The following is a 576,716-nucleotide window of genomic DNA, read 5'->3' as shown; positions in this document are numbered from 1 at the left end:
GAATTGTTAAACCATCAATGCCCTGTGTGAACCATAAAGGGTTTGACAGAGTTCAGCAGAGCAGCAGCAGGAAAAAGAATAAAATTTCCAATGTAGATTCTTTACCAAGCTTCAAAATAAAAGCATGTTACGTTTGAAAACTACCCCCAGGTTGAGACTTCAGAGTTCCTTTAACCAGAAGAATTGTGCCCCTAATGGCTATACCCAGTATGATTTCTAAAGATTTCCCCCTTTGGAATGTCATACACAACCTAAAATTAGTATCTTCTTAGGATATTGACATTGCTAAGAATAAAAACATTATTTAAGTCATATCTAAACCTCTCTCTACTGATCAAACATAATTCAAAGCATTCCCCAGACATGGAGCTGTGGACTTCAATGTACAAGAAAGTTTGAGTGTCTGAAGTACAGTAGTTATGATTAACAAAATGGCTGTACCAAGAAATTTCAAACAAAGCTACAGCTTTGATGGAGAGCTTTGACTAATATTTTGATTGGTATTTTGATACACATGATTTATATGCCTACCAACAATGTCAGAGAAACTTAAACAATTAATATGTTATGCCGATGCTGTTTTTGATGATGACGCTGATGACAATGATTATGATGAAGGATATGATGACAATTACCAATGAATGTTTAATAACGTTCTTTTAAATTTTAATAACGATAGGCAAATAATGTTTGAACTACTGCAGCTGGTGGGTGTAGGCGTGAGGAATTGCGTGTTATGCATTCAAATGACGAAGTGCTTCTTGTCACATTAATACCGATAACTACATTAACCGCCAGTACACTGCACCAGAGAAACTAGCTCTTTCAACCCGTCACTGCACAATACACGGCACAAAAATTTTATAGACTGTCATTTTGGTGTCACCCCCGCTGATGCTGTCAGCTTTCCATTGGCTGAACAAAAAAAAAAATTTCTTTCTTTTTTTCCTACCTTTTGATTGGGTGGGCATGACGCACGTCTGGGTGGGTCTGAGCCCACCGCTGCCCATAGCCACCGCCGGCTGTGGGTGAAATGCGTCCTTCAGAGTGTGTAGCAGGCGACAGGCAACACGGTGCAGCGATGACTACGACTCACAGCAAGAAGGCAGTGAGTTCGAATCCCAACTGAGGGCCTTTCTGTGTGGGGCTCCCTGTGTTTGCTGGGTTTAAATGAGTCAAATTTATTTCTTGCAAAATTATTGTTATGACTTATGTGCAACAGGGATAAAACTGCATTTATATACAGGGATAGTAAATGAGAAAGCAATCACACAGTGAAATTTTTACAGAAATTTACGTGGCATAGAGGCCTTGTTATGCAGACATTCACAGTGTAAAACTATTCATATACAACACTGAAAAATAAAGGCTGAACAAAGATCAACTGATGAATCTTATAAAAACATACCATCTGATGTCTAATGATCAGCTTCAGCTGACATACCCATTACAGCCTCTACATTGGCAGTAATGAAAAGGACAGTCATTTCAAGTTAATTCACAGAATACAAGTTTACAATAAACATTACAATGTTTCATTCTACATTACATCCAAACAGTTCTCACATTGTTTCTTTCAAACAAATTACACAGGTGTCAATTTCACCACTAAAAATATCACCCTGCAATTGACAAGGAAATATATTGTACATTAACAAGGAATTCAAATGAGCGTAGATGTCCAGCTAACTCCATAATCCCGCTTCATGAAATACCCCCAGGACTGTTTGCATTAAAAAATATGAAGGGATTTGATTTTTTTTACGATTAATTATCAGGTTGTTCTTTAAATTTCTGCTTCTCATCCCCTTGTTACGGGAGTGCCACAGGGATCTGTACTGGGTCCTCTGCTGTTCTCCTTATACACCAGATCTCTTGGTTCAGTTATTAATTCACATGGCTTCTCCTACCATTGTTATGCAGATGACACACAACTCTTCTTCTCTTTCTTCCCCTCAGCCACACAGGTCAATGATAAGATATCTTCCTGCCTGGCTGACATCTCCACCTGGATGGCCAGCCACCATCTGAAGCTCAACCTCAACAAAACTGAGCTGCTCTTCTTCCCGTGCAAGACCTCCTTACTTCGTGAGCTCTCAATCACGGTTGATGGCACCACAGTGACTGCCTCTCACTCTGCCAAGAGCTTGGGGGTGGTCCTGGATGACCAACTGGACCTCAAGGAGCACATCAAGGCAACATCACGGTTCTGCAGATTCCTTCTGTACAACATCAGAAGGATTCAACCATACCTGACGACGCACTCTACCCAGCTGCTCGTCCAGGCTACGGTGACCTCTCGCCTTGATTACTGCAACTCTCTCTTTGCAAGCCTGCCAGCTTGTGCCATAAAGCCACTACAGATGATTCAGAATGCCGCTGCCCGACTCATCTACAACCATCCCAAATTCTCCCACGTCACTCCTCTGCTGCAATCTCTCCACTGGCTACCGGTCGCTGCCAGGATCCGGTTTAAAGCACTGACCCTTACCTACACTGCTGCCAACAGGACAGCCCCCATCTACTTGCAGGACATGACTCGATTCTATGTCACTCTATCACTCCGCTCTGCGGCAGCAGGGCGCCTTGTAACCCCTCCCACCCGCCCAAAGGGATCACAGAGCTTCTCCACCCTAGCTCCCCAGTGGTGGAACGAACTCCCCGTCCCTCTCCAAACCTCCCCCTCACTACGCATCTTCCGCCGTGGCTTGAAGACTCATCTCTTCAGACTATACCTAGACTAACCACCACCACGCTGTATATTTCACTCTAAATCTCCCCCCCCCCCCCCCCCGCCCCTTTTTCATGACACTTGTTATATGTTGCCCCATCCCAGCACTTTTTGTTAATTTGTATTTGTCCTAATACTGTAGCTTATTCTTCTGCCTAGTTGGCTTTGCAGAGGTTAGGTCTGAATAGTGTTCACTGTGTGAACTAAACTGTGTTCTTGGCTAGAAATAGCTGTACAAAATAAGTATTGTACCTTACTGAACCTGTGTTTAGCAGTTGTCTATGACCATGAAATGCACTTTTTGTACGTCGCTTTGGATAAAAGCGTCTGCCAAATAAATGTAATGTAAAATGTAATGTAATGTCATAGACATCTGAAACACATCCCACACACAGTGCATCATGTAAAGGAGGCTGTCCTGTCTACAGGAGTACATTTGTCAGGTTATACACATGAAGGAATTGTTTTTTTGGTCATGGAGTTTTAGTTTAAACATGAAGAACACCTAATGATTGTATGATTTCTCAGGTGTACAGTTAAAAGTAGATCCGACACTGGGTGCACTTCTCGTATTTTTCACCGGAATGAATTCTCTGGTGGTGATTTAAATGACTTATGCAAGGGTGTAATTTACGGGAGGGATATTACACAATATTACAAAACAGGCTAAATACCCCCACCACTGCATTAATATAGCATGATAATGAAAAATATTATTTCATACAATAAAGATGGGGATCGCTACTGGGATATACTGATCAGTAAGGTTGGGTGCTTGTTACAGAAGTTGCAGGTCTCACAGATTCCACGACATTATCAATCTTTTGCCTTTTCTGCGATTTCCTCTGTTTATAGTGCTTTCCATGATGTTTTGCCAGTTTTTGGATATTAACTGTCAACCTTACCGTAGCCTCCACCAACGTTGAAAGGCTGCCATGCAAGGTACCAATCAGCTCGTTGGGAGAAATTAGGGGTTAGGTGTCTTGCTGAGGGACACTTCCACATTTAAAGCACAATTTGAATGAAGACACTTCTCACACTGAACACTTGTATGTCTGCTCATCTATATGAATTTTCAGGTGAGAATGGAAATAATATTTTGAATTAAAACACTTGTCACATTGTGTACACTTGTACGGCATTTCATCAGTATGAACTTTCAGGTGTTTATTTAAAGCAGAATTTGTACTAAAACACTTACCACAATGAATACATTTGTAGGGCTTTTCACCTGTATGAATCTTCAGGTGTGAATTTAAATTAGATTTTGTGGAAAAACACTTCCCACACTGGGTGCACTTATATGGCAGTTCACCTGTATGAATTCTTAAATGTTCATTTAAAGCAGAATTTGTATGAAAACACTTTGCACACTGAATGCACTTGTAGGGTTTTTCACCCGAATGAATTCTCTGGTGAACATTCAAATGAGATATTCTGGAAAAGCACTTTCCACACTGAGTACACTTGTAGGGCTTTTCTCCTGTGTGAATTCTCTTGTGGATATTTAAATTAGATTTTGTGGTAAAGCACTTCCCACACTGAGGACATTTGTTGGGATTTTCATCTGCATGAATCATCTTGTGGCAACTTAAAGCACTTGATTGGGAAAAACACTTCCCACACTGACTACATTTGTAAGGCTTTTCACCTGTATGAATTCTCTGGTGGCTATTTAAATGACACATTTGGGAAAAGCACTTCCCACACTGAGTACACCTGTAGGGCTTTTCACCTGTATGTATTCTCAGATGGCTGCTTAAATTAGATAATGTGGAAAAGCACTTCCCACACTGTGTACACTTGTAGGGATTTTCACCTGTATGAATTCTCAGGTGCCTATTTAAATTAGACATTCTGGAAAAGCTCTTCCCACAATGAGGACATTTGTTAAGACTGTCGCCTTTATGAATCATCTTGTGGCAATTTAAAGCACTTTCCTGGGAAAAACACTTCCGGCACCAAGTACATTTGTAGGGCTTTTCACCTGTATGAATTCTCTGGTGGCAAGTTAAAGCACTTGCTTGGGAAAAACACTTCCCACATTGAGTACATTTGTAGGGCTTTTCACCTGTATGAATTCTCAGGTGTTTATTTAAATCAGAACTTGTAGTAAAACACTTACCGCATTGAGTACATCTGTAGGGCTTTTCACCTGTATGAATTCTAAGGTGTTTCTTTAAAGCAGAATTTGTGCCAAAACATTTGTCACACTGTGTACACTTGTACGCCAGTTCACCGGAATGAATTTTCAGATGTTCATTTAGAGCAGAATTTCTATGAAAACATTTCCTACAATTAATACATTTGTAGGGCTTTTCACCTGTATGAATTCTGAGGTGGCTACTTTTATAGTTTTGATTTGGCTGAAATGGTTCAGTCTGGTCTTTGTGATCAACACCAGCTCCAGGGATCACAGTGTTCATGACATCCCTCACTATATATTCACTGGATTCACACTTAATTTGATCAGATTCAATAAGAACACATTTAATATCCTCCAAGTCACTGATTTGTTCTGGCTTCAAGTATCCTCCATTATTAGCCTCTGTTTTGATTTGGTCAAGGTGCAGATTGGTTATATACCCCAGATCTGTACTGTCTAGGTTCTCGGTCTTAGAAAGATCCCCAATTTGAGTCAAACCCAAATCAGTTTCTGTTTTAATCAGTGATGTGTGTGTGTGATGTACATCACTGACCCCGCTGTGTGCTGTAACACACTCTGGCTCCAGTGTGTTGAGTCCTGGTGCAGCACAATCTGTCTCTGACTCTGCCATGTGGGCAGACTCCAGTCCACTGAGTTCCTCTTCTTTCTGTATGATCCTGTGCTGCTCAGTGAGCTCTGGTAGTGCGGTCTCAGTATCCTGTCTCAGACAGACTCCTGCCTGCATCATACTGCTGCTCAAAGGTGTGCAAAAGTGCAGCTCCTGGAGGAAAACAGGGGAAGAGATTTAGCCGTAATCAAATGGGTCCTACTGCAGCAGTTGTATGGAGTGAAATTATTGCCAAAAATATGTACATACATAAGAAAGATTCATAAATGTAAATGGAATATTCGTACATGTAACATTAATAGGAAAATTGTAAATTAAAAAGAAAAATCAGCAAATTAAAAGTTTCAAGAATTAAGAAGATAAGTTGTATTCAGAACAATTATATTTTTGACATCGAGACTCCGTACACACATACAACTTGTTTTACGAGTTCCTGCAAGGAGGTTTTACATACAGAATTTTGGCTTTTCACACGGACAGCAATCATATTTTTTGAAATCGTATGTTTGGGATCTGTGCGTAGAATCATGCTCATCCAAGCAAGACCTTCACCATACTGGCTGATGGAGCTCCCAAAAGCAGGATATTGAGAAAACATTTCTGTCAAAGTGCATGTACAGACTGCTCTACAACATCGTGCTGAAATAGACCACTTATTGAACATGCTCAGCCAATCAGCATTAGTTGACCACAGTCTTTAGACTGTTTGAACTCAAAAATTATGTTGTATGAACATCTGCTGCCCTCTAATGACAATTATAATGTGTAGCAAGTAGAATGAAGTTGCAAGGGATGAGCTTTACCCATAGAACGTACACAGGAACCGGAGAGGGTAGGAGGTGTTAATGAGGAAATGAAAACACCACAAAGACTAAAAAAAGAAGAAATAAAAAGAGAAATAGGCTATTATTAAAGCCAAAAAATTAAAATATAAGTAAAGCTGCAGTATAGCTTGAAATCAGGAAAGTGAACATTACATTCAAGATGCACATCAGTGTGTTCATCAGATTTCCTGGGCACGCAAGGGAGGACACTATTAAGGAAGGCTTCTATGCAAATAAAGATATCATTTGCAAGAGGGTTACACAATGGTAATATTTATATAATCACTAATAAATAAATATTTTCATTGCATTTCCAAATGTCCTGTGAGGTTAACCAACTTGTGCATTACCTAGTTGAAAATGTAGAATTTAAGACTATGAACAGACTACGTTTAAAATGTATTTTTACATTTAACTTTGACCTGCTGCCAGCTTTTTTGTTGTTGTTGTTTTGTAGCTGCTGCACCATGCGCTGAAAATTGCAGTGCGTATTTAAAGTAAGGTGACATTATCAGAAAGCAAGTGACTGAAAGCCTTCTTACGTATGCATACGACTAAATTTATCTGCAATTATTAGCCAGGCTTTCTCGCTCATTTTGGATTTTTGGCCGCTCTGGTTACGTTTGATTTGTGAGTTAGTATTGCTTACTCTTGGTGAGTTCTTGGTCTTTAGAGGTTAACAATGTAAAAACAATATAGGCTGCATTTTGAGAATAAAAATATTGCTTTCTTTAATTTGTGGCGTTACGTGATCCCGAAAAGGGCAGCGCCACATCCCTTTATGTCAATATAAGGATCCCTTTCTTTGGCAAGCGAATCACCTCTAAAATTAATTTAACAGTAGCACGTACTTTTAGCAGCTACTATGAAATTAGCAAACAGATATCTAGTGTAAGCATTAGTGAATGGGAACTAACTCGATTCGGTGAGTGCTGATTTAAAAAAATAAAAAATAAAAAAACTGAATTGTTAAAGCATTAAGCTTACGAAACGAAACTGACCTTATTCTCTGTTGACTCGATTGCTTCAACACGCTTTTTAATTTGATGTTTGGTTATTTTCTATAACGAATGATCGCACGCGCGTGTTAAAACTGCGTTAACCATAAGGTTTCATAGCGTTCAACAGAGCAGTGGTAGGAAAAAGAACTTCCGATGCAGTTTCCCGACTGAGCTTCAAAATAAAAGCGCATTTTATGTTCGAAAACTACCCCCAGGTTGAGACTGCAAAGTTGCTATAACCAGAATAACTCTGCCCCTAATGGCTCTGCCCAGTATGATTTCCAAAGATTTCCCTCTTTGAAATGCCATCATAGTGTGGTTGTGTTTTGTGTGGCAAGAACATAAATATTCCTGCTGATATACTGATATGCAACCTGAAATCATTATGTTTTTTTACATTACATTACATTACAGGCATTTGGCAGACGCTCTTATCCAGAGCGACGTACAACAAAGTGTATAACCATAACCAGGAACAAGTATGACGAAACCCCTAGAGAGAAGTACCGGTTCAAGTACAGGGAAACCGCATAGTTCAACTTGGACCCTGATGGTTAACTGATTAACACTAACAACGAGAACGGCAACAACGCAATCTATGGAAAAATAAAAATAAATAAAAATACAAGTAGTCGTTAAGACTGGCGCATCAACTAAGTCACCTATTAAACAGCTGCCTAGTTACACCCCTAAGTTTAGTCATTTACAGGGGGGGGAAGGGAGGGATGGGGAGAGGTGCAGCCTGAAGAGGTGGGTCTTCAGTCGTCGTTTGAAATTGTTCACAGTCTCAGCTGTTCTGACCTCCACAGGGAGGTCATTCCACCATCGTGGGGCCAGAACAGACAGGAGACGTGTTCTGGAAGTGCAGGTGCGAAGAGGGGGAGGTGCTAGGCGTCCTGAGGTAGCAGAACGGAGGGATCTGGCTGGCATGTAGGGTTTGAAAATCTTGTGAAGGTATGCTGGGGCTGATCCCTTGACTGCCTGGTATGCTAGAACCAATGTTTTGAATTTGATGCGAGAATTTTTTGTGTTCTCATTGAATTTTCCATTTTTGTCATTTGTTTCATTGCCAAGAGTAAAACATTAATTATGTCATATCTAAATCTCTTTCTCTACTGATCAAACTTCATTCAAAGCACCCCCACAGATCTGAATAGAAATTATGATAAACAAAATGGCTGAATCAGGAAATTTCAAGCAATGCTACAGGGAGTGACATAGCTCAGGAGGTAAGAGTGGTTGCCTGGCAGTCAGAGGGTTATTGGTTCGATCCCTGCCCTGGGCGTGTTGAAGTGTCCCTGAGCAAGATACCTAACCCCCTAACTGCTCTGGTGAATGAGAGGCATCAATTGTAAAGTGCCTTGGGTAAAAGTGCTATATAAATGCAGTTCATTTACCATTTTACAGCTTTGATGGACAGCCTTGGCTAACATTTTGATATACAGGTTTTATATGCCTACCAACAGTCAGAGAAACATAAAACAATTTATATATTATGCTGATGCTGTTTATGATGAGAATGATTATGATGGTGAATATGGTGACATGTACCAATAAATGTTACTGTTCATGTAAATGTTAATAAAATGGCAAATAATGTTTGAAGTATTCCACCCTATAGCATTTTATGGTGTGCGTCTGTTGTAACATAAGCACACTGGTGGGAATGGCAGGAGCTTAATATAAATCTTTTTGTAAAGCTTACTGATGTCCATTTTTCTCAAAGATGACGACTGATTAAAAACATATTCATGTGATTTAATATAATATATCCCAAACACAAAAAAATCATTGCTGAAACATAATTTAGATATTAAATCAATGGGTGGAAAAAATTTGCCAACAAAGGTTCCCGAGAGTCTACAAAGTAAAATGAACTAATTTCAAGGAAAATGAAGAGATTCAGATTAGTTTTAGGCAATATATTTGCCCAGAGAACTTTTGCTAGGATTTAACAATCACACACGCACCTACAATTGCACTCACAGCAGGAAGGCAGTGAGTTTGAATCCCAACCAAGGGCCATTTTGTGTGGAGTTTCCTCATTTTTCAATGCGTTTGCATGGGTTTCCACTGGGTGCTCCAGATTCCTCCCACAATACAAAGACATGCAGTAGGCTAACTGGGGACTCTTAATTGCCCGTAGTTATGAATGTGTGGGGAGCCTTCAACAGATTGAGAAAATGGATGTGTGGATCATTAGTTTTAAACTAAATAGAGTAAATATGTTTTCTATCAAAGCACAATTTATTTTACATATGTATTATTTATTTTGAGACATTACTTTTTTTTAAAAGCTTTTTGTGCTGACAAATTAAACGTTTCGAAGCATTAAAAGATTTCACACCCAATGCAAGTGAAATTTATTTTTTGCTCAATTACAGTCTCTACATTGGCAGTACTGAGGAGGTCATTTTTGTCAAGTACACTTTTTTAAAGTTTGCAACAGACATTACAATGTTTCTTTCAACATTAAGAATGTGTAGTTCACTTTGCAAATTTAAAAAAATGTTTAAAAATAATGTGGTAAACAAATATAAAACGGAGTTATGATCATTGTGTATGAAACGTTTGGAACTTTTGTTTTTGTTTCTGTTCTGTTTTGTTTTTGTATAGCCTAAACCTAGTAGTGAAAGGGTTGCCTATTAGAATATGTTATGTAAAAAGGGTAGGTATAATAAGCTAAAGCTTCAGCCTACACCTTTTCGGTCAATATTCTTTGTTTTCTTTTTAATTTAATTTAATGCCTTATTGTTATTTATTTATTTATTTCTATGTGCATTCTTTTTGGAAAATTGTTAACAAGGACCAAAATAAATTACTACTACTACATTACAGCCAAACGGTTTTCACATTGTTTCTTTCAAACAAATTACATAGGTTTCAGTTTCATCACCAAAAATATCACCTGCCAATTGGCAATTATAGTGTATTTTAACAACTCACCTGTTAGAACAAAAGCAGCCCTGTTAGCCCCAATTATTGTGCTGTATTTTCAGATGTCTGATCAAAATACAATCAGCAAGGAACTATGAACACGCTATAACAAACACTGCAGATGGCCTCCTACCACCTTTCATTAATTTTTAAACTCAAAATAAACACCCACCAAATAAGAATTTGGAAACAGAAACAAGTGGCTTGTCTTTAAAAATATGAATGATATTCATGATTAATTCTCAGGTTGTTCTTTAAATTTAATGGACATTTCAAACACTTTCCAAACACAGCGTAGCATGTAAAGGACGGTTTCATGAAACACTACATTACACAAGTGCATTTTTCAGGTTATACACCTTTAGGAATTCTTTTTGGTCATTAAAATGATATATCTTTGTTTAAACATTTAAGTATATCTGAAAGACATTTCATTTTTCATTTTCACTTTTTCACTATTATTTCTCAGGTGAACATTTAAAGTAGATTTTGCTGCAAAACACATCCCACACTGGGTGCACTTCCAGGACTGCACCTGAATTAATTCTCTGGTGGTGATTTAAGTGATCTGCGGTCAAAAACCACTTCCCCACACTGAGAACTAGGGCTTTTCACCTGTAAGACTCATCAAATATTTCCAAGAACAAAAAAATCCTACAAAAGAATATGGTAAGTTTCCTCTGAAGGTCTAGGCAAGGAATAAGGAGAGTTATACAACAAGTGTTTTCCCTACTTAGTTTAAGGACCACATGTCCATTTGAATATTACTGTTGTTAATTTTGAGATACAGTATGTGAAAAACATTTACATATTCATACAAAAAGAAAAGTATCAGATGGTTTAACTAATTCACCCTCCATGAAAATCAAATTATTTGTGACATACCTAATGTTACGAGTTAGCTGAACATGCAGCAGGAATTAAATTAAATTTATAAACAGGAGCAGCAGAAGAGAGAAAAATGAAACCGTGAAAGACATGAGTTTATACAGCAACTTACATGGCATAAAGGTCTTGGAATGTGCACATTCACAATTTATTTCATACGCAATCCCTATACAGAATTGAGAAATTGAAAGTGAAATCTCAGATATAATCTAGTGATCATATTTAGCCGACATGCACACTACAGTCTCTATACAGGCAACAGCACAACTGAAAAGGTCAGTACTGTCAAGTGCATTATCAAAATACAAAATTGCATTATGCTTTACCATGTTTCTTTACATACAGTTTTCACTTTCTTTCATATAAATTGCACTGGTGTCAATTTCATCACCACAAAATATCACCCTTTAATCAAAAGGAATTACATTTTACATTAACAAGGAAGTTAAATTACATTTTAAAACGAAAAACAGTGACACATTATAAAATGGAAAAGGCCTGTTTGCCCAGCTTGTCCCAGTCATTTTGTAAGATGTCTGTTGAAAATAGGATCAGAAAGAAATATCAAAGAGAGAACATCGGTCATATTATAAAAATTATTTTTGTTCATTAAAAGATTTTATTGAAAAAAATGAATATCTTCATTTTTGAATGTCAAAAGCTTCACATCTTTATGAATTCTCATACGTGAATTTAAATTACATTCTGCAGAAAAAAGCTTTTCTATGACGAGTACATTTCTATGACTTTTCACCTACATGAATTCTCTTATGGCGATTTAAATGACTTGTGCACAAAAAGCACTTCCCACAATGAGAGCATATGTAGGGCTTTTCACCTGAATGAATTCTTTGGTGGCGTTTCAAATGACTTGTGGTCACATAGCACTTCCCACACTGAGAACATACATAGGGCTTCTCGCCTGTATGAATCATCTTGTGTACATTAAATGCACTGGATCGGGCAAAGCATTTTCCACACTGAATACATTTGTATGGCTTTTCACCTGTATGAACTCGCATGTGTACACTTAAAGCAAAGTTTGTACGAAAACACTTTTCACAATGTGTACACTTGTGAGGCTTTTCACCAGTATGAATTTTCAGGTGTCCATATAAATAAGATTTTAGATTAAAACGCTTGTCACACTGTGTACACTTGTACAACATTTTACCTGTATGAATTCTCAGATGTTGGTTTAAAGTAGAATTTGTACTAAAGCACTTCCCACACTGAACACATTTGTAGGGCTTTTCACCTGTATGAACTCTCTGGTGGATAGTTAATTGAGATACTGCGGAAAAGCACTTCCCACACTGAGGACACTTGAAGGGCTTTTCACCGGTATGAATCATCTTGTGGAGATTGAAAGCACTAAATGAGGAAAAACACTTCCCACACTGAGTACATTTGTAGGGCTTTTCACCTGTATGAATTCTCTGGTGAATATTTAAACAAGATATTGTAGAAAAGCTTTTCCCACAATCAGAACATGTGTAGGGCTTTTCACCAGTATGAATTCTCAGATGTGCATTGAAATGAGATATTTTGGAAAAGCACTTCTCACATTGACTACATTTGTGGAGCTTTCTATGAATTCTCACATGTGAATTTAAATCAGACTTTCTACTAAAACACTTCTCACACTGCGTACACTCATACGGTCTTTCACCTGTATCCATCTGCCCTTTACTTCTATTAAATGTCTTGTTTTGCAATAAATTCAAATGGCTTGGGTTTTTACTTGAGGTAATTATCATGGGTTCATTAGTTCCCTGACAATGTATACGTTTGTTGCTACTGTTTGTACCTTTCTGGAAAATCTTATTTTCACTCTTTAAGTCCCCACATTGGGTCAGCAGATCATGAGTTTCTTCTTTTATACAGTTTGGGTTTGGCTCTCCTGCACACTGCCACGGTTCAGTCTTGTCACTGAGATTAACAGCAGCTCCATTCATCACAGTATTTATGAGATCAGTCACTAAACTTTCACTGGATTCACACTTCATTTCATCAGATTTAATAAGAACACAATTCATATTGTGCACGTCACTGATGTGTTCGGCCTTAAGGTATTCTCCATCATCAGTCTCCTTTTTGATTTGGTCAGGATGCAGATGGGTTAAATATCCCAGCTCTGTACTGTCTAGGGTCTCTGTCTTAAGATCCCTAGTGTGTGTGCAGCCCAGATCAGTTTCTATTTTAATCAGTGATGTGTGTGTGTGGTGTACATCACTGACCCTGCTGTGTGCTGTAACACACTCTGACTCCAGTGTGTCGAGTCCTGGTGCAGCACACTCTGTTTCTAACTCTGCCATGTGGACAGACTCCAGTCCACTAAGTTCCTCTTCTTCCTGTCTGATCCTGTGCTGCTCAGTGAGCTCTGGTAGTATTGTCTCAGTATCCTGTCTCAGACAGACTCCTGCCTGCATCATACTGCTGCTCAAAGGTGAGCAGAAGTACAGCTCCTGGAGGGAAACAGGGGAAGGGATTTAGCCTTAATCAAACAGGTCCTACTGCAGCAGCTACAGCTATAAACATCATACTTTTTACACTGATTTGCATAAAATTATAATTCAAAGTTCTCAAGTAAATAATTTCTGATTGAGAGCAAAGAAATAAATATTGCAAAAAATATTTACTGATTTCAAGAGTAAAGCTTAAGACCTTTCAGTTTGGAGTAAACAGAAAAATATTGCGACTACTTTTTTTCCCCCAACAAATGTTATATCATAGCAGTGCAGTGGTAAACAACGCAGCTGCGAGATCTTACCAATTAGCAAACTACCACCATGCCACGCCACGCCACAACTACCTCCCACAGGCTATAAGCAATGGAGAGTCAATCAGCCCTTTGTCTCTTTTCTCAGTGTGCTGTCTGGGAAAACATACCAAGGGCCTGACTAGAAGACCATCATTCAAAGATGACAGCACGATAGCATAGGCTGAATGCTCAGAATATACAGGAGAATGTTATAAGGTTTATGTAGGCTAATACAAACCTCAGCAAAACAGCTATCGCTTAGGTTGATCACAAAATTCATATTTCATTGAAATTGTTTGATTTGGTAAATTTAAACTTGCCAGGTACACAAGAAGTGTATTTCACAGACAAATGATGACCAGGGCCTAAAAATAACGCAATTCCAGACGGTTTCCTGCACCAGAATATAATACATCTCCCCCCATACAGCAGACCAAAATCCAGAACAAACACAGAAAAACCAAATGAGTGGTAATCCTTTTGGTGTATAGGACTGCAATAATTTATGCAATGCAATGCCTAAACCATATAAATATACTGCAAGTTATACAATGTTGGAAGGGATGGGCTTTACTCTGATTTCCAGGGAAATATTTCTCGTTTATGACTGCGATGTGTATTTCCACTCCCACTATTCGCGACAGGTCAAAGCAAAAGTTAGAGGTGGTGTTGTGTATCTACCGTATCAAATAAAACATGCTATCAGGAATTTGACAACGTAGATAGGCAAGTTAAAATTGGCTAAACAGTGTGAGGGATACTATAGTTATCTTACCCATTGTAGGACACTTTCCCGAACACGGACACGCTCCCTTGTGGCTCATGTCCCGTCATTTTCTTTGAAAATTTCGAAAGGACTTGAATAAAAAAAATATATTGTCCGGTATTTAGGGTAATTACACTACCTTTATGTTAAATTTAATATCCATCCGAACATATTTGGGCATATAAGGACGAGTTTGATAAACACTACACTGTCCGAGTGTATAAAATGGGCCAATTTGGCACTGGGCGAAGATATATCTCTACAGTTTACTCTCTACTCTCTAGTATGCTTTGAATGGGGGTGTCCGTCTTTGGATAGACTAGCCGTGCGGCTAGCCTAATCGGCGAAGGTCCTCTAGTTTTCCCGCTTGGAATAAAATAAGGTTAGCTGACCTTACAATTCATATATGTATGCGTTTGTGACAAGTTGTGCTCTGTCTCAAGCGGTTTATTTATCGGGTAAACAGACATGGGACAACGCAGGCACATATTATTATACAAATACTATGCCTAGTGTAAGATAAAGGATGAGAATAACCGTTGAACTAACATTACTTAGCGACATCTTTTTACTCATAATGCTATTGATCACCTCATAGAGAAACGCTGGACCAGGTTTTCAAAATCTACAATGAATCATACAATCACGCGTGTTTTAGCAGTTACAGCAAAATTAGCAAGGATACCCTTGTGCAAATTTTAGTGAATGGACGGAAAAAAGGTTTGAAGCTTGCTGATAAACAAAACGAACAGAAACGCTAAAGGATCACGATTATGGAAGAATAATTACCCCATATCTGCTTATGACTCAGTTCAATCGTGTATTCAACCTGCTGGAGTGTAGTTCTTGGCAGTGAATGATCTCGTGCGCAATAAAGCAGCGTGAACAATAATGCTCTTGACTGAATTCAGCTGAGAACTGTGACTCCACGGAATCTCACCCCGAAAAGGACCCAACTTCCGATGCAGTTTCTACACCGGGCTTCAAGATAAAAGCGTTTTTGTTTCAAAACTACGACCGGGTTGCAACGGGACGTCAGTAACTGGAACAATACTGCCCATAATAGTTGGACCCAGTGTGATTTGTAAAAATGTTCACCTTTGGGATACCATTACACATGTAGCCAATGTTGTTGATGAACATGATGACAATAATTGTAATGCTGAATACACTTGTACTCATGAATGGTAATAACATTGTTGTAAATATCATAATAATAATAATAATAATAATAATACCTAGCATTTATATTGTGTTTTTCTCACACTCAAAGCCCTTCACCAGGTTGAGGGGGAAGCTTTTTGTAGCACCCACCTGGGTGATGCATGGCAGCCAATTTGTGCCAGAACACTCATAACATCAGCTGAGGTGAAGTGAAAAAATCAATTTTTGGCCAGTTGAAGGATGATTAGGTGGCAGGTTGAAAATTGCCAGGACACAGGGGGAACCCTCGACTCTTTCCAATAAGTATCGGGATCTTTAATGACCACAGTGAGCCGGGACCTCCATTTGACATATCAACAGAAAGACAGCACCTCCAACAGTAGTGTCCCCATTGGGGATAATTTGACCAGAGGGACAATCACTCCCAATAGGCCCACCAACACAACTTCCAGCAGGAAATCAGGTCTCCTAGGAGCTCTCCTATCAAAGTACTAACCAAGCCCACACCTGCTTAGCTTCAGCCATTCAGCAGGAGCAGGGCACATGGTGGTATGGCTGCTGAAAAGTTCATGAACATAGGCTAATAAGGTATGAAGTAATGTCGCAAACAACCTTTTATGGTATGCTTGTTTTTTCTTTTTACTATAGCCAGTATACGCACACTGGTTGCACTGGCAGTAGCCTAATATTGTCATAGTTTACCAATGTCCATTTTGCTAAAAGATGACAACTGCTTAAAAACAGAGTTGTGTGGTTCAGTACAATATAAATCCAAAATATAGATTCAATGCTGAAATAATTTGACATTAAATCGATGCATGTTAACATTCGGCAACAATGGCAAATTGCTGCGTCTGAAAACATTTCAAACTGGGTAGAAAAGGAGAGAGCAATGACGGTGAAAGATAATAGTTTATACAGAAAATTATATGGCATAGAGACCTAGGTATGTGCACACTCACAATGTAGAATTGTTTGAAACACAATTCATATACAACATTGAAAAATAAAGAGTGAAACAAAGATACTCAACTGACATCAAATAAAACATACTGTCTGAAGTCTAGTAATCATGATTTGCTGACTTACATTAAAGCCTCAACATTGGTAGCAAAAGAACTGAAAAGGCTAGTACTGTCAAGTTCATTTTCAGAAAACTATTTTGCTTTTGTTTCTTTCTACCTCACACCCAACAGCTTTCATATGCTTTCTTTCAAAGAAATTACACTGTTATCAATTTGATCACCACAAGATATCACACATCAATCTACAAGAAATTACATTTTTCATTTACAAGGAATTAAAATGACATTTCTAAACCTTTAAATAATCGAAATTTACTACAAAAGTAAACTGGCAGTGTATTTTGGTGCCGTTTTTTGGACATTGGTCCAAAATATGATAATCAAAGAATAGCTAAAAGGATTTGAATGGATTTGAAACACTTCCCACACAAATTATATAATGTAAAGGATGCTTTCATTAAACTTCCCAAAGTGTGTACATTTGGAAGGTTATTTTGTTGTCATTAAAAGGAGATTATTTGTTTCACGATTAAGTGCATCTGAAAGACATTTCACCTGTATGAATTCTCAAATGTTAATTTAAAGTAGATTTTGTGAAAAAACACTTCCCACACCAGATGCACAGAGTACAATTCGCCTGAATGAGTTCACTGGTGGTGATATAAATGACTTATAGTCAAAAAGCACTTACAACACCGAGAACATGTATTTTTCACCTGTATATTTAATGTCCTTGTATGGGGAAAGCACTTCCCACAGTGAGGACATTTGTAGAGCTTTTCACCTGTACAATTTCTTAAATTATATTTAGACAAGATTCTGTACAAATTTTGTAAGATCTAGATGTTATTTAGATGAGATTTTGTGTGACCAAATAAGATGCATTAAAACACTTGTCACACTGAGCACATTTATGGTACTTCGCCTGTATGAATTCTCAAGTGTATTTTTAAAGCAGAATTTGTACCAAAACACTTCTTACACTCAATACATTTGTAGGGCTTTTCACCTGTATGAATTCTCTGATGGGAATTTAAATGAGATGTTTTGGAAAAGCACTTCCCACACTGAGGACATTTATGGGGCTTTTCACCTGTATGAATCATCTTGTGGCAATTTAAAGCACCTGTATGGGAAAAACACTTCCCACACTGTGTACAATTGTAAGGCTTTTCACCTGTATGAATTCTAAGGTGAACATTTAAAGCAGAATTTGTACTGAAACATTTCCCACACTCAGTGCATTTGTAGGGCTTTTCTCCAGTATGCATCCTCTGGTGGCTATTTAAATGCGATATAGTGGAAAAACACTTCCCACATTGTGTACAACTGTACGGTTTTTCTCCTGTATGAATTCTCTGGTGTATATTTAAAGTAGAATTTGTACTAAAACACTTCTCACATTGTGTACACTTGTATGGCTTTTCACCTGTATGAATTCTCATGTGTATATTTAAAGCAGTGTTTGTACTAAAACACTTCTCACACTCTGTACACTTGTATGGCTTTTCACCAGTATGAATCATCTTATGGCAATTTAAAGCACTGGTCTGGGAAAAACACTTCCCACAATCAGTACATTTGTAGGGCTTTTCACCCGTGTGAATTCTCCGATGCCTATTCAAATGGCACATTTGGGAAAAGCATCGCCCACACTGTGTACACTGGTACGACTTTTCACCGGTTTGAATTTCACCTTTATTTCTGTGAATTGACTTGTTTTGAATGAAAATCAAAAGGCTTCGGTTTGTACTTGGATCAACTATCTTGGGGGCAATTCTTACATTCCTTCTCTGGCGATCAATATGTTTGTTGCCACAGTTAGTATTTTTCTGGACAATTCTGGTCAGATTATTTTCATTGTTTTTGTCACAGTGATGAGTTAAGTCCGCACAATGGATTGGAAAATCATGCATTTCTTCTTTTTTACAGTTTGTGCTCGGCTCTCCTGCACATTGCCAGGGTTCAGTCTTGTCTTCATGATCAACACCAGCTCCATTCATCACAGTATTCATGAGATCATTCACTGAGCATTCACTGGATTCACACTTCATTGGATCAGATTTAATATCAACACATTCAATAACCTGCAAGTCACTGATGTGTTCTGCCTGACGGTATCCTCCATCATCAGCCTCTGTTTTGATTTGGTCAGGATGCAGATGGGTTACATATCCCAGCTCTGTACTGTCAAGGCTCTCTGTCTTAATAAGATCCCCAATGTGGGTGGAGCCCAGATCAGTTTCTGTTTTAATCAGGGATGCATGTGTGTGGTGTACATCACTGACCCCACTGTGTGGTGTAACACACACTGGCTCCAATGTATTGAGTCCTGGTCCAGCACACTCTGTCTCTGACTCTGCCATGTGGACAGACTCCAGTCCACTGAGTTCCTCTTCTTTCTGTCTGGTCCTGTGCTGCTCAGTGAGCTCTGGTAGTGTTGTCTCAGTGTCCCGTCTCAGACAGAGTTCTGCCTGCATCATACTGCTGCTCAAAGGTGTGCAGAAGTGCAGCTCCTGGACGGAAACAGGGGGAAGGGATTCAGTCAAGACCAAACAGGTCCTACTGCAGCAGCTGACCACTATTCTTTACACTCCGCAGTACAGTAGATGCCTAACTGGCCACAGGGGGGCATACTTGCATTATTAGGTAGGGGAGAGGTAAGCTTTACTTGTTTGCAAGAAAATAAATTCCTGCTACATGAAATTGAGGAAACCAACAAAACAAGACCTTGTATAGCCTGAAGATTCGGTGGCTATGCCATGGGCAGGTTCCCTTAGTCGATTCGCATCCCTGTCTTGGATTGTGGAGGTTCCGTGAATTCAATTTTATTTAGGTGACTTCAATAGTGTCAATTTAACAAAGAATCAATTTACAGGAGAATTATTAAATGTTTATGTGCCACAAACCTCTGCAGAACAGCTGTTGCTAAGATAAAGGACAAAATTCATATTTAGCATCGTTTTGCTAGAAATTATTTAATTTGGCAAATTTAAACTTGCCATTTACACAAATGCACAGATTCACAGATAAATAATGATCAGCACCTAAAATAACATAATCCCTGAAGGTTTCCTGTTCCAGAATGGAATTTTTTTCCAAGACCTTTTTGGTGTACTGGACTGCAATAGGGTAGTCCTGTAACTACTAAACAAAAATTTAAAAAGCGTCCCCTAAAAGCTGTATCCTAAAAACATACATCAAAATTGAAAACAAGGAGTGAAATAAATAACTTATTACCAATAATTCTCACATATTTCAGAAAAATAACACGGACTTTGTTCAGAAAAGTAAAGTTTGCATTTTATGCAAATAATATCTGATTAAGAGTAATTTTAGCTGGAGTTAGCAGATTGGACATTTCTGTCCAGGGCATGTCCAGATTTCTGTACTTGTGTTGAAATTTAAGCATTATTGATCACAGTCAGTCAATCGGCATTAAGCTAGAAGTATACTTGCTGTGGAAACTAACTTTTTGCACAAACTAAATTACTCAAAATGACACGTTTTTGGAGAAAAGTTTTGACTTTGACTTTAAACAGTACAGTGTGTGCATCCCTGCTGGCCAAACTAGCCAAGATCTTCGCACATATTTTCACCTCGTTTTTGTTCTTAGCGAGATGTTATTAACATTCATTGGTGAAAGCTCAAACTTAGCTGTGAGCTTGGCCCGTGTTTACCATCTCACAATGACTGGTTCTCATTGTGCAAGGGTTCGTCGAATGCGTCCTTGATATTTGAGGGGAATCACTAGCAGTACCTTTAACCATTGTTGCTTCTTTGCATTCTTGCTTTTGGAACTGGACTTGGGCCATTAAATATGATATCACGTGAGTTCACAACATGGTGAGTTCACTTTTGCAGTTTCAAAATGCTTTTCACTAAGCCCATTGGAACTCAATGGGTGACGTCACAGTGATCTGATTCATATTTCTTACAGTCCATGCTATACATGTTTATATGTGGTCGATGTATGGCATGGTTCGATTTCAGCCAAGTTCCCTTTCTTATCAAGTATACTCCCAGCTTTCGTGTGCCACAGTGTTAGAATATTTGTTCTCAAAAATCCTGCAGTATGAAGAAACTAAAACCAGTATTGCATTATCCCTTAGTCTTACAATACATTATCCTTTATTCCTCTTCATTCAATTTCACAGATTGGCTTGGGATCAGTCTAAAATGAGACATTAGATGTTGCTTATTTCTTATTTATTTTTATTTAACATGTATTTTAGGTTAGAAATGATACAAGTCTACAACTATCCTAGTGGAGACATGCAAAAAGCTTGTTGGCAATTATAAGAAATGTTTGACTGCTGTGATGGCAAATAAAGGCTTTGCCATTGATTAATGACAGCTCAGGAGGTAAGACCGATTGTCTGGCAGTCGGAGGGTTGCCGGTTCAAACCCCGCCCTGGGCATGTCGAAGTGTCCTTGAGCAAGACACCTAACCCCTAACTGCTCTGGCGAATGAGAGGCATCAATTGTAAAGCGCTTTGGATAAAAGCGCTATATAAATGCAGTCCATTAATGAGAGAGGGTATTAATAATTTTGGACATTTGTAAAAAATGTAAACAAATATAACGAAAATTTGGCATGGGTATGAACAATTTTGGGCTTAGCTGTATATTGGTAACCGTTCCGCCGACGAAATAGTAGTATTGTATGCTTCAGTATGCTACGATACGCCTTCAGTGCTTCCGTTGTGTTAACAAGTTAGCGGTAGACATCGGGAAAAGGTTTGACGTCGTTCCTATAAAAAAAATTAAAATAAAAAGTATTTTTAAAGTGTCAAACTAATTTATTAAGTGAATCTGGTAAAGAAATGTCGTGTTTACTGTAAGCTTCTTGATGCACCTGGACTGTTCGGAATTTTAGGAGGCTCGAGAAATTGCTGATTGTCATTTTAACGTTGGCTAGAAAGCTATAGCTACTGTTAGCAATCTTGACCGGATGTTGACATTGACCAAAACAAGTCGCGCATGTGCAATTGCAGTGTTATGGTTTTGATTATAAAAATTCCAAGAAGCGGCCGATTGTTTTTACCAAATCACATTATTCCTTGGCACCGTTTAGTTAACAAGCATTGGCCATGGCATGAATTATGTGGCCACTACGATGAAAATGAATGAATTCACTCAACTGTGTAAAGAAGAAAAAGGCGTTCTGCATATTTCCAGGACTTCAACATGTAGTAAACAGCCGCAAGAGTCCCACTTATGGTAACGCCACTGCAACTATGCTTAGCGACATCTTAACTCATTGTAATTTTATTGACCATATCACAGAAAAGTAATGAGACCACAACGAAGTTTTCAAACAGTAAAATGAAATGTAGAAGCACTAGTCGTAGGCTACTGCCATATTAGCAAGCAGTGTAAACATTAGCTGCTTGGGGGGGGGGGGGGACTCACCCCTGTTCGTTGATTACCCAGTTATTTCAACTGAATAGTTTTACTTGATGTAGGCAGAGACTGTAAAAAAAAAATAGGCCTACCTCTCTGCGATGAGTGATTGCACTCTTCTTCTCCTTCTCGTCGTCCTTCTTCTTCAGCTCAATCAGCTGGTGGTTGACAAACATCAAAGGGTGCATTACCGCCACCCACTGATCTGGAGAGTGAACTGAGGAGGCTATGAAATTTCATGTGTCCCCATATATTTTTTCCATTTCATTAACATTTTTCCTCCCCTATCTCTTGCAAACTCAGTGTTCTCAATATTCTTTCTCTACTATATTTACAACACCCATCAATGACATGGAAAACAAAAAACACACCTACCTGATTCATGCTTCTTTAAAATAGAGTGTACTATTTAATCCTGTGTGACCAAGTCTTAATTTAGATATAACATTCTCATCTTTACTGGTTTCCCCCTACAGCCCTTGTCACAAGCATTGTTGAAACTACCGTGAACCATAAGGCTGTGATAAAGTTCAGCAGAGTTGCAGCAGTCGTACATTTGAAAACAACCCCCAGCCTGATACTTCACATTTCCTCACTGGAAAAATTCTTAACACAGTATGATTCCGAAAGATTTTCTCTTTTGGAATGCCAGTTTTTCATGACAAAAGCACATACATGGTAAATGGACTGCATTTATATAGCGCTTGTCTCGCTCAGGGACACTTCGTGATCAGGGCGGGGGATTGAACCGACAACCCTCAGACTGCCAGACAACCGCTCTTACCTCCTGAGCTATGTCGCCCCTGATCATATAGACGCTTTCAACGGTAACAACATAAACAAACTGCTTACTGCGCATGTGCGTTGAAAACATTTGAAAACAACCCCCAGCCTGATACTTCACATTTCCTCACTGGAAAAATTCTTAACACAGTATGATTCCGAAAGATTTTCTCTTTTGGAATGCCAGTTTTTCATGACAAAAGCACATACATGGTAAATGGACTGCATTTATATAGCGGTGTCTCGCTCAGGGACACTTCGTGATCAGGGCGGGGGATTGAACCGACAACCCTCAGACTGCCAGACAACCGCTCTTACCTCCTGAGCTATGTCGCCCCTGATCATATAGACGCTTTCAACGGTAACAACATAAACAAACTGCTTACTGCGCATGTGCGTTGTTCTGGCCCTAACTTAACTTCCGGCAGACTTCCACAAACAATCAATAACAACAGAATCCCTTTAGACTATTTCTGATAACAAGCAAAATAAATAACAAGTAAATTATGTTAGCTAGCTAGTTAAAACTATGTCAAACCAGTATTATTTGGGGTTACCAGTCGAAGAAAAGAACTGTTACTTGGCCAAACTCAAATGCAATAACGTTACACTACCAGAAAAACAAGCGACAGAAACAGATAACTGTTGACAGTATTGCACCTTGCGGAGCATCATACATTCCTTGCATAATCCATAACTCTCCTGGTTACATGCACATTCTTGTGTAAAAAGTGCACTCTTTCTATTACATTGCTTAAAAACGATGATTACATGAGACACAAAATGGGGCTAGTGCTGGGCAGCATGCGTAGCCAATGCAATTACTATAGGTATTTATTTGTATAGCATGCATTGATGGGAAAACATCGTGGCTCTAATAGTTTGGGTCACCTTGCTAGGTTACCACAACAAAAAATAATCAGGCAATGCAACATTGCCAAGTCATTAGAAACGGGTATCATAACGTTCGTTCAAAACGTAGCTATAGCGTATCAACTACTAGCATTGATCTAACGTTTCTGTGTATAATTTATACAATGTTAGCTACGTTTGCTCAATTATCTAGCTAGCCTCAATCAATTTAGTTAGCTAATTGTTTATAACTATTGAAGGCCTGTTACTGGTCAGCTAGCTAGCTATCGCTTATCATGAGTTTATTACCTGAAACAAAGTCAGTGCTACAGTGAGAGCAGCTATTCGACCACCTTCGTTCGACAGACAGGAAAACGGAAACTGATTTGCAACTATATATGAAATAGGTGGAATATCGGTAACAACCTGTACCTAGTTAAGTAGGAAAAAATGTCCTTGTTATCCTCCCGTGGTTATTTTTTCAACACTTTCACGGTTTTTTTCTGTGCTGGCAAATAAGTCAGAGGTGGTCCAGCGCTAGCTTTTGGTTGCTAAGGGGACGTGTATCCACGGCCCTATATAAATGAATGGAACTTAACATAAATTTGCTAGCATACTGCATACTAGCTAGTGTCCTGTCTTGTGTATTTGAGGTTAATATGAGAACGGGTGGTCCCTATCAGCACGTCTAGGAATCCGTACATATTCACTGTTGTAACTCAAGTTGCAGGACGCAAAATAGCCGTTTGGAAAGCAGTTTGAAAGTATGAAGCAGCGCCTGCGCCATTGGCTTTAATGGGTCATAATGAGATAATTACGAGCATGTTGTTGTCTTAAAGTTGATATAGTAAATAAGCCTGTATTAGTATTACTAAATGTGTATGTATGATGTTAGTTTATTTATTTGTACAGCTTATTATGTGTATTTTTACAGGACTTACATTTTAATAGGTAACGATGTGCAGTTATTTCTCAAAAATACGAAGTAACAATGGGCAAGCACCAGCTATAATAATGGCAGGGATTAAAGCAATTCGTTTCACAATTCCCTAGTGGGGTTACAAAGTTAAATTATGTATTTTTACAAATTTTCGAAATGGAATTTGTTCCAAGTTGCACCCCACAGCACAACAACCTGAGCCAAACGTCAGTCTGCTCATCAGTTTAACTTTCACTCCGTTTGTAATCGGTGCCATATCAGCCAGTAAACACAAACCCAATAATAAACAAACACAGACCAGAAGTTAACTTAGGGCCAAGTGCATACCCTTGGCAACGCGCGTGCGTCCGATGAAAGAGTCTATACAGATATGCAAAATGCAATCATTACCTTATTTGGGTATTGGCTGGATTCTACATTTTTGGTACTTTTTTAATTGACAAGAATTTAAAAAAAAACTGGCCTAACATTGTTTTAACTGCTGTCATGAGGCTATAGGTATGAATAAACATGAAAGTCTGAGTGTGTGCAAGGCAGATATGATCAACAAAATGGCTGAATCAAGAAATTTCAAACGATGCTAAAGCTTTGATGAAGAGTCTTGACTGATGATTTTATCAAATGCCTGTCAGAAATATAATCAGCAAGGAATACCACAGGAAAGCGCTATACTGCACTACCATGCAATAGGAATGGAATGCTACAAAACTACAGATCACAAAAAAATTCACTACAGTGCACATTTTCACCGAAAAGGTATTGGAAAAGGGCCAATATCAAAATGTATATTTGAGGAGTCAGTACCCTATAGTGGCGCTCTGAGAAGAAGGTCCTGTGGAAACATCCATTTACCCAAAAAAAAAAACTGTTTTTCCACCAGAATAATTTTACTACTGGTGATTTTAGCATGTTAGATCTAAATAAAAAATGTTCAATTGTATTGCTTAAAATTATGTTTTATGTAAATAAGTTCAAACACATGTCATTAATACTTTGATCAAAAACATGTCATATTTTTTACAATTTAGTAATTTTGGTGGAGGACCTGAGTCCAGGCGAATGCATTTCACATTGTAAGCAAACTTCCTACATGGGTTACACTGATTGAGTTTCTGATGTAATGTTCTGATTCTGAAATGAACATAATGAACCATTATGCTTATGATTTTTCACATTTATGATTTTTCTGTTGTTACTTCAAACAATACTGGGACATTTTAAGCCTTTTTACATGATATGTGTAACAAACATACATATATCCTTCCATCTGAAAGTATTTTTGGTCAATATTTACATTACATTACAGGCATTTAGCAGACGCTCTTATCCAGAGCGACTTACACAACATAGCATTTTACATTGTATCCATTTATACAGCTGGATATATACTGAAGCAATTACAGTTAAGTACCTTGCTCAAGGGTACAACGGCAGTGTCCTTACCCGGGAATCAAACCTGCAACCTTTCGGTTACAAGCCCAGTTCCTTACCCACTGTGCTACACTCCGTCCATTATTTAAAAAATGAAATGATGCAAGACAGACAAAGCTTCCACAGAGTGATATAAAGGCTTTACATTTTTAAGAATTTTCAGGCATTCTTCAGAAACAACACAAAGGGAATTTACTTTAAATCACCAGGGTTTTTAAATAAATCACCAGGGGTATTTAATTAGCGAAGTTCTACAACTTAATCTTTTTACATGCTTTCATAAAATACATCCCAAAATGAGAATGTCAGGCTTTTCACCTTTTTCAACTTTCTGACAGTTATTTAAAATAGATTATTTATTTAAAAATTAAGTACATACGAAAGGCTTTTCAACTTTGTGAACTGTCAGGTGCCTACTTAAATGGGGAGACTGGGAAAAACACTTCCCACATTGAATACATTTGTAGGGCTTTTCACCTGTATGAATTCTCAGGTGGTTATTTAATATTGATAGAGTGGAAAAACTCCTCCCACATTGTATACACTTGTAGGGCTTTTCACCTGTATGAAGTCGAAGGTGTGTATTTAAAGCACATTTTGTACGAAAATACTTCCCACACTCAGAACATTTGTAGGGCTTTTCGCCTGTGTGAATCCTGAGGTGTATGTTAAAATCAGAATTTGTACTAAAACACTTTCCACACTGAGGACATTTGTAAGGCTTTTGAGCTGTGTGAATCATGTTGTGGGAATTGAAATCATTTTGTCGGGAGAAACACTTCCCACACTGTTTACACTTGTAGAGGTGTTCATTTGCATGACTTCTCAGATGGCAATTTAAATGACATTGTTGGGAAAAACACTTTTCACACTGAGTACACATGAAGGGCTTTTCACCTGTATGCATAATTTTGTGGCAATTTAAATCATATTCTCGGGAGAAACACTTCCCACACTGTTTGCATTTGTAGGGGTTGTCAGCTGCATGAATTCTCAAATGGCCATTTAAATCACATTGTCGGGCGAAACCCTTCCCACACTGAGCACATTTGTAGGGTTTTTCATCCAGATGAATCACCTTGTGGCTATTCAGCACAGTTTTTTTGGAAAAACACTTGCCACACTGAGCACATTTGTAGGGCCTGTCCCTTGAATGAATCATCTTGTGGCTCTTCAACACAGATTTCTGGGTGAAACACTTGCCACACTGTGTACACCTGTATGGCTTTTCACCTGTATGAATTCTTAGGTGTTTATTTAAATCAGACTTGGTTGTAAAACCCTTATCACACTGTGTACACTTGTATGGCCTTTCACCTGTATGAATTCTGAGGTGTATATTCAAATCAAATTTTGAACGAAAACATTTCTCACACTGTGTACACTTGTACGGCTTTTCACCAGTATGAATTCTTAGGTGTCTATTTAACTCAGATTTGGTTTTAAAACACTTATCACACTGGGAACACTTGCAAGGCTTTCCTACAGTATGAATTTCACCTTTGTTTCCATGAATTGTGTTGTTTTTAAATAAATTCAAAAGGCTTGGGTTTTTACTTGAAATAATTATCATGGTTTCATTTACCACATTCATCATCAGACAATTTTTGTTGCTATCATTTGTACTTTTCTGGACAATTTCAGTCTGAGTATTTTCATTGTTTAAGTCACAGTGACGATTTAAGCCCCCACATTGGGTAGGATGCTCATGAATTTCTTCATTTTTACAGTTTGGATTTGGCTCTCCTGCATATTGCATTGGTTGAGTCTGGTCTTTGTGATCAACACCAGATCCATTCATCACAGTATTCATGAGATCACTTACTAAACTTTCACTGGATTCACACTTCATTTGATCAGATTTAATATCAACACATTTAATATCCTGCAAGTCACTGATGTGTTCAGCCTGAAGGTATCCTCCATCATCAGTCTCCTTCTTGATTTGGTCAGGATGCAGATGGGTTACATATCCCAGCTCTGTATTGTCAAGGCTCACTGTCTTAAGATCCCCAGTTCGGGTGGAGCCCAGATCAGTTTCTGTTTTAATCAGTGCTGTGTGTGTGTGATGTACATCACTGACCCCGCTGTGTGCTGTAACACACTCTGGCTCCAGTGTGTTGAGTCCCGGTGCAGCACACTCTGTCTCTGACTCTGCCATGTGGACAGACTCCAGTCCACTGAGTTCCTCTTCTTTCGGTCTGATCCTGTGCTGCTCAGTGAGCTCTGGTAGTGTTGTCTCAGTGTCCTGTCTCAGACAGACTCCTGCCTGCATCATACTGCTGCTCAAAGGTGTGCAGAAGTGCAGCTCCTGCAGGGAAACAGGGGAAGGAATTTAGACCTAATCAAACAGCAGCTGACACATTCTTTACACTCTGTAGTCATGCTAAATTCCAATGCCCATTTGTGGGTTCTTTTTAGCAATTCATGAAGTGCTTTAGTGCATGTGCAGTGTTGCAGCTGTGATTGGTTCAGCTTCAGTTGACTGTGAGAATATAAACTTGTGCCCCATAAAACAGAAAACCAGTAATTTACAAGATCTTGCACAGCTGAAGACGAGGCTGACTATGGTATGATGACAATTTCCATCAGTCCATCTATTTCCCTGTCTTGGGTTGTAGTGTTGCCTTCAGTTTAATTATATTCAATTGACATCATTTGTATCAATGCAATTCACAAAATAAGTTGTCAGCTAACAAAACCCAAGGGTCTGACTTGGAAAACATGATTCAAGAATATGACAGTAATACTACGAATAACAAGGCTGGATTGCCATAATGCACAGGAGATTTGCAGATTTGCTTTGCAGATGTTAGACCAGGATAGTGTTCATTGTTCTCGGCTAGAAATAGCTGTACAAAATAAGTAATTGTACCTTACTGAACCCGTGTTCAGCAGTTGTCTACGATCATGAAAATGCACTTTTGTACGTCGCTTTGGATAAAAGCGTCTGCCAAATGAATGTAATGTAATGTAATGTAATGAGAACTATTAAAGGCTTATATGCAATAAACTTCAGAAAAGCAGTTGTTGCTAGGAAAGGTACATCATGTATATTAGTGGGGTTTATTTTGGTTGAAATTATTTGATTTGGCAAATTTAAAGTTTTGTACACAAGAAGGGCACATAACAGATAAGTGCTGACCAGCTATATATAACAATGACAACTAAATAGGGTTTTCTGCACCAGAATGGAAGATAACAGACTAAAATCCAGAACCATCCCAGAAATTCCAAAATGAGTGACAAGCCTTTTTGCATATAGGAATGCAATAAGATACTACAGCAACTACTAAACCACAATAACTTCTTGGCACAAGATGGTGGCGTCCTGAGATTGCTCAGCTCTGGCAATCATTGCTCCTTCTACCAAACTGTAAGCGAAAAAAACAAACTCTGCGTTCCAGCTTTATTATTGCATGATACTATGACAACTATGCTAAATACACAGTTTCTAAGGACCACCATTGTCGTGTAAGTCATCCATTTAGCAGACAATCAGCATGCAGTTTCATCTGAAATTACATCCTAACTAAGTGTGATACATGAAACAATAGCATCTATCTAGGAGTTCATAAAAATATTCTTTCTACACCAACAATTAGTATTCCGTCAAAGCAACAAGATAAACAAAGACAACAATAGCCCGATACCATGTGAAAAACAATGCCCACCCAATAGCAAATTAAATGAGTGAAACTCTTCTGGAATTATACCATGTCATTCTACTATCTATATATGTTATTAAATATACAAGATGCAGTGGTCATTTATTATTCAGAGCTACTGCACATTCCATCAGAACAGCTGCACTGACAACACTCACCAACACTCCTTTCAGACTCCACTTTACAAGCCCATCCCACCCTGCTGCTAACAAAGACATACCAATACACCAATAGCATCATACATGGTAGGCGGTACCTTATAAAATGCAATAAAGGACTGGACACAGGTTTACTTGTTTCACATTCTTTTCTCATTTTAAAACATACAGTGATATGAGTCAGGGCATTCCTGGAAAAATTCACCACTGTTCCAAGGGTTCTCCAGTTGGAGATTATGCCTCTCGTTGTAGTTTCGTGAAGTCCCAGAGCCCTAAAAGTGGCTTTCTAACCCTTTCCAGACTAATCTATTTCAATCACTTTTGTTTCTCGTCTCATCTGGAATTTCCTTTGATCATGGCATAGTGTGATTGTAGAAACTTTATAGTGAGTACTTCACTTCTATATGAGTCAGGTTTAGATTCAACATGACTGGCTGCAATCAAGCCTGGCTGTGTTCAATCAGCAGAATCTAATTATCAATGAAATATGGTTAACTGAGTAACAAAGGGGGCAATTACTTTTTCACATGGGTAATATGGGTGTTTGACCACTTTTTTAATTAAATAAATGAAATATTGTATTACAATATCGGGCATTTACTCTCACATATATCTGAATCCCGATCTTAACAAACATCAGTTAATATAAGTAAATGGACAATGTTTGGTATAAAGCAATTTCTAGATTTGTTTCATAAAAACTCATAGTAAAAATAATTCATTGATCTAAGAACAGAGTGCAACATTCTTAATACAGATTTTTTTTTCAAGTATCTACAGATTCAGAATGTGAGCGTCAAACTATCTGAAATAGAAGAGAGAATAATCTCTTGAACTACAATATAAAATAAAATTTGTGAATTCAATGAGATCTTATCTAAAGGAGATTATTCCTCTTTTCCATCCTTATTAAAGGTTTGGGAAGATCATCTAGGCAAGACTAGATAAAGATACATAGCAAATCATCTGCCTTTTTATGTAATGGGTTTTATTTTTCAATACAGAATTGAAATTTAAATCATTACTCTGGTTGATAAGCTGGGGGAAGATAACAAATCCGTACTGCTAAATATACATACCTGCTACTTCAGTGACAATAGCTCCTAAAGGTGCTATATTTAACTTTTTAACAAAGTCAAATATTTTTTAAAAAGCTAACCCACCCACAGCTCAATGTGCATATTAGCTATAGGCTACACGTTACCTTAAAGGAATACTATGCATCGTATGCTAAGGCATATTTATGATGCACTGCAAATTCAGTCTATGCACTTTTACCTCTATTTGTTAACTTGGCAACCACTTGCGGTGCAACTCGTGAGCCGGTGTCATGCTTTGGGTTGGGATTTGAGTTCTTCCTACTGGACACCAGATGGGGTTTCAAGTTGCTCCTTTACATGGCAATGTTGTGCTTAAAAATGATGCGAGTAAATGCAAAGAACGTGCAACGCAAATGCGGCTAACCCACAGCAGGTCGTTTAAATTAGCCAAATATTTTTTAAGCGAGATTTCTAAATTCTAAAAAGTGTAAGGTTAGGTGTTGTCGTTCCATAGACTGTAAATAAATAAAGTAGAAGCTAGTATTATGCTCATAACACCCGCCCGTCCTTTTTGTGGAAATCCATTATATGGTCACCCTAGGTAAACAAAACTAACTGGACGGTCAAAGCACCGAGATTATATGGGGAAAAATTTACCCCGATAACTCCGTTTAAGCACAATCGTTTATTTAGCGTGATGTAATGCAATTCTCGTGAGGGAAATGATCAAATGTACCTGTCAAAGCTGTGACCTCAGGACATAAAGCGAAGAATGAAGAGTTCAGCAAGAACAGCAGGAGAATCTAACTTCCGGTGTAGTTTCTCGACTGAGCTTCAAAATAAAAGCGCATTTTATGTTTGAAAACTATCCCTCATTTCTGCTCACCGTAATCTTGACGGACAGCGGTTGAATTTTCCTTTTTTTTCATTTTTTCATTGGCAAGAATAAAAATGTTCATTGTTTATTTCATATCTAAACCTCTCTCAACTGACCAAACATCATTTGATGTGCACCCTTGCCTTGGCCCTGTTTGCCTGACAAATATTTAGACATTTCAAACACACAATTTATATTCTTATTAATACTGTCAGAGAAACATTTAAAAATGTCTAAACTGTGCCAGTATTGTTGATAATGATGCAGATGATGATGATTATAAGACTGAATACAGTCACAAGTGACAATAAATGTTAATAATGTCCTTGCAGTTGTAAAAAAAAAAAAAAAAAAAAGATAGGTGAATACTGTATGAAGCATTGCATAATGGCCATATTGCTCAAAGATAACAAAGAATTAAAAACACAATCTTGTAATTCGTATTTAAAAAAACAACTCAAACACATATCATTGCTGATATTTAATTTCCATAATTTAAGAAATCAATCGTATAAACATTTTCCAATGATGGTAAATTACTCCTGAGAGTGCAAAAGTGAAATTAACTCATCTGAAGGTAAACAGAATCAGACGAGTTTAAGTCAATGCATTTTAAAATAAAATTCCTTAATAAAAGGAGCTGTAAGTACCATGGACTACAAAAGACCAACAAATTACAAAAACAATACGTCCACCTCACAGGGACTCATTTAACCATGCTTACTTCCACAGCTTTCCTGTTACAGTATTAGCTTTACTGTAAAACATGAAACGCGCAAACTTCAATAAAAGGGAGTTTGGAGTTGTTTCACGCTCTTTGTTCCATTTTCCTCTCCCTGGGCTCTCGCACAGGCTAGGAAGAGTTCGCTAAGACTGCAACGGAGCAAGGCGCGTATATCCTCGGCTACTGGCCACGGGAGGAACGAGGCGCTCCGAAGCGCTCTTAACATGGTTAGCGGTGATCGCAGAACCAGGAGAGCCACGCACGACCGACGCATCGCGCCCTTTTTACAGTCTCTGATCCTGCCTAGCAAGTCCCACGAGGCAAGCGACCTGCGACAATGATCAGCTGCGTGTTTTAGAACAAGAAAAGAGCAAACGGCTTGCTTAGCATGTGAAATGCACAAAATCTCTATGGTTAAGAGCCTCTGCCAAATGCCAAAATTATTTTTGAGGAAAGTGTTCATTATATTTGAATAAACGTATTGACAAATATTTTAAATAATATTTCTCTTAATATTATTCACCGTTATAATTTTACAAATGCAATTAAACTGTTTAAATCTAACATTCTAAAATCACCTTTATTGTGGCCGTGTTCTTTCTCATCCTACTCCCGTGATTAAGTTCAACTGCCTTCATTTAAACTTAATGATATATATAGTCTGTCCCATTTTAGAGTTTTACATATTCTGATGAAGACCTGACACTATGGTCAGTGGTTTTACAGAGATGGATTAAATAAAATCTAACTATTTTTACTGGGTCCAAGAGTTGTGACTGTTTATTGATCTTATCAAAGAAGGCTCTATTTTTTGCCATTTTTCTAATAAGTTTTCATGTCAAAATAGTAGTGAATTCTTTTGTGACATGCAGTTTTGTTGCAAACCTTTCCTGTTGCCTTGAAGTGCATTATATTGTTCTCCTGTGGTATTCCTTGCTGACTGTATTTTGGACAGACAGACATGACATGACACAAAGGTACCCAACAAGACTTACACCTAAGAAAATGTACAAACATCAAATGGGGAATGAGATAGAGGTGTAACAGTAATTAAAAGTAGAGAAGAGGTTAAAAGCAGGAGCATACTTCAGTCACATGTCATGAATTGCATGTTTAAAGTCCACAATTGAAATTAAGTTTAAAAGTCTTTTGCAGATTGTTCCAAATATAAGGTGCAAAATATCTGAAACCCATTTTAACAAATTTAGTATTGGGACGAGGGACTTTAAAGAGTATCACGTCCCTAGAGCGGACGTGATAACTGTGAATTTCTAATTAGCAGACAGCTGAGGTAGGAAGGGAGTAAACCGATTATTGCTTTGAAGATGAATATGTACCAGTGGATCAATCTGTGCAGATGTAAAGAAGTTAACCCAGACCATTCATATAGGAGACAATGATGGGTTAAGAATTTTGCACCTGTAATAAAGCGTAAAGCGTTATGGTAAACCACATCCAAGGCATGTAAAGCAGAAGAGGAAGCATGCATATAAAGTATGTCTCCATAATCTAAAACAGGTTTAAAAAAGTAGCTGTGATGAGTCTCCTCTTGATTTTGTAACTAAAACAAAATTTATTGCTAAAATAGAACCCCAACTTTGATCTCAGTTCCTTAATTAATTTATCGATATGCAATTTAAAACTAAGCTTATCATCAAGCCAGATTCCAAGGTAATAACAGTAACTAATATGCCAATCATGGTGGACATGTGGCTGTTAAACCAAATTGTTTAAATGTTTTCTAAAAACTCATCTCATGCGATTACTAGAGATTCTTAAGAATTTATCTTCAGAATGTGCCAGTGTCCTGGCTAAATTCCCAAACTGGCTCTCTCAACCTGCCGCCTAATCATCCCCTGCCATACTTCACATTGGTGGGTCAGGTTCCCCCTCATCTCTGTAAAACACATCTGATGAAAAAGACATTTCCAACATACAAAAATGCCAAGTTACTCACACATACAAAGCACTGTCTATAAGTCATTGCTTCAAATCTAGGCCTGACATTAAAAGCATTGAGAAATAATTGGGCAACGATACATGGAACAATATTGACTATCTTAGCTCACACAAATGAAACAAGCTGTATTCCAAAGCAATGCTACCAAATGCCTAAATTATTTCAACTACCTTGGCCGTTTTGTTTTTTTTTTTTTTTTTTTTTTACTTTATGGTTTTGTTTAATCAACCAGCAGAGGGAAGTAATACGCCTCGAAGCATAGACATATATCTTCTTCTTCTGGTTTTACGGCGGTTGTCGTATGAAAGCCGGAAATCGCCGTATGAATGCCGGAAATCGCCCAAGAAATCGCAATCTGAGGGGTACTTTAGAAACTTAAAATGTGCTTTGTTTTAAATCTCGTTCGAGAAACTGCAGGGGAAGTTGAATTCTGGCGAACTTCTATTGATGCACAGCGCTCAATCTGTACTACGATTTTTGATTCCCACAAATTTAACACAAACGCTGTCGAGAATTATATTTTATTAAGTGAAACAAACGATAGAATTTAAGTAATCTGAGTCATCAACGAATATGGTAAGTTTTCCCTATAATCTTGATGATTTTACAGTTCTGTTAGGTTTGGTTACTAGCAGGCGTCCAATCGGGTGCACTTTTCATTCATTAATGTTTCCACAAGATATGTTTGTTAATTTGGCAGTAGCTGCTAAAAAGTACGTGATTGTTCTTCTCTTCGTGAGATGGTCAGTAAGATTACAATGAATTTAAGATATCGCTGAACAACGACTGCACTGGCGTCACCCTGTATGACCCAACTGTTAACTAAATGGGAACGTGAAAATCGTGGAAATGTGCCGAACCGGGTTGTATCACCTGTATTGTCGTTTTTATGTATATACAGGATATAGGTTTTACCTCCAGTTACTTAGAATCTCGATAGTTAGGCTATACTCGCTGGTAGACGCTCAAGGAACGTTAGGTTTACATGAACTGAATTATTTGCGTGGTGGAAAATAATTAATTGTCATAAGGAATTGCCACAGTTAATTTTAACCTGGTAAGCTGGCTAGAAAGTAATAAATGCATTGTTAGCTAACTTGAGTAGGATTGTAAGCATCAAATAACCTTGATTGTAAGGCTAGCTTTGCTTGTTAGCTACCTACCGATGTTTTCTTGCAAGTCGTGTTTTGATTTTGAACGAATTCAACTGAACAAAACCACAATAATTTTAACCTGAAAAGCTGGCTAGAAAGAAATTAATTTATTATTAATTTTAGCTGGAACGTTTGTCATTAGAACAAGTTTGATTTCTTGCTAGTTGCTTGCTAGCTAACATGAGTAGGATTGCAAGCATCATTTATCGTTTATGATGGCTACCTTTGCTTGTTAACTAGCTACCAATGCGTTCTTGCAACATTAAATTTGTGTTTTGATTTATTATTTTAATACATAACATTAAATGTCCAAATTGCCCCAAATCGTTTCAGGCTAACTATTTGCTTTCTAGCTATGGTAAATTGTAAAATTATTGTAGTTATGTTCAGTTTAATTCCTTTAAAATCAAAATTCGTTCAAAAGCTCCCCCGTTTACTTCTATTTGTTGTCAGGCCAGTCTTGCCTGGACTAATATGGCAGCCACGTTGACGTATCGCAGCAAAGGGCCGAAGCGGCCAATGCGGCGTCTGTATATGTCTACGTGATAAGAGCTATTCGAATTCTTTAAAAGACTAAGGAAGCACTGAAACAACTTTCCTATCTTATCTACTTTAGCATAGGGTACACTGGACCGTCTTTTACGAAAGGAAAGGAGATAATGCTATCCCACAATTCCTTACGGCAGCAACATTTAAAGCGAAGCACCATTCGGCCGTTCACGAAAACAAACGATCAATATGACTGAGTTGTGTGGTGGTTCTTAAGCTATTGTATGCATAGGCTTATAATCAAATCATAATCAGCATATTAACCATAACACAATAATCTGTCTTAAGAAAAAGGGATATGAGACGTTTTTAGCCAGATTATGTTTTTAATTCAACATGTTTGAAACTTATGAATGATGATATGTACAGTAAATTTGTAGGCCTGTTATGCCTATCTTGCATTAAATTAATTATTTTCATACAATCATACTAATTGGGATTCATGTCGATAAATAATAGTGGACAGGAGGGTGAGCGTGAGCAACCATTCTCAATGTGACAACCATTTCGTTTCAGTTTTGTGACTGGTAGCCTATATTCCTTTTTTATTTCAATTCCGACCTTGGTAATGAAGTAACATTTTTACCCGGGTTGTCCACGTTTATATAGCCTACGTGAAACAACACGGTAAGAACGCATGGGGCGAAGTATCTAAGATGCGCTTTTAGTAGTCCATCTTAGGAACATTGTAGTTTTACCAAGGCAGACCCACGTCAATAACATCCGCCGTTGCATAATCACATAGCCTACTGTAAGTGCAGTCGGATTCTCTTGACACCGCGGTTGTCTTTTCCTAAGTCCTTTTGAATTCTCCTTAACATCTTTCCTTAACCTCATGACGTTTTCCATCGAGATCAAGGAAATGTGATTAGGAAAAGACAGGACATAATTTTTTTTTGACTATTCGGACGCAGCCCTGGTTCCCCCCACCTCATAATTCAAGAGTGGCCCCTGTGGTCAGTAAGGCATCTGCAGGACTGTAAAGAATGTAAGGAATGTGTCGGCTGCTGCAGTAAGGCCTGTTTGATTAGGACTAAATCCCTTCCCCCGTTTCCCTCCAGGAGCTGCATGTCTGCACACCTCTGATTATGATACAGGCAGGAGTCTGAGACAGGACACTGAGACAACACTACCAGAGCTCACTGAGCAGCACAGGATCAGACAGAAAGAAGAGGAACTCAGTGGACTGGAGTCTGTACACATGGCAGAGTCAGAGACAGAGTGTGCTGCACCAGGACTCAACACACTGGAGCCAGAGTGTGTTACAGCACACAGTGGGGTCAGTGATGTACACCACACACACACTTTACTGATAAAAACAGAAACTGATCTGGGCTCCACCCACACTGGAGAGCTTAAGACAGAGAGCCTCGACTATACAGAGCTGGGATATCTAGCCCATCTGCATTATGACCAAATCAAAGCAGAGGCTGAAGACGGAGGATACCTTAAACCTAACAATTTCAGTGACTTGCAGGATATTAAATGTGTTCTTATTAAATCTAATCAAGTGAAGTGTGAATCCAGTGAACGTTCAGTGAGTGATCTCATGAACACTGTGATGAGTGGAGTTGGTGTTGATCATAAAGACATGACTGAATCATGGCAATGTGCTTGGGAACCAAGCCCAAAGTGTAAAAAAGAAGAGATTCATGATCTGTTGACCCAATGTGAAGACTTAAATCATCACTTTGACAGAAATAATGACAATGCTGAACCGAAAATTGTCAGGAAAAGTAGAAAGGGTAATTTGAATTTCTTTCAAAACGAGACAATTCCCAGAAATAGAGGTAAAATTAAAACTGGTGAAAAGCCGTACAAGTGTACACATTGTGGGAAGTGCTTTCACCAAATGTGTTTTTTAATTAGGCATCAGAGAATTCATACGGGTGAAAAGCCTTTCAAATGTACTCAGTGTGGAAAGTGCTTTTCCCAGAAAAGTACTTTAAATTGCCACAATAAGATTCATACAGGAGACAAGCCTCACAAGTGTGCACATTGTAATAAGTGTTATAGATCCAAGTCTTGTTTAAAGAAACACCTAAGAATTCATACAGATAAAAAGCCATACAGGTGTGCACAGTGTGGTAAGTGTTTTCCTACAAAAACTCAATTGAAAATACACCATAGAAATCATACAGGTGAAAAGCTCTACAAGTGTACTCATTGTGAGAAGAGTTTCACCCGAAGATATGATTTAAATCGTCATCTGAGAATTCATACAGCTGAATATCCCTACAACTGTGGACTGTGTGGGAAGTATTTTTCCCAACTAAATGATTTAAGTATCCATTGCAAAATCCATGCAAGTGAAAAGCCTTACAAATGTATTCAGTGTGAGAAAAGTTTTTCCCAATCATCTCATTTACGTAGCCACCAGAGGATTCATTCAGGTGAAAAGCCCTACATATGTACACAGTGTGGGAGGTGTTTTTCTCAATCATCTCATTTAAATAGGCACAATAAAATTCACACAGGTGAAAAGTCCTATAAATGTACTCATTGTGAGAAGAGTTTCTCCCGAAAATATGATTTAAATCGTCATCTGAGAATTCATACAGTTGAATACCCCTACAACTGTGAACTGTGTGGGAAGTATTTTGATACAATGTCTTATTTAGATATACACCTGAGAATGCATACAGGTGAAAAGCCCTACAAATGTATTCAGTGTGGAAAGTGTTTTGCCCAATCATCTAATTTACGTAGCCACCAGAGGATTCATTCAAGTGAAAAGCCCTACATATGTGCACAGTGTGGGAAGGGTTTTCATGCAAAGTCTTATTTAGATATACACCTGAGAATTCATACAGGTGAAAAACCCCACAAATGTACTCAGTGTGGGAAGTGTTTTTCCCAGTCATGTCATTTACGTAGCCACCAGAGGATTCATTCAGGTCAAAAGCCCTACATGTGTACACAGTGTGGGAAGCATTTTGATACAAAGTCTTATTTAGATATACACCTGAGAATTCATACAGGTGAAAAGCCCCACAAATGTATTCAGTGTGGAAAGTGTTTTTCCCAATCATCTCATTTATATAGCCACCAGAGGATTCATACAGGTGAAAAGCCCTACAATTGTACACAGTGTGGGAAGTGTTTTTCCCAATCATCTCATTTAAGTAGGCACCTGAGAATTCATAAAGTTGAATAGTCTTTTGCGTATACCTAGTTGACCCCCAGAAAGTTGAAAAGTAAAACTCCTTTCTTAATGTGGGAAGTATTTTATGAAAGCATACTTTGCAAAAGATTTTGTGTAATAAGTGTTTCCAATGTGTTTTTTTTTTTTTTTTTTTTTTGCTTTTTTTTTTTTTAAAGCTGGTATTTCTACCAAAATCTCTTCATGTTGTTTTAGAAAGGAATTATTTGAAATGATAAGCATTATATGTACTCTGTGGAAGGTTTGTCACTCTTGCATCATTTAAATCTTGACCAAAAACACTTTCAGATATTTTCAGGAAGGATGTGCAAGTTTTTTAATTGTAGAAATGTGAGAAATAGTGAGCACAGTGGTTTGATAAGTTCATTTCATTTCATATGTTCATTTCATAAAATTTAGAGACCGACATTTGAAAACAATGTATGGGGCAAACTGGGGTCCGATTGTCCTTCAGTTCCAAGTGCTTGTGACCATTTTATTCTTTAGAAATTATTTTGTTTGTAGTCCAACAGGTGATGCATTCTGATGATGAAACTGACACTAGTGTAATTTGTTTGAAAGAAGCTATTTGAAAACTTGTTGGATGTAATGAAGAAACGGGGTAATGCATAGCTCAGGGCGACATAGTTCAGGAGGTAAGACTGATTGTTTGGCAGTCGGAGGGTTGCCGGTTCAAACCCCGCCCTGGGTGTGTCGAAGTGTCCTTGAGCAAGACACCTAACCCCTAACTGCTCTGGTGAATGAGAGGCATCAATTGTAAAGCGCTATATAAATGCAGTCCATTTACCATATTGGATACTTGTATTCTGAAAATGATCTTGACTGTACTGGCCTTTCAGTTCTGTTTCTGTTGATGTAGAACCTGCTTGTTGCATATGAATTGTTTACAAAATAATTTTACATTGTGAATATGCACATATGCCTGTATGCTTTATAAATGTCTGGATGAACTCTTTCACTGTTCAATGTCCTTCAGTGTGTCATTGTTTTCCCCTTTACTACCCAGTTTGTAAATGTAGTTACCTGTTGCACATTAACACTAATTGTGCAAGAAATAAATTTTACTCATGGGGTGTGGATTGCCCTAATCATTTGAAATAATTTCAGTTTGTCTGAACATGTGAACTTAGGGGAAAAAAAGTTCACTTATCCAAAAATAAATAACTAACTAATGTGAAAAGCATGGTGCAACCTGTGGTTTTTAAACTGAATCAGATAACCGTTTTGTAAAACTCATCTCATTCAATTACAAGACATTCTGAATAATCCATTTTATGATTCTGTTATTAAATTAGAATTTCATCTTGGAATATTTTTCAAGAGCGGATTTTTAGTCCCTGATAGGCAAATCTGGGCAGATGCTGGGCTAGTATTTCAAGCAAATGTAAAGGCAAAAGGTGATCTGAAGTGATACAATCCAAATTACCGTATTCCTAGGGGATATGTTCTACGGATGTAACATTGTAATGTAATGTACTAAATGTTCTAAATATTGAGGGGGAGCTAACGTTAAAATAGATATCGATAGCTAAAACAAACTTGTGTTTTTACAAGACGTGTCCATAACGCTACACAAAACATTGGCTAAAATACTAACACTGCAACATGGGGAGTCACGTTAATTCCCTGCTTAGCAACCGAGTGCAGCTCTCGCCAGGTAGTTTTCTAGGTTCTGTGAACATCACATTCATCCAGTGTACCGACAGCTATTAACTAGCTAGCTACGTATCATACTATCAGATATCACAGTTCATTCGTTGACAACTAGCTAGCTAACATTGACGTTAGCTGGCATATTGATAGGTAACGTTACAAATATAAGATTACCGTTCTTTCCAACCGCTGTGAGTAGGATAACTGACTTTAACTGACGTTGTCATAAAGGTTTTCCCGACCGTGAAAACCATAGACATGTAGCCTATATTTGGTTATGCTGAAAACTGCCTGGCTTGTTCACATTTTAGACACATGCGAGTGGGTAAATCTATCGCTGTTTCGGTCACAGAACTTTCGACACAAGCAAAATCGGAAGCGTTATCCTAAAATTTCTTCTTACCATTCTTATTTCTATAAGGATTATGGGAAGTGAAGTCCACAATGTAATCGGCTTGAGCAACCACCTCCAGCTGTTTACTACATATCCCATTTGTGCTTTCGCAAGCTCAAACTTCTCGCGGCCAAGGGCGTAAACCATTGCTACTGCGTGTTACACGGGAGAGGGATCAGTCATGGTTGGGGGGGACAATTCGAATCGAATTCGAATATATATATGTATATATTAATGTGTGTGTGTGTCTCTATGAGTGTTACCGTTTTCAAAGTCCCCGTCGCTACGTGAAACAAAAACAACCTCCTATCTAGCAACCTAGACGCTACAAATGGCTAGTTTTGACGAAGATTTGGATCGTGCAATACGGCAGGCCTGCTTGGTTCTTTCGGTCAATGATTGTAAAGATATACAAAGAATATGTTTACAACATTTGCTGTCTAACAGGGACGTTCTTGCATGTTTGCCCACCGGTCATGGAAAAAGTTTCATACACCAAGCTTGTCCTATCGTCTGCAGTGAGCTAGCGAGGTTAAACAGAGACCTAGCGTGAAAATGCCATGGTTTTGGTAGTGTCACCCTTGGTCGCGATAACAGAGGACCAGGTGAAAACCCTGCAGTCAAGGGGTAGCAGTAGCGTACGCCTGGCAAGATCCAACCCACAGACGAGAAAATAGCTGCTGGCTAGTACTCCATTACAACACTTTTGCAAGGGCACCGTCGCTGCATCCTGGGCTTAGCGCCGCCCAAGTTTGTTTTAAAGAAATACAAACAAGCAGGAGCGTTTTTCTCCTATACCAGAATGATAATGGATATGTCCACACTTCGTTTCAGCGCTGTTCCTCTTCAGCACATCTTCCCTGAAGGATTTCCACAACATGACTGTGGCGTCATTATCCCAACCTGCAGGGGTGATGCAGCAGCACCCAAAGCAAAACGAAACAAAAAACAGGGGAGACATAAAAACTACACATTGCTGTGCTTCTTTCTACATTATATCCAAACAGTCTTCACAAATGACACTTGTGTCAAGTCAAGTTTATCATCACAAAATATCAACTATTGGACAACAAGGGAAATTACTTATGAAGAACAAATTGGTCAAACACTTTTTATAAAATAAAATAAAAATCATACCTGTCTGTCCCAGTTATAGTGCTTTTTTCAGATGTCCAAAATCTGAATTACCAGAAGCAGAACTATAAACCACGCTATTAAAGACACTTTAAAATCGTTGGCTTACCAGCATTTATTCAATCCTTGAACACAAAATAAGCACCCACCAAATAACAATCCCCCAAAATCAGGAGTGGGGTTCCCGCAAGCACAAGGCTGCAGTTACAGACAATGGGGTTGGGAATTGAATATGCCCAGTTCCACACTGGGGAAATCTTCTAAATTTGATGGCAAATAAATGTGAACTTTTGGGTCATTGAAATGAAATTTTTATTTAAACATTTTCTTAAATGTTATCTCTACAAATGTATTCAGGTGTACTGAATAGATGTGTAGGGCTTTGCGCCTGAATTTTCTGGTGGCAAGCTTGTGGATTCTTAAAACAGATTTTGTTTTAAAACAAGCCCTACTCACAATGTGCACACTTCTATGGCTTTTCACCTATATGAATTCTCAGGTGTACATTTAAATCATTTAGACTAGAGAAACACTTATCGCACTGAGAACAGTAGGGTTTTTCACCTGTAAGAATTGTCTGGTGACAAATGACATTCTGGAATAGCACCTCCCACTTTGAGGACATTTGTAGGGCTTTTCAGGAGTGTGAATCTTCACGTTTATTTAAAGTAGATTTAGTATTAAAACACATAGCACAATATGTACACTTGTATGGCTTATCACCTGTATGAATTCTAAAGTGTGTATTTAAAGCACATTTTGTACGAAAACATTTGCCACATTGAAAACATTCACTGGGCTCAGGGGTGGCCAGTGGCATAGGCGGGCCGCCCCTGCCGCAAAATGGCAGAGGGGCGCCGCAAGAGAATGTTTTTTTCCCTCTAGTGGCGTCAACAGAGTACTGTCGCTAATAACCCAACCATTGCATCTTGCCACACTGTCAGCCATTATGTGGTTCCGACACTGACAAACCGGCCCTTCAGGAGCAGTCGGTGTGGCTCGACAAGAGAGCACTCAGGGTGCCACTGACACCACCGGAGTGAATTTACGAACGCACCCCGTCTGACACCGTGCGTTGCACAATTCCAACCGGTCAGTGCGTTAGTTGCGCATGTAAATAGTATGTCAAATAGTTTTTTTTTTTTTTTTTTTTTTAAAGACTGTTATGGCCACATCGGTGCTTAAGTGATAAGCTTATGTTAAATATTTTTTATTTTTTTTTAAATTTAAAAACTGTTACAGCCAAATTTTAGGCTAAGTGACGCTTATGTTCAATGATAAAAAGACATGTATTAGGAAAAATGATTGGAAATAAAACAATTTATTGATTTCTAATGCCCCCTTTTGATATTTCCATTCAATGTTTTACTCATGCCACAATAATGTAATATTTTTGAGTTGAAATATCTTCATTTGGGGGCTTTTCCAAGCAAATATTGATATGCGATTAATTGTGATTAATTTTATTAATCAGCATATCATGTAATTTAATCGATTGACAGCCCTATAATTATTATGTTATTTATTGTATATTGTACTTTACTTATTGATATTGTTTTACAATGTTTAATTTCTTGCATTAAAGTATAAAAAAATTAAGTGGTGTTTAGTGTTCAGAGTTGGGCACAGATTGGGGGGGGGGGGGGGGGGCGCCAATCTAAAATCTCACCTAGGGCTCCAACATTGTCAGGGCCCTGATTGGGCTTTACACCTGAATGAATAGTCAGATGTCTATTTAAAGCATACCTTCTTGAAACACATTTCTGTACATTTGTATCAGATTTGGCACAAAAGCACTTCCCACACTGTGTATATTTGTATGGCTTTTCACCTGCATGAATTCTCAGGTGAATTTTTAAATGACTTTTCTGCTGAAAATGCTTGCCACAATGAATACATTGGTTGGGCTTTGCACCTGTATGACTTCTCAGGTGTGCATATGAAGCTGATTTTATAGGAAACCACTTCTCACACTGTGCACACTTGTAGAGTTTTTCAACTGCACAAATGTTACCAGTGGCGGCTGGTGAAAAATATTCTGGGTGGGGCTCTGCCATATTCAGTCAGTTTCAGTAGCTATATACAAAGGAAAATGGGGTCAGGGGAACTTCTGTGTGTGTGTGTTTGCGTGTCTGACATCTTATTTGTACAGGAATTTTGCCCTTCTGTCCTTCTGAGTGGCAAACCTCTCAATGACCCTATTATTGAAGTCAGGAATGTTTCTGATAAGTTTTTTCTCCATGGAGAGCATAGCCAGAGCATTCAGGCGATCCTGTGTCATGGTGTTCCTCAGGAAGGTCTTGATCCTCTTTAAGGTAGAGAAGCACCTCTCTGATTCTGCTGTTGTCATGGGTGTGGTGATGAGAATCTTGAGAAGACTGACAGTCTCAGTGAACGAGCCCTGAAGGTTGTTCTCCATAAAAAACTGGAACAGAGTCAGTGCACCACTGCAAGCCTTGAACTCATCGTTCTCATAGATCAGGGATAGTTCTGTTTTGAGCTTGGCCTTGTTCAACATGGGGTAGGCCTCCACTGCGGTTTCCAGTGCTGAATCTGGGAACTTTACGGTGTGTGCTGGGAACAAGTCTCCTTGCAACAGAGTGGCACTGATGAGGTGCTTGGTGAAAGAGAACCGCTCCTTGGCATGACTCAAAATGGTATCACATACCTACAAAATGGTACATAATTTTTAAAAGAAACAGGGCAGTACACATAGTAAACGGCAGAATTAAATTTTCACACCTCTCAGTCTAAATAATGTCATCAGTATCCTCTTACGAGATGAGCATGTTATTTTGTGACAAGCGAGGACAGCTCACTGCTTAATATTAGGAATGTGAAATAGCCACATCTGAACACTTCCTCAGTAGCTGTGTGGTGAATGGAACCTATCACATGGCAGTATTAAAAAAAAATGTATAACTCTTTTATTATTACACAGGAATTTAAGGTGGCAGACAGTGATACATAGCAGAGGGTAATTTTACATATCTTCACACATTAATAAATAATAAAATAAGTAAAAACACCTAATTGAGTGTCAGAACTATGTTACAGTTTACCTCTGTAGCCAAACGCTGTTGTTCTTCTTGTCCTAGTGTCCTCCGTTTCTTTGTTGGCTGCTGCTTCACAGATCCACTGTATTCCCCATGCAGAGAAGGAATGGAGTCCCTGATCCAAAACACAAGTTACCATCCACAATTACAGTCTCAGAAACTAACCTACTGGAGACATAAATTTAGTCTGTCATTGTGTACTGTGTTTAATAAACTATCTACCTTATCATCCTAACTGGATTTCCTATTCACTGTCTTTAAAATGTTGAAACAAGTATTTATGAGTTGCTCTAGTGTGTTCAGCCATGCAGATTTATGTTTTTACAGACTGTTTAAGATTGAAACAATTTTCTCATAATAAGCATTTTCTCAGCCAATGATAAATAATTATTTACCTGATCGTTTGCATGCTGTCGGTGAACCTCTGGATGATTCCTGTGATGTAGACAGAGTTGATGTCCCTCTTCTGCAGCTGGTTAAACAGCAGGTCCACGTGTGGCATGATCTTGTGAAACAATGCCAGGAAAAAGCAGAAATCCTCATCTTCCAGCATTCTCACAAAGCCCCCCGCCTCTCTGACAGTTGGAGGATCAAAGTTACCAGAGTCTCTGATGGTCTGGAAACACCGTAGGAGGTCGTCCTTGTGCTCGTACACAGTGTTAACAGCACGAGTGTTGAAGTTCCACCTTGTTGTTGAAGTTCCGGGAAGTCTGCGTGCCACCACTTGATCAAGCACGGTGGTTCGCTTCAATGACCAGGAGAAGAATGCAGCAAATCCACCGAGGTCTGAAAAAAAAGTGCTGATCCTGGGGATGTGTGAAGTTGCCTGCTGCATGATGAGGTTCAGCTGATGCGCATAGCAGTGGACGTAGTGTGCACTTCCATAGACATCCTTTACCTTACGCTGCACTCCACCTGTGGCTCCCCTCATCACGGCAGCCCCGTCATAGGCCTGGGCGATTAGTCTGCTCTCTTGTCCCTCGGGGAGGACAGTGCTAAGACTCTCCAACAGCGCTGTGGCGATTGTGTCAGCGGTCGCATTCTGAAGAGGGATGAACTCAAAAAAACGCTCTTGGACGTTGTTATGGATGTCGATGTACCGCAGCACAAGCACCAACTGGCAGTGGGTGGAAATGTCAGTTGTCTCATCTACCCTAATAGCAAGATAATCGGCATTTTTTACTTCCTCCAGAATGTAATCTTTAGAAACTGACAGCATGCAGTCCAAAAGTTCATTTTGCACAGTCATTGAGGTGCCTTTGAAAACGGTAGCTGTCTTAAGGTGCTCCTCCAACACACTGTCTAGTGAGGCGACAAGATCTACTAAACCCCTGAAAACACCCGGGTTGTCTGAGGATTCGGTCTCATTGTGGCCGCGCAAGGCCAGCTCAAAGGCTCCGCAGAATTTAACACAGTCAATTATCTTTGATAAAATGTGCCTGTTCTTATCCACCTCTTCGTTGTGTTTCCTCACCGCAATCCTGTGGCGTTCGTCCAGTTGCGTAGCTATGTCAACTCTGCCTAGCATGGCTAGCTTGACCGTATTCTCCATGTGTGCCCTGGTACACTCATGTTTCTTAATCTTCTCAGATAAATGTTTCATGTCCCTTACTCCTGTAACAGTCCATGTTGTATCTGTCCCCTTCGTTTTAAAAAGTAAGCATGGGAAGCAAAATACGGCATTTACATGACTGCATCCAGCTAGCCAAGCCTTTCTGTTGTACCAATTACGGGAGAAACCTCGCGTGTACGTTCTACCTTTTTCGCTAGCCTGTTGTCTGATTTTGATGTCAGGTTGATCTGGGCCAAGCTCTTTGACTTGTAGTTTCTCCACCAAAGTTCTCCTCTCAAATGGATTTTGGAGAAGAGATCTTATTGAATTGATCATTATGTCACCTTTATTTATACTTGAATTAATTATCATGGGTTCAATTATTACATTAATTCTACAATGTTTATGTTTGTTGCCACTGTTTGTACTTTTCTGAACAACACTGGTCTGATTATTCCCATTCTGTATGTCACACTGATTATTTAAATCCTCACATCGGGTTGGCAGATTAATTTCATTTTTACAGTTTGGGTTTGGCTCTCCTGCACATTGCCATGGTTCCGTCATCACAGTATTCATGAGATCACTCATTAACCTTTCACTGGATTTACACTTAATTTGATCAGATTTAATATCAATACATTTAATATCCTGCAAGTCACTGATGTGTTCTGGTTTAAGATATCCTCCATCATCAGCCTCTGTTTTGATTTGGTCAGGATGAAGATGTAATACATATCCCAGCTCTGTACTGTTGAGGCTCTCGCTCTTAAAATCCCCAGCGTGGGTGGAGCCCAGATCAGTTTCTGTTTTAATCAGTGATGTGTGTGTATGGTGTACATCACGGACCCCACTTTGTTCTGTAACACACTCTGGCTCCAGTGTGTTGAGTCCTGGTGCAGCACACTCTGTCTCTGACTCTGCCATGCGGACAGACTCCAGTCCACTGAGTTCCTCTTCTTTCTGTCTGATCCTGTGCTGCTCAGTAAGCTCTGGTAGTGTTGTCTCAGTGTCCTGCCTCAGACAGATTCCTGCCTGCATCATACTGCTGCTCAAAGGTGTTCAGAACTGCAGCTCCTGGAGGGAAACAGAGGAAAGGATTTAGTTACGCAGTGCAGCTAAATACAGATGTCACTCCTCACTGGGGTGCTTAATCCTCTTAAGCTCAGACAGTTTGGTTATAGAGGAGTGTGACAACGGCAATCGTGATCTAAAATTTTAAGGTATGGACTATAAAATTTCACTGTGATTGTGCATGGTCTGTGCAGTGTGTACAAGAACCGTAAGGGGTGACATAAGGTGCCACACACAACTCCTCTTTGTTCAAAAGAAATGGCGCAAGGTAGAGGGTTGCTTTGGATAGAACAGGAAACCATTTACTTAAGTATCTGGGTAGAGGAGGGAATTTTAAAAAAACTGAGAAAATGAGACACAACAAACCAAACCAAAGGGCCTATAAAATTATTTCAAAATGCTACGATCTACAGAAAAAGCCATACTCATGAGTGCTAAATTGATGAGGAGAAAAAGCATACCGTGCCTCTATTCATTATAGTTTGTCATAAAAACTCACGCCTCTGGTTACTAGAGCTGTCAAAAGAACTTAAAATTGCTTGCGAACTAGCCACCATATTTGTCCAAAGTAAACGTTGCTATGGTTACATGTCACTCTCCTGTCCTGCTCTCAAGAACACGTCTGTTACTTGTACCTACATAAATAATGAATTTACTTTCTGTTGTTAAATGTGTATAGTTTATAGGGAGTGTATTCAGTGTATACAACTGTATTCACTCTCATCAGTTCATACGGTCGTCACTCCCGAAAACTGCCAGTGTGTAAGTGGCCAGTCTTAATCAAACAGGCCCAACTGCAGCAGCTGACATTTTTTTACACTCGGCAGTCCCACAGATGCCTGATTGACCATTGGGGGCACTCTTCCATTACTAGGTGGGGGAAACCCTTCCTCCCTCGCTGGGTGACACCAAGCCTCAGGTGAAATTTAAAAACAAGACTTTAATAGCCACTTCTAACTTCAACAGCGTATTCTTTTGAGTGTTTACACTCATCACCACAAAGCCATCACAGAAATTCAAAGAAATTATTTGAACTTTAAGCCCATATGAGGAGATTAAAAAGACATTTAATGACGGTTAATGAATTTGTCCCAGAACGGGTGGGGAAAACCTCACCCATTTAGGGGGTGTTCTATTTAAGGCTTTATCACTCCAGATGCTTGGAAAATGGCTTAAATGAAGCAAGACACATGTAGCAAGCCACTTATTTACAATACTATCTTACATTCACAATTTAGATAGGAATAATGTGACAAAAATGCAATTATCCTGGCAAAAATTAAGTGATCTCCTTCAGTTTGAAATTAAATCTTAGATCATAGAGAGAGAGTCTCCAAATCTATCCAAAATATCTAAACTGTACATTCTGTAAATCATAACAATCATATATTTAACTACATATCAACTGTTTTGACACATGAAACTCACGTTACCATAATTTTTCTTTCCATCAATTTCTAGTCATTGCATAATAATAGTAAAAGTACCAATTAATCAGGTATATATCTTGCAAACCAAGTCAAACAGAAAAAAGAACCCTAATACAGGTTATATAACAGTTTTGCATATTTCTAGGACTTCCACATGTTCCACGGTTAAAGAGAACATTGAGGTCGATCCAACGAGGTAACGCCATACTAGCTGTATTATTTAGCGACACGTTTAATGCTTTGCATTTGCAACCTAACCGATTTGGACCAGAACGCTGTGAAAATTTCAAAATGAACTCCACCATCACGTGCATTTAGCAGGTCATATTAGCAAACATATATCTTAAGCAAACATTAGTAAATGAAAAGTTGCTTTAAGCGATTGAAGCTTGCTGGTAAACAAAACGCAACTCAAATAATCAAGATTATGGGAGTGAAAGCTTACCTTATTAGCTGATGATTCAAAATCAATCGTTTGTTTAACGTAATATAATAATCAGTGGCGAATGATTGTGCGAACCAAAAAGCGTGTAAACTTTCGAAGAGGTTTGTGAATGAACGGAAACTCGCCGCAAAACGAATCGATAGATGGAGTTTCAAAATAAAAGTCAATTTTAAATGCAAAATAAAAGTACACTTTAACGCCCCCCCCCCCCCCCCCCCCCCCCCCCCCAGGGAGGTAATTAGTCAAATATTGCCTCGCAGACTGATGCTTTTCAGATTTTATTACCTATCTCCTACTACCTGGTAGGAGGTTAGAAAAGTAGCTGATGCCTATAAACTGCCAATCAGCATGTAAGGAGGTTGTAGGAGGTTGTAGTTAAAGGTGCAGTGTGTAGGATTTAGTAGCATCTAGCGGTGAGGTTGCAGATTGCAACCAACTGAATACCCCCCTCACCCCTCCCTTTCCAATGACATAGGATAAGCTACAGTCGCCTGTAAGTTCCAAAAATTATGTCATCATCTACGACAGCATCGAGTACCCAAGTGTCAAGTGATGAGGTTCCTTGATAGATTTATAAATTGTATTTAGTTACAAACTATAGGTCATAGCTTACAAATATGATAGCGATTATGATTGTTAATTGTTCCGCACTGTGGTAGCGTTTTATTGCTAACGTTACCTGCTTTGCATGGTAAATCATAGAAAGACATGATGCGTCACAAAAACTATTACACTACTAATAACTAACGCTTACATTACAATGCGAAATATTCTCATTATAAAATACCACTAACCTATTTAAAGACACTCAATTTCAAAAATAACATAAATATTTTGAGCAGTAATACCTACATAGCAATGATGAAATCTTACCCGTTTTCAATAAGATAGAGACAGTCCGTCTATCAGGAAACATATGGCTTAGCTATGCCCAGAAGTCCTCAATAATAATAGTATTTTCCAAGAAATTACGAAAAATCGTTGATGTTTCGTCAGGTGCAGCGTCTTTTCTGCTAGCAGAGTGAATGCATAAATGAATACGGTGATAACAAAACTTTCGATTATACTGACCAATAAAACGCTATTCCAAAAGCAAACATAGACATACATCATTAGACAGTTTATACTCTCATCTATTGAATAAGTGGGTTGTCAATCAAACCAGACTGTACTAAAAAGTGCGACAACGCCGTAAACAACGTGTGGTATTATGCACAGCTGTTTTGGAATTTAAGGCTACCCAGGCATCACAAATGCGCATATTTCACAAACGGATTGCCCAAGACAATACCACTCAGTCTCTTCTTTGTTCTTCTTCTTCGTCTTCCAACCGGTGCATTTGCGCCACCCACCAAAATTTAAAACGCGAAAAAAAAGTTGAAGGGCCCTCTCCAGAGACTGTAAAAGGCCCCCTCTAGAGCCGTTTGTCCGTTCTGGGCTTACTGTAGAAACATGGCGGTGCAATATGGCACCCTCCGTGGAAGAGGACCCACTCCCTATGTAGATACATAAGGGCTCATTCTAAGGTAACGAAAACACAACAATTCTTATTTTCATGGGATTATACACTATTTGAAACACACTTATGAATATTATATTCCATTTCTGCCACGTCTGTTCTGCTAGATGCCACTAAATTCTACACACTGCACCTTTAAAAGCATTAAAGACTTAACCTTATTAGTTAGGCTCTAAGGCCAAAATTCAATCAATAAAACAAGCCAGACCAAATTTGAACACCTTCTATATCCCTGTACCCTCTTTTTATAGTCTATGTGCATTATCTGGTGCTACTGAATTAAAATTTCCTGGAAAAATGGGGGATAGCAGAAAGAACAAATTTCACTATACTAGTTCCAATACTTTTGGAAGACACCGTGTTGCACAATTCATGCTCTGATTTATGTATCAGGAATTAAACTAGGCTACATTTACAATACTGCATCACCAATCAGCCACCCTAGCTACTACAAGCTTCACCCTTAGAAAAGTAGCTACAAAAAACGAATCGCCTACAGAAAATATATAAATACAGAACAGAAAAAACACGCAAATAAATGCATAAAGAACCATTAAATGATACTGGGTCAATTTAATTATTTTATTTATTCATTTTCTCATACTTCTATCCATTCTTTAAATTTTGTAATTTCTCCATACTCGACCTCGGTGCTTCCTTAGGGGCGGCTGCCGCCTAAGCACCCACAGCAAACAGAAATAACCAGCCAGCTACAAACGCCGATCCTAGAAGTTTTCTTGTCACTCACACTCACTCGTCAATCAGTTAAGTCCCCAGATGACGACATTCTAAACATTTATGAGCCGTTTATGAGCTGAGCTAGCTGACCAAGACGAGTAAGAGGAAGACACAGACAGCAAATTGACTGCTTGATTAAAGGATTGGGGCCTTCTTACTGTGAATAATTAACTGAAAATAAATTATTTACTCAGCAGTAGGCTATACCTAAGAACAGGCGATAGGATGCAACACAATTCAGCATATATTTCTAGAATTTAAAGATGTTCACGGAATAATTTCAAGAACAACGTACCGTCGCACATACAAGGTAATGACATCGTAGCTATATTATTTAGCGACATCGTTAACTCTGTAATTGACCAATTCACGGAGAAATTGCTAACGTTAATGTTGGACCAGTAGGCTATGAAATTTTAGAAATGAAATGTACACTCACGTGTGTTTAGCAGCTAGCCTACTGCAATACGAGAAAACGGATAGTCAATATTGTGCAAACATTAATGAATGAAAACTAATCCGATTTTAAGGTTGCCGAAAATTAACAGCATTCTCAAAGCATCAAGATTATGGAAAAATAACTTTCCCTTAGGCCTATTCGTTGATGATTTAATGACATCAACTCTATCGTTTATTTAATGCACCGTAGTAGCATCGAGTCTGCAGTTGGCTTGCTTGACATAGGCGGAAATGACAAAAACTTGGGAATATAGAACTGGGACCATAGAGACAGACAGACTCAAACAGAGACTGTAAAAAAATGGACAAAGCTACTGTGACGTCACCCATTGACTCTCCGTGAGTCTCTAAAACACGTTTTGAAGCGGGCGCGGCCATGTTCTCGATTTGGAGCCAAAACCATAGAGTTCAGTTGTTCTGTGATGTTTACAGTGTGATTGACAGTCCGGTGCTCAAAAGCCCATCAACCCGAACGAACGATTGCAGAACGAACTTGAGGTAAGCTGACTGTCTGCCGTTATGTTTTAAAATATATTACCAAATGTTTACGAAGTTTAATTTCCATCAGTGACTGTACTGTGTCATGTAATCACGTTATATGTATGCCATTAATAATAAAATTATATTCAGTTATTAGGGATCCAAGCAGCTAAGTTAGTGGAACCCTATTGTATCTGTTAGGATTATTATTATTATTTATTATTTTGTCTCTCCGCTAATAGTGTCTGAGGCTCAGCAACCATGAGTCTTAGAGCAACCAAATTTGGTAGACGTTCCTATGGCCAACCCATTACTCAGGCACTACAAGTCATCTAGGTAATTCAGCTCATGGTACACACTCCTCTCTTGAGCGTCTAGTAGCGATTATAGCCTAACTATCGAAATTCTAAATAACTGGAGATAAAACTTTTTTTTGTACTCCACGTAGATCATAAACCCTTGAATATAAAAACGAATCCTTGAAATCGGTTGAGAAATGTAAACGTTATAGTGCTTTTAATCCAGAAAAGCCGCAGCTCCCCCGTTTACTTCTATTTGTTTTCAGGCCAGTCTTGCCTAGTCCAATATGGCGGCGACGTTCACGTATGATCCAAATTCCGCGTCTATGTAGGCTATATATGTCTATGGTAATGTAGACAACAACAAAAAGTATAAAAGGAGAGTTTGCAAGGTCGGCGAGGTTACATCAGAGAGAGTGGATATTTTGTTTTCCTAACTATTTAAATAAGTTTTTTTTTTAAAGTGTTCTACTTTTCAGTAACGTATATGGGTGTTTAACTATGTGTTCTGCTCTCCTTTTCACCTCTCTCCACCTTCCTCTTATGCAATGTCCCCTCGCTGATCAATTAAGTATCCTATCATATGTGGAGACGATGTAGAGGAGCGAAAACTAAATGCAATCACTCGGGTCTCCCGGAAAGTAGTTAGCTACCACTACGGATAACGTTAGCTAGAGTTAAATGCAAGATCTGGCACACAATGTTGTTGCTAGCAAGCTCTTGTGGAAGTCAAAGTCTCAAGCACGCCAACGCTAGCTACGTAAATCTGTTGCTCTTTTATAATATTGTAAAAGACCTAAGGCCTATGTAGCCTCTTTAATTTTTTAAAATCTTTTTTTATTTTCTGGAGAACTTCCATTGTGTTGACTGGATATGCAGCGTTTTTCTGTTGCATTTGTTCTTGGGAGTGTGTTGTTGGATCTCACTGCCCAAAGATTCTAATTCAAATAAGCTTTATTGGCATGACGTACATATTGCAAAAACATGAGTACAACAAACAATAAAAATATGAACAAAACACAAATTTGTGTATGTGTGGCATTTGTGTATCTTAGCTTGTATAATGGCGTATGTAAATTAGGTTAAACAGTGAGTACAATAATTAATATTTTAAAAAATCTCTCTAGCAAGTTTCATAGATCGCTAGCTAGCAAGAGAAATAAATAGATAGCCAGCGAGACAGATCACTAGCTAGCTAGCTGGAAGAGCTTCTCTTAGACTTTTATGAAAGCTTCTCTTCCTAGCTAGCCAGCTAACTAGCGATCGCTCACTGTCGTTAGCAACCAGTAGAGAACGCTTGGAAACCACGCATGCAAGGCAGTCAAGTTGACGCTAACTTACGCATTAAGGGAACATAACCGGAAACCTAACCCCGGAAGTGAATAGGGGGATGGAATTTGTTGTGATTTTTTACAGTCTCTGGTTGTGACACAACCTTCGCGTACCGGTTCCATGGATTCCTATGGGAGCTGCCCAATGGCGCATGTCGCAAATTCATGGAGGCTGCCATGTTTGACAGTGGGCTTTCTGCACTAGAGCATGCACACTGGTTACCTAAACGTAAAAGATCACATTAAACGCAAGCAATGACGTTAACCGGCCAGAAAGCTTCTGATAAACTGTGACTTTGCTGGCTAGAACTACAGGAGTTTGTGTAAGAAAACAAGTGACTTATTGTAACAAGGCCATTTCTAACATGGTTTATAACATTTAAAGGTGTAAATAAGGCAGTTGATATTTTTATAGAAGCGTTCAGCAAGACTGTACATTAGCTTATGAAAAAGCTACGCAAGCTAGCAAGACTGAAGTGCAGTGAGAAGTTTAGCTGGCTAACTAAATAACTATTTCACGAGCTAGGTGTCGAACTTTCTTACTGACTATCCCCAGCCAGCTTGCTAGACAATAGAACAGTTATAACTGGATAACTTTTCTGAACGATACAAACAATCGGTTGCACTCGACTGTGACATAAGTAATTACATGTAGCTAGCAGGCTAGCCACCACTTCTGACTGGTTTAAATCCTCCAATCAAGAAATGTGCACTCTCAGCCATTCTGTGTTATGGGATATATCATATATTCAGTTTCCCATCAGGTGCACCCTTTTTCTGAAATAAAATTATTGTAGAAATACAAAATGATAGGTCTTTATGTGAGCATTCGTAGTGTAAAATTATTTAATACACAACAATTGTGAAGTGAATTTTCAAAATACAAGCTTGTAATATACATTGCCACGTGTCTGTCTACAGTACTTCCAAACAGCTTTCACATTGTTTCTTTCAAGATAATTACATTGGTTTCAGTTTCATCACAAAATATCACCATTCAATTCCCAATTAATTACCTTTTACATTTACAAGGAACAAAACAATCACAAACACTTGTTATAAATGGAAAATGGCATCCCAGAGTATCCCAATCCATGTGCAGTTTTTTTTTTTTTCATATGTCTATCTAAAATATGATTATCAAAAAAATTCATCTTTTATTCACTCCATTAGTTGTGTTGTTCTGTCTAAAACATCTAAAACACTTCCCTCAAAATACATCACATGAAGGATTCTTTCATGCTTCCCACAATGAGTATATCTGTCAAGTTATCCATATGTAGAAATTTTCTGGTGCCTACCCAAATGAGATATTTTGGAAAAACACCTCCCACAAAAAAAGACATTTGTTGGGGTTTTCACCTGTATGAATTATATTTTGGCAATTGAACTCATTTTTATGGGGAAAACACTGCACCCAGTGAATACATTTGTAGGGTTTTTTTCCTTTTAGTCTGTAGAAACATAATTCACAGTTTAGTCATTTGGCAGAGGCTTTTAGCCAAAATGACTTTGCAAGCTTATTTTAAATGGTAAGCAAATTTCCCACGTGGGATACACATTTAGTTTCAGGTGGAATTTTCTGATGTTGAAATGCACATAATGATCCATTATACTTACGAGTTCTCAAATTTCTAATTTTTTTGTGTTCATTTTTAACCTGATGTAGGATTTGAAACTTTTTCTACAATTAATATACAGACATTCATATGAAGGTAGTTTAAAGATTTACATTAAGCAGGATGACAAGCCTTCCACAGAATACATGTACAAAGGCTTTTCATTGCAAGAATTTTCTGATGTTTTCTGAAACTAAATGAGGCGATACTTCTAAATTCTCAGGTGTTCTAGTTTGGATGAATACGAGAAACTTTCTGTACAAAGTACACAATGAGAATTTGCGAGGCTTTTGACCAGTATGAACTTTCTGTTTGTCATTTAAAAGAGATTTTTTTCAATTCAAACACAAAGTATATATGAAAAGCCGTTCAACTGCATGAATTCTCTGTTGGCTGCATACATTACATTTCTGGGAAAAACACTTCCCACACTAAGGACATTGAAAGGGTTTTGTTTACCTGAATTAATTTTGTAATACTAATCCTTCCACAGTATGTTACACATGCTGACATTGGAAATTTAGGTTAGATTTGTTCACATAATACATCACATGCTGTAGACACTTTTAGGGCTTTTCACCTGTGTGACTCTTCTTGTGGTTATTTAAACCATTTGTTCGGGAAAAACATTTCCCACACTGAGAACATTTGTAGGGCTTTTCACCTGTATGAATCTTCTTGTGGGCATTTAAGCCACTTGTTCTGGAAAAACACTTCCCACACTGAAAACATTTGTAGGGCTTTTCTCCTGTATGAATTCTCTGGTGGACAATTAAATAAGAGGTTTTAGAAAAGCACTTTTCACACTGAGAACATTTGTAGGGCTTTTCACCTGTATGAACCTTCTTGTGGGCATTTAAGCCACTTGTTCGGGAAAAACACTTCCCACACTGAAAACATTTGTATGGATTTTCTCCTGTATGAATTCTCTGGTGGACTTTTAATTTAGATGTTGTAGAAAAACACTTCCCACAATGAGAACATTTGTAGGGTTTCTCACCTGTATGAATTCTCTGGTGGACAATTAAATAAGAGGTTTTAGAAAAGCACTTTCCACACTGAGAACATTTGTAGGGCTTTTCACCTGTATGAATTCTCTGGTGGACATTTAAATAAGACATTTTAGAAAAGCACTTTCCACAGTAAGAACATTTGTAGGGCTTTTCGCCTGTATGATTCCTCATGTGCACAGTTAAAGAATTATTTTCACGATAACACTTGTCACAGTGCAAACACTTGTATGGCTTTGCACCTGAATGAATCCTCAGGTGTCTATTTAAAATGTCATTTGTACGAAAACACTTCTCACACTGTGTACACTTGTATGGCTTTTCACCTGTATGAGTACCTAGGTGGTTATTTAACTGAGACATTTGTGAAAAAGAGTTCCCACAATGAGAACATATATAGGGCTTTTCACCTGTATGAATTCTCTTATGGACATTTAAATAACATATTGTGGAAAATGACTTCCCACATTGGGAACATTTGTATGGCTTATCACCTGTATGAATTCTCTGGTGGACATTTAATTTGTATGCTGTGGAAAAACACTTTCCACAAAAAGAACATTTGTGCGACTTTTCACCTGTATGAATTATCAGATGTCTATTTAAAATGTCATTTGTACGAAAAGACTTCTCACACTGTGTACACTTGTATGGCTTTTCACCTGTATGAATTCTGAGGTGGATGTTTAAATGAGACCTTTGGCGAAAATGCTTCCCACACTGCATGCACTTATAGGGCTTTTCACCTGTATGAATTTTCTGGTGCATATTCAATTCAGATTTTGTATTAAAACACTTCTTGCATTGTGTACACTTGTGCATCTTTTCACCCGTTTCAATTTCACTGTTATTTCTAGGAATTGTCTTGTTTTGAATTATATTCAAAAGGCTTGGGTGTATACTTGAATTAAGTATCATTGGTATATGTTTTATGCTATGGCTTGTACTTTTCTGGACAATCCTGGTCAAAGTATCGTCATTGTTTTTGTCACAGTCACGATTTAAGTCCCCACATTGGGTAGACAAATCATTAATTTCTTCATTTTTACAGTTTGGGTTTAGATCTCCTGTACATTGCCATGGTTCAGTCTGGTCTTTGTGTGCAGCACCAGATTCAATCATCACAGTATTCATGAGATTACTTACTAAACTTTCACTGGATTCACACTTCAATGGATCAGATTTAATATCCTGCAGGTCATTGATGTGTTCTGGTTTAAGGTGTCCTCCATCATCAGTCCCTGTTTTCATTTGGTCAGGACATAGATGAGTTACATACCCCAGCTCTGTTATGTCTAGGCTCTCTGTCTTAACATTCCCAGTGTGGGAGGAGCCCAGATCAGTTTCTATTTTAATCAGTGATGTGTGTGTGTGGTGTACATCACTGACCCCGCTGTGCCCTGTAACACACACTGGCTGAAGTGTGTTGAGTCCTGGTGCAGCACACTCTGTCTCTGCCATGTGGACAGACTCCAGTTCCTCTTCTTTCTGTCTGATCCTGTGCTGCTCAGTCAGATTCCTGCCTGCATCATGCTGCTGGTCAAAGGTGTGCAGAAGTGCAGCTCCTGGAGGGAAACAGGGGAAGGAATTTGGTTTTAATCAAACAGGTCCCACTGCAGCAGCTGACAAATTCTTTTAGCCATCTTCACACTGAATCCCACCTTGCAATATTCCCTCGAACAGCTGTCGTAGTGTATGCATTTACAGACTTGTAGACAGTGCTGTATCGAGTCCTACTCTAATTTTGTGTTTTCTTGAAAAACAATGCATTAACTTGTTTTCAATATGAAATGTGTGCGCTAGCTAGGTAGCTTACCTCTTCTTCAGTGCTGTACTAAGTACAAATAATTTTACTCTAAAATAAGACAACAGAAAAAAAGCTAATTTTTCCTGGAATAGACCTACATTAGCTGATTATGAACAACAACCTTTCAACAAAACCATCTTTTGCTGGAGATGACCAGTAACATTTTGGAGGGAAAGTAAAATAATAGTTTATATAATAGCTTTTGCTTCCAACAGTATAATGTGCATTACTTAATAATTTGGTTGAAAATGATAGAAGAGTAACCTATGCATGCTATTTAGTTAACAAAGACATTCTATTCAGCTATATCGCTGCATCAACTAGCTAGCTAGCTTCCTGAATTAGCTAGCTAGCTAATTAGCTAGTCACCATTAGCTAGCTAGCTAATTGATCTCAGCTGAATTACCAATTTAATAACTATGGATTGCTAGCTAGCTAATGGTGACAATCATGATCATGCTGAATATCAACTGGATTAACCCTTTTACATTCTGACTCAGTCAGGAGCGACAATAAACAGTTTCAACACTATTCTGTAAACAGAGAGGTCAGTTTTAACAATGTGCGGTGTACCATAAAAAGTAAACAAGCCACATGTAAGGTTAAATTTTGACTGTTGTAACCAAATTCCATTGCTGTGCATGATTGGGGCCGCAAATTTCCACAGGTTGTGAACAGTGGCTGGGAAGGAGAATTCCACAAGACAAGGAAGGTCATAAAAGGAAGCTGGAAAGACAGTAAGACAACATAACCCGAGGGACAGTCTTGCAACCTTTCTTACCCCAACACTCCTGGCCAGGAGGAACAGATGGGCAAGACATGGTCTGTTTTCGTGTTGTGAAAAGCTCCGACAGGCATCAACGGCTCAAACGACGGAAACCTGGTTGACCATTAGCCACATTATGGACTCAAAGGATTATATGCATGTGCATGTAAATAATGATGGACGATATGGTAAACGTGGTGGAATGTAAATATCAAATAAAATGCAGGAGATACGTGTTATATAGACAGGCACACTAAGCTTTACCATCCCGAGTATGTATGGAGGACGAAGTAAAATATTTTTATATATAGATGTGTGCACACATAAATGCATGGATCATAGAAGGACCACGACCACACACTAGATTCAGGCACCAGACACTAGACTAACACTAGATTCAGATACCAGACACTAAACTAACACTAGATTCCAAGTTAGGAGGGACCTTTGGGTATTGTGTAACAAGTCTCAGACTTCAGAGTTTCTAGTAGTAGAATGAAAGTCATTCATAAGAGACCTCAGAATACTGAATAACAATTTTCAGACCTCTTGAGTTTCTAGCAAAAGAGTTCACGATATTTAATCTCCGAGTCATCCTGAAGCCAATGCCATCAGTACCTGTAACAGGTTTTAAGAGCTCTGGGTGTCTCACAACTTAAAAACAAGCCCCCCCCAACCTCTGGGACTAATCCAGAGGGGTGGCTGGTGCCAGTCATGGACACAGAGATCCAGGTATGGATAGCACCAAAGCATACGCATCTGGTTATCTCTGGGCATATCATGTTTTCTATAGAACCCTTCCCCACTCTTTCTAACAAAATTTCCTAAACATATTTTGAACAGATTTTGAAATTAAATGGAGTCAGATAAATGTGTGTTTTCCTACCTGCCACAAAATCTTAATCCTTAAAAATATACATTTAAATTCAGTCGCAACATCACTGGTATTTTAATTCCCTGCAGCTACCTGTGTTTGTTTGTTAATGAAATACGATGTCAAGCTGCATTGTTTAAGTCTTAATTTTGGCTACTTCATGAGTATGCTCCTGAACATACTTACAGAAAGCATTAGTTTTTCATACAGATATTTTAAGTACACTTACATTTTAAGTACAATTTTCTAAAATGTTGTACTTATTTTAAAGTATACTCAACTTGCACACTCAGGAGTAGGCAGGTGTGCTGATTTGCACACCGTCATAGAATTTCGAACTCCACACTACCCGCATTATGTCACTTTTTGACTCATCAACCAGTTGGGATTAGGCCAGCAAAATGTTAGCTTTGGCTGTGTCCAAAACAGCCTAACTACTGTGTCCTCAAAATATGTACTGTTTAATAACGTGCTGCCTACGGTTTAGTGCAGATTTTTTAGTATGTGATGAGCAGTATATGAAAAATATCCTCCATACTATATTCCAATGGTACTGCGAAAGTGTTGCAGGAGAAAATAAATAAATAAACTCTGTAAAAATGAAAGCTAACCAGAAACATTTTTTTATATGGCATCATACAGTATTATTTTGGCACCAGTGGACTCAACATTCAGGCAAGCACCATACCTGCTCTACTTGCTCAAGGGGCAAGTACCTTTGAACTCTTAGCATCAACCCCCTGATATTAGAACCATACCATCGACAAAGTACTCCCATTAATAATTGATCTTATAATTACATTTAAACCTATGACGGTAACGTAGTTGACTTGCGAAGACAGCTACATATAAAGCTAAACTGAAATTGTGTATGATAGTTATGTTTTGGTACTGTTACTGTGGCACTATGCCAGGACCTAGGCTTAATAGGCTACCATAAACATATAGGTTGTGTATGAAACCACATGCTTCTATGCGCCCGAGTCTGCACGCCAGTCAATGCTTGGGAGTACACCCTCTCGAGTATGGAAGTACGGTAGCACAGGGACTATGCAGTGTCATGAAAAAGTATTTGACCTGTTCCTGATTTCCTCTAATATTGCACATTTGGCACACTGAATATTTTCAGACCTTTAGACAAAATGTTATGTTGGAAAAAGGGAAACTGAGTAAACATAAAATACAATTTTTAAAAACATTTCATTTATTTTATGAAAGAAGTCATCAAGCACCCATATCACCATGTGAAAAAGACCCCTTAGTCACTCGATCAACCAATTAATCAAATTTAATTAATAATTCGATTCCGCTGATTGAATACAACCAGGCTTGATGAATCTAATTCAGGAAATTCCAGAAGAGATGAGGAAAAAAAGTTGCTGAAATATATCAGTCTGGAAAGGGCTATTAAGCCATTTCTGATGCTATGAGACTCCACCACACCACAATAATCTCCAAATGGAACAGTGGTGAATCTTCTCGGGTGTGGCCAGCTAGCCGAAATTTCTCCAAGGATCGAACAAGTCATCCAAGAAGTCACAAAAGAAAGGCACAAGCTGGGATTCAAACCAAGTATCTTCTTGCAGTGAGGCAACAGCGCTACCAATTGCACTGCCGTGCCACCCACAAACCTACCATTCTGTATGAAATAAGAGGTTCTGCAAAGAAGAGTGGGCTAAAACTCCTCCACAGTAATGTGAGACTGATATCAAATTATAGGCAGCATTTGGTTGCAGTTACTGCTGCGACTAGAGGTGCAACCAGTTAAGTTTAAGGGATCAATGACATCTTCACATGGGTTACACGGTTGTACAGTAAATAAAACCATTTAAAAAACATACTTTGTTGTTTGGTTCCCTTTGTCTAATATTACATTTTGTCTAAAGATCTGACACCATTCAGTGTGACAAATATGCAATAATAGAAGAAATCAGGAAGGGAGCAAATATTTTTTCACAACACAGTATACAGAGCCTCGGATGTGGATCTGAAATACTGCTAACTGTGCTGGCTCACTGTGCTTCCTCCTTACAAGCGGATCTGTCCCATTCTGATAAGTACTGGAAGGTTAGGTCCAGTTCCAGCCTTTGAGGCTGCTTGAATGACATACTCCTTAAATGCCATTTTAAAATTTAGTGACTAATTACCTCGCAGGCTAATGCTTTTCAGATTTTACGATGTTTACACTGCTATAACCAGCCCAGTAGATTAGAAAACTCAAACCCAGATACCCAACATATATTACAAAAATAACAAATTTCACTACACTGTTCAAATACTTTTGGAGGGCACAGCATATTTAATGATTTGAGTTACATACATCAGGATTTAACCTACATTTACAAACAGGTGAAGTAAATGAGAAAACAGTGGCACAGTAAATGACATAAGAGTTTATACAGAAGTTTCCATGGCATGAAGACCTTTATATGTGTACATTCACAATGTAAAATTATTTTACACACGACAATAATAAAGAAAAAGAATAAAGAATAAAACAAAGATGCTCAACTCATCTGAGATAATACAGTCTGAAGCATCAGCTTTAGCTGGTACATATTACAGCCTCCACATTTGCAGTAAAATAACTGAAGAGGCCAATGCTATCAAGAATACAAGTTGGCAACACACATTACCATACTTCTTTCTACAGTATATCTAGTTTTATTGTTTTCACATTGTTTCTTTCATACAAATTACACTGGTGTAAAATTCATCATCAGAAAACATCAGCCGTAAGAATACAAGGGAAATTGTTTTAAGAATAAAATGTTCATAAGTCCTTGATATAAAAGGGAAGTGGGATCCCAGTTAGCCCCAGTCATTGTGCCGTTTTTCAGGTGCTTGTCCAAAATATGATCCACAAGAAATACCACAGTAAGAACTATACACTGTGCTATTCTGAACTAGGCTGACAGGTTGACTACAGAACTGCAGATCAGAAAATTAATTCACTACAACTGTTAAACTGTTAAGCAAACGTCCCACGTGAATTATACTAATTTAGTTTGTGACGGGATTTTCTGGTGTTACTACTAACCAGATTTGGGATTTTTAATTTTTCTATGATGAAAACATATACAGACTTTCACATGAAAACACTATAGTGAAAATGTAAGGATTTACATCAACCAGAATGCCAAACCGTCCAATGAGAACACGTAAAGGGCTTTGAATGTCAAGGACTTTCAAGTGTTCAAAAACATGAAGAGATTTTTGTATAAATTATCAGTGTTCTTTTCATTCTTCTCAATGAACATTAATTTAAATTAGATTTTGTTAAATAACAAAACTATATTCCCGCATTGTGTGCACTTGTGGCTGAATGAATCTGCATGAATCATTTTGTGGAGATTTCAAGTACTTTTCCAAGAAAAATACTTCTCACACTGAGAACATTTCTATGGCTTTTCACCCATATGAATTCTCAGGTGTTTATTTAAATAAGGTTTAATAGCAAAACACTTCCCACACTGTGTACACTTATAAGGCTTTTCAGCTGTATGAATAGTCTGGTGCTTATTTAACAGAGATTTTGTATTAAAACCTTTCCCACACTGTGGACATTTGTTGGGCTTTTCACCTGTATGAATCATCTTGTGGCAATTTAAACTACTTATTTGGGAAAAACACTTCCCACAGTGAGTACATTTGTAGGGTTTTTCACCTGTATGAACCCTCTGATGGACATTTAAATGAGATACTCTGGAAAAGCACTTCCCACAATGAGAACATTTGCAGGGATTCTCACCTGAATGAATTTTCTGGTGGACATTTAAATTAAATTTTGTACAATAACACTTCCCACACTGTGTGCATTTGTATGGCTTTTCTCCTGTATGAATTCTCAGGTGTTTTTTTAAATTAGATTTTGAAAGAAAACATTTCCCACATTGAGGACACTGGTTGGGCTTTTCACCTGTATGAATCATCTTATGGGTATTTAAACCACTTATTTGGGAAAAACACTTCCCACAGTGAGTACATTTGTGGGGCTTTTCACCTAAATGAATTTTCTGGTGGAAATTTAAATTTGATTTTGTAAAATAATGCTTCCCACACTGTGTGCATTTGTATGGCTTTTCACCTGTATGAATTATCTGATGCTTTTTTAAGTAAATTTTTGAAAGAAAACACTTCCCACATTGAGGACACTGGTTGGGCTTTTCACCTGTATGAATCATTTTGTGGAGATTTAAGGCACTTCTTCGAGAAAAGCACTTCCCACACTGAGCACATTTGTAAGGCCTTTCACCTGTGTGAATTATCTGGTGGACATTTAATTCATATGTTGTGGAAAAACACTTTCCACAATGAGAACATTTGTAGGGCTTTTCACCTGTATGAACTCTCTGATGGGTATTTAAATGAGATGATTTAGAAAAGCATTTTCCACACTGAAAACACTGGTAGTGCTTTTCACCTGCATGACTTCTCAGGTGTGCCGCTAAACAAGATATTGTTTTAAAATACTTCTCACAGAGTGTACACTTGTATGGCTTTTCATCTGTATGAATTCTCATGTGTACAGTTAAAGCAGAATTCACATGAAAACACTTGTCACACTGTGTACACTTGTATGGCTTTTCACCTTTATGAATCCTAAGATGTCTATTTAAAATGTATTTTGTGCGAAAACATGCTTCACACTGAGTACACTTGTACAGCTTCTCACCTGTATGAGCACTCAGGTGGTTATTTAACTGAGACCTTTGAGAAAAAGACTTCCCACATTTAATACATTTGTAGGGCTTTTCACCTGTGTGAATTCTCTTGTGGACATTTAAATTAAATACCATGTTAAAGGACTTCCCACACTGAATACATTTGTAGGGCTTTTCACCTGTATGAATTCTCAGGTGTCTAATTAAAGCAGATTTCCAATTAAAACACTTCTCACACTGCGGGCACTTGTAGGGTTTTTCACCTGTATAAATTTCACCTTTGTTGCTATAAATAGTCTTATTTTGAAAGAAATTCAAAAGGTTTGGGTGGTGAATTTCTTCATTTTTAGGGTTTGCATTTTGCTCTCTCGAACATTGCCATGGTTCAGTTTGGACTGTGTGATCAACACAATTCATGAGATCACTCACTAAACTTTCACTGGAATCACACTTCATTTGATCAAATTGAACATCAACACATTCAATATTGAGCAAGTCACTGATGTGTTCTGCCTTTAGGCATCCTCCATCATCAGTCTCCGTTTTGATTTGGTCAGGATGCAGATGGGTTACAGATCCCAGCTCTGTACTGTCGAGGGTCTCTGTCTTAAGATCTCCCATGTGGGTGGAGCCCAGATCAGTTTCTGTTTTAATCAGTGATGAGTGTGTGTGATGTACATCACTGACCCCACTGTGTGCTGTAACACACTCTGGCTCCAGTGTGTTGAGTCCTGCTGCAGCACATTCTGTCTCTGACTCTGCCATGTGGACAAACTGTAGTCCACTGAGTTCCTCTTCTTTCTGTCTGATCCTGTGCTGCTCAGTGAGCTCTGGTAGTGTTGTCTCAGTGTCCTGTCTCAGACAGACTCCTGCCATGCAGAAGTTCAGCTCCTGGAGGGAAACGGGGGAAGGGATTTAGCCTTAAAGCTTTAATCCTTAATTTCTTAATTATTAAGAAATGTCATATTTGATACCTTTTCGCGCTGACGTGTTTGTTGCAATGTCCATTCAATGCATTTACTTCCTCTCTTACGGCTTTTCCACTGACACTGACACAGCATCGGCGCTGAGTCATGGAACCAGTAAACCTTTTCTGAACTGGCCCGCATTTCCACTGGCTGAGATGAACGAGGACGGTAACGCAAGCGAATGCGGGAGTTCCCATGCGACAACCAGTGTAACTGCATAGGCTGCTGCCAGTGCTCTGGTCAGGCACAAAACCATGTTTCAAAATGGACAAGTAAGTCATAGCCTTGTATCCAATAAGTGGTTGATACACCACAAAAGTGATGAAACTGAATACTGGCCAGAGAAGCCTGTGCAGGGGCAGTAGTCCAGCATAACAACATCGGCATAATCATGGCGAAGCACATTCTTTGTCTGCAGGTTTTAACGGGCTATTGCAAACATATTTACCATCCAAATACAACTCATTCAGTGTCGGACTCTTGATGTTGATGGCATAAAGCTAGCTGGAACAGCCGTACACAGAACCACTGTATGGACAGCCGAAAGACAACTTTTTTGTTTAATTATAGAGACACACTCATGATTCAGCCAGCTTATTCAGAATACCGGTGCTCTCAGTAGTAGACAAACAGATCAGCAAAGACACTCTGGGTCACTTCCCTTAGAAGGACTAACCCAGAGGAAGGCACTGGAGCACACAAATCTTCTTTTTAAATATCTATTATACAAATAAGACCAACGTTTCAACGCTACTGCGTCTTCAGGAGAGTCAAAACAGCAGTGACTTGGATAGAGACCGGGTAAATAGCCTCACCTAGACTTCACCTGTGTTCCTATAGGTGGAGAGGTCGCGCATTTTCCCCAAAGGTTGGCCCAAGTGTCCCCAAAACCTCTCCAAATGGCATCAAACCTCTCCAAATTGGAATATTTTGAATATCTTTTTTTGCAGCCATATTCCACTTCCAGAAGCTAATTCCATTGTGAATGGTACCTTCCGAAACCCCACAAAACAAATATTCTTTATTTACCCATTCTCTCTTTTGAATAAGCCCTGCATTTCAGTGAATAGATGTCCTTTCAGAGAGCTTCAGAATGTGTTCGTAATGGTTCTCATCTGTGCACTCTGACCTGTGCTCAGCTGTCAGGCTGCTGTAAATCAGGGTTGTAAGTAGGAAGCCGGCTGCTGTAATTTGCATATGCAAACTGAGGCTATATCAAATGAGGCATGGCCTCCCTGAACCCCTTATATTAGTCATCAAAGCTTACAAGGAATTGCACAGATGAAGTGTGAAGTGAGGAAACTCATGCCTTTCACCAACAGCCTCACATGCAGACACACACATACACACACGTCCGTATGCGAGCAGGCATTGCTCTTTACAATAACAGCAAATTTGGCTGTGCAGACCTCTCACCTTAGACGTGTCCAGTGCGGTAAAAAAAAACTGCCAGGAGTTTCCTCTAACTGGCGAAGCATCAAAGAGGTACAGAAGCCTCCTGAACACATCAGGGTGAAAGACCACAAGGAGGAAAATAATAAAAATATGAAATCATAAACGATTTATAAAAATATAGTGCCCTTTATCACTTCTGCAGTGTCTTTCATACAAGCATTTACCAATAAACGAAGCTCTAATAAACAAGTGATAAAGTGTGTTAAGCTTCCAGTCCTACACTACGCAAAAACACAAAGTGAAAGAAACTGGGTAGACAGCAGAATAGCCAAAACATAATTTCAGTTAGAAGAAAGCAGTAAACTATGTTCAAAAGCTATGTAAATTAGCTTGAAGCACACAAGACTGTAAGGTTACTGTAAAGTATACGGGGTGTCCAAACAGAAGCAAAAGTCATGATGAGTAGATTCATAGAGAGGATTGATTTTTTCAGGTAGTAGCTTTAGATAATTTATTCTGTGTTGGAATATCTAATTGTGATCATTTATTCACTGTTTGTAAGGAAAGAAGTTGCATTTTTTTAAAATAAAAATGGCACTTTTTGCATTGAAATTCTATTTACGTACAAAGAAGTGCTTGTTTTCAAATGTTCCTGAAAACGCTTTCAGCTCAATGGAAATAACACATAATGAATAATGACATTTGCTAGCTTGTGTAAAAAGAACAGATTGATTGCTTAGAGCGCCCAGAGGGGGATTTTAACAATATCAATACTGTAGTATTAGCAGTTGTTTGACTTGTTGCAGACAGTTATTGGACAATAAAATACCATAATCATCAACCTGGGGTGTCAATTTCAGCCCTCTTTGGGTTAGGGGACTGCCTTGCTATTTATTTTGCTGTCCCTAGTGATTTTCCCGATCGAGACAGGGTTTTTTAAAAACATTTTTTACACAACGTGTTGCAGGTGTTACAGCAGTGCACCCTGAATCAGTGAACGATAAAAGCAATAATTTAAGAGAATGCTATTTCCAGATGCCGGAGTCTGATTTCATGGCCATGGACTTCAAGGGATTACCTTTGAATCAAAATTAATAATCCAATTATCAAAACCACCTATTAAAATTCTGCTCAATTTTTTATATGTTGTTCTATGTAGTCTTATGTATGCACATGCCAATTCACAGAGTGGGATTTCTCATACTTTTTGTTTTGCTGTACTATTAAAAGGGGAGCACAACTCTGGTCCTGGTTTCTTGTTTTTCCCCCAACCAGTTATCTTTGTTCTGACAGCTCTATAAACTACACTGGTTCACTTCTGTATTTGAGCACAGTAAAATCTTCAGAATGTCCTTCCAGCCTGCAGCTGTAGCTGGTACTTAAGCAAATGTCAGATCAAGATATGCTTGAGCTAATAAAATAATTAAGAAGTTAACACAAAATCCTGAAACAAATGGGTCAGTGTTGCTGCTGTTTACTGTTCACTGTCGAATATTTGAAGGCAACATGCCAGTGTTCCAGTTTTTTGTTATGATTCGTTAAAAACATCACTTCCAATGAAGGCTGTTGACTTGCGAGAGACGACTTACCTCTCAGGGGTATCAGGGAGCTGATGCCAAAACCTAGTTACACTCCCAGTGCTACCAGTAGAGGTGGGATGTCTGAATCAATGCTTATCCACCAATTTCTCCATTCACATTATTCAACGATTTATGTCTTAGCTTTTCAAGTTTGCTAGAAGTGCAGTATAGCTAGCTAGAGAGAGAGACTTCATAACGAAGTGAGGTAGAAGGATATAATTACTAACTAGCTAATGAGAGAGATAGATCAGCTGTGATCTAGTGAGGTGGATAGAGAAAAACAGATTGCTAGCTAGCTACAGAGGGAAGCAGACAGTGATCGGAGAGAAAAATACTTAGTATAACACTTAGTACATTTGAATGCAGCAGACGACTTGCCTGGACTTTACAATATAATCAAACCACACAACATTACACCACCCCCAAAGCAGAAGCATTTAGCTTTATGATCCAGCCAGGATGGAGAGTTTCCTTATGGTCATATTGTAATTTATGGCAATACGAGGAGGCACATTGCATCCACTGAAATTCAAATTTAGGAATATTTTATTTTTAATCAGACCCAGCGGAGACAATAGAATGGATGGGATTAATGTTCAATTTTTTGTGTTAAAATAATGTATTGACTTTATATTTCCAGAGAACAAGGGCCTCCTTTTGGGCTTTCACTACTGACTGACAATTGGTTGGACGAGATTTCAGGTTCTTTTTGCAATTAGGCGTTGCAGTTCACTCTTTAGCCACTGGGCTGGGTTACATATGAAACCCATATAGGCGTGAAAGTGGACAACAATAAGATCACACATCACGGCTCTTCGTAAAAAAAATTGCACATAAGATACGTTTCAAATTAACGAGCTAGTTTATCGTTAGCTCTAACAGAAACTGTTAAAACTTTTTTTAAATATATATATATATTTGTAAGTCCCTGTGGATAAGAGCGTTTGCTAAATCGTAATACAGCGGCGATGGTTGGAGGTATTACAGTGCTGTTGTTATGATATATAGCTGGCTAAGTAATGTAGCCCACTCTTATTCGTACGCCGTTTAATATTGCCAAATTATTTTCTTTCTTGTTATTGGTTTTAGTTATCTACCCGGAAGTATCGATAAATCATTTATTTACCATCATTATTGATTTCTTCGACACTAGCAAACACATATGCTGTGAATTGAGTGAAATGTTATCCATTGCTGGGTAACAAAACTTACAGAATTCTTAAATCATCAAAATTTCAGAAAAAACTTACCGTATTCGTTGATGACTCAACGACGTAAACTCAATCGTTTGTTTTTCTTAAAGCAACTACCTGGCGAATGATCCGTATGTTTAGATCGTGTGAACCAGCCTACGGTGTGTGGAAAAATGTACGGAAGGTTGTCTCCCCAAAAATATTTACTTCTGGTGCAGTTCTGCATAGAATTTCAAAATAAAAGCACATTTTACTTTAAAACCTCCCCCGAAGAAAATAAAAAATGGCAGTAACTGGAATAATTCTGCCCCTGACGGCTGTATCCAGAATGATTTTTAAAGATTTTCTCATTTGGAATATCATTATAGCTTGGAAGTTTTTGTAGGCAAATTCTTACTCACACTGATACACAATCTGCAATTATAATGTTTTTAGAAAGTGGTTTAATGATCCGTTCAAGATATTTTTTCATTGCCAAAAAAAATTCATGGTTTATGTTATCTAAACTACTCTCAGCTGACTTGACCTCATTTTTAACATCACTCAAGATGCTTCCCTGATAAAAAGGCTTGACAAATTTTACCTCATCAATTGCATCTTGCCTTTTCTGTATCCCCATTCATTTTCCCATTGAAAATTTTGCGGGAAAACGAGGGGAAAAAACATTGGAGAGAGCATACATTTATCTTTTAACTGCCTTTTATTTGTCGTTCAATAAGAAAAAAAATCAATGGTTATTACAGTTTCTTTGTACAATAGTCTATGATCATGTCAAACTTAGCCTATATGCCCATTCTAAGAAAACGTATTGTTTACCCATTCATTAAGTAATTTGTGGTCATTTCTTTTATTAGCCGGTAGGTGAACTCAAAGTTCAGTGGTGAGTTGCGCAGCCTCTAAATAAATAGCATAGGTCTTCAAAAGAATGCACAAAGTGACAGTTTAATTTAAAACTGCATTTTGAAATCTGACATGAGAGAAGGCAGGTTCTCCCGACCTCATAATGCAAGAGTGCCTACAGTGGTCAGTCAGACATCTGCAGGACTGCAGAGTGTAAAGCATGTCAGCTGCTGCAGTAGAACCTGTTTGATTAAGGCTAAATCCCTTTCCCTGTTTCCCTCCAGGAGCTGCAGTTCTGCACACCTTTGAGCAGCAGGATGATGCAGGCAGGAGTCTGTCTGAGACAGGACACTGAGACAACACTACCAGAGTTCACTGCGCAGCACAGGATCAGAAAGAAAGACGAGGAACTCAGTGGACTGGAGTCTGTCCACATATCAGAGACAGAGATAAGAGTGTGCTGCACCAGGACTGAACACACTGGAGCCAGAGTGTGTTACAGCACACTGTGGGGTCAGTGATGTACACCACACACACACACATCACTGATAATAACAGAAACTCATCTGGGTTCCACCCACACTGGAGATCTTATTAAGACAGAGTGCCTAGACAGTGCAGAGCTGGGATATGTAGCCCATCTGCATCCTGACCAAATCAAAACAAGAGACTGATGATGGAGAATACCTTAAGGCAGAACATATCAGTGACTCGCAGGATATCAAATGTTAAATCTGATAAAATCAAGTGTGAATCCAGTGAAAGTTTAGTGAGTGATTTCATGAATCCTGTGATGCATAGAGCAGATGTTGATCACACAGCCCAGACTGAACCATGGCAAAGTGCGGGAAAGCAGAATCCAAACTGTAAAATAGAGGAAATTCATGATCTGCAAACCCAGTGTGGAAACTTAAAATCATTACTGTGACAAAAACAATGAAAATACAAATGGAAACAAAAAACACATAGATTTTCAGAGTATGTATGTGATAATTGAATCAAAGATAGTTAATTCAAGTAAAAACCCAAGCCTTTTCAATTTAATTCAGAACAAGGCAATTTATCAAAATGAGGGTGACATGCCTACAGATGAAGCACCATACAAGTGTGAACAGTGTGGGAAGTGTTTTCAAAGAAAATATGCCTTAAATAGACACCATAGAATGCATACGGGTGAAAAGCTGTACAAATGTACACAGTGTGAAAAGTGTTTTAATACAGAATCTGATTTGGATAAACACCTGAGAATTCATACAGGTGAAAAGCCATACAAGTGTACACATTGTGGGAAGTGTTATAGTAGAAAATTTCAGTTAGGTGTACACATGAGAATTCACACAGGTGACAAACTCAACAAGTGTACTCAGTGTGGAAAAAGTTACAAAATAATTTAAATGTGCACCTGAGAATTCAGGTGAATACAGGTGAAGAGCCATACAGATGTCTTCAGTGTGGGAAATGTTTTTCCAAGGGAAGTCAGTTATATCAGCACACGATGATTCATACTGGTGAAAACCCCTACAGATGTCCTCAGTGTGGGAAGGGTTTTTAAAAAAAAAAACATATTTTAAATTCCCACCTGAGAATGAAAACTCATGAAATTGAAAAGCTCTACAAATGTATTCAGTTGGGGAACTGCATTTCCAAAATATCTAACTTAAATTGCCACAAGATCATTCCTAAAAATGAAAAGCCCTACAAGTGTACGCAGTGTAAGAAGTGTTTTAAAACACCATCTATATTAAACACACACCAGATAATTCATACAGGTGAAAAGCCATACAAGTGTGGAGAATGTGAGAAGTGTTTTAATACAACATCTGATTTAAATAAACACCTGAGAATTCATACAGATGAAAAGCCATACAAGTGTACCCTGTGTGGGAAATGTTTTAAAACAAAATCTGATTTAAATAAACACCTGAGAGTTCATACAGGTGAAAAGCCATACAAGTGTGCACAATGTGGGAAATGTTTTAAAACAAAATCTGATTTAAATAAACACCTGAGAATCCATGCAGATGAAAAGCCCCAGAAGTCTGCATAGTGTGAGAAGTGTTTTAATAAAAAATGGGTTTAAATGAACTCCTGACAATTCACAGAGTTGAAAAGTCCTATAAATGTATTCAGTATGGAAAGTGTTTTTCCCATGGAAGTTAGTTAAATTACCACAAGATGATTTATACAGGTGACAAACCCTAGAAATGTACTCTGTACTCATACATAAATTCGTACAAGTGAATGAAATTAAATGTGTGGAAAATACATTTGAAGAAAAGCACAATAACTGGGACGAACTGGGATCCAGTTTTCCTTTACAGTTGTTTATGATATTATTTGTAAAAATGTGTTTCCCTTGAGGTCCAAAGGCTGATATTTTTTTGATGATGAAACTGACATCTGAATGTGAAAACATGGCTGTGTGTCTTGCCAACATGTGTTCTGAAAATGGACTTGACAGTACTGCCATTTCCAGTTCTTTTATTGACAGTGTAGAATCTGTAATGTACATGACAGCTAAAGCTGATGATTATACGTTCTATGGTTTTTATGTGAGGTATCTGTTGAGGATATTTATTTTCAAAGTTGTACATGAATTGTGTTAAAAATAACATTGTAAAAATTAACATTGTGAATGCATGTACCAAGGCCTTTATGTCATGTACATTTTTGTATAAACCTTTAATGCCCTTCACTGTGTCATTGTTTTTTACTTTACTACCTGTTTGTAAAGCTGCAGTGGTATGCAAAGGTTTGGGCCTGGTAAATGTACACATTTGTTTCATTCTCAAAGTGAAAAGTTAAAACAACCTCTACTGGGTACAACATGACCTGAAAATTTCAATCCACAATATGTTTGCTGAATTTGATGGTTTAAAAAAAAAAAAAAAAGCCCTTTTGTGGACTAGAAGATCCCTGCAGTCACCACATGACACTGAATGTAGTTTTAGCAAGCCATACACGCAGATTTAACAAGACCAGAAAGCATGCCGTCAGCTAACATGAGCATGTGAAGCCCTGGAAGTAAGCCTGTACTGCACATGTTGAATATCTGATTTTTGAAGGCAAAATAAAATGTCCCTTATGGCATTTTGAAACTTGATTAATGACTGCTACACTTTATATGAAAGGCAGATCATAAAAATATGATGAGTGATGTGTAATAAAATAACTAATTTCCCAGAATTTCTAGACCCAAGCAATCATTGTTTCACAAACTGCTACACATAATGAAATTTATGATCACCATAAATTAATGGATGCAGGTTTTTTTTTTTTTTGGTTGTGAAATTGCCAAAGAAATTTGCTTTCTACTCGGAATTCAAGGGGCAGCAAGCGCTTTTGGACTCAATGTACTGTTGAGCATGTTTCCTGTTACTTCTTAGGCTTCACCCCCTGGCCCCTCCTACGCTCTCCAGTTCCTATGTATGCTCTCTTGGTGCATTCGACCAGCCCTTGTCGACTTTTACAGTTGGAAAATTCTGAGTTAACCACCAAGAAGTTACATTCAAATGGCCGACAAAGTCGTAAATACCAGTGGTAAACTCGGGCAAGTTCCTTTATACCTGAGTTAACCAGTTGTGATGTACCACTGACCTCACCTTGCTCTTAACAGTTGCTGGACGATAACAACAATGTACCAGGTTAATAGTAAATGTATCCATATAACTTTAATTTATTTATCTATCGTAATGTGTTTAAGCAGAGTTGCCAAGTTTAATGAGGGCATGAGATTTATTCTGTTTTTGGACGGTTTATGTACTTTTTGTATGCTACCAATGTCAAAACATGGCAGAGTTTATGCCTGGTTTCCATTATTTCCATGTTGCAGTGGTCAATCACACTGGACCAAGCTTCTTGACATCTCAGCAGATATACAGATTGTTCGCGTGATAAACTAACAACTTGCCAATGACCACCTGAATGAAAATACCTAGTATATTACAGCTGGTCATGTGATATTTTTTCCAACTTTACAAGTTGACAAGACCAACCGAATGCAGCATATGTAGCAATGTTGAGAGACGTTGTTCACTAGGGCCATTGTGGTTGCCCTCAGTATAGGTCTTTCAGCTATCATTTTCATCCATCCATCCATTATCTAGGCCTATACCTGCTTATCCAGGGCAGGGTCACGGGGGGTGCAAGAGTCTATCCCAGCATGCATTGGACGAGAGGCAGGATATGTGTCACTGGCTTATTTTGCCTGTATTGTGCAAATTGTGAAAAAAATGATCTCAATTAGACATTCCAATGCCAAGTGAACTGCGTGAAAGCAAGCTCCTGCCCGAAAAAATTGGCTCTCTCAATGATCTATCCATTATGCCTCTGCTTTGAAACCCTGTATATGCTACAATAAACTTACAGTCTCGTATTCCTCAAACTCATTTACATAGCTTTCGGAAGTCTTTTACAGCCTCGGTCTTGCTGAAATTGTGGCTTCGTTATTTTGCTGTGTACCAAGTTACTTTGACTTTTCATTTTCACATAGCACATTAGTGGAAGCTTAGTGCAGGCATTTTTGATTGATTATTGGAGCTTTTATATCAAAGAATGCTTGCATAAAGGACACTGCAATAGTGATAAAGGGCACTATATTATTGTGAATATTTGCGATTCATTTTTATGTTCTTGTAAATAGTTCAAAATATCTCACACTGGACAGGTCTAATGTGAGACGTCAACACAGTCAAAGCAAATGTTGTAGAGAGCACAGTCTGCTCACGTGTGTATGCGTGTGACACCGCTGGTGAAAAATCTTACCCTTATTCATTGGTGACTCAATTGCTTCAGCTCAATGTAATGTAATACTTGGCAGTGAATGATTATATGTTTGTGTTAAAATTGTATGAACCAGAAAGCATGTGATAAAAGAGTAGTGTAAATGTATGGAAGCTCGCTAAGTCATCCTTAGAAAAAATAAAAATTAAGCAGAAATGTTACCACCCACTTTTTTAGTGGCCCTGGTTCCGGAAGTATATTTCCCAATCATTTTCTCCAGAGACATTTCAGAAACACGCTAGATGATATAGTTTTCAGTCTTGAACCATCCAGCTACGAGATGAATCGTGACATTATAAAAATGATTCAGAGCCAAAACATTTGTAAAGAGGCAAAGGTACAAGACTGTGTACTTAAAGTTTTTTAAGAGGGAATGAACTACAAATCCCATAACACATTGCGAGCAATGTAATCGCGTCTCTTTTCCCTCACTTTCAATCGGTTTCAACCATAGAGTGTACATAGGAACTGGAGAGGGTAGGAGTGGTCAGTCGGTGAAGCCTAGGAAGTATTGGGAAACAGCCTCTACTGCGCATGTTCAGAACTCTTGAGGGCAAAATAGCTTGCTCCCCATTGATTTTAATGTAGAAATCCAAGGTGATGTAACAATAAAACAAAACCTAATTGGCCAATTTTTTGTGATCATAAATTACATTATGTACATATTCTACTACATAATACATATATTTCAATCTGCTGTTCATATGAAACCTCAATCGACATTAATCGAGTTTCAAAACACCATTGGGGAAGTTTTATTTTGACTTCAAATGTCTGATATTCCCCACTCACTTTAATGGGGAGCTCAATATTTTGCCCTCAAACAACGAAGACATGTGCGGTACAAGCTTACTTCCTGGGCTTCACCACTTAGGTTGGCTGAGGATGTGCTTTCCCATTAAGTACTATATGTCCACCATAGATTGCATATTTGTTGCTGTTTTATTTGATAAAGACCATTTTATTTACTTACATATCTGAGATATACATTAAATCTTTTTTTTTTTACTTTCAGCAAATTGAAAATTGTTGCACAATTGGTGTTATGATTTGTATGCAACAGGAATCAAACCATATTTACAAACTGAATGAATGAAACATTGCATTTAAATAGCACTTTTCTGAATGCTCAAAGTGCTTTACAGTGATGAGTGGGTACTCATCTGACCCACCACAAATGTGTAGCACCCACCTGAGTGATGCACGGCAGCCAATTTGCTCCCGAACGCTGACCACACGTTAGCTAAGGTGGAGAGGGAGAGAACATTTTTTTAGCCAATTAAATCAGGGGTTGATTAGGTGGCAAGTTTGAGAGAGCCAGGTTGGGAATTTAGCCAGGACACCGGCGAACCCCCTAGTCTTAGCGACAAGTGTCATGGGGTCTTTAATGACCACAGGAGTCAGGACCTTGGACCAAGACAGCATCTCCTACAGCACAGTGTCCCTGTCACTGCACTGGGGCATTGGGGTTTATTCAACCAGAGGGAAGATTGCCCCCTACTGGCCCACCAACACCACTTCCAGCAGCAACTTACTTTTTCCCAGGTGGCCTCCCATCCAAGTACTAACCAAGCCCACCCTCGCTTAGCTTTAGCCATTCGGCAGAAGCCGGGTGCATGGTGGTATAACTGCTGGCATTAAAGGAGGCAGTAAAGGAGAGAACAATGACACAGTGAAGCACAAATACAGAAATGTACATGGCATAAAGGCCTTGGTATATGCACATTCACAATATAAAATCATTTCATATACAATTCATATTTAAAATGGAAAAATAAAAAGCGAAACAAAGATCCTCAACTGATATCTGAGATAAAACACACTGTCTAAAGTCTAATGATCAGCTTTAGCTGACATGCATATTATTGCCTCTGAATAACTGAAATATAAAATAACTGAAAGGGCAAGTAGTGTCAAGTTCAGAATACATGTTGGCAATACATATTAACAAGTCTCTTTGTACAGAATATCCAAATAGTTTTCACATCGTTCAAATTACATTGGTGTCAATGTCATCATCACAAAATATCATCCTTTACTTTTGACAGAATAAAATGGTCAGAAACACTGGTTATGACAGGAAAATGAGGCCCATTTGTCCCAGTGATCGTTCTGTTTTTCACAGGCCTGTCCAAAATAAGATCAACTGGCAATACCACAGGGAGAACTATACACTGTAATACTAGGAAACCTTTGCTACACAACAGCAGATCACAAAAATAATTCAGTACAAGTGAAATTTGAACCTTATAGCATATTTTTTTAAAAAGGCCAAAATCCAAAATTTTATTTGAGAAGTTAGTACCTTATAATGTTGCTTTGAAAAGTCCCATTAGCTTGTAAAAAAGCTGTATGATTTTCCACCAGAGTAATTTTACGACTGGTGATTGTAATATATATTCCAGTTTTAAACAGTTCAATTGTATGACTTAAAATTATGTAAGTTTATAATATCAACACAAAGTTTTTAAAAAACCCATGTGACCAAGTGTGAAAAATGAAAATTTAGCCATTGGGCAGAGGCTTTTAGCCAAAGCGACTTCATTTGCATTTCACATGGTAAGAAAACTTTCCACATGACTTACATTGATATTGAAATGAACATAATGAACCATTTTGCTTATGACTTTTCACATGAATGATTTTTCTGTCACTTCACACCATATGGAGTATTTTAATACTTTATAAAACGAACAAACCTTTATAGCCTTTCACGTGAAATATTTTGGTGATGATTTAAAGATTTAAATAATAAATCTTTATTATCATAAAAATAAATTAAATTCATTTTAATCTAAATAATAATAAAATTCAAGTGCTATTCATTTATAAGAATTTTCAGGTTTGTGTGTTTGTTTGTTTATTTAGATCCCCATTAGCTACTGTATTGTAACAGTAGCTACTCTTCCTGGGGTCCCTATAAATCTTTTAACAATACTTCAATACGGAAAAATACATCGATACACATCTGTAACATTCATACTCACAATAAGACTCACAATACATAACAATACACAATGCATAACAACACACAATACATAACACAACCACTAAGACACACAACAACCGACAGCAACTCAAGGCCTGTCAATACATGATAGCTCTATATAATAATTTCATCTTTTAAATAATTGAGAAAAGAAATCATTTAGCAACTCATCCATTAAATCACAAATAAAAGTGTGATGGATAGCTCTCTACAACCAATTACATCTTCAAGAACAGAAAAAACAAAAAATCATATAGTGTTCTACACTATTCCCTGTGTGAACAAATACAATCTTAACTTTTTGTTAAAACTTGTTGTATTACTTTCTGAATCAAAAAACTTGGTAATGAATTCCATGCCACTATTGCTCGATAATTAACTGTTCTCTGTAGTTCTACACTGAGGCAACAGAATACGATTCTCAGATGACTGCTGAGTAGAATAATGTCTGTCTGAAAAATTATAGGTTACTATAAAGTATTTCTGGGATTTTAGTTAGGATGATATTTTTAATAAAGCACACTAGAGAATAATGCAACCTGCATTTTACACTTAATCAAGCCAAATGATTACTCATTGTATTTACTCTTGTTCGATATGGGCAGTGAAGAGCAATGCGAGCTGCTTTGTTCTGAGCTACCTGTAACCTGTTCAGATTACTTTCTGTTGTGTTGGACCAAATCGCTGAACAATAATCTAACTGTGATAACACTAATGCTTGCACTAATCATTTGGTTAAACAAATAGGCATGAATTTTCTACAGTGTTTTATAGCAGCCATGCCTCTGCCCATTTTTACCACCATTTGATCAATTTGGCTGTTCCAAGACATTTTACTATCAACAGTAATCCCTAATAACTTTACATCTGTTACTTGTTCAATATCTATATCTCCTATAGTTAGGTGTAAAATTGGTGCGACTTTTAATTAATATTTTGAAACAAATACCATACATTTTGTCTTTTCTATATTAAGAACCAATTTATTTTCCGTTACCCATTCTTCTATTAACTTTAATTCTTCATTCAAAACCCTACCAAGTTCTCCAGGTGTGTGTGCTGATTTATATATTGTGGAATCATCTGCATACATCGCAATGGTGGTATAATTCAAAATTAGGTAATGAGGTAAATCATTTGTAAAAATGGAGAACAAAAGTGGCCCTAAACAACTTCCTTGAGGCACTCCACAACTCACTGCTCTTACCTCAGAATTACTACCATTAAAATGCACAGTACATTTCCTGTTGGTGAGATAACTTGTGAGGTGTCTGTCTGAAACCTTAGGAACACTTCCTACACAAGGTACACCACAACATTTACTTTCTTAAACTACTACCAAAACCATGGTGTTTTTCTGAAACAATAAAAAGGGAATTTTGTACAATAGGATGAACAATAGAAACTCTTCCAACAAAAAGGACATTGCATAAAGCATGCCGTCATGAAATATTTGCCACAATGAAAAGTTGTCACGACTCTTCACCTGTATGAATTTTTTGATGACTACTTAAATTACATACTTGGGAAAAACACCTTCCACAGTGAGGACACTGGTAGGGCTTTTCATCTGAATGAATTTTTTGGTGTCTATTCAAATTAGATTTAGTTAAAAAGTTCTTTCCACACTGGGGACACTTGTAGGGCTTTTCACCTGTATGAATTCTCTGGTGGCGGTTTAAATGACTTACTTTGAAAAAGCACTTCCCACAGTGCGTACACCTGTAGGGCTTCTCACCTGAATGAATTTTTTCATGGCTATTTAAATTAGAACGTGTGTTAAAGCACTTCCCACACTGAGAGCATTTGAAAGGCTTTTCTCCTGTATGAATTCTCCAGTGGCGATTTAAATGACAAACTTGTGAAAAACACTTACCGCACTGTGTACACATGTATGGCTTTCCACCTGTATGAATTTGTTGGTGGACATTTAAATTTGATTTGGTTAAAAAAGACTTGCCACAATGTGTACACGTGTAGGGCTTTTTATTTGTATGAATTATCTTGTGGCTGTTTAAATCACATACTTTTGAAAAGCACTTTGCACACTGAGAACATTTATAAGGCTTATCCCGCTTATGAATTCTGCAGTGGCGATTCAAATCACTTACTTGGGAAAAGCATTTCCCACACTGAGTACATTTGTAGGGCTTTTCACCAGTATGAAATCTCTGATGGCAATTTAAATTAGATTTTGTGTAAAAGCACTTCCCACACTGAGGACATTTGAATGGCTTTTCACCAGTATGAAATCTCTGATGGCAATTTAAATTAGATTTTGTGTAAAAGCACTTCCCACACTGAGGACATTTATATGGCTTTTCACCAGTATGAAATCTTTGGTGGGTATGTAAATTAAATTTTGTTAAAAAGCATTTGCCACACTGTGTACACTTGTATGGCTTCTCCCCTGTGTGAATTGTCTGGTGGCGATTTAAAACACATACTTGGGAAAAGGACTTTCCACACTGTGTACATTTATATGGCTTTTCACCTGTATGAATTCTCTGATGGCTATTTAATATACATACTCGTGAAAAACTCTTCCCACACTGTGTACATTTATAGGGCTTTTCACCTGTATGAATTCTCTGGTGGCGATTTAAATGACATACTTGTGAAAATTGTTTCCCACACTGAGTACATTTGTAGGGCTTTTCACCTGTGTGAATTTTGTGGTGGTTATTTAAATGAGATTTAGTTAAAAAACACTTCCCACACCTTGTACATTTATAGGGCTTTTCACCTGTATGAATTCTCTGGTGGCGATTTAAATGACATGCTTGCAAAAATTGCTTTCCACACTGAATACAACTGTAGAGCTTTTCATCTGCATGAATTTTCTGGTGGCTATTTAAATGAGATTGTCTTAAACAACTTTTCCCACATTCTGTACACTTGTAGTTCTTCTCGTGTACTCTTAAGTGGTTACTGAAAGCAGATTCTTTGACAAAACACTTCCCACACTGCATACACTGGTAGGGCTTTTCAGCTGTATGAACTATATAGTGGCTATTTAAATGACATTGCTTATTGCAGCACTTTCCCAGCTTCAAAGAATTTGACTCTCCCACATATTGCCAGGGTTCAGTCTGATCTCTGTGATAAACACCAGCTCCATTCATCATAGTGCTCATGAGATCACTCTCAAAACGTTCATTGAATTCACACTTTACTTGATCAGATTTTATATGAACACATATAATATCCTGCAAATCACTGATGTGTTCTGCCTTAAGGTATTCTCCATCATCAGCTTCTGTTTTGATTTGTTCAGGATGTAGATGGGTTATATATCCCAGCTCTGTACTGTCTAGGGTCTCTGTCTTAACATCCCCAGTGTGGGTGGAGCATGGATCAGTTTCTGTTTTAATCAGTGATGTGCGTGTGTGGTGTACACCACTGACCCCACTGTGTGCTGTAACACACTCTGGCTCCAGTGTGATGAGTCCTGGTGCAGCGCACTCTGTCTCTGACTCTGCCATGTGGACAGGCTCCAGTCCACTGAGTTCCTCTTCTTTCTGTCTGATCCTGTGCTGCTCAGTGAGCTCTGGTAGTGTTGCCTCGGTGTCCTGTCTCAGACAGACTCCTGCCTGCATCATACTGCGGCTCAAAGGTGTGCAGAACTGCAGCCCCTGGAGGAAAACAGGGAAAGGGATTTAGCCTTAATCAAACAGGCGAGCTGCATAGCTGTTCCAGTTGTAAAGCAGTTCTTCACAGGTTTAACTTGAGCTAAGCATGCTGCGATTTACCCAGCAGGTTTAAGGGGGAAAAAATGAATGAACTGAAACAAAAGTCAATCTTAACTGAGCCACAGATTTACGAAAACCAGTACACATATGTGTCCCCATTTCCAATTTTAATAACCGCAGGACTACCTACTTGAAAATGAATATGACTTAATTGTGTAATAAAACAGCAAAATAAGAAACACAATTCCAATACACTTCTAAGATTTCCTTGAAATAGTCAGCGAACTACCGGAAAAGTACCTTCAAGTGCAGGCCATCGTATCTCACGTTATTTAGCGACATCTTTTAACTCAATACAATCTAATTGACCACCTTGTAGAGAAGTAGCGATGGAAGTTTTCAAAATCTAAAATGAATTATCCAATCTCAACATGAGCAAACACATAGCCTATTTTGGGAAAACAACGAAAGGATTGTAAATTAGCCGACCCGTTAGGAAGTGTGCTGGTAGGCTACAAAGCATACATGTTACTGTATTGTTAAAAAAAAAAAAAAATCCCGTTTTTTTTTAAGATAGCCTACCTTAACTTAATTTATTCGTTTATTTAACTTGATGTAATTCTAAACGAATGATCTGATGTACATATTAAAGTCGTGTGAAATGATAAACATCACGAATGCACTGCGAAGACAGACCCAGCAAGATTATGACGTCAAATAACCGCGAGTGAGGTGTTTCAAAATAAAAGAATTTAATTGTAACATTATTTCGTAGTACTGAATCATATATTATCACGGAATTATAAGATTACACGACTATTTCTTTTTAAAGACATCTGGAACACATTTTACTTTCATGAGTTAATTTTCTTTTGTTAACTCATATTAAGGTAAATAAAAACAATCAGATTATGTTTAGAATAAATATTAGCCCTAGTAACTATTGATGGGGTTTAAAATACCCTCGCCTACCCAAATTTGCCACACAGAAAATTCAGTAAAGAAAGGTGAAATGGGTGCGTGAAAATCTTTCGCAGCTGAATCAGATGAGTTTTAATCTAACTCAAGCAGAATTGATGCTGGTGTTTAACTATTTTGCACCCACATTTTTCTACATATTTACAAGAACAAAAATATAATTTAAAAGAATAAGATTCGAAATCAATAAAAGTGTGGTAAAAAGGATTCCACTTAGTGTCTAGGAATGGAATCAGGCAAGTTGGAGAAGATGCGATTTTCCTCTTAGGTTTAAGGTCTAAATGTCCACAATTATTTGCAAATATTACTGAAATTAATGTCAATAAAAGATATGTCAATGAAAATATTTACATGTACAGACAAAAACAAAAGTATGAAATGGTTGAGCTGATTCACACCCCATAGGAGTCAAAATTATTTGTTGCACAATTTTTGTTATATGCTACAGGAATTGCACAACATTTACAAACAGGAGTAGTAAATCAGAGAACAATGAACAATGAAAGACATTCGTATGTGCTCACATTCACAATGTAAAATAATTTCCTACATAATTCAAAAACAATACTGAAAAAAAGAGTGAAACAAGATCCTTAAATTATATCTCAGGTACAGTTGAGGCCAAAAGTTTACATACATCTAGGCTAAAGATATTCAAACTCATTTTTTCATAACTCCGCACATTTCATGTTACCGTAATTTCTTTTGGCAAGTCAATTAGGGCATTTACTTTGTTCACATCAGAAATCATTTTAAAATGATCGATCAGAGACAGATTTATTTCAGCTTTAATTCACTATATCAAAATTACAGTGGGTCAAAAGTTTACATACACCAAGTTGACTGCCTCTTTAAACAGACAGGAATATTCCAGAAATTGATGTAATGACTTTTTAGCAGCTTCTGATTGGCAATTGTCATAATTAGGAGTTAATTGGGAGTTAATTGGCACCTGTGGCTGTATTAAAGGGCCTAACTTTAGAGCCACTGATTTTTAGTCCTTAATATTGTGGGAAAATCCAAGCAACTCAGCCAAGACCTCAGAAAAAAAAAATGTGGACCTCCACAAGTCTGGCTCCTCCTTAGGAGCAATTCCCAAACAACTGAAGGTATCACAAGCATCTGTACAAACAATTGTATGCAAATATAAAAATCTTGTGACCACACAGACACTGCATCGTCCAGGAAGGAGGCACAAATTAACTTCCAGGGCTGAACGAAGTTTGATCCAAAAGGTTTAACTGAACCCCAAGACAATAACAAAGGAACTGGTAAAAGCTGGTAAAAGGTAAAAGTAAAAGCTGAAATAAATCTGCCTCTTAGCTATTATTTTGAAATAAGCTCTTATGTAAAAAAAATAAAATAAAGTAGATACCCTAATTGATTTAACACAGGAAATGTATGGTAACATGAAATGTGTGGCAATGTGGAAAAATTAAGTTGATGATATATGCCTAGGTGTATGTTTTGGCCTCAACTGTAAACCATACTGTCAGGTAAACCAAAAAGCTATCGATCAGCTGGAACAGACATGCATATTACAGCCTCTACAATTGCAATAAAACAACTGAAAAGATCAGTATAGCCAAATTATATTTTCAAAATACAAATTTCCAATACACATTATCATGTATCTTCCTACAGTACAGTTTTCACAATGTTTCTTTAATTTTTAAAAATTACACTTGTGTCAATTTCTTCATCGCAAAATACATGACCCTTAAATCTACAAGGAATTAAAATTTTTACTGCATGATTAGAAACATTGCAAAATGTTGGAAATTATTTATTAACACAATGAAATCATTGAAAAGCTCTTCTCACACTGAGGACATTTGTACAGCAGTTCATCTGGATTAATTCTCAGGTGCATCTAAAGTGTATTTTGTATTAAAACACTTCCCACCGGAATACAAAGGTAGGGCTATTCATTTGTTTGAACATGTTGCTGGATATTTAAATTAGATTTTACTACAAACCACCTTTCCTGAACTGACTATACTTCTAGGGTTCTTCACCTGTGTGAATCATTTTGTGGCATTTTACAGCATGTTTGGGAAAAAACAATTTCCACACTAAATACATTTGTAGGGCTTTTCACCTGTAAGAATTCTCTAGTGATTACTTAAATATTTTTTGGAAGAGCACTACTCTCACTGAGAACATTTGCTGAACTTATCATTTGTATGACTTTTCTGGTGAAGATTTACCTACTCACTTCACTGGGAAAAACACTTTCCACATTGATAAGTTGTGACAGCCAGTCCTAAATGACAGTCCTAAATGACAATGAAAAAATAAAATAAAATGGGCAGGTAACTCAAGTCATTAGGCTTAAAATGCAGGAAGAGGTTTACGTCGCTCTCATAGCAATGACAGGAAATATTACTGAAACTGCAATGTCAAAGAGAAATATATGTAAGATGTAAGAGAACAAAATGGGACCAAGAATTGATCCCTGGGGCACACAGCATGTCAACAGAACTCATGATGAAACAAACTCACCGACAGCGAACCTGACTTTTCTGTTAGAAACCAGTCACAGGCAGTTCAAGTTTACCCACCCTCTGCCTGAGCCAATCTAGAAGGATACCATGATCCTATTACTGGACCTTAGCTGTGCTAAGGAAATCTAAACCCTGAGAGACATAAAAGTTACTCAAAATGAAAGTGTTGTTAGACAAAGAACATATGTTGATTAGAGCCATCTTAATTAGGGAATGTACATGGATATTTGTTACGGTAAAATACACAGCGCAATTATTTATTTTCTTAATTCAGTTTATCAGAGGCAGTGTACAATTACTAACAAAGTTCAACGATAGAAATTTGATGTGTTGTACAAGATACAGTGAAAAGCTTATTCATATACAACAATAAAAAAATGAAGAGTGAAACAAAGATTATCTACTGATACCTCAGATACAACACACTGTTGGAAGTCTAATGATCACATACACATTGTAGCCATTGCACAGGTAGTAAAACAAATGAAAAGGCCAGTATTGTCTAGTTCATTTTCAGAATCTTGGTTTGACAATATACATTACAATGTTTCTTTCTACAAAACCTCCAAACTGTTTATATATTTTTTCTTTCAAAATACATTGTGTCAATGACATCAATAATACAAAACATCACCCTTCAATCTACAAGGAATTACATCTTCCAGCTGATGGACCTCTGCAACACCTGCCACTCAAAACACATCATGTAAAGCAGAGTGGAGAACCCTGTTCCTGGAGATGTACAGTCTTATAGGTTTTCACTCCAACATTAATAAAGCACACCTCATTCAACAGCTAGAGACCTCATTGAGCTGCTAATCAAGAAAATAAGGTGTGCCAAATTAGGGTTGAAATGAAAATGTACAGGATGGTAGATCGCCAAGAACAGGGTTTGGAAGCCCGAGTGTATGAATCATCTTGTGCCGATTTAAAGCACTTGTTTGGGAAAAACACTTTCCACACTGACTGCATTCATAGGGCTTTTCACCTGTATGAATTCTATGATGGATATTTAAATGAGATATTGTGGAAAAGCACTTCCCACACTGAGGACATTTGTAGGGCTTATCTCCTGTATGTATCATCTTGTGGCAATTGAAACCACTTTTATGAGAAAAACACTTTCCACATTGAGTACATCTGTAAGGCTTTTCACCAGTATGAATTCTCTGGTGGATATTTAAATGAGATATTTTTGAAAAGCACTTCCCACACTGAGGACATTTGTAGGGCTTTTCCCCTGTATGAACCATTTTGTGGCATTTTAAACCACTTCCATGCGAAAAATGCTTCCCACACTGAGTACATTTGTAGGGCTTTTCACCTGTATGAATTCTCTGATGCGTATTTAAATCAGATTTTCTACAAAAACACTTTTCACACTGCATACACTTGTATGGCTTTTCACCCGTATGAATTCTCAGATGTGTATTTAAATCAGTTTTTTTACGAAAACACTTTTCACACTGTATACATTTGTGTGGCTTTTCACCTAGATTAATTTCACCTTTATTTTCACAAATTGTCTTGTTTTGACTGAAATTCAAAAAGCTTGGGTTTTTACTTGAATTAACTATCTTGGGTTCAATCATCACATTCATTGTCTCACAATGAAAATGTTTTTTTTGACTGTTTGTACTTTTCTGAACAATTCCGGTCTGATTACTTTCATTGGTTCTGTCACAGTGGTGATTTAATTCCACCCACTGGGTTGGCACATCATCAGCTTCTTCTGTTTTACAGTTTGGGTTTGTCTCTCCTGCACACTGCCACGGTTCACTCTGGTCTTTGTGATCAACACAAAGGCCATTCATCACAGTGTTCATTGGATCGCCGACTAAACTTTCACTGGATTCACACTTCATTTCATCAGATTCAATATGAACACATTTAATATCCTGCAAGTCACTGATGTGTTCGGCCGTAAGGTATCCTCCATCATCAGTCTCGGTTTTGATTTGGTCAGGATGCAGATGGGTTACATATCCCAGCTCTGTACTGTCAAGGCTCTCTGTCTTAATAAGATCCCCAGTGTGGTGGGAGTGCAGATCAGTTTCTGTTTTAATCATTGATGTGTGTGAGTAGTTTATATCACTGACCGCACAGTGTGGTGTAACACACACTGGCTCCAGTGTGTTGAGTCCTGGTGCAGCACACTCTGTCTCTGACTCTGCCATGTGGACAGACTCCAGTCCACTGAGTTCCTCTTCTTTCGGTCTGACCCTGTGCTCCTCAGTGAGCTCTGGTAGTGTTGTCTCAGTGTCCTGTCTCAGACAGACTCCTGCCTGCATCATACTGCTGCTCAAAGGTGCGCAGAAGTGTAGCTCCTGAAGAGAAACAGGGGAAGGGATTTATCCTAAATCAAACAGGCCCTACTGCAGCTCTTAATTTGGTACACAAGGGCAGGAGTTACTTCCAAAGGCACAAAGGAAGACCCACTTTGATGGGATGGCTGACATGTGGAAACCTGTGAAAATGTTCCTGCAATCACCTGGGAATGCAATGCCATTTTACCACCTTTTTTAACACAGTAGTGAATATATTTCATGGCAAAGATGGAGGTGCTGTTTCCCTTTTTATATTTTGATAACCATTTGAATTCTGCCACTTCTACAGCGTAGTACTGTCTTTTATAATTACATTTCAAATGCTTTGTTTGGGAGTGCAAATTTGTATCAAGTAAATGGCATGTAACCCCTTAAGTTGGATGGAGTGGGCTTTTTTGCATTCATTCTGGTTTTCTATTTTTTTTATTTGTTTGTTTTTTTACAGTGCAATTTTCATCTGGTCACACAAAATATCAATCGGGTCACACAATACACCGTTTGAAAGTGTTAAAGCTCATGGTTCTATAGCTATAATCTATTTTACGATGCCTCTGTTTTAGCGACAAAACAAGCTGGGGGGGGGGGGGTCCTCACGCTCACATGATGTGTATCGCTGAAGATACACATCACGATAAAGTCAGTATGCTCGTCAACGGCAAGAATCCAGCTAACAAAATTAATAGTCATTTTTTGTCCCAAAAACAATTATCGTTGTTGTCTCTTTAGCCGTTTGCATACACGTCAAAAATATTGTGTACAAAACAATATATATCCTTCTCTGACCCGTAGGCTACTGCTTAAGTAGTCCTTCACTATTACAAATGGGTCCCGTCGCTTCAACATGGACAGTACACAATTTCAGCCAGTGGCAAGCTGTTATAGTGACTAGAGAGAAGCATTTCAGATAATGAACATACCTTTCTAACGGCGTGCCGGTTGTTTGGCTTGCATAAAATGCTTTACACTTTTAGATATCTACAAATGCATATCTGCAGTTATAATCTGACTAGTAAGAATGATAATTCAAGATAACCGCAAATATATTTTTACTAGTCAAAATAGCCTACCTTTTAAGAGACCTACTGATGTCACAGATATAATCATTTCACTTGTCACACAAACCTGGAGATAACTGTAGCCTAGTTCTGTTTGGTGTGATATGGAAAGCCGTTTTAACATTTAATTGAACCACACTCCTATCTGTAATTACATTTTAGATATCCATAATAGCATTTCTCCTAGTTAAAATTGTATTCTCACTAGTCATGAATGGTAATTAGAGATGTCTGCAATGACATTCTTACTAGTAGAAATTGCATTTCACGATATCTAAAACTGTATTTCTCCTAGTCAAAATTCAATTTAAGATATCTTTAAATCCTTAAAAAGTGCAAGTGGCCGTTTTAACATAATAACTAGACTGGATATGTATTGCAGATATCCGTAATTCAATTCTTCCTAGTCAAAATGAGCATTTCAGATATCCACAATGGTATTCTTCCTATCCACAATTGTCGTTTCAGATATCCACAACGTCATTCTTCCAAGGACAAATTACGTCACTTTTGCCATTCATGTGTATTTGGTTTTCAATTTCAGATATCCACAACGTCATTTTTGATATCCATAGAATTCTTAACAGGAACAACTCCCATTTCAGATATCTACAATCCAAGTCTTACTAGTCATAACTGAAGTGAGCCATTTTGGCATTTATTATTATCTTTTTGGATATTCAGAATTACAATTTCAGATGTCTAAAACTGCATTCTGGATAGGAAGAATTACAATTATGGATATCCACAATATTTATACTATACAGAAGTCCACAGTATCCAGTCTAGCTATTAAATGTTTAAACGGCTTGCTATAGGTGTGATCACTTTTAGTTTGAAACAACGGAGGTGGTTGTTCTCAAAAAAACCGTAAAATGCCACGAAGCGAAGAGACAAAACAAGTTGCCTTACTGGAGACAGTAAATCGTCTGTATTTCCAGTTGACTCCTTCCAAAAGATCTTGCCACAGAATAACTTATTGGCGACGTATCACACCCGTTCCTGACATAAAGCGACGCGATCGAGCGAGCGAGAAAAAGTGATTAAAAGGCATTCATGATAGGCGACGTACTTAGCAAACGGACCTCCTTCTCACATGTAAAAGTGACAGGACAGTAGGCCTACGCTTCAGAAGGGAATACCTGGAACTTTTCAGTTTTCACCCGCCATATAAATAATTCATTTTACCGATGAATTAGATTTAATCATTCAGACGTGGCGGCGACGAACGTGTGCTAACTGTAGTTAAAACATCAGCGACACCTTTAACTCACACGTAAGCCTAATTTTATTTATCTCACACAGAAGCAACGTGGGACCAGTCCAGCGTTTTCAAATTCTAAAATTAATTAAACGATGCGGTTTTGCAGCTACTGCCACATAAACATATTTCTTGTGTTAATAATATTGGTGAAAGGAAACCCAATTTTAACCTTACTTCAAAACACAACTAACAGAACTGTCAAAGCGTCAAGATTATTTTGTAAAACTTACCCCTATTCGTTGATAACTCAGTTTTTTCAAGACAGTCAATTATTTGCTTAACTTGATATGCAATTCTGTGTTAAAGCTGTATGAACCACAAGGTGGACGATAGTTCAGTTGAGCAGTGTGAATCCATGGAGGACTATCAGTCAAAATGGCCAGAATAAGCTACAAAAATAAATCGACTTCCTGTGAGCACGAGAGTGGGAAATTTCACAATAGAAGTTTGAATTGACATTATCTCATAATTGGTTGCAGTAGCTACTGAAAGTAAATAATGCCATCAGCACACATAATATTGCACATATAAAAACATAATAATCTTTGTTCCAATGACAACAATATGCACTTTTGTACGTTGCTTTGGATAAGAGTTTCTGCTAAATAAATGTAATGTAATGTACTGTATTGCATGATTATACCATGATTTGGTTATTTAAGATATTTGCAAGTCTTAATGAATAAATTTAATGACTTGGCCAAGCAAATTTATAACTGCCATATTTTACTAAAGTGTGTGAGTCTGAAAAAATATCTTGCTGTCCTACAAAACGAAGGATTATAACTTGTTAAAATAGGATGAATTTGCTTCTCCAGAACGTCTACTATAAGAATCAGATGAGTTTCAGGCAACTCCCTGATGCCATAAATTGTGGCTGGGATTAAATCCCTGCATGTCCATCCTAAATTGCATATTAGAGATCAGAAATCTTGCTCTAATGGTGGAACCCATACTGAGGAACCCATTTACTTTTATGCTGACTTTGCCCTTTGCAACTGAAAAGCAAAGAATGCTAATTTGGCAAACATGGTGTGGAATTGATTCCCCAGAATGTCGACAGTATAAAGAAGGCAAGTTTCAGATCATGCATTCAACCTTGGAACTGTGACCAGGGTTTAGCCCCCTACTAACAGTTCCAAGGTTGAATGCATGATCTGAAACTTGTCTTCTTTATACTGTCAACATTCTGGGGAATCAATTCCACCCCATGTTTGCCAAATTAGCATTCTTTGCTTTCGTAGGAGAAAAAGGTATGCCTCTGTTTTCTCTGTAGTTGCTCAGTGCTGGAGTCTCTTGCTTAGTGTTTGAGTGCCATGGTCTCCAGTTTTATTTTGGCGTATATTACATTACATTACATTTATTTGGCAGATGTTTTTATCCAAAGCGACGTACAAAAAGTGAATTTCATGGTCATGGACAACTACAAAACACAGGTTCAATAAGATACAATACTTATTTTGTACAGCTATTTCTAGCCAAGAACACAGTTTAGTTATTGTGACCTAACCTCTGCAAAGCCAACTAGGCAGAAGAACAAGCTTCAGTATTAGGACAAATACAAATTACAAAAAGGGCTGTGATGGGGGAACATGTAACAAGTGTCATGAGGGGGGGGTGTGGATTTAGAATGAAATATACAGAATGGTGGTAGTTAGCCCAGGTGTAGTCTGAAGAGATGAGTCTTCAGTCCACGGCAGAAAATGGGTAGTGAGGGAGAGGTTTGAAGAGGGACAGGGAGTTTGTTCCACCACTGGGGAGCTAGGGTGGAGAAGCTCTGTGATTCCTTTACTCGGGTGGGAGGGGGTACAAGGCGCCCTGCTGCTGCAGAGCGGAATGGTCGAGCAGGCAGATAGGATCGAATCATGTCCTGCAAGTAGATAGGGGCTGCCCTGTTGACTGCAGTGTAGGCGAGGATCAGGGCTTTGAACCGGATCCTGGCAGTGACTGGTAGCCAATGCAGTGATCGCAGCAGAGGAGTGACATGGGAGTATATGTTCTCAGAGTTCCATTCCTTTTGTAATTTAGATTGTACCTATGCAAATTTTTGCCCCTGTGTTTTAGTATCCATGCTTGTTTTTGTTTATTACAATTATAAATCACTGCTTCTCAATTTATTCTGGTCCCTGTGTTTTTGTCTCTGTACTTTGTGTCCACACCTCAATTTCCACACAACATTGATTTTGAATGCTTCGCAGTCCATAAGCTCCTATGGGAATTTTGTTTCTTTACTTCGTCTAGCAATGTATGTTCAAAGTACATCACTTAATAATTTACTGATCCTGCTTTATTCTAATGGTAGCTCCTGAAAACATTTGCATATTTGTAGTAAGAATGACCACCATGGCATCTGTGTATTTGCTCCTGCACTTGAAAGAATTTGTAAAGAATTTAGAAGAATTATTTGCAAATGGCTAATTATAAAATATAATTAAACCTGAATACTATGTACAAACTGTGTTTGTAAAGCTATAGAGTATTGCTTCTTAAAAATATTAACACTGCTAACTGCTAAAAGGGTATTAAAACTACTTTTTGAAGAAAGACCATTTTTAAATCTTCATAAATACAGTCGTAGAGGCCAAATCTACAGTGCAATTCATGTACAATGTATAAAAAAGTGTGAAACAATGATCCTCCAGTGATGTTTCAGATGAAACATACTGTCTGAAGTTTAATGATCAGCTTTAGTTGACATAAACATTACAGCCTCTACACCAGCAATACATATTATGTTTCTTTCTACAGTAAAACAGTTTTAACTTAGATTCTTTCAAAGAAATTACTCTTGTGTCAATGGCATGAATATCACAAATTATCACCCTGAAATGCAAAAGAAATGAGGCTACATCTGACATTTAATGGACCTCTGGAACACCTGCCATACAAAGCACATCATGTAAAAGATGCTCTCATTCTAACCCTTCACACAATGAGGCTCTTCACCTGAATTAAAAAAATTTTTTTTTTAATGAAACACTTTAGAAAGACCCATATGAAGTCTGCGGTGGTGATTTAAATGACTTGTGCTCAAAAAGAACTTCCCGCAATGAATACGCTTCTAGAGTTTTTCACATGTATGAATCCTCTTGTGGGGATTTAAAGCACTTGTTTGAGGAAAAAACACTTGCCACACTGAATGCATTTATAGGGCTTTTCGCCTGTATGGATTCTGTGATGGATATTGAAATGAGAGACTGTGGAAAAGCACTTCACACACTGACAACATTCGTAGGGCTTTTCATCTGTATGAATTCTCAGGTGTCTATTTAGATGAGATTTTGTATAAAAACTCTTACCATACTGTGTACATTTGGATGGCTTTTCACCTGTATAAATCATCTTGTGGAAATTTAATGCTTTTCTTTGGGAAAAACATTTTTCACACTGAGTACATTTGCAGGGCTTTTCATCTGAATGAATTCTCTGGTGGCTATTTAAATAAGACTTTGTGGAAAAGCACTTCCCACACTGACAACATTTGTAGGGCTTTTCACCTGTATGAATTTTCAGGTGTCTATTTAGATGAGATTTTGTAAAAAAAATTCTTACCACACTGTACACTTGTATGGCTTCTCAACTGCATGAATTCTTACGTGTCTATTCAACTGAGATGTTGAATAAAAATATTTTTCGCAGTGTGTACACTTGAATGGCTTTTCACCAGTATGAATGATAAGGTGTGTATTTAACTCATATTTTGTACAAAAAGCTTTCCACTCTGTACACGTGTATGGCTTTTCACCTGTACGAAATCCCAGGTGTCTATTCAACTGGGATTTTGTATAAAAATCTTTCTTGGAGTGTGTACACTTGTATGGCTTTTCACCTGCATGAATTCCAAGGTATGTATTTAAATCAGTATGAAAATGCTTACCACAGTGTATACACCTGTATGGTTTTTCACCTGTATGAATTATGAGGTGTCTATTTAAGTCAAATTTTGCATGAAAACACTTACTACACTGTGTCACTTGTATGGCTTTTCACCAGTATTAGTTCCCCCTTTGTTTCTACAAACAGTCTGGTTTGGAAAGAAATTCATTAGGTTTGGTCCTTTACTGGAATTAATAATCAGGGGTTCAATAATCACATTCATTCTATGACAATTAGTATGTGTGTTGCTACCGTTTGTACTCTTCTGGACAATTCTGATCTGATTATTCTCAATGTTGATATTAGAAGGATGATTTAAGTCCCTGCATTGGGTTGGAAAATCACACATTTCCTCTTTTTTAAAGATTGGATTTTGCTCTCCACCACATTGCCAAGTTTCAGTCTGGTCTTTTTGATCATCACCAGCTCCATTCATCATAGTATTCATGAGATCACTCACTAAACCTTCACTGGATTCATACTTAATATCCTGCAAGTCACTGTTGTGTTCAACCTTAACGTATCCTCCATCATCAATAGTCATTTTGATTTGGTAAGGAGGCAGATGGGTTATATATCCAAGCTCTGTACTGTTGAGGTTCTCTGTCTTAATAAGATCCCCAGTATGGGTGGATCCCAGATCAGTTTCTGTTTTAATTAGTGATGTGTGTGTGTGGATCCCAGATCAGAAACTGATCTGGGATCCACCCATACTGTTGCTGTAACACACTCTAGCTCCAGTGTGTATGAATTCTCAGGTGTCTATTTAAACCAGATGTGTAATTAAAGCACTTCCCACACTGAGAACATTTGTAGGGCTTTTCTAAAAGGAGGAGCCGCAATGTCAAGGCCAAGAGACGCCACCTCCCACCCTAGTGACCACAGATTGTAACCCATAGTGTAGCTCAGTCCACCGCAGTAATCCGGAAGCGACGCAAGCTGTACCTCATTGGTCCAGAACAAATATTGGCACTGTGCCCAAATGACGCAATAAATCATGAGATCGACCCATGGACAGTCATAAGACGAATAAAATACACCTAATATGACTATTTGTTCTTGTGAGAAAAATCTTTTGACTTTGTATTTTGATCGCATTTGTACCGTAGACGTGCATGGAAACCGAATATGAAAACACCTATACTGGAGCCATCCGTAGTGGCGCTAGTGAGCAACTAGGAACTACAACACCAGGAAATGAGCTTCAAAAACGAAGTCTGGTTTTGGCCGCTTGGACCTAACCTGACCCGAAGAGCTGCCAAAGTGAAACATTTAACTGTGTCACCGAGGAGCTTGCAGAGGGACTTCAACCCCCTCCAGTATCGCAGAGTATACGAACGTAAACACAGCTGCCGGAAGTTGTACTGGTTATCGTGTACGTCTCATTCATCTGCATTTGAGTGACAAGCTTCTCTCTCTCCTCTGCACAGGAGCTGCGGGTAAGAGACGCTCGCGTGGTTTCTGTGCTTTCATCACGCGGTCGCGTGGGAAGCAAAGCTAGCCTTCATAAATGATAAATGATGCTTGTAATCCTACTCATGTTAGCTAGCAAGCATATAGCAAGAAATCAAGCTTGTTCTAATGAAAAACGTTTCAGCTAAAATTAATATATGAATTACCTTCTAGCCAGTTTTTTCAGGTTAAAATTATTGTGGTTATGTTCAGTTTAATTCGTTCAAAATCAAAATACGACTTGCAAGAAAACATTGTTAGGTAGCTGACAAGCAAAGCTAGCCTTACAATCAAGGTTATTTGATGCTTACAATCCTACTCAAGTTAACTAGCAATGCCTTTATTACTTTCTAGCAAGCTTGCCAGGTTAAATGAACTGTGGCAATTCCTCATGATAATTAATTATTTTCCACCACGTAAGTAATTCAGTTCATGTAAACCTAACGTTGATACACACTCCTCTCTTGAGCGTCTAGCAGCTATTATAGCTTAACTATCGCGATTCTAAGTAACTGGAGATAAAACTTTTTTTGTACTCCACATAGATCATAAACCCTTGAATATAAAACGACCCATTGAAATCGTTTGAGAAATGCAAACGTTATAGTGCACAAAAACAGCAGCTCCCCGTTTACTTGTGTTTTAGAGGCTATCTTGCCTGGATCAATATGGCGGCGACGTTGACGTACGATCCAAACGCCAAGGCCGAAAACCTTGGACATATTCTTTGACAGACTTGTGGACCTCTCAGCACGAGCTCAACAGATCCTCACCGTAGTTTTAAACTATATCGTCAATATTTGCGTAGAGCCTATTTTCTTAAAAGCACTATCGTTTTAGAAAGGAATGTATGTTTATTTTGTTTTTACATTTTTAAAACATATTTCCTTTAAAAAGGTCAAAAGGAACAGAAAATACATTAGATATTTACTAGATTTCAAAAAAATAAGAAACATTCAGAAAAGAGAACCCTAATACAAACAACCATACATATGTTCAACTAATAATCACAGGACAATAATTATTTTAAGACATAACTTACATAAAATATATATTTGAAGAATAATAAAACAACAATACGTCTGCTCGGGAATGGGGTGAAGAGCGGGTGGCCCTCCTAGGGGGGTGGACTATAATGATGAGTTCTTTCCAGTGGTCCACCCCCATTTCTCTCTCGCCAGGTCTTTGTTCTTTCGAAAATCCACCAGAACGCCGTCCTGGAGGAGGTTTTGTGTCCTCCTCCGGAGAGTGACCAGGTCCACAGTAGAATGTAGGTGTGATGAAGTATTAAACAGTTAGTGCTTCATGTCAAATAACTGCGCTGAACTTCTGCGGAAACGTCTAGTCAGCAGCCTTTTCTTCATTTTCCTTTCACTGGCCTGGCCAATCGGTGCTCAGCTTTTCTTTACCCAATGACGTCATTACTGTCATTACCGGCGGTAAAGTTGAACGAGACTTGGCTGAAGCCACACTATACGAGGCCCCGCCGCGCGGCGGAGCCGCCTCCATTCATTTTGAATGAGGGGTGGCTGCCAGCCCCCGCAAGGCATTTTGGGATTGCCGGCGGCGCGGCGGGAGCGGCGGGAGCGGCGAGGCCGCGTATAGTGTGGCTTCAGCCTCTTTTTACAGTCTCTGAGTGGAGATGGCAAAAATTCAACTTTGACCCCCTCGCCGCGTCGCGGTAACCAATCTGATTTGATATAATGATCCGTCAAGTAAATTGTCCCTATTTTTTTCTAATTTTAGTTCCACATTCTATCGTTCCACAATGGAGGACCTAACTCGTAATTTCCGCATCGGGTTTCCCGACTTAATAAAATCTCCTACAGAGACACTGATAAGAGGAAATAGCGTGGAGAAACGTCTCTGAAATTGTCGGTGGCTCTGCAATATAGTTATTGCCGTTAGCTACTATCACTGTCCAGTCTGAATAAAAATCATTTTTGCAGTAATCTAGCTCTGAAAATGTTAATAAGCTGCCTAGCTAGGCTAACTAATGTGTAGCTATAGTGAGGAACAACAAACAATAACAAACAAAAATAATCTTCCTAATGTATTAGTTGCTAGTTGTTCGTTTCTACCAGCCACCTAGCTAGCTAATCAGATACAACTTTGAATGAATTATCTGGCTAATTCGTCAGACAATGTTTTTGTTGTTGGTTGTAGACATTAAACAGCCTAGCTAAGCAGCCGACTAACATCTTTCAGATCTAGGTTACTGCAAAAATGATTTTTATTCAGACATGACAATGAATATGAAACACGATATTAAACCCGGTCAACATTTAACGAACACAACTGTCTGTCAAATATAGGTGACACGCCCACAAACAGCCGATTTTGGGGACGCGGCGCGGCGACAGGCGGCAGTCGCCGCGTATAGTGTGGCTTCAGCATCATTATGGGAATGCTGTTAGTTACAGCTCCCTGAAGCTAGTGTCAAAATTTTTTTATTTTTTTCATTATGTGTTTTGCGACGATACAGGTAATCGATGTCCACTGATCCGTAAGTATTTCAGCAAATATTTCTTTGTGGTGAAAGTTCACGTTTGCCGTCGTGGCGAAGAAGGATAATGAGGATAAAATGCCCACTGCTTAAGTTAGCTTGTTGAAGTTAAGTTGTCATTGACAATAACTCAGCTGGAACGGTTATTAGTTGAAATGTTAGCCACCTTTATTTTATTTTAAAGCAAAATGATGTGAAGAAATGTTATGTATTTAGAATGTCTGCTAAGTGGCTATAAATATTTACTTTTCCATACGTTGGATTTTTGGATGTAAATACAAAAGCTATTGTAGCTCATTCATTAAGCATTGTGACGAAGCATACAGATTGTTATCTGCCAAGTATCTGAGACCTCCTCTGAGTGAGTAATAGAGAATAGCGTACATTAAAAGCTGATTAATTGATTAAATCAGCTGAATTGGTAAGGTCCATCGGTACGATGCTTATGTTACTCATTGCAAAGATGCAGCGGTATGATGAACAGTGCGGCGAGCGGAATAATGCGCGTGCTGTGCATCACTGCGCTGCAGGAGAGCTGAACGGGGGTAGTGGCCGCGTTCTCAGTCTGAGTGCTGCCGGACAAGATTGGACTCATCAGGAGGAAGAGCTGCACGTGGAGGATGAAGGATTTGAAGATGTGGAGGACCAGAAGGACCCAACGGCCCATCATCCTGCAGCACCATCGGGTAAATTACCCACCCACCCTGCAGCCCTGAGGCCTGTCCCCAGTACCCCCACCAAACAGAGCACTCCTTCCCAGTCTGCCACTGCTGCTCCACCTGGGACAGACCCTCTGGTAAGATTTCACTGTTAACACACAGCACTGGCTTTTATGTTTCACTATGAATCCATAGAAGTCTTATGTTTTGTTAAATATTGCACTATTAACAAATGTCTTGTTGTTGAACCTACATTTCTCCATGGAAAGAAAAACTAAAATCCTAATTTTTCCTGTTAAAAATGCCTGGCTCAAAGTCATAACAAGTCCAGTTACCCAAAAACACAATCAAAAAACTGATTTAAAAACACAAACCCAGACATTTATTAGAATAAATAACAAACTAATCACAAACTAAACAAAGGAAAACCCACAAAGTTGAAACAAAACAATCTTCACAAAAACTACAAACCCAAAACCACAAAACAAACCACACACAAAAGAAACACAAAAGAAGATCTCAAAGAAAGACTCTCTACCCAAACCAAAAAGCCCCAAAAGAAAATGTCCCCTGCCTCGTACTACTGGGCTTATATTGGGCCACAGGCAGGTGGAGGCAATTAAGCAGTTAGGTAATTACCTCCACCTGCACTACCCAGACCAGCAGAGGCAGGGGACGTAACAAGAGGTTGATCAGTCTGCTGGGTTGCCCACCTTGTTACTTTTTCGTTTGACCATTGTCATAATTATTATTTTTAAACCTTTAATATAAATGCATATTTTCACTACAATTCAATCTTTCACTGTGTTATTGCATTCTATTTTCATGTCTTTTATTTGCTTTATGCATTTGCATTTACACTGAAAATGTATCAGGAATATTATCATTTTTAAACTAAATGCATCAGGGCTTTGCTGCATAGGGTTTCAGACTGCACTTTGTCTTTTTCTTTTTTTAAAGATATTCTTACACATTAAAAGATCATCACCTGAACAGGCCTCATACAAAAACATTAAAATCTGAAAATAAGCCAACAGTTATGATCAATTTACAAAAGTCCAAATGAAAATCTAAATCTTTGCGGTTTCAACTGTACATGGTGGATGTGTGACGGATGGGTGTCTCTCTGGGGGGTGGACTAAATGATCAGTTCTTTCCAATGGTCCACACCCCATTTCTCTCTCGCCAGGTTTTTGTTTTTCCTAAAGGCCCAAGACTGCACTGGGTTTCAGACTGCACAGCCAAACACTGCACTGAAAACTCCATCCTTTTTAGAAACAAGCTTCTTTCTTCTGTGTCTGTCAGCACAGTGTGTCACAGGGGCGGGGTCTTCTGGTGGGAGGAGTCCTGACAGCCTGCAGTGATGCAGAGTTGAAATATATGGAGAAAATGTAAATGGCGTGCGCCTATTTGTCATTGTGGCTGTTTGAAGTGTTCCTGCAGTGCTCTTATAAGGCAGCAGTGATTGTGATTGGTGGGGGGGAAAGAGTGTGCTCTCTCAGAGGGGGGCCGTGTGTGTGCACAGGGCTCAGTCTCTCTGAGAGCTCAGAGGTGAAGGTGTGAGCATCCACTCTGCTCTGAGGAAGGTTTGGTTCGTTTGCGCTGAAGATGGAGAGATGTCTGTTCTTTCTCTCTCTCTCCTCCCTGCTCCTGCTCTCCACAGTCAGTGAGTACCAGCTTTATCCTCCTCTCCAGCTTCTCCACACCCAGTCAGGGCTCAGAGACTGGGGGTCAGGGCCAAGGGGTCAGAGGGGCAGCTCTGCAGGCAGGGCAGGGCTCCAGGCCATCTCTAAACACCAGAGTTTACTGTAGTAATATTTCTCTGCATCATTCATGAAGCTTTCATGAAACTAATTTTATTATGAATTATTTAGGAAATGTTTCTTTCTTTGATTCAATGGTATATGAAACATGATATTTGAATAATCCAACCAAGAAAAAGTTTTTTGTTTGATCATGTTTGTGTTTTAGTAAATATAAATATATGTGAATATAAAGATCTTTTTCAATTATTGTTTTTATCGTTTCCGTGTCTGTAATTTGGCACCTGATAGTCATGAAACAGTACAGGTATTAGTTGGCGTTCCCAGAAATACCTGATGTTTGAGTGAAATTTATATCATAAGTTTGCCTAATTAATATTTTCACTTGTTGTAGTTGCAAGTTGCTTTTTATTAGTGTATATTTATAAGAACTCTTCCGTCTTTAGTGCGTTTTAATGGAAGGCAGAACGGAAATGTGATGTACTCAGTGATACATTTGATGCCTTTATGGCAGCACATTAATAGTATATTGCACTTATTACAAGGCTCTCATCTCATGAAACCTATCACAGAAACTTAAAAAAACAAAGAAAAAAAAAAACTTAACACCTACTGACCTCAACTTCAAAAGCAGGACTGAAGCAGCGTTGATCCAGAGTCTGACTTCCTGTGTAATTCTTTTAAAATAACACACTCTGAACAGATAATATTCTCCACCACTGCTTACGGCTGCAAATGGAAAATATTATTTTATTTGAAACTCACATAAGTTTGAATATGTTGCATTTTTCATGCAATATTTTACTATCCATTTAAAAACATGCATATTTTTACATTTTTACATACATACTCCATTGGATGAATGCAAAAAGTATAAAAGTGATTGTTAAATCGGGATTTTGTAGAGCTGAACTACTAACGTCAAATAAAAAATATATATATAAGCTAACAATTCAAATTCATGTTTAATCCTCATTGTGGAAACATACCATTTCACTGAAAACATTACATTATATGACATTTAATTGGAAGACACTTTTATTCAAAGTAATGTACAATAAGTGCAATAAATGTAAACACGTTCTTATACCAACACAGGACTTTGGATTTAAATGAGGATATATTAGTTTCATAAATGCATATATTATTACATAACTAAAACATAGGATTACATTTTAAAATGTGGTGTTATGAAGTAAATTACTGTATTGCTCCTTTCACTGAACTAATTCAGCACTTACGCAGTCACAGCAGAATCTTTGTGTTTCTGATGTATTTCTCTTTCTGACGCTATCAGAATTTTTATTCTTTTAAAGTTTCACTCTGTAGCAGAAGTTTACATGTGATTGGCTCATCACACGATTGGTCTGACTGAATGTAATCCTATAGGTTTCTATCTAACATTAAACATGGTGTGGCTCTCTAAGCTTGCTGAATGCTGGTACCAAGCTAGCAGTTTGCTAAATTTAAATAGCCAATGTTCTTGAATAGAGCAGAGAGAACATCCACGTTATAGTACAGATAGCACAGGCTTAGCTGAAGTTTCCTCGCTGGAAAGTTCTCTGCTGATGCCCAACCCCTTGCCTTCCCCTTTTAGCAGTTCCGTCCAGTCAGTCAGTGCCCCGATTACAGAAGGCTCCGCCCAGCCCGTCTATCCTAACAGTGGCCTTCCTGGTGATGGGGGTGCTGTTGTTCCTGCTGCTGGCAGTGCTGGGTGTTCTGCTGTGCTGGAGCAGAACACTGAGGAGAGGTAGGGGGCGGACGGGCGCTGGGTGAACCGCCATCACACGCCGAGTGTGACTGAAGAAGCCTCTCCAGTGATCAGCTCAGTGGGTTAACCACGCAGCTCTGAATGGGGGCTGATGGGAGGCTCGCCCAGTTAAGACCCTGCGCCAGTGCGTGTGGGTGGGCCCCGCAGTGTGGGGCCGAGTCCTCCATCACCAGCTCCCCTGAAAGCAAGGAGACTGCCGGGTGACGCGTGATTGGCTGCAGTGTTCCCGAGGGAGGGATTTGGTTGGCATGCTGATCGTGTCTTTTTGTGCACCAGTGCCCCCCTGTGGTCGATCATATTCCTGCAGTCTGCCCGGATCAGTTATTTGTTATGTGATAAAAGGTTAGACTGATCTCAGATCAGCAGTCGTACAGGGCCCTGGTCTCTGACAGGTGGCTGGTGTATGACAGTGGCTGTGTGCTGTACCTCTGCTGCTCATGCTGAGAGAGATGTGCTCTCTGAGAGGAGACTCTGACTCTGTGATTCTCTGTCTCTGCTCACGCAGCCCCTCTGCACGGAGCCGTCTACGCCGACGAGGAGATGTACTACGAACTGGCTAGAGGGGGAACCTACAGGCCCCCCCGGTGGGGTGAGTGAATCAGATTTGTACTCCTCGTGCTGCCCAGCAAAGTCTTAAACACACTGTGGAAAACTGGTAAATGGACTGCATGTATATAGCGCTTTTATCCAAAGCACTTTACAGTTGATGCCTCTCATTCACCAGAGGAGCCTCTGACTCTGTGATTCTCTGTCTCTGCTCACACAGCCCTGTCTGAGTGGGACCACGTCCCTCTGCACGAAGCCGTCTATGAGGAGATCGAGTACAAACTGGCTAGAAGGGGAACCTACAGTGCCCCCCGGTGGGGTGAGTGAATCGGATCTGTCCTCCTCGTGCTGCACAGTAAAGTCTTAAACACAGTCATCATGTGATTTATTAATTATTAATGTAATATTTATATTTTAGATTATGATGTTTATTAGTCTATTTATTGAATTTTACAAATTAAGACACTATCCTGTGTTGAAAATCCTGTCTGTGTAATTTGTGAAAATCATTGCCATGGGCTACTTTCTGTCTGTGTGATTTGTTACTGTGTATCGTGTGACAGACCCAGAGGAGATTTATGATGATGTTGTGACTCTGGACTGCATTCAAGTGGGTGAGTCTGTACAAAGTGAATCACTCTGTATAACCTGAATAACTACAAGCTTTTATGGTTTAATAAAAATTAATCAATCCATCCCATTATATTTAACATACCGGTTCTTGGAAGACATTTTCCCAGATTGCTTCATGGGCAATTATGAGAATATGCACATTCCATTCCACCTGCAAACTTTTCTGAGAGTGGATATTTTAGTGTAGACATGACCCTATGAAAATATTTTGAATGAGACTTTTTCTTTCAATATAGAATTACAAGATCACAGCAGGTATTTGCTGAAAAATGAGCCTTTCCCTGACTGTGTCTGTCTCCTGATCCATCCCTGTAGGGGAGAGTGTTCTGGCTGAAAGCCCTCCAGCTCCCAGGGGGATGGACTATGATGATGTGTGGGAGTAGCCTCCTGAAAGAGGAGGAACACTGTGAGATTGACAGTTTTAACTTCGGAAGTGTCCACATGTTTGGATAGAAGAACTTACATGGACTCCTTTATCCTACACATCTCAAGCAAAATGTTTTATTGTCATAAAACCATATCCCACTAGATCAGTTATTCATTAATTAATAATTCACCTGAAATTATTTACTGTGGACTCCTTAGCTCATTCATAAATTAGCTCATTGGAAATGCTGGTGCATGTATACATTGAGAACAATAGCTTGCATTCACTGACACAATGAGACAGTTACTTTTTCTGACCAAGATGATGATGTACAGCTCAAACTACATGGAGTCACTACTGGCCACTTCAATATGAAATGAATGCATCAACATTTTTGGAATGTAAAAATGAAAACTGTGCTTTAGCCTGTGTAAGCTTTTGCTTTAGATTTGTTTGTATTTACATCAAACCCTTTAAGTTTTGGCTGCTGTGTTCATCATGTGCAGGTCAGAGCTGTCCATTTTGGCTCCCTGATTGACACATGGAAGGGTAGCCAGACAGCACTTATCCAGCATCATGCTCATTTGCAAGATCACATTTTTAAATATGCTTTTATTGCACATAGCTGATGAGTTTGTTCATCTTTCCATCTGAGCAGAAGATGAACAGGGCAGTAAGTCTCCACTGGCTGCTTTGTTACTATTCAAAACTATTTCAGTACTACTTATTTCATACTGCTTTCACTACTTCTCAAATTAGTTTAATTTTTTTTAACAAAAAATATTTTTAAACCATTTTATTTATATATATATATATATATATATATATATATACACATATATTTTTTTTTTGATGCTAGATCTTGGAGAATTATACTGCTTTTCATAGACATGATTTTATAAAAATGAAATATATTTTGCTAAAATACTCAACATGTATTTCTTAGCCTTATCCAGCTGTAGTAATGGATACTATGTAATGAAAAAGCTGTTTAAGTTACTCGGATCTGCTAAATGTCTTATGGGGTCAGTTAGACTGTCCCCACACCGTCAGGCAGCCGTGACTGCAGTGTGCAAACACAGCTAGCTGAAGTGTTATTCAGTGCTGCTCTGAAGGGTTCCACTGTCCTGCTGTGTGACAGTCCTGAGATTCAGCCACAAGTCCCCAGAAGTCTCCTTGCTTTCAGGGAACCAGGTGATGGAGGACACACCGGAAGACTATGATTATGTCATCACAGCGGATAAGCATCCAGACAGTGTGGCCGGTGAGTGTTTTGATAGGTTGGTGGGTTGACTCAATATTTTCTCCTCATGAATACATTTACTTGCAGTCATTATTATATGCTGCACTTAGTTGTTTGTGTTAAAGAGCTTGTAGAGATTTGGAGTAGAAATCTCCCTTGCCCTTTTTCTAAGAATAAAACTTGAGCGTTCCTGAAATTATTTCATTACATAGAACATTTCTTGCAGTTGACTTGTTTGGTTGTCCAGTCTTAGACATGGAAATGAATTTTAAAGTTGTTGCCCCAATAATTAGTGTAACCAGTATAACCACCGAAACCAATATAGCCATTATGAGCACTATAACCAGTGTGCCCAGTTTAACCAGCACTGCTGCTGCTTCTCTCTGTCTGTTTAAGGGGAGCTGGTGGAGGGAGATGCAACAGAGGACTATGATGATGTCATCACCATGCAGCCGGGCACAGACGCTTTTCCAGGTTGAGTTTCTCTTTACAGACAGAATGTTGGAGTGAAACACAATGTCTGTCACTGAATTCACTGTTCTCCTCAGGAGCTTTTCTGTGTCTCTGGCTGCAATCGTGATTTATTCATTATTAATGTAATATTTATATTTTAGATTATGATGTTTATTAGTCTATTTATTGAATTTTATAAATTAAGACACTATCCTGTGTTGAAAATCGTTACTTCCTGTCTATGTCATTTGTACTTCCTGTCTGTGTAATTTGTGAAAATCATTGCCATGGGCTACTTTCTGTCTGTGATTTGTTACAGTGTATTGTGTGACAGACCCAGAGGAGATTTATGATGATGTCGTGACTGGACTGCATTCAAGTGGGTGAGTCTGTACAAAGTGAATCACTCTGTATAACATGAATAACTACAAGCTTTTATTGTTTAATAAAAATTCATCAATCCATCCCATTATATTTAACATACCGGTTCTTGGAAGACATTTTCCCAGATTGCTTCATGGGCAATTATGAGAATATGCACATTCCATTCCACCTGCAAACATTTCTGAGAGTGGATATTTTAGTGTAGACATGACCCTATGAAAATATTTTGAATGAGACTTTTTCTTTCAGTATAGAATTACAAGATCACAGCAGGTATTTGGTGAAAATGAGCCTTTCCCTGACTGTGTCTGTCTGTCTCCTGATCCATCCCTGTAGGGGAGAGTGTTCTGGCTGAAAGCCCTCCAGCTCCCAGGGGGATGGACTATGATGATGTGTGGGAGTAGCCTCCTGAAAGAGGAGGAACACTGTGAGATTGACAGTTTTAACTTCGGAAGTGTCCACCCACAAGTTTGGATAGAAGAACTTACATGGACTCCTTTATCCTACACATCTCAAGCAAAATGTTTTATTGTCATAAAACCATATCCCACTAGATCAATTATTCATGAAGTAATAATTCACCTGAAATTATTTGCTGTGGACTCCTTAGCTCATTCATAAATTAGCTCATTGGAAATGCTGGTACTTGTATACATTGTGAACAATAACTTGCATTCACTGACACAATGAGACAGTTACTTTTTCTGACCAAGATGATGATGTACAACAACTACATGGAGTAAGTACTGGCCACTTCAATATGAAATTAATGAATCAACATTTTTGGAATGTAAAAATGAAAACTGTGTTTTAGCCTGTGTAAGCTTTTGCTATAGATTTGTTTGTATTTATATCAAACCCTTTCAGTTTTGGCTGCTGTGTTCATGTGCAGGTCAGAGCTGTACATGTTGGCTCTCTCTGATTGACACATGGAACGGTAGCCAGACAGCACTTATCCAGCATCATACTTATTTGCAAGATCACATTTTTAAATATGCTTTCATTGCACATAGCGGATGAGTTTGTTCATCTTTCCATCTGAGCAGAAGAACAAGACAGTAAGTCTCCACTGGCTGCTTTGTTACTATTCAAAACTATTTCAGTACTACTTATTTCATACTGCTTTCATTACTTCTCAAATTAGTTTAATTTTTTTTAACAAAAAATATTTTTTAAATACTTTATATATATTTTTTATTTTTTTATTTTGATGCTAGATCTTGGAGAATTATACTGCTTTTCATAGACAAGATTTTATAAAAATTAAATATTATATTTTGCTAAAATACTCAACATGTATTTCTTAGCCTTATGAAGCAATACCAGTATTTTTAACAGCTGTGTGTCAATAAGATATTTTTAAATAAAGCTGAAAGACTGATTGAACTTTGCTCTCATTTCCTTTTACTTTTCTTGTACATTAATGTATACACTGTATATTAACAGATGACACAGAGTTGCATTTATGGCTGCTAGCATGGATGGTGGCCACTCCACATCCATGGCACATAAGTCAGGGCATATGCAAGCAAGAGAAATTAAGAGGGGCGGCTTCATTTAGTGAAATAACATCATTTTTGCAGAGCCAGTTCTCTGTCAGCATAACAAAATTAAGTTCAGCTGAAACAACCACCTGTTAGATTTTGGTGTGTTTTAGTAACGTGTCTTATTTAACGTTTCAGAGTTATAATCTGTTTAAGTCCCCACACCCATCCTGTTTCCGTCTGGGTGTTGAGTACCCTTTTTCAAATGCAAGCCAAATTTAAGCCCTGTGTTGCGGAGAGCCATTGGAAAGCAACCCTGGGTGAATAGAAATTATAATATGTGAAGAGTCATTGATCTAGCCAGGAAAAAGAGCCAGGGAAGGAGTGAATTATCACATGCATGAAACCTTCCCTCCTGGCCAGACCCCATTGTTTAGAGATTGTACTTAAGCTGTGCCATTTTTCAATGATAGGGTGTGTTAGACTGGAGAAGCTCATAAGACCACACAGATCTGTAACCAAGAATTAAAAAGCTAAACTGTCTCTCACCATCAAATTTGATTAAGACTTTCTTTCCTGAACGTAATTGGGAGCAACAGCAGCTATCAGAAGTTTAATCAAGAAGAAAAACAGAATCATCAATTTGGAGGTCTCACCGATATCACAAGATAACCAAGGCCCAGGAATTTTACCAGTGACCAGAGAAGATTGGACTGCGCACAACGATTTACATCTGAGTCGGAATGAGATGCCAAGGCTGAAACAGCCCGCCTCCTTGACATTGAGAGAGAGAAAGTTAGAAATCTAGCCGAAGAACTGAAAAGCGTTAAAGCAAACAGGGCTAAGATGCAGAAATAATTACATTAAAAGAACAGATTAAACATTTGCAGAATGTACAGTTAGGCTATTGGCTCCAGAGAGTGGGGTGTTCGTAAGGCCAGTTCAGCCTTCTGCCCCATCTCGTTATGAGGAAAGGAAGCCTGTTATCTTTGCTCGTAATGATGAATGGACAAACAGTGCCAGCCAGTGATAGTGAACCATCAGATAATGACATGGCAACAGTAGCGCCACAGTTAAGAGTGTTAACACAAAGACGGGTAGAAGGTAAAATTCAGTTCAGTCACAAACCAACCAAGCCCCAAAATCTTGACAAGTGGTCGCAGGATTTAAAACATCCGCGTGTTGCCGGCATGGACACATGGAGTGAAATCAGAAGTGTTTTAGTACAAATTCTGCTTTAAAACTACACCTGAGAATTCATACAGGTGAAAAGCCTTATAAGTGTACACAATGTGGGAAGTGCTTTTCCGAAATATCTAATTTAAACAGCCACCAGATAATTCATACAGGTGAAAAGCCATACCAGTGTAGGCTACACAATGTGTCTCAATGAACCAGTGGTTTGTTCTAAGCAAGTGTGATCATTGACTCACATAATATCGAGCCAATTTCTACATGGTGTCAGAAGACAGTACGAACTTCTCGCCTGTGAGTATTTTTTTTTTTCGTCGGACAACCTGTTGCTCTTTTCCGAACTGTGCTAGCTAGCTGGGAACACGCTGGTCGGATATAATGGCGGATGGATTTTGCAGACCCAACCCTGTTATTTTTGATGGGAATGTTGCCGAGAATTGGCGATTTTCTGAGCGGGAGTACGATATTTTTGTCGCTGCAGCACACTTCGACAAGCCTGCGAAGTCAAGGGCTTATATTCTCCTCAACATCGCTGGACCAGAAGCCATTGAACGGGAGCGTTCGTTTGTCTATGCAGCTGAAGTGCGCGAGCCCGGAGCAGACAGAGCGATAATTACCCCAGCAGAGTCCAGAGAGGATCCGGACTGCCTGAAGAGGAAGTTTAGAGAAATCTGCAATCCCCAAAGCAACAGAACGATGGAAAGACACACGTTTCAATCGAGAAATCAGAAACAAGGTGAGAATATCGAGTCATTCATCAGTGATTTGAGAATCAAAGCTAGAAGTTGCCATTCTGGAGATTTGACTGACAAGCTTGATCTCCAAATTGAAGAGACACTTCTCATTCCACCGTACACCACACACCCTTTTCTCTGACAATGCTAGGCAATACACCAGTCAGAATTTCAAAGATGTTGCCAAACAATGGGATTTCATGCATGCCACCAGCAGCCCAGAGTTTCCCCAGTCAAACGGGCTTGCGGAGAGAGCGGCATGCAGTGCCAAGCAGCTGATGGAGAAATCTCACAGAGGCAGAACTGACGTCTCCCTCAGGCTCCCTGAACCTCATTGAAACATTCTCCGTGACCCAACATTAGGCTCCCCTTCTGAACGTCTGATGTCACGACAGACACGCACAGCCTTTCGGGTGAGTACCAAACTACTGGAACCAGCCTCGAAGAACGCCCAGCAAGTCGACGCCCAACTCCTCAACAAAAGGCTCACTCTAAAGCACCACTATGACAAGTCAAGTCACCCACTACAGCCTTTAGCAGAGGGACAAGTGGTCCGAATGCAGACCCCAAGGGATATGACCAACTTGGGACTGTGAAGGAGATGAGCAAGGAGCCACGCTCCTATGTCATCCAGTCCAACGGGAAGACATACAGGAGGAACCGCCGCCACATCCTTCCTGTTGCAGAGCTGCTGCCACCACAGCACCACGCAGAGGACCCAGACTCCCAGAACACCAGCCCCTCCACAATGGACAGTGTTCCCCCCACATCGCAAACACCAGAGCCAAACGCCATGCAATCACAACACGCGTCCCCTCTCCAGCCAACGCCCACAGCACACTTCCCCACTGAGAACAGCAATGCACCATACACAGCAGGCCACACCTGCAGTCCAAACCCAAAATATATGCAGTAAAAAAAAAAAAATCTATGGGCTGCCATATACTTTCCTGCGTATAATGTGGTTCAAGTAAATCATTTGTTTCATGTATAAGGTGTGAGCTAAAGAAAAGGGATGTAAATCATTTGGCTGAATGATTGTCCTCTTTGTTCGCTATGAGCCACCGTATCTGTACGTGCATTTATGGCTAGGCCAATCAACGTTCTCGGTCCCGTCTAGTTCAAGTCATGCATGCAGCCTCACTGAATGTCAGCTTGGCTCACATGCGGTTTTTGTGTTCTCAATAAATCAGCGGTTTGTTCTAAGTAAGTGTGATCATTGACTCTCATAATATCGAGCCAATTTCTATAATGTGGAAAGCATTTTAGTGAAAATTTGTTTTTATATCTACACCTGAGAATTCATACAAGTGAAAAGCCCAACAAATGTCCTCCGTGTGGGAAGTACTTTTCCACAATATCTCATTTAAATGTCCACCAGAGCATTCATAGGTGAAAAGTCTCATTAGTTTACACAGTATGGGACATGCTTTTCCAAAAGGTTTTACTAATATGGCTACCAGAGAATTAATACAGGTGAAAAGCGATGCAAGTATACAGAGTGTTGGGAAGTGCTTTAGTACAAATACTTCAAATGCTTTTGGTCTGCTTTAAATGAACACCTGAGGTTTCATACACATGACGTGCCATACAAATGCACTCAATGAGGCAAGTGTTTTCCAAATCAAGTACATTGAACTTGGACAAGAAGAGGCAAGTGACAAGTGTTTTAGATCTAAATACCCAAGAAATAATGAAGGTGAAAACCTTTGGGTACACTCTGTGAGGGGTTTTTTTTTTTTGCTTTCTATACTCTTGAGAATTCATACAGCTGAGAAGCCATAGAAATTAATTAATTGTGAGAAGTGTTTTTTGACCACAAGTGATTTAAATCGTCACCAGAGAATTCAGATTAAAAGTCCTAGAAGTGCAGTGAATTGTTTTCCTAAAAAAATTCCAACTTAAATTTACACATATACTTCATATATGTGAAAAGTCTTTTGGATGTACTTAATGTTTAAACAAGGAATTTCCCTGTAATGACCAAAAGGAATTCGTACAGGTGTGTAACCTTACACATGTACTCGTAGAGTGTTTCAGGAAAGCTTCCATTATATGATGCACTGTGTGTGGGATCCAACCCATTTTCAAAAACAACCTGATAATTTGTCTTATAAGATACCTTCATATCTTTTTTTAAAGACGAGCCACCCAAATTCTTATTTTGTGGGTGATTAGTTTGAGCTGAAGAAGTGAATGAAAGGTGGTAAGCTGATGGCATACTGGGATGCCATTTTCCTTTTATAATGAGTGTTTATGATGGTTTTGTTCTTTAGAAAATGTAACTAATTCATTGAAAAATGGTGTAATTCCTTGCAGATAGAAGAATAATATGTTGTGGGTATGAAAATCAAGGGCATCATAATTTGTTTGAAAGAAACAATGTGAAAACAGTTTGGATATATTACAGGATGGCACATATAATGTCTATAGCAAACTCGTATTCTGAAAATGTACTTGGGAGTACTGGTCTTTCCAGTTCTGCTACTGTCAATGTACCAGCTTTAATGTGTATGTCAGCTAAAACTGATCATCAGACTTCAGAGATTATTCTCAGATATCAGTTGAGGAGCTTTGTTTCACTGTTTAATTTTACATGTTGTATATGAATTGAATGTGAAATAAATTTTACACTGTGAATGTCCATCTAGCAAGGCCTCTGCTATATAAATTTCTGTATAAACACGTATGTCCTTCCCAGTGTCATTGCTTCCTACTTAACTACCTCTCTTTTTAAATGTAGTTTAATTCCTTGTCTGATTAGAGGAATAGGCTTTCTAAAATATCTGTTCGTAGTCCCAAATTTGCAAATGTGGGTGGATGTGTTGTACTTAAACCCTGGCAAAGTTCCTGGGGCAAATAATTCTCTTGGTTTACCTACAGATGCGTCCATTTTATTTTTGCGCTCTCAGGAGCAACTTGCTGTTGTTGGACAGTGTTTTACATACATTGATTTTTGAACAATTATACATTAATCTCTTAAGTTTTATTTCAGCAATGAATCTGTGTTTGAGTTATGTCACTGTATCAAATCACATGACAGTTTTTAATCATTTTTTTCAACTTTGAGCAAAATGGCAACTTTACCACAAAATTAATTAGCAACTACTGATACAACCAGCACATTTATATAGGCTATAATACAAACAAGCAAGTACACCATAAAATGGCATTTGCTGCAATACTTCATTATTATTACAAGAACATTATTGTCACCATATTCAGCATTGTAATCATCAAAAATCAGTAAAAATAACACTGACAACCTTTTATTTTTTACATTTCTATGCCATTGCTGGTAGCCCTATGAATTTTGTGCATCAAAATACCAATCAACATATTGTGACTCTCCATCAAAGCTGTAACATCTTTTAAATTTCCTGATACAGCCATTTTGCTTATGATAAGGAAGCAAAAGGAAGGAAGCACTTGAAATAATTTTGAGAGATGATGTCAAATCAGTAGGGAGTGTATTTGATGACCAAGGATTTATTTTATTTTTGGAGATGACAAAATATAAAAAAATCAAAGATACAACCAGTATTCAGTGATTACTTGAGTTGTAGTAAGCTTTACTTGCTGTTTACTGTGGCTCTTTACACCATCTTACACAGACAGAGTGAAAACTATAACAAAGACAGAATACAAACAATCACCATTTTGTTGGCAACGTGTTTTCCCCAATGTAAATACATGTAAATAAAACGTTTTTAATTACAAACAAATCAAATGCTTTTCATTTAAATAACATTCTTAACATTAACTTATAAGTGCGAACCATGAAATTATTTACTTACGGCATTGCCTCAGCCGCATTTACAGTGTGGATCAGAGTGGATCTAGAAAGGCATGTTGACAGATTCAGCCAGCTTTCTCAAATGACTAACAGAAAGTGATCTTTGTGAACTCCTTAAGCATGACAAAACACTTATCAAAATAAAAGTCCATCCAACATTACACCTTAAAGGCAACACAAGGCCATCTCACGGTATACTTTTTACTACAGCCTACAGTATATAAGCATGCTGGTTAGATCAGCAGTAACCTAATATCAATTTTGTTTGCCCTAAAGCCTACTAATGTCCATTTTACTCAAAGATGACAAGTGAGCAAAATGGACATTTGTATACTGTGTTACAATTTAAAACATAATCATGTAATTTAATATAACAAAAAAAAACATTTTTTTTCAACAATGGCAAATTGCTCTTGAAGACAAAAAAGTTCAATACTGATCTGATGATAATCTAAGAGAATCAGATGAGTTTAGACATTTTAGTTTATCATTTTGCCAAGGAAATGTTGCTAGTTTAACAAATACATGTCTACTCAAAATTGTACATTTCGGACTGGAAATCCTACTCTCCTGTAGAACAAAGATCCTAATAAAAGAAGCATGAAATGGACTCAACAGAATGTCTAGTAACTAAATCAGATGGGTATTAGAAAACATGCCTAAAATATCCCATTTCTACAATAATCTAGATATTTTTGTTACTGTCACTTAATTTAACATAGGTGCAATTATTATTATTTTTAAACTTCACATGTTCAGGCAAACTGAAAATAATGAAAACAATTCAAGCTCCAAGAGTCATTTTATTTGTTGCACAATTATTGAGTTATGTGCAACAGGAATTTAAAAAAAAACATTACAGAGGTAGTAAATGTGAATACAATGACACAATGAAGGACATTGTATGAACTCTAAACTTTTCATGGCACAAAGGCTTTGACATGCACACATTTTTACTGAAGCATTCTTTCATGCACAATTCATATACAACATTGAACAATAAAGAGTAAAACGATGATCCTTAAATAATATCTCAGATAAACCATACTATCATCAGTGTTAGGTGACATGCATATTACAGCTTCTACACTGAAACGACCAGTATAGTCAAATGCGTTTTCAAAATACAAATTTGCAAAACACATTACGATGTTTGTTCATACAGTGCAGACAGTTTTCACGTCTCTTTCATGAAATTACTTGGGTGCGAATTTCATCGTTACAAAATATCACCCTTCAATCAGCAAGAAATGACATTCAACCATTGTTACGGCCAGCCCAAACGCCGTAACAAACAGGTCCTATATACCAAAAAAACAAGACAAACTGATCTAAACAAAACAAAAATCCCAGACATTTATTAGTTTAAGTCAAACTAAAACGCAAACTACAAACAAAAACCCACAAAGTTCACCAAACAAAACGACCTTCACAAACTCCAAAAACACAAAACCACAAAGCAAATGACAAGCCACACACAAAAAAAAAACACTAAAGAAGATCTCCCCTGCCTCATACTGCAGGGCTTATGTTGGCCACAGGCAGGTGGAGGCAATCAAGCGATTCGGTAATTAGCCTACCTCCACCTGCACTACCCAGATCAGCAGAGGCAGGGGACGTAACACCATTAAAAGTAATTCAAATATTTTTTTTTTAAAACAAAATAGTGAAAAACACTTGTTACAGAAGAAAATGGCAGTGCATATTGTCCCAGACATTGTACTTTTTTTCAAACTGTCCAAAATACAAACATTGAACAAATATCAGAAGCAAAACTATAAACTGGACAACTACAAACAGTGACAAATAGTTTTACCACCTTTAGTAGTATTACCACCTTTTACTCACTCCTTCAATTCAAACTAAAACACCCACCAGACAAGACTTTCGAAAGCACAAAAGGCTGATTTGTACAAATAGATTCAAAGGATTCTCAAATTAATTAAGTGGTTCTATTAAAACTGAAGCAAAACATTTTCCATTATACGCAGCACGAAAGGGATGAAACTTTCCATAATGGGTACATTTGTCAGCCTATTCACCAGTAGGAATTTTCTGGTGCCTAACCAAATAACATAATTTGGAAAAGCACTTTCCACACTGAAGACATTTGTATGGCTTTTCACCTGTATGAATCCTCAGGTGGAGAATTAAAAAACTTGCACCCAAAAAGCACATCCCACACTGAGTACACTTGTAGGGTTTTTCACCTGAATGAATTATACTGTGACAACTGAACTCATTTTTTTTGGAAAAACACTGCTCACACTGAGTACACTTGTATGGCTTTTCACCTGTATGAATTCTGTGATGCATATTGAAATGAGATATTGTGGAAAAGCACTTCCCACACTGAGGACATGTGTATGGCTTTTCACCTGTATGAACGGTCTTATGGGTATTTAATGCATTTGTTTGGGAAAAACATTTTCCACACTGAGTACATTTATAGGGCTTTTCACCTGAATGAATTCTCTGATGTGTATTAGACTGAGATATTGTGGAAAAGCACTTCCCACACTGAGTACATTTGTAGGGCTTTTCACCTGAATGAATTCTCTGGTGGCTATTTAAATGAGACTTTGTGGAAAAGCACTTCCCACACTGACAACATCTGTAGGGCTTTTCACCTGTATGAATTCTCAGGTGTATATCAAAATAAGATTTTTTATGAAAACACTTTTCACACTGTGTACACTTGTATGGCTTTTCACCAGCATGAATTCTCAGATGGCTACGTAAATTAGAAATTTTGGAAAAGCACTTCTCACAGTGAGAACATTTGAAGGGCTTTTCATCTGTATGAACTGCCTGGTGGCGATTTAAATGAGAAACTTTGGAAAAGCACTCCTCACACTGAGGGCATTTGTATGGCTTTTTACCTGTATGAATTCTCAGGTGTCTATTTAGATGAGTTTTTGTACGAAAACTCTTACCACACTGTGTACACTTGTATGGCTTCTCAACTGCATGAATTCTCAGGTGTGAAGTTAAGTCAGATTTTGTACGAAAACACTTCTCACACTGTGTACACATGTATGGCTTCTCATTTGTATGAATTCCTAAATGTCTATTCAACTGAGATTTTGAATAAAAATCTTTCTCACAGTGTGTACACTTGTATGGCTTTTCACCAGTATGAATGATAAGGTGTGTATTTAAATCGGATTTTGTACAAAAACACTTTCCACACTGTGTACACTTGTATGGCTTTTCACCTGTATGAATTCCCAGGTGTCTATTCAACTGAGATTTTGTATAAAAATCTTTCTCGCAGTGTGTACACTTGTATGGCTTTTCACCTGCATGAATTCTAAGGTGTGTATTTAAATCAGACTTGGTACGAAAATGCTTACCACAGTGTGTACACTTGTATGGTTTTTCACCTGTATGAATTCTAAGGTGTGTATTTAAATCAGATTTGGTACGAAAATGCTTACCACAGTGTGTACATTTGTATGGTTTTTCACCTGTATGAATTCTGAGGTGTCTATTTAAATCAAATTTTGCACGAAAACACTTACTACACTGTGGACACTTGTATGGCTTTTCACCAGTATTAGTTTCCCCTTTGTTTCTACAAACGAGCTGGTTTGGAAAGAAGTTCAAAAGGTTTGGTCCTTTACTGGAATTAATAATCAGGGGTTCAATAATCACATTCATTCTATGACAATTAGTATGTGTGTTGCTACCATTTGTACTCTTCTGGACAATTCTGATCTCATTATTCTCAATGTTGATATTGGAAGGATGATTTAAGTCCCTGCATTGGGTTGGAAAATCACACATTTCCTCTTTTTCAGAGATTGGATTTTGCTCTCCACCACATTGCCAAGTTTCAGTCTGGTCTTTTTGATCATCACCAGTTCCACGCATCATAGTATTCATGAGATCACTCACTACACCTTCACTGGATTCACACTTAATATCCTGCAAGTCACTGTTGTGTTCGACCTTAACGTATCCTCCATCATCAGTAGCCATTTTGATTTGACAAGGAGGCAGATGGGTTACATATCCAAGCTCTGTACTGTCGAGGCTCTCTGTCTTAATAAGATCTCCAGTATGGGTGGATCCCAGATCAGTTTCTGTTTTAATTAGTGATGCGTGTGTGTGGACTACATCACTGACCCTGCTGTGTGCTGTAACACACTCTAGCTCCAGTGTGTTGAGTCCTGGTGCAGCACACTCTGTCTTAGAATCTGCCAGTCCACTGAGTTCCTCTTCTTTCTGTCTGATCCAGGGCTGCTCAGTGAGCTCTGGTAGTGTTGTCTCAGTGTCCTGTCTCAGACAGACTCCTGCCTGCATCATCCTGCTGCTCAAGGTGTGCATACGTGCAGCTCCTGGAGGGAAACCGAGATAGAGAGAGAGGGATTTATCCTTATCCTTTAGGCCCTACTGCAGCAGCTGGCACATTCTTCACACTCTGCAGTCCAGTAGATGCCTGCAGTTTCGTATTATGAGATGGGGAAAATGCTTCTCTTCCTCTCTAGGTGATACCTCAGATCAATTTTCAAGACACGGTTTTCACTGTAACTGTCACTTTTAGTGTTTTTTGTAGAACAGTGGCAGAAAGCCATTCCTGAAGTGCCTCAGACTGGGCTTGCCATGGCATATAAGGTGGCCAAAACAGGTCTGCATGAGGTTTATAGTGGAATCGGCATCACTGAAACTCCATGGACATTCGATGTGGATTTTGAGGCCACTGCTAGGCCACCCTGGTCCCGCTTTACACACCAGAAACAGATCACCTCTGCACACCACCCCCGAATACTGCACACACACCACCGCCTCACAAGGGACACACAGAGACTGTGTACTATTCCTCATTATTACCAGTATGCCATATTTATGTATGGGGGCAAATAGGGAGGGTTTTAAATCAAAGACAAAAGCATATAAGAGCTTCTAAATTCACGGTTGAGATATCGGGTGTAATTTAGACCGTAGAGCACTCTCTTAATCTTATGTTAACCCCAGATCTTATTTTCTGTAAGAATCGAAATCCCTTTGCGGAAAAAAGCAATGGAAATCTGCCGAGGGACCCATGCTAAAAATTCACACGTTAACTCACTTCCAGTTTTTAGGACTAACTACAAAAGGTAACACTTTTTTGTTAACGTTATTTTGCGACATCTTTAACTCACTGCAACTATTCCGATCATCTTATTGAGAAGTAGCGATGTACCAGTGCTAAAATGAATTCTCCAATCTCCACATTAGCAAATACCTAGCATATTTTCTGAAAACAGCGACAGAATTGCTTGTAAACGAAGCGGAACTGTTAGGTATCGATATCATGAAAAAAACTTACCTTCATTCGTTGATGATACATTCACTTTAAATCAATGGTTTGTTTAACCATATAGCCTAATTCTGAACGAATGATCCCGTGTGCATGTTAAGGGTGTATAAAATGCACATCTTCACAAACGCAATGCGGAGCATAATCGATGCAGAGCAAAATATTTATGAATTCCCGGATCCAAGGAGAATTTCATTATGGGGAACAGGAGTTTCACTCATGGAGATATACAACAACTGGAGACAGCTTCCGCTCACCCGTTCCATTGATTCCCACGGGAGCTGCTCATTGCTTAGAGTACACAATATGTAGAGACAGCGCCAATAGATGAGGAGCGCACGCCAGCTCACTGATCTTGTGAAGTCCCGGAAGTCCCTGAACTGCGCGTGCTGAGGGCAAAACACTGGAACACAAATTACCATGCAAGGTAACATAATTTAATTATAAGCATATTTGCAATTATTTTTAAGTATACCTCATCCCTTTAATGTATATAAGTATAATGTATAAGTATATCTAATCACTTTGTATTTGAATGATAAAAGCCCACTGGCATAAACCATAGTTGACCGGGACAGTTTTTTGCTGATGGGGTACATTTATCAGCACTATGCAATGACAGGTTCTTCAGCTATATAAATGCAGTCCATTTACCATTTACCATGCTTAGATTCATGTTCGTTCCAGAGTGCACGACAGTAACATTACAGCCTCCATTAATTGGCTTCAAACGTCTATGAGTAGCTCCATGGTAGGCGGAAGATGTCTCCGGTCCATCTTGGTGGGACAAGCTTCTTCTGTAGATTCGACCTGCTCTGCTGAACTCACAGAAGTGGCTGAACTTACAAGAAATAGGGGAAGAACTTAATATTAACAAAATTCTGAAAACATTTACGGTGAAAAAAGGCTGACATTTCGCATACAGTACTTACTTAAAAGCAGTTGGGTTGATCCATAGAATTTTAGTTTTTTTTTTTTTTTTTTTGTTTGTTTTTTAATCAGTCTCCTTAGTTCGTACTCCACACCCGTGGGTGGCGGTAATACACCCTCTGTCGTTTTCAGACAGTGTTAAACGAAACGGATGAGGAAAAAGAAGAAGACGAAGAAGTCTTGATGGTGGTTGTACTCCGTTTTGCCCTTTATGGCGAACACAGATTAAACACCCACTTTACGTTACATCCAACTCAACAAACAATTGAGTTGAAAAAATTCAACGAATCGGAGTAAGTCTTTTCTTCCCCATAATATGATTCTTTAACTGTTCTGTTCATTTTGTTCACAAGCTTCAGTTTGGTTGCTTTTCATTAACTAGATGTTTGTGCAAGTTATGTATTTACTAATTTGTCAGTATGGCAGACGTTCTTGTACAATTCATTTTAGAGTTAGAAAACTTGGTACTAGTCAAACATTTACTTCTCTATAAGATAGTAATTAAAATTTATACGAGTTAAAGATCTTGCCCAGTAAAGTTAGCATGGCGTTAACAGTGGCGTCACTTCGTAGAACCCTTAGGGGTTGTTCACGAAACTAATTGTTCATTACTCTGCCGCATTATGCGCATCCGCGCGAATGCTTGTGATCTACACAGTACAGGGTTGCTGCACACTTTTTGAAATCAAATTTAATGCTTTTTAAGACTTTTTGTAAGACCTCGACAGAGAAACTTTAATACCCTTTCCACAGCAAAACAAATGAACATTAGGGCTGGGCTTCATGTTTGAAATCAATTTGACAATTAGTAGGGATATTTTTCTGGATAAATATGTAAAATGACAAAGTAATCAAATTAATGGCAAATGCAATGAACTATGTCCCACTGTTACGCTTTAGATTAGATAAAACTCTTTGTGTTTACATTTCAAATGCCTATAATTTCTTTGTTTTTTGAGACATCTGCAACTGTGCTGACATGGTACTTCATAATGCGAGAGTGCCTTCCTGAGTCAGGCATCTGCAGGACTGCAGAGTGTAAAGAATGTGTCAGCTGCTGCAGTAGGACCTGTTTGATTCAGACTTATTCCCTTCCCCTGTTTCCCTCCAGGAGCTGCACTTCTGCACACCTTTGAGCAGCGGTATGATGCAGGCAGGAGTCTGTCTGAGACAGGACACTGAGACAACACTACCAGAGCTCACTGAGCAGCACAGGATCAGACAGAAAGAAGAGGAACTCAGTGGACTGGAGCCTGTCCACATGGCAGAGTCAGAGACAGAGTGCGCTGCACCAGGACTCAACACACTGGAGCCAGAGTGTGTTACAGCACACAGTGGGGTCAGTGATGTACACCACACACACACTTCACTGATTAAAACAGAAACTGATCTGGGCTCCACCCACACTGGGAATCTTATTAAATCAGAGAGCCTCGACAGTACACAGCGGAGAAATGTAACCCATCTGCATCCTGACCAAATCAAAACAGAAACTGATGATGGAGGATACCTGAAGGCGGAAGACATCAGGCACTTAGAGAATATTAAATGTGTTGATATGAAATCTGATCAAATCAAGTGTGAATCCAGTGAATGTTTAGTGAGTGATCTCGTGAATACTGTGATGAATGGAGTTGATGTTGCTTACAAAGTCAAGACTAGCACATTGCCATGGGTCAGAGTGACAAACCCAAACTGTAAAAACGAAGAAATTCATGATCCGCTGACTCAATCTAGGGACTTAAAACATTACTGTGACATAAACAACGCAAATAATCAGACCAGAAATTTCCAGTTAAGTGCAAACAATAGCAGCAAACATATTCATTGCCAAAGAACGGATGTGATTGAACCCATGATATTTAATTCAAGTAAAAAATCAAGCCTTTTGAATTTTTCTCAAAAGAAGACAATTCATCGAAATAAAGAAGTAGTTAACAATGGTGAAAAGCTATACAGATGTTCTCAGTGTGAGAAATACTTTAATTCCAAATCTGGTTTAAATAGACACCTGAAAGCTCATGCTGGTGAAAAGCTGTACAAATGTTCTCTGTGTGGCAAGTGCTTTGTTACAATATCTTATTTAAATGCTCACCACAAAATTCATACAGGTGAAAAGCCCCACAAATGTACTCAGTGTAAGAAGTGCTTTTCCACAATATCTAATTTAAATGTTCACCTGAGAATTCATACTGGTGAAAAGCCATACAGATGTTCTTATTGTGAGAAGTGCTTTTCCAAAATATCTGATTTAAATATCCACCGGAGAATTCATACAGGTGAAAAGCCCTACATGTGTACTGTGTGTGGGAAGTGTTTTTCCCAAATAAGTGGTTTAAATTGCCACAAGACAATTCATACAGGTGAAAAGCCCTACAAATGTACTCTGTGTGGGAAATGCTTTTCCACACCATATAATTTAAAGCACCATCAGAAAATTCATACAGGTGAAAAGCCCTACAAATGTACTCTGTGTGGGAAATGCTTTTCCACATCATTTAATTTAAACGACCATCAGAAAATTCATACAGGTGAAAAACCCTACAAATGTACTGAGTGTGACAAGTGCTTTAATACAAAATCAGCTTTGAGTGTACATCTGAGAGTACATACAGGTGAAAAACCCTACAAATGTTCTCAGTGTGGGAAGTGTTTTTCGATTAGATGCAATTTAAATATCCATCAGAGAATTCATACAGGTGAAAAGCCCTGCAAATGTTCTCATTGTGGGAAGCACTTTGCTACATTACATAATTTAAATAGCCACTTGAGAGTTCATACTGGGGAAAAGCCCTACAAATGTACTGAGTGTGGGAAATGTTTTTCCACAATATTTAGTTTAAATATACACCACCAAGTTCACACAGGTGAAAAACCCTACAAATGTACAGAGTGCGGGAAGTGTTTTTCCCAAACAAGTGATTTAAATCGCCATAAGAGGATTCATACAGGTGAGAAACCCTACAACTGTACTCAGTGTAGAAAGTGTTTTTCCCAAAAAAGTGCTTTAAATAAGCACCAGAGAATTCATACAGGTGTAAAACCCTATAAATGTACTGAGTGTGGGAAGTTTTTTTCCCAAAAAAGTGCTTTAAATACCCACCAGAGAGTTCATACAGGTGAAAAGCCCTACAAACATGCTTAATGTGGGAAGTGTTTCTCTGAACCATGTACTCTATCTTGCAACAAGATTATTCAAGAAGGTGAAAAGCCATATAGTTGGTGTAAAGGGGTTAATAAATAATCAAATTAAAATATCTGTCAGCATGTTCATAAGGATGAAAATCCCTACCTTTGTATTCAGTGTGGGAAGTGTCTTAATGGAAAGGGATTCTTTATGTACACACTTGAGAATTCATCCACATAAAAAAAAATTTTAAACAAAAAAATTGCTTTAAATTGCCATCATATGATTCAATCAGATATAAAGCAGATGTCCTCAATGTGGGAATTTTTTTTTAAGCTGCATGAAACTCCATCCAGAGAATTCATTTGGGTGAATAGTCTTACACGTGTACACGGTGTGGGATGCGCTATTTAATGAAATCCCATTTAAATTTGTGCCGGAAAAATCTTTGGGGAGAATCCCTCCTTGTCTACCCATTGTGGGAAGTATTTTTTGAAAGCAAGTCATTTTAATGACCAGCACAGAATCAAACCGGTTGAAAACCCCCATAAATTGTTGTCACCAAAAAATACCCTTCAGGTAAAAAACTTGCCTCAGTGTGGAAAATGTTTCCCAGGTGTATAATTTATGCAGCCACCACAGAATTCATGCTGGTGAAATGTTTTATGGTTATTTAAAGCCAGATAATTCCACCAGAAACTGAAGAAGTGTAACCTGTTTAGCTTTTTGTAGGCTAAAGGGACTTTTCCACAGGGCTCTCTTATCAATGCCCTGCTATAGGGAACTGATGCTAAAATAAAATTTCAATTTTGTTTTTCTATTTTCCAAAAAATTGTCAGGAGTGCACTTCTAGTACATTTTTTTTTGATTGCATTTTTGTTGGAAACTTTTCCTGCTGTATCGTAGGGCCGTGTATAATTCCCCTGTGGTTTTACTTGCTGGCTCGCTGTTTGGACAGGTGTTTGAGAAACGACACACTAAGTGGGGCAAACTTGGATGCCATTTTGTCCATAATAAGCGTGTCACCACTTTGTTCTTTGGAAAAGAATTTCCCTTGAAGTCCGAAGGATATATATTTTTGAAATTTTGAAATGATGATGAAATTGACACCAGAGTAAATTGTTTGAAAGAAACAATGTGAACACTTTGTATATACTGTAGAAAGAAACATGGTAGTGCATATTGCCAACTTGAAGTTTGAAAATGAACTTGACAGTATTGGCCTTTTCAGTAATTTTCTGCCAATGTAGAGGATGTAATGCATATGTCTGAAAGCTGATTATTAGACTTGAGATAGTATGTTTTCAAAGGTGTATATAAGTTGCATAAACTCTGTCTGTATGTGCCATTGCTTCTTGCTTTGCTACCCCTGTTTATAAATCTAATTTCATTTCTGCTGCTAATTCCTCATAATAGAAATTGTGTAAGAAATAAATTTGACTCATGTTGTGTGAATTGTATTACATATGTTGAATGTTGTTGGCCGAACATGTAATTGCTTTTGAAGGTAAGTATGTTGTTTAAAACTCATTTGATTCTGTTACTGTACATTTTGAACAATCCATTTCAGAAAAACTGCAACAGTAGAACTCTAGAAATCTCAAGTGAGAAAGTAAAAAAAGAAAGGCAGAATGTGTCATTTGGCTTGAGAACAATTTTTTAATAAAGGGAGCTTGAAAATTGACAGACTTCTTGTTTGGCAGTTTAAAAAAACAGGAGGCTTCCAGCATTGTTCTTGCAATAAAGATAGATAATGAACTGGTTTATTCATCAAAAGGAATAAATAAGGTCTTACAGCATTTTGTCTGTAGTTTAAGTAAAATAGGCATGAAAGTTGGAAGAAACATGGCAAAGAACAGTTAGGCTTAGATGTGTGGAGCCAAGTAAGCATATTGTGGTAAGGTTATTCCCAGCAAGAGATTGCAAAAAAGCTTAAGGTTCAGTACATACTCAGAAGAGTCCAGTTGATGTGTACTAATTAGTTAAAGGTGCAGTGTGTAGGATTTAGTGGCATCTAGCTGTGAGGTTGCCGACTGCAACCACCCCCCCCCCCCCCCAACCTCTCCCTTTCCAACGACGTAAGCTATGGTGGCCTGTAAGTTCCAAAAATGATGTCATCGTCTACGACAGCATCGAGTAGCCAAGTGTCAAGTGATTGTTCCTTGATAGATTTATAAATTGTATTTAGTTATTTAGTCTGTAAAACTATAGGTCATAGCTTACAAGTAAGAAAGCGATTATGATTGTTAATTATTCTGCATTGTGGTAGCGTTTTATTGCTAACATTAGCTGCTTTGCATGGTAAATCATAAAAAGACATGATGCGTCACAAAAACGATTACACTACTAACCCTTACATTACAGTGTGAAATATCATTATAAAATACCACTAACCTATTTTAAGACACTTAATTTAAAAAATAACGTATATGACCAAAATATTTTGAGCAGTAATACTTAGCACTGATGAAATTTGTTTTCAACAGATAGAGACAGTAAATCAATTATATATTCCCATCCGCTTCTGTCTTACACCAAAAAATGCTTCCAGTCTATCTATCTGACTAGCAATCCCCAACAGCTGTGGCGTAGAGTCCGACAGCCGCCCCGCCCACTCTCTCTCTGCAGCCAACGCAAGAGACTATGCTGTCTGCCCCCCTAATAAATTAATTCCCCACTATCAATAACTCCCTTTTCTGGGAGGATGTGGCCACCTGGGTGCCCAGTGGCTCCTCAGTCCTCCCACTCTCAGGGTCGAGATCCAATTCCTGCAAGGGCTGGAATTGGTTGGACACCACAACCTCTGGAAATGTCACCCGTGTGGTGAGCACACCCTTTTCTGTGGCTGCGCCCCACTGTCACCCATCTATCTCTCCCTGCCTGCTCTGGCTTCTCCCCTTTTCCCAGTTGTGACGTGCACACCAAATCCTTATAGGACACACTACTCAGTTCCTGGAACTCTGATAATTGCGATAACTGTGGAGTCAAGCAAGCTGGCCCTCAAGATCAAGAATCTTCCTCTCAAGGTGCTCAACCAGTTGGCAATGGTCGCTTTCCAGAAGCGCGATCATCCTGCAACTGTCACACAGCTTTGGCCACATGTTTAGCCACTAACTATCTCTCCCTATGTCTAGACCAAGTTACTGCCGAAACGGAAGCACCAAGACCGCACTTTCAAAAACCTGGACATGGCTTTGGACAACTAGCAGCAGAAACTGGAGAGGAAAAATAAATAAGGCACTTTCATCTAACGTTAACTGCTGAATAAGTAACAAAAAACGAACTACCAGGAGTGGAATCATTCAAGTAATATTAAACTTAACTAGCTTTATTCTAAGTAGAAATGACTGAAGGAACGCCTGTATTAGGCAATATTCAATTCAATTCAAATAAATTGAATTGAATTGAATATTTTAATTATATCTCAGAACAAAATACACAATTTTTTAAAAAGTTTTTTTAGCTAGAATAAATTTCTAATAAACTACAGCTAATGTTAGTACGTAAAATGCCGAGACGGAGACACCAAGCCTTCAACTTAAAAGTGCGCAGGTAGCTCCAGACAACTATAGCAGCAGAAACTGGAGCATAAATAAATAAATAAAAATAACGCACTTAACTATAAGCGTTAGCTTTGCGTTAACGTTAAGCGTTGAATTAATAACACTGAAAAGAACTACCAGGAGTGGAATCTCCCTGGTTATAATCACCTAACTTAGCTAGCTTTTTACTAGCTTATTACAAATGACTGGAATCCCTGTACTAGGAAATATTTTCAGAATCTCAGAACAGACTACAACCAAAATCTTCCTGGAATCAAATTATTATAATAAACAACAGCTAATGTCAGCATATAACAATAAGGGCAAACTATCTAGCTACAATAATACTTTGATCCTGGGGGGTAGGGTAACCACAGAAAAAACCTGCGTTCAAGGAGACCGAATAACCGGTTTGCTAGCCGAGTGCTTAACGGAGAAAAAACTGGAAAGGCCCATCTCCCACCCTCACCCCCGTCCCCTAACGGCAACAAAAGACTTTCACCTTAGGAGCAAAACGGTCTTACCTTACTTGTAATGTAGGGGGGGAGTATGTCTCCTCAGTTCATACTCCACACCCATGGGTGGCGGTAATACACCCTCTGTCGTTGTTAGACAGTGTTAAACGAAACGGGTGAGGAAGAAGACAAATAAGTCTCGGTGACGGTTGTACTCCGTCTTGCCCTTTGTGGTGAACACAGATTTAACACCCACTTTACATTACATCCAACTGAACAAACGATTGCGTTTTAAAATATTCAACGAATCGGTGTAAGTCTTTTCCTACCCATAATGTGATTCTTTAACTGTTCTGTTCATTTTGTTCACAAGCTTCTCGTTTGGTTGCTTTCCATTAACTAGGTGTTTGCGTATATGATCTGTTTACTAATTTGTCAGTATGGCAGACGTTATTGTGCAATTTATTTGAGAGTTAGAAAACGTGGTACTGGTCAAACATTTACTTCTCTACAAGATGGCAATTAAAATTTATAAGAGTTAAAGATCTCGCCCAGTAGAATGGCGTTAACAATGGCGTCACTTCGTAGAAGTTGTTCACGAAATTAATCCGTGGAATTGTTCATTACTCAGCTGCATTATGCGCATCCCCGCTAATGCTTGTGAACTAAACAGTATACCACGGAACTGTGATGTGATTTGGTGAAAACTGGACAACCAGTATGTGCAGTAGTATAGAGTCATAAGTTGGAGGCACTCTACTAAAAAAATACTTTTATTTTCTTTTATTATAAATGTTCTTTTTGTGCTTCATTCCGTGGTTCATTTTATTGTCCGAACAGTACAGTAAAACACCCGACGTTTAAAGCCAAAGCTTTTTTTAGGGGTGCTCTATTCAACATGACATGCCTGTAGTTTGTACAGCACTGATTGGTCAATGGCGATGACACATCATGTCCAACAATGATGGCCAACAGACAATATACATGGTTTCCACCAGTATGCATACACTAAATGCAGAGGATTTTGTGAACTAAGGCAATCCATCAATTATCTATACCTGCTTATCCTGGGCTGGTGCACCCGGCTTTTGTTTGGTAGATTATTCTTTAAAGCTGTTTTACAGAGGGCCACCTCCCCTTTTTTGTGCAGTAGTGTAAAATAAGCAGAGATTAGGGGCTGATTGGTCCCAGTTTAGCATGTTGGCAACAACAGGACATGTCCTGTATCAAGACAAGATGGGTCAGTTGCAGTATGGTTAGCTAGAGTTCTAACCTTCGTGCCACAGAGGTATATAAATGGTAAATGGACTGCATTTATATAGCGCTTTTATCCCAAGCGCTTTACAATTGATGCCTCTCATTTGCCAGAGCAGTTAGGGGTTAGGTGTCTTGCTCAAGGACACTTCGACATGCCCAGGGCGGGGTTTGAACCAGCAACCCTCTGACTGCCAGACAATCGGTCTTACCTCCTGAGCTATGTCACCCCTACATATATAAGGAATGAGGAAGCAGTTAAAATGAAAAGTGTTTGGGTTGGATACATTTTCATAAATTGGTTAATCAACTATAATGGTTTAATGATTCTGATTCATATGTAGTTGATTTGTATAATGCTCAATGGATTTAAAGATGATGTAGGCAGAACTGCATCTAGGCTCTAATTGGTATTGTTCAGACCCAGGTCAAATACGTATTTGTTTTGGATTCAAATACTTTTTTTCATATTTTTTAATGAATACAGTGACAGCAGATAAATTAGCAACAGCATGGGAAGCATGAAAGCATACATGAGATGAAAAATCATTGCATAAATGTCTACAAAAAAGGAAAGCAATGACATGACTATAAAATTAGACACCAAATCTGTACACTGGAAAATAATGGGCAAGAAACTTTCCAGATTGTTTGCTCCAAAACATTTGGAAACTTAAAAATAAGTTGCTTGAAACCTATAGCAGTAAAACAGAATATGCAATATTTTGGTTGAGAACAAATTTTTATGAAAAAGGTGAGAACTGGAAGCCTTGTAAGCTGGATTTTTGCCTATGTTGTTCCTGTAATAAACCAAGATAATGAACTGGGTTATTCATCAAAGGGAATTAATTGGGTCTTCTGACATGTGTATGAGGAGTTACATAGGCTATATTATTTAAGCATGAGGAAATTTCTCTCCAATGTAGATGTACCTGAAATGTCGCCAGAACAAGCAGAATTTTTGCACGCTTCAAATGCTCATGGAAAAAGTCAGGGCCTACTATATTTTATTATGTATGAAGGATGACCAGCTGGGGTAGATGGATTTCCGGCTAGATACCTGAACTCTTGGGTTCTGGTTGGGTTTTATTGTGTTTGGGTGACAATTACAAGCTGTAAACCAGGTTGGCCTGAAGAGGACCTGCTGACCCGGCCAACGAGAGCACCTCACAGCCTTCAGGATGAACCCCTCAGCAGTGGCCTCAAAATCCCTATGGAGTGTCCAGGGGTTTCCAGCGATGCTGCTGGTGCACACTGATTCCACCATACATCATTCCACCCTTCAGAAACTGTTGTATTCTGCTGTTCCACAACAAAATGCAATAAATAAATAAATAAATCACAGAAAGTGGCAGTTACAGTGAAAACTGTGTTTTTAAAATTGGTCTGAGATAGCGACCAGGGAGGGAGAGAAGCATTATAATACTTCATAATGCAAGAGTGCCTCCCTGTGCTGAGTCAGGCATCTGCAGGACTGCAGAGTGTAAAGAATGTGGCAGCTGCTGCAGTAGGACCTGTTTGATTTAGGCTAAATCCCTTCCCCTGTTTCCCTCCAGGAGCTGTATTTCTGAGCAGCAGTATGATGCAGACAGGAGTCTGAGACAGGATACTGAGACAACACTACCAGAGCTCACTGAGCAGCACAGGAACAGACAGAAAGAAGAGGAACTCAGTGGACTGGAGTCTGTCCACATGGCAGAGACAGAGTGTGCTGCACCAGGACTCAACACACTGGAGCCAGTGTGTGTTACAGCACACAGTGGGGTCAGTGATGTACACCACACACACACATCACTGATTAAAACAGAAACTGATCTGGGCTCCACATACACTGGGAATCTTATTAAATCAGAGTGCCCTGACAGTACAGAGCGGAGAAATATAACCCATCTGCATCCTCACCAAATCAAAACAGAGACTGATGATGGAGGATACCTGGAGGCGGAAGACATCAGGGACTTACAAAATATTAAATGTGTTGATAAAAAATCTGATCAAATGAAGTATGAATCCAGTGAATGTTTAGTGAGTGATCTCATGAATACTGGGATGGATGGAGTTGATGTTGAGGTTAATGGTGAAAAGCCGTACAGGTGTTCTCAGTGCGAGAAGTACTTTAATTCCAAATCTGGTTTAAATGCTCACCACAAAATTCATACAGGTGAAAAGCCCTACAAATGTACTTGGTGTAAGAAGTGCTTTTCCTCAACATCTAATTTAAATGTTCACCTGAGAATTCATACCGGTGATAAGCCATACAGATGTTCTCATTGTGAGAAGTGCTTTTCCAGAATATCTAATTTAAATATCCACCGGAGAATTCATACAGGTGAAAAGCCTTACAGGTGTACTCTGTGTGGGAAGTGTTTTTCCCAAGCAAATGGTTTAAATCGCCACAAGACGATTCATACAGGTGAAAAGCCCTACAAATGTACTCTGTGTGGGAAATGCTTTTCCACACCATATAATTTAAAGCACCATCAGAAAATCCATACAGGCGAAAAGCCCTACAAATGTACTCTTTGTGGGAAATGCTTTTCAGCACCATTTAATTTAAACGAGCATCAGAAAATTCATACGAGTGAAAAACCCTACAAATGTACAGAGTGTGACAAGTGCTTTATTACAAAATCAACTTTGAGTGTACATCTGAGAGTACATACAGGTGAAAAACCCTACGTATGTTCTCAGTGTGGGAAGTGTTTTTCAATTAGATGCAATTTAAATATCCATCAGAGAATTCATACAGGTGAAAAGCCCTGCAAATGTTCTCATTGTGGGAAGCACTTTGCCACATCACGTAATTTAAGTAGCCACTTGAGAGTTCATACTGGGGAAAAGCCCTACAAATGTACTGAGTGTGGGAAGTGTTTTTCCACAATTTTTAGTTTAAATACACACCACCGAATTCACACAGGGGAAAAACCCTACAAATGTACAGAGTGTGGGAATTGTTTTTCCCAATCAGTTGATTTAAATCGCCATAAAAGGATTCATACAGGTGAGAAACCCTACAACTGTCCTCAGTGTAGAAAGTGTTTTTCCCAAAAAAGTGCTTTAAATATCCACCAGAGAATTCATACAGGTGTAAAGCCCTATAAATGTACTGAGTGTGGGAAGTGTTTTTCCCAAAAAAGTGCTTTAAATACCCACCAGAGAGTTCATACAGGTGAAAAGCCCTACAAACATGCTTAATGTGGGAAGTGTTTTTCCCAACTATGTGCTCCATCTTTCCACAAGATTATTCAAGAAGGTGAAAAGCCATATAGTTGGTGTAAAGGGGTTAATAAAAAATCAAATTTAAATATCTGTCAGCATGTTCATAAGGATGAAAATCCCTACCTTTGTATTCAGTGTGGGAAGTGTCTTAATGGAATGGCATCCTTTATGTACACACTTGAGAATTCATCCACATATTTTTTTTAAAAATTGCTTTAGATTGCCACCATATGATTCAGACCGATAAAAAGCAGATGTCCTCAATGTGGGAATTTTTTTTTAAGCTGCATGAAACTCCATCCATAGAATTCGTTTGGGTGAATAGTCTTACACGTGTACACGGTGTGGGATGCGCTATTTAATGAAATCCCATTTAAATTTGTGCCCGAAAAATCTTTGGGGAGAATCCCTCCTTGTCTACCCATTGTGGGAAGTATTTTTTGAAAGCAAGTCATTTTAATGACCAGCACAGAATCAAACCGGTTGAAAACCCCCATAAATATCTCCACTGTGGAGAGGGGTTTTTTGTTGTCACCAAAAAATACCCTTCAGGTAAAAAAAAATGTTTCCCAGGTGTATAATTTATGCAGCCACCACAGAATTCATGCTGGTGAAATGTTTTATGGTTATTTAAAGCCAGATAATTCCACCAGAAACTGAAGAAGTGTAACCTCTTTAGCTTTTTGTAGGCTGTGTGACTTTTCCACAGGGCCCTCTTATCAATGCCCTGCTATAGGGAACTGATGCTCAAATAAAATTTCAAATTTGTTTTTCTATTTTCCAAAAAATTGTCAGGAGTACACTTCTAGTGTATTCTTTTTTGATCTGCATTTTTGTTGGAAACTTTTCCTGCTGTATCGTAGGGCCGTGTATAATTCTCCTGTGGTTTTACTTGCTGGCTCGCTGTTTGGACAGGTGTTTGAGAAACGACACACTAAGTGGGGCAAACTTGGATGCCATTTTGTCCATAATAAGCGTGTCACCACTTTGTTCTTTGGAAAAGAATTTCCCTTGAAGTCCGAAGGATATATATTTTTGAAAATTTTAAATGATGATGAAATTGACACCAGAGTAAATTGTTTGAAAGAAACAATGTGAACACTTTGTATATACTGTAGAAAGAAACATGGTAGTGCATATTGCCAACTTGAAGTTTGAAAATGAACTTGACAGTATTGGCCTTTTCAGTAATTGTCTGCCAATGTAGAGGTTGTAATGTGTATGTCAGATAAAGCTGATTATTAGACTTGAGATAAATAAAACAAAAATATACTTCTTTATTCCCTGTCTGTATTATTTTATTGCTATTTTATTATTTTATCGCTTTTCATTATTTTACTGTTTTTATTGTTTTATTGTATTGTTGTATTGTATTCCTGTGATGGAAGGGAGTGGGGAGGAGTTTTTATAAGAATCTATGTATGGTGTATCCTTGTTTTACCTTGTCTTATTCTTTTATTTTGTCTTCTCTTTCTGTAAAGCACTTTGTGTTACAGACATTTATGAAAAGTGCTATATAAATAAATAAATAGTATGTCTTATCTCTGTTGAGTATCTTTGCTTCACTCTTTATTTTTCAAATGTGTATATAAGTTGCATATGAAATTATTTTACATTGTGAATGTGCACATACCAATGCCTTTAGGACGTGCTTATATATAAATTATCTGTATAAATTATCTGTATGTGTCATTGCTTTTTGCTTTGCTACCCCTGTTTATAAATCTAATTTCATTTCTGCTGCTAATTCCTCATAATAGAAATGGTGTAAGAAATAAATTTGACTCATGGTGTGAATTGTATTAAATATGTTGAATGTGGCTGAACATGTAATTGTTTTTGAAGGTATGTAGTCTAAAACTCATTACTGTACATTTTGAACAATCCATTTCAGAAAAATTGCAACAGTAGAACTCTAGAAATCTCAGGTGAGAAAGTATTCAGATGGCTTGCTCCAAATAATTAATAAACTTAAGTTACATGAAATCTGCAACAAAAAAAAAAGAAAGGCAGAATGTGTCATTTGGCCCGAACAATTTTTTTATAAAGGGAGCTTGAAAATTGACAGACTTCTTGTTTGGCAGTTTAAAAAAACAGGAGGCTTCCAGCATTGTTCTTGCAAGAAAGATAGATAATGGACTGGTTTATTCATCAAAAGGAATAAATGAGGTCTTACAGCATTTCTATGAGTCTGTAGTGTAAGTAAAATAGGCATGAAAATTGCAAGAAACATGGCAAAGAACAGTTTGGCTTAGATGTGTGGAGCCAAGTAAGCATATTGTGGTAGTTATTCCCAGCAAGAGATTGCAAAAAAGCTTACGGTTCAGTACATAGAAGTGTCCAGTTGATGTGTACTAATTTGTTAAATTAGGATAGGATTTAGTGGCATCTAGCGGTGAGGTTGCAGATTGCAACCAACTGAATACCCCCCCCCCCACCTCTCCTTTTCCAAGAAGGTAGGATAAGCTACGGAGGCCTGTAAGTTCTAAAAATGATGTCATCGTCTATGGCAGCATTGAGTAGCCAAGTGTCAAGTGATGAGGTTCCTTGATAGATTTATAAATTGTATTTAGTTATTTGGTCTGTAAAACTATAGGTCATAGCTTACATGCAAGATAGTGATTATGATTTTTAATTGTTCCGCATTGTGGTAGCGTTTTATTGCTAATGTTAGCTGCTTTGTATGGTAAATCATAGAAAGACATGATGCGTCACAAAAACTATTACACTACTAACGCTTACATTACAGTGTGAAATATCCTCATTATAAAATGCCACTAAACTATTTTAAGACACTCAATTTTAAAAATAATGTATATAACCGAAATATTTTGAGCAGTAATACTTACATAGCACTGATGAAATCTTATTTGTTGTCAACAGATAGAGACAGAGACAGTAAATCAATGATATATTCCTATCCACTTCAGTCTTACACCAGAAAATGATTCCAGTCTATCAGCAAACATGTGGCTTAGCTATGCCCAGAAGTCCTCAATAATAATAGTTTTCCAAGAAATTACGAAAAATCGTTGACGTTTTGTTAGGCGCAGCGTCTTTTACTGCTACCTCAGAGTGAATACGTAAGTGAATGCGATTGTGGGAGACGACATCCCTTGAGTTCCAGGTTCTTTCTGGGGAGTCGTGAATTCCAACTTTGTGAAACACAGAGGAAGCCGTTCCAAAATTCAACAGCATTTATTATAGATCCACAATAAACAATGAGTGGAATCCTAGACATGCGCAGATGGCTAGTTACCTTTGACGTAGTTTAAGAGTCAGCTATAGTGGCCATTGTTTTAGGGACAGCAACTGATAATCGTGTCGTGTTTACATAACAATCTGTCATATGCACAACAATCTTGGGGTGCGCTGACACTCTACATTCCACAATGCTTGCTTTGCATAACAAAGAATCTCTTATTAAAACATATATTACTATACTATATACTATACTAAACATATACTAAATATATTTAAATGGAATCAGGTGTTTAAATCAATACACATTCCTTGGCACATACTACGTTTGGATTTTCGATACCCGCAAGAGGTGATGTGATGGGTCTTCAGGTGTCAGTAAGTTAGCACACAATTTGTATTTTATTTTGCCTCTTGACTGGCTGTCAGGTCTTATCTAACTGGCAAAAGAACATTACCCACGAGTGACGTATGCCCTTGAGTGAGGAGAGATTCTCAGGTCAGGCCTGACACTTGATCAGAATAAAATGCCTGGCCTAAGAAATGCTATATAAAAGAATATATTAGATCAATATATTCCATCAACACGATAACAAAACTTTCAATTACGCTGACCAATAAAATGCTATTCCTGAAGCAAAATTAGACATTAGACATGTTATACATCGTTAGAAAGCTTATACTCTCACCCACTGAATAAATAGATTGTCAATCAAGGCAGACTGTAATAAAAAGGGCAACAATGCCGTAAACAACACGTGTGGTATTACGCACAGCTATTATGGAAGGTAACCAGGCATCACAAATGCGCGTATATTTCACAAATGGATTGTTCAAGGCAATATATGACCACTCAGTCTCTTGTTTCTTTTTCTTCGTCTTCCAACTGGTTCATTCGTGCCACCCACCAAAGTTAAAAAACACAAAAAAAAAAAAAACACGAAAGGCCCTCTCTAGAGCCGTTAGAATTATCTAACATGACTCATTCTCAGATGTAACCTTATTAGACAAGTACACAGGCAGGAGTAGTGGAGGCAAGTGGAGCAGGAGAGCAGAGTGAAGCAGGAGAGAGGGCATAAAGAGATGAGTTGAGAGGAGAGTGGAGGAGGACAGGAGAGAGGAGAGAAAACGAAGACAGCACAGGCTATCAGGCTGTGCGTCGAATTCTCATATTTTCAAAGGCGGTGCAAGAGGGTAAGCTAATCAAGTGACACTTTTCTCTGACCAATCAGTGGCCGGCAGTGTTTTCACGTCACCTTCTGGTATCGCCTCAGCTCGCTTGGAACCTCAACGGAGGTGATACTAAAAAAAGTACCAGGTACAGGTACTATCCACAACTTTTGCCCGATGGAAAACAAAAAAAGCGTGCAGAGTCGAGTCGATTCGAAGTGTGCCATAACACACTCCTACCGTAAGGCCCTTTTCATGTTCCATTATGAGTTTTATCCAAATATCCTCACTAGGCACAAGCTGGTCAATTTCTGGAATTTGCTCATTAAAATTTTCTTTTACATGGAGAGCTACACCCCCACCTCTCTTATTGGATCTATCTTTCCTAATGAGTTTGTACCCTTCTATATTACTGTGGCGAGTTTGACAAAATGGAGACAGGCGTTGAAGTTTTACAAATCACATACTCAGAGCTTTGGTTTATTTTACCAGTCCTAACAAGGACTATTGATTTGCTTCTCAGACGGTTACAGCACTTAGGCACAACACACACTGACTCACCCTGCTCGGAGTCTCCCCTTATATCGCCTGGGCTATGCAAATAAGTTTACTTGCTGGAGCGGCCGCTGATTGGCTGCCTAGCTCTAACTTTTTAGCCAATCGCAGCTGCTCCTGCCTCTACCCTGCTCCAAACTGACACATACACAAGACAACGGGCAGGGAACACGGGGGAAACTCAAAAACAACTACATACACAACAAAACTGTACAAGCACACATAACACGGATATCTACACTTTTAACACACAAAAGCACGCTAACTACACCTAGCTACACACAGCTATACACAAGCAAGTATTTACATGGCACCAGCGACTGCAAACGTAGCTAACTGCCTAGCTGGCTACTCATTGTAGCTAGCTGCCTAGCTAGCTACCCCAGGGTCATCACATAGCCCCTATCCAAGGGGTCAACAGTCTCCGATGACCCCGCAGTCCACCCATGATTGACCTCGTAGTCCCGCAGGTGGCCTGGGGGCCGTCGCTGTTGAGTCGGTCGGCTCCCTGGTTACGGCGTCGCCGCCTCGGCCTCTGGTTGGTCTGAGGGGACAGAGCCGCTAGCATTTCTCCCGCCAGCTGCAGCGCAGGGGGCAGCGCAGTCCAGGGCAGCGCAGGGGCGCCAGGAGAGGGCGTCCGCGTTCCCGTGGTGTCGCCCCGCCCTATGCTGGTCTAGGAGGTCGTATTCCTGCAGAGCCTCCAGGCAACGTGTCACCTGGCCCTCCGGGTTCTTGAAATTCAGGAGCCAGGCGAGCGAAGCATGGTTGGTGCGCAGGAGGAAGTGACTGCCTTGCAGTTAGGGTCAGAAGTGCCGCAGGGTCTTGACCACCGCCAGCAGCTCACGTCAGGTGACGCAGTAATTGCGCTCCGCTCGATACAGGGCACAGCTGTAGTACGCGACGACACGCTCCCCTGTCGCCACCCTGGGAGAGGACTGCCCCGACCCCCACGTTGCTGGCGTCGGTGTCCATGATGAAGGGGCAATGGACGTCGGGATACGCCAGCATGGGGCCTTCCGTGAGGGCCTCCCTGAGCCGAGTAAAGGCTTCTGCGCACTCCTTGGTCCAGTCCTTGGACTGCCCCTTGCATGTCAGGCGGTGGAGGGGGCTGGCTATGGAGGTGAAACCTCGGACGAACCAGCGGTAGTAGCTGGCCTACCCCAGGAAGCTACGCAACTCGCCCACGTTTGCTGGCGTCAGCCAATCCCGCACAGCAGCCACCTTAGCTGGGTCAGTGGCTACCCCCGCTCGCTCACGATGTGCTCGAGGAAAGCTGTCTCCCTCCAGAGCAGCTGACACTTCCGCGAATTCAACCGTAGCCCAGCCCGGCAAATCGCAGTGAGCACGTCGTGGAGGTTAGCGAGAGCATGCTCGAAGCTGCTGGCGTGTACCAGGAGGTCGTTTGAACGGCTTTGTGGGACGTCCAACAACACTCACTCCATCAGCCGCTCGAACGTTGCAGGTGCATTGCACAGTCCGGCATGATGCAGACTGCCACAGCCACAACCTCTGGAAATGTCACCCGTGTGGTGAGCACACCCTTTTCTGTGGCTGCGCCCCACTGTCACCCATTTATCTCTCCCTGCCTGCTCTGACTTCTCCTCTTTTCCCAGTTGTGACGTGCACACCAAATCCTTATAGGACACACTACTCAGTTCCTGGAACTCTGATAATTGCGATAACTGTGGAGTCAAGCAAGCTGGCCCTCAGGATCAAGAATCTTGCTCTCAAGGTGCTCAACCAGTTGGCAATGGTAGCAGACAAACTTGCCCTGAAAATCGCTTTCCTGAAGTGCGATCATCCTGCAACTGTCACACAGCTTTGGCCACACGTTTAGCCACTAACTATCACCCTATCTCTCCCTATGTCTAGAGCAAGTTACTGCATGTGGCTTTGGACAACTAGCAGCAGAAACCGGAGAGGAAAAATAAATAAATAAATAAATAAATAAATAAATAAATAAGGCACTTTTATCTAACGTTAGCTGCTGAATAAATTATTTAAAAAAATAAAAAAAAATGTAAAAAACGAACTACCAGGAGAGGAATCATCATAAACTAATTTTGCTAACTTTATACTAAGTAGCAACGACTGACAACACTTGTATTAGGCAGTTTTTTTAATTATATCTCAGAACAAAATACACCAAACAATTTAGCTAAAATAAATGTAGGCTATAATAAACTATAGCTAATGTTAGTAGGCCTACGTAAAAATGTCGGGAGGAGACACCAAGCCCTCAACTTAAAAGTACGCAGGTGGCTCCGGACAACTAGCTGCAGAAACCGATGAATGAATGAATGAATGAATGAATGAATGAATGAATGAATAAATAAATAAATAAATAAATAATTACCCGGAGTGGAATCACCCTGGTTATAATCAACTAACTTGGCTAGCTTCAATGACTGGAAACCCTGTACTAGTCTATTTCCAAAATCTAAGAACAGACTACAACCAAAATCTTACCGGAATCAGGTCATAATATTATAATGCTAATGTTAGCATGTAACAATAGGGGCAAACTATACTACAATAATATTTTGATAGTGGGGGGTAAAATAACCGAAAAAACCTGCATTCAGCAACAAGGAGGCCGAATTATCTAACCGGTTTGCTAGCTGAGTGCTTAACGTGGAAAAAACATAAAAGCCCATGTCCCACCCATACCCCCACGCCCAAATCCCCAACGTTTTCTGGAATCAGAAGTAGGCTAGTCCGTAAGTCTCCTCAGTTCATACTCCACATCCGTGGGTGGCGGTAATACACATACGTATGTCTATGGTAATACACCCTGTAATACACCCTCTGTCGTTTTCAGACCGTGTTAAACGAAACGGAGGAGGAAGAATAAGACGAAGAAGTCTTGGTTGTGGTTGTACTCCGTCTTGCAACACCCACTTTACATTACGTCCAGTTCAACAAACGATTGAGTTTAAGAAATTCAACGAATCGGGGTGAGTCTTTTCCTCCCCATAATGATGCTTTAACTATTTTGTCCCTTTTGTTAACAGGCTTCAGTTTGGTTGCTTTCCATTAACTTGATGTTTGTGCATGTTATGTGTTTACTAATTTGTCAGTATGGCAGACGTTCTTGTGCAATTCATTTTAGAGTTAGAAAACTTGGTACTGGTCAAACATTTACTTCTTTATAAGATGGTAATTAAATTTTATACGAGTTAAAGATCTCACCCAGTAAAGTTAGAATGGCGTTAACAATGGCGTCGTAGAACCCTTAGGAGTTGTTCACGAAATTAATTCGTGGAATTGTTCATTACTCTGCTGCATTATGCGCATCCGCGCGAATGCTTGTGATCTACACAGTACAGGGTTGCTGCACACTTTTTGAAATCAAATTTAATGCTTTTAAAGACTTTTTGTAAGACCTCGACAGAGAAACTTTAATACCCTTTCCACAGACAAACAAATGAACATTAGGGCTGGGCTTCATGTTTGAAATCAATTTGACCATTAGTAGGGATATTTTTCTGGATAATTTTGTATCTCCGTATAACAATCATATGTAAAATGACATAAAGTAATCAAATTAATGGCAAATGCAATGAACTCTATGTCCCACTGTTACGCTTTAGATTAGATAAAACTATTTGTGTTTACATTTCAAATGCCTATAATTTCTTTGTTTTTTGAGATATCTGCAACTGTGCTGACATGGTACTTCATAATGCGAGAGTGCCTTCCTGTGCTGAGTCAGGCGAGTGTAAAGAATGTGTCAGCTGCTGCAGTAGGACCTGTTTGATTCAGGCTTATTCCCTTCCCCTGTTTCCATCCAGGAGCTGCACTTCTGCATTTCTGCAGTATGATGCAGGCAGGAGTCTGTCTGAGACAGAACACTGAGACAACACTACCAGAGCTCACTGAGCAGCACAGGATCAGACAGAAAGAAGAGGAACTCAGTGGGCTGGAGTCTGTCCACATGGCAGAGTCAGAGACAGAGTGTGCTGCACCAGGACTCAACACACTGGAGCCAGAGTGTGTTACAGCACACAGCAGGGTCAGTGATGTATACCACACACACACATCACTGATTAAAACAGAAACTGATCTTGGCTCCACCCACACTGGGGATCTTAAGACGGAGACCCTCGACAGTACAGAGCTGGGATATGTAACCCATCTGCATCCTGACCAAATCAAAACAGAGGCTGATGATGGAGGATATCTTAAGGCAGAATACATCAGGGACCTTCAGAATATTAAATGTGTTGATATAAAATCTGATCAAATGAAGTTTGAATCCAGTGAATGTTTAGTGAGTGATCTCATGAATACTGGGGTGAATGGAGTTGATGTTGCTAACAAAGTCAAGACAGAACCATGGCAATGTGCCAGAGTGACAAAACCAAATTGTAAAAACGAAGAAATTTATGATCCGCTGACTCAATTTGGGGACTTAAATCATTACTCTGACATAAGCAATGCAAGTAATCAGACCAAAAATATCCAGTTAAGTGCAAACAATTGCAGAAAACATGTTAATTGCCAGAGAACAGATGTGATTGAACCCATGATATTTAATTCAAGTAAAAAATTTAGCCTTTTGGATTTTTCTCACAAGAAGGCAATTCATCGAAATAAAAAAGTAGTTAAAGGTGAAAAGCTGCACAAATGTTTTCAGTGTGAGAAGTACTTTAATACCAAATATGGTTTAAAAACTCACCTGACAATTCATACAGGTGAAAAGCCCTACAAATGTTCTCAGTGTGGGAAGTGCTTTAATACCAAATCTGGTTTAAAAACTCACCTAAGAATTCATACAGGTGAAAAGCCATACAGATGTTCTCTGTGTGGGAAGTGCTTTGTTACAGTATCTCGTTTAAATGGCCACCACAAAATTCATACTGGTGAAAAGCCCTACAAATGTACTGTGTGTGTGAAGTGCTTTGCCACAGTACCTCATCTAAATCGCCACTTGAGAACTCATACAGGTGAAAAGCCGTACACATGTTCTCAGTGTGGGAAGTGTTTTGCCAATACATCTAATTTAAATATTCACCAGAGAATTCATACAGGTGAAAAGCCCTATAAATGCACTTTGTGTGGGAAGTGCTTTTCCAGAATATATCATTTAAATGGCCATCAGAGAATTCATACAGGTGAAAAGGCCAAGAAATGTTCTCAGTGTGGGAAGTGCTTTTCCACTGTTTCACGATTACATGTCCACGAGAGAGTTCATACAGGTGAAAAGCCCTACGAATGTTCTCAATGTGGGAAGTGTTTTCCCAATACATCTAATTTAAATGTTCACCTGAGAATTCATACAGGTGAAAAGCCGCACAAATGTTCTCAGTGTGGGAAGTGTTTTTCCATTAAATCTAATTTAAATGTCCACCAGAGAATTCATACAGGTGAAAAGCCCTATAAATGTTCTCATTGTGAGAAGTCATTTTCCAAAATATCTAATTTAAATATCCACTGGAGAATTCATACAGGTGAAAAGCCCTACAGATGTACTGTGTGTGGGAAGTGTTTTTCCCAAAAAAGTGGTTTAAATTGCCATAAGATGATGCATACAGGTGAAAAGCCCTACAAATGTACTCTGTGCGGGAAATGCTTTTCCACACCAACTAAGTTAAAGCACCATCAGAAAATTCATACAGGTGAAAAGCCCTACAAATGTACTCTGTGTGGGAAATGCTTTTCCACATCAACTAAGTTAAAGGACCATCAGAAAATTCATACAGGTGAAAAGCCCTACAAATGTTTTCAGTGTGGGAAGTGTTTTTCGATTAGATGCAATTTGAATATCCATCAAAGAATTCATACAGGTGAAAAGCCCTGCAAATGTTCTCATTGTGGGAAGTGCTTTTACACAGTATCCAAGTTAAATAGCCATCAGAGAATTCATATTGGTTAAAAGCCCTTCAAATGTACTGAGTATGCAAAGTGCTTTCCCAGAACAAATGTTTTGTAACACCACTAGATCATTCATACAGGTGAAAAGACCTGCAATTTGTGTACCCGGTGTGGGAAATGACATTAATATAAATATTTATCATTAGGTTCTTCTGGACAAAAAGCACTACATTTTGAATTTAGTGTGCATTTTGCATTTAAAAGATAATTTTAAAAAATATCTTTTGTCATACACCTGAGAAATTGCATGAATGTACAGCCCTTTGTGTGTATACAGTTCAGGAAACGTAACTGAACTTACTGCCAGAGGATTTATGCATGCCTTCTCAAACCATGTCATGTAAATCACCTGCACAGAATTCATACTGGTGAAAATCTCCAGCCTGGAATGGTCCCCCCCCCCCCCCCATGTCCTCAGCGTCAGAATTACTTTTACATCACCACCAAAGAATTCATGCAGGTGTAAATCTTTTCATCGTTACTTAATTTTAAAATAAACAATCAATTTTAAATGACCCCTAGAAAGTTCATACTGATGTGACAAATCCTCATTGTGGGATTTATATTATGAAAGCATACTCTATGATGTCATTTTTGTAGAATTTGTTTCCAATGGTCATGCAATTTGAAAGAAACACCTGCTAATGTCTATCGAAATTAATTAATATCATTTCAGCAAAACAGCTGAAATATTTTACAAATGAAAGGCCCTTTATGTGCTCAGTGGCACGTTTGCCATTTGTGCATCATTTAAATATTTAAATCTTTGCCAAAACTACATTCAATTGGAAGGCTGTGGAAGTTTGTTCATTGTAGAAAGGAAATAGCCCATCTGGTTTGAAGTCATAAGCACAGTGGTTCATTATGTTCATTTCAACACCAGAAAATTCATAAAATAATTCAATGTAATTATTGTGGGAAGTTTCCTTACCAAGTTTGCTTACCATTTACTTTTGTAAGTCACTCTGACTAAAGTCCTTGAGCTAATTGACTCAGTTGTAACATAAACTATATTTACTGTATGTACACATTCACATGGATTTTTCACAAGGTTTTCTTGGTATTATGAACCATTATAATTTCAAGCCACATAATTTAACTGTTTAAACTGTGCCTATGTATTTAAATTACCAGCGGTAAAATTATTCTGATAAAAAAATCATACAGCTTTTCTACAGCGCCTTCTTATTAAATCACCACTCTTGGGTGGGTACTGACTCCTCAAATAAAAATTTGAATTTTGAAGTTTTCCGGTGGAAATTTGTGCTTGCATTTTTGTCATTTATAGTTTTGTACCAAACCTGTCCTGCTGTATAGTAGTGCTGTGTATTTTCCATGTGGTTTTTCTTCCTGGTAGTATTTTGGACAGGCATTTGAAAAAACAGCACATGGTTGGGAAAACTGAGATAGAATTTTTCTTTTATTACAAAGGTGTGACCATACTTTCTTTAGAAAAAGCGATTGCCCTTGATGTCCAAAGGCTGACATTTCTGATGAAATTGACACCAGTATAGCTTGTCTAAAAGAAACAATGTGAAACCTGTTTGCATATACTGGAGAAAGGAACATGGCAGTGTGTCTTATGTCAGATAAAGCTGATTGTTATTATTCAGACAGTATGTTTTATCTGAGATATCAGTTTTTTCACTCTTTACTTTTCAATGATATGTATGAATTGTGTCTGAAATAATTCTATATTGTGAATATGCATATAACCAAGGTGATTATGCCAAATAAATTTATGTATAAATGTGTCCTTCAATGGGAGGAGTAAAGTCGAGTAAAGCGTCCTAAATGTGTAATAATTAACTCTTGTATGTATTTCTATACTCTGTACTCTCGTATGTTTTCTTGTATGGGGATGGGATGATATGAAAACAATTTTCATCATCCACCACATTTTTGCAATGTTCCAACACTCATCATCAGTGTTGCATGCATTTAGCAGACGCTCTTATCCAGAGCAACGTACAACAAGTGCATTAGTTAAAGGTGCAGAGCTGCAAAAGAAACACACTAGAGTGAAGTAAAGATCGTAGTGCCAGAAGTGACCACATAGATCAGGACTCCAACCCTGTGGAGTAACCTGTTCAGCAAACTACAATCCTGCCAAGTATAAACTAGCACTGAGATCACATTTGCCTAATCAGAATCAGACAAAAACAAAAACAATCCTGCCAAATAAAAACTTAACCGTAGTAGCCTAACTAGGTAGCTACATTGAGCTAAACTATAGGCTAGGGAGAGGTGGGGAGAGGTGCAGCCTGAAGAGATGAGTCTTTATTCTGCGTTTGAAGGTAGTCAGATTCTCACTACTAACACTACACTACTACATAGTAGTAGTAGTAGTAGTATTTTTTATTCAGTCATCACACACAATACAATAAATATAAACAGTCTAGATAGTATAAACAATTCAACAATCTATGTATTAGGCAGTGACTGAAAAGGCACAGGCAGAAGCATAATGTTTATATATGCCTATCCTACATTCTTTTCAATTTAAGCTATCCTCCAAAAATAAACATAATAACAAAATAAAAATCATTCACAATTGTAACCCTCAAAAATAACTTTATAAACCATTCTTTTGAAAACCAAAAGCGAATTACACATTCTTACATTTATATTAGCATTATTCCATAATTTAACCCCAACAATAGAAATACATCTTCATTTAATCCCTTTTTTAGCTTTTTGTACAGTAAACTTACAAACATCTCTCAAATCATATTTGCACTCCTGTATTGAAAAAAACCTTTGTACACAGTCTGGGAGTGACTTTGTTTTAGCTCTAAACATGATTTGCATTATTTTATAATATACCAAATCATTAAATTTCATAACATGGGATTTTATAAACATTGGATTAGTGTGATCATAGTAACCAGCCTTATTAATAATATGTATGGCTCGTTTTTGTAGTATGACTACTGAATTTATAGTCGTTTTAAAGGTCGACACCCCACAATTCCACACAGTAAGATATATAAGGAAGTATAAGTGAGCAATAAATTATATACAAGGCCTTATAATTTAATATATCCCTAGATTTATATAGGATTGCTATTGACTTTGAAATCTTTCCTTTAATATAGTCAATATGTTGTTTCCATGTTAATTTATGATCAATCACAACCCCTAAGAATTTTGTCTCAAAAACTCTTTCAATTTCAACATCACAGATTTTTTTATTCAATTATTGAGAGACAATTTATTAACATCAAACCAATTTTGAGAATTTCCAGCTCCCTTTCAAGGAACAAAAGTTCCTTTAAATTTTTCCCAGAGCAAAATAGATTTGTATCATCTGCAAAAATTACAAATTTTAACCTTTCAGTAACATTGCAAACATCATTAATATAAAGTAAGAAAAGTTTTGGACCAATCACCGACCCCTGGGGTACCCCACAGGTGACCTTCCTAAATCCTGACACAGTCTCATTGATTTGCACACATTGCTCTCTATTTTCCAAGTAGCTTTCCAGCCAAGAGTAAGCTATACCTCTTATTCCATACTTCTCTAATTTTCTCAATAATTGGCTGTGATCTATAGTATCAAAAGCCTTCTGTAGGTCAATATAAATACCAATAGAACACTCATAATTTTCAACTGCCTTTCTTATTTCTTCTACCATCTCCATTACTGCATATGTAGTAGTTCTATTTTCCCTAAATCCATACTGGTGCTCACTCAATAATTCATATTTACCAATGAAGAGATCCAATTGTTTCACAAATAATTTCTCTAATATTTTTGAAAATTGAGGAAGAAGGGACACTGGTCTATAATTATCCATGTAGTGCTTATCTCCATTTTTAAATATTGGTATTACCTTTGCTGATTTCATATTATTAGGAAAAACACCTCTTTGAAAAGACAGATTACATATATAGGTCAGAGGTCTTACAATAAAATCAATTACTTCTTTAATAATTACCATGTCAATGGAATTTATATCAGTTGCTGTTTTGTTTTTGAATTTTCTTACAATTTCAGTTTACATACACTACTAACTAACACAAACATTAAAGCGAAATATCCACATTATATAATATCACTAACCTATTTAAAGACACTCAACTTAAAAAATAACGTATAACTGAAATATTTGAGCAGTAATACTTACATTACGTCTTACGTCTTTTACTGCTATCACAGGGAGAATGCGTAAGTGAATGCGATATATATTTTTATATTAATATTTTTGGTTACACTGAAACGCAAAGCTATTTTTCTGTACTGTAAACGGTTCAATGCATATTTTTATTTTTTACAAGAAACACGTGCATGTTTATCCGATTTGAGTTTATGGAAGAATCAATGGGGCAATGATATCTGGCTATCTTATGGTAGCAACCATTCTGCAGGGGTTGCAATATTGAAAGGTTAATTCAAAGGGAAAGTTATCAACAGTAAGACCCATCACTCTGGAAGATGTACTCTTTTAACAGTAACCATCAACAGTGAGAGATATTTGTTGGGAAATATATATGCTTTTAACTATAAACAGAATAACATATCTTTATTTCAGGAGTTGGAGGAAGAGGTACATAGAATTAAGGATGTCTTTCAAGATATCAAAATTATCCTGGGAGGGGATTTCAACTCAGTGTCTGATGCAATGTTAGATGTTAGAGGTTTCCCCCTCCTACTAGACCTAACATCACAACCCCAGAGATTAGTAACATATGTTCTGGTCTTGGTGTTATAGTTATATGGAGATCTAGGTACCCAAACAAAAAGGAATACACTTGGTGTAATAAGGATAGATCCAAGCAATCAAGGATTGATTTATGGTTGATTTGAGACATTCTTGAGAAACAAGTGGACAAGGTCTCTATTGAACCATCGGTTCTTACTGATCATAAAGCCATTCTTTTATCTGTTAACTTGAGCTGTCCTGGTTCTAATAGAATAAATAAAGGATATTGGAAATTCAATTGCAACTTACTAAATGATGATATATTTAAAAGAGAAGCCAAGGACATCATTATTAGTCACTGGAGTAAAGCACAACTAGAAGAATCTTATGGAAAATATTGGGAGCTAATGAAATATAATATGCGACAGTTTGCCATTAAAAGGAGTAAGGACATTGCTAAGAACAAAAGATTAAAGGAAGAGGAAATTATCATAGAAATAATTACTATTTTAGGTTGTGAAGATATTGATGGAAAACATAAAAAAAGATTACTTGATCTACAATTGAAATTGGATGAAGTATACAAAGAAAAGGCCAGATGGGCTTGTATGGTCAAGAAGGAGATGGAGAGGGTGAAAAGAATACAAAATATTTTTACAACCTTGAGAAAAGAAACGGTGATTCACTTCTGTTCACAAACGTATTATAGATGGCCATGAATATCAAAATTATAAGGATATTTCAAAATGTTTCTGAGTTTTATGATAATTTATATACAAGTAATGCCTGCCCTACCACTGATATGTCTGCCTTTCTAGAGTCAGTTAGAGAACATGCCACTCTCATTGATGAAGAAATAACCATGGATGAAATAAAGGATGACCTCACAGAATATCTTCATTTTGTTTTTAGGGAAGCAATTGACTTAGGATCTTGTTAGGAGCCGGGCTCGGACTGGACCCAAATGCAGGACTCAGAGACAGCAGTAGATGGAATTCAAAAAGGGGTTTATTTGAGTACAGACAGAGGGCGGTAGGGACCAGGGCAGACTTGGGACAGGGACCGTGAGGGTAGGTGAGGAGGTCGGCGTGGCGCTGAACAGGCTGTTGTAGAAAACCAGGCAGGCTTGGAGCAGGGGCCGTGAGGGTTTGTGAGGAGATCCGGGATACGGCTTGGTGTGGCGCTGAACGAAATACCTCCGGTGTCGGTGGCGGAGCTGGGCTGGAGACTGGGAGGCCGGCGAAGGACTGGCTGGATCGGGAAGTTGGAGCTGGGGAGGTAACTGGGGAGAACAGGGGAACACGGAACAAGACGCAACGAAGACAACGCGTAGGTGCGACAGACAAGGGAACACTGAACAAGGTGCATGAACAAACAATCAGTGGCCAAGAGAACAGTGCAAGGTGAGGAAACCGAAGAAGGTGCAGAGAAACAGGGTACAGAAAATAGTGCTAGGCTAGGTTTTTAAGGCGATTGCAAGGTGTGACGCTGGGCAACAAATCAACGATCTGGCAAAGGCAGAAACAAAAAGTGTGGCTTTATAGTCTGGTGCTAATTGGAATTAATCAGGGAGGGTGTGAGGAATGCGACCTGAACGGGTGAGAAAATGGCTGAGGGCTGGAAGTCATTAGGGAGTGCATGGGGAAAGATCACGCCCACCCTGTGGGGAAAAGCAAAGACATGGTGAGGAACAAAGCACAAGGAACAGAAATAACCGGAACACAAGGAAAACCATATGACAACCGAAACACGGGGGCGTGACAGATCTCTTCCAGCCTCAATGACACAAGGTTTGATCACCGTAATACCGAAACCAGACAAGGATCCCTTGTTTTTACATAACTGGAGGCCTATCACTTTGATTAACAATGATGGAAAATTACTAGCATCAGTATTTGCTGAGAGATTAAAAAACAAACTGGATCCTATTATAGACAAATCTCAGTCTGGCTTTATGAAGGGCAGACATATATGTAATAATATTCGCCTGGTATTAGATTTAGTTGACTACAGTGACTTCATAAAAGATGACAGCTTTATTTTATTTGTATTTTATTTGAGTAATTAATACCCTTTACAATAAAGGTAATAGTTATGTGAAATTATCTTATGGGACATCACAACAGTTTGATATTGGTAGGGGAATTTGACATGGTTGCCCAATTTTACCCTTTTTGTTCCTTTTAGTTACTCAAGTCATGGCATTACATATAAAGCACTATATGTGGAATTCCTGTTAAGAATATGGTTACCTATTTGGGTATTAAGATCTGCAAGGACCAGAAAGAAAGATCAAGATTAAACTTCTCTCCCATTCTCAAAAAAGTAGAAAATAGATTTAATTCTTGGTTATTGAGAGATCTTTCTCTGAATGGACATGTTCTTCTTTCTAAATCTGAGGGCTTATCTAGATTGGTCTATACCTCCCTTGTCCTGGATGTTCCCCCATCGTTCATAAAAAAAGTAGATTCAAAGCTGTTTAACTTCATATGGAGGAATAAACCTCACTACATAAAAAGAGATATAATTTGTAATGACCAGGACAAGGGCGGTCTAAACGCATTGGATTACCAAACCTCCAATATTATTTTTAAAATTAAATGGTTACACAACCATCTAAAAAACAGAGACACAATTTGGAACATATTCCCAAACCTAATTTTTCAACAGGTTGGTGGCATTGAGTTTTTACTGAAATGCAATTTTGATGTTGGGAAACTCCCAGTTAGGCTTGCAAATTTTCATAAACAAGTACCGCTTATTTGGACTCTCTCTTACAAACACAACTTCTCTCCTCATAGATACACACTTTGGAACAACAAGGATATAAGATATAGTAATAAAACTTTATTTTATAGAAATTGTACTAACTGTAATATCATATGGGTTAAACAATTATTCAACAAGGATGGTCAACTTTATAGTCATACAGAATTTATGAGCCATTTCGATGTTCCTATCGCTTGTACAGAATTTCAAACAGTAATTAACTCCATTCCTGAAGGAGTGATATCTCTCATAAGAGAATACAACTTCAATACTTCATGTGAATCTATGGAAGATTTCTTATCGTCAATTTTATTAGAAGGTGTTGATATCCAAAGCAAAAAAGTGCAATAACAACTATATTAGATCGATCTGTAGGAATGTTATTACACCTCCTGCTGTAATGTTTTGGAATTCCACTGTGGAATATATCAATTGGAGAAATGTCTGGAGCCAATGTCATAAATACTGTATAACTAATAAGGTCAAAGAAGTTACATTCAAGACTATCTATAGAGTTTACCCAGTGAAAAGTTTTATTACAAATAGATTTAAAATATATATTTATGAGAAATGTGTATTCTGTGAAAATGATTCTGAATCTTTAACCCACCTTTTCTGGAACTGCCCACATGTTAGTAAATTCTGGATGGATTTATCAAAATGTATTCTTAGGAAAAGCTCTTTCAATTTTACCTTTCAATTGCAAGATATCCTGCTTCTATTTATCCCCATAGATAAAGACCCCAACATGATGTTTCTTATAAATTTAATAATAATTCTTGGCAGATTATTTGTGCATAGGATGAAATGGAGTGGAAAAAACCCAAACTAAATGTATTCTTGATAGACATGCAAAACTACTTCAAGACAATTAATTTATGTAAAAACAAAAAAGCAATACTAACTGTTAACATTTTTGAGAAGTGTAATTTAACATTTGTATAACTGATTGTACCCCTGTGTTCAATGTTAAGTTTGTGTACGTTTACTGTATTTGTATAGTAATATATTGTATGTTTGTACTCTATCGTTTAAAAAACAATAAATATATATATATTTTTAAAAACAATTAGACTTCCTGTGTATAACTTCCGATCTAAACTTCAGGTATGTTTCTATCAAAATCTAAGCACAATCTTTCCCCAGTCTGCTCCAGCCATTTATTACAGTCTCTGGCTCTGTCACGACAAATTGCATCCCCTCTACAAATTTCATCCCCCTACTGATGCTAAAGTTGAATAAAAATTTTTTTAAAAGTTCATCCCCCTATTCACTTCGGCGTTACGTTTCCGGTTACGTACCCTCAATGCATACGTTAGCGTCAACTTTACCTTGCATGCGTGGTTTCCAATCGTTCTCTGCTGGTTGCTAAAGACAGTGAGCGATCGCTAGCTAACTAACTGGCTATCTAGGAAGAGAAACTTTTATAAAAGTCTAAGAGTAGCTCTTCCAGCTAGCTAGCTAGTGATCTGTCTCACTGACTATATTTATTTCGCTTGCTAGCTAGCTAGCGATCTATGAATCTTGCTTGAGAGAGATTTTTTATATTAATTACTGTACTCACTCTTTCACCTAATTTACACACGCCATTACACAAGCTAAGATATAGAAATACCACACACATACACACACAAATTTGTATTCTGTTCATATGTTTATTGTACTCAAGCTTATTTGAATTTGAATCTTCGGGCAGTGAGATCTGACCAATCGGCGCAATGTAACGCACAACGCAACCCCGGAAGTGAGTAGGGGGATGAAATTTTATTTTATTTATTTATTTATTTTTCATTGACAAAAAGTTCACAGATATGACAGACCAACATGCAATTCGACACAGCCAGGGGGTGTAGAAAAATAAAGTACAAGTATTTATACAGAAATATTGTTCTGTTCACATAATTTATATGTCTTAGCAGCTTTTGTGTTATATTATGCAGAGATAGTTTTAACATAACAGTTCATGTATTTAAGGAAAAACACAAGGCATGGTTTTTGACTTGCAAACTTACATTTGTGCAAAAATAATTTACCCTGTAGGATAAGATTAATTATAAAATACCATTCTGCACTATCTTTATAGTAACTGTGAATTCCAAAAATCAAGTATTTGCCTATTTCATATTTTAGTAATTCCCAATTTCTAGAGCAATCATTATCTAGCTGGGCTTTATTCCAAAATGTTAAAATAATTTTTCTACATTACATTTAACTATTTTGTGTCTTAACATAAAATAATTCAGTTTTCAGAAGCAGGCTTTTTGTAGAGGGATAGAAGAAAAATTTATTTTAATTAAAACTGCTTTATAAAGTGGAATGTCAACAGAGCTATTGTCTTTGAGTGTTGTTGAGACCAGCCAGTAGTCGATACGAGACTGGCAAGAACCAGTGCTGTTGCACCATGTGTATAATTTTGCGGTAGGATGTTTATCTCTCCATAAGTCAACAAGATCAAATCTCAGCATAAAAAATGTAAAGGAGACACTTGAGGAGGATGAGCATGGAGGCCATCTGTCTAGGTTATTATCAATAGTAATATTAAAGTCCCCTCCAATAGCAATAAATTAATTTGGATGTTTACTCAATAGGCACAAGATTCGATCCTCCACCATCTCAATCAAATTATCATTATAAATCTTTGTGTTATAACTATAAAAATTAACAATAATCAGAGTGTTCTGGTTGTTATTAATTACAAGACATAGGCTAAATAATGACCATGAGGGTCACCTTCAGAGTGTAGAACTTCACCATTAAAGTTATTTTTAAGAGTACAGACACCTGCTGTCTGTTCTCTGCCATGCAAAGACCATAAAGTGTTACCCAATTGAGATTTCCAAAAATTTAAGTCATTAGAAGTAGAATGTGCTTCTTGAAAAAAATAAAATCAGTTTTAAACTGCTTGGTATATAGAAATAAAGCTTTTCTTTTTAAATTGTTCCTCAACCCCCTGGCATTAAGAGTAACTATAGACAGAGTCATATAGAACAACAAAATTAAATTAAATAAAAATTATAAAATGTTGCTGACAGAGAAGTAAAGACTTTCAGTAAGAAAAATTTGTGACAAACAAGGTCGATCAGAGGCATTATCTATAATAAAGAAAGTCCTAGAAGAGATTAAAGTTAGCAATTGGTCATTCAAAAGCTTAAAAGTATTTTAAAAATAAGTTCTAGAACTGGAAAATACTTACAGTACAAACAAAATGATTAAGTTTTAATTAGAAGCATATTGTGAGATAAGCAATGTAGTCCATTGGACAAGGTCCATGTGAATACGGATCACAACAAACATTACATTACATTACATTTATTTGGCAGACGCTTTTAACCAAAGCGATGTACAAAAAGTGCATTTCATGGTCATAGCCAACTGCTAAACACAGGTTCAGGTAAGGTACAATACTTATTTTGTACAGCTATTTCTAGCCAAGGACACAGTTTAGTTTACACAGTGAACACTATTCAGACCTAACCTCTGCAAAGCCAACTAGGCAGAAGAATAAGCTACAGTATTTGGACAAATACAAATTACCAAAAATGCTGGGATGGGGCAACATGTAACAAGTGTCATGAAAAGGGGGGGGGGGTTTAGAGTGAAATATACCGCGTGGTGGTGGTTAGTCTAGGTATAGTCTGAAGAGATGAGTCTTCAGGCCACGGCAGAAGATGGGTAGTGAGGGGGAGGTTCGGAGAGGGGTGGGGGGGGGGGGGGGCGTTCGTTCCACCACTGGGGAGCTAGGGTGGAGAAGCTCTGTGATCCCTTTGGGCGAGTGGGAGGGGTTACAAGGCGGTTACAAACCTTTCGCCAGAACAATGTCGCCCTCTTGTGGAAACATAATGTAATTATCGGTAACGTCATTTTGGAGGAAAAATCTCTACTCCGTTAAGGAACGCTCGACCGCCAACAAAAAAAAAGCAATTTTGTTGTCCTTACGAGCACGATCAACGAAGGGTCATAATTTAATTCGGTTTTCTCGGTCAATCTTGGAGAGATCCTCAGCAAACCTAAGGTTTTGTTGGACAAGATGATGTTGAGTTTTTTTGCAGCTTTCCTGATATTGTCTCTAAAAACACGTTAAGTAAACTTTATAATAATGTTCCTAGGTTTGCTCTTTTTCCGAACGCCTGACACCCAGGCGATGTAGTGTCCACCACATCAGGGATTCCCTGCTTGTCCTCGGGAATCACCGCTTGACAGATGCGAACGGCCTCTTGCCGGACATCTTGCGTTTCTTCTGGAACTCCAACGAGCCGTAAGTTCCACCGTCTGGAGTATTTTTTGCAGTCTCTGGGAGTATCTCTCCAAGTCAGAGATTCTTTTCTCACATGAGCTGCTTCTTTCTTCCACTCGATAGCATTGTTGTTCAGTCAGTACAACTTTACCATTAACTGTTTCTAACTCATCTTTTATAGCCCCTACCTCCTGCTTCAGATCTGCAATTCCACTAGCATTGCGGCTGATCATTTTTTCAATCGCATCAGCTCTGCTGTTGATCAATTGTGATCGCGTGGGTATGACGGTGGAACTGTCATCGTGGTCGCTACTTGACCTGCCTTTTTTGCTAGCAGGTGGTTTTGAAGGGGTCATTGGTAGCGATGGAAATTCGTTTTCGTTCGCAATGCGGAGCTCAACAGTCTCCGTACCGACCACGTAATCGTGCCTGCAGCACTGGTGTTTTTTTCTAGCTCCGCAGCTAGCTCGCCACCAAGTGGTTTCTTTTCTTTTCGTCGCCATTTAACGTAAATATGAACTCCAAATAGCTCAAAAGTGTAAAATTCCTTATGAAAATTAAGAAAACTAAAAGAAAGACTGACTGGCCAGTTCAATTTAAGGGACTTTCTTGAATTGCTTATTTTGGTCGACAGACCTCGTCACTTTAACTACTGTTAAACCGCCATCTTGCGCCGCAAGGGGGGATGAAATTTGTAAGGGGGATAAAATTTGTGACAGCTCCAGCCAGACCCTTCTCGATATGTTGCTTCCAGAGACTGTAATCGGAGCTTTCATTTCGAAGCTCCGGGGGAATCTGCCCCGGAAGTTCTTCATTAATTAGCGCGAGTTTCCGTAGATTCAAACTTCCCAGCTGAATAACCAGAAGAGCCTGGCAAGGCAAGTCAAGTCTGAACTTTGTAGCGAAAATACATTACATTTATTTGGAATACGCTTTTATCCAAAGCGACGTGCAATAAGTGCATACAGAAGGCCATTACAGCTACTACAAAACACAGGTCCACAGATTTATCACGCACGTGGGATCCTTCTCCTCCGAGCGTTACATTACATCCAGATCTACAAACGATTGAGTTTTTGATTGAGTAATTGATTTACCAACAAATCAGGGTGAGTCACCGGCCCTCATAATCTTAATGCATTAACTGTTCTGCTTTGTTTACAAGCAAGCTTCAGATCGGGTTGCTTTTTGTGCCCTGCTGTTTGCACAATATTTCTGTTTTCTAATTTGTCAGTAGATTTTTGATTAGAATTGTAGCTCGTTATTGTACAGCCTAATTCATTTTAGAGAAAACGTCGAGTTAAAGATCAGGCATAATGAAGTTAGCTAAAGAACTTTTTTTCCCTAAATTAATCCGTGGAACATGTGGAAATCCTAAATATAGCCTATGCCGAATTTGTTTGCATGACCTGTAATAGCCTACACGACATTTGAATTGGTTTCCAAAATTTTCAATGAAGTAGACTGTCATAAAAGTGTCTGCTATATAAGTGTCTACCTGTTTCTCCATTGTCCTAGTGTTACTGCCAGATTTTGCATATGTAATTTGATATAAACCGTGACCTCGGTAAGTAAAACTCCTAAGACTATCGTTTTGGAGTGTTACAGAGTTTGTTTGGTCAGAATGTCTACTTCTTCATTTCCCTCTATAATAACATGGGCAGGTACCCAGAGAAAATGAACACATGTGGCATTTATTTTTAGCCTATATAGAATCTGGAAGATGCCATGGAATTCTGATGTGACCTGGTGAAAGCAGTATCAGACACTGTGTAAGTGCAGGAGTCGGCCGTAATAAACCAAGCTGAGATTATGGAGTAATTGATCCCAATTTGACATGTTGTTGAATAACGGGACATATTCAGGATTAAGAGTTTTAGCTTTCTGATTCATAAGACGTAAAGTTTTATAATGCTGAAGGAATTAAAAAATTAGGTCCTGAAATGTGAGTCCTCATTGTTGGAAGGGTAGTCTTTCAGGCAGGCTTCAGCTAAGGAATCGGTGGATGAACCAAAAGAGGGTTTTCCATCGATGGTTAGTACTGCTCTGACGCTAGCTGCCCTAATGCTAGCCAGCAGCCCGGCACAGTTTGGGGCTGTCCAGCGGTTAGTGTGTAGTGACTGCAGGAGGATTGCAGGCGCTTGGGGGAGCCTGTGGACATAGCTAGCCAGAGGGTGCAAACCTTCCCCCAGTACAGATAGGCTGCTGTTAGCCGCAGACGTACAGTACCTCACCCCACATGCCTATCCCCAGGACTTCGCTCTCGATGCCCTCCGGCATGGGTCTCAGCCGACCCTTCTATGGCAGTCCGTCCTCATGGCACGCCCAGCTGGTCTGATTGGGGGGCTGCAATGGGCCGCAATGACGACGCCATGTCGAAAGGAGGCGATGTGTGCCTGGTGTGCAGAGGTGGTGTGTGTCCACTGTGAAACGGGATCAGGGTAGAGCTTGACCTAAGCCTGTATCTTTCCCGTCCAAGCTTGTGTGTTGCAGCATTTTGAAAGCCAAAACCAATTTGAACCCGAGTCAGTCAGTACTGTAGATGCACCCAGGTTTGACGTATCATTAATATTCTGTTTGCGGGAAAAATAGAACTGAGACTGGGGTCAGATCAGTGAATGGTTCTTGTTTTCCATCTAGCTACCATGGCCTACTTAAGCAGAGTTTCACCAGAAATGCCAAATCCACTTATGTGACTTTGGGCTTGAAAAAGTTGTATTTTTTTAAGCATATTTAAAAAAAAACAGATAATTTGTGTGGAAATGTAACAAGCAACCTCTAATTTCACATTCATGCTTATTATTGTTCAGGGACACTCAAGGATTAAATCATTAATCAAACTCTTAATTTAGTCGGCAACACTGGGTATTGCAGTGTTTGCATTTTTACCAACCCCCCACTTTAATTTACATCTTGATTAAAAACCATGTAAAAGTGTGTCCAGACCCTTGTATTTTCCTTTTCGTGGTTCTTACCTCACTTTATTCTCCCCTGTGTTAGATGTTGGTGTTTCTTAGTAATGTGTCTTATTTAAAGTTTCAGAGTTATAATCTGTTTAAATCTCTACACCCATCCTGTTTCCGTCTGGGTGTTGAGTACCCTTTTTCAAATGCAAACTGTCCCCCGAGACTTGGGTGCGGAGAGCCATTGGAAGGCAACCCTGGGTGAATAGAAATTATAATATGTGAAGAGCCATTGATCTAGCCAGGAAGAGGAACAAGGGAAAGAGTGAAACTAAACCTTCCCTCCTGGCTAGACCCCATTGTTTGGAGATTGTACTTAAGCTGTGCCATTTTTCAATGATGTGTTGTGTTTGACTGGAGAAGCTCGTAAGACCACACAGGTCTGTAACCAAGAATTTGAGCTAAACTGTCTTTCACCATCAAAATTTGATTAAGACTCTTTCTTTCCTGAACACAGTTGGAAGCAACAGCAGCTAACAGAATTTTAATTAAGAAGGAAAACCGAAGCATTCTTCACCTGACTAGAAGTTACATATTCTACGCAAGGTACACACACAGTCACGCAACAAGGAACTCAAAGGGTGTTTCTTGCATTCTTGCATGGCTAAATGTATAGTTCAAGTTATGGAACACTATACGAATGTCTGGTGCAATTCCATGCGTGTCCATGAGAGGTTCTAAATGCAAATACTGTTTAGTGAACAACTACAAACAAAGAGGCAATCATTTTCAATGTAGACCGCTTTGACAAATGGCTATCACCTTGTGGATCGACATTATATAATCTCAGATTGGACTAAAAGAAGATGGTAGATGGACATATAGTATGTGAGTGAAGACCTTGAATATGTCCTGAATCTTCTGCCCACTGCTCACAAGAAAACACAAAAAAATCACAATGTGGCAGTTGCAGCGCAAACAGTTCTTTTAAAGTTGATCGGAGGTATCGACCACAGAGGGAGAAAGCGTTTCCCCAGCCTCATAATGCCAGAGCCCTCCCCTGTGGTCAGTCAGGCATCTTCAGGAGTGTAAATAATGTCAGCTGCTGCAGTCAGACCTGTATGATTAAGACTAAATCCCTTCCCTTGTTTCCCTGCAGGAGCTGCACTTCTGCACACCTTTGAGCAGCAGTATGATGCAGGCAGGAGTCTGTCTGAGACAGGACACTGAGACAACACTACCAGAGCTCACTGAGCAGCACAGGATCAGACAGAAAGAAGAGGAACTCAGTGGACTGGAGTTAAAGACGGAGTGTGCTGCACCAGGACTCAACACACTGGAGCCAGAGTGTGTTACAGCACACAGTAGGGTCAGTGATGTATGTGCCACACATGTATCATTGATTAGAATGGAAACTGACCTGGGCTCCACCCATATTGTGAATCTTAAGACAGAGAGGGTAGATGGTTCAGAGTTACGGTATGTGAGCCATCTGTGTCCTGACCAAATCAAAACAGAAGCTGATGATGGTGGATACCTGAAAGTAGAACACATTGGGGACTTACGGTATATTAAATGTGTAGATATGAAATCTGATCAGATGAAGTATGAATCCAGTGAATGTTTAGTGAGTGATGTCATGAATGCTGGGATGAATGGAGTTGATGTTGATCACAAAGTCCAGGCTGAACCATGGCAATGTGCTGCAGAGACAAACACAGAATGTAAAAAAGAATTTTATGACCTGTTGACCGAATCTGGGGATTTAAATCATCACTGTGACATAAATAATGTGAATAATCAGTCTAGGAATGTCAATTTAAGAGCAATGATAATTGAACCCATGATAATTAATTCAAGTAAAAAACCAAACCTTTTGAATTTCTTTCAAAAGGAGACAATTCATAGAAATACACACTTGAAGGTTCATACAGATGAAAAGCTGTACCAATGTTCTTTGTGTGGCCAGTGTTTTTCCCAAACATCTACTTTAAATCTCCACCAGAAAATTCATACCAGTGAAAAGCCCAACAAATGTCCTCTTTGTGGGAAGTGCTTTTCCAGAATATCTGAATTAAATCGCCATCAGAGAATTCATACAGGTGAAAAGCCCTACAAATGTCCTCTGTGTGGGAAGTCCTTTTCTAGAAGATGTGATTTAAATAGCCACCAGAGAATTCATACAGGTGAAAAGCCATACAAATGTAGTGAGTGTGGGAAGAATTTTAATACAAAATATTATTTAAAGACACACCAGATAATTCATTCAGGTGAAAAGCCCTACAAATGTAGTGAGTGTGAAAAGTGTTTTAATACCAAACATGGTTTTAATAAACACAAGACAATTCATACAGGTAAAAAGCCCTACAAATGTACAGAGTGTGGGAAGTGTTTTTCCCAAATAAGTTATTTAAATTGCCACAAGGTGATTCATACAGGTGAAAAGCCCTACAAATGTTCTCAGTGTGGGAAGTGTTTTTACAATAAGTCTAATTTGAATGCCCACCAGAGAATTCATACAGGCAAAAAGCCCTACAAATGTTCTCAGTGTGGGAAGTGTTTTTACAGTAAGTCTAATTTAAATACCCACCAGAGAATTCATACAGGTGAAAAGCCCTACGTATGTTCTTTGTGTGGGAAGCGTTTTTCCCAAACATGTAATTTACATATCCACCAGAAAATGCATGCTAGGATAGGCTCCAGCACCTCCTGCGACCCTGCTCAGGATAAGTGGGTATAGATGATGGATGGATGGATTAAAAGCCTTACAAATGTACAGAGTGTGGGAAGTGTTTTTCCCAAAGAAATTCTTTAAATTTCCACAAGATGATTTATACAGGTGAAAAGCCCTAGAAATGTGCTTTGTGTGGGAAATGCTTTTCCGTACATATGTATTTACTGTGAGAAACACTTTTCCACACTATCTCAGTTAACTCGGCGTAAGAAATTTCATACAGGTGAAAATACCTACAAATATAATGTGACAAGTGTTTTAATGCTAATCTGATTTAAATACACATCTGAGAATTCATACAGTTGAAATGCGGTGCAAATGTACTCAGTGTGGAATTTGCTTTTTTTGCTGCGAAATATCCATCAGAAAATGCATACAGGTGAAAAACCCTTCAAATGAATTCAGTGTGATAGGTGTTTTTAATTACCTTAACTGGATTCATTCAGATGAAAAGCCTTATAGTGGTATTTTGTGTGAGAAGTGCTTTTCCAGAACAAGCTTTTTAAAATGCATGAAGTTAATTCAAGTGAAAAGCCATGAACATGTATTCAGTGAGGGAACTGATTTTTCTTTAACATGTGCTTTGCATTGCTAAAACACGATGTTACGGGTGAACAGGCCCGCAATTAGTGCAGTCAGTGAGGGAAATGTTTTAATGCAAAATATAATTCAGAGACTTCACACAGATGAACAGCCCTGTAAGTGTACACATAGCAGAAAACATAACTTTCTGCCGGAGAATTCGTACAGGTGAAATTCCCTACAAACATTTTTTAATGTGGGAAGTGTTTTTGACAACACAAGCTTTAACTTGCCACAAGGTCTATATACAGGTAAAATGCCCAATGTAAAAAAAAAAAAAAAAATGAATTTATTTCAATATCTATAGGGCCACTATAGGGTACCGACTCCTCAAATAAACTTTCAAATTTAGGATTTTTACCAGTAAAAAATTTTCAGGTGGAAATTTGCACTTGTAATGAATTATTTTTGTGACCTGCCTTCTATAACAATCCTTTCCTGCTGTATAGTAGCACAGTCTATCATTGCCCTGTGGTTTTCCTTGGTGATTGTATTCTTGAGAGGCATTTGAAATACAGCACAATAGCTTGGGCAAACTGGAATCCCATTTTCTTTAATAACATGTGTTTGACCATTTTATTTTTTAGAAAAAGTAATTTCCCTTGGAGTCCACTTGGTGATATATTGTGATGATGAAACTGACACCAGCGTACCTTGTTTGAAAGACACAATGTGAAAACTCTTTGCATATACTGCTGTAAGAAACATGGCTGTGTGTCTTGCCAACATGTATCATAAAACATACTTAACGGTATTGGCTTTTTCAATTGTTTTACTGCCAATGTAGAGGCGGTAATGTGTTAATGAATTTAGTTTTAGTTCTTGCTGTACATTCCTGAACACTTTCTGTATATGAATTGTGTATGAAATAAATTTACATTGTGAATGTAAACATACCATGTTATGTAAATTTCTGTATGAATTGTATCTTTATCTAGCATATATGGGTCATTGCTTTCTGCTTTACCACCCCTGTTTGTAAATGTAGTTTAGTTCCTACTTTACATTCCTCCTGTCAGCAAGGTGAGGATTAATTGAAATATGTTTAATTTTCTGACCCCAGCATTTTTAACTGTTTAAACCTTGTTTGACGTGTGGCACTCTGAATACCAAACACAAGTGCATCAACCGTTAAAACACCTCACTTACCCAACATGTAAAATATATTTATTTGATTTAATTTGGTAATTATTTTCAAAGATAATTATCAATTAAATCGTCCAATTATTTGATAGGCAGAGCAAACTGTTTGGATCAACCTTTTTCGAATAGTACAACTCTCAACTAGGTGAAAATTAAGAAGTTTAAGTGACAACAAATACTCACGTCTAATCTAAAGATGAGGTTCAACTACTTTAAAACAATTAACAAAGGTTACAGACATGGACAGTCACAATTTAATGAGAGAAGATACCAAACCACAGCTTTTTTCCCAAAGTGGGGTGACATAGCTCAGGTGGTAAAAGTGGTTGTCTGGCAGTCGGAGGGTTGCCGGTTTGATCCCCCACCTGGGCGTGTCGAAGTGTCCCTGAGCCAGATACCTAACCCCTAACTGCTCCCAATGAGCTGATTGGTGCCTTGCAGCCTTGCAGCCTTTCACCGTTGGTCTGAGTGTGTGTGTGAATGGGTGAATGAGAGACATAAATTGTAAAGCGCTTTGGATAAAAGCGCTATATAAATGCAGTCCATGAAGTAATCCAAAATGCAGAAATCAAAAGACAGCAGAATAGTCCAAAAGAATCAGAGATGAAATATAGAATGGCAGACCTAGATACAGAACTTGGATGCCCACTTCCAGCTGTTACAAAACTACCTCCTTCCAAGTTGCCCAAAACGAACACTAAAACTAAAACAAAGCTGCATATTTTAACTGGCGAAAAAGAGGAGGGTGCAGAGGCATGGACACCCCCTCTGACACACACACACACACACACACACAAATTCACCCTCGGGTAGTATCCCCCAAGTTCCTGCTCTGTCTTTTCTTCAGGCTTTGCTGGCTGAGCACTTCCAAGCTTCCTATGGCTGAGAACGGCCAAATGGTGAATTACATGTCTGACACTCCTAACACTAATTGTGCAAGAAATAAATTTGACTCATATGGGGTGTGAATAGTATTAATTATTTAAGACATTTGGAATGTGTCAGGACATGTAAAAAATTTTTATGGTGAATATGTTTTCTATATTCTATATTATCTCCTTTTCCCCCTGCCTGTCACCCTCCCCTTCCTTCTCTGCCTCCCTCTCCACCTTCATCTTGTCCCCCTGCCGCCTGTGGCAGCAATTGGTCTGTAAGCTTGTAGAACAGCTGTTAGCTGTCTTGTTTACTAATCCATTGATTGAGATCCTTTGATTACAATTGGAATTGGAATGTAATGCATTTGCAGGGACGGTTAAAACTTGATGAAGCATTCAGCCTTAGAATGGAGCATGAGTCTAAAAAAAAGATATGCTGGGAGCTTGGAAGTGAGTAGTTCTCCTATCCTGATTAATTTATTTATACGTACAGTTAGCTTGTCAATTTGGTTTTTATTTTCAGTAACAGGGTTTACAATGTTAAATAGTCAAACAAGGTAACTGAGATTCAAAATGGCCATGCTTTCTTGATAAGTGTTTCTAGATTATGGAAATAGAATTTGACGATGTCTTTGCCCACAACCAGGCCTCCAAAAAGTGGGATAACCTCAAAAAGAAATACGAGTTGAAGGACACGTATCATTTCCGCACTGGGAATTGAGACATCCTCCAACAGATTCTGGAACAGACCAGGGAGAAGAGACCCAAGCCACCTGGTCCAACTTTGTTGCATGAAGAGTCAAAGCCGGCAATGTGCCTCCTGTTCTCATTACCTCGTAAATGTCAAACATGACAATTCTCCCTCCCTCATCCCCAGATTGCACAGCCCTTGCATTATCATGCTCTGCAAACCCTGCACCCTCATATCCCGCTACCCCTGCACCTTCATGTTCCGCTACCCCTACACCCTCATGTTCCGCTACCCCTGCATCCTCATGTTACTCAGCCCTTGCACCATCATATTCCACTAGCTCCCCAGTCCTTTAATTGCTATTCCCTCACCAGCCCCTCCAGCCCGAAGCACGTCCTTCACCTGAACCTTCCAGCCAACACCAGTCAATAGGAGATTTGCAACTGAGGGGGTACTGGAATTCATAGAGAAGGAGGCAGACAAAGACAAGAAACACCACTAAAAGAAGATGCAACCAATAGACTAATATTTTTAATTGTTTCAGAAAATGGTGGTGAAAATGTCATTTGGTTCTGGTGTCATGTATTTTAGTTATGATTTCCAGGAGTTTCCCATCAGCCTGGGGCATCTTGGTGAGGAACCTGGAGATCTTCATCAGGGTTGATGTTAGGTTGATCAGGTTCAATGACATCACTGGTCTTGAGGCACAGCTTGTCATAAATCTTCGAAACATCATTTTCCAATTTCAACTTTAATATACCCCAGAGTGGCTATTTGAACACCCTTTAAACTATTTCTGCATCTACTTTTATGAGTATGTAATGTTGTGCTTGATATCTTGATGTGTATTAGGAAAAGAAATACAGGAAATGACTGGCATATTACTGGCTTATGGGAAACAATGGCCATGTACTTAGTACTGTTCTACCATCAAAAGCTTTGGCCGATACTAGAACTGTATAAATTCCTGAGTGATGCAGAATAGCCTATACCTGGTCAACAGCAATATATCAAATGGTAAATGTGTGTGGTTGTTATGATATGTGTATGACTGACAGCGCAAAGCTGCCCTGAGCACAATAACCTTCCCAGGTAGCCAGTGACTCCAGACTGGATCTGTGCCAGTTCTGACCATAGCATTGCTGGGCTGGACTTGGCACAGATCCATTCTGGAGTCACTGGTTATCTGGGTTATTTCTTGTTAGCTCCAATGCTAACATTGATGACTTGTCACAAATATCACAGTTAACCTCATAAAATATACAAAGGTGATTGCAATAAAGTGTATTGCTCTAAAGGTCTGTGGTAAATGCTGAAACACCAGATGAGCACATGACATAAATGGGTAAGCAGGTGACTTAGGCGCATCAACTGTCTTAACGACTACTTGTATTTTTATTTTTATTTTTCCATAGATTGCGTTGTTGCCGTTCTCGTTGTTAGTGTTAATCAGTTTAACCATCAGGGTCCAAGTTGAACTATGCGGTTGTTCCCTGTACTTGGACCGGTACTTCTCTCTAGGGGTTTCGTCATACTTGTTCCTGGTTATGGTTATACACTTTGTTGTACATCGCTCTGGATAAGAGCGTCTGCCAAATGCCTGTAATGTAATGTAATGTAATGTAAGCAAGGGGGTCTGGCAGTAGCCACAGTGACGGCTGCATCCTAATTCTGCTGAAGACTGGAAAGGGCATCCCACAGTTTAGCTCTGTCTTTACTGTATACCCTCCCACTTGATTAGGACTTCATGTAGCGTGACACTCGTTTTGGGATTAAGCCTGAGACTCTGTTGTACGTTTACACCCACAGCCTCATGTGAGCACTCAACAAATGACGTTGAGAGATTATATTAGGTCATTAGAGGTTGGTTTTGATATTACATAAATAATGGATTTGTCATTTATGGCAAAGAAAAAATGTAGAAAAATGGAACATTCAACCAATATCCAATATCCTTGGCATAAGTTAGGTCAGAATAGTGTTCACTGTGTGAACTGGACTGTTTTCTTGGCTAGAAATAGTACGAAATGAGTATTGTGTCTTATTGAACCTGTGTTTTGTAGTTGTCCATGTCCATACGTGGTTCTGGATAAAAGCGTCTGCTAAATAAATGTAATGTAATGTAATATAACGACAATGTTTTCCGATTCCATAGTAGCAAATGAGCAGATATATTTATATTTTTGCCATCAAAATCTGCCATGCTATCATGGCAGTCAAAGAGGGCCATCCTTTGAATTGTACAAGGTCTGACCAGGTGGAGAATTTTTCCACTAGGGGGTTTGTTTGAAAATATAATTAGTTATTTTATTTTGAAATTTCATCTTGATCATTTCGCTTTATACCAACAGTGGCCAATGTTGGTATAGAGGGAAATTAAGAAGTAGATATACTGACCAAACAGACTCTAAGACTTCAAAACATTTACCTACGAGACTTACATAGTAAAGCTTAAGTCAAGGTTTGTATTAAATTTCACATGGTGAAAATCTGGGAAGAACACTGGGACAACAGGGAAACAGGTAGACACTTGTATAGAATATAAAAACACGTTGGTGCTGGGAGAATGGGGGGCTGGAATCGGAAATAAGAAACCATTATAACCCGCTGGTCATACAGGACTCAATGATACACTGTATAAAAAAGGTAAGCATCCAACAGAAAAATTCTTACACTGTAATGAACCAGAACTGGTAGAATGCATATTATTTCAATGTAAAGCATACAGTAAAAAAAAAAACAGTTTATTTGTATCAATGAGGAATGTAAAGCACAGTATATCAAAATATATTTCAAACAAAATATTTGGTTTCATAATCAGCTTTTTGAAGGAAACTAATTAGTTAAAAGAATGTGGTTCGTCTGCCAGATCTACTGCTCCACACTCCAGTCCAGTTGGTGGCAGTAATGCAACAAAAGCTGGATTGTATGGCAACAAAAGATGGATTGTAAACTGATTGTAAACCATCATTCCTCCACAGAACTAGACGAAGAAGAAATAGGAGGGAAAAGAAGAAAAGCAGGAGACCTGGTGTATTGCCGTAGATTAAGCCTGCTCTTCTGAACAGAATGCTGTTCGTTTTACATTTTATGGCTAACACAGATTTTGCGAGCATGTGGGATCCTTCGCTTCCAATAATTTAAATTCGTCCAGTTCAACAAACGAGCGACTGAATCTGGGTAAGTCCCCAACATTCTGATGTTTTGACTGTTCAGTCAGTTTTGTTTACATTACATTACATTACAGGCATTACGTTTACAAGCAACAAGCTTCAAATCGGTTTGGTTTCCGTTCGCTATAATGTTTGCATGAGATATGTGTTTGCGAATTTGTTCGTTGATTTTATCCTAGAATTGTGCACGTTATTATTGGGATGGCAGGTATGCCGTCCCGCCAAGTTACGCCTTGGCGGGGGTATGGCCCATACCGATACAGCACCGAGAGTTTGGCAATTTTAAGGGTTCCCCACAGAAATAACCAAAACAGCCACAGACACTCAGCCCTTAAAAACATTAAATTCTGTACATTCTGACCCCATTTCAACAGACAGAATTCATAAACAACTTAACATGTCCACACAATAAAGCCCCAAACTAAAGGGATTTTGCGTTTTCTCCTTCTGCTTCTTCTCATTCTTATTTTTCCTGCCGCCTATCCCACTAACAACATGACTTCCCATTAGACATTTCACTGACACCAGCCAAATCTTCACCTACACGACCCAGTCAAAAACGCGCATACACACGCAAAATACCCATACATTTTTACTCTGAAACATTTCCATTTTAAATAGCTCGTCCACCTGTGGCCTAGTGGCCAAGGTTACAGTCCTGGGAACACGGGGTCGTAGGTTCAAGCCCAGCCAGGAACACGTTTCTTTAACCTGCTTCGACCCTCACTAACAATTGTCTACTACTTATCAATTATTGCTTTTGCACCATATCTACCCGCCGTTCACCGTTTAGTTATTAACCGGCTACAATATTGCTAAGCCATATGGATTCAACGCGAGCTCTTCTGTGCTTACTGGCCTGTGTTCTTCTTTAAAACCACCGGCAGGTTTGCTAATGATATTTCACGCACTGCATAGCTATGGCATGGTGCTGCACTAACGAAGTCACAGACTAGTAAACCTCCGGTTTAAGGCTTGAATCCCACCTCACCCTCAGGCAGATAATTTCCTCTTTTACACTAACGTTTTCTTACGCTTATATTTGCTTTACCAAAACTCACTCACGGCCACCCATATGCATTTCATGGCGGCAAATGTATTCCTTTTATTAAAAAGTTACACCAGTTCACCACCGTGCCATTTCTACTAGCTATATTTCTTCACTTGGTTACCGTACAAAACCTTCTTATCAGCAAACGCCACATTTCTACATTCATGTTACCTCGCCCTGTTCTTTATCTAGCCACATACAAACAATTACTACGTATGTACGTTCTGCAACTCCGCATTAAAACATTACATTTAAAATCATGATTCACTCATAAATATAACTACTAGCACTGAACACGAGAAACACATCAGTGCAATAGATTTCACACGTTATTTAATCCTCCACTTCAAAAACTGACGTTTAATACAGACTGTTAGAAATACCGTTTGATAAGGAAACTAAGCTCGCTCATGGTCACTTCATTTACTTCGCACTATAGTCTGTGATCATGTCCACCTTCACCTACATGCCCACTCTGCTAAAAACATAGTTTCAACTACGCAATTTCATCATTTCGCCTAATTTATCTCACACTGTTGTTATTTTCTCATATGCAAAGCCTGCTGGGACATATGCGTTTGCTCCTATTCTCCACTATCAACTTTTCGGTTCTAGCTTAACAAAACGGCAAAGAGGATTCCTACCTGCAGATAAGCCTATCAAAATGCCCTATAAACGTTACAAACACTAAAAGTGCATCTTCACGAAATAACAGACAACGGAGCAGGACAGAAGGGTATGCCAGTTGCGACCTAGGCAGCTGTAATTCTACGGGCTTGCTGATTCTTTTGTCAATCAATGCAATGGAATTCTGATGTGATCTGGCAAAAAAGTAAATACTTGACATCCTATAACTACAGGAGAATAATACAGCATGGTGAGATTAGGAGTTGATTAGCCTCGCGAGCCAGTCTCTTTTTTCACTTGGTTAAACAGCCTGGCCGATGTCTTGTGCTCTAGGCATGAATGAAGGAGGCAGCCTTCCCGGGATGGTTGTATTTTACATACCAATCGGAGTGTTTTGGCCAGGCGTGATCTGAAACATGCACCGGAAACATTACCGGAGCCAAACTTTTTCCACAGACCCGCATCAGTTCGCCACTATTTGGGGAAAATGATTGTATTGATTGTAACAGGCAAACAATCAAAACCAGTGCTTCTTCTGGCCATTAGGAGATAATTTGGGTTAGCTCGATAGCTTTGTCCGTTTCGGTGCGTTTCAGTCGGCACTTAGATTGCAGCACACACTGAACAGAGGGAGTGTCGGGGGGCGGGGGGGGATGAGGATGAAGGAGAACCGGCACACTGAGACGGACAGTTCGGTTAAACCATAGGGAGCTGCTGCTGGCTCCCAGCGACAGCCTCCCTTTTTCCCCAGAAAGCACATGCGTTCGTCCAGACTAGGAGTTGATTGATACCGATGTAGCATTTTGTCAGCAATGGGACAAGTACAGCATCAAGACAGGACACATTCACACGTAATGGTAGATCCTTGTAAAAGGGAATGCACTTTTCTCAGCGCTATAAATCTTACTGAAGAATGGATTTCTTCTTGATCTCGAAGTCCTCGATTGAATGTTTAATTGAAAGAGCTTTTTCCATGAGTGGGTAATGCTGAGGCATGCTGCCCTAATGCTGGCTAGTAGCCCAGCAGAGTTAGAGGCTACCCAGTCGTTAGCTGCTTGGTGACTGTGGGCTGATTGGAGCCACTTAGGCAAGCTTGTGGCCACAAGAAGGGCCGCTGTTAGCCACAGATGTACAATACCTCCCCCCGCGCACCTACCCTAGGACATGGCTCTCAATGGCTGCAGCTGATCCTGCTATGGCAGCCGGTGCTCATGGTATGTCCAGATGGTCTAACTGGGGCACTGCACTGGACAGTGATGGTGACTCTTTGCCAGTCCAGGCAGTAACATCTCAAAAAGAAGGTGGTGAGATGGGAGCAGGGTGACCTGAGCGGGACCCGGTCAGCCAGCAAACCACAGCACCCCAAAATCTTTAGGATGAACCCCTAGAGCAGCGGCCTCAAAATCCACATCAAGTGTCCAGGGGCATCCAGTGATGGTGCTGGTGTGCACCACTTCCACCATACATCTGATGCAGACCAGTGTTCTGACCACCTTGTGCTATGGCCAGCCTTCACATTCTGAGTCACTTCAGAAGGTTTTCTGCCGCTATTCCATAAGATAACAAGAAAAAAGGCAAACATAGAGGCTGTCTGTTAAAATTGTTCTTATGAAATTGACATAAGGTATCAATCAGGGACGATCGAATGGTTTCTCCCAGCTTATAATGCAAGAGTGACCACTGTAGTCAGTCAGGCAGAGTTTAAAGAATGTGTGAGCTGCTTCAGTAGGACCTGTTGTATTAAGGCTACATACCTTCCCTTGTTTCCTTCCAGGAGCTGCACTACTGCACACCTTTGAGTAGCAGTATGATGCAGGCAGGAATCTCTCTGAGACAGGACACTGAGCCAACACTACCAGAGTTCACTGAGGAGCACAGGATGAGACAGAAAGAAGAGGAACTCAGTGGACTGGAGTCTGTCCACATGGCAGAGTCAGAGACAGTGTGTGCTGCACCAGGACTCGACACACTGGAGCCAGAGTGTGTTACAGCACACAGTGGGGTCAGTGATGTACACCACACACACACACCACTGATTAAAACAGAAACTGATCTGGGCTCCACCCACACTGGAGATCTTTTTGAGACTGTGAACATAGACAATAAAGAGCTGGGATATGTAACCCGTCAACAGCCTGACCAAATCAAAACCGAGACTGATGATGGAGGATATCTTAAGACAGAACACAGTGGTGGCTTGCTGGATATTAAATGTGTTAATATTAAAACGTGTGAAATGAAGTGTGAATCCAGTGAAAGTATAGTGAGTGATCTGATGAATACTGTGGTAAGTGAAGCTGCAGTTGATCACAAAGACCAGATTGAACCATGGCAATGTGCCGGAGAGTCAGAACCCAACTGTAAAAAAGAAATTAATGATGTGCCTACCAAATATGTGGATGTAAATCATCACTGTGAAATGATCACTGAAAGTAGTCAAACCAGAATAGTCCAGAAGATTACAAACAATACCAACAAACATAATTTCCAGGGAATGGATGTGATAAATGAACACACAAATAATTCAAGTAAAAACCAAATCCTATCGAATTTCCGTCAAAAAAATATCATTTGTAGAAATAATGGTGCAACTAATACTGGTGAAAAGCATTTCAAATGTTCTCAGTGTGAGAAGTGCTTTAATTCCAAATCTGGTTTAAAAACACACCTGACAGTTCATACAGGTGTTAAGCCCAACAAATGTTCTCAGTGTGGGAAGTGCTTTGCCACTATATCTAATTTAAATAGACACCTGAGAATTCATACAAGGGAAAAGCCCTACACATGTTCTCAGTGTGGGAAGTGCTTTGCCACAATATCTAATTTAAGTGCCCACCAGAGAATTCATACAGGTGATGAGCCCTACAAATGCACTCAGTGTGAGAAGTGTTTTAATTCCAAGTCTGGTTTAAAAATACACCTGACAATTCATACAGGGGTAAAGCCTTACAAATGTTCTCAGTGTGAGAAGTGTTTTTTCTCAACATCTAATTTAAAGGTCCACCAGAGAATTCATACAAGTGATGAGCCCTACAAATGTTCTAATTGTGGGAAGTGTCTTTCCTCCATATATTCTTTAAATAACCACCTGAAAATTCATACAGGTGAAAAGCCCTACAAATGTTCTCAGTGTGTGAAGTGCTTTTCCACAATATCTCATTTCAATTCCCACCAGCGAATTCATACAGGTGAAAAGCCCTACAAATGTTCTCAGTGTGTGAAGTGCTTTTCCTCAATATCGCAGTTCAATTCCCACCAGCAAATTCATACAGGTGAAAAGCTTTTCAAATGTTCTCAGTGTGAGAAGTCTTATATTACCAAATCTGGTTTAAAAACACACCTGTCAGTTCATACAGGTGTTAAGCCCAACAAATGTTCTCAGTGTGGGAAGTGCTTTAATTACAAATCTGGTTTAAATAAACACCTGAGAGTTCATACTAGTGAAAAGCCCTACAAATGTTCTCAGTGTGGAAAGTGCTTTGCCACTATATCTAATTTAAATGCCCACCAGAGAATTCATACAGGTGATGAGCCCTACAAATGTTCTCAGTGTGAGAAGTGTTTTAATTCCATGTCTGGTTTAAAAACACACCTGACAATTCATACAGGTGAAAAGCCCTACAAATGTTCTCAATGTGAGAAGGGTTTTTCCTCAACATCTAATTTAAAGGTCCACCAGAGAATTCATACAAGTGACGAGCCCTACAAATGTTCTCATTGTGGGAAGTGTCTTTCCTCCATATATACTTTAAATAGCCACCTGAAAATTCATACAGGTGAAAAGCCCTACAAATGTTCTCAGTGTGTGAAGTGCTTTTCCTCAATCTCTCATTTAAATTCCCACAAGCGAATTCATACAGGTGAAAAGCCCTACAAATGTTCTCAGTGTGGGAAGTGCTTTAATTACACATCTGGTTTAAATAGACACCTGAGAATTCATACAGGTGTAAAGCCCTACAAATGTTCTCAGTGTGGGAAGTGCTTTGGCTCAATATCAAATTTAAATGCCCACCTGATAATTCATACAGGTGATGAGCCTTACAAATGTACTCAGTGTGAGAAGTGTTTTTATACCAAATCTGGTTTAAAAACACACCTGACAGTTCATGCAGGTGACAAGCCCCACAAGTGTTCTCAGTGTGAGAAGTGCTTTAATTCCAAATCTAGTTTCAATAGACACCTGAGAATTCATACAGGTGAAAAGCCCTACCAATGTTCTCAGTGTGGGAAGTGCTTTTCCACAATATCTCATTTCTATTGCCACAAGCGAATTCATACAGGTGAAAAGCCCTACCAATGTTCTCAGTGTGGGAAGTGCTTTCATTCCAAATCTACTTTCAATAGACACCTGAGAATTCATACAGGTGAAAAGCCCTACCAATGTTCTCAGTGTGGGAAGTGCTTTAATTCCAAATCTAGTTTCAATAGACACCTGATAATTCATACAGGTGATGAGCCCTACAAATGTAGTGAGTGTGGGAAGGGTTTTAGTACAAAATATCATTTAAAGACCCACCAGATAATTCATACAGGTGAAAAACCCTACAAATGTTCTCAGTGCAGGAAGTGCTTTAATTCCAAATCTAGTTTCAATAGACACCTGAGAATTCATACAGGAGACAAGCCATACAAATGTAGTGAGTGTGGGAAGGGTTTTAGTACAAAATATCATTTAAAGACCCACCAGATAATTCATACAGGTGAAAAGCCATACAAATGTTCTCAGTGTGGGAAGTGTTTTTCCCAAATATGTAATTTACATATCCACCAGAAAATACATGCTAGGATAGGCTCCAGCACCCCCTGCGGCCCTCCTCAGGATAAGCGGGTATAGATAATGGATGGATGGATGGATTAAAAGCCCTACAAATGTACAGAGTGTGGGAAGTGTTTTTTCCCCAAAGACATTCTTTAAATTTCCACAAGATGATTTATACAGGTGAAAAACCCTTCAAATGAATTCAGTGTGGCAGGTGTTTTAAATTACCTTAACCGGATTCATTCAGATGAAAAGCCTTATAGTGGTATTTTGTGTGTGAAGTGCTTTTCCAGAACAAGCTTTTTAAAATGCATGAAGTTAATTCATACAAGTGAAAAGCCATGAACATGTATTCAGTGAGGGAACTGATTTTTCTTTAACATGTGCTTTGCATCGCTACAACATGATGTTGCATGTGAATAGGCCCGCAATTAGTGCGGTCAGTGTGGGAAATGTTTTAATGCAAAATATAATTCAGAGACTTCACACAGATGAACAGCCCTGTACGTGTACATAGAGCAGAAAACATAACTGAACTTTCTGCCAGAGAATTCATACAGGTGTAATTCCCTACAAACATTTTTTAGTGTGGGAAGTGTTTTTGACAACACAAGCTTTAACATGCCACAAGGTCTATATACAGGTAAAATGCCCAATGTAAAAAAAAAAAAAATTAAAAAAAATAATAATGATTTTTTTTATGTATTTTTTTTTTTTATATCAACATTGGCTGCTAATTTTTTATTTTTATTTTTTTTTAACAAATTTCTTTACAAATTTGTAAAATAATATTTGTTTACACATGCATATGGGTTTTTCCACTAATGTTTTCTCTTATTATTATGAACCTTTATAATTTCAGGCCACATTATTTAATTGAATCTAGCCTGTATATAAAAATTTCCGGAAGTTAAATTATTCTGGTGAGAAACCACACAGCTTTTATACAAGCTGGTGGGACTTTTCCACAGAGCCTTGTTCTCAACGCGCCACAATAGGGTACTGACTCCTCAAATAAACTTTCAAATTTAGGATTTTTACCAGTAAGTTTTCAAGTGGAACTTTGCACTTGTAATTAATTCTTTTTGTGACCTGCCTTCTGTAACAAACCTTTCCTGCTGTATAGTCGCACAGTATATCATTGCCCTGTGATTTTCCTTGGTGATTGTATTTTTGAGAGGCATTTGAAACCACAATAGCTGAGGCAAACTGGAATCCCATTTTCTTTAATAACAAGTGTTTCACCTTTTTATTTTTTAGAAAAAGTAATTTCCCTTGGAGTCCAATTGTTGATATATTGTGATGATGAAACTGACACCAGTGTACCTTGTTTGAACGACACAATGTGAAAACTCTTTGCATATACTGCTGTAAGAAACATGGTTGTGTGTCTTGCCAACATATATCATAAAACATACTTAACGGTTTTGGCTTTTTTTTTTTTTTTTTTTTTTTTTTTTTTTTTTTTTTTTACTGCCAATGTAGAGGCTGTAATGTGTTAATGAATTTAGTTTTAGTTCCTGCTGTGCATTCCTGAACACTTACTGTATATGAATTGTGTATGAAATAAATTTACATTGTGAATGTAAGCATACCATGTTATGTAAATTTCTGTATGAATTGTCTCTTTATCTAGCCTGTACGGGTCATTGCTTTCTGCTTTACCACCCCTGTTTGTAAATGTAGTTTAATTCCTGCTTTACATTCCTCCTGTCAGCTAGGTGAGGATTAATTGAAATATGTTTAATTTTCTGACCCCAGCATTTTTAACTGTTAAAACCTTGTTTGACGTGTGGCACTCTGAATACCAAACACAAGTGCATCAATCGTTAAAACACCTTACTTACCCAACATGTAAAATATATTTATTTGATTTAATTTGGTAATTATTTTCAAAGATAATTATCAATTAAATCGTCAAATTATTTGATAGGCAGAGCAAACTGTTTGGATCAACCTTTATCTAATTGTACAACTCACAACCAGGTGAAAATTAAGAACAAATACTCACATCTAATCTAAAGGTGAGGTTCAACTACTTTAAAACAATTAATGAAGGTTACAGACATGGACAGTCACATAATTTAATGTGAGAAAATACTAAACCAAAGCTTTTGTCACAAAGTGGGGTGACATAGCTCAGGTGGTAAAAGTGGTTGTCTGGCAGTCGGAGGGTTGCCGGTTTGATCCCCCGCCTGGGCGTGTTGAAGTGTCCCTGAGCCAGATACCTAACCGCTAACTGCTCCCAATGAGCTGATTGGTACCTTGCATGCCTTGCAGCCTTTCACCGTTGGTCTGTGAGTGTGAGTGTGTGTGTGAATTGGTGAATGAGAGACATAAATTGTAAAGCGCTTTGGATAAAAGCGCTATATAAATGCAGTCCATGTAGTAATCCAAAATGCAGAAATCAAAAGACAGCAAAATAGTCCAAAAGAATCAGAGATGAAATATAGAATGGCAGACCTAGATACAGGACTCAGATGCCCACTTCCAACTGTTACAAAACTGCCTCCTTCCAAGTTGTCCAAAACTAACACTAAAACTAAAACAATGCTGCATATTTTAACTGGTTAAAAAAAGGAGGGTGCAGGGGCATGGACATCCTCTCTGACACACACACACACACACACAAATTCACCCTCAGATAGTAAGCCCCCAATCCTTGCTCTGTCTTTTTTCCAGGCTTTGATGGCTGAGCACTCATACCTTGCACCATCATATTCCACTAGCTCCCCAACCCTTTAATTGCTAATCCCTCACCATCCCCTCCAGCCCAAAGCACGTCCTTCACCTGAATCCTCCGGCCAACACCAGTCAATAGGAGATTTGCAACTGAGGGGGTACTGGATTTTATAGAGGAGGAGGCAGAAAAAGACAAGAAACACCACTAAAAGAAGATGCAACCAATAGACTAATATTTTTAATTGTTTGAGAAAATGGTGGTGAAACTGTCATTTTGGTTTGGTTTCATGTATTTCAGTTATGATTTCCAGGAGTCTCCCATCAGCCTGGGGCATTATGGTGAGGAACCTGGAGATCTTCATCAGGGTTGATGTTAGGGTTGATCAGGTTCAATGACATCACTGGTCTTGAGGCACAGCTTGTCATAAATCTTCGAAACATCATTTTCCAATTTCAACTTTAATATACCCCAGAGTGGTTATTTGAACACTCTTTTAAACTATTTCTGCTTCTAGTTTTATGAGTATGTAATATTGTGCTTGATATCTTGATGTGTATTTTGGGAAAGGAATACAAATTACTGGCTTATGGGAAACAATGGCCATGTAATTAATACTGTTCTACCATCAAAAACTTTGGCCGATACTAGAACTGTATAAATTCCGATTGATGCAGAATAGCCTAAACCTGGTTGAGAGCAATATATCAAATGGTAACTTTGTGTGGTTGTTATGGTTTGTGTATGACTGACAGGGCAAAGCTGCCCTGAGCACAATAACCTTCCCAGATAGCCAGTGACTCCAGACTGGATCTGTGCCAATTCTGGCCATAGCATTGCTAGGCTGGACTTGGCACAGATCCATTCAGCACCAGATGAGCACATGACATAAATGGGTAAGCAAGGGGGGTCTGGCGGTAGCCACAGCGACGGCTGCATCCTAAGTCTGCTGAAGACTGGAAAGGGCATCCCACAGTTTAGCTCTGTCTTTACTGTATACCCTCCCACTTGATTAGGACTTCATGTAGAGTGACACTCGTTTTGGGATTAAGCCTGAGACTTTGTTGTACGTTTACACCCACAGCCTCATGTGTGGGTGGTTTTGATATTACATAAATAATGGATTTGTCATTTATGGAAAAGATAAAATGTATAAAAATGGAACATTCAACCAATATCCAATATCTTTAGTATAAGTTAGGTAGGAATAGTGTTCACTGTGTGAACTGAACTGTGTTCTTGGCTAGAAATAGCTGTACGAAATGAGTATTGTGCCTTATTGAACCTGTGTTTCGTAGTTGTCCGTGTCCATACGTGGCTTTGGATAAAAGTGTCTGCTAAATAAATGTAATGTAATGTAATGTAATATAATGACAATGTTTTCCGATTCCGTAGTAGCAAATGAGCAGATATATTTATATTTTTGCCATCAAAATCTGCCATGCTATCATGGCAGTCAAAGAGGGCCATCCTTTGAATTGTACAAGGTCCGACCATTAGGTGGAGAATTTTTCCACCAGGGGGAATGTTTGAAAATATAATTTATTTTATTTAGAAATTTGATCTAGATCATTTCCCTCTATACCAACAGTGGCCCATGTTGGTATAGAGGGAAATTAAGAAGTATATATACTGACCAAACAGACTCTAAGACTTCAAAACATTTACCTACAAGACTTACATAGTAAAGCTTAGGTCAAGGTTTATATTAAATTTCACATGGTGAAAATCTGGAAAGAACACTGGGACAACAGGGAAACAGGTAGACATGTGTATAGAATAGAAAAACACGTTGGTGCTGGGAGAATGGGGAGCTGGAATCGGAAATAAGAAACCATTATAACCTGCTGGTCATACAGGACTCAATAATACACTGTATAAAAAAGGTAAGCATCCAACAGAAAAATTCTTACACTGTAATAAACCAGAACTGGTAGAATACATATTATTTCAATGAAAAGCATACAGTAAAAAAACAAAAGTTTATTTGTATCATTGAGGAATGTAAAGCACAGTATATCATTATATTTCAAACAAAATATTTGCTTACATAATCAGCTTTCTGAAGGAAACTAATTAGTTAAAAGAATGTAGTTTGTCTGCCAAATCTACTGCTCCACACTCCAATCCAGTTGGTGGCGGTAATGCAACAAAAGCTGGTTTGTAAACCATCATTCCTCCACAGAAGTAGACGAAGAAGAAGTAGGAGGGGAAAGAAGAAAAGCAGGAGACCTGGCGTATTTCCGTAGATTAAGCCTGCTCTTCTGAACAGAATGCTGTTCGTTTTACATTTTATGGCTAACACAGATTTTGCGAGCACGTTCGATCCTTCGCTTCCCAGAATTTAATTTCGTCCAGTTTAACAAACGAGCGAGTGAATCTGGGTAAGTCCCCAACATTCTGATGCTTTCACTGTTCAGTTAGTTTTGTTTACAAGCAACAAGCTTCAAATCGGGTTGGTTTTCATTCGCTAATGTTTGCATGAGATATGTGTTTGCGAGTTTGTTCGTTGATTTTATGCTAGAATTGTGCACGTTATTTTATTATTTATTTTCCAATTAGAAAGCTTCGTACTGGTACAGCGTTACTTCTTTATGAGATTGCCAGTACCATTACAAAGAGTTAAAAATCTCGCCCAATGGTGTGCACGACAATGTCGTAACCTTGTATGACGCTGCCGGAAATTTATCCGTGGGGAACGTGGAAATCCCAGAAATAAGCCTATTGGGTGGCATTGCCTGTTACAGTCTTCACTACAAAATTGAGGTGGTTAGGCTCTAATTACTGTTCAGTTAAGTAGCCAGCCGCATTATGTGCGTCCCCACCTATGCTTGTAAACTAAATGGTGCAATGGAATTCTGATGTGATCTGGCAAAAAAGTAAATACTTGACATCCTATAACTACAGGAGAATAATACAGCATGGCGAGATTAGATGTTGATTAGCCTCGCGAGCCAGTCTCTTTTTCACTTGGTTAAACATCCTGGCCGATGTCTTGACGTTCTAGGCATGAACGAAGGAGGCAGCCTTCCTAGGATAGTTGTATTTTACATACCAATCGGAGTGTTTTGACCAGGCGTGGTCTGAAACATGCACCGGAAAACATTACCGGAGCCAAACCTTTTCCATAGACCCGCGTCAGTTCGCCACTATTTGTGGTAAACGATTGTTTGCCTGTTATAATCAATACAATCAAAACCAGTGCTTCTTCTGGCCATTTTTCTGGGTATTTATTTGATAGCTGACTGCATACCGTAGGCCACCCTTGAAAAATTAAACTTTTGCCAAATCCTGTAGGCAAGCAAGCGAGTACATCTCTGTTCGATAACAGCGAATCCAAACATACGCACTGAAGGTCCTTCAACGAAGTCACGCCATGTATTTGGCAAGTCTTTGATATAACAGAATTAAAATCTTTTTCGAATTTGTCCATTATTCTGTTTTTAGGAGATAATTTGGGTTAGGTCGATAGCTTTGTCCGTTTCTCTGGAGTCTTTCAGTCGGGACTTAAGCCGCGTTTCCACCGCAGGAACTATACCCCGGAACTAGGAACATTTTGAGGAACTTTAGATTGCAGCACACACGGAACAGAGGGAGTGGGGGTGGGGGGAGGGGTGAGGCTCCCAGCGACAGAGACTCCTCTCTTTTGCCCCAGAAAGTACATGCGTTCGTCCAGACTAGGAGTTGATTGATACCGATTTAGCATTTTGTCAGCAATTACATTACAGGCATTTGGCAGATGCTCTTATCCAGAGCGACGTACAACAAAGTGTATAAACATAACCAGGAACAAGTATGACGAAACCCCTAGAGAGAAGTACCGGTCCAAGTGCAGGGAACAACCGCATAGTTCAACTTTGACCCTGAAGGTTAAACTGATTAACACTAACAACGAGAACGGCAACAACGCAGTCTATGGAAAAAATACAAGTAGTAGTTAAGACAGTTAATGCACCTAAGTCACCTACGAAACAGCAGCCTAGTTACAACCCTAAGCTTACAGTCATTGGGACAAGGGGACAAGTACAGCATCAAGACAGGACACATTCACACATAGTGGTAGATCCTTGTAAAAGGGCACTTTCTCAATGCTGTAAATCATACTGAAGAATGGATTTCTTCTTGATCTCTAAGTCCTTGATTGAATGTTTAATTGAAAGAGCTTTTTCCATGAGTGGGTAATGCTGCATGAACCAGCAGCTGCTCTGAGGCTCGCTGCCCTAATGCTGGCTAGCAGCCCAGCAGAGTTAGAGGCTGCCCAGCCATTAGCTGCTTGGTGACTGTGGGCTGACTGGAGCCACTTAGGCGAGCCTGTGGCCACAGGTAGCCAGGGTGTGCGAACCCTCCCCCTGTACAGAAGGGCCGCTGTTAGCCACAGACGTACAGTAACTCACCCCGCGCACCTACCCTAGGACATGGCTCTCGATGGCCGCAACTGATTTTGTTATGGCAGCCAGTGCTCATGGTATGTCCAGATGGTCTAACTGGGGCACTGCACTGGACAGCGATGGTGACTCTGTGCCAGTCCAGGCAGCAACATCTCAAAAAGAAATGGGGGTGGTGAGATGGGAGCAAGGTGACCTGAGCGGGACCCGGTCAGCCAGCAAACCACAGCACCCCAAAATCTTTAGGATGAACCCCTAGAGCAGCGGCCTCAAAATCCACATCACAAGTGTCCAGGGGCATCCAGTGATGCTGCTGGTGTACACCACTTCCACCATACATCTGATGCAGACCAGTGTTCTGACCACCTTGTGCTATGGCCAGCCCAGCCTTCACATTCTGAGTCACTTCAGAAGGTTTTCTGCCGCTATTCCATAAGATAACAAGAAAAAAGGCAAACATAGAGGCTGTTTGTTTAAATTGTTCTTATGAAATTGACATAAGGTATCAATCAGGGATGATCGAATGGTTTCTCCCAGCTTGTAATGCAAGAGTGTCCACTGTAGTCAGTCAGGCAGAATTTAAAGAATGTGTGAGCTGCTTCAGTAGGACCTGTTTTATTAAGGCTACATACCTTCCCTTGTTTCCTTCCAGGAGCTGCACTTCTGCACACCTTTGAGTAGCAGTATGATGCAGGCAGAAATCTGTCTGAGACAGGACACTGTGACAACACTACCAGAGTTCACTGAGGAGCACAGGATCAGACAGAAAGAAGAGGAACTCAGTGGACTGGAGTCTGTCCACATGGCAGAGTCAGAGACAGTGTGTGCTGCACCAGGACTCGATACACTGGAGCCAGAGTGTGTTACAGCACACTGTGGGGTCAGTGATGTACACCACACACACACACCACTGATTAAAACAGAAACTGATCTGGGCTCCACCCACACTGGAGATCTTTTTGAGACTGTGAACATAGACAATAAAGAGCTGCGATATGTAACCCGTCTGCAGCCTAACCAAATCAAAACCGAGACTGATGATGTAGGATACCTTAAAGCAGAACACATTGGTGGCTTGCTGGATATTAAATGTGTTAATATTAAAACGTGTGAAATGAAGTGTGAATCCAGTGAAAGTATAGTGAGTGATCTCATGAATACTGTGGTAAGTGAAGCTGCAGTTGATCACAAAGACCAGATTGAACCATGGCAATGTGCCGGAGAGTCAGAACCCAACTGTAAAAAAGAAATTAATGATGTGCCTACCAAATATGTGGATGTAAATCATCACTGTGAAATGATCACTGAAAGTGGTCACACCAGAATTGTCCAGAAGATTACAAACAATACCAACAAACATAATAATTTCCAGGGAATGGATGTGATAAATCAACACATGATAAATAATTCAAGTAAAAACCAAAGCCTTTTGAATTTCCGTCAAAAAAATATCATTTGTAGAAATAATGGTGCAACTAATACAGGTCAAAAGCGTTACAAATGTTCTCTGTGTGAGAAGTGCTTTAATTCCAAATCTGGTTTAAAAAAACACCTGACAATTCATACAGGTGAAAAGCCCTACAAATGTTCTCAGTGTGGGAAGTGCTTTAATTCCAAATCTAGTTTAAATAGACACCTGAGAGTTCATACAAGTGAAAAGCCCCACAAATGTTCTCATTGTGGGAAGTGCTTTGCCACTATATCTAATTTAAATGCCCACCAGAGAATTCATACAGATAAGCCCTACAGATGTTCTCAGTGTGGGAAGTGCTTTTCCACAATATCTCATTTCACTTCCCACCAGCGAATTCATACAGGTGAAAAGCGTTACAAATGTTCTCAGTGTGAGAAGTGCTTTAATTACAAATCTGGTTTAAAAACACACCTGACAATTCATACAGGTGAAAAGCCCTACAAATGTTCTCAGTGTGGGAAGTGCTTTAATTCCAAATCTGGTTTAAATAGTCACCTGATAATTCATACAGGTGAAAAGCCCTACAAATGTGCTCAGTGTGGGAAGTGTTTTTCCTCAACATCTAATTTAAATTCCCACCAGCGAATTCATACAGATGAAAAGCATTACAAATGTTCTCAGTGTGGGAAGTGCTTTAATTATAAATCTGGTTTAAAAATACACCTGACAAGTCATACAGGTGAAAAGCCCTACAAGTGTTCTCAGTGTGGGAAGTGCTTTACTTCCAAATCTAGTTTCAATAGACACCTAAGAATTCATACAGGTGAAAAACCCTACAAATGTTCTCAGTGTGGGATGTGTTTTTCCTCAACATTTAATTTAAATATCCATGAGAGAATTCATACAAGTGATGAGCCCTACAAATGTTCTCAGTGTGGGAGGTGCTTTTCCACAATATCTCAATTCACTTCCCACCAGCGAATTCATACAGGTGAAAAGCCCTACAAATGTTCTCAGTGTGAGAAGTGCTTTAATTCCAAATCTGGTTTAAAAGCACACCTGACAATTCATACAGGTGAAAAGCCCTACAAATGTTCTCAGTGTGGGAAGTGTTTTTCCTCAAAATCTAATTTAAATTCCCACCAGCAAATTCATACAGATGAAAAGCGTTACAAATGTTCTCAGTGTGGGAAGTGCTTTAATTATAAATCTAGTTTCAATAGACACCTGAGAATTCATACAGGTGAAAAACCCTACAAATGTTTTCAGTGTGGGAAGTGCTTTGCCTTTATATCTTCTTTAAATATCCACCAGAGGATTCACACAGGGAGAAAGCCATACAAATGTAGTGAGTGTGGGAAGACTTTTAAATGGAAATATTATTATAAGGCACACAAGATAATTCATTCAGGTGAAAGGCCCTTCAAATGTAGTGAGTGCGAACAGTGTTTTAATACCAAATATCGTTTCAATCAACACAAGACATTTCATATAGGTAAAAAGTCCTACGGAGTGTAGGAAGTGTTTTTCCCAAATAAATTATTGAAATTGCCACAAGGTGATTCATACAGGTGAAAAGCCCTACAAATGTTCTGTGTGGGAAGTGTTTTTCCCAAATATGTAATTTACATACCCACCAGAAAAGAATGAACCTTTATAATTTCAGGCCACATTATTTAATTGAATTTACCCTACATATAAAATGTCCAGTATTTAAATTGTTCTGGTGAAAAACCACAGTTTTTATACAAGCTGAAGGGACTTTTCCACAGAGCCTTCTTCTCAAAGTGCCACTATAGGGTACCGACTCCTCAAATGAACTTTAAAATTTAGGATTTTTACCAGCAAGTTTTCAGGTGGAAATTTGCAATTGTAATTAATACTTTTTGTGACCTGCCTTCTGTACCAAACCTTTCCTTCTGTATAGTAGCACAGTATATCATTGCCCTGTGGTTTTCCTTGGTGATTGTATTTTTGAGAAGCATTTGAAATACAGCACAATAGCTGGGGCAAACTGGAATCCCATTTTCTTTAATAAGGAGTGTTTCACCATTTCTTTTTTTAGAAAAAGTAATTTCCCTTGGAGTCCAATTGCTGATATATTGTGATGATGAAACTGACACTAGCGTACCTTGTTTGAAAGACACAATGTGAAAACTCTTTGTATATACTGCTGTAAGAAACATGGATGTATGTCTTGCCAACATGTATCATGAAATGAACTTAACGGTATTGGCTTTCTCAGTTGTTTTACTGCCAATGTAGTGGCTGTGATGTGTTAATGAATTTAGTTTTAATTCCTGCTGTGCATTCCTGAACACTTACTGTGTATGAATTGTGTATGAAATAAATTTACATTGTGAATGTAAACATACCATGTTATGTAAATTTCTGTATGAATTGTATCTTTATCTAGCCTATATGGGTCATTGCTTTCTGCTTTACCACCCCTGTTTGTAAATGTAGTTTAATTCCTGCTTTACATTCCTCCTGTCAGCAAGGTGAGGATTAACTGAAATATGTTTAATTTTCTGACCCCAGCATTTTTAACTGTTAAAAAATATATTTTTATATATATATAAAAATATATATACTGGTAAATTTATTTATTTGATTTAATTTGGTAATTATTTTCAAAGATAATTATCAATTAAATCGTCAAATTATTTGATAGGCAGAGCAAACTGTTTGGATCAACCTTTATCGAATAGTACAACTCACAACCAGGTGAAAATTAAGAAGTTTAAGTGACAACAAATACATCTAATTTAAAGATGAGGTTCAACTACTTCAAAACAATTAACAAAGGTTACAGACATGGACAGTCACACAATAATTTACTGAGATAAGATGCCAAACCACAGCTTTTTTCCCAAAGTGGGGCGACATAGCTCAGGTGGTAAAAGCGGTTGTCTGGCAGTCGGAGGGTTGCTGGTTTGATCCCCCGCCCTGGGTGTGTCGAAGTGTCCCTGAGCCAGATACCTAACCCCTAACTGCTCCCAATGAGCTGATTGGTACCTTGCATGCCTTGCAGCCTTTCACCGTTGGTCTGTGAGTGTGAGTGTGTGTGTGAATGGGTGAATGAGAGACATAAATTGTAATGCGCTTTGGATCAAAGCGCTATATTAATGCAGTCCATGAAGTAATCCAAAATGCAGAAATCAAAAGACAGCAGAATAGTCCAAAAGAATCAGAGATGAAATGTAGAATGGCAGACCTAGATACAGGACTCAAATGCCCACTTCCAACTGTTACAAAACTACCTCCTTCCAAGTTGTCCAAAACTAACACTAAAACTAAAACAAAGCTGCATATTTTAACTGGTGAAAAAGAGGAGGGTACAGGGGCATGGACATCCTCTTTGACACACACACAAATAAATTCACCTTCAATAGTAAGCCCCCAGTTCCTGCTCTGTCTTTTATCCAGGCTTTGCTGGCTGAGAATTTCCAAGCTTCCTATGGCTGAGAACCCCTGCACCCTCATGTTACTCAGCCCTTGCACCATCATATTCCACTAGCTCCCCAGCCCGTTAATTGCTAATCCCTCACCAGCCCCTCCAGCCCAAAACACGTCCTTCACCTGAACTCTCCAGCCAACACCAGTCAATAGGAGATTTGTAACTGAGGGGGTACTGGATTTTATAGAGGAGGAGGCAGACAAAGACTAGAAACACCACTAAAAGAAGATGCAACCAATAGACTAATATTTTTAATTGTTTGGGAAAATGGTGGTGAAACTGTCATTTTGGTTTGGTTTCATGTATTTCAGTTATGATTTCCAGGAGTTTCCCATCAGCCTGGGGCATCATGCTGAGGAACCTGGAGATCTTCAGGGTTGATGTTAGGTTGATCTGGTTCAATGACATCACTGGTCTTGAGGTACAGCTTGTCATCAATCATCGAAACATCATTTTCCAATTTCAACTTTAATATACCCTAAAGTGGTTATTTGAATACCCTTTTAAACTATTTCTGCATCTAGTTTTATGAGTATGTAATATTGTGCTTGATATCTTGATGTGTATTTTGGGAAAGGAATACAAATTACTGCCTTATGGGAAACAATGGCCATGTAATTAATACTGTTCTACCATCAAAAGCTTTGGCCGATACTAGAACTGTATAAATTCCGATTGATGCAGAATAGCCTAAACCTGGTTGAGAACAATATATCAAATGGTAACTTTGTGTGGTTGCTATGGTTTGTGTATGACTGACGGGGCAAAGCTGCCCTGAGCACAATAACCTTCCCAGATAGCCAGTGACTCCAGACTGGATCTGTGCCAATTCTGGCCATAGCATTGCTGGGCTGGACTTGGCACAGATCCATTCTGGAGTCACTGGCTATCTGGGTTATTTCCTGCTAGCTCCAATGCTAACATTATTGACTTGTCACAATTAACCTCATAAAATATACAAAGGTGATTGCAATAAAGTGTATTGCTCTAAAGGTCTGTGGTAAATGCTGAAACACCAGATGATCACATGACATGAATGGGTAAGCAAGGGGGGTCTGGCAGTAGCCACATGAAGGCTGCATCCTAAGTCTGCTGAAGACTGGAAAGGGAATCCCACAGTTTAGCTCTGTCTTTACTGTATACCCTCCCACTTGATTAGGACTTCATGTAGAGTGACACTCGTTTTGGGATTAAGCCTCAGACTTGTACGTTTACACCCACAGCCTCGTGTGAGGGTGGTTTTTATATTACATAAATAATGGATTTGTCATTTATGGAAAAGATAAAATGTAGAAAAATGGAACATTCAACCAATATCCAATATCTTTGGCATAAGTTAGGTAAGAATACTTTTCACTGTGTGAACTGAACTGTGTTGCTAGAAATAGCTGTACAAAATGAGTATTGTCCCTTATTGAACCTGTGTTTCGTAGTTGTCCATGTCCATACGTGGCTTTGGATAAAAGTGTCTGCTAAATAAATGTAATGTAATGTAATATAACGACAATGTTTTCCGATTCCATAGTAGCAAATGAGCAGATATATTTTAATTTTTGCCATCAGAATTTGCCATGCTATCATGGCAGTCAAAGATGGCCATCCTTTGAATTGTACAAGGTCTGATCATTAGGTGGAAAATTTTTCCACTAGGGGGTTTGTTTGAAAATATAATTTGTTATTTTAATTTGAAATTTGATCTAGATCATTTCACTCTATACCAACAGTGGCCCATGTTGGTATAGAGGCAAATTAAGAAATAGACATACTGACCAAACAGACTCTAAGACTCCAAAACATTTACCTACGAGACTTACATAGTAAAGCTTAGGTCAAGGTTTGTATTAAATTTCACATGGTGAAAATCTGGGAAGAACACTGGGACAACAGGGAAACAGGTAGACACTTGCATAGAATATAAAAACACGTTGGTGCTGGGAGAATGGGGGGCTGGAAACGGAAATAAGAAACCATTATAACCCGCTGGTCATACAGGACTCAATGATACACTGTATAAAAAAGGTAAGCATCCAACAGAAAAATTCTTACACTGTAATAAACCAGAACTGGTAGAATACATATTATTTCAATGTAAAGCATACTGTAAAAAAAACAAAAGTTTATTTGTATCAATGAGGAATGTAAAGCACAGTATATCATTATATTTCAAACAAAATATTTGCTTACATAATCAGCTTTCTGAAGGAAACTAATTAGTTAAAAGAATGTAGTTTGTCTGCCAAATCTACTGCTCCATACTCCAGTCCAGTTGGTGGCGGTAATGCAACAAAAGCTGGTTTGTAAACCATCATTCCTCTACTGAAGTAGACGAAGAAGAAGTAGGAGGGAAAAGAAGAAAAGCAGGAGATCTGGCGTATTTCCGTAGATTAAGCCTGCTCTTCTGAACAGAATGCTGTTCGTTTTACATTTTATGGCTAACACAGATTTTGCGAGCACGTTCGATCCTTCGCTTCCAAGAATTTACTTTCGTCCAGTTTAACAAACGAGCGAGTGAATCTGGGTAAGTCCCCAACATTCTGATGCTTTCACTGTTCACTTAGTTTTGTTTACAAGCAACAAGCTTCAAATCGGGTTGGTTTTCATTCGCTAATGTTTGCATGAGATATGTGTTTGCGAGTTTGTTCGTTGATTTTATGCTAGAATTGTGCACGTTATTTTATTATTTATTTTCCAATTGGAAAGCTTCGTACTGGTACAGCGTTACTTCTTTATGAGATTGCCAGTACCATTACAAAGAGTTAAAAATCTCGCCCAATGATGTGCACGACAATGGCTTAACCTTGTATGACGCTGCCGGAAATTAATCCATGGGACATGTGGAAATCCCAGAAATGTGCATTTCAGGGTATTTAAGGCGGATGTGTAGGTCTCTCTTTTCCGGTTATCTTAGCCACCAAAACAATGGCAGCGACGAAGAGCTTTTTTGTTTTGTAGCGTTCCCCTGTGTACCAATTCGAAAAACAATTTATTTGCCCTTTCACAGCTTTCTCACATATGTACTCCAAAATAAGAAAAAAAAACTTGCTAGGTAGCATGACTGTCATGATGTTCCAAACTAACATAAACCAACCCATTACGATAGCTAGCTAGTTAGCTACTGCTTTGTGAATAAGATTACACTATTTTTGTAAACTTTTCTCCTCACATACATTTGGGTCTAAATCAAATGTCTGAGTCCCCTACCAACTCCTTTGTTTAAAAAAAAAAAAAAAATCTTTATTGTATTTTTTTTCATTCATTGAGAACTAACGCAGTTTAAGTCATGTGGTACTTGTTACTCAAGAATGTCATAAAATCAGTTAGCTAGCTATATTTTATGTTATGATTAGCAAATTACGTTTTAGCCAGCTAGTTTGTTAGCAAGCACATATTTGGATATTCAACGTTGAAACTGCAGATGCACGTTTATTTTAGTTGTTGATTGTAATTACAAAATATACTGACGGACATCGCCACAAGCCTACTTAAGATATATCAGCTGATTTAAAAATGTGTGGGTAGTTTTTTTTTATCAGCGATGAAAACAAACAATGAACTGTTTGTGAACTCAACACCGGCATTACACAGGCGATTTAACAAGCAATATAAATATTTATTAGGACAAGTACAGCACAAACATGTCACAAAATCGTAACGGTAGTACAAAACTTAGTTCAGAGATATTTCACTTCGGTATAACACAAGTAATTTTGTGGAGCCTAACACATTGTACTTACATAGCTTTGCCTCCCCTGCTGACCGTCAACGTTAACATAATCGCTTTTCCTCACAGCTATCCGGCTCCCTATTCGTTCATTTTCTGGACAACCGAGAGAAACACAGACGCTGTTAACGGACAGCAGATGTTGCTTCACGCTACGAAAACACAATGGAGTCACAAAATAATTTGAAATATCTCTTTAATCGGCTAACTTGCTGTGGTTAGCAAGCTAGCTATTTAGCTTCCTGACGAACCAGAGATAACGTTATACTTACCTTCGTAACCGAATATAAACTTCTCAAAAAAGAATTTATAGCCCTTGTCTAGTTCAGACCGCTTAACGTTCACTGGCAATTCTTCGACAATGCGGATAACATCGGACATAGTGAACTTTGGCAGAGCTATTAGGGACTGTGAACAAGTCGCTGTTTAGGCTCAGTTTTTCGGTAACCGGAAACAAAGTATCCCTACATCCGGTTTTGGTCGCCATCTTGTGAAATAAGCCTATTGGGTGGCATTGTCTGTTACAGTCTTCACTACAAAATTGAGGTGGTTAGGCTCTAATTACTTTTCAATTAAGTAGCCAGCTGCATTATGCGCGTCCCCACCTATGCTTGTAAACTAAATGGTGCAATGGAATTCTGATGTGATCTGGCAAAAAAGTAAATACTTGACATCCTATAACTACAGGAGAATAATACAGCATGGCGAGATTGGGAGTTGATTAGCCTCGCGAGCCAGTCTCTTTTTTCACTTGGTTCAACAGAGCCTGGCCGATGTCTTGAAGCTCTAGGCATGAATGAAGGAGGCAGCCTTCCCGGGATAGTTGTATTTTCCATACCAATCGGAGTGTTTTGGCCAGGCGTGGTCTGAAACATGCACCGGAAAACATTACCGGAGCCAAACCTTTTCCACAGACCCGCGTCAGTTCGCCACTATTTGTGGTAAATGATTGTTTGCCTGTTATAATCAATACAATCAAAACCAGTGCTTTTTCTGGCCATTTTTCTGGGTATTTATTTGATAGCTGACTGCATACCGTAGGCCACGCTTCAAAAAGTAAACTTTTGCCAAATCCTGTAAGCAAGCAAGCGAGTACATCTCTGTTCGATAACAGCGAATCCAAACATACGCACTGAAGGTCCTTCAACGAAGTCACGCCATGTATTTGGCAAGTCTTGATATAACAGAATTAAAATCTTTTTCAAATTTGTCCATTATTCTGTTTTTAGGAGATAATTTGGGTTTACTCGATAGCTTTGTCCGTTTCTCTGGTGTGTTTCAGTCGGGACTTAGATTGCAGCACAGACGGAACAGAGGGAGTGTCGGGAGGGGGAGGGGTGAGGCTCCCAGCGGCAGAGGCTCCTCCCTTTTGCCCCAGAAAGCACATGCGTTCGTCCAGACTAGGAGTTGATCGATACCGATTTAGCATTTTGTCAGCAATGGGACAAGTACAGCATCAAGACCCGACATTCACACGTGATGGTAGATCCTTGTAAAAGGGAATGCACTTTTCTCAGTGCTATAAATCTTACTGAAGAATGTATTTCTTCTTGATCTCGAAGTCCTTGATTGAATGTTTCATTGAAAGAGCTTTTTCCATGAGTGGGTAATGCTGAGGTTTGCTGCCCTAATGCTGGGTAGTAGCCCAGCAGAGTTAGAGGCTACCAAGCCGTTAGCTGCTTGGTGACTGTGGGCTGACTGGAGCCACTTAGGCGAGCCTGTGGCCACAGGTAGCCAGGGTGTGCGAACCCTCCCCCAGTAAAGAAGGGCCGCTGTTAGCCACAGACGTACAGGACCTCACCCCACACACCTACCCTAGGACATGGCTCTCGATGGCTGCAGCTGATCCTGCTATGGCAGCCGGTGCTCATGGTATGTCCAGATGGTCTAACTGGGGCACTGCACTGGACAGTGATGGTGACTCTGTGCAAGTCCAGGCAGCAACATCTCAAAAAGAAATGGGGGTGGTGAGATGGGAGCAAGGTGACCTGAGCGGGACCCGGTCAGCCAGCAAACCACAGCACCCCAAAATCTTTAGGATGAACCCCTAGAGCAGCGGCCTCAAAATCCACATCAAGTGTCCAGGGGCATCCAGTGATGCTGCTGGTGTACACCACTTCCACCATACATCTGATGCAGACCAGTGTTCTGACCACCTTGTGCTATGGCCAGCCCAGTCTTCACATTCTGAGTCACTTCAGAAGGTTTTCTGCCACTATTCCATAAGATAACAAGAAAAAAGGCAAACATAGAGGCTGTTTGTTAAAATTGTTCTTATGAAATTGACATAAGTTATCAATCAGGGACGATCGAATGGTTTCTCCCAGCTTATAATGCAAGAGTGACCACTGTAGTCAGTCAGGCAGAGTTTAAAGAATGTGTGAGCTGCTTCAGTAGGACCTGTTTTATTAAGGCTACATACCTTCCCTTGTTTCCTTCCAGGAGCTGCACTACTGCACACCTTTGAGTAGCAGTATGATGCAGGCAGGAGTCTGTCTGAGACAGGACACTGTGACAACACTACCAGAGTTCACTGATGAGCACAGGATCAGACAGAAAGAAGAGGAACTCAGTGGTCTGGAGTCTGTCCACATGGCAGAGTCAGAGACAGAGTGTGCTGCACCAGGACTCGACACACTGGAGCCAGAGTGTGTTACAGCACACTGTGGGGTCAGTGATGTACACCACACACACACACCACTGAGTAAAACAGAAACTGATCTGGGCTCCACCCACACTGGAGATCTTTTTGAGACTGTGAACATAGACAATAAAGAGCTGCGATATGTAACCCGTCTGCAGCCTGACCAAATCAAAACCGAGACTGATGATGGAGGATATCTTAAGACAGAACACATTGGTGGCTTGCTGGATATTAAATGTGTTAATATTAAAACGTGTGAAATGAAGTGTGAATCCAGTGAAAGTATAGTGAGTGATCTGATGAATACTGTGGTAAGTGAAGCTGCAGTTGATCACAAAGACCAGATTGAACCATGGCAATGTGCCGGAGAGTCAGAACCCAACTGTAAAAAAGAAATTAATGATGTGCCTACCAAATATGTGGATGTAAATCATCACTGTGAAATGATCACTGAAAGTGGTCACACCAGAATTGTCCAGAAGATTACAAACAATACCAACAAACATAATAATTTCCAGGGAATGGATGTGATAAATCAACACATGATAAATAATTCAAGTAAAAACCAAAGCCTTTTGAATTTCCATCAAAAAAATATAATTTGTAGAAATAATGGTGCAACTAATACAGGTCAAAAGCGTTACAAATGTTCTCAGTGTGAGAAGTGCTTTAATTCCAAATCTGTTTTAAAAAGACACCTGACAATTCATACAGGTGAAAAGCCCTACAAATGTTCTCAGTGTGGGAAGTGCTTTAATTCCAAATCTGGTTTAAAAACACACCTGGCAATTCATACAGGTGAAAAGCCCTACAAATGTTCTCAGTGTGGGAAGTGTTTTTCCTCAACATCTAATTTAAATAACCACCAGCGAATTCATACAGATGAAAAGCGTTACAAATGTTCTCAGTGTGAGAAGTGCTTTAATTCCAGATCCGGTTTCAAAACACACCTGACAGTTCATACAGGTGAAAAGCCCTACAAATGTTCTCAGTGTGGGAAGTGTCTTTCCTCACCATCTAATTTACATACCCACCAGCGAATTCATACAGATGAAAAGCGTTACAAGTGTTCTCACTGTGAGAAGTGCTTTACTTCCACATCTAGTTTCAATAGACACCTAAGAAATCATACAAGTGAAAAACCCTACAAATGTTCTCAGTGTGGGAAGTGTTTTTCCTCAACATCTAATTTAAATGTCCATGAGAGAATTCATACAAGTGACAAGCCCTACAAATGTTCTCAGTGTGGGAAGTGCTTTTCCACAATATCTCGTTTCACTTCCCACCAGCGAATTCATACAGATGAAAAGCGTTACAAATGTTCTCAGTGTGAGAAGTGCTATAATTCCGAATCTGGTTTAAAAAAACACCTGACAATTCATACAGGTGAAAAGCCCTACAAATGTTCTCAGTGTGGGAAGTGCTTTAATTCCAAATCTGGTTTAAATAGTCACCTGAGAGTTCATACAAGTGAAAAGCCCTACAAATGTTCTCAGTGTGGGAAGTGCTTTGCCTATATTTGTAATTTAAATGCCCACCTGAGACTTCATACAGGTGATAAGCCCTACAAATGTTCTCAGTGTGAGAAGCATTTTAATTCCAAATCTGGTTTAAAAATACACCTGACAATTCATACAGGTGAAAAGCCCTACAAATGTTCTCAGTGTGGGAAGTGTTTTTCCTCAACATCTATTTTAAAAACCCACCAGCAAATTCATACAGATGAAAAGCGTTACAAATGTTCTCAGTGTGGGAAGTGCTTTAATTATAAATCTGGTTTAAATACACACCTGACAAGTCATACAGGTGAAAAGCCGTACAAGTGTTCTCAGTGCGGGAAGTGCTTTAATTCCACTTCTAGTTTCAATAGACACCTAAGCATTCATACAGGTGAAAAGCCCTACAAATGTTCTCAGTGTGGGAAGTGCTTTAATTCCAAATCTAGTTTCAATAGACACCTGAAAATTCATACAGGTGAAAAACCCTACAAATGTTCTCAGTGTGGGAAGTGCTTTGCCTTTATAGCTTCTTTAAATGTCCACCAGAGGATTCATACAGTGGGAAAGCCATACAAATGTAGTGAGTGTGGGAAGACTTTTAAAACGAAATATTATTATAAGGCACACAAGATAATTCATTCAGGTGAAATGCCCTTCAAATGTAGTGAGTGCGAACTGCGTTTTAATTCCAAATATCGTTTCAATCGACACAAGACATTTCATATAGGTAAAAAGTCCTACGGAGTGTAGGATGTGTTTTTCCCAAATATGCAATTTACATACCCACCAGAAAAGAATGAACCTTTGTAATTTCAGGCCACATTATTTAATTGAATCTAGCCTATATATAAAAATTTCCAGAAGTTAAATTATTCTGGTGAGAAACCACACAGCTTTTATACAAGCTGGTGGGACTTTTCCACAGAGCCTTGTTCTCAACGCGCCACAATAGGGTACTGACTCCTCAAATAAACTTTCAAATTTAGGATTTTCACCAGTAAGTTTTCCAGTGGAACTTTGCACTTGTAATTCATTCTTTTTGTGACCTGCCTTCTGTAACAAAACTTTCCTGCTGTATAGTCGCACAGTATATCATTGCCCTGTGATTTTCCTTGGTGATTGTATTTTTGAGAGGCATTTGAAATACAGCACAATAGCTGGGGCAAACTGGAATCCCATTTTCTTTAATAACGAGTGTTTCACCATTTCTTTTTTTAGAAAAAGTAATTTCCCTTGGAGTCCAATTGCTGATATATTGTGACGATGAAACTGACACCAGTGTACCTTGTTTGAACAACTCAATGCGAAAACTCTTTGCATATACTGCTGTAAGAAACATGGTTGTGTGTCTTGCCAACATGTATCATGAAATGAACTTAATGGTATTGGCTTTTTAAATTGTTTTACTGCCAATGTAGAGGCTGTAATGTGTTAATGAATTTAGTTTTAGTTCCTGCTGTGCATTCCTGAACACTTACTGTATATGAGTTGTGTATGAAATAAATTTACATGGTGAATGTAAACATACCATGTTATGTAAATTTATGTATCAATTGTATCTTTATCTAGCCTGTACGGGTCATTGCTTTCTGCTTTACCACCCCTGTTTGTAAATGTAGTTTAATTCCTGCTTTACATTCCTCCTGTCAGCTAGGTGAGGATTAATTGAAATATGTTTAATTTTCTGACCCCAGCATTTTTAACTGTTTAAACCCTTGTTTGACGTGTGGCACTCTGAATACCAAACACAAGTGCATCAACCGTTAAAACACCTCACTTACCCAACATGTAAAAAATATTTGTTTGACTTAATTTGGTAATTATTTTAAAAGATAATTATCAATTAAATCGTCAAATTATTTGATAGGCAGAGCAAACTGTTTGGATCAACCTTTATCGAATTGTACAACTCACAACCAGGTGAAAATTAAGAACAAATACTCACATCTAATCTAAAGATGAGGTACAACAACTTTAAAACAATTAACAAAGGTTACAGACATGGACAGTCACATAATTTAATGAGAAAAGATACCAAACCACAGCTTTTGTCCCAAAGTGGAGTGACATAGCTCAGGTGGTAAAAGTGGTTGTCTGGCAGTCGAAGGGTTGCCGGTTTGATCCCCCGCCTGGGCGTGTCGAAGTGTCCCTGAGCCAGATACCTAACCCCTAACTGCTCCCAATGAGCTGACTGGTACCTTGCATGCCTTGCAGCCTTTCACCGTTGGTCTGTGAGTGTGAGTGCGTGTGTGACTGGGTGAATGAGAGACATAAATTGTAAAGCGCTTTGGACGAAAGCGCTATATAAATGCAGTCCATGAAGTAATCCAAAATGCAGAAATCAAAAGACAGCAGAATAGTCCAAAAGAATCAGAGATGAAATGTAGAATGGCAGACCTAGATACAGGACTCAGATGCCCACTTCCAGCTGTTACAAAACTGCTTCCTTCCAAGTTATCCAAAACTAATACTAAAACTAAAACAAAGCTGCATATTTTAACTGGCGAAAAAGAGGAGGGTGCAGAGGCATGGACACCCCCTCTGACACACACACACACACACACAAATTCACCCTCAGGTAGTATCCCCCAAGTTCCTGCTCTGTCTTTTTTCCAGGCTTTGCTGGCTGAGCACTTCCAAGCTTTCTATGGCTGAGAACCCCTGCACCCTCATGTTCCGCAACCCCTGCACCCTCATGTTCCGCAACCCCTGCACCCTCATATTCCACAACCCCTCCACCCTCATGTTCCACAACCCCTACACCCTCATGTTACTCAGCCCTTGCACTATCATATTCCACTAGCTCCCCAGCCCTTTAATTGCTAATCCCTCACCAGCCCCTCCAGCCCAAAACACGTCCTTCACCTGAACTCTCCAGCCAACACCAGTCAATAGGAGATTTGCAACTGAGGGGGTACTGGATTTTATAGAGGAGGCAGAAAAAGACAAGAAACACCACTAAAAGAAGATGCAACCAATAGATTGTTAATTGTTTGAGAAAAATGTGGTGAAACTGTCATTTTGGTTTGGTTTCATGTATTTCAGTTATGATTTCCAGGAGTCTCCCATCAGCCTGGGGCATTATGGTGAGGAACCTGGAGATCTTCATCAGGGTTGATGTTAGGTTGATCTGGTTCAATGACATCACTGGTCTTGAGACGCAGCTTGTCATAAATCTTCGAAACATCATTTTCCAATTTCAACTTTAATATACCCCAGAGTGGTCATTTGAACACCCTTTTAAACTATTTCTGCATCTAGTTTTATGAGTATGTAATATTGTGCTTGATATCTTGATGTGTATTTTGGGAAAGGAATACAAATTACTGCCTTATGGGAAACAATGGCCATGTAATTAATACTGTTCTACCATCAAAAGCTTTGGCCGATACTAGAACTGTATAAATTCCGATTGATGCAGAATAGCCTAAACCTGGTTGAGAACAATATATCAAATGGTAACTTTGTGTGGTTGCTATGGTTTGTGTATGACTGACGGGGCAAAGCTGCCCTGAGCACAATAACCTTCCCAGATAGCCAGTGACTCCAGACTGGATCTGTGCCAATTCTGGCCATAGCATTGCTGGGCTGGACTTGGCACAGATCCATTCTGGAGTCACTGGCTATCTGGGTTATTTCCTGCTAGCTCCAATGCTAACATTATTGACTTGTCACAAATATCACAATTAACCTCATAAAATATACAAAGGTGATTGCAATAAAGTGTATTGCTCTAAAGGTCTGTGGTAAATGCTGAAACACCAGATGATCACATGACATGAATGGGTAAGCAAGGGGGGTCTGGCAGTAGCCACATGAAGGCTGCATCCTAAGTCTGCTGAAGACTGGAAAGGGAATCCCACAGTTTAGCTCTGTCTTTACTGTATACCCTCCCACTTGATTAGGACTTCATGTAGAGTGACACTCGTTTTGGGATTAAGCCTCAGACTTGTACGTTTACACCCACAGCCTCGTGTGAGGGTGGTTTTTATATTACATAAATAATGGATTTGTCATTTATGGAAAAGATAAAATGTAGAAAAATGGAACATTCAACCAATATCCAATATCTTTGGCATAAGTTAGGTAAGAATACTTTTCACTGTGTGAACTGAACTGTGTTGCTAGAAATAGCTGTACAAAATGAGTATTGTCCCTTATTGAACCTGTGTTTCGTAGTTGTCCATGTCCATACGTGGCTTTGGATAAAAGTGTCTGCTAAATAAATGTAATGTAATGTAATATAACGACAATGTTTTCCGATTCCATAGTAGCAAATGAGCAGATATATTTTAATTTTTGCCATCAGAATTTGCCATGCTATCATGGCAGTCAAAGATGGCCATCCTTTGAATTGTACAAGGTCTGATCATTAGGTGGAAAATTTTTCCACTAGGGGGTTTGTTTGAAAATATAATTTGTTATTTTAATTTGATCTAGATCATTTCACTCTATACCAACAGTGGCCCATGTTGGTATAGAGGCAAATTAAGAAATAGACATACTGACCAAACAGACTCTAAGACTCCAAAACATTTACCTACGAGACTTACATAGTAAAGCTTAGGTCAAGGTTTGTATTAAATTTCACATGGTGAAAATCTGGGAAGAACACTGGGACAACAGGGAAACAGGTAGACACTTGCATAGAATATAAAAACACGTTGGTGCTGGGAGAATGGGGGGCTGGAAACGGAAATAAGAAACCATTATAACCCGCTGGTCATACAGGACTCAATGATACACTGTATAAAAAAGGTAAGCATCCAACAGAAAAATTCTTACACTGTAATAAACCAGAACTGGTAGAATACATATTATTTCAATGTAAAGCATACTGTAAAAAAAAACAAAAGTTTATTTGTATCAATGAGGAATGTAAAGCACAGTATATCATTATATTTCAAACAAAATATTTGCTTACATAATCAGCTTTCTGAAGGAAACTAATTAGTTAAAAGAATGTAGTTTGTCTGCCAAATCTACTGCTCCATACTCCAGTCCAGTTGGTGGCGGTAATGCAACAAAAGCTGGTTTGTAAACCATCATTCCTCTACTGAAGTAGACGAAGAAGAAGTAGGAGGGAAAAGAAGAAAAGCAGGAGATCTGGCGTATTTCCGTAGATTAAGCCTGCTCTTCTGAACAGAATGCTGTTCGTTTTACATTTTATGGCTAACACAGATTTTGCGAGCACGTTCGATCCTTCGCTTCCAAGAATTTACTTTCGTCCAGTTTAACAAACGAGCGAGTGAATCTGGGTAAGTCCCCAACATTCTGATGCTTTCACTGTTCACTTAGTTTTGTTTACAAGCAACAAGCTTCAAATCGGGTTGGTTTTCATTCGCTAATGTTTGCATGAGATATGTGTTTGCGAGTTTGTTCGTTGATTTTATGCTAGAATTGTGCACGTTATTTTATTATTTATTTTCCAATTGGAAAGCTTCGTACTGGTACAGCGTTACTTCTTTATGAGATTGCCAGTACCATTACAAAGAGTTAAAAATCTCGCCCAATGATGTGCACGACAATGGCTTAACCTTGTATGACGCTGCCGGAAATTAATCCATGGGACATGTGGAAATCCCAGAAATGTGCATTTCAGGGTATTTAAGGCGGATGTGTAGGTCTCTCTTTTCCGGTTATCTTAGCCACCAAAACAATGGCAGCGACGAAGAGCTTTTTTGTTTTGTAGCGTTCCCCTGTGTACCAATTCGAAAAACAATTTATTTGCCCTTTCACAGCTTTCTCACATATGTACTCCAAAATAAGAAAAAAAAACTTGCTAGGTAGCATGACTGTCATGATGTTCCAAACTAACATAAACCAACCCATTACGATAGCTAGCTAGTTAGCTACTGCTTTGTGAATAAGATTACACTATTTTTGTAAACTTTTCTCCTCACATACATTTGGGTCTAAATCAAATGTCTGAGTCCCCTACCAACTCCTTTGTTTAAAAAAAAAAAAAAAATCTTTATTGTATTTTTTTTCATTCATTGAGAACTAACGCAGTTTAAGTCATGTGGTACTTGTTACTCAAGAATGTCATAAAATCAGTTAGCTAGCTATATTTTATGTTATGATTAGCAAATTACGTTTTAGCCAGCTAGTTTGTTAGCAAGCACATATTTGGATATTCAACGTTGAAACTGCAGATGCACGTTTATTTTAGTTGTTGATTGTAATTACAAAATATACTGACGGACATCGCCACAAGCCTACTTAAGATATATCAGCTGATTTAAAAATGTGTGGGTAGTTTTTTTTTATCAGCGATGAAAACAAACAATGAACTGTTTGTGAACTCAACACCGGCATTACACAGGCGATTTAACAAGCAATATAAATATTTATTAGGACAAGTACAGCACAAACATGTCACAAAATCGTAACGGTAGTACAAAACTTAGTTCAGAGATATTTCACTTCGGTATAACACAAGTAATTTTGTGGAGCCTAACACATTGTACTTACATAGCTTTGCCTCCCCTGCTGACCGTCAACGTTAACATAATCGCTTTTCCTCACAGCTATCCGGCTCCCTATTCGTTCATTTTCTGGACAACCGAGAGAAACACAGACGCTGTTAACGGACAGCAGATGTTGCTTCACGCTACGAAAACACAATGGAGTCACAAAATAATTTGAAATATCTCTTTAATCGGCTAACTTGCTGTGGTTAGCAAGCTAGCTATTTAGCTTCCTGACGAACCAGAGATAACGTTATACTTACCTTCGTAACCGAATATAAACTTCTCAAAAAAGAATTTATAGCCCTTGTCTAGTTCAGACCGCTTAACGTTCACTGGCAATTCTTCGACAATGCGGATAACATCGGACATAGTGAACTTTGGCAGAGCTATTAGGGACTGTGAACAAGTCGCTGTTTAGGCTCAGTTTTTCGCTGTCAGAAATGGACTTGATAGTTGTATTTTCCATACCAATCGGAGTGTTTTGGCCAGGCGTGGTCTGAAACATACACCGGAAAACTTTACCGGAGCCAAACCTTTTCCACAGACCCACGTCAGTTCGCCACTATTTTGGGTAAATGATTGTATTGATTATAACAGGCAAACAATCAAAACCAGTGCTCCTTCTGTCCCATTTTTCTGGGTGTTTATTTGATAGCAGACTGCATACCGTAGGCCACGCTTGAAAAATTAAACTTTTGCCAAATCCTGTAGGCAAGCAAGCGAGTACATCTCTGTTCGATTACAGGGAATCCAAACATACGCACTGAAGGTCCTTCAACGAAGTCACGCCATGTATTTGGCAATTCTTGATATAACAGAATTAAAATCTTTTTCAAATTTGTCCATTATTCTGTTTTTAGCAGATAATTTGGGTTTACTCGATTGCTTTGTCCGTTTCTCTGGTGTGTTTCAGTCGGGACTTAGATTGCAGCACACACGGAACAGAGGGAGTGTCGGGAGGGGGGAGGGGTGAGGCTCCCAGCGGCAGAGGCTCCTCCCTTTTTCCCCAGAAAGCACTTGCGTTCGTCCAGACTAGGAGTTGATCGATACCGATTTAGCATTTTGTCCGCAATGGGACAAGTACAGCATCAAGACAGGACACATTCACACATAATGGTAGATCCTTGTAAAAGGGAATGCACTTTTCTCAGTGCTATAAGTCTTACTGAAGAATGTATATCTTCTTGATCTCGAAGTCCTTGATTGAATGTTTAATTGAAAGAGCTTTTTCCATGAGTGGGTAATGCTGAGACTTGCTGCCCTAATGCTGGGTAGTAGCCCAGCAGAGTTAGAGGCTACCCAGCCGTTAGCTGCTTGGTGACTGTGGGCTGACTGGAGCCACTTAGGCGAGCCTGTGGCCACAGGTGGCCAGGGTGTGCGAACCCTCCCCCAGTACAGAAGGGCCGCTGTTAGCCACAGACGTAGAGTACCTCACCCCGCGCACCTACCCTAGGACATGGCTCTCGATGACTGCAGCTGATCCTGCTATGGCAGCCGGTGCTCGTGGTATGTCCAGATGGTCTATCTGGGGCACTGCACTGGACAGTTATGGTGACTCTTTGCCAGTCCAGGCAGTAACATCTCAAAAAGAAATGGGGGTGGTGAGATGGGAGCAGGGTGACCTGAGCGGGACCCGGTCAGCCAGCAAACCACAGCACCCCAAAATCTTTAGGATGAACCCCTAGAGCAGCGGCCTCAAAATCCACATCAAGTGTCCAGGGGCATCCAGTGATGCTGCTGGTGTGCACCACTTCCACCATACATCTAATGCAGACCAGTGTTCTGACCACCTTGTGCTATGGCCAGCCCAGCCTTCACATTCTGAGTCACTTCAGAAGGTTTTCTGCCACTATTCCGTAAGATAACAAGAAAAAAGGCAAACATAGAGGCTGTTTGTTAAAATTGTTCTTATGAAATTGACGTAAGGTATCAATCAGGGACGATCGAATGGTTTCTCCCAGCTTATAATGCAAGAGTGACCACTAGTCAGTCAGGCAGAGTTTAAAGAATGTGTGAGCTGCTTCAGTAGGACCTGTTTTATTAAGGCTACATACCTTCCCTTGTTTCCTTCCAGGAGCTGCACTACTGCACACCTTTGAGTAGCAGTATGATGCAGGCAGGAGTCTGTCTGAGACAGGACACTGTGACAACACTACCAGAGTTCACTGAGGAGCACAGGATCAGACAGAAAGAAGAGGAACTCCATGGTCTGGAGTCTGTCCACATGGCAGAGTCAGAGACAGAGTGTGCTGCACCAGGACTCGACAAACTGGAGCCAGAGTGTGTTACAGCACACTGTGGGGTCAGTGATGTACACCACACACACACACCACTGATTAAAACAGAAACTGATCTGGGCTCCACCCACACTGGAGATCTTTTTGAGACTGTGAACATAGACAATAAAGAGCTGCGATATGTAACCCGTCTGCAGCCTGACCAAATCAAAACCGAGACTGATGATGGAGGATACCTTAAGACAGAACACATTGGTGGCTTGCTGGATATTAAATGTGTTAATATTAAAACGTGTGAAATGAAGTGTTAATCCAGTGAAAGTATAGTGAGTGATCTGATGAATACTGTGGTAAGTGAAGCTGCAGTTGATCACAAAGACCAGATTGAACCATGGCAATGTGCCGGAGAGTCAGAACCCAACTGTAAAAAAGAAATTAATGATGTGCCTACCAAATATGTGTATGTAAATTATCACTGTGAAATGATCACTGAAAGTGGTCACACCAGAATTGTCCAGAAGATTACAAACAATACCAACAAATATAATAATTTCCAGGGAATGGATGTGATGAATCAACACATGATAAATAATTCGAGTAAAAATCAAAGCGTTTTGAATTTCCATCAAAAAAATATAATTTGTAGAAATAATGGTGCAACTAATACAGGTCAAAAGCGTTACAAATGTTCTCAGTGTGAGAAGTGCTTTAATTCCAAATCTGGTTTAAAAAAACACCTGACAATTCATACAGGTGAAAAGCCCTGCAAATGTTCTCAGTGTGGGAAGTGCTTTAATTACGAATCTGGTTTAAAAAAACATCTGACAATTCATACAGGTGAAAAGCCCTACAAATGTTCTCAGTGTGAGAAGTGCTTTAATTCCAAATCTGGTTTAAAAAAACACCTGACAATTCATACAGGTGAAAAGCCCTACAAATGTTCTCAGTGTGGGAAGTGCTTTAATTCCAAATCTAGTTTAAATAGACACCAGAGAGTTCATCCAATTGAAAAGCCCTACAAATGTTCTCATTGTGGGAAGTGCTTTGCCACTATATCTAATTTAAATGCCCACCAGAGAATTCATACAGATGATAAGCCCTACAGATGTTCTCAGTGTGGGAAGTGCTTTAATTCCAAATTTGGTTTAAATGGACACCTGAGAGTTCATCCAAGTGAAAAGCCCCACAAATGTTCTCATTGTGGGAAGTGCTTTGCCACTATATCTAATTTAAATGCCCACCAGAGAATTCATACAGATGATAAGCCCTACAGATGTTCTCAGTGTGGGAAGTGCTTTTCCACAATATCTCATTTCACTTCCCACCAGCGAATTCATACAGGTGAAAAGCGTTACAAATGTTCTCAGTGTGGGAAGTGCTTTAATTCCAAATCTGGTTTAAATAGTCACCTGACAATTCATACAGGTGAAAAGCCCTACAAATGTTCTCAGTGTGGGAAGTGTTTTTCCTCAAAATCTAATTTAAATTCCCACCAGCGAATTCATACAGATGAAAAGCGTTACAAATGTTCTCAGTGTGGGAAGTGCTTTAATTATAAATCTGGTTTAAAAATACACCTGACAAGTCATACAGGTGAAAAGCCCTACAAGTGTTCTCAGTGCGGGAAGTGCTTTACTTCCACATCTAGTTTCAGTAGACACCTAAGAATTCATACAGGTGAAAAACCCTACAAATGTTCTCAGTGTGGGATGTGTTTTTCCTCAACATTTAATTTAAATGTCCACGAGAGTATTCATACAAGTGACGAGCCCTACAAATGTTCTCAGTGTGGGAGGTGCTTTTCCACAATATCTCAATTCGCTTCCCACCTGCAAATTCATACAGGTGATAAGCCCTACAAATGTTCTCAGTGTGAGAAGTGCTTTAATTCCAAATCTGGTTTAAAAGCACACCTGACAATTCATACAGGTGAAAAGCCCTACAAATGTTCTCAGTGTGGGAAGTGTTTTTCCTCAAAATCTAATTTAAATTCCCACCAGCGAATTCATACAGATGAAAAGCGTTACAAATGTTCTCAATGTGGGAAGTGCTTTAATTATAAATCTAGTTTCAATAGCCACCTGAGAATTCATACAGGTGAAAAACCCTACAAATGTTTTCAGTGTGGGAAGTGCTTTGCCTTTATATCTTCTTTAAATATCCACCAGAGGATTCACACAAGGAGAAAGCCATACAAATGTAGTGAGTGTGGGAAGACTTTTAAATGGAAATATTATTATAAGGCACACAAGATAATTCATTCAGGTGAAATGCCCTTCAAATGTAGTGAGTGCGAACAGTGTTTTAATACCAAATATCGTTTCAATCGACACAAGACATTTCATATAGGTAAAAAGTCGAGTGTAGGAAGTGTTTTTCCCAAATAAATTATTGAAATTGCCACAAGGTGATTCATACAGGTGAAAAGCCCTACAAATGTTCTGTGTGGGAAGTGTTTTTCCCAAATATGTAATTTACATACCCACCAGAAAAGAATGAACCTTTATAATTTCAGGCCACATTATTTAATTGAATTTAGCCTACATATAAAATGTCCAGTATTTAAATTGTTCTGAACCATTGTATAAAAAAATTGTATAAGAACCACAGTTTTTCAATCACATTTTCTTTAATAACGAGTGTTTCACCATTTCTTTTTTTAGAAAAAGTAATTTCCCTTGGAGTCCAATTGCTGATATATTGTGATGATGAAACTGACACTAGCGTACCTTGTTTGAACGACACAATGTGAAAACTCTTTGCATATACTGCTGTAAGAAACATGGATGTATGTCTTGCCAACATGTATCATAAAACGAACTTAACGGTATTGGCTTTCTCAGTTGTTTTACTGCCAATGTAGTGGCTGTGATGTGTTAATGAATTTAGTTTTAATTCCTGCTGTGCATTCCTGAACGCTTACTATGTATGAATTGTGTATGAAATAAATTTACATTGTGAATGTAAACATACCATGTTATGTAAATTTCTGTATGAATTGTATCTTTATCTAGCCTATATGGGTCATTGCTTTCTGCTTTACCACCCCTGTTTGTAAATGTATTTTAATTCCTGCTTTACATTCCTCCTGTCAGCAAGGTGAGGATTAACTGAAATATGTTTAATTTTCTGACCCCAGCATTTTTAACTGTTAAAACCTTGTTTGACCTGTGGCACTCTGAATACCAAACACAAGTGCATCAACCGTTAAAACACCTCACTTACCCAACATGTAAAATATATTTATTTGATTTAGTTTGGTAATTATTTTCAAAGATAATTATCAGTTAAATCGTCCAATTATTTTATAGGCAGAGCAAACTGTTTGGATCAACCTTTATCGAATAGTACAACTCACAACCAGGTGAAAATTAAGAACAAATACTCACATCTAATCTAAAGGTGAGGTTCAACTACTTTAAAACAATTAGCAAAGGTTACAGACTCGGACAGTCACATAATTTACTGAGAGAAGATGCCAAACCACAGCTTTTTTCCCAAAGTGGGGCGACATAGCTCAGGTGGTAAAAGCGGTTGTCTGGCAGTCGGAGGGTTGCTGGTTTGATCCCCCGCCCTGGGTGTGTCGAAGTGTCGCTGAGCCAGATACCTGAAGCCTAACTGCACCCAACGAGCTGATTGGTACCTTGCATGCCTTGCAGCCTTGCAGCCTTTCACCGTTGGTCTGTGAGTGTGTGTGTGAATGGGTAAATGAGAGACATAATTTGTAAAGCACTTTGTATAAAAGCGCTATATAAATGCAGTCTATAAAGTAATCCAAAATGCAGAAATCTAGTCCAAAAGAATCAGAGATGAAATGTAGAATGGCAGACCTAGATACAGGACTCAGATGCTCACTTCCAACTGTTACAAAACTGCCTCCTTCCAAGTTATCCAAAACTAATACTAAAACTAAAACAAAGCTGCATTTTTTAACTCGTGAAAAAGAGGAGGGTGCAGGGGCATGGACATCCTCTATGACACACACACACACACACACACAAATTCACCCTCAGATAGTAAGCCCCCAATTCCTGCTCTGTCTGAGCACTCATACCTCGCACCATCACATTCCACTAGCTCCCCAACCCTTTAATTACTAATCCCTCACCAGCCCCTCCAGCCCAAAGCACGTCCTTCACCTGAATCCTCCGGCCAACACCAGTCAATAGGAGATTTGCAACTGAGGGGGTACTGGATTTTATAGAGGAGTAGGCAGAAAAAGACAAGAAACACCACTAAAAGAAGATGCAACCAATAGACTAATATTTTAAATTGTTTGAGAAAATGGTGGTGAAACTGTCATTTGGTTTTGGTTTCATGTATTTCAGTTATGATTTCCAGGAGTCTCCCATCAGCCTGGGGCATCATGGTGAGGAACCTGGAGATCTTCATCAGGGTTGTTGATCAGGTTCAATGACATCACTGGTCTTGAGACGCAGCTTGTCATAAATCTTCGAAACATCATTTTCCAATTTCAACTTTAATATACCCCAGAGTGGTTATTTGAACACCCTTTTAAACTATTTCTGCATCTAGTTTTATGAGTATGTAATATTGTGCTTGATATCTTGATGTGTATTTTGGGAAAGGAATACAAATTACTGCCTTATGGGAAACAATGGCCATGTAATTAATACTGTTCTACCATCAAAAGCTTTGGCCGATACTAGAACTGTATAAATTCCGATTGATGCAGAATAGCCTAAACCTGGTTGAGAGCAATATATCAAATGGTAACTTTGTGTGGTTGCTATGGTTTGTGTATGACTGACGGGGCAAAGCTGCCCTGAGCACAATAACCTTCCCAGATAGCCAGTGACTCCAGACTGGATCTGTGCCAATTCTGGCCATAGCATTGCTGGGCTGGACTTGGCACAGATCCATTCTGGAGTCACTGGCTATCTGGGTTATTTCCTGCTAGCTCCAATGCTAACATTATTGACTTGTCACAAATATCACAATTAACCTCATAAAATATACAAAGGTGATTGCAATAAAGTGTATTGCTCTAAAGGTCTGTGGTAAATGCTGAAACACCAGATGATCACATGACATGAATGGGTAAGCAAGGGGGGTCTGGCAGTAGCCACATGAAGGCTGCATCCTAAGTCTGCTGAAGACTGGAAAGGGCATCCCACAGTTTAGCTCTGTCTTTACTGTATACCCTCCCACTTGATTAGGACTTCATGTAGAGTGACACTCGTTTTGGGATTAAGCCTCAGACTTGTACGTTTACAGCCACAGCCTCGTGTGAGGGTGGTTTTGATATTACATAAATAATGGATTTGTCATTTATGGAAAAGATAAAATGTAGAAAAATGGAACATTCAACCAATATCCAATATCTTTGGCAGAAGTTAGGTAAGAATAGTTTTCACTGTGTGAACTGAACTGTGTTGCTAGAAATAGCTGTACGAAATGAGTATTGTTCCTTATTGAACCTGTGTTTCGTAGTTGTCCATGTCCATACGTGGCTTTGGATAAAAGCATCTGCTAAATAAATGTAATGTAATATAATGACAATGTTTTCCGATTCCATAGTAGCAAATGAGCAGATATATTTTAATTTTTGCCATCAGAATTTGCCATGCTATCATGGCAGTCAAAGATGGCCATCCTTTGAATTGTACAAGGTCTGATCATTAGGTGGAAAATTTTTCCACTAGGGGGTTTGTTTGAAAATATAATTTATTTTATTTTGAAATTTGATCTAGATCATTTCGCTCAATACCAACAGTGGCCCATGTTGGTATAGAGGCAAATTAAGAAATAGACATACTGGCCAAACATACTCTAAGACTCCAAAACATTTACCTACGAGACTTACATAGTAAAGCTTAGGTCAAGGTTTATATTAAATTTCACATGGTGAAAATCTGGGAAGAACACTGGGACAACAGGGAAACAGGTAGACACTTGCATAGAATATAAAAACACGTTGGTGCTGGGAGAATGGGGGGCTGGAATCGGAAATAAGAAACCATTATAACCCGCTGGTCATACAGGACTCAATGATACACTGTATAAAAAAGGTAAGCATCCAACAGAAAAATTCTTACACTGTAATAAACCAGAACTGGTAGAATACATATTATTTCAATGAAAAGCATACAGTAAAAAAACAAAAGTTTATTTGTATCAATGAGGAATGTAAAGCACAGTATATCATTATATTTCAAACAAAATATTTGCTTACATAATCAGCTTTCTGAAGGAAACTAATTAGTTAAAAGAATGTAGTTTGTCTGCCAAATCTACTGCTCCACACTCCAGTCCAGTTGGTGGCGGTAATGCAATAAAAGCTGGTTTGTAAACCATCATTCCTCCACAGAAGTAGACGAAGAAGTAGTAGGAGGGGAAAAGAAGAAAAGCAGGAGACCTGGCGTATTTCCGTAGATTAAGACTGCTCTTCTGAACAGAATGCTGTTCGTTTTGCATTTTATGGCTAACACAGATTTTGCGAGCACGTACGATCCTTCGCTTCCAAGAATTTAATTTTGTCCAGTGTAACAAACGAGCGAGTGAATCTGGGTAAGTCCCCAGCATTCTGATGCTTTCACTGTTCACTTAGTTTTGTTTACAAGCAACAAGCTTCAAATCGGGTTGGTTTCCATTCGCTAATGTTTGCATGAGGTATGTGTTATTTGTTCGTTGATTTTATCCTAGAATTGTGCACGTTATTTTATAATTTATTTTCCAATTATGCTTGTAAACTAAATGGTGCAATGGAATTCTGATGTGATCTGGCAAAAAAGTAAATACTTGACATCCTATAACTACAGGAGAATAATACAGCATGGCGAGATTAGGAGTTGATTAGCCTCGCGAGCCAGTCTCTTTTTTCACTTGAGAGCCTGGCCGATGTCTTGACGCTTTAGGCATGAACGAAGGAGGCAGCCTTCACGGGATAATTGTATTTTCCATACCAATCGGAGTGTTTTGGCCAGGCGTGGTCTGAAACATGCACCGGAAAACATTACCAGAGCCAAACCTTTTCCGCAGACGCACGTCCGTTCGCCACTATTTGGGGTAAATTATTGTATTGATTATAACAGGCAAACAATCAAAACCAGTGCTCATTCTGGCCATTTTTTGGGTATTTATTTGATAGCAGACTGCATACCGTAGGCCACGCTTGAAAAAGTAAACTTTTGCCAAATCCTATAAGCAAGCAAGCGAGTACATCTCTGTTCGATAACTGCAAATCCAAACATACGCACTGAAGGTCCTTCAACGAAGTCACGCCATGTATTTGGCAAGTCTTGATATAACAGAATTAAAATCTTTTTCAAATTTGTCCATTATTCTGTTTTTAGGAGATAATTTGGGTTTACTCGATAGCTTTGTCCGTTTCTCTGGTGTGTTTCAGTCGGGACTTAGATTGCAGCACACACGGAACAGAGGGAGTGTCGGGAGGGGGGAGGGGGGAGGCTCCCAGCGACAGAGACTCCTCCCTTTTTCCCCAGAAAGCACATGCGTTCGTCCAGACTAGGAGTTGATCGATACCGATTTAGCATTTCGTCAGTAATGGGACAAGTACAGCATCAAGACCCGACACATTCACACGTAATGGTAGATTCTTGTAAAAGGGAATGCACTTTTCTCAATGCTAGAAATCTTACTGAAGAATGGATTTCTTCTTGATCTCGAAGTCCTCGATTGAATGTTTAATTGAAAGAGCTTTTTCCATGAGTGGGTAATGCTGAGGCTTGCTGCCCTAATGCTGGCTAGTAGCCCAGCAGAGTTAGAGGCTACCCAGCCGTTAGCTGCTTGGTGACTGTGGGCTGACTGGAGCCACTCAGGCGAGCCTGTGGCCACAGGTAGCCAGGGTGTGCGAACCCTCCCCCAGTACAGAAGGGCCGCTGTTAGCCACAGACGTACAGTACCTCACCCCGCGCACCTACCCTAGGACATGGCTCTCGATGGCTGCAACTGATTTTGTTATGGCAGCTAGTGCTCATGGTATGTCCAGATGGTCTAACTGGGGCACTGCACTGGACAGTGATGGTGACTCTGTGCAAGTCCAGGCAGCAACATCTCAAAAAGAAATGGGGGTGGTGAGATGGGAGCAGGGTGACCTGAGCGGGACCCGGTCAGCCAGCAAACCACAGCACCCCAAAATCTTTAGGATGAACCCCTAGAGCAGCGGCCTCAAAATCCACATCAAGTGTCCAGGGGCATCCAGTGATGCTGCTGGTGTACACCACTTCCACCATAAATCTGATGCAGACCAGTGTTCTGACCACCTTGTGCTATGGCCAGCCCAGCCTTCACATTCTGAGTCACTTCAGAAGGTTTTCTGCCACTATTCCATAAGATAACAAGAAAAAAGGCAAACATAGAGGCTGTTTGTTAAAATTGATACCTTATGTCAATTTCATAAGAACAATCAGGGACGATCAAATGGTTTCTCCCAGCTTATAATGCAAGAGTGACCACTGTAGTCAGTGAGGCAGAGTTTAAAGAATGTGTGAGCTGCTTCAGTGGGACCTGTTTTATTAAGGCTACATACCTTCCCCTGTTTCCTTCCAGGAGCTGCACTTCTGCACACCTTTGAGTAGCAGTATGATGCAGGCAGGAATCTGTCTGAGACAGGACACTGAGACAACACTACCAGAGTTCACTGAGGAGCACAGGATCAGACAGAAAGAAGAGGAACTCAGTGGACTGGAGTCTGTCCACATGGTAGAGTCAGAGACAATGTGTGCTGCACCAGGACTCGACACACTGGAGCCAGAGTGTGTTACAGCACACAGTGGGGTCAGTGATGTACACCACACACACACATCACTGATTAAAACAGAAACTGATCTGTGCTCCACCCACACTGGGGACTTTATTCCAACTGAGAGCCTAGATGGTACAGAGCTGCGATATGTAACCCATCTGCAGCCTGACCAAATCAAAACCGAGACTGATGATGGAGGATATCTTAAGACAGAACACATTGGTGGCTTGCTGGATATTAAATGTGTTAATATTAGAACGTGTGAAATGAAGTGTGAATCCAGTGAAAGTATAGTGAGTGATCTGATGAATACTGTGGTAAGTGAAGCTGCAGTTGATCACAAAGACCAGATTGAACCATGGCAATGTGCCGCAGAGTCAGAACCCAACTGTAAAAAAGAAATTAATGATGTGCCTACCAAATATGTGGATGTAAATCATCACTGTGAAATGATCACTGAAAGTGGTCACACCAGAATTGTCCAGAAGATTACAAACAATACCAACGAACATAATGATTTCCAGGGAATGGATGTGATAGCTGAACACATGATAAATAATTCAAATAAAAACCAAAGCTTTTTGAATTTCCGTCAAAAAAATATAATTTGTAGAAATAATGGTGCAACTAATACTGGTGAAAAGCGTTACAAATGTTCTCAGTGTGAGAAGTGTTTTTCCTCAACATCTAATTTAAATGTCCATAAGAGAATTCATACAAGTGATGAGCCCTACAAATGTTCTCAGTGTGGGAAGTACTTTTCCACAATATCTCATTTCAATTCCCACCAGCGAATTCATACAGGTGAAAAGCGTTACAAATGTTCTCAGTGTGAGAAGTGTTTTAATTCCAAATCTGGTTTTAAAACACACCTGACAATTCATACAGGTGAAAAGCCATACAAATGTTCTCAGTGTGGGAAGTGTTTTTCCTCAACATCTAATTTAAATGTCCATAAGAGAATTCATACAAGTGACGAGCCCTACAAATGTTCTCATTGTGGGAAGTGTCTTTCCTCCATATATACTTTAAATAGCCACCTGAAAATTCATACAGGTGAAAAGCCCTACAGATGTTCTCAGTGTGGGAAGTGCTTTTCCACAATATCTCATTTCAATTCCCACCAGCGAATTCATACTGGTGAAAAGCGTTACAAATGTTCTCAGTGTGAGAAGTGTTTTAATACCAAATCTGGTTTAAAAACACACCTGAGAGTTCATACAGGTGAAAAGCCCTACAAATGTTCTCAGTGTGGGAAGTGCTTTAGTTCCAAATCTGGTTTAAATAGACACCTGAGAATTCATACAAGTGAAAAGCCCTACAAATGTTCTCAGTGTGGGAAGTGCTTTGCCACTATATCTAATGTAAATGCCCACCAGAGAATTCATACAGGTGATGAGCCCTACAAATGTTCTCAGTGTGGGAAGTGTTTTAATACCAAGTCTGGTTTAAAAACACACCTGACAATTCATACTGGTGAAAAGCCCTACAAATGTTCTCAGTGTGGGAAGTGTTTTTCCTCAACGTCTAATTTAAATGTCCACCAGAGATATCATACAAGTGATGAGCCCTACAAATGTTCTCATTGTGGGAAGTGTCTTTCCTCCATATATACTTTAAATAGCCACCTGAAAATTCATACAGGTGAAAAGCCCTACAAATGTTCTCAGTGTAGGAAGTGCTTTTCCACAATATCTCATTTCAATTCCCACCAGCGAATTCATACAGGTGAAAAGTGTTACAAATGTTCTCAGTGTGCGAAGTGCTTTAATTATAAATCTGGTTTAAATAGACACCTGAGAATTCATACAGGTGAAAAGCCCTACAAATGTTCTCAGTGTGGAAAGTGCTTTGGCAGAATATCTAATTTAAATGCCCACCTGATAATTCATACAGGTAATGAGCCCTTCAAATGTTCTCAGTGTGGGAAGTGTTTTAATACCAAATCTGGTTTAAAAACACACCTGAGAATTCATACAGGTGAAAAGCCCTACAAGTGTTCTCAGTGCGGGAAGTGCTTTACATCCAAATCTAGTTTCAATAGACACCTGAGAATTCATACAGGAGAAAAACCCTACAAATGTTCTCAGTGTGGGAAGTGCTTTAATTCCAAATCTAATTTAAATATCCACAAGAGGATTCATACAGGGGAAAAGCCATACAGGTGTAGTGAGTGTGGGAAGTCTTTTAATACAAAATATCATTTAAAGACACACGAGATAATTCATTCAGGTGAAAGGCCCTTCAAATGTAGTGAGTGCGAACAGTGTTTTAATACCAAATATCGTTTCAATCAACACAAGACATTTCATACAGGTAAAAAGTCCTACGGAGTGTAGGAAGTGTTTTTTCCAAATAAATTATTGAAATTGCCACAAGGTGATTCATACAAGTGACAATCCCTTCAAATGAATTCAGTATGGCAGGTGTTTTAAATTACCTTAACTGGATTCATTCAGGGGAAAAGCCTTATAGTGGTATTTTGTGTGGGAAGTGCTTTTCCAGAACAAGCTTTTTAAAATGCATGAAGTTAATTCATACAAGTGAAAAGCCACGAACATGTATTCAGTGAGGGAACTGATTTTTCTTTAACATGTGCTTTGCATCGCTACAACATGATGTTGCATGTGAATAGGCCCGCAATTAGTGCGGTCAGTGTGGGAAATGTTTTAATGCAAAATATAATTCAGAGACTTCACACAGATGAACAGCCCTGTACGTGTACATAGAGCAGAAAACATAACTGAACTTTCTGCTGGAGAATTCATACAGGTGAAATTCCCTACAAACATTTTTTAGTGTGGGAAGTGTTTTTGACAACACATGCTTTAACTTGCCAAGGTCTATATACAGGTAAAATGCCCAATGTTAAAAAAAAAAAAAAAAAAGGCATTTTTTTCAGTATCAACAATAAATGCTACTTTTTTTATTTATTTTTTATTTTTTACAAATTTTTATTTCTTCACACATGCAAATGTTTTCTTTTCGTATTATGAACCTTTATAATTTCAGGCCACATTATTTAATTGAATCTAGCCTATATATAAAAATTTCCAGAAGTTAAATTGTTCTGGTGAAAAACCACAGTTTTTATACAAGCTGAAGGGACTTTTCCACAGAGCCTTCTTCTCAAAGTGCCACTATAGGGTATTGACTCCTCAAATAAACTTTCAAATTTAGGATTTTTACCAGTAAGTTTTCAGGTGGAAATTTGCACTTGTAATTAATTATTTTTGTGACCTGCCTTCTGTACCAAACCTTTCCTTCTGTATAGTAGCACAGTATATCATTGCCCTGTGGTTTTCCTTGGTGATTGTATTTTTGAGAGGCATTTGAAATACAGCACAATAGCTGGGGCAAACTGGAATCCCATTTTCTTTAATAACGAGTGTTTCACCATTTCTTTTTTTAGAAAAAGTAATTTCCCTTGGAGTCCAATTGCTGATATATTGTGATGATGAGACTGACTCCAGTGTACCTTTTTTGAAAGACACAATGCGAAAACTCTTTGCATATACTGCTGTAAGAAACATGGTTGTGTGTCTTGCCAACATGTATCATAAAACGAACTTAACGGTATTGGCTTTTTCAATTGTTTTACTGCCAATGTAGAGGCTGTAATGTGTTAATGAATTTAGTTTCAATTCCTGCTGTGCATTCCTGAACACTTCACCCTATATGAATTGTGTATGAAATAAATTTACTTTGCTTCCTGCTTTACCACCCCTGTTTGTAAATGTAGTTTAATTCCTGCTTTACATTCCTCCTGTCAGCAAGGTGAGGATTAATTGAAATATGTTTAATTTTCTGAACCCAGCATTTTTAACTGTTAAAACCTTGTTTGATGTGTGGCACTCTGAATACCAAACACAAGTGCATCAACCGTTAAAACACCTCACTTACCCAACATGTAAAAAATATTTATTTTATTTAATTTATTAGGTAATTATTTTCAAAGATAATTATCAGTTAAATCGTCCAATTATTTTATAGGCAGAGCAAACTGTTTGGATCAACCTTTATCGAATAGTACAACTCACAACCAGATAAAAATTAAGAAGTTTAAGTGACAAAAAATACTCACGTCTAATCTAAAGATGAGGTTCAACTACTTTAAAACAATTAGCAAAGGTTACAGACATGGACAGTCACATAATTTAATGAGAGAAAATACCAAACCACAGCTTTTTTCCCAAAGTGGGGCGACATAGCTCAGGTGGTAAAAGCGGTTGTCTGGCAGTCGGAGGGTTGCTGGTTTGATCCCCCGCCCTGGGTGTGTCGAAGTGTCCCTGAGCCAGATACCTAACCCCTAACTGCTCCCAACGAGCTGATTGGTACCTTGCATGCCTTGCAGCCTTTCATCGTTGGTCTGTGAGTGTGAGTGTTTGTGTGAATGGGTGAATGAGAGACATAAATTGTAAAGCGCTTTGGATAAAAGCGCTATATTAATGCAGTCCATAAAGTAATCCAAAATGCAGAAATCAAAAGACAGCAGAATAGTCCAAAAGAATCAGAGATGAAATGTAGAATTTCAACCCCTGCACCCTCATGTTCCGGAACTCCTACACCCTCATGTTCCGCTACCCCTACACCCTCATGTTACTCAGCCCTTGCACCATCATATTCCACTAGCTCCCCAGCCCGTTAATTGCTATTCCCTCACCAGCCCCTCCCGCCCAAAGCACGTCCTTCACCTGAACCCTCCAGCCAACACCAGTCAATAGGAGATTTGCAACTGAGGGGGTACTGGATTTCATACAGAAGGAGGCAGAAAAAGACAAGAAACACCACTAAAAGAAGATGCAACCAATAGACTAATATTTTTAATTATTTGAGAAAATGGTGGTGAAAATGTCATTTGGTTTTGTTTTCATGTATTTCAGTTATGATTTCCAGGAGTTCCCATCAGCCTGGGGCATCATGGTGAGGAACCTGTAGATCTTCATCAGGGTTAATGTTAGGTTGATCAGGTTCAATGACATCACTGGTCTTGAGGCACAGCTTCTCATGAATCTTCAAAACATAATTTTCCAATTTCAACTTTAATATACCCCAGAGTGGTTATTTGAACACCCTTTTAAACCATTTCTGCATCTAGTTTTATGAGTATGTAATATTGTGCTTGATATATTGATGTGTATTAGGGAAAGGAATACAAATGACTGGCTTATGGGAAACAATGGCCATGTAATTTCTACTGTTCTACCATCAAAAGCTTTGGCCGATACTAGAACTGTATGAATTCCCGAGTGATGCAGAATAGCCTAAACCTGGTTGAGAGCAATATATCAAATGGTAACTTTGTGTGGTTGCTATGGTTTGTATATGACTGACGGGGCAAAGCTGCCCTGAGCACAATAACCTTCCCAGATAGCCAGTGACTCCAGACTGGATCTGTGCCAGTTCTGGCCATAGCATTGCTGGGCTGGACTTGGCACAGATCCATTCTGGAGTCACTGGCTATCTGGGTTATTTCTTGTTAGCTCCAATGCTAACATTATTGACTTGACACAAATATCACAATTAACCTCATAAAATATACAAAGGTGATTGCAATAAAGTGTATTGCTCTAATTGCTTGCGGTAAATGTTTAAAAACACACCTGACAATAATACAGGTGAAAAGCCCTACCAATGTTCTCAGTGTGGGAAGTGTTTTTCCAAAACATGTAATTTAAATGCCCACCAGAGAATTCATACAGCTGATGAGTCCTCCAAATGTTCTCATTGTGGGAAGTCCATTTCCTCCATTTATACTTTAAATAAGCACCAGAAAATTCATACAGGTGAAAAGCCCTATACATGTTCTCAGTGTGGGAAGTGCCTTTCTTCCATTTATACTTTAAATAGCCACCAGAATATTCATACAGGTGAAAAGCCCTTCAAATGTTCTTAGTGTGGGGAATGTTTTTCCCAGCGAGGCACTCTGTATCACCACAAGATGATTCATGAAGGCGAAAAATCCTCCAATTAGTGTGGGAAAGGGTTTGATACATAATCTCATTAATTTCCATCAGCATGTTCATGTGCATGGAAAGCTCTACATATGTATTCAGTGTGAGGTTTTACTGAGAAATATTTTACTGCAAAATACCCTACTTCATCCAGATGAATGTCCCTGAGTGTACAGAGAGTGGGATGTGTTTTTATAGAAAAAAAAAAAAAAATTCCACCAGACAATTCCTGCAGGTGAATAGGCCTGTATTCAATGTGTGAAGAGGTTTTCACAAATACATGCTTTAAATTGCCACAAGATTCATACAGACTAAGCCCAACAAATATCAACTGTTTTTTTTTTAAATTAAACACCAGAAAATTCATAAAGGTGAAATGTCTTAGATATGTACACAGTGAGGGATGTGTTATTAATGAAATTTTATTCAAGGGAGAATCCCTCCATGTGTATATACTGTGGAAAGTGCTTTTCAAAGCCAGTCATTAAAATCACCAGCACATACAGACGAAAAGCCCCAGTGTCCCCAGAGTAGGAAGAAATTTATTCCAGAAAATCTAATTTAATTTCATTTATTTGGGTGAAAAACCCTACCTACCTCAGTGTGGGAAGTGTGTTTTCCAGGAATATAATTTGTGCTGCCACCAAAGAATCACTGCAGGTGTAAAGCTTTTCATATGGCCTTAGTTTTTCAATAAATAATTTATTTTTAATGATGACAATAAAGCTCATGCGGGTGAAAAGCTTGAGAAATTCTAATTGTGGGAAGTATTTTATGAATGCAAACTTTGTGATGTACTTTGTGTAGGGAGTGCTTCCAACACCTGATAAATTGTGCCGAAATGCTTTTTATTTTTAATAAATCATCTGAAAAAATGGCCTTTTATATGTACTTAGTGGAAGGTTTGTTAATTTTCATAATTTAAATTTATATTAAATCTTCACCAAACATCCTTTATGATGGCAGGCTGTATGAGTCTGTTCATTGTAGAAAGGTTTAAAGTGACACAAGGGAAAGTAATAAATGTGAGAAGTTGTAGGCACAATGGTTCATTATGTTCACTCAGGTCACCCTGCTCCCATCTCACCACCCATTTTCGAGATCCTGCTGCTTGGACTGGCAAGGAGTCACCGTCACTGTCCAGTGCACTGCCCCAGTTAGACCATCTGGACATACCGTGAGCACCGGCTGCCACAGCAGGATCAGCTGCAGCCATCGAGAGCCATGTCCTAGGGTAGGTGCGCGGGGTGAGCTCAGAGCCGAATCACGTTAAAAATGTCTCTTGTCGTGAACATTATTGAGCTCACTGTACGTTAAAGTTTCAAGCAGAAAAATCATTCTGGTGAAAAACCATACAGCCTTTCTACAGGCTATAGGGGCTTTTCCACACAACCTTTTCAAAGCACCACTACAGGGTACTGACTCCTGACTCCTCAAGTAAAATTTAGAATTTTTCCAGTGGAAATCTCCGCTTGCAATGAATTCTTCTTGTTACCTATGGAACATCAAGGACCACGATGGAAATAAGTCCAGGACCTTTTCATGTTTTCCTTGACAATGTCTTCACATGCAAGTCTTTTGATACATGTTTTTTTAATTTTGTCAAATAAACTTAACTAAACATGTTGTCTTGTAGCACACCTCTCCTTTAGCATAGTAGTGCAGTGTATAGTTTGTCTGTGGTATTCCTTGCTGAGCATATTTTGGACGGGCATTTGAAAAGCAGTGCAATGTCTGGGGCAAACTGGCATCACATTTTCTTTAATGACTAATCTGACCATTTAACCATTTACATTTCCTTGTAGTCTGACAGCTATTATTATTTTTTTTGATGATGAAATTGACACCTGTCTGAGTTGTTTGAAAGAAACAATGTGGAAACTGTTTGCATATACTGTAGAAAGATACATGGTTGTGCCTTGCCAACATGTATTGTGAAAACTTTGCAGTACTGTCCTTTTCAGTTCTTTTACTGCTAGCTTAGTGGCTGTTATGTGTATGTCAGCTGCAGATGATTATTAGACTTCAGACAATATGGTTTATCTCAGTTGAGGATCTTTGTTTCACTCTTTATTTTTCACAGTTGTATATGAGTTGCATATGAAATAATTGTACATTTTGTACAGTATATGCACATGCCAGGCCTTTATGCCTTGTACATTTCCATATAAATTCTTATGTCCTACAATGTGTCATTGCTTTCTGCTTTACTACCCCTGCTTATCAATGTGGTTTCAATAGCAACAATGTAGCAGGTTAATCGTAACTATAGCCTTACATTAAAAACACAAATATAACTTATTTATCTATCATAATGTGCTTAAGCAGAGTTGCCCAGTCTGGTGAGGGCATGAGCGTGATTCCATTTCTGGGTGGTTAATGTACTTTTTTAAGCTAATGTCAAGACACTGCAGAGTTCATGCCTGGCTTTCATTATTTACTGTATGTCTTGCAGTGGGCAATCTCATTGGTCCAGCTTTATGACATCTTGGCATACATGTGTATTGTTCACATGATAAACTTACCAGTTGCTGATGACCATCCCAAAGGCAAACATGATGGGTGCGTCCAATTCGGCCAGAAGAATACCGTAGGTATGCATGCGACCGCGGGATGCTTTGAGTTATGCAAAATCGATTTCAGGCGTGCGTTGTGGCCCAGGGACCAGGGATTGCCATTCCCAGCGAAGCCCGCAGACTCCAGTGGTTACTCGAGGTATTGCAGTTTAGTAAGCCCCTGGTGTCAAAAATCTAATTTCCCCATTGAACTCCATTCAAAGCTATGAGTGTACTCTGGCCAAATTAAATTATTTTGGGCAAGACTTTTAAACTTTTCAAATTTCTTCACACCGAAAAAGTGTGACAGCGTAAAAGCGAGTCCCACAGATGAAGATAAAGATTTTTTAAATTCCAGTTTGGTCCACATTGTTTTGTATCACAGTGCAAGCACCTGCATACATGGGCACACCTGTGCTTGAACAAGTATGAGGCTGTGCTTGACTCATCAATGCAGAAAAGGGTTGAACTGAGAAATCTGCCTGCACAAAACTGCTGTGTCAGAATACATATTAAACCTTTTTTTTTTTTTTTTTACAAGCAAATTATTTTTTTATTTTATTGTACAATAAACTGGTAAGCAAACAAGTGGAGACAAGTACAGGGACACCTAAACAAATGAAAGGGATTGTACAAAGTAAGACAAAGACAAACAACAAAGACAAAAGGGGCAAAAGCAAACTGAGGAATACAACATCGGTTCAAACTGGGGAGTATATAACAATATATTAACAAATAAACTGGGGGTATATAATAAACAAAACCATTTTAAGCAGTTTGCTATGAATGTGGTTAGTATCAGTGTTGTCAAGGATGACTGTGTCTGTGTGTGTGGGTGTGTGTGTGTGTGCGAGTGTGTGTATGGTCTGAGTGTGGGGGAAATAAATGACAGATATATAATACTAAAAATGATAATTACAATAATATCAAATAGTTAAATTAATTGTCCTAGAAATATTTTAATCGACAAAAGAATGGTTGTTAAATATTACGAATATTATGAATATTGGGGGAAGCTTGGTGAGTTTAGGACCCTTCTAAATTGTCGGTTGGCATTTTTGGTCATGAAGCAGATGTTTTTGCAAATTTGGTTCCAGAAGCCGGGATCAGAGGTAAAAGAAAGGTCTATTTCCCATTTCCTTGATGGTATGGCTAGTGTTTTATCAGACTGTGATATTATTTTATATATTTTGGAAAGGAGTTTCTTCGGGGAAGGGATGTTAATTAAATCTGAAGCTGAGGGAGGAAGATCTAGATTGGTGGCCATAATGTTAAAGTTGGATTGAATGGATGATTTTATTTGCAAATATTCCAAAAATTGTTTGTTTCCGATGCCGTAACTTTGGACCAAGTGGGAGAATGAAGCCAAGGAATTATTATAGAAGATATGTTTAAGATGTGTGATGCCTTTTTCAGTCCATGTGCATAAATTGAGTGGTTTCTTGTTACTTAGAAAGTCAGGATTGTTCCATATGGGAGTAAAATTAGTTGGTGCAAAGGTGATGTTTGTGGAAATTCCACCAGGCTGTCAGAGTTGCAGCTATTGTTACCATTTTGAAACAAGAATGGTGTTTGATAGTTTGACTAAAAAATTGTATATCTGAGATCTGGATGTCTCTACATACTGTTTGTTCTATATCTAACCATGTGTTATCAGATTGATTGGGGTGAATCCATTTGTATATATACTGAAGCTGATTTGCCAGAGAATAATGGTAAAAATGTGGAGCTTCCAGTACTCCTTGTGTTTTGGGGTTTTGCAGAGTGGCCAGTTTAATGCTTGGTGTCTTGTTTTTCCAGTAGAGTTTGGAGATGATTGAATCTAGAGATTTGAACCAGGTGAGGGTGGGTGGGGTTGGAATCGTTGAAAGTAGGTAATTTATTTTAGGAAGTATTGTCATTTTAACAGTAGCTGTACTGCCCAAAATAGATAGCGGTAGGTTCATCCAACGGTGGAGGTCATCATTTATTGTTTTGAGTAGTGGGGTGAAATTGAGTCCAAACAACTCTGACAGCCTGGGGGAAACATTAATACCTAGATCTGTGATGTAATCTGTGCAAAATGGCATAGGTGGCGTATGGGTTGCCACATCCCAGCTGTTACTATGTAATGAAAGGATGCCAGATTACATTACATTACATTACAGGCATTTGGCAGATGCTCTTATCCAGAGCGACGTACAACAAAGTGTATAACCATAACCAGGAACAAGTGTGTCGAAAACCCTAGAGAGATAGATATGCAGTAGATACTACAAGCATTGTTTCTCCTCCTTTTTTCTATTGAGTTCAACAGGAAAATTCCAGAACACGTCTCCTGTCTGTTCTGGCCCCACGATGGTGAAATGACCTCCCTGTGGAGGTCAGAACAGCTGAGACACTGACCCATTTCAAACGACGACTGAAGACTCACCTCTTCAGGCTGCACCTCTCCCCATCCCTCCCTTCCCCCCGTAAATGACTAAACTTAGGGTTGTAACTAGGCAGCTGTTTCGTAGGTGACTTAGGTGCATTAACTGTCTTAACGACTACTTGTATTTTTTCCATAGATTGCGTTGTTGCCGTTCTCATTGTTAGTGTTAATCAGTTTAACCATCAGGGTCCAAGTTGAACTATGCGGTTGTTCCCTGCACTTGGACCGGTACTTCTCTCTAGGGGTTTCGTCATACTTGTTCCTGGTTATGGTTATACACTGTTGTACGTCGCTCTGGATAAGAGCATCTGCCAAATGCCTGTAATGTAATGTAATGTAAATTAATCAGGAGAAACAATGCTTGTAGTATCTACTGCATATCTGGCAGCAGCACGGTGGTTTGAGGCTCATTTGATACCTTGGACCCTTGATGACTTAAAGCCATTCGGCCAACAAATGTGTTCGATACTGTATCAGCATAAATTACAGCTGAATCTAGTCCCACCCCCAATTCCCATAGAGATCCATTCAAATGCAGAGTTTTTGTATCGCTTGTAGGACAACCTGACAATAAGATATCCAGACTCTGATGATGTTGATAGGTCACAGACATCAGGAAGTCATGGCATGCAAAGGATATGCAACCAAATACAAAACATGACTCTTTTATTTGACATTATGTTAATTTGTCTAAAACACTGAAATGTGGGACTACATATAAACATTACTAGTAATTAGTCATTTTTATACGTAGTGTAAAAATTTGTATTTTTTTTTTTAGTAATTACTACATGGTGAATCCAAAATTTATAAGAATACTTTAATAAAATCTCTGAGTCTGCACTTTGACCACGTGAGATAAATACTGGACGGAGTGTAGCACAGTGGGTAAGGAACTGGGCTTGTAACCGAAAGGTCCCAGGTTCGATTCCCAGGTAAGGACACTGCCGTTGTACCCTTGAGCAAGGTACTTAACTGGAATTTCTTCAGTATATATCCAGCTGTATAAATGGATGCTATGTAAGTCGCTCTGGATAAGAGCGTCTGCTAAATGCCTGTAATGTAATGTAAATAATCTGCAGGTACAGTAACTGTAATGAACTTCTAGTTGTCTCAATACCATTGGTAGACACATATTAGTCTAGAGTGATGCAAATTTACCAAAGACACAGGGGAGGAGACATAGCTCAGGAGGTAAGACCGACTGCTCTGGCGATTGAGAGGCATCAATTGTAAAGCGCTTTGGATAAAAGCGCTATATAAATGCAGTCAATTTACCATTTACCAAAGTCACCATCCCTCTCTCGCAACCACCACTCACTTAGGCTGCAACCGATGACAATGAATGTTAATGTTCTTGTAAATGTGAGTTACCATTGGTTAAAATGTGTCAACTATTATTATAAATCAGTGTTGACATTTGCCACCAATGGAAAATTGCTCCTGAGCAAATGTCAAATGAACTAATCTGAAGGTAGGGAGAATCTGATGAGTCTCAATCCGTTTACTGTAGGAACATTTGATTGTGTGTAACTACCACATGTCCACCCACATTTGAATACTGGGGACTACAAACCTTACTCTAAGTAAATAAAAAAATTCAACTAAAAGAAGCCCAAAATGGATTCCACAGAAAATCTAGTAACTGAATCAGATGATGAGTTTTAGAAAACATTTATCATATTAAAAAAAATATGTTCAGACATATTGAACAAGTTAAACAGTATTAATACTATTTACTCTAAATACGAGTCATATTTATTTCTTGCACAAATATTGTTATGAGTTCTGTGTGGCAGGAAATAAACAACATTTCCAAACAAACAAGGACTAAAGCAGAAATCAATGAAAAATACATATACAGGCACAGACAAAGTTTCTACAGAAATTGCCACGGCATAAAGGCCTTGGTATGTGTACATTCACAATGCAAAATTATTCTACACACAATTCATATATAACATTGAAAAATAGTGAAACGAAGATCCTAAACTGACCTGAGATAAAAACATACTGGCTGAAGTCTAATGATCAGCTTTAGCTGGCATACACATTACAGCCTCTAGCATAGTCAATTAATAACAGAAAAGGCTAGTAGTGTCACGTTCCTTCTCAGAATACAAGTTGGCAATACATGTTTACCATGTTTTTCTACAGTGTATACAAACAGTTTACCCATTGGTTCTTTCAAACAAATTACACTGGTGTCAATTTCATCATACACAAATATCAACTTTCGGACTTCGGAAATTACTTTTTCAAAAGAATAAATGTTTACACAGTTGCTACTGAAGAAAAATTGGATCTCTGTTTGCCCCAATCATTGTGCTGTTTTTCAAATGCCTTTCCAAAATATAACTGCCAAGGAAAACCAGAGCGGAAATATATACTGCGCTACTACAAAGCAAGGAAATGTTTGCTGCAAAACCGCAGGTCACAAAAATAATTCCTTACAAGTACAAATTTTCACTTGACAATGTATTGGGAAAAGGGCAGAATTCACTATCGTATCATGGTGCTTTGATAATAAGGCCTATAGAAAAGATGCATGGGATATTCTCATTTAGCTTCTGAAATAGTGGTTTTGAAATGTGCTTATAACCTCTCACATTTATGATTTTCCAAGGTGTCACTTGAAACCAGATGTGAATTTTAAACTTTTCTACAACAAACAGACTTATACAGCCTTCAAAACAGTTGATTTGTAGTAAATATGATTATGTTATGATTTACTGCAATGTACAATTTAAATATTTTGGAGAGATTTGGAAACACTAAGGGACACCAGGGTATGTTGCTTAAAAGTGCATCATAGATCTTTAGTAATTCTGCATATCACCCACAGATTTTGCATACATATGATCTAGTAGTTTATGATCCAGGACATGTATAGGTTTACTCACTATATACGTAATCTCACAGTGCAGTCTTTCATTTCGCACTGAAGAACACATTTTTCACCAAGATAATAGCATTTGTGGCAACTTATTTCTGCCTAAATTATGAATATCATCTAATCTAATCTGATGGCTAATTGACTCACATTTTGCATTAAAGCACTACTTAAACTGAGTATTTTTGAAGGGCTTTTCTACTGTATGGATCATCTTGTGGCTATTTAATGCACTTGTTTGGAAAAAAACACCAAGTACATTCATAGGGTTTTTCACCTGTATGAATCCTTGTGTGATTATTTAATAAACACTTCCATGAAAAACACTTCACACACTGTGTACACCTGTGTGGCTTTTCACTTGTATTAATTTCACTTTTACTTCTGCGAATTGTCTTCATTTGAAAGAAATTAGGTTTAGGTTTTTGCTTGAATTAATTATCATGGATGCTGTATGAATACTCTGGTGGCGATTTAAATTAAATATTCTGGAAAAACTCATGCCACACTCAGTACATATGTAGGGTTTTTCACCTGTATGAATCCTCATGTGGATATTTAAGTTACTTCTCTGTGAAAAACACTTCTCACACTGTGTACACCTGTATGGCTTTTCACCTGTATGAATAATCTTGTGCCGATTTAAAGCTTTTTTCTGTGTAAAACACTTCCCACAATGAGTACATTTGTATGGTTTTTGACCTGAATGAATCATCTTGTGGTCATTTAGAACAGTAATTTGGAAAAAACACATCCCACACTCAGAACATGTGTAGGGTTTTTCACCTGAATGAATCCTCTTGTGGGAATTTAAAGAACTTTTCTGTGAAAAACACTTTTCACACTCGGTACATTTGTAGGGTTTTTCACCTGTATGAATCCTCATGTGGTTATTCAATAAACATTTCCATGAAAAACTCTTCACACACTGTGTACACCTGTGTGGCTTTTCACCTGTATTAATTTTACTTTTACTTCTGCCAATTGTCTTCTTTTGAAATAAATTTAATAGGTTTGGGTTTTTGCTTGATTTAATTATCATGGGTGCTGTATGAATACTCTGGTGGCGATTTAAATTAAATATTCTGGGAAAACTCTTCCCACACTCAGTACATTTGTAGGGTTTTTCACCTGTATGAATCCTCTTATGGGAATATAAAATACTTTTTTGTGAAAAACACTTTTCACACTCAGTACATTTGAAGGGTTTTTCACCTGAATGAATCCTCTTGTGGGAATTTAAAGAACTTTTTTGCGAAAAACACTTTTCACACTCAGTACATTTGTAGGGCTTTTCACCTGTATGAATCCTCATGTGCGAATTTAAAGTACTTTTCTGTGAAAAATACTTCTCACACCGTGTACACCTGTAACGCTTTTCACCAATATTAATTTTTCTTTGATTTCTGTGGCTTGTCTTCTTACGATCAATACGTTTTTTCCTACTGTTTATACTGTTCTGCAGGACAAATCTGTGCTGAGTATTCTCATTGGTTATGTCACAGTTACATTCATTTCTACAGTTTCGGTTTGGCTCTCCTGCACATTGCCCTGATTCAGTCTGGTCTTTGTGACCAACAGCAGCTCCATTCATCACAGTATTCATGACATCACTCACCAAACATTCACTGGATTCATACTTGATTGGATCTGATTTAATATTAACATATTTAATATCCTGTAATTCACTGATGTGTTCTACCTTAACATATCCACCATCAACAGACTCTGTTTTGGTTTGGTCAGAATGCATATGGCTTATACATCGCAGCTCTGCACTGTCTAGGCTCTCAGTCTTAATAAGATCCCCAGTTTGGGGAGAGTCCAGATGAGTTTCTGTTTTAATAAGTGATGAGTGTGTGTGACGTACATCACTGACCCCACTGTGCGCTGTAACACACTCTGGCTCCAGTGTGTTGAGTCCTGGTGCAGCACACTCTGTCTCTGACTCTGCCATGTGGACACACTCCAGTCCACTGAGTTCCTCTTCTTTCTGTCTGATCCTGTGCTGCTCTGTGAGCTCTGGTAGTGTTGTCTCAGTGTCCTGTCTCAGACAGACTCCTGCCTGCATCATACTGCTGCTCAAAAGTGTGCAGAAGTGCAGCTCCTGGAGGGAAAAGGGGGGAAGGATTTAGCCTTAAACAAACAGGACCATTTGCAACAGCTGGAACATTCTTGACACTCTGCAGTCCTCTAGATGCCCGATTGACCAAAGGGGTTCTCTTGCATTGTGAGGGGGAAACCCTTCCTTTCCATGGGTGATGCCTCAGATCAATATTAAAAACACAGTTTGTTTTTTACTTTAACCGTCACTTCCTGTAATTTTTTAATGTTTCTTGTGGAACAGTGGAACAAACCAGTTTCTCAAAAGCCTCAGAATGAGAAGACGTCTGGCAGTAGCATAAGGGGGCCAGAACTCTACATCAGATTTAAACTGGAAACAGAAAGCACCAGCAGCATCACTGGAAAGCCCCGGACACTCTATGGCGATTTTGCGGCTGCTGTTGAGGGGGCTCGTCCTGAAGGCGGATTACCGTAAAGAGTAATGTACAGCGCGCACCAAATATTAAGTGGCCATAGCTTGACTGAGCTTTTTCAACATGCTAGACACGGTTTAGTTTAAAAGCAATGGTGCGATTAATGTCGCTGGGTACTTACGCTGAAAAGTTTGAAAACCTAATTCAGTTGTAGTGTAGGCTATAACACACCTAAGCCAAACAGGTGATACAAACCAATTCGGCATGGTTTCTATGATTTCCAAGGACTCAAGTTTCATTTATTAAAGTTTAACAAGGCAGGGTAGGGCAGCATAGAAACAGTTTTTAAACAGTGAATCCTGAAATGCGTCAAACATAACAGAGCTCAACATCGTAAGCAAAAAGCAGAAAATTAAGAGCATAATCTCTAGAATAAATTAGTCATTTATAAAAAAATTTAAGGGCACGAAGAATAAAGGAAAGTTCATGTCTTTTGGTTCTACTCGTGGGCACTGCGAATTCCGAGTGCAGGGGGGATGACTGTCCTTGAGTATGTTGGTGAGGGTGCGCAGGGTGGCCTCATCACGCCTTTCACTCAGCGACGGAAGAAAAGACTACGGAATGCCGATGATTCTGCAGCATAGTTTTGTGCCCTTTCCAGCTCCATTTCATGAAAAAACGTAAGGGCCTTTACAAAGTGACGCCATTGTAGCCAGTTTCATTGGGCGAGAGATCTTTAAATGGATTGTTATCTTATGAACCATTTCACAGAGAAGTAACATTGGACGTTTTATAACTCCGAAATGAATTATATAATAACGTGCTAAAAAATGTAAGCAACACTCGACAAACTAGTAAACACATGCCTTACGCAAACATTAGTGAAAAGAATGCAACCTGATTTGAAGCTTTCTTGTAACCAAAACAGAACAGTTAAATCACCAAGATTGTGGGAGTGGGGTGGTGGAACTTACCCCGATTCGTTGGGGAATCAGTTACTTATTTATTACTCGTTTGTTGAACTGGATATAATGTCATTCTCGGAGGCGAAGAATCCCAGATGGGTGTACAATCCGTGTAAGCCCACAGACTGTAAAAAAATAATGTAAGCCATGAAATGCATGGCGGAATTCAGCCTGTTCGTCTTCTTCTTCGTTGACAGTGTGGTGGATCGTTAACCAGCGATGAAGGTACATTCCGCCACCTACTGTACCGGAGTGTACTTAATGTCATTTAATCCTGACTTTTAAAACCACTCTTCCTAACCGTTTGTTATTAAGAAAACATAAAAGTGCCCTATTTACCCCCCCCCCCCCCCCCCCCCCCCACCCCATGTCCAATATTCCTCCCACAATCCACCTACATTCAGCCTCTCTCACCGGATCAGAAAATCTCTTTTTCTTCAAATTTGTGCGATGCAGTATTGTGCGTTTTCTTTTAAATGACAGTTCCTGCATAACTCCTAGCTCTTTTCCCCCTAATAAATGTTGCATTTGAACAGATATAGTAGAATCTCAGTCTTGACATTGTAGCTTCCTCCCTTAAAATTTTTTTTACATTTGCAGATATTTGAACATGATAGTGTCTCCTGACTTTATCATCCATCCATTATCTACATTCGCTTATTCCTAGTCAGGGTCAAAGGTGGTGCAGGAGCCTATTCCAGCACACATTGGGCAAGAAGGCAGGAATACACCCTCGACAGGTCAGCAATCTATAGCAGCGCACGCACACCATTCACTCACACTGTCATACATATGGGCAATGCAGAGTCTCCAGTTAGCCTACCTTTGGACTGTGGGAGGAAACCCACGTGGACACGTTTTGCAGGTTAAACTGTATGAATAATCATGTGGCTATTTAATGCACTTGCTTGGGGAAAAAGACTTCCCACAGTGTGTACATTTGTAGAGCTTTTCATCAGTATGAATCCTCATGTGGCTATCTGACTCTGCCATGTGGACAGACTCCACTCCACTGAGTGACTGAGTAACCGGAATGTCACAGGTGTGATTCCCAGGTAGGACACTGCCGTTGTACCCTTGAGCAAGGTGCTTAAGTATATAGCTGTATAAATGAATGCAATGTATATGCAAAAAAAAAAAGTTGTGCAAGTCGCTCTGGATAAGAGTCTGCTAAATGCCTGTAATGTAATGTAACCAGATATGTATTTGCCATACAAACTTTTGCAAGGGTGTAACTATAACACATCCACCCACATTTGAATATTGCAGATGACAAATCTTGTTCTCGTGCAAAATAAAGATTCACTTCGATAAAAGAAGCTTGAAGTTCATTCATGTTAATATCCAGTAATTGATTCAGATGATGATTTTCAGAAAACATTTTTACTGTAAAAAAAAAAAGTTTACGTGCTCAAACACATTGAAACAGTTTAAAATGAGGAACACAATTCACATTTTATGATTCCAATTTATTTATTGCGCAATTAGTGTTATGAGTGACGCGCAACAGGAATAAAAGTATACACAGATATAAACTGAGATAGAAAATCAGGAAACAAAAGACACATTGCTTTAAAAATGATAAATGCATTTATACAGAAATTTACATAACATAAAGGCCTTCTATGTGCACATTCACAATGCAAAATTATTTAATATACAATTAAAATACTAAATTCAAAGAAAAAGAAAAAAAAAAAACGAGTGAAACAAAGACCCAGCCTCACATAAAACGTACTGAAGTATAATAATCAGACACAGTGCAGCCTCCACATTGGCAGAAAAATACTGAAAAGGCCAGTACTTTCAAGTTCATTTCTAGAGTACATGTTGGCAATACATACTACCTTGTTTCTTACTACTGTATATGCAAACAGTTTTCACATTGTTTCTTTCAAACAATTTACATTGGTGTCAATTTAATCATCAAGAATATCAGAGCTTGACTACATGGGAAATTATTTATTCTAAAGAATAAACTAAGAAACACACTTATTATTGAAGAAAAACTGGATTGCAGTTTTACCCAGTTATTGTGCTGTTTTTCAAATGCAAAATATGATATCCAAGACATGATAAACAAGGAACACCATAGGGGGGACAATACACTGAACAACAAGAAAAGTTTACGACAAAAAAGCAGGTGACAAAAAGAATCAATTACAAGTGCAAATTTCCCCCATAACACTTGGAAAATGTTTCAAAATGTTTATTTGAGGACTCAGTACCGTACAGTGGTGCTTTGATAAGAAGGCTCTGTGGCAAAGTCCCTTTAGCCTGTAGAAAAGCTTTGTTTATTTATTTTTAACGCAAATATATAATCTGCCAATCACATGGCAGCAACTCAATGCATTTAGGCATGTAGACACGGTCAAGACAATCTGCTGAAATTCAAAGCAAGCATCAGAATGGGGAAGAAAGCTGATTTAAGTGACTTTGAACATGGCATGGTTGTTGGTGCTAGACGGGCTGATTTGAGTATTTCAGCAACTGCTGATCTACTGGGATTTTCACGCACAACCATCTCTAGGGTTTACAGAAAACGGTCAGAAAAAAGAGAAACTATCCAGTGAGCAGCAGTTCTCTGGGAGAAAATTCCATGTTAATGGCAGAGGTCAGAGGAGAATGGCCAGACTGGTTCGAGCTGATAGAAAGGCAACAGTAACTCAAATAACCACTCGTTACAACTGAGGTATGCAGAAGAACATCTCTGAATGCACAACATGTCGAACCTTGAAGCAGATCTACAGCAGCAGAAGACAACCCGGTACTAGCAAGGTGTACCCAATAAAGTGGCCGGTGATTGTATTTGACGTTGCTTAAAAATATTAATTCATAATATCATCATTTAGCAAATGATTTCTACCAAAGCGACTTACAAAAGTACATTTTGCATGCTAAGCAAACTTCTCACGCTGACTGGTTACATTAATTCAGTTTCTGAATTTAATCTGTTGTTGAAAGGAACATGATGAACCACTGTGGTAATGACTTTTCACAATTATGATTTTTTTCTGGTATCACTTAAAACCATATGGGATATTTTTGGACCATTCCACAATAAACAAACTCACACAAAATTCCATTTTACAGTATTTTTGGCCAAGATTATAAACCAAATATTAAATATCTCAGTCATAAATATTGAGGGCAGCTGAAAGTATTGATATTTTTCAACAAAAACTTTACTTTTTAGTTGGGCTTCAATCTGATTTTCTTTGTTTTCTGGAATGCAATTTCTTTAATTTAGCCATTTATTTTAGTATTTTTAATCTTAAATTTTCATGCGCACAACTGAATCTTTGCTGGCTATTGAAATTTGATTTTTTAAAAATATAATAATTTTTTTTTTTTTTTAAAGCAATTCCCATAGTGTGTGAATGAATATATACAACCCTGAATTGATATTCCGGTGGAAATTTAAATGAGATTTTTTTAAATAACAAATCCCAAGCTCAAGACATGTGTAGGGTTTTTAATGGTTATAAATTCTCTGGTGTTTAATGTAGATTTTGGAAAAAAAAGACACACTGAGGACCTTCGCTGGGAATTTTACCTCGTGGCAATTACAATGCAACAATGACAAACCTACCCACTGGCCCACATCAATGGTCTGTCATTTGTTTATCAGAAAGCATTGTTTCTGAAAAACACATCCCAAAATAAATACATTTCTTTTGGGCTTTTCACCTGTATGAATTATCTGGCACAATGTTCCGTTTCCTGCACTGTATACACTCATCGGCAAACTTTATATTAAGACACTTACAACACTAAATACAAAAGTAGTGCTCTTCATCCATGAGAACATGCTGACAAATATTTAAATTAGTTTATGTATTCAAACATTTCCCTCACCGAGTACACTAACAGTAGGCCTTTTTACCTATATGAATCCTCTTGTGACAATTTAAATCAATTTTCCGGGAAAAACAATTCCCACACTCAGTACATTTGTATGGCTTTTTACCTGAATGAATTTTCTTGTGGCGATTTAAAATAGATGTTGTAGAAAAGCACTTCCCACACAGAGGACATTTGTAGGGCTTTTTACCTGAATGAATTTTCTTGTGGCGATTTAATGCACCCATTTGGTAAAAACACTTCCCACACTCAGTACATCTGTACGGATTTTCACCTGTATGAATCATCTTGTGGCGATTTAAAGCACTTTTCTGTGAAAAACACTTTCCACACGGAGTACATGTGTATGGCTTTTCACCTGTATGAATCATCTTGTGGCGATTTAAAGCACTTTTCTGTGAAAAACGCTTTCCACACACAGTACATGTGTATGGCTTTTCACCTGTATGAACAATCTTGTGGTCATTTAAAATACTGACTCGGGAAAAACACTTCCCACACTCAGTACATTTGTACGGTTTTTCACCTGAATGAATTTTCTGGTGGCTATTTAAAATAGATGATGTAGAAAAGCACTTCCCACAAAGATGACATTTGTAAGGCTTTTTACCTGCATGAATCATCTTGTGGCGATTTAATGCACCTATGTGGGAAAAACACTTCCCACACTCAGTACATTTGTAGGGCTTTTCACCTGTATGAATCATCTCGTGGCGATTTAAAGCACTTTTCTGTGAAAAACACTTCCCACAGAGAGTACATGTGTATGGCTTTTCACCTGTATGAATCATCTTGTGGCGATTTAAAGCACTTTCCTGTGAAAAACAATTTCCACACTGAGTACATATGTATGGCTTTTCACCTGTATGAACAATCTTGTGGTCATTTAAAATACTCACTCGGGAAAAACACTTCCCACACTCAGTACATTTGTACGGCTTTTCACCCGAATGAATTTTATGATGGCTATTTAACATAGATTTAGTAGAAAAACACTTCCCACACAGAGTACATTTGTAGGGCCTTTCACCTGTATGGATTTTATGATGCCTATTTAACACAGATGTTGTAGAAAAGCACTTTCCACACACACTACATTTGTAGGGCTTTTCACGAGTATGAAAATGATGGTGGGTATTTAATTGAGATGATGTGGAAAAGCAATTTCCACACTGAGAACATTTGTAGGGCTTTTCACGAGTATGAAAACGATGGTGACTATTTAATTGAGATGATGTGGAAAAGCAATTTCCACACTGAGAACATTTGTAGGGCTTTTCCCCAGTATGAATTCTCTGGTGGGTATTTAAATTAAATTTTCTGGAAAAGCACTTCCCACACTGAGAACATTTGTAGGGCTTTTTACCTGTATGGACTTGGTGATGGCTATTTAAACCAGATTTGGTGTTAAAACACTTCTCACACTGTGTGCATTTGTATGGCTTTTCACTGGTATTAATTTCACTATTGTTACTATGAAATGTTTCATTTTGAAAGAAATTCAAAAGGCTTGGGTTTTTACTTGAATTAATGATCATGGGCTCAGTTTTCACATTCGTTCTGTGGCAAATATGGTTTTTGCTACTGCCAACACTTTTCTGGACAATTCTGGTCTGACTACTCTCATTGTTTATATGACAGTGATGATTTAAGTCCCCACATTGGGTTGAGTGATCATGAATTTCTTCTTTTTTACAGTCTGTGTTTGGCTGTCTTGCATACTGCCATGGTTCAGTCTGGTCGCTATGATCAACACCAGCTCCAGTCATCACAGCATTCATGAGACCACTCACTAAACTTTCAGCAGACTCACACTTGATTTGATCCGATTCAATATTAATATAATTAACATCCAGCAAGCCACTAATGTGTTCTGCATTATGGTATCCTTCATCATCAGTCTCTGTTTTTATTTGGTCAGCATGCAAATTGATTACATATCCCAGCTCTGTACTGTCGAGCCTTTCTGTCTTAAGATCTCCAGTGTGGGTGGAGCCCAGATCAGTTTCTATTTTAATCAGTGATGCGTCTGTGTGGTGTACATCACTGACCCCACAGTGCGCTGTAATACAATCTGGCTCCAGTGTGTTGAGTCCTGGTCCAGCACACTCTGTCTCCGTCTCCACCATGTGGACAGACTCCAGTCCACTGAGTTCCTCTTCTTTCTGTCTGATCCTGTGCTGCTCTGTGAGCTCTGGTAGTGTAGTCTCAGTGTCCTGTCTCAGACAGACTCCTGCCTGCATCATACTGCTGCTCAAAGGTCTGCAGAACTGCAGCTCCTGGATGGAAATAAGGGACGAGATTTAGCTTTAATCAAACAGGTCCTACTGCAGCAGCTGCCACATTCTTTACAATCTGCAGTCCTGCAGATACCTGACAGACCACAGGGATGTGTGCTTGCATTATGAGGTGGGAAACCCCACTTCCTCATTACCCATCTTCCACCATGGTCTTAAGACGCATCTATTCAGACTATACCTGGACTAACTGCCACCACTCTTCAGATCATTTCACTTGAATTCCCCTCTTTCATACCACTCATGTTACATGTTCCTCCATTCCAGCACTTATAGTTTGTATTATGGTCCTAATGTAGCTTGTACGGTCCCCAAGTTTTACTTAGCATAGGTTAGATAAAAACAGTGGTGTAGGTTTCATTTGAACATGGGGGGGGGGGGGGGGGGGGGGACATTAAGGGGGGTCTGGGGGTCCTCCCTTATGACATTTTGAGCGTCAAACACTTCATTTCCTGCATTCTGGTGAATTTTTATGCACCAATCTGTGCCTTTTCTGCATCAATTTATGGGGGAAATGTAAAGGAAAACACAAAATCCAGGGGGACAAATGCACATGTTCTAAATATTGAGGGGGAGCTAACGTTTAAAAGAAATATCGATAGCTAAAACAAACTTGTTATTTTACAAGACGTGTCCATAACGTAACACAAAACACTGGCTAAAACACTAACACTGCAACATGGGGAGTCACGTGAACTCCCTGCTTAGCAACCGAGTATCGCCAGGTAGTTTTTTAAGTTAAGTGAACATCACATTCAGACAGTGTACCTACAGCTATTAACTAGCTAGCTAATTATCATACTATCAGATATCATAGTTAATTCACTGACAACTAGCTAGTTAACAATGACGATAGCTGGCTTATTGATAGGTAACGTCACAAATATAAGACTACCGTTACCGTTCTTTCCAACCGCTGTGAGTCACTGACCTTAGCTGACGTTGTCATAAATGTCTTCCCAACCGTGAAAACTTCCTGGCTTGTTTACATTTTGAATAGATGATAGTGGGTAAATCTATCGCTGTTTCCGTCGCAGAACTTTCGACACAAGCAAATTCAGAAGCGCTATCCTGAAATTTCTTCTTACCATTTTTATTTCTATAAGGGTTATGGGAAGTGACGTCCATAGTATGATCGGCTTGAGCATTCACCTCTAACTGTTGACTACATATCCCATGTGTGCTTTCCTAAGCTCCAACTTCTCGTAGCCATGGGGGTAAACCACTGCTACTGTGTGAAGAGGGGAGTCAATAATTCACGTTTGTTTACAGGCGTTACAGTCCTTTCTGCATAATTTTGAAGTCATCTTTTATTGCTGTTGCAGCATTTACTGAAAGCTTTACATGGGAGATGGATCATCTATGATTGTGGGGGACAATTAGATTCTTTACAAACATTGGGGGGACACGTCCCACCCGCCCCCGGTTCCTACGCCAACGGATAAGAATAATGTTCACTGTGTTAACTGGACAGTGTTCTTAGCTATGGATAACTGTACAAAATTAATTTTAGCAATCTAGCCTAATATCTGACCTCAGATACCCAGCAAAACCCTTCACAACCCTGTACGCCCTGTCTGTCATACTGGGACTAACAGATCTGACAAGCTGGACCTCAGACAAATTACGCTCTAAAATGTACTGGTTTTCACTAGAGATTGGTACGAGTAATGGATTGATCGATTAGTCGTCGAATACGTGCCTGCTCGATCTTCTATATTCTCTCATCAAGGCTATTTACATACACTGTGTTGAAACTTGGTTCCATTTATTAATTTATCATATAGTAGCCTATGTAAAAAATATGAACAGAATAAAGTCAAGTCTTTCTGGAAACGTACGTTTTGATTACAGTTATGCTTTTTTGGTGAGTCGTTGTATAAGCCGGATAATGTCCGAGTGGTTGAACATTATGCAATTTGAATGCCCTACGCTGAAGGAAATCGTCCGACGCGAATTTACCACCTCCGTGTAATGAAAACATGAGTTTCAAAATATACGCTTCCACGGCAAAGGAAATGTCAGCCTGCCTAAGTATTCTAGCAAACATCTCATACAGACTACCGCTAAGCAACGAACGCCAGTTTCTAGTACTCTAGCCACTCTCAACCGGTTTTTTAAGTCAAAATGGTGTTACAAAATGTTTGATATCGCATACAACGGTGATTGAACTTCTACAGGCACAATTCCATGGTCACCGTACATGGAGAAATAATATACATGTATCAGCCTATCAGAATTGAGTATTCAGCCAAGCCGCTGAGTATTTTGGTTTTGTGTGCGTGCAACAATTCAGTTGAAAATAAAATTAATTTGTGTCTTATCGGACCATGACTGTATTTGTTGACACAAAGTAAGCACTAAGACTTTATGCTGATGAACAAACGTGGGTACTAGTGTTTGATAATACATTTTCTACACAACCAGGCAGTGGCGCAGCCCGCCCAAGATACGTTCTAAAAAACAGATTCCTCTCCATGCTATGCTAATCGATTTTGGAATCGAGCACATTGAACATTATTTGATCCGTCGATCTGTGAAATAATTGAAAATCACCATCCCTCGTGTACACCCCTACACACAATCTTATCCTCATCCCTAAAAAATGCATCATATTTGCAAGACAAATTATGGTGCAGTTTGTTGTTGACAGACGGAGACTACTTCACGCATTTCTATAAGTGAACCCAATTCTAGCCACAAAACTACACTAGTTCTTATCATAGTGCATACATGGGAACTCGAGAGGGTAGATGAGGCCAGGCAATGAAGCCTAGGAAGTACCGGGATATCGTAAGTAAACATTGCAGAATGGAACGCAGGCCGATTTGAAACTTACTGGTGAACAAAATTAACAGAACCGTTAAAGCATCATGGGTATCATAGGCAAAACAAACTTACCGGTTTGGTCATTAATAAATTACCTAAATTCATTAATTTAACTGGATATAACTTGATACAATTCTCGGAGGCGAGTAATCCACTTGTTCGCCAGATCGGTTTGTTTGTTTGTTTTTTTTAAACAAAGTCGGAATTCTGTACAGCAACCTGCATCTTCCAGAGAAGTTGCCGGAATGAGCTTCTTCGATGGTGTTCATTAGCAGCCAACGCCATGAATGAAAGGTACATTACCGCCACCTACTGTGCTGGAGTGTGGAGCAGATTAGGCGTGGTCAGTTCAGGTGGTCAGGCAAGAGAGAGCAAAATGAGCAAACAGAGATACCACCAGGCCTGAACCCCCAAATAGCAAGTACATAAGGTTAAAAAAACTCACAGTGGGGAGGAAACCCTCAAACAGCGGCAAGAAAAAACTCCCCAAATGGGAAGAAATTTTGACAAAGCGGGAGCCCATCCTCCACTGGCCACCCTGGTGTAAAGTACCAGACAGCAAATAAAATGGGTTAAGCTGGTTATCTGAGGTGAAAGCTAACAGGAATAGACCAAATGGTATAGTTCAGAGTAGTGCAGTTTAGAGGAGCCGGATGATGGATCTGGAGCTGCAGACAGTGTCATGAAGTAGAGGACTGGAGCGATCTTAAAATAGTCTATGACAGCGAAGTGGGGCACTAGCATCCACACTACATATGAAAGTGAGTTATTTTGAGAATATGAGGAATAATTTCATACATCAAAGGTCTAGCATGATTTGTGAATCGTGATTTCACATTCTAACCTCAATGTTGTAATCCAGTTAATTTTGTGGTGCAACTACGAGGAGTAGGCCTACATCTTTTGCATGACAAACCGGACACTCGGCACATGCGCCATGTAGTGTGTTCCCACAATCCACTGCATGGAAGGCCGATCGGGAAGTGATAAGATCAATAAAAAATATTTATTATTTAATAATAATTATTATTGCCATGCCTAATGATCTGCGACCTAACATCATCTCTCATCATTCAAAGCGCTCACTTCCCATCAGGCTGTGGGTGTGAATGTACAAGAAAATCAAATGGAGTAAGAAACTATTATGATCAACAAAATGGCTGTATGAGGAAATTTCAGTCTGCATGTTGGTTATAGAATCTAAACTATACTTGAGTTGTGGTGTACTCAAGTTGTGGTGCACCGGGGTCGGTAACTCTAGGGTCCTATTGGAGGGAGGGTGTTTAGTGTTGTGTTTAGTCTTTTTCTTTTTTTTTGTTGTTGTTGTTGTTTATATGTCTAACTAGACCAGCTTACTTTAATTTACTCAAAAAGCAGATTTCAGTTGTTGTTTTGTGGTCTTTTGTAAGCGTTTATTTAAATTGTAAATAAATTCTCTATTTGTTCATACACCTCCGTTTTCCTTGATTATTTTTCCCTGGTTTAATTTTTGTTGTTACTCCCCTCATCCCCTGGATTTTCTCGGGGACGTAACAAACATAATCGCTACTTGCTGATCCTCAGCTGTATATGCGACGCTACAGTGCACCGTGGATCTGGACAGTTCTGTGCTTCTTCTGAGCTATGCGCCCTCATTGAAATGCATTGAGGCTTGAGGGCAGTGCCAGTTGGAATTTGAAGCAAGCCCACACAATTCCTTCAGGAATTGTAACATTTATAGTTAATCTTACAAACCTATCCAGACATATGTTTGCCCCAATCATGTACTATAGGCTTGATATTCCGATGAAGTGTTGCCAACTAAGTACAATAGTGCAATTTCCTTTGCAATGTTAAACATTTACATATCTTCTGTCTGAACAGAATTTTCAAAACAAAACAATTTCTTTCATGCGTTTCATTCAATATGTGCTTCCCATACACTCAAAGCACTGCATGCATGCAGTTCATTAAACATATTGAGCAGTAATTCATAAAAACATGCATTGCTGTAAAACAGCTCAAATTATTCAGTAAAATTATTCCCACTATAAATGATTGACATTGCACACTTCGATATAATACATGCTTTGAATGACCACATTCAAAGATTAAAAAACACAGGGCCAAGAAGAAAAAATTGAAAGAATTTAGGAAGCATTGGGTAGCAGCATTGCATTTCATTTGTGTTAGCTAAGGCAGCCAATATTGTTTATTGTAACTTGGCGTAATTTTAATATCAGCATGTCTAATGGCAGGCCTAGATTTTGCGAGTGTTAATGACTTATACCGCTTTGTGTGTGTGAGTCACTTGGCATTTTCTACGTTGAAAACGTGTTTTTCTTCAGATTCAAATGACTGCGCAGGTTGACACTTCAGGGCTGCACAACCTGGAAGAGTTTTTCCCCAATAGCGAGCCCCAAGGCATCTCCGAATCAGTGCACTTGTCAACTACCCAGTATACAACTTGCACACTCAATAGTAGGAAAGTGTGCCAATTTGGACACGTCCCCGGTATGATTTCTTAAGACATCCCATTTGCCATTGTAGCTTGCCAGTTTTTGATGCAAAAATTTTTTTTTCTGCATTAATGACCTTCTTTGGATACTGGTTGTATTATGTATTTTAGCTATTTTTTCATTGTCAGATAGAGTAAGAGACTATCATGATCAATAAAATGGCTAATGCTACAACCTTTAAGAGACTTGACTAGTATTTTGATTGGTATATTGACACAAAAGATTTATACTGTATACTGACCAGAAGTTAGAAAATTGAAAATAATTGATATATTATGCCAATATTTGATGATTATGAATATGGCGATGAGTACCAATGCATGTTCCTAATGTTCTTCTAAATATTAATAAATATGCCTGAACTAAATTCCTCAATGTCCAATAATTGAATCAGATGAGTTTCAGAAAACATTCATTGTTAAAAAAAAGTTTGCATGTTATGACACACAAACATTCTTAAAATGATTAATACAATTCGCACCCCATACGAGTCAAACATACAGTGGGCTCCAGAATTATTGGCACCCTTGATAAATATGCACAAAAAAATTTGCTAAACTAAAAAATAATAGTTATTGACATAAGCTTTATTTTCCAACATGTGTAAACTAGTGTGCTTGATTAATGATTCATTGGAATCAACCAAAGTCTTACATTCAATTAAAAAAAATATTTCCCCCAAAAAAACAGGTTCCAATTATTAGTAGCCCTAGTTTAATACTTTGTGAAAACACCCCTGGCAAAGATGACAGCCATGAGTCTTTTCCTATAATTTGTGATAAGTTTAGAGAACACACATTTGGAGGGATTTCAGAATCATTGAAATCTTTGGGATTGCACTTATGGACCCCTCCTCTTCAGTTCAGACCACAGGTTTTTGATGGAATCGAAGTCTGGAGACTGAGATGGCCATCGGAAAACATGGATGTTGATTTCACTTAAGCATTTCTATTTAGATTTTGATGTATGCTTGGAGTCATTGTCCGGCTGGACAATCTACCTATGACCAAGTCCTAGCTTCTTAGCAGAGACAACCACATTTTCTGCCAGAATTTCATGGTACTTTGTTGAATTCATTGTTCCATTGCTCTAAAATAGTTCCCCGGGACCACTGCCAGCAAAACATCTCCAAAATATCAATGACCCACCTCCATATTTGACCGTAGGTATGAGGTGCTTCTCCTGTATGCGTTCCTCTTTTGCCACCAAACAAGTCAATGGTGTGTATGGCCAAAACATTCAATTTTGGTCTCATCTGACAATAGCACTCCAGTCATAATTCCAATGAGGTTTGGCAAGCTCCAGATTCTTGGTTTTATTTATTGTGCCCAGTAAGGGCTGTCTTTGTGCCACCCTTCCAAAGAGTTAGTTGGTACAGAGGGGCTATTTTATGTTTCTTTTATACTTGTAGACCGCAAGAAACAAACCAATCTATGCAATTCTTAAACAGTGATTGGGTTATTAATGGCCTCCCTCACCATCTTCCTCACTGTCCGTGGGGACACCATGCACTTGCTTCCTCTTCCTGGCATATTTGCAACCATTCCATATGTTTTACACCTTTTAATTATTGCCCTCACAGTACTAAGTGGTATGTTTAACCATGTATGTCTTTTTTTTTTACACCCATTACCAGACTTGTGATGGTAAATTACCATCGGTCCTTTCTGAATTGACAGTTATTTGGCTTTTCCCATGCTGATGGATGACAAAGGGATTTTGTATGCTTGTTACCTAATTTTTATTCTTTACTGAAACTGGAAGTGATGGAATGACACAATTTAGTTCCTTTAGACTGAGATGAACTAAATTAAATTGGCAATACAATTTTACTTAACTTTGTTTGATTTTACTTACAATAATTGTTAGGGATGCCAATAATTATGGCACCTATGGTTTTCAGAAAAAATAGATTACTTAATGAAAAAACATTGAAGCATAAGAGTAAATGTATTGAAATAAAAGTATATAGTTTTCCCATATGTTTGAACATAACATAGATTATTATCTGTGTCATTTATTACATGCAGCCTTTGGTCTTCATTTTTATTAAGGGTGCCAATAATTCTGGAGCCCACTGTATTTGCACAATTGTACAAAGTGTTATGAGTTGTGGACAACAGAAATTCATCTACATTTATACACAGGGGAAGCAAAGGAGAAAGCAATGACACATTGAAGATTGAGAGTTTAATGCAAATATGTATATGGCAGAGGCCTTGGAATGTGCACATTCACAGATATTTCATGCAGAATTGATAAACAACAAAAAAAAGAGTAAAACAAAGATCCTCAACTAATGAATAATAAAACTTACTGTCAGAAGTTGAAAAATTACACAGTGGCTTCAGCACACATACACATTACAACCTCTACATTGGTAGTAGCAGAACCGAAAAGGCCAGTACTGTAAGTTCATTTTCAGAATAAAAGTTTGCAATAGACAAAAAAATTTCTTACAACAGTGCATCCAAACAGTTTTCAAATTGTATTTTTCAAAAAACTAACCCTAGAGTCAATTTTAACATCGAAAAATATCAGCCTTCCAACTACAAGGGAATTACTTTTTCTAAAGAACAGAAGTGTAGAACAAAAATTGTAGAACATGTGTAATTAAAGAAAAATGGGATACACAGCTTGCCCCAGTTTTCAACTGCCTATCTAGAATATGATCAACAAGGAAAAGTATACACTGCGCTACTATATAACAGGAAAGGTACTCAAAAATTGCAGTTGTAAGATTAAAAAATGAATTAATTACAAGTGCAAATTTCCACAACCTCATATTGGAAAATGCTGGCAATTTTATCATATGCTAGATTTAAACTGCATGATATCAAATTATAATGGTTCATAATATTAACAGAAATAAAACCCAAGTGAATGTGTGTGTGTGCGTTTATATATATATATAAAGTGATGCCAAAAAATCGTATATGTGAGCCCAAATAGTTAATTTCATTATGTTTAGTTCAACATTGGAAAATTCCACTAGTCTAAACACAGGTTCTCACACTGAACAGCATACAAATTAGGGCTTTTAATCTGTACGGTCATTAATATTAAACTTGAATTTTGTATTAAAACATCTCCAATACAGAGTACACTAATTACAGGTTCTCACGTGAATGAATAATCTTGTGGCTATTTAAAGAAGTTCTGTGCGAAAAACACTTCCCACACTGAGGACAATTGTATGGCTTTTCACCTGAATGAAACATCATGTGGTCATTTAAAGCAGCAATTCGGGAAAAACACCTCCCACACTGAGCACATTTGTATGGCTTTTCACCTGAATGAATCATCATGTGGTTATTCAAACCAGAAATTTGGGAAAAACACCTCCCACACTGAGGACAATTGTAGGGTTTTACATCTGTATGAATCCTTAAGTGGTAACTTAAAGCACTTCTCTTTGAAAAACACTTCCCACACTGAGTACATGTGTAGGGCTTTTCACCTATATGAATTTTCATGTGTATATTTAAAGCACGTCTGGAATGAAAACACTCATCACACTGCGTACATCTGTAGGGCTTTTCACCTGTATGAATATTCTTGTGGTCATTAAAAAGACTTACTCTGCAAAAATACATGCCACACTGAGTACATTTGTATGGCTTGTCACTTGAATGAATCATCATGTGGTTATTTAAAACAGAAATTTTGGAAAAACACATCCCACACTGGGTACATTTGTATGGCTTTTCGCCTGAATGAATCATCATGTGGTTATTTAAAACAGGAATTTTGGAAAAACACTTCCCACATTCAGTACATTTGTAAGGTTTTTCACCGGAATGAATCCTCGTGTGGAAATTTAGAGCACCCTTCTGTGAAAAACACTTCCCACACTCGGTACATTTGTAGGGTTTTTCACCTGTATGAACCCTCATGTGCTTAGCTAATGAACTTTTCCATGAAAAACACTTCTCACACTGTGTACACCTGTGTGGCCTTTCACCTGAATGAATCATCTTGTGGTCATTCAAAACAGAAATTTGGGAAAAACACTTCCCACACTCAGTACATTTGTAGGGTTTTTCACCTGGATGAATCCTCATGTGCTTAGTTAATAAACCTTTCCATGAAAAACACATCTCACACTGTGTACACCTATGTGGCTTTTCATCTGTATTAATTTCACTTTTACTTCTGCAAATTGTCTTTTTTCTAAATATATTGAATAGGTTTGGGTTATTGCTTGAGTTAATTATCATGGGTGCTGTATGAATACTCTGGTGGCAATTTAAATTAAATATTCTGGAAAAACTCTTCCCACACTCAGTACATTTGTAGGGTTTTTCACCTGTATGAGTCCTCTTGTGGGTATTTAAAGTACTTGTTCGTGAAAAACACTTTTCACACTCGGTACATTTGTAAGGCTTTTCACCTGTATGAATCCTCTTGTGGGAATTTAAAGTACTTTTCAGTGAAAAACACTTCTCACATTGTGTACACCTGTATGGCTTTTCACCTGAATGAACCCCCTTGTGGCGACTTAAACCACTTTTCTGTGAAAAACACTTCTCACATTGTGTACACCTGTATGGCTTTTCACCTGAATGAACCCCCTTGTGGCGACTTAAAGCACTTTTCTGTGAAAAACACTTCTCACATTGTGTACACATGTACCGCTTTTCAATTATATTAATTTTTCTTTGATTTCTGTGGCTTGTCTTCTTACGATCAATACGTTTTTTCCTACTGTTTATACTGTTCTGCAGGACAATTCTGTGCTGAGTATTCTCATTGGTTATGTCACAGTTATATTCATTTCTACAGTTTTGGTTTGGCTCTCCTGCACATTGCCCTGATTCAGTCTGGTCTTTGTGACCAACAGCAGCTCCATTCATCACAGTATTCATGGCATCACTCACCAAACATTCACTGGATTCATACTTGATTGGATCTGATTTAATATTAACATATTTAATATCCTGTAATTCACTAATGTGTTCTACCTTAACATATCCACCATCAACAGACTCTGTTTTAATCTGGTCAGAAAGCAGATGGCTTATACATCGCAGCTCTGCACTGTCTAGGCTCTCTGTCTTAATAAAATCCCCAGTTTGGGATGAGCCCAAATGAGTTTGTGTTTTAATAAGTGATGAGTGTGTGTGATGTACATCACTGACCCCACTGTGTGCTGTAACACACTCTGGCTCCAGTGTGTTGAGTCCTGGTGCAGCACACTCCATCTCTGACTCTGCCATGTAAACAGACTCCAGTCCACTGAGTTCCTCTTCTTTCTGTCTGATCCTGTGCTGCTCAGTGAGCTCTGGTAGTGTTGTCTCAGTGTCCTGTCTCAGACAGACTCCTGCCTGCATCATACTGCTGCTCAAAAGTGTGCAGAAGTGCAGCTCCTGGAGGGAAAAGGGGGAAGGGATTTAGCCTTAAACAAACAGGACCATTTGCAACTGCTGGAACATTCTTGACACTCTGGAGTCCTCCAGATGCCCGATTGACCACAGGGGGTACTCTTGCATTGTGAGGGGGAAATCCTTCCTTTCCCTGGGTGATGCCTCAGATCAATATTAAAAACATAGTTTGTTTTTTACTTTAACCGCCACTTTCTGTAATTTTTTAATGTTTCTTGTGGAACAAACCAGTTTCTCCATAGCGGTATGCTTCTACGATTTCCACGGATTAATTTAACGGAAAAACGTAAAGGGGCTTCACAAAGCGACGCCATTGTAGCCAGTTTCATTGGGCGAGAGATCTTTTAATTGATCGATATCTGATGAACCATTTCACTGAGAAATAACATTGGACGTGTTATAACTCTGAAATGAATTATATAATAACGTGCTTAAAAAATGTAAGTAGCAATCGACAAACTAGCAAACACGTGCCTTTAATTAGTGAAAAGAATGCAACTCGATTTGAAGCTTTCTTGTAACCAAAACAGAACAGTTAAATCATTAAGATTATGAAAGTGGAGGGAACTTACCCAATTCGTTGAGGAATCAGTTACTATTACTCGTTTGTTGAACTGGATGTAATGTCATTCTCGGATGCGAAGGATCCCAGATGCGTGTTCAACGGTGTAAGCCATAAAGTGCTTTGCGGAATTGGCCTATTTCACATTTCCGGGTATGAAAACCGGATGTAGGGGTTTCTCATTTCCGGTTATCTTAACAGCCACCAAAAACGACGAAGAGCAACCAGTTTTGTTTCGTGCACCAATTCGAATTTTTTTTTTTTTGCCCTTTCACAGCTTTCCCACAGATGTGCTCCAAAATAAGAAAAAAACTAAAAACTATAAAACATTAACTCATTACGATAGCTAGCTAGTTAGCTACTGCTTTGTGAATAAGATTACAGTCGATATTAAACTTTTCTCCTCACATACATTTGGGTCCAAAAGTCTGAGTCCACTACCAACTCCTTTGTTTTTTTTTTATCGTTCATTGAGAACTAACGCAGTTTCAGTCATGTGGTATTTGTTACTCAAGAATGTCATTAAATCAGTTAGCTAGCTATATTGTGTTATGATTAGCAAATTACGTTTTAGCCAGCTAGCTTGTTAACAAGCACATATTTTGATATTCAATGTTGAAACTGCAGATGCACGTTTATTTTAGTTGTTTATTGTAATTACAAAATGTATTGACGGACATCGCGACAAGCCTACTTAAGATATATCAGCTGATTTAAAAACGTGTAGGTAGTTTTTATCAGCGATGAAAACAAACAGCTCGGTAGTGAACTGAACACCATTACACAGGCGATCTGACAAGCAATATAAATCTTTATTAGAACACGTACATCACAAACAACATGTCACAAAATAGTAACGGTAGCCATGAAATGCTTGGCGGAATTCAGGCTGTTCGTCGTCGTCGTCTTCTTCGTTGATAGTGTGGTGCATCGTGAGATAGCGACAAATGTACATTCCGCCACCTACTGTACCGGTATGTGTACTTAATGTAATTTAATCCTGACTTTTAAAACCACTCTTCCTAGCCGTCTGTTATTAAGAAAAACATTAAAGTGCCCTATTTACTCCCCCCACGTCCAATATTCCTCCCATAATACACCACCATTAAGCCTCTCACACCTGAAAATCTTTCCCTTTCTTCATTAAATTTGTGTGATGCAGTATTGTGCTCAATGACAGTTCTTGCATAACTCCTAGCTCCTTTCCCCATAAATAATGTTGCATTTAAACAGATGTGGTTGAATCTCAGCCTTGACATTGTAACTTCCTCCCTCCAATTTAAATTTTTTTTTTTTTTTAATTTTCCCTCTAAAATTCTTTACATTTGCAGATATTTGAACATGATAGTGTCTCCTGACTTTATCATCCATTCATTATCTACATTCGCTTATTCCTAGTCAGGGTAAAAAGGTGGTGCAGGAGCCTATTCCAGCACACATTGGGCAAGAAGGCAGGAATACACCCTCGACAGGTCAGCAATCTATAGCAGCGCACGCACACCATTCACTCACACACTCATACCTATGGTCAATTCAGAGACTCCCATTAGCCTACCTTTGGACTGTGGGAGGAAACCCACGTGGACACGTTTTTGTAGGGCTTTTGACCTGTATGAATAATCATGTGGCTATCTGACTCTGCCATGTGGACAGATTCCAGTCCACTGAGTTCCTCCTCTTTCTGTTTGATCACGTGCTGCTCTGTGAGCTCTGGTAGTGTTGTCTCAGTGTCCTGTCTCAGACAGACTCCTGCCTGCATCATACTGCTGCTCAAAGGTGTGCAGAAGTGCAGCTCCTGGAGGGAAATAAGGGGAGAGATTATGAGGTGGGAAACCCCACTTCCTCATTACCCATCTTTTACCATGGTCTGAAGACTCATCTCTTCAGACTATACCTGGACTAACTAACTGCCACCACTCTTCAGATAATTTCACTTAAATTCCCCTCTTTTATACCACTCATGTTACATGTTCCTCCATTCCAGCACTTATTATACTTTGTATTATGTTCCTAATGTTGTAGCTTGCACTGTCCCTGAGTTTGACTTAGCATAGGTTAGGTAAGAATAATGTTCACTGTGTGAACTGGACTTTGCAATATCACTATCTTTGCTATTTACATAGGCTGCTGCACCTCCATCTGCATCTTTACACTTGTTACATGAACAGCGTAATTGTAACAGTTGTAAAGTTTTAAATAGACCATGACAGCTTAGCGGGAAACTAAACAACATGGCAAAAAGTATGTAGACACTCCTTTTGATTAGTGGGTTTGGCTACTTCAGGTGCATAAAATCAAGTTGCTAACAGGTACATAAAATCAAGGATACAGCCATGCAATCTCCATAGACAAACATGGGGAGTAGAATGGGTCGTATTGAAGAGTTCAGTGACTTCCAATGTGGCACTCTCATAGAATGCCACCTTTCCAACAAGTCAGTTCATCAAATTTCTGCCCCGGTCAAGTGTAAGTGCTGTTATTGTAAAATGAAAACATCTACAAGCAACAACAGCTCATCTGCAAAGCAGAAGACCACACAAGCTCACTGGAACTGCCAAGTGCTGAAATGTGTAGTGCATAAAAATAGTCAGTCCTTGGTTGCAACACTGACTAAAGAGTTCCAGACTGCCTATGGAATGTTTGTTAGGAGCTTCATGACATCTGTTTCCATGGCCGAGCAGCCATACACAAGCCAAAAATCACCATGTGCTATGCCCAGCAACAGCTGGAGCGGTGTAAAGCATGCCACCATTGGACACTGGAGCAGCGGAAAGCATAAAAACTGACATCAATGTCTATCCACTATAAAGCTGAAATGTTACCACCCACTTTTTCAGCAGCCCTAGTATAGGGAGTATATTTCCCACTCATTTTCTCCATAGACATTTCAGAAAATCCTAAGATATGAGTTTTTATGCCTTGAACCAAAACATCGAGCTACAAGACATTAATCATCACAAAAAATGTTTCAGAGCCAAAACGTCTTTGGAAAACAGAAAGAAAAGCAAAGGTAGAAGACTGTACTTTTTAAAATGTTTTTAACATTGGAACTTTTTTTTAAAGAGGGAATGAACTACAACAACCTCTAAAACATTACCAATGAAGAAGTTGCACCCTTTCCCCTCACTTTTAACTGGTTTTGATTGCATTAAGATGAATAACATTTGTCTTTAGTGCTTTCTTGTATGGACTGTCGTGTTTTGGGATTTCTTGTACTTAACGTTAAAGTGCTTTATATAATATCGTTCTACACTGTAGTTCCTGAAGTCCAGATATTTTCATCTTGCTTGCAAGCAAAACTACACTTTAGTTTCATTTAAACTATAAAGCTATATTTTAGCTTTATTGCCTCACAGTCATGGTTAACATTTGCCCCAAACCAAATTATGGTTCTACAAAAAAAGAAAAAAAAAGTTACATGAGTGCCTGTCTTATCTTTTCTAACTACATGAAACATTCCAAAGCAAACAGATGGTGGCTGTCAAATTCCACTTTTTTGTGTAAAAGCATATGGAATGACCCAGGACAAACATAGCTAAAGTGATTTTATTTGTGTGAACATGAATACTGTGATGAGGGACACAATGGATTAGATAATGACTATTATTAAGGAAAATAAAAAATGTTTTGAAATAGGTCCATCATGACACGAAGACAGATTGAAAAGGGCGCATGGTGTTTCATTAAGAATGAATAGTTTTCCCTAAGAACTGGATCTGAGCAAAATTTCCAATTCCAAGTCTACTTCATGAATTTACTGTCAAAAGTGGCCTTAGAACATCCTTGTTGTCTACAGGGGTGGCTACTTGGCAGTAGCGCATGACATCATTAGCACTTACTCATTTTCTGTACTTAATTTTAGCTATCTAGCCTAATATCTGACCTCAGCTAACAAGTAAAACTCTTCATAACCCTGTACGTCCTGTCTGTCATACTCGGACTGACAGAACTGACAAGCTGTCCCTCAGACAAATTACGCTCTACATGGCCTGAAATGTAGTGGTTTTCAGTAGAGATGGGGACGAGTAATGGAGTGATCGATTACTGGTCGAATACGTGCCTACTCAATCTTTTATATTCTCTCATCGAGGCTATTTACATACACTATGTGTTGAAACTTGGTTCCATTTATAAATGTATCATACAGTAACCTATGTAAAAGTAAGAACAGAATAATGCCAAATCATTCTAGAAACGTACGTTTTGATTGCAATTATACTTTTTTTGGTGAGCCGTTGTATAAGCCGGATAATGTCCGAGTGGTTGAGTATTATGCAGTTTGAATGCCCTGCACTGAGGGAAATTGTCCGACGCGAATTTACAATTGAAAACTGCAAAGGAAACGGCAGCCTGCTTAAATATTCTAACAAACATCCCATACATAAACTACCGCTAAACAACGAACGCCAGTTTCTAGTATGCCACTCTCAACTGGATTACCTATTAAAATTCAGTTCGGTTTTTAAGTCAAAATGGTGTCACAGCAGGTTTGTTTGTGATAGTCACCGTACATGGAGAAATAATATACATGTCTCAGCCTATCAGAATTGAGTATTCAGCCAAACCGCTGTGTATTTTGGTTTTATGGGAGTGCAACAATTGTTAGTTGAAAATAAAATTACTAGTATCAATAAACACCGTCATGTTCTGATGAGACACAAAGTAAGCACTAAGACTTTATTATGATGGAAAAACCTGGGTAGGCTACGCTACTGGTGTGCGATCATGCATTTTCTATAGCTACAACCAAATTCTGCCGCCCGGCCAAGATGCGTTCTAAAAAATAGATTCCTCTCCATGCTAGGAATCTATTATTGCACATTGAACATTATGCGATCCGTTGATCTATGAAATAATCGAAAATCACCCGTTCACCCCTACACACAGTCTTATCCTCATCCCTAAAAAAACGCATATTTGTAAGACAAACCATAGTGCAGCATGTTGCCAACAGACGGAGAATACTTCACCCGTTTCTAGAAGTGAACCCTATTCTAGCCACAGAACTATACACGTTCTTACCACGCTGCGTACACAGGAACTGAAGAGTGTAGATGGGACCAGGCAATGAAGCCTGATATCGTTGTATTCACTACAGGAAAGAAAGCCCGATTTGAAACTTAGGCTACTGGCGAACATTACATTACATTACATTCATTTTGCAGATGCTTTTATCCAAAGAGACGTACAAAAAAATTCATTTCATGGTCGTAGACAACTGCTAAACACGGGTTCAGTAAGGTACAATACTTATTTTGTACAGTTATTTCTAGCCGAGAACAGGGAACACTATTCTGGCCTAACATCTGCAAAGCCAACTAGGCAGAAGAATAAGCTACAGTATTAGGACAAATACAAATTACCAAGAGGTGTTGGGATGGGGCAACATGTAACAAGTGACAGGAAAAGGGTTTTTTTTTTTTTTTGATGAAAGAGTGAGTGGTGGTGGTTAGTCTAGGTATAGTCTGAAGAGATGAGTCTTCAGGCCACGGCGGAAGATGGGTAGTGAGGGGGAGGTTCGGAGAGGGACGGGGAGTTCGTTCCACCACTGGGGAGCTAGGGTGGAGAAGCTCTGTGATCCCTTTGGGCGGGTGGGAGGGGTTACAAGGCGCCCTGCTGCCGCAGAGCAAAGTGGTCGAGCAGGCACATAGAATTGAGTCATGTCCTGCAAGTAGATGGGGGCTGTCCTGTTGGCAGCAGTGTAGGCAAGGGTCAGGGCTTTGAACCGGATCCTGGCGGCGACCGGTAGCCAGTGAAGTGATCGCAGCAGAGGAGTGACGTGGGAGAATTTGGGGAGGTTGTAGATGAGTCGGGCAGTGGCATTCTGAATCACCTGTAGTGGCTGTATGGCACAAGCTGGCAGGCTTGCAAGCAGAGAGTTGCAGTAATCAAGGTGAGAGGTCACCGCATCAACGCGAGAGGTCACCAAACAAAACTAACAGAACAGTTAAAGCATCAAGATTATAGGGGGAAACAAACTTACCGATTCAGTCATTATTCAGTCATTGTGGGGCGACATAGCTCAGGAGGTAAGACCGATTGTCTGGCAGTCGGAGGGTTGCCGGTTCAAACCCCGCCCTGGGCGTGTCGAAGTGTCCTTGAGCAAGACACCTAACCCCTAACTGCTCTGGCGAATGAGAGGCATCAATTGTAAAGCGCTTTGGATAAAAGCGCTATCTCGGTCAGTGAGTCACTCCATGCCGCACGAGCAGCCTCCCTCTCCTCTGTCCTGATTCTTCTAGACCTCTCCGCTGCATTTGACACTGTGGACCACTCTACCCTCCTGTCCTCCCTGGCAGCATCAGGGATCCTGCACCTCTCCCCATCCCTCCCTTCCCCCCCTGTAAATGACTAAACTTAGGGGTGTAACTAGGCAGCTGTTTAATAGGTGACTTAGTTGATGCGCCAGTCTTAACGACTACTTGTATTTTTATTTATTTTTATTTTTCCATAGATTGCGTTGTTGCCGTTCTCGTTGTTAGTGTTAATCAGTTTAACCACCAGGGTCCAAGTTGAACTATGCGGTTGTTCCCTGTACTTGGACCGGTACTTCTCTCTAGGGGTTTCGTCATACTTGTTCCTGGTTATGGTTATACACTTTGTTGTACGTCGCTCTGGATAAGAGCGTCTGCCAAATGCCTGTAATGTAATGTAAATGTAATGTAAATGCAGTCCATTTACCATTAATTACTTAAATTCATTAATTTAATTGGATATAACTTGGTACAGTTCTCAGAAGCTAATGATCCATTGTGCGTGCTCGCTATATCTGTGTTTTTAAAAAACCAAGTCGGAGTTACATAGAACCACCTGCATTTTCCGCTGCAGTTTCTGGAATGAGCTTCTTCGATGGTGTTTATTGCGTCCCACAGACTGCATGGAAGGTACATTACCGCCACCTACTGGAGTGTGGTGCAGATTAGGCGTGGTCAGGCAAGAGAGAGCGAAAAAGACCAAACAGATATAACACCAGGCCTGAACCCCCAAATAGCAAGTACATTAGTTAAAAAAACTCCCAGTGGGGGGAACACACTCAAAAGGTCAGATCGACCTTTCATCTCTCTTTCTTTCTTCAAAAAGAACAGCATATATTTCAGTCTTGTATAGTATCTTCAAATAGAGAAAGGAACCATCAACAAAAGTAAAAATAAAAAATAAAAAAATAATAAATGAAAAAGATAAAAAATAGAAAAGACATACTTTGTCTCAATATCAATGCATTTCTCATACAAATTTAAATTGGATGCTCAGGGAGAAATTTAAAATTTTGGCAAAATTTTGCACAGATGTTTTATGTTTTGATAGCTTTGTTTTGACTTTTTTTTCAGGGTATTAAAGTATAATTTAAATATGGCTTTGAATGCCACAACATTTGGTCTCTGGTCCATAAATTTGCTACTGTGAATATGATATTTACCAAGAAATAATGGTAGATTGATGAAATAGAGTATTTAATTATTAGAAAGGTAATCTTTCTTTAATCGAAACACCATATGTTCAAAGGTTATATTAAACGGTATACAATTATTGTATACATATCACATTATATCAGCCCAAAACTTTCTGCTATAATTTATTGCAATGTGTGGAGTATGAGTATGTCTATTAGAGTTTTTTGGGATGTTATGATGAAATGCCTTGTGATTATGCTGCAAACCAATTTCCCCACAGGGACAAATATAGAAAGTATCCATCTATCAGTCCCAAAACCGATGTGACAAGGTTTCTTCTTGACTGTTACAAAAACAACAACTGGTATTCAATGTAGAGTTCCATTTGGTATATGTTTTTACTGGATAACATTTGTGTAGAATTTTATACGATATTTATTGTATCTTGTTAGTTAACAAATATTATTTTGCGAAGATCCAAGTCCATTTCCAGTTTATATTCTCATAAAGGCCATTCCAGTAAAAAAGCAGTTGGTGAGACAGTAGTTATATTTCTTAGGATTATGCTTCTAATACATTTGTTAGTTGCTTTGTTACATACTATAGAACAGTCGGCTATATGCGGAAATTTCAATAATGCTACAAACTTAAAGGCTTGACTAGTATTTTGATCGGTATACTGACACAAACAATTTATACTGTATACCAACCAGAAGTCAGAAAATGAAAATAATTAATGTATTATGACAATGTTTATGATTATGACCATGGTGGTGATTATCAATGCATGTTCCTAATGTTCTTCTAAATATAAACAGAATAACAATGTTAATAGCCTGACATGGATTCCTCAGAATAACTGAATCAGATGAGTTTTAAAAAACATTAATTGTTAAAAAATAAAAAAGTGTATATTTTATGACACATTTAAAATGTTTAAAATGATTAATACAATTCACACCCCATATGAGTCAAACGTATTTGTACAATTGTAAAATCAGTGTTACAAGTTATGTACAGCAGGAATTCATACACATTTATACACAGGAAGCAAAGGAGAAAGCAATGACACATTGCAGGAAATAAGAGTTTATGCAAATATTTACATGGCAGAGGCCATGGACTGAGAACATTCACAGTGTAAAATTATTTCATGCATTATTGATAAACAACACAAAATAATAAAGAGTGAAACAAAGATCCTCAACTAATGTCTGATAAAACAAAGTCAGAGGTTGAATAATTACACAGTTGCTTTAGCACACATACACATTACAACATCTACATTGGCAGTAGCAGGACCAAAAAGGCCAGTATTGTAAGTTAATTTTCAGCATACAAATTTTCATAATTTCTTTCTACAGTATATCCAAACAGTTTTCATATTGTTTGTTTTTTCCAAACAATTTTTTCATAAAAAAATATCAAGGGAATTACTTTTAACTTGTATCATTTAAAACAGATGGGATATTTTAAACCTTTCAACAATGAGAAAACATCTTTCCTTTTGAAAGCATTTTTGGTCAAGATTTAAATATTTAAATGATGCACAGAAAATCCTTGCACAGAATGCATGCAAAGCGCTTTCCTTTGTAAGAGTTTTCAGCTTATCTTGTAGCAATTTAAAGCACTTGCTTATAAAAAAACACTTCTCAAGCAGAATATAATTGTAGCGCTATTCACCTGTAGCATTTCTCTGATGGCAAGGTTGTTAATCTGAATGAACTCTCAGGTGAGTATCTAATGAATATTCTGTATTAAAAAACACCTCATACTGAATACCAGTAAGTCTAATCCATATGCACATTAATATTTAAATTGTACTTCTGCATTAAAACATCCCAAACACAGAGTACACTAATTGCATGTCTTCCCAAATGAATGAATAATCTTGTGGCTATTTAAAGATTTTTTCTGTGAAAAACACTTCCCACACTCAGAACATGTGTACAGTTTTTGGCCTGAATGAATCATCTTGTGGTCATTTAAAACACTATTTCGGGAAAAACACTTCCCACACTCTGTACATATGTAGGGTTTTTCACCTGTATGAATCATCTTGTGGCGACTTAAAGAACTTTTCTGTGAAAAACACTTCCCACACTGTGTACACCTGTATGGCTTTTCACCTGTATGAATAATCTTGTGCCGATTTAAAGCTTTTTTCTGTGTAAAACACTTCCCACACTGAGTACATTTGTATGGCTTTTGACCTGAATGAATAATCTTGTGGTAATTTAAAACAGTAATTCGGGAAAAACACTTCCCACAGTCAATACATTTGTAGGGTTTTTCACCTGTATGAATCATCATGTGGCAAGTTAAAGCACTTCTCTGTGAAAAACACTTCCCACAGTGTGTACACCTGTATGGCTTTTCACCTGTATGAATTCTCTTGTGCCGATTTAAAGCTTTTTTCTCTGTAAAACACTTCCCACACTGAATACATTTGTATGGTTTTCGACCTGAATGAATAATCTTGTGATAATTTAAAACAGTAATTCGGGAAAAAGACTTCCCACACTCAGTACAGTTGTAGGGTTTTTCACCTGTATGAATCATGATGTGGATATTTAAGTCACTTCTCTGTGAAAAGCACTTCTCACACTGTGTACACCTGTATGGCTTTTCACCGGTATTAATTTCACTTTTATTTATGTGAATTGTCTCCTTTTGAAAGAAACTCAATTGGTCTGGGTGTTTTCTGGAGTTAATTATCATGGGAGCTGTATGAGTACTCTGGTGGCGATTTAAATTAAACATTCGGGAAAAACCCTTCCCACACTCAGTACATTTGTAGGGTTTTTCACCTGTATGATTTCTCATGTGTCTATTTAAATCAGATTTGGAATGAAAACCCCTCTCACACTGTGTACATGTGTAGGGCTTTTCACCTGTATGAATCCTCATGTGGGAATTTAAAGTACTTTTCTGTGAAAAACACTTTTCACACTCAGTACATTTGTAGGGCTTTTCACCTGTATGAATCCTCATGTGGGAATTTAAAGTACTTTTCTGTGAAAAACACTTTTCACACCGTGTACACCTGTACCGCTTTTCACTCATATTAACTTTTCTTTGATTTCTCTGAATTGTCGTCTTATGAAAAAAAGTCAATAGGCTTGGGTTTTTACTTGAATTAATTATCATTGGTTCAGTTATCATATTTGTTCCCTGGATATCAGTATGTTTTTTCTGACTGTTTGTGCTTTTCTGTAGGACAATTCTGGGCTGAGTATTCTCATTGTTCATGTCACAGTTATGATCTAAATCCCCACATTGGTTCAGCAGATGATGACTTTCTTCATTTTTACAGTTTTGGTTTGGCTCTCCTGCACATTGCCCTGATTCAGTCTGGTCTTTGTGACCAACAGTAGCTCCATTCATCACAGTATTCATGATGTCACTCACCAAACATTCACTGGATTCATACTTGATTTGATCTGATTTAATATTAACATATTTAATGTCCTGTAATTCACTGATGTGTTCTACCTTAACATATCCACCATCAACAGACTCTGTTTTAATCTGGTCAGAAAGCAGATGGCTTATACATCCCAGCTCTGCACTGTCTAGGCTCTCAGTCTTAATAAAATCCCCAGTGTGGGTGGAGCCCAGATCAGTTTCTGTTTTAATCAGTGAAGTGTGTGTGTGATGTACATCACTGACCCCGCAGTGCGCTGTAACACAATCTGGCTCCAGTGTGTTGAGTCCTGGTGCAGCGCACACTGTCTCTGACTCTGCCATGTGGACAGGCTCCAGTCCACTGAGTTCCTCTTCTTTCTGTCTGATCCTGTGCTGCTCAGTGAGCTCTGGTAGTGCTGTCTCAGTGTCCTGTCTCAGACAGAATCCTGCCTGCATCATACTGCTGGTCAGAAGTGCAGCTCCTGGATGGAAACAGGGGAAGGGATTTAGCCTTCAGCAAACAGGCCCTACTGCAGCAGGTGACACATTCTTTACACTCTGCAGTCCCGCAGATGCCTGCCTGACCACAGAGGATGCTCTTGTATTATGAGGATGGGGAAACCGTCCATTTCACTATCCTGAGTGATACTAAGTCTCAGGACAATTTTGAACTTGAACTGCCACTATTTGTGTTTTCGTATTGGAGATTTGAAGAAAACTCTTTCTGAAATGCCTCAGAACATGTGCAGATTTGCATTTTTCTGTATTGCAACTTTGTTAGTCTGTGAGATAACAAGAAAACATGTGCCACATAAAATGAAGGAAACACAAGATATTGAGGGCTGGGCGAAGCAATAAGGTGGTCTGAAGACTGAGCTGCCTAAGGATAAAGACAATTTCCCTCAGTCCATTCATGCCCGTCTTATGCTGTGGAGCTGCCTAAAATTAAATTCTATTCAATTGACTTCATCGCTATGTTACTTCAAAAATAAAACTGAAATGCCAGAATTTACAGGAGAAACATCTACGTTTTTGTGCCACACACGTCAGAAAAACAGCACAAAATTCAATGTTCTTTTGTTTGATGTGATATTATATGTCAAATTTAAACTTGCCACGTACACATTCAGTTTGCAGCGAAATGATGACCAGCAAGGCAAGTTAAATGAAGTTTCAAGGGATGTGCTTTACACTAACTTCCAGGGAGCCACTTGCGGATTATGGCCGTCTGGTGTTATCATATTTTCTCCTACTATTTGCAATGGGGCACAGCAAGAGTAACAAGTGGTCTTCTGCATGTACGGTATCAAATGTGACATACAAAAAAAATTTGCAGTGCCCGTCATGTTTGAGACAAAACTGTTTTTTCAGTTTTTGATTTGGGTCTGTACTTCACAGTTTTAGATTTGTAATCAGGCAACTCACGTGGTTAAAATGCAGATCCTCAGGAAAACTTCAGGCAGCAGGTTTCGATGCCGACTACTGACCACACAAGCCTTTATGAACAGAAGTACAGAGGATACACTACAAGATGCAATCCACCGGTTACTGGCTTTATTTTTCTTGGCTAGAAATAGCTGTACAAAATAAGTATTGTACCTTACTGAACCTGTGTTCAGCAGTTGTCTATGAACATGAAATGCACTTTTTGTACGTCGCTTTGGATAAAAGCGTCTGCCAAGTAAATGTAATGTAATGTATGTTTCTTTTAAACAGCCAACTTTTATTCCCTGCCAAAACAGCTTGAAGCATTCCCAAGCTTGAGACGCCGCTTTTAACAAAATCCCGCTGCGCCTGCCCAGCTACAGACTGACCTTCCAGTTACAGGGTTTTCTCAATACCAAGAACACACGTACAGAGTACAGACTCTGAAACGAGCAGTCTCACTCCTTGGCTGCGTCCGAAGAGTCTTTTTTTGCTTAGAAAGGTTCCTAACTGAGTGAAATGACCCGGAACTATCTGTTATAAGTGACAGCCATGATAAGAGTTGTTCGAATTCTCTAGATGCTAAGGATAGGTGCTTCAGTGCTTCCTATCTTATCTCCTTTAGCATAGGGAACACTGGACCGTCCTTTACGAAAGGAAATGAGATGATGCCGTCCCACAATTCCTTACGGCAGCAACATTTAAAGCGAAGCACCATTCGATCGAAGCACCAAACGATCAACATGACTGAGTTGTGTGGTGTCCTTAAGATATTATATGCATAGGCTTATAATCAGATCATAATCAGCATATTAACCATAACACTAAGTCTGTCTTTCAAGAAAAAGAGATGAGACGTTTTTAGCCAGTTTATGTTTTTAATTCAACATGTTTGAAATATATGAATACTATATGTCAGTAGTAAATTTGTAGGCCTAACATGTTATGCCTATCTTGCATTAAATTTAATGAATTACTTTCATACAATCATACTAATTGGGATTCATGTCGATAAATATGAGTGGACAGGACGGTGAGCGTGAGCAATCATTCTCAATGTGACAACCATTTCGTTTCACTTTTGTGACAGGTAGCCTATATACCTTTTTATTTCAATTCCAACTTTGGTAATGAAGTAATATTTTTCACCGGGTTGTCCATGTTTATACCGCCTGCATGAAACAACACGGTAAGAACGCACGGGGCGAAGTATCTAAAGCCGCGTTTCCACCGCAGGAACTATACCCCGGAACTAGGAACCTTTTGAGGAACTCAGTGCGTTTCCACCGCAGGAACTAGGGTCTAAATTTAGTTCTGGGGGCTTTGTTTTACCCCCCAAAACGTTCCTGCTCGGGGGGTAGTACTTTCCGAAAGTACAGGAACCTTTTGGGTGGAGCTTGCAGCGCTGAACATTTCTGATTGGTCGAGTACTCGCAGCGTTTGTGTTGTATTTATTTTCCGCCATTACCCGCCATGTTTGAAAATATGCAGCGGCAAACCAATTAATTTTCATAATAACTTCAAATCAAACTTGTATGTTATGCGGCGCAGTAGCCTAGTTTTGGTTATAGCCTGCCAACGTCTTGGAATTATAACGTGTGCTCTTCTGTTCTTTTCTTGCTTTAGTATTCGTTTTATAAAATGCTAAGCATTCGTGCTGGGACAGCATATTACGTAGGCTACCAAAATATTCAAACGGATTAATTCGGTTGCTGAATATTTTCTTCCGGATTTTCTTTGTTAGCCCGTTGTAATTGACTCAAAACGTTTGATACAGTTATGTGAGGTATGCGGTAGTATTGCATAATTAACATTGGTGATACAGTACAAGCAAACTGGAAATCACCTTCCGCACTTTTTATCCGGGTAAAATAACAGGTTAATTCTAGTAATCTCCCCTTTAGCTTTTTCAGACTGCCGTAATTTTACTCAATTTTACTGCCATTTTTCAATTCCACGAAAAGACCAGGAAGACTATGGACTAATTTATGGTGCATAGTTCGCATCTGGAGGGCACACTTCGCTGCTCGGCTAGCAGTAACTTCGAAGGAAAGCAAACAGTGGCTGTACCACTACTAATTTACATTTTCACGCAAGTCCGAGTTTTCGTTCTATTCTTGTCATTTTGCCATTAGCCTATATGGAATTGACGACGAGAAAGTAATCAAACAGCAAATTGTTTACAACGTGTGCATGTTTTCTGCTGTTGTTGCCAGTTATACACATAAATGTGAATGCATTCTGTCGCTTCGGATTTCAAGACATGAAAGCGAATGTTCGCATAAAAACATAATGAATGTGTTTGAGAGGATATATGAAAATCAATAAATACAAAAGTAACCATATATAGTCATTGTTGGTGACTCTTGTATATAAGTGGAATAAACCCCTCCGGGCTGTCCCGGTTATTAGAAAATAATGTAGGCTACTTCCGTGGTAGAATGGGGTTACAGAAGAAATCATATGACAGATGGACCGACGACAACGTCGCTTTTTCATACGTCAGTGGGCTAATTTGCCTAATCTTCGCGGTACTTTAGACCCCGGTGGAAACGCAGACAACCATTGGCTGAAGGAACCTTTTAGTTCCTGGTAAAGTAGTTCCTGGGACTGAAAGTTCCGGGTAATTTTGGTGGAAACGCGGCTTAAGATACGCTTCTAGTAGTTTATCTTCGGAACATTGTAGTTTTACCACGGCAGACTCACGTCAATAACATCCGCCGTCGCATAATTACGTAGCCCCTCCCTCCAAAAACCCTGGTTCGTCCCCTAAAACTTCCCCCCTGCAACACAGTCCCCAATCTCAAAGAAACCCTCCCACATAAAAATGGCCACTACCTTTACAGCGACATTTCCCTCATGAATCCCCAGCACAACACATTTACTTCCCCACCAACCCTTCACCCTCAGTCCCACGGTCCACGTTCCTAGCCATAGCGTTACAATACCTATTTTTACACAGTCTCTGTACAATACACATGTCCCAGCCTGTCAGAATTGAGTATTCAGCACAGCCGTACTGAATTTCGGTTTTGTGTGCGTGCAACAATTGTTAGTTGAAAATAAAATTATTTGTCTTATCGGACCATGACTGTGTTTATTGACACAAAGTAAGCACTAAGACATTATTATGATGGACAAACTTGGGTAGGCTACTGGTGTTTGATGATCCATAATATGGATCGATTTAGGAATCAAGAACACTTAACATTATGCGATCCGTCGATTTGTGAAATAATTGAGAATTACCATCCCTAGTGTTCACCCCTACACAGTCTTAACATCATCTCTAAATGCATCATATTTGCAAGACAAACCACGGTGCAGCATGTTGCTAAGAGACGGAGATTATTTCACGCGTTTCTAGAACTTAACCGTACTCTAGCCACAAGTTGTTATTGTAGTACCTATATATGAACTGGAAAGTGCAAATGGGGCCAGGCAATGAAGCCTAGGGAGTAACGCGATATCGTAAGTAAACACTACAGGAAGGAAAGTAGCCCGATTTGAAACTTGCTGGAGAAAAAAATTAACAGAACCGTTAAAGCATCAAGATTATTGGTGAAAACAAACTTACCGATTCTGTCAATTATGGATTACTTAAAATTAATTAATTTAATTGGATATAACTCGGTACCGCTCTCGGAGGCGAACGATCCATTGAGCGTATACGCACTCGGAGTTTTGTAGAACCTGCATTTTCCAGTGCAGTTTCCGGAACGAGCTTCTTCTATGGTAGTTTAAACACTGCATGGAAGGTACATTACCGCCACTTACTGTGCTGGAGTGTGGCGCAGATTAAGCGTGGTCAGATAAGGTTGTTAGGCAAGAGAGAGCAAAAAGAGCAAACAGACATCAGGCCTGAACCCCCCAAATAGGAAGCACATAAGGTAAAAAAAAAAAACTCCCAGTGGGGAGAAAACCCTCCAACAATGCCGAGAAAAAAACTTCCCAATGGGAAGAAATTTAGAGGATAACCTTGCTATAGAGGGGGAGCCCATCCCCCACTGGCCAGCCTGGTGTAAAGTACCAGACAAATAAAATGGGTTAAGCTGGTTAACTGAGGTGAAATCTAACAGGAATAAACCAAATGGTACATTTCAGAGTAGTGCAGTTAAGAGGAGCTGGATGATGGATCTGGAGGTGCAGATAGTGTCAAGGCATGGGCAGGGAAGGAACAGGGCTGAAGCAGTCCATGACCATGAAGTGAAGAAGAGGACTGGAGCGATCTTAAAATAGTCTATGACAGCGAAGTGGGACACTAACATCCACACTACATATGAAAGAGAGTTATTTTGAGAATATGAGGAATAATTTCATACATTTAAAAGCCTAGGATGATTTGTGAATCTAACCTCGCATTCTAACTTCAATGCTGTAAACCAGCTAATTTTGCGGCGCTACTACAAGGAGGACATCTTTTACGTGACAAACCGGACACTCGGCGCCTGCGCAATGTAGTGTGTTCCCACTGTGCACTGTATGAGAGGCGGATCAGGAAGTGATAAGATCGACCTTTCATCTCGCCCATTGAAAATAGCAATGTCCTGATGTCAATGACTAGGGCAGGCTGAAAGGTTGCTACAATAAGACTCGATCTTCCAAAATAGTGTGTGGACTGAGTTTCAGTATAAAAACCAAGCGGCCAAAACCATACTTCGTTTTTGAAGCTCATTTCCTGGTGTTGTAGTTCCTGGTTGCTCACTAGCGCCACTACGGATGGCTCCAGTATAGGTGTTTTCATATCCGGTTTCCATCTAAGTCTACGGTACAAATGCGATCAAAATACAAAGTCAATAATTTTTTCTCACAAGAACAAATAGTCATAATAGGTGTATTTTATTCGTCTTATGACTGTCCATGGGTCGATTTCATGATTTATTGCGTCATTTGGGCACAGTGCCAATATTTGTTCTGGACCAATGAGGTACAGCTTGCGTCACTTCCGGATTACTGCTGAGGACTGAGCTACAGTAGGGGCTACAATCTGTGGTCACTGGGGCGGGAGGTGGCGTCTCTTGGCCTTGACATTGCGGCTCCGACCACGGTCCACCTGTGCGAAGTCAGAAAATGCAGGCATCCCGTTTTGTAGTGGTTTCATTATAGCGTGTGCTATTTACAGCTGCACTAGACGACCATAAAATAATCCTCCTCTGAAGTTTTGCGGTAGCCGAGTCATTTTTACTATTTCCTTTAGCCCACTTAACCAAATAATTAGTCGGCAGAAAGCGTAATTAGCTAACGCTTATTTGCTATATGTGGTAGTCCAGTAGCCTATGCTAAAACAGTTCGCAACTTCGGCTACCAAGCCATTTGACTAGCTAGCTAACCCTAACCGGCAAATATTCCATCTGTCAAACGTGTCTGACGGCTTGTCAGTCGTGTACATTCCGTAAATGTCTACCTGGGCTAGGCTGCACGAATGTGACAAAGCTAGAAGCTAGCAAGAAAATAATAATAATTAGAAATTCAATGTACATTATTTTTGTCTTTATGCAACAGGTGGAAAACGTGCTCTTCAAAGTGCGTTGTCATATTTACACGCATGTAGATCAGTTATGAAAATACTTGGTAGATTTGTTAATCACCGCTGACAGTGTTCATTTTTATTCGGGAAAAAGTGACTTGCGAACGATCGGTCAGCTAGCGTCACCCAGCTAGTGAACACCTCAAACGGCGATGGAGTACGTTACATTACATTACATTCATTTAGCAGACGCTTTTATCCAAAGCGACGTACAAAAAGTGCATTTTCATGATCGTAGACAACTGCTGAACACGGGTTCAGTAAGGTACAATTACTTATTTTGTAAAGCTATTTCTAGCCGAGAACAAAGAACACTATCCTGGTCTAACATCTGCAAAGCCAAACTAGGCAGAAGAATAAGCTAGAGTATTAGGACAAATACAATTTACCAAGAAGTGCAGGGATGGGGCAACATGTAACAAGTGACAGGAAAAAGGGTTTTTTTTTTTTTTTTTTTTTAATATATATATACACAGCGTGGTGGTGGTTATTCTAGGTATAGTCTGAAGAGATGAGTCTTCAGGCCACGGCAGAAGATGGATAGTGAGGGGGAGGTTCGGAGAGGGACGGGGAGTTCGTTCCACCACTGGGGAGCTAGGGTGGAGAAGCTCTGTGATCCCTTTGGGCGGGTGGGAGGGGTTGCAAGACGCCCTGCTGCCGCAGAGCGGAGTGGTCGAGCAGGCACATAGAATTGAGTCATGTCCTGCAAGTAGATGGGGGCTGTCCTGTTGGCGGCAGTGTAGGCAAGGGTCAGGGCTTTGAATCGGATCCTGGCAGCGACCGGTAGCCAGTGAAGTGATCGCAGCAGAGGAGTGACGTGGGAGAATTTGGGGAGGTTGTAGATGAGTCGGGCAGCGGCATTCTGAATCATCTGTAGTGGCTGTATGGCACAAGCTGGCAGGTTTGCAAGGAGAGAGTTGCAGTAATCAAGGCGAGAGGTCACCGTAGCCTGGACGAGCAGCTGGGTGGAGTGCGTCGTCAGGTATGGTCGAATCCTCCTGATGTTGTATAGGAGGAATCTGCAGGACCGTGATGTTGCCTTGATGTGCTCCTTGAGGTCCAGCTGGTCATCCAGGACCACCCCCAGGCTCTTTGCAGAGTAGTAGCAGTTACTGGCTCATTAACTGACTGTGGCGAAAACCTATGACGATTACTTGCTCGGTTAACAGCAGGTCTACCAGACAGTTATATGAAAATTAGCCTAGTCAAATCACCAGTAGTCTACATATCTCTGATTGACCATCAGTGCAGTCGATGTTCTTCCCCTGTAGTTCATATTGCTAATGCGTGAGCTAACCATGGATAACTTACCTCGCTCACTGGCAAGCTGATATGCTAGCTAAGCATATTCGTTTTGCCGAGAAACATAAATTGAAGATAACTGAACATAATTGTATTATTAATGTCATACATATAACGTGATTACATGACACAGTACAGTCACGGATGGAAATTAAACTCTGTAAACATTTGATCATATATTTTTAAAACAACGGCAGACAGTCAGCTAGCCTCAAGTTCGTTCTGCAATCGTTCGTTCAGGTTGATGGGGTTTTCCGCACCGGACTGTCAATCACATTGTAAAAATCACAAGACCGCTTAACTCTATGGTTTTGGCTCCAAATCGAGAACATGGCCGCGCCCGCCATTGAGCTTCAAAACGTGTTTTACAGAACCACGGAGAGGCAATGGGTGACGTCACAGTAGCTTTGTCCATATTTTTTACAGTCTCTGGATATGCCTCCAACTTTACGGTGGCGTCTACACTGCCGGAAACTGACAAGAAGAAGAAGAAGAAGAAGAAGGAGAAGAAGAACGTTACGGTGCTGTACGCTCTATGGTTCAATCAGCGTTAACACGCACGTGGGATCATTGGTCGCCAAGAATTACATCAAGTTAAACAAATTATGCACTTAAAGTGAAGTCACCAGCGAATACGGGTAAGTTGTCCCACCCTCACACTTTTGATTCTTTAACTGATGGTTTTCTTTACCAGCAAGCTTCTGCTACAGAGCGCGTAGTGTTTGCACTAGTGTGTGGCAAGTCTGCAAACATGAACGTGATTGTAAAATTCATTTTCGTTACTTCTCTATGGGTTGGGCAATACGATTACAGTTTGCGAAATGTGTAAGATGTCGCTACTTTTGTGGTCCTTAAATAAATTAATCAATGAAGCATGTGGAAATCCTGGAAAAATCCCGGTTTGGTATCACCTGTGTTGAAAACAATGGTTGAAAAACAATGAAACTTTAATTGAAGGAAGATTATGAAGGAAGTACAAGCAGAAATTAGGAGCGGAATTATCCTCTTAAACCCTGTTTAGAATCTAGGGTTTTTTTTGCAAGAATACCCCCGTCTTAAAGACTCCAATATACACAACAGATATGGTTCAAAGCTTGAAATAAAGCGAACCTTTGTAACGAAATTACTAACTCACATGACATGACTCACATGAGATTATCATTCCCTAAATATGCATAACATATTTATTCTGAAAAACAACAAGAAATACGTTTTTGTATCTTATAAACAATATTCCAATTTGGAGTTTGGTGCCATTTGGAGAGGTTTTCTGGACATTCAGGCCTACCTTTGGTAAAACGCATGTCAATTTGTACTGCTTTGTTAAATCCACTCAACTTTTATCCTGGTGTTGTATACAACATGGAGTATGATTGGGAAAATGAATCTGGTTTTGTCCAGTCTAAAATGTACATATAATCACTACAGAATAGAGAAAATAATACCATCTGGAACTCCACAAAACAAATATTATTTATTTGCCATTTTCTCTTTGACTAATCCCTGTATTTAAGTAAAATGGTGTCCTTTTGAAGAGCTTGTAAAAATAAATCTGGTTTCGTCCAGTATCGGTACATGTCACTACAGAATAAAAAAATTAATACAAAATGACATTCAGTGCGACGACAGTCTGTTGAAGAGTTAGTGTGTGAAAACTGATTTGTGGATAACTGGATGCCTTTCAAAGGTATCAACCTTGAAACATTTTCATTTGCAGCAATCAAATGTGGAATTTTTCTGGAAGACTAAAAGATGAATAAACTCACCCAGTGGATAGATTCCAAAATAAAACATTTATTTTGTAAAATTAAAAAAAACAAATCAAATAAATAGAAATAGGTTTTTTAACTATACACATAAACTATATTGTTTGCTCATTGAATGACTTCATTGTTGTATATGTTTGAGTTTATTTTACATTCTGTTTCACTTCTTCTGGCGTGCTCACTGAAAGCCTATAATTTAACGCTGTACCGTAAAATTTTAGTTTTAGGCAGCTTATATCTGCTCGGTAAGGTTACAGCTTAAATGCGTGTTGTAAAACTGATGCCAATTGATGTGTGATGTTTTCAGTCATAAGAAAGGTATTGTGTGAAATGCTGTGCTTTAGTATCACCAATTCATTTGTCAGACAATGTCCTGGTGGTGGGAAAATGCTCAAAGACCAAATGGAAAAACCTGATTAGGGATAGAAGTTTTGCCATGAATAGCTTCAGGAATTGAGGAAACCTGTATTTTGCAAATTGTTCAGTCAAGCGTCAGTTTGAAGCTACGTCAATTACAGATGTGGCCGATGGGGAGAGGGTGAACTGCAGGTTGGTCATTTATACGTCACTCATTCCAAAAAATAAATACTTCTGCAAAGGATGCACTCATGTTTCCTCCCTCAAGCTTCCTCTGGGAGTCTCCTAGCTCCTCACTTCTGGCTCCTTCAAGGAGCATTTAACTGGTTGGAATTTCTTTAAAGTTGGTGGACCTCGATTGATTTCCGGGCCAGGCTGGAATCGAGGAGACAAGGACACATAAAATTAGATATTGGAATGAGCCCCAGGTATCACCCAGGGGAAGAGGATGGGTTTTGCCCACCTCATAATGGTAGAGCACCTCCTGTGCTCAGTCCGATATCTGCAGGACTGTGGAGTGTAAAGAATGTGTCACCTACTACAGTAGCACTAAACGGAACGTGATGTAACGTAACAATGAGTACAGGCCATTCAGCCCAGGAATGCTCGCCATTTTCCTGACTAAATTGTATCTAGTGCTCTGATTACCTCAGACTACATAGTATCTAACACCATATTAAGCCCAGTTTTGAAAATCCCCAGAGTTTCTGTCTCAACTACGTGACATGGTTGGCTATTCCACTTGACTACTCTCTAAATGAAAAAAAATTATTTCTAATATCTGTACGGAATTAGCCTTTTTCTATTTTCCATTTATGTCCCCTCATTCTACGAACAGAACTCAACCTGAAGAATTTCCTGATGTTCATTTGTTGATTCATCCCCTTTATGAATTTACGTTGTTTTAGTCTGGCTAAATCCCTTCCCCGTTTTCCTCCAGGAACTGCACTTCTGCACACCTTTGAGCAGCAGTATGATGCAGGCAGGAGTCTGTCTGAGACAGGACACTAAAACAACACAACCAGAGCTCACTGAACAGCACAGGATCAGACAGAAAGAAGAGGAACTCAGTGGACTGGAGTCTGTCCACATGGCAGAGTCAGAGACGGAGTGTGCTGCACCAGGACTCAACACAATGGAGCCAGAGTGTGTTACAGCACACAGTGGGGTCAGTGATGTACACCGTACACACACACCACTGATTAAAACAGAAACTGATCTGGGCTCCACCCACACTGGGGATTTTATTAAGACCGAGAACCTAGATAGTACAGAGCTGGGATATGTAACCCATCTGCATCCTGACCAAATCAAAATGGAGGCTGACGATGGAGGATTTCATAACCCAGAACACACCGGGGACTTGCAGGATTTTAAGCGTGTTACTATTAAAATTGAATCCAGTGAACGTTTAATGAGTGATCTCATGAATACTGGTGTTGAACACAAAGACCAGACTGGACCGTGGCAATATGCAGAAAAGCCAAACCCAAACTGTAAAAAGGAAGAAGCTCATGATCTGCTGACCCAATGTGAGGACTTAAACCATGACTGTGACACAAACAATGAAAATAATCTAAGCAGAATCATACAGATAAGTGCAAACACCAGAAGAAAACATATAAACCGTCAGACAACTAATGTGATAATTGAACCCATAATTAATTCAAGTAAAAACCCAAGCCTCTTTCAAAAGAAGACTGTGCATAGAAATGAAGGTGGATTTCATATTGGTGGAAAGCCATACAATTGTACATGGTGTGAGAAATGTTTCACTTCCAAATCTGCTTTAAATATACACCTGAGAATTCATACAGGTGAAAAGCCCTACAGTTGTACACAGTGTGAGAAGTGTTTTTCTACCAAATCTGTTTTGAATGCACATCTGAAAATTCATACAGGTGAAAAGCCATACAATTGTACACAGTGTGAGAAATGTTTTTATGCCAAATCTGTTTTGAATAGACATCTGACAATTCACAGAGATGAGAAGCCTTACAAGTGTATCCATTGTGGGAAGTGCTTTTCCCGAATATCTAATTTAAATTGTCACCTGAGAATTCATACAGGTGAGAAGCCATATAATTGTACACAGTGTGAGAAGTGTTTTACTACCAAATCTGTTTTAACTATACACCAGAGAATTCATACAGGTGAAAAGCCATACAATTGTACACAGTGTGAGAAATGTTTTTATGCCAAATCTGTTTTGAATAGACATCTGACAATTCACAGAGATGAGAAGCCTTACAAGTGTATTCATTGTGGGAAGTGTTTTTACCGAATATCTGATTTGAATATCCACCTGAGAATTCATACAGGTGAGAAGCCTTACCAGTGTGCATATTGTGGGAAGTGTTTTAATAGAAAATCTCATTTAAATGAACACCAGAGAATTCATACAGGTGAAAAGCCTAACAGGTGTACTCACTGTGATAAGCGCTTTAATACAAAAACAAGTTTAGATGTACACGTAAGAATTCATACAGGTAAAAAACCCTACAAGTGTATACAATGTGCAAAGTGCTTTCGTACAAAATCTGATTTAAATCTACACCAGAGAATTCATACTGGTGAAAAGCCCTACAAATGTATTCATTGTCAGAACTGCTTTTCCCAAATGCGTCTTTTAAGAAACCACCTGAGAATTCATACTGGTGAAAAGCCACACAGGTGTACACAGTGTAAAAGATGTTTTACTACCAAATATGATTTAAATATACACGTGAGAATTCATACAGGTGAAAAACCCTACAAATGTATTCATTGTGGTAAGTCCTTTTCCCAAATATCTCGTTTAAACAGCCACTGGAGAATTCATACAGGTGAAAAGCCCTACAAATGTATTCATTGTGGGAAGTGCTTGTCCACAAAGTATCTATTAAATTGCCACTGGAGAATTCATACAGGTGAAAAGCCCTACAAATGTATTCATTGTGAGAAGTGCTTTTCCCAAATGCGTCCTTTAAGAAACCACCTGAGGATTCACATGGGTGAGATGCCTTACAGGTGCACACATTGTGGGAAATGTTTTACTACAGAATATAATTTACATACACATGTGAGAATACATACAGGTGAGAAGCCATACAAGTGTACACAGTGTGAGAAGTGTTTTAATGGAAAGTCTGATTTAAAAAAACACTTGAGAATTCATACGGGTGAGAAGCCTTACCAGTGTACACATTGTGGTCAGGGCTTGTCAACAATGTATCAATTAAATTGCCACAGGAGTATTCATACAGGTGAGAAGCCATACAAGTGTACACAATGTGAGAAAAGTTTTATTACAAAATCTCATTTAAATGTACACCTGAGAATTCATACAGGTGAAAAACCCTACACATGTATTCATTGTGAGAAGTGCTTTTCCCGAGTGAGTAATTTAAGACGCCACCTAGGAATTCATTTAAGGGAAACGCCCTAAACATCTCAACACTGTGGTGAGTGCTTTTCCACAATTTAACGTGCTAACATGGAATTCATAGAGGTGAAAAGCCACACAATTTTATTAATTGTGCAACATGCTTTTTAGTAGCCAGCTGAGAATTCATTCAGATGAAAAGTCCTTTACATGTTCTCTGAGTGAGAAGTGCTTTTCCAAAAAATAAGAATTTAGTTTTCACAAGATGCATCACACCAATGAAAAACCATGCACATGTGTCGTGTGGGACTAATGTTTTCAGTGTTGGAACTGTTTTTACCAACACACGGCATTAAATTGCCTTAATGCTAGTAGTACAGTTACTCACTGTGGGAAGTATTTCAAATGTACTTAGTGGTTAAATTACAAAATCTAATTTTCATGGCCAGAAGGCAACTCATACAAGTTTAGAGCCTGACGTTCTCATTGTGGGAAGTACAGATGTGCCTTCACTTTTTTTTTGATTAACCACCCTGTTGTGGTTTCTAAATTCTTATTTGATGGGTGTTTCATTTGAGTTCATGGAGTGAGAAAAAGGCTGGTTTGTAGTTGCGCATTGTAATGTACTTCTGACATGCTGATCATGTTTCCGATATCTGAGAATACAGCACAATAACTAGGACAAACTGTGATGCTCCTTTCATAACAAGTGTTTATGACTGTTTTTTGAAAATGTAATTTTAATTCCATGTAAATATAACATGTAATTCCTTGTGGACTGAAGCGTGATATTTTGTGATTATGAGATTGACAGCAGTGTAAATTGTTTAAAAGAATGTAAAACAATGTCAAATCTGTTAGGATATTCTGTGTAAAGAAACATGGTTTTGTGTATTGCAAGCATGTTTTTTGAAAATTACTGGCTTTTCCAGTTCTTTTACTGTCAATGGTAGAGGTTGTAATTGTGCTTGTCAATTAAAGCTGATTTTTTAGACCTGACAGTATGTTTTGTCTGACATATCAGTCGAGGATGTTTGTATTACTCTTTATTTTCCAACATTGCACATGAATTGCACTGTCTATATGGCCTCTCTGACAGACATTGCACATTCCCTGGTCAAAATAGCTCTGATCAACATACTGTATGTTCTCTGTCTGATGAGACTTCAATTTTCGGTAATGTTTATGTGTTTGAGGATTAAATTCCGTATTTATGACAGGCTTGGGGATGACATGTTTTGATGATTAAATGGGAGCATTTTTCATTAGCTACAGTGAGCGAGTTTTTCCTTTTGATTTTGATTCTGTCCAGCTCCTATATTTACATTATATTGAATGTAATTATTCATGATTTCTATTCTAGATTAGCTCAGGCTGTGGGTGGGTATATCTGGAACTGTCCAGGACTGGGTTTCCTCTTACCTGTCTAACAGAAAATCTGAGTCCCCTTTGGTGAGTTTGATTCGTCATCAGGTCTGCTGATGTGCAGTGTGCCCCAGGGATCAATACTAAATAATAAATCCAATTTAGTTCTCACTACATATCTTTCCCCAAGAACATATAATTAGCAGTTTCAGTAGTATTTCTTGTCATTGCTGTGCAAACATCCCCCCTCTACTTGTATATTAAGCCCAATGATTTGACGTACCTGGCCACTTTATTAGCCTCTTATTTATGACTGAATATCACAATGTTCTCTCTAACTCTGACATAACAGAAGTTCCTTATTGGTCCAGACCACATAGCATCCCAGATTCAGCAGCTAGCTAGGCGTTATGGCTACCTAGTTGGCACAAATGGCAGCTAGTTATGGAAATGTGGTAGCTAGCTTAGTCATATGGCCAGCTAGCTAGGAAAGTTGTCAGGTACTTTGGATTATTTGGTAGATAGCTACAAAAAAGGATTAAATGACAAAACAGATTGCTATAGCAGCAACCTTAAGTAAAAGTTTTCTTCCACTGTTTGCAGTGACCTTTTGGTGCATTTCCGTTTTGTAGTTGCAGTACTATCTTATTGCAATCCTGTAAACTATTAGGTTTGCCACCCATTCTTGGATTTTCTGGGACTGTTCTGGATTGTGGTTCACCATCTTGACAATAATTCCTTTCTGGAATAGTAATAGTCATTATTTGTCTGTGAATTGCACTTGTGTGCATAGAAGGTTTAAATTTTCCAAATGAATTTATTTTGTCATATGATATGCATTTTAGTCCTGTACCTGGCAACAATTGTTTCGCTGAAATTGATGAGACATAAACCTTCATTAATTCTATGCGTTTATTAATTCTACGTCTTCTGACCATTCTATCTTTTTAAATTTTGAATAATTCGGTCATCTTCCTGGGCCTTGTTCAACACATAAATCCAATTAAATTTTTGGCTGGACTGCAACGGCGGGGCCAGCCCTACAAACGTGAATGTCTGTGCCTGACTGACTGACTGAGTGATGAAGTTACACCATTGGCCGGCCGGATCATGTGTGTTAGGTCCAGCCATATACTGGGTTTTAGGGGAGGGTCGGGGAAGCAATGGAAGACAGTGCCAGACTGCGTGCTACTAAAAGTTTGTTATTAAAAGCTTTTTGAGGGGATGAATAATGACTTTTCTTTGGCATGGGTTATATCTGAGGAATAGTTATCACAGTTATCTGAAAATATATACAGATGGGAATTGGTGTATATATCCCTGAGTTCAAAATATCTATCTCCAAAAGACTGTCTGATCAGTTATCAGTATATACAGCAGAGATAGTGGCAGCCATTATTGGGTTATAATGGGTTGAAGAGGTCAGACCAGATAGGGTGGTGATATGCACAGACTCAACAGCCATCATGAAAAGCATACAGTCAACAAAATCTGTCAGAGAAGACTTACTAATTGAATTTTACCTTAGTTTGCTATGACTTCACATAGGTGGTGTAGATGTGCAGTTCTGTTGGGTACCAGCCCATGAGGAGTTGAAAGGGAATGAGTGTGCAGACAAACTAGCAAAAAGGGCCTTACAAAAGGAAATTACTGCGCCAGTACCACTTGGAAGAGGAGAAGGAAAAGCAGTTATTAAGAAGAAAGGAATGGCGATATGGCAGAAAAGGTGTGAGGAAGACCGGAAAGGAAGTGGGCATCACAAAATACAAAAGTCGGTCTTAGCAAAGTACTATAAAGAAAGGAACAGAAGGGAGGAAATCATCATAACAAGAATCAGATTGTATCACACAAGATTAAATGCCACTTTGTTAGTGCTGGGGAAAAGGAACAGTGACAAGTGTGGGAACTGTGGAGTTGTGGAACTGTGGAATTTTTTCTCATGAGAACAAATAATCACAATATGTGTATTTTATTCGTCTTATGGCTGTCCATGGGTCGATTTCATGATTTATTGTGTCATTTGGGCACTGTTATAATATTTGTTGTGGACCAATGACGTACAGTTTGCCTCACTTCCTAAGGAGGACTAAGCTACAGTAAGGGCTAGAGTCTATGGTCACTGCGGTGGGACATTGCGACTCCGACCACGGTCCACCTGTGCGAAGTCAGAAAATGCAGGCATCCCATTTCGTAGTGATTTCATTATGGCGTGTGCTATTTACAGCTGCGCTAGACGACCATAAAATAATCCTCCTCTGAAGTTTTTCGGTCACCCAGCAAGTGAACACCACAAATGGCGATGGAGTATCTAGTAGCAGTTACTGGCTCATTAACTGACTGTGGCGAAAACCTACGACGATAACTTGCTTGGTTAACAGCAGGTCTACCAGACAGTTATATGAAAATTAGCCTAGTCAAATCATCAGTAGTCTACACATCTCTGATTGATTGACCATCAGTGCAGTCGATGTTCCTCCCCTGTAGTTCATATTGCTAATGCGTAAGCTAACCACGGATAGCTTACCTAGCTCACTGGCAAGCTGATATGCTAGCTAAGCATATTCGTTTTGCCTAGAAACATAAATTGAAGATAACTGAACATAATTGTATTATTAATGTCATACATACAACGTGATTACATGACACAGTACAGTCACGGATGGAAATTAAACTCCGTAAACATTTGATCATATATTTTAAAACATAACGGCAGACAGTCAGCTAGCCTCAAGTTCGTTCTGCAATTGTTCGTTCAGGTTGATGGGCTTTTCCGCACCGGACTGTCAATCACATTGTAAAAATCACAAGACCGCTTAACTCTATGGTTTTGGCTCCAAATCGAGAACATGGCCGCGCCCGCCATTGAGCTTCAAAACCAGAGACTGTAAAAAATATGGACAAAGCTACTGTGACGTCACCCATTGCCTCTCCGTGGGTCTGTAAAACACGTTTTGAAGCTCAATGGCGGTCACCCCAGTGACCACAGATTGTAGCCCCTACTATAGCTCAGGCCTTCGCAGTAATCCGGAAGTGACGCATGCTGTACCTCATTGGTCCAGAACAAATATTGGCACTGTGCCCAAAGGACGCAATAAATCATGATATCGACCCATGGACAGTCATAAGACGAATAAAATACACCTATTATGACTATTTGTTCTCGTGAGAAAAAATTATTGACTTTGTATTTTGATCGCATTTGTACCGTAGACTTACATGGAAACCGGATATGAAAACACCTATACTGGAGCAACCAGGAACTACAACACCAGGAAATGAGCTTCAAAAACGAAGTCTGGTTTTGGCCGCTTGAGTTGTACTCGTTTTGTTTCGAACCTGGATTTAAATGTAAAGATGCTCGCTAGATTGTTGTGAATACAGATAGTTTAGCATAGACTCCACCATTCCTCTGCTACATACAGGAGTAAATATAGTATGCATGTAATTACTCCTGTGTCTGTATTACCTAGCGAGAGAGCTAGCTAGACAATTGTGATATACGTATAGCCTAGATGCGGTCATTATCGGTCACACCTAGGAGTAAATAAGTGTTTGCACTCGTCTGCTCGTGATCTGGTCAGCTTGATAACAAGATCGATCACTGGCTATAGGGAGTTAGATAGATATATCTAGCCATCCACCCATCCCATATTTGGAGTGATTTTATACAGTATTCGACGGAAGCTGTCTCCAGTTATTTTCAATTTGAGTTTAACACGTAATCTTACTGCCGCTGTCTCAGTGGTGGAAGAACACTCAGAGCAAACGGACAAACCCTGAAGGATAGAAGTTTTGCCTCGAAGAATCAATCGTTAAGGTAATAATTCAAAAATTGCACGAAAGTAACTGGTTAATGTTATCCTTCTGCCATCTGACTTGTATCCCCAGGTAGAGGAGCACATTTGGCATGTCTAGTCATATTTTGAGTAGGCATTTATGTATATGAAAATATTGACATTGTTCACTCGCGATTTTTTTCTTGGCCTACAGGCAGTATAGTTTACTAGCAGGTCGCATCAGAAACATCCTTGTGCCTTCACGATATCGGCGAAGCTATTTCAATAATGTCTACCGGTAGTTATGCCATACGTTTCCAGCACCACTTCTGGTTCGTACCCTTGCTTTGCCTCATTGCCAGTGGTCGTCATAAACTGGACTTGGCATTTGGTCATTGAGCAGACATTCTTATCCAAAGCGAGGTACGCAGCATTTTTACAAAGCATTTACATCAAATTATACAGCTGGATATATACTGAAGCAATGCAGGTTAAGTACCTTGCTCAAAGATGCAATGGAAGTGGGAATTGAACTGGTGACCTTTAGGTTACAAGACCAACTCCTTACCCATTATACTACACATTATAAATACTAATTTACATAGTATTGGACAGACATGACCCCAGGATGCTTGGACAACTAGACATTCCCAAAACATGTGTAAAAAGGTGCCAACAGCATTGCCCTGATATACAGTACAATGTGGAGAAGTAATCAGTTTCATTTTGAACCATCTATATGGTGTGGAATATGCCTTGTGTATTAATTTACAGTGAATGAGCTGGTGTGATAGATTCCGAGATGCTTAATTCAGATTCAGCCAGCTTTTTGTCCAGTCTGGTGTGGCTCCAGTACTTGCAAGTTCCTTCTCCCATATCAAGTCTACAGGCAATTTCTTGCAAGTTGCCTCTAGAAGAGACATGTATATATGTGTTACCACCCTTTGAGAGTGTTTATTAGGGTCTAGCCAGTCTGCCATTGGATGTTTTGGTAATGGCACATTCCACGGAACACTGTGTGCTTTCATTGCTGATCTCAATCTCAGGTATAAAAAATAAGGGGAGCCTGGTAGGTTAAAAGTATTCTTGATCACAGAAAATGCACACATGGCATTCTCATTGTAAATATCACTTCATGTAAAAATTGACCTGAGACTTGATATCACCCTGGGAGGGTGGAAGGGTTTCCTCCATCATTGTTATGCACCATGTGACCCCTATCGTCAATCAGGCATCAGCAGGACAGCAGAGTGCAAAAAAAGTGCCAGGTGCTGCAGTATGGCCTGTTTGATTAAGGATAAATCCCTTTCCCTGTTTCCCTCCAGGAGCTGCACTTCTGCACAGTTTGAGCAGCAGGATGATGCAGGGCGGAGTCTGTCTGAGACAGGACACTGAGACAGCACTACCAGAGCTCACTGAGCAGCACAGGATCAGACAGAAAGAAGAGGAACTCAGTGGACTGGAGTCTGTCCACATGGCAGAGTCAGAGACAGAGTGTGCTGCACCAGGACTGAACACACTGGAGCCAGAGGGTGTTACAGCACACAGCGGGGTCAGTGATGTACACCACACACACACACCACTGATTAAAACTGAAACTGATCTGGGCTCCTCCCACTCTGGGGATCTTATTAAGACTGAGAGCCTCGAGTGTACAGAGCTGGGATATGTAACCCATCTGCATCCTGACCAAATCAAAACAGAGGCTGATGATGGAGGATACCTTCAGGCAGAACACATCAGTGACTTGCAGGTTATTGAATGTGTTGATATTAAATCTGATCCAATGAAGTATGAATCCAGTGAATGCTCAGTGAATGATCTCATGAATACTGTGATGAACAGAGCTGCTGTTGGTCACAAAGACCAGACTGAATCAGGGCAATGTGCAGGAGAGCCAAACCAAAACTGTAAAAATGAAGAAATTCATCATCCGCTGACCCAATGTGGGGATTTAAATCATAACTGTGACATAAACAATGAGAAAACTCAGCCCAGAATTGTTCGACAGAAAAGCACAAACAGTCAGATAAAACATACTGATATCCAGGGAACAAATGTGATAAATGAACCAATGATAATTAATTCAAGTAAAAAGCCAAGCCTATTGACTTTTTTTCATAAGACGACAATTCAGAGCAATCAAAGAAAAATTAATATGACTGAAAAGCGGTACAGGTGTACACGGTGTGAGAAGTGTTTTTCACAGAAAAGTACTTTAAATTCCCACATGAGGATTCATACAGGTGAAAAACCCTACAAATGTACTGAGTGTGAAAAGTGTTTTTCACAGAAAGGTCTTTTAACTTGCCACAAGAGGATTCATTCCGGTGAAAAGCCGTACAAGTGTACACAGTGTGAGAAGTGTTTTTCACAGAAAAGTACTTTAAATTCCCACAAGAGGATTCATACAGGTGAAAAGCCCTACAAATGTACTGAGTGTGAAAAGTGTTTTTCACAGAAAAATACTTTAAATTCCCACATGAGGATTCATACAGGTGAAAAACCCTACAAATGTACTGAGTGTGGGAAGAGTTTTTCCCAAATTACTGTTTTAAATTACCACAAGATGATTCATTCAGGTCAAAAACCATACAAATGCACTCAATGTGGGAAGTGTTTTACACAGAAAAAAGCTTTAAATCGGCACAAGAGAATTCATACAGGTGAAAAGCCATACAGGTGTACACAGTGTGATAAGTGTTTTTCACAAAAAAGTAACTTAAATATCCACATGAGGATTCATACAGGTGAAAAACCCTACAAATGCACTGAGTGTGGGAAGTGTTTTTCCCAAATTACTGTTTTAAATTACCACAAAATGATTCATTCTGGTCAAAAACCATACAAATGTACTCAGTGTGGGAATTGTTTTACAATGAGAAAAGCTTTAAATCGGCACAAGGTGATTCATACAGGTGAAAAGCCCTACAAATGTGCACAATGTGAGAAGGATTTTCATTCCAAATCTATTTTAAATACACATATGAGAATTCATTCAGGTGAAAAGCCCTACAAATGTACCGAGTGTTGGAAGGGTTTTTTCAGAGTATTTAATTTAAATCGCCATCTGAGTATTCATACGGCACCCATGATAATGAATTCAAGTAAAAACCCAAGCCTAATGAATTTCTTTCAAAATAACAAAATTCAACAAATCAGAAGTGAAATTAATACATGTGAAAAGCCATACAAATGTATTCAATGTGGGAAGTGTTTTTCTCGGAAAAGTGCTTTAAATAGCCACAAGATTATTCATTTAGGTCAAAAGACCTACAATTAGTGTAATCGGTGTAGGAGATGTTTTAATATAAAATACAAGTTTAATATTAATGAGCGTACAGATTAAAAGCCCTAATCTGTATGCTGTTCAGTGTGAGAACAGGTGCTTAGACTAGTGGAATTTTCTGGTGTTGAACTAAACATACTGGAATTTGCTATTTGGGCTCACATTTAGGAATTTTTTGCATACAATGTGAAAACTGTTTGGATATACAGTAGTAAGAAACAAGGTAGTATGTATTTCCAACATGTACTCTGGAAATTAACTTGGAAGTACTGGCATACTTTTCAGTATTTTGCTGACAATGTGGAGGCTTCACTGTGTCTGATTATTATACTTGAGTATGTTTTGTGTGAGATTGGGTCTTTGTTTCACTCATTTTTTTTTTTTTTTTTTTTCAATTTAGTATTTTAATTGTGTATTAAATAATTTTGCATTGTGAATGTGCACATACAAGGCCTTTATGTTATGTAAATTTCTCTATAAATGCATATATCCTTTGCAAAGCAATGTGTCATTTGCTTCCTGATTTTCTATCAACTTGCACAACCTTTTTTTTTTTTGTTGTTGCATATACATTTATTTATACAGCTGTATACTTAAGCACCTTGCTTAAGGTTTACAACGGCAGTGTCGTACCTGCAAACCTGTGACATTCCGGTTACAAGACCAACTCCTTACCCATTACATTGCATTCATTTGGCAGACGCTTTTATCCAAAGCGACGTACAAAAGTGCATTTCATGGTCGTAGACAACTGCTAAACACGGGTTCAGTAAGGTACAATACTTATTTTGTACAGCTATTTCTAGCCGAGAACAGTGAACACTATTCTGGTCTAACATCTGCAAAGCCAACTAGGCAGAAGAATAAGCTACAGTATTAGGACAAATACAAATTACCAAGAAGTGCTGGGATGGGGCAACATGTAACAAGTGACAGGAAAAGGGTTTATTTTATTATTTATTTTAAAAATTTATTTATTTTTTTATTTTATTTTATTTTTTATAAAAGAGTGAAATATACAGCGTGGTGGTGGTTAGTCTAGGTATAGTCTGAAGAGATGAGTCTTCAGGCCACGACAGAAGATGGGTAGTGAGGGGGAGGTTCGGAGAGGGACGGGGAGTTTGTTCCACCACTGGGCAGCTAGGGTGGAGAAGCTCTGATCCCTTTGGGCGGGTGGGAGGGGTTACAAGGCGCCCTGCTGCCGCAGAGCGGAGTGGTCGAGCAGGCACATAGAATTGAGTCATGTCCTGCAAGTAGATGGGGGCTGTCCTGTTGGCAGCAGTGTAGCCAGTGAAGTGATCACAGCAGAGGAGTGACGTGGGAGAATTTGGGGAGGTTGTAGATGAGTCGGGCAGCGGCATTCTGAATCATCTGTAGTGGCTGTATGGCACAAGCTGGCAGGCTTGCAAGGAGAGAGTTGCAGTAATCACCAAACATACTTTCAGATGCAATGCTGCATACATTTTTATATTGTAGAAAGTGTTTAAAAGTGTTTCAAATACTCATGATTTAATGTGAACACATTCTCAGAAGTCATACGCACAATGATTCATTATGTTTATTTCAACACCAGGAAAATTCCATCAGAAACTAAATGAGTGCAATGGGTGAGTGACGTGTCCACAGAGCCTGATTATCAAAGCACCACAATGACTCCTCAAATAAAATGTAGAATTTCAGCCATTTTCCTATAAGTTGTCTGGTGGACATTTTTTCTTGTCATGATTTCTTGTGACCTGTCACCTGCTGTTTTGAGGCAAACCTTCCCTGCTTTATTGTAGCACAGTAAATAGTTCCCCTGTAGTTTTCCTTGCGTATTGTATTTTGGACAGGCATTTGAAATACACCACACTGAGTGGGTCAAAGTGGAATGCTATTTTTCTTTAATAACAAGTGTTTGAACATTTATGTTATTTCCCTTGAAATCTGAATGTTGATATTTTTTAATTAAATTTTGTTTTTTTAAAAACTATGTTTTGGATATATTGTAGAAAGAAACATGTCAATGAAAATAAAATTCTATTTAAAAGAAAGAAACATGTTAGTGCACGTTGCCAATTTGTAGTTTGAAAATGATCTTGACAGTGCTGCCATTTTCAGTTAATTTCTGCCAATATCGAGGCTGTCCTGTTTGTCAGTTACAGCTAATTATTTGATTTCCAACAGCATGTTTTATCTCAGTTGAGGATATTTGTTTCACTCTATTTTTCATTGTTGTACATGAGTTACCTTTGAAATACTTTTACAAAGTGAATGTGCACATGCCTAGGCCTTTATGCCATGTAAACTTCTCTTAAATGGTATCTGTCATTGTACATTATACAATTTGATTTGAATTACAGTTTTTATGGTCAGTAATTAGATTTTTTTGGCAAATGTTTTATTCGCAAATGTAGATTCCTAAAAACAATGTTTTTTTTTTTTGGTTTTTGAGAAATAAGTCATTGTACTCTCCATCATTCATGTTTATGAAAAATCAGCAAGCTGAAAGATTTAAATGTTTTTGTTTCTTATAAGTAAACATATACGGGGCGACATAGCTCAGGAGGTAAGACCAATTGTCTGGCAGTCGGAGGGTTGCCGGTTCAAACCCCGCCCTGGGCATGTCGAAGTGTCCTTGAGCAAGACACCTAACCCCTAACTGCTCTGGTGAATGAGAGGCATCAATTGTAAAGCGCTTTGGATAAAAGTGCTATATAAATGCAGTCCATTTACCATTTACTTTTTGTTGGATTGCTTGGCTCCATGTATGTACATGTTTCATAGTTGAATATGCAAAACGAATATGCATACGTTTTGGAAAGGCAAATAGGTACCTGAATTGCTCGTCGGTGTGCAGTTACCATCCCCATTCCCCACTCACTTCCCTTATCCTTTTTCCTGTTACGGTCTGGGTTGTAACCGTCTGTGCTGAATTTACCTTTTTATGCCACGTTCTGAGGTACTTCAGAAATGACTTTCTGCCACTGTTCCACAAGAAATCAAGTGAAGAACTAGATAAACAAGTGGCTGTTCAAGTTAAAACTGTGTTTTTAAAATTTATCTGAGGTATCACTGAGGAAGGAAGGATTTCCCCCTCAGAATGCGAGAAAAGAGTATTTGTAAAAAATTTCACAATCTGTTTTTTTATTTTATTATTCTTTTTAAGTAAGAGAGTTCAGCGGAAACATTTCAATGTTCAGGCACACCGAAAATGCTTAATGCAATTTGCATCCCATATAAGTCAAATTTCTTGCACAATTAGTGATAGATGTGCAAGAAAAATGTAACCACATTGGTAAACATGGGTAAACAGAGCAGAAAGCAATGACACATTGAAAGACATGAGTTAATACAAAGATATACATGGCATAAAGGCATTGGCATGAGCTCATACACAATGTAAAATGATTTCATATGCAACTCATATACAGCACTGAAAAATAAAGAGTGAAAAAAGATCCTCAACTGAGATAAAACATACTGTCTGAAGTATAATATTCAGCTTCAGCGAACACACACATATTACAACCACTAAGCTGGCAGTAAAAGAACTGAAAAGGCCAGAACCACGTTAATTTTCACAATACAATGTGGGAGAAAGAGTTTTCACATTGTTTTTCAAACAAGTTGGTGTCACTGGTGTCAGTTTCATCATCAAAAAATATTAGCCATCAGACTAAAAGGGAAATTACTTTTGTAAAAAGAATAAAATGGTCAGACTTGTGATTAATCTGGGATCCCAGTAATTGTGCTTTTTTCATATGCATGTCCAAAATATGATCAACCAGGAAAACCACAGGCAAATGATACACTGTGCAAAAGGAAAGGTCTACTACAAAGCTGCAGGTAAAAAATAATTTTATAAATAAAATACATTTATAAGCAAGTGGAAATTTCCAGCTGAAAAAGTGGAATAGTCAGTACCTTATAGTAGCTATGTGGAGAAGTCCCTTTACCCTGTAGAAAAGCTGTATGTTTTTTTTACCTGAAAGGTTTTACTGCTGTAAATTTCAACAGTGAGTTCAAGAATGTTTGGGACAAGAAACATATTTTTTCTTGATTTGGCTCTGAGCTCCACAATTTTAGATGTGCAATCAAACAATACACATGTAGTTGAAGAGCACATTCCCAGCATTTATTTAAGTACTTTTATACATTTTGGATTCTCCATGTTTCCTACACTGTGTACTCTTCTAGGGCTGTTCATCTTTATGAATTTTCAGGTGTAAATCTAGTGTAAGAAGAGTTTGCTTAAGAAACTTTCCCCCTGTTTACAAAGGTATGGTTTTTCATCCATTTTAAGATGCTGACAAATATTTGAATTAAGATTTTATATAAAAACAATTCTAACACTGAGCACACTAATTGTGGGGGGTTTCACTAGTATGAAGCATCTTGTGGCGATTTAAAGCACTTGTATGCGAAAAAACACTTTCCACACTGAGTACAATTGTAAGGCTTTTCACCTGTATGAATCATCTTGTGAGAATTTAAAGCACTTGTCTGGGAAAAACATCTCCCACAATCAATACATTTGTAGGGCTCTTCACCTGTGTGTATTCTCCGGTGGGTATTTAAATGAGATAATGTGGAAAAGACCTTTGCACATTGAGAACCATTGTAGGGCTTTACACCTGTATGAATTCTCTGATGGATATTTAAATGAGGTATTCTGGAAAAGCACTTCCCACTCTGACAACAATTGTACGGTTTTTCACCTGTATGAATTCTCTGGTGGCTATTTAAATTAGGTATTGTGGTAAAGCACTTCTCTCATTGAAGACACATGTAGGGCTTTTCACATGTATGAATTCTCTGGTGGCTATTTAAATTAGGTATTGTGTTAAAGCATGTCTCTCATTGAAGACACCTGTAGGGCTTTTCACCTGTATGAATTCTCTGGTGGACATTTAAATCAGCTTTGGTATTAAAATACTTCTCATACCATGTACATTTAAATGGCTTTTTATTCTGTTTTAATATTAATCATGGATTCAAAGATCACATTTGTTGTCTGACAATGTATCTGTTTGTTGCAACTGTGTGTCACTTCCTGGACAATTGTTTGCCTTCTTTCATTGTTTCCACACTGATGATTTAAGTCCCCAAATTTGGTCGGCAGAGTTTCTTCTTTTTTACAGTTTGGGTTTGGCTCTCCTGCACAGTGCAATGGTTCAGTCTGGTCTTCATGATCAACACCAGCTTTTGGTATAGAGGATAACGGAGCACTGAATAAATGACATAAACTAAAGACAAATAAGGCAGCAGGTCCTGATGGCATATACCCAAGGGATATTTTGAATATACTGTTCAAAGAAGGGCAACTAAATTGATTCCTGGTATGAAAGATAAAAGCTATGAGGGAAGACTTAAGATTCTTATATTACATTACATTACATTACATTACAGGCATTTGGCAGATGCTCTTATCCAGAGCGACGTACAACAAAGTGTATAACCATAACCAAGAACAAGTATGACAAAAACCCTAGAGAGAAGTATCGCTCCAAGTGCAGGGAACAACCGCATAGTTCAACTTGGACCCTGAAGGTTAAACTGTTTAACACTAACACAAACAAGAACAGCAACAATGCAGTCTATGCAAAAATACAAGCAGTAGTTAAGACAAGTGCATTAACTAAGTCACCTACGAAACAGCTACCTAGTTACAACCCTAAGCTTACAGTCATTTACAGGGAGGTAGGGAGGGATGGGGAGAGGTGCAGCCTGAAGAGGTGAGTCTTCAAGCTTATGTCTTCAAGCTTAGTAAAAAGAGACTTAGGGGTGATTTGATTGTTAATCCCCTTTATGAATTTAAAAGCCTCAAAGTGAACTACAATAGAACTACAGATTCTGGAAGTAATTTACAGGCATAAGGCCTTATTTTTATTTGAAATAAATGAAATTATTATTTTAAAAAGTTAGTACGGCTTTTGGAGTGTGTTCTGGCAGGAATCGGATGCTAGGAGACCAAAAACAAGATCCCCGTCTCTGTAAATTTAAAAGCTGTTACAGTTACGCTGCCACTAAGCTGTTTTTTTAGTTGTCTTATGTTTAGAAAAATGTAATCTAAAGAGAAAACAAGAGGGTTGGTACCCAGGGAAGTCATGGAGTGGGCTCCAGATTTGGAGATTAGAGACACTAAATGTTGTTGAAAACTGTCTACATGTAGTGTCCTTCTGGAGAGCCTTCAGGCATTTTAAATGGTGTTTCATATTTTTTAAAGAAATTAATTTCAGTCATTAACATATTTGACTTTTTATGTTAGCTAAGTGTTTTATTTTAAAAGTGCTCAGTTGCTTGCTGCGTTGACAGCCTCATCTTCTGGGTGCTCCACATGATTAATGGAAAACAAACAGCCACCTGTTCACATTCATTTATAATAAGCACACACCAGACTGGTATTATTGGTAGGCTATTTGCTTAGTGAACGCTTATCTTGGTGTAAAGAAGCAAGCAAAAGCAGCTCCTCATCGATTTGGGAGTTACCACAATCACTGCATTGCTAGGCGCAGTTGCTAGCTGGGTGTTCTCCGATAAGTTCTCACCGGGATCTTAAGAATGCATAACTATACATTCTTAAGATCACCTTATCACCTTAATCAGTACCATAGCATCATCTCAAAAGTAATTTAAGAGCAAATTAAAGGCATTAATCTGTTTTCATTATTTATTAATGCTGGCCTATTTATTTGTCATACTCTTTGTGATCACCAGCACTATCATCATGCAAAGACAGAAGTACTACACCTGATAACATTTTAAGTAACAGTAGGATATTTGCAGCAATATCAAAATAACAATGCAGTCAAAAGGATAATATGGTGGAATCAACATAATAGCATCTTAGTTTAAGAGCAACGTATGGCATTTTTATAACTTATGTATATGTATTATTCATTCATTCATCACCATGAACAATGGACACAAGAACATATACTGGTAGGTAACAGTATTATTAGTAATATGAATAGTAATAATATCGAAATTACAATATAATCAAAACAATAATGACAGTGGATTCATGTAATCCTAAGTCAAGGTTTAATACTCAGAGTATTCTGATATTCAGTTTTGTGCAGGAAAATTTCTCAGTTCAATCCTTTTCTGCATCGATGAGTCAAGCACAGCCTCATACTTGTTCAAGCACAGGTGTGCCCATGTATGCAGGTGCTTGCACTGTGATACAAAACAATGTGGACCAAACTGGAATTAAATACATCTTTATCTTCATCTGTGGGACTCGCTTTTACACTGTCACACTTTCTTCGGTGTGAAGAAATTTGAAAAGTTTAAAAGTCTTCCCCAAAATAATTTAATTTGGCCAGAGTACATTCATAGTTTTGAATGGAGTTCAATGGAGAAATTAGATTTTTGACACCAGGGGCTTACTAAACTGCAATACCTCAGGTAACCACTGGAGTCTGCGGGCTTCACGGAGAATGGCAATCCCTGGTCTCTGGTCCCTGGGCCACGACGCACGCATGAAATCGATTTTGCATAACTCAAAGCATCCCGAGGTCTCATGCATACCTACGGTATTTTTCTGGCCGAATTGGACGCACCCATCATGTTTGCCTTTGGGATGGTCATCAGCAACTGGTAAGTTTACCATGTGAACAATACACATGTATGCCAAGATGTCATAAAGCTGGACCAATGAGATTGCCCACTGCAAGACATACAGTAAATAATGAAAGCCAGGCATGAACTCTGCAGTGTCTTGACATTAGTGTAAAAAAGTACATTAACCACCCAGAAATGGAATAACGCTCATGCCCTCACCAGACTGGGCAACTCTGCTTAAGCACATTATGATAGATAAATAAGTTATATTTGTGTTTTTAATGTAAGGCTATAGTTACGATTAACCTGCTACATTGCTGCTGCTATTGAAACCACATTGATAAGCATGGGTAGTAAAGCAGAAAGCAATGGCACTTTGTAGGAAAATAATTTATATGGAAATGTACATGGCATAAAGCCCTGGGCATGTGCACATACAGTACAAAATTTACAATTATTTCATATGCAACTCGTATACAACAGCGAAAAATAAAGAGTGAAACAAAGATCATCAACTGAGATACCATATTGTCTGAAGTCTAATAATCATCTGCAGCTGACATACACATAACAGCCACTAAGCTGGCAGTAAAAGAACTGAAAAGGACAGTACTGCAAAGTTTTCACAATACATGTTGGCAAGGCACAACCATGTTTCTTTCTACAGTATATGCAAACAGTTTTCACATTGTTTCTTTCAAACAACTCCAACTCACACTGGTGTCAATTTCATCATCAAAAAAATATCAGCTGTCAGACTACAAGGAAATGTGAATGGTAAAATGGTCAGATTTGCCATTAAAGAAAATGTGATGCCAGTTTGCCCCAGACATTGCGCTGCTTTTCAAATGCCCGTCCAAAATATGCTCAGCAAGGAATACCACAGACAAACTATACACTGCACTACTATGCTAAAGGAGAGGTGTGCTGCAAGACTACAGCTAACAAGAAGAATTAATTGCAAGTGGATATTTCCACCTGAAAAATTCTAAATTCTACTTGAGGAGTCAGTACCCTGTAGTAGTGCTTTGAAAAGGTTCTGTGGAAAAGCCCCTATAGCCTGTAGAAAGGCTGTATGGTTTTTCACCAGAACAATTTTTCTGCTTGCAACTTTAATGTACAGTGAGCTCAATTATGTTCAGGACAATAGACATTTTTTAACTTGATTTGGTTCTGAGCTCCACAATTTTAGACTTGTGATCAAACAATGCACGTGTGGTTCAAGTGCACATTCTCAGCATCTATTTCAGGGTACCTTCATACGTTTTGGTTTCTCCATGTTTCCTGCACTGTGTACCCTTGTAGGGCTGTATGAATTTTCTTGTGTATATCTAAAGAATATTTTGTGTTAAAACAGTTCTGACACAGAACACAAAGGCAGGGCTTTTCATCCATTTAGGCTTACTGCTGTGCGGGTTTAGGCCAGGGTTGTGAAATTGTGGGATGTGTTTGACATTGATGGGGGTGGGCTAATTGACTAAAAATGTAATCGAAGGATCTCAATAAATGGATTAGGACACAAGATAGCTAACGGCTGTTCTACAACCTTACAGACCAAATGCTGCCAGAGGTGGCAATGTGAGACCAAGAAGATGAAGGTGGAGAGGGAGGCAGAGAAGGAAGGAGAGGGTGACAGGCATGGGGGGAAAGGAGCTAATTTCAGCACACTTCTTCCATGAGCATATAGTATAAAATATATAGTATTTTTCACCTATAAAGATCCACAATATCCTTTGGTTAGCTAGTGTCTTCTTGGGAGTGTCCAAATGTCTCTTTCGGGAACTTTTGCTTAGTTGTAACTACCATGTCCACACACATTTGCATACTAGGGACAACAGACCTTGCACACACGCAGAACCAAAATGAATAAAATCAACTCAAGCCTTAAATGGATCCGTGAAAAATGTCTAGTAATTGAATCAGATTAGTTTTAAAAAACATATTTACCTTAAAAAAACACTTACATGCTCAGACACATTCCAAACGTGTAAAATAATTAATACTATTCACACACCATGGGAGTCAAATTTATTTATTGCACACTTAGTGTTAGGAGGAATGTTCAGCAGGAATTAAACTACATTTACGAACGGGTGGTAAAGCAGGAAGCAATGACCCATACAGAAACAGATACAATTTATACAGAAATTTATATAGCATGGTATGTGTATATTCACAATTTAAATTAATCCATCCATCCATTATCTATACCTGCTTATCCTGGGCATGGCCACAGGTGGCGCTGGAGCCTATCCCAGCGTGCACTGGACGAGATTCAGGATATGTAAATTAATTTCATACACAATTCATATACAGCATTGAAAATTCAGGAGTGAAACATATCCTTAAATGATATGAGAGTCTGGACTGAAGTCTACTGGTCAGCTTTAGCCAACATACACACTACAGCCTCTACATTGGCAGAAAAATAACCAAAAAGTGCAATACTGTCAAGATCATTTTTAGAATACGTATTAGCAATGCACATTACCATATTTCTATCTACGGCATATTCAAACACTTTTCACTTTGTTTCTTTCAATTACACTGGTGTAAATTTCAAACAATTTCAGCCTTCAAGCCTCAAGGAAAATTACATTTTTCTAAAGAATAAAATGGTCACACACTTGTTAAAGAAAAATTGAATCTTGGTTTTCAAATCATGTATGATCAGCAAGGAAAACCACTGGGAGAACTATTCACTGCTACTAGGAAATGTTTGCCTGTGACAGGGCACATTAACATAAAAAATATCACAAATGTATTACAAGTGCAAATTTACACCTAACAACTTGTTAGAAAAGTTTTGTTTGAGGATTCAGTATCATAGAAATAAGCACCAATAAGAAGGCTCAGTCGAAAAATCTCCTTTAGTCTGTAAAAGAGCTACATGTGTTACAATCACATGATCGGATTTTCTGGTGTTGAAATAAACATAATGACCCATTGTGCAAACAACTTCTCAAATTTATTATTTTTCCTTGTGTCACGTTAAACCTTCCTGCAATGAACAGACTCATACAGCCTGTCATGATAAAGTATGTTTGGTGAAGATTCAATATAAATTTAAATTATGAAAATGAACAATCCTTCCACTGAGTACATATAAAAGGCCATTTTTTTCAGATGATTTATGAAAAATAAAAAGCATTTCGGCACAATTTATCAGGTGTTGGAAGCACTCCCTACACAAAGTACATCACAAAGTTTGCATGCATAAAATACTTCCCACAATTAGAATTTCTCAAGCTTTTCACCTGCATGAGCTCTATTGTCATCATTAAAAATAAATTATTTATTGAAAAACTAAGGCCATATGAAAAGCTTTACACCTGCAGTGATTCTTTGGTGGCAGCACAAATTATATGCCTGGAAAACACACTTCCCACACTGATGTAGGTAGGGTTTTTCACCCAAATAAATGAAATGAAATTAGATTTTGTGGAAAAAATTTCTTCCTACTCTGGGGACACTTCTGGGGCTTTTCATCTGTATGAATTTTGTGCCGGTCATTTTAATGACTGGCTTTGAAAAGAACACTCTCCACAGTATATACACATGGAGGGATTCTCCCTTGAATAAATTTATGGGTGGAAGTTTAAAATTGATTTCATTAATAACACATCCCCCACTGTGTAAATCTCTAAGACATTTCACCTTTATGAATATTCTAGTGTTTAATGCAATTTTTTAGTTGATATTTGTTGGGCTTTTTCTGTATGAATCTTGGGGAAATTTAAAACATGTATTTGTGAAAACCTCTTCCCACACTGAATACAGGCCTATTCACCTGCAGGAATTGTCTGGTGGATAATTATTATTTATTTCTATAAAAACACATCTCGCTCTCTGTACACTCAGGGATATTCATCTGGATGAAGTAAGGTATTTTGCAGTAAAATATTTCTCAGTAAAAACTCACACTGAATACATATGTAGAGCTTTCCATGCACATGAACATGCTGATGGAAATTAATGAGATTATGTATCAAACCCTTTCCCACACTAATTGGAGGATTTTTCGCCTTCATGAATCATCTTGTGGCGATATAGAGTGCCTCGTTGGGAAAAACATTCCCCACACTGAGTACATTTGAAGGGCTTTTCACCTGTATGAATATTCTGGTGGCAATTTAACGTAGACATGGTGGAAAAGCACTTCCCACACTGAGAACATTTATAGGGCTTTTCACCTGTATGAATTCTCTGGTGGATATTAAAATTATATATTCTGCAAAAGCATTTCCCACACTGAGAACATTTATAGGGCTTTTCACCTGTATGAATTCTCAGGTGGCTATTTAAAGTGTAAATGGAGGAAAGGCACTTCCCACACTGAGAACATTTGTAGGGCTCGTCACCTGTATGAATTCTCTGGTGGTTATTTAAAGTAACTACAGTGGAAAAGCACTGCCCACACTGAGAACATTTGTAGGGCTTTTCACCTGTATGAATTCTCAGGTGGCTATTTAAAGTATATATGGAGGAAAGGCACTTCCCACACTGAGAACATTTGTAGGGCTTTTCACCTGTATGAATTTTCTGGTGCTTATTTAAAGTATAAATGGAGGAAAGGCACTTCCCACAATGAGAACATTTGTAGGGCTCGTCACTTGTATGAATTCTCTGATGGACATTTAAATTAGATGTTGAGGAAAAACACTTCCCACACTGAGAACATTTGTAGGGCTTTTCACCTGTATGAATTCGCATGTGTCTATTTAAACAAGAGTTGTCATTAAAGCACTTCCCACACTGAGAACATTTGTAGGGCTTTTCACCTGTATGAATTCTCTGGTGCTTATTTAAAGTATAAATGGAGGAAAGGCACTTCCCACACTGAGAACATTTGTAGGAGTCATCACCTGTATGAATTCTCTGGTGGGCATTTAAATTAGATATAGTGGCAAAGCATTTTCCACACTGAGAACATTTGTAGGGCTTTTCACCTGTATGAATTCTCAGGTGTCTATTTAAACCAGATTTGGAATTAAAGCACTTCCCACACTGAGAACATTTGTAGGGCTTTTCACCTGTATGAATTGTCAGGTGTGTTTTTAAACCAGATTTGGTATTAAAACACTTCTCACACTGAGAACATTTGTAACGCTTTTCACCAGTATTAGTTGCACCATTATTTCTACGAATTATATTTTTTTGACGGAAATTCAAAAGGCTTTGGTTTTTACTTGAATTATTTATCATGTGTTCAGTTATCACATCCATTGCCTGGAAATCATTATGTTTGTTGGTATTGTTTGTAATCTTCTGGACAATTCTGGTGTGACCACTTTCAGTGATCATTTCACAGTGATGATTTACATCCACGTATTTGGTAGGCACATCATTAATTTCTTTTTTACAGTTGGGTTCTGACTCTCCGGCACATTGCCATGGTTCAATCTGGTCTTTGTGATCAACTGCAGCTTCACTTACCACAGTATTCATGAGATCACTCACTATACTTTCACTGGATTCACACTTCATTTCACACATTTTAATATTAACACATTTAATATCCAGCAAGTCACCAATGTGTTCTGCCTTAAGGTATCCTCCATCATCAGTCTCTGTTTTGATTTGGTCAGGATGCAGATGGGTTACATGTCCCAGCTCTGTACTGTAAAGATTTGCTGTATTAAAATCCCCAGTGTGGGTGGAGCCCAGATCAGTTTCAGTTTTAATCAGTGATGTGTGTGTGTGGTGTACATCACTGACCCCACTGTGTGCTGTAACACACTCTGGCTCCAGTGTGTTGAGTCCTGGTGCAGCACACTCTGTCTCTGACTCTGCCATGTGGACAGACTCCAGTCCACTGAGTTCCTCTTCTTTCTGTCTGATCCTGTGCTGCTCAGTGAGCTCTGGTAGTGTTGTCTCAGTGTCCCGTCTCAGACAGACTCCTGCCTGCATCATACTGCTACTCAAAGGTGTGCAGAAGTGCAGCTCCTGGAGAGAAACAGGGGAAGGTATTTAGCCTTAATTAACAATACCGCCTCAAGGTGATATGCCTCCACCAACCAGTAGCCAGTTTGGATATAAAATGTCATCACTTCATCATTTTATCCTATTAGACATTTGTGTGAAACTTTGTCATAATTAGCATATGAATTCTTGAGTTATGGCCAAAAACGTGTGTTGTGAGGTCACGGTGATCTTGACCTTTGACCACCAAAATCTAATCAGTTCATCCTAGAGTCCAAGTGGACGTTTGCGCCAAATTTGAAGAAATTCCCTCAAGGCGTTCCGGAGGCATAATAAAACAGGTCCTACTGAAGCAGCTGACACATTCTTTAAACTCTGCCTGACTGACTACTGTGGTCACTCTTGCATTATAAGCTGGGAGAAACCATTTGATCGTCCCTGATTGATACCTTATATCAATTTTATAAGCACAATCTTAACAAACTGCCTCTATGTTTGTTTGTTTTTCTTGTTTTCTTACGGAATAGTGACGAAAACAGTTTCTGAAGTGACTCAGAATGTGAAGACTGGGCTGGTCATAGCACAAGGTGACCAGAACACTGGTCTGCATCAGATTTATAGTGGAACTGGTTTATACCAGCGGCATCACTGGATGCCCCTGGACACTTGATGTGGATTTTGAGGTCGCTGCTCTAGGGGTTCGTCCTAAAGATTTTGGGGTGCTGTCGTTTGCTGGCTGACCGGGTCCCGCTCAGGTCACCCTGCTCCCATCTCACCACCCCCATTTCTTTTTGAGATGTTGCTGCCTGGACTGGCACAGAGTCACCATCACTGTCCAGTGCAGTGCCCCAGTTAGACCATCTGGACATACCATGAGAACCGGCTGCCATAGCAGGATCAGCTGCAGCCATCGAGAGCCATGTCCTAGGGTAGGTGTGTGGCGTGAGGTACTGTACGTCTGTGGCTAACAGCGGCCCTTCTGTACTGGGGGAGGGTTCGCACACCCTGGCTACCTGTGGCTACAGGCTCGCCTAAGTGGCTCCAGTCAGCCCACAGTCACCAAGCAGCTAATGGCTGGGCAGCCTCTAACTCTGCTGGGCTGCTAGCCAGCATTAGGGCAGCGAGCCTCAGAGCAGCTGCTGGTTCATGCAGCATTACCCACTCATGGAAAAAGCTCTTTCAATTAAACATTCAATCAAGGACTTAGAGATCAAGAAGAAATCCATTCTTCAGTACGATTTATAGCAGTCAGAAAAAAGTTAATTCCCTTTTACAAGGATCTACCATTATTTACGTGTGAACGCGTCCTGTCTTTATGCTGTACTTGTCCCATTTCTGACAAAATGCTAAATTGGTATCAATCAACTCCTAATCTCGCCTTGTTGTATTATTCTCCTGTAGTTATAGGATGTCAGGTATTGTTTTATGTTTTGTTCTTTTACCAAATCACATCAGAATTCCATGACACCATTTAGTTTACAAGCATCACTCATCACCTCTCATCGCGCAACCACCTGTCCACTTGACCCCATCCCATCTAAAGTTCTCCAATCCATCTCCAGTGAGCTCCTTCCCTATCGGTCTTCCATTGTTAATACCTCTCTCTCCTCTGGTCATGTTCCCTCTGATTTTAAGATGGCTCGTGTTACCCCACTACTCAAAAAACCCACCTTAGACCCCTCCGATGTAACAAATTATCGACCCGTATCCCTTCTACCCTTTCTGTCCAAAACCCTTGAACGAGCAGTTCTTAAACAATTAACCTCTTTTCTCCATCAGAACAACCTGCTAGACCCTCACCAGTCTGGCTTCCGATCCGAGCACTCAACAGAGACTGCACTCCTAGCGGTGACGGAGGCACTTGCCACTGCAAGAGCCTCACGCCTTTCCTCTGTCCTGATCCTTCTTGACCTGTCTGCAGCTTTTGACAAGGTCAACCATAAAATACTCCTCTCCACCTTGGCTGGGATGGGAATTGCCGGGACTGCCCTGTCTTGGTTCGCTTCCTATCTTGCAGATAGGACCTACCAGGTCACCTGGAAGGGGTCTGCCTCTGCTTCTCATCCACTTGTTACGGGAGTGCCGCAGGGATCTGTACTGGGTCCTCTGCTGTTCTCCTTATACACCAGATCTCTTGGTTCAGTCATTAATTCACATGGCTTTTCCTATCATTGTTATGCAGATGACACACAACTCTTCTTTTCTTTCCCCCCCTCGACCACACAGGTCAATGATAAGATCTCTTCCTGCCTGGCTGACATCTCCACCTGGATGGCCAGCCACCATCTGAAGCTCAACCTCAACAAAACTGAGCTGCTCTTCTTCCCGTACAAGACCTCCTTGCTTCGTGAACTCTCAATCACGGTTGATGGCACCACAGTGACTGCCTCTCACTCTGCCAAGAGCTTGGGGGTGGTCCTGGATGACCAACTGGACCTCAAGGAGCACATCAAGGCAACATCACGGTCCTGCAGATTCCTCCTGTACAACATCAGGAGGATTCGACCATACCTGACGACGCACTCCACCCATCTGCTCGTCCAGGCTACGGTGACCTCTCACCTTGATTACTGCAACTCTCTCCTTGCAAACCTGCCAGCTTGTGCCATACAGCCACTGCAGATGATTCAGAATGCCGCTGCCCGACTCATCTACAACCTCCCCAAATTCTCCCACGTCACTCCTGTGCTGCGATCACTTCACTGGCTACCGGCCGCTGCCAGGATCAGATTCAAAGCCCTGACCCATGCCTACACTGCCGCCAACAGGACAGCCCCCATCTACTTGCAGGACATGACTCAATTCTATGTGCCTGCTCGACCACTCCGCTCTGCGGCAGCAGGGCGTCTAGTAACCCCTCCCACCCGCCCAAAGGGATCACAGAGCTTCTCCACCCTAGCTCCCCAGTGGTGGAACAAACTCCCCGTCCCTCTCCGATCCTCCCCCTCACTATCCATCTTCCGCCGTGGCCTGAAGACTCATCTCTTCAGACTATACCTAGACTAACCACCACCACGCTGTATAAATATTTATTTAAAAAAAAAAAAAAAAAAAAAACCTTTTTTCCTGTCACTTGTTACATGTTGCCCCATCCCTGCACTTCTTGGTAAACTGTATTTGTCCTAATACTGTGGCTTATTCTTCTGCCTAGTTGGCTTTGCAGATGTTAGACTAGGATAGTGTTCATTGTTCTCGGCTAGAAATAGCTGTACAAAATAAGCAATTGTACCTTACTGAACCCGTGTTCAGCAGTTGTCTACGATCATGAAAATGCACTTTTGTACGTCGCTTTGGATAAAAGCGTCTGCCAAATGAATGTAATGTAATGTAATGCATAGGCGGGGATGCGCATAATGCGGCTGGCTACTTCACTGAAAAGTAATTAGAGCCTAACCAACTCAATTTTGTAGTGAAGACTAGAACAGGCAATGCCACCCAATTCGGCATATTTCCGGGATGTCCACATGTGCCACGGATTAATTCGTCCTACAAGGTGACGCCATTGTCGTGAACTTCATTGGGCGAGATCTTTAACTCACTGTAATGCTCCTGACAATCTCAAAATAACGTTGTACCAATACGAAGCTTTCTAATTGGGCAATGAATGATATAATGTGCACAATTCTAGGATAAAATCAACGAACAAATTCGCAAACATATCTCATGCAAACATTAGCGAATGGAAACCAACTCGATTTGAAGCTTGCTTGTAAACAAAACTAACTGAACAGTGAAAGCATCAGAATGTTGGGGACTTACCCAGATTCACTCGCTCGTTGGTTAAACTGGACGAAACTAAATTCTTGGAAGCGAAGGATCCCACATGCTCGCAAAATCTGTGTTAGCCATAAAATGTAAAATGAACAGCATTCTGTTCAGAAGAGCAGGCTTAATCTACGGAAGCACCACAAGCCTCCTGTTTTCATCATCTTTTTCTCCTTCTTCTTCGTCTACTTCTGTGGACGAATAGCAGTGTACAATCCAGCTTTTGTTGCATTACCGCCACCAACTGGACTGGAGTGTGGAGCAGTAGATTTGGCAGAAAAAGCTAAATTATCAAAAGACAACTCCTATAGATGAAGAGTTTGAGAAGTTTACTCTGTGGGAAACATTTCATGAAAGGATCTTTACATGCAATTTGTGTAGGAAGTGTTCCTGAAATTCAAATTTCGAACAATCAGAGAATTTGAACAACCATCCCTTCTTATTTTTAAGCCAAACTTTGATTTCCAAATTCTTATTTGGTGGGTGTTTGATTAGAGTTAAAAGCAAGAATAAAAGGTGGAAGGCCAACCATTTTGGGGTGTTTGCAGTAGCACAGTTGAAATTCCTTGTTAATCCTATTTTGGACAAGCATCTGAAATAAAACAGCACAATCGGACAAGCTGGCATGCCATTTTCATTTTATAACAAGTGTTTGTAAATATTTTGTTCTTTTAAAAAGGACAGAATGTATTATCTGAGATAGTTGTGGATCTCTGTTGCACTCTTTATTTTTTGATGTTTTACATGAACTGTGGATTAAATTATTTTACATTGTGAGCGCAGAAGCCATTTCTTTTGAACCTTAAAATTTTCTAAATAAACTCCCTTGACCTTCACTGTGTTCTTTTTTTCTGCTTTACCCCTGCTGCAGTTTGTATCTCTTCACATTAAGTAAATAGTAGAAACTCATGCAATTATCGTGGACATGTGGGGGTTAAACTAGGGTAAATTAATTTTCTTAAAGTATAATTATTGGAAATTCTGCAGTATCCATTTCTGATTTCCTTTATTGAATATAATTTTTTTACAGGACAGCAAGATTTTTTGTCCCTAATATGCAATTGTGAGCAGATGTGTGGTAGTTAAACCAATGCAGAAGTTCCTATGACAAATAAGCTACATAATCTAAAGCTCATCTGATACTCTTTGTCTGCCTTCAGATGAGTCCATTTCATTTATGTGCTTCAGGAGCAATTTATCATTGATTTAATATCTAAATGATATTTCAGCGACAAATGTATGTGTTAGAATTATATACATTATATCCATCTGTCGTTTTGTTTGTCTGTCAAGTTCTATCTAACTCTATTCACCCACTCTGTCCTGAGTTGACTGTGGGGTTCATGCATGAATGCATCAGTATATGACCAGACATATTTATGAAAAAACCTGCAGTGCTAATATGGCATTCCAAAAGGGGAAATCTTTAAAAATCATACTGGGGTTAGTCAGCAGAATTCTTCAAGCAACCAACATCACAGAAGAGTCAACATGTAGGATAGGTTAAAACAGGTGGATAGTGAGAGCCTTATCTGTTTTTCTATATCTGGTTATCATGCCAACTTCAGGCCTGAATTATTTAATTAGATCTAACATTTGTGTTTGTGGACAAGTGTTGGTGCATGTAGGCAATTCGCTCTTTTAGCTCGGGTAATAGCTGATACACACCGTCCCTCTAGGACGCGAATTGCCTACCCTGGTTTTAAACCATTAAATTAGCTTTTATTTTGAAACTCGGTGTAGAGAGTGCACCGGAAGTTTAATTATTATTGGGGCGATCCTCCATAGATTCAGCTTGCGCTGCAGTGCTGAGCTGAACTCATTCGGCGCCGAGAATTACATTGCAGTGTAATTAACGTCAAATTAAAACAAACGATTTAGTTGAAATAATTGGGCCATCATCGAATAGGGTAAGGTTTTCGCCCATGATCTTGATGATTTTTCAGTTCTGTTTGTTTTATTTACTCGCTTTAAATCGGGTTACTTTACTTTTTCTAATGTTAGTACAGTAGGCCTATATGTTTGGTAGTTGCTAAAGCGCCCGTGATTGTACAATGAATTGTAGATTTGCAAAACTTTGTTCTGGCGCAACGTTACTTCTCAATTATATGATCCATAAGATTGCAATGAGTTAAAGATATCACTAATTTATGGTAGCGATCTTGTCGGACGCTTACTGTTGTTCAGTAAAGCATTCCGTGGAACATGACGAAATTCTTGAAGTATATCCAATTTATTAGTATCACTTATCACTTGTACAATTCTGTTAAGCCAGTTTATTAATTTTTAACGAATAAGCTACTTTATACGCATCCTAATGGCTTGTGAACAGTCCCAATTCATTTTTGTAATTTTGCCAAAACAATGGGCCTACTGGCGAAAGTGAGTGAGTGGGCTAATTGATACCAATTAAGCACTTCGTCAGAAACAGGACTGGTTAAATCATAGGCCTGTAAAACAGCATCCTACTGAATTTAGAAGCCTCAATCAAATTACATTACATTGCAGGCATATTGCAGACGCTCTTATCCAGGTATATATTAACAAAGTTTATAACCCTAACCAGGGACAAGTGTGTTGAAAACCCTAGAGGGAAATTACCCCCAAGTCTCCTTTTACTAAATTTGAAGCGATTGCTGTTTGCTATTATCTTGGATCATTGTGTCTCTAGCATTATTGAGAGGATAAATATCGGTAATGATACTGTAATACTGAACTCAGATAAGTTTAAATGAATAAAATCAGAGGATGAACACTAGATATGTATTGCCCCTCTGTCCTTGTCCTTAATTTTTGCCACTATGACTGTCAGTCCAGTTCTGTTGGATTTTTAATATAAATGTACATTTTTATGCCTCCGCGACGGCACAGCCGTTATGTTTTCGGGTTGTCCGTCCGTCCTGATTCTCGTGAACGCGATATCTCAGGAATGCCTTGAGAGAATTTCAAATTTACCACAAACGTCCACTTGGACTCAAGGATGAACTGATTAGATTTTGGTGGTCAAATGTCAAGGACACTGTGACATCACAAAACACGTTTTTGGCCATAACTCATATTTGACCACCACAATTCATACGCTAATTATGACGAAGTTTCACACAAATGTCTAATAGGATAAAATTATGAAGCGATGACATTTTATATCCAAACGGTCAAACAGAGCACTGGCTACTGGTTGGTGGAGGCATACAACCACAAGGTGGTATTTCTAGTTTAAAAAAAATAATTAAAATAATAATCATATGGGTGGCAGGCAAGGTTATCTGCAATTGACCCTCTACAAGGTGAGACACCTCAGGGGGCAAACTGTACTTGGCTTCGATGTGTTCCAACACCCCTTGTTTCCCTCCAGGAGCGGCACTTCTGCACACCTTTGAGCAGCAGTATGATGCAGGCAGGAGTCTGTCTGAGACAGGACACTGAGACAACACTACCAGAGCTCACTCAGCAGCACAGGATCAGACAGGAAGAAGAGGAACTCAGTGGACTGGAGTCTGTCCACATGGCAGAGTCAGAGACAGAGTGTGCTGCACCAGGACTCAACACACTGGAGCCAGAGTGTGTTACAGCACACAGCGGGGTCAGTGATGTACACCACACACACGCATCCCTGATTAAAACAGAAACTGATCTTGGCTGCATCCACACTAAGAATTTAATGAAGACAGAGAGCCTCGCCACAGAGCTGGGATATGTAACCCATATGCATCCTGACCAAATCAAAACAGAGGCTGAAGATGGAGGATACCTTAAAGCAGAACACATCAGTGACTTGCAGGATATTAAATATGATGATGTTAAATGTGAACAAGTGAAGTGTGAATCCAGTGAATGTTTAATGAGTGACATCATGAATACTGTGAAATATGGAGCTGCTGTTGATCACAAACACCAGCCTGAACCATGGCAGTGTGCAGGAGGTGGGGACTTAAATCATCACTGCAATGTAAATAATGAGAATAATCAGACCACAGTTATCCACAACAGTGCAAACAGTTGCAAGAAACGTATAAATTGTCTGAGAACGAATGGGATGGTTGAACACATGATAATTAATTCAAGTAAAAACCCCAGTCTTTTGAATTTCTTTCAAAAGAAGACAATTCGTAGAAATAAAGGCGAAATTCATAAAGGTGAAAAGGCGTTCAATTGTGCACAGTGTGAGAAGTGTTTTGATACAAAGTCTAATTTAAAGACCCACCTGAGAATTCATTCAGGTGAAAATCCTTATACATGTTCTCAGTGTGAGAAGTGCTTTAATACAAAATCTAATTTAAAGACCCACCTGAGAATTCATACAGGTGAAAAGCCATTCAAGTGTGCACAGTGTGAGAAGTGTTTTAATACAAAATCCTATTTAAACAGTCACCAAAGAATGCATACAGGTGAAAAGCCCTACAAATGTAATCATTGTGGGAATGGCTTTTCCCAGGCATCTAATTTAAATACCCACCTGAGAATTCATTCAGGTGAAAATCCTTATACATGTTCTCAGTGTGAGAAGTGCTTTAATACAAAATCTAATTTAAAGACCCACCTGAGAATTCATACAGGTGAAAAGCCATTCAAGTGTGCACAGTGTGAGAAGTGTTTTAATACAAAATCCTATTTAAACAGTCACCAAAGAATGCATACAGGTGAAAAGCCCTACAAATGTAATCATTGTGGGAATGGTTTTTTCCTGGCATCTCATTTAAATACCCACTTGAGAATTCATACAGGTGAAAAGCCCTACAAATGTACTCATTGTGGGAACTGCTTTTCCCAGATATCTCATTTAAATAGCCACTTACGTTTTCATTCTGGTGAAAAGCCCTACAAGTGTACACAGTGCAGTAAGTGTTTTCGTACAAAATCTGATGTTAATTTACACCTCAGAATTCATACAGGTGAAAAGCCATACAAGTGTACACAGTGCAGTAAGTGTTTTCGTTCAAAATCTGATTTTAATTCACACCTGAGAATTCATACAGGAGAAAAGCCATACAAGTGTGTGCTATGTGAGAAGTGTTTTCATACAAATTCTGATTTAAATAAACACCTGAGAATTCATACAGGTGAAAAGCCATACAAGTGTACACAGTGTGAGAAATGTTTTCGTGCAAAATCTGATTTAAATTCACACCTGAGAATTCATACAGGTGAAAAACCATTCAAGTGTGCACAGTGTGAGAAGTGTTTTAAAACAAAATCTAATTTAAATACTCACATGAGAATTCATACAGGTGAAAAGCCTTACACATGCTCTCAGTGTGAGAAGTGTTTTAATACAAAATCTAATTTAAATACCCACCTGAAAATTCATACAGGCGAAAAAGCGGCAGTGTAGTATAATGGGTAAGGAGCTGGGCTTGTAACTTATTCGATTCCCGGATAGGATGCTGCCGTTGTAGCAAGATACTTAATCTGCACTGCGTCAGTATATATCCAGCTGTATGATTGGATGCAATGTAAATGCTATGTGAAAATGTTGTGTAAGTCACTCTGGATAAGAGCGTCTGCTAATTGCCTGTAATAATAAGTGTGCTTCGTGTGAAAAGTATTTGTAATAAAAAATCAAATTTAAATACCCACCTGAGAATTCATACAAGTAAAAAGCCCTATAAATGTTCTCTGTGTGGGAAGTGTTTTTGTAGATTTAATACACACCTGAGAATTCATTCAGGCGAAAAGACCTACACCACGAGCAATGTGTTTTTGTGCAAAATCTGATTTTAATATACACGTGAAAATTAATAGAGGTGAAAAGCCATACAAGTGTACACAGTCTGAGAAATGTTTTAATAAATAATCTGATTTAAATATGAACCTGAGAATTCATAGATGAGGAACCATCCATATGAACACAGAGGGATAAGTGTTCTAACAAAAAAATCTCCCTTAAATACACAAAAATGCGAAATGCCCTACACTAGGGATTTGTATTTGTATCTGTATTTGTTTAAACAGCATAATTATTTGTATTTGTATTTGGATAACAACCGAAAGTGGGTGTGGGAGGGTTTAACATGGAAGCTGCATTAACTGCCAAAAATCCCAGATATTTTTTTCCATTATTATTACTGGCGCTGCTATTGTCGAGACATTAAACCATTTAAGGCGTGGTTTTACAATGACATCAACAATAATCAAGTTTAAGAACATGTAATTTTCTTTTTAAAGCTGTATTTAACTAACAATGACCTATAGGTTATATAGCCATAACAGGCTTCTCTAGCACTGAAGTAAACAAACAGTCAAAACCTAGTTACTCATTCTTACTCTGGACTGCATAGTACCTGTATGAACCCCCCCACCTGAGCGCCACTGAAGTCTATAATAAACTGGAAAAATGCTTTCATAATTTAAAAAATAGTTCCTCATTTTCATTATGAACTACTGTATGCAGTGAACCCCTAATTACATTTTTTAAAACTACACAATGTAAGGCTAAAATGTTTTTTTGATTTTTGTTTGTTAATAGTTTTTCTTCCCTCTTTGTTGAAGCCCCACTTTACCATTATGTTTTGTTTGCATAAGCATTGGTAAATTAAAGAAAAAAAAAGGCTACTTAACCTGCATTGCTTCAGTATATATCCAGCTGTACAAATGGATGCAATGTAAATGCTATGTAAAATGTTGAGTAAGTCACTCTAGATAATGCCTGTAATGCAATTGCTCACCAACACCCCTGTAGTAGCCGCTGCCTTGCACGGACGTTCACTACGTAATGTTTTAAGTCTTAACATCGCAGTACATGTCACATTTACCACGATTCCCGTCTTGCTATGCCCACACTGTATGACGAGGCAACAGCACAAGGTCACACATTACGAGACAACGGACGGCGCGTGTTGGCAGACAACGAAAAGAGACGTTCGCCATGGATGAAGAGCAAGTGCCAGAAGTTATCGGCAGTGCCTTTATACGCGTGGAAAAACACAAAAAAAAAAAAAAAGAAATCCAGAATTTGGGCACGTGAGTGGTTGCCTCGTCTTCGCCAAAACATAGACCATTGGTAGCCTACAACAAAGATAGCTGGATTAAGAATTAAAATATTGATAATGAGGACACAAGCTTCATTCTTCTTAATATGGCTATAACTGTTCCAATTTTAGCTTTAAAATGTTGTAGATGTGTCAGCCATACAGTAGGCCTACTTTACTTTGTCGCGATGCAGGCTACAATTGTGGGTTTATGAAAAATCATTTCAGTAGCATCATTAACGTTTCTTTTTTGCACCACATAAGCAGCAATCTCATTGGCCAATGTGACAAATTGCCTTGTCTTACCTGTCACACTACAAGAGGAACAACTAAAATATCCACCATTTGAACGTGATCGGTGTGTTCCAGACAGGATCGGGAGAATGGGACAGCCATTTAACGGCAGCGCAATGACTCACGCTACGAGAGCAACAGTGCTCCTAAAGAAGCTTGCACTGTGCGGTTTTAACTCCAGTCTTTAAAATTTTGGGACATTCAGTTTCTTCAGTCTTGTCCTCAGAAAGTGAAAAGCATGTCCAATTGGATTCAGGATGGGTGACTGACTGGGCCAGTCAACAACACTCCACTTTTAGACCGGGAAAAGCTCCTTGGTTGCTTGAACAGTATGTCGGGAGTCATTGTCCTGATGCAGGGTGAAGGATAAGCCACTGAGTTTTGATGCTTATGGATCTTTTGGTTGGATTTCAGCAGACAAGGTGTTTCTGCACAGTCTAGAATTAATCCTACTGGTGCAGTCATCGGTCACATCATCAATAAAGAAAACTGAGCCAGTTCCAGTGGCAGCCATGCACGTGCAAGCCATAGCACTACCATGAAACATTTGTTTGTCCTAAAAATTATGAAGGCATATTTGTATGAATTATCAAGTAGGGTATTGGACACTCTGTTGGCAAGTCCAATGATCTTTTTTTCAAAAACACTTTGCACACTACATGGGTAGGGCAGTTTTTATTTCATACAAAGCATTTAGTGTAAATTTCATGCGCTTGTTTGGGAAAAACATTTGCGACACAGAAGATTTGTAGGCCTTCTCACCTATACATTCTCTAGAGGATATTAAAAATAAGATGGTGTTGAAAAGCTCTTCCAAAAATCAGAACATTTTTATGGCTTTTCACCTGTATGAATGCTCTGGTGGCTATTTAGACAAGATAATCTGGAAAAGCACTTTCCACATTGAGTACATTTGTAGGGCTTTTCACCTGTATGAATTCTCTGGTGGCCCTTTAAATGAGATGCAGACAAAAAGCACTTCCCACACTGAGGACATTTATAGGACTTTTCACCTGTATGAATCATCCTGTGATAATGTAAAGAACTTTTTTGAGCTAAACACTTCCCGCACTGCATGCATTTGTAGGGCTTTTTACCCGTATGAATCGGCGCTGATTGTCTCCAATGTGCGTGGCTGAAGCTGTGTGAAACATATTGCGGACAGTAGAGTTAAGTAGAACGGTGTGAATCGTTGGAAGCTCGAACAGTGTGAAGGGAGCCACGACAAGAACAGCTTCCGGTTGGCGAAAGAGAGACACATTTCATAATAAAAGTTTGTATTTACCTTCGCATACAACTGCTTTAATTAATGAAGGACATCTGAAATGCTGCTACAGCTTAAAAGAAAGCATGACTGATCTTTTGTTTCACGTTTAAATCCTGATTGAGATATTAATGGGCATTATATTCTACAACATAAATGACACCCATTAATATCAACCATAAATTTCTAAGCTGTCATATGCTTTAATTGACTAAGTTGCTAACAAGACTTTATATTGAAACAAGAAATGGTTGCATTCGACCAACTTCATGTGACTGCCACTCAAATTCCATACTAGTCCACCTTTACAATATTTGCCCTGACAGACACAGTTGGCATCCTACAGTAGAGGAAGAAGTTCTTGATGGAATGCTGAACAAATTTCGATCTGGCTCTCTAGATGTTTGTCAGTAACTCTGGCGTTATATTTGGAAAGATGCTGAACTGTTGAGTTATTTGAATGTAGTGCCACATCGGGTGCCACAAAAATATAGGTCAATTAGCCCCTTGCACAATGAGCATGACTGATTGTCAATATATTCTGAACCTATATATTTTATGTTGAAAGTTGTTCATCAACAAAACATCTCTTTAAGTTTTTCAATGGAAATTTAAGTAATATGCAGACTCTGATGGTCTCCAGTGATAAAACATTGATCAAATGTCTTTGTTTGTTGTCTACATCTAAATGATAGTGTAATGCTTCCTTTTGCAGTTTATGAGTACCTCTAACAAATTTTATTTTTCTTCTTCCTTTTCATGCCCTTTTAAGCTTGTTAATTATCTCTATGTTTATATATTCTATATGTTGTAACCATTGCCATATGTAAACTGAATAATACCTTTTAAAAAAAAAGTAAATATAAAAAATTGAGTATGACACACACCCGCTTTAGGAACGTCACGTCTGTTTACCGTGTATTCAAATGCTCCCTTCGTCTTCCTCCTTGTACTTCAGTGACATTTGAAATAGTTAACTTTCATATATCGTTAAATAGTGTCTATAGTATTTAGTGTCTCTTTGCATTTAGTGTTCAGTCAATTTTTTAAAGCAGTTGTTGTTCATGTATTATCTCTGGTGGGTTTACCTTGCTGGCCAGCTAGTTTAGCAAATCCCTTTTTATACTGAACTTTTGGATGAGCTGCTAAGAATGAAGTTGACTGATGTCCATAGTCTTGCTAAAATGAATGGTGAAACTCCTTCAGTCCAGGATAAGGGCTTTAAGTTGCATGTTTAGATTTTATATTTACCAGATATTATGCACAAGTACATCAATCACACAGAAGAGGTGGTTTTTTATATAAAATTTACAATAAAGACCCCACCCCCAGCAAAAAGACATTTCGGGAACAATTGAAATGCCAGTCTGAACAGTGTGCTGTCTGAAAAAGCAGCACTACATTGTGGTTGTAAAGGGGCAGTCCCAACTACACATGAAGAGCGATGTTGTGTAATTATGTAATTATGTGTCTGAGAGCTTCAGGACAACATACCTATGAAAATCAAAAGGCTTAAATGACTATAAGGGAGTGTCAGTTTCATTAATTATTTCAGGAATATTAACAGATAAAAAATCATGTAAAAACTCCAGAGACAGTCCAGAGACTAGGTTAACATCACAAAAACCTCAGTCAGGTCTATTTAAATTAACTTTATCAAAATGCTGATTGTGCTGACTGACATCTCAGTATTGTGAACTGAGTATACATACTCACCCTTATAATTGGAAGACATAAATTGATACATACAAACTAGCCCTGTTCCAGCATCAAATAAGGAGCTTTACTGCTCACTTTAACAAGATGATGGACATCAGTCTCCCTCATTTTTGGCAGCTCATCGAGGCATCAAATATAAAAAGAGCCAGAGAAAGTTGTTATAGGCTAACTAAGCTAGCCAGCTAGCAACGCAACTGAAAGGGCACCGGAGATAATGTACAAACAAAAGTTAAAAAACTGATTGAACGATAAATGAAAATGAACCTAAATACTATTAAACAGTTTATGAAAGTAAACTGTATTTAAAATGTCACTGAAGTACAAGCAGGCAAAAAAGCAAGCATATAAATTTATGAGGTGGCAAACTACGTTCCTAAAGCTGATGCGTCACACTCGGTTGTGCAAGAGAAGGAGAGGTCCATTTTTATCATGCTGAACTTCATCTAGAAAATGTGTCAAATCTCAGCAAAAATATCTGGATGGATAGGGATGGTAAGTGAAAACATACTTCAATTCCATTTTTGGGTGAACTGCCACTTTAACTAATTTAACCACCCCCCTTACAAATTCTCAAGTGTACATCCAAAGCAGATTGGGATTTTCACCTTTATGAATTTTTAAGTGTATATAGTGTATATCCTGCATTAAATACAGTAAAGAGCCTCACATCCATATAAACGTTCTGCTGGATATTTATATCAGATTTTGTTAAAGTAACTACCCGGACTGAGTATCCTTGTAGGGCTTTTCACCTTGTATGAATCATGTGGAAATTTGAAGCATTTTTTTGGGAAAACACTTCCCATACTGAGAACATGTGTAGGGCTTTTCACCTGAATTTATTCTTAGGTGTCTCCTTAAAGTATATACTGTATTCAGGGGTTAAATTTGGGGTGGACACGGTAGGTAATTTCATTAACATATAATTTCATCTATGCAACATTTTAAAGAGAGATGAATAAATAGCCCCCACGAACGCCGGCTATTATTAACGGCAACTTTGATTGCTTGAGCAAAATCAGCGGGTTGCTGGTCAGCAGCTAAGCTAGGATTGAATATTTCCCACATACATAGTGTTTTATCCAGCGGCGATTGATGAGCTGAAAATTGGTGGGGCGCAAAACTTTCCTTTAAACTAATCACTGATCTCAGCCTGTTTTCATTAGTAATTTTTCCTTTATTATCAAGTGCGCCAACGATCGGACTAATCAAATGGCAAGTAGTCTAACACACAGCGTCTTCATACCGTGTTAGGGGGATTAAATCATAAATTCAATTTATCCGTTAAAATCAGTTTTAATCACCAAGTAGTCTACACTTAACAAACAAGACCAGTCTGTTATCTACCGTGTTAGCTTTCAGAATAACCAGCAAAACAAAACATGCACTTCAATTTTGTTTACAATCTACGCATTGCAGATATTTGCCATGAATTCGAGTGGGGAGGAAGAAGTGCATGTATCCACAAATAATGTTGATTTAAAATGTGCACAATTTCGTACTGCAAAAATGTAGGCTATTAATGTCTATAGGTTACTCGCTAAAACTGCTTGTTTGGGGAGAGCTTGCTATATATGATAGTAGCGCTATTGCGTAGCCTATTTATGGATTAATTGCATTAATACTCAAGGAAAATCAGCGGAAGATTCCGCCACTGCTTAATGATTAAAACAGATTTTTCTAAATCGCATTTATCATTTAATTTCCCTAACACAATGCGAAGAAGCTGTGTGTCCCTTTCCAGTTGCTTTTTACGTTCACTTCACATGTCGTTTAAGACGACGCTTTCTGTAATATTGAGATATCAGATACCCAAGTGTCACACTTTTTGTTTTCTCCTCAAAATCTAATCGTCTCAACATTGTGTGTGTATGAGAGAACAGGAAATAATGCACATTTGAAATGGTGTGGATGAAATATCACGGCACCATATGCAAATAAAACTTCAAACTGTCTGTATAAACAAATACAGTATTGAAATCCTACTGAAAATTGACATATTAGATAAAAACGAGTTCGGATAAGAATTTCTCTCCAAATGTAAAAGTTCAGAAAATTCTGACACTTGTTCCTGGCAGAAGGGGTCCTGGTCTACATCCTACCCCATTTTTGTCATGCAAAAGATGTACTCCTCGTAGTAGCGCTGCAAAATTAGCTGGATTACAACACTGTATGCGAAATCACGATTCACGAATCATCCTAGACCGTTTGATGTATGTAATTATTCCTCATATTCTCAAAATAACTCTCTTTCATATGTAGTATGGATGCTAGTGTCCCACTTCGCTGTCATAGACTATTTTAAGATCGCTCCAGTCCTCTTCTTCACTTCATGGTCATGGACTGCTTCCGCCCTATTCCTTCCCTGCCCATGCCTTGACACTATCTGCACCTCCAGATCCATCATCCGGCTCCTCTAAACTGCACTACTCTGAACTACACAATTTGGTCTATTCCTGTTAGCTTTCACCTCAACTAAGCAGCTTAACCCATTTTATTTGCTGTCTGGTACTTTACACCAGAGTGGCCAGTGGAGGATGGGCTCCCCCTCTATAGCGAGGTTCCTCTTGAGATTTCTTCCCTTTGGGGAGTTTTTTTGCTCGTCACTGTTTGAGGGTTTTCTCCCCATTGGGTGTTTTTTTTAAATCTCATGCACTTGCTATTTGAGGGTTCAGACCTGGTGTTTTCTGCTTGCTCTTTTTGGTCTCTCTTGCCTAACCACCTGATCTAACCACGCTTAATCTGCGCCACACTCCAGCAAAGTAGGTGGCGATAATGTATCTTCCATGCAGTCGGTAGGCTGCCAATAAACACCACCGAAGAAGCTCGTTCCGGAAACTCCACCGGAAAATGCAGGTTCTACAAAAGTCCGACTATTTGTTTTCATAAAATAAAAGAACGGATATAGGGAACAAACACAGTAGATCATTCGCCTCTGAGAACTCTATCAAGGTATATGGAATTAAATTAATGGATTTAAGTAATTAATTAGTGGCCGAATTGGTAAGTTTGTTTTCCCCAATAACCCTGATGCTTTAACAGTTCTGTTAATTTTGTTCACCAGTAAGTTTCAAATCGGGCTACGTTCTATTCTGCAGTGTTTTCTTACGATATTCCGGTACTTCCTAGGCTTCATTGCCTGGCTCCATCTACCCTCTCCAGTTCCTTTGTACGCACTATGGTAAGAACTAGTGTACATTTGTGGCTGTAATCTAGAAACGCGTAGAAATGCGAAACGAAGTAGTCTCCGTTTGTTAGCAACATGCTGCATCATTTTGTCTTTCAAATATTATGCTTTTTTAGGGATGAGGATAAGACTGTGTGAAGGGGTGAACACTAGGGATGGTGATTTTCAATTAATTCGCAGATCGATGGATCGCATAATGTTCAGTGTGCTCGATTCCAAAATCGATTCATAACAAGTAGAGTAGAGGAATTATTTTTTAGAACGCATCTTGCCGGGGGGCAACGCTGGTTGTGTGGAAAATGCATTATCAAAAACCAGTACCAACGTTTGTCCATCAGAATAAAGTCTTGGTGCTTACTTTGTGTCAAATACAGTCATGGTCCGATAAGACAACAATTTTCAACTAACAATTGTTGCACGCCCACAAAACCAAAATACACAGCTGCTTGGCTGAATATTCAATTCTGATAGGCTGAGACATGTATATTATTTCTATATACGGTAATTATGGAGTAGTGCCTGCAGACGTTCAATCCGCGTTATATGCGATAACAATATGCGATAACACAAATGCTGTGACACTAGTTTGACTTAAAACCGAACTGAATTTTAATTTTAGGGAACCAGGTAGAGAGTTGTCAGCCAGCACGTAGCGTTCGTTGCTTAGCAATATCCTATAGGATACAGGATGTTTGTTTGAATAATTGGGCAGGCTGAAATTTCCGTCGTGGAATCGCATATTTTGAAATGCATGTTTTCATTACAATTGACGTAGACCGTCGCCTCGGACGATTTCCCTCATCACAGGGCATTTAAACTGCATAATGCTCAACCACTCAGACATTATCCCGCTTATACAACGGCTCACCAACAAAAAGCATAATCGCAATTGCAAATAGCTAAAATTAAGTACTGACAATGAGTAAGTGCTAATCATGTCATGAGCTACTTCTACGTAGCCACCCCTGTAGGCAACAAGGATGTTCTAAGGCCAGTGGAAATTCAAGCAGTTTTACTCAGTGGTATAGACGGTTTCATCAGTGGCACGCGCGTTGCCAAGGTTGTGCGCTTGGCCCTAAGTTAACTTCCGGTCTGTGTTTGTTTATTATTGGGTTTGTGTTTACTGGCTAATATGGCACCGATTACAAATGGAGTGAAAGTTAAACTGATGAACAGACTGATGTTGGGCTCAGGTTGTTGTGCTGTGGGGTGCAACCTGACCTCAGGAACAAACTATATTTCGAAAATGAGTAAAAATACATAATTTAACTTTGTAACCTCACTAGGAAATTGTGAAACGAATTGATGAATCCCTGCGATTATCATAGCTGGTGCTTGCCCGTTGTTACTTCGTATTTTGAGAAATAACTGGACATCGTTACCTATTAAAATGTAAGTCCTGTAAAAATACACATAATAAACTGTATTTTAAAAAATCAACTTCATACATACACATTTAGTAATACTAATACAGCCTTATTTACTATATCAACTTAAGACAATGAATTATGTCATCGCGACCCATTAAAGTCAATGGCGCAGACTTTGCTTCATAATTTCAAACTGCTTTCCTAACGGCTATTTTGCGTCCTGCGACTTAGGTTACAACAGTGAATATGTACGGATTCCTAGACGTGCTGATGAGAGACCACCCTTTCTCATATTAACCTCCAATATGCAAGACAGGATACTAGCAAATTTCCATTCATTTATATGGGGTGGTCGATACACGTCCTCTTAGCAACCAAATGCTAGCGCTGGACCACGTCTGACTTATTTGCTGGCACACAAAAAAACGTGAAAGTACTGAAAAAATAACCACAGGAGGATAACAAGGATATTTTTCCTACATAACTAGGTACAGGTTGTTACCGATATTTCGCCTATTTCATATATAGTTGCGAATCAGTTTACGCTTTCCTGTCTGTCGAACGAAGGTGGTCGAATAGGTGCTCTCACTCTAGCACTTTGTTTCAGGTAACAAACTCATAATAAGCGACAACTAAGCTGACCAGTAACACGCCTGAAATAGTTATGAATTAGCTAACTAAATTGATTGTAGCTTAATTAATTCATTCTAGTTAGCTAGCCAACTAGCTAGCTAGCTAAACGTAGCTACCATTTTATAAATTATGCACAGTAACGTTAGCTCAATGCTAGTAGTTCATACGCTTTAGCTACGTTTTTTACTAACGTTATGATACCTGTTTCCAATGACTTGACAGCGTTACATTGCCTGATCATTTTTGTTGTGGTAACCTAGCAAGATGACCCAAACTATAAGAGCCACGATGTTTTCCCATAAAACATCTAGGTTAAATAAATAACCTACAGTAATTGCATTGGCTACACATGCTGCCCACTAGCCCCAGTTTGTGCTTCTAATCATCGTTTTTAAGCAACATCATAGAAAGAGTGCACTTTTTATACAGGAATGAATGTGCATGTAACCCAGAACAGTTATGGATTATGTAAGGAATGTATGATGTTCAGCAAGGTGCAATACTGTGAACAGTTATCTGTCACTTGATTTTCTGGTAATCTAACATTATCGCATTTCAGTTTGGCCAAGTAACGGTTCTTTTCTTCGACTGGTAACCCCAAATAATACGGGCTAGACATAGTTTTAACTAGCTAGCTAACGTAATTTACTTGTTATTTACTTTGCTTGTTATCAGAAATAGTCTAGAGGGACTCTGTTGTTATTGATTGTTTGCGGAAGTCTGCCGGAAGTCAAGTTAGGGCCAGAACAACGCACATGCGCAGTAACGTTTGTTTATGTTGTTACCGTTGAAACCGTCTATAAGATGATCAGAAAGTTAAACTACATTTGAAAATAAATTCATTAAGTTGGTCTGGAATTGGAAATTTTGCTCAAAACCAGTTCTTAGAGAAAAAATATTTATTGAAACACCATGCACCCTTTTCAATCCGTCTTCATGTCATGATGGACCTAATTCAAAGCATTTTTATTTTTGTTAATTATAGTCATTGTCAAATCCTTATCAAAAATCAAACGAACCATGTTTTTGATCTGGTTTAGTGATAAAAAGCTATTTGCCAACTAGATGGTGAAATTTTTGCGTGGATGAAGAATCAATGTATGAATTTATTCTATATTTTGTAATACTTTATATGTGGTATTTATCAATCCTCTGAACTTTGCTCTTGCATTCACTCTGTTGCAAGTGAGTCTTTTTCTCATCAGTCCACATGACCTTTATCTTGAACTTTGCCGGGTCTTTTAGGTACTTCTTAACAATCTGTAACCTGGCCATCCTGTTTTTGCCGATATCTCGTGGATTGCATCTTGAGGTGTATCCTCTGTACTTCTGTTCATAAAGGCTTGTGTGGTCAATAGTCGGCATCAAAACCTGCCTGTCTGAAGTCTGGCTGAGGATCTGCATTTTAACCACGTGTGAGTTGCCTGATTACAAATCTAAAACTGTGAAGTACAGACCCAAATAAAAAACAGAAAAAACAATTTTGTCTCAAACATTATGAGGGGCACTGCAAATTTTTTTTGTATGTCACATTTGATACCATACATGCACAAGACCACTTGTTACTCTTGCTTTGCCCCATTGCGGATAGTAGGAGAAAAAGATGCTATTACAGCTGGCGGCCATAAACCGGAAGTGGCTTCCTGGAAGTTAGTGTAAAGCCCATCCCTTGAAGCTTCATTTAACTTGCCTTGCTTGTCATCATTTTTCTGAAAATTGCATTTCTTGTGTACATGTCAAGTTTAAATTTACCATATCAAACCATTTCAAACAAAAGAACATTGAATTTGAATTTTGTGCTTAACCTAGCAATAGCTGTTTTGCTGAAGTGTGTGGCGCAAAAACTTGAATAATTCTCCTATACATTCTGGCGTTTCTGTTTTATTTTTGGAGTAACATAGTGATACTGATGAAGTCCACTGAATAGAATTAAATTGAAGGCAGCTCCACTACCCAAGACAGGGGCATGAATAGATGGAGGGAAAATGTCCTTATCCTTTGGCAGCTCAGTCTTCTTATTGCTACGCCCAGCCCTGTCCTCAATATCTTGTGTTTCCTTGATTTTATGTGGCACAAGTTTTCTTATTCTCTCACAGACCAATAAAGCTGAAATTTGAAACCATTAAAAAAAAGAAAAAGAAAAAAAAGTGGCAGTTCAAGTTAAAACTTTATTTTAAAAATTGACATGGGCCTTGGTATCACTCAGTACAGTGAAAGGAACGGTTTCCTCCTCATAATCCAAGAGCACCCTCTGTGATCAGTCAGGCATCTGCGGTACTGCAGATTGTAAAGAATTTGTCAGCTGCTGCAGTAGGACCTGTTTGATTAAAGCTAAATCCCTTCCCCTGTTTCCCTCCAGGAGCTGCACTTCTGCACACCTTTGAGCAGCAGTATGATGCAGGGCGGAGTCTGTCTGAGACAGGACACTGAGACAACACTACCAGAGCTCACTGAGCAACACAGGACCAGACAGAAAGAAGAGGAACTCAGTGGACTGGAGTTTGTCCACATGGCAGAGTCAGAAACAGTGTGTGCTGCACCAGGACTCAACACACTGGAGCCAGAGTGTGTTACAGCACACAGCGGGGTCAGTGATGTACATCACACACTCACATCACTTATTAAAACTGAAACTCATCTGGGCTCCCCCCACACTGGGGATCTTATTAAGACTGAGAGCCTAGACAGTGCAGAGCTGGGATGTATAAGCCATCTGAATTCTGACCAAATCAAAACAGAGTCTGTTGATGGTGCATATGTTAAGGTAGAACACATCAGTGAATTACGGGACATTCAATATGTTAATATTAAATCAGATCAAATCAAGTATGAATCCAGTGAATGTTTGGTGAGTGATGTCATGAATACTGTGATGAATGGAGCTGCTGTTGGTTACAAAGACCAGACTGAATCAGGGCAATGTGCAGGAGAGCCAAACCAAAACTGTAAAAATGAAGACAGTCATCATCTGCTGACCGTATGTGGGGATTTAAATCATAACTGTGACATAACCAATGAGAATGCTCAGCCTAGAATTGTCCTACAGAAAAGTACAAACAGTAGGAAAACGCATATTGATTTCCAGGAAACAAATATGATAACTGAACCCATGGTAATTAATTCAAGTAAAAACCCAAGCCGATTGACTTTTTTTCATAATAAGACAAACCCCAAAAAACAAAGAGATATAAATATAATTGAAAAGCGGTACAGGTGTACACAGTGTGAGAAGTGTTTTTCTCAGAAAAGTGCTTTAAGTTGCCACAAGAGGGTTCATACAGGTGAAAAGCCATACAGGTGTACACAGTGTGGGAAGTGTTTTTCAAAGAAAGGGGTTTTAAGTTGCCACAAGAGGATTCATACAGGTGAAAAACCATACAGGTGTACACAGTGTGAGAAGTGTTTTTCACAGAAAAGTACTTTAGATTCCCACATGAGGGTTCATACTGGTGAAAAACCCTACAAATGTACTGAGTGTGAAAAGTGTTTTTCACAGAGAAGTGTTTTGATTTCCCACAAGAGGATTCATACAGGTGAAAAACCTTACAAATGTATTGAGTGTGGGAAGGGTTTTTCCCGGATGTTTAATTTAAATCGCCACCAGAGTTCTCATACAGCACCCAGGATAATTAACTCAATAGAAAACCCAGACCTACTGAATTTCTTTCAAAAGAAGATAATTTGCAGAAATAAAAGTGAAATTAATATAGGTGAAAAGCCACATAGGTGTACACAATGTGAGAAATGTTTTTCGTGGAAAAAAGACTTAAATTGCCACATGAGGATTCATACAGGTGAAAAACCCTACAAATGTACTGAGTGTGGGAAGTGTTTTTCACAGAAAAGTACTTTAAATTGCCACATGAAGATTCATACAGGTGAAAAACCCTACAAATGTACTGAGTGTGGAAAGTGTTTTTCCCGAATTGCTGGTTTATATTACCACATGATGATTCATTCAGGTGAAAAACCATACAAATGTACTCAGTGTGGGAATTGTTTTACACAGAAAAAAGCTTTAAATCAGCATAACACGATTCATAAACGTGAAAAACCCTACAGATGTACGCAGTGTGATAAGTGTTTTTATTCCCAACCTGTTTTAAATACACACATGAGAATTCATACAGGTGAAAAGCCCTACAAATGTATTCAGTGTGGGAAGAGTTTTTCAAAGAAAAGTATTTTAAATTGCCACATAATGATTCATACAGGTGAAAAGCCCTACAAATGTACTCAGTGTGGGAAGAGTTTTTCACAGAAAGGGGCTTTAATTAGCCACAACATGATTCATACAGGTGAAAAACCCTACAAATGTACTCAGTGTGGGAAGAGTTTTTCACAGAAAAGTACTTTAAATTACCACATAATGATTCATAAAGGTGAAAAACCCTACGAATGTACCGAGTGTGGGAAGTGTTTTTCACAGAGAAGTACTTTAAATAGACATAAGATTATTCATTCAGGTGAAAAGACCTATAATTAGTGTACTCTGTGTTGGAAATGTTTTAATACAAAATTCAAGTTAAATATTAATGAGCATACAGATTAAATGACCTAATCTGCATGCTGTTCAGTGTGAGAAGAGGTGTTTGACTTGTGGAATTTTCCGATGTTGAACTAAACATACTGGAATGAACTATTTTGGCTCACATTTATGATTTTTTGGCAAGATTTTAAATAAATAAATACACACACGTGCACACATTCACCGGCCACTTTATTAGGTACACCTGTTCAACTGCTCGTTAACACAAATATCTAATCAGCCAATCACGTGGCAGCAACTCAATGCATTTAGACATGTAGACATGGTCAAGACGATCTGCTGAAGTTCAAACCAACCATCAGAATGGGGAAGAAAGGTGATTTAAGTGACTTTGAACGTGGCATGTTTGTTGGTGCCAGGTGGGCTGTTTTGAGTATTTCAGAAACTGCTGATCTATTGGGATTTTCACACGCAATCATCTCTAGGGTTTACAGAGAATGGTCCGAAACAGAGAAAATATCCAGTGAGCGGCAGTTCTCTGGGCGAAAATGTTTTGTTGATGGCAGAAGTCAGAGTAGAATGGCCAGACTGGTTTGAACTGATAGAACCAAGGTATGCAGAAGAGCATCTCAAAATGCACAACACGTCAGACCTTAAAGCAGTTCTGAAGGCAAAAGGGGGTCCAACCCGGTACTAGCAAGGTGCACCTAATAAAGTGGCAGGGGAGTGTGTATATATATATATATATATATATATATATATATATATACACACACACACAAGCACATACACATACATTCACCTGGGCTTTTAAACCTTTCTGTTATGAACCATTATAATTTAATATGCAGTTGAACTGTTTAAATATAGCATATATGCTAAAATATCCAGCAGTAAAAAATATGGTCAAAAAACATGCAGCTTTTCTACAGGCTAAAGGGACATTTCCACAGTTTTCTTACATAAGCACGACTATAGGGCACTGACTCCTCAAATAAAAATATGAGGTTGTGGAAATTTGCACTTGTAATGAATTAATTTTTTTAATCTTGCAACTGAAGTTTTAGAGCAAAGCTTTCCTGTTGTATAGTAGCGCAGTGTATGCTTCTCCTTGCTGATCATATTCTAGACAGGCAGTTGAAAACAACTGGGGCAAGCTGGGATTTTTATTTCATTTATTAAGACGTGTTTGACCATTTTGTTCTTTAGAAAAGGCAATTCCCTTGTAGTTGGACGGCTGATATTTTTTGATCATAGAATTGACACTAGTGTAACTTGTTTGAAAAAAAGCAATATGAAAACAGTTGGGATGTACTGTAGAAAGAAATAGTTATGTCTATTGCAAACTTGTATGTTTATGTTTATGTAATGTTTATGTGTGGTAAAGTTAGTGTCATTTTTCATCTTCTGACAGTATGTTTTATCAGACATTAGTTGATGTAAATGACCCTTTAAAATGGCTGTCAAATTGCAATGTTTACTCTTTATTTAGAATTAGCATTATATAATGCTTAACCACTTTTATTTTTCTATTCATTTTTGACATCGCATTTGGGCTTTTATTTTGAAGGCAGGTTTTGTTTGTTTTGTCTTCCCACACTTCTTTGCAAAAACGAAACTTATGAGAACTTGCCAGAAAGAGCAAATCGTGAAACTGCAAAAATTAAATGTAAATGTAAAAATTTCCTTCACTTGATATTAAACTCTAGCACCTAGCTGGAAAGCGAACAAGGTATGGGTTTTGTTTGTTGTGAGAAATGTAGTCATGGTTTGCACAAATGTGTATTTTCTTTCCTTAAGTGTTTGGTGAGAATGCTATACTAACACCAGCAGTTTGGCTAATAGCTTAACCTAGCCTTTTGTCCGAGACTGTTAGTTCACTGTTAGGTGAAAGTAAGCTAATTTATTGCATTTTGAATGTACTTAATGCGGTTAATGCACCTTGTATGTAATTTGTAGCACAGGCTAATTATTTTTCTCAGGTCAATTGCTAAGTACTGAGTTATTGTCTAATTTTGATGTCAATGCATTATGTAGTGAATTATAGCTATTATTTTCCTTGTGAGTATGGAAATGTGGAATATTATAAGAGCCTTTTTATTATTTTCCCACTCAGCTCTTACAGTGTGTTTGTGGATACGGCACTGTGTTACGGCAATAAACGCTTCATGAACCATCAGTTTGAGAGTTGGCCATCGTTCTAGCTGAGGACACTACAGTTAAGGATCTTTGTTTCACTCTATTATTTTATGTTGTTTATCAGTTATGCATGAAATAATTTTACACGCTGAATGTGCCCAGTCCAAGGCCTCTGCCATGTAAATATTTGCAACTCTTATTTCCTTCAATGTGTTGTTGCTTTCTCCTTTGCTTCCCCTGTATAAATGTTTATGCATTCCTCTTATACATAGCTCATACATAATTTTACAATTGTACAAATAAGTTTGATTCATATGGGGCTTGAATTGTATTAATATTTTAACAATTCTTATGTCAGAACATGTATACTTTTTTATTTTTTATTTTTAAACAATGAATGTTTTCTAAAACTCATCTGATTCAGTTATTCCACCATGTTCCTAATAATAAACATTGACATAATATATCAATTATTTTCATTTTTCTGACTTCTGGTTGCTATACAGTATAAATAATTTGTGTCAATATACCGATCAAAATGCAAGCCTTAAAGGACCATACCAGTGTTACTACGTGTCATTGTCAACATCGGCCACATAGTTTACATAAACTAAGACCATTTTCCCCAAAATTGCTTTATTTTTGAGGTACCGTGTTTGTTTACGTTTTGTCCAGACAGACGTCATTCACTGCCATTCATGTTGAAACGGTGTGGAAAAACACCCGACGAGACTTGAAAGTTGCTAGGTATAGGTAATTTACCCTTTTGAAAATCACAACGCTGTTTATTTTATCTAAAATCACCGTATTTCTCTAATACAAGCCATTCAAATTTGCGCATAATATCAAGTTCAAACGTGTCTCATTTAGGCGTAGGCCGGCCTCAATATTGCATTTTTACCGCATTTGTACCGTAGACTTACATGGAAACCGGATATGAAAACACCTATACTGGAGCCATCCGTAGTGGTGCTAGTGAGCATCCAGGAACTACAACACCAGGAAATGAGCTTCAAAAACGAAGTCTGGTTTTGGCCGCTTGCACTACACTGTATAAGCCTGAAGTTATTGAATATTTTTTCCCGATAAAAAATTCCCAAAAGTATGCAAAAGCCTCTTTTCCCAAACTAAGTGTTGTAGTATAACCAAGAGGAGACCATTGATGTGTGAAGTGATTTTGGTGACAGTATCTCTTTTCGTTGTTGCACTTTTTAGACGTTCCCTGCGCACTCCTCTCACAGCCAGCTGTACATAGAGACCTATGTTATTTGTCCTCTGGACGGCTAGTTTTGGGTAAAATTAGGTCGTAGCTCATTGTCTACATTACTACGGTCCTAAATAGGCGTCGTTTGTGTTTTAACAACGTTTCATTTATGAGTTATTGATCCGAGAAGTTCGAATCTGTGAATATATTTCCAACTTTACCGAAGTTTACAGCTGGCTAACCACGATGTATCCACAGAAGTGATATTGCACTAGTACAGTAGATGTATAAGAATGCTAGGATGTCAATCATGCTAGCAGATTGTGTGTATGAGATCGCTAAATGTAAAAATACAAATGCTTATATCATGTAGTCGCTAGCTAACTGGCTAGTTATATAACTGGCTAGTTAGCCCTACTGTAGCAGCTAGTTATATAACTGGCTAGTTAGCCCCACTGTAGCAAGTTAGAAGCTAGAAATGTCAGTTTGTAATCAGTAATATGTGCTTACGTGTGAATGTCCAGTACATGTGTGTATAGCTATGGTGAGAATAATGTGTTGAGTCGAATCTGAGAATTGCAAACTTTACTTTATTGAGAATACATGACAATAGATAATAGCTAGATCCCTGTGGACAGATCGGCTGTGACGATGGCAAGATTGTTGTGTGGCGCAGCAGCAATGAAGTTTGTACAGGCTCTGTGTAGAGGAGGAGCTCTGTGTGTGGCTGGCCTATCACGGAACAATGTGGACTATGGCGTCAATAATCAGCGCAAGCAGATATTCACTGCTCGAGCACGAAAGCACTTCCACGCGTGTAAATTCCAACACCGAGAGTAAAACAAGCAGCCAGTTACGCGCAGATATTCACTGTGTCAGCACAAAACCACTTTCAAGCACGCAAATTTCAACACCGAGAGTAAAACAATAAGCCGCCGGCCAGCTGGTTCTACTCGCTGGCAGAGTATTTCTCCTCGCTCGCGAAGAGCCACTTTATCCTCCCGCGGACTAGAATTGATTGTTGTCAGTGTGGGTGCAGGGATGGGGTGGAGACTTATGCTAATGTATTCACTGCTATGTTTGGTCACTTTAAATACGAACCAGGCCAGGTTGTGTCACAACAAATTTCATCCCCCTATTCACTTCTGGGGATATGTTGTGCCGATACATTGCGCCGATTGGTCAGATATCTCTGTCCGAAGATTCAAATTCAAATAAGCTTTATTGGCATGCCATACATTGCAAGAACATGAGTACAACAAACAATAAACACATGAACAGAATACAAATTTGTATGTGTGTGGTATTTCTGTATCTTAGTTTGTGTAATGGCGTGTGAAAAGCAGTGAGTAGGGGAGCGCCAGGAAGAAAGTAATGGAGGGCGAAAGTAACATGTGCATTTTCTCAAAAACGAGGGGAGCTGCAATGACTTGGTTACTTGTGCACGTGCATATAACAGTGCACGAGCTTCATACTAGCATACTAGCTTTATGCTAGCAAGTCTTGGATGCTGGGCAGAGAAGTGACAGTAGAGAGTGGAGGGACGGAAGTAACATACCATGGAGGGACAAAAGTAACATCTTTTTTGTAGCCTAGCTACTTTATTATGATTTTCTACTCGTTGTTGGTTCCTGGTTCAGCCTACTTGCAGTAAAAAATAAACAAAAAAAGTTTGTTGTCTCCTCTAGTTCATTCTATGTTGCCAAAATCACCTGACAAATCTGTCTATAAACATCACAAACTCACAATATAGCCTACTTTTATTGACAGGTTTAATAAATATATTATATGCTATTCGAAGATCACTTACCTTATAAGGTATATCGTTTTATGTTTAAGAGTATCTTCTGAGGAGAAAATGCCGTTTGTGAAAAAAGCTGTTGGAATTTCTGAATAAATATAAAATTCCAGTGATGATGAAGGAGTATGTCATAGTGTTTGATGCAATACCTATAGGACTTAAAAGACTTATACAAGGATTTGTTTTTCATGAGAAGTGTCAAAACTTCAATTTCAGGATCTTACTGAATGGTGTATGCATCAAAGATAAAAAAAAGTAATAATTACATTAGGAAGCTGTGCACTGAACCTGCTTTTCCTCCTGCAAAGGCATACTGGAATTCTGGATTTAATAATATCAATTGGAAAATGATATGGGACCAAAGTAGAAAAGATTGTCACTAACAAGGTCCGAGAAGTGTCTTAAAATGATTCATTTAATATATCCAGTTAACCAGGTAATGTTAAGATTTAAAATTGATATCAACTTTAAGTGTGTGTTTTGTCAAACTGAAAATGAAAATTTTATAGATCTCCAGGAGCCAAGATTAAACTTGAAAACATTGATGTTTTACTTGTTTTTGATAAAGATTTGGATCATAACAAAATATTTTTGATTAATCTTCTTGTTATGTCGCCTATGGTAAATATTATATACATAAATGCAAGTGGGAAAAGGAAAATCCAAGTTTTTCTTTTTGTTCAAATATGAATTATATTAATATGTTGCAGGATAAAAAAATAGCAAAGCAAAGTGAGCCCTGAATGTGTGTGAAGCTTTATGTATTTTCATTTGAGAATGGTGTGTACCCCTGGCTTTAAAGTTTGTAAGTTTATATGTGTTTATATGTTCTGTTGAAAAAAGACGGTTTATGCTCGCGCCAGACCACTTGATCCTACCCAGATCTGACCACGCCTAAGCTGCACCACACTCCAGTAGGTGGCGGTAATGTACATTTCATGCAGTCTGTGTGCTCTCAATAAACACCATCGAAGAAGCTCGTTGCGGAAACTGCACCGGGAAATGGAGGTTGTTCTACAAAACTCCCGACTTGGTTTTTAAAAAAAAAGACACACACAGCGAACGCGCACGGTGGTTCATTCGCCGCCGAGAACTACGAAGTTATATCCAATTAAATTAATGAATTTAAGTAATTAATTAATGAATTAATCGGTAAGTTTGTTTTCCTTTATAATCTTGATGCTTTAACGGTTCTGTTAGTTTTGTTCACCAGTAAGTTTCAAATCGGGCTGTGTTCCATTCTGCAATGGTTACTTACGATATCCCGTTTCTTCCTAGGCTTCATTGCCTGGCCCCATCTACACTCTCCAGTTATTATGTACGCACTATGATAACAACTTGTGTAGTTTTGTTTTTGTTTTTCGATTATTTTATAGATCAGCGGATCGCATAATGTTCAATGTGCTCGATTCCTAGCATGGAGAGGAATCTATTTTTAGAACACATCTTGGCCGGGCGGCAGCATTGGTTACAGCTATAGAAAATGCATGATAGCACACCAGTACCCAAGTTTTTCCATCGTAATAAAGTCTTAGTGCTTACTTTGTGTCTCATCGGAACATGACGGTGTTTATTGACACAAATAATTTTATTTTCAACTAACAATTGTTGCACGCCCACAAAACCAAAATACACAACGGCTAGGCTGAATACTCGATTCTGATAGGCTGAGTCATGTATAGTATTTCTCCATTTGCGGTGAATATGGGAGTAGTGCCTGGAAAAGTTCAATCGCTCTTATATACGATAACAAACATGCTGCGACACCATTTTGACTTAAAACCGAAATGAATTTTAAATTGAAGGAACCCGTTTGGGTGTTGTCAGCTAGAAGGTAGTCGGTAGCGGTAGTCTTTAGGGTATTTGCTACGATACACAGACTGATATTTCCTTCGCCTTGGATCGCCTATCTGAAACGCATGTTTTCATTACAATTGACGGAGGTGGTGAATTCGCATCGTATAATTTCCCATCACAGGACATTCAAACGTCATAATGCTCAACTACTCAGACATTATCCCGCGTATACAACGGCTCACCAACAAAAAGCATAATTGCAATCAAAACGTACGTTCCGAGAAAGATTTGGCTTTATTCTGTTCATATTTTTACATAGGCTACTGTATGATAAATGAATGAATGGAGCCCAGTTCCAACACACTGTACGTAAAAAGCATTTATGAAAGAATATAAAAGATCTAGTAGGCACGTGTCCGAAGAGTAATCGATCAATCCATTACTCGTACCCATCTCTACTGAAAACCACTATTTCAGGCCATGTAGAGCGTAATTTGTCTGAGGGCCAGCTTGTCCGTTCTGTCAGTCCCAATATGAGAGAGAGGACGTATGCTTATGAAGAGTTTTGCTGGTTAGCTGAGGTAAGTTATTGGGCTAGATAGCTAAACTTAAGTACAGACAATTAGTAAGTGCATATTATGTCATGCACGACTTCTAAGTAGCCACCCCCTGTAGACAACAAGAATGTTCTAAGGCTGGTGGAAATTCAAGCAGTTTTGCTCAGTGGTCTAAGATGATCAGAAAGTTAAACTACATTTGACAATAGGTCAGGAGGTAAGCGACATAGCTCAGGAGGTAAGACCGATTGTCTGGCAGTCGGAGGGTTGCCGGTTCAAAACCCCGCCCTGGGCATGTCGACGTGTCCTTGAGCAAGACACCTAACCCCTAACCCCTAACTGCTCTGGCGAATGAGAGGCATCAATTGTAAAGCGCTTTGGATAAAAGCGCTATATAAATGCAGTCCATTACAATAAATTCATCATGTAGGCCTGGAATTGGAAATTTTGCTCACAGCAAGTTCATTGGGAAAAAATATGAATTCTTAATGAAACACCATGCACCCTTTTCAATCACTCTGCATCTCATGATGGATATTTTCAAAACATTTTTATTTTCTTTAATAATAGTTATTACCAAATCTGTATAAAAAGTTAAACATATGTTTTGATCAGGTTTAGTGATGAAAGCTATTTGCAAACTAGATGGTAACATGTTTGCATGCATGAAGAAACAATGTATGAATTTATCCTGTATTTTGTAATACTTTCAATGTAGTATTTATCAAACCTCTGCACTTTTCTCTTGCATTCATTCTGATGCAAGTGAGTCTTGGTCTCATCAGTCCACATGAACTTTATCCTGAACTTTGCTGGGTCTTTTAGGTACTTAACAATCTGTAACCTGGCCATCCTGTTTTTGCAGATAACTTGTGGATTGCATCTTGCAGTGTATCCTGTGTACTTCTGTTCATGAGGACTTATGTGGTCAGTAGTCGGCATCGAAACCTGCCTCCTGAGGTCTTGCTGAGGATCTGCATTTTAACCACACGTGAGTTGCCTGATTACAAATCTGAAAAATGCTAATACAGCTGGTGGCCATGAACCAGAAGTGGCTCCCTGGAGTGTAAAGCCCATCCCTTGAAACTTCATTTAACTTGCCTTGCTGGTTATCATTTCTCTGTGAATTGCATTTATGGTGTACATGGCAAGTTTAAATTTACCATATCAAATCATTTCAAACAGCAGAACATTGTAGTTGACTTTTGTGCTGACGTGTGTGGCACAAAAACTTGAATATTTCTCCTATACATTCTGGCATTTCAGTTTTATTTTTGAAGTAACATAGTGATACTGATGAAGTCAATTGAATAGAATTAAATTTTAGGCAGCTCCACATCCCAAGACAGGGGCATGAATGGACGGAGGGAAATTGTAATTATCCATAGCCAGCCCACTTTTCAGGCCACCTTATTGCTACGCCCAGCCCTGTCCTTAATTTCTTGTGGTTCCTTGAATTTATGTGTCAGTAGTTTTCTTATTCTCTCACTGACCAACAAAGCCGAAACCAACATTCTGCAATAAGAAAACACCAAAACAAACACAAAAAGTGGCAGTTCAAGTTGACACTTTATTTTAAAAATTGACCTGAGACTTAGTATCACTCAGGATAGTGAAATGGACGGTTTCCCCCTCCTCATAACGCAAGAGCATCCTCTGTGGTCAGTCAGGCATCTGCGGGACTGCTGATTGTAAAGAATGTGTCAGCTGCTGCAGTAGGACCTGTTTGATTAAGGCTAAATCCCTTCCCCTGTTTCCCTTTAGGAGCTGCACTTCTACACACCTTTGAGCAGCAGTATGATGCAGGCAGGAGTCTGTCTGAGACAGGACACTGAGACAACACTACCAGAGCTCACTGAGCAACACAGGACCAGACAGAAAGAAGAGGAACTCAGTGGACTGGAGCCTGTCCACATGGCAGAGTCAGAGACAGAGTGTGCTGCACCAGGACTGAACACACTGGAGCCAGAGTGTGTTACAGCACACAGTGGGGTCAGTGATGTACATCACACACACACATCACTTAAAACAGAAACTGATCTGGGCTCTGCCCACACTGGGGATCTTACTAAGACTGAGAGCTTAGACAGTGCAGAGCTGCGATGTATAAGCCATCTGCATTCTGACCAAACCAAAACAGAGTCTGTTGATGGTGGATATGTTAAGGTAGAACACACCAGTGAATTACAGGATGTTAAATATGTTAATATTAAATCAGATCAAATCAAGTATGAATCCAGTGAATGTTTGGTGAGTGACATCATGAATACTGTGATGAACGGAGCTGCTGTTGGTCACAAAGACCAGACTGAATCAGGGCAATGTGCAGGAGAGCCAAACCAAAACTGTAAAAATGAAGAAATTCATCATCTGCTGACCCAATGTGGGGATTTAGATCATAACTGTGCCCTAAAAAATGAGAATACTCAGCCCAGCATTGTCCTACAGAAAAGTACAAACAGTCGGAAAATGACAATTCGCAGAAATAAAGGAAAAATTAATACAGATGAAAAGCCATATAGGTGTACACAATGTGAGAAGTGTTTTTCACAGAAAAGTGTTTTAAGTGTCCACAAGAGGATTCATACAGGTGAAAAGCCGTACAGGTGTACGCAGTGCGAGAAGTGTTTTTCACAGAGAAGTACTTTAATATCCCACAGGAGGATTCATACAGGTGAAAAGCCATTCAAATGTACTGAGTGTGAAAAGTGTTTTTCACAGAAAGGTGCTTTAAATTGCCACAAGAGGATTCATACAGGTGAAAAACCCTACAAATGTACTGAGTGTGGGAAGGGATTTTCCCGAATTCTTTATTTACATCGCCATCAGAGTAATCGTACAGCACCCATGATAATTAACTCAACAAAAAACCCAGACCTGTTGCATTTCCTTCAACAGAAGACAATTTGCAGAAATAAAAGTGAAATTGGTGTAGGCGAAAAGCCATACAGGTGTACACATTGTGAGAAGTGTTTTTCACAGAAAGGTAGGTTAAATATCCACATAATAACTCATACAGGTGAAAAACCCTACAAATGTATTGAGTGTGGTCAGCGTTTCAATTTTAAATCTTATTTAAATATACACATGAGAATTCATACAGGTGAAAAGCCCTACAAATGTATTCAGTGTGATAAGCGTTTCAATGTTAAATCTTATTTAAATTCACACATGAGAACTCATACTGGTGAAAAGCCCTACAGATGTATTCACTGTTGGAAGTGCTTTGCACAAAAAGGTACTTTAATTCGCCACCAGAGTATTCATACGGCACCCATACCTAATTCAAGTAAAAACCCAAGCCTAATTCAACAAAACAGAAGTAAAATTAATACAGGTGAAAAGCTGTACAAATGTACTCAGTGTGGGAAATGTTTTTCAAAGAAAAGCCTTTTAACTTACCATAAGATGATTCATACAGGCGAAAAGCCATATAAATGTACTCAGTGTGAGAAGTGTTTTAGACAGAAACGTGCTTTAAATTGCCACAAAATGATTCATACGGGTGAAAAACCCTACAAATGTACTGAGTGCGGGAAGTGTTTTTCCCAAAATAGTGTTTTAAATTACCATAAGGTGATTCATTCAAAGGAAAAACCCTACCAGTGTACACAGTGTGAGAAGTGTTGTCATTCCAAATCTGATTTAAAAAGACACATGAGAATTCATACAGGTGAAAAACCCTACAAATGTACCGAGTGTGGGAAATGTTTTTCACAGAGAAGTACTTTAAATTACCACATAACGATTCATAAAGGTGAAAAACCCTACAAATGTACCGAGTGTGGGAAGTGTTTTTCACAGAAAAGTGCTTTAAATAGCCACAATCTCATTCATTCAGGTGAAAAGAACTAGAATTAGTGTAATCGGTGTTGGAAATGTTTTAATACAAAATCCAAGTTAAATATTAATGAGCGTACAGATTAAAAGCCCTAATCTGTATGCTGTTCAGTGTGAGGACAGGTGTTTTGACTAATGGAATTTTCCAGTGTTCAACTAAACATACTGGAATTAAGTATTTGAGCTCAGAATTAGGATTTTTTTGCATCACTTTATATATATATATATTTGGATGCACTGTTGTAAGAAATTTTGTCTGTTGCAAACTTGTATTCTGAAAATGAACTTACAGTACTGGCCTTTCGGTTCTGTTACACATTAAAACCTCTACATTGGTAGTATGTGTGCTAAAGCTACAGTGTAATTCAACTTCTGACAGTAAGTTTTATTATTCATTAGTTGATGATCTTTGTTTTACTCTTTATTATTTTTTGTTGTTTATCAATTCTGCATTAAATAATTTTACACTGTGAATGTACTCATTCCAAGGCCTCTGCCATGTAAATATTTACATAAACTCTTACATTCTTCAATGTGTCATTGCTTTCTCCTTTGCTTCCCGTTTATAAATATAGATTAATCCCTGTTGCACATAATTTGTAACACTTTGTACAATTATACAAATATGTTTGACTCATATGGGGTGTGAATTGTATTAATCATTTTAAGAATTCTTATGTGTCAGAACATGCAAACTTTTTTTTAACAATGAATGTTTTCTAAAACTCATCTGGTTCAATTATTGTACATTCAGAAAAATTCATTTCAGGCTATTAACATTGGCACTTTAATAATATTTAGACGAACATTAGGAATATATATATATATCGTATATATATCGTATAAATAGTATATATCGTATGTGTCAACATACCGATCAAAGTACTAGTCAAGCCTCTTAAAGGCTGTAATGCTATTAGAAATTTCCTCATAGCCATTTTGTTGATCATAATAGTTTCCATCTGACTTTCTTGTACATTCACACCAACAGCCTGATGGAAAGTGAGTGCTTTGAATGATGAGCGATAAGTAAGTCAGATTATTAGGCATGGCAACAATAATGTTTTTTTTTTTTTTGGCAATGAAAAAATTGCAAATAACACATAATTTAACCAGTATCCAAAGAAGGTAATTAATACAGATTGTATATCAGTATATGAGCAGAAATACTGATGTTTTTGGCATTTAAAAAATGCCAAGCTACAATGGCAAAGGGGAAGTCTTATGAAATCATACCGGGGAAATCATGGCGGAAGTGTAGTATGGGTAAGGAGCTGGTCTTGTAACCCGAGAGGTCACAGGTTCGATTCCCGGGTAAGGGAACTGCTGTTGCGCCCTTGATCAAAGTACTCAACTTGCATTGCTTCAGTAGGTATATATCCAGCTATATAAATGGATGCAATGTAAATGATGTGTAAGTCGCTCTTGATATGAACGTCTGCTAAACGCCAGTAAATGGGGCTGTGTCCGAATTGGAAACTCGAGTCAATTTTGAAGTGCAATGATGACGGTGATGACCTAGGTCTCACTATTGGCAGAATTCTTCCAGGGAGTGCAGCCCTGACGTGTCGAACGTGTCATTTGAACATGTAAATTGTTTTCATATTTAAGCTCAGTCAGACACTATATCGGAAGTTTCATTCTTATTGGTGCAACCTTTCATTCTAGTCAATAACATTGACCTTTCATCTCACCCATTGAAAATAGCAATCTTATCACTTCCTGATTGGCCTCTCATGCAGTGGATTGTGGGAACACACTACATTGCATGTGTCGAATGTCCAGTTTCTCTAGTAAAAGATGTATTCCTCGTAGTAGCTCTGCACAATTAGCTATATTACAGTATTGAGCTTAGAATGTGAAATCACGAGTCACAGATCATCCTAGACTTTTTGATGTATGAAATTATTCCTCATATTCTCAAAATAACTCTTTCATATGTAGTGTGGGTGCTAGTGTCCCACTTCGCTGTCACAGGCTATTTTAAGATCGCTCCAGTCCTCTTCTTCACTTCATGGTCATGGACTGCTTCCGCCCTGTTCCTTCCCTGCCCATGCCTTGACACTGTCTGCAGCTCCAGATCCATCATCCGGCTCCTCTAAACTGCACTACTCTGAACTATACCATTTGGTCTATTCCTGTTAACTTTAACCTCAGCTTACCAGCTTAAACCATTCTATTTGCTGTCTCGTAATCTGGGGCGTAGATAGTGCAGTTGCACTGGGGCCTGTGGGGTGGGGGTGGGGGTAGGGGCAGCCATAGAGAGAGCGGGCCCTCCAGCAATGTGTTGGGCAGAGAACGGGCCCTTGCGAGTGATTCAGCTTGCCACCTCGGAAGTACGCCTGTGTTCAAAGAAGAACTCACATTAAATTAAAAACGGTGCCTTTTGCTATGTATGCCCTCGATAAGGCAAACCCATCTCCGTCATGGTTTTCATTTTTTTTTTTTTTTGGTGAAATAGTCTGTAGCAATCTATAACGAAATGATATGCTTATTCTACATATACTATAAAAACTATAAATAAACTATTTAAAAAACTTCAATTAAATGAGTAATTTCTTTTTTTCTTTGGTATTTTTGTCATATACAGATATAGAAAGGAAAGACGCGAGCCCGCACTCTTAATGACTAGATATATGAATGTCTACGCAACAAAATCATTTTAATTTTTATTCCTATTTGGACAAAGAGACAGACATGTTTCGGCCTAAGCCGTCCTCACATTCATAATCTATATCTATTAAGAGTGCGGGCTCCCTTTCTATGATTATCTGCGAGAAGCCTACGCTCCATTTATTTGTTATATAGCCTAGTTTGTTAAAAACGAAAAGACAAGCGAGAAAAGAACAGGAGAAGTTAGCAAAGCTCCCTAAATTAGATTCCTTTTTTTATGAAAAACAGTCTCCAGCCCACGAACGACGACCCCCCTCCTAGCAGCAATGCAGCAGTTCGGCCGGCATCAGCATCGCTGCCCTCAGTGGTGTGGCAACAATCATGCAGCAGGTAACGTTAGGATAGCAAGCTAGATATAACGTAAGTCCTAAATAATCATAACGTTAGGCTATTAGATATAAATTTCAAGACAAGTTATACATACATTATGGTAGGCTTACTAGGCTACAGGTTGGATAAATTATGGTCACTACCAGGTGGATAGCCAGTCTATAAATTATGGTAAACTAGTTAATAGCCTAGTAGATGCTAGGTAGGCTATTCCTAGCATTAGATAACCATGTCGCGCGTACGGTCAAACGGGTGTCAGGCACGGTTTAGGTGGATGTAAAATATATATACGCCTAATGGTGTGTGTGCCTGCGCGCTTCATAAATCGTAACTAGCGTACACTGGGGCCCGTCGTAACTACCTTACGCCACTGCTGGTAATTGATACCAGGCTGGCCAGTGGAGGATGGGCTCTAGCTCTATAGTCGGGTTCCTTACAAGATTTCTTCCCATTGGGTTGTTTTTTCTCGCTGCTGCTTGAGGGTCTTCTCCCCACTGGGAGTTTTTTTTAACCTAATGTACTTGCTATTTGGGGGTTCGGGCCTTATCTGATCTGACCAGATCTAATCTGCACCACGCTCCAGTAGGTGGCGGTAATGTACCTTCCATGCAGTCTGTGGGCCCCAATAAACACCATCGAAGAAGCTCGTTCCGGAAACTGCACCCAAAAATGCAGGTCGTTCTACAAAACTCCGACTTGGTTTTTAAAAAAAACACAGATATAGCGAACACGCACAATGGATCATTGGCTTCTGAAAACTGTACCAAGTTATATCCAGTGAAATTAATGAATTGAAGTAATTAATTAATGACCGAATCGGTAAGTTTCTTTTCTCCAATCTTGATGCTTTAACGGTTCTGTTAGTTGTGTTCACCAGTAAGTTTCAAGTCCAAATCCAGACAAATAGGCTACTTTCCTGTAATGGTTACTTAGGATATACCGTTTCTTCCTAGGCTTCATTGTCTGGCCCAATCTACACTCTAGTTCCTATGTACGCACTGAGGTAACTTGTGTAGTTATGTGGCTAGAATTCGGTTGACTTCTAGAAGCAATGATAATATCTTTATTTGTATAGCACTTTTCATTACAGGAAACAAAGTGCTTCACAGTAGTCAAACGCGTGAAATATTCTCCATCTGTTGGCGACATGCTGCACCATGGTTTGTCTTGCATTTTTTAGAGATGAGGATAAGACTGTGTGTAGGGGTGAACACAAGGAATGGTGATTTTCAATTATTTCACAGTTCAACGGATCGCATAATGTTCAATGTCCTCGAATGCAAAATCGATTCCTGGCATGGAGAGGAATCTATTTTTTAGAACGCATCTTGGCCGGGCGGCAGCATTGGTTGTAGCCTAGCTATAGAAATTGCATGGTCGCACACCCGTAGCCAAGTTTTTCCATTGTAATAAAGTCTTAATGCTTGCTTTGTGTCAGTAAACACAGTCATGGTCCGGTAAGACACAAATAAGTTTATTTTCAACTAAAAATTATTGCACGCCCACAACACCAAAATACACAACTGCTTGGCTGAATACTCAATTCTGATAGGCCGAGACATGTATATTAGGCTACTTCTCAATGTACGGTGAGTATGGGAGTACTGCCTGCAAAAGTTCAATCACTCTTATATACGATAACAAAAATGCTGTGATACAATTTTGACTTAAAACCGAACTGAATTTTAATATTAGGGACCCCGGTTGAGTGTTGTCAGCTAGAAAGTAGCGGTAGCCTATAGGTTATTTTCTAGAATACTTAGGCAGGCTGACATTTCCTTTGCTTTGGAATCGCATATTTTGAAACTGTTGTTTTCATTACAATTGACGGAGGTAGTAATTTCCCTCAGCACAGGACATTCAAACGGCATAATGCTCAACCACTCGGACATTTTCGCGCTTGTACCACGCCTCACCAACAAAAAGCATAATTGTAAACAAAACGTACGTTTCAAGAAAGATTTGGCTTACTCAGTTCATATTTTTACATAGGCTACTGTATGATTAATTGATAAATGGGGCCAAGTTCCGACACAGTGTACGTAAAAAGTATGAGTGAATATAAAAGATCGAGTAGGCACGTATCCGAAGAGTAATCGATCAATCCATTACTCGTACCCATCTCTCGTGAAAACCACTAAATGTCAGGCCGTATGGAGCGTAATTTGTCTGAGGGCCAGCTTGAGAGACGTATGCTTATGAAGAGTTTTGCTTGTTAGCTGACTTCAGTTATTGGGCTATAGCTAGATAGCTGAAATGAAGTACACAGAATGAGTAAGTGCTTATCATGTCATGTGCTACTTTTAAGTAGCCACCCCTGTTGAAAACAAGGATGTTCTAAGGCTAGTGGAAATTCAAGAAATTTTGCTCAGTGGTCTAAGGTGATCAGAAAGTTAAACTACATTTGACAATAAATTAGTAGGCCTGGAATTGGAAATTTTGCTCAAAGTCAGTTCTCACGGAAAAAATATGAATACTTGATGAAACACCATGCACCCTTTTCAATCAGTCTTCATGTATGATTCAAAACATTTTTATTTTCCTTAATTATAGTCATTTTTAAATCCTTATAAAAAATTCAACTACCCATGTTTTGATCAGGTTCAGTGATAAAAGCTGTTTGAAAATTAGATTGATTCTTCATGCACGCAAAAATGTTAATGTATGAATTTATACTCTGTTTTGTAATACTTTAAATATATTATTTATCAACCCTCTGCACTTTTCTCTTGCATTCACTCTGTTGCAAGTGAGTCTTTTTCTCATCAGTCCACATGACCTTTATCCTGAACTTTGCTGGGTCTTTTAGGTACTTCTTAACAATCTGTAACCTGGCCATCCTGTTTTTGCCGATATCTTGTGGATTGCATCTTGCAGTGTATCCTCTGTACTTTTGTCCATGAAGACTTGCGTGGTCAGTAGTCGGCATCAAAACCTGCTGCCAGAAGTCTTGCTGAGGATCTGCATTTTAACAACATGTGAGTTGCCTGATTACAAATCTAAAACTGTGGAGTACAGACGCAAATCAAAAACCGAAAGAACAGTTTTGTCTCAGACATTATGAAAGATCAGTAAGGCATCTGCAGGACTGCAGAGTGTAAAGAATGTGCCAGCTGCTGCAGTAGGACCTGTTTCATTTAGGCTAAATCCCTTCCCCTGTTTCCCTCCAGGAGCTGCACTTCTGAGCAGCAGTATGATGCAGGCAGGAGTCTGTCTGAGACAGAACACTGAGACAACACTACCAGAGCTCACTGAGCAGCACAGGATCAGACAGAAAGAAGAGGAACTCAGTGGACTGGAGCCTGTCCACATGGCAGAGTCAGAGGCAGAGTGTGCTGCACCAGGACTGAACACACTGGAGCCAGAGGGTGTTACAGCACACAGTGGGGTCAGTGGTGTACATCACACGCACGCATCACTTATTAAAACAGAAACTGATCTGGGCTCCCACCACACTGGGGATCTTAAGACTGAGAGCCTAGACAGTGCAGAGCTGCGATGTATAAGCCATCTGCATTCTGACCCAACCAAAACAGAGTCTGTTGATGGTGGATATGTTAAGGTAGAACACATCAGTGAATTACAGGACATTAAATATGTTAATATTAAATCAGATCAAATCAAGTATGAATCCAGTGAATGTTTGGTGAGTGATGTCATGAATACTGTGATGAATGGAGCTGCTGTTGGTCACAAAGACCAGACTGAATCAGGGCAATGTGCAGGAGAGCCAAACCAAAACTGTAAAAATGAAGAAATTCATCATCCGCTGACCCAATGTGGGGATTTAGATCATAACTGTGACCTAATCAATGAGAATACCAGAATTGTCCTACAGAAAAGTACAAATAGTCGGAGAAAGACAATTCACAAAAATAAAGGAAAAATGAATACAGGTGAAAAGCCATATAGGTGTAAACAATGTGAGAAGTGTTTTTCACAGAAAAGTACTTTAATATCCCACAAGAGGATTCATACAGGTGAAAAGCCGTACAGGTGTACGCAGTGTGAGAAGTGTTTTTCACAGAAAAGTACTTTAATATCCCACAAGAGGATTCATACAGGTGAAAAGCCGTACAGGTGTACGCAGTGTGAGAAGTGTTTTTCACAGAAAAGTACTTTAATATCCCACAAGAGGATTCATACAGGTGAAAAACCCTACAAATGTACTGAGTGTGAAAAATGTTTTTCACAAAAGAGTATTTTGTATTATCATAAGAGGATTCATACAGGTGAAAAACCCTACAAATGTACTGAGTGTGGGAAGGGATTTTCCCAAATGCTTTATTTATATCGCCACCAGAGTATTCATACAGCACCCATGATAAATAACTCAAAAAACCCAGACCTGTTGCATTTCTTTCAACAGAAGACAATTTGCATAAATAAAAGCGAAATTAGTATAGGTGAAAAGCCATACAGGTGTACACATTGTGAAAAGTGTTTTTCACAGGAAGGTGACTTAAATATTCACATAATAACTCATACAGGTGAAAAACCCTACAAATGTATTGAGTGTGGTAAGCGTTTCAATTTTAAATCACGTTTTAATACACACATGAGAATTCATACAGGTGAAAAGCCCTACAAATGTATTCAGTGTGATAAGTGTTTCAGTGTTAAATCTCATTTAAATATACACATGAGAATTCATACTGGTGAAAAGCCCTACAGATGTATTCACTGTTGGAAGTGCTTTACCCAACAAGGTACTTTAAATCGCCACCAGAGTATTCATACGGCACCCATGATACCTAATTCAAGTAAAAACCCAAGCCTATTGAATTTCTGTCGAAACAATACAATTCAACAAAACGGAAGTAAAAATAATACAGGTGAAGACCTGAACAAATGCACTCAGTGTGGGAAATGTTTTTCAAAGAAAAGTCTTTTAACTTACCATATGATGATTCATACGGGCGAAAAGCCATATAAATGTACTCAGTGTGAGAAGTGTTTTAGACAGAAACGTGCTTTAAAGTGCCACGAAATGGTTCATATGGGTGAAAAACCCTACAATTGTACTGAGTGTGGGAAGTGTTTTTCCCAAAATAGTGTTTTAAATGACCACAAGATGATTCATACGGGTGAAAAACCCTACAAATGTACTGAGTGTGGGAAGTGTTTTTCACTGAGACGTGCCTTTAATTACCATAAGTTAATTCATTCAAGTGAAAAACCCTTCCAATGTACACAGTGTACGATGTGTTTTCATTCCAAATCTGGTTTAAATAGACACATGAGAATTCATACAGATGACAGGCGCTATGCATGTATTCAGTGTGATAAGTGTTTCTATACAAAAAGTGATTTAGATAGACACGTGAGAATTCATACAGGTGAAAAGCCCTTTGAATGTTCTCAATGTGGGAAGTGTTTTTCAAAGAAAAGTTCTTTAACTCGCCATGAGGTGAATCATACAGGTGATAAGCCATATAAATGTACTTAATACGAGAAGTGTTTTTTACAGAAATGTGCTTTACGTAGCCACTAGATTAAGTCAGGTGGAAAAACCTATAATTAGTGTACTCGGTGTTGGAGGTGTTTTAATACAAAATTCAAGTTTAATATTAATGAGCGTACAGATTAAATGACCTAATCTGTATGCTGTTCAGTGTGAGAACCTGTGTTTACCCTTTTTTTTTCCTAACGAGGTTGACCATTTTGTTCATTAGAAAAAGTAATTCACTTGTATTTGGAAGGCTGATATTTTTCAATGAAAACACTAGTGTAACTTGCTTGGAAAAAAAAACAATATGAAATCTGTTTGGATATACTGTAGAAAAAGATTATGTCTGTTGCAACCTTGTATTCTGAAAATGAACTTACAGTACCGGCCTTTTCTGTCCTGCTACTGCCAATGTAGACGTTGTAATGTGTATGTGTGCTAAAGCAACTGTGTAATTATTCAGCTTCTGACTCTATGTTTTATCAGACATCTGTTGAGGATCTTTGTTTCACTCTTTATTAATCTATGTTGTTTATTATTTCTGCATGAAATAATTTTACACTGAGTGTGCTCATTCCAAGGTCTTTGGCATGTAAATCTTTGCATAAACCCTTATATCCTTCAGTGTGTCATTGCTTTCCCTGTATAAATGTTTAGGAATTCCTGTTGTCCATAACTTGTAACACTAATTGTACAATTGTACAAATAAGTTTGACTTATATGGGCTGTGAATTGTACTAATCATTTTAAATGTTTTAATGTGGCAGACCATGTACACTTTAAAAATTTATTTTTAAACAATGAATGTTTCCTAATACTAATCTGATTCAGTTATTCTGAGGAATCCATTTCAGGTGATTAATGTTGGCATTTTATTAATATGTAGAAGAACATTAGGAGCATGCATTGGTAATCATCACCATATTTATAATCATCATAAACATTGGAATAATATATCAATTATTTTCGTTTTCTGACTTCTGGGTGGTATACAGTATAAATCGTTTGTGTGAATATACTGATTAAAATACTAGTCAAGCCTTAAAGGTTGTAGTGTTATTGAAATTTCCTCATATAGCCATTTTGTTGATCATAATATTCTCTTACTCCATCTGACTTTCTTGTACATTCACACCCACAGCCTGATGGGAAGTGAGTGCTTTGAATGATGAGGGAGGATGTTAGATCAGAGATTATTTGGCATGGCAATAACAATGTATTTTTAATTGTTGGCAATGAGAAAATAGCAAAATTATTCAAAAAACATTATTCAACCAGCTTCCAAATAAGGTAATTAATACAAATTGTGTATCAGTATATGGGCAGAAATACTGATATTTTTGGCATCAAGAACTGCCAAGCTACAATGGCAAAGGAAAAGATTCAAGAAATCATACTGGGGCCGTATCTGTCAGCACACTTGCTTACTATTGAGTTTGCAAGTTGTATCCAAGTTGTGTGCAGCTTGCATACAACTTGGATACAAGTTAGCTGGTTAGCTGGTTTACAGCATTGAGGTTAGAATGCGAGGTTAGATTCACAAACCATCCTAGACTTTTTTATGTATGAAATTATTCCTCATATTCTCAAAATAACTCACTTTAGTGTGGGTGCTAGTGTCCCACTTCGCTGTCATAGACTATTTTAAGATCGCTCCAGTCCTCTTCTTCACTTCATGGTAATGGACTGCTTCAGCCCTCTTCCTTCCCTGCCCATGCCTTGACACTGTCTTGCACCTCCAGATCCATCATCTGGATCATCTAAACTGCATTACTCTGAACTATACCATTTGGTCTATTCCTGTTAGCTTTCACCTCAGCTAACCAGCTTAACCCATTTTATTTGTCTGGTACTTTACACCAGGCTGGCCAGTGGAGGATGGGCTCCCCCTCTATAGCATGGTTCTCCTCTATATTTCTTCCCATTAGGGAGTTTTTTTTCTCGGCGTAATTGTTTGAGGGTTTTCTCCCCACTGGGGGTTTTTTTTACCTTATGCACTTGCTATTTTGGGGTTCAGGCCTGGCGTCTGTTTGCTCTCTTGCCTAACAACCTGATCTGACCAATCTGCGCCACACTCCAGCACAGGAAGTGGCGGTAATGTACCTTCCATTCAGGGTCTTGGCTGCCAATAAACACCATCGAAGAAGCTTGTTCCGGAAACTGCACTGGAAAATGCAGGTTGTTCTACAAAAGTCGGAGTTGTTTTTTTAAAACGCATAAACAGCGAACAATGGAACCCTCAATGGATCATTCGCCTCCGAGGGCTGTACCAAGTTATCCAATGAAATTAATTAAAGTAATCCGTTAATGACCGAATCGGTAAGTTTGTTTTCTCCAATAATCTTGATGTTTTAACGATTCTGTTTTTTGTCACCAGTAAGTTTCAAATCGGGCTATTTTCCTTCCTGTAATGTTTACTTACGATATCGCGTTACTCACTAGGCTTCATCGCCTGGCCCCATCTACACTCCCCGGTTCATATATAGGCACTATAATAATAACGTGCGTAATTCTGTGGCTAGAATACGGTTCAGTTCTAGAACCGCGTGAAATAATCTCCGTCTCTTGGCAACATGCTGCACCATGGTTTGTCTTGCAAATATGATGCATTTAGTGATGATGTTAAGCGACAGGGGGTGAACACTAGGGGTGGTGATTTTCAATTATTTCACAGATCGACGGATCGCATATATTGTTCAATGTTCTCGATTCCAAAATCGATTCACATCATGGATCATCAAACACTAGTAGCCTACCCAAGTTTGTCGATCATGTGTTAATGCTTAGTTTGTGTCAGTAAACACAGTCATGGTCCGATAAGACACAAATAATTTTATTTTCCAGTAACAATTGCTGCACGCACACAAAACCGAAATCCACAGCGGCCTGGCTGAATACTCAATTCTGATAGGCTGGGACATGTGTATTGAAATGGTTGTCACATTGAGAATGGTTAACCACGCTCACCCTTCTGTCCACTCATATTTATCAACATGAATCCCAGTTAGTATGATTGTAAACTCAACGAATAAAGCGTAAAAGTTCATTGTAAACTCAATAAAGCGTAAAAGTACCAATATGTCTTGTTTGTTCCTTGTTACTGATACAGAGTTCAATCCCCCAAATAACTCAAAACAATAGAGTCAATACCAACAGGAGAATACACTGTTTGACATTGGCAGGGAAATTTGGCACATTTCACTTGGGGCCCCACCCACATAATCAGCTGTGTTGCTCATCCCACAGATGCATGATCCTTACAAATAGGACATCATTGTAAAGGGAAATGAACAGGCTTTCCAATGATATAAGATACAATGCTAATACAGTAACAACAGAGATATGATCGACCAAACACAATTTTCCAAACTTTTTTGAAGAGTTTATGAAAATAATTGTTAAATTTAATGCAAGATAGGCATAACACGTTAGGCCTACAAATCTATTGTGTACATATCATCATTCTTAAGTTTCAAACATGTTGAATTAAAAACATCATCTGGCTAAAAACGTCTCGTAGCCCTTTTTCTTGAAAGACAGACTAACTGTGTCAGGGAAGCATTTTTGAAGCACTTTTCCTTAGCATTTAGAGAATTCGGCCTACTCTTATCGTGACTGCCACTTAGATACTTCCGGCTTATTTCACTCAGTTAGGAACCTTCCTAAGCAAAAAAATTCGGACTATTCGGACCTATTTTTCACAGTCTCTGATTCGGACACAGCCAGGGAGTGAGACTGTGGGTGATTCTCAAAGTCTGTAACTCTACGTGTGCGTTCTTGGTATTGAGAAGCACCCTGTAACTGGAAGGTCAGTCTGTAGCAGAGACTGTAAAAAATAGGTTAGAAGCGGCATCTCAAGCTTGGGAAAGCTGTAAGCTGGTTTTGCAAGGAATGCATGCTGTGACAACATTTTGACTTAAAGCCGAACTGAATTTTAAAATTAGGGACCCCGATTGAGTGTTGTCATAAAAAGTAGCGTTCGTTGCTCAGCGCTAGCATATAGGGTATTTGCTACAATACGTAGACAGGCTGATATTCCCTTTGCCTTGGAATCGCATATTTTAGAACGCACGTTCGCATTACTATTTACGGAGGTAGTAAATTCGCATTGGACAATTTCCCTCAGCACAGGGCATTCAAACGGCACAGTGCTCAACCACTCGGCCATTATCGCGCTTGTACAACGGCTCACCAACAAGATCGAGTAGGCACGTGTCCGACGATCAATCCATTGTTCGTACCCATCTCTAGTGAAAACCACTACTAATCTGGCAATGTAGTGGAGCGTAATTTGTCTGAGGGCCAGCTTGTCCGTTCTGTCAGTCCCAGTATGAGAGACAGGACGTACAGGCTTATGAAGAATGGTCAGATAGCTGAGGTCAGATATTGGGCTATAGCTAGATAGCTAAAATTAACTAGAGACAATGAGTAAATGCTAATCTTGGCATGCGCTACTTCTACGTAGCCACCCCTGTAGGCAACAAGGATGTTCTAAGACTAGTGGAAATTCAAGCAGTTTTGCTCAGTGGTATAAGATTATCAGAAAGTTAAACTACATTTGACAATGAATTCATTAAGTAGGCCTGGAATTGGAATTGTTTTGTTGTTGCTCAAAGCCAGTTCTTAAGGAAACAAATGTGAATTCTTAATGAAACACCATTAACCCTTTTCAATCACTCTGCATCTCATGATGGACCTATTTCAAAACATTTTTATTTTCCTTAATAATAGTTATCACATCCTTATCAAATTAAACTGCCCATGTTTTTGATCAGGTTTAGCAATAAAGGCTATTTACAGACTAGATGGTAACATATTCACGTGCATGAAGAATAAATTATGAATTTATACTGTGTTTTGTAATACTTTAAATATAATATTTATCAAACCTCTGCAGTTTTCTCTTGCATTCACTTTGATGCAAGTGAGTCTTGGTCTCATCGGTCCACACGACCTTTATCCTGAATTTTGCCGGGTCCTTTAGGTACTTCTTAACAATCTGTAACCTGGCCATCCTGTTTTTGCCGATATCTTGTGGATTGCATCTTGCAGTGTATCCTCTGTACTTTTGTCCATGAAGACTTGCGTGGTCAGTAGTCGGCATCGAAACCTGCTGCCAGAAGTCTTGCTGAGGATCTGCATTTTAACAACATGTGAGTTGCCTGATTACAAATCTAAAACTGTGGAGTACAGACGCAAATCAAAAACTGAAAGAACAGTTTTGTCTCAGACATTATGAAGGATCAGTAAGGCATCTGCAGGACTGCAGAGTGTAAAGAATGTGTCAGCTGCTGCAGTAGGACCTGTTTGATTTAGGCTAAATCCCTTCCCCTGTTTCCCTCCAGGAGCTGCACTTCTGAGCAGCAGTATGATGCAGGCAGGAGTCTGTCTGAGACAGAACACTGAGACAACACTACCAGAGCTCACTGAGCAGCACAGGATCAGACAGAAAGAAGAGGAACTCAGTGGACTGGAGCCTGTCCACATGGCAGAGTCAGAGACAGAGTGTGCTGCACCAGGACTGAACACACTGGAGCCAGAGGGTGTTACAGCACACATTGGGGTCAGTGGTGTACATCACACGCACGCATCACTTATTAAAACAGAAACTGATCTGGGCTCCCACCACACTGGGGATCTTACTAAGACTGAGAGCCTAGACAGTGCAGAGCTGCGATGTATAAGCCATCTGCATTCTGACCAAATCAAAACAGAGTCTGTTGATGGTGGATATGTTAAGGTAGAACACATCAGTGAATTACAGGATATTAAATATGTTAATATTAAATCAGATCGCATCAAGTATGAATCCAGTGAATGTTTGGTGAGTGATCTCATGAATACTGTGATGAATGGAGCTGCTGTTGGTCACAAAGACCAGACTGAATCAGGGCAATGTGCAGGAGAGCCAAACCGAAACTGTAAAAAAGAAGAAATTCATCATCCGCTGACCCAATGTGGGGATTTAGATCATAACTGTGACCTAATCAATGAGAATAACAGAATTGTCCTACAGAAAAGTACAAACAGTCGGAGAAAGACGATTCACAGACATAAAGAAAAAATGAATACAGGTGAAAAGCCATATAGGTGTAAACAATGTGAGAAGTGTTTTTCACATAAAAGTGTTTTAAGTGTCCACAAGAGGATTCATACAGGTGAAAAGCCGTACAGGTGTACGCAGTGTGAGAAGTGTTTTTCACAGAAAAGTACTTTAATATCCCACAAGAGGATTCATACAGGTGAAAAGCCATTCAAATGTACTGAGTGTGAAAAGTGTTTTTCACAGAATGGTGCTTTAAATTGCCACATGAGGATTCATACAGGTGAAAAACCCTACAAATGTACTGAGTGTGAAAAATGTTTTTCACAAAAGAGTATTTTGTATTATCATAAGAGGATTCATACAGGTGAAAAACCCTACAAATGTACTGAGTGTGGGAAGGGATTTTCCCGAATGCTTTATTTATATCGCCACCAGAGTATTCATACAGCACCCATGATAAATAACTCAAAAAACCCAGACCTGTTGCATTTCTTTCAACAGAAGACAATTTGCATAAATAAAAGCGAAATTAGTATAGGTGAAAAGCCATACAGGTGTACACATTGTGAAAAGTGTTTTTCACAGGAAGGTGACTTAAATATTCACATAATAACTCATACAGGTGAAAAACCCTACAAATGTATTGAGTGTGGTAAGCGTTTCAATTTTAAATCACGTTTTAATACACACATGAGAATTCATACAGGTGAAAAGCCCTACAAATGTATTCAGTGTGATAAGTGTTTCAGTGTTAAATCTCATTTAAATATACACATGAGAATTCATACTGGTGAAAAGCCCTACAGATGTATTCACTGTTGGAAGTGCTTTACCCAACAAGGTACTTTAAATCGCCACCAGAGTATTCATACGGCACCCATGATACCTAATTCAAGTAAAAACCCAAGCCTATTGAATTTCTGTCGAAACAATACAATTCAACAAAACGGAAGTAAAAATAATACAGGTGAAGACCTGAACAAATGCACTCAGTGTGGGAAATGTTTTTCAAAGAAAAGTCTTTTAACTTACCATATGATGATTCATACGGGCGAAAAGCCATATAAATGTACTCAGTGTGAGAAGTGTTTTAGACAGAAACGTGCTTTAAAGTGCCACGAAATGGTTCATATGGGTGAAAAACCCTACAAATGTACTGAGTGTGGGAAGTGTTTTTCCCAAAATAGTGTTTTAAATGACCACAAGATGATTCATACGGGTGAAAAACCCTACAAATGTACTGAGTGTGGGAAGTGTTTTTCACTGAGACGTGCCTTTAATTACCATAAGTTAATTCATTCAAGTGAAAAACCCTTCCAATGTACACAGTGTACGATGTGTTTTCATTCCAAATCTGGTTTAAATAGACACATGAGAATTCATACAGATGACAGGCGCTATGCATGTATTCAGTGTGATAAGTGTTTCTATACAAAAAGTGATTTAGATAGACACGTGAGAATTCATACAGGTGAAAAGCCCTTTGAATGTTCTCAATGTGGGAAGTGTTTTTCAAAGAAAAGTTCTTTAACTCGCCATGAGGTGATTCATACAGGTGATAAGCCATATAAATGTACTTAATACGAGAAGTGTTTTTTACAGAAATGTGCTTTACGTAGCCACTAGATTAAGTCAGGTGGAAAAACCTATAATTAGTGTACTCTGTGTTGGAGGTGTTTTAATACAAAATTCAAGTTTAATATTAATGAGCGTACAGATTAAATGACCTAATCTGTATGCTGTTCAGTGTGAGAACCTGTGTTTACCCTTTTTTTTCCTAACGAGGTTGACCATTTTGTTCATTAGAAAAAGTAATTCACTTGTATTTGGAAGGCTGATATTTTTCAATGAAAACACTAGTGTAACTTGCTTGGAAAAAAAACCAATATGAAATCTGTTTGGATATACTGTAGAAAAAGATTATGTCTGTTGCAACCTTGTATTCTGAAAATGAACTTACAGTACCGGCCTTTTCTGTCCTGCTACTGCCAATGTAGACGTTGTAATGTGTATGTGTGCTAAAGCAACTGTGTAATTATTCAGCTTCTGACTCTATGTTTTATCAGACATCTGTTGAGGATCTTTGTTTCACTCTTTATTAATCTATGTTGTTTATTATTTCTGCATGAAATAATTTTACACTGAGTGTGCTCATTCCAAGGTCTTTGGCATGTAAATCTTTGCATAAACCCTTATATCCTTCAGTGTGTCATTGCTTTCCCTGTATAAATGTTTAGGAATTCCTGTTGTCCATAACTTGTAACACTAATTGTACAATTGTACAAATAAGTTTGACTTATATGGGGTGTGAATTGTACTAATCATTTTAAATGTTTTAATGTGGCAGACCATGTACACTTTAAAAATTTATTTTTAAACAATGAATGTTTCCTAATACTAATCTGATTCAGTTATTCTGAGGAATCCATTTCAGGTGATTAATGTTGGCATTTTATTAATATGTAGAAGAACATTAGGAGCATGCATTGGTAATCATCACCATATTTATAATCATCATAAACATTGGAATAATATATCAATTATTTTCGTTTTCTGACTTCTGGGTGGTATACAGTATAAATCGTTTGTGTGAATATACTGATTAAAATACTAGTCAAGCCTTAAAGGTTATAGTGTTATTGAAATTTCCTCATATAGCCATTTTGTTGATCATAATATTCTCTTACTCCATCTGACTTTCTTGTACATTCACACCCACAGCCTGATGGGAAGTGAGTGCTTTGAATGATGAGGGAGGATGTTAGATCAGAGATTATTTGGCATGGCAATAACAATGTGTTTTTAATTGTTGGCAATGAGAAAATAGCAAAATTATTCAAAAAACATTATTCAACCAGCTTCCAAATAAGGTAATTAATACAAATTGTGTATCAGTATATGGGCAGAAATACTGATATTTTTGGCATCAAGAACTGCCAAGCTACAATGGCAAAGGAAAAGATTCAAGAAATCATACTGGGGCCGTATCTGAGTCAGCACACTTGCTTACTATTGAGTTTGCAAGTTGTATCCAAGTTGTGTGCAGCTTGCATACAACTTGGATACTAGTTAGCTGGTTAGCTGGTTTACAGCATTGAGGTTAGAATGCGAGGTTAGATTCACAAACCATCCTAGACTTTTTTATGTATGAAATTATTCCTCATATTCTCAAAATAACTCACTTTAGTGTGGGTGCTAGTGTCCCACTTCGCTGTCATAGACTATTTTAAGATCGCTCCAGTCCTCTTCTTCACTTCATGGTAATGGACTGCTTCAGCCCTGTTCCTTCCCTGCCCATGCCTTGACACTGTCTTGCACCTCCAGATCCATCATCTGGCTCCTCTAAACTGCACTACTCTGAAATGTACCATTTGGTTTATTCCTGTTAGATTTCACCTCAGCTAACCAGCTTAACCCATTTTATTTGTCTGGTACTTTACACCAGGCTGGCCAGTGGAGGATGGGCTCCCCCTCTATAGCATGGTTCTCCTCTATATTTCTTCCCATTAGGGAGTTTTTTTTCTCGGCGTAATTGTTTGAGGGTTTTCTCCCCACTGGGAGTTTTTTTTTATACCTTATGCACTTGCTATTTTGGGGTTCAGGCCTGGCGTCTGTTTGCTCTCTTGCCTAACAACCTGATCTGACCAATCTGCGCCACACTCCAGCACAGTAAGTGGCGGTAATGTACCTTCCATTCAGGGGTCTTGGCTGCCAAAAAACACCATCGAAGAAGCTTGTTCCGGAAACTGCACTGGAAAATGCAGGTTGTTCTACAAAAGTCGGAGTTGTTTTTTTAAAACGCATAAATAGCGAACAATGGAACCCTCAATGGATCATTCGCCTCCGAGGGCTGTACCAAGTTATCCAATGAAATTAATTAAAGTAATCCGTTAATGACCGAATCGGTAAGTTTGTTTTCTCCAATAATCTCGATGTTTTAACGATTCTGTTTTTTGTCACCAGTAAGTTTCAAATCGGGCTATTTTCCTTCCTGTAATGTTTACTTACGATATCGCGTTACTCACTAGGCTTCATCGCCTGGCCCCATCTACACTCTCCGGTTCATATATAGGCACTATATCAATAACGTGCGTAATTCTGTGGCTAGAATACGGTTCAGTTCTAGAACCGCGTGAAATAATCTCCGTCTCTTGGCAACATGCTGCACCATGGTTTGTCTTGCAAATATGATGCATTTAGTGATGATGTTAAGCGACAGGGGGTGAACACTAGGGGTGGTGATTTTCAATGATTTCACAGATCGACGGATCGCATATATTGTTCAATGTTCTCGATTCCAAAATCGATTCACATCATGGATCATCAAACACTAGTAGCCTACCCAAGTTTGTCGATCATGTGTTAATGCTTAGTTTGTGTCAGTAAACACAGTCATGGTCCGATAAGACACAAATAATTTTATTTTCCAGTAACAATTGCTGCACGCACACAAAACCGAAATCCACAGCGGCCTGGCTGAATACTCAATTCTGATAGGCTGGGACATGTGTATTGAAATGGTTGTCACATTGAGAATGGTTAACCACGCTCACCCTTCTGTCCACTCATATTTATCAACATGAATCCCAGTTAGTATGATTGTAAACTCAACGAATAAAGCGTAAAAGTTCATTGTAAACTCAATAAAGCGTAAAAGTTGTTTGATTAATAAAGCGTAAAATTACCAATATGTCTTGTTTGTTCCTTGTTACTGATACAGAGTTCAATCCCCCAAATAACTCAAAACAATAGAGTCAATACCAACAGGAGAATACACTGTTTGACATTGGCAGGGAAATTTGGCACATTTCACTTGGGGCCCCACCCACATAATCAGCTGTGTTGCTCATCCCACAAATGCATGATCCTTACAAATAGGACATCATTGTAAAGGGAAATGAACAGGCTTTCCAATGATATAAGATACAATGCTAATACAGTAACAACAGAGATATGATCGACCAAACACAATTTTCCAAACTTTTTTGAAGAGTTTATGAAAATAATTGTTAAATTTAATGCAAGATAGGCATAACACGTTAGGCCTACAAATCTATTGTGTACATATCATCATTCTTAAGTTTCAGACATGTTGAATTAAAAACATCATCTGGCTAAAAACGTCTCATAGCCCTTTTTCTTGAAAGACAGACTAACTGTGTCAGGGAAGCATTTTTGAAGCACTTTTCCTTAGCATTTAGAGAATTCGGCCTACTCTTATCATGACTGCCACTTAGATACTTCCGGCTTATTTCACTCAGTTAGGAACCTTCCTAAGCAAAAAAATTCGGACTATTCGGACCTATTTTTCACAGTCTCTGATTCGGACGCAGCCAGGGAGTGAGACTGTGGGTGATTCTCAAAGTCTGTAACTCTACGTGTGCGTTCTTGGTATTGAGAAGCACCCTGTAACTGGAAGGTCAGTCTGTAGCTGGGCAGGCCACGCCGGGTCTGTTAGAAGCGGCATCTCAAGCTTGGGAAAGCTGTAAGCTGGTTTTGCAAGGAATGCATGCTGTGACAACATTTTGACTTAAAGCCGAACTGAATTTTAAAATTAGGGACCCCGATTGAGTGTTGTCATAAAAAGTAGCGTTCGTTGCTCAGCGCTAGCATATAGGGTATTTGCTACAATACTTAGACAGGCTGATATTCCCTTTGCCTTGGAATCGCATATTTTAGAACGCACGTTCGCATTACTATTGACGGAGGTAGTAAATTCGCATTGGACAATTTCCCTCAGCACAGGGCATTCAAACGGCACAGTGCTCAACCACTCGGCCATTATCGCGCTTGTACAACGGCTCACCAACAAGATCGAGTAGGCACGTGTCCGACGATCAATCCATTGTTTGTACCCATCTCTAGTGAAAACCACTACTAATCTGGCAATGTAGTGGAGCGTAATTTGTCTGAGGGCCAGCTTGTCCGTTCTGTCAGTCCCAGTATGAGTACAGGCTTATGAAGAATGGTCAGATAGCTGAGGTCAGATATTGGGCTATAGCTAGATAGCTAAAATTAACTAGAGACAATGAGTAAGTGCTAATCTTGGCATGCGCTACTTCTAAGTAGCCACCCCTGCAGGCAACAAGGATGTTCTAAGACTAGTGGAAATTCAGGCAGTTTTGCTCAGTGGTATAAGATTATCAGAAAGTTAAACTACATTTGACAATAAATTCATTAAGTAGGCCTGGAATTGGAATTGTTTTGTTGTTGCTCAAAGCCAGTTCTTAAGGAAACAAATGTGAATTCTTAATGAAACACCATTAACCCTTTTCAATCACTCTGCATCTCATGATGGACCTATTTCAAAACATTTTTATTTTCCTTAATAATAGTTATCACATCCTTATCAAATTAAACTGCCCATGTTTTTGATCAGGTTTAGCAATAAAGGCTATTTACAGACTAGATGGTAACATATTCACGTGCATGAAGAATAAATTATGAATTTATACTGTGTTATGTAATACTTTAAATATAATATTTATCAAACCTATGCAGTTTTCTCTTGCATTCACTTTGATGCAAGTGAGTCTTGGTCTCATCGGTCCACACGACTTTTAGGTACTTCTTAACAATCTGTCACCTGGCCATCCTGTTTTTGCCGATATCTTATGGATTGCATCTTGCAGTGTATCCTCTGTATTTCTGTCCATGAAAACTTGCGTGGTCAGTAGTCGGCATCGAAACCTGCTGCCGGAAGTCTTGCTGAGGATCTGCATTTTAACCACATGTGAGTTGCCTGATTACAAATCTAAAACTGTGGAGTACAGACGCAAATCAAAAACTGAAAGAACAGTTTTGTCTCAGACATTATCAGAAGGATCAGTAAGGCATCTGCAAAACTGCAGAGTGTAAAGAATGTGCCAGCTGCTGCAGTAGGACCTGTTTGATTAAGGCTTAATCCCTTCCCGTTTCCCTCCAGGAGCTGCACTTCTGAGCAGCAGTATGATGTAGACAGGAGTCTGTCTGAGACAGGACACTGAGACAACACTACCAGAGCTCACTGAGCAGCACAGGATCAGACAGAAAGAAGAGGAACTCAGTGGACTGGAGCCTGTCCACATGGCAGAGTCAGAGACAGAGTGTGCTGCACCAGGACTGAACACACTGGAGCAAGAGTGTGTTACAGCACACAGTGGGGTCAGTGATGTACACCACACACACACATCACTTATTAAAACAGAAACTGATCTGGGCTCTGCCCACACTGGGGATCTTAAGACTGAGAGCTTAGACAGTGCAGAGCTGCGATGTATAAGCTATCTGCATTCGGACAAGATTAAAACAGAGTCTGTTGATGGTGGATATGTTAAGGTAGAACACATCAGTGAATTACAGGACATTAAATATGTTAATATGAAATCAGATCCAATCAAGTGTGAATCCAGTGAATGTTTGGTGAGTGAGGTCATGAATACTGTGATGAATGGAGGTGCTGTTGGAGAGCCAAACCAAAACTGTAAAAATGAAGAAATTCATCATCTGCTGACCCAATGTGGGGATTTATATCATAACTGTGACATAAACAATGAGAATACTCAGCCCAGAATTGTCCTGCAGAAAAGTATAAACAGTAGGAAAAAAAATATTGATCGTAAGAAGACAGGTCACAGAAATCAAAGAAAAATTAATATGAGTGAAAAGCGGTATAGGTGTACACAGTGTGAGAAGTGTTTTTCACAGAAAAGTGCTTTAAGTCGCCACAAGAGAATTCATACAGGTGAAAAGCCGTACAGGTGTAAACGGTGTGAGAAGTGTTTTTCACTGAAAGGTCTTTTAACTTGCCACAAGAGGATTCATTCAGGTGAAAAGCCATTCAAGTGTGCACAGTGTGAGATGTGTTTTTCACAGAAAAGTACTTTAAATTCCCACAAGAGGATTCATACTGGTGAAAAGCCGTACAAATGCACTGAGTGTGAAAAGTGTTTTTCACAAACAAGTACTTTATATAGCCATAAGAGGACTCATACAGGTGAAAAACCCTACAAATGTACAGTGTGTGGAAAGTGTTTTTCCCGAAATAGTGTTTTAAATGACCACAAGACGATTCATTCAGGTCAAAAGCTGTACACATGTTCTGAGTGTGGGAAGTGTTTTTCACAGAAAAGTTCCTTAAATCGCCACAAGATGATTCATACAGGTGAAAAGCCATACAAATGTCCTCAGTGTGGGAAGTGTTTTTTACAGAAAAGTAATTTAAATAGCCACAGGATTATTCATTCAGATGAAAAGACATGCAATTAGTGTACTCTGTTTGGGATGTTTTAATACAGAAGTACAATTTAAATATTAATGTGCATATGGATTAGAGTTACTGGTATTCAGTATGAGGAGTTTTTTAATACAGAATATTCATTAGATACTCACCTGAGAGTTCATTCAGATTAACAACCTTGCCATCAGAGAAATGCTACAGGTGAATAGCGCTCCAATTAATTTCTGCTTGAGAAGTGTTTTTTATATGCAAGTGCTTTAAATTGCTACAAGATAAGCTGAAAACTCTTACAAAGGAAAGCGCTTTGCATGCATTCTGTGCTAGGATTTTCTGTTGTGCATCATTTAAATATTTAAATCTTGACCAAAAATGCTTTCAGAGGGAAAGATGTTTTTTCATTGTTGAAAGGTTTAAAATACCCCATCTGGTTTAAATGATACCATAAAACATAAAAAATCATAAGCACAATGGTTGATTATGTTATTTTCAGAACATAAACTTCCATGAGAAACTAAATGAATGTAACTAATGTGGGAAGTTTGCTTATATGTGAAATTTGCTTGTATACGTGGGTTTGCATAAAGCCTTTGCCAATTGAATAAACTAAATTATAAATTATAATTGAATATATATATATATATATATATAGTTTTGTTCACACTTTTACTATTATGAACCATTATACTTTTAAACCATACATACAGTTGAACTGTTGAAACTGTGAATCTAGCACATATCTGTCTGAATGCAGACAGATGCTCGACCCTACCCCCACCTCCCTGCTCCTATGGAACTTTGTCTCTGGATCAGGACTCTTCGAGGTCGTCTCCACAGCAACGGCCGTGTCCTCGTCATCAGTATCAGACGGCAGAGACAATGTTGAGACTGTGGTGGAGATGAAGTCCATGGACTTACACACACATGCACACGAAGATACATAACACACACACCACCTCCTACTCAACGCCTTCTTGGCTCCCACCCCCCCTCCCTCCCCCGTTACAGTGCAGTCTGCTGAGGGTTGATGCGATGCGCCTGAGCGGCTGCGCGCTCCCCCCAGTGTCTGTGCTGCGACACTTCCCCTCCCCGACACCCTACCCCCTACCACATGTGCAAGTCTTCGAGTTTTGTTGTAACGTTTGTAATGTTTTTATGATGTTGCTATGTGCTGAGGTTTTTCTTCGTTTCAATGAAACGAGTGCCCTCTCGTTTCATTGAAAGGACTGTTTTTTTTCCTCCTCCTTCCTCCTGTTCGCTCATTTCTCCTAATAAGATGGTGCCGCGGATGGCTGCCTCGGTGTGTTGACCAAAACAAATTCCTTGTATGTGTAAACCTACTTGGCAATAAAACTTGATTGATTGATTGATTGATTGACATATGTATATGTCCCCAGTTGGACACACCCTTGAGTAAGGTACTTAACCTGCACTGCTTCAGTATATATATACAGCTGTATAAATGGATGCAATGTAAAAAACATGTGTAAGTCACTCTGGACAAGAGCGTCTGCTAAATGCATGTAATGTAATGAAAGCTCCACTACAGGGTACTGACTCCTCAATAAAAATTTTGAATTTTACCATTTTCCAATATGATGTGGAAATTTGCTCTTGTAATGAATTCAGTTTTTAATCTTGTACCAGCAGTTTTGGAGCAAACCTTTCCTGTTGTATATTAGCAAAGTGTGTATTTCTCCTTGCCAATCATATTCTAAACAGGCAGTTGAAAAAAAACAGGAGCAAACTGGGAAATAAATAAATAGTAAAATAAATGGCTAAATAAAAAAATTATATCCGAGAAAACAAAGAAAATCAGCCAAGCTTAAAAGGAAAGTTTTGAGCTTTTGCTGAAAAATAACAGTATTTTTAGCTGCCCTCAATATTTATCATTGAAATAGTTAATATATGGTTTATAATCTTGGCTGTAAAATGCTGTAAAATGGAATGTTGTGTGAGTTTGTTTATTGTCGAATGGTCCAAATACCTCATATGGTTTGAAGTGATACCAGAAACCAGAAACTGAATTAATGTAACCAGTGTGAGGTCTGCTTAGCATGTAAAATGTACTTTTGTAAGTCGCTTTGGCAAAAATCCATTGCTAATGATGAAATTATAAATTAATATTTTTAAACAACTTCAAATATATAATTATATTTATATGTTTTTAAAGTTTTATCTTCCAATTGTGAACATTGTAATGCTAAGCCACATATAATATTTTAACTGTTTAAATCCAACATGCATATTCATTTCAAATTATTCTGGTAAAAAAATAAATAAACAAAGCTTTTCTACAGGATAAAGGGACTTTGCCACAGAGCCTTCTTATCAAAGCACCACTGTACGGTACGAGTCCTCAGATAAACATTTTGAAACATTTTCCAAGTTTTTTTGGGGAAATTTGCACTTGTAATGGATTCTTTTTGTCACCTGCTTTTTTTCCCCAATGCTTCAGCATCTAGTATAAAACCTTCCCAGAAGAGTGGACATTACAGCAGCAAAGGGTGGACCACCTCTATAATAATGTCCATCATTTTTGATGAGATGTCCAATGTCAGGTGTCCATACTTTTGGCCATGTGGTGTATTCATATTTTTATATATTTATAGCAAAATGCATTAAAATCCACTAACACATTTATTGTAGCCTATAACCGATTGCACATTTTTACTATTAGCCATCGGTCTACCTCAGTGCTTGCCAAGACTGTTAATTCAGATTTTAGCAGTGTGTGCTATTCCAAGTCGTCCCTGGCTTGCTCTTCTGAAGCTCTCACTACATTGGTGTCAGAAGCAGATGATTCAAAGCCAAGATCAAGAGGGTCCTGGTTAACTGGCACTTTCGAAGAGGGCCGACTATATATTTTGGCATTGTTGGAATGGCCTTCCTCCAGGCAGGCTTCAGCTAAGATTCTGAATGCAAAATAATGTCCTCCTCTCTGCTGTCAATTTCAGTGCAACTAGGCTCACTAACAGGCTGACATGAGTATATCTAGGTACTAGGTACTCTAGGCACTCCAGATGATTAGTCCTTTGTGGATATGAGGTATCATCCGTTCCATTCCATTATATTACATTACAGGCATTTGGCAGACGCTCTTATCCAGAGCGACGTACAAGAAAGTGTGTAACCATAACCGGGAACAAGTGTGTTGAAAACCCTAGAGGAAAGTAGAGTTCCAAGTGCAGGGAATGACCGCATAGTTTAACATGGACACTGTAGTTTAATCTGATTAACACAAACAAAAACAGCAACAAAGCAGTCTATGCAAATAATATAAGCAATAGTTGAGTAGGCACAAGTGCAATAACTAAGTCAACTAAGATAAACAGCTTACCTAGCTACAACCCTAAGATTACATAGTCAATTAGAGACTACAGGGTGTAGGGAGGGATGGGGAGAGGTGCTGCCTAAAGAGGTGAGTTTTCAGTCGTCATTTGAAGGTGGTCAGGGTCTCAGCTGTTCTGCCCTCCACGGGAAGGTCATTCCATCATCTTGGAGCCAGAACAGACAGGAGACGTGACCGGGAAGCGCAAGTGCAAAGAGGGGGAGGTTCTAGGTGTCCTGAGGTAGCGGAACGGAGGGGTCTGGCTGGCATGTAGGGTTTGAAGATCTTGTGGAGGTATGCTGGGGCTGATCCCTTGACTGCCAAGGACCAATGTTTTGAATTAGTATAATATAAAACTATATTATGTTCATCCAGCAGATGGAAAACATCCCCATACACACACCCACACATCCACAACCACAACCCCCGAACCCCCCACCTATCCCCCCTTCCCCCCCCCCCCCTTCCTGCACACACACAGAGGGTGGTTGGTTCTCAATGTGCTTATGTGCCCATTCCCCCATGTGCATTTCCCGATCCACACTCCATTCCAGTTGGTGGCGGTAATGCACCATAACGTTGTTTGCCAACCACCATAAAAAATGGCATTTTGATCTCTCCCACGCCATTTGGCTGTATTTGTATTCTTTCAAAGAAGAATTTTATAAATGTGGGTAACGGCTGATGTTGGCGCACTTGCTATGCATACAGTCCACACGGTCACAAATTTTGGGCTGCGTGCGGACGTCCGCATAGGGGTCCACGTGGACCCTCGTGGATGACGACATTTACGCCACGCGGACCAAAGCGTACTTTCGCGGACACGCGGACGCAGAAAGTATGAAGCAGGCTTTACGGGAACCTGTCTCTTTCTCGTGCTTATGTGCCCATCCCCCCTTGTGAACCACACCTTCCAGACTAAGCATACCAAAATGCCTGATAAACCAATATAAATACATATCAATATTTCAGCCTCTAAAATACATATTTCATCTTATAAACCTTCTATCCAGACACATTTGCCCCAATCATGGTAAATGGTAAATGGACTGCATTTATATAGCGCTTTTATCCAAAGCGCTTTACAATTGATGCCTCTCATTCGCTAGAGCAGTTAGGGGTTAGGTGTCTTGCTCAAGGACACTTCGACATGCCCAGGGCGGGGTTTGAACCGGCAACCCTCCGACTGCCAGACAATCGGTCTTACCTCCTGAGCTATGTCGCCCCTTCTTCTGCAATGTTAAACAATTACATATCTTCTGTCTGAACAGACTTTTCAAAACAAAACTATTTAATTCATGCGTTTCATTCAAGATGTGCTTCCCATACACCCAAAGCACTGCATGCATGCAGTTAAACATATTGAGTAGTAATTAAAAAAAAAAAAAAAAAACATACATTGCTGTAAAACCTCTCAAATTATTGAGTACAATTATTCCCACTATAAATGATTGCCATTGCACACTTTGATATAACACATGCTTTGAATGACCACATTCTCTTCATGTGGTAAGATTAAAAAACACAGGGCCAAGAAGAAAGAATTGAAAGATTTTAGGAAGCATTGGGTAGCAGCATTGCATTTCATGTTTGTTAGTTAAGGCAGTCAATATTGTTTCTTTTAACTTGGCGTAATTTTGATATCGGTGCGTCTAATGGCAGGATTAGCTTCTGCAAGTGTTAATGACTTATACTGCTTTGTGTGTGTGAGTAACTTGGCATTTTCTACATTGAAAACGTGTTTTTCTTCAGATTCAAATGACTGCGCAGGTTGACACTTTGTAGCTTGGCAGATTTTGATGCAAAAAGAATATCAGTATTTCTGCTCATACACTGATACACAATCTGCATTAATTATCTTTTTTGGATACTGGTTGTATTATGTATTTTTGCTATTTTTTCATTGTCAGATGGAGTAAGAGACTAGCATGATCAACAAAATGGCTATATGAGGAAATTTCAAATAATGCTACAACCTTTAAGAGGCTTGACTAGTATTTTGATCGGTATGTTGATACAAACGATTTATACTGTATACCGACCAGAAGTCAGAAAATGAAAATAATTGATATATTATGCCAGTGTTTATGATGATTATAAATATTGTACCAATGCATATTCCTAATGTTCGTCTAAATATTATTAAAGTGCCAATGTTAATAGCCTGAAATGAATTCCTCTGAATGTACAATAATTGAATCAGATGAGTTTTAGAAAACGTTCATTGTTTAAAAAAGTTTGCATGTTCTGACACATTAAAAATTCTTAAAACGATTAATACAATTCACACCCCATATGAATCAAACATATTTATACAATTGAACAAAGTGTTACGAGTTATGGACAACAGGAATTCATCTACATTTATACACAGCGGAAGCAAAGGAGAAAGCAATGACACATTGAGGATTATGAGTTTATGCAAATATTTACATGGCAGAGGCCTTGGAATGAGTACAATCATAGTGTAAAATTATTTAATGCAGAATTGATAAACAACATTAAATAATGAAGAGTGAAACAAAGATCCACAACTGATGTCTGGTAAAACATACAGTCAGAAGTTGAATAATAACACTGTAGCTTTAGCACACATACACATTAAAACCTCTACATTGGCAGTAGCAGAACCAAAAGGCCAGTACTGTAAGTTCATTTTCAGAATACAAGTGTGCAATAGACATAACAATTTCTTACAACAGTGCATCCAAACAGTACATTTGTACAGCTTTTCACTTGTATTAATTTTATGTCTGTTTTGTTGAATTATGTTGTTTTGACAGAAATTCAATAGGCTTGGGTTTTTACTTGAATTAGGTATCATGGGTGCCGTATGAATACTCTGGTGGCGAATTAAAGTACCTTGTTGGGTAAAGCACTTCCAACAGTGAATACATCTGTAGGGCTTTTCACCAGTATGAATTCTCATGTGTGCATTTAAATAAGATTTAACACTGAAACGCTTATCACACTTAATACATTTGTAGGATTTTTCACCTGTATGAGTCATTATGTGGATATTTAAGTCAACTTTCTGTGAAAACCCTTCTCACACTGTGTACACCTGAATGGCTTTTCACCTGTATGGATTTTCATCTGTATTCATTTTTCTTTTATTTCTGAGAATTGTCTTCTTTTAAAAACTAGGCCTAGCGGTGTCGGATTACTTAGTTGCATTGCCATGCGATTTCTCCCCCAGTCACACTAAACATGAACACGCGCTTCCCAAAAAAAACATTGCATATGCGACCATTTCACGCGCAGTCTAAAGCCCTGAATTAAGGTCCTGAATAAGCTACTGCACAGCAAATTAAAAAACGACCGAATCTTATGTTGGTGCCACCTCCTGAGAAAGTTGGACGCACCAGTGCCACCAGTGGAAAAGCCTACAGCCCTGCTCAAAATGCAGTTTTGTTGTGGGCAATTTTCCTGCAACAATCATGACATATCCAACAATCACCATTTGTAAGCAGCTTGACAGGAGGTTCCCCAACAGTTTTGTCTAGAATAACTTCAGAATAACCATTTAGTAGAAGGCTATTTTTGAGTATGCTATATTTTTGGACTTGATTGTCAAACCTAATATGCCTACAGCAGACACATGCAAGTATTGGGCCCTGTTAAACTGCATCTCTAAACTGCCTAATTCTGCCCTATTCTGTTTCATTTACATTGTCCAACCTTCTGCATTTTTTTTGGTGTGATCGTTTCACAATTGCTTGTTGATGCAAAGATTTCATGTTGTAATGTAACTGACATTGTTTTGATCTGCTCAAATGTGCCAGCAGCCTTTGAAATGGCTTTTGACAACCCTTGCATGCATCTAGAAAAGTTATTGCTATGGTACCACTGGTATTATTGCCTTCATCTAAATTGTGGGATTTAGGACCTTTATTTAGAATCTGGACATTACTGGTGGTAGCTGCAACCTCTGTTCTTTTCTGGTTTTCTTTGGCCTGCTTACATATGGTTTCATTTGTTCTGGGACAATCTCTTTCTGCGTTTTTATTTACATCACACGATGAAACACTTTTTCCGATGACATCTACACAATTACCCTGGATCGCTCTCTTCCTTGTAACTTTCATCCTTATTTCACTGACTTCAATTGGAGTGGACTCTTTCTCTTTCTGATATAGTAGAGGTTGTTCCACATGGTTTAGGCCTACCGTGGCCTCAGTTTGCTTATGTTTTTGCAGTGTTTGACGTCCGGCAGCTATCCATATAGTTTTTTGGCCTGCGTGTTTCACAATGACTTGTTTATGCAAAGATTTCATGTCATAATGTAATTGACATTGTTTTGACCTTCTCAAGTGTGCAGGTAGACTTTGAAATGGCTTTTGACAACCCTTGCATGCATCTAGAAAAGTTTCTGCTATGGTACCACTGGTATTATTGCCTTCATCTAAAGTGTGGGATTTAGGACCTTTATTTAGAATCTGGACATTACTGGTGGTAGCTGCAACCTCTGTTTCTGTTCTGTTTGTACTTTTCTGTAGGACAATTCTGGGCTGAGTATTCTCATTGTTTATGTCACAGTTATGATCTAAAACCCCACACTGGGTCATTTCTTCATTTTTACAGTTTTGGTTTGGCTCTCCAACAGCACCTCCATTCATCACAGTGTTCATGACATCACTCACCAAATATTCAGACTTGATTTTCTCTGATTTAAAATTAACATATTTAATATCCTGTAACTCACTAATGTGTTCTACCTTAACATATCCACCATCATCAGTCTCTGTTTTGATTTGGTCAGGGTGCAGATGGGTTACACATCCCAGCTCTGCCCTGTCGAGGCTCTCGGTCTTAATAAAATCCCCAATGTAGGCGGTGCCCAGATCAGTTTCTGTTTTAATCAGTGATGTGTTTGTGTGGTGTACATCACTGACCCCGCTGTGTGCTGTAACACACTCTGGCTCCAATGTGTTGAGTCCTGGTGCAGCACACTCTGTCTCTGACTCTGCCATGTGGACAGACTCCAGTCCACTGAGTTCCTCTTCTTTCGGTCTGATCCTGTGCTGCTCAGTGAGCTCTGGTAGTGTTGTCTCAGTGTCCTGTTTCAGACAGACTCCTGCCTGCATCATACTGCTGCTCAAAGGTGTGCAGAAGTGCAGCTCCTGCAGGGAAACAGGGGAAGGGATTAAGCCTTAATCAAACAGGTCCTACTGCAGCAACAGACACATTTTTTTACACTCTGCAGTCCTGCAGATGCCTGACTGACCACAGAGGATGCTCTTGCGTTACGGGAAACCGTCCCTTTCACTGTCCTGAGTGATACCAAATCTCAGGTCAATTTTTAAAATAAAGTGTTAACTTGAACTGCCACTTTTTGTGTTTTTGTGTTTTTTTCTAGTCTAATTGCAGAATATTTGTTTCAGCTTTATTTGTCTGTGAGAGAATAAGAAAACCTGTGCCACATAAAATCAAGGAAACACAAGATATTGAGGACAGGGCTGGGCATAGCAATAAGGTGGCCTGAAGACTGAGCTCCCTAAGAATAAGGACAATATCCCTCAGTCCATTCATGCCCCTGTCTTGGGTTGTGGAGCTGCCTAAAATTTCATTCTATTCAGTGGACTTCATCAGTATCACTATTTTACTCCAAAAATAAAACAGAAATGCCAGAATGTATAGGAGAATTATTTAAGTCTTTGTGCCACACACGTCATCAAAAACGGCTATTGCTAGGTTAAGAACAATATTCAAAGTCAACGTTCTTTTGTCTGAAATGATTTGATATGGCAAATTTAAACTTGCCATGTACACAAGAAATGCAAATGATGACCAGCAAGTCAAGTTAAATGAAGTTTCATGTGATGGGGCGGCATAGCTCAGGAGGTAAGAGTGGTTGTCTGGCAGTCGGAGGGGTGCCAGTTCGATCCCCGCCATGGGCGTGACGAAGTGTCCCTGAGAAAGACACCTAACATCTAACTGATCCCAAAGAGTTGATTGGTACCTTGCATGGCAGCCTTTCACCATTGGTGTGCGAGTGTGTGAGTGTGTGTGTGTGAATGGGTGAATGAGAGGCATGAATTGTAAAGCACTTTGGATAAAAGCGCTACACAAATGCAGTCCATTTACCATTTGTCATGGGCTTTACACTAACTTCCAGGAAGCCACTTCCGGTTTATGGCCGCTAGTCTATTGCCACTATTCGCAATGGGGCAAAGCAAGAGTAACAAGTGGTCTTGTGCACGTACGGTATCAAATGTCAGATACAAAAAAGTTTTGCAATTTTTTGAAATAGGTCCATCATGACATGAAGACTGATTGAAAAGGGTGCATGGTGTTTCATTAAGAATTCATATTTTTTCCATAAGAACTGGTTTTGAGCAAAATTTCCAATTCTAGGCCTACTTAATAAATTTATTGTCAAATGTACTTTCTGATCATCTTGAGCACTGAGCAAAATTGCTTGAATTTCCACTAGCCGGAGAACATCCTTGTTTTCAACAGGGGTGGCTACTTAAAAGAAACACATGACATAATAAGCACTTACTCATTGTGTGTACTTAATTTTAGCTATCTAGCTATAACCCAATAACTGACCTCGGCTAACCAGCAAAACTCTTCATAGGCATACGTCCTGTCTCTCATATTAGGACTGACAGAATGGACAAGCTCGCCCTCAGACAAATTACGCTCCATATGGCCTGAAATGTTGTGGTTTTCAAGAGAGTTGGGTACGAGTAATGGATTGATCGATTACTCTTCGGTACGTATCTACTCGATGTTTTATACTCACTCATACTTTTTACGTACACTGTGCGGAACGTGGCTCCATTTATTAATTAATTATACCTATGTAAAAATATTAACGGAATAAGCCAAATCTTTCTTGAAACGTACGTTTGTTTACAAGTATGCTTATTGTTGGTGAGGCGTGGTATAAGCGGGATAATGTCCGAGTGGTTGAGCATTATGCCGTTTGAATGTCCTGTGCTGAGGGAAATTGCCCGATGCGAATTGACTACCTCCGTCAATTGTAATGAAAACAAGCGTTTCAAAATATGCGATTCCAAAGCAAAGGAAATGTCAGCCTGCCTAAGTATTCTAGAAAATACCCTATAGACTACCACTAATTACGAACGCCACTTTCTAGCTGACAACACAACATTGTGTCATAGCAGTTATCGTCGTATATAAGAGTGAGTGAACTTTTGCAGGCAGTATTCCCATATTCACCGTACACTGAGAAGTAATATACACGTCTCGGCCTATCAGAATAGAGTATTCAGCGAATCCGTTGTGTATTTTGGTCTTGTCGGCGTGCATTAATTTTTTGTTGAAAATAAAATTATTTGTGTCTTATCGGACCATGACAGTGTTCATTGACACAAAGTAAGCACTAAGACTTTATAGGCCTATTTCACATTTCACAGTTATGCCTAAGTGAAATATCTCTTTAATCGGCTAACTTGATGTGGTTAGCAAGCTAGATATTTAGCTTTCTGGCGAACCAGAGCTAACGTTATACTTACCTTCATAACCGAATATAAGCTTCTCTAAACTTGTATAGCCCTTGTCTAGTTTAGACCGCTTAATGTTCACTGGCAATGCTTCGACCATGCGGATAACATCGGACAGTGAACTTTGGCAGAGCTATTAGGGACTGTGAGAACACACGTCGCTGTTTAGGTTCAATTTTTCGCTGCCAGAAATAAACTTGCGTCCATAGCAACGGTAACCGGAAACAAAGTATTCCTACATCCGGTTTTGGTCGCCATCTTGTGAAATAGGCTTATTACGATGGAAAAACTTGGCTACGGGTGTGCGATCATTCATTTTCTATAGCTACAACCAATGCTGCCGCCCGGCCAAGATGCGTTCTAAAAAAATAAATTCCTCTTCATGCTAGGAATCGATTTTGGAGTCGAGGACATTGAACATTATGCGATCCGTTGATCTGTGAAATAACTGAAAATCACCATCCCTTGGGTTCACCCCTACACACAGTCATCATCTCTAAAAAATGCAAAACAAACCATGGTTCAGCTTGTTGCCAACAGATGGGGAATATTTTACGCGTTTCTACAAGTCAACAAAATTCTAGCCACAGAACTACACAAGTTACCACTATGCGCACATAGGAACTGGAGAGTGTAGAGTGGGCCATACAATGAAGCCTAGGAAGAAACGGGATATCGGAAATAACCATTACAGGAAAGAAAGTATTTGTTTGCATTTGGATTGGAAACTTATTGGCGAACACAACTAAAAGAACCGTTAAAGCATAAAGATTATTGGGGAAAAGAAACTTACCGATTCGGTCATTAATGAATTACTTCATTTCATTGGATATAACTTGGTACAGTTCCCAGAAGTAATGATCCATTATGCGTGTCCGCTATATCTGTGTTTTTAAAAAACGAAGTCGGAGTTTTGTAGAACGACCTGTATTTTCCGGTGCAGTTTCCGGAACGAGCTTCTTCGATGGTGTTTATTGGTACCCACTGACTGCATAGAAAGTGCATCACCGCCACCTACTGGAGCGTGGTGCAGATTACATGTGGTCAGATCAAGTGGTCAGGCAAGAGTGAGACCAAACTGTTGGGGAAGCACAGAATCATCTAGAATGTGATTATATGCTGTAACATTAAGATTTGCCTTCACTGGAACTAAGGGGCCTAGCTGAAACCACAAAAAACAGCCCCAGAGCAAGAGGTGTCCAGATACTTTTGGTCATATAGTGTATAAACCATTTTCCAGATCTCTGATGCTCACATTTGCAATTATACAGCCTTAAATAGAACACCCTCTACGTGGGCAAGGATTGGCCACATTTGGCATCCATTCAAAGTGGTTAAAAACAGTTGTGTGACTTGGAAAAAATATAGCTCAAAGACAAATTCATTGCTGAAATATAATATAGAATTTGAATAAATACATGTAAACATTTGACAACAATGGAAAATAGCTTCTGAGAAAGCAATATGAATGTAACAAAAAAAGAACAGTGTGGCGGCAGTGTAGTATGATGGGTAAGGAGTTGGTCTTGTAACCAAAATGTCACAGGTTTGATCCCAGGTAGAACGCTGCTGTTGTACGGTTGAGCAAGGTGCTTCAGTATGCAGCTGTATAAATGAATGCAATGCATATGCAAAAAAAAAGAAAAAAAAGAAATGTGCAAGTCGCTCTGGATAAGAGTCTGCTGAATGCCTGTAATGTAATGTAACCAGATGTATTTGCCATACAAACTTTTGCAAGGGTGTAACTATAACACATCCACCCACATTTGAATATTGGGGATGACAAATCTTGTTCTCATGCAAAATAAAGGTGTACCTCAATAAAAGAAGGCTGAAGTTCCTTCTTGTTAATGTCAAGTAAATGATTCAGATGATGATTTTCAGAAAACATTTTTACTCTAAAAAAAATAGTTTACGTGCTCAGACACAATGAAAATGAGTAACACAATTCACATTTTATGATTCAAATTTATTTATTGCACAATTAGTGTTATGACCTATGTGCAACAGGAATAAAAATATACTTATAAACAGAGATAGAAAATCAGGAAGTAAATGACACATTGCTTTACAAAGGATATATACATTTATAGAGAAATTTACATAACGTAAAGGCCTTGTATGTGCACATTCACAATGCAAAATTATTTAATACACAATTAAAATACTAAATTCAAAGAAAAAAAAAAACAAAAAAAAAAAAACAAGTGAAACGATGACCCAATCTCACATAAAACATACTGAAGTATAATAATCAGACACAGTGCAGCCTCCACATTGGCAGCAAAATACTGAAAAGGCCAGTACTTTCAAGTTCATTTCCAGAGTACATGTTGGCAATGCATACTACCTTGTTTCTTACTACTGTATATGCAAACAGTTTTCAAATGGTTTCTCTCAAACAATTGGTGTCAAATTAATCATCAAAAATATCAGAGCTTGACTACATGGGAAATTACTTATTCTAAAGAATAAAATAGGAAAAACACTTGTTACTGAAGAAAAACTTGATTGCAGTTTTACCCAGTTATTGTGCTGTTTTTCAAATGAAAAATATGATATCCAAGACATGATAAACAAGGAATACCATAGGGGGGACAATACACTGAACAACAAGAAAAGTTTACGACAAAAAAGCAGGTGACAAAAATAACTCATTATAAGAGCAAATTTCCCCCATAAAACTTAGTACCGTACAGTGGTGCTTTGATGAGAAGGCTCTGATGCAAAGTCCCTTTATCCTGTAGAAAAGCTTTATTTATTTTTTTACCAGAATAATTTGAAATTAATATGCATGTTGGATTTAAACAATTAAAATAATATATGTGGCTTAGAATTATAATGTTCACAATGGGAAGAGAAAACTTTAAAAACATATTATTATATATTTGAAGTTGTTTAAAAATATTAATTTATAATTTCATCATCTAGCAAGGGATTTTTTGCCAAAGCAACTTACAAAAGTACATTTTGCATGCTAAGCAAACTTCTCACACTGACTGGTTACATTAATTCAGTTTCTGAATTTAATCTGTTGTTGAAAGGAACATGATGAACCACTGTGGTAATGACTTTTCACAATTATGATTTTTTTTCTGGTATCACTTCAAACCATATGGGGTATTTTGAACCATTCCTCAATAAACAAACTCACACAACACTCCTTTTTACAGTATTTTTGGCCAAGATTATGAACCAAATATTAAATATTTCAATGATAAATATTGAGGCCAGCTGAAAGTTTTGATATTTTTCAACAGAAACTCAAAACATTCCTTTTTACCTTCGCTTCAATATGATTTTCTTTGTTTTCTGGAATACAATTTTTTTTATATAGCCATTTATTTTACGATTTTTATCTTAAATTTTCATGTGCACCACTGTTTTTTTGGTCGCTATTGAAATTTTATTTAAAAAATTTTAAAAAGCAATTCCCATAGTGTGTGAATGAATATATACAACCCTGAATTGATATTCCGGTGGAAATTTACATGAGATTTTGTTAAATAACAAGTCCCAAGCTCAAGACATGTGTAGGGTTTTTCACTGTTATGCCAGCAGCCATACCACCACACACTCTGCTCCTGTCAACTGTCTGAAGCTAAGCAGGTGTGGGCTTGGTTAGTACTTGGATGGGAGACCACCAGGAAGTGGAAGTGGAAGTGGAAGTGGTGTTGGTAGGCCAGCATGGGGCAATCTTCCCTCTGGTTAAATAAAACCCCAATGCACCAGTCCAGTGACGGGGACACTGTGCTGTAGGAGATGCTGCGTTTCGGATGAGACGTTAAACCGAGGTCCTGACTCACTGCAGTCATTAAAGATCCCATGACACTATTCGCAAAGAGTAGGGGGTTCCCTGGTGTCCTGGCTAAAATCCAAGATTTGGCTCTCGCCAAAACTTGCCACCTCATCATCCCGATTTAATTGGCTAAAAAACGTTCTCTCCCTCCAGTGGAGCTGCTCAGTGGCCAACAATGGAGGATTGTGGTTGTGCTGGGCAGCTCCCAGGTGTGAATGTGTATCAGTGTGAAGCAGGGCGTTCCTGTAAAAGAGCATCCGTGCACAGTGAACCTACCCTGGTTAAAAAAAAAGGTTCAATAAAAAGCAAATAAATTCTCTGGTGTTTAATGTAGATTTTGGGGAAAAAAAGACACACTGAGGACTTTCGCTGGGAATTTTACCTCGTGGCAATTATGATGCAACAATGACAAACCTACCCACTGACCCACATCAATGGTCTGTCATTTGTTTATCAGAAAGCATTGTTTCTGAAAAACACATCCCAAAATAAATACATTTCTTTTGGGCTTTTCATCTGTATGAATTATCTGGCACAATGTTCAGTTTCCTGCACTGTATACACTCATAGGCAAACTTTATATTAAGACACTTACAACACTAAATACAAAAGTAGTACTCTTCATCCATAAGAACATGCTGACAAATATTTAAATTAGTTTATGTATTCAAACATTTCCCACACCGAGTACACTAACAGTAGGCCTTTTTACCTATATGAATCTCCTTGTGACGATTTAAATCAATTTTTCGGGAAAAACAATTCCCACACTCAGTACATTTGTATGGCTTTTTACCTGAATGAATTTTCTTGTGGCGATTTAAAATAGATGTTGTAGAAAAGCACTTCCCACACTGAGAACATTTGCAGGGCTTTTCACCTGAATGAATTTTCTTGTGGCTATTTAATGCACCTATGTGATAAAAACACTTCCCACACTCAGTACATCTGTAGGGATTTTCACCTGTATGAATCATCTTGTGGCGATTTAAAGCACTTTTCTGTGAAAAACACTTTCCACACAGAGTACATGTGTATGGCTTTTCACCTGTATGAATCACCTTGTGGCGATTTAAAGCACTTTTCTGTGAAAAACACTTTCCACACAGAGTACATGTGTATGGCTTTTCACCTGTATGAACAATCTTGTGGTCATTTAAAATACTTACTCGGGAAAAACACTTACCACACTCAGGACATTTGTAGGGCTTTTCACCTGAATGAATTTTCTGGTGGCTATTTAAAATAGATGTTGTAGAAAAGCACTTCCCACACAGAGGACATTTGTAAGGCTTTTTACCTGCATGAATCATCTTGTGGTGATTTAATGCACCTATGCGGGAAAAACACTTCCCACACTCAGTACATTTGTACGGCTTTTCACCTGTGTGAATCATCTTGTGGCGATTTAAAGCACTTTTCTGTGAAAAACACTTTCCACACAGAGTACATGTGTATGGCTTTTCACCTGTATGAATCATCTTGTGGCGATTTAAAGCACTTTCCTGTGAAAAACACTTTCCACACAGAATACATATGTATGGCCTTTCACCTGTATGAACAATCTTGTGGTCATTTAAAATACTTACTCGGGAAAAACACTTTCCACACTGAGCACATACGTGTGGCTTTTCACCTGTATGAACAATCTTGTGGTCATTTAAAATACTCACTCGGGAAAAACACTTCCCACACTCAGTACATTTGTACGGCTTTTCACCTAAATGAATTTTCTGGTGGCTACTTAAAATAGATGTTGTAGAAAAGCACTTTCCACACAGAGTACATTTGTAGGGCCTTTCACCTGTATGAATTTTCTGATGCCTATTTAACACAGATGATGTAGAAAAGCACTTCCCACACACACTACATTTGTAGGGCTTTTCTTGACTATGAAAATGATGGTGGGTATTTAATTGAGATGATGTGGAAAAGCTATTTCCACACTGAGAACATTTGTAGGGCTTTTCACGAGTATGAAAACGATGGTGGGTATTTAATTGAGATGATGTGGAAAAGCAATTTCCACACTGAGAACATTTGTAGGGCTTTTCCCCTGTATGAATTCTCTGGTGGGTATTTAAATTAAATTTTCTGGAAAAGCACTTCTCACACTGAAAACATTTGTAGGGTCTTTTACCTGTATGGACTTGGTGATGGCTATTTAAACCAGATTTGGTATTAAAACACTTCTCACACTGTGTGCATTTGTATGGCTTTTCACTGGTATTAATTTCACTGTTGTTACTATGAAATGTCTCATTTTGAAAGAAATTCAAAAGACTTGGGCTTTTACTTGAATTAGTGATCATGGGCTCAGTTTTCACATTCGTTCTGTGGCAAATATTTTTTTTGCTACTGCCAACACTTTTCTCGACAATTCTCGTCTGACTAATCTCATTGTTCATATGACAGTGATGATTTAAGTCCCCAAATTGGGTTGGGTGATCAGGAATTTCTTCTTTTTTACAGTCTGTGTTTGGCTGTCCTGCACACTGCCACGGTTCAGTCTGGTCGTTATGATCAACACCAGCTCCAGTCATCACAGCATTCATGAGACCACTCACTAAACTTTCAGCAGACTCACACTTAATTTGATCCGATTCAATATTAATATAATTAACATCCAGCAAGCCACTAATGTGTTCTGCATTATGGTATCCTCCATCATCAGTCTCCGTTTTTATTTGGTCAGCATGCAAACTGATTACATATCCCAGCTCTGTACTGTCGAGCCTCTCTGTCTTAAGATCTCCAGTGTGGGTGGAGCCCAGATCAGTTTCTGTTTTAATCAGTGATATGTGTGTGTGGTGTACATCACTGACCCCGCTGTGTGCTGTAACACACTCTGGCTCCAGTGTGTTGAGTCCTGGTGCAGCACACTCTGTCTCTGACTCTGCCATGTGGACACACTCCAGTCCACTGAGTTCCTCTTCTTTCTTTCTGATCCTGTGCTGCTCAGTGAGCTCTGGTAGTGTTCTCTCAGTGTCCTGTTTCAGACAGACTCCTGCCTGCATCATACTGCTGCTCAGAGGTGTGCAGACATGCAGCTCCTGGAGGGAAATAGGGGAAGGGATTTAGTCCTAATCAAACAGGCCGTACTGCAGCAGCTGCCACATTCTTTACAATATGCAGTCCTGCAGATACCTATCAGACCACAGGGATGTGTGCTTGCATTATGAGGTGGGAAACCCCACTTCCTCATTACTCATCTACCACCATGGTCTGAAGACGCATCTCTTCAGACTATACCTGGACTAACTGCCACCACTCTTCAGATCATTTCACTTAAATTCCCCTCTTTCATACCACTCATGTTAGGCTACATGTTCCTCCAGTCCAGCACTTATTGTACTTTGTATTATGGTCCTAATGTAGTAGCTTGTACTGCCCCCGAGTCTGATTTAGCATAAGTTAGGTCAAACTAATGTTCACTGTGTGAACTGGACAGTGTTCTTAGCTATGAATAACTGTACAAAACGAGTACTGTATCTTATCAAACCTGTGTTTTTTAGATGTTCCAATGACCTTGATATGCACTTTTGTACATCACTTTGGATAAAAGCACCAGCTAAGTAAATGTAATGTAACATTTTATGTATTATTTAATTATGTGATATTATGGTTTTATGTAGCCTGCCTATTGTTGGTTAATGTATACACCAACTCATCAGCAACGTGGTTGTAAGAAAGGCATTGTTATTCATGCTGAATAGCATCAGCATTATTTGTCATTGTATTGGAATATAATCGGTATATTTAAAGTGTATCGGTGTATATTTACAGTTGATGTAGCCTACGACAGTCCTGTTAACTATTCTGGCCGCAAAGGTTTCTGGGGCGCATCTAGCTCGTGTTTCAGAGCAGCGATGGTTTCCCGCACTGTCCTATTTTTTACAGTCTCTGGCACTGTCACAAGCTTGGGACCACCTATGTCTGCCATATTGTTTGCCCGCCATTTGGACTTTTTTAATTTCGGTGCGGAACAGCTGTAGCTCCAAATCTAAAGCGTTACGACATCTCGTAAACTCATTTACGGCAAGTGGCTAGAAGACATCCATGGCGAAACAACTAAGTAATCCGACATTACATTACATTATATTATAGGCATTTAGCAGACGCTCTTATCCAGAGCGACGTACAACAAGTGCATAGGTTCATGATGTAGAGGTGCAAAAGAAACACTAGAGTGAAGTAAGGATCGTAGTGCCAGAAGTGACCACATCGATCAGGACTCCAACCCTGTAGAGTAAGCTTGTTCAGCAAGCAAGAATCCTACCAAGTACAAACTAGCACTGGAATCACATCTAATCACACCTAATCAGACAAAAACAATCCTGCCAGATACACTAACAATCATATTATCCTAACTAGGTACAGTGAGCTGAACTATAGGCTAGGGAGGGGTGGGGAGAGGTGTAGCCTGAAGAGATGAGTCTTCAGTCTGCGTTTGAAGGTGGTGAGATTCTCTGCTGTTCTGACCGTCACGGGGAGGTCATTCCACCAGCGAGGGGCCAGGACAGACAGCAGACGGGAGCGGGAAGTACAGAGGTGGCAGAACGGAGAGGTCTGGCTGGTGTGTAGGGTCTGATGATCCTCTGAATGTACCCTGGTGCTGACCCCTTAGCTGCCTGGTATGCAAGCACCAAGGTCTTAAATTTGATGCGAGCCATAACAGGCAGCCAGTGGAGGTCAGTGAGCAGGGGGGTGACATGGGAATGTCTGGGGAGGTTGTAGACCAGACGCGCTGCAGCATTCTGGATGAGCTGCAGGGGTCTGATGGCGGATGCTGGCAGACCAGCCAGTAGTGAGTTGCAGTAGTCCAGGCGGGATAGGACCATCACTTGAACCAGGAGCTGGGTTGCGTAGGTGGTGAGGAAGGGGCGGATTCTCCGGATGTTGTACAGGAAGAACCTGCACGTTCGACTCACCGCCGTGATGTTCTGGGAGAGACCGTCAGGTCTAGTTTTTATCAGTGAGGGGAGGGTCTGAACTTCATAATGGACAATATTATCTATCTGGGCATTCATAAAAATATTCTTTCACCACTCAAAAATCGTATTCCGTCATAGCAACAAGATAAACCCGACAATAGCCCTAAGATATGCCAATACGGCAGTGAAAACGCTGCTCACTGAGTAACGAAATAAACGAGACAACGTTTTAAAAAATGAAGGCATGTCATTCTACAGTCAATATCTGGGACTATATATTGAATAAATATACAACATTACCATTGGTTTTACAGGTAGAGATGTCCCTTTTGAACTTTTTAAAAACATTTTTAAAATTTCCAATTTGAATGCCCTACGCTGAGGGAAATCGTCCGACGCGAATTTACCACCTCCGTCAATTGTAATGAAAACGTGCGTTTCAAAATATGCACTTCCACGGCAAAAGAAATGTCAGCCTGTTTAAGTATTCTAGCAAACATCCCATACATAGACTTCCGCTAAGCAACGAACGCCAGTTTCTAGTATGCCACTAGAATTACCTAATATTAAAATTCAGTTCGGTTTTTAAGTCAACATTGTGTCACAGCATGTTTGCTATCGCGGTGATTGAACTTTTGCAGGCACAACTCCAGTGTCACCGTAGATGGAGAAATAATATACATGTCACAGCCAGAATTGAGTATTCAGCCAAGCCACTGTGTATTTTGGTTTTGTGTGCGTGCAACAATTTAGTTGAAAATAAAATTATTTGTGTCTTATCGGACCATGGCTCTATTTGTTGACACAAAGTAAGCACTAAGACTTTATGCTGATAGACAAACGTGGGTACTAGTGTTTACATTTTCTACAGCCCGCCCAAGATGCGTTCTAAAAATAGGTGCCTCTCCATGCTGTGGATCGATTTTGGAATCGAGCACATTGAACATTATGCGATCGGTCGATGTGTGAAATAACTGAAAATCACTATCCCTCGTGTAGGCTACACCCCATACACACAGTCTTATCCTCATCCGTAAAAAGTCAACATATATTTGCAAGACAAACCATGGTGCAGCATGTTGTTAAGATGAGACTACTTCACGCATTTCTATAAGTGAATCCTATTCTAGCCACAAAACTACACCAGTTCTTATCATAGTGCGTACAAGGGAACCGGAGAGGGTAGATGTGGCCAGGCAATGAAGCCTAGGAAGTAACGGGATATCGTAAGTAAACACTGCAGAATGGAACGCAGCCCGATTTGAAAATTACTGGTGAACAAAATTAACAGAACCGTTAAAGGATCAAGGGTATTAGGCAAAAAAACTTACCGGTTTGGTCATTAATAAATTACTTAATTTAACTGGATATAACTTGATACAATTCTCGGAGGCGAGTAATCCACTGTCCTAGTTCGCCATATCTGTTTGTTTGTTAAAAAAAAAAAAAAAAAAAACGAAGTCGGAGTTCTGTAGAACAACCTGCATCTTCCAGCGCAGTTTCCGGAACGAGCTTCTTCGATGGTGTTTATTGGCAGCCGATAATATGAACGGAAGATACATTACCGCCACCTACTGTGCTGGAGTGTGGCGCAGATTAGGCGTGGTTTCTGATTGATCAGGTGGTCAGGCAAGAGAGCAAAAAGAGCAAAGAGACACCAGGCCTGAACCCCCAAATAGCAAGGTTAAAAAAAAACTCCCAGTGGGGAGAAAACCCTCAAACAGTGGCGAGAAAAAACTCCCCAATGGGAAGAAATCTTGACAAAGCGGGAGCCCATCCTCCACTGGTCACCCTGGTGTAAAGCAGTGGTTTTCAACCCTGGTCCTGGGGGCACACTGTGTATGCTTGGTTTTCGTTCCAACCACAGTTGCAATCTTAGAATTTTAACAAGCTATTATTTTTCCTTAATTGGGTGCTTCTCATGTCAGAGGGATTATTTGCCCACTTAAGCCACCTTGTGTCAGAAATAGCTATGCATGCCATAAAGAATAAAAGTCCCATATTCACATTGCGCTATACTGGAGACAATTACGTAAAGAAGTTAAAAAAAACTTTTTAACTAATCAAAATAAAGACTGAGGCAAATCAACAGGTTCCTAATTGGGAAAAGTGTGGACACCTGGCCACTAAATCTAATCACTTGAACAAAGAATTCAAAAACAAAGAAAATAATGACGAGTCAAACCTGTATTGTGCTAATTAGTTTAAGGGAAATAATATGCACTTAAAGCACTTAAACACGTGTTCAGCAACCTAATTAGGAGCCTATTAATTCCCCTTGTTAATTTGATCTGTTAAAAATGTTACCTCTTTTCAAGTGATTGTTTGCAATCACTTTAAAAGCAACACAATAACATAATGGGATTTTATTCTTCATGCCATGCATAGCAATTTCTGAAATAATGTGGCTTAGGTGAGGTGAAAGCTAACAGGAATAGACCAAATGGTATAGTTCAGAGTAGTGCAGTTTAGAGGAGCCGGATGATGGATCTGGAGCTGCAGACAGTGTCAAGGCATGGGCAGGGAAGGAACAGGGCTGAAGCAGTACATGGCCATGAAGTGAAAAGGGGGACTGGCGCAATCTTAAAATAGTCTATGACAGCAAAGTGGGACACTAGCATCCACACTACATATTATAGAGTTATTTTGCGAATATGAGGAACAATTTCGTACATAAAAATGTCTAGGATGATTTGTGAATCGTGATTTCACATTCTAACCTCAATGATGTAATCTAGCTAATATTGTAGCGCTACTGCCAGGAATACATCTTTTGCATCACAAACTGACTAGGGCAGGCTGAATCCATGAAAAGGTTTCTCCATTAAGCACTTCTGATATAGTGTGTGGATTGCGAACAATTTACATGCATGTTGGGATGGCAGGTATGCCATCTCGCCAAGTTACGCCTTGGTGGTGCGGTATGCCCCATACCTATACAGCACGGAGAGTTTTCCCCTTTTCTGGGTTTCCTGTACAGAAATAACCACACTGACCACAGAATCTCAGACTGTAAAAATATTCATTTTTGTACCTTTTGACCCTATTTCAACAGACAGAATTCACAAACAACTTCGCTAGTCTGCATGTGAAGGAGTGGCCCTTCACAAGCTTGTTAATTGTTTAACTGATTGTATTTATTGTTTAATTAAATGGTTTAATTTAATTGATTTGATTTGTTAATTGGAGGCAACTGAAACCCAGCTGCAACTGATTGGCTCAGCCTATTTAAGTGTCTGTTAGTAGGGACAGAGGGAGAGAAGGTGAGCCACTAACAGTTGTACTGCTGGTATTTAAAAAAAAAAAAAATTTAGTCCTTTTTACAAGTCTTGTTTTACGCAGTTGTTTTTAAGCCTTTTTTTATACTGCACAACAAAGCTCAAATTTTAGGGGATTTAGCGTTTTCTTATTCTTTTTCCTGCCAGATTACATCATCACAATGTCTCTCCATTGAACATTTACCGACACCAGCCAATCCTTTACCTACACCAGACAATTAAAATATCTCACACACGCAAAATGGACTTATCCTTTTGCCCAAGAAAATTTCCTGTCAGAACAGCTAGTAAGTTCATGGCTCACTGGTAACGTTGCGGACTTGGGACTGCTGAACTTCAGGATTGAATCCCACCTGAGACTCGTCCAAAACTCTCATTTCTTATGCATGCTTATTTTCTCACTCATAATTAGCCACTACTTTTCAACTATTGCTTTTGCAGCTGTATAATTCTTCTGGATCCTTCTGCACCAAATCTTTCACCGAACATATACACTATTATTCAATTAACTGGCTGAATTTGCTTTCAATGTGAATGTTTTCTAGCTGGCTGCAGTACAGCCAGGCCACATAGAATACAACCAGAGCTGAGACTGCCTTTTTTTAAACCACAAGCACATTTCACAAAGAAAATTCATGCCCACCATATACTAGGTTTTAATCTTACAAACCTATCCAGACACATTTGCCCCAATCATGTACTATAGGCTTGATATTCTGATGAAGTGTTGCCAACTAAGAACAATAGTGCAATTTCCTCTGCAATGTTAAACAATTACATATCTTCTTTCTGGACAGAATATTCAAAACAAAACAATTTCATTCATGCATTTCATTCAAGATGTGCTTCCCAAAGCGATGCATGTATGCAGTTCATTAAACATATTGAGTAGTAATTCAAAAAAACATACATTGCTGTAAAACAGCTCAAATTATTCCCACTATAAATGCACACTTCGATATAGCACATGCTTTGAATGACCACGTTCTCTTCACGTGGTAAGATTAAAAAACACAGGGCCAAGAAAAAAGAATTGAAAGATTTTAGGAAGCATTGGGTAGCAGCATTGCATTTCATGTGTGTTAGCTAAGGCAGTCAATATTGTTTATTGTAACTTGGTGCAATTTTGATATCAGTACATCTAATGGCAGGATTAGCTTTTGCGAGTGTTAATGACTTATACCGCTTTGTGTGTGTGAGTCACTTGGCATTTTTCTACATTGAAAACGTGTTTTTCTTCAGATTCAAATGACTGCGCAGGTTGACACTTCAGGGCTGCACAACCTGGAAGAGTTTTTCCCCAATAGCGAGCCCCAAGGCATCTCCGAATCAGTGCACTGGCCAACTACCGAGTATACAACTTGCACACTCAATAGTAGGGAAGTGTGCCAATTCGGACACATCCCCAGTATGATTTGTTGAAACTTCCCCTTTGCCATTGTAGCTTGGCAGTTTTTGATGCGCAAAAAAAAAAAAATCAGGATTTCTGCCCATATACTGATACACAATCTGCATTAATTACCGTCTTTGGATACTGGTTGTATTATGTATTTTTGCTATTTTTTCATTGTCAGATGGAGTAAGAGACTAGCATGATCAACAAAATGGCTATATGAGGAAATTTCAAAGAATGCTACAACCTTTAAGAGGCACAAAACCTTTTATTGACACAAAAGATTTATACTGTATACTGACCAGAAGTCAGAAAATGAAAATAATTGATATATTATGCCAATGTTTATGATGATTATGAATATGGTGATGAGGACCAATGCATGTTCCTAATGTTCTTCTAAATATTAATAAAATGCCAAAAATAAATCGCCTGAAATAAATTCCTTAGAATGTTCAATAATTGAATCAGATGAGTTTTAGAAAACATTCATTATTAAAAAAGTTTGCATGTTCTGACACATTAAAAAAACGATTAAAACGATTAATACAATTCACACCCCATATGAGTCAAACATATTGTACAATTGAACAAAGTGTTACAAGTTATGGACAGCAGGAATTCATCTACATTTATACACAGGAAGCAAAGGAGAAAGCATGACACATTGAAGATCATGAGAGTTTATGCAAATATTTACATGGCAGAGGCCATGGACTGAGAACATTCACAGTGTAAAATTATTTCATGCAGAACTGATAAACAACAAAAAATATTAAAGAGTGAAACAAAGATCCACAACTAATGTATGATAAAACATGCTGTCAAAAATTGAATAATTACATAGTAGTTTTAGCACACATACACATTAAAGCCTCTACATTGGCAGTAGCAGGAAAAATGCCAGAGCCATAAGTTCATTTTTAGAATACAAGTTTGCAACACATATTCAGAATACAAGTTTGCAATAAAGATAACAATTTCTTTCTACAGTGCATCCAAACTGTTTTAAAATTGTTTTTTTTTTTTCAAACAAGTTACCCTAGTGCCAATTCAATCATCAAAAAATAACAGCCTTCCAAATACAAGGGAATTATTTTCAAAAAAACAAAATGGTCAAACACGTGTTATTAAAGAAAAATGGGATCCCGGCTTGCCCCAGTTGTTTTCAACTGCTTGTCTAGAATATGATCAACCAGGAAAAGTATACACTGCGCTACTATACAACAGGAAAGGTTCTCAAAAACTGCAGTTGCAAGATTAAAAAATTAATTCATTACAAGCGCAAAGTTCCACAACCTCATATTGGAAAAAGCTGGCAATTTTATACTATATGCTTGATTTAGACAGTTCAACTGCATGATAGCAAATTATAATGGTTCATAATATTAACAGAAATAAAACCAAAGTGAATGTATGTTTATATATATATAAAGTGATATATACATAAATTGTATATGTGAGCCCAAATAATTAATTCCATTAGGTTTAGTTCAACATTGGAAAATTCCACAAGTCAAACACAGGCTCTGAACAGAATACAGATTAGGGCTTTTAATCTGTACGCTCATTAATATTAAACTTGTATTTTGTATTAAAACATTTCCAACACAGGAGTACACTAATTCTAGATGTTTTCACCTGAATGAACAATCTTGTGGCTATTTAAATAACTTTTCTTTGAAAAACACTTCCCACAGTGAGGACAATTGTATCGCTTTTGACCTGAATGAATCATCATGTGGTTCTTTAAAACACTATTTCGAGAAAAACACTTCCCACACTCTGCACATTGGTAGGGTTTTTCACCTGAATGAATCACCATGTGGCCATTTAAAATACTATTTCGGGAAAAACACTTCCCACATTGAGTACATTCAAAGGGCTTTTCACCTGTATGAATTCTCGCGTGTCTATCTAAATCAGTTTTTGTATAGAAACACTTATCACACTGAATACATGCGTAGGGCCTTTCACCTGTATGAATTCTCACGTGCCTATTTAAACCATATTTGGAATGAAAACACATTGTACACTGTGTACATTGGTAGGGTTTTTCACTTGAATGAATTACCTTATGGTAATTAAAGGCACTTCTCAATGAGAAACACTTCCCACACTCAGTACATTTGTAGGGTTTTTCACCCGTATGAATCATCTTGTGGTCATTTAAAACACTATTTTGGGAAAAACACTTCCCACACTCAGTACATTTGTAGGGTTTTTCACCCGTATGAACCATTTCGTGGCACTTTAAAGCCTGTTTCTGTCTAAAACACTTCTCACACTGATTACATTTATATGGCTTTTCGCCTGTATGAATCATCTTATGATAAGTTAAAAGACTTTTCTTTGAAAAACATTTCCCACACTGAGTGCATTTGTTCAGGTTTTTATTTGAATTAGGTATCATGGGTGCCGTATGAATACTCTGGTGGCGAATTAAAGTACCTTGTTGGGTAAAGCACTTCCAACAGTGAATACATCTGTAGGGCTTTTCACCAGTATGAATTCTCATGTGTGTATTTAAATGAGATTTAACACTGAAACACTTATCACACTGAATACATCTGTAGGGCTTTTCACCTGTATGAATTCTCATGTGTGTATTTAAATATGATTTTAAAGTGAAACGCTTTTCACACTGAATACATTTGTAGGGTTTTTCACCTGTATGAGTTATTATGTGGATATTTAAGTCACCTTCCTGTGAAAAACACTTCTCACAATGTGTACACCTGTATGGCTTTTCACCTACACTAATTTCACTTTTATTTCTGCAAATTGTCTTCTGTTGAAAGAAATGCAATTGGTTGGGTTTTTTTGTTGAGTTAATTATCATGGGTGCTGTATGAATACTCCGGTGGCGATATAAATAAAACATTCGGGAAAATCCCTTCCCACACTCAGTACATTTGTAGGGTTTTTCACCTGTATGAGTCCTCTTGTGGGATATTAAAGTACTTTTCTGTGAAAAACACTTGTCACACTGTGTACACCTGTACGGCTTTTCGCCTGTATGAATCCTCTTGTGGACAATTAAAACACGTTTCTGTGAAAAACACTTCTCACACTGTGTACACCTATATGGCTTTTCACCTGTATTCATTTTTCTTTTATTTCTGTGAATTGTCTTCTTTTGAAAAAATAGGCTTGGGTCTTTATTTGACTTAATTATCATGGGTTGAGTTGTAACATTTGTTCCCTGGCAATCAATATGTTTTTTCCTATTGTTTGTACTTGTCTGTAGGACAATTCTGGGCTGAGTTTTCTCATTGTTTATGTCACAGTTATGATTTAAATCCCCACATTCGGTCAGCAGATGATGAATTTCTTCATTTTTACAGTTTTGGTTTGGCTCTCCTGCACATTGCCCTGATTCAGTCTGGTCTTTGTGACCAACAGCAGCTCCATTCATCACAGTATTCATGATATCACTCACCAAACATTCACTGGATTCATACTTGATTTTATCTGATTTAATATTACCATATTTAATATCCTGTAATTCACTGAAGTGTTCGATCTTAACATTTCCACCATCAACAGACTCGGTTTTGATTTGGTCAGGATGCAGATGGGCTACATATCCCAGCTCTGTACCGTCTCGGTTCTCTGTCTTAAGATCCCCAGTGTGGGAGGAGCCCAGATCAGTTTCTGTTTTAATCAGTGATGCGTGTGTGTGGTGTACATCACTGACCCTACTGTGTGCTGTAACACACTCTGGCTCCAGTGTCTTGAGTCCTGGTGCAGCACACTCGGTCTTTGATTCTGCCATGTGGACAGCCTCCAGTCCACCGAGTTCCTCTTCTTTCTGTCTGATCCTGTGCTGCTCAGTGAGCTCTGGTAGTGTTGTCTCAGTGTCCTGTCTCAGACAGACTCCTGCCTGCATCATACTGCTGCTCAAAGGTGTGCAGAAGTGCAGCTCCTGGAGGGAAACAGGGGAAGGGATTTATCCTAAATCAAACAGATCCTACTGCAGCAGCTTTACACTCTGCAGTCCCGCAGATGCCTGATTGACCACAGAGGATGCTCTTGCAATATGAGGAGGGGGAAACCGTCCCTTTCACTGTCCTGAGTGATACCAAGTCAAGTTTTTGCTTGAATTGTCACTTTGTGTGTTTTTTTTTTTGTGTTTTCTAATTGCAGAATCTTTGTTTCAGCTTTGTTGGTCAGTGAGAGAAGAAAACTCCTGCCACATAAAATCAAGAAAACACAAAATATTGAGGACAGGGCTGGGCGTAGCAATAAGGTGGCCTGAAGACTGAGCTGCATAAGGATAAGGACAATATCCCTCAGTCCATTCATGCCCCTGTCTTGGGTTGTGGAGGTGCGTTTAATTTAATTCTGTAATTAATGTAATTAAATTTTGTAATCCTTAATTACAAAACACAGTATAAATGTATAAATTGCTTATTGATGGATACAAAAATGCTACTTGGGAAATAGCTTTATCACTAAACCTTATTTTAAAAAACAGTTTGATTTTTGATAAGGATTTGACTATGACTATTAAGGAAAATAAAAATGCAGTGAAATAGGTCCATCATGAGATGCAGAGTGATTGAAAAGGGTGCATGGTGTTTCATTAAGAATTCATTTTTTCTCCCCTAAGAACTGGCTTTGAGCAACAACAAAAAAATCCAATTCCAGGCCTACTTAATGAATTCATTGTCAAATGTAGTTTAACTTTCTAATAATCTTAGACCACGCAGAAAAATGGCTTGAATTTCCACTAGTCTTAGAACATCCTTGTTGTCTACAGGGGTGGCTACTTAGAAGTAGCACATGACATAAGCACTTACTCATTGTGTGTATTTAATTTTAGCTATCTAGCTATAGCCCAATATCTGACCTGAGCTATCTGAACATTCTTAATAAGCCTGTACGTCCTGTCTCTCATACTGAGACTGAGAGAACGGACAAGCTGGCCCTCAGACAAATCACGCTCCACTACATGGCCTGATTAGTAGTGGTTTTCAGGAGAGATGGGTACGAGCAATGGATTGATCGATTACTCGTCGGAAACGTGCCTACTCGATCTTGCTGCTGGGCCGTTGTACAAGCGCGATAATGTCCGAGTGGTTGAGCATTATGCCTTTTGAATGCCCAGTGCTGAAGGAAATTGTCCGATGCGAATGTACTACCTCCGTCAATTGTAATGAAAACATACGTTTCAAAATATGCGATTCCAAGGCAAAGGAAATGTCAGCCTGCCTAAGTATTGTAGCAAAATAGCCTTTAGGCTACAACTAAGCAATGAACGCCACTGTCTAGCTGACAACACTCGACCGGGTTCCCTAATTTTAAAATTCAGTTCGGTTTTAAGTCAAAATTGTGTCACAGCATGATTGTTATCGTATGAGTGATTGAACTTATCATCATCATCCTTGCATTTATATAGCACTTTTCCGAATGCTCAAAAGTACTTTACAGCGACGAAAGGGAACTCACCTCACCCACCACCAATGAGTAGCACCCACCTGGTGATGCACGGCAGCCATTTTGGGCCAGAAAGCTCTCCAAACATTAGCGAAGTTGTTGAGGGAGAGAACTTTTTTTAAGCCAATTAAATCAGGGGATTTGGTGGGATTTTAGCCAGGACACCGGGGAACCCCCTACTTTGCGATAATTGTCATGGGATCTTTAAGAACTTTTTCAGGCACTACTCCCATATTCAACGCACATTGAGAAATACTATACATGTTTTCAGAATTGAGTATTCACAATTGTTTGTGGAAAATAACACTGTGACAATAAACACCGTCATGTTCCGATGAGACACAAAGTAAGCACTGAGACTTTATTATGATGGAAAAACTTGGGTACGGGTGTGCGATCATGCATTTTCTATAGCTAGGCTACAACCAATGCGGCCACCCGGTCAATGTGCGTTTTTTAAAAATAGATTCCTCTCCATGCTATAAATCGAGAACATTGAACATCATGCGATTAGTCCATCTGTGAAATAATTGAAAATCACCATCCCTAGTGTTCACCCCGACAGTCTTATCCTCATCCCTAAAAAAACACAAAGACAAACCATGGTGCAGCATATTGCCATAGACGGAGAATACTTCACCCTTTTCTAGAAGTGAACCCAATTCTAGCCACAGAAACACACAAGTTCTTACCATGGTGCGTACATAGGAACTGGAGAATGTAGATGCGGCCAGGCAATGAAGCCTAGGAAGAAACGGGATATCGTAGCCCGATTTGAAACTTACTGGTGAACAAAACTAACATAACCGTTAAAGCATCAGGATTATAGGAGAAAACAAACTTACCGATTAAGGTATTAGCCTAATTGATTACTTAAATTCATTCATTTAATTGGATATAACTTGGTACAGTTCTCGGCGGCGAATGATCCATTGAGCGTGTTCGCTATACCTGTGTTTTTTAAAAACCAAGTCGGAGTTTTGTAGACAACAACCGGAACCCGCATTTCCCGATGCAGTTTCCGGTGTTGTGCCGAGATTTGACTCCCTGCCGAAATTTGACTCCCCCTTGCGTGCACGCGCATACACTCTATCAGCATGTAGGCTAATACGTTACGGTCTTTGTTAGACGTTCGTCTTTCTTGGGTTGAGTTTACTTTGACTTGTATGCTTGCGTATACAGCAACCCTTGCAATACATGTATCTTAAGAATTCAATCGAAAAAAATGCTACTTTAAATAATAGGCTAGAAAGACAAGGACCATGGTTCTTGAAAGAAAAACATACATAGGACCTAATGCTGCTCTAGTAGCCTATATCGTGGGTGTTCCTATGACTTGTATTCCGAGTGCTTACAGCTTTGAAACTCCCTTTATTTCGTTTTACAACGTCAAAGCCTAATTTAAAGATAGGCTAATCATAAATTCCCCGCATTTCTGTCCACTTTATCCTATAATAAAGTAGATCATGGGAGAGCAGAAAATGAAGAATGGTTGCTAAATATGGTCTCAGAATGAAACAAAGTTCGACCCGATCAGATGTGAAAAGAACGACGTGTATGTAAATGACATAAAATAGACTGATTGGATATTTCCAAGAATAACGAACGTCCAACAAAGAGCTTAACATATTAGCCTACATGCTGATAGAGTGTATGCACGTGCACACGAGGGGGAGTCAAATTTCGGCAGGGAGTCAAATCTCGGCACAACACCGGAACGAGCTTCTTCGATGGTGTTTATTGGGAGCCACAGACTGCATGGAAGGTACATTACCGCCATCTACTGGAGTGTGGTGCAGATTAGGCGTGGTCAGATCAAGTGATCTGGAGAGAGCGCAAACAGATAAAACACCAGGCCTGAACCCCAAAATAGCAAGTACATTAGGTAAAAAAAAAAAAAACTCCCAGTGGGGAGAACACTCTCAAACAGCAACGAGAAAAAACTCCCCAATTGGAAGAAATCTCGAGGAGAACCTCGCTATAGAGGGGGAGCCCATCCTCCACTGGCCAGCCTGGTGTAAAGTACCAGACAGACAAATAAAATGGGATAAGCTGGTTAGCTGAGGTGAAAGCTAACAGGAATAGACCAAACGGTATAGTTCAGAGTAGTTCAGTTTAGAGGTACTGGATGATGGATCTGGAGCTGCAGACAGTGTAAAGGCATGGGCAGGGAAGGAACAGGGCGGAAGCTCCCCATGATGTCTTTGTAATCCATTCATCAGCTAGTCATAATCCCGTGTTCTATACAACGAACCAGAGTCTAGTGTTGAACTCTCCGCTGAGTATGATTAAAAAAACAACTCACCTACAACTTTATCAAATTGCAGCAAGGAAAATCACGAATTGATTATTATTCTTATATGTATTTCAGGTATAACTGGCTTGAAAATGTGACTGTGTAGCCCTTAGTTTGCTAGAAAAAGGCACGGATGGGAAAACTGAGAGGTGCGGTGGTTTCTGCAACTTCGGCAACCGAAGCAAGCGGTGACGTCCGTTCCATATCACAGAGTTCAGTGAGTGAGACCGAGGCCTTCACCGAATCAGCGCACTTGCCTACTATCGAGTATACAAGTTGCATACAACTTCCCTTTTGCCACTGTATCTTGGCAGTTTTTGATGCCAAAAATATCAGTATTTCTGCTCATATACTGATATACAATCTGCATGAATTATCTTCTTTGAATACTGGTTGAAATATGTATCTTTGCTATTTTTTCATTGCCAAAAATAAAAAATACATTATTAATGCCATGTCTAATAATCTCTAACATAACATCAGCTCTCATCATTCAAAGCGCTCACTTCCCATCAGGCTGTGGGTGTGAATGTACAAGAAAGTCAGATGGAGTAAGAGACTATTATGATCAACAAAATGGCTATATGAGGAAATTTCTTATAACACTACAGCCTTTAAGAGGCTTGACTAGTACTTTGATTGATATATTGAGACAAACGATTTACACTGTATACTGACCAGAAGTCAGAAAAATGAAAATAATTGATATATTATGTCAATGTTTATGATTATGAACATGGTGGAATAATTGAATCAGATGAGTTTTTAGAAAACATTCATTGTTTAAAAATAAAAAAGTGTACATGTTCTGACACATTAAAAATGTTTAAAATGATTAATACAATTCACACCCCATATGAATCAAACTTATTTGTACAATTGTAAAATTAGTGTTACAAGTTATGGACAAAAGGAATTCATAAACATTTATACAGGAGAAGCAAAGGAGAAAGCAACAACACATTGAAGGAAATAAGAGTTTATGCAAATATTTACATGGCAGAGGCCTTGGACTGAGCACATTCAGAGTGTAAAATAATTTAATACATAATTGATAAACAACATAAAATAATAAAGAGTGAAACAAAGATCCTCAACTAACGTCTGATAAAACACTGTCCGAAGATGAATAATTATACTGTAGCTTTAGCACACATACACATTAAAACATTGACAGTAGTAGGACCAAAAAGGCCAGTACTGTAAGTTCATTTTCAGAATACAAGTTTGCAACAGACATAACCATTTATTTCTACAGTATTTCCAAACAGTTTTCATATTGCTTTTTTTCAAACAAGTTACACTCGTGTCAATTTTATGATCAAAAAATATCAACCTTCCAACTACAAGGGAATTACTTTTTCTAAAGAACAAAATGGACAAACACGTGTTATTAAAGAAAAATCTCCCAGCTTGCCCCAGTTGTTTTCAACTGCCTGTCTAGAATACGATCAGCAAAGAGAAGCATACACTGTGCTACTATACAACAGGAAAGGTTTGCTCTAAAACTGCAGTTGCAAGATTTAAAAAATTAATTCATTACAAGTGCAAATTTCCTCAACCTCATATTCGAAAACGGACAAAATTCCAAATTTTATTTGAGGAGTCAGTGCCCTATAGTCGTGCTTACGTAAGAAAACTCTGTGGAAATGTCCCTTTAGCCTGTAGAAAAGCTGCATGTTTTTTGACCATATTTTTTTACTGCTGGATATTTTAGCATATATGCTATATTTAAACAGTTCAACTGCATGATATTAAATTATGATGGTTCATAATATTAACAGAAAGATTTAAAAGCCCAAGTGAATGTATGTGTATGTGTTTATGTATATGTGTGTGTGTGTGTATATATATATATATACATATATATATATCAAAGTGATGTAAAAAATCGTATGTGAGCCCAAATAGCAAATTCCAGTATGTTTAGTTCAACACCAGAAAATTCCATTAGTCTAAACACCTGTTCTCACACTGAACAGCATACAGATTAGGGCTTTTAATCTGTACGCTCATTAATATTAAACTTGTATTTTATATGAAAACATCTCCAACACCAATTACACTAATTGTAGGTCTTTTGACCTAAATGAATACTCTTGTGGCTATTTAAAGCACTTTTCCGAGAAAAACACTTCCCACACTGAGTACATTTGTACGGCTTTTCACCTGTATTAATTTCACTTCTGTTTTGTTGAATTGTGTTCTTTTGAAAGAAATTCATTAGGCTTGGGTTTTCACTTGAATTCATTTTCATGGCTGCCGTATGAATACTCAGGTGGCGATTTAAATTAAATATTCGGAAAAAACCCTTCCAACACTTGGTACATTTGTAGGGCTTTTCATCTGTATGAATTCTCATATGTGTATTTAAATTAGATTTAGCATAGAAACACTTATCACACTGAATACATTTGTAGGGCTTTGCACCTGAATGAATTCTCATATGTGTATTTAAAAGAGGTTTGGAATGAAAACACTTATCACACTGTGTACATCTGTAGTGTTTTTCAACTGTATGAATCACCTTGTGCCGATTTAAAGCTTTTTTCAGTGTAAAACAATTCCCACACTGAGTACATTTGTATGGTTTTTGACCTGAATGAATCATTTTGTGGTAATTTAAAACAGTAATTCGGGAAAAACACTTCCCACACTCAGTACATTCGTAGGGTTTATCACCTGTATGAATCATTATGTGGATATTTAAGTCACTTTTCTGTGAAAAACACTTCTCACACCGTGTACACCTGTATGGCTTTTCACCTGTATGAATTATCTTGTGTCGATTTAAAGCTTTTTTCTGTATAAAACACTTCCCACACTGAGTACATTTGTATGGCTTTTGATCTGAATGAATCATCTTGTGGTAATTTAAAACAGTAATTTGTGAAAAACACTTCTCACACTGTGTACACCTGTATGGCTTTTCACTGGTATTCATTTCACTTTTACTTCTGCGAATAGTCTTTTTTTGAAAGAAACTCAATTGGTCTGGATGTTTTCTTGAGTTAATCATGGGTGCTGTATGAATACTCTGGTGACGATTTAAATTAAACATTCGGGAAAAACCCTTCCCACACTCAGTACATTTGTAGGGTTTTTCACCTGCATGATTTCTCATGTGTCTATTTAAATCAGATTTGGAATGAAAACCCTTCTCACACTGTGTACATTTGTACGGCTTTTCACCTGTATGAATCCTCCTCATGTGGGAATTTAAAGTACTTCTCTGTGAAAAACAGTTTTCACACTCAGTACATTTGTAGGGCTTTTCACCTGTATGAATCCTCATGTGGGAATTTAAAGTACTTCTCTGTGAAAAACACTTTTCACACCGTGTACACCTGTACCGCTTTTCACTAATATTAATTTTTCTTTGATTGCTCTGAATTGTTGTCTTATGAAAAAAAGTCAATAGGCTTGGCTTTTTACTTGAATTAATTATCATTGGTTTATTTATCACATTTGTTCCCTGGATATCAATATGTTTTATCTGACTGTTTGTGCTTTTCTGTCGGACAATTCTGGGCTGAGTATTCTCATTGTTTATGTCACAGTTATGATTTAAATCCCCACATTGGGTCAGCAGATGATGAATTTCTTCATTTTTACAGTTTTGGTTTGGCTCTCCTGCACATTGCCCTGATTCAGGCTGGTCTTTGTGACCAACAGCACCTCCATTCATCACAGTATTCATGACATCACTCACCAAATATTCACTGGATTCATACTTGATTGGATCTGATTTAAAATGAACATATTTAATGTCCTGTAATTCACTGATGTGTTCTACCTTAACATATCCACCATCAACAGACTCTGTTTTAATCTTGTCCGAATGCAGATGGCTTATACATCCCAGCTCTGCACTGTCTAGGGTCTCAGTCTTAATAAGACCCCCAGTGTGGGGGGAGCCCAGATCAGTTTCTGTTTTAATCAGTGATGTGTATGTATGGTGTACATTACTGACCGCACTGTGTGTTGTAACACACACTGACTCCAGTGTGTTGAGTCCTGGTGCAGCACACTCTGTCTCTGACTCTGCCATGTGGATAGACTCCAGTCCACTGAGTTTCTCTTCTTTCTGTCTGATCCTGTGCTGCTCAGTGAGCTCTGGTAGTGCTGTCTCAGTGTCCTGTCTCAGACAGACTCCTGCCTGCATCATACTGCTGCTCAAAGGTGTGCAGAAGTGCAGCTCCTGGAGGGAAACAGGGAAAGGGATTTATCCTTAATCAAGCAGGCCCTACTGCAGCAGCTGACACCTTTTTTTTTACACTCTGCTGTCCTGCTGATGCCTGATTGACCATAGGGGGTCACAAGGTGCATAACAATGATGGGGGAAACCCTTCCACCCTCCCAGGGTGATATCAAGTCTCAGGTCAATTTTTACATGAAGTGATATTTACAATGAGAATGCCATGTGTGCATTTTCTGAGATCAAGTATACTTTTGACCTACCAGGTTAATACTTGATATTGAAATAAGCAATGAAAGCACACGGCGTTCCGTTGAATGTGCCATTACCAAAACATCCAATGGCAGACTGGCTAGACCCTAATAAACACTCTCAACGGGTGGTAACACATATATACATGTCTCTTCTAGAGGCAACTTGCAAGAAATTGCCTGCAGACTTGATATGAGAGAAGGAACTTGCAAGTACTGGAGCCACACCAGACTGGACAAAAAGCTGGTCGAATCTGAATTAAGCATCTCGGAATCTATCACACCAGCTCATTCACTGTAAATTAACACACAAGGCATATGCCACACCATATAGATGGTTCAAAATGAAACTGATTACTTCTCCACATTGTACTGTATGTCAGGGCAATGCTGTTAGCACCTTTCTACACACGTTTTGGGAATGTTAAGTTGTCCAAGCATCCTGGGGTCATGTCTGTCCAATACTATGTAAATTAGTACGTATAATGTGTATTATAATGGGTAAGGAGTTGGTCTTGTAACCTAAAGGTCGATTCCCACTGCTGTTGTATCCTTGAGCAAGGTACTTAATCTGCATTGCTTCACTATATATCCAGCTGTATAATTGGATGTAAATGCTTTGTAAAAATGTTGTGTAAGTCGCTCTGGATAAAAATGTCTGCAACAGCAGTGGTCTAATTCAGTCCAGATGACTGCCCATGCCTGCTAAATGATGACTCTTCTCATAATTTCACATTGGCTCAGCGCAGACTGCTCCTGGTGGGCTTCACAGATGCGAAATAAATAAATTAATTAATAAATTAATTAATTAATTTAAAAAAACTCTTGCAATGCTGGATACATCCAGACATAGTGTTGAAGAAATACTGGGTACTTTCCAAACAATATATCGTGAATGTAGAGTGCACTGCACATCTAAATAGCCTATATCTAAGCCCTCAACAGTGCAGGCCGGGCAGAAATCTCTACAAAGATCAGGGATTGTCTTTCAGTTAAGCCTACTTTATAAATGTTTTTGTTTTTCTTTTTTTAACAGTCCCTATATAACAACATGAGAAAAGTTTACTTATGTCATGAGCTACCTGATGCAAAGCTACCTAATGGTAGTAATAATTAATGACGTCTGTAGTTATATCGTTGGTTCTGTAGTGTTTTTGGTTTGTTTGGATTTGTCATTTGTGTCTATGTGTGTATAAAAAAATCTAAAAAACACTGATCACAAACAAAATAGTCTCGGGTCAATTTTGAAAATAGTTTGCACTTCAACCGCCAATTTCTGTGTACTTTTTAATGTTTTCTTCTTGCAGAGCAGAAGAAACCCCTTTCTGCAGTGCCTCAGAACGTGCAGATTTGCATTGTCTTCATTTCAGCTTTGTTAGTCTGAGAGGAAATAAAATCGCAAGACCAATGGGGTTCAGCCTAAATTATTTGGCAATTTCAGCCTAGTTTCAGCCGTACGACAGTTATAATGTACTGAAAGTAAAAAAAGTTGCAATGGATGGGTTTTACTCTGATTTCCAAGTTGCCAAGTCCAGTTTATGACGACCCCCCCAAGACCCTGTTTAAAATCTCATAGCATTTGTTCTCGAACAATCAGAAATCTGTCCGCCTAGTCAACGAAATCAGAATACTGGCTTGGTCATAATTTTCTCTGTTCTGTTCAGCCAAAAAAAGTTTTTGCTCCAGGAAAAATGTATAATGTTATTGCCTGTTTCTATTTAATACCTCAATGTGACCTTTTGGCGTCTAATTCGCGCATGAGCAAGTTTGTTGAATTTCTCCCATTGGAAATACGCACGGCAGCCTCATCATATAATTCTGTTTCCGGGCCGTGGCAGCCATCTTGCGGTGGTGCCACATGCGTAAGTATCGTATTGAATAGGATGGTATTGAACCACGTGACCACGTTTCCCTTCTAGTTCTTATACTTTTTCAGCGTTCAGCACCTAAAACAGCAGCAATCAAAACATGGGCGAGCATAAGAATACATATTACATATAGCATCGTCATAAGCAAAGCTGTATATCCGTTAACATCTAACATCCATTGACCAGTTTTGTGTTTAATTCCCCTTTAAGTGGCCTTAAGCTGCAGTACGAATAGTCAAAAAAAAAAAAAAAAACGTCCTAGGCCTGTCTTTTCCTAACCAATTTTCCTTGACCTCGATGGAAAACGTCATGAGGTCAAGGAAAGATGTGATGGTGAATTCAAAAGGACTTTAGGAAAAGACAACCGCGGTGCTAAGAGAATCCGACTGCACTTACACTAGGCTATGTAATTATGCGACGGCGGATGTTTTTGACGTGAGTCTGCCCTGGTGAAACTACAATGTTCTGAAGATGGACTACAAAAAGCGCATTTTAGATACTTTGCCCCGTGCGTTCTTACCGTGTTGTTCCATGCAGGCTATATAAAAGTACACAACCCGGTGAAACATATTACTTCATTACCAAGGTTGGAATTGACATAAAAAAAAGGAATACAGACTACCAGTCACAAACGTGAAACAAAATGGTTGTCACATTAAGAATGGTTGCTCACGCTCACCCTCCTGTCCACTCATATTTATCAACATGACTCCCAATTAGTATGATTGTATGAAAATAACTGTTAAATTTAATGCAAGATAGGCATAACATGTTAGGCCTACAAATATCATCACTCAAGTTTCAAACATGTTGAATTAAAAACACCATAGGTCTAAAAACGTTTCCTATCCCTTTTTCTTGAAAGACAGACTTCTGTTATGGTTAATATGCTGATTGATCTGATTAAAAGACTATGCATATAATAGCTTAAGAACCACCACACAACTCAGTCATGTTGATCGTTTGTTTTCGTCAACGGCCGAATGGTGCGTCGCTTTAAATGTTGCTGCCGCAAGGAATTGTGGGACGGCATTCTCTCCTTTCCTTTCGTAAAGGACGGTCCAGTGTGCCCTATGCTAAAGGAGATAAGAAAGGAAGCATCGAAGCACCTTTCCTTAACTTTTAGAGGATTCGACCAGCTCTTATGTCTGCCACTTAAATACTTCCGGGTTATTTCACTCAGTTAGGAACCTTCCTAAGCAAAAAAGACTATTTGGACGCAACCATATCCTACTGCGAACAACTGAAATAATAAAGGCAAACCAGTTAGTTTTAGTTCCCTATTCCCAAATCCGAACATGACGCCATGCAGAGCATTGCAAACAAATTGATTTTTCCGGTACTTAAATTACTTGGCCGCAGTATTGTCTTTTCTGCTATGCAAAGATTGCTAACGAACTTAGAGCCCACTGATCGAGTTTCCTTCGAGTGTAAGAAATCGCTAAAATGCAGTTGCGTGCAAATCCCTTTGTCTTGCATACACGGTACACATGGTGACTTCGCCATTCCATAACTGACATGCCCCTCCAAACATACATCACAGTGTGCTACGTTCTGCCTTGCGTTCACCGAATGGAAATTGACCGTATCGATATTATGAAATAACTTACCCCTATTCGTTTACGATTCTTTCACTTTAAATCAGTCTTGCTTAACTTGATGTCATTCTGAACAACTAACCTCATGTGAAGGTAGATGTTAACTGAACCGCCAAAATTCACCAAAACAACATGACCCAGCGCTGACTACCCACTTCAGGTAGCCATGAGAGCGGGGCATTTCAAAATAAAAGCTACGAATTTTCTCGTTATTTTGCAGTATTGAACCAAGAGAAACGTCATCAGTGCGTTATCACGCGATGATAATATTTCAATTTTAGCATATTTGCAAACCTTCTTCAATACAGATCACTTCAGTCAGCTATTTTTTTTTACTATAATCTGTGATTTGGTCAATTTAGTCTCCAATTAGGCTACCTGCATGTCTTTGGGAGCTTGTTAAAATCCTGGGATTGCAATGTGGTAGGAATAAAAACCAGCATAGCCTACACAGTGGGGCCCCCAGGATTGAGGTTAAGAACCACTGCCCTGAACCATCAAAACAACAAAAACCAATTAAACTAACAAAGTCACAATAACAAGACTACAAAACATCTGGTAAAATATTAATGTGAAGAAGTGAAAAGCACAGAAAGTGGTTGCCCAGCAACTGGCCTTCTGTCTCCTGCTCTCACCCAGACCACAGGTGTCAAGCTCCAGTGCTGGAAGGCTGCAGTGTCTGCTAGTTTTTAAGATGTTTGTGGCACCAGTGGTTCATTCAAGTCATTGATTGGCTAAGGAATCCACATACCTTGTTCCAAAGTCCTTAATTGGCATCTGATTGAAACTAAACCACAATAACCCGTGGACACTGCAGCCCCCTTGGTATTCAGTTTGACATCCCTGCTCCTGGGCAAACATATACTGTATATCGGTGCTACCCAACCTTGCTCCTGGAGAACGACCATGCTGTAGGTTTTCACTTCAACCCTAATTCGGTACACCTGATTCTACTAAATAATAGCTCAATGAGACCTCTAGCTGCTGAATAGTGTGAATGTAACAGCCACAAAAAAAGATGACTTGTGTCATATCTTAACCCCGGTCTACTGAGATATACACACACCGGCCACATCATTAGGTGACAGGAGTAGCACTCGGTGTGGCCTTCTGCTGCTGTAGCGCATCTGCTTCAAGGTTTGACGTGGTGTGCGTTCAGAGATGCTCTTCTGCATATCTTGGTTGTAACGAGATGTTATTTGAGTTACTGTTGCCATTCTATCAGCTCAAACCAGTCTGGCCATTCTCCTCTGACCTCTGCCATCAACAAGGCATTTTTGCCCAGAGAACTGCTGCTCACTGGATATTTTCTCTTTTTCGAACCATTCTCTGTAAACCCTAAAGATGGTTGTGCGTGAAAATCCCAGTTAATCAGCAGTTTCTGAAATACTCAAAACCAGCCCGTCTGGCACCGACAACCATGCCACGTTCAAAGTCACTTAAATCACCTTTCTTCCCCATTCTGATGCTTGGTTTGAACTTTGGCAGATCGTCTTGACCATATCTACATGCCTAAATGCATTGAGTTGCTGCCACGTGATTGGCCGATTAGATATTTGCGTTAACGGGTGCAGTTTGCAGTTGAACAGTTGTACCTAATGAAGTGGCCGGTGAGTGTACATGAATACATTCATAGGTTAAAAATTTTGAAAATGTTGAAAATTATTAAACCATTTCACTCACCATGAGTCAAGTTTGTTTTCTGCACAATTAGTATGGTGAGCTATGTGCAACAAGAATTAAACTACATTTACAAAACAGGGGTACTAAAGGAGAAAACACTGACAAAGTGAAGGGACATGAGAGTTTATACAGAATTTTATACAGTACAGCCTTGTTATACATTCACAATGTCATACGTAATTCACATACAATATTGAAAATAAAGAGTGAAACAAAGATAAACAGATAAAACATACTGTCTGAAGTAAAATTATCAGCTTTAGCCAACATACACTTTTTCAGCAAAAGAACCTTAACATTCACATTAGAAGAACTGAAAAGGCCAGTACTGCCAAGATCATTTTCAGAACAGAGTTTTTCAATACATATTACCATGTTTTCATTCTATGGTATATCCAGTTTTTACAGTTTCTTTCAAACAATTACATTGATGTCAATGTTATCATCACAAAATATCAGCCTTCGGACTTAAAGGGAAATAACGTTTTCGAAAGAATAATTAATTAAATCAAAATGGGATCCCAGTTTGCCACAGTCATTCTGCCATTTTTCAGAAGCCCATCCGATACATGATCAACCAGGAGTATCGAGGGGGGAACTATACGCTGTGAGAATATGCAACAGTAAAGTTTTGCTCCAGAACTTCGGGGGCCTGTATCACAAAGCAGGAGTTAGCTGGACAACTGCACTGTGTAAAACCCGGAACCCTCCCAAATCTGGAACATGGATTAAGTAAAAATGGCTTTTCTGGGTTGCACTCGGTACAGTTATCCAGCCAAGTACATAATCCTGCTTCGTGATACAGGCACCAGGTTAAAAAAAAAAATCACAAGGGCAAATTTACACTTGAAAACTTACCTGAATATGGCCAAAATACAAAGTTTTATTTGAGGACTGGGGATGCTATAGCAGGGCGCTGATAAGAAGGTATTTTTTGAAAATGTCCAGATTTAAATGCTGCAATACTGACAAACCTCCCAATAAAGGCTTCCAATGTGAAGGGCTCTTTATTTGTATGCATTTCAGATGTGTGTCTGAAATATGTAATTTTTGAATAAATTATCAGGTGTTCTTCTTTCATAAAATACATCATACAATGATAATTGGTCTGGCTTTTCACCTGTACTGTCTGGTGGTCACTAGAAACACATACTTGAGCATCTTTTCAAGTCACTGGTGGCGATTTAAATGACTTCGCACAATGTACACATTTAGGAATCCTCACCTGAATGAATTTTCTTTTTATGAATTCTTAGGTGTGTAGCTAATGTAGATTTTCGAATAAAACACTTTTCACATTGTGTACACTTGTACAGCTTTTCACCAGTATGAATTCTCTGATGGCAACTTAAATGACTTAATTTGAAAAAGCATTTACCACACTGTGAACACGGGTAGGTAGTCTCATCTGAATGACTTTTCTGGTGGAATTCTAAGTTAGATTTGGTTAAATAACAGTTCCAACACTGTGTACAATTATAGGGCTTTCCACCTGAATGAATTCTCTGGTGGACATTTAAATAAGATTTTGAACAAAAACACTTCCCACACTGTGTACACTTGTATGGCTTTTCACCTGTATGACTTCTCAGGTGGCTTTTTAAGTAACATTGTCTGGAGAAACTCTTCTCACATACATTTATAGGGCTTTTCACCTGTATGAATTCTCTGGTGGAGTTTTAAATTAGATATTTTGGAAAAACACTTCCCACACTGAAGACATCTGTAGGGCTTGAGAGATGTATGAATTCTCTGGTGGCAAGTAAAACTATATTTTCTATAAAAACACTTCCCACACTGTGTACACTAGTAGGGCTGCTGATCTGCATGAATTCTCAGGTGTACATCTAAAGTATATTGTGTATTAAAACACTTGCCACACTGCATACAAAAGTACGGCATTTCATCCATATGAACACGCTGATGGATATTAAAATTAGATTTTGTATTGAAACCTTTCCCACACTGAGTACACTTGTACAGCTTTTCACCTGTATGTATCATCATGTGGCGATTTAAAGCACTTGTTTGGGAAAAAGACTTTGCACATTGAATACATTTGTATGGCTTTTCACCTGAGTGAATAATCTTGTGGCGATTTAAAGCACTTGTTTGGGAAAAGCCCTTCCCACACTGAGTACATTTGTAAGGCTTTTCTCCTGTATGAATTCTCTGGTGGATATTTAAATGAGATATTGTGGAAAAGCCCTTCCCACAATGAGAACATTTGTAAGGCTTTTCACCAGTATGAATGCTCTGGTGGCTATTTAAATGAGATATTCTGGAAAAACACTTCCCACAATGAGAACATTTGTAAGGCTTTTCACCTGTATGAATTCTCTGGTGGCTATTTAAATGAGATATTCTGGAAAAACACTTCCCACACTGAGGACATGTATAGGGGCTTTCACCTGTATGGATCATTTTGTGGGAATTCAACACATTTTGTTGGGAAAAACACATCCCACACTGATGGCATTTGTAGGGCTTTTCACCTGTATGAATTCGGAGGTGGCTATTTAAATTAGATATTTGGGAAAAGCACTTCCCACAGTGAATACATTTGTAGGGCTTTTCACCTGTATGAATTCTCTGGTGGTTACTTAAATGAGATATCTGGGGAAAACACTTCCCACACTGAGTACATTTGTACGGTTTGTCACCTATATGAATTCTTAAATGTTTTTTTAGACCAGATTTGGTATTAAAACACTTCGAACATTGTGTACACTTGTTTGGCTTTTCACCTGGATGAATTTCACCTTTATTTCTTTGAATGGACTTCTTTTGAAAAAAATTCAAAAGTCTTGGTTCCTTACTTGAATTAATTATCATGGGTTCATATATCACATTTGTTCTCTGGCAATGCATGTGTTTGTTGCTACCGCCTATACATTTCTGGACAATTCTGGTCTGATCATTCTCATTTTTTATGCTAAAGTGATGATTTAAGTCCCCACATTGGGTCAAATGATCACAGATTTCTTCTTTTTTACAGTTTGTGTTCGGTTTTCCTGCACATTGCCATGATTCAATCTTGTCTATCTGATCAAGACCAGCTCCATTCATCACAGAATTCATAGGATGACTCACTAAGTTTTCATTGGATTCACACTTGATGTGAGCAGATTTAACATTAACCCCAGTAAAATCCTGCAAGTCACAGCTGTGTTCTGCCTTAAGGCATCCTCTATCATCAGTCTCTGTTTTGATTTGGTCAGGATGCAGATGGGTTACATATCCCAGCTCTGTACCATCTAGGTTCTCTGTCTTAAGATCCCCAGTGTGGGTGGAGCCCAGATCAGTTTCTGTTTTAATCAGTGATGTGTGTGTGCGGTGTACATCACTGACCCCACTGTGTGCTGTAACACACTCCGGCTCCAGTGTGTAGAGTCCTGCTGCAGCACACTCTGTCTCTGACTCTGCCATGTGGACAATCTCCAGTCCACTGAGCTCCTCTTCTTTCTGTCTGATCCTGTGCTGCTCAGTGAGCTCTGGTAGTGTTGTCTCAGTGTCCCGTCTCAGACAGACTCCTGCCTGCATCATACTGCTGCTCAAAGGTGTGCAGAAGTGCAGCTCCTGGAGAGAAACAGGGGAAGGGATTTAGCCTTAATACAGCAAGTCCTACTGCACATTCTGCAGTCCTGCAGATGCCTGACTGACCACAGAAGATGCTTTTACATGACAAGGTGGGGGGAACGCTTCCTTTTCCCCTGGGTGATACCAAGTGCTAATGTCAACTGCCCCTTTGTGTGTTCTTTATTGCAGAGTGGAAGGAAGCCTTTGCTGAAGTGCCACAGAACACGTTTGCATTTGTGTTTGTTTCAGCTTTCTTCCTCAGTGAAATGGTAAATGGGCTGCATTTATATAGCGCTTTTATCCAAAGCGCTTTAAAAATTGATGCCTCTCATTCACCAGAGCAATTAGGGGTTAGGTGTCTTGCTCAAGGACACTTCGAAACGCCCAGGGCGAGGATCGAACCGGCAACCCTCCGACTGCCAGAAAACCGCTCTTACCTCCTGAGCTATGTCGCCCCCATGAGAAAATAAACCCTCCTGCAAGATAAAACAGAAGAAACCAGCAGAACACAAGATCTTGCACAGCAGCCTGAAGACTGGAGTCTTCAGGCTGCTGTGCAAGTCAGCACGTGCCCCAGTAAAAGGGGTCTAGCAACGCCCATGTGACCGGGACATTGCTTTTCACCAGAAAGTGTGGACTGATTTCGGACAAATCCAGAGTAATGGACTCCCAAATATAGTAGGCTACGGTCATATATTCCTATAACTTTTCGCTACTTCGCCGAAAATTAATTCATTGACTTAACGGTATTCTACAATATTCCGGAAAGAAAAATTGGCTACATGTCATACAACCCGGTTCATATTTCTAGAATGTCATTATGTTCCACGAATTAATTGACTGAAGGGTCCTCTGAGGTAGCAAACGTTATTTCGCGACATCTTTAACTCATAGTAGGCCTAATCTTACTCACCGTCTAGTTGAGAATTAACGTTGCACCCGTAGCCTACGAGGTTTTCAAACCCTGGAGATAATTCAGCATTCGTGTACGTTTTAGCAACTAGTGCCACATTATCAAAAAAGAGCCTATATATGGCGCTATGTTAAAATGAATTAAATAAAAGTAACCCGACTAGAAACGAGTAAACAAGACTGACAACCATTAAAGCATTAGCTAGATGATACGAAAGAAAAACGTACCCTTATTTGTTCATGACTCCATTACTTATCTCAATCAGTCGTTTAATTTATTGCAAATTACACAATAACGTAACTTTCGGCGGCGGACGATCCCGTGCGGGTTGAAACCGTACAAAAAAGCGTATGATATAACTGAGATGACCACAGTGAATCTACGGAAGCTGGAGTGTGAAGGCAGGCAGACCAGATGCCACAATAAGGCAAGAGGATTTCCGGTAAGCGCGAAAGCGGTACATTTCACAATAAAAGTTAGAATTCACGTCGACTTGTCATATTGAACTCAAAAAATGTCATCAGCACATTGCGCCCCCCAAAAATTATGGCAACAATGAAATTAAATTTAGTGAAAGTCCACTACTTGGTTGCATAGCCCTTAAATGCAATTACTGCATCAAGTCTAAAACCCAATTTAAACCCATCATTTTATCCCTGTTTCTGGGGGATCTGTCCTCAGTCTCCTCTTCAGAAAGTGAAATACATGCTCAATTGGATTTAAATCAGGTCACAGATGTTTGCACAGCAATGACAAGAAATACTACTGAAACTGCTAATTATAGGTTCTTGGGGAAACATATGTAATGAGAACAAAATTGGACCAAGAATTGATCCCTGGGGCACCCTGTACATCAGCAGACCTGATGACGACTCAAACTCACCAAAGGGGATTCAGATTTTCTGTTAGACAGGTAAGAGGAAACCCAGTCCTGGACAGTTCCAGATATACCCACCCACAGCCTGAGCTAATCTAGAATAGAAATCATGAATAATTACATTCAATATAATGTAAATACAGGAGCTGGACAGAATCAAAATCAATAGGAAAAACACGCTCGCTGTAGCTAATGAAAAATGCTCCCATTTAATCATCAAAACGTGTCATCCCCAAGCCTGTCATAAATACGGAATTTAATCTTCAAACACATAAACGTTACCAAAAATTGAAGTCTCATTAGACAGAGAACATCAGAGCTATTTTGACCAGGGCATGTGCAATGTCTGTCAGAGAGGGCACATTGACAGTGCAATTCATGTGCAATGTTGGAAAATAAAGAGTAATACAAACATCCTCAACTGATATATCAGACAAAACATACTGTCAGGTCTAAAAAATCAGCTTTAATTGACAAGCACAATTACAACTCCTACCATTGACAGTAAAAGCACTGGAAAAGCCAGTACTGACAAGTTCATTTTCAGAAAACAAGTTTACAATACATAAAACCATGTTTCTTTTCACAGAATATCCAAACAGATTTCATATTGTTTTACTGTACATTCTTTCAAACAATTTACTCTGCTGTCAATTTCATAATTACAAAATATCACGCTTCAGTCCACAAGAAATTTTACATTTACATGGAATTAAAATGACATTTTCAAAAAACAGTCAAACACTTGTTATGAAAGATTTTCATCTGAATAAATTCTCAGATGGCTACTAAAAAGCATGTTGCACAATGAATACAATTGCATGGCTTTTCACCTCTATGAATTCCATGTTAGCACGTTAAATTGTGGAAAAGCACTCACCACAGTGTTGAGATGTTTAGGGCGTTTCCCTTAAATTAATTCTTAAGTGGCATCTTAAATTACACACTCAGGAAAAGCACTTCTCACAATGAATAAATGTGTATGGTTTTTCACCTGTATGAATTCTCTGGTGTGCATTTAAATGAGATTTTGTATTAAAACTGTTCTCACATTGTGTACACTTGTATGGCTTTTCACCTGTATGAATACTCCAGTGGCAAATTAATTGATACATTGTAGACAAGCCCCTCCCACAATGTGTACACTGGTAAAGCTTCTCACCTGTATGAATTCTCAGGTGTGTATTTAAATCAGACTTTCTATTAAACACTTCTCACATTGTGTACACTTGTATGGCTTCTCACCTGTATTAATTCTCACATGTGTATGTAAATTATATTCTGTAGTAAAACATTTCCCACAATGTGTGCACTTGTAAGGCACCTCACCCATGTGAATTCTCAGGTGGTTTCTTAAAAGATGCATTTGGGAAAAACACTTCTCACAATGAATACTTTTGTCAGGTTTTTCACCTGTATGAACTGTCTGGTGTTTATTTATATTCGATTTCATGTTAAAACATTTCTCACACGTTACACATTCGTAAGGCTTTTCACTGGTATGAATTATTTTATGAGAATTTAAATGAGAAAGTGAGAAAAAGCACTTCCCACACTCTTTACACCAGTATGAATTCTCTGGAGTATATTTAAATCAGATTTTGTACGAAAGCACTTTGCACATTGTATACACTTGTAGGGTTTTTCACCTGTATGAATTCTTACATGTACATCTAAATTTGATTTTGTATTAAAATCTTCTTTTCTTCTTTAAAAATGTGAATACTGATTTACTATTCCTTCAAGTTTAAAGAGTGACATTTTGTGATTCTTAAGTTGAAGTTAATTGTTTAAACATTTTTTTTAAATAAACGATGTGAAAACTACACATACTTGTAGAGAAAAACATAGTGATTTGTATTGCAAAGTTGTATTCTGAAAATTACGTGGACAATACTAGCATTTTCAGGTCTTTTGCTGCCAATGTAGCAACATTATTGTTCATGTCAGCTGAAATTGATTATTATACTTTAGAAAGTATGTTTTATCTGGTATATCAGTTTAGGATTTTTGTTTTACTCTTTATTTTTCAATGTTATATATGAAGTGTATATGAAATCATTTTACATTGTGAATGTGCATGTACCAAGTCCATTATGACATGAAAATATCTGTATGAACTCATATCCTTTGCTGTTTGATTATTTTTGTTTATTTACAGTTAACCCCTTTAATCATGGGTTTATTTACAGCTGTGTGGATTCATGCGGTTTTTTTAAATGGTGAATCACTGTGGTCTCACGATGGAGCCTTGGTGGCCCGGTGGTAGAGCTCCCACCTGCCACACTGGCGACCCAGGTTTGTATCCCGGCCAATGCCCCAAAAACCTAGTAGCCACTGGGGATGCGTAAGGTAAGCCAGCGCATTCTTAGTGCCGGTCCCAAGCCCAGATAAACGGGAGGGTTGCGTCAGGAAGGGCATCCGGCATAAAACATGCCAAATCATATGTGGTAAATGGACTGCATTCATATAGCGCTTTTATCCAAAGCGCTTTACAATTGATGCCTCTCATTCACCAGAGCAGTTAGGGGTTATGTGTCTTGCTCAGGGACACTTCAACACACCCAGGACGGGGATCGAACAAGCAACCCTCCAACTTTGGAAAACAATAATGTGTTGAAAAATTTCGATCAGGTTCTCGTAAACCACAGCGTAGTGAAATCTTGTCAGGGTCACTTATAATATTTCAGCTGATGCTGGCAAATGCTCTGTTCTGTTACTGGACATTAATGAAGCCTTGCAAATATGTTAAATAACCACACCATGCTTTAATCATGCAGGAGTCTTTGCGCAGATGGTTTTTTTGTGTTCAAAACAACATATCATGAGAACGTGAATTCTAACTTTTATTGTGAAATCTTGGACATTCCTGGAAGTCACCTTCTTGTTGCGGTCTATTCTGGTTGGCTTTAGACTGCTAAAGCTTTTTCGTGGATTCACTGTGTCCAGTGAATCGGACACTCGGTACAGTTATCCAGCCAAGTACATAATCCTGCTTCGTTATACAGGCACCAGGTTAAAAAAAAAATCACAAGGGCAAATTTACACTTGAAAACTTACTGGAATATGGCCAAAATACAAAGTTTTATTTGAGGACTGGGGATGCTATAGCAGGGCGCTGATAAGAAGGTATTTTTTGAAAATGTCCAGATTTAAATGCTGCAATGCTGACAAACCTCCCAATAAGGGCTTCCAATGTGAAGGGCTCTTTATTAGTATGCATTTCAGATGTGTGTCTGAAATATGAAGGAATTCTTGAATAAATTATCAGGTGTTCTTCTTTCATAAAATACATCATACAATGATAATTGGTCTGGATTTTCACCTGTACTGTCTGGTGGTCACTAGAAACACATACTAGAGCATCTTTTCAAGTCACTGGTGGCGATGTAAATGACTTCACACAATGTACACATTTAGGAATCCTCACCTGAATGAATTTTCTGGTGGAATTTTAAGTTAGATTTAGTTAAGTAACACTTCCCACATTGTGTACACTTGTATGGCTTTTCATCTTTATGAATGCTCTGGTGTACATTTAAATAGGATTTTGAACCGAAACACTTCCCACACTGTGTGCACTTGTAGGGCTTTTTACCTGTATGAATTCTTAGGTGTGTAGCTAATGTAGATTCTCGAATAAAACACTTTTCACATTGTGTACACTTGTACAGCTTTTCACCAGTATGAATTCTCTGATGGCAACTTAAATGACTTAATTTGAAAAAGCATTTACCACACTGTGTACACGGGTAGGTAGTCTCATCTGAATGACTTTTCTGGTGGAATTCTAAGTTAGATTTGGTTAAATAACAGTTCCCACACTGTGTACACTTATAGGGCTTTCCACCTGAATGAATTCTCTGGTGGACATTTAAATAAGATTTTGAACAAAAACACTTCCCACACTGTGTACACTTGTATGGCTTTTCACCTGTATGACTTCTCAGGTGGCTTTTTAAGTAACATTGTCTGGAGAAACTTTTCTCACATTTCAGACATTTATAGGGCTTTTCACCTGTATGAATTCTCTGGTGGAGTTTTAAATTAGATATTTTGGAAAAACACTTCCCACACTGAAGACATCTGTAGGGCTTGAGAGATGTATGAATTCTCTGGTGGCAAGTAAAACTATATTTTCTATAAAAACACTTCCCACACTGTGTACACTTGTAGGGCTGCTGATCGGCATGAATTCTCAGGTGTACATCTAAAGTATATTGTGTATTAAAACACTTGCCACACTGCATACAAAAGTACGGCTTTTCGTCCATATGAACACGCTGATGGATATTAAAATTAGATTTTGTATTGAAACCTTTCCCACACTGAGTACACTTGTACAGCTTTTCACCTGTATGTATCATCATGTGGCGATTTAAAGCACTTGTTTGGGAAAAAGACTTTGCACATTGAATACATTTGTATGGCTTTTCACCTGAGTGAATAATCTTGTGGCGATTTAAAGCACTTGTTTGGGAAAAACACTTCCCACACTGAGTACATTTGTAAGGCTTTTCTCCTGTATGAATTCTCTGGTGGATATTTAAATGAGATATTGTGGAAAAGCCCTTCCCACAATGAGAACATCTGTAAGGCTTTTCACCTGTATGAATTCTCTGGTGGCTATTTAAATGAGATATTCTGGAAAAACACTTCCCACACTGAGGACATGTATAGGGGCTTTCACCTGTATGGATCATTTTGTGGGAATTCAACACATTTTGTTGGGAAAAACACATCCCACACTGATGGCATTTGTAGGGCTTTTCACCCGTATGAATTCGGAGGTGGCTACTTAAATTAGATATTTGGGAAAAGCACTTCCCACAGTGAATACATTTGTAGGGCTTTTCACCTGTATGAATTCTCTGGTGGTTACTTAAATGAGATATCTGGGGAAAACACTTCCCACACTGAGTACATTTGTACGGTTTGTCACCTATATGAATTCTCAAATGTTTTTTTAGACCAGATTTGGTATTAAAACACTTCGAACATTGTGTACATTTGTTTGGCTTTTCACCTGGATGAATTTCACCTTTATTTCTTTGAATGGACTTCTTTTGAAAAAAATTCAAAAGTCTTGGTTCCTTACTTGAATTAATTATCATGGGTTCATATATCACATTTGTTCTCTGACAATGCATGTGTTTGTTGCTGCTGCCTATACATTTCTGGACAATTCTGGTCTGATCATTCTCATTTTTTATGCTAAAGTGATGATTTAAGTCCCCACATTGGGTCAAATGATCACAAATTTCTTCTTTTTTACAGTTTGTGTTCGGTTTTCCTGCACATTGCCATGATTCAATCTTGTCTATATGATCAAGACCAGCTCCATTCATCACAGAATTCATGGGATCACTCACTAAGTTTTCATTGGATTCACACTTGATGTGAGCAGATTTAACATTAACCCCAGTAAAATCCTGCAAGTCACAGCTGTGTTCTGCCTTAAGGCATCCTCTGTCATCAGTCTCTGTTTTGATTTGGTCAGGATGCAGATGGGTTACATATCCCAGCTCTGTACCATCTAGGTTCTCTGTCTTAAGATCCCCAGTGTGGGTGGAGCCCAGATCAGTTTCTGTTTTAATCAGTGATGTGTGTGTGCGGTGTACATCACTGACCCTGCTGTGTGCTGTAACACACTCCGGCTCCAGTGTGTTGAGTCCTGCTGCAGCACACTCTGTCTCTGACTCTGCCATGTGGAAAATCTCCAGTCCACTGAGTTCCTCTTCTTTCTGTCTGATCCTGTGCTGCTCAGTAAGCTCTGGTAGTATTGTCTCAGTATCCTGTCTCAGACAGACTCCTGCCTGCATCATACTGCTGCTCAAAGGTGTGCAGAAGTGCAGCTCCTGGAGAGAAACAGGGGAAGGGATTCAGCCTTAATACAGCAAGTCCTACTGCACACTCTGCAGTCCTGCAGATGCCTGACTGACCACAGAAGATGCTTTTACATGACAAGGTGGGGGGAACGCTTCCTTTTCCCCTGGGTGATACCAAGTGCTAATGTCAACTGCCCCTTTGTGTGTTCTTTATTGCAGAGTGGAAGGAAGCCTTTGCTGAAGTGCCACAGAACACGTTTGCATTTGTGTTTGTTTCAGCTTTCTTCCTCAGTGAAATGGTAAATGGGCTGCATTTATATAGCGCTTTTATCCAAAGCGCTTTAAAATTGATGCCTCTCATTCACCAGAGCAATTAGGGGTTAGGTGTCTTGCTCAAGGACACTTCGACACGCCCAGGGCAGGGATCAAACCGGCAACCCTCCGACTGCCAGAAAACCGCTCTTACCTCCTGAGCTATGTCGCCCCCATGAGAAAATAAACCCTCCTGCAAGATAAAACAGAAGAAACCAGCAGAACACAAGATCTTGCACAGCAGCCTGAAGACTGGACTGGCCATGGCCAAACGACAATTTCCTTCAATCCATTCACATTCCTGTCTTGGGTTGTGGAGTTGCCTTGAATTTAATTATTTTCAACTGACTGACATCAGTATCAATGTAAGCAAAACATGAAATAAGCTGTCCCTAACAAATTCCATGGGCCTGACTTATAGAACATGTCTGAAAAAGAGGACAGTAACATTACAAATGACAAAGAATGAATTGTAACAATATACAGGACAGTGGTTCGCGACCCCATTCCTAGAGATTTACCGCCCTGTAGTTTTTCATCTCAACCCTAATTTGGTAGACCTGATTCTACGAAACAGCAGCCCAACAAGATCTCTAGCGTGAGTCGGAGTGAAAACCAACAGGACAGTGGACCACCAGGAACAGGGTTGGGGACCACTGGTATAGAGTCAATAAAGGTTTATGTGCTATTCACTTCAGAATCTTCAGATTCTTCACAGTAGCCTAAATCAACTTCATATTCCGTATGCATATGGCCGGGCAGGGGCATTGCTAGACATAAAGCTCTACTGGGGCACAGGTCCCCCATTACTCAAATCACACAGTTTTTTTCTTGAATGCCTACCACATGCACACTGCCGTGCACGGACAGTAATGTGCGCGCCACAGTGTACGGACCAGGACCCCAAGGTGCGCCCCTCAGCTTGTATTTTGGGTTAAACTGCGTTGCTTTGATATTGTGGATTAGAAAAAAAATAATTCTTTTCCCGTTATTATCAATCTACATTAATCCACTTCCAAATATAGGAGCCTGTTAAAACTCTAACATGAGATTTTACTGGGGCACAGCAGATCAATACTGGGGCACGTGCCCCAGTAAAAGGGGTCTAGCAACGCCCATGTGACCGGGACATTGCTTTTCACCAGAAAGTGTGGACTGATTTCGGACAAATCCAGAGTAATGGACTCCCAAATATAGTAGGCTACGGTCATTTATTCCTATAACTTTTCGCTACTTCGCCGAAAATTAATTAATTGACTTAATTGTATTCTACAATATTCCGGAAAGAAAAATTGGCTACATGTCATAAAACCCGGTTCATAATTCTAGAATGTCATTATGTTCCACGAATTAATTGACTGAAGGGTCCTCTGAGGTAGCAAACGTTATTTCGCGACATCTTTAACTCATAGTAGGCCTAATCTTACTCACCGTCTAGTTGAGAATTAACGTTGCACCCGTAGCCTACGAGGTTTTCAAACCCTGGAGATAATTCAGCATTCGTGTACGTTTTAGCAGCTAGTGCCACATTATCAAAAAAGAGCCTATATATGGCGCTATGTTAAAATGAATTAAATAAAAGTAACCCGACTAGAAACGAGTAAACAAGACTGACAACTATTAAAGCATTAGCTAGATGACACGAAAGAAAACGTACCCTTATTTGTTCATGACTCCATTACTTATCTCAATCAGTCGTTTCATTTATTGCAAATTACACAATAACGTAGCTGTCGGCGGCGGACGATCTCGTGCGGGTTGAAACCGTACAAAAAAGCGTATGATATAACTGAGATGACCACAGTGAATCTACGGAAGCTGGAGTGTGAAGGCAGGCAGACCAGATGCCACAATAAGGCAAGAGGTTGTCCGGTAAGCGCGAAAGCGGTACATTTCACAATAAAAGTTAGAATTCACGTCGACTTGTCATATTGAACTCAAAAAATGTCATCAGCACATTGCGCCCCCCAAAAATTATAAAAAAAATATTGGCAACAATGAAATTAAATTTAGTGAAAGTCCACTACTTGGTTGCATAGCCCTTAAATGCAATTACTGCATCAAGTCTAAAACCCAATTTAAACCCATCATTTTATCCCTGTTTCTGGGGGATCTGTCCTCAGTCTCCTCTTCAGAAAGTGAAATACATGCTCAATTGGATTTAAATCAGGTCACAGATGTTTGCACAGCAATGACAAGAAATACTACTGAAACTGCTAATTATATGTTCTTGGGGAAACATATGTAATGAGAACAAAATTGGACCAAGAATTGATCCCTGGGGCACCCTGTACATCAGCAGACCTGATGACGAATCAAACTCACCAAAGGGGACTCAGATTTTCTGTTAGACAGGTAAGAGGAAACCCAGTCCTGGACAGTTCCAGATATACCCACCCACAGCCTGAGCTAATCTAGAATAGAAATCATGAATAATTACATTCAATATAACATAAATACAGGAGCTGGACAGAATCAAAATCAATAGGAAAAACACGCTCGCTGTAGCTAATGAAAAATGCTCCCATTTAATCATCAAAACGTGTCATCCCCAAGCCTGTCATAAATACGGAATTTAATCTTCAAACACATAAACGTTACCAAAAACTGAAGTCTCGTTAGACAGAGAACATCAGAGCTATTTTGACCAGGGCATGTGCAATGTCTGTCAGAGAGGGCATATTGACAGTGCAATTCATGTGCAATGTTGGAAAATAAAGAGTAATACAAACATCCTCAACTGATATATCAGACAAAACATACTGTCAGGTCTAAAAAATCAGCTTTAATTGACAAGCACAATTACAACTCCTACCATTGACAGTAAAAGCACTGGAAAAGCCAGTACTGACAAGTTCATTTTCAGAAAACAAGTTTACAATACACAAAACCATGTTTCTTTTCACAGAATATCCAAACAGATTTCATATTGTTTTACTGTACATTCTTTCAAACAACTTACCCTGCTGTCAATTTCATAATCACAAAATATCACGCTTCAGTCCACAAGAAATTACATTTTACATTTACATGGAATTAAAATTACATTTTCAAAAAACAGTCAAACACTTGTTATGAAAGATTTTCATCTGAATAAATTCTCAGATGGCTACTAAAACGCATGTTGCACAATAAATACAATTGCGTGGCTTTTCACCTCTATGAATTCCATGTTAGCACGTTAAATTGCGGAAAAGCACTCACCACAGCATTGAGATGTTTAGGGCGTTTCCCTTAAATTAATTCTTAGGTGGCATCTTAAATTACACACTCGGGAAAAGCACTTCTCACAATGAATAAATGTGTAGGGTTTTTCACCTTTATGAATTCTCTGGTGTGCATTTAAATGAGATTTTGTATTAAAACTCTTCTCACATTGTGTACACTTGTATGGCTTTCCACCAGTATGAAATCCACCTTCATTTCTATGCACAGAGGCTTGAGTTTTTACTTGAATTAATTATGGGTTCAATTATCACATTAGTTCTCTGACGGTTTATGTTTTCTTCTAGTGTTTGTACTTATCTGGATGATTCTGCTTAGATTATTTTCACTGTTTATGTCATAGTCATGGTTTAAGTCCTCACATTGGGTCAGCAGATCATGAGCTTCTTCCTTTTTACAGTTTGGGCTTGGCTCTTCTGCATATTGCCACAGTCCACTCTGGTCTTTGTGCTCAACACCAGTATTCATGAGATCACTCACCACACTGGGGATTACCTGAAGGCAGAACATATCAGTGACTTGAAGGATTTTAAATGTGTTCATATTAAATTTGATAGGATTGAAACCAGTGAAATTTTAGTGAGTGATCTCATGAATACTGTGATGAATGGAGTTGGTCACAAAGGCCAGACTGAATCAGGGCAATGTGCAGGACAGCCAAGCCCAAAATGTAAAAAAAGAAGGAACCTTATGGCCTACTGACCCATTGTGGAGACTTAAATGATCACTGTGATATGAACAGTGAAAATAATCTGACCAGAATTGTCCAGAAAAGTGCAAACAGTAGCAACAACCATATAAACTGTCACAGAACAAATGTGATAATTGAACCCATGGTAATTCAATCAAATAAAAACATTACATTTTACATTACATAAAAACCAAGCCTTTTGAAAATCTTTCATTCAAATGAAGGTAAAATTCATACAGGTCAAACGCCATTCAAATATACACAGTGTGAGAAATGTTTTACTACCAAATCTAATTTAAATTGCCACCTGGTAATTCATAAAGATGAGAAGCCGCCCAAATGTACAGAGTGTGAGAGGTGCTTTGAAACAAAATCTTCTTTAAATACACACCAGAGAATTCATACAGGCGAAAAGCCAAACAAATGTATTCATTGTGGGAAGTGCTCATCCTGTACATCTAATTTAAATCGCCATCTGAGAACTAATACAGGTGAGAGGCCTTACCAGTGTACTCATTGTGGGAACTCCTTGTCCACAATAAACGAGTTAAATCGCCACCTGAGGATTCATACAGATGAAAAGTCATACAACTGTACAGAGTGTGAAAAATGTTTTAAATCAAAATCTGATTTAAGTGTACACCAGAGAATTCATACTGGTGAGAAGCCTTACCAGTGTACACATTGTGGGAAGTGTTTGTCCACAAAGTATCTATTAAATTGCCACTGAAGAATTCATACAGGTGAAAAGCCATACAAATGTACACAATGTGAGAAGTGTTTTAATACAAAAGCTTATATAAATACATAAGCTCATATAAATATATACACACTTGACAATTCATACAGGTGAAAAGCCCTACAAGTGTACTCATTGTGGGAAGTGCTTTTCCCAAATGTGTTATTTAAGTCTCCACCTGAGAATTCACACAGGTGAGAAGCCATGCAAGTGTGCACAGTGTGAGAAATGTTTTTCCTCAATATATAGTTTAAATAGCCACCAGATAATTCATACAGGTGTAAAACCATACAATTGTACCCAGTGTGGGAAGTGCTTTACCACTGTAACTCATTTAAACAGCCACCAGAGAATTCATACAGGAGAAAAGCCTTTCAAGTGTACACAGCGTGAGAAGTGTATAAAAAGGATTTTACTTCTCACACAGATCACCCAATATGGATTTAAATCCTGACAGTCTGCACTTTCAACTAATATTTATTGTTTTATTTCAGATTCAGTCTGCTGGAGTAACGCGCCAAAACAAAAAAATTGTGTCACTGTCCCAATACTTTTGCGTAACTGTAGTTTTGATAATGCTGTCTGTCTAAAAGGACTTTCATTTTAAATAACTTGTATGCACCTCAGGGTTTATATTTCCTGTTCACGTATGGAAATGTATCCTCTGTGAAATCAGCATCAGCATCCAGTCCTGTAGATGCGTTAACCACATCCCTCCTTTAAGTTCATGGGTATTATTGGCCTGAACTGTTGTTAATGGCTCTCTTTCTGATGGCTGTGTTCCAGTTTACTTCAAATAAGCTTATACCCAGTCTCGTTAAAAGCCCAGTCTGAATCATTACTCCTACATCAATTCAGGCCTACCCAAAGCTTTGTTCATTTCCAAAATCCTGAAGAAAGCTGTTTGCAGACTGCTGTTAGAGATGTTGGAAAACAATAATGTGTTGAAAAATTTCAATCAGGTTCTCATAAACCACATTGTAGTGAAACACATCTTGTCAGGGTCACTTATAATACTTACTTCAGCTGATGCTGGCAAATGCTCTGTTCTGTTACTGGACATTAATGAAGCCTTGCAAATATGTTAAATAACCAAACCATGCTATAATCATGCAGGAGTCTATGCGCAGATGGCTTTTTTGTGTTCAAAACTACAACATATCATGAGAACGTGAATTCTAACTTTTATTGTGAAATTTCACGATCTCGGACATTCCTGGAAGTCACCTTCTTGTTACGGTCTATTCTGGTTGGCTTCACACTGCTAGAGCTTTTTCATGGATTCACGGTGTCCATTCATCTCTCTCGTACGTTTATGTTTCACACTGCTGTACCGCACTTGGGATCATTCGCCGCCGAGAATTACATTACTGTGTCATTTACGTCAATTTAAAACAATTATTGATTACAAAGTAGTTGAGTCATCAGCGAAAAGGGTAAGTTTTCCCATGTCACATCGTAATGCGTTTACAGTTCTGTTCATTTTTTGTTTACCCGCTTCAAATTGGGATGCTTTCACTGACGTGAGTGCAAGTTATTTGTTTGGTAATGTGACAGTAGCTGTTAAAGCGCACGTGATTGCGGAATTAATTTCAGGGCTTGTAGCTACATGGCCCATCGTTACTTTTCAGTGAGATTGTCAATAAAATGTCGCTAAATAACATTAGTCTAGCTAGCTATCTAGCTTGTACGACCCTTTCGGTTGTTCTGTAAATTAATCAGTGAAAATTAGGAAACCGCATAAATACGCTGGATTAGGTTTTTATCACCGGTATCGTTGGTTTCAGGAATAGGCTACTACAATTGACTCTATTCATTTTCAGCGAAGTAGCCACATTATGCGCATCCGGACCATTGCTTGGAAACTAAACGAAGCGAAATTTGGCGAAAACAATAGGCTACCGGAGAACATGTAAGTGAAGGAGTATAATAAAATAAGAAGATACTAGGGGCTAATTGATATGAAGCAAGTTGTCAACAACGGGACTCGTTAAACCATATTGTTTTCAAAGACCAGCGTCCAGCAGTGCTGCTTTATTTTAATTCGCCTTTCTCTCGTCTTTCTTCTTTCTTCATATTGAAAAAGGAAGTGACGCAATTGGATTTAAGCCGAATTACAACCAGAATCTGTTGTGGCACCGTTGATGCGATGTATGTTAATAAAATGGTGTAGGAATTGTGGACAAAAAAGTGTACAAATAAGTAAAAAATGACAGAATCATGGATCCATAGAAGATAAAGAAGTGGGAGGGCCCTTTTAGAAACAACCTGACCCCACAGGGCTCAACAGTGCTCCCGTCTTTTAGGAGCATTTGCTCCTGGAAATGTATGTGCGCTAACTGGAAAACTAATTTAGGAGTGCATCTAGTAATTGGGATTTCTCAGTGTGCTCCTACATTTTTAAACTTAGGAGCACATATGTACCCCTGCCCCAGAGGGAATTATATGCATGACTGGCAAAGTCCTTTGGAATACCTGGAATATAAGCAGATAACTAATTTGCTCTATAAGTACAACTCAGAAATGGAGCATTGACTCATCACGAGTATATTATTGGTGAGCAACACTGGCAAAACAATAATTTGTTTTTGTATAGAATGTCCTGAGTTATTCCATATATCATACCTGGGGTGGGGAGAATAATTATTCCGATAGATTAAGTGACAAGTAAGGAGTATAAAGAAGGATCTTTATGAAAATGTGATAATTTCTGGGCAATTCTTTAAATGCTATAAGTGAAAAGTAGGATAAATTGGAGATCACCTAATGGAGAAAAAATAAAATGGTATATGAAGTTACAGATGGTGGGTGTTTTTTTATTTTTATTTTTTTAAACTGTCGAATCCTGTTTATTTTTTATGTAAAATTAATGGTAGGAAAATCTAGCTGCAGTACTGTGTTACTGCATTCCGAGCACTGTTTTGGTGAAGTGAATTACAAAAAAAAAAAAAAGAACATTTAATAATTCTCCTGCACATTCTGGCAATTCAGCCATTGTTATTACTAATATTACTGTCATCTCCTTGCATCGTTCTGTAAGTCATGCCTGTGAAATTTGTTCATGGATAACTTATTTTCGTTTTTTGAGTTTCATTGATGTTGATGATGGCAACTGAATAGAATTAAATTCACGGCAGCTCACAACCCAGGACAGGACAGATGAATGGACTTGGCGAAATTGTGCAATCCACAAATGCAATACTGTACACATTGTGAACCACTTCAGAAGGGGCTTTCTTCCTGTTTACAATAATAAAACACTAAGAAGAAAACACACAAAGTGACAATTGAAGTTAAAACTGTATTTTGAAAATTGACCTGTGACTTGGTATCGTGTAGGAAAAGTTTTGTCCCGCTTGTAATACAAGAGCGCCCCCTGTGGTCAGTCAGGCATTTGCAGGACTGCAGAGTCTAAAGAATGTGTCAGCTGCTGCAGTACGACCTGTTAGATTAAAGCTAAAATCCCTTCTCCTGTTTCCCTCCAGGAGCTGCACTTTTGCACACCTTTGAGTAGCAGTATGATGCAGGCAGGAGTCTGTCTGAGACAGGACACTGAGACAACACTACCAGAGCTCACTGAGCAGCACAGGATCAGACAGAAAGAAGAGGAACTCAGTGGACTGGAGTCTGTCTACATGGCAGAGTCAGAGACAGAGTATGCTGCACCAGGACTCAACACACTGGAGCCAGAGTGTGTTTCAGCACACAGTGGGGTCAGTGATGTGCACCATACACACACATCACTGATTAAAGCAGAACCTGATCTGGTCTTCTCCCACAATGAGGATCATAAGACAGAAATCCTAAAAAGTACAGAGCTGCAATATGTAACCCATCTGCGTCCTGACCAAATCAAAACAGAGACTGATGATGAAGGATACCTGAATGAAGAACATATCAGCGAATTGCAGGATTTTAAATGTGTAATGAAATCTGATCAAATGAAGTGTGAATCCAGTGAAAGTTTAGAGAGTGATCTCGTGGGTATTGTAATGAATGGAGCTGATGTTGATAACAGAGACCAGGCTGAACGATGGCAATGTGCTGCAGATTCATATCAAAATTGTAAAAAAGAAGAAATTTGTGACCTTCTTACCCAATATGGGGACTTAAGTCATCATTGTGACATAGACAATGAGAATAGCCAAACCAGAATTGTCCAAGAAAGTTGCAACAGTGGCAACAGACCTGTAAATTGTCAGAGAACGAACGTGATAATTGAACCCATGATAATTAATTCAAGTAAAAATTCAAGCCTTTTGAATTTCATTCAAAAGAAGACAACTTGTAAAGTTGAGATTCATAGAGGTGAAAAGCTGTATAAGTGTAGACAGTGTGAGAATTGTTTTACTACCAAATCTGGTTTAAAAAAACACCTGAGACTTCATACTGGTCAAAAGGTGAACAGGTGTACGCAGTGTGATAAGTGTTTTAATACAAAATCTAATTTAGATACACACCTAAGAGTTCATACTGGTGAAAAACCCTACAAGTGTACACAATGTGAGAAATGTTTTCGTACAAAATATGACTTAAATTCACACCTTAAAATCCATACAGGTGAAAAGCCATACAAGTGTACACAGTGTGAGAAGTGTTTTTATTCTAAATCAAATTTAGATATACACCTAAGAATTCATATGGGTGAAAAGCCGAACAGGTGTACTCACTGCGATAAGCGTTTTAATAAAAAATCTCATTTAGATATACACCTAAGAATTCATACAGGTGAGAAACCTTACAAGTGTATGGAGTGTGAGAAGTGGTTTCGGACAAAATCTGATTTAAATACACACCTGAGGATTCATACAGGTGAAAAACCGTACAATTGTACACAGTGTGAGAAATGTTTTAATACAAAATCATCTTTGAATACACACCTGAGAATTCATACAGGTGAAAAGTCCTACAAGTGTACACAGTGTGAGAAGTGTTTTAATACCAAATCTGGTTTAAATAAACACCTGAGAATTCATACAGGTGAAAAGCCCTACAAATGTTCTCAGTGTGGAAAGTGTTTTTCAATAAAAGCTCATTTAAATAGTCATGAGAGAATCCATACAGTTGAAAAGCGATACAAGTGTACAGTGTGAGAATTGTTTTTCTACAAAATATGATTTTAACAAGCGTGAGAATTCATACCGGAGAAAAGCCATAGGATTGTACACGGTGTGGGACACTCTTTTCCACAACAGGTAACTTAAATTCATAACATTGAAAAGCCATACAAGTGTACACAGCGTGAAAAATGTTTTAATCCAAAATCTGATTTATATACGCACCTAAGAATTCACAGAGGTGAAAAGCCCTACAAATTTGTTCATTGTGACAAGTGCGTTTGCCAAATATCCTCTTTAGAATCCTCCTTTTGATATTCCTTAATGATCATATTTTGGACAGACAGCTGAAATAAAGGAACAATGGTTCAAACTGTGGTGCCTATTATAATAAGTGTTTGTGACAGCTTCTTTTAAAATGCCATTTTATTTCTATTTAAATGGAAATTGTGATTCTAGATTGTAGATTTAAGGGTGTCATTCTGTGATTAAGAAATCAACAACCATGTAATTTGTTTGAAAGAAACAATGTGAAAACTGAACACACTGTAGAAAGAAATGTGGTGTAATGTGTTTGCAAATAAAAACCAGCAGACCGTAACCAAAAGTGTTTTTGTAGCTTAATGTGTCGAACTTTACAGAACTTTATGTAGCAAACCTGCAAGTTCAGTCTCTGGTCAATCATTGTTTTACTTGTTTTTATTTTTTCATCCCCGATTTTATCATAGTTTTTCCCAACCCCTAACTTGAACAAACGTGTTGATCTGTCACCAGCAACCCTTCCCACCAACTCCTCCAATTCATGTGATGCCTATTCTCGCTATTTTCCACACTGCAGAAGCACCACCAGCCATATGCTGCCCGTGCCGTCGGAGGATTACGAGGTCAGCATATTCTCGGTTCGTGCGTCCGCAGGCCTGTTCTGGTCAGGAGTGGTCGCTAGAGAGTGATGAGGTCATCGGAACTACCCGCCTTGCCCCCGATTATTCCCTGGCGAGGCTGAGCCAGTTGTTGCCTCGCCAATGTGGACCTTCGGCCATAGCCAGCAATGGTGCGCAATGTGGACCTCCGGCCATAGCCAGCAATGGTGCGCAATGTGGACCTCCGGCCATAGCCAGCAATGGTGCGCAATGTGGACCTCCGGCCATAGCCTGCAATGGTGCGCAATGTGGACCTCCGGCCATAGCCAGCAATGGTGCGCAATGTGGACCTCCGGCCATAGCCAGCAATGGTGCGCAATGTGGACCTCCGGCCATAGCCAGCAATGGTGCGCAATGTGGACCTCCGGCCATAGCCAGCAATGGTGCGCAATGTGGACCTCCGGCCATAGCCAGCAATGGTGTGCCCAGGACTCAAACACCCACCTGCAGAGCTCACACTTTACTTTCGAGTGTCTTTACAGCACGAGCCACTGTACAAAATCCACTCTAAAAAACTGTTGGTGTCGAGCTCTCTTATGTGTTTCACGCACCACCGCAATACATAAAGATGGCTGTTTGGATATCAACTGAATCTTTGGTTGTTTTTTTTTTTTTTTTAAGTAGCCGTTTTCGGCTGAAATTGAAACTGAAATTGATCCCTAAGAACTGAATTAAATTTCAAACAACTATATGCAATTTTGAATAGTGAAATACAAATTCAAGTTATGATATTCATATTCATTTTTGCTGCCACTAATTTCTAACCCTAAAAACCTTAAGAAATCATACTGGGTCCAGCCATTAGCAGTCAAATTCTTCATTCGTGCAGCTCTGAAGTCTCAAGCTCAGGGGGTTGTTTTAAAACATAAAATTGCTTTTATTTACACCAGAATTTAAATTATTTTTAGTGTGGCCTTCCAGCTCCATGAAGCTTGGCTATAGAATAAGACTTCCGGACTTTGGCTACCAGTTTGTATTCGCTCATTTTTTCTAACAAAATGAAAGTTTGTTCTTGTTCCTCTATCACAGATGTTAAAATTCTGACTACAGCTGACAGGAATGTTGAATTCAGAGCATACCCATGAGAAGTCTAAAAATGGGTTCTCAGATTGTTTTAAATTCAGCATAATGTGTGATACCTCATACACAAATAATAGTGGTTGTACAGCAGTTATAACCAGCCACAATTCCCTGGATGAAACCTTTCTAAAACTCATTCTTACATGGGACACTCTGAGGAATCTGTTTCACCCTAATTTTGTGAGAATCCTTTGTTTTGCAGGAGAGCAAGATTTGTACCAGATTACATAATGGAGTCAAATATGGCAGGAACGAATTCGATTGACCAAGTGATTACATTTATTCAATTAGTTTTGCAAAATGTTCAATAACAAATTTCAGTTTTAATCATGCAGTGTTGTGTAGGCTATATATGGAATTTTTTGCCTGCAATACTACAAGCAGTTGTAAAAAAGAAAAAAAGGAGATGTCTAACTTTTTTGTAAAGTTTTCCACTCTTTCGCCCACCGGAAGATACTCTTGTGGCTTGTTTTCGTTCGCTTCTCACTTCTCGAGCTTCCAAAGCTTCACACAGCCTGACTGAACTCTGCCTTTTAGCTACGGTTCACACAGCTTCAACACGCCCATGGGATCATTCTCCGAAGTCCGACATCGATAGCCTTCATGTCATCAAGCAAACGAGTTCAAGTAATTTAGTCATTAACGAATAAACGTAGTTTTTAATCCTCATAATCTTCTTCCCTTGTAGTTTTGTTTACATGTTTCAAATCTTACCTTCCTTTCAATGCTGTCAACTAGATATCTGTTTGGTCAGGTCGCTGTAGCAAACCGCACGTGATTGTAGAATTAAAAACCTCGAACTGGCTCAAGGGTAGGCCTACTTTCTCAATGAGATTCTTAATAAGATGCGTTACGGTGCGTTAAAGATGCGGCATAATAATGTGATCTGTGGTGAATATGTGTGAACTCGCAAGTAGGCTGACTATAAGAACAGTTTGGTGCGTGAAACACTGCGCTTTGGTCTCATCGGTTCGTTCACCTGCCAAAAGTCCATGCTGTCTCAGTAGCGGAAAATACTCAAATGTATCTTTAAATAAAAAGGAATTCATTATTGTGCTAAAGTAACTAGCTAACGTTAGCAACGTGCTATCTAGCTTGTATCGTCAGTGAACTAGATGTTTCAACATATCTACTTATTCATGATAGGATATCTTGACGGTGTGAATGAAGGCGCTACCATTGTTCACTCTATAATTTTAATCATATTTTCACATGGAACGTAGACAGTTTACTAGCACACGGCTTTCAAAAAAGTTGCGGGCGCTAAAGCGATCATTCACTCACACCGCTTTTGCATAGGCCTACACAAATATTGTATCGGCTACACTGTTTAGCCTGGCTTACATCGAACTTGACTACCGGGTTAGTTGAATTCCACATTTGATACCGTAAGTAGGCTACGCAAAATCACTTCTTATTCTTGCTTTTTTCCCTGTTGCGAATGGTGAGATGTCCTTGTCCACGTCAGTGGATCATAAAGGGTAATACTGGACCGATTTTAAGTGTCTTCATACAAAAGGATTTGTGAGAACAGAGATTCTGACTCTGGCAACCGAATGCTGATTGGCTGAGCATTACATTTTCCAAATCAAATAATTTCTAGCAAAAGCATTGATAAGCATTTTGTCCTTTACCTAGCCGCAGCTGTTTTGCTTAAGTTGATCGCACATAAACCTGTAATCATTCTCCAGTACATTCTGGCTAGTCCGCCTTCATTGTTTCTAATGTTACTATTGTTTTCTCACAGACTAACAGCACTGAAAAAACACGAATGCTGACCTGTACATGTTCGGAGGGACTTGAGAAGGGGCTTCCACTTTGCTATAAGAAGAGAGTTATAAGCTAAGTATCGAATTTAAATAGCCACCTGAAAATTCTCTCGTGAACAGCCCTACACATGTGACCGGTGTGGGAGATGTTGTCCCACACATCTGAATCTGCAAAAACCTAACCGCTCGTCTTTCTTTTGAACAAAGGAACCCTCCCGCCAATTTTATTTTTGACTCTCGTTTCTTAAATTTAATGAATTCTTCATGTAGGCTACCTTCAGTGCAGTTACTTCCATTCTAAGCAAAGTCCATTACACTCGCCATGTGACACAAAGTAGGCTAATCACAAAAGGGTTTTTTTTCTAAACACATTCGGCGAAAATAGTCTTGTACACCATTTATCGCCGGAAGTCCATAATTGGCTATTTAATTTCACGTCTATATCTGCTCAACTTCTTACAGCTTTGCAGACAATTTGATACATATTAGGCTACCAATACGTGCATAACACAAAAGAGCGAGTAGCCTACGGTCATTGGCAGTACATTCGTGTAGCAGATGTAACTTTGCTACTTCCCGAATAAGCATAGTAGCATGCAGTAAAGTGATGCAGGTTAGTGAAACACGGTGTTTATTCCCTCCACGCGCATAGAACCTTTAATTTTCACAAGCACGTGGAGCCAAGTAGTAGGCAGCCTTCACACGGTCAATATAGAGCAATAAACTCGACATAAGAAAAATAACGAAATGGTGCTTTTCGGTGAAAATGTGGGCGGCTCTTAAAAGAGCCTTTGGGTAGTTCGGAAACGGATTTAGGCTACCGGAATAAAGCTTTACCCACCGAAGCCGTACAGAGTGCGACCCTGCCGCTTCAGAGCATAAACCACATCCATAGCGGTGACAGTCTTCCTCTTGGCGTGCTCAGTGTAGGTGACGGCATCGCGAATGACGTTCTCCAAAAACACCTTAAGCACTCCTCGAGTCTCTTCGTAGATGAGACCTGAGATACGCTTGACTCCTCCACGACGAGCCAAACGACGAATCGCAGGCTTCGTAATACCTTGGATGTTGTCACGGAGAACTTTGCGATGACGCTTAGCGCCTCCTTTACCAAGACCTTTCCCGCCTTTTCCCCGACCACTCATTTTCTTCACACTAGAGCAAATTCTTCACAAGAAATTGTGAACTCCAGCTGCATAGCACCGCGTATCTATGTGCGCAAAGACGACCTGATTGAAGCCACGCAGCAACGAGGCGTTGGCTCTAGCTAAAGCCCGCCTTCCCTCACTCCAAGACATCCGAATATTAGAGCAATAGAGCTCCAAATTATGTCCAGATGAAATGTTCCAAAACAGATTCAAATTTTTAAAATACAAACTAGCTACTAAAAGATTTCCCCAAGGGATTTATTTTTGTGCTTTTTTATTTTAACGTGCATAACATGTTACAAGCAACACTGACTGCAAAAGTTCGTCAACCTTAAGTCAATTATTATTTAGGTTACTATCACTTCAAAATACCGAAATGCAGAATATTCTTACTGACTTACACGCGATTGTGGCGGGCCACAAAAATACCAGACTGCGTGTAAGTGAGAAATGTTTAATTATTACAAGAATGTTGTAGTCGGTTACTAAAATAACTAGCCTATAGATATTCCTTTCGCTCAAAAGGGAAATGGTTGATGGTGTTTGAATGTATCTATAATGTTCCCCATAATGCATCCATATTTGATAACATTAAGATTAATATTAATACTGAAACCAATTGTCTTTTTTCCTCCCATATTTAAAAAAACAATTTTGCAATCCAGTAATATGTGATTTGTTTCTTGCGCAGTGCACTCAGACAGTCAGTGGTTTTAACAAAACAGTGCCAGCTGTAGGTCTCAGTTTACAAATGCTAAATAACCAGTTTTCCACAGCACATTACCAAAAACAGATTTTGTCACTTGGAAGTTTTCAGTGAAATTCCTTACAAGAATATAGAATATTCATACTTTTGATTATAAAGGTTTGATGTGTGACATTAGGAGGGTAAATGATTATGATAAACGATTTGTCAAAGTCAACAATCACTGGAAAATACCAGTTGCTTCCATTTTGAGATGCAATATATTTAAACTGGTTCTTAGCTAAAACTATGCATTTAATAAGTACAATAATATACAAAGGTTCAGGCGCCCCTTGTCAAATGGCACATTGCGATGAATATTTAAGTGAAAACGTTACACTGGAGGCCCCCGCCCAGCCCCCGCAGATATCAGCACAGCACAATCTTTGGTCATTTTTAAAAATTATTTTTATCAGAAACCGCAGACCCACCCCATAGCACGGTGTCCTTACGCATTTTAGGATTGGAGCGGTTTACTTTATGGTTTCATATTCTAAGATGGCATAAATTCACTTGTATCGCTTTATCGAGATAGTCGCGGATCCGCTAAGGTTACACAACATGCTATAGCACGGATTCTCAAAGCTCCGTTGGATGCACTTGAGGTTCTGCTACATTGTTAAATCTCCCTAAAATAGGTCGACTGTCCTGTTAACTAAAGCCAGACTTTAATATAGAATTTCGGACGCAAGCATGCGCGCACGTCCACATCAAAGGATTAAGAGAACAGACTTCACGGCATACGTATGCAACTCCGCCGGCTGAGTTATAAAATAAGCTCAGCTCCACACTGAACTTCAGTGAAAGTATTTTTGCCTCCCGTGAGAGTGTGGGTGGCTCTTAAAAGAGCCTTTGGGTTAATTTGTCACACTTCGGTTTACTTTGAGCTGGTATACTTTGTGACAGCCTTGGTGCCCTCAGACACTGCATGTTTAGCCAGCTCTCCTGGCAACAGAAGGCGCACAGCGGTCTGAATCTCCCTTGAAGTGATGGTAGAACGCTTGTTATAGTGAGCCAAACGGGAAGACTCACCAGCAATACGCTCAAAAATATCATTAACAAAGGAGTTCATGATGCCCATGGCCTTTGATGAAATGCCAGTATCAGGATGCACTTGCTTCAAAACCTTGTACACATAGATGGCGTAGCTCTCCTTCCTAGACTTTCTGCGCTTCTTTCCTCCTTTCCCAGCGGTCTTGGTGACGGCTTTCTTAGAGCCCTTCTTGGGCGCGGATTTCGCTGGCTCAGGCATTCTTGCAAACTCAGAAACCAAGTGCTCCTGACTAATCCAGTCTCCTTCCATATAACCGGTCCGTATGCAAATATTCAGACCCGATTTAAGATGACGTCAGACCAGTTCTCATTGGAGGCCGCTAGTACAGCAATTTTTGTTGGCTGATTATTCAAATTCTATTGGCTGAAATTCGCGGGCTTTAAAACCATTGATCAAGTTCTACACAAAGGATTTTTTTTTCATTCTCCCGCATTTTTCTAGTAATCGCACAGAGAGCAAAAAATCATTGAGCAAATCGGTTACATTCTAAAACAAGTCCATTTTATCTCAATTTTAACACACATCACTTGCTCTTAACGTTGTCTGAAGAAATAAAAGGGTTAACACGTTTGCAATCTGGCATTCGTCCCGCCGAAACAATACCCATATGCCTATACATAAATTGAGGCATTGCCTAAACGTTGAAGATACCTTGTAGAATACAGCTTTAAGCCAAATTCTTGGCGTCGGTGAAAACACGCTGGTAATTATATGTGTGAGTGTGTTATATATATATAGTCTTTTTATTTCATTGTAAATAGATTTTTGTTTCTGTAATGTTGTGCAGAGCCATTAAATGTCTTGTCTTTTCGCATCAGGTCCTGTTAGCTTTTGGGGTTGTTTAAATAACTTTATTGATTTTAGCTTTTAGCCTATATTTGGCATATTTAATTATGATATTTCGACGATGTGAATGAAAATTCCCTAAGATGTGTCAGATTTGGTATTGGACATAAACAGCAGCACTTCTTGCTCATTCTGTACACTTTCTCGCTTGCCTCCAGTGGTGAAAATATATATAAAACATTGCAGCGCTGGTTCCCCTTAATAAAGGTTGTTTGGTTTATCTACAACAAACTTAAAGTAATAATGTCGAATATTTTCATTTAAATAAATGTCTGTTAAGTCACTATCTATCGCTGAATGAGGTAACACAATGGTGATTGAGCCTATGGCCCACTGATGAAAGCCCTTGCATTTGCAGTATTACCAAGTATTATGAACTGGGTGTTTGTGGCGACATTCCCGTGAAAAATCACAAGCAGCGCACAGTTAGTGACGCGTTTTCCATCACCCAGCAGTGGTTGGTCCGCCAGAGAGGGTAGGCGGAGATATCGCAACAGGCTCCCTCTTCAACTAACTTGTGTGTGATCGGAATACTGTTTATTTCCGGTCTCTGCTAGCGTTGTGACTGCGAGTAAACGGTTACTATGACCGAACAAACAAAGAAAAGATCGATGACTACAGACGATGAAACTTCAAAAACAAGTGCAAATCCAAAGAAAAAGAAACAAATTCGACGTTCAGATGAAGGCAAACGGTCAAAAAAGCTAAGCGACCGTCAGCGAGGAAAAACCAGAGTTACCATCGGCGTTGCCTTGCCAAGGTGGAGGGCATTGAAAGAAGAAAAGGGACTGAGGGGAGATACAGATATGGCTCTCTTACTCTTGGACTGGTAGTTACCGCTAACGCTTATACATATGAAATCTACTCTACCTAAATTGTGTACCATTGTTTTGGGGTAGTCTCCAGGTGGAATTGCAGATTGCCTGTTTGTTCGTCATTAGGTTTGAAAACAACGAACGGGACCGTTTCTGGGCTAATTTATTTTCTCTGTTAGCGAGCTAGCTATGATCAAATTACCTCAGGGTCTAACTTTAGCTTCTATATTTTCTATCAGACTAGTTTGCTATGTCGTTGTCTAATTTACCACGGACGAACATGACTCAAGCAGAGATCCTGAACTTGACTCAAGCAGCCTGCATTTTGTGTGGCGTAGCTTTGAGGTAACAGTTAGCTAGCTAACACTAACGTTACATTATGCAAGGTTCTTGAGTAAAGCCATACAGTAAGGTTGCTGGTAAATACAATTTGCTGTGACTGGGTGTGACGAGGTAGAAATCAGAAATGCTTTGTTTGTGTCAGACAGATTTGAGCTTTCACCATAGAACAAAAGTTCTAGGGCTGCGTTCACATTATTTAGCCTTTGCATGTAGCCGTGATTTACAATCAGTTTAATGTAGGCTATAGAGTTAGGCCTCAAGGCACACTAACTGTGACAAGTAGTTTGTTTATTGATGGATAAGCAATCACAACTTTCGGATCCTTTTGTTTCAGTTATGAACGTTATGCTCGGGGTCCATCTGTGTCGACCCCAGGCAAGCGTGGTGATCAGCGTGCCCCTGCCCCTGCCCCATCAATGTCCAGCACTGGAGCTGAATATGAGAGGTAAGCCTCCATGTTGTATAACTGTTGTTAGTAAATCTTTACACTATTGAACTCCAGAGTCTCCCTGTAAAATACACGCACTGTTACTTTGTGAGACTCTCGTCTCCAAAAGTAATATGGCAACCTATCTCCTTCGTTCTCAGGGATGATGCCTTGTCAGACATTAGTTGTGTTGAGGCTAGCGAAGAGGTGGATGTCTTGCAAGAAAGGTACACAAAAGATGTATGCTGCTTTCGCACAGTTTATTTCACAATGCACTCAACAGTTCTTCATTGAGTAGTACATTATGTAAGGTTTAGTACTACTACTACCTCTACCCCTGCCTCTACTTCTACTTGAACCTCCCCTACCCCATCCCAGTCCCCTGGCTCCATAGATATAATAAAAACAACTAATTTGACTGAACAATCTAGCTAGTCAGTCAAAGCTACAAACGGCACAACTAACCTGTTCAAGAGAAACCCAACGTGCAGCCCTCCCCACTCTCCCGTGGAGATGCAATCAGCGATCCCTGCAGGTCATATTTGGCCGATCCAAACAGACAGACGACCTACCTTTGGGCTCATTCCTATTGCATAATTTACATCCCAGCATCCTTTGCTCACATCCTTTCCTTGCTCATTTCCTTCACCTAACGGAGGACGCAGAGGAAGGAGACATGGAAAGGACACCAAGCGTCAGTTTGAAGCAACGTGAATCACAGGCATTGCAGACGGGGAGAGGTGGAGCCACAGGTCGATCCTTTATACAGCACGCATTCCAAAAACCGTATACTCATGTTTCCTACCTCAAGCATCCTCCAGGTGCCTCCTGCCTCCTTACTCCTTCAAGGAGCATTTAACAGGTTCAAATGTTCTTAAAGATGGTGGACCTCGATTGATTTCAGTGTCAGACGAGGACTGAGGAGACAAGGACACATAAGATAAGCGATTGGAATGAGCCCCAGGTATCACCCAGGGGAAAAGGATGGGTTCAGCCCACCTCATAATGCTACAGCGCCCCCATGTGGTTTGTCGGATATCTGCAGGACTGCAGACTGTAAAGAATGTGTCAGCTGCTGCAGTAGGACCTGCTTGATGGCTAAATCCCTTCCCCTGTGTCCCTCCAGGAGCTGCACGTCTCCTGTACTTTTGAGATGCAGTATGATGCAGGAAGAAGTCTGTCTGAGACAGGACACTGAGACAACACTACCAGAGCTCACTGAGCAGCACAGGATCAGACAGGAAGAAGAGGAACTCAGTGGACTGGAGTCTGTCCACATGGCAGAGTCAGAGACAGAGTGTGCTGCACCAGGACTCAACACACCGGAGCCAGAATGTGTTACAGCACACTGTGGGGTCAGTGATGTACACCACACACACACACCACTGATTAAAACAGAAACTGATCTGGGCTCCACCCACACTGGGAATTTTATTAAGACTGAGATCCTTGAAAATACAGAGCTGGGATCTGTAACCCATCTGCATCCTGACCGAATCAAAACGGAGACTAATGATGGAGGTTACCTGAAGGCAGAACATATCAGCGACTTGAAGGATTTTAAATGTGTTCATATTAAATTTGAAAAGATTGAATCCAGTGAAATTTTAGTGAGTGATCTGTGAGTGAATACTGTGATGAATGGAGTAGGGCACAAAGACTGAATCAGGGCAATGTGCAGGACGGCCAAGCCCAAACTGTAAAAAAGAGGAACCTTATGACCTACTGTGACATGAACAGTGAAAATAATCTGACCAGAATTGTCCAGAAAAGTGCAAACAATAGCAACAAACATATGAACTGTCAGAGAATAAATGTGACAATTGAACCCATGGTAATTCAATCAAATAAAAAAACCAAGCCATTTGAAAATCTTTCATACAAATGAAAAACTACCAAATCTAATTTGAATCGCCATCTGAGAATTCATACAGGTGAAATGCCTTACAAATGTATTCATTGTGCAACATGCTTTTCCCAAATATTTAAGTAGCCGTTTGAGAATTAATTCAGAAGAAAAGCCCTATACATGTTCTCCGTGAGGCAAGTGCTTTTCCCAAAAAGATGCATTAAGTTTTCTAAAGATGCTTTGCACCAATGGAAAAAACATACACCTGCAGTGTGGGATGCTTTTAATTTAACTTGCCACCATACAGCCGAATAGCCCTACAAGTGTTTTCAGTATGGGACCTGTTTTTCCGAATGAACTCTGTTTAATTGCCTCAGTGCAAGTAATACAAGTACTCAGTGTGGGAATTCTTTCAAATGTACTCGGTGGTTAAATTTCATTTTCTAGGCCTGATGACAACTCCTACAAGTGAAGAGACTGACAAATGTACTCATTGTGGGAAGTGTTTCGTGAAAGCATCCCTTACATGGTGTAGTTTGTGCAGGAAGCATTCCAGATTTTTCAAATTTTTAAGAATAACCTGAGAACTCTTTTACAAACATCCCTTCACTATTTTTAGATTAACCATCCTGTTGTAATTACCAAACATTTTTTGTGGGTATTTAATTTGAATTCAAGTAGTGAGGAAAAAGTTGGTACCACAACCATTCTGGAGTGTTTGTTGTTGTGCATTTTGTGTATGTAAAATGTAATTCCTTGTAGATTGAAGGGTGGTATTTTGCGATTATGAAATTGACTGCAACGTAATTTGTTTGAAAGAACCAATGTGAAATCTGTTTGGATATACTGTCAAAAGAAGCATGGTTTTGTGTATTGCAAACTTGTTTTCTGAAAATAAACTTGCTGGCGTTTCCAATTCTTTTACTGCCATTGTAGAAGCTGTAATGTGCCTGTCAATTAAAGCTGATTATTAGACCTCACACTGTAGAAATATCAGTTGAGCATCTTTGTTTTTCAACATTGCACTTTTCCTCTGCAAAAGACCTTGTACATTCCCTGTTCAAGATGGCTCTGATGAAGGTATGTTCTCTGTCTAAAAAGACTATAATTGAAAAAACTTAAAAGCAGGTCAGTGTTAAATTCCCTGTTTATGATGGACCAGGGGAAGACCCAGTTTGGTTGAAACATCTGTTTTGATGATTAAATGGGAGAATTTTTCATTAGCTACAGTGAGCGTGCTTTTTTCTATAGGTTTGGTTTCTGCCCAGCACCTGTATCTACGTTATAATAGATATGCTTGTTAATTGTGCCCTTCTAGATTGGCTCAGGCAGTGGGTGGGTATATCCGGAACTGCCCAGGACTGGGTTTCCTCTTACCCGTCCAACAGGAAATCTGCATCACTGTTGGGGAGTTTGTTTCATCATCAGCTTGCTGAAGTGCAGTGTGCCCCAGTGATCAATTCTTGGTCCAGTTTTGTTCCCACTATACACATTTCCTGTCATTGCTATGCAAACGGAACCCTCTGTCTGTATTTTACGCCAAATGATTTGACTTGGTTTATTAACGTCCCTTTCAGGACTGGATATCACAAGGTTTTGGCTCCAATTCTGACAAAATGGAATCTCTCATTACAGGCCCACACCACACCTGTGTATTGGTTCGTTTGCATCTGATTTTAGGCCCATGATAGCTAAGGAGTAACAAGACCAGGGCTGCGGTCGAATAGTCAAAAAATTATGTCCACTGTCTTTTCCTAACCACTTTTCCTTGACCTCGATGGAAAACGTCATGAGGTCAAGGAGAATTCAAAAGGATTTAGGAAAAGACAACCGCGGTGCTAAGAGAATCCGACTGCACTTACACTAGGCTACGTAATTATGCGACGGCGGATGTTATTGACGTGGGTCTGCACTGGTGAAACTACAACGTTCCGAAGATGGACTACTAAAAGCACATCTTAGATACTTCGCCCCATGCATTCTTAACGTGTTGTTTCATGCAGGCTATATAAACGTGGACTCTTCCCCTATTTCAGTGTCATAAACAAGCTGAACTGTTTGCTCTAGCTATGCCTGCACATTTTCAGACAAATGAATAAATACAAGAACAAAAAATAAGGATAAAAGGAAATGAGAGAACAGATTTTAATCAGTCTTTAAGCTTTATTTAAAAATATCTTATTGACACGCAGCTGTTAAAACTACTGGTATTGCTTAAGAAGGCTAGGAAATATGTTGTGAGCATTTTAGCAAAATGTAATATTTCATTTTTATAAAATCTTTTCTATCAAAAGAAGTGTAATTCTCCAAGATATAGCATCCAAATATCAAAAACTATATATCAAAATTTAGTAAAAATTTTTTTACCATTGGCTACAGATTTTTAAATGTGCACAGAAAAATGTTATGTTCTATTTAAACAGAGTAGTAATGAAAGCAGTATGAAATGAGTAATACTGAAATAGTTTTGAATAGTTTCCGTCTGGCTGATAACCCTTCCATGCGTCAATCACAGAGAGCCGACATGGACAGCTCTGACCTGCACATGATAAACACAGCAGCCAAAACTGAAAGGGTTTGATGTAAATACAAACAAATCTAAAGCAAAAGCTTACACAGGCTAAAAGCACAGTTTCCATTTTTACATTCCAAAAATTTTGATCCATTAATTTCATATTTAAGGGGCTTGTACTGACTTGATGTAGTTTGAGCTGCAATCACATTATCATTTTGGTCAGCAGAAGTAATTTACTCACTGTGTCAATTAATGCAAGCTATTATACCCAGTGTATACAAGCGTAGTGTATACCAGCATTTCCAATGAGCTAAGGAGTCTACAGTAAATAATTTCAGGTAAATTATTAATTCATGAATAGCTGATCTAGTGCGATATGGTTTTATCACATTGAAACATTTTGCTTGAGATGTGTAGGATAAAGGCATCCATGTAAGTTCTTCTATCCAAACTTGTGGGTGGACACTTCCAAAGTTAGAACTGTCAATCTCACAGTGCTCCTCCTCTTTCAGGAGGCTCCTCCCCCACATCATCATAGTCCATCCCACTGGGAGCTGGAGGGGTTTCAGCCAGAACGCTCTCCCCTATAGGGACGGATCAGGAGACAGACAGACGCAGCCAGGGAAAGGCTCATTTTCAGAAAATACCTGCTGTGATCTTGTAATTCTATACTGAAAGAAAAAGTCTCATTCAAAAAATTTTCATAGGCTCATGTCTACACTAAAATGTCTACTCTCAGAAACCAGTTTGCAGGTGGAATGGAATGTGCATATTCTCATAATTGCCTATGAAGCAATCTGGGAAAATGTCTTCCAAGAACCGGTATATGAAGTATAATGGGATGGATTGATGAATTTGTATTAAACCATAAAAACTGCATAAAAGTGATTCACTTAGTACAGACTCACCCACTTAAATCCAGTCCACAGTCACGGCATCATCATAATTCTCCTCTGTGTCTGTCACATGATCCCCTGTAACCAACCACACAGACAGGAAGTAGCCCATGGCAGTAATTTTCACAAATTATACAGACAGGAAGTACAAATGGCATAGACAGGAAGTAAAGATTTTCAACACAGGGTAGTGTATTAATCTATAAAATGTTATACATAGACTAATAAACATCACAATCTAAAATATAAATATTACACTAATAATGAATACATCACATGATTGCAGCCAGAGACACAGAAAAGCACCTGAGCAGAACACAGTGAATTCAGTGACAGACATTGTGTTTCACTCCAACATTCTGTCTGTAAAGAGAAACTCAACCTGGAAAAGCATCTGGGCCCGGCTGCATAGTGATGACATCATCATAGTGCTCTGGTGCATCTCCCTCCACCAGCTCCCCTTAAACAGACAGAGCAGCAGTGCTGGTTAAACTGGGCACACTGGTTATAGTGCTCATAATGGCTACATTGGTTTTGGTGGTTATATTGGTTACAGTAATTATTGGGGCAACAACTTTAAAGGTAATTTCCATGTGTAAGTCTGGACAACAAAACAAGTCAACTGCAAGAACTGTTCTATGTAATGAAATAATTCCAGTAATGCGCACGTTTTATTCTTCTAAAAAGGACAAGGGAGATTTCTACTCCAAATCTCTACAAGCTCTTTAACACAAACAACCAAGTACAACATATAATAATGAGTGCAAATAAATGTATTCATGCGGAGAAAATATGGAGTCATCCCACCAACCAATCAAAACACTCACCTGCCACACTGTCTGGATGCTTATCTGCTGTGCTGACATCATCATAGTTCTCCGGCGTGACCTCCATCACCAGGTCCCCTGAAAGCAAGGAGACTTCTGGGGACTTGTGGCTGAATCTCAGGACTGCCACACAGCAGGACAGTGGGGCCCTTCAGAGCAGCACTGAATAACACTTCAGCTAGCTGTGTTTGCACACTGCAGTCACGGCTGCCTGACAGTGTGGGGACTGTCTAACTGACCCCATGAGACATTTAGCAGATCCGAGTAACTTAAACAGCTTTTTCATTACATAGTATCCATTTATACAGCTGGATGTATTGTGAAGCAATTCAGATTAAGTACCTTGCAGTGTCCTTTCAGGGTAATCCGCCTGCAACCTTGAGCCCAGTTCCCTCACCATTATACTACACAGCTGTCCTGATCACACCCAATGATCCTGTTACATACTCCACCGAAACTCTGAGGAGCACTCAGGAGTTCCACCCCTCCCAAAATCACCCTGGAGCCAGAGCACCACCACCTACACCCACTGAGAGCTCCACAAAGCTCCGCCCCCTTACCTGAGAGGGAGTGTCCCTCGCCTTCCTCCACGTCTTCATACCCAGAGGGCGGATCCTCTGATAGGCCACTCCCTGTGAACAGGAGAGAGGGTGTGTCCCGACCCCGCCCACACCACACATGCTCTGAGGAGGTCTTCCACAGTGTGTTTAAGACTTTACTGTGCAGCACAAGGAGGACGGATCAGATTCACTCACCCCGCCGAGGGGCGCTGTAGGTTCCCCCTCCAGCCAGTTTGTACTCGATCTCCTCGTAGACGGCTTCGTGCAGAGGGGCGTTGTCCCATTCAGACAGGGCTGTGTGAGCAGAGACAGAGAATCACAGAATCAGTCTCCTCTCAGAGAGCACATCTCTCTCTTTATGAGCAGCAGAGGTACAGCACACAGCTACTGTCATACACCAGCCACCTGCCAGAGACCAGGCCCCTGTACAACTGCTGATCTGAGATCAGTCCAACCTTTTATCAGATAACCGATAACTTATCCATGCAGACTGCAGAAATGTTATCGACCACTTGGGGGCGCTGGTGCACAAAAAGACACAATCAGCATGCCAACCAAATCCCTCCCTCAGGAACACTGCAGCCAATCACCCGTCACCCGGCAGTCTCCTTGCTTTCAGGGCAGCTGGTGATGGAGGACTCGGCCCCACACTGCGGGGCCCACCCACACGCACTGGTGCAGGGTCTTAACTGGGCGAGCCTCCCATCAGCCCCCATTCAGAGCTGCGTGGTTAACCCACTGAGCTGATCACTGGAGAGGCTTCTTCAGTCACACTCGGCGTGTGATGGCGGTTCATCCAGCGCCCCTCCGCCCCCTACCTCTCTTCAGCGCTCTGTTCTGGAACAGCAGAACACCCAGCACTGCCAGCAGCAGGAACAACAGCGCCCCCATCACCAGGAAGGCCACTGCTGGGATAGACGGGGTGGGCGGAGCCTCCTTTAATCGGGGCACTGGCTGTGTGGACACAACTGCAAAACGGGGAAGGCAAGGGGTTGGGCATCAGCAGAGAACATGGCACACTGCCACTACCCTACTTACACTAACCACTGAGCTGTGTTTCCACCTACAGTACTGTACTTATACAGCCAGCCATCCAGCGACCTATTAAAGCAGAGCAACTGTCTGCATGAAGCAAACTGAGTCATTCCACAAGATACCCACTACAACATAAAAAGGTGCCTGAGAGCAAGTGCATGGTTAACTTTCCAGCGAGTAAACTTCAGTTAAGTGTGTGCTATCTGTACTAGAACGTGGGTGTTCAAGACTATTGGCTGTTTAAATTAAACTGCTAGCTTGGTACCAGCATTCAGCAAGCTTAGAGAGCCACACCATGTTTAATGTTAGATAGAAACCTAGAGGATTACATTCAGTCTTAATGCATTAATGCAGAGGTACTGTTGCCAACAGGCAAAAAACTGCAAGAAGCAGTTGTGTGTTAACACTCATATACTGAGTGTTACTTAGCAACCTACCCAGGCAAACAGCCACCACCATTTATATGGTGGAAATGCAATACAGAGCATTAATGGAAAAGCTAGTCCCAACAGCTGAAATTAGATGTGAGGTCTTCTTTTCACTGTATAAATGACTCCTGGGGCAGTTTTACCTGGCTGTGATTTTGGTTTTGTAGTCATTGCAGGAGTACCTAAAACAATAAAATAATGAATTAATTAAAATGCATTGTTTTCTTTATTGGGCATGAGAAAGTGTTTGTGTGATTGACAGGGCTCTGAGCTCAGCCTCAGGTTTTATCTCCCAAACTCTCTCCTACACCATCCAGAGGAGTCCGTACCTGCAGCGGAGCTGGACTCAGATAAAGGGCCTGTAAAATAAAAATGAAGAGATTTGTTATTTATTCATTCAGTTGTTCCACTTCCTGTTCCTGCCCACTGTTATTGGCTGTGACCCTGATGATGTCACATCCTCTAAGCTTGTTCCACTTCTGTAAGCTGCGCTGGATACAAGCTTCTGATAAATGTAAATGTAGTTCCAAAGCATCATGTTTTCTACTTGCATTATTAGTGAGCGCATGAATAAAGTAATCATTGAGCTGTAATGCAGGGTGGATCTTTAAGCTGCTCCTGGGGTTTAGGGTGTGTGTTTCTGTCAGGGCTCCAGTGATTAATCTTCTCAGAAGCAGGCAGTCAGCCAGAGGCGATCTGGAGTCGCAGGCTCACCTGTGCAGGTGACCCCAGCCTGGTTCTGGTGTGGGCAGCGGCTGTGCTGGTGCACAGAGTGTGGGCAGTCCCACAGGTGCATCTCAGTGCCCCTGCAGTTCACCTCAGTCAGCCAGAGGGTGCTGTTCCCCGTCCCAAAAGTAGCATTACCATGAGCCTTTGCTGCTGACCCACAGCCCAGCTGTCTGCACACCACCTGGACGTCCATCGTGTCCCAGGAGTCTCCACACACCGTCCGCCAGGAGCCCCCGTGGAACACCTCCAGCCTCCCAGAGCACCCGCCTTCACCCCCCACCAGCCGGAGGGGCCAGTGACCTAGAGCAGGAGACACAGATGACCTCATTACGTTTAGCATCTCCTACAGACACATCTCCACTAACACTATGACTGACCTCATTACATTTAGCATCTCCTACAGACACATCTCCACTAACGCTACGACTGACCTCATTACGTTTAGCATCTCCTACAGACACATCTCCACTAACACTATGACTGACCTCATTATGTTTAGCATCTACAGACACATCTCCACTAACACTATGACTGACCTCATTTTGTTTAGCATCTACAGACACATCTCCATTAACACTATGACTGACCTCGCGTAATGCTTTCTGCTTTGCCAAAGCACAGTGGATTTGTGGCTGTGGATACAGCCAGCTCATCATTTACATTACATTCAGTCGATGCTCTTATCCAGAGTGGCTTACCATAAGATTAAACCAAAAAAACGTACTTGTGCAAGCTCTCTGATTTGCTGCTGAGGAACATGACAGTTTGGTTCGTGGAATTTGGTCATCCTCTTCCCCTTTGATGTGAAGAGAAATGAATAAATAAATGAACTACAAATTAAAATTTTTTTAAAAACACAAAGACAGAGACAGGTTCATTCCATATCACAAACAAAGTGCAATACTTAGAGGTTCAAAAACATCTAATTCACGGGGTTACACAAAAACTTTTAAAAAATTAATGATAGTCCATTTTTTTTACCAATTTAATGTTACAAAAACGAATAAGTCAAATTTACATATTCACCAGTTTAGGGTAAATTAGCTTCATTAATGAAATCATGTCTTCTTCCCCATCTACGTAAATGAGTCAGTTCTACTTGAAGGTTTAATTCTACTGAGTACTGAAATCTGCAGTAGAGAGAGTTTTATGCTACTGTTCCCAATAGGAGTGATACTGTGTTTGTAATAATGAGGTTTGTTATACTGGTCCTAACAGGAGTATAAAGTCTGCAGTAGAGTGAGGTTTACCTGTGCAGGTAAGCGAAGCCACGCTGGTTTTCCCGCAGGTATTCTCACCCCAAGGCTTTGATGGGCACTGCCACAGAGTGGAGTCATGTGGGCGACATCTGAAATGATCCAGCCAGTTTGGAGCTGATTCCAGTCTTGACTGTGTTTTAGACACAAATCCGCTCTTCCCACAGTTCAGCTCCTGACATATGAGAGTAGCCGTATCTGTAGTCATTTTACTGAAGCACATGTTGCCCCAGGTACCATTGTAGAAAACTTCCAAATTCCCAGAACAGCCCTCGGTCAGTCTCATCTCCTTGAATTCTACAACAACAATGTTAGAAATCTCTTAGGGACAAAATGGTTTAAAAATAAACATAACCTTAAAATCTTGTGCCAGAAATTACAGAGGATAGAAAGGTAAATGTATCGGATGCAGGTATAAGTCAGGATGAAAAGCTGTGTGTTCTGTTAGCCACTGCTCTCCTGAGATAAATCTCATCACTTTGAACACCTGAATTTACTGACCAATCAGGTATCATGTATTCACACCAAATTAGTGTCAGAGTATAAGCAGAAACTTTAGATGCTCCAATGAGTTCCAAACCTGAACACACAACCCCCACGTCCTCCTTGTGTCCACAGTCAGATTGTCCCCATCCGGCTGTGGGACAGTCCCACAGGGACGTCTCGTTCCCCACACAGCCCACCTCATCCAGCCAGACAGGTCCATTTCCTGGCCCAAAGAAGGAGGGTAACGGGGCACTGAGGGCCATCCCACACTGGAGCTGCCTGCACACCACCTGAGCATCCTCCAGGTCCCAGGAGTCATCACAAACTGTCCCCCAGAAGCCCCTGTGGAACACCTCCAACCGTCCCGCACAGTCCCCCCCTCCCCCCACCAGCCTGAGAGACCTGTGATCTGAGAGAGAGAGAGAGGGAGAGAGAGGGGGAGAGAGAGAAACAGAGAGAGAGAGAGAGAAAAAGGGAGAGAGAAAGAGAGAAATAGAGAGAGGTTATCTGAGTTATTACACAAGCTCTGTTTTAAATACTCCTGATTCCTAATACTTTTAAAAAATCCTTTAGGTTGAGTGTACAATATCTCCCCATGTTAAACAAGCAGCTAGAGACTGCAGAGAAGCTTCATTAGTAACCTGTACTCACTGGAACAGACGATGGACACCTGTTCCCTGGAGCTGCAGGTGAGTTTGTGTGGAGTGCTGCAGTTCCCCAGGTGAGCCTCTCTACCGGAGCACTGAACCCCCATCAGACACTCCCCACTGCCCCCCGTCCCAGACGGAGAGGAGCTGTAGACCTGCACTGCAGAGCCACAGCCCAGCTGCCTGCAGGCCACTGAGGCCTCACTGAAGCTCCAGGGCCCCCCCACTCTGCTCCAGGTCTGCTGGTAGTACACCTCCACCTGGCCCTCACACGCACCCTCTCCAGCCAGCCGCACCATCCCGTCCAGAGCTGAGAGGGCAGAGCCTGAGGATCCCAAATGTATGAGGGTTAGGGTTAGACTCCTCTGATAAATCCAAGTGTATTAGGGTTAGACTCCTCTGTTAAACCCAAGTGTATTAGGGTTAGGGTTAGACTCCTCTGATAAATCCAAGTGTATTAGGGTTAGACTCCTCTGATAAACCCAAGTGTATTAGGGTTAGGGTTAGACTCCTCTGATAAACCCAAGTGTATTAGGGTTAGGGTTAGACTCCTCTGTTAACCCCACACCCTCTTAATTTACGGCAGGCAGAGACATGCTGGGCTGCCGCCTCTATTGCGATTTCCTCTTCCCCTGAATTTTTATTTATTTATTTGGTTCCGATAGGTACTGATTAGTCTGTTCAGTGAATCTGGGAAAATATTGGTTTCTGACTGAGAGGTACTTGGGGCAAGAAAGCAGGAAGTGGGCCTCTGTCTCCACCTGCCAGATTGCAATGAGCACACAGCCTGTTCTCTTTTGCCAGCCAGGTCTTTTTGTGGCAACCAATTTCGATGGCAAGGCTGTGGTCGGTCGCTGAGTCTGTAAATTGTTAATGTGTGCCTGTGCTTTTGGTTTTTAACTCTAGTGAGATATTCTGACAGGGAGCAATCTTGGCCTAGAGTACAATAAATTTCCAGTTTATTGTTTAATTTCATCATGCCAACTGGCAATGTATAGTTTTTGATTTTTGTCAAAATTTCTGTAGTGGGTGTGGTATTTTTTGTTGTTGATATTTTGTAAAAATGTCCTTTGATGGCCAGTTGTCCCAGGGGAACTCTGTCTGTGTAACTCTTAGCTGGTTACTCTTCACTGCCTTCAGTTCAGTTCTCTCTCTCTCTGTCTTTCTCTCTCTCTCTCTCTCTCTCTCTCTCTCTCTCAGTGCAGTAAATGTGTGCTAAATTGTGCCATGTACACAGTACAGAGAGCAGGACTCCTCACCAGAGCAGATGACTCCAGCATCCTGTCCATGTGAGAGCACAGCTCGGCTCCATGAGGAAACAGCACACTGTGAGAGGCGTGTCTCGTTCCCATGGCAATCAAACACATCGGCTCTGATTGGCTCACTCCCCTCTCCAAACCAGGCCTGTCCTGGCACTGCCACTGCAGTCCCACACTTCAGCTGCTGACAGAGGACATTGGAGGCTCTCCTGTCCCAGCATGCGTCACACACTGTCCCCCATTTACTCAGGTACTGCAGCTCCACTCGACCAGAGCAGTTATCAGGGCCGTCAGCCAGCCTGGACTCAGTGTACCCTACACACAGCACAGTGGGGTTAGCATCTGACCAACACTGAGATAATGAAGGAGACTTAGGGAAGAGGCTAACAGAATACACAAGTACAAAACACACATACATAGACATGCACAAATGCACACAGACACACACAAACACACACGCATGCATGCATGTACGTACAATAACACAGACATGCACATGCACGCAAGCAGCTAGAGACAGGCAGACAAAGAGGCTTTCACACACGCACACACAAACACACATACACATACAAACACACACACACACATACATAGGTACAATCACACACACATCCACCGGTCCACATACACAGGCAAACTCCACACAGATTAAACTCACACAGACACTGGGAGATCATGCAAACTCCACACAGATTAAACTCACACAGACACTGGGAGATCATACAAACTGCACACAGATTAAACTCACAGACACTGGGAGATGCCGCTGCTCAGAAATGCCTGTATGTAAATTCCTGCAGCTCACAGGAAGGCTGTGATAGCTCTGTGTGCTACCTCTTCCTGTGTGTCTATGGTACATATGGTGTGCTTCCCCTATCAGAGGGTTATGGGCTGGACATCCTCTATAGTTTTCACTGCATTTCACAGATTATATCTGCATCACAATATCCAGCATTACAGCCCCTGACATGTAACACTTCACAGCATAATGAATGAATATCTTGATCTTCTTAAATATAAATGCATACAATCTGTTTAGGACTATATTAACCCAGTGTCACTGAAACACACAGTATACAAATGACTCTTACCAGAACACACTAGTCCCACATTGTTTCCATGGGAGCAGGATTGATTCTGTGAGGGTGCTTTAGGACAGAAGTAAATGCGAGATTCGTTGCCTGAACACTGAATCTCCTCTGCCCACACCTGGCCCTCCCCCTGGCCAAACGCAGCTGCCCCCCGCAGCTCTTTAGGAACTCCACAGCCCAGCTCCCTGCACACAACCTCTGCGTCCCGCTGGTCAAAGTCAGCATCACACACCGTGCCCCAGGAGCTCCCATGATGCACCTCTACTCTCCCAGAGCACAGGTCAGCCCCGCCCACCAGCCTGACGTTGCCTAGAGGTTAACAGGGAATAAAGAGAGAATCATCTCCAATGACTGGTACTTTATTCCAGAGACAACAGTGAGCACAGCTGCATGAATACAGGACTGCACGGCTATTATACATGGAATACAGCAGTGTGATATGAGCCAATCTCACGTCTACGGCAGTGTGAGATGAGCCAATCCCGTATAAACTGCAGCGTGTGATGAGCCAATCACATGTAAACTTCTGCTACAGACTTAAACTTTAAAAGAATAAACGTTCTGATAGCGTCAGAAAAAGAGAAATACATCAGAAACACAAAGATTCTGCTGTGACTGCGTAAGTGCTGAATTAGTTCAGTGAAAGGAGCAATACAGTAATTTACTTCATAACACCACATTTTAAAATGTAATACTATGTTTTAGTTATGTAATAATATATGCATTTATGAAACTAATATATCCTCATGTAAATCCAAAATCCTGTGTTGGTATAAGAACATTGGTAAGAGCTGAATAACACTGAGTCCTACCTGAGCACATCACTCCAGCATCTTGTCCATGATAACAGTCATGTTTACCCCACCCTAGTGAGGGACACTCCTTCAGTGTGGATTCTGATCCCCCGCAGGACACATCAGCCATCCATATGTTCCCAGACCCTGGGCCAAAACGAGCATATCCTGGTGCTTCTACAGCATCTCCACAGCCCAGCTGTCTACACACCACCCCTTTATCTGTCATATCCCAGCCAAAATGACACACTGTCCCCCACTCTCCCTGATGGTAAACCTCCACTCTCCCAGCACAGGGGCTGCCTCCATTCACCAGCCTCACATCCTCACTGCCTGAGAGAGAGAGAGAGAGAGAGAGAGAGAGAGAGAGAGAGAGAGAGGGGGGGGGGGGGGGAGTTTGAGAGAAATAGAAGTCAAACAAAGAAATGGAACGCAAGCTTCTACAAAAATAAACCTATGACCATTTGTGACACCCTCATCTTAGTATGTTGGTAAATATTAAATCTCCACCCGCTAGACTACACTCAGCCTCCCCATGGCACCACCTATCCTGAAAAACCCCCAGGTCCTGTATCCTACTATTGCACTCAAAGTCAATAGAAACTTGATCTGAAGGAGGCACTGGAACCACCTATCAATCCACAAAATGAGAGACAGGGCAACCTCCACTACAGCAGAGTTATGCAGCTATTGCTGCAACACCAAGGACCCTGGCCAGTTCTGAGATGGGAGAAATACGGCAAATCCTCAACATAATCAGCAGAATAATTGGCTAAGTATATGTATAATAAATATTCTACTATTATATTTTAATTATTGATTAAATATAATTTAATCAATAATTAAATTAGTTGATAGTTTGTCATTATGCCCCATTCTATGCATTTTATTGTTTATGTAATGAGATCACTTGCAATTAGCAGTGATCTTATTACTGCCAATCAGGGCTTTTGTTCTTCAGTGTATGGGCTGAAGAGCACAAATCCAGATTTTATCAGTAGCATAAAATATATTGATATTTTAATCCTCCAGGAGACATGGTGCATAGAGATGTATAAACTTATTGTCTCTTAGGCTACAGAGAAATAGTACTGCCATCCCTCAAGCACAGCAATGTCCAGCATGCCAGAGGTTCTGGGGGCATTATAATATGGTACAAGTAGGAGCTTGCAGGCTCAATGAAAATAATCAAAATAGCAGACTTGCATATCTGGCTGAAAATAAGGAATGTCACATCCCTCCAAATCTCACCTATTCCTATGTACAGCATATATACACCCTCTGAATCCCTTTATTACTCAGAGGACATGTTCCTAAATCTCTACACGGAAATCTGCAACTCCCAGGCCCAGGGCCCCACACTCCTATGTGGAGATTTTAACTCCAGGAAAAGTAAACAGCTTGACTTTAGTCCTTGGGAAATTGGGAATTTGTCACATATTTGGAGCAACTAATCCATGTCACTCAATAAATTTATCCTTGCAAAATAATTATGACAGAGTAATTTATAAAAATGGTAAGGCACTGGTTGAATCTCTGTCAAAGTCTTGGTCTCTATATAATAAATGGCATGATCAGAGGGGACTCTTTAGGTAGATATACTGTACATACAGTTCAGCTCTTGGTAACAGTGTAGTAAACTATGCCATCACGGACCTAAACCCCTCCTCCATAAATGCATTTACTGTCAGACCACAAACACCCTTATCAGATCAGTCAGATCACTGAGCTCATAAAGAGAACACAGCAGTCCAACACACATACATAACCTCAATCCTTTCTACAGATGGGCAAACAGCACACAATTATACAAAGAGGCAATTCGCAGTGATTAAATAAAAATTCTAATAGAAATATTTCAAAACACACAGTATCAACCCTCAAAATAAGGTGTAGACCTGGCCATAATTTACTTGAATAATTTTTTTAAGTAGCTAAAAAATCCAAGTTAATAACCACAAATATGAAAAATGATAATAAGAATGTAATGAAAAATGGTTTGATGAGGAATGTAAAACTATGAGAAAAAAAGCTGAGAACCAAAAACATAAAAATCCCAAAAACCAAGACTTACGCCTAAGATACTGTGAAACACTCAAACAATATGAACAAACAATTAAAAATAAAAGACTGGAACACATCAGCACGCAACTAAACGGAAATGAACAGTCAATAAACCAAACATGGAAAAAACTACGGCACACAGTGCTGTACATAAACATCTTATAGATAAACCTGGTTCTTATGTAGGACCACTGTTTATAGATTCTCAATAATGTTAAGCCTGGTTTACCATGGGTGTAAACCCCAAGTTTTTGCTGAGAATTGAAAAGGATAAGCCCCCAGCAGTGTCTGCAGGAACACAGGCACGCCACTAGGTTGTGCTCTATTACCCTGGCTTTGTACGCTGTGACACAAGCTCTGCCAGTGAGACCGGTCACATGACTGAATAAGCAGGTGCACACGTCGGCCACAAGGTGGAGAAAACCCCTTCACTTTCTCAGACATAAGAACTGTTTTGCTGCACTGAAAATAGGAAATGAGAATGCTGCAAATGAGATGGTATTAAAAACCTGAGATTTGACATTTGCAGACATCTCAAGCGGAGTACAGACACAGATCTATTCAAAATGTAATCAGCCTTACCAGGGTCTACTTTCTATAGAAACTGAGAGCATTAGAAGTAGACTGGAACACCAAGCGTGTTTATTGCAGATCAGTACTAAGACTTTTCACCTTCTGTTGCATTCCCTGGCTGAATGGTCACTCAGACATGAACCTGCAGATGTCAGACCAGGATAGTGTTCTTTGTTCTCGGCTAGAAATAGCTTTACAAAATAAGTAATTGTACCTTACTGAACCCGTGTTCAGCAGTTGTCTACGATCATGAAAATGCACTTTTTGTACGTCGCTTTGGATAAAAGCGTCTGCTAAATGAATGTAATGTAATGTAATGTAATGTAACCTCAGTAAACTCCTGTGCATCGTAAAACGCTGGCTGTGCAGAGTACGGCTCCTCAAAAGACACAGACGAGAAACAGGAGACCACTCTTCCTACCAAGCTCAGTGCATCTTCATAAGAACTCATTTATCAGTGAAAAAGGAGATTCATCTGGAATGAATTTTAACCATTTAATGATATTATGTACAGCCCTGGGCGTACGTAGATGTACATTATACTGTTTTAATATTTAACATTAGTGACGGTGATGTTATGTACTTATTGTACATTACTTTGAATAAAAGTCTCTTCCAATTAAATGTCATATAATATGTTTTCAGTGAAATGGTATGTATCCACAATGAGGATTAAACATGAATTTGAAATGGTAGCTTATATATATATTTATTTGACGTTAGTAGTTCAGCTCTACAAAATTCCTGTTTAACAATCACTTTTATACCTTTAGCGTTCATCCTATGGAGTATGTCCTCGTTAAATTTTTCCCGTGAAATTTCAATAATTATTTAATTTGAAAAATTTGCATGTTTTTAAATTGATAGTAAAATATTGCATGAAAAAGACCACATATTCAAACTTATGTGAGTTTCAAATAAAATAATATTTTCCATTTGCAGCCGTAAGCAGTGGTGGAGAATATTATCTGTTCAGAGTGTGTTATTTTAAAAGAATTACACAGGAAGTCTGACTGGATCAATGTTGCTTCAGTCCTGCTTTTGAAGTTGAGGTTTGAGCAGGTGTTACCACTGATGCGCTAACATGTGCCAAGTTTTTTTTCTTTTCTTTTTTAAAGTTGCTGTAATAAGTTTCATGAGATGAGAGCATTTTAATAAGTGCAATATATTATTAATATGCTGCCATAAAGGCATCAAATGTATCACTGATGAGAGAACGTCACATTTCCTTTGTGTCTTCCGTTATAACGCACTAAAGACGGAAGAGTTCTTATAAAAATACACCAATAAAAAGCAACTTGCAACTACAAAAAGTGAAAATATTAATTAGGCCAACTTATGATATAAATTTCACGCAAACATCAGGTATTTCTGGGAACGCCAACTAATACCTGGACTGTTTCATGACTATCAGGTGCCAAATTACATAGACACGGAAACGATTAAAACAATATTTTAAAAAGATCTTTATATTCACATATATTTATATTTACTAAAACACAAACATGATCAAACAAAAAACTTTATCTTGGCTGGATTATTCAAATATCATGTTTTATATACCAGTGAATCAAATACAGAAACATTTCTTAGATAATTAATAATAAAATTAGTTTCATGAAAGCTTCATGAATGATGCAGAGAAACATTACTACAGTAAACTCTGGTGTTTAGAGATGGCCTGGAGCCCTGCCCTGGCTGGTGAGCTGCCCCTCTGACCCCTTGGCCCTGACCCCCAGTCTCTGAGCCTTGATTGGGTGTGGAGAAGCTGGAGAGGAGGATAAAGCTGGTACTCACTGACTGTGGAGAGCAGGAGCAGGGAGGAGAGAGAGAGAAAGAACAGACATCTCTCCATCTTCAGCGCAAACGAACCAAACCTTCCTCAGAGCAGAGTGGATGCTCACACCTTCACCTTCGAGCTCTCAGAGAGACTGAGCCCTGTGCACACACCCAGCCCCCCTCTGAGAGAGCACACTCTTTCCCCCCCACCAATCACACTCACTGCTGCCTTATAAGAGCACTGCAGGAACACTTCAAACAGCCACAGTGACAAATCAGCGCACGCCATTTACATTTTCTCCATATATTCCAACTCTGCGTCACTGCAGGCTGTCAGGACTCCTCCCACCAGAAGACCCCGCCCCTGTGACACACTGCGCTGACAGACACAGAAGAAGAAAGCGGCATGTTTCTAAAAAGGATGGAGTTTTCAGTGCAGTGTTTGGCTGTGCAGTCTGAAACCCAGTGCAGTCTTGGGCCTTTAGGAAAAACAAAAACCTGGCGAGAGAGAAATGGGGGGTGGACCATTGGAAAGAACTGATCATTTAGTCCACCCCCCAGAGAGGCACCCATCCATCACACATTCACCATGTACAGTTGAAACAGCGAAGTTTTTGATTTTCATTTGGACTTTTGTAAATTGATCATAACTGTTATTGTGTTGGCTTATTTTCGGATTTTAATGTTTTTGTATGAGGCCTGTTCAGGTGATGATCTTTCAATGTGTAAGAATTTTAAAAAACCAATAAAAGACAAAGTGCAGTCTGAAACCCGATGCAGCAAAGCCCTGATGCACTTTGTTTAATAAATGATAATATTCCTGATACATTTTCAGTGTAAATGCAAATGCATAAAGCAAATAAAAGACATGAAAATAGGATGTAATAACACAGCGAAAGACTGAATTTTAGTGAAAATATGCATTTTTATTAAAGGTTTAAAAAGAATAATTATGACAATGATGGTCAAACAAAAAAGTAACAAGGTGGGCAACCCAGCAGACTGACCAACCTCTTTTTACGTCCTCTGCTGGTCTGGGTAGGGCAGGTGGAGGTAATTACCTAACTGCCTAATCGCTTGATTGCCTCCACCTGCCTGTGGCCCAATATAAGCCCAGTAGTATGAGGCAGGGGACAGTTTCTTTTGGGGACTTTTGTGTTTGTGGTTTGGAAGTATTTCTTTGAGATCTTCTTTCATGTTTCTTTTGTCTGTGGTTTGTGGTTTGATTTGCGGTTTTGGGTTTGTAGTTTTTGTGAAGATCGTTTTGTTTGAACTTTGAGGAATTTCCTTCGTTTAGTTTGTGATTTGTTTGTTATTCTAATAAATGTCTGGGTTTGTGTTTTTAAATCAGTTTTTTGATTGTGTTTTTGGGTAATTGGACTTATGGCTTTTCGAGCCAGGTCGTAACACCTCTACACTCATTTTCACAGGAAAAATGAGGATTTTAGTTTTTCTTTCCATGGAGAAATGTACGTTCTACAACAAGAAATTTGTTAATAGTGCAACATTTAACAAAATATAAGACTTCTATGGGTTCATAGTGAAACATTTAACACACAAAGCCAGTGCTGTGTGTTAAAGTAATAAACGAAGATTTTCATTAAAATAAATGTCTGTTAAGTCACTATCTATCGCCGAATTAGGTAACACAATGGCGATTGAGCCTATTATATTAATTTCTATTATTATTATAATTTATGATTAAAGAACTGGGTGTCTGTGGCGACATTCCCGGGAAAAAATCACAAGCGGCGCACAGTTAGTGACGCGTTTTCCATCACCCATCAGTGGTTGGTCCGCCAGAGAGGGTAGACGGAGCTAACGCAACAGGCTCGCTCTTCAACTCACTTGTGTGTGAGCGGCGTACTGTTTTTCCGGTGTCTGCTAGCGTTACAATAACAGAGAAAGGGGGGGTTATGGAACCCTAAAATGTTTTTGTGTAACATGAGATGTCATTATTTGTTGATGTAGATTTCGTATTACATTCGATGACAATGCAACGTTACTAAATTACATAGCCTAGCTATTTGCACAGCTAACGCTAGCTACCGGACCATGTCAAGAAAGGCAACATTAGTTCAGGCAAAGTTGCGCACAGTAGCCATCTCTCATATCAGGTAACGTTGCATTAGCTAGCTAGCTAATGTAATTAACACAATCTAATGTCAGCTAACAATTAGAAAAAACGCTAGCTAATGCTACCGACTGGTACCGACCTCGCAAAACGTCTCTCGAATGCAATGCTACCTTGTTGCAACGTTGCAATGTAGCTAACTAAAGGTCAGTTCAGATCAATGATTCGCAACGAGACTGGATGCAACTTGCAAAATTCCAAGACGTCTGATTGTAAACGTTCTAACTGCACTTGGCGATTTGACCAGGTGGGTCTTTTTAGACCCCAGGCAACGGCTTCAGACGCTCTGCAACTAACCAGTTCACACCGCTGCAATTATCTCTGCAACATTCTAAAACCGTTTCGTCTCGTTGCAAATCATTGATCCGAATTGGCCTTAACGTTACCGTTATTTACATTGCCATCAAGTTCATCAATATATTATAGGCTAATGATCGGAATAAAGCCGTCTTTACACGGGGTATAGGTGGTGAAGAGCTGGGACTGATTTCTGTATAAAGATGTCAAGCCAGAGAAAAGTAAATAAAAGAATACAGCAGTATGGATTAGCGTTGTTATTTTATTACGCTTCCTCATATGTTCCTTCAGTCTTGCCCTTTCTTGGTGAAATCTCCTTTGTTTTTATTTTATTATTCTTTCTCTGATTGCTAATTTAACACCCAGCTCAGCTTTATTCTCGAACAGTTTAGCTAGCAAAACCAGAAACACCAGGGGTAACATTTTGCAAGGCAGTTGTTTCAAAAATATCACAGAACAATCATTCACGAGAAAGACTGTTTATTGTGCATGAAATACATAATTGCACGAGCCACAGCGAATACCGCAAATTCTTCTCTGCAGTGCAAAGATGTTCATACCGGGCAAAAGGTGGATAAAGAACGTCTGTGGAAATTGATCATCACTAATTCTACCCCAGGTCTGCTACAGCATTTTAACCCAGCTCGGCAGTGTAAAGACAGCTTAAATTAGCCTAATGTTAGACAATGAATGAGTATGTACATGTTACATTTATAACAACCATTTTTTATTCAGTAAATAGTGTTATAGTTGGCGTGGCCCAGGTGCAAACTGACTGACGTCACACAGGCGACACTGGTTGGATCCAGCTGGATCTCTGGGAAGTGAGCTGCAAAAACACACCTGCAATTACTGCTTTTCGCCATTGGTACCGCCAAAGAGAACGAAACAGAAATCTTCGAGATTTTAACTTTAACAGTGAAATCTTACCAGAGGGTCTGTCCCAGGTGGAGCAGCAGTGGCAGACTGGGGAGGAGTGCTCTGTTTGGTGGAGGTACTGGGGACAGGCCTCAGGGCTGCAGGGTGGGTGGGTGATTTACCTGATGGTGCTGCAGGATGATGGGCCGTTGGGTCCCTGTCCTCCACATCTTCAAATCCCTCATCCTCCACGTGCAGCTCTTCCTCGTGAGGAGTCCAAGCTGGTCCCGCAGCACTCAAACTGAGAACGCGGCCACTCCCCCGTTCAGCTCTCCTGCAGCGCGCTGACGCACAGCACGCGCATTATTCCGCTCGCCGCACTGTTCATCATACCGCTGCATCTTTCCAATGATTAACATAAGCATCGTACCGACGGACGTTACCAATTCAGCTGATTTAATCAATTAATCAGCTTTTAATGTACACTATTCTCTATTACTCACTCAGAGGAGGTCTCAGATACTTGACAGATAACAATCTGTGTGCTTTGTCACAATGCTTAATGAACGAGCTACAATAGCTTTTATATTTACACCCAAAAATCCTACGTATGGAAAAATAAATATTTATAGCCACTTAGCAGACATTCTGAATACATCACATTTTTCTTTAAAATAAAACAAAGGTGGCTAACATTTCAGCTAATAACCGTTCCAGCTGAGTTATTGTCAAGGACAACTTCAATTCAACAAGCTAACTTGAGCAGTAGGCATTTTATCCTCATTATCGTTATTCACCACGACGGCAAACGTGAACTTTCACCACAAAGAAATATTTGCTGAAATACCTACGGATCAGTGGACATCGATTACTTGTATCGTTGCAAAATACATAATGAAAAAATTCATAAAATTTTGACACTAGCTTCTCGGAGCTGTACTCACAGCCTTCCCGGAAGTCTTGTTCAACTTTACCGCCGTCGAACAGTAATGACGTCATTGTGTAAAGAAAAGCTGAGCACCGATTGGCCAGGCCAGTGAAAGGAAAATGAAGAAAAAGCTGCTGACTACATGTTTCCGAAGAAGTTCAGTGCAGTTATTTGACATAAAGCACTAACTGTCTAATACTTCATCACAACTACAGTCCTTTCTAAAACGGTAGTGCTTTTAAGAAGATAGGCCCTACGTAAATACTGACCATATAGTTTAAAACTGCGGTGAGGATCTGTTGAGCTCGTGCGAGAGCCTCCAAAAGTCTGTCTATGGTTTTCGGCCTTGGTAACAAATGCAGTCTTTTGCAATTCGAAATATTTGACACTTTGATCTGACACAAAGTTTGCATGACATTGTAAAATGGTAAGATTACAAAACACAGGGCCAAGTGACTTGAAAGAATTGAGGAAATATTGGGTAGCATTGCTTTGGAATACATCTTATTTCATTTCGGTGAGGCAAGATAGCCTTTATTGTTTGTAGTACCGTAACTTGGCGTCATTTTTATATCAATAGTTTTAATGGCAGGCCTATATTTTGGCAACCTGAAGGAATGAGTTGTAAACGGTGTATGTCTTGTATGTGTGAGTAACTTGGCAATTTTGTACGTTGAAAACGTGTTGTTTTATGAGATATACATAGACGCCGCATTGGCCTTTGGGTCCTACGTCGACTTCGAGTCGTTTTTATATTCAAGGGTTTATGGTCTACGTGGAGTGCAAAAAAAAAGTTTTATCTCCAGTTACTTAGAATCTCGATAGTTAGGCTATAATCGCTGCTAGACGGTCAAGAGAGGAGTGTGTATCAACGGTTTACATGAACTGAATTACTTACGTGGTGGGAAATAATTAATTGTCATAAGGAATTGCCACAGTTAATTTTTACCTGGCAAGCTGGCTAGAAAGTAATAAATGCATTGCTAGCTAACTTGAGTAGGAATGTAAGCATCAAATAACCTTGATTGTAAGGCTAGCTTTGCTTGTTAGCTACCTACCAATGTTTTCTTGCCAGTCGTGTTTTGATTTTGAACGAATTAAACTGAACATAACCACAATAATTTTAACCTGAAAGCTGGCTAGAAAGTGATTAATGTATTATTAATTTTAGCTGAAACCTTTTTTCATTAGAACAAGCTTGATTTCTTGCTGTTTGCTTGCTAGTTAACATGAGTAGGATTGCAAGCATCATTTATCATTTATGAAGGCTAGCTTTGCTTCCCACGCGAGCGCGTGATCAAAGCACAGAAACCACGCGAGCGTCTCTTACCCGCAGCTCCTCTGCAGAGGAGAGAGAAGCTTGTCACTCAAATGCAGATGAATGAGACGTACACGATAACCAGTACAACTTCCGGCAGCTGTGTTTACGTTCGGATACTCTGCGATACTGGAGGGGGTTGAAGTCCCTCTGCAAGCTCCTCAGTGTCACAGTTAAAGGTCAGGTTAGGTCATGTGGGCCTATCAGAGTCATGCTGATTTCTTTCAGAAAGTACACCTAAGGCAACATACTCCGTGTGTAAATTATTTTATACTTATTTAGGAGTTCAAATACAGTTACAGCATCCACTTTGGGGGTTCCACTTATAAGTTTCAGATATTGTGTTTCAACACAATATCTTTAAACAGTGTTTAGGAGAGGGAGCTTGTTGGTATCTGGGGGCCATTTTGTGGTTGATTATGAGACTTGTTGACCTCAAAATGCAACTAAACTCAAACTGTGATCATTGGGCTCTTCTTTGCCTCCCTCATCATCTTCCTCACTGTGTGGGGGTACCACATGTGTCCCACCTTGTTTGAGAGGAAGGTTGCTGACATCTGCAATTCTTTCAAGATGGAGTTTTCAAACACATTAGGCAATCCTCTCCCCAGACAACCCTCCCCCTCTCCCCACTCCCCCCAATCACACAGACGAGAGAAACAGCAGGAGGACTCAGTGATTCAAGCATGATGTCAGAGGAAAGGGAATATTCACACTGCATTTTGCTCCAGAGTTGAACCTCTCTGGGGTCAAACCCCTATCATCCGAAGGCCTGGATGGGTGACCTCGCTCTTCTGAACCATGTATTAAATTAATATACACAGGCAGTCTATTTTACCATAGTTTAATACCTCAGGCAATAATCTGCCCAAACACTGATTATTTGCTTTGACAGATCCCCCATTAGCTCCCTATTGCATTTAGCTCATCTTTAACTATTGATAGCAAGCTAGTCAGTGGAGGACGGGCTCTTCCTCTGTAGACTGGTTCCACCTATGATGTTTTCACACTGGGAATCTTCTTATAATCATTGTTTCAGTCATTAAAAATTTTTTTTTACCCCACTTAGTTTTGGCTGACAGTGAAACATGACCTCTGCTGACCTCATCTGGATACAGGTATGTACTGCATCAGCCAAGACAGGGCAGCCTACAGCGGGACATATCACACAGACATAGAGACTTAAACATTAAAACCAGGAGAGGCGAGTTTAAGGTTATTCATCCGTGCAGTTTATTCATTTAATTAGTGGCCTCTCATTGCTCTCCTACCTTCTGTTCTGTCTTGTAGGAGGGTACAGTTAAATGACAAAAGCCACACATTAACAGACTGTGGTGGTATGGTCATTGGCCGCAGGTGTCTCTCTCACCTGGAGGTCCAGGTACCACAAACATCTGACCACCAACTCATCCTCTACATCTGAGTGATTACACACCTTTAATTCGACATAGCTCAGGAGGTAAGAGCGGTTGTCTGGCAGTCGGATGGTTTTCGGTTCGATCCCCACCCTGGGCGTGTCGAAGTGTCCCTGAGCAAGACACCTAACCCCTAACTGCTCTGGTGAATGAGAGGCATCAATTGTAAAGCGATTTGGATAAAAGCGCTATAAAAATGCAGTCCATTTACCAATTCCCCACACACTGATTCCCCAGGTTGTCACTGCAAAAGAGAACTCACTTAACTGTCTGATTAAATAAAGATTATTAGATTTTCAAAAGGGATAAGATGAGAACATCTGTATTACGGCATTGGGGCAATCGAGAGTGGAGTGAGATTGGGACAGTTGGGGCAATATCCCTGTGACTAGGAGATGCAGGCAGGACATGTTGGCGTTGTAAAGGTTTTGCATATTTTCACCACAAGGTGTCAGTAAAGCGCGCGTGGAACGTTGAGCACGGAATTGAATATAAACCGCCAGAGATGCCGGAGTGTTCACTGAGAGAATTAATTAGTGGGCGGAACGAGTATAAAATAAAAGGGGGAAGTACGATCTCTGAGGATAAAGAGATATGCCTAGAGGGATGGAACGGGGAGGGATTCCTAGAACAGCAATTCATTTAATTTAGTTTAGTTTTAAGAAACTTAGTTTTCCCCAGTGGTCTCCTGCCCAAAGCCCACACTTCTGTAGCTTCAGCCATTCAGCAGGAGCAGGGTGTAGGGTGGTATGGCTGCTGTTCTGTTTTTCTTCCTCTATTTCAGTGTCATACACCTGCAAACAATCTAAACTGTGTACTATACCTATCCCTGCATTTTCTCAAATGAATGAACAAATACATTAATGTAGAATATAAATAAAAGGAAATGAGAAAACAAAGTTTAATCAGTCTTTAAACTTTATTTAAAAATGCCTTATTGACATGCAGCTGTTAAAAATACTGGTATTGCTTAAGAAGGCTAAGAAATACATTGTGAGCATTTTAGCTAAATATATTTCATTTCTATAAAATCTTGTCTATCAAAAGGAGTATAATTCTCCAAGATATAGCATCCGAATATCTAAAAACTAAATATATAAAAAGGTAGTCAAATATTTTTTTGTTAAAATTTTTTAAACAAGTTTGAGTAGTAATAAAAGTAGTATGAAATGAGTAGTAGTGAAAAAGCAGTCAGTGCAGACTTACTGCCTTGTTCATATTCTGCTCAAATGGAAAGATGAACAAACTCATCAGCTATGTGCAATAAAAGCATCTTGAACAATGTGATCTTGCAAAGGAGCATGATGGGATGCTGGATAAGTGCTGTCTGGCTATCCTTCCACGTGTCAATCAGAGAGAGCCAACATGGACAGCTCTGACCTGCACATGATGAACACAGCAGCCAAAACTGAAAGGGTTTGATGTAAATACAAACAAATCTAAAGCAAAGGCTTACACAGGCTAAAGCACAGTTTTCATTTTTACATTCCAAAAATGTTGATGCATTCATTTCATATTGAAGTGGCCAGTACTGACTTGATGTAGTTTGAGCTGTACATCATCATCTTGGTCAGAAAAAGTAACTGTCTCATTGTGTCAGTGAATGCAAGCTATTGTTCTCAATGTATACAAGTACCAGCATTTCCAGTGAGCTAATTTATGAATGAGCTAAGGAGTCCACAGTAAATAATTTCAGGTGAATTATTAATTCATGAATAACTCATCTAGTGGGATATGGTTTTATCACATTAAAACATTTTGCTTGAGATGTGTAGGATGAAGCAGTCCATGTAAGTTCTTCTATCCAAACTTGTGGGTGGACACTTCCAAAGTTAGAACGGTCAATCTCACAGTGCTCCTCCTCTTTCAGAAGGCTACTCCCCCACATCATCATAGTCCATCCCCCTGGGAGCTGGAGGACTTTCGGGGGCCAGAAAGTTCTCCCCTACAGGGACGGATCAGGAGACAGACAGACACAGTCAGGGAAAGGCTCATTTTCAGCAAATAATTGCTGTGATCTTGTATATTGAAAGAAAAAGTCTCATTCAAAATATTTTCATAAGGTCATGTTTACACTAAAATATCCACTCTCAGAAAAGTTTACAGGTGGAATGGAATGTGCAAATTCTCATAATTCGGTTCGATCGCCGCTCTGGGCGTGTGCAAGTGTCCCTGCTCTGGTGAATGAGAGGCATCAACTGTAAAGCGCTTTGGATAAAAGCGCTATATAAATGCAGTCCATTTACCATTTACATAACGGATAACTGATCCGGGCAGACTGCAGGAATGTGATCGACCAGAGGGGGGCGCTGGCGCACAAAAAGACACGATCAGCATGCCAACCAAATCCCTCCCTCGGGAACACTGCAGCCAATCACGCGTCACCTGGCAGTCTCCTTGCTTTCAGGGCAGCTGGTGATGGAGGACTCGGCCCCACACTGCGGGGCCCACCCACACGCACTGGCGCAGGGTCTTAACTGGGCGAGCCTCCCATCAGCCCCCATTCAGAGCTGCGTGGTTAACCCACTGAGCTGATCACTGGAGAGGCTTCTTCAGTCACACTCGGCGTGTGATGGCGGTTCGCCCAGCGCCCGTCCGCCCCTTACTTCTCTTCAGCGCTCTGTTCTGGAACAGCAGAACACCCAGCACTGCCAGCAGCAGGAACAACAGCGCCCCCATCACCAGGAAGGCCACTGCTGGGATACACGGGCTGGGCAGAGCCTCCTTTAATCGGGGCACTGGCCGTTTGGACACAACTGCAAAACGGCGAAGGCAAGGGGTTGGGCATCAGCAGAGAACATGGCACACTGCCTCTACTCTACTTACACTGACCACTCAGCTGTGTTTCCACCTACAGTACTGTACTTATACAGCCAGGCATCCAGTGACCTATTAAAGCAGAGCAACTGTCTGCATTAAGCAAACTGAGTCATTCCACAAGATACCCACTACAACATAAAAAGGTGGCCTGAGAGCAAGTGCATGGTTAACTTTCCAGCGAGTAAACTTTAGCTAAGCCTGTGCTATCTGTACTAAAACGTGGGTGTTCTCTCTTCTCTGTTCAAGAACACTGTCTATTTAAATTCAAAGTTAAAGTACTGTATTAAAGTATCAAAGTACTATCTTGACACCAACATTCACAGAGCTTTGAGAGCCACACCACATTTAACGTTAGATAGAATTCTATAGGATTACATTCTGTCTTAATGCATTAATGCAGAGGTACTGTTGCCAACAGGCAAAAAACTGCAAGAAGCAGTTATGCATTAACACTCAAATACTGAGTGTTACTTAGCAACCTACTCAGGCAAACAGCCACCACCATTTATATGGTGGAAATGCAATACAAAGCATTAATGGAAAAGCTAGCCCCAAAAGCCGAAATTAGTTGTGAGATCATAGGTCCTCTTTTTACTGTATAAATGACTCCTGGGGCAACTTTACCTGTCTGTGCTTTTGGTTTTGTAGTCATTGCAGGAGTACCTAAAACAATAAAATAATAAATAAATTAAAATGCATTGTTTTCTTTATTGGGCATGAGAAAGGGTTTGTGTGATTTACAGGGCTCTGAGCTCAGCCTCAGGTTTTATCTCCCAAACTCTCTCCTACACCATCCAGAAAAGTCCGTACCTGCAGCGGAGCTGGACTCATATAAAGGGCCTGTAAAATAAAAATAAAGAGTTTTGTTATTTATTCATTCAGTTGTTCCACTTCCTGTTCCTGCCTGCTGTTATTGGCTGTGACCCTGATGATGTCACATCCTCTCTGCTCGTTGCCTAAATCTTTATGGATGCACTTCTGTAAGCTGCCCTGGATAAGAGCTTATGATAAATGTAAATGTAGTTCCAAAGCATCATGTTTTCTACTTGCATTATTAGTGAGCGCATGAATAAAGTAATCATCGAGCTGTAATGCAGGGTGGATCTTTCAGCTGCTCCTGGGGTTTAGGGTGGGTGTTTCTGTCAGGGCTCCAGTGATTAATCTTCTCAGAAGCTGGCAGTCAGCCTGAGGTGATCTGGAGTCGCAGGCTCACCTGTGCAGGTGACCCCAGCCTGGTTCTGGTGTTGGCAGCGGCTGTGCTGGTGTGGGCAGTCCCACAGGTGCATCTCAGTGCCCCTGCAGTTCACCTCAGTCAGCCAGGGGTCGTCCTTCCCCATCCCAAATGTAGCATTACTATGAGCCTTTCCTGCTGACCCACAGCCCAGCTGTCTGCACACCACCTGGACATCCATCGCGTCCCAGGAGTCTCCACACACCTTCCGCCAGGAGCCCTCGTGGAACACCTCCAGCATCCCAGAGCACCCGCCTTCACCCCCCACCAGGCGGATGGGCCAGTGACCTAGAGCAGGAGACACAGATGAGCTGAGCAGCCTCATTACATTTAGCATCTCCTACAGACACATCTCCACTAACACTATGACTGACCTCATTACATTTAGCATCTCCTACAGACACATCTCCACTAACACTATGATTGACCTCATTACGTTTAGCATCTCCTACAGACACATCTCCACTAACACTATGATTGACCTCATTACGTTTAGCATCTCCTACAGACACATCTCCACTAACACTATGATTGACCTCATTACGTTTAGCATCTCCTACAGACACATCTCCACTAACACTATGATTGACCTCATTACGTTTAGCATCTCCTACAGACACATCTCCACTAACACTATGACTGACCTCATTACGTTTAGCATCTCCTACAGACACATCTCCATTAACACCATGACTGACCTCATTACGTTTAGCATCTCCCACAGACACATCTGCCCTAATATTATGGCAGACCTGACGTAATGCTTTCTGCTTTGCCAAAGCAGAGTGGATTTGTGGCTGTGGATACAGCCTGCTCAACATTTGCATTACGTTCAGTAGACACTCTTATCCAGAGCGGCTTACCACAGGATTCAACCAAAAAAACGTACTTGGGCAAGCTCTCTGATTTGCTGCTGAGGAACATGACAATTTGCTTCGTGGAACTTCATCATCCTCTTCCCCTTTGATGTGAAGAGAAAAAAATAAATAAATGAACTACAAATTTTGAAAAATTTTAAAACACGAAGACAGAAACAGGTTCATTCCATATCAGAAACAAACTGCACTACTTAGAGCTTCAAAAAATCTCATTCATGGGGTTACACTAAAAACCTTTTAAAAATTCACAATAGTCCATAGTTTTACCAATTTAATGTTGCAAAAACTAATAAGCTGACTTACATATTTACCGGTTTAGGGCAAATTAGCTTCATTAATGATTTCATATCATCCTCCCAATCTGCATGTATGAGTCAGTTCTAATTCTATTGTTTCTAACAAGTACCATGGCCGGCCCTAGGGGTTCGGTGTGCCTAAGCAAATCTTTCTGAGCGGGGAAGGGGGGGAGCTGTTGGATTTCGTCGAGCGGGGGGGGGGGGGGGGGGGGGGGGGTTTATGCTGCTGTTCCCAATAGGAGTGATACTGTGTTTGCAGTCATGAGGTTTATTATACTGTTCCTAACAGGAGTATAAAGTCTGCAGTAGAGTAGTTTTACCTGAGCAGGTAAGAGAAGCCACACTGGTTTGCCCGCAGGTATTCTCACCCCAAGGCTTTGATGGGCACTGCCACAGAGTGGAGTCATGTGGGCGACATTTGAAATGATCCAGCCAGTTTGGAGCTGATTCCAGTCTTGACCGTGTGTTAGACACAAGTCCGCTCTTCCCACAGTTCAGCTCCTGACATATGACAGTAGCCGTGTCTCTAGACATTTGATTGTAGCACACGTTGCCCCAGGTTCCATTGTAGAAAACTTCCAAATTCCCAGAACAGCCCTCGGCCAGTCTCATCTCCTTGAATTCTACAAAAACAGTGTTAGAAATTTGGTTTAAAAATAAACATAACCTTAAAATCTTGTGCCAGAAATTACAGAGGATAGGAAGGTAAATGTATCGGATGCAGGTATAAGTCAGGATGAAGGCTGTGTTCTGTTAGCCACTGCTCTCCTGAGATAAATCTCATCACTTTGAACACATGAAATTCCTCACCAATCAGGTATCATGTATTCACACCAAATTAGTGTCAGTGCAAAAGCAAGAACTTTAGGTGCTCCACTTAGCTCCAGACCTGAACACACGACCCCCACGTCCTCCTTGTGTCCACAGTCAGATTGTCCCCATCCGGCTGTGGGACAGTCCCACAGGGACGTCTCGTTCCCCACACAGCCCACCTCATTCAGCCAGACAGGTCCATTTCCTGGCCCAAAGAAGGAGGGTAGCGGGGCACTGAGGGCCGTCCCACACTGGAGCTGCCTGCACACCACCTGAGCATCCTCCAGGTCCCAGGAGTCATCACAAACTGTCCCCCAGGAGCCCCTGTGGAACACCTCCAACCGTCCCGCACAGTCCCCCCCTCCCCCCACCAGCCTGAGAGTCCTGTGATCTGAGAGAGAGAGAGACAGAGAGAGAGGGAGAGAGAGAGAAACAGAGAGAGAGAGGGAGAGAAAAAAGGAGAGAGGGGGTGAGAGAGAGGGGGTGAGAAAGAGAAATAGAGAGAAGTTCTGAGCACCTTCAAACGGAAACTCAAGACGCACCTCTTCTCTGTATACCTCTCTCCTCTTCCCTAAACCCTCTCCCATAACTATCAAAAAAAAAAAAAAAAAAAAAAAAAAAAAAAAAAAAAAAAAATTTTTTGGTTCAGACTATCTTGTCTCTCCTTACTGTATGCTACTATAGTAAAGGCTTTTTATCTACATTTTATTCAATGGACTTAAGTGGACTTGATCCTGAGTTTGGTTACACTGTTGTAAGTCGCTCTGGATAAGAGCGTCAGCTAAATGCCTATAATGTAATGTAATGTAATGTATCTGAGTTTTTACACAGGCTCTGTCTGTTTTAAATACTCTGATTCCTAATACTTTTAAAAAAGCCTTTAGGTTGAGTATACTATATCCCCCATGTCAAACAAGCAGCTAGAGACTGCAGAGAAGCTTCATTAGTAACCTGTACTCACTGGAACAGACGATGGACACCTGTTCCATGGAGCTGCAGGTGAGTTTGTGTGGAGTGCTGCAGTTCCCCAGGTGAGCCTCTCTCCCGGAGCACTGAACCCCCATCAGACACTCCCCACTGCCCCCCGTCCCAGACGGAGAGGAGCTGTAGACCTGCACTGCAGAGCCACAGCCCAACTGCCTGCAGGCCACCGAGGCCTCACTGAAGCTCCAGGACCCCCCCACTCTGCTCCAGGTCTGCTGGTAGTACACCTCCACCTGGCCCTCACACGCACCCTCTCCAGCCAGCCGCACCGTCCCGTCCAGAGCTGAGAGGGCAGAGCCTGAGGATCCCAAATGTAAGAGGGTTAGGGTTAGTCTCCTCTGTTAAATCCAAGTGTATTAGGGTTAGGGTTAGACTCCTCTGATAAACCCAAGTGTATTAGGGTTAGGGTTAGACTCCTCTGTTAAATCCAAGTGTATGTAGGATATGTAGTGTTTAGATTTTGGTCTGGTCTCCCCATCACAAGCATCAAAGCAAATGTGATTGGGGCAATTTTAAATTCCACTGATACCCTAATCTAGGCTGACAATCTATGGGTCTCACCTCCTCAGAAGAGACAAACCATATGCCAGGACACCATATCAGGGGTTGGAGACCCTGCATGCCTAACATTTCCCATTACTTTTAGTTTAAATGCAATGTTTAGGTAGGCCAGTCCTTGCCATAAATTAGTCTGACCCCCCTTCCCTTCTCTCCTGAACCAGGCATGACCCAATCAGGGCAAACATCCTAAAGCCATGCTGGGTAAGGTATTTAAGATGGCCACAGGAAAAAGTTTGTGTGTTGCGTTTGGTTTCAGTGCCTGGAAGAAGAAGAGTCTTCCTCATTTTATTTTGGTGGTGGTTCCTAGGTTGTGTGTTTTTAGCTGGTTTTCTTGTGGCGCTTATACTGGAAGTGGGTGAAACTTTGGCAAGGTCTGGTTTCTCTCTCGATCGGTTTCTCTCTATCTCTCTCTTATTCGTCTCTCTCTCTCTTTTCTGGTATTTCTAGATTAGTTGTTTAATGTTTTGTATTATGCCTTCTGTTGGGTAATTTAGAAGTAGAGTGCCTGCATTCAATAAAGAATATATGTTTTCAATTCATTAATATAATTGACTGCTTCTTATTGAACTCAAATATTTAATCTTAAAACCTGGTATAGAGCTTGTTTTGACTTGTTGGTTGATTCCATCAGTGCACTGTAGACTGACCTATCAGTGAATTTGGCAATTTAATTGAAAATTCTCATTTAAAATAATAATTATTAAATTAAATCACATAAAATATATTTTATATGTAGGTTAAGTGAGGAGTTCTAGCACGCAATATCTCTTGTGTTCAGTATTCAGAGTGCTGGACATTTTAACAAGGGAATTGACTGTTGGAACCACTGGATTCAGAAAATAAACACATTCTTAATTAATCCTTACTTGTCCGACAGTATTAGGGTTAGGGTTAGACTCCTCTGATAAACCCAAGTGTATTAGGGATAGGGTTAGACACCTCTGTTAAATCCAAGTGCACTACTCACACGCATTGGCACATAATTGCAGATTACACTCCGGTTAAATCCAAGGGCATTTCACTTATAGAACACTGTATTAACACAAGATACTCGACATGTGGATTTTTAAATTGTTTTTGCATTTTTATTTTTGTTTTACATCAGACAGCCCATATCTATCTCAGTTTCTCTCTCCCCATCTCTCTCTATCACTGTCTCTCTCTCTGTCTTTCACTCTCTTCTTCGTCCTCTTCCGCTCTCTCTCTTTCTCTCTCCCTCTCTTTCTCTATCTCTCTCTCTCTCTCAATGCAGTAAATGTGTGCTAAATTGTACCATGTACACAGTACAGAGAGCAGGACTCCTCACCAGAGCAGATGACTCCAGCATCCAGTCCATGTGAGAGCACAGCTCGGCTCCATGAGGAAACAGCACACTGTGAGAGGCGTGTCTCGTTCCCATGGCAATCAAACACATCGGCTCTGATTGGCCAACTCCCCTCTCCAAACCAGGCCTGTCCTGGCACTGCCACTGCAGTCCCACACTTCAGCTGCTGACAGAGGACATTGGAGGCTCTCCTGTCCCAGCATGCATCACACACTGTCCCCCAGTTACCCAGGTGCTGCAGCTCCACTCGACCAGAGCAGTTATCAGGGCCGTCAGCCAGCCTGGACTCAGTGTACCCTACACACAGCACAGTGGGGTTAGCATCTGACCAACACTGAAATAATAAAGGAGACCTATGGAAGAGGCTAACAGAATACACAGGTACAAAACACACACACACACGCACACACACACACACGCACAAATGCACACACACACACAAACACACACACATACACAGACACGCACAAATGCACGCACACACACACACACAAAAACACACACACAGGCATGCATGTATGAATGTACAATAACACAGACATGAACATGCATGCAAGCAGTTAGAGACTGCAGAGACAGGCAGACAAACAGGCTTTCACAGGCACACACACAGGCAAACTCCACACAGATTAAACTCACACAGACACTGGGAGGTCATGCAAACTCCACACAGATTAAACTCACACAGACACTGGGAGGTCATGCAAACGCCACACAGATTTAACTCACACAGACACTGGGAGATCATACAAACTCCACACAGATTAAACTCACACAGACACAGGGAGATCATACAAACTCCACACAGATTAAACTCACACAGACACTGGGAGATCATACAAACTCCACACAGATTAAACTCACACAGACACTGGGAGATCATACAAACTAGAGCCCGACCGATATATCGGTATGGCCGATATATCGGCCATTATTTGACTTTTTTGACGACATCGGGATCGCAGTTATGCCGCCGATGTGCCCCGATTTTTAAGACCTTAAGTATAATAAACAAAAAAAAAACAATGATTATTTATCTGTACTTGTCTGTTCCAACGCTGTAATTGCTATTTACTAGAATTATCCAGTAGAGGGAGCTCTAATACAAGTGTGAACTGCAGCAGCTGACGCGCTACTTCTCTAATAAGACGTTTGTCACTCGTGCCTCATCCAATATTCTCCACTTCAAGACTTGTCTGCACAGATTCGATTGCCTCAATAAAGGTATGTATATTTAGTGAAAGTTTTTAATTAAATGCGTTTATACGACCACTATGTTTATCAATCCTCATTATCAAGCGAGCGAGCTAACTAACATATTTGGTTCACTTTAGCAAGCTAGCTGGCTAGCAAGCCTTTATGAAGTGGCAGTGAGCACATAAGCAGCGTAGGATCTACATTTCCAGAGGACATCGCTGTATTCTCAAATAAATAACCAGCCAAAATAAAATGGTGATTGAATGTATCACACATTTGTTTTTCTTTATCTGAGATAATGATATTAGCTACTATATGATGCTGTGTAAATAGCCAACGCGTGATTGCAAGCGAGTGTGTCATCTAGTCACGCGTCATCATAGCAAGCTAACCAGACAGTAAAAACGCAGATAAAACACTTCCAACATGGATAATTTTAAGCCATGTTATCTAGCTTTGTCGTGATAACATGAGAGAAGGATTGCTGTTGGAGAAGCGAATCAACCAACAGTTAGCGCGGGTAACCTGCACGAAAGCGCATTGTAGTTTTTTTCACGTATTTCATCCAGTCAATTTAATTTAATCTAACGTTACACTTGATTAACTCTTTAGCTCCGCTAGATAATGACTTACTCTTTGAGATCATGTAGTAGAAATAAAATAAGAAAATATTCATTTAACTTACTGAGAATATATAATAAGAAATAATGAGGCTGTGTCAATAGCTAATGCGTTATTGCGAGGGAATGTGTCATCTAGTCACGCGTCAGAGCGCATTGTAGTTATTTTCACCGCCTAATTCTTATGGACAGGGAAGCTCACTAGATAGTCTTACTCTTTGAGATCATGTAGTAGGAATAAAATAAGAAAATATAATTAATGTACTGAGAATAGATACTAAGAAATAATAATAACAAATTAATAACAACAACAACAATAATAATAATAATATTCATAAAAATACATGTTTGAAACTGGAAAACTGATTTTTTTAAATTCATTTTTTATAGATGGCTGGAAAAGAAAGGAGTAAAAGCAAGTTGTGGAGTTATTTTGATTTCACACACTTAAAGATGGTGTTAATATATATATATATTTAATTTAATATCATCTTTTACTTTTTCTATCTAAAAAGTTCTTTGTGTGTTTATTTTTATTTTTATTTGTTTGCTTATAAGTTAAATGTTCTTAAATATAGAAACTTTAATAAAATATAAGTTTTTCAAATTGATTTGAAAATGTTGCACTTTTTGACAAAATATCAGTCAAAACATCGGTAATCGGTGGGCTAGGACTCTCCAAAATCGGGATCGGCATCGTACCCCAAGAATCTGGCATCGGTCGGGCTCTAATACAAACTTCACACAGATTAAACTCACACAGACACTGGGAGATCATGCAAACTCCACACAGATTAAACTCACAGACACTGGGAGATCATGCAAACTCCACACACATTAAACTCACACAGACACTGGGAGATCATACAAACTCCACACAGATTAAACTCACACAGACACTGGGAGATCATGCAAACTCCACACAGATTAAACTCACAGACACAAGGAGATCATGCAAACTCCACACAGATTAAACTCACAGACACTGGGAGATCATGCAAACTCCACACAGATTAAACTCACACAAACACTGGGAGTTGCCACTGCTCAGAAATGCCTGTATGTGAATTCCTGCAGCTCACAGGAAGGCTGTGATAGCTCTGTGTGCTTCCACTTCCTGTGTGTCTATGGTACATATGGTGTACTTCCCCTATCAGAGGGTTATGGGCTGCACATCCCCGCCCTCTATAGTGTTCACTGCATTTTACAAATTATATCTGCATCACAATATCCAGCATTACAGCTCCTGACATGTAACATTTCACAGTATAATGAATGAATATCTTTATCTGCTTAAATATAAATGCATACAATCTGTTTAGGACTATATTAACCCAGTGTCACTGAAACACACAGTATACAAATGACTCTTACCAGAACACACTAGACCCACATCGTTTCCATGGGAGCAGGGTTGATTCTGTGAGGGTGCTTTGGGACAGAAGCAAATGTGAGATTCGTTGCCTGAACACTGAATCTCCTCTGCCCACACCTGGCCCTTCCCCTGGCCAAACGCAGCTACCCCCCGCAGCTCTTTAGGAACTCCACAGCCCAGCTCCCTGCACACAACCTCTGCGTCCCGCTGGTCAAAGTCAGCATCACACACCGTGCCCCAGGAGCTCCCATGCTGCACCTCTACTCTCCCAGAGCACAGGTCAGACCCGCCCACCAGCCTGACCTTACGATGGGCTGCAGTTAAACAGGGAATAAAGAGAGAATCGTCTGGTATCACCACCCCGTCCCCTCACCACCGGAGTTCCCCAGGGCTCAGTCCTTGGTCCCCTTCTCTTCTCCATGTACACCAGATCCCTTGGCCCTGTAATATCTGCCCATGGCTTGTCCCATCATTCCTATGCCGACGACACGCAACTCTTTCTCTCCTTCTCCCCATCGGACACACAGGTCCCCGCCCGCATCTCCGCTTGCCTGAGGGACTTACAGAGCTGGATGGACAATCACCACCTGAAGCTCAACCCAGGAAAGACGGAGCTAATCTTTATTCCTGCTCTATCCTGTCCCCTCCTCGACTTTTCCATTTCCTTAGGGGACACCGTAGTGACATCATCACCCTGCGCCAAGAATCTCGGAGTGATGATGGACAACAGGCTGTCCCTCTCCAACAACATTGCAGCAGTAACCCGGGCATGCAGATTTTTCCTATACAACATCCGCAGAATCCGCCCCTTTCTCACCACCTACTCAACCCAGCTCCTGGTCCAAGCAATGGTTCTATCCCGCCTGGACTACTGCAACTCTCTTCTGGCTGGACTACCGGCATCTGCCACCAGACCCCTGCAGCTCATTCAGAATGCTGCGGCTCGTCTGGTCTTCAACCTCCCCAGACACTCCCACGTAACTCCCCTGCTCACTACCCTCCACTGGCTGCCTGTTATAGCTCGCATCAAATTCAAAACATTGGTCCTAGCATACCAGGCAGTCAAGGGATCAGCCCCAGCATACCTTCACAAGATATTCAAACCCTACATGCCAGCCAGATCCCTCCGTTCTGCTACCTCAGGACGCCTAGCACCTCCCCCTCTTCGCACCTGCACTTCCAGAACACGTCTCCTGTCTGTTCTGGCCCCACGATGGTGGAATGACCTCCCTGTGGAGGTCAGAACAGCTGAGACTGTGACCCATTTCAAACGTCGACTGAAGACCCACCTCTTCAGGCTGCACCTCTCCCCATCCCTCCCTTCCCCCCTGTAAATGACTAAACTTAGGGTTGTAACTAGGCAGCTGTTTCATAGGTGACTTAGTCGATGCGCCTGTCTTAACGACTACTTGTATTTTTATTTATTTTTATTTTTCCATAGATTGCGTTGTTGCCGTTCTCGTTGTTAGTGTTAATCAGTTTAACCATCAGGGTCCAAGTTGAACTATGCGGTTGTTCCCTGTACTTGGACCGGTACTTCTCTCTAGGGTTTTCGTCATACTTGTTCCTGGTTATGGTTATACACTTTGTTGTACGTCGCTCTGGATAAGAGCGTCTGCCAAATGCCTGTAATGTAATGTAATGTAATGTCTGCAATGACTGGCACCTTATTCCAGAGACAACAGTGAGCACAGCTGCATGAATACAGGACTGCACGGCTATTATACATGGAATACAGCAGTGTGATATGAGCCAATCTCACGTCTACAGCAGTGTGAGATGAGGCAATCCCGTATAAACTGCAGCGTGTGATGAGCCAATCACATGTAAACTTCTGCTACAGACATAAACTTTAAAAGAATAAACATTCTGATAGCGTCAGAAAAAGTGAAATACATCAGAAACACAAAGATTCTGCTGTGACTGCTGATTTTGCTTCTGAAGTGCTGAATTAGTTCAGTGAAAGGAGCAAAACAGTAATTTACTTCATAACACCACATATTAAAATGTAATACTATGTTTTAGTTATGTAATACATATGCATTTATGAAACTAATATATCATCATTTAAATCCAAAGTCCTGTGTTGGTATAAGAACATTGGTAAGAGCTGAATAACGCTGAGTCCTACCTGAGCAGATCACTCCAGCATCCTTTCCATGATGACAGCCATGTATACCCCATCCTAGTGAGCGACACTTCTTCAATGTGGATTCTGATCCCCTGCAGGACACATCACTCATCCATATTGTCCCAGACCCTGGGCCAAAGCGAGCATCTCCTGGTGCTTCTACAGCATCTCCACATTCCAGCTGTCTACACACCACCCCAGCATCTGTCATATCCCAGCGATCACCACACACTGTCCCCCACTCTCCCTGATGGTAAACCTCCACTCTCCCAGCACAGGGGCTGCCTCCATTCACCAGCCTCACATCCTCACTGCCTGAGAGAGAGAGAGAGATAGAGAGAGGGGGGGGAGTTTGAGTTTTAACAAACCTTTATTGCACAATACATACAGTCATTCGGCAACAAGAAAAGCAGCTAAAATAAAGAAATCACCATATCAAAATGAACAACAATACCAAGACACAAAAAACAAACAGATTAAATAGGGAAAAGGAAAAGAGAAATAGAAGTCGAACAAAGCAATGGAATGCAAGCTTCGGCAAAAATAAACCTATGACCATTTGTGACACCCTCATCTTAGTATGTTGTTAAATATTAAATTTCCTGCCACTAGACTACACTTAGCCTCCCCATGGCACCACCTATCCTGAAAAACCCCCAGGTCCTGTATTCTACTATTGTACTCAAAGTCAATAGAAACTTGATCTGAAGGAGGCACTGGAACCACCTATCAATCCACAACATGAGAGACAGAGCAACCTCCACTACAGCAGGGTTATGCAGCTATTGCTGCAACACCAAGGACCCTGCCCAGTTCTGAGATGGGAGAAATACGGAAAATCCTCAACATAATCAGCAGAATAATTGGCTAAGTGTAAATGTATATGTATAATAAATATTCTACAATTATATTTTAATTATTGATGAAATATAATTTAAATAATTAAATTAGTTCCAATTAAACAGAGTAATTAATAAAAATGGTAAGGCACTGTTGAATCTCAGTCAAAGTCTTGGTCTCTATATAATAAATGGCATGATCAGAGGGGACTCTTTAGGTAGATATACTGTACATACAGTTCAGCTCTTGGTAACAGTGTAGTAAACTATGCCATCACGGATCTAAACCCCTCCTCCATAAATGCATTAACTGTCAGACCACAAACACCCTTATCAGATCACAGTCAGATCACTGAGTTCATAAAGAGAACACAGCAGTCCAACACACATACATAACCTCAATCCTTTCTACAGATGGGCTCCAAACAGCACACAATTATACAAAGAGGCAATTGGCAGTGATTAAAGAAAAATTCTAATAGAAATATTTCAAAACACACAGTATCAACCCTCAAAATAAGGCGTAGACCTGGCCATAAATTACTTGAATAATTTTTTTAAGTAGCTAAAAAATCCAAGTTAAAAACCACAAATATGAAAAATGATAATAAGAATGTAATGAAAAAATGGTTTGATGAGGAATGTAAAACTATGAGAAAAAAGCTGAGAACCAAAAACATAAAAATCCCAAAAACCAAGATTTACGCCTAAGATACTGTGAAACACTTAAACAATATAAACAAACAATTAAAAATAAAAGACTGGAACACATCAGCATGCAACTAAACAGAAATGAACAGTCAATAAACCAAACATGGAAACAACTACGGCACACAGTGCTGTACATAAACATCTTATAGATAAACCTGGTTCTTATGTAGTACCACCGTTTATAGATTCTCAATAATGTTAAGCCTGGTTTACCATGCGTGTAAACCCCAGGTTTTTGCTGATAATTTAAAGGATATGCCCCCAGCAGTGTCTGCATGGTCACTCAGACGTGAACCTCAGTAAACTCCTGTGCATCGTAAAACGCTGGCTGTGCAGAGTACAGCTCCTCAAAAGACACAGACGAGCAACAGGAGACCATTCTTCCTACCAAGCTCAGTGCATCTTTATAAGAACTCATTGATCAGTGAAAAAGGGGATTTATCTGGAATGCATTTTAACCATTTAATGATATTAAGTACAGCCCTGGGCGTATGTAGATGTACATTATACTGTTTTAATATTTTACATTAGTGACGATGTTGTTATGCACTTATTGTACGTTACTTCGAATAAAAGTGTCTTCCAATTAAATGTCATGTAATGTAATGTTTTCAGTGAAATGGTATGTTTCCACAATGAAGATTAAACATGAATTTGAATTGTTAGCTTATATATATATTTTTTTATTTGACGTTAGTAGTTCATCTCTACAAAATTCCTGTTTAACAATCACTTTTATACTTTTAGCGTTCATCCTATGGAGTATGTCCTCATTATATTTCTTGTGCAATTTCAATAATTATTTAATTTGAAATATTTGCATTTTTAAAAAATTTATAGTAAAATATTGCATGAAAAATGTCACATATTCAATCTTATGTGAGTTTCAAATAAAATAATATTTTCCATTTGCAGCCGTAAACATCGGTGGAGAATATTATCTGTTCAGAGTGTGTTATTTGAAAAGAATTACACAGGAAGTCTGACTCTGGATCAATGTTGCTTCAGTCCTGCTTTTGAAGTTGAGGTTTGAGCAGGTGTTACCACTGATGTGCTAACATGTGCAAAGTTTTTTTTTCTTTTCTTTTTAAAGTTGCTGTAATAAGTTTCATGAGATGAGAGAATTTTAATAAGTGCAATATATTATTAATGTGCTGCCATAAAAGCATCAAATGTATCACTGAAGAGAGTACGTCACATTTCCTTTGTGTCTTCCGTTATAACGCACTAAAGACGGAAGAGTTCTTATAAAAATACACTAATAAAAAGCAACTTACAACTACAAAAAGTGAAAATATTAATTCGGCTAACTTATGATATAAATTTCACGCAAACATCAGGTATTTCTGGGAACGCCAACTAATACCTGGACTTTTTCATGACTATCAGGTGCCAAATTACATAGACACGGAAACGATAAAAACTATATTTGAAAAAGATCTTTATATTCACATATATTCATATTTACTAAAACACAAACATGATCAAACAAAAAACTTTATCTTTGCTGGATTATTCAAATATCATGTTTTATATACCAGTGAATCAAATAAAGAAATATTTCCTAAATAATTAATAATAAAATTTGTTTCATGAAAGCTTCATGAATGATGCAGAGAAATATTACTACAGTAAACTCTGGTGTTTAGAGACGGCCTGGAGCCCTGCCCTGCCTGGAGAGCTGCCCCTCTTACCCCTTGGCCCTGACCCCCAGTCTCTGAGCCCTGACTGGGTATGGAGAAGCTTGAGAGGAGGATAAAGCTGGTACTCACTGACTGTGGAGAGCAGGAGCAGGGACGAGAGAGAGAGAAAGAACAGACATCTCTCCATCTTCAGCGCAAATGAACCAAACCTTCCTCAGAGCAGAGTGGATGCTCACACCTTCACCTCTGAGCTCTCAGAGAGACTGAGCCCTGTGCACACACCCAGCCCCTCTCTGAGAGAGCACACTCTACCCGCCCCACCAATCACAATCACTGCTGCCTTATAAGAGCACTGCAGGAACACTTCAAACAGCCACAGTGACAAATCAGCGCATACCATTTACATTTTCTCCATATATTTAAACTCTGCATCACTGCCGGCTGTCAGGACTCCTCCCACCAGAAGACCCCGCTCCTGTGACACACTGCGCTGACAGACACAGAAGAAGAAAGCGGCTCGTTTCTAAAAAGGATGGAGTTTTCAGTGCAGTGTTTGGCTGTGCAGTCTGAACCCCAGTGCAGCCTTGGGCCTTTAGGAAAAACAAAAACCTGGCGAGAGAAATGGGGGGTGGGCCATTGGAAAAAACGGATCATTTAGTCCACCCCCCAGAGAGACACCCATCCATCACACATCCACCATGTACAGTTGAAACAGCAAAGATTTAGATTTTCATTTGGACTTTTGTAAATTGATCATGACTGTTATTGTGTTGGCTTATTTTCAGATTATAATGTTTTTGTATGAGGCCTGTTCAGGTGATGATCTTTTAATGTGTAAGAATTTTAAAAAACCAATAAAAGACAAAGTGCAGTCTGAAACCCTATGCAGCAAAGCCCTGATGCATTTTGTTTAAAAAATTACAATATTCCTGATACATTTTCAGTGTAAATGCAAATGCATAAAGCAAATAAAAGACATGAAAATAGGATGTAATAACACAGCGAAAGACTGAATTTTAGTGAAAATAAGCATTTTTATTAAAGGTTTAAAAGTAATAATTATGACAATGATGGTCAAACAAAAAGGTTTGACCTTGTGAACTCCTCCTTATCTTCTGGATGTTTCCCCTCATCCTTCAAGAGGGCCCACATCACCCCGCTGCTGAAGAAGCCCACACTAGATCCTTCAGTCATTCAGAACTACCGCCCGGTATCTCTCCTCCCTTTTCTATCCAAAACACTTGAACGTGCTGCATCTAACCAACTCTCTGCTTTCTTCTCTCAGAATAACCTGCTTGACCCCCACCAGTCTGGCTTCAGGCCTGGCCACTCGACAGAGACTGCACTCCTCTCGGTCAGTGAGTTACTCCATGCCGCACGAGCAGCCTCCCTGTCCTCTGTCCTGATTCTTCTAGACCTCTCCGCTGCATTCGGCACTGTGGAGCACTCCATCCTTCTGTCCTCCCTGGCAGCAACAGGGATCTGCGGCACAGTCCTTGACTCGATTGAGTCTTACCTCTCCGACCGTTCCTTCCAGGTTGCCTGGGCGGGTAAGATATCACCACCCCGTCCCCTCGCCACCGGAGTTCCCCAGGGCTCAGTCCTCGGTCCCCTTCTCTTCTCCTTATACACCAGATCCCTTGGCCCTGTAATCTCTGCCCATGGCTTGTCCTATCACTGCTATGCCGACGACACACAACTCTTTCTCTCCTTCTCCCCATCGGACACACAGGTCCCTGCCCGCATCTCCGCTTGCCAGAGGGACATCCAGAGCTGGATGGACAATCACCACCTGAAGCTCAACCCGGGAAAGACGGAGCTAATCTTTATTCCTGCTCTAACCTCTCCCCTCCTCGATTTTTCCATTTCCCTAGGGGACACCTTAGTGACATCATCACCCTGTGCCAAGAATCTCGGAGTGGTGATGGACAACAGGTTGTCCCTCTCCAAGAACATCGCAGCAGTAAGCCGGGCATGCAGATTTTTCCTGTATAACATCCAGAGAATCTGCCCCTTTCTCACCACCTACTCAACCCAGCTCCTGGTCCAAGCAATGGTACTACCCCCCTGGACTACTGCAACTCTCTTCTGGCTGGACTACTGGCATCTGCCATCAGACCCCTGCAACTCATTCAGAATGCTGCAGCTCGTCTGGTCTTCAACCTCCCCAGACACTCCCACGTCACACCCCTGGTCACTCCCCTCCACTGGCTGCCTGTTATAGCTTGCATCAAATTTAAAACATTAGTCCTAGCATACCAGGCAGTCAAGGGATCAGCCCCAGCATACCTCCACAAGATTATACTATAACTATAAAATAAAAGGGGGAAGTACGATCTGTGAGGATAAAGAGATATGCCTAGAGGGATGGAACGGGGAGGGATTCCTAGAACAGCAATTCATTTAATTTAGTTTAGTTTTAAGAAACTTAGTTTTCCCCGGTGGTCTCCTGCCCAAAGCCCACACTTCTGTAGCTTCAGCCATTCAGCAGGAGCAGGGTGTAGGGTGGTATGGCTGCTGTTCTGTTTTTCTTCCTCTATTTCAGTGTCATACACCTGCAAACAATCTAAACTGTGTACTATACCTATCCCTGCATTTTCTCAAATGAATGAACAAATACATTAATGTAGAATATAAATAAAAGGAAATGAGAAAACAAAGTTTAATCAGTCTTTAAACTTTATTTAAAAATGCCTTATTGACATGCAGCTGTTAAAAATACTGGTATTGCTTAAGAAGGCTAAGAAATACATTGTGAGCATTTTAGCTAAATATATTTCATTTCTATAAAATCTTGTCTATCAAAAGCACACCTCCACAAGATATTCAAACCCTACATGCCAGCCAGATCCCTCCGTTCTGCTACCTCAGGACGCCTAGCACCTCCCCCTCTTCGCACCTGCGCTTCCCGAACACGTCTCCTGTCTGTTCTGGCCCCATGATGGTGGAATGACCTCCCCGTGGAGGTCAGAACAGCTGAGACACTGACCCAATTCAAGCGACGACTGAAGACTCACCTCTTCAGGCTGCACCTCTCCCCATCCCTCCCTACCTCCCTGTAAATGACTGTAAGCTTAGGGTTGTAACTAGGTAGCTGTTTTGTAGGTGACTTAGTTAATGCACCTGTCTTAACTACTGCTTGTATTTTTGCATAGACTGCGCTGTTGCTGTTCTGGTTTGTGTTAGTGTTAAACAGTTTAACCTTCAGGGTCCAAGTTGAACTATGCGGTTGTTCCCTGCACTTGGACCGGTACTTCTCTCTAGGGTTTTCGTCATACTTGTTCCTGGTTATGGTTATACACTTTGTTGTACGTCGCTCTGGATAAGAGCATCTGCCAAATGCCTGTAATGTAATGTAAAGTAACAAGGTGGGCAACCCAGCAGACTGACCAACCCTCTACATTCATTTTAACAGTAAAAATAAGGATTTTAGTTTTTCTTTCCATGGAGAAATGTACGTTCTACAACAAGACATTTGTTAATAGTGCAATATTTAACTAAATATAAGACTTCTATGGGTTCATAGTGAAACATTTAACACACAAAGCCAGTGCTGTGTGTTAACAGTGAAATCTTACCAGAGGGTCTGTCCCAGGTGGAGCAGCAGTGGCAGACTGGGGAGGAGTGCTCGGTTTGGTGGGGGTACTGGGGACAGGCCTCAGGGCTGCAGGGTGGGTGGGTGATTTACCTGATGGTGCTGCAGGATGATGGGCCGTTGGGTCCCTGTCCTCCACATCTTCAAATCCCTCATCCTCCACGTGCAGCTCTTCCTCGTGAATAGTCCAAGCTGGTCCCGCAGCACTCAGACTGAGAACGCGGCCACTCCCCCGTTCAGCTCTCCTGCAGCGCACTGACGCACAGCACGCGCATTATTCCGCTCGCCGCACTGTTCATCATACCGTTGCATCTTTCCAATGATTAACATAAGCATCGTACCGACGGACGTTACCAATTCAGCTGATTTAATCAATTAATCAGCTTTTAATGTACACTATTCTCTATTATTCACTCACAGGAGGTCTCAGATACTTGGCAGATAAAAATCTGTGTGCTTCGTCACAATGCTTAATGAATGAGCTACAATAGTTTTTATATTTACACCCAAAAATCCTACGTATGGAAAAATAAATATTTATAGCCAGACATTCTAAATACATCACATCGCGTCACATTTTTCTTTAATAATAAAGGTGGCTAACATTTCAGCTAATAACCGTTCCAGCTGAGTTATTGTCAAGGACAACTTAAATTCGACAAGCTAACTTGAGCAGCAAAATTCATAAAATTTTGACACTAGGTTGACGGAGCTGTACTCACAGTTTTAGCGGAAGTCTCGTTCAACTTTACCGCCGTCGAACAGTAATGACGTAATTGGGTAAAGAAAAGCTGATCAACGTTAGGTTTACATGAACTGAATTGCTTACGTGGTGGAAAATTATTAATTGTCATAAGGAATTGCCACAGTTAATTTTAACCTGGCAAGCCGGCTAGAAAGTAATAAATGCATTTCTAGCTAACTTGAGTAGGATTGTAAGCATCAAATAACCTTGATTGTAAGGCTAGCTTTGCTTGTTAGCTACCTACCAATGTTTTCTTCCAAGTCGTGTTTTGATTTTGAACGAATTAAACTGAACATAACCACAATAATTTTAACCTGAAAAGCTGGCTAGAAAGTAATTCGTGTATTATTAATTTTTAACTGAAACGTTTTTCATTAGAACAAGCTTGATTTCTTGATATTTGCTTGCTAGCTAACATGAGTAGGATTGCAAGCATCATTTATCATTTATGAAGGCTAGCTTTGCTTCCCACGCAAGCGCGTGATCAAAGCACAGAAACCACGCGAGCGTCTCTTACCCGCAGCTCCTCTGCAGAGGAGAGAGAAGCTTGGCACTCAAATGCAGATGAATGAGACGTACACGATAACCAGTACAACTTCCGGCAGCTGTGTTTACGTTCGGATACTCTACGATACTAGAGGGGGTTGAAGTCCTTCTGCAAGCTCCTCGGTGTCACAGTTAAATGTTTCACTTTGGCAGCTCTTCAGGTCAGGTTAGGTCATGTGGGCCTATCAGAGTCATGCTGATTTCTCTCAGAAAGTACACCTAAGGCAACATACTCCGTGTGTAAAATATATTTCAGTTAATATTATTTTATACTTATGTAGGAGTTCAAATAGAGTTACAGCATCCACTTTGGGGGTTCCACTTATAAGTTTCAGACATTGTGTTTCAACACAATATCTTTAATCAGTGTTTAGGAGAGGGAGCTTGTTGGTATCTGGGGGCCATTTTATAGTTGATTATGAGACTTGTTGACCTCAAAATGCAACTAAACTCAAACTGTGATCATTGGGCTCTTCTTTGCCTCCCTCATCATCTTCCTCACTGTGTGGGGGTACCGCATGTGTCCCACCTTGTTTGAGAGGAAGGTTGCTGACATCTGCAATTCTTTCAAGATGGAGTTTTCAAACACATTAGTCAATCCTCTCCCCAGACAACCCTCCCCCTCTCCCCACTCCCCCCAATCACACAGACGAGAGAAACAGCAGGAGGACTCAGTGATTCAAGCATGATGTCAGAGGAAAGGGAATATTCACACTGCATTTTGCTCCAGAGTTGAACCTCTCTGGGGTCAAACCCCTATCATCTGGAGGCCTGGATGGGTGACCTCGCTCTTCTGAACCATGTATTAAATTAATATACACGGGCAGTCTATTTTACCATAGTTTAATACCTCAGGCAATAATCTGCCCAAACACTGATTATTTGCTTTGACAGATCCCCCATTAGCTCCCTATTGCATTTAGCTCATCTTTAACTATTGATAGCAAGCTAGTCAGTGGAGGACGGGCTCTTCCTCTGTAGACTGGTTCCACCTATGATGTTTTCACACTGGGAATCTTCTTATAATCATTGTTTCAGTCATTTAAAATTTTTTTTTACCCCACTTAGTTTTGGCTGACAGTGAAACATGACCTCTGCTGACCTCATCTGGACACAGGTATGTACTGCATCAGCCAAGACAGGGCAGCCTACAGCGGGACATATCACACAGACATAGAGACTTAAACATTAAAACCAGGAGAGGCGAGTTTAAGGTTATTCATCCGTGCAGTTTATTCATTTAATTAGTGGCCTCTCATTGCTCTCCTACCTTCTGTTCTGTCTTGTAGGAGGGTACAGTTAAATGACAAAAGCCACACATTAACAGACTGTGGTGGTATGATCATTGGCCACAGGTGTATCTCTCACCTGGAGGTCCAGATACCACAAACTTCTGACCACCAACTCATCCTCTACATCTGAGTGATTACACACCTTTAATTCGACATAGCTCAGGAGGTAAGAGCGGTTGTCTGGCAGTCGGATGGTTGTCGGTTCGATCCCCACCCTGGACGTGTCGAAGTGTCCCTGAGCAAGACACCTAACCCCTAACTGCTCTGGTGAATGAGAGGCATCAATTGTAAAGCGATTTGGATAAAAGCGCTATAAAAATGCAGTCCATTTACCAATTCCCCACACACTGATTCCCCAGGTTGTCACTGCAAAAGAGAACTCACTTAACTGTCTGATTAAATAAAGATTATTAGATTTTCAAAAGGGATAAGATGAGAACATCTGTATTACGGCATTGGGGCAATCGAGAGTGGAGTGAGATTGGGACAGTTGGGGCAATATCCCTGTGACTAGGAGATGCAGGCAGGACATGTTGGCGTTGTAAAGGTTTTGCATATTTTCACCACAAGGTGTCAGTAAAGCGCTCGTGGAACGTTGAGCACGGAATTGAATATAAACCGCCAGAGATGCCGGAGTTTTCACTGAGAGAATTAATTGAGGGGAACGACTATAAAATAAAAGGGGGAAGTACGATCTGTGAGGATAAAGAGATATGCCTAGAGGGATGGAACGGGGAGGGATTCCTAGAACAGCAATTCATTTAATTTAGTTTAGTTTTAAGAAACTTAGTTTTCCCCGGTGGTCTCCTGCCCAAAGCCCACACTTCTGTAGCTTCAGCCATTCAGCAGGAGCAGGGTGTAGGGTGGTATGGCTGCTGTTCTGTTTTTCTTCCTCTATTTCAGTGTCATACACCTGCAAACAATCTAAACTGTGTACTATACCTATCCCTGCATTTTCTCAAATGAATGAACAAATACATTAATGTAGAATATAAATAAAAGGAAATGAGAAAACAAAGTTTAATCAGTCTTTAAACTTTATTTAAAAATGCCTTATTGACATGCAGCTGTTAAAAATACTGGTATTGCTTAAGAAGGCTAAGAAATACATTGTGAGCATTTTAGCTAAATATATTTCATTTCTATAAAATCTTGTCTATCAAAAGGAGTATAATTCTCCAAGATATAGCATCCGAATATCTAAAAACTAAATATATAAAAAGGTAGTCAAATATTTTTTTGTTAAAATTTTTTAAACAAGTTTGAGTAGTAATAAAAGTAGTATGAAATGAGTAGTAGTGAAAAAGCAGTCAGTGCAGACTTACTGCCTTGTTCATATTCTGCTCAAATGGAAAGATGAACAAACTCATCAGCTATGTGCAATAAAAGCATCTTGAACAATGTGATCTTGCAAAGGAGCATGATGGGATGCTGGATAAGTGCTGTCTGGCTATCCTTCCACGTGTCAATCAGAGAGAGCCAACATGGACAGCTCTGACCTGCACATGATGAACACAGCAGCCAAAACTGAAAGGGTTTGATGTAAATACAAACAAATCTAAAGCAAAGGCTTACACAGGCTAAAGCACAGTTTTCATTTTTACATTCCAAAAATGTTGATGCATTCATTTCATATTGAAGTGGCCAGTACTGACTTGATGTAGTTTGAGCTGTACATCATCATCTTGGTCAGAAAAAGTAACTGTCTCATTGTGTCAGTGAATGCAAGCTATTGTTCTCAATGTATACAAGTACCAGCATTTCCAGTGAGCTAATTTATGAATGAGCTAAGGAGTCCACAGTAAATAATTTCAGGTGAATTATTAATTCATGAATAACTCATATAGTGGGATATGGTTTTATCACATTAAAACATTTTGCTTGAGATGTGTAGGATGAAGCAGTCCATGTAAGTTCTTCTATCCAAACTTGTGGGTGGACACTTCCAAAGTTAGAACGGTCAATCTCACAGTGCTCCTCCACTTTCAGAAGGCTACTCCCCCACATCATCATAGTCCATCCCCCTGGGAGCTGGAGGACTTTCGGGGGCCAGAAAGTTCTCCCCTACAGGGACGGATCAGGAGACAGACAGACACAGTCAGGGAAAGGCTCATTTTCAGCAAATAATTGCTGTGATCTTGTATATTGAAAGAAAAAGTCTCATTCAAAATATTTTCATAAGGTCATGTCTGCACTAAAATATCCACTCTCAGAAAAGTTTGCAGGTGGAATGGAATGTGCAAATTCTCATAATTCGGTTCGATCCCCGCTCTGGGCGTGTGCAAGTGTCCCTGCTCTGGTGAATGAGAGGCATCAACTGTAAAGCGCTTTGGATAAAAGCGCTATATAAATGCAGTCCATTTACCATTTACATAACGGATAACTGATCCATGCAGACTGCAGGAATGTGATCGACCACAGGGGGGCGCTGGTGCACAAAAAGACACGATCAGCATGCCAACCAAATCCCTCCCTCGGGAACACTGCAGCCAATCACGCGTCACCTGGCAGTCTCCTTGCTTTCAGGGCAGCTGGTGATGGAGGACTCGGCCCCACACTGCGGGGCCCACCCACACGCACTGGCGCAGGGTCTTAACTGGGCGAGCCTCCCATCAGCCCCCATTCAGAGCTGCGTGGTTAACCCACTGAGCTGATCACTGGAGAGGCTTCTTCAGTCACACTCGGCGTGTGATGGCGCTTCACCCAGCACCCGTCCGCCCCTTACTTCTCTTCAGTGCTCTGTTCTGGAACAGCAGAACACCCAGCACTGCCAGCAGCAGGAACAACAGCGCCCCCATCACCAGGAAGGCCACTGCTGGGATACACGGGCTGGCCGGAGCCTCCTTTAATCGGGGCACTGGCTGTGTGGACACAACTGCAAAACGGGGAAGGCAAGGGGTTGGGCATCAGCAGAGAACATGGCACACTGCCTCTACTCTACTTACACTGACCACTCAGCTGTGTTTCCACCTACAGTACTGTACTTATACAGCCAAGCATCCAGTGGCCTATTAAAGCAGAGCAACTGTCTGCATTAAGCAAACTGAGTCATTCCACAAGATACCCACTACAACATAAAAAGGTGGCCTGAGAGCAAGTGCATGGTTAACTTTCCAGCGAGTAAACTTTAGCTAAGCCTGTGCTATCTGTACTAAAACGTGGGTGTTCTCTCTTCTCTGTTCAAGAACACTGTCTATTTAAATTCAAAGTTAAAGTACTGTATTAAAGTATCAAAGTACTATCTTGACACCAACATTCACAGAGCTTTGAGAGTCACACCACATTTAACGTTAGATAGAATTCTATAGGATTACATTCTGTCTTAATGCATTAATGCAGAGGTACTGTTGCCAACAGGCAAAAAACTGCAAGAAGCAGTTATGCATTAACACTCAAATACTGAGTGTTACTTAGCAACCTACTCAGGCAAACAGCCACCACCATTTATATGGTGGAAATGCAATACAAAGCATTAATGGAAAAGCTAGTCCCAAAAGCCGAAATTAGTTGTGAGATCATAGGTCCTCTTTTTACTGTATAAATGACTCCTGGGGCAACTTTACCTGTCTGTGCTTTTGGTTTTGTAGTCATTGCAGGAGTACCTAAAACAATAAAATAATAAATAAATTAAAATGCATTGTTTTCTTTATTGGGCATGAGAAAGGGTTTGTGTGATTTACAGGGCTCTGAGCTCAGCCTCAGGTTTTATCTCCCAAACTCTCTCCTACACCATCCAGAAAAGTCCGTACCTGCAGCGGAGCTGGACTCATATAAAGGGCCTGTAAAATAAAAATAAAGAGTTTTGTTATTTATTCATTCAGTTGTTCCACTTCCTGTTCCTGCCTGCTGTTATTGGCTGTGACCCTGATGATGTCACATCCTCTCTGCTCGTTGCCTAAATCTTTATGGATGCACTTCTGTAAGCTGCCCTGGATAAGAGCTTATGATAAATGTAAATGTAGTTCCAAAGCATCATGTTTTCTACTTGCATTATTAGTGAGCGCATGAATAAAGTAATCATCGAGCTGTAATGCAGGGTGGATCTTTCAGCTGCTCCTGGGGTTTAGGGTGTGTGTTTCTGTCAGGGCTCCAGTGATTAATCTTCTCAGAAGCTGGCAGTCAGCCTGAGGTGATCTGGAGTCGCAGGCTCACCTGTGCAGGTGACCCCAGCCTGGTTCTGGTGTTGGCAGCGGCTGTGCTGGTGTGGGCAGTCCCACAGGTGCATCTCAGTGCCCCTGCAGTTCACCTCAGTCAGCCAGGGGTCGTCCTTCCCCATCCCAAATGTAGCATTACTATGAGCCTTTCCTGCTGACCCACAGCCCAGCTGTCTGCACACCACCTGGACATCCATCGCGTCCCAGGAGTCTCCACACACCTTCCGCCAGGAGCCCTCGTGGAACACCTCCAGCATCCCAGAGCACCCACCTTCACCCCCCACCAGGCGGATGGGCCAGTGACCTAGAGCAGGAGACACAGATGAGCTGAGCAGCCTCATTACATTTAGCATCTCCTACAGACACATCTCCACTAACACTATGATTGACCTCATTACATTTAGCATCTCCTACAGACACATCTCCACTAACACTATGACTGACCTCATTACGTTTAGCATCTCCTACAGACACATCTCCATTAACACCATGACTGACCTCATTACGTTTAGCATCTCCTACAGACACATCTCCATTAAAACTATGACTGACCTCATTCCGTTTAGCATCTCCCACAGACACATCTGCCCTAATATTATGGCAGACCTGACGTAATGCTTTCTGCTTTGCCAAAGCAGAGTGGATTTGTGGCTGTGGATACAGCCTGCTCAACATTTGCATTACGTTCAGTAGACACTCTTATCCAGAGCGCTTACCACAGGATTCAACCAAAAAAACATACTTGTGCAAGCTCTCTGATTTGCTGCTGAGGAACATGACAATTTGCTTCGTGGAACTTCATCATCCTCTTCCCCTTTGATGTGAAGAGAAAAAAATAAATAAATGAACTACAAATTTTGAAAAATTTTAAAACACGAAGACAGAAACAGGTTCATTCCATATCAGAAACAAACTGCACTACTTAGAGCTTCAAAAAATCTCATTCATGGGGTTACACTAAAAACCTTTTAAAAATTCACAATAGTCCATAGTTTTACCAACTTAATGTTGCAAAAACTAATAAGCTGACTTACATATTTACCGGTTTAGGGCAAATTAGCTTCATTAATGATTTCATATCATCCTCCCCATCTGCATGTATGAGTCAGTTCTAATTCTATTGTTTCTAACAAGTACCATGGCCGGCCCTAGGGGTTCGGTGTGCCTAAGCAAATCTTTCTGAGCGGGGAGGGGGGGGAGCTGTTGGATTTCGTCGAGCGGGGGGGGGGTTTATGCTGCTGTTCCCAATAGGAGTGATACTGTGTTTGCAGTCATGAGGTTTATTCTACTAGTCCTAACAGGAGTATAAAGTCTGCAGTAGAGTGAGGTTTACCTGTGCAGGTAAGTGAAGCCACACTGGTTTGCCCGCAGGTATTCTCACCCCAAGGCTTTGATGGGCACTGCCACAGAGTGGAGTCATGTGGGCCACATTTGAAATGATCCAGCCAGTTTGGAGCTGATTCCAGTCTTGACCGTGTGTTAGACACAAATCCGCTCTTCCCACAGTTCAGCTCCTGACATATGAGAGTAGCCGTGTCTCTAGACATTTGATTGTAGCACACGTTGCCCCAGGTTCCATTGTAGAAAACTTCCAAATTCCCAGAACAGCCCTCGGCCAGTCTCATTTCCTTGAATTCTACAAAAACAGTGTTAGAAATTTGGTTTAAAAATAAACATAACCTTAAAATCTTGTGCCAGAAATTACAGAGGATAGGAAGGTAAATGTATCGGATGCAGATATAAGTCAGGATGAAGGCTGTGTTCTGTTAGCCACTGCTCTCCTGAGATAAATCTCATCACTTTGAACACATGAAATTCCTCACCAATCAGGTATCATGTATTCACACCAAATTAGTGTCAGTGCAAAAGCAAGAACTTTAGGTGCTCCACTTAGCTCCAGACCTGAACACACGACCCCCACGTCCTTCTTGTGTCCACAGTCAGTTTGTCCCCATCCGGCTGTGGGACAGTCCCACAGGGACGTCTCGTTCCCCACACAGCCCACCTCATCCAGCCAGACAGGTCCATTTCCTGGCCCAAAGAAGGAGGGTAGCGGGGCACTGAGGGCCGTCCCACACTGGAGCTGCCTGCACACCACCTGAGCATCCTCCAGGTCCCAGGAGTCATCACAAACTGTCCCCCAGGAGCCCCTGTGGAACACCTCCAACCGTCCCGCACAGTCCCCCCCTCCCCCCACCAGCCTGAGAGACCTGTGATCTGAGAGAGAGAGAGAGAGAGAGAGAGAGAGGGAGAGGGAGAGAGAGAGAGAAAGGGAGAGAGGGGGAGAGAGAGAGGGGGTGAGAAAGAGAAATAGAGAGAAGTTATCTGAGTTTTTACACAGGCTCTGTCTGTTTTAAATACTCTGATTCCTAATACTTTTAAAAAAGCCTTTAGGTTGAGTATACTATATCCCCCATGTCAAACAAGCAGCTAGAGACTGCAGAGAAGCTTCATTAGTAACCTGTACTCACTGGAACAGACGATGGACACCTGTTCCCTGGAGCTGCAGGTGAGTTTGTGTGGAGTGCTGCAGTTCCCCAGGTGAGCCTCTCTCCCGGAGCACTGAACCCCCATCAGACACTCCCCACTGCCCCCCGTCCCAGACGGAGAGGAGCTGTAGACCTGCACTGCAGAGCCACAGCCCAACTGCCTGCAGGCCACCGAGGCCTCACTGAAGCTCCAGGACCCCCCCACTCTGCTCCAGGTCTGCTGGTAGTACACCTCCACCTGGCCCTCACACGCACCCTCTCCAGCCAGCCGCACCGTCCCGTCCAGAGCTGAGAGGGCAGAGCCTGAGGATCCCAAATGTAAGAGGGTTAGGGTTAGTCTCCTCTGTTAAATCCAAGTGTATTAGGGTTAGGGTTAGACTCCTCTGATAAACCCAAGTGTATTAGGGTTAGGGTTAGACTCCTCTGTTAAATCCAAGTGTATGTAGGATATGTAGTGTTTAGATTTTGGTCTGGTCTCCCCATCACAAGCATCAAAGCAAATGTGATTGGGGCAATTTTAAATTCCACTGATACCCTAATCTAGGCTGAAAATCTATGGGTCTCACCTCCTCAGAAGAGACAAACCATATGCCAGGACACCATATCAGGGGTTGGAGACCCTGCATGCCTAACATTTCCCATTACTTTTAGTTTAAATGCAATGTTTAGGTAGGCCAGTCCTTGCCATAAATTAGTCTGACCCCCCTTCCCTTCTCTCCTGAACCAGGCATGACCCAATCAGGGCAAACATCCTAAAGCCATGCTGGGTAAGGTATTTAAGATGGCCACAGGAAAAAGTTTGTGTGTCGCGTTTGGTTTCAGTGCCTGGAAGAAGAAGAGTCTTCCTCATTTTATTTTGGTGGTGGTTCCTAGGTTGTGTGTTTTTAGCTGGTTTTCTTGTGGCGCTTATACTGGAAGTGGGTGAAACTTTGGCAAGGTCTGGTTTCTCTCTCAATCGGTTTCTCTCTATCTCTCTCTTATCCGTCTCTCTCTCTCTTTTCTGGTATTTCTAGATTAGTTGTTTAATGTTTTGTATTATGCCTTCTGTTGGGTAATTTAGAAGTAGAGTGCCTGCATTCAATAAAGAATATATGTTTTCAATTCATTAATATAATTGACTGCTTCTTATTGAACTCAAATATTTAATCTTAAAACCTGGTATAGAGCTTGTTTTGACTTGTTGGTTGATTCCATCAGTGCACTGTAGACTGACCTATCAGTGAATTTGGCAATTTAATTGAAAATTCTCATTTAAAATAATAATTATTAAATTAAATCACATAAAATATATTTTATATGTAGGTTAAGTGAGGAGTTCTAGCACGCAATATCTCTTGTGTTCAGTATTCAGAGTGCTGGACATTTTAACAAGGGAATTGACTGTTGGAACCACTGGATTCAGAAAATTAACATATTCTTAATTAATCCTTACTTGTCCGACAGTATTAGGGTTAGGGTTAGACTCCTCTGATAAACCCAAGTGTATTAGGGATAGGGTTAGACACCTCTGATAAACCCAAGTGTATTAGGGATAGGGTTAGACACCTCTGTTAAATCCAAGTGCACTACTCACACGCATTGGTACATAATTGCAGATTACACTCCGGTTAAATCCAAGGGCATTTCACTTATAGAACATTGTATTAACACAAGATACTCGACATGTGGATTTTTAAATTGTTTTTGCATTTTTATTTTTGTTTTACATCAGACAGCCCATATCTATCTCAGTTTCTCTCTCCCCATCGCTCTCTATCACTGTCTCTCTCTCTGTCTTTCACTGTCTCACTGTCTGTCTCTCTCTCTCTTCTTCGTCCTCTTCCGCTCTCTCTCTTTCTCTCTCCCTCTCTTTCTCTATCTCTCTCTCTCTCTCAGTGCAGTAAATGTGTGCTAAATTGTACCATGTACACAGTACAGAGAGCAGGACTCCTCACCAGAGCAGATGACTCCAGCATCCAGTCCATATGAGAGCACAGCTCGGCTCCATGAGGAAACAGCACACTGTGAGAGGCGTGTCTCGTTCCCATGGCAATCAAACACATCGGCTCTGATTGGCCCACTCCCCTCTCCAAACCAGGCCTGTCCTGGCACTGCCACTGCAGTCCCACACTTCAGCTGCTGACAGAGGACATTGGAGGCTCTCCTGTCCCAGCATGCATCACACACTGTCCCCCAGTTACCCAGGTGCTGCAGCTCCACTCGACCAGAGCAGTTATCAGGGCCATCAGCCAGCCTGGACCCAGTGTACCCTACACACAGCACAGTGGGGTTAGCATCTGACCAACACTGAGATAATAAAGGAGACCTATGGAAGAGGCTAACAGAATACACAGGTACAAAACACACACGCACAAATGCACACACACACACACACACACAAACATACACGCACAAATGCACGCACACACACACACACAAAAACACACACACAGGCATGCATGTATGAATGTACAATAACACAGACATGAACATGCATGCAAGCAGCTAGAGACTGCAGAGACAGGCAGACAAACAGGCTTTCACAGGCACACATACACACATGCACACACACAGGCAAACTCCACACAGATTAAACTCACACAGACACTGGGAGATCATATAAACTCCACACAGATTAAACTCACACAGACACTGGGAGGTCATGCAAACTCCACACAGATTAAACTCACACAGACACTGGGAGGTCATGCAAACGCCACACAGATTTAACTCACACAGACACTGGGAGATCATACAAACTCCACACAGATTAAACTCACACAGACACAGGGAGATCATACAAACTCCACACAGATTAAACTCACACAGACACTGGGAGATCATACAAACTCCACACAGATTAAACTCACACAGACACTGGGAGATCATGCAAACTCCACACAGATTAAACTCACAGACACTGGGAGATCATACAAACTAGAGCCCGACCGATATATCGGTATGGCCGATATATCGGCCATTATTTGACTTTTTTGACGACATCGGGATCGCAGTTATGCTGCCGATGTGCCCCGATTTTTTAATAAGTATAATAAACAAAAAAAAACAATGATTATTTATCTGTACTTGTCTGTTCCAACATTGTAATTGCTATTTACTAGAATTATCCAGTAGAGGGAGCTCTAATAGGCTACAAGTATGAACTGCAGCAGCTGACGCGCTACTTCTCTAATAAGACGTTTGTCACTCGTGCCTCATCCAATATTCTCCACTTCAAGACTTGTCTGCACAGATTCGATTGCCTCAATAAAGGTATGTATATTTAGTGAAAGTTTTTAATTAAATGCGTTTATACGACCACTATGTTTATCAATCCTCATTATCAAGCGAGCGAGCTAACTAACATATTTGGTTCACTTTAGCAAGCTAGCTGGCTAGCAAGCCTTTATGAAGTGGCAGTGAGCACATAAGCAGCGTAGGATCTACATTTCCAGAGGACATCGCTGTATTCTCAAATAAATAACCAGCCAAAATAAAATGGTGATTGAATGTATCACACATTTGTTTTTCTTTATCTGAGATAATGATATTAGCTACTATATGATGCTGTGTAAATAGCCAACGCGTGATTGCAAGCGAGTGTGTCATCTAGTCACGCGTCATCATAGCAAGCTAACCAGACAGTAAAAACGCAGATAAAACACTTCCAACATGGATAATTTTAAGCCATGTTATCTAGCTTTGTCGTGATAACATGAGAGAAGGATTGCTGTTGGAGAAGCGAATCAACCAACAGTTAGCGCGGGTAACCTGCACGAAAGCGCATTGTAGTTTTTTTCACGTATTTCATCCAGTCAATTTAATTTCATCTAACGTTACACTTGATTAACTCTTTAGCTCCGCTAGATAATGACTTACTCTTTGAGATCATGTAGTAGAAATAAAATAAGAAAATATAATTCATTTAACTTACTGAGAATATATAATAAGAAATAATGAGGCTGTGTCAATAGCTAATGCGTTATTGCGAGCGAATGTGTCATCTAGTCACGCGTCAGAGCGCATTGTAGTTATTTTCACCGCCTAATTCTTGTGGACAGGGAAGCTCGCTAGATAGTCTTACTCTTTGAGATCATGTAGTAGGAATAAAATAAGAAAATATAATTAATGTACTGAGAATAGATACTAAGAAATAATAATAACAAATTAATAACAACAACAACAATAATAATAATATTCATAAAAATACATGTTTGAAACTGGAAAACTGATTTTTTAAAATTCATTTTTTATAGATGGCTGGAAAAGAAAGGAGTAAAAGCAAGGTGTGGAGTTATTTTGATTTCACAAACTTAAAGATGGTGTTAATATATATATATATTTAATTTAATATCATCTTTTACTTTTTCTATCTAAAGTTCTTTGTGTGTTTATTTTTATTTTTATTTGTTTGCTTATAAGTTAAATGTTCTTAAATATAGAAACTTTAATAAAATATAAGTTTTTCAAATTGATTTGAAAATGTTGCACTTTTTGACAAAATATCAGTCAAAACATCGGTAATCGGTGGGCTAGGACTCTCCAAAATCGGGATCGGCATCGTACCCCAAAAATCTGGCATCGGTCGGGCTCTAATACAAACTTCACACAGATTAAACTCACACAGACACTGGGAGATCATGCAAACTCCACACAGATTAAACTCACAGACACTGGGAGATCATGCAAACTCCACACACATTAAACTCACACAGACACTGGGAGATCATACAAACTCCACACAGATTAAACTCACACAGACACTGGGAGATCATACAAACTCCACACAGATTAAACTCACAGACACAAGGAGATCATGCAAACTCCACACAGATTAAACTCACAGACACTGGGAGATCATGCAAACTCCACACAGATTAAACTCACACAAACACTGGGAGTTGCCGCTGCTCAGAAATGCCTGTATGTGAATTCCTGCAGCTCACAGGAAGGCTGTGATAGCTCTGTGTGCTTCCACTTCCTGTGTGTCTATGGTACATATGGTGTACTTCCCCTATCAGAGGGTTATGGGCTGCACATCCCCGCCCTCTATAGTGTTCACTGCATTTTACAGATTATATCTGCATCACAATATCCAGCATTACAGCCCCTGACATGTAACATTTCACAGTATAATGAATGAATATCTTCATCTCCTTAAATATAAATGCATACAATCTGTTTAGGACTATATTTACCCAGTGTCACTGAAACACACAGTATACAAATGACTCTTACCAGAACACACTAGTCCCACATCGTTTCCATGGGAGCAGGGTTGATTCTGTGAGGGTGCTTTGGGACAGAAGTAAATGTGAGATTCGTTGCCTGAACACTGAATCTCCTCTGCCCACACCTGGCCCTCCCCCTGGCCAAACGCAGCTGCCCCCCACAGCTCTTTAGGAACTCCACAGCCCAGCTCCCTGCACACAACCTCTGCGTCCCGCTGGTCAAAGTTAGCATCACACACCGTGCTCCAGGAGCTCCCATGATGCATCTCTACTCTCCCAGAGCACAGGTCAGCCCCGCCCACCAGCCTGACCTTACGATGGGCTGCAGTTAAACAGGGAATAAAGAGAGAATCATCTGCAATGACTGGCACCTTATTCCAGAGACAACAGTGAGCACAGCTGCATGAATACAGGACTGCACGGCTATTATACATGGAATACAGCAGTGTGATATGAGCCAATCTCACGTCTACGGCAGTGTGAGATGAGCCAATCCCGTATAAACTGCAGCGTGTGATGAGCCAATCACATGTAAACTTCTGCTACGGACTTAAACTTTAAAAGAATAAACATTCTGATAGCGTCAGAAAAAGTGAAATACATCAGAAACACATAGATTCTGCTGTGACTGCGTAAGTCCTGAATTAGTTCAGTGAAAGGAGCAATACAGTAATTTACTTCATAACATCACATATTAAAATGTAATACTATGGTTTAGTTATGTAATACATATGCATTTATGAAACTAATATATCATCATTTAAATCCAAAGTCCTGTGTTGGTATAAGAACATTGGTAAGAGCTGAATAACACTGAGTCCTACCTGAGCACATCACTCCAGCATCTTGTCCATGATAACAGTCATGTTTACCCCACCCTAGTGAGGGACACTCCTTCAGTGTGGATTCTGATCCCCCGCAGGACACCTTATCCATCCATATTCTCCCAGACCCTGGGCCAAAGTGAGCATCTCCTGGTGCTGCTACAGCATCTCCACAGCCCAGCTGTCTACACACCACCCCAGCATGTGTCATATCCCAGCGAGAACTACACACTGTCCCCCACTCTCCCTGATGGTAAACCTCCACTCTTCCAGCACAGGGGCTGCCTCCATTCACCAGCCTCACATCCTCACTGCCTGAGAGAGAGAGAGAGATAGAGAGAGGGGGGGGAGTTTGAGTTTTAACAAACCTTTATTGCACAATACATACAGTCATTCGGCAACAAGAAAAGCAGCTAAAATAAAGAAATCACCATATCAAAATGAACAACAATACCAAGACACAAAAAACAAACAGATTAAATAGGGAAAAGGAAAAGAGAAATAGAAGTCGAACAAAGCAATGGAACGCAAGCTTCGGCAAAAATAAACCTATGACCATTTGTGACACCCTCATCTTAGTATGTTGTTAAATATTAAATTTCCTGCCACTAGACTACACTTAGCCTCCCCATGGCACCACCTATCCTGAAAAACCCCCAGGTCCTGCATTCTACTATTGTACTCAAAGTCAATAGAAACTTGATCTGAAGGAGGCACTGGAACCACCTATCAATCCACAACATGAGAGACAGAGCAACCTCCACTACAGCAGGGTTATGCAGCTATTGCTGCAACACCAAGGACCCTGCCCAGTTCTGAGATGGGAGAAATACGGCAAATCCTCAACATAATCAGCAGAATAATTGGCTAAGTGTAAATGTATATGTATAATAAATATTCTACAATTATATTTTAATTATTGATTAAATATAATTTAAATAATTAAATTAGTTCCAATTAAACAGAGTAATTAATAAAAATGGTAAGGCACTGTTGAATCTCAGTCAAAGTCTTGGTCTCTATATAATAAATGGCATGATCAGAGGGGACTCTTTAGGTAGATATACTGTACATACAGTTCAGCTCTTGGTAACAGTGTAGTAAACTATGCCATCACGGATCTAAACCCCTCCTCCATAAATGCATTAACTGTCAGACCACAAACACCCTTATCAGATCACAGTCAGATCACTGAGCTCATAAAGAGAACACAGCAGTCCAACACACATACATAACCTCAATCCTTTCTACAGATGGGCTCCGAACAGCACACAATTATACAAAGAGGCAATTGGCAGTGATTAAATAAAAATTCTAATAGAAATATTTCAAAACACACAGTATCAACCCTCAAAATAAGGCGTAGACCTGGCCATAAATTACTTGAATAATTTTTTTAAGTAGCTAAAAAATCCAAGTTAAAAACCACAAATATGAAAAATGATAATAAGAATGTAATGAAAAATGGTTTGATGAGTAATGTAAAACTATGAGAAAAAGCTGAGAACCAAAAACATAAAAATCCCAAAAACCAAGACTTACGCCTAAGATGCTGTGAAACACTCAAACAATATAAACAAACAATTAAAAATAAAAGACTGGAACACATCAGCACGCAACTAAACGGAAATGAACAGTCAATAAACCAAACATGGAAACAACTACGGCACACAGTGCTGTACATAAACATCTTATAGATAAACCTGGTTCTTATGTAGTACCACCGTTTATAGATTCTCAATAATGTTAAGCCTGGTTTACCATGCGTGTAAACCCCAGGTTTTTGCTGAGAATTTAAAGGATATGCCCCCAGCAGTGTCTGCATGGTCACTCAGACATGAACCTCAGTAAACTCCTGTGCATCGTAAAACGCTGGCTGTGCAGAGTACAGCTCCTCAAAAGACACAGACGAGCAACAGGAGACCATTCTTCCTACCAAGCTCAGTGCATCTTTATAAGAACTCATTGATCAGTGAAAAAGGGGATTTATCTGGAATGCATTTTAACCATTTAATGATATTAAGTACAGCCCTGGGCGTATGTAGATGTACATTATACTGTTTTAATATTTTACATTAGTGACGATGTTGTTATGCACTTATTGTACGTTACTTCGAATAAAAGTGTCTTCCAATTAAATGTCATATAATGTAATGTTTTCAGTGAAATGGTATGTTTCCACAATGAAGATTAAACATGAATTTGAATTGTTAGCTTATATATATTTTTTTTTATTTGACGTTAGTAGTTCAGCTCTACAAAATTCCTGTTTAACAATCACTTTTATACTATTAGCGTTCATCCTATGGAGTATGTCCTCATTATATTTCTTGTGCAATTTCAATAATTATTTAATTTGAAATATTTGCATTTTTTAAAAATTTATAGTAAAATATTGCATGAAAAATGTCACATATTCAATCTTATGTGAGTTTCAAATAAAATAATATTTTCCATTTGCAGCCGTAAACATCGGTGGAGAATATTATCTGTTCAGAGTGTGTTATTTGAAAAGAATTACACAGGAAGTCTGACTCTGGATCAACATTGCTTCAGTCCTGCTTTTGAAGTTGAGGTTTGAGCAGGTGTTACCACAGATGCGCAAACATGTTTTTTTTTTAAAAGTTGTTGTAATAAGTTTCATGAGATGAGAGCATTTTAATAAGTGCAATATATTATTAATGTGCTGCCGTAAAGGCATCAAATGTATCACTGATGAGAGTACGTCACATTTCCGTTGTGCCTTCCGTTATAACGCACTAAAGACGGAAGAGTTCTTATAAAAATACACTAATAAAAAGCAACTTGCAACTACAAAAAGTGAAAATATTAATTAGGCTAACTTATGATATAAATTTCACGCAAAAATCAGGTATTTCTGGGAACGCCAACTAATACCTGGACTGTTTCATGACTATCAGGTGCCAAATTACATAGACACGGAAACGATAAAAACAATATTTGAAAAATATCTTTATATTCACATATATTCATATTTACTAAAACACAAACATGATCAAACAAAAAACTTTATCTTGGCTGGATTATTCAAATATCATGTTTTATATACCAGTGAATCAAATAGAAACATTTCCTAAATAATTAATAATAAAATTTGTTTCATGAAAGCTTCATGAATGATGCAGAGAAATATTACTATAGTAAACTCTGGTGTTCAGAGACGGCCTGGAGCCCTGCCCTGGCTGGAGAGCTGCCCCTCTGACCCCTTGGCCCTGACCCCCAGTCTCTGAGCCCTGACTGGGTGTGGAGAAGCTTGAGAGGAGGATAAAGCTGGTACTCACTGACTGTGGAGAGCAGGAGCAGGGAGGAGAGAGAGAGAAAGAACAGACATCTCTCCATCTTCAGCGCAAACGAACCAAACCTTCCTCAGAGCAGAGTGGATGCTCACACCTTCACCTCTGAGCTCTCAGAGAGACTGAGCCCTGTGCACACACACGGCCCCCCTCTGAGAGAGCACACTCTTCCCCCCCCACCAATCACACTCACTGCTGCCTTATAAGAGCACTGCAGGAACACTTCAAACAGCCACAGTGACAAATCAGCGCACGCCATTTACATTTTCTCCATATATTCCAACTCTGCATCACTGCAGGATGTCAGGACTCCTCCCACCAGAAGACCCCGCCCCTGTGACACACTCCGCTGACAGACACAGAAGAAGAAAGCGGCTCGTTTCTAAAAAGGATGGAGTTCTCAGTGCAGTGTTTGGCTGTGCAGTCTGAAACCCAGTGCAGTCTTGGGCCTTTAGGAAAGACAAAAACCTGGCGAGAGAGAAATGGGGGGTGGGCCATTGGAAAGAACTGATCATTTAGTCCACCCCCCAGAGAGACACCCATCCGTCACACATCCACCATGTAAAGTTGAAACAGCAAATATTTTGATTTTCGTTTGGACTTTTGTAAATTGATCATAACTGTTATTGTGTTGGCTTATTTTCAGATTTTAATGTTTTTGTATGAGGCCTGTTCAGGTGATGATCTTTTAATGTGTAAGAATTTTAAAAAACCAATAAAAGACAAAGTGCAGTCTGAAACCCTATGCAGCAAAGCCCTGATGCATTGTTTAAAAAATGATAATATTCCTGATACATTTTCAGTGTAAATGCAAATTACATTACATTTACATTACAGGCATTTAGCAGACGCTCTTATCCAGAGCGACGTACAAGTGCATCAGTTCAAGGTGCAGAGGTGCAGAAAAACACACTAGAGTGAAGTAAAGATCGTAGTGCCAGAAGTGACCACATAGATCAGGACTGCAACCCTGTAGGGTAACCTGTTCAGCAAACAAACACACAATCCTGCCAAGTACAAAACTAGCACTGAAATCACATTTGCCTAATCAGAATCAGACAAAGCAATCCTATCAAATACAAAACTAATGCGATCGCATTAGTCTAACTAGGTACACTGAGCTAAAGTGAGGACGGAGTGCGGCACAGTGGGTAAGGAACTGGGCTTGTAACCGAAAGGTCGCCGGTTCGATTCCCGGGTAAGGACACTGCCGTTGTACCCTTGAGCAAGGTACTTAACCTGCATTGCTTCAGTATATATATCCAGCTGTATAAATGGATACAATGTAAAAATGCTATGTAAAAAGTTGTGTAAGTCGCTCTGGATAAGAGCGTCTGCTAAATGCCTGTAATGTAATGTAATGTAAAGTAGAGGCTAGGGAGGGGTGGGGAGAGGTGCAGCCTGAAGAGACGAGTCTTTAGTCTGCGCTTGAAGGTAGTCAGATTCTCTGCTGTTCTGACCGCCACGGGAAGGTCATTCCACCAGCGAGGGGCCAGGACAGACAGCAGACGCGAAAGGGAACGGGAAGTACAGACACGAAGAGGGGGAGGTGCCAAGCGTCCAGAGGTGGCAGAACGGAGAGGTCTGGCTGGTGTGTAGGGTCTGATGATTCTCTGGATGTATCCTGGTGCTGACCCCTTAGCAGCCTGGTATGCTAGCACCAAAGTCTTAAATTTGATGCGAGCCATAACAGGCAGCCAGTGGAGGTCAGTGAGCAGGGGGGTGACATGGGAATGTCTGGGGAGGTTGTAGACCAGACGAGCTGCAGCATTCTGGATGAGCTGCAGGGGTCTGATGGCGGATGCTGGCAGACCAGCCAGCAGCGAGTTGCAGTAGTCTAGGCAGGACAGGACCATCGCTTGAACCAGGAGCTGGGTTGAGTAGGTGGTGAGGAAGGGACGGATTCTCCGGATGTTGTACAGGAAGAACCTGCACGTTCGACTCACCGCTGCGATGTTCTGGGAGAGGGGCAGTCTGTTGTCCATCACCACTCCAAGGTTTTTGGCAGTGGGTGATGACACCACAGTGTCCCCGAGGGAAATAGAAAAGTCAAGGAGGTTAGAGGATGGGGCAGGGATGAAGATCATCTCTGTCTTACCTGGGTTCAGCTTAAGATGGTGGTTATCCATCCAGCTCTGGATGTCCCTCAGGCGAGCAGAGATGCGAGCGGAGACCTGTGTGTCAGAGGGGGGGAAGGAGAGAAAGAGTTGGGTGTCATTGGCATTACAATGATAAGACAGACCATGGGCAGAGATTACAGGACCAAGAGATTGGGTGTACAGGGAGAACAGGAGGGGACCAAGGACTGAGCCCTGGGGAACTCCTGTGGCAAGGGGGCGAGGTGCCGATACTGCACCGGCCCAGGCGACTTGGAAGGAGCGACCGGAGAGGTAGGACTCGATCCAGTCTAGTGCTGTGCCACAGATCCCCATAGCTGCCAGGGAGGACAGAGGGATGGGGTGGTCGACTGTGTCGAAGGCAGCAGAAAGGTCTAGGAGTATCAGGACAGACGAACGGGAGGCTGCTTGTGCGGCGTGAAGCGACTCACTGACCGAGAGGTGTGCAGTCTCTGTCGAGTGGCCAGGTCTGAAGCCGGACTGGTGGGGGTCTAGGAGGTTGTTCAGCAAGAGAAAAGAGGAGAGTTGGTTAGAAGCAACTCGTTCAATTGTTTTGGATAAAAGGGGGAGAAGAGAAACAGGACGGTAGTTCTGGATGACGGAGGGATCCAGAGTGGGCTTCTTCAGCAGTGGGGTGATGTGGGCCAGCTTGAAGGAAGAGGGGAAACATCCAGAAGACAAGGAGGAGTTCACAAGGGAGGTGACAAACGGGAGGATGTCAGGTGTGATAGTCTGGAGGAGAGAGGAAGGGATAGGGTCAAGAGCACAGGTGGTAGGGCGGTGGAAGAGTAGGAGCTGGGAAACATCAGAGTCAGTGAGGGGAGAGAAAGTGGAGAAACAAGGGGAGGGAACAGAGAGGGGGGAGTGGGGAAGGGTGGCGGTGGACATGAAGGAGCTGTGGATGTCTGCAATCTTCTCATCGAAGAAAACCGCGAAGTCATCTGCAGTAAGGGAGGACTGAGGTGGGGGAGGAGGAGTGCTGAGGAGAGAAGAGAAAATGGAGAACAGTTGACGAGGGTTAGAGGCAGATTTATGAATTCTTGTTTGATAATAATTAATTTTAGCAGAGATTACAGCAGTAGAAAATCCAGCTAGCAGAGACTGGTAGGCAGACAGGTCAGATTGAGCCATGGATTTCCTCCACTTCCTCTCCGCTGCACGTAGGCTGGCCCGGTTGGTTCGGAGGGGGTCAGACATCCACGGACTGGGAGGGGACGAGCGTGCCGGCTTGGAGAGTAGAGGACAGAGAGAGTGAAGTGCTGAGGAGAGCGAGGAAGACAGAGCGGAGGATGCAGAGTCAGTGGGAAGGCTGGAGAAGGATTCAAGAGGGGGGAGTGAGGCAGTGACACTAGAAGCGAGAGAGGAGGGAGAGAGGGAGAGAGGTTACGGCAGACCAAGACAGTAGGAGTGGATGGAGGGGAGGGAGAGAGGGGAGCAAGAGGGAGGGAGAAGGAAATGAAGTGGTGGTTAGACTGGTGCAGAGGGGTCACCGTGGGATCGGAGGAGGAGCAATCCCTCAGGATGACCAGGTCTAGGAGGTGCATAAAGCAAGTAAAAGACATGAAAATAGGATGTAATAACACAGCGAAAGACTGAATTTTAGTGAAAATATGCATTTTTATTAAAGCTTTAAAAAGAATAATTATTACAATGATGGTCAAACAAAAAAGTAACAAGGTGGGCAATCCAGGAGACTGACAACCTCTTGTTACGTCCCCAGCCTCCGCTGTTCTGGGTAGGGCAGGTGGAGGTAATTACCTAACTGCCTAATCGCTGATTGCCTCCACCTGCCTGTGGCCCAATATAAGCCCAGTAGTATGAAGCAGGGGACAGTTTCTTTTGGGGCTTTTGTGTTTGTGGTTTGGGTAGAGCGTCTTTCTTTGAGATCTTCTTTTCTGTGTGGTTTGATTTGTGGTTTTGGGTTTGTAGTTTTTGTGAAGATCGTTTTGTTTGAACTAACTTCGTTTCTTTTGTGATTAGTTTGTTATTCTAGTCTGGGTTTGTGTTTTTAAATCAGCTTTTTGATTGTGTTTTTGGGTAATTGGACTTATGGCTTTTCGAGCCAGGCCGTAACACCTCTACACTAATTTTAACAGGAAAAACAAGGATTTTAGTGTCTGCTAGCGTTACAATAACAGAGAAGGGGGGGGGCAAAGTTCAGGCAAAGTTGCGCACAGTAGCCATCTCTCATATCATGTAATATTGCGTTAGCTAGCTAGCTAGCTAATGTAATTAACACAATCTAATGTCAGCTAACAATTAGAAAAAACGCTAGCTAATGCTACCGACTGGTACCGACCTCGCAAAACGCCTCTCGAATGCAATGCTACCTTGTTGCAACGTTGCAATGTAGCTAACTAAAGGTCAGTTCAGATCAATGATTTGCAACGAGACTGGATGCAACTTGCAAAATTCCAAGACGTCTGATTGTAAACGTTCTAACTGCACTTGGCGATTTGACAAGGTGGGTCTTTTGAGACCCCAGGCAACGGCTTCAGACGCTCTGCAACTAACCAGTTCACACCGCTGCAATTTTCTCTGAAACATTCTAAAACCGTTTAATCTCTTTGCGAATCATTGATCTGAATTGGCCTTAACGTTACCGTTATTTACACTGCCATCAAGTTCATCAATATATTATAGGCTAATGATCGGAATAAAGCCGTCTTTACACAGAGCATTAACCCGGGGTATAGGTGGTGCAGAGCTGGGACTGATTTCTGTATGAAGATGTCAAGCCGGAGAAAACTAAATAAAAGAATACAGCAGTATGGATAAGCGTTGTTATTATTTTATTACGCTTCCTCATATGTTCCTTCAGCCTTGCCCTTTATTGGTGAAATCTCCTTTGTTTTTATTTTATTCTTCTTGTTCTGATTGTTAATTTAACACTCAGCTCAGCTTTATTCTCGAACAGCTTAGCTAGCAAAACCAAAAACATCAGGGGTAACATTTTGCAAGGCAGTTGTTTCAAAAATATCACAATCATTCACGAGAAAGACTGTTTATTGTGCATGAAATACATAATTGCACGAGCCACATTGAATCCCGCAAATTCTTCTCTGCAGTGTAAAGATGTTCATACTGGGCAAAAGGTGGATAAAGAACGTCAGTGGAAATTGATCATCACTAATTCTACCCCAGGTCTGCTACAGCATTTTAACCCAGCTCGGCAGTGTAAAGACAGCTTAAGTTAGCCTAATGTTAGACAATGAATGAGTATGTACATAACGTTACATTTATAACAACCATTTTTTATTCAGTAAACAGTGTTATAGTTGGCGTGGCCCAGGTGCAAACTGACTGACGTCACACAGGCGACAGTGGTCGGATCCGGTTGGATCTCTGGGAAGTGAGGTGCAAAAACACACCTGCAATTACTGCGTTTCGCCATTGGTACCGCCAAAGAGAACGAAACGGAAATCTTCGAGATTGTGACTTTAACAGTGAAATCTTACCAGAGGGTCTGTCCCAGGTGGAGCAGCAGTGGCAGACTGCGGAGAAGTGCTCTGTTTGGTGGGGGTACTGGGGACAGGCCTCAGGGCTGCAGGGTGGGTGATTTACCTGATGGTTCTGCAGGATGATGGGCCGTTGGGTCCCTGTCCTCCACATCTTCAAATCCCTCATCCTCCACGTGCAGCTCTTCCTCGTCAATAGTCCAAGCTGGTCCCGCAGCACTCAGACTGAGAACGCGGCCACTCCCCCGTTCAGCTCCCCTGCAGCGCACTGACGCACAGCACGCGCATTATTCCGTTCACCGCACTGTTCATCATACCGCTGCATCTTTCCAATGATTAACATAAGCATCGTACCGACGGACGTTACCAATTCAGCTGATTTAATCAATTAATCAGCTTTTAATGTACACTATTCTCAATTACTCACTCAGAGGAGGTCTCGGATACTTGACAGATAACAATCTGTGTGCTTCGTCACAATGCTTAATGGATGAGCTACAATAGCTTTTATATTTACACCCAAAAATCCTACGTATGGAAAAATAAATATTTATAGCCACTTAGCAGACATTCTAAATACATCACATTGCGTCACATTTTTCTTTAAAATAATGGTGGCTAACATTTCAGCTAATAACCGTTCCATCTGAGTTATTGTCAAGGACAACTTAAATTCAACAAGCTAACTTGAGCAGTAGGCATTTTATCCTCATTATCCTTCTTCACCACGACAGCAAACGTGAACGTTCACCACAAAGAAATATTTGCTGAAATACTTACGGATCAGTGGACATCAATTACTTGTATCGTTGCAAAATACATAATGAAAAAATTTTGACACTAGCTTCACGGAGCGGTACTCACAGCCTTCCCGGAAGTCTTGTTCAACTTTACCGCCGTCGAACAGTAATGACGTCATTGGGCAACGAAAAGCTGAGCACCGATTGGCCAGGCCAGTGAAAGGAAAATGAAGAAAAGGCTGCAGACTACACGTTTCCGAAGAAGTTCAGTGCAGTTATTTGACATAAAGCACTAACTGTTTAATACTTCATCACAACTACAGTCCTTTCTAAAACGATAGTGCTTTTAAGAAAATAGGCCCTACGTAAATATTGACCATATAGTTTAAAACTACGGTGAGGATCTGTTGAGCTCGTGCCGAGAGCCTCCAAAAGTCTGTCTATGGTTTTCGGCCTTGGTAACAAATGCAGTCTTGTTTCAGAATACATCGTGCTACAGTTTGTGTCATAGACATATTGGGATGGCAGGTATGCCATCCCGCCAAGTTACGACTTGGCGGGGGCATGTCCCATACCTGTACAGCACAGAGAGTTTGGCACTTTTCAGGGTTTCCCACAGAAATAACCGCAACAGCCACAGACACTCAGCCCTTAGAAATATTAAATTCTGTACATTCTGACCCCATTTCAACAAACAGATTTCATAAACAACTTCACATGTCCACACAATAAAGCCCCAAACTAAGGGGATTTTGTGTTTACTCCTTTTTCTTCTCATTATTATTTTTCCTTCCGCCTATCCGACTAACAACATGTCTCCCCATTGGACATTTTACCGACACAGGCCAAATCTTCACCTACACGACCCATTACATTACATTACATTATAGGCATTTAGCAGACGCTCTTATCCAGAGCGACTTACACAACTTTTTACATAGTACTTTACATTGTATCCATTTATACAGCTGGATATATACTGAAGCAATGCAGGTTAAGTACCTTGCTCAAGGGTACAACGGCAGTGTCCTTACCCGGGATTCGAACCTCCGACCTTTCGGTTACAAGCGCAGTTCCTTACCCACTGTGCCACACTCCGTCCTAATCAATCAATCAATCGTCGACCCAATCAATAACTCGTATACACACGCAAAATACCCATACCTTTTACTCTGAAACATTTCCAGTTTAAACAGCTAGTCTGCCTGTGGCCTAGTGGGCAATGTCCCAGTTTTGGCAAGTGACTTGAAAGAATTGAGGAAATATTGGGTAGCATTGCTTTGGAATACATCTTATTTCATTTCGGTGAGGCAAGATAGCCTATATTGTTTGTAGTACCGTAACTTGGCGTCATTTTGATATCAATAGTTTTAATGGCAGGCCTATATTTTGGCAGTCTGAATGAGTTATAGACGGTGTATGTCTTGTATGTGTGAGTAACTTGGCATTTTTGTACATTTTTATGAGATATACAAAGACGCCGCATTGGCCTTTGGTTCGTACGTCGACTTCGAGTCGTTTTTATATTCAAGGGTTTATGGTCTACGTGGAGTACAAAAAAAAGTTTTATCTCCAGTTACTTAGAATCTCGATAGTTAGGCTATAATCGCTGCTAGACGCTCAAGAGAGGAGTGTGCATCAACGGTTTACATGAACTGAATTACTTACGCGGTGGAAAATAATTAATTGTCATAAGGAATTGCCACAGTTAATTTTTACCTGGCAAGCTGGCTAGAAAGTAATAAATGAATTGCTAGCTAACTTGAGTAGGATTGTAAGCATCAAATAACCTTGGTTGTAAGACTAGCTTTGCTTGTTAGCTACTTACCAATGTTTTCTTGCCTGTCGTGTTTTGATTTTGAACGAAGTAAACTGAACATAACCACAATCATTTTAGCCTGAAAAGCTGGCTAGAAAGTAATTACTGTATTATTAACTTTAGCTGAAACGTTTTTCATTAGAACAAGCTTGATTTCTTGTTATTTGCTTGCTAGCTAACATGAGGAGGATTGCAAGCATCATTTATCATTTATGAAGGCTAGCTTTGCTTTCCACGCGAGCGCGCGATCAAAGCAGAGAAGCCACGCGAGCGTCTCTTACCCGCAGCTCCTCTGCAGAGGAGAGAGAAGCTTGTCACTCAAATGCAGATGAATGAGACGTACACGATAACCAGTACAACTTCCGGCAGCTGTGTTTACGTTCGGATACTCTGCGATACTAGAGGGGGTTGAAGTCCCTCTGCAAGCTCCTCAGTGTCAGTTAAATGTTTCACTTTGGCAGCTCTTCAGGTCAGGTTAGGTCATGTGGGCCTATCACAGTCATGCTGATTTCTCTCAGAAAGTACACCTGAGGCAACATATTCCGTGTGTAAATTATATTTCAGTTAATATTTCATACTTATTTAGTAGTTAGAGTTACAGCATCCACTTTGGGGGTTTCAGATATCTTCTTCAACACAATATCTTTAAACAGTGTTTAGGAGAGGGAGCTTGTTGGTATCTGGGGGGGCATTTTGTGGTTGATTATGAGACTTGTTGACCTCAAAATGCAACTAAACTCAAACTGTGATCACTGGGCTCTTCTTCCTCCCTCATCATCTTCCTCACTGTGTGGGGGTACTGCATGTGTCCCACCTTTTTTGAGAGGAAGGTTGCTGACATCTGCAATTCTTTCAAGATGGAGTCCTAAGACAAATTAGGCAATCCTTTCCCCAGACAACCCTCCCCCTCTCCCCACTCCCCCCAATCACACAGATGAGACAAACAGCAGGAGGACTCGGTGACTCAAGCATGATGTCAGAGGAAAGGGAATATTCACACTGCATTTTGCTCCAGAGCTGAACCTCTCCGGGGTCAAACCCCTATCATCTGGAGGCCTGGATGGGTGACCTCGCTCTTCTGAACCATGTATTAAATTAATATACACGGGCAGTCTATTTTACCATAGTTTAATACCGCAGGCAATAATCTGCCCAAACACTGATTATTTGCTTTGACAGATCCCCCATTAGCTCCCTATTGCCATTTAGCTCATCTTTAACTATTAATAGCAAACTAGTCAGTGGAGGACGGGCTCTTCCTCTGTGGACTGGTTCCACCTATGATGTTTTCACACTGGGAATCTTCTTATAATCATTGTTTCAGTCTTTTTCTTTTTTTTTTTTTACCCCACTTGCTCTTAGTTTTGGCTGACAGTGAAACATGACCTCTGCTGACCTCATCTGGACACAGGTATGTACTGCATCCGCCAAGACAGGGCAGCCGACAGCAGGACATATCATACAGACATAGAGACTTAAACATTAAAGGAGAGGCGAGTTTAAGGTTATTCATCCGTGCAGTTTATTTATTTAATAAGTGGCCTCTCATTGCTCTCCTACATTCTGTTCTGTCTTGTGGGAAGGAGGGTATAGTTAAATGACAAAAGCCACACATTAACACAGACAGTGGTGGTATGGTCACTGGCCACAGGTGTCTCTCTCACCTGGAGGTCCAGGTACCACAAACATCTGACCACCAACTCATCTTCTACATCTGAGTGATTACACACCTTTAATTCCCCACACGCTGATTCCCCAGGTTGTCACTGCAAAAGAGAACTCACCGAACTGTCTGATTAAATAAAGATTATTAGATTTTCAAAAGGGATAAGATGAGAACATCTGTATTATGGCATTGGGCCAATAGTGTATAGTGAAATTGGGACAGTTGGGGCAATATCCCTGTGACTGGGATTGGGAGATGCAGACAGGATGTGTTGGTGTTGTTAAGGTTTTGCATATTTTAACCACTAGGTGTCAGTAAAAATCCCAGTACAGTGAACATGTGGAAATGATGGCCGTTGGGACAAAACCAGGCTTCTGTTGGCAAGCTCAGTATTAAAGCAGCATTAATTGGGCTGGAACGGCAGGAGTAGCGAGTTGAACCGGGCGAGCGCGCGTGGAATGTTGAGCACGGAATTGAATATAAACCGCCAGAGATGCCGGTGTTCACTGAGAGAATTAATTGAGGGGAACGACTATAAAATAAAACGGGGAAAGTACGATCTGTGAGGATAAAAAGATACGCCCAGAGGGATGGGAGGGGGAGGGATTCTTAGAACGGCAATTAATTTAATTTTGGTTTAGTTTTAAGAAACTTAGTTTTCCCCGGTGGTCTCCCACCCAAAGCCCACACTTGTGTAGCTTCAGCCATTCAGCAGGAACAGGGTGCAGGGTGGTATGGCTGCTGTTCTGTTTCTCTTCCTCTATTTCAGCGTCATACATCTGCAAACAATCTAAACTGTGTACTATACCTATCTCTGCATATTTTCAAATGAATGAACAAATACATTAATGTAGAATAGAAATAAAAGGAAATGAGAGAGCAAAGTTCAATCAGTCTTTCAGCTTTATTTAAAAATATCTTATTGACACACAGCTGTCAAATACTGGTATTGCTTAAGAAGGCTAAGAAATACATTGTGAGCATTTTAGCAAAATATAATATTTCATTTTTATAAAATCTTGTCTATGAAGAGCAGTATAATTCTCCAAGATCTAGCATCAAAATATATATTTATAAAAAAGTAGTTAAAAAAATATTTTTTGTTAAAAAAAATTAAACTAATTTGAGAAGTAATGAAAGCAGTATGAAATAAGTAGTACTGAAATAGTTTTGAATAGTAACAAAGCAGCCAGTGGAGACTTACTGCCTTGTTCATCTTCTGCTCAGATGGAAAGATGAACAAACTCATCAGCTATGTGCAATAAAATCATATTTAAAAATGTGATCTTGCAAATGAGCATGTTGGGATGCTGGATAAGTGCTGTCTGGCTACCCTTCCATGTGTCAATCAGAGAGCCAACATGGACAGCTCTGACCTGCACATGATGAACACAGCACCCAAAACTGAAATGGTTTGATGTAAATACAAACAAATCTAAAGCAAAAGCTTACACAGGCTAAAGCACAGTTTTCATTTTTACATTCCAAAAATTTTGATGCATTCATTTCATATTGAAGTGGCCAATACTGACTTGATGTAGTTTGAGCTGTACATCATCATCTTGGTCAGAAAAAGTAACTGTCTCATTGTGTCAGTGAATGCAAGCTATTGTTCTCAATGTATACAAGTACCAGCATTTCCAGTGTCCTAATTTATGAATGAGCTAAGGAGTCCACAGTAAATCATTTCGGGTGAATTATAAATTCATGAATAACTGATCTAGTGGGATATGGTTTTATGACGTTAAAACATTTTGCTTGAGATGTGTAGGATAAAGGAGTCCATGTAAGTTCTTCTATCCAAACTTGTGGGTGGACACTTCCAAAGTTAAAACTGTCAATCTCACAGTGCTCCTCCTCTTTCAGGAGGCTACTCCCCCACATCATCATAGTTCATCCCACTGGGAGGGGTTTCAGCCAGAACACTCTCCCCTACAGTGATGGATCAGGAGACAGACAGACACAGTCAGGGAAAGGCTCATTTTCACCAAATACCTGCTGTGATCTTGTAATTCTATACTGAAAGAAAAAGTTACAATCAAAATATTTTCATAGGGTCATGTCTACACTAAAATGTCTACTTTCAGAAAAGTTTGCAGGTGGAATGGAATGTGCATATTCTCATAATTGCCCATGAAGCAATCTGAATTCCAAGAACCAGTGTATTAAATATAATGGGATGGATTGATGAATTCTTATTAAACCATAAAAGCTTGTAGTTATTCATGTTATACAGAGTGATTCACTTTGTACAGACTCACCCACTTGAATCCAGTCCAGAGTTACGGCATCATCATAATTCTCCTCTGTGTCTGTCACATGATCCCCTGTAACAAACCACACAGACAGGAAGTAGCCCATGGCAATGATTTTTTACAAATTACACAGACAGGAAGTACAAATGACATAGTCAGGAAGTAACGATTTTCAACACAGGATAGTGTCTTAATCTATAAAATTCATTAAATAGAATAATAAACATCATAATCTAAAATATAAATATTACATTAATAATGAATAAATCACATGATTGCAGCCAGAGACACAGAAAAGCACCTGAGCAGAACACAGTGAATTCAGTAACAGACATTGTGTTTCACTCCAACATTCTGTCTGTAAAGAGAAACTCAACCTGGAAAAGCGTCTGGGCCCGGCTGCATAGTGATGACATCATCATAGTGCTCTGGTGCATCTCCCTCCACCAGCTCCCCTTAAACAGACAGAGAGAAGCAGCAGCAGTGCTGGTTAAACTGGGCACACTGGTTATAGTGCTCATAATGGCTATATTGGTTTGGTGGTTATACTGGTTACACTAATTATCGGGGCAACAACTTTAAAAGTAATTTCCATGTCTAAGACTGGACAACAAAACAAATCAACTGCAAGAAATGTTCTATGTAATGAAATAATTCCATTAATGCGCATGTTTTATTCATCTAAAAAGGCCAAGGGAGATTGGAAAATTAACACAAAAAACTAAGTACAGCATATAATAATGAATGCAATTAAATGTATTCATGAGGAGAAAATATTGAATCATCCCACCAACCAATCAAAACACTCACCTGGCACACTGTCTGGATGCTTATCCGCTGGGATGACATCATCATAGTTCTCCGGTGTGTCCTCCATCACCAGGTCCCCTGAAAGCAAGGAGACTTCTGGGGACTTGTGGCTGAATCTCAGGACTGTCAAACAGCAGGACAGTGGGGCCCTTCAGAGCAGCACTGAATAACACTTCAGCTAGCTGTGTTTGCACACTGCAGTCACGGCTGCCTGACGGTGTGGGGACAGTCTAACTGACCCCATATTTAAACCTTGGTATGTGGGTGCTGGGGAATCCACACCACTGAGTCCCACAGGAACCAACCTGGCCCGGTGGTAACAGAGAGACAGAACACAGAGGAGCGCAGCTCCACCTGCTGGAAGACGCCTATAACTACCTAGAAATCTACGAGGCCTGAAGGGCACTATTTCAGTGCTCCTGAGGGGTAGAAGTAGCGGATTAACAGTCTATCCCCACGTACCCATAACGGCTATTTTAATAAATATATGTCATGATTAAACCATATCTACAATATGATTATATTACAGGCATTTACCAGACACTCTTATTCAGCCATAACTTAAACAGCTTTTTCATTACATAGTATCCATTTATACAGCTGGATGTATTGTGAAGCAATTCAGATTAAGTACCTTGCAGTGTCCTTTCAGGCAAATTGAACCTGCAAACTTGAGCCCAGTTCTCTCACCATTTTACTACACAGCTGTCCTGTTCACAGCCAGTGATCCTGTTACATACGCCACCGAAACTCTGAGGAGCACTCAGGAGTTCCACCCCTCCCAAAATCACCCTGGAGCCACAGCACCACCACCTACACCCACTGAGAGCTCCACAGAGCTCCGCCCCTTACCTGAGAGGGAGTGTCCCTCGCTGTCCCCCACGTCTTCATACCCAGAGGGCGGATCCTCTGATAGGCCACTCCCTGTGAACAGGAGAGAGGGTGTGTCCCGACCCCGCCCACACCACACATGCTCTGAGGAGGTCTTCCACAGAGTGTTTAAGATTTTACTGTGAAGCACGAGGAGGGCAGATCAGATTCACTCACCCCACCGGGGGGCGCTGTAGGTTCCCCCTCTAGCTAGTTTGTACTCAATTTCCTCGTAGACAGCTTCATGCAGAGGGGCGTGGTCCCATTCAGACAGGGCTGTGTGAGCAGAGACAGAGAATCACAGAGTCAAAGTCTCCTCTCAGAGAGCACATTCCTCTCTGCATGAGCAGCAGAGGTACAGCACACAGCTACTGTCATACACCAGCCACCTGTCAGAGACCAGGGCCCCGTAGGACTGCTGATCTGAGATCAGTCCAACCTTTTATCACATAACGGATAACTGATTCAGGCAGACTGCAGGAATGTGATCGACCACAGGGGGGCGCGGGTGCACAAAAAGACAAGGTCAGCATGCCAACCAAATCCCTCCCTCGGGAACACTGCAGCCAATCACGCGTCACCCGGCAGTCTCCTTGCTTTCAGGGCAGCTGGTGATGGAGGACTCGGCCCCACACTGCAGGGCCCACCGACACGCACTGGTGCAGGGTCTTAACTGGGCGAGCCTCCCATCAGCCCCCATTCAGAGCTGCGTGGTTAACCCACTGAGCTGATCACTGGAGAGGCTTCTTCAGTCACACTCGGCGTGTGATGGCGGTTCACCCAGCGCCCGTCCGCCCCCTACCTCTCTTCAGCGCTCTGTTCTGGAACAGCAGAACACCCAGCACTGCCAGCAGCAGGAACAACAGCGCCCCCATCACCAGGAAGGCCACTGCTAGGATAGACGGGCTGGGCGGAGCCTCCTTTGATCCAGGTTCTGGCTGTTTGGACACAACTGCAAAACGGGGAAGGCAAGGGGTTGGGCATCAGCAGAGAACATGGCACACTGCCTCTACCCTACTTACACTGACCACTGAGCTGTGTTTCCACCTACAGTACTGTACTTATACAGCCAGCCATCCAGCGACCTATTAAAGCAGAGCAACTGTCTGAGTCATTCCACAAGATACCCACTACAACATAAAAAGGCGCCCTGAGAGCAAGTGCATGGTTAACTTTCCAGCGAGTAAACTTCAGTTAAGCCTGTGCTATCTGTACTAGAAAGTGGATGTTCTCTCTTCTCTGTCCAAGAACACTGGCTATTTAAATTAAGCAAACTGCTAGCTTGGTACCAGCATTCAGCAAACTTAGAGAGCCACACCATGTTTAATATTATATAGAAACCTATAGGATTACATTCAGTCTTAATGCATTAATGCAGAGGTACTGTTGCCAACGGGGAAAAAACTGCAAGAAGCAGTTGTGTTAACACTCAAATACTGAGTGTTACTTAGCAACCTACCCAGACAAACAGCCACCACCATTTATATGGTGGAAATGCAATACAGAGCATTAATGGAAAAGCTAGTCCCAACAGCTGAAATTAGTTGTGAGGTCCTCTTTTCACTGTATAAATGACTCCTGGGGGAGCTTTACCTGGCTTTGGTATTGTAGTCATTGCAGGAGTACCTAAAACAATAAAATAATGAATAAATTAAAATGCATTGTTTTATTTATTGGGCATGAGAAAGGGTTTGTGTGATTGACAGGGCTTTGAGCTTAGCCTCAGGTTTTATCTCCCAAACTCTCTCCTACACCATCCAGAGGAGTCCGTACCTGCAGCGGAGCTGGACTCAGATAAAGGGCCTGTAAAATAAAAATGAAGAGATTCGTTATTTATTCATTTACTTGTTCCACTTCCTGTTCCTGCCCACTGTTATTGGCTGTGACCCTGATGATGTCACATCCTCTCTGCTCATTCCACTTCTGTAAGCTGCGCTGGATACGAGCTTCTGATGAATGTAAATGTAGTTCTAAAGCATCATGTTTTCTACTTGCATTATTAGTGAGCGCATGAATAAAGTAATCATCGAGCTGTAATGCTGCGTGGATCTTTAAGCTGCTCCTGGGGTTTAGGGTGTGTGTTTCTGTCAGGGTTCCAGTGGTTAATCTTCTCAGAAGCTGGCAGTCAGCCTGAGGTGATCTGGAGTCGCAGGCTCACCTGTGCAGGTGACCCCAGCCTGGTTCTGGTGTGGGCAGCGGCTGTGCTGGTGCACAGAGTGTGGGCAGTCCCACAGGTGCATCTCAGTGCCCCTGCAGTTCACCTCAGTCAGCCAGAGGGTGCCGTTCCCCGTCCCAAAAGTAGCATTACCATGAGCCTTTGCTGCTGACCCACAGGCCAGCTGTCTGCACACCACCTGGACGTCCATCGTGTCCCAGGAGTCTCCACACACCGTCCGCCAGGAACCCTCGTGGAACACCTCCAGCCTCCCAGAGCACCCGCCTTCACCCCCCACCAGCCGGAGGGGCCAGTGACCTAGAGCAGGAGACACAGATGAGCTGAGCAGCCTCATTACCTTTAGCATCTCCTACAGACACATCTCCACTAACACTATGACTGACCTCATTATGTTTAGCATTTCCTACAGACACATCTCCATTAACACTATGACTGACCTCATTATGTTTAGCATCTCCTACAGACACATCTCCACTAACACTATGACTGACCTCATTATGTTTAGCATCTCCTACAGACACATCTCCATTAACACTATGACTGACCTCATTATGTTTAGCATCTCCTACAGACACATCTCCACTAACACTATGACTTACCTCATTACGTTTAGCATCTCCTACAGACACATCTCCATTAACAATATGACTGACCTCATTACGTTTAGCATCTCCTACAGACACATCTCCATTAACACTATGACTGACCTCATTACGTTTAGCATCTACAGACACATCTCCACTAACACTATGACTGACCTCATTACGTTTAGCATCTACAGACACATCTCCATTAACACTATGACTGACCTCATTACGTTTAGCATCTCCTACAGACACATCTCCACTAACACTATGACTGACCTCATTACGTTTAGCATCTCCTACAGACACATCTCCACTAACACTATGACTGACCTCATTATGTTTAGCATCTCCCACAGACACATCTGCACTAATATTATGGCAGACCTCACGTAATGCTTTCTGCTTTGCCAAAGCAGAGTGGATTTGTGGCTGTGGATACAGCCTGCTCAACATTTGCATTACGTTCATCCAGAGCGGCTTACCACAGGATTCAACCAAAAAAACGTACTTGTGCAAGCTCTCTGATTTGCTGCTGAGGAACATGACAATTTGCTTCGTGGAACTTCATCATCCTCTTTCCCTTTGATGTGAAGAGAAATAAATAAATAAATTTATTGATTTTAATAAAAATTTTCAAACACAAAGACAGAGACAGGTTCATTCCATATCAGAAACAAACTGCACTACTTAGAGCTTCAAAAAATCTCATTCATCGGGTTACAATAAAAACCTTTCAAAAATTCACAATAGTCCATAGTTTTACCAATTTAATGTTGCAAAAACTAATAAGCTGACAGTGGTGTGGGGATGACTGGTTTAAGCAGCCACACCTGTCCTGGGTCAAGCTAATTAGACCTGGCTAGTTATCTAATTGGTTAGGAATTGGATAATTGGCCAGGCTGATTGGACCCAGGAACAGGGGGGCTGCACCTGTGCGTAGTGAGGCAATCAGTGTGCACAGGTTAAATCTGCCATCCCCACCCACACAAAGGAGCCTCGGTCATAACTGCTCTACACCTGCTCATTTGGCTGTACCATCTTGCCACCCTTGTAAATAAATCTGGACTGCTTGAACATCTTCTCCCTGTGTCTCTGTGCTGGAGGGCCCCTTGGAAAGCCACTTCGGTGGCCTGTGGCAGGCTTGTTTGCCACACTGACTTACATATTTACCAGTTTAAGGCAAATTAGCTTCATTAATGATTTCATATCATCCACCCAGGGCCGGCCCTAGGAGTTCGGTGGCCCTAAGCAAATCTTTCTGAGCGGCAGGGGGAGGGGGTTCACTTAGTAAAATCCTTCATACATTGCATTGTTGTGAAATGTTTGGGTGCCATTCTGTTAAAAATGTATACCGCTAATTCTGCGATAGGGGATGAATAACGTAACTGCGAAAATAACGTTATTTACCTCAGATAAACACTGAATCATGCCCCCCCCCCCCCTCCCTCTCTCCGGCAGTGTGGCCCCCCCTAGCGGTTGTGGCCCTAAACAACCGCATAGACCATTTATGCCACAGGCCAGCCCTGAGAAGTACTAAAGTCTGCAGTAAGGAGAGTTTTATGCTGCTGTTCCCAATAGGAGTGATACTGTGTTCGCAGTCATGAGGTTTATTATACTGGTCCTAACAGGAGTATAAAGTCTGCAGTAGAGTGAGGTTTACCTGTGCAGGTAAATGAAGCCACGCTGGTTTGCCCGCAGGTATTCTCACCCCAAGGCTTTGATGGGCACTGCCACAGAGTGGAGTCATGTGGGCGACATTTGAAATGATCCAGCCAGTTTGGAGCTGATTCCAGTCTTGACTGTGTTTTAGACACAAGTCCGCTCTTCCCACAGTTCAGCTCCTGACATATGAGAGTAGCCGTGTCTGTAGTCATTTGATTGTAGCACACGTTGCCCCAGGTGCCATTGTAGAAAACTTCCAAATTCCCAGAACAGCCCTCGGTCAGTCTCATCTCCTTGAATTCTACAATAACGTTAGAAATCTCTCAGGGACAAAATGGTTTAAAAATAAACATAACCTTAAAATCTTGTGCCAGAAATGACAGAGGATAGAAAGGTAAATGTATCGGGTGCAGGTATAAGTCAGGATGAAAAGCTGTGTGTTCTGTTAGCCACTGCTCTCCTGAGATAAATCTCATCACTTTGAACACCTGAATTTACTGACCAATCAGGTATCATGTATTCACACCAAATTAGTGTCAGAGTAAAAGCAGAAACTTTAGATGTTCCAATGAGTTCCAAACCTGAACACACGACCCCCACGTCCTTCTTGTGTCCACAGTCAGTTTGTCCCCATCCGGCTGTGGGACAGTCCCACAGGGACATCTCATTCCCCACACAGCCCACCTCATCCAGCCAGATGGGTCCATTTCCTGGCCCAAAGAAGGAGGGTAGCGGGGCACTGAGGGCCGTCCCACACTGGAGCTGCCTGCACACCACCTGAGCATCCTCCAGGTCCCAGGAGTCATCACAAACTGTCCCCCAGGAGCCCCTGTGGAACACCTCCAGCCGCCCAGCACAGTCCCCCCCTCCCCCCACCAGCCTGAGAGACCTGTGATCTGAGAGAGAGAGAGAGAAACAGAGAGAGAGAGGGAGAGAAAAAGGGAGAGAGGGGGAGAGAGAGAGGGGGTGAGAAAGAGAAATAGAGAGAAGTTATCTGAGTTATTACACAAGCTCTGTCTGTTTTAAATACTCTGATTCCTAATACTTTTAAAAAATCCTTTAGGTTGAGTATACAATTTCCCCCCATGTCAAACAAGCAGCTAGAGACTGCAGAGAAGCTTCATTAGTAACCTGTACTCACTGGAACAGACGATGGACACCTGTTCCCTGGAGCTGCAGGTGAGATTGTGTGGAGTGCTGCAGTTCCCCAGGTGAGCCTCTCTCCCGGAGCACTGAACCCCCATCAGACACTCCGCACTGCCCCCCGTCCCAGACGGAGAGGAGCTGTAGACCTGCACTGCAGAGCCACAGCCCAACTGCCTGCAGGCCACCGAGGCCTCACTGAAGCTCCAGGACCCCCCCACTCTGCTCCAGGTCTGCTGGTAGTACACCTCCACTTGGCCCTCACACGCACCCTCTCCAGCCAGCCGCACCGTCCCATCCAGAGCTGAGAGGGCAGAGCCTGAGGATCCCAAATGTATGAGGGTTAGGGTTAGACTCCTCTGATAAACTTTGAACATTGCTGTTTGTCTGCTTTTATAATATGTTAAATGTTGAAATTTTGTTGTGTCTGTAATCAACTGCTGCTTTCTTGGCCAGGTCTCTCTTGAAAAAGAGATTTCTAATCTCAATAAGACTAACCTGGTTAAATAAAATAAAAATAAAAATAAATTAACATAAGTGTATTAGGGTTAGACTCCTCTGTTAAACCCAAGTGTATTATGGTTAGGGTTAGGCTCCTCTGTTAAACCCAAGTGTATTAGGGTTAGGGTTAGACTCCTCTGATAAACCCAAGTGTATTAGGGTTAGGGTTAGACTCCTCTGATAAACCCAAGTGTATTAGGGTTAGCCTTTTCATCCTGACTTATACCCCCTCTCCCTCTCTCTCCCTCTCTCTCCCTCTCTCCATGTACACAGTACAGAGAGCAGGACTCCTCACCAGAGCAGATGACTCCAGCATCCTGTCCATGTGAGAGCACAGCTCGGCTCCATGAGGAAACAGCACACTGTGAGAGGCGTGTCTCGTTCCCATGGCAATCAAACACATCGGCTCTGATTGGCTCACTGCCCTCTCCAAACCAGGCCTGTCCTGGCACTGCCACTGCAGTCCCACACTTCAGCTGCTGACAGAGGACATTGGAGGCCCTCCTGTCCCAGCATGCATCACACACTGTCCCCCAGATACCCAGGTCCTGCAGCTCCACTCGACCAGAGCAGTTATCAGGGCCGTCAGCCAGCCTGGACTCAGTGTACCCTACACACAGCACAGTGGGGTTAGCATCTGACCAACACTGAGATAATAAAGGAGGCTTAGGGAAGAGGCTAACAGAATACACAGGTACAAAACACACACACACACGCACACACACACACGCATACATACACAAACACGCACACACACACACACACACACACACACACACACATACGCAAACACACTCACACACACACACACATACATACACAAACACGCACACACACACACACACACATACGCAAACACACACACACAGACACACACATACATACACACACATACATATACAAACATGCACACACTCACGCACACATACATACACACGCACTCACACACACATGCATGCAGACACACTCACACTCACACACACAAACAAACACACACACACACACACTCAGGCACACAGACACATGCATACACACACATACAATAACACACACACGTACATACGACAAATCACACACACACACACACACACGTACATACGACAAATCACACACACACACAAACACACACTCATATACACACACACACACACACACACCCAGAGCAGTAGCCAGAGTACTTACCCACACACACCGCTCAGAGCATATCATTCCTGTTCTTAAATCATTGCATTGGCTCCCTGTTAAATCCAGGGTTGAATTTAAAGTGTTGCTAACTACTTACAAAGCATTGCATGGCTTTGGACCTTCATATTTGCAGGATTTGATTGAACCTTATGTTCCCTGTCGTACCCTGTGTTCAGCTACTGCTGAACTTTTAGTGGTTCCTCGTTGCCAATTAAAAACAGCTGGGGGAAGAGCTTTTAGCTGCGCTGCACCGTGCCTCTGGAATTCAATCCCAAGCCATATCAGAGGTGCAGCTACAATTGGTTCTTTTAAATCATATCTTAAGACTTATTTGTTTTCATGTGCCGGATCCTCTTAGTTTTGGCTTCTTATGTTATTTATTTATTTATATATATATTCATTTATTTATTTCGTAAAGCACACTGGAATGTATGCATGAAGAGCGCTATATAAGAGCTTATTGTATTGCATTGTATTGTATTGTACACCCATACACACACACACACACACAGGCTACACAGATTAAACTCACACAGACACTGGGAGATCATACAAACTCCACACAGATTAAACTCACACAGACACTGGGAGATCATACAAACTCCACACAGATTAAACTCCAACAGACACTGTGAGATCATATAAACTCCACACAGATTAAATTCACACAGACCCTGGGAGATCATGCAAACTCCACACAGATTAAACTCACACAGACACTGGGAGATCATGCAAACTCCACACAGGTTAAACTCACAAACACTGGGAGATCATACAAACTCCACACAGATTAAACTCACACAGACACTGGGAGATCATACAAACTCCACACAGATTAAACTCATACAGACACTAGGAGATCATACAAACTCCACACAGATTAAACTCACAGACACTGGGAGATCATGCAAACTCCACACAGGTTAAAGTCACAAACAGTGGGAGATCATACAAACTCCACACAGATTAAACTCACAGACACTGGGAGATCATGCAAACTCCACACAGATTAAATTCACACAGACACTGGGAGATCATGCAAACTCCACACAGGTTAAACTCACAAACACTGGGAGATGCCGCTGCTCAGAAATGCCTGTATGTGAATTCCTGCAGCTCACAGGAAGGCTGTGATAGCTCTGTGTGCTTCCTCTTCCTGTGTGTCTATGGTACATATGGTGTACTTCCCCTATCAGAGGGTTATGAGCTGGACATCCTCTATAGTGTTCACTGCATTTTACAGATTATATCTGCATCACAATATCCAGCATTACAGCCCCTGACATGCAACATTTCACAGTATAATGAATGAATATCTTGATCTTCTTTAATATCATTCAGAATGCTGCGGCTCGTCTGGTCTTCAACCTCCCCAGACACTCCCACGCCACTCCCCTGCTCACTACCCTCCACTGGCTGCCTGTTATAGCTCGCATCAAATTTAAAACATTGGTCCTAGCATACCAGGTAGTCAAGTGATCAGCCCCAGCATACCTCCACAAGATATTCAAACCCTACATGCAAGCCAGATCCCTCCGTTCTGCTACCTCAGGACGCCTAGCACCTCCCCCTCTTTGCACCTGCACTTCCAGAACACGTCTCCTGTCTGTTCTGGCCCCACAATGGTGGAATGACCTCCCTGTGGAGGTCAGAACAGCTGAGACACTGATCCATTTCAAATGACGACTGAAGACTCACCTCTTCAGGCTGCACCTCTCCCCATCCCTCCCTACCCCCCTGTAAATGACTGTAAGCTTAGGGTTGTAACTAGGCAGCTGTTTCGTAGGTGACTTAGGTGCATTAACTGTCTTAACTACTGCTTGTATTTTTTCCATAGACTGCGTTGTTGCCGTTCTCGTTGTTTAGTGTTAATCAGTTTAACCTTCAGGGTCCAAATTGAACTATGCGGTTGTTCCCTGAACTTGGACCAGTACTTCTCTCTAGGGGTTTCGTCATACTTGTTCCTGGTTATGGTTATACACTTTGTTGTAAATGGTAAATGGACTGCATTTATATAGCGCTTTTATCCAAAGCGCATTACAATTGATGCCTCTCATTCGCCAGAGCAGTTAGGGGTTAGGGGTTAGGTGTCTTGCTCAAGGACACTTCAACATGCCCAGGGCGGGGTTTGAACCGGCAACCCTCTGACTGCCAGACAATCGGTCTTACCTCCTGAGCTATGTCGCCCACTGTTACGGTTGCTCTCAAGCCCCCGCGAACATAAGCGATGCCGACACAAAGGCTTCCCAAAACTAACCAATAACTTTATTTAATTACAAAAAGAAATACTTAAAATAGCTGCAAAACACCAGATAAGATCAAGACCCGGCCGTGGTCGAGAGGTGAGGAGAAAAAGCTCCCATCTCATGAGAAGCCGACTCCAGGCTTCTTAAAAGGGCACCGCCACAGGTGCTCACAATTAACTTTAAGACACACGCGTGTCCAAACGGCCAGCGCCCCCACCTGAGGCGGAGGGACGTAACACCCACCATGTACGTCGCTCTGGATAAGAGCGTCTGCCAAATGCCTGTAATGTAATGTAATGTAATATAAATGCAAACAATCTGTTTAGGACTATATTAACCCAGTGTCACTGAAACACACAGTATGCAAATGACTCTTACCAGAACACACCAGTCCCACATCGTTTCCATGGGAGCAGGGTTGATTCTGTGAGGGTGCTCTGGGACAGAAGTAAATCTGAGATTCGTTGCCTGAACACTGAATCTCCTCTGCCCACACCTGGCCCTCCCCCTGGCCAAACGCAGCTGCCCCCCGCAGCTCTTTAGGAACTCCACAGCCCAGCTCCCTGCACACAACCTCTGCGTCCCGCTGGTCAAAGTCAGCATCACACACCGTGCCCCAGGAGCTCCCATGATGCATCTCTACTCTCCCAGAGCACAGGTCAGCCCCGCCCACCAGCCTGACCTTTCGAGGGGCTGGAGCTAAACAGGGAATAAAGAGAGAATAATCAGCAACGACTGGCACCTTATTCCAGAGACAACAGTGAGCACAGCTGCATGAATACAGGACTGCATGGCTATTATACACGGAATACAGCAGTGTGAGATCAGCCAATCCCGTATAAGACTTCAGACTTAAACTTTAAAAGAATAAATGTTCTGATAGCGTCAGAAAAAGAGAAATACATCAGAAACACAAATATTCTGCTGTGACTGCGTAAGTGCTGAATTAGTTCAGTGAAAGGAGCAATACAGTAATTTACTTCATAACACCACATTTTAAAATGTAATACTATGTTTTAGTTATGTAATAATATATGCATTTATGAAACTAATATATCCTCATGTAAATCCAAAGTCCTGTGGTGGTATAAGAATATTGGTAAGAGCTGAATAACACTGAGTCCTACCTGAGCAGATCACTCCAGCATCCCATCCATGATGACAGCTATCTATACCCCATCCTTGTGAGCGACACTTCTTCAATGTGGATTCTGATCCCCTGCAGGACACATGACTCATCCATATTGTCCCAGACCCTGGGCCAAAGAGACCATAGTATGGTGCTTCTACAGCATCTCCACAGCCCAGCTGTCTACACACCACCCCAGCATCTGTCATATCCCACTGATAACTACACACTGTCCCCCACTCTCCCTGATGATAAACCTCCACTCTCCCAGCACAGGGGCTGCCTCCATTCACCAGCCTCACATCCTCACTGCCTGAGAGAGAGAGAGAGAGAGAGAGAAAGAGAGAGAGAGAGAAAGAGATTAAACTCACACAGACACTGAGAGATCATACAAACTCCACACAGATTAAACTCACAGACACTGGGAGATCATACAAACTCCACACAGATTAAACTCACAGACACTGGGAGATCATGCAAACTCCACACAGATTAAACTCACAGACACTGGGAGATGCCGCTGCTCAGAAATGCCTGTATGTGAATTCCTGCAGCTCACAGGACGGCTGTGATAGCTCTGTGTGCTTCCTCTTCCTATGTGTCTATGGTACATATGGTGTGCTTCCCCTATCAGAGGGCTATGGGCTGCACATCCCTACCCTCTATAGTGTTCACTGCATTTTACAGATTATATCTGCATCACAATATCCAGCATTACAGCCCCTGACATGCAACATTTCACAGTATAATGAATGAATATCTTGATCTTCTTTAATATAAATGCATACAATCTGTTTAGGACTATATTAACCCAGTGTCACTGAAACACACAGTATACAAATGACTCTTACCAGAACACACCAGTCCCACATCGTTTCCATGGGAGCAGGATTGATTCTGTGAGGGTGCTTTGGGACAGAAGTAAATGTGAGATTCGTTGCCTGAACACTGAATCTCCTCTGCCCACACCTGGCCCTCCCCCTGGCCAAACGCAGCTGCCCCCCGCAGCTCTTTAGGAACTCCACAGCCCAGCTCCCTGCACACAACCTCTGCATCCCGCTGGTCAAAGTCAGCATCACACACCGAGCCCCAGGAGCTCCCATGATACATCTCTACTCTCCCAGAGCACAGGTCAGACCCGCCCACCAGCCTGACCTCACGATGGGCTGCAGTTAAACAGGGAATAAAGAGACAATCATCAGCAATGACTGGCACCTTATTCCAGAGACAACAGTGAGCACAGCTGCGTGAATACAGGACTGCATGGCTATTATACACGGAATACAGCAGTGTGATATCAGCCAATCACACGTCTACGGCAGTGTGAGATCAGCCAATCCCGTATAAGACTTCAGACTTAAACTTTAAAAGAATAAATGTTCTGATAGCGTCAGAAAAAGAGAAATACATCAGAAACACAAATATTCTGCTGTGACTGCGTAAGTGCTGAATTAGTTCAGTGAAAGGAGCAATACAGAAATTTACTTCATAACACCACATTTTAAAATGTAATGCTATGTTTTAGTTATGTAATAATATATGCATTTATGAAACTAATATATCCTCATGTAAATCCAAAGTCCTGTGTTGGTATAAGAACATTGGTAAGAGCTGAATAATACTGAGTCCTACCTGAGCAGATCACTCCAGCATCCCATCCATGATGACAGTTATGTTTACCCCATCCTGCTGAGCGACACTCCTTCAGCGTGGATTCTGATCCCCCGCAGGACACATCATCCATCCATATTCTCCCAGACCCTGGGCCAAAGTGAGCATTCCCTGGTGCTTCTACAGCATCTCCACAGCCCAGCTGTCTACACACCACCCCAGCATCTGTCATATCCCAGTTATCTTCACACACCGTCCCCCACTCTCCCTGATGGTAAACCTCCACTCTCCCAGCACATGGGCTGCCTCCATTCACCAGCCTCACATCCTCACTGCCTGAGAGAGAGAGAGAGAGAGAGAGAGAGGGGAGAGAGGGGAGGGAGGGGAGTGGAGGGGAGGGGAGGGGAGGGGAGGGGGGAAGGGGGAGAGTGGAGGGGAGGGGAGGGGAGGGGAGGGGAGGGGGGGGGGGGGGGGAGTTTGAGTTTTAACAAACCTTTATTTCACAATACATACAGTCATTCTTTATGTTATCCTTTTGAGTGTTATTATGTTTCGTAATTTTTGTAAATGTCTATGTTTAAATGTGTTATGGTTTCTGTTTTGATTTTTAAAAAAGAAAAAAGAAAAAAGTAATGTTTTAAAAAAATGTAAAATGTCAATTACAACCATTAAAGATACATACAGTCATTCAGCAGCAACAAAAGCAGCTAAAATAAAGAAATCACCATATCAAAATGAACAACAATACTAAGACACAAAAACAAACAGATTAAATAGGGAAAAGAAAAAGAGAAATAGAAGTCGAACAAAGCAATGGAACGCAAGCTTCTACAAAAATAAACCTATGACCATTTGTGACACCCTCATCTTAGTATGTTGTTAAATATTAAATCTCCACCCGCTAGACTACACTCAGCCTCCACCTATCCTAAAAAACCCCCAGGTCCTGCATCCTACTACTGTACTCAAAGTCAATAGAAACTTGACCTGAAGGAGGCATTGGAACCACCTATCAATCCACAACATGAAAGACAGAATAAAATAATTAAATTAGTTGATAGTTTGTCATTATGCCCCATTCAATGCAATCACTTATTGTTTATGTAAGGAGATCACTTGCAATTAGCAGTTGGAACAATCAGGGCTTTTGTTCTTCAGTATATGGGCTGAAGAGCACAAATCCAGATTTTATCAGTAGCATAAAATATATAGATATTTTAATCCTCCAGGAGACATGGTGCATAGAGATGTATCAACTTACTGTCCCTTAGGCTACAGAGAAATAGTATTGCCATCCCTCAAGCACAGCAATGTCCAGCATGCCAGAGGTTCTGGGGGCATTATAAAATGGTACAAGTAGGAGCTTGCAGGCTCAATGAAAATAATCAAAATAGCAGATTTGCATATCTGGCTAAAAATAAGTAATGTCACATCCCTCCAAATCTCACCTATTCCTATGTACAGCATATATACACCCTCTGAATCCCTTTATTACTCAGAGGACATGTTCCTAAATCTCTACACGGAAATCTGCAACTCCCAGGCCCAGGGGAAGGTACTCCTATGTGGAGATTTTAACTCCAGGACAGGTAAACAACTTGACTTTAGTCCTTGGGAAATTGGGAATTTGTCATATATTTGGAGCAACTAATCCGTGTCACTCAATAAATTTATCCTTGCAAAATAATTATGACAGAGTAATTAATAAAAATGGTAAGGCACTGTTGAATCTCTGTCAAAGTCTTGGTCTCTATATAATAAATGGCATGATCAGAGGGGACTCTTTAGGTAGATATACTGTACATACAGTTCAGCTCTTGGTAACAGTGTAGTAAACTATGCCATCACGGACCTAAACCCCTCCTCCATAAATGCATTTACTGTCAGACCACAAACACCCTTATCAGATCACAGTCAGATCACTGAGCTCATAAAGAGAACACAGCAGTCCAACACACATACATAACCTCAATCCTTTCTACAGATGGGCTCCAAACAGCACACAATTATACAAAGAGGCAATTGGCAGTGATTAAATAAAAATTCTAATAGAAATATTTCAAAACACACAGTATCAACCCTCAAAATAAGGCGTAGACCTGGTCATAATTTACTTGAATAATTTTTTTAAGTAGCTAAAAAATCCAAGTTAAAAACCACAAATATGAAAAATGATAATAAGAATGTAATGAAAAATGGTTTGATGAGGAATGTAAAACTATGAGAAAAAAAGCTGAGAACCAAAAACATAAAAATCCCAAAAACCAAGACTTACGCCTAAGATACTGTGAAACACTCAAACAATATGAACAAACAATTAAAAATAAAAGACTGGAACACATCAGCACGCAACTAAACGGAAATGAACAGTCAATAAACCAAACATGGAAAAAACTACGGCACACAGTGCTGTACATAAACATCTTATAGATAAACCTGGTTCTTATGTAGGACCACTGTTTATAGATTCTCAATAATGTTAAGCCTGGTTTACCATGGGTGTAAACCCCAAGTTTTTGCTGAGAATTGAAAAGGATATGCCCCCAGCAGTGTCTGCAGGAACACAGGCACACCACTAGGTTGTGCTCTATTACCCTGGCTTTGTACGCTGTGACACAAGCTCTGCCAGTGAGACCGGTCACATGACTGAATAAGCAGATGGCACTTGTGTGACAGTGCTTATCAGAGGCGTCATAACACGCAATTCCTTGCGCCCACACCTGCCTGCACCCCCCCCCCCCGCACCCATCGACAAAATCGGGTGACACCAACGGTCGATCGCACCAGGTATCACCAACCCTAGTGACGCCACTGGTGCTCATCCCTCAGGGAAATTAAGCCCCTACAGAATGCAGGTGCACACGTCGGCCACAAGGTGGAGAAAACCCCTTCACTTTCTCAGACATAAGAACTGTTTTGCTGCACTGAAAATAGGAAATGAGAATGCTGCAAATGAGATGGTATTAAAAACCTGAGATTTGACATTTGCAGACATCTCAAGCGGAGTACAGACACAGATCTATTCAAAATGTAATCAGCCTTACCAGGGTCTACTTTCTATAGAAACTGAGAGCATTAGAAGTAGACTGGAACACCAAGCGTGTTTATTGCAGATCAGTACTAAGACTTTTCACCTTCTGTTGCATTCCCTGGCTGAATGGTCACTCAGACATGAACCTGCAGATGTCAGACCAGGATAGTGTTCTTTGTTCTCGGCTAGAAATAGCTTTACAAAATAAGTAATTGTACCTTACTGAACCCGTGTTCAGCAGTTGTCTACGATCATGAAAATGCACTTTTTGTACGTCGCTTTGGATAAAAGCGTCTGCTAAATGAATGTAATGTAATGTAATGTAATGTAACCTCAGTAAACTCCTGTGCATCGTAAAACGCTGGCTGTGCAGAGTACGGCTCCTCAAAAGACACAGACGAGAAACAGGAGACCACTCTTCCTACCAAGCTCAGTGCATCTTCATAAGAACTCATTTATCAGTGAAAAAGGAGATTCATCTGGAATGAATTTTAACCATTTAATGATATTATGTACAGCCCTGGGCGTACGTAGATGTACATTATACTGTTTTAATATTTAACATTAGTGACGGTGATGTTATGTACTTATTGTACATTACTTTGAATAAAAGTCTCTTCCAATTAAATGTCATATAATATGTTTTCAGTGAAATGGTATGTATCCACAATGAGGATTAAACATGAATTTGAAATGTTAGCTTATATATATTTTTATTTGACGTTAGTAGTTCAGCTCTACAAAATTCCTGTTTAACAATCACTTTTATACTTTTAGCGTTCATCCTATGGAGTATGTCCTCGTTAAATTTTTCCCGTGAAATTTCAATAATTATTTAATTTGAAAAATTTGCATGTTTTTAAATTGATAGTAAAATATTGCATGAAAAAGACCACATATTCAAACTTATGTGAGTTTCAAATAAAATAATATTTTCCATTTGCAGCCGTAAGCAGTGGTGGAGAATATTATCTGTTCAGAGTGTGTTATTTTAAAAGAATTACACAGGAAGTCTGACTGGATCAATGTTGCTTCAGTCCTGCTTTTGAAGTTGAGGTTTGAGCAGGTGTTACCACTGATGCACTAACATGTGCCAAGTTTTTTTTCTTTTCTTTTTAAAAGTTGCTGTAATAAGTTTCATGAGATGAGAGCATTTTAATAAGTGCAATATATTATTAATATGCTGCCATAAAGGCATCAAATGTATCACTGATGAGAGTACGTCACATTTCCTTTGTGTCTTCCGTTATAACGCACTAAAGACGGAAGAGTTCTTATAAAAATACACCAATAAAAAGCAACTTGCAACTACAAAAAGTGAAAATATTAATTAGGCCAACTTATGATATAAATTTCACGCAAACATCAGGTATTTCTGGGAACGCCAACTAATACCTGGACTGTTTCATGACTATCAGGTGCCAAATTACATAGACACGGAAACGATAAAAACAATAATTGAAAAAGATCTTTATATTCACATATATTTATATTTACTAAAACACAAACATGATCAAACAAAAAACTTTATTTTGGTTGGATTATTCAAATATCATGTTTCATATACCATTGAATCAAACAAAGAAACATTTCCTAAATAATTAATAATAAAATTAGTTTCATGAAAGCTTCATGAATGATGCAGAGAAATATTACTACAGTAAACTCTGGTGTTTAGAGATGGCCTGGAGCCCTGCCCGGCCTGGAGAGCTGCCCCTCTGACCCCTCGGCCCTGACCCCCAGTCTCTGAGCCCTGACTGGGTGTGGAGAAGCTGGAGAGGAGGATAAAGCTGGTACTCACTGACTGTGGAGAGCAGGAGCAGGGAGGAGAGAGAGAGAAAGAACAGACATCTCTCCATCTTCAGCGCAAACGAACCAAACCTTCCTCAGAGCAGAGTGGATGCTCACACCTTCACCTTCGAGCTCTCAGAGAGACTGAGCCCTGTGCACACACCCAGCCCCCCTCTGAGAGACAGCACACTCTTTCCCCCCCACCAATCACACTCACTGCTGCCTTATAAGAGCACTGCAGGAACACTTCAAACAGCCACAGTGACAAATCAGCGCACGCCATTTACATTTTCTCCATATATTCCAACTTTGCGTCACTGCAGGCTGTCAGGACTCCTCCCACCAGAAGACCCCGCCCCTGTGACACACTGCGCTGACAGACACAGAAGAAGAAAGCGGCATGTTTCTAAAAAGGATGGAGTTTTCAGTGCAGTGTTTGGCTGTGCAGTCTGAAACCCAGTGCAGTCTTGGGCCTTTAGGAAAAACAAAAACCTGGCGAGAGAGAAATGGGGGGTGGACCATTGGAAAGAACTGATCATTTAGTCCACCCCCCAGAGAGGCACCCATCCATCACACATCCACCATGTACAGTTGAAACAGCGAAGTTTTTGATTTTCATTTGGACTTTTGTAAATTGATCATAACTGTTATTGTGTTGGCTTATTTTCGGATTTTAATGTTTTTGTATGAGGCCTGTTCAGGTGATGATCTTTCAATGTGTAAGAATTTAAAAAAACCAATAAAAGACAAAGTGCAGTCTGAAACCCGATGCAGCAAAGCCCTGATGCACTTTGTTTAATAAATGATAATATTCCTGATACATTTTCAGTGTAAATGCAAATGCATAAAGCAAATAAAAGACATGAAAATAGGATGTAATAACACAGCGAAAGACTGAATTTTAGTGAAAATATGCATTTTTATTAAAGGTTTAAAAAGAATAATTATGACAATGATGGTCAAACAAAAAAGTAACAAGGTGGGCAACCCAGCAGACTGACCAACCTCTTGTTACGTCCTCTGCTGGTCTGGGTAGGGCAGGTGGAGGTAATTACCTAACTGCCTAATCGCTTGATTGCCTCCACCTGCCTGTGGCCCAATATAAGCCCAGTAGTATGAGGCAGGGGACAGTTTCTTTTGGGGACTTTTGAGTTTGTGGTTTGGAAGTCTTTCTTTGAGATCTTCTTTCATGTTTCTTTTGTGTGTGGTTTGTGGTTTGATTTGCGGTTTTGGGTTTGTAGTTTTTGTGAAGATCGTTTTGTTTGAACTTTGCGGAATTTCCTTCGTTTAGTTTGTGATTTGTTTGTTATTCTAATAAATGTCTGGGTTTGTGTTTTTAAATCAGCTTTTTGATTGTGTTTTTGGGTAATTGGACTTATGGCTTTTCGAGCCAGGTCGTAACACCTCTACACTCATTTTCACAGGAAAAATGAGGATTTTAGTTTTTCTTTCCATGGAGAAATGTACGTTCTACAACAAGAAATTTGTTAATAGTGCAACATTTAACAAAATATAAGACTTCTATGGGTTCATAGTGAAACATTTAACACACAAAGCCAGTGCTGTGTGTTAAAGTAATAAACGAAGATTTTCATTAAAATAAATGTCTGTTAAGTCACTATCTATCGCCGAATTAGGTAACACAATGGCGATTGAGCCTATTATATTAATTTCTATTATTATTATAATTTATGATTAAAGAACTGGGTGTCTGTGGCGACATTCCCGGGAAAAAATCACAAGCGGCGCACAGTTAGTGACGCGTTTTCCATCACCCATCAGTGGTTGGTCCGCCAGAGAGGGTAGACGGAGCTAACGCAACAGGCTCGCTCTTCAACTCACTTGTGTGTGAGCGGCGTACTGTTTTTCCGGTGTCTGCTAGCGTTACAATAACAGAGAAAGGGGGGGTTATGGAACCCTAAAATGTTTTTGTGTAACATGAGATGTCATTATTTGTTGATGTAGATTTCGTATTACATTCGATGACAATGCAACGTTACTAAATTACATAGCCTAGCTATTTGCACAGCTAACGCTAGCTACCGGACCATGTCAAGAAAGGCAACATTAGTTCAGGCAAAGTTGCGCACAGTAGCCATCTCTCATATCAGGTAACGTTGCGTTAGCTAGCTAGCTAATGTAATTAACACAATCTAATGTCAGCTAACAATTAGAAAAAACGCTAGCTAACGCTACCGACCGGTACCGACCTCGCAAACCGTCTCTCGAATGCAATGCTACCTTGTTGCAACGTTGCAATGTAGCTAACTAAAGGTCAGTTCAGATCAATGATTCGCAACGAGACTGGATGCAACTTGCAAAATTCCAAGACGTCTGATTGTAAACGTTCTAACTGCACTTGGCGATTTGACCAGGTGGGTCTTTTTAGACCCCAGGCAACGGCTTCAGACGCTCTGCAACTAACCAGTTCACACCGCTGCAATTATCTCTGCAACATTCTAAAACCGTTTCGTCTCGTTGCAAATCATTGATCCGAATTGGCCTTAACGTTACCGTTATTTACATTGCCATCAAGTTCATCAATATATTATAGGCTAATGATCGGAATAAAGCCGTCTTTACACAGAGCATTAACCCGGGGTATAGGTGGTGAAGAGCTGGGACTGATTTCTGTATAAAGATGTCAAGCCAGAGAAAAGTAAATAAAAGAATACAGCAGTATGGATTAGCGTTGTTATTTTATTACGCTTCCTCATATGTTCCTTCAGTCTTGCCCTTTCTTGGTGAAATCTCCTTTGTTTTTATTTTATTATTCTTTCTCTGATTGCTAATTTAACACCCAGCTCAGCTTTATTCTCGAACAGTTTAGCTAGCAAAACCAGAAACACCAGGGGTAACATTTTGCAAGGCAGTTGTTTCAAAAATATCACAGAACAATCATTCACGAGAAAGACTGTTTATTGTGCATGAAATACATAATTGCACGAGCCACAGCGAATACCGCAAATTCTTCTCTGCAGTGCAAAGATGTTCATACCGGGCAAAAGGTGGATAAAGAACGTCTGTGGAAATTGATCATCACTAATTCTACCCCAGGTCTGCTACAGCATTTTAACCCAGCTCGGCAGTGTAAAGACAGCTTAAATTAGCCTAATGTTAGACAATGAATGAGTATGTACATGTTACATTTATAACAACCATTTTTTATTCAGTAAATAGTGTTATAGTTGGCATGGCCCAGGTGCAAACTGACTGACGTCACACAGGCGACACTTGGATCCAGCTGGATCTCTGGGAAGTGAGCTGCAAAAACACACCTGCAATTACTACTTTTCGCCATTGGTACCACCAAAGAGAACGAAACAGAAATCTTCGAGATTTTAACTTTAACAGTGAAATCTTACCAGAGGGTCTGTCCCAGGTGGAGCAGCAGTGGCAGACTGGGGAGGAGTGCTCTGTTTGGTGGGGGTACTGGGGACAGGCCTCAGGGCTGCAGGGTGGGTGGGTGATTTACCTGATGGTGCTGCAGGATGATGGGCCGTTGGGTCCCTGTCCTCCACATCTTCAAATCCCTCATCCTCCACGTGCAGCTCTTCCTCGCGAGGAGTCCAAGCTGGTCCCGCAGCACTCAGACTGAGAACGCGGCCACTCCCCCCGTTCCCCCCTCTCCTGCAGCGCGCTGACGCACAGCACGCGCATTATTCCGCTCACCGCACTGTTCATCATACCGCTGCATCTTTCCAATGATTAACATAAGCATCGTACCGACGGACGTTACCAATTCAGCTGATTTAATCAATTAATCAGCTTTTAATGTACACTATTCTCTATTACTCACTCAGAGGAGGTCTCAGATACTTGACAGATAACAATCTGTGTGCTTTGTCACAATGCTTAATGAACGAGCTACAATAGCTTTTATATTTACACCCAAAAATCCTACGTATGGAAAAATAAATATTTATAGCCACTTAGCAGACATTCTGAATACATCACATTTTTCTTTAAAATAAAACAAAGGTGGCTAACATTTCAGCTAATCGTTCCAGCTGAGTTATTGTCAAGGACAACTTCAATTCAACAAGCTAACTTGAGCAGTAGGCATTTTATCCTCATTATCCTTATTCACCACGACGGCAAACGTGAACTTTCACCACAAAGAAATATTTGCTGAAATACCTACGGATCAGTGCATATCGATTACTTCTATCGTTGCAAAATACATAATGAAAAAATTCATAAAATTTTGACACTAGCTTCTCGGAGCTGTACTCACAGCCTTCCCGGAGGTCTTGTTCAACTTTACCGCCGTCGAACAGTAATGACGTCATTGTGTAAAGAAAAGCTGAGCACCGATTGGCCAGGCCAGTGAAAGGAAAATGAAGAAAAGGCTGCTGACTACATGTTTCCGAAGAAGTTCAGTGCAGTTATTTGACATAAAGCACTAACTGTCTAATACTTCATCACAACTACAGTCCTTTCTAAAACGGTAGTGCTTTTAAGAAGATAGGCCCTACGTAAATACTGACCATATAGTTTAAAACTGCGGTGAGGATCTGTTGAGCTCGTGCGAGAGCCTCCAAAAGTCTGTCTATGGTTTTCGGCCTTGGTAACAAATGCAGTCTTTTGCAATTCGAAATATTTGACACTTTGATCTGACACAAAGTTTGCATGACATTGTAAAATGGTAAGATTACAAAACACAGGGCCAAGTGACTTGAAAGAATTGAGGAAATATTGGGTAGCATTGCTTTGGAATACATCTTATTTCATTTCGGTGAGGCAAGATAGCCTTTATTGTTTGTAGTACCGTAACTTGGCGTCATTTTTATATCAATAGTTTTAATGGCAGGCCTATATTTTGGCAACCTAAAGGAATGAGTTGTAAACGGTGTATGTCTTGTATGTGTGAGTAACTTGGCAATTTTGTACGTTGAAAACGTGTTGTTTTATGAGATATACATAGACGCCGCATTGGCCTTTGGGTCCTACGTCGACTTCGAGTCGTTTTTATATTCAAGGGTTTATGGTCTACGTGGAGTGCAAAAAAAAAAGTTTTATCTCCAGTTACTTAGAATCTCGATAGTTAGGCTATAATCGCTGCTAGACGCTCAAGAGAGGAGTGTGTATCAACGGTTTACATGAACTGAATTACTTACGTGGTGGGAAATAATTAATTGTCATAAGGAATTGCCACAGTTAATTTTTACCTGGCAAGCTGGCTAGAAAGTAATAAATGCATTGCTAGCTAACTTGAGTAGGAATGTAAGCATCAAATAACCTTGATTGTAAGGCTAGCTTTGCTTGTTAGCTACCTACCAATGTTTTCTTGCCAGTCGTGTTTTGATTTTGAACGAATTAAACTGAACATAACCACAATAATTTTAACCTGAAAGCTGGCTAGAAAGTGATTAATGTATTATTAATTTTAGCTGAAACCTTTTTTCATTAGAACAAGCTTGATTTCTTGCTGTTTGCTTGCTAGTTAACATGAGTAGGATTGCAAGCATCATTTATCATTTATGAAGGCTAGCTTTGCTTCCCACGCGAGCGCGTGATCAAAGCACAGAAACCACGCGAGCGTCTCTTACCCGCAGCTCCTCTGCAGAGGAGAGAGAAGCTTGTCACTCAAATGCAGATGAATGAGACGTACACGATAACCAGTACAACTTCCGGCAGCTGTGTTTACGTTCGGATACTCTGCGATACTGGAGGGGGTTGAAGTCCCTCTGCAAGCTCCTCAGTGTCACAGTTAAAGGTCAGGTTAGGTCATGTGGGCCTATCAGAGTCATGCTGATTTCTCTCAGAAAGTACACCTAAGGCAACATACTCCGTGTGTAAATTATTTTATACTTATTTAGGAGTTCAAATACAGTTACAGCATCCACTTTGGGGGTTTCAGATATCTTCTTCAACACAATATCTTTAAACAGTGTTTAGGAGAGGGAGCTTGTTGGTATCTGGGGGCCATTTTGTGGTTGATTATGAGACTTGTTGACCTCAAAATGCAACTAAACTCAAACTGTGATCATTGGGCTCTTCTTTGCCTCCCTCATCATCTTCCTCACTGTGTGGGGGTACCACATGTGTCCCACCTTGTTTGAGAGGAAGGTTGCTGACATCTGCAATTCTTTCAAGATGGAGTTTTCAAACACATTAGTCAATCCTCTCCCCAGACAACCCTCCCCCTCTCCCCACTCCCCCCAATCACACAGACGAGACAAACAGCAGGAGGACTCGGTGACTCAAGCATGATGTCAGAGGAAAGGGAATATTCACACTGCATTTTGCTCCAGAGTTGAACCTCTCTGGGGTCAAACCCCTATCATCTGGAGGCCTGGATGGGTGACCTCGCTCTTCTGAACCATGTATTAAATTAATATACACGGGCAGTCTATTTTACCATAGTTTAATACCTCAGGCAATAATCTGCCCAAACACTGATTATTTGCTTTGACAGATCCCCCATTAGCTCCCTATTGCATTTAGCTCATCTTTAACTATTGATAGCAAGCTAGTCAGTGGAGGACGGGCTCTTCCTCTGTAGACTGGTTCCACCTATGATGTTTTCACACTGGGAATCTTCTTATAATCATTGTTTCAGTCATTTAAAATTTTTTTTTACCCCACTTAGTTTTGGCTGACAGTGAAACATGACCTCTGCTGACCTCATCTGGATGCAGGTATGTACTGCATCAGCCAAGACAGGGCAGCCTACAGCGGGACATATCACACAGACATAGAGACTTAAACATTAAAACCAGGAGAGGCGAGTTTAAGGTTATTCATCCGTGCAGTTTATTCATTTAATTAGTGGCCTCTCATTGCTCTCCTACCTTCTGTTCTGTCTTGTAGGAGGGTACAGTTAAATGACAAAAGCCACACATTAACGGACTGTGGTGGTATGGTCATTGGCCACAGGTGTCTCTCACCTGGAGGTCCAGGTACCACAAACATCTGACCACCAACTCATCCTCTACATCTGAGTGATTACACACCTTTAATTCGACATAGCTCAGGAGGTAAGAGCGGTTGTCTGGCAGTCGGATGGTTGTCGGTTCGATCCCCACCCTGGGCGTGTCGAAGTGTCCCTGAGCAAGACACCTAACCCCTAACTGCTCTGGTGAATGAGAGGCATCAATTGTAAAGCGATTTGGATAAAAGCGCTATAAAAATGCAGTCCATTTACCAATTCCCCACACACTGATTCCCCAGGTTGTCACTGCAAAAGAGAACTCACTTAACTGTCTGATTAAATAAAGATTATTAGATTTTCAAAAGGGATAAGATGAGAACATCTGTATTACGGCATTGGGGCAATCGAGGGTGGAGTGAGATTGGGACAGTTGGGGCAATATCCCTGTGACTAGGAGATGCAGGCAGGACATGTTGGCGTTGTAAAGGTTTTGCATATTTTCACCACAAGGTGTCAGTAAAGCGCGCGTGGAATGTTGAGCACGGAATTGAATATAAACCGCCAGAGATGCCGGAGTGTTCACTGAGAGAATTAATTGAGGGGAACGACTATAAAATAAAAGGGGGAAGTACGATCTGTGAGGATAAAGAGATATGCCTAGAGGGATGGAACGGGGAGGGATTCCTAGAACAGCAATTCATTTAATTTAGTTTAGTTTTAAGAAACTTAGTTTTCCCCAGTGGTCTCCTGCCCAAAGCCCACACTTCTGTAGCTTCAGCCATTCAGCAGGAGCAGGGTGTAGGGTGGTATGGCTGCTGTTCTGTTTTTCTTCCTCTATTTCAGTGTCATACACCTGCAAACAATCTAAACTGTGTACTATACCTATCCCTGCATTTTCTCAAATGAATGAACAAATACATTAATGTAGAATATAAATAAAAGGAAATGAGAAAACAAAGTTTAATCAGTCTTTAAACTTTATTTAAAAATGCCTTATTGACATGCAGCTGTTAAAAATACTGGTATTGCTTAAGAAGGCTAAGAAATACATTGTGAGCATTTTAGCTAAATATATTTCATTTCTATAAAATCTTGTCTATCAAAAGGAGTATAATTCTCCAAGATATAGCATCCGAATATCTAAAAACTAAATATATAAAAAGGTAGTCAAATATTTTTTTGTTAAAATTTTTTAAACAAGTTTGAGTAGTAATAAAAGTAGTATGAAATGAGTAGTAGTGAAAAAGCAGTCAGTGCAGACTTACTGCCTTGTTCATATTCTGCTCAAATGGAAAGATGAACAAACTCATCAGCTATGTGCAATAAAAGCATCTTGAAAAATGTGATCTTGCAAAGGAGCATGATGGGATGCTGGATAAGTGCTGTCTGGCTATCCTTCCACGTGTCAATCAGAGAGAGCCAACATGGACAGCTCTGACCTGCACATGATGAACACAGCAGCCAAAACTGAAAGGGTTTGATGTAAATACAAACAAATCTAAAGCAAAGGCTTACACAGGCTAAAGCACAGTTTTCATTTTTACATTCCAAAAATGTTGATGCATTCATTTCATATTGAAGTGGCCAGTACTGACTTGATGTAGTTTGAGCTGTACATCATCATCTTGGTCAGAAAAAGTAACTGTCTCATTGTGTCAGTGAATGCAAGCTATTGTTCTCAATGTATACAAGAACCAGCATTTCCAGTGAGCTAATTTATGAATGAGCTAAGGAGTCCACAGTAAATAATTTCAGGTGAATTATGAATTCATGAATAACTCATCTAGTGGGATATGGTTTTATCACATTAAAACATTTTGCTTGAGATGTGTAGGATGAAGCAGTCCATGTAAGTTCTTCTATCCAAACTTGTGGGTGGACACTTTCGAAGTTAGAACTGTCAATCTCACAGTGCTCCTCCACTTTCAGAAGGCTACTCCCCCACATCATCATAGTCCATCCCCCTGGGAGCTGGAGGACTTTCGGGGGCCAGAAAGTTCTCCCCTACAGGGACGGATCAGGAGACAGACAGACACAGTCAGGGAAAGGCTCATTTTCAGCAAATAATTGCTGTGATCTTGTATATTGAAAGAAAAAGTCTCATTCAAAATATTTTCATAAGGTCATGTCTACACTAAAATATCCACTCTCAGAAAAGTTTGCAGGTGGAATGGAATGTGCAAATTCTCATAATTCGGTTCGATCCCCGCTCTGGGCGTGTGCAAGTGTCCCTGCTCTGGTGAATGAGAGGCATCAACTGTAAAGCGCTTTGGATAAAAGCGCTATATAAATGCAGTCCATTTACCATTTACATAACGGATAACTGATCCGGGCAGACTGCAGGAATGTGATCGACCACAGGGGGGCGCTGGCGCACAAAAAGACACGATCAGCATGCCAACCAAATCCCTCCCTCGGGAACACTGCAGCCAATCACGCGTCACCTGGCAGTCTCCTTGCTTTCAGGGCAGCTGGTGATGGAGGACTCGGCCCCACACTGCGGGGCCCACCCACACGCACTGGCGCAGGGTCTTAACTGGGCGAGCCTCCCATCAGCCCCCATTCAGAGCTGCGTGGTTAACCCACTGAGCTGATCACTGGAGAGGCTTCTTCAGTCACACTCGGCGTGTGATGGCGCTTCACCCAGCACCCGTCCGCCCCTTACTTCTCTTCAGCGCTCTGTTCTGGAACAGCAGAACACCCAGCACTGCCAGCAGCAGGAACAACAGCGCCCCCATCACCAGGAAGGCCACTGCTGGGATACACGGGCTGGCCGGAGCCTCCTTTAATCGGGGCACTGGCCGTTTGGACACAACTGCAAAACGGCGAAGGCAAGGGGTTGGGCATCAGCAGAGAACATGGCACACTGCCTCTACTCTACTTACACTGACCACTCAGCTGTGTTTCCACCTACAGTACTGTACTTATACAGCCAGGCATCCAGTGACCTATTAAAGCAGAGCAACTGTCTGCATTAAGCAAACTGAGTCATTCCACAAGATACCCACTACAACATAAAAAGGTGGCCTGAGAGCAAGTGCATGGTTAACTTTCCAGCGAGTAAACTTTAGCTAAGCCTGTGCTATCTGTACTAAAACGTGGGTGTTCTCTCTTCTCTGTTCAAGAACACTGTCTATTTAAATTCAAAGTTAAAGTACTGTATTAAAGTATCAAAGTACTATTTTGACACCAACATTCACAGAGCTTTGAGAGCCACACCACATTTAACGTTAGATAGAATTCTATAGGATTACATTCTGTCTTAATGCATTAATGCAGAGGTACTGTTGCCAACAGGCAAAAAACTGCAAGAAGCAGTTATGCATTAACACTCAAATACTGAGTGTTACTTAGCAACCTACTCAGGCAAACAGCCACCACCATTTATATGGTGGAAATGCAATACAAAGCATTAATGTAAAAGCTAGCCCCAAAAGCCGAAATTAGTTGTGAGATCATAGGTCCTCTTTTTACTGTATAAATGACTCCTGGGGCAACTTTACCTGTCTGTGCTTTTGGTTTTGTAGTCATTGCAGGAGTACCTAAAACAATAAAATAATAAATAAATTAAAATGCATTGTTTTCTTTATTGGGCATGAGAAAGGGTTTGTGTGATTTACAGGGCTCTGAGCTCAGCCTCAGGTTTTATCTCCCAAACTCTCTCCTACACCATCCAGAAAAGTCCGTACCTGCAGCGGAGCTGGACTCATATAAAGGGCCTGTAAAATAAAAATAAAGAGTTTTGTTATTTATTCATTCAGTTGTTCCACTTCCTGTTCCTGCCTGCTGTTATTGGCTGTGACCCTGATGATGTCACATCCTCTCTGCTCGTTGCCTAAATCTTTATGGATGCACTTCTGTAAGCTGCCCTGGATAAGAGCTTATGATAAATGTAAATGTAGTTCCAAAGCATCATGTTTTCTACTTGCATTATTAGTGAGCGCATGAATAAAGTAATCATCGAGCTGTAATGCAGGGTGGATCTTTCAGCTGCTCCTGGGGTTTAGGGTGGGTGTTTCTGTCAGGGCTCCAGTGATTAATCTTCTCAGAAGCTGGCAGTCAGCCTGAGGTGATCTGGAGTCGCAGGCTCACCTGTGCAGGTGACCCCAGCCTGGTTCTGGTGTGGGCAGCGGCTGTGCTGGTGTGGGCAGTCCCACAGGTGCATCTCAGTGCCCCTGCAGTTCACCTCAGTCAGCCAGGGGTCGTCCTTCCCCATCCCAAATGTAGCATTACTATGAGCCTTTCCTGCTGACCCACAGCCCAGCTGTCTGCACACCACCTGGACATCCATCGCATCCCAGGAGTCTCCACACACCTTCCGCCAGGAGCCCTCGTGGAACACCTCCAGCATCCCAGAGCACCCGCCTTCACCCCCCACCAGCCGGAGGGGCCAGTGACCTAGAGCAGGAGACACAGATGAGCTGAGCAGCCTCATTACCTTTAGCATCTCCTACAGACACATCTCCACTAACACTATGACTGACCTCATTACCTTTACCATCTCCTACAGACACATCTCCACTAACACTATGACTGACCTCATTACGTTTAGCATCTCCTACAGACACATCTCCACTAACACTATGACTGACCTCATTACGTTTAGCATCTCCTACAGACACATCTCCATTAACACCATGACTGACCTCATTACATTTAGCATCTCCTACAGACACATCTCCATTAAAACTATGACTGACCTCATTCCGTTTAGCATCTCCCACAGACACATCTGCCCTAATATTATGGCAGACCTGACGTAATGCTTTCTGCTTTGCCAAAGCAGAGTGGATTTGTGGCTGTGGATACAGCCTGCTCAACATTTGCATTACGTTCAGTAGACACTCTTATCCAGAGCGGCTTACCACAGGATTCAACCAAAAAAACGTACTTGGGCAAGCTCTCTGATTTGCTGCTGAGGAACATGAAAATTTGCTTCGTGGAACTTCATCATCCTCTTCCCCTTTGATGTGAAGAGAAAAAAATAAATAAATGAACTACAAATTTTGAAAAATTTTAAAACACGAAGACAGAAACAGGTTCATTCCATATCAGAAACAAACTGCACTACTTAGAGCTTCAAAAAATCTCATTCATGGGGTTACACTAAAAACCTTTTAAAAATTCACAATAGTCCATAGTTTTACCAATTTAATGTTGCAAAAACTAATAAGCTGACTTACATATTTACCGGTTTAGGGCAAATTAGCTTCATTAATGATTTCATATCATCCTCCCAATCTGCATGTATGAGTCAGTTCTAATTCTATTGTTTCTAACAAGTACCATGGCCGGCCCTAGGGGTTCGGTGTGCCTAAGCAAATCTTTCTGAGCGGGGAAGGGGGGGAGCTGTTGGATTTCATCGAGCGGGGGGGGGGGGGGGGGGGGGGGGTTATGCTGCTGTTCCCAATAGGAGTGATACTGTGTTTGCAGTCATGAGGTTTATTATACTAGTCCTAACAGGAGTATAAAGTCTGCAGTAGAGTGAGGTTTACCTGAGCAGGTAAGTGAAGCCACACTGGTTTGCCCGCAGGTATTCTCACCCCAAGGCTTTGATGGGCACTGCCACAGAGTGGAGTCATGTGGGCCACATTTGAAATGATCCAGCCAGTTTGGAGCTGATTCCAGTCTTGACCGTGTGTTAGACACAAGTCCGCTCTTCCCACAGTTCAGCTCCTGACATATGAGAGTAGCCGTGTCTCTAGACATTTGATTGTAGCACACGTTGCCCCAGGTTCCATTGTAGAAAACTTCCAAATTCCCAGAACAGCCCTCGGCCAGTCTCATCTCCTTGAATTCTACAAAAACAGTGTTAGAAATTTGGTTTAAAAATAAACATAACCTTAAAATCTTGTGCCAGAAATTACAGAGGATAGGAAGGTAAATGTATCGGATGCAGATATAAGTCAGGATGAAGGCTGTGTTCTGTTAGCCACTGCTCTCCTGAGATAAATCTCATCACTTTGAACACATGAAATTCCTCACCAATCAGGTATCATGTATTCACACCAAATTAGTGTCAGTGCAAAAGCAAGAACTTTAGGTGCTCCACTTAGCTCCAGACCTGAACACACGACCCCCACGTCCTCCTTGTGTCCACAGTCAGTTTGTCCCCATCCGGCTGTGGGACAGTCCCACAGGGACGTCTCGTTCCCCACACAGCCCACCTCATTCAGCCAGACAGGTCCATTTCCTGGCCCAAAGAAGGAGGGTAGCGGGGCACTGAGGGCCGTCCCACACTGGAGCTGCCTGCACACCACCTGAGCATCCTCCAGGTCCCAGGAGTCATCACAAACTGTCCCCCAGGAGCCCCTGTGGAACACCTCCAACCGTCCCGCACAGTCCCCCCCTCCCCCCACCAGCCTGAGAGACCTGTGATCTGAGAGAGAGAGAGAGAGAGAGAGAGAGAGAGGGAGAGAGAGAGAAACAGAGAGAGAGAGGGAGAGAAAAAGGGAGAGAGGGGGTGAGAGAGAGGGGGTGAGAAAGAGAAATAGAGAGAAGTTATCTGAGTTTTTACACAGGCTCTGTCTGTTTTAAATACTCTGATTCCTAATACTTTAAAAAAAGCCTTTAGGTTGAGTATACTATATCCCCCATGTCAAACAAGCAGCTAGAGACTGCAGAGAAGCTTCATTAGTAACCTGTACTCACTGGAACAGACGATGGACACCTGTTCCCTGGAGCTGCAGGTGAGTTTGTGTGGAGTGCTGCAGTTCCCCAGGTGAGCCTCTCTCCCGGAGCACTGAACCCCCATCAGACACTCCCCACTGCCCCCCGTCCCAGACGGAGAGGAGCTGTAGACCTGCACTGCAGAGCCACAGCCCAACTGCCTGCAGGCCACCGAGGCCTCACTGAAGCTCCAGGACCCCCCCACTCTGCTCCAGGTCTGCTGGTAGTACACCTCCACCTGGCCCTCACACGCACCCTCTCCAGCCAGCCGCACCGTCCCGTCCAGAGCTGAGAGGGCAGAGCCTGAGGATCCCAAATGTAAGAGGGTTAGGGTTAGTCTCCTCTGTTAAATCCAAGTGTATTAGGGTTAGGGTTAGACTCCTCTGATAAACCCAAGTGTATTAGGGTTAGGGTTAGACTCCTCTGTTAAATCCAAGTGTATGTAGGATATGTAGTGTTTAGATTTTGGTCTGGTCTCCCCATCACAAGCATCAAAGCAAATGTGATTGGGGCAATTTTAAATTCCACTGATACCCTAATCTAGGCTGACAATCTATGGGTCTCACCTCCTCAGAAGAGACAAACCATATGCCAGGACACCATATCAGGGGTTGGAGACCCTGCATGCCTAACATTTCCCATTACTTTTAGTTTAAATGCAATGTTTAGGTAGGCCAGTCCTTGCCATAAATTAGTCTGACCCCCCTTCCCTTCTCTCCTGAACCAGGCATGACCCAATCAGGGCAAACATCCTAAAGCCATGCTGGGTAAGGTATTTAAGATGGCCACAGGAAAAAGTTTGTGTGTTGCGTTTGGTTTCAGTGCCTGGAAGAAGAAGAGTCTTCCTCATTTTATTTTGGTGGTGGTTCCTAGGTTGTGTGTTTTTAGCTGGTTTTCTTGTGGCGCTTATACTGGAAGTGGGTGAAACTTTGGCAAGGTCTGGTTTCTCTCTCGATCGGTTTCTCTCTATCTCTCTCTTATCCGTCTCTCTCTCTCTTTTCTGGTATTTCTAGATTAGTTGTTTAATGTTTTGTATTATGCCTTCTGTTGGGTAATTTAGAAGTAGAGTGCCTGCATTCAATAAAGAATATATGTTTTCAATTCATTAATATAATTGACTGCTTCTTATTGAACTCAAATATTTAATCTTAAAACCTGGTATAGAGCTTGTTTTGACTTGTTGGTTGATTCCATCAGTGCACTGTAGACTGACCTATCAGTGAATTTGGCAATTTAATTGAAAATTCTCATTTAAAATAATAATTATTAAATTAAATCACATAAAATATATTTTATATGTAGGTTAAGTGAGGAGTTCTAGCACGCAATATCTCTTGTGTTCAGTATTCAGAGTGCTGGACATTTTAACAAGGGAATTGACTGTTGGAACCACTGGATTCAGAAAATAAACACATTCTTAATTAATCCTTACTTGTCCGACAGTATTAGGGTTAGGGTTAGACTCCTCTGATAAACCCAAGTGTATTAGGGATAGGGTTAGACACCTCTGTTAAATCCAAGTGCACTACTCACACGAATTGGCACATAATTGCAGATTACACTCCGGTTAAATCCAAGGGCATTTCACTTATAGAACACTGTATTAACACAAGATACTCGACATGTGGATTTTTAAATTGTTTTTGCATTTTTATTTTTGTTTTACATCAGACAGCCCATATCTATCTCAGTTTCTCTCTCCCCATCTCTCTCTATCACTGTCTCTCTCTCTGTCTCTCTCTCTCTTCTTCGTGCTCTTCCGCTCTCTCTCTTTCTCTCTCCCTCTCTTTCTCTATCTCTCTCTCTCTCTCAGTGCAGTAAATGTGTGCTAAATTGTACCATGTACACAGTACAGAGAGCAGGACTCCTCACCAGAGCAGATGACTCCAGCATCCAGTCCATGTGAGAGCACAGCTCGGCTCCATGAGGAAACAGCACACTGTGAGAGGCGTGTCTCGTTCCCATGGCAATCAAACACATCGGCTCTGATTGGCCAACTCCCCTCTCCAAACCAGGCCTGTCCTGGCACTGCCACTGCAGTCCCACACTTCAGCTGCTGACAGAGGACATTGGAGGCTCTCCTGTCCCAGCATGCATCACACACTGTCCCCCAGTTACCCAGGTGCTGCAGCTCCACTCGACCAGAGCAGTTATCAGGGCCGTCAGCCAGCCTGGACTCAGTGTACCCTACACACAGCACAGTGGGGTTAGCATCTGACCAACACTGAAATAATAAAGGAGACCTATGGAAGAGGCTAACAGAATACACAGGTACAAAACACACACACACACGCACAAATGCACACACACACACACACACACACAAACACACACACATACACAGACACGCACAAATGCACGCACACACACACACACAAAAACACACACACAGGCATGCATGTATGAATGTACAATAACACAGACATGAACATGCATGCAAGCAGCTAGAGACTGCAGAGACAGGCAGACAAACAGGCTTTCACAGGCACACACACAGGCAAACTCCACACAGATTAAACTCACACAGACACTGGGAGGTCATGCAAACTCCACACAGATTAAACTCACACAGACACTGGGAGGTCATGCAAACGCCACACAGATTTAACTCACACAGACACTGGGAGATCATACAAACTCCACACAGATTAAACTCACACAGACACAGGGAGATCATACAAACTCCACACAGATTAAACTCACACAGACACTGGGAGATCATACAAACTCCACACAGATTAAACTCACACAGACACTGGGAGATCATACAAACTAGAGCCCGACCGATATATCGGTATGGCCGATATATCGGCCATTATTTGACTTTTTTGACGACATCGGGATCGCAGTTATGCCGCCGATGTGCCCCGATTTTTAAGACCTTAAGTATAATGAACAAAAAAAAACAATGATTATTTATCTGTACTTGTCTGTTCCAACGCTGTAATTGCTATTTACTAGAATTATCCAGTAGAGGGAGCTCTAATACAAGTGTGAACTGCAGCAGCTGACGCGCTACTTCTCTAATAAGACGTTTGTCACTCGTGCCTCATCCAATATTCTCCACTTCAAGACTTGTCTGCACAGATTCGATTGCCTCAATAAAGGTATGTATATTTAGTGAAAGTTTTTAATTAAATGCGTTTATACGACCACTATGTTTATCAATCCTCATTATCAAGCGAGCGAGCTAACTAACATATTTGGTTCACTTTAGCAAGCTAGCTGGCTAGCAAGCCTTTATGAAGTGGCAGTGAGCACATAAGCAGCGTAGGATCTACATTTCCAGAGGACATCGCTGTATTCTCAAATAAATAACCAGCCAAAATAAAATGGTGATTGAATGTATCACACATTTGTTTTTCTTTATCTGAGATAATGATATTAGCTACTATATGATGCTGTGTAAATAGCCAACGCGTGATTGCAAGCGAGTGTGTCATCTAGTCACGCGTCATCATAGCAAGCTAACCAGACAGTAAAAACGCAGATAAAACACTTCCAACATGGATAATTTTAAGCCATGTTATCTAGCTTTGTCGTGATAACATGAGAGAAGGATTGCTGTTGGAGAAGCGAATCAACCAACAGTTAGCGCGGGTAACCTGCACGAAAGCGCATTGTAGTTTTTTTCACGTATTTCATCCAGTCAATTTAATTTAATCTAACGTTACACTTGATTAACTCTTTAGCTCCGCTAGATAATGACTTACTCTTTGAGATCATGTAGTAGAAATAAAATAAGAAAATATTCATTTAACTTACTGAGAATATATAATAAGAAATAATGAGGCTGTGTCAATAGCTAATGCGTTATTGCGAGGGAATGTGTCATCTAGTCACGCGTCAGAGCGCATTGTAGTTATTTTCACCGCCTAATTCTTATGGACAGGGAAGCTCGCTAGATAGTCTTACTCTTTGAGATCATGTATTAGGAATAAAATAAGAAAATATAATTAATGTACTGAGAATAGATACTAAGAAATAATAATAACAAATTAATAACAACAACAACAATAATAATAATATTCATAAAAATACATGTTTGAAACTGGAAAACTGATTTTTTTAAATTCATTTTTTATAGATGGCTGGAAAAGAAAGGAGTAAAAGCAAGTTGTGGAGTTATTTTGATTTCACACACTTAAAGATGGTGTTAATATATATATATATATTTAATTTAATATCATCTTTTACTTTTTCTATCTAAAAAGTTCTTTGTGTGTTTATTTTTATTTTTATTTGTTTGCTTATAAGTTAAATGTTCTTAAATATAGAAACTTTAATAAAATATAAGTTTTTCAAATTGATTTGAAAATGTTGCACTTTTTGACAAAATATCAGTCAAAACATCGGTAATCGGTGGGCTAGGACTCTCCAAAATCGGGATCGGCATCGTACCCCAAAAATCTGGCATCGGTCGGGCTCTAATACAAACTTCACACAGATTAAACTCACACAGACACTGGGAGATCATGCAAACTCCACACAGATTAAACTCACAGACACTGGGAGATCATGCAAACTCCACACACATTAAACTCACACAGACACTGGGAGATCATACAAACTCCACACAGATTAAACTCACACAGACACTGGGAGATCATACAAACTCCACACAGATTAAACTCACAGACACAAGGAGATCATGCAAACTCCACACAGATTAAACTCACAGACACTGGGAGATCATGCAAACTCCACACAGATTAAACTCACACAAACACTGGGAGTTGCCGCTGCTCAGAAATGCCTGTATGTGAATTCCTGCAGCTCACAGGAAGGCTGTGATAGCTCTGTGTGCTTCCACTTCCTGTGTGTCTATGGTACATATGGTGTACTTCCCCTATCAGAGGGTTATGGGCTGCACATCCCCGCCCTCTATAGTGTTCACTGCATTTTACAAATTATATCTGCATCACAATATCCAGCATTACAGCTCCTGACATGTAACATTTCACAGTATAATGAATGAATATCTTTATCTGCTTAAATATAAATGCATACAATCTGTTTAGGACTATATTAACCCAGTGTCACTGAAACACACAGTATACAAATGACTCTTACCAGAACACACTAGTCCCACATCGTTTCCATGGGAGCAGGGTTGATTCTGTGAGGGTGCTTTGGGACAGAAGCAAATGTGAGATTCGTTGCCTGAACACTGAATCTCCTCTGCCCACACCTGGCCCTTCCCCTGGCCAAACGCAGCTGCCCCCCGCAGCTCTTTAGGAACTCCACAGCCCAGCTCCCTGCACACAACCTCTGCGTCCTGCTGGTCAAAGTCAGCATCACACACCGTGCCCCAGGAGCTCCCATGCTGCACCTCTACTCTCCCAGAGCACAGGTCAGACCCGCCCACCAGCCTGACCTTACGATGGGCTGCAGTTAAACAGGGAATAAAGAGAGAATCGTCTGGTATCACCACCCCGTCCCCTCACCACCGGAGTTCCCCAGGGCTCAGTCCTTGGTCCCCTTCTCTTCTCCATGTACACCAGATCCCTTGGCCCTGTAATATCTGCCCATGGCTTGTCCCATCATTCCTATGCCGACGACACGCAACTCTTTCTCTCCTTCTCCCCATCGGACACACAGGTCCCCGCCCGCATCTCCGCTTGCCTGAGGGACTTACAGAGCTGGATGGACAATCACCACCTGAAGCTCAACCCAGGAAAGACGGAGCTAATCTTTATTCCTGCTCTATCCTGTCCCCTCCTCGACTTTTCCATTTCCTTAGGGGACACCGTAGTGACATCATCACCCTGCGCCAAGAATCTCGGAGTGATGATGGACAACAGGCTGTCCCTCTCCAACAACATTGCAGCAGTAACCCGGGCATGCAGATTTTTCCTATACAACATCCGCAGAATCCGCCCCTTTCTCACCACCTACTCAACCCAGCTCCTGGTCCAAGCAATGGTTCTATCCCGCCTGGACTACTGCAACTCTCTTCTGGCTGGACTACCGGCATCTGCCACCAGACCCCTGCAGCTCATTCAGAATGCTGCGGCTCGTCTGGTCTTCAACCTCCCCAGACACTCCCACGTAACTCCCCTGCTCACTACCCTCCACTGGCTGCCTGTTATAGCTCGCATCAAATTCAAAACATTGGTCCTAGCATACCAGGCAGTCAAGGGATCAGCCCCAGCATACCTTCACAAGATATTCAAACCCTACATGCCAGCCAGATCCCTCCGTTCTGCTACCTCAGGACGCCTAGCACCTCCCCCTCTTCGCACCTGCACTTCCAGAACACGTCTCCTGTCTGTTCTGGCCCCACGATGGTGGAATGACCTCCCTGTGGAGGTCAGAACAGCTGAGACTGTGACCCATTTCAAACGTCGACTGAAGACCCACCTCTTCAGGCTGCACCTCTCCCCATCCCTCCCTTCCCCCCTGTAAATGACTAAACTTAGGGTTGTAACTAGGCAGCTGTTTCATAGGTGACTTAGTCGATGCGCCTGTCTTAACGACTAATTGTATTTTTATTTATTTTTATTTTTCCATAGATTGCGTTGTTGCCGTTCTCGTTGTTAGTGTTAATCAGTTTAACCATCAGGGTCCAAGTTGAACTATGCGGTTGTTCCCTGTACTTGGACCGGTACTTCTCTCTAGGGTTTTCGTCATACTTGTTCCTGGTTATGGTTATACACTTTGTTGTACGTCGCTCTGGATAAGAGCGTCTGCCAAATGCCTGTAATGTAATGTCTGCAATGACTGGCACCTTATTCCAGAGACAACAGTGAGCACAGCTGCATGAATACAGGACTGCACGGCTATTATACATGGAATACAGCAGTGTGATATGAGCCAATCTCACGTCTACAGCAGTGTGAGATGAGCCAATCCCGTATAAACTGCAGCGTGTGATGAGCCAATCACATGTAAACTTCTGCTACAGACATAAACTTTAAAAGAATAAACATTCTGATAGCGTCAGAAAAAGTGAAATACATCAGAAACACAAAGATTCTGCTGTGACTGCGTAAGTCCTGAATTAGTTCAGTGAAAGGAGCAATACAGTAATTTACTTCATAACACCACATATTAAAATGTAATACTATGTTTTAGTTATGTAATACATATGCATTTATGAAACTAATATATCATCATTTAAATCCAAAGTCCTGTGTTGGTATAAGAACATTGGTAAGAGCTGAATAACGCTGAGTCCTACCTGAGCAGATCACTCCAGCATCACGTAGATGATTACAGTAATGTACACCCCATCCTTGTGAGCGACACTCCTTCAGTGTGGATTCTGATCCCCCGCAGGACACCTTATCCATCCATATTCTCCCAGACCCTGGGCCAAAGTGAGCATCTCCTGGTGCTGCTACAGCATCTCCACAGCCCAGCTGTCTACACACCACCCCAGCATGTGTCATATCCCAGCGAGAACTACACACTGTCCCCCACTCTCCCTGATGGTAAACCTCCACTCTCCCAGCACAGGGGCTGCCTCCATTCACCAGCCTCACATCCTCACTGCCTGAGAGAGAGAGAGAGATAGAGAGAGGGGGGGGAGTTTGAGTTTTAACAAACCTTTATTGCACAATACATACAGTCATTCGGCAACAAGAAAAGCAGCTAAAATAAAGAAATCACCATATCAAAATGAACAACAATACCAAGACACAAAAAACAAACAGATTAAATAGGGAAAAGGAAAAGAGAAATAGAAGTCGAACAAAGCAATGGAACGCAAGCTTCGGCAAAAATAAACCTATGACCATTTGTGACACCCTCATCTTAGTATGTTGTTAAATATTAAATTTCCTGCCACTAGACTACACTCAGCTTCCCCATGGCACCACCTATCCTGAAAAACCCCCAGGTCCTGTATTCTACTATTGTACTCAAAGTCAATAGAAACTTGATCTGAAGGAGGCACTGGAACCACCTATCAATCCACAACATGAGAGACAGAGCAACCTCCACTACAGCAGGGTTATGCAGCTATTGCTGCAACACCGAGGACCCTGCCCAGTTCTGAGATGGGAGAAATACGGCAAATCCTCAACATAATCAGCAGAATAATTGGCTAAGTGTAAATGTATATGTATAATAAATATTCTACAATTATATTTTAATTATTGATTAAATATAATTTAACCAATAATTAAATTAGTTCCAATTAAACAGAGTAATTAATAAAAATGGTAAGGCACTGTTGAATCTCCTTGGGAAATTGGGAATTTGTCATATATTTGGAGCAACTAATCCGTGTCACTCAATAAATTTATCCTTGCAAAATAATTATGACGGAGTAATTAATAAAAATGGTAAGGCACTGTTGAATCTCTGTCAAAGTCTTGGTCTCTATATAATAAATGGCATGATCAGAGGGGACTCTTTAGGTAGATATACTGTACATACAGTTCAGCTCTTGGTAACAGTGTAGTAAACTATGCCATCACGGACCTAAACCCCTCCTTCATAAATGCATTAACTGTCAGACCACAAACACCCTTATCAGATCACAGTCAGATCACTGAGCTCATAAAGAGAACACAGCAGTCCAACACACATACATAACCTCAATCCTTTCTACAGATGGGCTCCAAACAGCACACAATTATACAAAGAGGCAATTGGCAGTGATTAAATAAAAATTCGAATAGAAATATTTCAAAACACACAGTATCAATCCTCAAAATAAGGCATAGACCTGGCCATAAATTACTTGAATAATTTTTTTAAGTAGCTAAAAAATCCAAGTTAAAAACCACAAATATGAAAAATGATAATAAGAATGTAATGAAAAATGGTTTGATGAGTAATGTAAAACTATATGAGAAAAAGCTGAGAACCAAAAACATAAAAATCCCAAAAACCAAGACTTACGCCTAAGATGCTGTGAAACACTCAAACAATATAAACAAACAATTAAAAATAAAAGACTGCAACACATCAGCACGCAACTAAACGGAAATGAACAGTCAATAAACCAAACATGGAAACAACTACGGCACACAGTGCTGTACATAAACATCTTATAGATAAACCTGGTTCTTATGTAGTACCACCGTTTATAGATTCTCAATAATGTTAAGCCTGGTTTACCATGCGTGTAAACCCCAGGTTTTTGCTGAGAATTTAAAGGATATGCCCCCAGCAGTGTCTGCATGGTCACTCAGACATGAACCTCAGTAAACTCCTGTGCATCGTAAAACGCTGGCTGTGCAGAGTACAGCTCCTCAAAAGACACAGACGAGCAACAGGAGACCATTCTTCCTACCAAGCTCAGTGCATCTTTATAAGAACTCATTGATCAGTGAAAAAGGGGATTTATCTGGAATGCATTTTAACCATTTAATGATATTAAGTACAGCCCTGGGCGTATGTAGATGTACATTATACTGTTTTAATATTTTACATTAGTGACGATGTTGTTATGCACTTATTGTACGTTACTTCGAATAAAAGTGTCTTCCAATTAAATGTCATATAATGTAATGTTTTCAGTGAAATGGTATGTTTCCACAATGAAGATTAAACATGAATTTTAATTGTTAGCTTATATATATATTTTTTTATTTGACGTTAGTAGTTCAGCTCTACAAAATTCCTGTTTAACAATCACTTTCATACTTTCAGCGTTCATCCTATGGAGTATGTCCTCATTATATTTCTTGTGCAATTTCAATAATTATTTAATTTGAAATATTTGCATTTTTAAAAAATTTATAGTAAAATATTGCATGAAAAATGTCACATATTCAATCTTATGTGAGTTTCAAATAAAATAATATTTTCCATTTGCAGCCGTAAACATCGGTGGAGAATATTATCTGTTCAGAGTGTGTTATTTGAAAAGAATTACACAGGAAGTCTGACTCTGGATCAACATTGCTTCAGTCCTGCTTTTGAAGTTGAGGTTTGAGCAGGTGTTACCACAGATGCGCAAACATGTTTTTTTTTAAAAGTTGTTGTAATAAGTTTCATGAGATGAGAGCATTTTAATAAGTGCAATATATTATTAATGTGCTGCCGTAAAGGCATCAAATGTATCACTGATGAGAGTACGTCACATTTCCGTTGTGCCTTCCGTTATAACGCACTAAAGACGGAAGAGTTCTTATAAAAATACACTAATAAAAAGCAACTTGCAACTACAAAAAGTGAAAATATTAATTAGGCTAACTTATGATATAAATTTCACGCAAACATCAGGTATTTCTGGGAACGCCAACTAATACCTGGACTGTTTCATGACTATCAGGTGCCAAATTACATAGACACGGAAACGATAAAAACAATATTTGAAAAATATCTTTATATTCACATATATTCATATTTACTAAAACACAAACATGATCAAACAAAAAACTTTATCTTGGCTGGATTATTCAAATATCATGTTTTATATACCAATGAATCAAATAGAAACATTTCCTAAATAATTAATAATAAAATTTGTTTCATGAAAGCTTCATGAATGATGCAGAGAAATATTACTATAGTAAACTCTGGTGTTCAGAGACGGCCTGGAGCCCTGCCCTGGCTGGAGAGCTGCCCCTCTGACCCCTTGGCCCTGACCCCCAGTCTCTGAGCCCTGACTGGGTGTGGAGAAGCTTGAGAGGAGGATAAAGCTGGTACTCACTGACTGTGGAGAGCAGGAGCAGGGAGGAGAGAGAGAGAAAGAACAGACATCTCTCCATCTTCAGCGCAAACGAACCAAACCTTCCTCAGAGCAGAGTGGATGCTCACACCTTCACCTCTGAGCTCTCAGAGAGACTGAGCCCTGTGCACACACCCGGCCCCCCTCTGAGAGAGCACACTCTTCCCCCCCCCACCAATCACACTCACTGCTGCCTTATAAGAGCACTGCAGGAACACTTCAAACAGCCACAGTGACAAATCAGCGCACGCCATTTACATTTTCTCCATATATTCCAACTCTGCATCACTGCAGGATGTCAGAACTCCTCCCACCAGAAGACCCCGCCCCTGTGACACACTGCGCTGACAGACACAGAAGAAGAAAGCGGCTCGTTTCTAAAAAGGATGGAGTTCTCAGTGCAGTGTTTGGCTGTGCAGTCTGAAACCCAGTGCAGTCTTGGGCCTTTAGGAAAGACAAAAACCTGGCGAGAGAGAAATGGGGGGTGGGCCATTGGAAAGAACTGATCATTTAGTCCACCCCCCAGAGAGACACCCATCCGTCACACATCCACCATGTAAAGTTGAAACAGCAAATATTTTGATTTTCGTTTGGACTTTTGTAAATTGATCATAACTGTTATTGTGTTGGCTTATTTTCAGATTTTAATGTTTTTGTATGAGGCCTGTTCAGGTGATGATCTTTTAATGTGTAAGAATTTTAAAAAACCAATAAAAGACAAAGTGCAGTCTGAAACCCTATGCAGCAAAGCCCTGATGCATTGTATAAAAAATGATAATATTCCTGATACATTTTCAGTGTAAATGCAAATTACATTACATTTACATTACAGGCATTTAGCAGACGCTCTTATCCAGAGCGACGTACAAGTGCATCAGTTCAAGGTGCAGAGGTGCAGAAAAACACACTAGAGTGAAGTAAAGATCGTAGTGCCTGAAGTGACCACATAGATCAGGACTCCAACCCTGTAGGGTAACCTGTTCAGCAAACAAACACACAATCCTGCCAAGTACAAAACTAGCACTGAAATCACATTTGCCTAATCAGAATCAGACAAAATAATCCTATCAAATACAAAACTAATGCGATCGCATTAGTCTAACTAGGTACACTGAGCTAAAGTGAGGACGGAGTGTGGCACAGTGGGTAAGGAACTGGGCTTGTAACCGAAAGGTCGCCGGTTCGATTCCCGGGTAAGGACACTGCCGTTGTACCCTTGAGCAAGGTACTTAACCTGCACTTAACCTGCATTGCTTCAGTATATATATCCAGCTGTATAAATGGATACAATGTAAAAATGCTATGTAAAAAGTTGTGTAAGTCGCTCTGGATAAGAGCATCTGCTAAATGCCTGTAATGTAAAGTAGAGGCTAGGGAGGGGTGGGGAGAGGTGCAGCCTGAAGAGACAAGTCTTTAGTCTGCGCTTGAAGGTAGTCAGATTCTCTGCTGTTCTGACCGCCACGGGAAGGTCATTCCACCAGCGAGGGGCCAGGACAGACAGCAGACGCGAAAGGGAACGGGAAGTACAGACACGAAGAGGGGGAGGTGCCAAGCGTCCAGAGGTGGCAGAACGGAGAGGTCTGGCTGGTGTGTAGGGTCTGATGATTCTCTGGATGTATCCTGGTGCTGACCCCTTAGCAGCCTGGTATGCAAGCACCAAAGTCTTAAATTTGATGCAAGCCATAACAGGCAGCCAGTGGAGGTTAGTGAGCGGGGGGGTGACATGGGAATGTCTGGGGAGGTTGTAGACCAGGCGAGCTGCAGCATTCTGGATGAGCTGCAGGGGTCTGATGGCGGATGCTGGCAGACCAGCCCGCAGCGAGTTGCAGTAGTCTAGGCAGGACAGGACCATCGCTTGAACCAGGAGCTGGGTTGAGTAGGTGGTGAGGAAGGGACGGATTCTCCGGATGTTGTACAGGAAGAACCTGCACGTTCGACTCACCGCTGCGATGTTCTGGGAGAGGGGCAGTCTGTTGTCCATCACCACTCCGAGGTTGTTGGCAGTGGGTGATGATGACACCACAGTGTCCCCTAGGGAAATAGAAAAGGAGGTTAGAGGATGGAGCAGGGATGAAGATCATCTCTGTCTTACCTGGGTTCAGCTTAAGATGGTGGTTATCCATCCAGCTCTGGAAGTCCTTCAGGCAAGCAGAGATGCGAGCGGAGACCTGTGTGTCAGAGGGGGGGAAGGAGAGAAAGAGTTGGGTGTCATCGGCATAACAATGATAAGACAGACCATGGGCAGAGATTACAGGACCAAGAGATTGGGTGTACAGGGAGAACAGGAGGGGACCAAGGACTGAGCCCTGGGGAACTCCTGTGGCAAGGGGGCGAGGTGCCCATACTGCACCGGCCCAGGCAACTTGGAAGGAGTGACCGGAGAGGTAGGACTCGATCCAGTCTAGTGCTGTGCCACAGATCTCCATACCAGGGAGGACAGGAGGATGGGGTGGTCGACTGTGTCGAAGGCAGCAGAAAGGTCTAGGAGTATCAGGACGGACGAACGGGAGGCTGCTTGTGTGGCGTGAAGCGAGTCACTGACCGAGAGGAGTGCGGTCTCTGTCGAGTGGCCAGGTCTGAAGCCGGACTGGTGGAGGTCTAGGAGGTTGTTCAGCAAGAGAAAAGAGGAGAGTTGGTTAGAAGCAGCTCGTTCAATTGTTTTGGATAAAAAAGGGAGAAGGGAAACAGGACGGTAGTTCTGGATGACGGAGGGATCCAGAGTGGGCTTCTTCAGCAGTGGGGTGATGTGGGCCAGCTTGAAGGAAGAGGGAAACATCCAGAAGACAAGGAGGAGTTCACAAGGGAGGTGACAAACGGGAGGATGTCAGGTGTGATAGTCTGGAGGAGAGAGGAAGGGATAGGGTCAAGAGCACAGGTGGTAGGGCGGTGGGAGAGTAGGAGCTGGGAAACATCAGACAGTGAGGGGAGAGAAAGTGGAGAAACAAGGGGAGGGAACAGACAGGGGGGAGTGGGGAAGGGTGGCGGTGGACATGAAGGAGCTGCGGATGTCTGCAATCTTCTCATCAAAGAAAACCACAAAGTCATCTGCAGCAAGGGAGGACCGAGGTGGGGGAGGAGGAGTGCTGAGGAGAGAAAAGAAAATGGAGAACAGATGATGAGGGTTAGAGGCAGATTTATGAATTCTTGTTTGATAATAATTAATTTTAGCAGAGATTACAGCAGTAGAAAATCCAGCTAGCAGAGACTGGTAGGCAGACAGGTCAGATTGAGCCATGGATTTCCTCCACTTCCTCTCCGCTGCACGTAGGCTGGCCCGGTTGGTTCGGAGGGGGTCAGACATCCACGGACTGGGAGGGGACGAGCGTGCCGGCTTGGAGAGTAGAGGACAGAGAGAGTAAAGTGCTGAGGAGAGCGAGGAAGACAGAGCGGAGGATGCAGAGTCAGTAGGAAGGCTGGAGAAGGATTCAAGAGGGGGGAGTGAGGCAGTGACACTAGAAGCGAGAGAGGAGGGAGAGAGGGAGCGGACGTTACAGCAGACCATGACAGTAGGAGTGGATGGAGGGGAGGGAGGGAGGGGAGCAAGAGGGAGGGAGAAGGAAATGAAGTGGTGGTCAGACTGATGCAGAGGGGTCACCGTGGGATCGGAGGAGGAGCAATCCCTCAGGATGACCAGGTCTAGGAGGTGCATAAAGCAAGTAAAAGACATGAAAATAGGATGTAATAACACAGCGAAAGACTGAATTTTAGAGAAAATATGCATTTTTATTAAAGCTTTAAAAAGAATAATTATGACAATGATGGTCAAACAAAAAAGTAACAAGGTGGGCAATCCAGGAGACTGACAACCTCTTGTTACGTCCCCAGCCTCCGCTGGTCTGGGTAGTGCAGGTGGAGGTAATTACCTAACTGCCTAATCGCTGATTGCCTCCACCTGCCTGTGGCCCAATATAAGCCTAGTAGTATGAAGCAGGGGACAGTTTCTTTTGGGGCTTTTGTGTTTGTGGTTTGGGTAGAGCGTCTTTCTTTGAGATCTTCTTTTCTGTGTGGTTTGTGGTTTGATTTGTGGTTTTGGGTTTGTAGTTTTTGTGAAGATCGTTTTGTTTGAACTAACTTCGTTTCGTTTGTGATTAGTTTGTTATTCTATTGCAATGTTATTCGAATGCAATGCTACCTTGTTGCAACGTTGCAATGTAGCTAACTAAAGGCCAGTTCAGATCAATGATTCGCAACGAGACTGGATGCAACTTGCAAAATTCCAAGACGTCTGATTGTAAACTTTCTAACTGCACTTGGCGATTTGACAGGGTGGGTCTTTTGAGACCCCAGGCAACGGCTTCAGACGCTCTGCAACTAACCAGTTCACACCGCTGCAATTTTCTCTGAAACATTCTAAAACCGTTTAATCTCTTTGCGAATCATTGATTTGAATTGGCCTTAATGTTACCGTTATTTACACTGCCATCAAGTTCATCAATATATTATAGGCTAATGATCGGAATAAAGCCGTCTTTACACAGAGCATTAACCCGGGGTATAGGTGGTGCAGAGCTGGGACTGATTTCTGTATAAAGATGTCAAGCCGGAGAAAACTAAATAAAAGAATACAGCAGTATGGATAAGCGTTGTTATTATTTTATTACGCTTCCTCATATGTTCCTTCAGCCTTGCCCTTTATTGGTGAAATCTCCTTTGTTTTTATTTTATTCTTCTTGTTCTGATTGTTAATTTAACACTCAGCTCAGCTTTATTCTCGAACAGCTTAGCTAGCAAAACCAAAAACACCAGGGGTAACATTTTGCAAGGCAGTTGTTTCAAAAATATCACAATCATTCACAAGAGCCTGTTTATTGTGCATGAAATACATAATTGCACGAGCCACATTGAATCCCGCAAATTCTTCTCTGCAGTGTAAAGATGTTCATACTGGGCAAAAGGTGGATAAAGAACGTCAGTGGAAATTGATCATCACTAATTCTACCCCAGGTCTGCAACAGCATTTTAACCCAGCTCGGCAGTGTAAAGACAGCTTAAGTTAGCCTAATGTTAGACAATGAATGAGTATGTACATAACGTTACATTTATAACAACCATATTTTATTCAGTAAATAGTGTGATGGTTGGCGTGGCCCAGGTGCAAACTGACTGACGTCACACAGGCGACAGTGGTCAGATCCGGTTGGATCTCTGGGAAGTGAGGTGCAAAAACACACCTGCAATTACTGCGTTTCGCCATTGGTACCGCCAAAGAGAACGAAACGGAAATCTTCGAGATTGTGACTTTAACAGTGAAATCTTACCAGAGGGTCTGTCCCAGGTGGAGCAGCAGTGGCAGACTGCGGAGAAGTGCTCTGTTTGGTGGGGGTACTGGGGACAGGCCTCAGGGCTGCAGGGTGGGTGGGTGATTTACCTGATGGTTCTGCAGGATGATGGCATCGTACCGACGGACGTTACCAATTCAGCTGATTTAATCAATTAATCAGCTTTTAATGTACACTATTCTCTATTACTCACTCAGAGGAGGTCTCAGATACTTGCCAGATAACAATCTGTGTGCTTCGTCACAATGCTTAATGGATGAGCTACAATAGCTTTTATATTTACACCCAAAAATCCTACGTATGGAAAAATAAATATTTATAGCCACTTAGCAGACATTCTAAATACATCACATTGCGTCACATTTTTCTTTAAAATAATGGTGGCTAACATTTCAGCTAATAACCGTTCCAGCTGAGTTATTGTCAAGGACAACTTAAATTCAACAAGCTAACTTGAGCAGTAGGCATTTTATCCTCATTATCCTTCTTCACCACGACAGCAAACGTGAACTTTCACCACAAAGAAATATTTGCTGAAATACTTACGGATCAGTGGACATCGAATACTTGTATCGTTGCAAAATACATAATGAAAAAATTTTGACACTTGCTTCACGGAGCGGTACTCACAGCCTTCCCGGAAGTCTTGTTCAACTTTACCGCCGTCGAACAGTAATGACGTCATTGGGCAACGAAAAGCTGAGCACCGATTGGCCAGGCCAGTTAAACGAAAATGAAGAAAAGGCTGCAGACTACACGTTTCCGAAGAAGTTCAGTGCAGTTATTTGACATAAAGCACTAACTGTTTAATACTTCATCACAACTACAGTCCTTTCTAAAACGATAGTGCTTTTAAGAAAATAGGCCCTACGTAAATATTGACCATATAGTTTAAAACTACGGTGAGGATCTGTTGAGCTCGTGCCGAGAGCCTCCAAAAGTCTGTCTATGGTTTTCGGCCTTGGTAACAAATGCAGTCTTGTTTCAGAATACATCGTGCTACAGTTTGTGTCATATAGACACATTGGGATGGCAGGTATGCCATCCCGCCAAGTTACGACTTGGCGGGGGCATGTCCCATACCTGTACAGCACAGAGAGTTTGGCACTTTTCAGGGCTTCCCACAGAAATAACCGCAACAGCCACAGACACTCAGCCCTTAAAAATATTAAATTCTGTACATTCTGACCCCATTTCAACAAACAGATTTCATAAACAACTTCACATGTCCACACAATAAAGCCCCAAACTAAGGGGATTTTGTGTTTACTCCTTTTTCTTCTTCTCATTATTATTTTTCCTTCCGCCTATCCGACTAACAACATGTCTCCCCATTGGACATTTTACCGACACAGGCTAAATCTTCACCTACACGACCCAATCAATAACTCGTATACACACGCAAAATACCCATACTTTTTACTCTGAAACATTTCCAGTTTAAACAGCTAGTCTGCCTGTGGCCTAGTGGGCAAGGTCCCAGTTTTGGCAAGTGACTTGAAAGAATTGAGGAAATATTGGGTAGCATTGCTTTGGAATACATCTTATTTCATTTCGGCGAGGCAAGATAGCCTATATTGTTTGTAGTACCGTAACTTGGCGTCATTTTGATATCAATAGTTTTAATGGCAGGCCTATATTTTGGCAGTCTGAATGAGTTATAGACGGTGTATGTCTTGTATGTGTGAGTAACTTGGCATTTTTGTACGTTGAAAATGTGTTTTTTATGAGATATACAAAGTTATTATGAAAATAAATTGGTTTGCCGCTACATATTTTCAAACATGGCGGGTAATGGCGGAAAATAAATACAACACAAATGCTACGAGTACTCGACCAATCAGAAATGTTCAGCGCTGCAAGCTCCACCCAAAAGGTTCCTGTACTTTCGGAAAGTACTACCCCCCGAGCAGGAACGTTTTGGGGGGTAAAACAAAGCCCCCAGAACTAAATTTAGACCCTAGTTCCTGCGGTGGAAACGCACTGAGTTCCTCAAAAGGTTCCTAGTTCCGGGGTATAGTTCCTGCGGTGGAAACGCGGCTAAAGACGCCGCATTGGCCTTTGGGTCGTACGTCGACTTCGAGTCGTTTTTATATTCAAGGGTTTATGGTCTACGTGGAGTACAAAAAAAAGTTTTATCTCCAGTTACTTAGAATCTCGATAGTTAGGCTATAATCGCTGCTAGACGCTCAAGAGAGGAGTGTGCATCAACGGTTTACATGAACTGAATTACTTACGCGGTGGAAAATAATTAATTGTCATAAGGAATTGCCACAGTTAATTTTTACCTGGCAAGCTGGCTAGAAAGTAATAAATGAATTGCTAGCTAACTTGAGTAGGATTGTAAGCATCAAATAACCTTGGTTGTAAGACTAGCTTTGCTTGTTAGCTACTTACCAATGTTTTCTTGCCTGTCGTGTTTTGATTTTGAACGAATTAAACTGAACATAACCACAATCATTTTAGCCTGAAAAGCTGACTAGAAAGTAATTACTGTATTATTAACTTTAGCTGAAACGTTTTTCATTAGAACAAGCTTGATTTCTTGTTATTTGCTTGCTAGCTAACATGAGTAGGATTGCAAGCATCATTTATCATTTATGAAGGCTAGCTTTGCTTCCCACGCGAGCGCGCGATCAAAGCAGAGAAACCACGCGAGCGTCTCTTACCCGCAGCTCCTCTGCAGAGGAGAGAGAAGCTTGTCACTCAAATGCAGATGAATGAGACGTACATGATAACCAGTACAACTTCCGGCAGCTGTGTTTACGTTCGGATACTCTGCGATACTAGAGGGGGTTGAAGTCCCTCTGCAAGCTCCTCAGTGTCACAGTTAAATGTTTCACTTTGGCAGCTCTTCAGGTCAGGTTAGGTCATGTGGGCCTATCAGAGTCATGCTGATTTATCTCAGAAAGTATACCTCAGGCAACATATTCCGTGTGTAAATTATATTTCAGTTAATATTTCATACTTATTTAGGAGTTAGAGTTACAGCATCCACTTTGGGGGTTTCAGATATCTTCTTCAACACAAGATCTTTAAACAGTGTTTCGGAGAGGGAGCTTGTTGGTATCTGGGGGCCATTTTGTGGTTGATTATGAGACTTGTTGACCTCAAAATGCAACTAAACTCACTGTGATCATTGGGCTCTTCTTTGCCTCCCTCATCATCTTCCTCACTGTGTGGGGGTACCGCATGTGTCCCACCTTGTTTGAGAGGAAGGTTGCTGACATCTGCAATTCTTTCAAGATGGAGTCCTCAGACACATTAGGCAATCCTTTCCCCAGACAACCCTTCCCTCTCCCCACTGCCCCCAATCACACAGACGAGAGAAACAGCAGGAGGACTCGGTGACTCAAGCATGATGGCAGAGGAAAGGGAATATTCACATTGCATTTTGCTCCAGAGCTGAAAACTCTTTGGGGTCAAACCCCTATCATCTGGAGGCCTCGATGGGTGACCTCGCTCTTCTGAACCATGTATTAAATTAATATACACGGGCAGTCAATTTTACCATAGTTTAATACCTCAGGCAATAATCTGCCCAAACACTGACTATTTGCTTTGACAGATTCCCCATTAGCTCCCTATTGCCATTTAGCTCATCTTTAACTATTGATAGCAAACTAGTCAGTGGAGGACAGGCTTTTCCTCTGTGGACTGGTTCCACCTATGATGTTTTCACACTGGGAATCTTCTTATAATCATTGTTTCAGTCTTTTTTTTTTTTTACCCCACTTGCTCTTAGTTTTGGCTGACAGTGAAACATGACCTCTGCTGACCTCATCTGGACACAGATATATACTGCATCAGCCAAGACAGGGCAGCCGACAGCAGGACATATCATACAGACATAGAGACTTAAACATTAAAGGAGAGGCGAGTTTAAGGTTATTCATCCGTGCAGTTTATTTATTTAATTAGTGGCCTCTCATTGCTCTCCTACATTCTGTTCTGTCTTGTAGGAGGGTATAGTTAAATGACAAAAGCCACACATTAACACAGACAGTGGTGGTATGGTCATTGGCCACAGGTGTCTCTCTCACCTGGAGGTCCAGGTACCACAAACATCTGACCACCAACTCATCCTCTACATCCAAGTCATTACACACCTTTAATTCCCCACACACAGATTCCCCAGGTTGTCACTGCAAAAGAGAACTCACTTAACTGTCTGATTAAATAAAGATTATTAGATTTTCAAAAGGGATAAGATGAAAACATCTGTATTACGGCATTGGGGCAATAGATGTGGAGTGAAATTGGGACATTTGGGTCAATATCCCTGTGACTGGGAATGGGAGATGCAGACAGGACGTGTTGGTGTTGTTAAGGTTTTGCATATTTTCACCACTAGGTGTCAGTAAAAATCTCAGTACAGTGAACACGTGGAAATGCCGTCCGTTGGGACAAATCCAGGCTTCTGTTGGCAAGCTCAGTATTAAAGCTGGTCAAGAGAATCTGTCCCATTAAATGCTGCAAATAATGATCAGAATAAACAAGAGTAGCGCTGTCTTCTAGCTTTATTGGGCTGGAACGGCAGGAGTAGCGAGGGGAACCGGGCGAGCGGGCGTGGAATGTTGAGCACGGAAATGAATATAAACCGCCAGAGATGCCGGAGTGTTCACTGAGAGAATTAATTGAGGGGAACGGCTATAAAATAAAAGGGGGAAAGTACGATCTGTGAGGATAAAGAGATATGACCAGAGGGATGGGACGGGGAGGGATTCTTAGAACGGCAATTAATTTAATTTTGGTTTAGTTTTAAGAAACTTGGTGATATGGCTGCTGTTCTGTTTCTCTTCCTCTATTTCAGTGTCATAAATCTGCAAACAATCTAAACTGTGTACTATACCTATCCCTGCATATTTTCAAATGAATTAACAAATACATAGAAAGAATAGAAGAATAGAAAAAAAAAAGGAAATGAGAGAGCTAAGTTCAATCAGTCTTTCAGCTTTATTTAAAAATATCTTATTGACACACAGCTGTTAAAAATACTGGTATTGCTTAAGAAGGCTAAGAAATACATTGTGAGCCTTTTAGCAAAATATAATATTTCATTTTTATAAAATCTTGTCTATGAAAAGCAGTATAATTCTCCAAGATCTAGCATCAAAATATATATATATAAAAAAGTAGTTAAAAAAATATTTTTTGTTAAAAAAAATTAAACTAATTTGAGAAGTAATGAAAGCAGTATGAAATAAGTAGTACTGAAATAGTTTTGAATAGTAACAAAGCAGCCAGTGGAGACTTACTGCCTTGTTCATCTTCTGCTCAGATGGAAAGATGAACAAACTCATCAGCTATGTGCAATAAAAGCATATTTAAAAATGTGATCTTGCAAATGAGCATGTTGGGATGCTGGATAAGTGCTGTCTGGCTACCCTTCCATGTGTCAATCAGAGAGCCAACATGGACAGCTCTGACCTGCGCATGATGAACACAGCAGCCAAATCTGAAAGGGTTTGATGTAAATACAAACAAATCTAAAGCAAAAGCTTACACAGGCTAAAGCACAGTTTTAATTTTTACATTCCAAAAATTTTGATGCATTCATTTCATATTGAAGTGGCCAGTACTGACTTGATGTAGTTTGAGCTGTACATCATCATCTTGGTCAGAAAAAGTAACTGTCTCATTGTGTCAGTGAATGCAAGCTATTGTTCTCAATGTATACAAGTACCAGCATTTCCAGTGTCCTAATTTATGAATGAGCTAAGGAGTCCACGGTAAATAATTTTGGGTGAATTATAAATTCATGAATAACTGATCTAGTGGGATATGGTTTTATGACGTTAAAACATTTTGCTTGAGATGTGTAGGATAAAGGAGTCCATGTAAGTTCTTCTATCCAAACTTGTGGGTGGACACTTCCAAAGTTAAAACTGTCAATCTCACAGTGCTCCTCCTCTTTCAGGAAGCTACTCCCCCACATCATCATAGTCCATCCCACTGGGAGCTGGAGGGCTTTCAGCCAGAACACTCTCCCCTACAGGGATGGATCAAGAGACAGACAGACACAGTCAGGGAAAGGCTCATTTTCAGCAAATACCTGCTGTGATCTTGTAATTCTATACTGAAAGAAAAAGTTTCAATCAAAATATTTTCATAGGGTCATGTCTACACCAAAATGTCTACTCTCAGAAGCCAGTTTGCAGGTGGAATGGAATGTGCATATTCTCATAATTGCCCATGAAGCAATCTGGAAAAATGTCTTCCAAGAACCGATATATTTAATATAATGGGATGGATTTATGAATTTTTATTAAACCATAAAAGCTTGTAGTTATTCATGTTATATAGAGTGATTCACTTAGTACAGACTCACCCACTTGAATCAAGTCCAGAGTCACAGCATCATCATAATTCTCCTCTGTGTCTGTCACATGATCCCCTGTAACAAACCACACAGACAGGAAGTAGCCCATGGCAATGATTTTCACAAATTACACAGACAGGAAGTACAAATGACATAGTCAGGAAGTAGCGATTTTCAACACAGGATAGTGTCTTAATCTATAAAATTCATTAAATAGAATAATAAACATCATAATCTAAAATATAAATATTACATTAATAATTAATAAATCACATGATTGCAGCCAGAGACACAGAAAAGCACCTGAGCAGAACACAGTGAATTCAGTGACAGACATTGTGTTTCACTCCAATATTCTGTAAAGAGAAACTCAACCTGGAAAAGCGTCTGGGCCCGGCTGCATAGTGATGACATCATCATAGTGCTCTGGTGCATCTCCCTCCACCAGCTCCCCTTAAACAGACAGAGCAGCAGTGCTGGTTAAACTGGGCCCACTGATTATAGTGCTCATAATGGCTATATTGGTTTTGGTGGTTATACTGGTTACACTAATTATCGGGGCAACAACTTTAAATGTAATTTCCATGTCTAAGACTGGACAATAAAACAAGTCAACTGCAAGAAATGTTCTATGTAATGAAATAATTCCATTAATGTGCATGTTTTATTCATCTAAGAAGGCCAAGGGAGATTGGAAAATTAACACAAAAAACTAAGTACAGCATATAATAATGAATGCAATTAAATGTATTAATGAGGAGAAAATATTGAATCAACCCACCAACCAATCAAAACACTCACCTGCCACACTGTCTGGATGCTTATCCGCTGGGATGACATCATCATAGTTCTCCGGTGTGTCCTCCATCACCAGGTCCCCTGAAAGCAAGGAGACTTCTGGGGACTTGTGGCTGAATCTCAGGACTGTCACACAGCAGGACAGTGGGGCCCTTCAGAGCAGCACTGAATAACACTTCAGCTAGCTGTGTTTGCACACTGCAGTCACGGCTGCCTGACGGTGTGGGGAGTCTAACTGACCCCATATTTAATTTATAATATTTCACTACACAGCTGTCCTGTTCACAGCCAGTGATCCTGTTACATATGCCACTGAAACTCTGAGGAGCACTCAGGAGTTCCACCCCTCCCAAAATCACCCTGGAGCCACAGCACCACCACCTACACCCACTGAGAGCTCCACAGTGCTCCGCCCCCTTACCTGAGAGGGAGTGTCCCTCGCCGTCCTCCACGTCTTCATACCCAGAGGGCGGGTCCTCTGATAGGCCACTCCCTGTGGACAGGAGAGAGGGTGTGTCCCGACCCCGCCCACACCACACATGCTCTGAGGAGGTCTTCTACAGAGTGTTTAAGACTTTACTGTGCAGCACGAGGAGGACAGATCTGATTCACTCACCCCACCGGGGGGCGCTGTAGGTTCCCCCTCTAGCTAGTTTGTACTCGATCTCCTCGTAGACAGCTTCATGCAGAGGGGCGTGGTCCCATTCAGACAGGGCTGTGTGAGCAGAGACAGAGAATCACAGAGTCAAAGTCTCCTCTCAGAGAGCACATTTCTCTCTGCATGAGCAGCAGAGGTACAGCACACAGCTACCGTCATACACCAGCCACCTGTCAGAGACCAGGGCCCTGTAGGACTGCTGATCTGAGATCAGTCCAACCTTTTATCACATAACGGATAACTGATTCAGGCAGACTGCAGGAATGTGATCGACCACAGGGGGGGCGCTGGTGCACAAAAAGACAAGGTCAGCATGCCAACCAAATCCCTCCCTCGGGAACACTGCAGCCAATCACGCATCACCCGGTTGTCTCCTTGCTTTCAGGGCAGCTGGTGATGGAGGACTCGGCCCCACACTGCGGGGCCCACCCACACGCACTGGCGCAGGGTCTTAACTGGGCGAGCCTCCCATCAGCCCCCATTCAGAGCTGCGTGGTTAACCCACTGAGCTGATCACTGGAGAGGCTTCTTCAGTCACACTCGGCGTGTGATGGCGGTTCACCCAGCGCCCGTCCGCCCCCTACCTCTCTTCAGCGCTCTGTTCTGGAACAGCAGAACACCCAGCACTGCCAGCAGCAGGAACAACAGCGCCCCCATCACCAGGAAGGCCACTGCTGGGATAGACGGGCTGGGCGGAGCCTCCTTTGGTCCGGGCACTGGCTGTTCGAACACAACTGCAAAACGGGGAAGGCAAGGGGTTGGGCATCAGCAGAGAACATGGCACACTGCCTCTACCCTACTTACACTGACCACTGAGCTGTGTTTCCACCTACAGTACTGTACTTATACAGCCAGCCATCCAGCGACCTATTAAAGCAGAGCAACTGTCTGCATTAAGCAAACTGAGTCATTCCACAAGATACCCACTACAACATAAAAAGGTGGCCTGAGAGCAAGTGCATGGTTAACTTTCCAGCTAGTAAACTTCAGCTAAGCCTGTGCTATCTGTACTAGAAGGTGGGTGTTCTCTCTTCTCTGTTCAAGGACATTGGCTATTTAAATTAAGCAAACTGCTTGCTTGGTACCAGCATTCAGCAAGCTTAGAGAGCCACACCATGTTCATTGTTAGATAGAAACCTATAGGACTACATTCAGTCTTAATGCATTAATGCAGAGGTACTGTTGCCAACAGGCAAAAAACTGCAAGAAGCAGTTGTGTGTTAACACTCATATACTGAGTGTTACTTAGCAACCTACCCAGGCAAACAGCCACCACCATTTATATGGTAGAAATGCAAAACAGAGCATTAATGGAAAAGCTAGTCCCAACAGCTGAAATTAGTCGTGAGGTCCTCTTTTCACTGTATAAATGACTCCTGGGGCAACTTTACCTGGCTGTGATTTTGGTTGTGTAGTCATTGCAGGAGTACCTAAAACAATAAAATAATGAAAAAAATTAAAATGCATTGTTTTCTTTATTGGGCATGAGAAAGGATTTGTGTGATTGACAGGGCTCTGAGCTCAGCCTCAGGTTTTATCTCCCAAACTCTCTCCTACACCATCCAGAGGAGTCCGTACCTGCAGTGGAGCTGGACTCAGATAAAGGAACTGTAAAATAAAAATAAAGAGATTTGATATTTATTCATTCAGTTGTTCCACTTCCTGTTCTTGCCCACTGATATTGGCTGTGACCCTGATGATGTCACATCCTCTCTGCTCGTTCCACTTCTGTAAGCTGCGCTGGATACGAGCTTCTGATGAATGTAAATGTTGTTCTAAAGAATCATGTTTTCTACTTGCATTATTAGTGAGCGCATGAATAAAGTAATCATTGAGATGTAATGCAGGGTGGATCTTTAAGCTGCTCCTGGGGTTTAGGGTGTGTGTTTCTGTCAGGGCTCCAGTGATTAATCTTTTCAGAAGCTGGCAGTCAGCCTGAGGTGATCTGGAGTCGCAGGCTCACCTGTGCAGGTGACCCCAGCCTGGTTCTGGTGTGGGCAGCGGCTGTGCTGGTGTGGGCAGTCCCACAGGTGCATCTCAGTGCCCCAGCAGTTCACCTCAGTCAGCCAGAGGGTGTCGTTCCCCGTCCCAAAAGTAGCATTACTATGAGCCTTTGCTGCTGACCCACAGCCCAGCTGTCTGCACACCACCTGGACGTCCATCATGTCCCAGGAGTCTCCACACACCTTCCACCAGGAGCCCTCGTGGAACACCTCCAGCATCCCAGAACACCTGCCTTCACCCCCCACCAGCCGGAGGGGCCAGTGACCTAGAGCAGGAGACACAGATGAGCTGAGCAGCCTCATTACGTTTAGCATCTCCTACAGACACACCTCCATTAACACTATGACTGACCTCATTACATTTAGCATCTCCTACAGACACATCTCCACTAACACTATGACTGACCTCATTACGTTTAGCATCTACAGACACATCTCCACTAACACTATGACTGACCTCATTACGTTTAGCATCTCCTACAGACACATCTCCACTAACACTATGACTGACCTCATTACGTTTAGCATCTCCTACAGACACATCTCCACTAACACTATGACTGACCTCATTACGTTTAGCATCTCCTACACTACAGACACATCTCCATTAACACTATGACTGACCTCATTACGTTTAGCATCTACTACACTACAGACACATCTCCATTAACACTATGACTGACCTCATTACGTTTAGCATCTCCTACAGACACATCTCCATTAACACTATGACTGACCTCATTACGTTTAGCATCTCCTACAGACACATCTCCACTAACACTATCACTGACCTCATTACGTTTAGCATCTCCTCCACTACAGACACATCTCCATTAACACTATGACTGACCTCATTACGTTTAGCATCTCCTACAGACACATCTCCATTAACACCGTGACTGACCTCATTACGTTTAGCATCTCCTACAGACACATCTCCACTAACACCATGACTGACCTCATTACGTTTAGCATCTCCTACAGTCACATCTGCCCTAATATTATGGCAGACCTCACGTAATGCTTTCTGCTTTGCCAAAGCAGAGTGGATTTGTGGCTGTGGATACAGCCTGCTCAAGATTTGCATTACGTTCGGTATACACTCTTATCCAGAGCGGCTTTCCACAGGATTCAACCAAAAAAACGTACTTGTGCAAGCTCTCTGATTTGCTGCTGAGGAACATGACAATTTGCTTCGTGGAACTTCATCATCCTCTTCCCCTTTGATGTGAAGAGAAATAAATAAATAAATGAACTACAAATTTTAAAAAATTTTAAAACACAAAGACAGAAACAGGTTCATTCCATATCAGAAACAAACTGCACTACTTAGAGCTTCAAAAAATCTAATTCATGGGGTTACACTAAAAACCTTAACCTTAAAAATTAACAATAGTCCATAGTTTTACCAATTTAATGTTGCAAAAACTAATAAGCTGACTTACACATTTACCAGTTTAGGGCAAATTAGCTTGATTAATGATTTCATATCATCCTCCCCATCTGTATAAATGAGTCAGTTCTAATTCTATTGTTTCTAACAAGTACCAGGGCCGGCCCTAGGGGTTCAGTGGCCCTAAGCAAATCTTTCTGAGCGGGGAGGGGGGGGAGCTGTTGGATTCCGTCGAGGGGGGGGGGGCGTTTTATGCTGCTGTTACCAATAGGAGTGATACTGTGTTTGGAGTCATGAGGTTTATTATACTGGTCCTAACAGGAGTATAAAGTCTGCAGTAGAGTGAGGTTTACCTGAGCAGGTAAGTGAAGCCACGCTGGTTTGCCCGCAGGTATTCTCACCCCAAGGCTTTGATGGGCACTGCCACAGAGTGGAGTCATGTCGGCGACATCTGAATTGATCCAGCCAGTTTGGAGCTGATTCCAGTCTTGACCGTGCTTTAGACACAAATCCGCTCTTCCCACAGTTCAGCTCCTGACATATGAGAGTAGCCGTGTCTGTAGTCATTTGATTGTAGCACACGTTGCCCCAGGTGCCATTGTAGAAAACTTCCAAATTCCCAGAACAGCCCTCGGCCAGTCTCATCTCCTTGAATTCTACAACAACAATGTTAGAAATCTCTTAGGGACAAAATGGTTTAAAAATAAACATAACCTTAAAATCTTGTCCCAGAAATTACAGAGGATAGAAAGGTAAATGGATCGGATGCAGGTATAAGTCAGGATGAAAAGCTATGTTCTGTTAGGCACTGCTCTCCAGAGATAAATCTCATCACTTTGAACACCTGAAATTCCTCACCAATCAGGTATCATGTATTCACACCCAATTAGTGTCAGTGCAAAAGCAAGAACTTTAGGTGCTCCACTGAGCTCCAGACCTGAACACACGACCCCCACGTCCTCCTTGTGTCCACAGTCAGTTTGTCCCCATCCAGCTGTGGGACAGTCCCACAGGGACGTCTCGTTCCCCACACAGCCCACCTCATCCAGCCAGACAGATCCATTTCCTGGCCCAAAGAAGGAGGGTAGCGGGGCACTGAGGGCCGTCCCACACTGGAGCTGCCTGCACACCACCTGAGCATCCTCCAGGTCCCAGGAGTCATCACAAACTGTCCCCCAGGAGCCCCTGTGGAACACCTCCAACCGTCCCGCACAGTCCCCCCCTCCCCCCACCAGCCTGAGAGTCCTGTGATCTGAGAGAGAGAGAGAGAGAGAGGGGGAGAGGGGGAGAGAGAAGCAGAGAGAGAGAGAGAGAAAGGGAGAGAGGGGGAGAGAGAGAGGGCGTGAGAAAGAGAGAAATAGAGAGAAGTTATCTGAGTTGTTACACAAGCTCTGTCTGTTCTAAATACTCTGATTCCTAATACTTTTTAAAAATCCTTTAGGTTGAGTATACTATATCCCCCATGTCAAACAAGCAGCTAGAGACTGCAGAGAAGCTTCATTAGTAACCTGTACTCACTGGAACAGACGATGGACACCTGTTCCCTGGAGCTGCAGGTGAGGTTGTGTGGAGTGCTGCAGTTCCCCAGGTGAGCCTCTCTCCCGGAGCACTGAACCCCCATCAGACACTCCCCACTGCCCCCTGTCCCAGACGGAGAGGAGCTGTAGACCTGCACTGCAGAGCCACAGCCCAGCTGCCTGCAGGCCACCGAGGCCTCACTGAAGCTCCAGGGCCCCACCACTCTGCTCCAGGTCTGCTGGTAGTACACCTCCACCTGGCCCACACACGCATCCTCTCCAGCCAGCCGCACTGTCCCGTCCAGAGCTGAGAGGGCAGAGCCTGAGGATCCCAAATGTAAGAGGGTTAGGGTTAGACTCCTCTGATAAACCCAAGAGTATTATGGTTAGGGTTAGACTCCTCTGATAAACTTTGAACATTGCTGTTTGTCTGCTTTTATAATATGTTAAATGTTGAAATTTTGTTGTGTCTGTAATCAACTGCTGCTTTCTTGGCCAGGTCTCTCTTGAAAAAGAGATTTCTAATCTCAATAAGACTAACCTGGTTAAATTAAATAAAAATAAATAAACCCAAGTGTATTAGGGTTAGACTCCTCTGTTAAACACAAGTGTATTAGGGTTAGGGTTAGGCTCCTCTGATAAACCCAAGTGTATTAGGGTTAGGCTCCTCTGTTAAACACAAGTGTATTAGGGTTAGACTCCTCTGGTAAACACAAGTGTATTAGGGTTAGGGTTAGACTCCTCTGTTAAACCCAAGTGTATTAGGGTTAGACTCCTCTGATAAACCCAAGTGTATTAGGGTTAGGGTTAGACTCCTCTGATAAACCCAAGTGTATTAGGGTTAGACTCCTCTGTTAAACACAAGTGTATTAGGGTTAGGGTTAGGCTCCTCTGATAAACCCAAGTGTATTAGGGTTAGGCTCCTCTGTTAAACACAAGTGTATTAGGGTTAGACTCCTCTGGTAAACACAAGTGTATTAGGGTTAGGGTTAGACTCCTCTGTTAAACCCAAGTGTATTAGGGTTAGACTCCTCTGATAAACCCAAGTGTATTAGGGTTAGGGTTAGACTCCTCTGATAAACCCAAGTGTATTAGGGTTAGACTCCTCTGTTAAACCCAAGTGTATTAGGGTTAGACTCCTCTGATAAACCCAAGTGTATTAGGGTTAGGGTTAGACTCCTCTGATAAACCCAAGTGTATTAGGGTTAGGGTTAGGCTCCTCTGTTAAACCCAAGTGTATTAGGGTTAGGGTTAGACTCCTCTGATAAACCCAGGTGTATTAGGGTTAGGGTTAGACTCCTCTGATAAACCCAAGTGTATTAGGGTTAGGGTTAGGCTCCTCTGTTAAACCCAAGTGTATTAGGGTTAGACTCCTCTGATAAACCCAAGTGTATTAGGGTTAGACTCCTCTGATAAACCCAAGTGTATTAGGGTTAGACTCCTCTGATAAACCCAAGTGTATTAGGGTTAGGGTTAGACTCCTCTGATAAACCCAAGTGTATTAGGGTTAGACTCCTCTGTTAAACCCAAGTGTATTAGGGTTAGACTCCTCTGATAAACCCAAGTGTATTAGGGTTAGACTCCTCTGTTAAACCCAAGTGTATTAGGGTTAGACTCCTCTGATAAACCCAAGTGTATTAGGGTTAGACTCCTCTGATAAACCCAAGTGTATTAGGGTTAGGGTTAGACTCCTCTGTTAAACCCAAGTGTATTAGGGTTAGGCTCCTCTGTTAACCCCACACCCTCTTAATTTACGGCAGGCAGAGACATGCTGGGCTGCCGCCTCTGTTGCGATTTCCTCTTCCCCAGAATTTTTATTTATTTATTTGGTTCCGATAGGTAATGATTAGTCTGTTCAGTGAATTTGGGAAAATATTGGTTTCTGATTGGGAGGTACTTGGGGCAGGAAAGCAGGAAGTGGGCCTCTGTCTCCACCTGCCAGATTGCAATGAGCACACAGCCTGTCGCTTTTGCCAGCCAGGTCTTTTTGTGGCAACCAATTTTGATGGCAAGGCTGTGGTCACTGAGTCTGTACATTGTTAATGTGCACCTTTCCTTTTGGTTTATAACTCTAGATATTCTGACAGGGAGCAATCTTGGCCTAGAGCACAATACATTTCATTACATTACATTACATTATAGGCATTTAGCAGACGCTCTTATCCAGAGCGACTTACACAACTTTTACTTAGCACTTTACATTGTATCCATTTATACAGCTGGATATATACTGAAGCAATGCAGGTTAAGTACCTTGCTCAAGGGTACAACGGCAGTGTCCTTACCCGGGATTCGAACCTGCGACCTTTCGGTTACAAGCGCAGTTCCTTACCCACTGCGCCACACTCCGTCCTTTCCAGTTTATTGTTTAATTTCTTCATGCTGTCAATGTATAGTTTTTGTTGATTTTTGTCAAAATTTCTAGATGCAGTGGGTGTGATATTTTTTGTTGTTGATATTTTGTAAAAATGTTCTTTTGATGGCCAGTTGTCCCAGGGGAACTCTGGGTCTGGGTAGAGCTGGTTACTCTTCTCTCTCTCTCTCCCTCTCTCTCTCTCTCTCTCTCTCTCTCTTTCAATTTCAATTTCAAAGTGCTTTATTGGCATGAAAAATATAGGCACTTGTGTTGCCAAAGCAGTGGTTACAACATGCAACTATATACAATGAATCCGAGAATGTGAATTTGTTATATAAAAAATATAAAAATATATACAAAAATATCAGTAAGTGATGTTAGGTGTGTGTGTGTGTCTGACTATCTGTGTGTTGTGTGCATGAATGAATATTATGTGTCTGCTGGTACGCGTGTATGCTGTGTGTAAATGTGTGCATGAGGTGGTCACACATTGTCCCTCAGAGTATGGCAAGAGAACACAAATTGTGCTGCTAGTATGCAGCAACCTTGTTCTTCTCCTAATAGGTAGGGTAATCTATCATCATTGGGTATATCATTGAATTGGGGACATTTCTGGATCATTTTTTGGTAGAATTTTTGGCGAATTTGGTCAAATTTTGTGCATTCTATTAGGAAGTGTTTTTCAGTTTCATTTTGGTTGCATCTGCATTGTTGGCACAATCTTTTTTCTTCTGGCAACCATGATTTTCTGTGCATGCCAGTTTCTATGATTTCTCTTTCTCTCTCTCTCTCTCTCTCTCTCAGTGCAGTAAATGTGTGCTAAATTGTGCCATGTACACAGTACAGAGAGCAGGACTCCTCACCAGAGCAGATGACTCCAGCATCCTGTCCAGGTAAGAGCACAGCTCGGCTCCATGAGGAAACAGCACACTGTGAGAGGCGTGTCTCGTTCCCATGGCAATCAAACACATCGGCAAACACATTGTCTCTGATTGGCCCACTCCCCTCTCCAAACCAGGACCGTGCTGGCACTGCCACTACAGTCCCACACTTCAGCTGCTGACAGAGGACATTGGAGGCTCTCCTGTCCCAGCATGCATCACACACTGTCCCCCATTTACTCAGGTACCGCAGCTCCACTCGACCAGAGCAGTTATCAGGGCCGTCAGCCAGCCTGGACTCGGTGTACCCTACACACAGCACAGTGGGGTTAGCATCTGACCAACACTGAGATAATAAAGGAGACTTAGGGAAGAGGCTAACAGAATACACAGGTACAAAACACACACACACACAGACACACACACACACACACACATACAAACACACACACACACACGCACACACACACACATACAAACACACAGACACACACAGACACACATGCACACACATGCATGCAGACACACACACAAACACACACACACACACACACATACAAACACACACATACGCACACACACAGACTCATGCATACACACACACACACACATATGCATACGCACACACTCACGCACACATACATACACATGCACACACATGCATGCAGACACACACACAAACACACACACACCTACACACACTCACACACACTCACACACACAATCATACACACACACACACACACAATCACACACGCACACTCAGGCACACAGACACATGCATACACACACATGCACACATGTACATACGACAAATCACACACACATGCACACACACACACACGCACACACTCACACACACACACAGACACATACATGCACATATACATACACACACCCACTCATGCGCACACACACACACACACATACATATACACACACACACAAACACACACACCTGCACGCACACATGCACACACATGCATGCAGACACACACACAAACACACTCATATACACACACACACACACACTCAGGCACACAGACATACGCATACACAGACGTACAATAACACACACATGCACACATGTACATATGACAAATCACACACAAACCCACACACACTCATATACACACACACACACACACACACACACACACACCCAGAGCAGCAGCCAGAGTACTTACCCACACACATCGCTCAGAGCATATCACTCCTGTTCTTAAATCATTGCATTGGCTCCCTGTTAAATCCAGGGTTGAATTTAAAGTGTTGCTAACTACTTACAAAGCATTGCATGGCTTTGGACCTTCATATTTGCAGGATTTGATTGAACCTTATATTCCCTGTCGTACCCTGCGTTCAGCTACTGCTGAACTTTTAGTGGTTCCTCGTTGCCGATTAAAAACAGCTGGGGGAAGAGCTTTTAGCTGCGCTGCACCGTGCCTCTGGAATTCAATCCCAAGCCATATCAGAGGTGCAGCTACAATTGGTTATTTTAAATCGTATCTTAAGACTTATTTGTTCTCATGTGCCTGTTCCTCTTAGTTTTGACTTCTTAGGTTATTTATTTATATTTATTTATTGATTTATTTATTTTGTAAAGCACCCTGGAATGTACGCATGAAGAGCGCTATATAAGAGCTTATTGTATTGTACTGTACACCCATACACACACACATACACACACACAGGCTACACAGATTAAACTCACACAGACACTGGGAGACCATGCAAACTCCACACATTAAACTCACAGACACTGGGAGATCATACAAACTCCACACAGATTAAACTCACACAGACACTGGGAGATCATACAAACTCCACACAGATTAAACTCACACTGGGAGATGCCGCTGCTCAGAAATGCCTGTATGTGAATTCCTGCAGCTCACAGGAAGGCTGCGATAGCTCTGTGTGCTTCCTCTTCCTGTGTGTCTATGGTAGATATGGTGTGCTTCCCCTATCAGAGGGTTATGGGCTGGACATCCTCTATAGTGTTCACTGCATTTTACAGATTATATCTGCATCACAATATCCAGCATTATAGCCCCTGACATGTCACATTTCACAGTATAATGAATGAATATCTTGATCTTCTTAAATATAAATGCATACAATCTGTTTAGGACTATATTAACCCAGTGTCACTGAAACACACAGTATACAAATGACTCTTACCAGAACACACCAGTCCCACATCGTTTCCATGGGAGCAGGGTTGATTCTGTGAGGGTGCTTTGGGACAGAAGCAAATGTGAGATTCCTTGCCTGAACACTGAATCTCCTCTGCCCACACCTGGCCCTCCCCCTGGCCAAACGCAGCTGCCCCCCGCAGCTCTTTAGGAACTCCACAGTCCAGCTCCCTGCACACAACCTCTGCGTCCCACTGGTCAAAGTCAGCATCACACACCGTGCCCCAGGAGCTCCCATGATACATCTCTACTCTCCCAGAGCACAGGTCAGACCCGCCGACCAGCCTGACCTTACGATGGGCTGCAGTTAAACAGGGAATAAAGAGAGAAGCATCGGCAATGACTGGCACCTTATTCCAGAGACAACAGTGAGCACAGCTGCATGAATACAGGACTGCACGGCTATTATACATGGAATACAGCAGTGTGATATGAGCCAATCTCACGTCCACAGCAGTGTGAGATGAGCCAATCCCGTATGAACTGCAGCGTGTGATGAGCCAATCACATGTAAACTTCTGCTACGGACTTAAACTTTAAAAAGATAAACATTCTGATAGCGTCAGAAAAAGAGAAATACATCAGAAACACAAAGATTCTGCTGTGACTGCGTAAGAGCTGAATTAGTTCAGTGAAAGGAGCAATACAATAATTTACTTCATAACACCACATTTTAAAATGTAATACTATGTTTTAGTTATGTAATAATATATGCATTTATGAAACTAATATATCCTCATTTAAATCCAAAGTCCTGTGTTGGTATAAGAACATTGGTAAGAGCTGAATAACACTGAGTCCTACCTGAGCAGATCACTCCAGCATCCTCTGCATGACTGCAGTCCTGTTCACCCCATCCTGGTGAGTGACACTGCTTCAGTGTGGATTCTGATCCCTCGCAGGACACTTCATCCATCCATATGTTCCCAGACCCTGGGCCAAAGCGAGCAAGTCCTGGTGCTTCAGCATCTCCACAGCCCAGCTGTCTACACACCACCCCAGCATCTGTCATATCCCAACTATCATCACACACTGTCCCCCACTCTTCCTGATGGTAAACCTCCACTCTCCCAGCACAGGGGCTGCCTCCATTCACCAACCTCACATCCTCACTGCCTGAGAAAGAGAAAGAGGGGGGGGGGGGGGGGGGGGGGGAGTTTGAGTTTGAACAAACCTTTATTTCACTATACATACAGTAATTTGGCAACAACAAAAGCAGCTAAAATAAAGAAATCACCATATCAAAATGAACAACAATACCAAGACACAAAAAAACAAACAGATTATTCTCTCTAGGGGTTTCGTCATACTTGTTCCTGGTTATGGTTATACACTTTGTTGTACGTCGCTCTGGATAAGAGCGTCTGCCAAATGCCTGTAATGTAATGTAATGTAAAGCACTGTTGAATCTCTGTCAAAGTCTTGGTCTCTATATAATAAATGGCATGATCAGAGGGGACTCTTTAGGTAGATATACTGTACATACAGTTCAGCTCTTGGTAACAGTGTAGTAAACTATGCCATCCCGTACCTAAACCCCTCCTCCATAAATGCATTTACTGTCAGACCACAAACACCCTTATCAGATCACAGTCAGATCACTGAGTTCATAAAGAGAACACAGCAGTCCAACACACATACATAACCTCAATCCTTTCTACAGATGGGCTCCAAACAGCACACAATTATACAAAGAGGCAATTGGCAGTGATTAAAGAAAAATTCTAATATAAATATTTCAAAACACACAGTATCGGATATATAGACCTGGCCATAATTTACTTTAATAATTTTTTTAAGTAGCTAAAAAATCCAAGTTAATAACCACAAATATGAAAAATAATAATAAGAATGTAACGAAAAATGGTTTGATGAGGAATGTAAAACTATGAGAAAAAAGCTGAGAACCAAAAACATAAAAATCCCAAAAACCAAGATTTACGCCTAAGATACTGTGAAACCCTCAAACAATATAAACAAACAATTAAAAATAAAAGACTGGAACACATCAGCACGCAACTAAACGGAAATGAACAGTCAATAAACCAAACATGGAAACAACTACGGCACACAGTGCTGTACATAAACATCTTATAGATAAACCTGGTTCTTATGTAGTACCACTGTTTATAGATTCTCAATAATGTTTAGCCTGGTTCACCATGGGTGTAAACCCCAAGTTTTTGCTGAGAGTTGAAAAGGATATGCCCACAGCAGTGTCTGCAGGAACACAGGCACACCACTAGGTTGTGCTCTATTACCCTGGCTTTGTACACTGTGACACAAGCTCTGCCAGTGAGGCCGGTCACATGACTGAATAAGCAGATGGCACTTGTGTGACAGTGCTTATCATAGGCGTCATAATACGCAATTCCTTGCGCCCACACCTGCCTGCACCCCAACCCCCACCCGCACCCCCCCACCCCCACCACACCCGCACCCATCCACAAAATCGGGTGACACCAACGGTCGACCGCACCGGGTATCACCAACCCTAGTGACGCCACTGGTGCTTAAGCCCCTACAGAATGCAGGTGCACACTTTGGCCACAAGGTGGAGGAAAACCCCTTCACTTTCTCAGACGTAAGAACTGTTTTGCTGCACTGAAAATAGGAAATGAGAATGCTGTGAGTGAGATGGTATTAAAAACCTGAGATTTGACATTTGCAGACATCTCAAGTGGAGTACAGACACAGATCTATTCAAAATGTAATCAGCCTTACCAGTGTCTACTTTCTACAGAAACTGAGAGCGTTAGAAGTAGACTGGAATACCAAGTGTGTTTATTGCAGTTCAGTACTAAGACTTTTCACCTTCTGTTGCATTTCCTGGCGGAATGGTCACTCAGACATGAACCTCAGTAAACTCCTGTGCATCGTAAAACGCTGGCTGTGCAGAGTACGGCTCCTCAAAAGACACAGACGAGCAACAGGAGACCATTCTTCCTACCAAGCTCAGTGCATCTTCATAAGAACTCATTTATCAGTGAAAAAGGAGATTTATCTGGAATGCATTTTAACCATTTAATGATATTAAGTACAGACCTGGGCGTATGTAGATGTACATCATAATATTTTAATATTTTACATTAGTAACGGTGTTGTTATGCACTTATTGTACATTACTTTGAATAAAAGTGTCTTCCAATTAAATGTCATGTAATGTTTTCAGTGAAATGGTATGTTTCCACAATGAGGATTAAACATGAATTTGAATTGTTAGCTTATATATATATATTTTTATTTATTTGACGTTAGTAGTTCAGCTCTACAAAATTCCTGTTTAACAATCACTTTTATGCTTTAAGCGTTCATCCTATGGAGTATGTCCTCATTATATTTCTTGTGCAATTTCAATAATTATTTAATTTGAAAATTTTGCATGTTTTTAAATTGATAGTAAAATATTATGAAAAATGCCACATATTCAAACTTACGTGAGTTTCAAATAAAATATTTTCCATTTGCAGCCGTAAGCAGTGGTGGAGAATATTATCTGTTCAGAGTGTGTTATTTGAAAAGAATTACACAGGAAGTCTGACTGGATCAATGTTGCTTCAGTCCTGCTTTTGAAGTTGAGGTTTGAGCAGGTGTTACCACTGATGCGCTAACATGTGCCAAGTTTTTTTTTTCATTTTTTTTTTTTTCAAAGTTGCTGTAATAAGTTTCATGAGATGAGAACGTTTTAATAAGTGCAATATATTATTAATGTGCTGCCATAAAGGCATAAAATGTATCACTGAAGAGAGTACGTCACATTTCCGTTCTGCCTTCCGTTATAACGCACTAAAGACGGAAGAGTTCTTATAAAAATACACTAATAAAAAGCAACTTACAACTACAAAAATAAAATATTGAATATTGAAAATATTAATTCGGCCAACTTATGATATAAATTTCACGCAAACATCAGGTATTTCTGGGAACGCCAACTAATACCTGGACTGGTTCATGACTATCAGGCGCCAAATTACATAGACACGGAAACGATTAAAACAATATTTGAAAAAGATCTTTATATTCACATATATTTATATTTACTAAAACACAAACATGATCAAACAAAAAACTTTATCTTGGCTGGATTATTCAAATATCATGTTTTATATACCAGTGAATCAAATACAGAAACATTTCCTAAATAATTAATAATAAAATTAGTTTAATGAAAGCTTCATGAATGATGCAGAGAAATATTACTACAGTAAACTCTGGTGTTTAGAGACGGCCTGGAGCCCTGCCCTGCCTGGAGAGCTGCCCCTCTGACCCCTTGGCCCTGACCCCCAGTCTCTGAGCCCTGACTGGGTGTGGAGAAGCTGAAGAGGAGGATAAAGCTGGTACTCACTGACTGTGGAGAGCAGGAGCAGGGAGGAGAGAGAGAGAAAGAACAGACATCTCTCCATCTTCAGCGCAAACAAACCAAACCTTCCTCAGAGCAGAGTGGATGCTCACACCTTCACCTCTGAGCTCTCAGAGAGACTGAGCCCTGTGCACACACCCGGCCCCCCTCTGAGAGAGCACACTCTTTCCCCCCCACCAATCACAATCACTGCTGCCTTATAAGAGCACTGCAGGAACACTTCAAACAGCCACAGTGACAAATCAGCGCACGCCATTTACATTTTCTCCATATATTCCAACTCTGCGTCACTGCAGGCTGTCAGGACTCCTCCCACCAGAAGACCCCGCCCCTATGACACACTGCGCTGACAGACACAGAAGAAGAAAGCGGCTCGTTTCTAAAAAGGATGGAGTTTTCAGTGCAGTGTTTGGCTGTGCAGTCTGAAACCCAGTGCAGTCTTGGGCCTTTAGGAAAAACAAAAACCTGGCGAGAGAGAAATGGGGGGTGGACCATTCGAAAGAACTGATTATTCAGTCCACCCCCCAGAGAGACACCCATCCATCACACATCTACCATGTACAGTTGAAACCGCAAAGATTTTGATTTTGATTTGGACTTTTGTAAATTGATCATAACTGTGTTTGTGTTGGTTTATTTTCAGATTTTAATGTTTTTGTATGAGGCCTGTTCAGGTGATGATCTTCTAATGAGTGCAATAATTTAAAAAAAAAAACAATAAAAGACAAAGTGCAGTCTGACACCCTATGCAGCAAAGCCCTGATGCATTTTGTTTAAAAAACGATAATATTCCTGATACATTTTCAGTGGACATGCAAATGCATAAAGCAAATAAAAGACATGAAAATAGGATGTAATAACACAGTGAAAGACTGAATTTTAGTGAAAATATGCATTTTTATTAAAGGTTTAAAAAGAATAATTATGACAATGAAACCCAGCAGACTGACCAACCCTCTACACTCATTTTAACAAGAAAAATAAGAATTTTAGTTTTTCTTTCCATGGAGAAATGTAGGTTCTACAACAAGACATTTGTTAATAGTCCAATATTTAACAAAATATAAGACTTCTATGGGTTCAATTCATAGTGAAACATTTAACACACAAAGCCAGTGCTGTGTGTTAACAGTAAAATCTTACCTGAGGGTCTGTCCCAGGTGGAGCAGCAGTGGCAGACTGGGGAGGAGTGCTCTGTTTGGTGAGGGTACTGGGGACAGGCCTCAGGGCTGCAGGGGGGGTGGGTGGATTACCTGATGGAGGAGCGGGATGATGGGCCGTTGGGTCCCTGTCCTCCACATCTTCAAATCCCTCATCCTCCACGTGCAGCTCTTCCTCCTGAGGAGTCCAAGCTGGTCCCGCAGCACTCAGACTGAGAACGCGGCCACTCCCCCCGTTCAGCTCTCCTGCAGCGCACTGACGCACAGCACGCGCATTATTCCGCTCGCCGCACTGTTCATCATACCGCTGCATCTTTCCAATGAGTAACATAAGCATCGTGCCGACGGACGTTACCAATTCAGCTGATTTGGTTGGTACGGTGGAAAGTAGTTCCGGGTGACAGTAGTTCCGGATTCCAAAATAAAAAGTAAAACTGCCGATTATTTATTTAACATTAAAAATGAAATGATGGAAAACTCTATATGCAATGGGCGGCCCCCTGAACATTTTTTTGGGGCAAGTTTTGAGGGACTGGAGGAATGTGGATCGGAGGAGTGGTGGGACACACACACAAACACACAAACCACTCTCCAATTATAGTAATAGGATTAGTCAGTTTATAATGCTTTTCACTCAGAAGTCTCAGTTGCATGGCAGATAGCAATCTGTACGCTTCATCACAATGCTTAATGAACAAGCTACAATCTGGCTTGCACCAATACTTTCCAGATTTACACCCAAAAATCCTGCGCATAGAAAAAGTATATTTATAGCCACTTAGCAGATATTATAAATACTTCACATTGCTTCACATTTTGCTTTGAAATAAAATAAAGGTGGCTAACAATACAGCTAAAAAGCGGCTGACCTGCGTTATTGTCAACATCAACTTAAATTCAACAAGCTAAGAACTTGAGCAGCAGGCTTTTTATCCTCGTTATCCTTCTTCACCACGTGCGCAATCGTGAGCTTTCACCACAGATAAATATTAGCAAAATACTTACGGATCAGTGGACATCGATTACCTGTATTGTTGCAAAATAAATTGTGAAAAAAATCGTTAAAATTTGCCGCTAGCTTCACGGAGCTGCTGCACTGACAGATTTCCCGGAAGTCCCGTTCGACTTTACCGCCGTCGGAACCGTAATGACGTCATTGAGAAACGAAAAGCTGAGCACCGATTGGCCAGCCCAGTGAAGGGAAAATGAAGAAAAGGTTGCAGACTACATACACGTTTTCTGGGTAGTTCAGTGCAGTTATTTGACATAAAGCACTATCTGTTTCATACTTCACCACAACTACAGTACTTTCTAAAACGATTATGCTTTTAAGAAAATAGGCCCTACGCAAATATTGACTATATAGTTTCAAAGAACGGTGAGTATCTGTAGAACTCATGCTGGGAGCCTCCAAAAGACTGTCAAAGACTGAGTTTTCGTAATTGCTAAGAAAATGCGGTCTTGTTTCGGAACAGATTGGGCTACAGTTTGTGCACCGCTGCTGAAATGATCGGTACAGAAATCAAAGCTTCCGTCTCGCATATTTGTGGTGTGTCAGACACAGCTGTGACCTCGTGCTGATGGATATTTGCGGTGAGATGGTACTCTGTCAGCACGTGGTGCTGAATGGACAGCGGTCACTCCTGTGTCCGGGCTGAGTTATATGACCTTTGGATTGAAATAGTGCTGCAGTAAATAATGCACCCGTTATATTTGGAATCAGTGAAAATATACCACACAATAAACTGATTTCGTGCTCTAAAAATGGAACTTATTATGATAAGATTTATATTTTATAAGCTCCCAGGCATGGAACTGACACCGCCCTGTATGCCAGAGTATAAACACAAACACACGTACATTCAATTTCTCCTGTGGAAGAACCCTGCTGCATTTGTTTATTTCAAACATACACACACTCGCGTAGGTATAGCCGTTATTTTCCTGCCACAGGAAGCTACAGAACTGCTGTAAAATACCAGGGCATATCTTACTTATCTGATTACCTCTAGAAAAAAATAAAAATAGCGGACGCTGTGGCTCATAACCTTCCGAAGCGAGCGCGTGATCAAAGCACAGAAACCACGTGAGCGTCTCCTACCCGCAGCTCCTCTGCAGAGGAGAGAAAAACTTGGCACTGAAATGCAGATGAATGAGACGTACACGATAACCAGTACAACTTCCGGCAACGTTCAGATACTCTGCGATGCTGGAGGGGGTTGAAGTCCCTCTGCAAGCTCCTCAGTGACACAGTTAAATGTTTCACTTTGGCAGCTCTTCAGGTCAGGTTAGGTCATGTAGGCCTATCAGAGTCATGCTGATTTCTCTCAGAAAGTACACCTCAGGCAACATATTCCGTGTGTAAATTATATTTCAGTTAATATTTCATACTTATTTAAGAGTTAGAGTTACAGCATCCACTTTGGGGGTTTCAGAGATCTTCTTCAACACAATATCTTTAACCAGTGTTTAGGAGAGGGAGCTTGTTGGTATCTGGGGGCCATTTTGTGGTTGATTATGAGACTTGTTGACCTCAAAATGCAACTAAACTCAAACTGTGATCACTGGGTTCTTCTTCCTCCCTCATCATCTTCCTCACTGTGTGGGGGACCACATGTGTCCCAACTCTGCCACCTTGTTTGAGAGGAAGGTTGCTGACATCTGCAATTCTTTCAAGATGGAGTCCTCGGACACATTCGGCAATCCTCTCCCAAGACAACCCTCCCCCTCTCCCCACTCCCCCCAATCACACAGACGAGACAAACAGCAGGAGGACTCAGTGAATGAAGCATGATGTCAGAGGAAAGGGAATATTCACACTGCATTTTGCTCCAGAGCTGAACCTCTCCGGGGTCAAACCCCTATCATCCGGAGGCCTGGATGGGTGACCTCGCTCTTCTGAACCATGTATTAAATTAATATACAGGGGCAGTCTATTTTACCATAGCTTAATACCTCAGGCAATAATCTGCTCTTTTTTTTTTTTTACCTCACTTGCTCTTAGTTTTGGCTGACAGTGAAACATGACCTCTGCTGACCCCATCTGGACACAGGTATGTACTGCATCAGCCATCAGCCAAGTCAGGGCAGGCTACAGCAGGACATATCATACAGACATAAAGACTTAAACATTAAAACCAGGCAAGGCGAGTTGAAGGTTATTCATCTGTGCAGTTTATTAATTTAATTAGTGGCCTCACATGGCTCTCATAGCTTTTGTTTTTGTATTGTTGGAGGGTATAGTTACGTGGCAAAAGCCACACATTAACACAGACAATGGTGGAAAGGTCATTGGCCACAGGTGTCTCTCTCACCTGCAGGTCCAGGCACCACAAACATCTGACCACCAACTCATCCCCTACATCTGAGTGGTTACACACCTTTAATTCCCCACACGCTGATTCCCCAGGTTGTCACTGCAAAAGAGAATTGAGCAATGAATTAAATGTCTGATAAGTAATTGGACATTGGGGCAATAGAGCATGAGTTTGGGGCAGATAGGGTAACAATATCCCAACGGCTGACAATGGTAGATGCTGGCAAGACTTGTCGGTGTTGAAAAGGTCTTGCATATTTTCACCACTAGATGTCAGTAAACTCACACTAAAATTCCAGTTCGGTGTAATCATTAATCAAGTAATCATTTAAACATGGAAAGCACCTAATTAATTTACTTAAAAATGGAGCAAACTGTTCATTTGAAGCGAATGTTCATTCAGGTTTGTAGGTTTTCACTGTGTGCATAAGCAGCTGCACTAGGCTGAACAGGAACATGCGGAAGATTGTCATGAGGCCTGCATTTTAGAAATATCTACTGGTTTTGAGGCAAATTTCAACAAATGCAATAAGTCAAAAAAAAATTCTGATAACCACATCTGCCGAAGTTTAACTAATAATTCTAAACTGAAACACTCAAGATGGTGTTTTAACTGAATTAAATCCAATTAACAACCCCACAAGCTAAAGCTATTTAGCCAACTTGCTAAAGCTGGTTGCTTACCACTATGCTTGGCGTCATTTTTATATCAATACTTTTAATGGCACGCCTGGATTTTGGCAGTCAGAATGAATGAGTTATAGACAGTGTATGTCTTGTATGTGTGAGTAACTTGGCATTTGTGTACGTTGAAAACGTGTTCTTTATGAGATGCTATTCACCCCGGGACAGTAGGGGGCGATAAGCACTTTACAAAATTTAAGTCCGCCGTCAATAAGCGGACAAAAAACGCGCGTGGGATCATTCTTATGTAGTTCCTATTCCATGCAGTTCAGTGAATCATTCGCCGCCTATAATTGCATTACATCAAGGTAAACAAGGAGAGTCATCAATGTGTAGTGGTAAGACTAAAATCTTAATGCTTTAACAGGTTTGCTAGTTTATTATTATTATTATTATTATTATTATTATTATTATTATTTTACCAGAAAGCTTCAGATCATGTTACTATTCTTTTCACCAATGTATGCGCACGTCTGGCAAAAGCTGCAAAACAAACGAGATTGTAGAATTCATTTTAGAGTTTTAAAACGTCGTATTGGTCCAGCGTTACTTATCTATGAGATGTTAGTAAGATTACTGTTAGCTAAATGTATGAAACAAAATATGTCCCTACCCTTCCAGTTCAGCAAAGGTATCCGTGGAGCATGTGGAAGTCCAAAAAATATGCTGATATGGGTTGTACCACCAGTATTGTTCATTTGGGCAGTATATGATGTAATGCAATTGAGTCAGTGAATTAATTCATTTTAAACGAAATAGCAACATGACTAAACTAAGCAGTGCCATGTTGTGATTCGGTGAAAACAACAGTGGAGAATCTGTAATTGAAGGTGCACAAAAGAAATCAAGCAGAGATTATAGGCAAAATTAAAGTATGGCAGTTTAGCTCGTCGACAACCGGACTTGCGCAGGAACAAAACAGAACTAGTTAAATCGTAGTGTTTTCAAAAACCAGCGGGCCCCTTCATCTCAAGTAGCCTTTCTCTCGCCGCCATATTGAAAAAGGAACGTGTACAGTAATTTCCTGCCAGCATATCGATGGCAACATGGTGAAGAGGACGTGCCTGGAAACTTTTAAGTAGTAAAAGATGTGATTATCACTAACGATATAACTGTGCATGCCTTTCTGAAGTTATAAACTGTAGAAACGTTTTCCTTTACAGTAATCAAATTTGGAATTTTCCTGGAAGACCAAGAGAAGGATTTCCTAATACATAACTATTAGGGACTATTATGTTATTAATTAATTATTTTTTTTTACACAAAATGAAAATTTACTAAACCACTGACTTCTTAAAAAAATATGCATCTAGTACCCCTTTCACACAGAAGACGGCTTCGATACCGTACGTATGTGTGTGAACACGTTGCGACGGCTTTTGAAATACTTCATCGAAAAGGAAATACCTGGACCAATTGAGAACGCTGAAACTAATAACATAAAAATGCGACCACTTGCGCTTCAAAATGTAGCATGTTTGTTTGTTTGTTTGATTGTTTTGCCGGGAATTACAAGAAGATTGCAACGAAAATAAATACAAGTAACTTTATATAGCTTTGAGCCTATATCAAGTGTGTACTATGGTAACGGAACGTAAACAATTCATTCACGAGAGCGGAGTTCTACTGTGTGTGAAAGGTAAAGACGGCTCGAATACCGCATTACAAATCCTTTGGGAAAGGGAACCTGTTACCGCATCAGAGGCGGCTCAGCTGTGCTTTGGCTGTGTGAAAGGGGTATAGTATAGTAAAACCTAAAAAAAACTACGTATAAAACTATATTGTTTACTCACTGAATGATTCAATTTAACCTGTCTTCCAAGTGAGGGAATTCTTTAGGTTTGCGCGAGACACGACATTTTGCTATTGCAATGTCACATATCAATACGCACAACAGTTTTGGCTGTGGGTAGCTTGACCAAGAATCGCAGAAGTGGGGATAGCTTAACTCCAATAAAATATTTAAATATTGGCTAAAGTCATGGAATAGTCATGGCGAATTTATTAAAAATCACAGAAAACTGAAAAAAATGTTTTTTGTTTTTTTTTGTTGTTGTTTTTTTACATTAATACATTAAAAAAAATATCTGGGCTGTTGCTGCTTGTAACAAATACAAGTGAATACATGAGCTGGTGTGTTTAATCACTTCAGTCCATCATGGAAGGGGCATGCGTTTGCCTTTAACTGGTGCTAATCATGCACTTCTTTTGTGCATGGCAAAATAAAAATTTGCCAAATGAAATTATTTCAAGCAAAAGACGGTTGACAGGCACCTCGTCCTCTACCTTGAAACTACTGTTTTGCGGAAGTAAATTGCACAGCAACC

General features: G+C 40.0%; 34 protein-coding genes, 3 long non-coding RNA genes and 1 pseudogene across 89 annotated transcripts in view; 19 read left to right on the top strand and 19 right to left on the bottom strand.

Annotated features, from left to right (window-relative positions):
- LOC118220427 overlaps positions 1–108,496 on the top strand; it is a 426,649-nt gene extending 318,153 nt beyond the window's left edge. The window contains exons 52-56 of the mRNA XM_035404286.1: positions 104,975–105,065; positions 106,213–106,290; positions 106,666–106,743; positions 107,042–107,105; positions 107,443–108,496. Coding sequence (XP_035260177.1) covers positions 104,975–105,065; positions 106,213–106,290; positions 106,666–106,743; positions 107,042–107,105; positions 107,443–107,461 — 330 coding nt within the window. The 3' untranslated portion in view covers positions 107,462–108,496. The remainder of the gene's footprint in view (positions 1–104,974; positions 105,066–106,212; positions 106,291–106,665; positions 106,744–107,041; positions 107,106–107,442) is intronic.
- LOC118219963 (zinc finger protein 708-like) lies at positions 9,677–245,213 on the bottom strand. 15 transcript variants are annotated; one of them, XM_035403498.1, is made up of 4 exons: positions 24,225–24,259; positions 22,373–22,438; positions 19,163–19,390; positions 9,677–13,623 (listed from the first exon to the last, which is right to left on the bottom strand). In XM_035403498.1, exons 3-4 carry the CDS (start codon positions 19,355–19,357, stop codon positions 11,896–11,898), a joined length of 1,923 nt encoding a protein of 640 aa, XP_035259389.1. In that variant the 5' UTR covers positions 19,358–19,390; positions 22,373–22,438; positions 24,225–24,259; the 3' UTR covers positions 9,677–11,895. The 15 variants fall into 15 exon arrangements, with proteins under 15 accessions (XP_035259389.1, XP_035259388.1, XP_035259401.1 ...); XM_035403497.1 differs by lacking the exon at positions 24,225–24,259 and adding an exon at positions 22,656–22,679; XM_035403510.1 differs by lacking the exon at positions 24,225–24,259 and having other exon boundaries at positions 9,677–11,691; positions 13,396–13,623; positions 22,373–22,496.
- LOC118219967 (zinc finger protein 883-like) lies at positions 35,024–40,759 on the top strand. 2 transcript variants are annotated; one of them, XM_035403519.1, is made up of 3 exons: positions 35,024–35,289; positions 37,478–38,809; positions 39,314–40,759. In XM_035403519.1, exons 2-3 carry the CDS (start codon positions 37,618–37,620, stop codon positions 39,571–39,573), a joined length of 1,452 nt encoding a protein of 483 aa, XP_035259410.1. In that variant the 5' UTR covers positions 35,024–35,289; positions 37,478–37,617; the 3' UTR covers positions 39,574–40,759. The 2 variants fall into 2 exon arrangements, with proteins under 2 accessions (XP_035259410.1, XP_035259409.1); XM_035403518.1 differs by having other exon boundaries at positions 37,478–40,759.
- Positions 44,709–53,268, bottom strand: LOC118219945 (zinc finger MYM-type protein 1-like). Of its 2 annotated transcripts, none has more exons than XM_035403456.1 (4): positions 50,318–50,516; positions 46,212–48,445; positions 45,823–45,931; positions 44,709–45,428 (listed from the first exon to the last, which is right to left on the bottom strand). In XM_035403456.1, exons 2-4 carry the CDS (start codon positions 48,410–48,412, stop codon positions 44,901–44,903), a joined length of 2,838 nt encoding a protein of 945 aa, XP_035259347.1. In that variant the 5' UTR covers positions 48,413–48,445; positions 50,318–50,516; the 3' UTR covers positions 44,709–44,900. The 2 variants fall into 2 exon arrangements, with proteins under 2 accessions (XP_035259347.1, XP_035259346.1); XM_035403455.1 differs by lacking the exon at positions 50,318–50,516 and adding an exon at positions 53,014–53,268 and having other exon boundaries at positions 44,727–45,428.
- On the top strand, positions 52,523–61,824 carry LOC118220036. Its single transcript, XR_004763898.1, has 3 exons — positions 52,523–52,884; positions 53,466–53,531; positions 60,247–61,824. It is a non-coding gene; the product is annotated as an uncharacterized LOC118220036 (long non-coding RNA).
- Positions 56,012–71,201, bottom strand: LOC118219971 (zinc finger protein 2 homolog). 2 transcript variants are annotated; one of them, XM_035403525.1, is made up of 2 exons: positions 71,077–71,201; positions 56,012–59,337 (listed from the first exon to the last, which is right to left on the bottom strand). In XM_035403525.1, exon 2 carries the CDS (start codon positions 59,231–59,233, stop codon positions 57,329–57,331), a length of 1,905 nt encoding a protein of 634 aa, XP_035259416.1. In that variant the 5' UTR covers positions 59,234–59,337; positions 71,077–71,201; the 3' UTR covers positions 56,012–57,328. The 2 variants fall into 2 exon arrangements, with proteins under 2 accessions (XP_035259416.1, XP_035259417.1); XM_035403526.1 differs by lacking the exon at positions 71,077–71,201 and adding an exon at positions 66,571–66,624.
- Positions 63,496–71,207, bottom strand: LOC118219959 (zinc finger protein 260-like). The gene is made up of 2 exons (XM_035403489.1): positions 71,077–71,207; positions 63,496–66,774 (listed from the first exon to the last, which is right to left on the bottom strand). The coding sequence occupies exon 2, from the start codon at positions 66,757–66,759 to the stop codon at positions 64,621–64,623; it is 2,139 nt and encodes a 712-aa protein (XP_035259380.1). The 5' UTR covers positions 66,760–66,774; positions 71,077–71,207; the 3' UTR covers positions 63,496–64,620.
- LOC118219948 (zinc finger protein 345-like) lies at positions 76,990–92,376 on the bottom strand. 6 transcript variants are annotated; one of them, XM_035403469.1, is made up of 4 exons: positions 91,684–92,376; positions 88,907–89,134; positions 81,873–83,265; positions 76,990–81,788 (listed from the first exon to the last, which is right to left on the bottom strand). In XM_035403469.1, exons 2-4 carry the CDS (start codon positions 89,099–89,101, stop codon positions 81,103–81,105), a joined length of 2,274 nt encoding a protein of 757 aa, XP_035259360.1. In that variant the 5' UTR covers positions 89,102–89,134; positions 91,684–92,376; the 3' UTR covers positions 76,990–81,102. The 6 variants fall into 6 exon arrangements, with proteins under 6 accessions (XP_035259360.1, XP_035259359.1, XP_035259363.1 ...); XM_035403468.1 differs by having other exon boundaries at positions 76,990–83,265; XM_035403472.1 differs by lacking the exon at positions 88,907–89,134 and having other exon boundaries at positions 76,990–83,265.
- On the top strand, positions 99,051–104,980 carry LOC118220004 (WW domain-binding protein 11-like). Of its 2 annotated transcripts, XM_035403599.1 has the most exons (5): positions 99,051–99,973; positions 103,307–103,459; positions 103,986–104,069; positions 104,247–104,345; positions 104,590–104,980. In XM_035403599.1, the coding sequence occupies exons 1-5, from the start codon at positions 99,727–99,729 to the stop codon at positions 104,676–104,678; spliced, it is 672 nt and encodes a 223-aa protein (XP_035259490.1). In that variant the 5' UTR covers positions 99,051–99,726; the 3' UTR covers positions 104,679–104,980. The 2 variants fall into 2 exon arrangements, with proteins under 2 accessions (XP_035259490.1, XP_035259491.1); XM_035403600.1 differs by lacking the exon at positions 103,307–103,459 and having other exon boundaries at positions 99,053–100,083.
- Positions 115,970–128,105, bottom strand: LOC118219952 (zinc finger protein 271-like). 2 transcript variants are annotated; one of them, XM_035403483.1, is made up of 4 exons: positions 128,003–128,105; positions 120,274–120,455; positions 119,877–120,022; positions 117,841–118,657 (listed from the first exon to the last, which is right to left on the bottom strand). In XM_035403483.1, exons 1-4 carry the CDS (start codon positions 128,032–128,034, stop codon positions 118,634–118,636), a joined length of 384 nt encoding a protein of 127 aa, XP_035259374.1. In that variant the 5' UTR covers positions 128,035–128,105; the 3' UTR covers positions 117,841–118,633. The 2 variants fall into 2 exon arrangements, with proteins under 2 accessions (XP_035259373.1, XP_035259374.1); XM_035403482.1 differs by lacking the exons at positions 119,877–120,022; positions 120,274–120,455; positions 128,003–128,105 and adding an exon at positions 119,629–119,765 and having other exon boundaries at positions 115,970–118,657.
- LOC118219965 (zinc finger protein 883-like) lies at positions 120,699–125,131 on the top strand. Its single transcript, XM_035403515.1, has 2 exons — positions 120,699–120,842; positions 121,661–125,131. Exon 2 carries the CDS (start codon positions 121,694–121,696, stop codon positions 123,692–123,694), a length of 2,001 nt encoding a protein of 666 aa, XP_035259406.1. The 5' UTR covers positions 120,699–120,842; positions 121,661–121,693; the 3' UTR covers positions 123,695–125,131.
- Positions 127,854–133,965, top strand: LOC118219989 (zinc finger protein OZF-like). The gene is made up of 2 exons (XM_035403574.1): positions 127,854–127,986; positions 130,484–133,965. Exon 2 carries the CDS (start codon positions 130,620–130,622, stop codon positions 132,120–132,122), a length of 1,503 nt encoding a protein of 500 aa, XP_035259465.1. The 5' UTR covers positions 127,854–127,986; positions 130,484–130,619; the 3' UTR covers positions 132,123–133,965.
- LOC118219943 (zinc finger protein 585A-like) lies at positions 141,045–174,728 on the top strand. 3 transcript variants are annotated; one of them, XM_035403450.1, is made up of 4 exons: positions 158,799–160,121; positions 160,355–160,384; positions 169,859–169,875; positions 171,207–174,728. In XM_035403450.1, exons 1-4 carry the CDS (start codon positions 158,910–158,912, stop codon positions 173,209–173,211), a joined length of 3,264 nt encoding a protein of 1,087 aa, XP_035259341.1. In that variant the 5' UTR covers positions 158,799–158,909; the 3' UTR covers positions 173,212–174,728. The 3 variants fall into 3 exon arrangements, with proteins under 3 accessions (XP_035259340.1, XP_035259341.1, XP_035259339.1); XM_035403449.1 differs by lacking the exons at positions 169,859–169,875; positions 171,207–174,728 and adding an exon at positions 141,045–142,945 and having other exon boundaries at positions 159,436–161,674; XM_035403448.1 differs by lacking the exons at positions 158,799–160,121; positions 160,355–160,384; positions 169,859–169,875 and adding an exon at positions 166,484–166,706 and having other exon boundaries at positions 170,152–174,728.
- On the top strand, positions 177,910–204,617 carry LOC118219947 (zinc finger protein 345-like). Of its 6 annotated transcripts, none has more exons than XM_035403465.1 (3): positions 177,969–178,200; positions 180,854–182,052; positions 182,137–184,003. In XM_035403465.1, the coding sequence occupies exons 2-3, from the start codon at positions 180,887–180,889 to the stop codon at positions 183,131–183,133; spliced, it is 2,163 nt and encodes a 720-aa protein (XP_035259356.1). In that variant the 5' UTR covers positions 177,969–178,200; positions 180,854–180,886; the 3' UTR covers positions 183,134–184,003. The 6 variants fall into 6 exon arrangements, with proteins under 6 accessions (XP_035259353.1, XP_035259356.1, XP_035259357.1 ...); XM_035403466.1 differs by having other exon boundaries at positions 177,988–178,200; positions 180,854–181,769; positions 182,607–184,003; XM_035403463.1 differs by lacking the exons at positions 177,969–178,200; positions 180,854–182,052; positions 182,137–184,003 and adding exons at positions 187,372–187,593; positions 191,239–193,689; positions 204,017–204,617.
- On the top strand, positions 197,977–204,617 carry LOC118220002 (zinc finger protein 525-like). Its single transcript, XM_035403595.1, has 3 exons — positions 197,977–198,197; positions 201,487–202,486; positions 203,495–204,617. Exons 2-3 carry the CDS (start codon positions 201,988–201,990, stop codon positions 204,034–204,036), a joined length of 1,041 nt encoding a protein of 346 aa, XP_035259486.1. The 5' UTR covers positions 197,977–198,197; positions 201,487–201,987; the 3' UTR covers positions 204,037–204,617.
- LOC118219946 (zinc finger protein 345-like) lies at positions 207,984–219,236 on the top strand. 3 transcript variants are annotated; one of them, XM_035403460.1, is made up of 4 exons: positions 207,984–208,180; positions 210,182–210,409; positions 217,398–217,565; positions 218,787–219,236. In XM_035403460.1, the coding sequence occupies exons 2-4, from the start codon at positions 210,215–210,217 to the stop codon at positions 219,114–219,116; spliced, it is 693 nt and encodes a 230-aa protein (XP_035259351.1). In that variant the 5' UTR covers positions 207,984–208,180; positions 210,182–210,214; the 3' UTR covers positions 219,117–219,236. The 3 variants fall into 3 exon arrangements, with proteins under 3 accessions (XP_035259351.1, XP_035259349.1, XP_035259350.1); XM_035403458.1 differs by lacking the exons at positions 217,398–217,565; positions 218,787–219,236 and having other exon boundaries at positions 210,182–214,102; XM_035403459.1 differs by lacking the exons at positions 217,398–217,565; positions 218,787–219,236 and having other exon boundaries at positions 207,994–208,282; positions 210,182–214,102.
- Positions 222,958–227,830, bottom strand: LOC118219983 (gastrula zinc finger protein XlCGF26.1-like). Its single transcript, XM_035403561.1, has 2 exons — positions 227,644–227,830; positions 222,958–226,299 (listed from the first exon to the last, which is right to left on the bottom strand). The coding sequence occupies exon 2, from the start codon at positions 226,264–226,266 to the stop codon at positions 224,590–224,592; it is 1,677 nt and encodes a 558-aa protein (XP_035259452.1). The 5' UTR covers positions 226,267–226,299; positions 227,644–227,830; the 3' UTR covers positions 222,958–224,589.
- LOC118219949 (oocyte zinc finger protein XlCOF6-like) lies at positions 230,500–236,893 on the bottom strand. 2 transcript variants are annotated; one of them, XM_035403474.1, is made up of 2 exons: positions 236,697–236,893; positions 230,500–233,777 (listed from the first exon to the last, which is right to left on the bottom strand). In XM_035403474.1, exons 1-2 carry the CDS (start codon positions 236,727–236,729, stop codon positions 231,501–231,503), a joined length of 2,310 nt encoding a protein of 769 aa, XP_035259365.1. In that variant the 5' UTR covers positions 236,730–236,893; the 3' UTR covers positions 230,500–231,500. The 2 variants fall into 2 exon arrangements, with proteins under 2 accessions (XP_035259365.1, XP_035259366.1); XM_035403475.1 differs by lacking the exon at positions 236,697–236,893 and adding an exon at positions 234,727–235,201.
- LOC118219961 (zinc finger protein 708-like) lies at positions 241,293–244,327 on the bottom strand. The gene has a single exon (XM_035403494.1). The coding sequence runs from the start codon at positions 244,324–244,326 to the stop codon at positions 242,233–242,235; it is 2,094 nt and encodes a 697-aa protein (XP_035259385.1). The 5' UTR covers position 244,327; the 3' UTR covers positions 241,293–242,232.
- A 7,620-nt stretch (positions 245,214–252,833) lies between the features above and the next one.
- Positions 252,834–261,026, bottom strand: LOC118219964 (zinc finger protein 708-like). Of its 2 annotated transcripts, XM_035403514.1 has the most exons (3): positions 260,870–261,026; positions 257,293–257,363; positions 252,834–256,349 (listed from the first exon to the last, which is right to left on the bottom strand). In XM_035403514.1, exon 3 carries the CDS (start codon positions 256,324–256,326, stop codon positions 254,317–254,319), a length of 2,010 nt encoding a protein of 669 aa, XP_035259405.1. In that variant the 5' UTR covers positions 256,327–256,349; positions 257,293–257,363; positions 260,870–261,026; the 3' UTR covers positions 252,834–254,316. The 2 variants fall into 2 exon arrangements, with proteins under 2 accessions (XP_035259405.1, XP_035259403.1); XM_035403512.1 differs by lacking the exon at positions 257,293–257,363.
- Positions 261,027–267,249: 6,223 nt separating this feature from the next.
- LOC118219962 (zinc finger protein 345-like) lies at positions 267,250–270,607 on the top strand. The gene is made up of 2 exons (XM_035403495.1): positions 267,250–268,145; positions 268,398–270,607. Exons 1-2 carry the CDS (start codon positions 267,335–267,337, stop codon positions 269,669–269,671), a joined length of 2,085 nt encoding a protein of 694 aa, XP_035259386.1. The 5' UTR covers positions 267,250–267,334; the 3' UTR covers positions 269,672–270,607.
- Positions 270,608–274,216: 3,609 nt separating this feature from the next.
- On the top strand, positions 274,217–278,236 carry LOC118219969 (zinc finger protein 2 homolog). The gene is made up of 2 exons (XM_035403523.1): positions 274,217–274,790; positions 276,075–278,236. The coding sequence occupies exon 2, from the start codon at positions 276,107–276,109 to the stop codon at positions 278,030–278,032; it is 1,926 nt and encodes a 641-aa protein (XP_035259414.1). The 5' UTR covers positions 274,217–274,790; positions 276,075–276,106; the 3' UTR covers positions 278,033–278,236.
- Positions 278,237–280,426: 2,190 nt separating this feature from the next.
- LOC118220425 lies at positions 280,427–283,003 on the bottom strand (annotated as a pseudogene).
- Positions 283,004–287,602: 4,599 nt separating this feature from the next.
- LOC118219968 (zinc finger protein 260-like) lies at positions 287,603–361,025 on the bottom strand. 2 transcript variants are annotated; one of them, XM_035403520.1, is made up of 2 exons: positions 360,848–361,025; positions 287,603–291,532 (listed from the first exon to the last, which is right to left on the bottom strand). In XM_035403520.1, exons 1-2 carry the CDS (start codon positions 360,857–360,859, stop codon positions 289,592–289,594), a joined length of 1,953 nt encoding a protein of 650 aa, XP_035259411.1. In that variant the 5' UTR covers positions 360,860–361,025; the 3' UTR covers positions 287,603–289,591. The 2 variants fall into 2 exon arrangements, with proteins under 2 accessions (XP_035259411.1, XP_035259412.1); XM_035403521.1 differs by lacking the exon at positions 360,848–361,025 and adding an exon at positions 295,268–295,652.
- On the top strand, positions 297,032–317,802 carry LOC118219960 (gastrula zinc finger protein XlCGF57.1-like). Of its 3 annotated transcripts, XM_035403490.1 has the most exons (4): positions 308,343–308,521; positions 308,648–308,699; positions 313,068–315,261; positions 316,506–317,802. In XM_035403490.1, the coding sequence occupies exons 2-3, from the start codon at positions 308,697–308,699 to the stop codon at positions 315,192–315,194; spliced, it is 2,130 nt and encodes a 709-aa protein (XP_035259381.1). In that variant the 5' UTR covers positions 308,343–308,521; positions 308,648–308,696; the 3' UTR covers positions 315,195–315,261; positions 316,506–317,802. The 3 variants fall into 3 exon arrangements, with proteins under 3 accessions (XP_035259383.1, XP_035259382.1, XP_035259381.1); XM_035403492.1 differs by lacking the exons at positions 308,343–308,521; positions 308,648–308,699; positions 313,068–315,261; positions 316,506–317,802 and adding exons at positions 297,032–297,183; positions 298,629–299,443; positions 299,528–300,887; XM_035403491.1 differs by lacking the exons at positions 308,343–308,521; positions 308,648–308,699; positions 313,068–315,261; positions 316,506–317,802 and adding exons at positions 297,032–297,183; positions 298,629–300,887.
- LOC118219995 (zinc finger protein 112-like) lies at positions 321,330–350,242 on the top strand. The gene is made up of 4 exons (XM_035403580.1): positions 321,330–321,493; positions 323,561–323,686; positions 324,460–325,048; positions 348,502–350,242. Exons 3-4 carry the CDS (start codon positions 324,493–324,495, stop codon positions 349,278–349,280), a joined length of 1,335 nt encoding a protein of 444 aa, XP_035259471.1. The 5' UTR covers positions 321,330–321,493; positions 323,561–323,686; positions 324,460–324,492; the 3' UTR covers positions 349,281–350,242.
- On the top strand, positions 330,214–335,611 carry LOC118219954 (zinc finger protein 271-like). 3 transcript variants are annotated; one of them, XM_035403485.1, is made up of 3 exons: positions 330,233–330,357; positions 332,416–332,516; positions 332,709–335,611. In XM_035403485.1, exon 3 carries the CDS (start codon positions 332,732–332,734, stop codon positions 334,985–334,987), a length of 2,256 nt encoding a protein of 751 aa, XP_035259376.1. In that variant the 5' UTR covers positions 330,233–330,357; positions 332,416–332,516; positions 332,709–332,731; the 3' UTR covers positions 334,988–335,611. The 3 variants fall into 3 exon arrangements, with proteins under 3 accessions (XP_035259378.1, XP_035259376.1, XP_035259377.1); XM_035403487.1 differs by lacking the exon at positions 332,416–332,516 and having other exon boundaries at positions 330,214–330,357; XM_035403486.1 differs by lacking the exon at positions 330,233–330,357 and having other exon boundaries at positions 332,397–332,516.
- LOC118219953 (zinc finger protein 665-like) lies at positions 337,024–343,573 on the top strand. Its single transcript, XM_035403484.1, has 3 exons — positions 337,024–337,306; positions 340,040–340,140; positions 340,333–343,573. The coding sequence occupies exon 3, from the start codon at positions 340,356–340,358 to the stop codon at positions 342,612–342,614; it is 2,259 nt and encodes a 752-aa protein (XP_035259375.1). The 5' UTR covers positions 337,024–337,306; positions 340,040–340,140; positions 340,333–340,355; the 3' UTR covers positions 342,615–343,573.
- A 2,786-nt stretch (positions 361,026–363,811) lies between the features above and the next one.
- On the bottom strand, positions 363,812–404,138 carry LOC118219944 (oocyte zinc finger protein XlCOF6-like). Of its 4 annotated transcripts, XM_035403451.1 has the most exons (6): positions 403,961–404,138; positions 402,458–403,785; positions 401,794–402,021; positions 394,146–394,373; positions 385,217–385,397; positions 363,812–366,725 (listed from the first exon to the last, which is right to left on the bottom strand). In XM_035403451.1, exons 2-6 carry the CDS (start codon positions 402,566–402,568, stop codon positions 364,546–364,548), a joined length of 2,928 nt encoding a protein of 975 aa, XP_035259342.1. In that variant the 5' UTR covers positions 402,569–403,785; positions 403,961–404,138; the 3' UTR covers positions 363,812–364,545. The 4 variants fall into 4 exon arrangements, with proteins under 4 accessions (XP_035259342.1, XP_035259345.1, XP_035259343.1 ...); XM_035403452.1 differs by lacking the exons at positions 363,812–366,725; positions 385,217–385,397; positions 394,146–394,373 and adding an exon at positions 390,902–392,019 and having other exon boundaries at positions 399,594–402,021; positions 402,458–402,546; positions 403,389–403,785; XM_035403453.1 differs by lacking the exons at positions 363,812–366,725; positions 385,217–385,397; positions 394,146–394,373 and adding an exon at positions 390,902–392,029 and having other exon boundaries at positions 399,604–402,021; positions 402,458–402,546; positions 403,389–403,785.
- Positions 374,126–379,962, bottom strand: LOC118219950 (zinc finger protein 708-like). Of its 5 annotated transcripts, none has more exons than XM_035403477.1 (3): positions 379,746–379,961; positions 379,605–379,644; positions 374,126–377,386 (listed from the first exon to the last, which is right to left on the bottom strand). In XM_035403477.1, the coding sequence occupies exon 3, from the start codon at positions 377,351–377,353 to the stop codon at positions 375,086–375,088; it is 2,268 nt and encodes a 755-aa protein (XP_035259368.1). In that variant the 5' UTR covers positions 377,354–377,386; positions 379,605–379,644; positions 379,746–379,961; the 3' UTR covers positions 374,126–375,085. The 5 variants fall into 5 exon arrangements, with proteins under 5 accessions (XP_035259368.1, XP_035259367.1, XP_035259369.1 ...); XM_035403476.1 differs by having other exon boundaries at positions 379,593–379,644; positions 379,746–379,959; XM_035403478.1 differs by lacking the exon at positions 379,605–379,644 and having other exon boundaries at positions 379,746–379,962.
- Positions 404,139–407,990: 3,852 nt separating the features above from the next.
- LOC118219977 (zinc finger protein 558-like) lies at positions 407,991–412,792 on the top strand. Of its 3 annotated transcripts, none has more exons than XM_035403539.1 (2): positions 407,991–408,394; positions 410,444–412,792. In XM_035403539.1, the coding sequence occupies exons 1-2, from the start codon at positions 408,236–408,238 to the stop codon at positions 412,049–412,051; spliced, it is 1,767 nt and encodes a 588-aa protein (XP_035259430.1). In that variant the 5' UTR covers positions 407,991–408,235; the 3' UTR covers positions 412,052–412,792. The 3 variants fall into 3 exon arrangements, with proteins under 3 accessions (XP_035259430.1, XP_035259431.1, XP_035259432.1); XM_035403540.1 differs by lacking the exon at positions 407,991–408,394 and adding an exon at positions 408,407–408,870; XM_035403541.1 differs by lacking the exon at positions 407,991–408,394 and adding an exon at positions 408,883–409,514.
- A 3,602-nt stretch (positions 412,793–416,394) lies between these two features.
- Positions 416,395–417,021, bottom strand: LOC118220026 (histone H4). The gene has a single exon (XM_035403623.1). The coding sequence runs from the start codon at positions 416,927–416,929 to the stop codon at positions 416,618–416,620; it is 312 nt and encodes a 103-aa protein (XP_035259514.1). The 5' UTR covers positions 416,930–417,021; the 3' UTR covers positions 416,395–416,617.
- Positions 417,022–418,507: 1,486 nt separating this feature from the next.
- LOC118220025 (histone H2B-like) lies at positions 418,508–418,929 on the bottom strand. The gene has a single exon (XM_035403622.1). It carries the CDS (start codon positions 418,927–418,929, stop codon positions 418,555–418,557), a length of 375 nt encoding a protein of 124 aa, XP_035259513.1. The 3' UTR covers positions 418,508–418,554.
- A 1,111-nt stretch (positions 418,930–420,040) lies between these two features.
- On the top strand, positions 420,041–424,228 carry LOC118220003. 3 transcript variants are annotated; one of them, XM_035403598.1, is made up of 4 exons: positions 420,041–420,406; positions 421,069–421,179; positions 421,323–421,401; positions 422,288–424,228. In XM_035403598.1, the coding sequence occupies exons 1-4, from the start codon at positions 420,162–420,164 to the stop codon at positions 422,357–422,359; spliced, it is 507 nt and encodes a 168-aa protein (XP_035259489.1). In that variant the 5' UTR covers positions 420,041–420,161; the 3' UTR covers positions 422,360–424,228. The 3 variants fall into 3 exon arrangements, with proteins under 3 accessions (XP_035259489.1, XP_035259487.1, XP_035259488.1); XM_035403596.1 differs by having other exon boundaries at positions 420,066–420,406; positions 421,323–421,388; XM_035403597.1 differs by lacking the exon at positions 421,323–421,401 and having other exon boundaries at positions 420,069–420,406.
- A 952-nt stretch (positions 424,229–425,180) lies between these two features.
- Positions 425,181–570,747, bottom strand: LOC118220424 (deleted in malignant brain tumors 1 protein-like). The gene is made up of 43 exons (XM_035404285.1): positions 570,483–570,747; positions 565,674–565,985; positions 564,856–565,170; positions 538,018–538,332; positions 535,908–536,222; positions 512,488–512,802; positions 511,707–512,021; positions 510,854–511,168; positions 510,105–510,425; positions 483,178–483,492; positions 482,361–482,675; positions 461,130–461,444; positions 458,998–459,312; positions 455,789–456,103; positions 453,899–454,219; positions 453,014–453,328; positions 452,445–452,747; positions 451,840–451,911; positions 450,933–451,238; positions 450,530–450,559; positions 450,344–450,382; positions 449,506–449,655; positions 448,778–448,844; positions 444,090–444,304; positions 443,421–443,582; positions 435,552–435,866; positions 434,691–435,048; positions 434,506–434,515; positions 433,649–434,117; positions 432,394–432,714; positions 431,837–432,151; positions 431,251–431,553; positions 430,725–430,796; positions 429,986–430,300; positions 429,601–429,630; positions 429,415–429,453; positions 428,627–428,776; positions 428,004–428,102; positions 427,809–427,880; positions 427,249–427,326; positions 426,804–426,881; positions 426,434–426,499; positions 425,181–426,109 (listed from the first exon to the last, which is right to left on the bottom strand). Exons 1-42 carry the CDS (start codon positions 570,724–570,726, stop codon positions 426,438–426,440), a joined length of 9,408 nt encoding a protein of 3,135 aa, XP_035260176.1. The 5' UTR covers positions 570,727–570,747; the 3' UTR covers positions 425,181–426,109; positions 426,434–426,437.
- LOC118220031 lies at positions 471,520–473,219 on the bottom strand. Its single transcript, XR_004763894.1, has 2 exons — positions 472,866–473,219; positions 471,520–472,564 (listed from the first exon to the last, which is right to left on the bottom strand). It is a non-coding gene; the product is annotated as an uncharacterized LOC118220031 (long non-coding RNA).
- Positions 495,667–502,639, top strand: LOC118220041. Of its 2 annotated transcripts, none has more exons than XR_004763904.1 (3): positions 495,667–495,712; positions 495,988–496,036; positions 502,561–502,639. It is a non-coding gene; the product is annotated as an uncharacterized LOC118220041 (long non-coding RNA). The 2 variants fall into 2 exon arrangements; XR_004763903.1 differs by lacking the exon at positions 502,561–502,639 and adding an exon at positions 498,158–498,176.
- Positions 543,847–545,542, bottom strand: LOC118220005. The gene is made up of 2 exons (XM_035403601.1): positions 544,643–545,542; positions 543,847–544,062 (listed from the first exon to the last, which is right to left on the bottom strand). Exons 1-2 carry the CDS (start codon positions 545,183–545,185, stop codon positions 543,955–543,957), a joined length of 651 nt encoding a protein of 216 aa, XP_035259492.1. The 5' UTR covers positions 545,186–545,542; the 3' UTR covers positions 543,847–543,954.
- Positions 570,748–576,716: the final 5,969 nt, after the last annotated feature.

Source organism: Anguilla anguilla, chromosome 2, assembly GCF_013347855.1.
Source record: "Anguilla anguilla isolate fAngAng1 chromosome 2, fAngAng1.pri, whole genome shotgun sequence".
Classification (NCBI taxonomy): domain Eukaryota; kingdom Metazoa; phylum Chordata; class Actinopteri; order Anguilliformes; family Anguillidae; genus Anguilla; species Anguilla anguilla.
Note: the sequence above shows the minus strand (reverse complement) of the source record. Positions and strands in the feature narration are given on the sequence as shown.

Excerpts from the sequence above, each read along its gene's own strand:
- LOC118219963 (XM_035403511.1), bottom strand. The coding sequence starts at position 28,138 with ATGAAGTGTGAATCCAGTGAAAGTTTAGTAAGTGATCTCATGAATACT. Across the intron at positions 18,492-26,699 it reads CAGTCTCCCCATTTAAGTAG|GCATCGGAGAATTCACACGG; the intron begins GCACCTGACAGT and ends CCATTTGAATAG.
- LOC118219967 (XM_035403518.1), top strand. The coding sequence starts at position 37,618 with ATGGCAGAGTCAGAGACAGAGTGTGCTGCACCAGGACTCAACACACTG.
- LOC118219945 (XM_035403455.1), bottom strand. The coding sequence starts at position 48,412 with ATGATGCAGGCAGGAATCTGTCTGAGGCAGGACACTGAGACAACACTA. Across the intron at positions 45,932-46,211 it reads GACAGCATGCAAACGATCAG|GGACTCCATTCCTTCTCTGC; the intron begins GTAAATAATTAT and ends GTTTTGGATCAG. Across the intron at positions 45,429-45,822 it reads AACAGCGTTTGGCTACAGAG|GTATGTGATACCATTTTGAG; the intron begins GTAAACTGTAAC and ends ACCATTTTGTAG.
- LOC118219971 (XM_035403525.1), bottom strand. The coding sequence starts at position 59,233 with ATGGCAGAGACAGAGTGTGCTGCACCAGGACTCAACACACTTCAGCCA.
- LOC118219959 (XM_035403489.1), bottom strand. The coding sequence starts at position 66,759 with ATGGCAGGAGTCTGTCTGAGACAGGACACTGAGACAACACTACCAGAG.
- LOC118219948 (XM_035403468.1), bottom strand. The coding sequence starts at position 89,101 with ATGATGCAGGCAGGAGTCTGTCTGAGACAGGACACTGAGACAACACTA. Across the intron at positions 83,266-88,906 it reads GTGTTACACCACACTGTGCG|GGGCTGCAGTTCTGCACACC; the intron begins GTCAGTGATATA and ends GTTTTCCTCCAG.
- LOC118220004 (XM_035403599.1), top strand. The coding sequence starts at position 99,727 with ATGCTTATGTTACTCATTGCAAAGATGCAGCGGTATGATGAACAGTGC. Across the intron at positions 103,460-103,985 it reads GAGCAGAACACTGAGGAGAG|CCCCTCTGCACGGAGCCGTC; the intron begins GTAGGGGGCGGA and ends CTGCTCACGCAG. Across the intron at positions 104,346-104,589 it reads CTACAGTGCCCCCCGGTGGG|ACCCAGAGGAGATTTATGAT; the intron begins GTGAGTGAATCG and ends ATCGTGTGACAG.
- LOC118219952 (XM_035403482.1), bottom strand. The coding sequence starts at position 118,646 with ATGCACACCTTGAGCAGCAGGATGATGCAGGCAGGAGTCTGTCTGAGA.
- LOC118219965 (XM_035403515.1), top strand. The coding sequence starts at position 121,694 with ATGATGCAGGCAGGAGTCTGTCTGAGACAGGACACTGAGACAACACTA.
- LOC118219989 (XM_035403574.1), top strand. The coding sequence starts at position 130,620 with ATGGCAGAGACAGAGTGTGCTGCACCAGGACTCAACACACTGGAGCCA.
- LOC118219943 (XM_035403450.1), top strand. The coding sequence starts at position 158,910 with ATGGAAACTGACCTGGGCTCCACCCATATTGTGAATCTTAAGACAGAG. Across the intron at positions 160,122-160,354 it reads ATACAGGTGAAAAGCCCTAC|AAATGTGCTTTGTGTGGGAA; the intron begins GTATGTTCTTTG and ends GAAAAGCCCTAG.
- LOC118219947 (XM_035403463.1), top strand. The coding sequence starts at position 191,272 with ATGATGCAGGCAGGAGTCTGTCTGAGACAGGACACTGTGACAACACTA.
- LOC118220002 (XM_035403595.1), top strand. The coding sequence starts at position 201,988 with ATGAATACTGTGGTAAGTGAAGCTGCAGTTGATCACAAAGACCAGATT. Across the intron at positions 202,487-203,494 it reads ACATCTGACAATTCATACAG|GTGATAAGCCCTACAAATGT; the intron begins GTGAAAAGCCCT and ends AAATTCATACAG.
- LOC118219946 (XM_035403458.1), top strand. The coding sequence starts at position 210,215 with ATGATGCAGGCAGGAATCTGTCTGAGACAGGACACTGAGACAACACTA.
- LOC118219983 (XM_035403561.1), bottom strand. The coding sequence starts at position 226,266 with ATGATGCAGGCAGGAGTCTGTCTGAGACAGGACACTGAGACAACACTA.
- LOC118219949 (XM_035403474.1), bottom strand. The coding sequence starts at position 236,729 with ATGAATTTAGGTAATTTATTAATGACCAAACCG. Across the intron at positions 233,778-236,696 it reads ATTTATTAATGACCAAACCG|GAGCTGCAGTTCTGCAGACC; the intron begins GTAAGTTTGTTT and ends ATTTCCATCCAG.
- LOC118219961 (XM_035403494.1), bottom strand. The coding sequence starts at position 244,326 with ATGGAGTGTGCTGCACCAGGACTCAACACACTGGAGCCAGAGTGTGTT.
- LOC118219964 (XM_035403514.1), bottom strand. The coding sequence starts at position 256,326 with ATGATGCAGGCAGGATTCTGTCTGAGACAGGACACTGAGACAGCACTA.
- LOC118219962 (XM_035403495.1), top strand. The coding sequence starts at position 267,335 with ATGGCAGAGTCAGAGACGGAGTGTGCTGCACCAGGACTCAACACAATG. Across the intron at positions 268,146-268,397 it reads ACATCTGAAAATTCATACAG|GTGAAAAGCCATACAATTGT; the intron begins GTGAAAAGCCAT and ends GAATTCATACAG.
- LOC118219969 (XM_035403523.1), top strand. The coding sequence starts at position 276,107 with ATGATGCAGGGCGGAGTCTGTCTGAGACAGGACACTGAGACAGCACTA.
- LOC118219995 (XM_035403580.1), top strand. The coding sequence starts at position 324,493 with ATGATGCAGGCAGGAGTCTGTCTGAGACAGGACACTGAGACAACACTA. Across the intron at positions 325,049-348,501 it reads GCCAAACCAAAACTGTAAAA|ATGAAGAAATTCATCATCTG; the intron begins ATGAAGAAATTC and ends AAAACTGTAAAA.
- LOC118219954 (XM_035403487.1), top strand. The coding sequence starts at position 332,732 with ATGATGCAGGCAGGAGTCTGTCTGAGACAGAACACTGAGACAACACTA.
- LOC118219953 (XM_035403484.1), top strand. The coding sequence starts at position 340,356 with ATGATGCAGGCAGGAGTCTGTCTGAGACAGAACACTGAGACAACACTA.
- LOC118219944 (XM_035403451.1), bottom strand. The coding sequence starts at position 402,568 with ATGGCCAGTCCAGTCTTCAGGCTGCTGTGCAAGATCTTGTGTTCTGCT. Across the intron at positions 394,374-401,793 it reads GTGTTACAGCACACAGCAGG|GAGCTGCACTTCTGCACACC; the intron begins GTCAGTGATGTA and ends GTTTCTCTCCAG. Across the intron at positions 366,726-385,216 it reads AGAGACAGAGTGTGCTGCAC|CAGGACTCAACACACTGGAG; the intron begins CAGGACTCAACA and ends AGTGTGCTGCAC.
- LOC118219977 (XM_035403539.1), top strand. The coding sequence starts at position 408,236 with ATGGATTCACGGTGTCCATTCATCTCTCTCGTACGTTTATGTTTCACA. Across the intron at positions 408,395-410,443 it reads TTGAGTCATCAGCGAAAAGG|GAGCTGCACTTTTGCACACC; the intron begins GTAAGTTTTCCC and ends GTTTCCCTCCAG.
- LOC118220026 (XM_035403623.1), bottom strand. The coding sequence starts at position 416,929 with ATGAGTGGTCGGGGAAAAGGCGGGAAAGGTCTTGGTAAAGGAGGCGCT.
- LOC118220025 (XM_035403622.1), bottom strand. The coding sequence starts at position 418,929 with ATGCCTGAGCCAGCGAAATCCGCGCCCAAGAAGGGCTCTAAGAAAGCC.
- LOC118220003 (XM_035403596.1), top strand. The coding sequence starts at position 420,162 with ATGACCGAACAAACAAAGAAAAGATCGATGACTACAGACGATGAAACT. Across the intron at positions 420,407-421,068 it reads GCTCTCTTACTCTTGGACTG|TTATGAACGTTATGCTCGGG; the intron begins GTAGTTACCGCT and ends CTTTTGTTTCAG. Across the intron at positions 421,389-422,287 it reads GTGGATGTCTTGCAAGAAAG|GAGCTGCACGTCTCCTGTAC; the intron begins GTACACAAAAGA and ends GTGTCCCTCCAG.
- LOC118220005 (XM_035403601.1), bottom strand. The coding sequence starts at position 545,185 with ATGCATATTTTCTCTAAAATTCAGTCTTTCGCTGTGTTATTACATCCT. Across the intron at positions 544,063-544,642 it reads TAGCTGGATTTTCTACTGCT|ACCTCCACCAGTCCGGCTTC; the intron begins GTAATCTCTGCT and ends ACAACCTCCTAG.
- LOC118220424 (XM_035404285.1), bottom strand. The coding sequence starts at position 570,726 with ATGCTTATGTTACTCATTGGAAAGATGCAGCGGTATGATGAACAGTGC. Across the intron at positions 449,656-450,343 it reads AAAACCAAAAGCACAGACAG|TTGTGTCCAAACGGCCAGTG; the intron begins GTAAAGTTGCCC and ends GCCGTTTTGCAG. Across the intron at positions 429,454-429,600 it reads TGAGTCCAGCTCCGCTGCAG|GTACTCCTGCAATGACTACA; the intron begins GTACGGACTCCT and ends TTATTGTTTTAG.